The sequence below is a fragment of the Callithrix jacchus genome, chromosome 22, assembly GCF_049354715.1.
Source record: "Callithrix jacchus isolate 240 chromosome 22, calJac240_pri, whole genome shotgun sequence".
Classification (NCBI taxonomy): domain Eukaryota; kingdom Metazoa; phylum Chordata; class Mammalia; order Primates; family Cebidae; genus Callithrix; species Callithrix jacchus.
In genome coordinates, this window is record NC_133523.1 from 15491692 (window position 1) to 15984759 (window position 493068).

The 493068-nt window shown below is 52.5% G+C and overlaps 16 protein-coding genes, 1 long non-coding RNA gene and 2 pseudogenes across 68 annotated transcripts; 11 read left to right on the plus strand and 8 right to left on the minus strand.

The window, feature by feature from the left end:
* Positions 1–13141: 13141 nt before the first annotated feature.
* Positions 13142–15533, plus strand: F2RL3 (F2R like thrombin or trypsin receptor 3). The gene is made up of 2 exons (XM_002761374.6): positions 13142–13580; positions 13854–15533. The coding sequence occupies exons 1-2, from the start codon at positions 13472–13474 to the stop codon at positions 14900–14902; spliced, it is 1158 nt and encodes a 385-aa protein (XP_002761420.1). The 5' UTR covers positions 13142–13471; the 3' UTR covers positions 14903–15533.
* A 2728-nt stretch (positions 15534–18261) lies between these two features.
* CPAMD8 (C3 and PZP like alpha-2-macroglobulin domain containing 8) lies at positions 18262–135653 on the minus strand. Of its 6 annotated transcripts, none has more exons than XR_004738251.3 (42): positions 135384–135653; positions 130880–131031; positions 128990–129012; positions 126888–127053; positions 126756–126808; positions 122330–122347; positions 121384–121438; positions 117716–117829; positions 114034–114118; positions 112799–112907; positions 107177–107404; positions 102893–103063; positions 100927–101055; positions 90385–90574; positions 87233–87405; positions 85878–86027; positions 84978–85139; positions 82150–82292; positions 75857–75919; positions 71737–71968; positions 66010–66163; positions 64887–65017; positions 59616–59667; positions 53770–54068; positions 50963–51188; positions 48761–48937; positions 45727–45808; positions 40188–40344; positions 39969–40043; positions 31954–32119; positions 30157–30243; positions 29917–30053; positions 29395–29550; positions 29255–29317; positions 28354–28568; positions 27216–27303; positions 25213–25287; positions 23391–23496; positions 23193–23303; positions 21757–21966; positions 21469–21620; positions 18262–19648 (listed from the first exon to the last, which is right to left on the minus strand). XR_004738251.3 is itself a non-coding variant. In XM_035286101.3 (42 exons), the coding sequence occupies exons 1-42, from the start codon at positions 135614–135616 to the stop codon at positions 19501–19503; spliced, it is 5721 nt and encodes a 1906-aa protein (XP_035141992.3). In that variant the 5' UTR covers positions 135617–135653; the 3' UTR covers positions 18262–19500. The 6 variants fall into 6 exon arrangements, 4 of the variants coding, with proteins under 4 accessions (XP_035141992.3, XP_035141993.3, XP_035141994.3 ...); XR_004738250.3 differs by having other exon boundaries at positions 18262–19652; XM_035286101.3 differs by having other exon boundaries at positions 21469–21625.
* On the minus strand, positions 34196–34399 carry LOC118150394 (small nucleolar RNA U3; annotated as a pseudogene).
* Positions 135654–138704: 3051 nt separating the features above from the next.
* HAUS8 (HAUS augmin like complex subunit 8) lies at positions 138705–192825 on the minus strand. Of its 8 annotated transcripts, none has more exons than XM_078361758.1 (11): positions 192620–192825; positions 188338–188399; positions 184305–184360; positions 177097–177178; positions 174170–174265; positions 173416–173510; positions 172670–172735; positions 172410–172568; positions 169452–169593; positions 166462–166603; positions 138705–139031 (listed from the first exon to the last, which is right to left on the minus strand). In XM_078361758.1, exons 1-11 carry the CDS (start codon positions 192646–192648, stop codon positions 138821–138823), a joined length of 1140 nt encoding a protein of 379 aa, XP_078217884.1. In that variant the 5' UTR covers positions 192649–192825; the 3' UTR covers positions 138705–138820. The 8 variants fall into 8 exon arrangements, with proteins under 8 accessions (XP_078217884.1, XP_008985728.1, XP_008985727.1 ...); XM_008987480.5 differs by lacking the exon at positions 138705–139031 and adding an exon at positions 163365–163779 and having other exon boundaries at positions 174170–174262; XM_008987479.5 differs by lacking the exon at positions 138705–139031 and adding an exon at positions 163365–163779.
* Positions 148898–163121, plus strand: LOC128930525 (large ribosomal subunit protein uL18-like; annotated as a pseudogene).
* Positions 192826–192998: 173 nt separating the features above from the next.
* MYO9B (myosin IXB) lies at positions 192999–325307 on the plus strand. Of its 10 annotated transcripts, none has more exons than XM_054249681.2 (41): positions 192999–193096; positions 221796–222693; positions 258426–258520; positions 261438–261500; positions 263291–263390; positions 263630–263730; positions 265156–265285; positions 267255–267344; positions 270505–270621; positions 271625–271759; positions 277991–278112; positions 283018–283159; positions 283441–283645; positions 285953–286034; positions 287421–287510; positions 289377–289490; positions 291939–291978; positions 292915–293037; positions 294943–295023; positions 297274–297384; positions 301520–301642; positions 304066–304382; positions 306128–307036; positions 308119–308185; positions 308822–308946; positions 311078–311211; positions 311424–311614; positions 313010–313108; positions 313214–313387; positions 314022–314063; positions 314317–314428; positions 315506–315579; positions 316199–316391; positions 316487–316615; positions 316905–317010; positions 317338–317469; positions 319311–319434; positions 320036–320083; positions 320413–320550; positions 323682–323817; positions 323926–325307. In XM_054249681.2, the coding sequence occupies exons 2-40, from the start codon at positions 221854–221856 to the stop codon at positions 323814–323816; spliced, it is 6153 nt and encodes a 2050-aa protein (XP_054105656.2). In that variant the 5' UTR covers positions 192999–193096; positions 221796–221853; the 3' UTR covers position 323817; positions 323926–325307. The 10 variants fall into 10 exon arrangements, with proteins under 10 accessions (XP_054105656.2, XP_078217875.1, XP_078217876.1 ...); XM_078361749.1 differs by having other exon boundaries at positions 323682–323805; XM_078361750.1 differs by having other exon boundaries at positions 314025–314063; positions 323682–323805.
* Positions 325308–327693: 2386 nt separating this feature from the next.
* On the plus strand, positions 327694–332657 carry USE1 (unconventional SNARE in the ER 1). The gene is made up of 8 exons (XM_002761873.6): positions 327694–327809; positions 328126–328175; positions 328314–328392; positions 328490–328642; positions 329470–329479; positions 330706–330733; positions 332041–332215; positions 332458–332657. The coding sequence occupies exons 1-8, from the start codon at positions 327708–327710 to the stop codon at positions 332638–332640; spliced, it is 780 nt and encodes a 259-aa protein (XP_002761919.3). The 5' UTR covers positions 327694–327707; the 3' UTR covers positions 332641–332657.
* Positions 332658–337139: 4482 nt separating this feature from the next.
* OCEL1 (occludin/ELL domain containing 1) lies at positions 337140–341199 on the plus strand. 2 transcript variants are annotated; one of them, XM_017967602.4, is made up of 6 exons: positions 337140–337215; positions 337555–337767; positions 337859–338064; positions 339556–339721; positions 339969–340022; positions 340783–341199. In XM_017967602.4, exons 1-6 carry the CDS (start codon positions 337147–337149, stop codon positions 340903–340905), a joined length of 831 nt encoding a protein of 276 aa, XP_017823091.1. In that variant the 5' UTR covers positions 337140–337146; the 3' UTR covers positions 340906–341199. The 2 variants fall into 2 exon arrangements, with proteins under 2 accessions (XP_017823091.1, XP_002761920.1); XM_002761874.6 differs by having other exon boundaries at positions 337555–337734.
* Positions 341200–342835: 1636 nt separating this feature from the next.
* Positions 342836–355224, minus strand: NR2F6 (nuclear receptor subfamily 2 group F member 6). 2 transcript variants are annotated; one of them, XM_054249682.2, is made up of 5 exons: positions 354228–355224; positions 350053–350147; positions 346635–347201; positions 344098–344197; positions 342836–343540 (listed from the first exon to the last, which is right to left on the minus strand). In XM_054249682.2, exons 1-5 carry the CDS (start codon positions 354503–354505, stop codon positions 343099–343101), a joined length of 1482 nt encoding a protein of 493 aa, XP_054105657.1. In that variant the 5' UTR covers positions 354506–355224; the 3' UTR covers positions 342836–343098. The 2 variants fall into 2 exon arrangements, with proteins under 2 accessions (XP_054105657.1, XP_017823092.2); XM_017967603.4 differs by lacking the exon at positions 344098–344197.
* Positions 355225–359664: 4440 nt separating this feature from the next.
* Positions 359665–376111, minus strand: USHBP1 (USH1 protein network component harmonin binding protein 1). Of its 3 annotated transcripts, none has more exons than XR_013531279.1 (13): positions 376037–376111; positions 375614–375715; positions 375371–375519; positions 372715–373147; positions 369981–370106; positions 369679–369815; positions 369373–369513; positions 368302–368475; positions 365573–365819; positions 364525–364711; positions 361855–361961; positions 361515–361637; positions 359665–359920 (listed from the first exon to the last, which is right to left on the minus strand). XR_013531279.1 is itself a non-coding variant. In XM_008987485.4 (13 exons), the coding sequence occupies exons 2-13, from the start codon at positions 375665–375667 to the stop codon at positions 359731–359733; spliced, it is 2103 nt and encodes a 700-aa protein (XP_008985733.1). In that variant the 5' UTR covers positions 375668–375715; positions 376037–376111; the 3' UTR covers positions 359665–359730. The 3 variants fall into 3 exon arrangements, 2 of the variants coding, with proteins under 2 accessions (XP_008985733.1, XP_017823094.1); XM_008987485.4 differs by having other exon boundaries at positions 364490–364711; XM_017967605.3 differs by lacking the exon at positions 364525–364711.
* A 4417-nt stretch (positions 376112–380528) lies between these two features.
* BABAM1 (BRISC and BRCA1 A complex member 1) lies at positions 380529–390711 on the plus strand. 17 transcript variants are annotated; one of them, XM_078361762.1, is made up of 10 exons: positions 380529–380605; positions 380916–380985; positions 381819–382154; positions 383801–383859; positions 385438–385558; positions 385641–385719; positions 386823–386871; positions 388275–388404; positions 388569–388655; positions 390225–390711. In XM_078361762.1, exons 3-10 carry the CDS (start codon positions 381870–381872, stop codon positions 390426–390428), a joined length of 1014 nt encoding a protein of 337 aa, XP_078217888.1. In that variant the 5' UTR covers positions 380529–380605; positions 380916–380985; positions 381819–381869; the 3' UTR covers positions 390429–390711. The 17 variants fall into 17 exon arrangements, with proteins under 17 accessions (XP_078217888.1, XP_078217890.1, XP_035140629.1 ...); XM_078361764.1 differs by having other exon boundaries at positions 386847–386871; XM_035284738.3 differs by having other exon boundaries at positions 381857–382154.
* A 2868-nt stretch (positions 390712–393579) lies between these two features.
* Positions 393580–399441, plus strand: ANKLE1 (ankyrin repeat and LEM domain containing 1). 4 transcript variants are annotated; one of them, XM_008987488.4, is made up of 9 exons: positions 393580–393698; positions 393773–393925; positions 394371–394476; positions 394607–394742; positions 394968–395705; positions 395831–396008; positions 396905–397064; positions 397172–397301; positions 398444–399441. In XM_008987488.4, the coding sequence occupies exons 1-9, from the start codon at positions 393637–393639 to the stop codon at positions 398614–398616; spliced, it is 1836 nt and encodes a 611-aa protein (XP_008985736.4). In that variant the 5' UTR covers positions 393580–393636; the 3' UTR covers positions 398617–399441. The 4 variants fall into 4 exon arrangements, with proteins under 4 accessions (XP_008985736.4, XP_035141159.3, XP_078217886.1 ...); XM_035285268.3 differs by having other exon boundaries at positions 394968–395627; XM_078361760.1 differs by having other exon boundaries at positions 394968–395036.
* Positions 399442–404405: 4964 nt separating this feature from the next.
* On the minus strand, positions 404406–414879 carry ABHD8 (abhydrolase domain containing 8). The gene is made up of 5 exons (XM_003735511.6): positions 414721–414879; positions 412431–413199; positions 407507–407677; positions 407120–407336; positions 404406–405110 (listed from the first exon to the last, which is right to left on the minus strand). Exons 2-5 carry the CDS (start codon positions 413189–413191, stop codon positions 404940–404942), a joined length of 1320 nt encoding a protein of 439 aa, XP_003735559.3. The 5' UTR covers positions 413192–413199; positions 414721–414879; the 3' UTR covers positions 404406–404939.
* Positions 414880–417718: 2839 nt separating this feature from the next.
* Positions 417719–418680, plus strand: MRPL34 (mitochondrial ribosomal protein L34). Its single transcript, XM_035286627.2, has 2 exons — positions 417719–417807; positions 418006–418680. The coding sequence occupies exons 1-2, from the start codon at positions 417743–417745 to the stop codon at positions 418217–418219; spliced, it is 279 nt and encodes a 92-aa protein (XP_035142518.1). The 5' UTR covers positions 417719–417742; the 3' UTR covers positions 418220–418680.
* A 2908-nt stretch (positions 418681–421588) lies between these two features.
* On the plus strand, positions 421589–435773 carry DDA1 (DET1 and DDB1 associated 1). 2 transcript variants are annotated; one of them, XM_008987490.5, is made up of 5 exons: positions 421589–421837; positions 428008–428084; positions 428316–428367; positions 429622–429683; positions 432044–435773. In XM_008987490.5, the coding sequence occupies exons 1-5, from the start codon at positions 421693–421695 to the stop codon at positions 432152–432154; spliced, it is 447 nt and encodes a 148-aa protein (XP_008985738.1). In that variant the 5' UTR covers positions 421589–421692; the 3' UTR covers positions 432155–435773. The 2 variants fall into 2 exon arrangements, with proteins under 2 accessions (XP_008985738.1, XP_002761923.1); XM_002761877.6 differs by having other exon boundaries at positions 421745–421837; positions 428004–428084.
* LOC144580934 (uncharacterized) lies at positions 422446–427888 on the plus strand. Its single transcript, XR_013531280.1, has 3 exons — positions 422446–422584; positions 422942–423013; positions 427754–427888. It is a non-coding gene; the product is annotated as an uncharacterized LOC144580934 (long non-coding RNA).
* Positions 435698–446974, minus strand: ANO8 (anoctamin 8). 4 transcript variants are annotated; one of them, XM_035286629.3, is made up of 19 exons: positions 446711–446974; positions 445833–445943; positions 445573–445705; positions 445275–445413; positions 445104–445200; positions 444053–444169; positions 443845–443972; positions 443587–443748; positions 443141–443293; positions 442916–443042; positions 442751–442806; positions 442548–442622; positions 442202–442333; positions 441004–441825; positions 440553–440744; positions 440302–440433; positions 440092–440202; positions 437199–437868; positions 435862–436370 (listed from the first exon to the last, which is right to left on the minus strand). In XM_035286629.3, the coding sequence occupies exons 1-19, from the start codon at positions 446814–446816 to the stop codon at positions 436003–436005; spliced, it is 3831 nt and encodes a 1276-aa protein (XP_035142520.1). In that variant the 5' UTR covers positions 446817–446974; the 3' UTR covers positions 435862–436002. The 4 variants fall into 4 exon arrangements, with proteins under 4 accessions (XP_035142521.1, XP_035142520.1, XP_078217894.1 ...); XM_035286630.3 differs by lacking the exon at positions 442202–442333 and having other exon boundaries at positions 435698–436370; XM_078361768.1 differs by lacking the exon at positions 445833–445943 and having other exon boundaries at positions 445573–445832.
* A 2322-nt stretch (positions 446975–449296) lies between these two features.
* GTPBP3 (GTP binding protein 3, mitochondrial) lies at positions 449297–455313 on the plus strand. 4 transcript variants are annotated; one of them, XM_017967751.4, is made up of 9 exons: positions 449297–449648; positions 450617–450864; positions 450978–451064; positions 451155–451357; positions 451574–451646; positions 451742–451885; positions 452035–452200; positions 453679–453957; positions 454122–455313. In XM_017967751.4, the coding sequence occupies exons 1-9, from the start codon at positions 449605–449607 to the stop codon at positions 454345–454347; spliced, it is 1470 nt and encodes a 489-aa protein (XP_017823240.1). In that variant the 5' UTR covers positions 449297–449604; the 3' UTR covers positions 454348–455313. The 4 variants fall into 4 exon arrangements, with proteins under 4 accessions (XP_017823240.1, XP_078217895.1, XP_002761924.1 ...); XM_078361769.1 differs by having other exon boundaries at positions 453742–453957; XM_002761878.6 differs by lacking the exon at positions 449297–449648 and adding an exon at positions 450157–450276.
* An 11406-nt stretch (positions 455314–466719) lies between these two features.
* Positions 466720–487686, minus strand: PLVAP (plasmalemma vesicle associated protein). The gene is made up of 6 exons (XM_002761883.6): positions 487266–487686; positions 479320–479416; positions 478519–479231; positions 475120–475180; positions 474876–474957; positions 466720–467596 (listed from the first exon to the last, which is right to left on the minus strand). The coding sequence occupies exons 1-6, from the start codon at positions 487632–487634 to the stop codon at positions 467590–467592; spliced, it is 1329 nt and encodes a 442-aa protein (XP_002761929.2). The 5' UTR covers positions 487635–487686; the 3' UTR covers positions 466720–467589.
* Between the last annotated feature and the right edge of the window lie 5382 nt (positions 487687–493068).

Below are 493068 nucleotides of genomic sequence, written 5' to 3' on the forward strand. Positions count from 1 at the left end.
CCCCGTCTCTACTAAAAATACCAAAAATTTAGCTGGGCATGGTGGCGCGTGCCTGTAATCCCAGCTACTCAGGAGGCTGAGACAGGAGAATTGCTTGAACCCAGAAGGCAGAGGTTGCGGTGAGCCGAGATCGCGACATTGCACTCCAGCCTGGGTAACAAGAGTGAAACTCCATCTCAAAAATAATAATAATAAAAAAATTAAGTTACTTGAATTTGTGATATAGCTAACTTAAGTTGGAACCTGTATACTGCCATCTTATAAAAGACAAAAATGTTTCCATTCTCTTCAAGGACTGCTAACCTTGGTTTCTGTAAATTGCTAGATCATTTGCAGGATGCAAAGAGAGGTAAAGCTGCATACCTTCTCTTATCTGCCAGAATTGCTGGCCTTTGTTTCCCAGAGTAAGCACCCCCAGATCATTCCATCCTGGCGCCAAGCAACTGAAAATCTATGGATCCCACCCCTACCCAGATGATGTGTAAATGAATGCTAATCTTAGCATCTGTGAACCCTTAAATAACAATCACAATGTCAAATAGTCCCCTGGCCCTCGAAAGGTCCGGAACCCCCTCACCCTCCTCTCCGCCCAGAAGGTGATTTGAATCCATTGGCCCTCGGAATTTCTGAAGCCCCTCACCCTCGTCTTAGCCTGGGAGGTGATTGACAGCTTTCATTCCCATCTCCACCCCGACTCCCAAGGTGGTTTTGCGGGTATAAAAAGGTCTTATCTGTCTTCTTTCGGGGCCACGGGTTGGAGAGACGTGAGTCCTCCGTGGTCGCCAGCAATAAACCCTGTAATTTGGCATACTTTTGTTCTGGTGTTGACTTTCTGTGCTGAGTTCAATATAACAAATTCTGGTCAAATACCATAATACCAAGTTTATCATCTTGATATTTTAAGTGTTCAGCTCTGTGGCATTAAGTACGTTCACACTGTCACCATCCATCCCCAGAACTCTTTTTTTTTTTTTTTTTGGAGACAGAGTCTTACATGAGCTGCCTCGCCCAGCCCAGAACTCTCATCTTGCAAGACTGAAACCCTGTGGCATTAAGCATTCACTCCCCAATCCCCCTCCCCCAGGCCCTGGCACCCAGCATTCTATTGTAACAACCTAACTTGTGCTAGCCTGACCGACCCCATCTTAGGCCCCCCCCACTCCCCCCACCATTTCTCCCTCGAGTGCATACCTGGGCCACAATGTGCTGCGCACGTTGTGCTTAAAACTATAAAAACATAACCGTTGTAAACATACTCTGCTTAGCAAACCCCTTGCTATTGTGAACACCCCTTAGTTAATTACATGGAAGGTACCAAATGCCCCTTCGGTAACCAGCAATCCTGGGAACCACTCGTGTGTACCCTCCTCAGTTAATCAATCATGGGCGCCTCCTCCCTAACCTGCCCATTCTGCTTCTGTAAAATTCTGCTTTGCTCCCTTACCCTAAGCAACATATAAAAGGAAATCAAACCCCTTCCTCAGGACCAAGAGATTTTAAGCGTAAGCTGGCTCTCGGTCGCCGGCAGTAAAGAGCTCACAATCCAGTTTCAGAGTGTGCTGTTTTCCTGTCCACTCGCTCGGATAAAACATTTGGAGGCCCCAGTGAGATATTTGCCACTGGGCACGGACTGGACTCAATCTGGCCTGCCCTGGGTAGGTGGACTTAGGGGAGGTGCCCCCCGAGACATTCCAGGGACCTGCAGGCCACCCCTTTCCGGAGGAGAGTGGATTGACTCCCGGTGGGCTCCACCAAATTTTTCTTCCAAGTCCTCAGTCCTGCTCCACGGAGAAGGTAAGCCAGGCCTAACCTGGTGATTCCTGAGAAGCACGGGAGTCACCAATCACCGGAGCGTCGGCATTAACAGTGGTGACTCCTGTTGTCTGCTTTCTGCCTGGTCTGAGAAATTTCTCCTGTATGCTTGTTTTCTGACTCTGGAAACCCAGAGTCCCCAGTTCTGTTCTCCTGTCTGGTTTGGAGGGGCACTGGCCCTGTCAAAAGCAAATCAGGTGTTTTTGCAGGGAAAACTGTACAAAACATTCACCAGTCTTGGATTTCTGGCACCACAGAGGTTGTTGGCGCTTAAATTGTCAGACCCCTCACCCCAATGACTGGGCTAGCCTTTCCTTAAATCAGTAAATTCAGAAGAATCATCCTGTTAGCCTACTTGTCCACCTTTATTGTCATTCCATAACTTTCCCTGTTCCCTTAAATAAGGCACTATGCCAGGAGACTTACACCTGTACAGCCCCACTCCGCCTACACCCCCAAACACCCTACTCCGCCTACACCCCCTACACCCCCTACTCTCACTACTCTGCCTATACCCCCACTCCACCTACACACCCTACTCCGCCTACACCCCCTACTGTGCCTACTCCACCTACTCCTCCTACACCCCCGACTCCTACACCCCCTACATCCCATACACCACCTACTCTGCCTACACCCCATACATTCCCTACTACACCTATACCCCCCACACTCCCTATTCCCCCTATACCCCCCACACTCCCTACTCCCCCTACTCCTATACCCCCCACACCCCTACTCCACCTATACATACTGCACTCCCTACTCCCCCTAAGCCCCCACACCCTTACTCCGCCTATGCACCCCACACTCCCTACTCCCTCTAAGCCCCCACACCCCTACTCCGCCTATACACCCTACACTCCCTACTCCCCTACTCCCCCTAAACCTCCACACCCCTACTCCACCTATACCCCTACACTCCCTACTCCCCCTAAATCCCCACACCCCTACTCCACCTATACCCCCTACGCTCCCTACTCCCCCTACATCCCCATAACCCCTACTCCACCTATACCCCCCCACACTCTACTCCCCTTATACCCCCACACTTCCTACTCTGTCAATACCCCTAAACTCCCTACTCCCCCTCCACCCCCACACCCCCTACTCCGCCTACACCCCCTACACTCCCTACTCAACCTAAACCCCCACACCGCCTACAGCCCCTACTCTCACTACTCCTACACCCCCACATCCCTACTCTGCCTGTACCCCATATATTCCCTACTCCCCCACACCCCTACACCTCCACACCCCCTACACTGCCTACACCCCCTACTCCCCCTACTCTCACTACTCCTACACCCCCACATCCCTACTCTGCCTGTACCCCATATATTCCCTACTCCCCCACACCCCTACACCCCCACACCCCCTACACTGCCTACACCCCCTACTCCTCTTCTATTTTCCTCTTTGGCAACTCTCCAGTCTTCTGGAAAACTTGAGTAGTCTTTTCCCTGTAACCTGGCAAGTCCACCATCTCTGGACTGGGCCCTGTCCTCCCTCTTCAAGCCTAAAAGAAAAGGCTGAATTTAAATATTCAGCCTCTAAGTCATGGAGGCATCAAAGGTACCTTGGGTACAAAGCCAAGCAAAAAAGCGTTTTCCACTGCACAGCGCCTTCCCAGGTTTTCCCCATAATGAATAACTCTGCCTCCTGTCCCCAGCCTCCTAGCCCTCTCTTCACGGTACGTTAAAAAATTTCTCCCTGGGCTTCTCAGACGAGTATGGAGTGCGCCTTACAAAGAGTAGACTTCGAACTCTCTGTAAAATGGCCCAACTTTAAAACTGGATGGCCCCCTGCAGGGTCTCTGGATCCCCGGACAGTTCAGGCTGTGTGGGGGGTCGTTGCTGGAACACCCGGACACCCTGATCAGTTTCCCTGCGTTGATGAGTGGCTGGCCTTCCTTCAGAACCCTCGCCCTTGGCCACAGTCCTGTGCCGCCCATCACCTCTTATCCAAGGTCCTCGCAAGCCCAACTTCTCCTTTGTGCAGACCCTTGGCTCACTGTCCCTCCTATTCTGCCTCCTTCAAAGCAAAAGAAAAACAAGCCCCTTCTTCCCTTGCCTCCGCCCTGCTCTCCACCTGCTCCCCTGGAATCCCCTTCCGTCTCCTCGTCCTCATCTCCTGTGGTCCCCCCACCACTGCCACCCCTCAAACCGCCATCTCCTGTGGCCCCTGCGCCTACTGCCTCTTCACTACAGCCCAGCCAGAAAAGGCTGTTCCACTGCTTCCCTTAAGGCAGGCACTGCCCCGCAGGCAGTGACAGCTCTGCCCGTTTTAGGTCTGTGTTCCCTTTTCTACTTTTGACCTGTACACCTGGAAGACTCAAAACCCCCCTTTTCTGAGAAAACCCAGGTCCTGACTGCACTGGTGGAGTCTGTGCTTCAAACTCACCGGCCCACCTAAAATAATTGTCAGCAGCTTCTTCCAACTCTCATCTAACAAACAAACAAAAAAACGTGTTCATAGAGAGGCGGCAGCGCCCAGGACCTCCCAGAGGAGGTTCTTCCTTCCCTTCTCCCAACCTGATTGAAGCCCAAACACCTGGTGGGGGCGGGGGAGCTTTGAACAATTTCCACCTCTATCTCCTTGCTGGTACTAAGGGAGCCAACCAGAAACCCACATCTGTCTAAGAGAACTGATATCCGGGAGCGTTTCTGGAATGCCTCCAGGAGGCTTATCAAATTTACGCCCCATTTAATCCAGCGGCCCCCAAAAATAGCCATGCTATTTGGCGTTTGTAGCCCGGGCAGCCCCCAATATTTGGAGAAAGTTACAAAAACTTAAGCAATTGTTAAAATGAATATTTCCCAACTCCTGAAAACAGCTCAAAGGGTTTTTAACAATCAAAACAATAAAAAACAAAACCAGGCTGGGCATCCGAAAGGCAGCTAACCGGGCACACGAGAGGCAGCTAACCGGGCATCCGAAAGGCAGCTAACTGGGCATCCAAAAGGCAGCTAACTGGGCATCCAAAAGGCAGGCAGAAGTCACAGCTGCCACCATCCAGGGAACTAAAGGATCCTATACAAAAAAGCTACACTGGGGAAAGGCCCAAGGCAAAAGCTCAGGAATCCCGTGGGAGGGAAAAAACACCCCTACAACAAAATCAACGTGCATATTGTCAAAAAAACACTGAAAAACTAAATGCCCAGAAAAGCCACAGAAAAAGGTTCTCACTCTCCCCGAAACAAGGAACTTTAAAAAAAACTAACGGGGCCGGGGCTGCCTTTCCCTCAGCCCTGGGAGCCCATGGTTACTGCCACCGTCAGGGCCAGCCGGTGCGCTTCTGAATCGACACACAGGGCGGAGCACGCTGGACTGCAAGCACCTTGGGTAGCGTCTCTAAAAGGTTGCCGTTCGAGGTGCCACAGGAGCCATCCAGAAATCTCCTGTCACCCACACACAGAAGTGAATTTGGGTCAAAAAAGAGTAACCCATTTGTTTCTGTAATGCCAGAGTGCCCTTTCTGCCTCCTCAAACCGGTCCTACTCCACAAGCTACAGGCATCCATCTCTTTCTCGGCAAATCAAGCCCATCTCACGCTGGGGGCCTCAGCAGCCCTTACCGCACAGCTCCTACTAACTGCCCCCCTGTCAGAGAAGCATCTCTTAACTCCATCCTCACAACCAATAAAAAGTAAAACCAGCCCTCTCCTACAAAATCTGCAAACTCTCTTTCCCCAAGTCTGGGCAGACTCAACCCCCCCAGGGCTGGCAAAACATCACCCAACAGTAGTTGTAAAGCTCCTGGCCACTGCTCTACCCGTCCACGTAAAACAATATCCTGTAGGTCAGCGGGCTCCAGAGGGAATCAGTCCCCACATTCAACGGCTATTGCAGGCCAATATACTCTGTGGCACATATACACCATGGAATATTATGCAGCCATCAAAAACGATGAGTTTGTGTCCTTTGTAGGGACATGGATGAACCTGGAAACCACCATTCTCAGCAAACTGACACAAGAACAGAAAATCAAACACTGCATGTTCTCACTCATAGGCGGGTGTTGAACAAAGAACACATGGACACAGGGAGGGGAGCCTCACACACTGGGGTCTGTCGGGGGGAAATAGGGGAGGGACAGCGGGAAGTGGGAGTTGGGGAGAGAGAGCATGGGGAGAAATGCCAGATACAGGTGAAGGGGAGGAAGGCAGCACATCACACTGCCACGTGTGCTCCTATGCAACAATCTTGCATGTTCTCCACATGTACCCCAAAACCTAAAATGCAACAAAAAAATAAAATAAAAATATACTCACACCTTGCCAGTTCACCTGGAATACCCCATTTTTGCCAGGCCAAAAGCCCAAAACAAGTAACTACCGGCCCATATAGAACCTGTGGGAAGTCAACAAGCAGACGGTCACGGTACATGTGACTCTTCTCAGCTTGCTCCCACCAGAACATGCAGTATACACTGTCTTAAACTTTACAAATGCCCCCCCGCCTTTTTTTTTTTTAAACAGAGTCTCTCTCTGTTGCCCAGGCTGGAGTGCAGCTGCAGCATGATCTCGGCTCACTGCAACCTCTGCCTCCCGGGTTCAAGCAATTCTCTGCCTCTGTCTCCCAAGTATCTGGGATTACAGGCGCGCACCACCACGCCCAGCTAATTTCTGTACTTTTAGTAGACGGAGTTTCACCATCTTGGCCAGGCCAAGTCTTGAACTCCTGACCCCGTGATCCACCCACATCAGCCTCCCAAAGTGCTGGGATTACAGGCGTGAGCCACCGCGTCTGGCTTAAAAAAAATGCTTTCTTTGCCATCCCTCTGGCTCCCAAAAGCCAGCCAAGTTTTGGTTTTGAATGAACAAATCCCAGTTCTGGGGATACCACCCAACTCACCTGGACTCAGCTGCCTCGGGGGTTTCAAAACTCCCCGACTCTTTTTGGAAAGGCCTCCAGCAAAACCTCATACCTTTTCAAGCCAGCCACCCTAACGACTCTACTCCAGTATGTAAACAACCTGTGATTCCGTACGAACACGATTGACAGCTGCCTGCCATATGCTAAAAACTTTCTTCCCGTCCTACAGGAGCTCAGGTCTGGTCTCGGCCAAAAAGGCCCAGCTTTGCCTCTCCGAAGTCTCCTCCCTGGGGTACAAAATAAACAAAGGGAGAATGACACTCACCAGGGCTCAAAAGAACAGCCCTGCAAGTCCCCGCTCCCACCACCAAAACACACGTGCTGAAATCCAGCTGCTCTGCTTCCTAACCCAGGCATCACCGTCACCGTCACCGTCACCGTCACCGTGCCTGTCCCTAACTGCCAAACACTGCTACAAATCACGGAAACCGGCCAACCTCATCTCCAGAATGTTCCGTGGAGAAGGCGGCCGCCACTGCATTTACAAACTGTAGCAGCTTCCTTAAGCAGGAGTGGGGAAAGCCTGTGCAGCCGTCACCACGTGACAAACCAACTGTGGGCCCAAGCGCTGCCAGCTGGCACTTCCGCACGAAAGGGTGAAATATAACTGCCCTCCCATGGGGTCAGGACAAGCGTATTAGTATTTACACGAGCAGCCAATATGCGTTTGCCACAGTCCACGTACATGAAGCCACCTATCAAAAGCCTGGGCTACTCTAACCTCCGCTGGAAAAACTATTAAAAAAAAAAAAAAATTCTAGCCCTGCTCAAGGCTGTTCGGCTCCCCCAGCAGGTGGCTGTAATTCACTGCAAAGGGCGCCAGAAATAAAACACAGCTGCTGCGGGGAGAAACCAGAAGGCAAATTCAGCTCCTAACACCGCCGCTCTCCCGGTTACCCCGTTAACTTTGCTTCCAGCTCTTTCTTTCCCACAGCCTAGTCTACCCAACCACCCAACATACTCTTCAGAAAAAAAAAGCAAGCACAGCGGGCAGGATGTAGGTATCTTCAGGCCAGCAAAAAACAAAATAAATGGTAAATCCTCCCAGACTCGAGTGTCTTCCTGCCTCAATCTCTTAGACGGGTCCTAGCCAACCAATTTCATTCCACCACCCACTTAGGGGGCACCCAGCTGGCTCTTACCAGGCTGTTTCAAAACTGCTCAGCTTCAGAACTTAGCTAACCAGGCAGCCTCGCGGTGTCCCGCCTGTGCGCCAGGAAACACCAAACAAGAGCCCAGGCCTAAGCGGGGCCACCGCTCCGGGCACGTGGTCCAGGAAAGAGCTGGAAAATAAACGAGAGCCACAGCGGGCAGGATGTAGGTATCTCCTAGAAATGGTAAACACTGTCTCTGGATGGACTAAGGCATTTGCCACCAAAAACAAAACTGCCTCTACAGCAGTTAAATTCTTGCTGAATAAAATCAGCCCTCAACATGGGCTGCCAGAGGGTCCAATAATGGGCCGGCCTCATTCAGTATACAATGGAAGGTCCACTGCGCCTCCCCGCCCGAGCTCTGGGCGGGCAAAATGCATAACCATACTCTAAAAAATACCTACAAAACGAATCTTGAAAACCGGTAAGGGTTAAACCTCCTTCCCTTAGCCCTTCTTAGAGTCAAACGCACCCCCTTACAAGGCGGGGTTCTCTCCTTTTAAAATCGTGTATGGAAGGGCTCCGCCTATCTTGCCTAAGCTAAGGAATAGCCATTTAGCAGAAATATCCCAAGCAAACTTGTTATATACCTGCAGTCTCTCCAAAGGGTTCAAAACACCACCTAGCACCGCCCCCAGGGAGCGCACCCTAATCCAGTTCCTAACCAAACTGGGCCCAGCCGCCCTTTCTGTCCTGGTAACCTGGTGTATGTCAAAAAGTTCCAGAAAAAAGAACTCACGCCTGCCTGGAAAAAACGCACACTGCTGTCCTTACCACAGCGTGGGCCTGAAAGTGAGCGGAGTCCCTGCTTCAGTCCATCACTCCCTCATCCAGAAGGCCAGCGAAGCCCGCAGGAGAAGCACGGGTCACAGCCTGGGTCGGGTCCTTTCAAACTGCCGGTAAAGTCGACAAACCAGCTTTTCTAGCTTGTCTTCTCCACCTGTTTCCGCCCACAAGGCCCGTCCGTCTGAAGCCATTACAGACACCCTTCAAAGGGGGCAAGAAAACTTACACCTGTCGCCAGCCTGTGAACCCTCATCCTCAACTGGTTCCTGAATTTCCTACAACAGCACGTAGTGTGTCAGACATTTGTGTCTCAAGGCCCAATAAAACCCTCTTGTTATAACTGAAGATCAATAATGCTTTGACTTTCCAAAACACAAGAGGGGAATGTAACAACCTAACTTGTGCTAGCCCGACCAGCCCCGTCTCAGCCGTGAGCCTGACCACCGACCCCGTCTCAGCTGTGAGCCTGACCGACCCCATCTCAGCTGTGAGCCTGACCGACTCCATCTTAGGCCCCCCCCACTCCCCCCACCATTTCTCCCTCGAGTGCATACCTGGGCCACACTGTGCTGGGTCACGTTGTGCTTAAAACTATAAAAACATAACCATTGTAAACATATCCTGCTTAGCAAACCCCTTGCTATTGTGAACACCCCTTAGTTAATTACATGGAAGGTACCGAATGCCCCCTCGGTAACCAGCAATCCTGGGAACCACTCGTGTGTACCCTCCTCAGTTAATCAATCATGGGCGCCTCCTCCCTAACCTGCCCATTCTGCTTCTGTAAAATTCTGCAAGCAACGTATGAAAGGAAATCAAACCCCTTCCTCGAGACCAAGAGATTTTAAACATAAGCCGACTCTTGGTCGCCAGCAGCAAAGAGCTCACAATCCAGTTTCAGAGCGTGGCGTTTTCCTGTCCACTCGCTCGGGTAAAACACTACTTTCTGTGTCTATGGAGGTGACCACTCCAGGGACTTCCCATCAGTGGAATCACTCAGGATTTGTCTTGCTGTGACTGGCTTATTTCACTCAGCATAATGTCCTCAAGGTTCATCCATGACATAGCGTAGGTTAGAATTCCCTTCCTCTCTAAGGCTGCCTTTTTTTTTTAAGGCAGGATCTCACTCTGCCACGCGGGTGGGAGAGCAGTGGTGCAGTCACAGGTCACTGCAGCCTCAATCTCCTGGGCTCAAGTGATCTTCTCACCTCATTTTTTTTATTTTTTATAGAGACAAGTTTTCACTATGTTGCCTGTGATATAGCTGGCCTAGTTAGAACTGGTACAATGCCATTTTATAAATTGACAAAACTGTTTCCATTCTCCTCACAATGACTGCTAACCTTGGCTTCTGTAAACTGCTAGATTATTTGCAGGATGCAAATTGAGGTAAAGCTGCATCCCTTCTCTTATCTGTAACTGCCAGAATTGCTGGCCTTTGTTTACCAGAGTAAGCACCCCCAGATAATTCCATCCTGGCGCCAAGTAAATAAAAATCTATGGATCCCACCCCTACCCAGACGATGTGTAAACAAATGTTAATCTTAGCATCTGTGAACCCCTTAAATGACAATCAGAATGTCAAATAGTCCACTGGCCCTCGGAATGTCTGAAGCCCCTCACCCCATCCTCTCCCCTCACCCCCAAGGTGATTTTTACGGGTATAAAAGGTCTTGTCACCCTCTTTTACGGGGCCATGGGTGGGAGAGACGTGAGTCCTCCGTGGTTGCTGGCAATAAACCCTGCAATTTGGCATACTTTTGTCTTGGTGTTGACTTTCTGTGCTCAGTCCGATACAACATTGCCCATGCTGGCCTCGAACTCCTAGGCTCAAGTGATCCTTCCACCTTGGCCTCCCGAAGTGCTAGGATTACAGACTTGAGCCACTGCACTCAGCCTAAGGCTGTCTGCTGTTTTTATTTATTTATTTATTTTTACATGGGTTTTTGGCCAGGTGCAGTGGCTCATGCCTGTAATCCCAGCACTTTGGGATGAGGTGGGCAGATCATGAGGTCAGTAGTTCGAGACTAACCTGACCAACATGGTGAAACCCTGTCTCTACTAAAAATACACAAAATTAGCTGGGCGTGGTGGCAGGCGCCTGTAATCCCAGCTACTAGGGAAGCTGAGGCAAGAGAATTGCTTGAATCTGGGAAGCGGATGTTGCAGTGAGCTGAGATCGCACCACTGTACTCCAACCTGGGCAACAGATCAAGACTTGTCTCAAAAAAAAGAAGTTTTTATGGAAAGTAACACAGGGTACAGAAAATTCCAACAGTACAAGGCAGACACACGGTTTCCTCTTCCCCAAAGCTGTCATGTCCAGCATCCTCCAGCAGGTAGTTGGGCAGTGTTGCCTGGGTACAGCTTGTGCCCGAGTGGGGCAATGTCATCATCACCTTCACTTGCTGGGGTTCCCCCCACACCCTGTGCTGGCTCCGTGTTTTTCCTGGGGTGGGATATTGGGGGGGCACCTCCCTGTTCTGTGCTGCTGTGTGAATATCCTCCCAGGGACGTCTTCCTGTGTGTGTGTCTGGCAGAAATTCCTAGACATGGAACCCTTGAGTGTAAGGACATATGTGTCACTATTTCAATGAGTCATCTCCAAAGCACCCTGCAGCGGCATCGCCAGACTGCCGGTGTGCCCAGCCTCCTCCACATGGCTTTCCACTCTGCTCACAGGGAAGACGGTGGAGGGGTGGCCCCGGGCATGGGTTTCCCCATGTGCTGAGGGTGTTCTCAGCCACCTCTTTCCCCAGGTCATTGACGTGAAACTGATTTTGTCATCAGGGGCCGTGGAAACTTCCCAGAAATGGGAGCGAGGCCTCTGAGACCCTGCCCCAGCTAGACTCTCTCCCGGCTTCAGAGTCCCTTCCTGGAGCTGGGCGCTGACTCTGTCCAGGACTCTGCTCAGTCACTTCCTGACTGGTCCCGGAGTGCTCAAGTGTGTGATGAGATTAGGGCTCCCTGAGGCAGGAAATGGCCACACTGGACCCCTCCCTAGTTCATTTTATCTTCCCCAACCCTCATGGCCCCCCACTAGGTCCTCCTGCTCCCAGACCCCTGCCCCAGCCTGTCCCCTATTCCCTGTAGCCCAGCCCAGAGTACACTGGGGCCAGAATCCCCCATACTGAGTTCCTCCAGGGCACGATAGGTCAAGGCCTCTCTAAGGCAGGGAGGGACAACATTAAGGGGCCATGTGCAGGAGAGAGAAGGGGTACTCACCCCCGAGCCTCAGTTTCTTCATCTGCACAGTAAGCCCCCATCTGATGGTGCCCAGGAGTGGGAGTGTGCTGGGACTAGAGGAGGAAGGCCCCCAGAGAGGCTGGTTCGGCCCCCCACCTCCAGCCTGGCCACCTCGCTGAAGGTCCCCTGTTGCTGCACCTGGGCCAGGACAGGAGCAGAGGGGCTTCAAGAACCAAGGATAGGGCTGGGCGCAGTGGCTGACGCCTATAATTCCAACACTTTGGGAGGCCAAGGCAGGAGGATCTCCTGAGGTCAGGAGACCAGCCTGGCCAACATGGTGAAACCCCACCTCTACTTAAAATACAAAAATTAGCCAGGGTTGGTAGCACTTGCCTATAGTCCCAGCTACACAGGAGGCTGAGACAGGAGAATGACTTGAACCTGGGAGATGGAGGTTGCAGTGAGCAGAGATTGTGCCAGTGCACTCCAGCCTGGGTGACAGAGCAAGACTTGTCAAAAAAGAAAAAAGAACCAAGAATGGAGCCAGGCACAGTGGCCCATGCCTGTCATCGCCGCACTTTGGGAGGCCGAGGTGGGCAGATCACCTGAGGTCAGGAGTTCAAGACCAGCCTAGCCAACATGGCAAAACTCTGTCTCTAATAAAAATACAAAAATTAGCTGGGTGTGGTGGCAGACTCCTGTAGTCCCAGCTACTTGGGAGGCTGAGGTGGGAGAATTGCTTGAACCCAAGAGGCAGAGGTTACAGTGAGCCGAGATCCTGCCACTGCACTCCAGCCTGGGTGACAGAGCAAGACTCATAAAATAAATAAATAAATAAATAAATAAATAAATAAATAAATAAAACCAAGGATGGACATCTCCCAGAGGGCAATAACAGCAAGGGTCCCCTCAGACCCCCAGAGGAGGACAAGCTCAGCGTCAGGGACTCTGGCTGAACCTCGAGAGTCCCTCAGCCATCCTCAGCTGACCCCATATGTGCAAGGCACCCCAGTATGTGTGTCTCACTTTGCTCTCACCCAGGGGACACACAGGCGGCTGTAGGGGAGACAGCGATGCCAGGGGCAGCATTTGCCAAGAACCAAGGGGACTTCCAGGGGTGTGGCTCACCTGCTCTGACCTCTGATCTCTGACCCAGGGAAGCAGGGCTCTTCTTATCCTACCCACCAGAGACAGGAAGCGGGGGGGAGGTGACTTCAGGAAGGGCCCAGAGCCTCTCATGGGTGTGGGGATTGGGGTGAGGACAGGGCTGTCACGAAAACAGCAGCTGCAGATGTGAGCAGCTGGTAGGAAGTGGCCACTCAGGCCGCAGATGCTTCCTGGGCTGGTCAGGAGCTGGGGGTGCTGGCTGCAGCTGGGACCCCCTCTGCATCTCACTGGCCTGGCATCTAGATCCCTGGGAGGCACCACAGCTGGACACAGCCACCTGGGGCAGCCCAGCCTCCGTAGCCTACATTCCTGTCCTCCTATAGGCTGGCTGGCGAGCAGCCCTGGTGGGTCTGCGGGGCAGCGGCCGTGCCTTCCCAGTTTATCTCCCCGGCACGATCTGCTCATCCGCCCAGTATTCCAGAAGCTGGGGCTCGGTGTCTGCTGAGGCAGGAAGCCCGAGGCAACAGCCCAGGGCAGCGGAGCCCAGTTATGTGCGGGCATCTGCTCCTGTGGCCCCTGGTGCTGGGGTTCAGCCTGTTGGGTGGTGCCCAGACTCCCAGCATCTATGATGAGGGCGAGAGCACCGGAGGCGGCGATGGTGAGTGGTCCTGGCCTCAGGGTGCAGAGACGGGGTTACATCAGGGATGGAGCAGGGGCCTGGAGCTGGGTAGGGGGAGGCTGGGAAGTTGGGGCCTTCAGCCTGGTCCACTCTGTACCCTGTCCCTGACCCCATAGGGCTGGGCTATTCCCTTGAACGTCACATCCAGCTGTATCCCAGCAGGGCAGACCCCAGGCTCTTAGCACCTCCCTCCCTCCTACCTGTTGTCACCCACTGAGGCAGGGGCTGACCAACGTCCCCTCTCTTCCCCAGACAGCACGCCCTCAATCCTGCCCGGCCCCCGCGGCTACCCAGGCCAAGTCTGTGCCAATGACAGTGACATCCTGGAGCTCCCGGACAGCTCACGGGCGCTGCTTCTGGGCTGGGTGCCCACCAGGCTGGTGCCTGCCCTCTATGGGCTGGTCCTGGCGGTGGGGTTGCCGGCCAACGGGCTGGCGCTGTGGGTGCTGGCCACGCGGGTACCACGGCTGCCCTCCACGGTGCTGCTGATGAACCTGGCAGCCGCTGACCTCCTGCTGGCCCTGGTGCTGCCCCCAAGGGTCCTGTACCACCTGCGTGGCCAGCGCTGGCCCTTTGGGGAGACTGCCTGCCGCTTGGCCACGGCCTCGCTCTATGGCCACATGTATGGCTCGGTGCTGCTGCTGGCTGCCGTCAGCCTGGATCGCTACCTGGCCCTGGTGCACCCGCTGAGGGCCCGCACCCTGCGTGGCCGGCGCCTGGCCCTGGGACTCTGCGTGGCCGCCTGGCTCATGGCGGCTGCCCTGGCACTGCCCCTGGTGCTGCAGCAGCAGACCTTCCAGCTGGCGCACTCTGATCGTGTGCTCTGCCATGACGCGCTGCCCCTGGATGCCCAGGCCTCCCACTGGCAACCGGCCTTCACCTGCCTGGCGCTGCTGGGCTGTTTCCTGCCGCTGCTGGCCATGCTGCTGTGCTATGGGGCCACCCTGCGCACGCTGGCGGCCGGTGGCCGGCGCTATGGCCACGCGCTGAGGCTGACTGCGCTGGTGCTGGCCTCCGCCGTGGCCTTCTTCGTGCCCAGCAACGTGCTGCTGCTGTTGCATTACTCGGACCCAAGCCTGGGCGCCTGGGGCAACCTCTACAGCGCCTACGTGCCTAGCCTGGCGCTGAGCACCCTCAACAGCTGCGTGGACCCCTTCGTCTACTACTACGTGTCAGCTGAGTTCCGGGACAAGGTGCGGGCGGGGCTCTTCCGACGGCCTCCCGGGGACACCGTGGCCTCCAAGGCCTCTGGGGAGGGGGGCAGCCGGGTCATGGCTACCCGCTCCTCTTCACTCCAGTGATGCAAAGTGGGGAGGGAGGTACTGGGTTCAACAGGGTCCCTTCTCCCACTTCATGTTCTTCCCGGAACCTCAGAATGTGACCTTATTTGGAAATAGGGTCATTATAACCGTCACTGGTGGAGTTCACTTTGGAGAAGGCTGGGCCTTACATCCAGTGTGCCCATCCAGAGGTCAAGCCTAGTGGCTCATGCCCGTAATCCCAGCACTTTGGGAGGCCAAGGTGGGCGGATCACCTGAGGTCAGGAGTTCAACACCAGCCTGAGCAACATGGTGAAATCCCAACTCTACCAAAATACAAAAAGTAGCCGGGTGTGGTGGTGCACGCCTGTAATCCCAGCTACTCAGGAGGCTGAGGCAGGAGGATTGCTTGAACCTGGGAGGCAGAGGTTGCAGTGAGCCAAGATTGTGCCACTGGACTCCAGCCTGGGTGACAGAGTGAGACTCTGTCTCTAATTGACTAATTAAGTTAAATTTTAAAAAGAGGAGGAGAGATGGCCAGGTGCAGTGGCTCACACCTGTAATCTCAGCACTCTGAGAGGTCGAGATGGAGGCTTGAGGCCAGGAGTTTGGGCCCAGCCTGGGCAACATAAGGAGATCCCACTCTACAAAAAAAAAAAAAAAAAAAAGAATGAACCAGGCATTATGGCACACACCTGTAGTCCCAGCTACTCAAGAGGCAGAGGCAGGAGAATCCCCTGAGCCCAGGAGGTTGTGGCTACAGTGAACTATGATTGCACCACTGCACTCAAGCCTGGGCAACAGAGCAAGACCTAGTCTCAAAAATAAACAAAATTTACAAAAGAGGAGAGACAGCCGGATACCTGCCACATGCCTGTAATCCCAGCACTTTGGGAGGCCAAGGTGGGCAGATCACCTGAGGCCAGGAGTTCAATACCAGCCTGGCCAACATCGTGAAACCCTGCCTCTATTAAAAATATAAAAATTAGCCGGGCGTGGTGGTGGGCACCTGTAGTCCCAGCTATTTGGGAGTCTGAGGGAGGAGAATCACTTGAACCTGGGAGGCAGAGGTTGCAGTCAGCTGAGACTGTGCCACTGCACTCCAGCCTGGGTGACAGAGTGACTCTGTCTCAAAAAAATAAAGAAAGAGGAGTACACAGAGACAGAGAAGAAAGCCATGTGGTGAGAGGCAGAGATGGGAGTGGTACGGACAAGAACAGACTAAGGGACATGAAGATGCCAAGCGCAGCGGGCAGCCAGCAGCAGCCAGGAGACAGGCCTGGGGCGGGCTCTCCCTCACAGCCTCCAGAGGGAACCGGCCCTGCCGCCACCTTGACCTTGGACTTCTGGCCTGCAGAACTGTGGGACAGTAAACTTCCGTTGTTCACAGCTGCCGAGATAGGGGTGCTTTGTCAGGGCAGTCTAAGAATCTAAAATGGGATCAAACGCCACTTCCTGGGCCCTTTGAGGCTCTCTGGCTCGGCTACCTGGGCTGGGTGCAGCCCACGATGCTTTGGTGTCCCAAATGGGACTGGGGCTGGGGCTGCATTCCCCAGAGACTCACTGCAAGTTCCTGCCTAGGGGGCTGGGGCACTCCATCCCCACTTCCCAATGCTGAGGCCCTGTGGGCAATCCCCATATGGGCACTGAGGAAGGAGAGCTAAGCAGAATCCTGGCACAACTAAGACCTGAAGAATATCTCAGTTTACAGTATTACTACTCAGTTATTTCCTTTTATATAATCCTTGATATAATCATATATTAGTTTATAGAATTGGGCTTCAAGATCATCTCGGTTTATAGTGTTACTACTCAGTTATTTCCCTTCATATAATCCTCTATCACAACCATACGTTAGTTCACAGAATGAGTGCCTAAAGAATATCTCACTACTCAGTTATTTCCATATATATATACAAAACTATATCTTAGTTCATAATCGGAGGAACGCCTAGAGTGGACACAGTGCAGAGCATGAATTAAGGAATAAGCAGCTTATAATCAGAGGAATGTCTAGAGCAGACACAGTGCAGAGCATGATTTAAGGGAAAACAGTTATACCAGGACAAGAATCCAAGGCCCAGGCGGCAGCGTTCAGTATCATAAAGATACCCGCTGTGTGGCAGGCTTGGGGCGAGAGCCACTCCTCCTGATAAAGGAGTTGTAGGACCTTGCTCCAGTTCTTGTGGAAGGCTCCCCTTAGCCCGGCAATCCACCTTGGTGACTGTGAACTTATCAGTTCTGGTCACTGTGCTGCTCGAAAAGCATCTTCCTATAGGACTCACTGGGAGCTGCCTGCAGGTGGTGGAAACCCTGACAGCGCTGTCACTGCTATGGGACTTAAAGCATCCTCCTATAAATCTTAGAAGTAGTTTGCCCATAGATAGAGAGAGGCATTGCACACTGCACCCTCTTGTGCACGGCCCACCTCCATGCCTCAGTGACCTAATGGGGGTGGACCCCATGTTTTATTGCTCACGACCCCATCACTATCCTTAAAGATGATTTCACTCACTGCCCTGCCCCCTAACCTATACACAATAAATACTGACACTTCTGGACATTCTGGGCCTCTCCTGACTCTGCTCATAGGTGGCGTGGCCCCCCGAGCCCAGCTGCATCTCCCTTGTACTTCTGTGTCCTGTTTCTTTATTTCTCACACCCTGCACCTCAGCACAGTATAAGGGACACCCCACAACCCTGTGGGGCCCTCAGCCCTACAGGGCCCCACCAGGCTCAGAGTCTGGTTGGCCGTTCTCATGCCCGCCAGCTTCTGGCTTTGGGATGTCTCTCGAGCAACCAGAGTAGCACCCCCAACTCTGCTCCCCAAAACTCATCATTAGTGTGACCCAGCCTCCTGCTGTCCCCTGGCTGCTGGGGATCCTCACCTTCCCACCTCTCACCTGCAGGCTGGTTCTTTTCATTTTCTGTCCTCGTCACCAGGGACAAGGTGGGGCAATGTGGGGTTGGGAGGACAGTGTGTGCCGGCGGGGGGGTTCCAGGGCTGCAGCCCTAGAAACACCCACCCTGCCCAGATGCCTGCAGCCGGCTCTAAGCCTTGCACGGAATGGGGCATAGTGCCTACGGAGGACACAGCAGGTGTTCGGGGAAGGGGAGAAGCCTCAGCCCCGGTGCGTGTGTGTGCATGCACACACACAGACACCACTGCTCACACTAGGGAGCGGCACGGGGCAGTTTCAGAGGCTGCTGGGGCATGAACTGTGGGGGCAAGGCAGAGGGTGGGGGACCACTGGACCTATGTCCCCATTGGACCTATGTCTGGTAGCCCTGGGCTGGGGGTGTCAGGGGCCCGGGACACACACACACACACACACACACACACACACACACACACACAGTTCATGTGCAACTTTGAACGTGTAAATAAGATCAGTGATGTGTGTTCGTATCAATATCCTGGCGTGATCATTTACTAGCGTTTGCAAGATGTTAACCACAGGTGCGAGTGTGAGTATGAAGGGTCCCCAGGACCAGACTGTGGTCCCACAACTGCAAGTGGTTGCAGGATTATCTGAGGGTGCAGGTGTTGGACATCCATAAACCCTCCTCCCACCACTCCCACCACTCTGTAAAGCTGGCCTGTAGATGAAGACATGGGGGCTCAGGAGCCCCGGCCTGTGGACCCCCACCATCCAGCCCCTATGTCTCCAAGGGGCTGGGGTCTGCACCCATCTGTGGAACGGTCTGGAGCCCTGGGGGCTGCCCTCTGGGTTCCCGATGACTGTAGGAGGCTGAGGTCCTGCTGTGACCCTGGAGATGAGGTTTTATCTTACAACATCCTCTAGAGCAAGTGGGCACCAGGCCTCAGGCTGGGGAAGGAGCCACAGGGCCTGTCCTTTGTAGGGTGATGGGGGCCAGGGCAGCCTCAGATCTCGGCCTCTCAGGCAGCAAGAGGTGTCCGTGCTGGCAGAGATCAGGGCTGAGCAGTGTTGGCTGAAATAAATACCACCCTAGAGAAGATGGGCAAAAATGCAGATATAGGCGGGTGCCAGGGGTCACAAAAAGGGAATCAAAGCCTGCTGGTGCTGGTGGCAGGCAGGTCCCAGGGCTGGAGGCCTCAGGAGTGGGCTGGTCATCTGGGCATAGGGACGTCAGGAACTCATGGTGGGGAAGCACCGAGGTCACCCAGCCCAGGTAGCCAGGAGCTGAAAGTGCATTTGTTGGGAGCCATCTGCTTCCCCACAGGGCCTTGTGCTGTGAGCCTGAGGTCCCCTGGGGTAAAGGCAGAGGGTTCAAGAGCTGGGACAGTCTTGGGACAATTAGGGGTCATGGGTGCCCCCAAAAGGAGGCGGGGCCTTGTGTTACAGAGCAAGGCGGTGTGTTCCGTTCTGAAGTTGCACAAAGGGTGGATGTTGTTTTGCTAATCTGGTCCACATTGTTGTTTGCTCAGAAAGAGGCTTCTGGCCTCACGAGTCCTTTCTGGGAATGTTTCTTCCCCGGGAACAGAATGCCAGGCTGTGGGAGCCACCGTGGCCCCAGGAAAATGATGCCCAGCTCCAAGGCTGGGGGTTGGGGCACTGTAGCTAGGAAGGTGGGGGGGCTCCCAAGGGACCTCCAGCTGCTCCTCCCCCCTGCACCACGCCGGTGACTGCGGAGCTCACATCTGGGTCTCAGGAGTCTCATCCTAGAGATGGGCAGGTCTCTGTCATTCTGTTCCTTGGGTGCCACCTGGGCCACCAGGCAGAGTCACAGGCTGATAGGGACAGGATGCAGCCGGATGGTGTCATCCTTCTCTGAGCAGGGCAGCCGTTAGGAAGAGAAGCCACTCTGACTGGCCAGGAGAGAAGGAGAAAGATTCCTATGGGGCTGCCAGGCCTTCGGGGTGGGACCCCACACCCCTTTCCTGAACCCACCTCCACGGGGTTCAAGCCGGCTGCCACCTCCTTATTTAGATGGCAGAACCCCGCCTGGGAGGGGGACACACGGCCCAGGCCCGGCACTGCACAACTCTGCCTCCTCTCCCCTTCCAATGGACTGCAGTGATGGGCTCTGGGTGTCTACTTCCGGTAAGGGGGGAGGAGCTTGTGTCAGATCACCAATCAAATTGAAAAGGTACCCACAGAACACTACTCAGCAATACAAAGGAACAGACTGCAGGCTGGGCACAGTGGCTCACACCTGTCATCCCAGAGCTTTGGGAGGCTGAGATGGGAGGACTGCTTGAGTCCAGGAGTTTGAGGCTGCAGTGCACAATGATTATGTCTACAAACAGTCATGGCATTCCAGCTTGGGCAACATACAGAGACCTCATCTCTACAACACACACACAAACACACACACACACACACACACACACACACACAAACACACACACACAAACACACACACACAAACACACACACACACAAACACACACACAAACACACACACACACACCAATTAGCTGGGCATGGTGGTATGTACTTGTGGTCCCAGCTACTCAGGAGGCTTAGGCAAAAGAGTGGCTTGAACCCAGGAGATCGAGGTGGAGTGAGCGAGCCATGACTGTACCAGTACACTCCAGCCTGGGCAATACAGTGAGATCTCATTTCAAAAATAAAAAGCATACGCTGGGCACGGTGGCTCACGCCTGTAATCCTAGCACTTTGTGAGGCTGAAGCAGGTGGATCACCTGGAGTCAGGAGTTCTAAACCAGCCTGGCTAACATGGTGAAACCTCGTCTCTACTAAAAATACAAAAATTAGCTGGGCATGGTGGCAGGTGCCTGTAGTCCCAGCTACTCAGGAGGCAGAGGCAGGAGAATCACTTCAACCCAGGAGGTGGAGGTTGTAGTAAGCTGAGATTGTGCCACTGCACTCCAACCTGGGTGAGAGAGCAAGACTCTGCCTCAAAAAATAAAAAATTATGGATATACAAAACATCACAGGTGAATGAAAGAGAATCATGCTCCAAAGGTTAGCTGCTCTCTGATTCCATTCACCTGGTATTCTTGAAATGACAAAATTACAGGCAGGGAGTGGGGCCAATGGCTTAGTGTTTGCAGGTGTTGAGGGGAGAGAGCAGTGAGGTTATGGAAGAGCAGCCGGAGGGACTCTGTGCAAATGGGCTGTTTGTTAACTATAGTTAAGATCACACAAGTCTGCCCATGAGAAAACCACACGCTGCTAACTATAGGCTGAGTCTCCCTAGTCCAAAAATCCTAAATCCGAAATCCAAATCTTCTTGAGCACCGACTTGATGTGCTTAAAGGCGATGCTCATCGGAGCATTTCAGATTTTTAGATTAGGGATTTGGAACCTTAGGTAACTATATAATGCAAGCATTACAAAATCCAAAAAAATCTGAAATCCGAAACACTTCTAGTCCCAAGCATTTCAGATAATGGATCCTTGACCCATATGTATAGACACACACACACACACACACCCTGTTCACTGGGTGGGCCAGGGTGGAGGGAGGATGAATGCCCACTTTGTCCCCAGGAACTCTCAGCCTCTGACCCTCAGTCACTCCCACTGCCTGGAGGGGGCCCAGGCAGGTGGTCTGGGAAGGCTAGCAGGGGAGGGAAGTGGGGAGGCTAGTAGGGGAGGGAGGTGGGGAGACGTTGGGTCTACATCTCTGATCTCTGGGATGGGCCCAGCTCTCACCTGTCCTCCACCTCCCCTTCCGGCTCAGGGTCTGAGTCCACCACCTCAAGGCCAGCTCCGCTCAGTCTCATGTCCTGCTGCGGATGCCCCGGGGCCACAGAAGTCAGGTCATCCCCGTTGGTGGAGGACAGCGAGACCAAGACCGGCAGCAGCTGCTCTGGAAGGAAGGGGGGACTAGGTCGGGAGGGCGTGGCAGGGAGGGGACCCAAGGGCTGAGGGGAGGAGATCCATGGCCCAGAGCAGCAGCAATGGGGTCTCCGAGGCTAGGCAGCGGCTAAGGGTCCTCACCGAGGGCGCAGTGGCTGGGGGGCGCAGGCTCCAGGTGTGTGGCCTGGCGGCAGGCGGCCTCCCGCAGGTGGCAGGTGCTGGCGTGGACCACCCCGTCGGAGCCGCACACGGGGTCCCCCTGGGCGCTGCAGTCGTGGTCGCAGCCACATCGCTCGATCGCCGCCCCATCTTCAGGGGCCACCGCAGAGCCAGACTCGCCGGGGGACCATCCTGGGGGACGAGGCAGGGTCGACAGGGCACGGGGAACCCCCACCCTGCATCTTGCCCGCTCCTCCACAGACCCTGGGGTGGGGGAGACGTCCCTGGGTCCTGGGCCCACTCCCCCGGGGGGGTCGGGGGGCGCAACAGTCAATGGAAGGTCCTGAGCCCTGGCCTCACAGAATTTCACGCAAGTATTTGCCTAATACTTACAAAAACAGAAACAGATTTTTTAAAAACTTGTAAGCTAAAAGCAATCAAAACTAATTCCAAGAAATCTGGAAAAAAATGTTAAAGGAACCCTGAAGGATCCCCAACTCTACATAGCCCTTTGTTGGGGGCCTCTCTGCCGACACCCTCTAGGTTGTAGGGGGGAGAGGAGGAGGCAGGGCCTCCTGTCTGCCACATCCTGCAACAGCGCCTGCCCACGCCCCGCCTCCTCGGCCACACTCACCCCAAACCTGTCCTCCCCACCCCCCGCCCTCCTCTGACCCCACCCACCCTCAACCCCGCCCTGCACTGGCCAGCCCACCCAAACCCTCCCTCTCCGCACTGATTACGTCTGCCTGCAACCCCGCCCCCTCTGCACTAACCACCCCCACCCAAACCCTCCCCCTCAGCATTGACCACATCCACCCAACTCCACCCCCTAAGCACTGACCACACCCATGCTGCTCCGTCCCGCCCCCTCCCCGCAATAAGGACACCCACTCCGCTTGGTCCTGCCCTCATCGCACTGACCACTCTCAACCCACTAAACCCAGTCCTCACCACAGTGACCACACCCTCACAGGCTCTGCCCTGCCCCCAGTATACTGACCATTCCCCAGCCACGTCCCCTCCCCACTTACTGCTCCCGCAGCCACGCCCCTCAGCACTGACCACTCCTCCAACCATGCCCCTCCATGCTGACCACTTCTCCAACCACGCCCCTCCACGTTGACCACTCCTCCAGCCCCTCCGAACTGCCCATTCCCCAGCCACGCCTCTCCACACCGACCACTCCCCAGCCATGCCTATCCGTGACCACTCCCCAGCCACGCCTCTCCACACTGACCACTCCTCCATCCCCGCCTCCCCGCACGGCAGAGCGCCGGCCTACCCCTGCGCAGCGTGCCCTGGACTTTCCGCAGGCTCTCCTCTGCCAAGCACCCAGGGGAGCCCTCCCAGCCATCCGCGGGTGGGAGTCAGGGTGTGGCAGGCAGTGGTGAGGGGCCGCAGTGGCTCCGCGCACTCACCCGGGCCCCGGGCAGGGGCGCGCTCCACCTCATTGCACGCCGGTCCGGAGCACAGCTCCTGGGCTAGCGGGCTGTGCGCGCTGACGTTGTAGAAGCGAGTGGCCTGGAAGGCTGCGGGACAAGGGTTGAGGGTGACAGAGTGAAGGCGCGACGGGACAGGGGCCGGGCTGGGCCGGGGGTGTGGGCGTGCAGGCCTACCGGGCTCGTAGTAGTCGTACACGGAGACTGGCAGCGCCGACGTCCTGCCCACCACGCACTCCCGGAGCGCACGGAACCGCACACACGTCAGGCACCGGCTGGGGATCTGGGGGGCAGCGGCGGGCGTGGGCTCAGCCGGGGCCACTAGGCCCGGCGCGCTGAGCTCGGGCCCAGGCTCATTTCAGGGGTACCCAGGACGCGTGAAACACAGAAGAAACTCGATCCTATTTTCTATTTTTTTTCAGATGGGAGTCTCGCTGTTGCCCAGGCTAGAGTGCAGTGGTCTGATCTCCGCTCACTGCAACCTTGGCCTCCTGAGTTCAAGCAATTCTCCTGACTCAGCCTCCCAAGTAGCTGGGATTAGGGTTAGGGTTGTATTTTTGGTAGAAACGGTTTTTGTTTTTTTTTTCGATATTTGCTCAAGATGGGGTTTCTTTTTTTTTTTTTTTTTTTTTGAGATGGAATTTCGCTCTTGTTACCCAGGCTGGAGTGCAATGGCGCGATCTCGGCTCACCGCAACCTCCGCCTCCTGGGTTCAGGCAATTCTCCTGCCTCAGCCTCCTGAGTAGCTGGGATTACAGGCACGCGCCACCGTGCCCAGCTAATTTTTTGTATTTTTAGTAGAGACGGGGTTTCACCATGTTGACCAGGTTGGTCTCGATCTCTCGACCTCGTGATCCACCCGCCTCGGCCTCCCAAAGTGCTGGGATTACAGGCTTGAGCCACCGCGCCCGGCCAAGATGGGGTTTCACCATGTCGCCCAGGCTGGTCTCCAACTCCTGGCCTCAAGTGATCCACCTGCCTCGGCCTCCCAAATTGCTGAGATTACAGGCGTGAGCTACCACACCTGACCTTGATCCCATTTTCGATTCTTTGTGTCCTTCCATCCCACTGGGAAAACATCTCAGGTGGCCTCCCAGACACCACTCCTTTTTTGTGTGCATGCATGGCCAAGTGTGTGTGGGTGGCATTTAGCACAGTCACAATACTGTGCAATCATCACCTCTGTCTAGTTTCAGAAGTTTTTTTCTTCCCCAAAGAAAACCCCATCCCCATCAGCACTCACTCCTCACTCCCCTGCGCCCCTGGCAACCACCAATCTTTTCAAATCTACAGATTTGCTAGAGCATGGATCAGTGCTCCACTCCTTCTTACAGATGGGTAATATCCACTGCGGCCCCTCCCCACTTTTTCCACCAACTGCCATAAGTCCAGGGCATAGTGCTATCAGCATGACCAGCTCTGCCAGGAATTTATTCTCCCAGTGTTTTTTTTTTTTTTTTTTTAAGACAGGCTCTTGCTCTGTCACCCAGGCTGGAGTACAGTAGTGCAATCTAGGCTCACTACAACCTCCACCTCCTGGGTTCAAGTGATTCTCCTGCCTCTGCCTCCTGAGTAGATGGGATTACAGGTGCACACCATCATACCCAGCTAATTTTTGTATTTTTAGTAGAGATGGGGTTTCGCCATGTTGGCCAGGCTAGTATCGAACTCCTGAGCTCAGGTGATCTGCCCGCTTTGGCCTCCCAAAGTGCTGGGATTACAGGTGTGAGCCAAAGCGTCTAGCCACTTTTTTATATTTTATGTAAATATGGGGTTTTGCCATGTTGCCCAGGCTGGTCTCGAACCCCTAAGCTCAAGTGATCCTCCCACCTCGGCTTCCCAAAGTGCTGGGATTACAGGCATGAGCCACCATGCCCGGCCCCAAACTCTTTTTTATGGTACAAGATATTCGCAGGGAGCCACACCAGGTAGTGACCACTCCACCCTCACCAACATGCACACCAGGGAAGCCTCCTCCACCAACCCCGGCCAGTGGTACCTCATCAAAGTAGAAGAGCACACTGCGTCCAGCCACTTCATACCTCTTCATCCCCATGTGCTTGTCAAGGAGTAGCTGCAGAGGAAGTCAGAAGTCAGAGTCCTCAGACTCTCTGCTTGCTTCTCCCATCTCCTGGGGGCATTAGTCATTGGGATGCAGGCTGGGCCCTGAGAAGTTCTTGGACTTGCCCACAAGCTGGCATGGGCTGAGGTCTGGGTGGGCCTGGCTGGGGCCAGGGAATGCTGGTCAGTGCTCCCCAGGCCCTGTCAGCCTCTAAGCACCCAGGAGATGGTGCTCAAGGATGGCTATCCCTGCCTGGAGCACCTGTGTCCCCTCCCAATGCACTCCCTCAATCTAGCCCCAGGCCCAGGTCAGGCCTCTCCATGGCCCAAGAGGCGCCCGGCTGAGCCCTGCCACCTGCTGGTGTCTTGGCTGAACTGTTCAAGCTCCCTTCCCAGCCTGGGATTTCTTTTTTTTTTTTTTGAGAGGGAGTTTCGCCCTTGTTGGGCGTGGCGGCTCACTGAAACTTCCGCCTCCCAAGTTCAAGCAATTCTTTTGCCTCAGCGTCCCAAGTAGCTGTGATTATATGCGTGCACCACCATACCCAGCTAAGTTTTTGTATTTTTTTTTAGTATAGATGGAGTTTCACCCTGCTGGCAAGGCTGGTCTCGAACTCATAATCTGCCCGCCTTGGCCTCCCAAAGTGCAGGTATTACAGGTGTGAGCCACTGCACCCGGCCTTTTTCAGTTTTTGATTTAAAAAACTCACACACACTCAAGGCCTCCGAATTGACCACATCCTCTTCCCCTGCTACCCGTGCAGCCTCCCATCACCCCGACCCTGACAATAGGTCTGGCTTTCCTTCCACATACTGCAGAGCTCCTTTGGCCCCTGGACCTCTTACTTCTTGGTCCTCTTCCTCCCCCAGCCAGAGCTTGGCAGTATTCCCCATCCCCATGACCCCTCTTCCCTCCTGTACAACAAAATGGGGATGCAGCACTTTTCTCTCTTGGGGTTGTGAGGGCTACAGTTGGTCTTGGCAGTGTGTGGACTGAGAATACCCTGTGGCTCCCCACCCAGGACCAAAGGACATGGAACTCTGCTAAAGCTCTAGGTGGCATTTACAATACTGACAGCAGGCCAGCCCTGGTGGCTCATGCCTGTAATCCCAACACTTTGAGAGGTGGGTGGATCACCTGAGGTCAGACATTCAAGACCAGCCTAACCAACATGGTTAAACCCTGTCTCTACTAAATATAAAAAGTTAGCCAGGCGTGGTGGCACATGCCTGTAATCCTAGCTACTTGGGAGGCTGAGTTAGGAGAATCGCTTGAACCCAGGAGGTGGAGGTTGCAGTGAGCTGAGATTGTACCATTGCACTCCAGCCTGGGTGACAAGAGCAAAACTCCATCTCAAATAATAATAGTAATAGTCTCAGTGGCCCCACCTGTTGGAGATCCACCTGTTGGAGCAGCCCCCACTCCACCTCACCTACTCCTCAGTAGGCAGATGGCCCATCTTTGCCCAGAAAGGGAAAAAAAGGGAGCCAGGCACAGTGGCTCATGTCTGTAACCCCAGCACTTTGTGAAGCTGAGGCAGGAGGATTGCTTAAGCCCAGGAGTTTAAGACCAGCCTGGACAACATGGCGAAACCCCGTCTCTACCACAAATACACAAATTGGCTGGGCATGGTGGTGCATGCTTGTTGTCCCACCTACTCGGGAGGCTGAGGTGGGAGGATTACTTGAGCCTGGGAGTCCAAGGCTGCACTGGGAGTTTGAGCCAAGATCCCACCACTGCACTCTAGCCTGGGCAACAGGGCAAGACCCTATCTCAAAAAAAAAAAAGACAGAAAAAGAGTGAGAAAGTAAGTAAAAGAAAGAAAAAAATACCCATAGCATTTTACAAAGGGCTGGGCCGCCAGCCAGCCTGACCCTGGGTGCCCAAGCCGTGCCTATTGTTCAAAGATCCCTGGCCGCCCCTGCTCACTGGCGCCACCTCACCTGCTCCAGGCTCTCGATGTCTGCCCGGAAGCCCGACAGCAGGGGCACCTCGAGGACAGCCATATTGGAAGACCCTGGGTGCAGCCACCTTCCAGCAACAGGGGAGAGAGAGCAGCTCTAGAACTCAAGCCCGGAGGTGGAATTGACCGTCCCTTCTCCCCCTGTAGCCCACACAGCTGATGTCCTAGGAAGCCTCCCCTGGGGTCTGGCCGGTGGGCATTGGCACACACATCCTTGGCTCAGTCAGCTCTGTCAACCCATTTTACAGCAGGACCACTGAGGCCAGAAGGAAAGGGCCTTGCCAAGGGCTCTAGGCTTGAGCAGGTTGACTAGATGCTGGGTTTCCTTCTGCACTTCACTGTCCCCAGCCTGGGAGGCAGCTGGCAGATCCACTCTGGACATGGCTCCACGGAGCAGCCACAGCCCAGATGCTTCAACACTGCTTCACACTGCCTCCCTGCAGGACACTCTGGGAAATCAATCCCCTAGCTCCAGCCTCAGTTCCTCCTTCTGTAACATGGCGGGGCAGGGAGGGAGGTAACTGGGCTCTCTCTGGAGCCATATGCCAGGTGCTTCCCATAGGGCACTGGGGACAAGGATGAAGCTGACATTCAGAGTGGAGCTTGCAGCTGCTGGGAGTGCACCAAGCCAGACTCTGGTCTCCAGAACTTTCTGAGATGGGTACTTAGACACATTTGGGCTGAGACTCAAGGTCAGGGCAGTTACCTGGGCAGCAGCTCTGATGGGCTGTGGGTGTCATGGCAACCACTCACCCACCCACTTCTGGGCTCCCAAAGCATTGCCATGGTGACAAGCATCCGTCACCATGGCAACAAGCATCTTCTTAGGGTAAGGACCCACTGTGGCTGGGTTCCAGGCTCACTCTTGGAAACCAAGGGGTCTGGTGCTGGTGTTACCGGTCAGGGACCACTGTCCCGGCCACACACGGCTGTCCCCATCTGGCCCACCCTCCCTGACCATATTGGAGGCTTCTGTGTTCATTCACTTTCCTTTCATTCATTTCAAAAACCATCACAGAGTGCCTGGAGCTGGAAGCTCCTGCTGGTCCCAGGAGGCCATCCTCTCCCCTCATTACATCCTCCCGGGATGCCCAGGCCAGCAGGGCAGGTGGCCTTACCTGGTGCACACTTCCAGCATCACTTTGTATTCCTGGTGATGCTGCTCTGCAGCTGGGTCATCATCATCAGCTGGGGGCCGGTCTCCTCGGGGACCCTCAGCCGAGGAGGCAGGCATCAGGGGTGAACGTTCCCGGGCCTCAGGCTCCTGGAGGCTTATGAGCAGCTGAAAAGCTGGCTTGGCCACTGGGTCAGGCACATTGTAGGTGACATCAATCTGGGGGTGGTGTTGGAGGATGGAGGCTTAGTGACCTGGGCCCTCCACAACAGGTGCAGGGTAGGGGAGGAGAAAGGGCAGTGAGGAGGTGGGAACAGCCAGAATTATGGGAACAGTGACATCCATGACAATTTCAGAGACTACCATGATTCCTTTCAGCCTTGAAATCACTGAAGCGGGTGTAGGTACGATCATCAGACCAGTTTTGTGGATCTGGGGATTTGTGCTCAGCTGTGTCTGAGTGTGGGGTCTCCCTCGAATCCACGGTGTTATCTAGGCTCCCATTTTACAGATGGGAAAACTGAGGCTAGTGAGTCATCCGGGAAACTTGCCCTCTGACTGCCAGCTGGAACCTGTGAAATGCACCTGCCCCAGCCCAGTTGGGGCTAAATCCAGACCACAGCAGGGAGAATGACCTCAAGCTCTTAGGCAAACCTGCTTGAGTCACTGGGTCAGATATCCCCGGACTGAGGGTCCAGTGGATTTTCGCAGGGGTGGGGCACACTTGAGAGGACCCATGACCGCCTGCCTTGGGCAGTATTAGGAGCCTGCTAGCTTGCCCTGTGGTCTGGCTTGCTGCTGAGCTCAGAACCCTCTGGGGGTCCCTGGGGTCCCACTGTGTGGATGCAGGGGATGGGGCACAGGAGGACAAGGCCAAGATCACCTCATGCTCCCCAAAACCTCACCTGCATCAGGCAGCAGCCATCCCCCTTGGCACTCACAAACAGCCCCGTGGGGAGGCTGGGGATCTGGAGAGAGAAATCACCATGAGGCCCTGCCGACCCCTCCTCCAACAGCCCGAAGCCCTGATCCCAGGAACACACACCGCTGCCATCTGCAGAAGCTTCTGGTTGGTCCCATGCAGCTCGAAGGTTTCCTGGTAGTCCAGGTTGGTAGAGGCCAGAGAGACAGTGAGGTTGATGCTTCCAGCATAGGACAAGATGGCATATTCAGCCAAGGCCTGCAGAGCCACACAGGTGTCCTGGGGATGGAGGAGGAGATGGCCATCAGCCCGGAGACCGAGTTGGCCAGTGGTCCCCTGACCTCTGTCTTGGAAGCCTGGCTTGAAACAGGCACCAATGGGGCTGGAATAGAGACTGGATCCAGTGCAGACACCCATGGTACTGGGGTCCTCAGGACAGCCAGGTTGGCATGTCCCCAGAGGTGGAAGCTAGGCTCCCATGGAGGATCCAGGGGCACCTGTCCCTCACCCCAACTCCTGCCCTCTTTGGGGTTCCATAAGGTGAGAAGGGGCCAGACTGCCTGGCCAGCTTAGAGCTCCAAACAAGGACTGCAGGGTGGGTGGCACCCAGCTCTAAGCCCCTCCCTCTGGCCCTGCCTTGCTCGCCTGAGTGGAGGAGAAGCCCCCAAGTGCATTTCGCTGATGGGACAGCCACTTCACCACAGGCAGGGCAGCAGCCACGTCACCCAGGAGCGTGTAGGTCAGAAGGGCGTAGGCTGTCATTTCCACCTCCGCCGAGACCACTGCAATGGAAGAGGCTCACTGGAGACTTTTGCCACAGGGGCACAGGCACGGTGTGTGGAGGCATGGCCAAGGCAGGCACCTGGGAGCTCGGGTGGCCAGTACCTGACTGAGAGACCCTGTCACCGAAGCTCAAGAATGTGCTCTTGTCCACATCCCAGGAATTTGTCAGGCTCCAGTGGGTGACCCCATCTGCAAGGACAGGAGTGGTGAGGAGCCACGACTCCACCCAGTGTGGAAGGCATCCAGGATGGGGTCTAAGAAGAGGTATTGTGGGACCCCAGTGGGAGGAGAGTGCCAGGGGAAGACAGCTGGGACAGGAAGGGCCTCAGGGCTACATCTCAGATCTGCAAACCTATGGCAGACCCAGCCCTTCCTGTGCCCCTGGCAAGCATCATGAATCAATGGCCGCCGAACCCTGCCCCTGGCAGACATCACTAATCAATAGCCACCCTCCCCCCCCCCTCCCCTGACACAGACATCACTAGTCAATAGCTTTCTTCCTGACCAGGTCCTGATATAGCCCCTGATGTTCCCACTCAGCGCCCAAGCAGCCCCATTCAACTTGCAAAGGCTCAAGGATTCTGGCTGGGCACAGTGGCTCACACCTGTAATCCCAGCACTTTGGGAGGCCGAGGTGGGTGGACCACTTGAGATCAGGAGTTCAAGACCAGCCTGGCCAACATGGTGAAACCCTATCTCTACTAAAAATATAAAATTAGCTGGGTGTGGAGGTGCATGCCTGTAATCCCAGCTACTCGGGAGGATGAGGCAGGAGATTCGCTTGAACCCGGGAGGCGGAGGTTGCAGTGAGCCGAGACCAAGCCGCTGCACTCCACACTCTATCCTGGGTGACAGAGTGAGATTGTCCACAAAAAAAAAAAAAAAGCTCTAAGGATTCTGAGCTCACATGAAGTATAAAGGCTCTCAAATCCAGAGAGAAACCAGTCAAACTCAACCTCCCACCCCGTCCCTGGATCTTTTTCAAACTTCTTTCTTTCTTCAGGTGGCATCTTAATGACTTCAGCAGAGAAACCTGCCTGGGCCCCAGTGCAGCTGCTGGGGGTAGAGGTGGAGCAGGGAGGTCGGGGTGAAGTGGGAGGAGACTTAGTTTGGGGGCATTCTGAGAAAGCGGAAGCTCAGAGATTGGAGTCTTAGTGGGTGATCATTTTGTAGGCAGGGAAACTGACAGTTTGAAAGGCTTCCTGGGGCTCACGAAGTCAGTGGAGGGCAGGAAGCCAGTCTCCACCTTCCCTTGCCTTCCAGGACCCCTGTTCCTGGGATGATTTCCAGAAAGCCTGGCTGGAGGCGGGAGATGCGTTCTCTGCTGGGGATCGCTCCCTGAGAACTCCCCTTCCCGAGGGGTTGGCATCCCAGATTTTACAGACAAGGAAAATGATGCTTGGGTATGACTTGGACAAGCCACTTCCTCAAATAAAGTCACTAGCAGATGCGATAATGAATGAATACTATCATCAACAGAGCAATTGACAAGAGAGCAAAAGGCGTCTTGTCAGTTTTTTTTTTAAATTTTGAGACAGAGTCTTACTGTGTTGCCCAGGCTGGAGTGCAGTGGTGTGATCTCGGCTCACTGCAACCTCCGCCTCCCAGGTTCAAGCGATTCTCTTACCTCAGCCTCCCGAGTAGCCAGGGTTACAAGCACCTGCCACCACATCCAGCTAATTTTTGTATTTTTAGTAGAGATTGGGTTTCACCATGTTGGCTAGGATAGTCTTGAACTCCTGGCCTCAAGTGATCCGCCCGAAGTGCTGGGATTACAGGCATCAGCCACCGTGCTCAGCCAACTCGTCAGTTTTGATGCACATGTTCATGAGTTGTCTACTGGGGTCCACACTGGGCTTCCCAACGCTGTGGCCTCTGGGGCAGGCCAGGGACACCTACCTCGCATGATGGCCAAGCTACGGAGCTTGCGCAGTGCCTCAGGGGCTGCAGGGCTGCGGAGCAGGGTCAGTGCATAGGTCGTCAGGGCACAGCTATAGGGGTCCGTGGCCAGGGGCGCAGCAGACTCCAGGAAGTGCCTCGCTTTGTCAATGGAGCCTCTCTCCTCCTACAGGATGGGTGGGAAGGTGAACCCTGGGAGACTGCCCTGCCCCCGTCCCACTCACCACCCCCAATGGCTTCTGAGGCATCCCTGGGGAGAGCTCTGGGTGTCTCATTGCCCCTTGCTTTGCAACCTTCTGTGGCTCTCACTGCCTGCAGACCCAGTTTTAAAATCCCATCTCCTTTCTTTTCTTTCTTACTGTTAAAAAAAAAATACAGACAGCGTCTCACTCTGTTGCCCAGGCTGGAGTGCAGTGGCACAATCATATGCAGCCTTCAACTCCTGGACTCAAGCGATCCTGCCACCTTGACCTCGCCAGTAACTGGGATTACACCACCATGCCCAGCTAACTTTTTATTTTTTGTAAAGATGAGGTCTCACTATGTTGCCCAGGCTGGTCTCAGACTCCTGGGTTCAGGTGAGCTTCCCACCTCGGCTTCCCAAAGTGCTAGGATTACAGGTGTGAGCCACTGCACCTAGCTCCCATATCCTGTCTTATAAGCCGACACCCCTTTTCCCAAATGAGGTCTGGCCAGGATGCCTAGGTACATGGCAAACGAGTACACTGATCCTCTAGGGGAAGCAGGCAGAATCCTGGCCACCCTATCCCAGGGTCTTTGTTAAAACAGGCTACGGCCAGGTATGGTGGCTCACGCCTGTAATCCCAGCAGTTTGGGAGGCCGAGACAGGCAGATCACTTGAGGTCAAGAGTTTGAGACCAGCCTGGCCAACATGGTGAAACCCCAACTCTACTAAAAATACAAAAATTAGCCAGGCGTGGTGCCTGCCATAAATTACAGCTGCCTGTAATCCGAGCACTTCAGGAGACTGAGGGACAAGAATCCCTTGAACCCGGGAGGCAGAGGTTGCAGTGAGCAGAGAGATTGCACCACTGCACTCCAGCCTGGGTGACAGAGCGAGACCCTGAAAAAACAAAAACAGATAGTTGGTTCCCAAGACTCCCCCAGCCCAGGCCCTCCCCAGTGTCTAGGCCTGGTCACCTACTTAGAGAAGCCCACAGCCCTGCTCATGTCTTCTCTAGAATGAGATCTGTTGGAAGACAGTGACCAAGTCCGGAATCTACTGATGTGTTTGTTTCAGATAAGCTGCCTGATAATATTATGTGGAAGAAATGAGTAACCAGAAGCATTAACAAATTTAGCAATGGAGCCAAAGTGTCCTGGTGGCCACCGATAGAGGTATGGAGTTGAGCTAACTCTGTTTTCAGAACCATCATGGTCATAGAAAAATATTTCCAGAGGCCAGGCACGTTGGCTCATGCCTGTAATCTCAGCACTTTGCGGGGCTGAGATGGGTGGATCATGAGCAGGAAATCCAGACCATCCTGGCCAACATGGCGAAACCCCGTCTCTACTAAAACCACACACAAAATAGCTGGGTGTGGTGGCATGCACCTGTAGTCTCAGATACTTGAGGGGCTGAGGCAGGAGAATCGCTTGAACCGGGGAGACGGAGGTTACAGTGAGCCAAGATCGCATCACTGCACTCTAGCCTGGTGATAGAGCAAGAATCCGTTTCAAAAAAAAAAAAAAAAAAGAAAAAGTGTTTTCAAAGCTTTCCATCCTTAGACCAGGACAAATGTGGAACTGTCCCTAAGGTGTGACACTGAGATGCACCTCTGGAGGGGCATGTGCCAGAGATAAACTGGCCTGATTAGCCAAACCATAGGACTGGCTCTCAGAAGTCCACTGCCTGGAGCAGGGGAAGGCTGGACATCCCCATCCCAGGGGCAGGGACAGTGACATGGGAGTTACACCACACCACGTGGGCCAGTACGGGTCTCAAGGACGCTGCAGAGACCACATCAAGCAGAGATGGAACCAGCCTGGTCCCAGCTGTGCAGATGCTGCCCTGTTTATAGACAAGCGGATATGACAGAGCTCCATGGGGTCAAGGTCATTGGCTGGGTGCCCCCCAGCCTATCTGATTCCAGCACAGATGTAGCGGGTTGAATGGTGACCAGCCAAATAGATACATTCCCAGGAACCTGTAACTGTTGACTTATTTAGAAAATGGATCTTTGCCGATGTAATTAAGAGTCTTTTTTTTTCTTTTACTTTTACCACTCAGACTGCGTTCTCTCCCAAAGGAAGAGAAGAACAATCATCAACGGCAAATGACAGTTGCACTAATGCAACACCAAGAGCCAACTTCACGCTCAGGAGAGAACACTGCACCTCCTTCTCGTAGTTTCCGGTGCTCTACACATTCAGAGAAACTTCTCTAGTAACACACTATAGAAATGATCCCTGAAAGTATAGTCTTAATTAAGAGTCTTGAGATGAGATCAACTTGGATTAGGGTAGCCTCAAATCCAATGACATGTATCTTTTAAAAAATTTTTGACCTGGACACAGTAGCTCATGTCTGTAATCCCAGCACTTTGGGAGGTCGAGGTAGGCAGATCACTTGAGGTCAGGGGTTTGAGACCACTAAAAATACAAAAACAGCCAGGCGCAGTGGTGCATGCCTGCAATCTCAGCTATCTGGAAGGCTGAGGCAGGAAAACCCTTGAACCTGGGAGGTGGAGGTTGCAGTGAGTCAAGATCGTGCCATTGTACTCCAGCCTGGGGTTAAGAGCGAAACTCCGTCTCAAAAACAAATTGTATTAGAGACAGAGGTCTCACTGTGTTACTCAGGCTGGAGTGCGGTGGCTATTCACAGGCATAATCCCACTGCTGATCAGCACGGGAGTTTTTGTTTGTTTGTTTTGGAGATGGAGTCTCGCTCTGTTGCCCAGGCTGGGTAAAGTGTGCAATCTCAACTCACTGCAACCTCCATCTCCCGGGTTTAAATGATTCTCTTGCCTCGGCCTCCAGAGTAGCTGGGATTACAGGCACACGCTGTGATGCCTGGATGATTTTTGTATTTTTAGTAGAGATGGGGTTTCACCATGTTGGTCAGGCTTGTCTTGAACTTCCGAACTCATATGATCCACCTGCCTCAGCCTCCAAAAGTACTGGGATTACAAGTGTGAGCCACTATGTTTAGCCTCCAATGAAAAGCACCTCAAAAATTTTTTTTAAAATTAGAGACAGGTCTCACTATGTTGCCCAGTCTGGAGTGCAGTGGCTATTCATGGGCATGATCCCACTACTGATCAGCACAGGAGTTTTGACCTGCTCTATCTCTGACCTGGGCCAGTTCACCTCTCCTTAGGCAATTTGGTGGTCCCCTGCCTTCGAGAGGTCACCATATTGATGCTAAACTTAGTGCAGACACTTGATCAGCATAGCGCAGAAAAGCAATTTCCAAACTGGAATTCTATACCCAGCCCAACTATCTTACAGGGGCAGTTCTACAGCCCAGAATTCCTAGGTCCTCCTACCTCAGCCTCCCAAGTAGCTGGGACTACAGGAATGCCCCACTGCACCTCGCAACAGGTGTCATTTAAGAGAGGAGAAGGGGAGAAGACAGAGGAGAAGGTCATATGAAGACAGAGGCAGGGGCTATAGTGATGGGCCAAAGAATGCCTGCAGTCCCTGGAAGCTGGAAGAAGCTAAGAAAGATCCTCCCCTAGAGCCTACAGAGGGAGTGTGAGCCTGCCAGTGCCTTGATTTTGGACTTCTGGTCTCCAAAGCAATGAGAATGTATTTGTTGTTTTAGGCTGCCCAGTTTGTGGCAATTTTGCTATGGCAGCCACCGGAAATGAAGATAGCAGTTTTTGCCTCCTTTGGGGGAATGATCTAAGACAGGGGTCCCCAACCTCCAGGACACAGAATGGCCTATTAAGAACAGGCACAGCAGGAAGTGGGACAGGTGAGCCAGCAAAGCTTCATCTGTATTTACAGCTGCTCCCCATCACTTGTATTACCACCCAAGAACCACTTCCCACCAGATCAGCAGTGGTATTAGATTCTCACAGGAACATAAAGTATGCACATGTGAGGGATCTAGGTTGCAGATTCCTTTTTTTTTTTTTTGAGACAGAGTCTCACTCTGTTGCTCAGGCTGGAGTACAGTGGCATGCTCTTGGCTCACTGCAACCTCTGCCTCCCAGGTTCAAGCAATTCTCCTGCCTCAGACTCCCAAGTAGGTGGGACTACAGCATGCACCACCATGCCTGGCTAATTTTTGTATTTTTAGTAGAGACAGGGTTTTGCCATGTTGGCCAGGCTGGTCTCAAACTCCTGACTTCAAGTGATCTGCCTGTCTTGGCTTCCCAGTGCTGAGATTGTAGGTGTGAGCCACTGCACCCAGCTGGTTGTACACTCCTTATGAAAATCTAATGCCTGATGATCTGTCACTGTCTCCCATCACTCCCAGATGTGACAGCCTAGTTGCAGGAAAACAAGCTCGGGGCTCCTACTGATTGTATATTCTGATGAGTTGTAGAATTATTTCATTATATTTTATAATGTAATAATAGAAATAAAGTGCACAATAAATGTAACACTCTACAGTCATCCCAAAACTATCCTTATTCCCCAGTTTATGAAAAAAATTGTCTTCCACAAAACTAGTCCCTGGTACCAAAAAGGCTGAGCACTGCTGATCTAAGAGACCAGAACCCAGAAGACCGGGAATCATCAATTGCTGCCCTGTGGGGAAGGCCTTCGAGTTCAGAAGAGAAATAGGTTGGAAGAATTTGGAGAAGGCAGAAAAAGATTCTTGGGAGAAGTGAAGTGACCTCAAGGGATGGGAAGGAGGTGGAGGGCCCCGTTGAGTGCTCATTGAAGACACAAGGGAGGGCTGGGTACAGTGGCTCACATCTGTAATCCCAGAACTTTAGGGGCCAAGGTGGGAGGATCACTTGAGGCCAGAAGTTCAAGACCAACCCTACTGACATTGTGAAACCCCATCTCTACTAAAAATATGAAAATCAGTGGGGCGTGGTGGCAGGTGCCTGTAGTCCCAGCTACTAGGGAGTCTGAGGCTATGGAATCACTTGAACCTGGGAGGCAAAGGTTGCAGTGAGCCAAGATTATACCACTGCACTCCAGCCTGGGCAACAGAGCAAGCTTCCATAGAAAAAATTTAAAAAGCCTCACCTCAAGATACGTGTCATAAAAGTGCACATATCTTGTTGTTCATAGTGATATGGACAATGAGAAGATCAGAAAGCTTCCAGAGGAGGGAACAAGACAGATACAAAGGATAGTACTCAGAATGACAAATGACTTCTCTATGGAACACTGGAAACTAGAAGATGATAGAACATCATCAATTATTCTACAGGAAAGCAATTTCCAACCTGGAATTCTATACCCAGCCCAACTATCTTACAGGGACAGAATAAGAATATTTGCAGGCCGGGTGCGGTGGCTCATGCCTGTAATCCCAGCACTTTGGGAGGCCAAGGCAGGTGGATCACGAGGTCAAGAAATCGAGAACATCCTGGTCAACATGGTGAAACCCCGCCTCTACTAAAAATACAAAAAATTGGTGGCACGTGCCTGTAATCCCGCTACTCGGGAGGCTGAGGTGGGAGAATTGCCTGAACCCAGGAGGTGGAGGTTGCGGTGAGCTGAGATCATACCATTGAGCTCCAGCCTGGGTAACAAGAGTGAAACTCTGTCTAAAAAAAAAAGAATATTTGCAGACATGTAAGGTCTCAAAAAATGTGCCTCTGAATACCTTTTCTTAGTAAAGGAGGGTAGCAATTGTGCAGCATCCTGGGTGCTATCCATTTCAACTAGAGTGGCGGTTAAGGGCTCTGGCAGGGAAGTTTCCAGAAAAATGCATTTGGGAGGTGACATATTTGACCACTTCCATAGGAGATTTGGGGGATGACTTCTGAGGTATGGGGGGTGTTATGGAATATCTGTGACCTTCCTCAGAATTCATATGTTGAAGCTCTAACTCTTTTTTTTTTTTGAGACAGAGTTTCGCTGTGGTTACCCAGACTGGAGTGCAATGGCACGATCTCGGCTCACCACAACCTCTGCCTCCTGGGTTCAAGCAATTCTCTTGCCTCAGCCTCCTGAGTAGCTGGGACTACAGGCACGTACCACCATGCCCAGCTAATTTTTGTATTTTTAGTAGAGACGGGGTTTCACCTTGTTGACCAGGATGGTCTCAATCTCTTGACCTCATGATCCACCCGCCTCAGCCTCCCAAAGTGCTGGGATTATAGGCGTGAGCCACAGTGCCCGGCTGAAGCTCTAACTCTTAATATGACAGTATTACGAACTGGGGACCTTTGACAGATAATTAAGTTTAGATGAGGTCATGAGGATAGGGCCTCCATAATAATGGGATTAGTATCCTTAAATGAAGAGGAAGAACACTAGAGCTCTCTCTCCACATGCACACACTAGGGAAATGCCATGTGAACATACAGTGAGAAGGTGGCAGTCAACAAGCCAAGAAGAGAGCCCTCACCAAGAACCAAATCTGCCTGCACCTTGCTCTTTGACTTCTCAGCCTCTAGAACTGTGAGAAATAAATGTCTATTTTTGAAGCCACTTATTCCATGGTATTTTGTTTCTACAGCCCAAGCTAAGACAGGGGAGTAGGGGAATTCAGTGTAAGAATTTGGTAAGGGGAGAACAAATTCAGCCGATAATACGGGGCAAGGGGCCCTCTGGACATTGAGCATGGAACACCAGGGATCTTAGGTCACAGCAAACCTAGACCCACTAGTTGTCTGGATTGTGAGGCTGAGAATCCTGAGAAGTGCCAAAACTCATAATTTATCATCAGAGGTTATAGAATTAATGTAGGTATTAGGTAGGTCAGATCATTCTCACCTGGGGCTGAGATCCATCATGGAAGCCCTCTCTGCAGAGACTGGGCCTTCCCTCATCCCAGGAAAGCCTCATAGAACAGACTATGGCCTTCACGTGTCTTGGATGGCAGCCATCTAAGCCCCATCCAGTACCAGCTGACTCTGAACCTCTTCCCCCACAAAAACATACCTTAGCCCAACATTTTGTAGGGCTCCCTGAAGCCAACCCTTGGGTCAAAGGCCAGGAACCTGAACTAGCCTGAAACGAATCTCTGAAGGAGGTCTGGGAGCTGTGGACACTCATGGGAGGCCTTGTACTCAGGGCACTGAGGGAATGTATTCTCTTCCCGGGTCCACAAGGGGTTGTGATTTAAAAGGCAAGAACTTCCAGGCAACAGGCCCTGCCTTCTTCGACGTCTCCATCCCGGGAGCTTAGAGGTCTTTGTTTAACTTTCATGCATGCGGGAAAACAGACTGCCCAGGTGAGCTTTCTTTGTCTAGAAAGCCCGTGAGAAGCTATGGGAGGACTGTGGGCCAAACCACAAGTCAGATGTCAGAAATCAAAGATCAATCACTCTAGCGGAAGTTTAAAGGAACTCCTTTCATAGGACAGAAATCTTGAATGAGGCAGGAATATCTCCCAGGTTAAAAAATCCCTTTCTGCCACATTGGGGGGAACTCCATTTCTGGATCCCCTCTCACGACAGCGTGAGAGCTCTCTCTCTATTTCTTTCTCCTTTTTCTCTCTCTCTACCTAAATAAATCACTTTCTGCAAAACTCTTTGGGGTCCAATATTTACTTAAAATGAGCTCACTGCGCCCGGCAGAGTCCTCTCTCCCATTCTTGGGTGAGTGAGGGACCCAGGGCCTGGAAGAACACTGGCTGAGTCTCCCTGGTGACCTGCAATCTAGTCTCAGCACCTCCCCAGCCCCCAACACATGCCCAATTTCCCCCTAGCAGCATGGGAATCTCACTCTCCTCTGCTCAGATTACAAGAAACTGGATGTAATGTGGTCATTGTTGATGAAAAGCATGAAAAACCCTTGATAATGAGCAGGAGGAGGGCAGGGAGGAAGAAATCAACCCTGGTATAAAGGAGGTGACCTCCCACTTGCTTCTCTAGCACCCAGCCCCGAGTCTCCCCAAACCCCTTCTGTACTCACCTCTGAAGCTGTGCCTATTTCCAGGAGAGCAGCCACCACGTAGGCTGTCAGCGGGACTGTTCCGTGGATCCCACCCTGCAAGGGGACTCACAGGCTTCACCCCAAGCCAAAGGAGACAGTCCACATCCCCGCCCGCCGACTTCCCCCAGGCAGCTCCAGGGAGCAGGAACAGGCAGGTCAGGGCTGGGGCTCTGGAAGGAGGCTCAAGGGGCCACTCACCTGGATGTCCTTGTTCAGGACCCTGCCCACAGCTGGGAAGGAGCCATCAGTCCGCTGTTGCTGGATGATCCAGCCCTTGGCAGCGGCCAGCTCCCGGGGGTCCACAAAGATAAAGCTGCGAGCCTGTGCAAAGGACTTCAGGACAAAGGCCGTGAGCCTGAAAGAGGACAGGGCGTCAGCTGAGGGAGTCCAGGATGGTCAGCCCCCGACATGCTGGCTGAGGGATGGCAGCCAGCTCCCTGCACCACCCCCAGCCTCCATTTCCTCATCTATAAGATGGGAGGGGTCCAGTCTGTCCCCACAGGGCTGTCAGAAGTGGAGGAGGGAGCACGTGCTCAGCACCCAGTAGGGCCTGAAGACGGAGCTCTCTCCTTCCTGCCTGGACCTCTACCCTAGTTGCATTCAGGTCTGCTCCATGCTCAGCATTCAAGGCCCTTCTGTGAGCTGGTCTAGCCCCATCTGCACTGCTGTGCAAAGAAGACCCTTCTGGTTGCTGACCTCACAGTTATTCTCTGCTTAGTCCTTGCCAAAACACCTCTGATCCCATTCAGGGGCCAGCAGCCATGTACCTTGGAGATCTGTGCTCTTCTGTGGTCCCAGCCAGCCACTGTCATGGGCAATCCAGTTAGTGGGCCCGGGAGTGACTTTGGAATGGGCATGTGATGCAACACTGGGAGCAGCTGCAGCCATTTTGCCACCATGAGGGGAGCAGCCATGTGCCAAGGGAGGCAATACCCAGGGATGGAAGGAAAAAAACAGAGGCCCCAGTGCATTATGGGGCTGCTGGATTAGCCAACCGTAGCACGTCCGCAGCTCCGCGGTGTGAGATGATGTTCAGAATTGCTCTTCAGCCCATTTTCTGTTGCTCGCAACCAAAACATCACTGCTCTGTGGCCCATCCCTCATCCACCCCATCTCCCCACCTCCCTTGCTTTTGCAGGTGCCACCCTAAGAGTCGGCAGGGCCAGGGAATGAATGCATGAACAAATGAAGGAGAGAACCACAGGATGGGAGCCAGGAGGCCATGCGGGATGAACACCAGAACTGTCTGGTTTGCAAAGGAAACTTTGCAGACTCAGGATCAAAAAAGAAGCTGCCCTCTTCAAAATCAAGTGGCTCTAGGCTGTTTCTATGAATCGCAAAATGGGACACATTTGCCTGCCTATCTTCCCTCCCTCCTTCCTTCCTTCCTTCCTTCCTTCCTTCCTTCCTTCCTTCCTTCCTTCCTTCCTCCCTTCCTCCCTCCTTCCCCCCTCCCTCCCTTCCTTCCTCCATTCCTCCCTTCCTCCTTCCCTCTTTCTCTTCCTCCCTCCCTCCCTTCTCTTTCTCTCTATCTCTCTCTCTCTCTCTCCCTCACTCCCTCCCTTTCTCTCTCTCTCTTTCTTGCTTTCTTGCTTTTTGAGTCCTAACTCACCACAGCCAACAACTCCCAGCTCAAGTCTACAATTCCCGCTTCAGCTTCCCAAGTAGCTGGACTATAGGCACATGCCACTACGTCCAGCTAATTTTAAATTTTTTTATAGAGACAGGGTCTTACTATATTGTCCAGGCTGGTCTTGAACTCCTGGGCTCCAGTGATCCTCCCACCATGGCCTCCCAAAGTGGTGGGATTATAGGCATGAGCCACTATGCTCACTGCAACCTCTGCATCTCAGGTTCAAGCAAAGTTGGCTGGATGCAGGTGCTCATGCCTGTAATCTCAGCACTTTGGGAGGCCGAGGTGCGTGGATCACTTGGGGTCAGGAGTTCAAGACAAGCCTGGCCAACATGGCAAAACCCCATCTCTACTAAAAATACATAAAAATTAGCTGGGCATGGTGGCATGTGCCTGTAAGCCTAGCTACTCAGGAGGCTGAGGCAGAAGAATTGCTTGAACCCAGGAGGCAGAGGTTGCAGTGAGCTGAGATTGTGCCATTGAACCCCAGCTTGGGTGATAGAGTGAGATTCCATCTCAAAGACAGAAAAAGGAAAATAAAAAAGATGAAGTAGAATGTGGCAGAAGTGACAGCCTGACTTATAAGACCAGATAACAAAGGCACCGTGGCATCCTTCCCGCTTTCTTTCTTGGACTGCTCACTGTGTGCGGGGCTGTGGGCCCCACAGGGTCATGGGGTATCTCTTATGCTGTGCTGAGGTGCAGGATCTGAGAAGTAAAGAGACAGGACACTGAAGAATTGGTGAAGAGCATCTGGACTCGGGGGGGTCACGCCACCTATGAGCAGAGACAGGCGAGGCCCCAAAAGCCCAGAAATGTACTTAAGTACAAGCGGGGCCAGGGTCGTAAGTGAGGTCATCATCTACAGGCTTAGTAACAGGGCATACATAATCACATGAGTCACAAGCGAGGGGGCCACCCCATTATGCCACCTGGGCGGAGAGGCGGGGCTGTGCGTAGCAGGGGGCCGTGCTGTGTGCAGTAGTAGAGGGTTGTGTACAGAAAAGGGGTCCACCCCATTAGGTCACCGAGGTGAGGTGGGCTGTGTGCAACAGGTGTCGTGCACAACACTTCTTATCTGGGGGCTGGAGACTTCAAAGGATTTCTAATAGAAGGATACTGTAAGCCAATGCAGTAGGAGCTGACAGACTTGTGCTATTCTCTTAAGATATTTATGGGAGGATGATTTGAGCTAGCACAGAAGCGAGAAAAGACTGACAGGGTGTACAGCCCCAGTGACTGGTCACACCAGAGGGGTTCTTCTCCCTCGGTTACTTCCAGGATCTCAGGCCTGAGGCCCACTTTCCACAGGAACTGGATGCAAGGTACTACAGCTCCTTTATCAGGAGGAGAGGCTCTTGCTCCAAGCCTGCCACACAGCATATGCCCTTTCAGGCAGGGACACCACCGTCTGGGTCTTGTCCTGGTCTGGCTGTTTCCCATGTACTGCTTCTGTTCTGTGACTGCTCTAGGCATTCCTCCTACTACAAACAACTATGTGGTTATATGGAAGGATTCTATAAATCAGCACTAAATGTGTCAGTACAGCTCCAACTACAATACCTATATGATTATATAGAAAGATTATGACAGTATGATTATATATATAAGCTAGATATAGTAAGCAGTCAGTTATACTTCAGGCACTAATTCTATAAACTAATATATGATTATATATAAAGGATTATATAAAGGAAATAGCTGAGTAATAACACTATAAACTAAGATATTCTTCAGGCACTAATTGTGCCTGGGGTCTGGACAGTTCCCCTTCTTCAGTGCCCATGGAGGGTGTTACCCACAACTGTGAGAGGAAGCTGGCCGCCATGTTGTAAGGACACTCAAGTAGCCCCTATGGAGAAGTCCACGTGGTGAGCAACAGAGGCCTTCTGCCAACAGCCATGTGAGGGAGCCAATTTGGAAAAATCTTCCAGCCCCAGTTGAGCCTTCAGATGAAGACAGCAACAGCCAACACCTTGACTGCAACATCAGCAAAGATCCCCAGGCAGAAACACCTAGCTAAGCTGCTCCTTAATTCCTGACCCATAAGAATTAGTAAATAATAAGTAGAGATAATACATGTTTGTTGTTTTAAATGGCTGCACTTGGGGGTCTCTTGTTACACAGCAGTGGATAACTATTGCATCTTGCACAGGGTCTTTCTCCTGCACTGGGAAGCGAGGACCTGGAGGCAGGAACCATGTGTTCCTTGTTCCCCCAGGACAAAGAACAGGGCCTGGCTCACCGAATGAATAAATGAATGAATGTGCACTGAATATAAGGGAATCCATCTAAGAACAGATCCCAAGTTTTAAGGCCCTGGGCAGGATCTTGGACTCCTCTGGGTAAGTAGTTAGGGGAGGTGCTAACAGGATGGCACTGCACTGAGTATACCACATGCTTATCCCACAGATCCAGGTTCTGAGAGGGATGTGTGGTGAGGAAACTGGCTCAGAGAGGTTGAGCATCGGATCTAAGGCCACACAGCTCACATGAGACAGAGCCCAGGTTTGTCCAGCTTCAGGGTGGGTGCCACTGCCACTGCCCCTCACTTACTCCCTCCTTGTCCTATAGGGTCCCACGGAAGATGTCCATGCTTGAAGACCAACAGGGATGTTTCAGGAAGTGAGAGGGGACATGGAAGCTGCTGGCTACTCTATTTCCATGCAGACAGTGAAATTGGATTTTTCTTAGTCATGCTGAGAGTTTAATCCCCGACAGATGCTGAGGAGGTATGTGCATACTGAGAGCGTCCAGGTCGGGCACAGTGGCTCAGACCTGTAATCCCAGCCTTTTGGGAGGCTGAGGCGGGCGGATCACCTGAGGCCAGGAGTTTGAGGCCAGCCTGGCCAACACGGTGAAATCTCTCTACTAAAAATATAAACCTCTACTAAATATAAAACTTCTACTAAAAATACAAAAATTAGCCAGGCATGGTGGTGCACACCTATGGCCCCAGCTACTCAGGAGGCTGAGGCAGAAGAATTCCTTGAATCTGGGAGATGGAGGTTGCAGTGAGCCAAGGTTGCACCACTGCACTCCAGCCTGGACAACAGAATGAGACTTCATCTCAAAAAAAAAAAAAAAGTGTCCAATGTGTCACAACTTGCCAATCCTGGCTGGTGACCTGGGGAGCTGCTGGGGCTCATCCAGTTTTTGGAGAGTGACTCAGTGGCTTTAGCTATCCCTGGGATGGGCAGGGCCTTCATTTGCTAGGGCGTGATTGCAGCCCCGTGTTATCAGCTGTCAGCAAGCCTGGGACTAGAGCTGGGACAGTGTGGATGAGTTGCTGTGGATGGGGGATGCTGGGCATGTCGCCAACCTGGGCCTCTCTGGAGCTAAGTAAGTGATGCTGCCCATGGCAGCAGGTACTCAGCCACATGTCCCCGCTCCCCAGGTTCCTGGCACTGCGACTGCGCAGTGGGCACTCTGTTGGACTAAAGACAGAGCAGTTTCCACACTCACAGCTGCTGTTGGCACTACCAGGCTGCTGATCTCCAAAACGCAGTCTGGCCAGTGATGGGCAAATGAGTTGGAAGGTGACTCCCAGTCTCAGGTGAACCCCATTATGATGCCAAGAACTGCAGCAGCCTGAGGATCCCAAGAAACCAAGACCCAGGTGTGCCCGGCCTCCCAGGGCCTGCCCTTCCCTGGTCACCTCCCTGCTACTCCTGACCCCAGGCTACCCCTGCACACTCCGCACCCCAGCCTCAAGGCACTGGCCTGGCCTCTGACCCCCTTGCCCTGCCATCTCCTCCTGATCTCCGGCCAGCGCCATTCCTGGGTCCTGGGGGCTTGAGCAAGCCCAGGGTGTCCAGGGCTCACTCCCGAGGGGCCAGAAAGCAGGGGATGGGGTCCTGGTCACCGTGGTAACAACAGCAGAAAGGAATGGTTACAATCACCAGCTCTGTACTGGCCCTGAGCCCCCAGCCTCTGTCCCTCCGAGTCCCTGGAGCTGGGGCCACCACAGTCTTCATTTCCCAGCTGTCTTCTCTGTCACCCGGGTATCAAGAGCCAAGCGATATGGCCACACTGCCGTGGATGTGAGGTCAGGGCGTCGAGCAGGGAGCCTCAGAGGGTGTGCCTGGGACAGTGCAGACTCACCACATGCTGCCGGATGCATCCCGCTCCCCGAACGCGCTGTAGGAGCCATCCTGTCGCTTGTAGGTCAGCTGGCGCTGGTAACCTGTGGAGCAAGCAGAGAGGACCCTGTCCTGCTGACTGGCCTGGCCCAGGCCTGCCCCAGGGACCCTCCCACTCTGCATCCCCCACCCCAGACCTCCAAAGTCACACCACATGTGGGGTCCCTGGAATTGCCCCAAATCACATCTGGGGTCCTTGAAACTGCCATGCATCCACGTGGGTTCCCTGAAACTGCCCCATACCACATGTGGGGTTCTTGAAACTGCTTCATACCACATCTGGAGTCCCTAAAACTGCTGGCCCCACATACATCTGGGCTCACTGAAACTGGCCCACATCCCTGAAACTTCTCCATACCACATCTGAGGTCCTTGAAACTGCCCCACCCCACATCTAGGGTGGCTGGAACCTTCAACTCATCCACCTGGTTTACTGACATGGCCCCTTTGTGACTCATGGTCACACACCGGCCCTCAGACACTCCTGGGAGGTCAGTTAAATCACCATCTTGAGGCAGCGCCCTCCGTACCCAGGTGTGGGGGCTGCTCCACCTGCTGGGGTGGGAGCTTGGGAAGCTGAGAGAACTGGAGGTGCCAGAGCAGGGAACGAGGGGGTGTGGCGATAGGCTGGTGGGCCACAGGGGCCTCCAAGGCTGGGCTGGGAGTGTGGCTTTCCTGCGAGGGCACAGGGAGCCATGGATGGTGTATGAGTAGGGGAAGGGTGTGAGGAGACATACAGAGCCAGTAAACTGTACGGTCTGGACAGAAAGCTGGGGGCAGGGCCTCTCCAATTGTGCAGTGATGAGCTTGGAGCCCTGGCGGCGACAGAGGAAACTTCCTGGGGTGTAGGCGGAGCTACTCAGCCAGACACGGACTGTGAGGGAATGAAGGACGACTCCAAGGGCCTTGTGGTTTGTGGCCTGAGCCTCAGGAAGGACAGGGCTGTGTCCACAGAGACAGGACAAGTGACCAAAGGAACTCTGTACTGGGTGGGTCCTCCCAAACTCACATTCACCTGGAACCTGAAAATGGGACCTTTCTGGAAATAAAGATGCTTACCGATGTCACTAAGGGTCAGTTCTCAAGATGAGAACATTCTGGATTGATTTAGGGTGGGCCAAAATCCAACAACAGGTGCCCTTGTAAGAGAAAAAGAGGGGCCAGGCACCGTGGCTTGCACCTGGAATCCCAGCATTTTGGGAGGCCGAGGTGAGAGGATCACTTCAGGCCGGGAGTTCAAGACCAACCTGGACAACATAGCGACACCCAGTCTTGACAAAGAATTGGCTGGGCATAGTGGTGCATGTCTGTAATTCCAGCTACTCAGGAGGCTGTGGTGGGAGGACTGCTTGAGCCCAGGAGTTCAAGGCTGCAGTGAGCTATGATCACACCACTGCACTCTAGTCTGGGTGACAGAGTAAGAGCCTGGCTCAAAAAAAAAAAGGCCAGGCGTGGTGGCTTATGCCTGTAATCTATAATTCCAGCACTTTGGGAGGCCAAGGTGGGCAGATCACCTGAGGTCAGGAGTTTGAGACCAGCCTGACCAACATGGAGAAACCCCATCTTTACCAAAAATACAAAACTAGCTGGGCATGGTGGTGTGTGCCTATAATCCCAGCTACTTAGGAGGCTAAGGCAGGAGAATTGCTTGAACCCAGGAGGTGGAGGTTTCAGTGAGCCGAGATTGCAACGTTGCACTCCAGCCTGGGCAACAAGAGCGAAACTCCGTCTCAAAAAACAAAAAGGAAAGAAAAGGAAGTCACAGAGGTGACAGCCAGGCGATCGTGGAGGCACAGAGCAGGCTGATGAGTCTACAAGTCAGGGAATGCCTGCAGCCAGCAGACGCCTGAGAGGCCCGGGCCAGAGTCCCCCTCAGAGCTGCCAGAAGGAACTGGCTCTGCAGATACCTTCATTTTGGATTTTTGGTCTCCAGAACTACAAGGGGGTGACACATTTCTGTCGTTGTGAGCCACCCCGTTTGTGGCATTTTGTTATGAGAGCTTCATACAATGAACACAAGTGGGTTTGGGGGGAAGATGGAGCGGGGGTGGTTTGGGGTTTATCAAGTCTGAACTTTGAGTTGTCTGAAGGCATGCAGGCCCTGGCTGTCCCATGGAGGTACCGGCTGTCACTCACGAGGAGGACTCATTAGACTCTGGGTGGCATTTAAGGACCTGAGCCTGGATGGGTCCACCACAGTGTGCCTGGCCCTGGGGCGACTGGTGTCCACACACCTCTCAGACCCTCACAAGTGCTCATCTGAGCCCCCAGCACCTGGCCTCAGTGGACTTGGCCTTCCTAGCTGTCCAAGATCAGCCTTCACGATGCCAGAATGTCCGCCTGGAGTAACCCCTGACTGTTTCTTCTTCTTTCTTCCTTTTTATTTTTTACAGTTGGGGTCTCACTCTGTCACCTTGGCTGGAGTGCAGTGGCACAATCGCAGTTCACTGCAGCCTCCAACTCCTGGGCTCAAGTGATCCTCCTGCCTCAGCCTCCCGAGTAGCTGGGGCTACAGGTGCGTGCCACCGTGTCTGGCTAATTTTTAAAAATTTTTTTAGTAAACATGGGGTCTTGCTGTGTTGCCCAGGCTGGTCTCAAATTCCTGGGCTCAAGTGATCCTCCCACTTCACCCTCCAAAAGTGTTGGGATCATAGGCATCAGCTACTGTGCCTGGACTTCTTTTTTCTTTTCTAAATGTTATTTTTAATAATGTGGTTATATTATTCTTGTAAAAAAAAACAACACTTTAAAAAGATGCTGTTTCTCTCCCTGTATCTGAACAGCAACATTCATTCAGAATCTCATCCTAATGGCCACAGACATCAGGCTCCTGCTGACGGTGACCAGACCGGGGCCACCCTGAATGGACTCTTTTGCCCACTTCCTCCCCATTACTGAGCCCGCTGTGTGGGCCACCTCCAGCATGGTCCTCTCCACTGAAGGCTGAACCTGCCTCCCTTGCTCCCGCCTTGACCCAGGCAGTTTTCCCCCAATACCTTGTACCAGATAGTCGGTGGTCTCTCTCTCCACCTCGGGGCTGAGCTGCTGTGTTTTCTGAAGATACTTCAAGACAAAGACGTTGGGAGCGAAGTGGATCATGTTCTGCTCTCCGCAGCCAAAGGGCAGCCGCAGGAGGTTAGTGAGGTGGTTCAGGGTTGGCCCCATGACATCCCCTGGTGGGAAGGAAAGAGAGTTGAGTTGGGGGCTGTCCCAGCTCAGTAGAGCATAGAGACAGCTTTACCCAGCGATGGGAGACTGTGGGCATCATCCATCAGCCACCCAACTGCCCTTTGGAACTGGCACCCTCTGCCTGCTCAGACCAGCTGGTATCCTGGCTTTGGTGACAATTTGTTCACCTTCTCCCACACACGTCCTTCTGTGTTCTTTATTTCTAACTCAGGCGTTCTTTCTCTAGCTTTTCATTCTGTTCAAACTTTTTCCCTCCCTGGCTTTTAAAATAGGTGCATTGAAGGCTATACCTGGGCCTCTAAGTGCAACTTTGGCTGCATCCCACAAATATTGGTATGTCTACACATTCTCATTCCATTCTAAATAGTCTTTCTAAAATATTCTGATTTTCTCTTTAACCAGGAGCACTTCAATTTTTTAAAAAAGTTTCTATATGTATGGAATTGGAAGTGTATTTTTTTCTCTCTTTAAAAAAAAACAACTCTGGTTCTCTCACCCCCTTGACATTCTGTATTCCTCTTCTTGGTTTCCCTTTCTCAAAGATTGCTAATGGACCCCCTGGGACCCCCAATGTCCCCTGAACACACCTTCTTTCCTTCTTTAGCCTCTCCACATGTCTCACTGAGGCTGCCATTGCCCCTGCAGCCTCCTCATGCTGCACAAACTGCCTGGCTACTTTCTCATTACCATCCTCTAGGCTCCCCAGCTTCTTCTCTACCCACTGTGTCACTGAAGGCACTGGTACACGGATCCCAGCTGTCACCTACTCTCCATTCCTGCCTCTCTGCTTCTTCTCCTATCTCCCTCAATTCCATCTGAGCCACTCAGCCCCATATCCACCTCTGACTTGCTCTCATGCCTCAGAAATTGTAAACTCAAACTTCCTCTGATCTGGCCACAACCGCCAACCTGCCCGTGTCTGAGGCCCTCTGCCCCTTATGTCGGAGAGAGCCTTGACCCCCTCATTTGGGTCTGTCCATCCCTTTCTGGCCTCTTGCTCTCTCCTCCCTGGCTCAGGCCCGTCCCAAACTCTCACCACCCTTCTGCCCAATTCCCAGCACTGGATCAATCACACTGTCCCCACTCTCCCCTCCTGCACCTGGGCTACTAGAAGCATCCTAATATGGTTGGGCTGTGTCCCCAACCGAGTCTCATCTTGAATTGTAGCTCCCATAATTCCCACATGCTGTGGGAGGGACCTGGTGGGAGACAATTGAATTATGGGGTGGTTTCCCCCATACTGTTCTCATGGTAGTGAATAAGTCTCATGAGATCTGATGATTTTGTAAGGGGAAACCTCTTTTGCTTGGCTCTCATTCTCTCTTCCTGCTGCCATGTAAGACATGCCTTTCGCCTTCCACCATGATGGCGAGGCCTCCCTTGCCACGTGAAGCTGTGGGTCCATTAAACCTCTTTTTCTTTATAAATTACCCAGTCTTGGGTATGTCTTTATCAGCAGCATGAAAACAGACTAATACACATCTCAACCCCAGAGACCCCGTAAGGCTGTTTCCAATGTCCCTAGTCAGAGCCTCTGACCCCTACTCAGCAACTGCTCCAGAAGCCCGCCCCGTCACCAAGCCCCAAGGCCTCCGTAACTGGCTGACTTCGCCAGGCATTCGGCTTTTCTTGGATCTGGTCCTTGGCCCATTCCCCTCACAGGGTTCACTGCAGGTCCTCAGGGGTCATCCCACCCTGACCTCTGCGTAAGGCTTAGACTTGGGAGCTCTGGATCTGCCATCTCACCTGGACTAGGAGTCCCTTGAGGGTGGGGTTGGGGTCAGCTCTGGGGCTGACTCAATGCCCAGCACATGGACAGGCACAAGAATGCACTGGAAGCTGCTTGTCAGGGGTGTGTGTGTGTGTGTGTGCGTGTGTGTGTGTGTGTGTATGTGTGTACACCCCAGGACACAGGTCCCCAGTAAAGCCCAGCTTGAGACCAACCCTGGAGTCGCAGCCTTGGCTCTAGCCCCTTGACCTCCCAAAGCCAGGCTGTGGGGCAGACGCACCGATGATGGAGGCGGCGGCCCGCTCAGACCCAGGGATGGTGCCGTGTGGGACCCCTAGGGTGAAGGCCTCACTGTAGCTCTCATCTACCTCCATCTTCCTCCAGATTCGGAATTCACCCATGGAGCCCCAGCCGGTGGAAAAGCCAATGAACTGGACCTCTGGTGGCCTCGGGAGGGTCCAGGACACAATAACAGACTCGTTGGACGGCTCTGGACCATGGCCAACCTGGAAAAAGAAACCAAGGCTGCTGGACGCTGGCAGGAAGCAGGCAGTAGGCACTCAGGTGGCAGTGACACCAGCTTTGCGGCCACGGTCAGAGGCCTTACCCGTGCTCACAGTGCAGGGAAGGGTCCTCAGGGAGTCAGAGGTGACAGAAACCAGAGGTCACCCTACCCATTAAACAGCCAACAGAAACCGAAGGCATGGCACCTGCAGGTTCACAGTCACTGGGCTACTTGGAACCTCTGGACCTTTGCACATGCGATTCCTCTGCCTGGAGAACACACTCTACTCCATTTTGCCTAGTAAACTCCGATTCATATTTTAAAATCGACTTTGGTTATGTTCCTCCTCTAGGAAGCTGCACTAGCTTCCTCTGTTAGGAAGCTGTGTTCGTTTCTGCATCTCTTTTCCTTGGCCCAGAGAACAGCCCCCCAGCTCCCACTTCACTTGCTCATCATGTCCATTTTTTTCTCCCTGACCACCTACCTCCTCTCTCTGCTCCCAGACCCTTGGGTGCTTCCTCTGCCACAGCTCTTTGTGGGTAACCCTCCATATCGACACCAAGGAGAGAGCTAAGCAGAACCCTGGCACAGTTAGGGCTTGAGGAATATCTCACTTTATAGTGTTACTACTCAGCTATTTCCTTTTATATAATCCTTTACATAGTCATATGTTAGTTTATAGAATTAGAGCTTAAAATATCCCTTTATATAATCCTATCTATATAATCATATAATAGTTGATAGTATGAGTGCCTAAAGAATATCTCCCTACATATATACCTATAATTATATCTTAGTTCATAATCGGAGGAATGCCTAGAGTGGACACAGTACAGAGCATGAATTAAGGAATAAGCAGCTTATAATCAGAGGAATGTCTAGAGCAGACACAGTGCAGAGGATGATTTAAGGGAAAACAGTTACACCAGGACAAGAATCCGAGGCCCAGGTGGCAGCGTTCAGTATCGTAAAGATACCCGCTGCATGGCAGGCTTGGGGCGAGAGCCACTCCTCCTGATAAAGGAGTTGGAGGACCTTGCTCCAGTTCTTGTGGAAGGCTGCCCTTAGCCCGGCAATCCACCTTGGTGACTGTGAACTTTATCAGCTCTTGCTACTGTGCTGCTTGAAAAGCGTCTTCCCATAGAACCCATTGGAAGCTGCCAGAAGGTGGTGGTAACCCTGACAGCTCTGTCACTGCTATGTGACTTAAAGCATCCTCCTATAAATCTTCTTAGAAGTAGTTTGCCCATAGATAGAAGTATTGCACACTGCACCCTCTTCACTGCGCACGGCCCACCTTCAAGCCTTGGTGACCTTTTGGGGGTGGGCCCCTTACTTGCCTTCATGGGAACAGGCCCCTTGCTGTGCACTGTCCACCTCCTGGCCTAGGTGACCTAATGGGGGTGGACCCCTTACTGCACATGGCCCTTGCCCTCGTGGGAACAGGCCCCTTGCTGTGCACTGTCCACCTCCTGGCCTAGGTGACCTAATGGGGGTGGACCCCTTACTGCACATGGCCCTTGCCCTCGTGGGAACAGGCCCCTTGCTGTGCACTGTCCACCTCCTGGCCTAGGTGACCTAATGGGGGTGGACCCCTTACTGCACATGGCCCTTGCCCTCGTGGGAACAGGCCCCTTGCTGTGCACTGTCCACCTCCTGGCCTAGGTGACCTAATGGGATGGACCCCTTACTGCACATGGCCCTTGCCCTCGTGGGAACAGGCCCCTTGCTGTGCACTGTGCACCTCCTGGCCTAGGTGACCTAATGGGATGGACCCCTTACTGCACATGGCCCTTGCCCTCGTGGGAACAGGCCCCTTGCTGTGCACTGTCCACCTCCTGGCCTAGGTGACCTAATGGGGGTGGACCCCTTACTGCACATGGCCCTTGCCCTCGTGGGAACAGGCCCCTTGCTGTGCACTGTCCACCTCCTGGCCTAGGTGACCTAATGGGATGGACCCCTTACTGCACATGGCCCTTGCCCTCGTGGGAACAGGCCCCTTGCTGTGCACTGTCCACCTCCTGGCCTAGGTGACCTAATGGGGGTGGACCCCTTACTGCACATGGCCCTTGCCCTCGTGGGAACGGGCCCCTTGCTGTGCACTGTGCACCTTCTGGCCTAGGTGACCTAATGGGGGTGGACCCCTTGTTTTATTGCTCACGACTCTATCACTATCCTTAAAGATGACTTCACTCACTGCCCTGCCCCCTAACTTATACACAATAAATACTCAGGCTTCTGGACATGCAGGGCCTCGCCTGACTCCACTTATAGGTGGCGTGGCCCCCCAAGCCCAGCTGCATCTTCCTTGTACTTCTGTGTCCTGTCTCTTTATTTCTTGGATCCTGTGCCTCAGCACAGCATAAGGCTCACTCCACGGCCCTGTGGGGCCCTCAGCCCTACACTCTTGGTATATGTTTTTTTGTGGTAAGCAACTCTAGACTGAGAACAACTTGGGGTGGTACCCTGTGTTTCCCTTGCTCCTCCCAACCCCCCATCAGAGCCTGGTACAGAACAGGAAGCAGTGAATACCAGAGGAACATGAGGTTTCTGTGTAAGCCCCAGGCAGTCCCACTGTATACCTGGATGAGGCCACCATGCCAGCTGATCCAGAATGTTCTGAATTCATCCCAGGAGAGGATCTTGGCCGTGTGTGCACTGGCCACGGGCTCTCCCATCTTGCTGGTGGAGATCCATGACCTGGTGTTTTGATGCCCTCCCAGGACAATCTCGATCATGCCTGCTGTGTCCTGGGGCCCAGAAGACAAGGACACGCGGGCATCGTTGTGAGCTCGCACGGCGACATCAAAACAGGTGAGGTGCAGTGGCCGCTGCACATACTGGAACTCGTACTTATTGGGGGTGGAGATGTGGACTCTCTCTGGATGGGGGAAAGGAGATGGGGAATTGAGATGACACCTGGAGGCACCCCACTTTCCCTGATGGTACCTGGAGGTGAGCACTAGGACCACAAGGGGTGGATCTCGCTGTGACTTGGCACATGTGATAGAATGGTGTTGGCTTAACAATGGCATTGACAATGGCACACAAAAGATAAAATGGGCCTGGGCATACTGGCTCACACCTGTAATTCCAGCACTTTAGGAGGTTGAGGCAGGAAGATTGCTTGAGTCTAGGAGTTTGAGACCAGCCTGGGCAACATAGCAAGACCCCTATCTCTACAAAAATGTTTTAAAGTGAGCAGTGGCATGCATCTGTAGTCCCAGCTACTTGGGAGGCCAAGGCGGGAAAATCACTTGAGCCCAGGAGTTGCAGTGAGCCATGATTGCACCATTTCACTCCAGCCTGGGTGACAGAATAAGATCCTCTCTCTAAAAACCAAAAAGATAAAATACTCAGGGATAAATCTGGCCAAAGATGAGCAAGGTACTGAAAACTGCAAAAGGGTGAGGACAGAAACTAAAGAAAACCCAAATCAATGAAAGGTAGACCATGTTCATGGATTATCGTGAACATGTGAGTTCTTCCCCAGACAGTTCTACAGATTCAATGCAATACCAATCAAAATCCCAGGAGGCTCTTTTGGAGAAATTGCTAAACAGATTCCAAAATTTATATGGACATACAAAGGACTTAGGAGAGCTCAACTTTGATAAAGAACCCAGCACTTTGGGAGGCCAAGGCAGGTGGATCACCTGAGGTCAGGAGTTCAAGACCAGCTTGACCAACATGATGAAACTGTCTCTACTAAAACTACAAAAATTAGCCATGTGTGGTGGCGGTTGCCTGTAATCCCAGCTACTAAGGAGGCTGAGGCAGGAGAATCACTTGAACCCAGGAGGTGGAGGTTGCAGTGAGCCGACATTGCGCCACTGCACTCCAGTCTTGGCTATGAGAGTGAAAATACATCTCAAAAAACAAAAAAAGAAAAGTTACAGGAATCACCACAATATGATATGGGTGTCAGCAAACACAAATGCATCAATTATTATGTGGGGAGAGCGGCTTGTCAGAGGCATCTGCTACTTGCCTCCTTGACAAGGAACAAAAATAGCAAATGGATAATCACACTTTGAAGAGTCCATCTAAGAACACACAGATTCCACAGAGAAGTGACAAGAAACACCTACAGTGAAGAAGGAAATGGAAATAAGGCAGGGTGCTTGGTGAGAATTGGCTGGGAGCCTGGAGTAGCTCCCCAGGGCGAGGAAAGGGTAAGCGAGTGGACTCCAGTGGTCCCCATTCCCACTGTGGACTGTAGGAACTCTAACCACGGGAGAGCCCCTAGATCCTCGTGGGCCACAGACTAGCCTAGGGAGCTACCCGGAGACTGTGCAGATACTGTTCCAGAGAGGGGACCAAGGCTGGGTCTCACACACCCTTCAGCCCTAAGCAGCGACTGCAGGGCACCTTATCGAGATCCGAGCCACTGCCTGGGGGCCAGAGAGCCCCTGTATCTTCACATCTCTAAGATCCCACTGACATTCCCCCCTCACAGCCACCATGTGGCTGGCTGCTGCCACCAGAACTGAAGCCCAAGCCATTGGCAATGACCTCGATGCCCCCAGCAGTGAAGCTGCTGCACATTTTCCTGTTCCCCGAGGGCTAACTCCCCAACCTGCAGCAACTGCCACCAGGGGCCGCTGCAGCCAGACGCTAAAGCAAAGGCAAGGCTCATGCTCCCCAGCCACCCGCTGCCATTGGAAGCTGCTGCACCCTACCCAGTATTCAAGTACCACATGCCTCTCACTAGCCCCTCTCCCCACACAAATTGATGCGTTTGTGTTTGCTGACAGCCGTATCACATTGTGGTGATTTCTGTAACTCTACGGTAAATCTCAGTGTCAGAGGGTGTGAGTCTTCCAGTTGTGGGGTTTTTTGTTTGTTTGTTTGTTTTGTTTTTTGAGACAGAGTCTTACTCTTGTCACTGAGGCTGGAGTGCAATGGGGCGATCTGGGCTCACTGCAACCTCCACCTCCCAGGTTCATGTGATTCTCCTCTCTCAGCCTCCTGGGTACCTGGGATTACAGGCACCTGCCAACCACGCCTGGCTCATTTTTGAATGCTGAACCTGAGCATTCCACTGGAGCCCTGAGAATCCCCTCACCCCTGCCTACCATAGCCAGCACCTACACACACCACCAGGGATTGTGAGATAGGTTGGCCCAGCCCAGCTCGGCCCCCGCAAGTGCCTGAGGGTGCCATTCAATGGCCTTGAGACTGCCCAGCCTGGTGCACCACAGCTGGCACCTGAACGCTCCTCCTAGGCACCTGAGGGCAGGCTCACCCAATGTGCCACTGTCACCACACCTGGCACACACCGGCCTGTGCCACCTGCGGACAAGGAGATTGGCCCACCCAGCCTGTCACAGCCACCACCAACACCAGAGCACACTGCTTGGGAGCTAGAGGGTCATGCCACCCACCACTTCTGCCAGTGCCCACACCATGCCCACTGCCCAGGGGCTCAAGAACCTGCCCACCTTCCTGGCCCACCACTGCCAATACTGGCATCCAAGCAAACTTCCTGGAAGTCCAAGAATTGGCCCTCCGAGACCCACTAACATTGGTACCAGTATACAATGCCCTGGTGCTCAAGGAACGCATATTTTGCGCACTGCTGCCATCACGGGGGCCTGAGGACAGGCCCATCTGGCTTCCCCATCCCAGGCAAAACTTCACCATAGCCTCCACTAATAACTGCACCCTAAGCCACTGAGGAAATCCCAGACGGCACTGATGCTGTTTATCGTCGAATAAATCGTATGGAGACTACGCTATGCACTATACTATACACACCCTGAGTCAAACTAAACGCTCTACCCAGCCAACACCACAGATACAGCTTCAGGAAGAAGTCTTCCACCACTAGAGCAAATTCAAAACATTGGAAGAAGTGACTGTTACACCAAACGGACAGACATCACCGTGAGAACAAAAGAAACATGAAAAAGCAGGGAAATGTGACATCGCCAAAGAAACAGTCATTCTTAAGCAACAGATTCCAATAAAAAACGTGTGTAGGCCGGGCGCAGTGGCTCATGCCTGTAATCCCAGCACTTCAGGAGGCCGAGGCGGGTGGATCACAAGGTCAAGAGACTGAGAACATCCTGGTCAATGTGGTGAAACCCCGTCTCTACTAAAATACAAAAATTGGCTGGGCATGGTGGCACGTGCCTTGTGGTCCCAGCTGCTCAGGAGGCTGAGGCAGGAGAATTGCTTGAACCCAGGAGGCGGAGGTTGCGGTGGGCCGAGATCACGCCATTGCACTCCAGTCTGGGTAACAGCAGCGAAAATCCGTCTCAAAAAACAAAACAAAACAAAACAAAAGTATGTAAGCCGGGCACAGTGGCTCACACCTGTAATCCCAGCACTTTGGGAGGCCAAGGAGGGTGGATCACGAGGTCAGGAGTTCAAGACCAGCCTGGCCAACATAGTGAAACCTCATCTCTACTAAAAATACAAAAATTAGCTGGGCGTGGTGGCAGGTGCCTGTAATCGCAGCTATTTGGGAGGCTGAGGCAGGAGAATTCCTTGAACCTGGGAGGTGGAGGTTGCAGTGAGCTGAGATCATACCACTGCATTCTAGCCTGGGTGACAGAGACAGACTCTGTCTCAGAAAAAAAAAATGTATGTAATCTTGGAAAAATAATTCAAAATAATGACATTAACCGAGTGAGGTGGCTCACGCTTCTAATTCCAATAATTTGAGAGGCCAAGGTAGGTGAATTACTTAAGCCCAGGAGTTCAAGACCAGCCTGGGCAACACAACGAAATCCCATTTCTAACAAAAATGCAAAAAATTAGCCAGGCGTGATGGCATGTGCCTGTAGTCTTAGCTTCCTGGGAGGCCAAAGTGGGAGGATCACCTGGGCCCGGGAGGTCAAGGCTGCAGTGACTCATGACTGTGTCACTGCACTCCAGCCTGGGCAACAGAGTGAGATCCTGTCTCAAAAAATGATAATAGTAATGATATAAATTAAGCTCAGTGAGACAAAAGAGAATACAGAAGAACAATACAAAGAAATCAGAAAAACAATTCAGGATATAAGTGAGAAATTTACCAAAGAGATGGATACCGAAAGGAACCAAACAGAAATGATGAAACCCGGCCTTGCTCACTTTTTAATTAGACAGTTTGTTTTATTCACTACCAAATTGGAGACTTATTTATATATTGTAATACTAGTCCTTTGTCTGATAAGGTTTGCGAATGTGTTTTCTCCCAGTCTGTACTATGGGTCCTCCTTTAACGGGGTTTATTATGGAGAAAAAACTTTTTAATTTTGATGAGGTTTATCAATGTATGAATGCTTCTTTTTATAGATTGTGCTTTTCAAGTCTAAAAACTCAGTGGAGCACCTCCACTGACCAAGGTGGGACCTCTCTTGGCTCCCAATAAAAATGTGAAAACCACCCCCCCCCAAAAAAATTGTGCTTTTCAAGTCTAAAAACTGCTTGGCCCTAAATGACTAATCTTCCTATCTTCCTTCCTTTTCCTTCCTTCCTTCCTTCCTTCCTTCCTTCCTTCCTTCCTTCCTTCCTTCCTTCCTTCCTTCTTCCTTCCCTCCTTCCTTCCTTCGTCACTCCCTCCCTCCCTCCCCTACTCCTTACCCTCAACCAGGCTGGACTGCAGTGGTACAATCAAGGCTCACTGCAACCTCCACCTCCTGGGCTCAGGTAATCCTCCCACCTCAGCCTCCCAAGTAGCTGGGACTACAGGTGTGCACCACCAGGTCTAAGTGTTTTTTTGTTTTGTTTTGTTTTGTTTTTGTAGAGATGGGATTTTGCCCTGTTGCCCAGGCTGTCCTATGCTTTTCTCTAAAAGCACTACAGTTTTACCCATAAGTCCATGATCCATTTTGGGTTTGCACTTGTGTAAGGTGCGATCTTTAGGTCCAGCTCATGTTTTGTTGCTGTTTTGGTTGTTTTAAGATGGTGTCTCACTCTGTCGCCCAGGCTGGAGTGCAGTGGCACAATCCTGGCTCGCTGCAACTTCCACCTCCTGGGTTCAAGCGATTCTCCTGCCTCAGCCTCCGAAGTAGCTGGGACTGCAGGCACACACCACCTGGATAACTTTGTCCTTTTAGTAGAGATAGGTCTCACCATGTTGGCCAGGCTGGTCTCGAACTCCTGACTTTAACTGATCCACCTGCCTTAGGCTTCCAAAGTGCTGGGGTTACAGGCATGAGCCGCTGCGCCTAGCCAGCCTAACCTTCTTTCTCGGCACCTGCCATGTACATTCCTGTGCATTCCTGCCCTGTGTGCTGGATGCTCCACCCTCACGCTGGCTCTGCCTGTCCCCAGCTGGGATGTCACTCTTCCTAAACACAGTGCCCCCTACCCCCGGGAGGGGCAGGTGCTCACTTTGCACTGAAACAGCCCCCACAGTGTGGAGAAGGGGGTAGGCCAAAGTCCTGACCCAGCCAGGTGGCCACTCTTTAGCAGGATGGACACAGGGACTCACCACTGGGACAGAAGAACGCGCTGTAGGTGTACGCCCGGGGGACTCCTTCAGCCTGAAACAAAGAAACAAGGAGAACTGAGTGCTGGAGCAGTGAGGGGGATGGTCAGCTTGGCAGAACGGCTGGCTCTCCTGGTTTACATCATATCAGCACGGCCACACCAAGATCACAGGTACGTTGAGCAGGACAGGGCCACCCACTTCCCAGGCTCCGGTGGGGAAACTGAGGCTGCTCCCCCTTGCTGGCCAAATGAAAGTCACCAACTGCTTCTAGACTTGTCGTGGGGCTCACATCCCTACCCTACCCTCCAGACACCCCCTCCCTCCCATCTCCCTCTGGGCAGGCGACATAGTGAGGCCAAGGTAGCCAGGTTCTGAGACTTCCTTTGACATCTGTGAGTACTGTGAGAGGGGCTCCTGCATCTGCCAATGACAGGTCTCTGTCCCGCTGTCTATCCACCACATCCGTTGTGGTTTTTCTTTTTTGAGATGGAGTTTCACTCTTGTTGCCCAGGCTGGAGTGCAATGGTGCGATCTTGGCTCACCACAACCTCCGCCTCCCAGGTTCAAGCGATTCTCCTGCCTCAACCTCCCAAGTAGCTGGGATTACAGGCATGTGCCAACCACACCTGGATAATTTTGTATTTATAGTAAAGACGGGGTTTCTCCATGTTGGCCAGGCTGCTCTCGAACTCCTGACCTCAGGCTGAGGTGATCTGCCGGCCTCGGCCTCCCAAAGTGCTGGGATTACAGGCATGAACCACCGCACCCAGCCACTTCTGCTTCTTGTATGGATGACCCCAAATATCAGAAGGCAGCTGCCTCAGTCTCTTAAAAAGGGGTGCCCAGAATTTAACCCCCTATACCTTGCGGGGCTTGGTCTGACTAACATGACCCCTGTGGGGGCCCTCGGATCAGACCTCAAAGGGTTAACATGGAGCAGCTGCAGCCAGGTGGCCTGGCAGCCCCTTCGCCCATTAGGACGGTCAATTTTATGTATTTATTTAGAAACAGAGTCTCTGTCGCCCAGGCTGAAGTTCAGTGGTACGATCTTAGCTCATTGAAACTTCCACTTTCCGGGTTCAAGCAATTCTCCTGCCTCAGCCTCCTAAGTAGCTGGGACTACAGGCACCTGCCATCACACCAGGCTAATTTTTGTATTTTTAGTAGAGATGGGGTTTCACCATATTGGCCAGGCTGGTCTTGAACTCCTGACCTTAAGCAGACTGCATGCCTTGGCCTCTCAAAGTGCTGGATTCACAGGCATGAGCCATCGAGCCCAGCCTAGCATGGTCAGTTTTAGGTGTCGACTGGACTGAGCTCCGAGATGCCCAGGTAGCTGATGAAACACTCTGGGCATGTCCAGGAAGTGCTTCTGCAAGAGATGAGCATTCGTGTTGGAGGACCGAGCAGGGCACACGGCCCTCTCCAACGCGGCTGGGCATCATCCAAGCTGTTGGGAGCCTCCTGACAGAACAAGGCAGAGGAAGATGGTTCCTCTCTGCCAGCTGCTTGACCTGGACGTTGAGCTCCTGCTCCTGATTCCCAGGCCTTCAGACCCTGGCTGGAATCTACACCATCGGCCTTCCAGCTACAGCAGGAAGCTTCCTGGCTTTCCAGGGCCTCTATCTTTTTTTTTTTTTTTTTTTTTTTTGAGATGGAGTCTCGCTCTGTCACCCAGGCTGGAGTGCAATGGCACAATCTCAGCTCACTGCAACCTCCACCTCCCGAGTTCAAGCAATCCTCCTGCCTCAGCCTCCCAAATAGCTGGGATTACAGGCATGCACCATCACACCCAGCTAATTTTTATATTTTTAGTAGTGACAGGGTTTCACAGTGTTGATCAGGCTGGTCTCAAACTCCTGGCCTCAGGTGATCTGCCCACCTCGGCCTCCCAAAATGCTGGGATCACAGGCATGAGCCACCACACTCGGCCCTCCATTTCACAGCTGAGTAATATTTCATTGCATTCAGGAACTGCATTTCGCTGAACCACATTCATTTCTCTAATTCATCAGCTGATGGACATTTCCTAAAATAGAAAGTGTATTCCTGACTTTGAGATTCCCCAGTTGACTGTTATAAATGCCTGTTTGACACCAGCACGTGGTGTCTTTAGTAGACAGGCCGGACAGCACGAGAGGCTTTCCACAGACACTGTCATTTAACCACCCAGCGGTTCCATCCGAATCCAGGGCTCTCACTGCAGAGCCCACTCCCTGGCTGGCCAGGCCTCCTGTCACTCCAGTGATGCCCCAATTATTTCTGTCTCTTCTTTGCTTTTTGGAATTTCACTGAGGTGAAATTCACATGGAGATGATCGAAAGCTCTCAGCCTCCCAGCAGACATAGAGGATTGCAGTCCCCTCATAGGCCAGCAGGGGAGCCAGGCAGAGCGGTGTGGGCACTTCCTGCACCTGCCAAGCCATCCCCACCCTGGTATAGCACCCATCATGGGCTGTGCACAGGTGATGCTTCACCACTGGCCCCCAGTGTCCTATTCAGCTTCTTGCTCCTAAGTCCAGTTCAGCAGGTGGCGCCCTTGCCCTCCGGTGGGAAGAGGCAGGAGGAGCATTTTGCTGCTTTATCAAGCCACACATCTGGTACCTCGTTTCTTAAATTCTCTCTCTCTCTCTCTCTCTCTCTCTCTCTCCCCCTCCCTCCCCCCTCCCTCCCTCCCTCCCTCCCTCTCTCTCTCTCTCTCTCTCTCTCTCTCTGTCTCTCTCTCCCTCCCTCCCTCCCTCTCCTGAGATGGAGGCTTGCTCTGTCACCAAGGCTGGAGTGCAATGGCACAATCTTGGCTCACTGCAACCTCCACCTCCCGAGTTCAAGCAATCCTCCTGCCTCAGCCTCCCAAGTAGCTGGGATTACAGGCGTGAGCTGCCATGCCCCGGCCCCACAAATTGTTTTTCTAATTGTAGCTTCATCTTTGCATCAATATTTCAAGTCTTCTGTTGCCTACATCTTTCCCGCTGTCCCCCAGAGCTGCCTGCAAGAGGCTGGACAAGTGGATACTGCAGTTGCAGAGATCATTCTGCGGTGTGGATGGGAGGAAAGGCTCCAGGGAAGGAGGCCCTCAAGAGTCCCTCTGTGTGCACTGAGAAATCCCTTCTGCGAGGGGAGCAGGCAAGACCGCCAGGCCTCCAGGTTCTGCAGCTCAGAGGGGCTCGCTGCCTCCCTCTTGGGCCTTAGGAGGGCAGGGAGGATGTCCTGGCTGAGCAAAGGGTGACCCAGGGTCTCTGCATTTCTCCACTGGGACCATCCCATCCTGCTGACTCACAGAGGTCTCAGTCCCCACCTGACAGCGCTCTTGTCCCCGAAGAATCCATCATATCACATCAATGACGCTATAGCGGTGACCTGTCCACTGTCACCCCTCCAACCACTGTCACCGCTCCGGAGTTCTGCCCAGCGGGAGCATGACTCGTGGTGCTGACAGAAACCACTGGTGTTCAGGGCCGGCAGGATGCCAGCAGAGAGGGAGGGAGGGCACGGAGTGTGTGGATTTGTGTGCTGTTTGCAGCTGGGCCTCTGGGGAATGTGAGACCCTTGGGGCCGCTGTCAGGGGCTGCTGTGGGTGAAGCAGCAAACAGAGCCTCAGTAAGGCTCTGATGTGTCCAAGCAGCCTAGAAAAGATGGGGCATGTGGCTACTGCACGCCCAGCCCTGAGGCATCTGTGTGGGAAGTAGAAAAGTTCCTCTTCAAAGTTTCCTTTCTTGTTTAAGAAAAATTCCTAAGTGTTAGAAATAATAGCTTGTTTTAAACACTTTCTTAAAAAGCCTTCTTGCCTTTTTGCTAGAAGCCCTGTCCTACGTGCCTTTGGAAACGCTTACAGGGACGTAGTACGTCCCGCGTGCCTTTGGAAACGCTTACAGGGACGTAGTACGTCCCGCGTGCCTTTGGAAACGCTTACAGGGACGTAGTACGTCCCGCGTGCCTTTGGAAACGCTAACAGGGACGTAGTACGTCCCGCGTGCCTTTGGAAACGCTAACAGGGCGTAGTACGTCCCGCGTGCCTTTGGAAACGCTAACAGAACAGGGACGTAGTACGTCCTACGTGCCTTTGGAAACGCTAACAGGGGCGTAGTACGTCCTGCGTGCCTTTGGAAACGCTAACAGGGCGTAGTACGTCCTGCGTGCCTTTGGAAACGCTAACAGGGACGTAGTACGTCCTGCGTGCCTTTGGAAACGCTAACAGGGACGTAGTACGTCCTGCGTGCCTTTGGAAACGCTTACAGGGACGTAGTACGTCCTGCGTGCCTTTGGAAACGCTAACAGGGACGTAGTATGTCCTACGTCCTTGTACTTTAAGCACAACACCTGTGCTGGACGTGCTCACAGGCATGTCCCAGCCCACAGCCTCTGCTCCTTCCTTATTTGGACTTCCTTTTTTTTGCTCTCCATTGCTTTTACCTGTTTAGAAAAGTTTCAAGTTATTAGCCAATCAGGTATTAGTTTAGATTGTGAGGTCTGGCTCCAGCCAACAGAGATCAGACACAGCAGTAAGGACAACCCCAAATGCGTGAGAAATAAATTTGTGTATTTTCCTTTGTTCATTGTACTCTCTTGGCAAGATGGCTAGCGAGGGTACCCTTCCTGCAGTCCAGAAGTAAAAGCTGTGTTGATAAAAGATCCTTTGTCTCAGTGCTGATTTTTCTTTGCAGCACCAAGCATCTATTTCTATTTCCAACAATCTGTGTGTGTCATCTCTGGCCTCCCACCGTGTCTTACGAAGGTGAGGCCCTCCTGTCTTAATGGAGTAGGGCTGGAAAGTCAGAATGTTCCCTGAGACCACGGGTAAGTGGCCAATCCTGGATTCACAGCCAGGGTGTCTGCGAGATCCTGATGCCTGCCTCTGCCCCCTGAGGCTCTGTGTCCTTCCTACACAGGCAATCCAAGGACAATGCCCGAAATGCTGAGTCACGGTCCCCACAAATGCGTATGACAACCATGAGATGAGGCACAGGGCCTTCCAAGATAGTTCACCCAACGGTCAGGGAGCACATGCTGCAGCCCCTCAAGAGTCCCAGGCTACTTCACCAAAGCCCACTCTACACTGGAGGGATGGACCAGACCACCATGATCCTCTAATGAGGAAGTACCCCAAAGTCCAGGCACCCTGAGCTCTTGAGCACAACCCATGAAGGCTACTTAGGCCCTGGCTTGGCTTCAGACCACACACTCCAGCTGGCCCCAGCTTCACAGCTAAAAGAGTCAGGCCCTGGTCCCAGGTCGCTGAAGGATGGAACGACCAGGGACGAGGACATGGCCTTACCTCAACCATCACACTGCGCCTGACATGATCCACCGCGATGGGGACCCTCCTGTCGGCGTGACTCTCCTCTGGGTGTTTGCTGGACCTCCCATCCTGGCAGCAACTTGTGTCTTCGTGAGCAAGGGCTTTGGCTGTAGAAATTTGATGTCTTGCTCTCAGAATAGGTCCCCACTCAAGGTGGGGGCTGTCCCATTCTCATCCCAGGTGTGTGTACATGCATATGTGTATGTGCATGTATATGCAGATGTGTGCATGCACGCACATGTGTATGTGTGCACATGTATGCATGTGTTTGAGTGTACACATCCTCAAGTGTGTATATGCATGCATTTGTGCATGTGTTCGTGTGTATGAGTTTGTGTGTGCATATGCATATCTGCACTTGTGGGCATTTGTGTGTCTGTACGCATGTTTACATGTGAGCATGTGTGTATCTAAATGTGTATGCATGTCTGCATGTGTGGGCATGTGTGTGTATGTGTGGATTTGTGTGTGTGTAGACATGTCTGCATGTATGGGTATGTGTCTGTGTGTACGGATTTCTATATACGTGTGTCTACACATACAGGCATGCATGTGGATTTGTGTGTATGCATGTCTACATGTGTGGGCATGTGTGTGGATTTGTGTGTATATGCATGTCTGCACGTGTGGGCATGTGTGTGGATTTGTGTGTGTATGCATGTCCACATGTGGAGACGTGTGTGTGGATTTGTGTGTATATGCATGTCTGCATGTGTAAATGTGTCTGTGTGTGTGGATGTGTGTATATGCATGTCTGTGCGTGTGAGCATGTCTGCGTGTGGATGTGTGTATATGCGTGTCTGCATTGCGGGCGTGTGTGTGTGTGTATGGATTTTTATGTGCATACGTGCTTGTGCTACTTGGGTTGGCACCTTACGAGCCCAGCTCCCCCAACAGGTGAGACCCCAGGGCTCGCCTCTCCACTCCTCCTGGGCCCCTTCCCTCTGTCCTGCTTGCCCCAGTCGCTGTCCCATTTTCCTTGGGACAGTTCTGACTTTACCTGCTTCTCCATCCACCCCTTATCCCCAACTGTGGTCAATGTTGGGACCGTTTTGTGGCCTAGAGAGGGGAGACACCCCAAGAACTGTGGAGCCCTCACCTGTGATGTTGTTGAGCCCCAGGTCACTGAAGGACAGAACAATCCAGGTGGGCTCAGCCTCTCCAGAGGCCACACACATCTTCTTGGTCAAATGGCGTTTGCCAGGATGCCCAACAAACTGGATGCCCTTGGGAACCGAGAGCTTCATGTACACCTGCAGAGGGTGGAATTGGCTTATGGTGCCTGGAATCCAGGTCCCCTCCCAGTGCCCCAAGATCCAACACACATCCCACCACTCATGCACACACCAGATCTGTCAGCCTCTCCAAGAGCCATGCACCCCCAGGAAGGTCCCCTTTCCACTTCCCATCAGAACAAACCACCCTCCACTGTCTGCTGCCCCACTTGGCCTTCTCACGCCCATCGGTCTTGCTGCGAGCCCTGTCCTCCCCACGGCCCTCCGTATCCCCACAATCCAGATCTCCCTCAGATGGAAGCTGCCAGTTCCAGCCAGGGCTGCCTTTCCTGCGTGTCCATCCCCTCTGGGACTCCAGATGGATGCGACCTCTCCCACAGTGGGTCCACAGAGTGCTTCTCCTGACCCTCTCTCCAACCGTGCAGCTCCGTGATGTCAGAGTATGGCTCTGTGTATGTATGTGTGTGCTGTGAATGCATGTGTCCCTGGGTGCACATGTGTGTGCAAGTATGCAAGCACACACATGTGCATCTACTGGGTGAAGGCATGTGCGTATGCATGCATGTGTGTGCGCACACATGTGCATGCTATACTGGGTGAAGACGTGTGTATGCATGTTTGTGTGCATGCCATACTGGGTGAAGGCATGTGTGTATGCATGTGTGTGCATGCTATACTGGGTGAAAGCATGTGTGTATGCATGTGTGTGTGTGCATGCTATACTGGGTGAAGGCATGTGCATATGCATGCATGTGTGTGTGTGTGCACACTATACTGGGTGAAGTGTGTGCATACGTGTGTGTGCATGCTAACTTCTGCATGCATGTGTGAGCCTACATGGGTACAGAGTGGCCATGGATGCAGGCATGGGTCTCCATGTGCATGTGTGTATATGGGCGTGCAAGCATGGCATGTATATGCATGTAGCGTGGGTTTACATGTGCATATATATACCATGAAGGTCTGTGTGTGGGTACATCATGTGCATTCTCACACATACTAGTCTCTGTGCATGTGTGTGCATTTTGTGGGGTGCATGCATGTGCACTGTGTGTGCAATTGCAAACACTTTTGCATCCCCTTCATCTAGGAGGAAATCTTTGCTCCACATTCATTTCTCCAACCAGCATATTTGAAGTGCCTACTGGGTGCCCTGCCAGGAACTAAACAGGTGATCAAGACATGAGTGATTGCTCAGCCTCGGAATGCTGTCCCACCCAAGGGCTGACGTGAGAGTGCGGGTGTGACGTGGAACACAGGATGCGAGGAAAATGTGAAGTGGCACATGTGACAGTGTCCTGAATCCTGCCACGGGAAAGGCCCAGCTAGAGCTGAGAGCCAGTGGCTGCTGCAGGGTGCACATCGGGAAGTCCCACATCCCCCGGAGGTGGCATTTTCCCAGGGAGAAAGAAAGGGGCCAGGCGTGGTGGCTCACACCTGTAATCCCAGCACTTTGGGAGGCTGAGGCAGGTGGATCACCTGAGGTCAGGAGTTTGACACCAGCCTGGCCAACATGAGGAAACCCTGTCTCTACTAAAAAATACAATAATTAGCCGGGTGTGGTGGTTGACACCTGCAATCCCAGCTACTCAGGAGGCTGAGGCAGGGGAATCCTTGAACCTGGGAAACAGAGGTTGCAGTGAGCTGAGTTAACACCACTGCACTCCAGCCGGACTCCAAAAGAAAAAAAAAAGGAAGGAAGGAAGGAAGGGAGGGAGGGAGGGAGGGAGGGACAGAAGGAAGGAAGGAAGGAAGGGAGGGAGGGAGGGAGGGAGGGAGGGAGGGAGGGACAGAAGGAAGGAAGGAAGGAAGGAAGGAAGGAAGGAAGGAAGGAAGGAAGGAAGGAAGGAGGGAGGGAAGGAGAGAAAAAAGAAAGAGAAAGAGAAGGAAGGAGGGATGGAGGGAAGGAAGGACTCAACAGCGTCTGTGAGCTGCATTTTCCAGGTCCTGAGTGGAACGAGCAGCTGTCCCCACTGCAGGGTCTGAATGGGTCTGTTTTCTCCGTATCTTGGGGGATGGGCATATGAGCTGGGGTGGTCCTTAAGCACATACGCTGCCCGGCAGGGCTTCCTTCTTCCTGCTGGAAAAGCTGGACACCAGCAAGCGCTCAGAGCTGAGCCGGACACCTGGGGATCCCGCTCACAGGTTTCAGAGGGAAGTCTCCCTTTAGGGGCCTCCCTGCAGGTCAGGGGCAAAGCCTGTGTGTATTGTTTCTTTTGGAAACTGAGATCCTATTCCTCCCAGCCATAATCTATATAAAAAGAACCGTCAAGGATGGATTGTGTAAGGGCTGAGGCCGGGATTTCAGGCACCACTATCTGGCCATTCTAACATCTCCAATTTACCCCTCACCGAAGCCACCCTGTGACCACTGCCTCGGTCCCTTCCTGCCTCCTTGTGTGTTTCCCAGTTGGAGGAGCCTCTGTCCTCCTCCTCCTCCTCTCCTGCTTTCTCAATTTCCCTGACCAGACCCCAAAAGCCCAGCCAGACTGTGTCTCCAGCAGAAGCCAGGAAACATCAAGCTGCCTCCTGCTTCTGTTGCTTGGACATGCTGTTCCCTCTTCATGAATGCCCTTCCTGCCCCTGATGCCTGGCTCAAACATCACCTGCAGACTCTCAGGTTCAGCAGGGCTTCCCCTTCTCTGGGCTGTCCTGGCACCTGCAGACACTGGTTCTAACACACAGGTCCACCACTCATTCCCTGGAGGTCCCCGAACCCATGACAATGCTTCTCTGAGCTTCCTAATGGCCAACGATTCCATCACAGACCCTGCTCCTCGGCCAATACAGCAGCTTGATAAGATGATGCAGATGGCCGGGCATGGTGGCTCATGCCTGTAATCCCAGCACTTTGGGAGGCTAAGGCGGGCAGATCGCTTAAGGTCAAGAGTTCGAGACCAGCCTGGCCAACATAGTGAAACCCTGTCTCTACTAAAAATACAAATATTAGCCGGGCGTGAGGGTGAACACCTGTAATCCCAGCTACTCAGGAGGCTGGGGCAGGAGAATCGCTTGAAACCAGGAGGCAGAGGTTGCAGTGAACTAAGATTGTACCGCTGCACTCCAGCCTGGGCGACAGAGCAAGACCCTGTCTCAAAAAAAAAAAAAAAAAAAAAACAGATAAGGTAAAATTGTAGGCCCAGGACCAGCTGCAGAAGTACCTGTCCCACAAAAACTGAGTATGTTCTAAACACCAACCCCTTCACTCCAGGGCTGAGCTTGGATCTCACATCCCAGGTAACAGGGTCTTCTGATACTGGCACAAGCCACCAGAAGCCAAGAGAGAGGGAGAGAGGGGCCGAGTGCACTGGTTTATTATGCCTGTGATCCCAGCACTCTGGCAGCCGAGGTGGGAGGATCACTTGAGGCCAGGAGTTCAGGACCAGCCTGAGCAACACATGGAGATTCCCATCTCTATGAAAATAAAATAAAATAATTAGCTGGGCATGGTAGTGCACACCTGTAGTCCCAGCTACTTGGGAGGCTGAGGAGGGAGGAGGGAGAATTGCTTGAGTCTAGGAGGTTGAGGCTGCAGTGAGCTGTGATCGTACCACTGCACTCCAGCCCAGGTGATACAATGAGATCCTGCCTCAAAAAAAAAAAGCCTGTAATCCCAGCACTTTGGGAGGCTGAGGTGGGTGGATCAAAAGGTAAGGAGATAAAGACCATCCTGGTCAACATGGTGAAACCCCGTCTCTACGAAAAATACAAAAATTAGCCAGGTGTGGTGGTGCATGCTTGTAATCCCAGCTACTAGGGAGGCTGAGGCAGAAGAATCGCTTGAACCCAGAGGCAGAGTTTACAGTGAGCTGAGATAGCACCACTGCACTCTAGCCTGGCGGCAGAGCGAGGCTCCATCTCAAAAAGAAACAGAGAGAGAGAGAGAGAGAGGCATAGACAGATTCTCCCTCAGAGCCTCCGAAAGGAACCAGCCCTGATGTCGCCCTGAGTTCACATTTCCAGTCTTGTGAACTGTGAGACAATCCATTTCTGTGTGTAAAGCCGCCTGGTTTGGGCGGCCTTGCTAGTCCCGAGAGACTAAGACAGCGGCCTTTCCTGCCGCCTCCAAGAGAGACCTTTGGCCTCACTGTACACCTCTGGCAGACACCAGAATCCCAATAACATGATCAAAAACAGCCCTGCTGATGTTCTCAGTGTCTGCCCGGACTAACTCATTTAACCCTTTAACCACTAGCGAGGCTCTGACACACCAAGAGATTGAAGAACGTGCCCCAATTCAGCAACTCTGTGAGTAAAAACCGGGATTCCAAGCACCCTCTCTGTTCACCACCAGGATTTCCTGGTGCTGTGCTGGGGGTCTGCAAATTAAGGCCCTCAGGCCAAACGGACCCACCACCTCTCTCTGTGGGGCCCACCAGCTAAAGATGGTTTTCATCTTTTTCAAATGGTTAAAAGGGAAAAAATAAGAAGATGAATGATTATTTTGTGACAAATGAAAATTCTATGGAGTGGCTGGGTGTGGTTATCCCAGCACTTTGGGAGGCTGAGGCCAGCAGATCATAAGGTCAAGAGTTTGAGAACAGCCTGGCCAACATGGTGAAACCCCGTCTCTACTGAAAATACAAAAAAAATTAGCCAGGTGTGGTGGCAGGTGCCTGTAATCCCAGCTACTCAGGAGGTTGAGGCAGGAGAATCACTTGAACCCAGGAGGCGGAGCCAAGACCGCACCATTGCACTGCAGCCTGGATGACAGAGAGAGACTTTGTCTCAAAAAAAAAATTCTATGGAGTTCAGATTTCAGTGTGTAGAAATCAAGCTTTTCTTCCTTTTTTTTTTTGAGCCTGTCGCCCAGGCTGGGGTGCAATGGTGTGATCTCACTCAACTCACTGCAACCTCCACCACCTGGGTTCAAGCAATCCTCCTGCCTCAGCCTCCTGAGTAGCTGAGACCACAGATGCCCACCACCAAGCTCAGCTAATTTTGTATTTTTAGTAGAAATGGGGTTTCACTATGTTGGCCAGGCTGGTCGCGAACTCCTGACCTTGTGATCTGCCTGCCTCAGCCTCCCAAACTGCTGATGTTACAGGTGTGAGCCACAGCGCCCAGCCAGAAATCAAGTGTTATTGGGACACAGCCACATCTGTTCAGGTAAGAGATCATGTAGGTTGCTTTCATGCTGTCGGGGCTGAGTTGAGTTGCTGCCACAGGGATTGTACGGCTGGCAAAGACAGAAATATTTCCTATCTGGCGATTTACAGAGAAAGCTCCATGCTATCATACATACGATACCGGTCTGCTAGGCCAGGGAGTCAGGGATGATGGCTCCATTTACACCAAGTCCCTCTCGCTCACACACGTGTCCTCACCTCTTCCCCACCCGGCTTTGATGGTTGGTGAATCAGAGGCCAATCTCATCCCACCCATGCCTCCCCAATAGCACAGATGATGCATCCTCCCCAAAGCCCCCCAGGCTGAGGCCACCCATCCCTTCCTCCCCAACATCAGAGATGCTCTCGCTCTGCAAAATCCCCCAAACTGACAGTGTCCCAGGCCTGCCTCCCTTATGGCACCAATGCAGTCCCAACTCCCCACGGAATGGAAGAAGGCTATGCATTTGGGGGGCTGACTACCTCGGCACAGGTGCCCAAGTAGTTGTAGATGCTGAGTGGGATCTTGACCTGCTCCCCGCGGATGATGAGAGCAGGAAGCGTGAAGTCCACGAAGAAGGGCTTGAAGGTCTTTAGCAGGGAGGGCTCGGCGATACCCAAGCCCTGAGAGGTGGACAGGGCCACGGCCTCACCCACCCAGCTGGTGATGGAGTCCGGAACCTTCACGCTGAGTATCTCCTCACCAGATGGGTCACTGCGGAGAGACAGACAGCCATGATGGGGGGCCCTTCTCCAGGGCCATGCCTTGGGGGGCAGGTGGGCATGGATGACCCAAGCTGCATGGCTCAGGGAAGTACCCTAAGAGCTTGGAAACAAGCATTGAAGGCATCACAAAAACAGCAGCAGGAGAAAACTGTCCTTCAGCCCTGATTCACTCTAATAGAAAACATGGGCTGGGTGCAGTGGCTCATGCCTGTAATCCCAGCACTCTGGGAGGCTGAGGTGGGAGACTGCTTGATCACAGGAGTTGTGGACCACCCTGGGCAAGATGATGAGACCTCGTATCTAAAAAAAAAATAAAAATTAGGCAGGCGTAATGACACATGCCTCTAGTCCCAGCTACTCAGGAGGCTGAGGCGGGAGTTTCACTTGAGCCCAGACAGTCGAGAGTGCAGTAAGCTATGATCCCAGTATTGCAGTCCAGCCTGGGCAACAGAGTGAGATCCCTGCCTCACACACACAAAAAGATTGTTGAAAGAAACTAAAAGAGACAAATAAATGGAAACATATCCCACGTTCATGGATAGGAAGACTTAATAGTGTTAAAATGTCAAAGCTACTCAAAGTGATCTATAGATTTAATGGAACCCCTATCAAAACCCCAATGACTTTTTAATTTTTTTTCTTTTTTTTTCAGAAATAGAAAGCCCCACCTTAAGATTTCACATGGATCTCAAGGGACTCTGGTAGCCAAATAAAGAAACCAGACGAATAAAACTGGAAAACTCACACTTCAAAACTTACCACAAAGCTACCATAATCAAATCAGTGAGTTACTGGCATAAAGACAGACATACAGAGCAATGGAATCAAATGGAGAGCCCAGGAATAAACCTTCACAACATAGTCAAATGATTTTCAACAAGGGTATCAAGGTACGTTAGGGAAACGACAATCTTTTTAACAAAAACAGCTGGAAAAAAACAAATATCCACATGCAAAACAATGAAATTGGACCTTACTTAACACCATATACCAAAGTTAACTCAAAATGAATTCGAGACCTAAAAGTAAAAACTCAAGCTGCAAAACTCCTAGAAGAAAATGGAAGAAGAGCTTCATGACGCTGGGTTTGATGATGATTTCATTGACACGAAAACAAAGGCACAGGCACCAAACAGAGTAGACAAGCTGGACTTCATGAAAACTGCAACATTTTGAGCATGAAGACACTATCAAAGGCTGGCATGGTACCTTCAGGAGGCTGAGGAAGGAGAATCGCTTGAGCCCAGAGTTTGAGACCAGCCTGGGCAACACAGCAAAACCTTATCTCTACAAAAAATTAAAAAATTTAGCCAGGCATGGTGGTATGCACCTGTAGACCCAGCTATTTGGGAGGCTGAGATGGGGAATCACTTAAACATCTGGGTGACAGAGTGAGACCCTGTCAAAAAAGAAGAAGAAGAAGAAGAAGAATAAAAAGGCACTATCAACAGAGTAGAAAGTCAACTCAATGAGATAAAATATTTGGAAGTCATATATCTGATAATGAAATAATATCAGGAATATATACAGAACTCCTGAAACTCAACAACAAAAACAGCAACATGATTCAAAAATGGGCAAATGACCTGAATAGACATTTCTCCAAAGAAGATAGACAAATGACCAATAAATACATGAAAGATGCTCAACATCACTCATCATTAGGGAAATGCAAATAAGAACTACAATGAGATGCCACCTCATTGTATTTAATTAGGATATTAAAAAAGAAAAGGAAAGAAATCAGGCTGGGCACAGTAGCTCACGCCTGTGATCCCAGCACTTTGGGAGGCCAAGGCAGGTGAATCACTTGAGGTCAGGAGTCCAAGACCAGCCTGGCCAACATGGTGAATCCCCATCTCAACTAAAAATACAAAAATTAGCCAGGCGCAGTACTGCGTGCCTATAGTTCCAGCTATTTGGAAGGCTGAGACAGGAGAATTGCTTGAACCTGGGAAGTGGAGGCTGCAGTGAGCCGAGATTGCACCACTGCACTCCAGCCTGGGAAACAGAGTGAGACTCCATCAAAAAGAAAAAAGGAAAGAAGGAAAGAAGGAAGGAAGAAGGGAGGGAGGAGGAAAGAAGGAAGGAAGGAGAGAAGGGAGGGAAGAAGGAAGAAGGAAAGGAGGGAGAGAGGAAGGAAGGAAGGAAGGGAGAGTGGGGGAAGGTGTTCTCTTCCCAGAGTCCACAAGGGGGCGTAGTTTTAAGGGCAAGAATTTCCCAGCACCATGCCCCCCTGCCATCTCTCTCTATAACGGTTTATGTTTAAATATCGTGGGCGTGGGAAGAAACTAAGAGTCAGTCACTGCAGCGGAAGTTCTAAGGAACTCCTTTCATTGGCCAGGGGTCTTAGAGAAGGTGAGGGTTCCTCCCGGGTTAAAAGTCCCCTTCTTCCACATCCCTTCGGACTCCATGTTTGGGTCCCCTTCTAGGAACACACCCTTCACAGAAGCCCTCTTTCTCACTTCTGAATTTCCTCTCTGGGGTCCCCTTCCACACTCCCTTGGGGAAGCCTGTCTTTCCCCTCCTAAACTCCATCTCTCTCTCTATTCCCTAACACTCTTGTGGAAGCTGCTTTCCTCTCCTGGATTGCATCTTTCTAGATTCGCTCACTCAGTGTGAGAGTTAGCTGTTTCTTTCTCTCTCCTTCTCCCGTTTCTCTCTTTAAATAAATCACTTTCTACAAACACTTTTGAGTCCGGCATTTACTGTGCACTGTGCTGTGGTCCCCTCTCATTCTTGAGAGGGCAGGAGGCCAAGAACCTGGAGAAACGTCCTTTCAAGGGAGCTGAGGGCACCCTGAACCCCTGAACCCCAATATTACAGAAGGAAGGAAGAAAGGAAGGAAGGTAGCTTGGTGTATGCCTGTAGTCCTAGTGACTCCGGAAGGCTGAGGTGGGAGGATTGCTTGAGCCCAGGAGTCTGAGGCTGCAGTGAGCTATGATGCCTGGGTGACAGAGTAATACCTCAACTCTAATGAGTAAAAGAAAATAAATTAAACATTTTTCAACAATTAAAGAAAAGCTCACCAGGCACCCAGAAAGTAGATATATTTGAATGATGATAGACAGATAGCCTGTCTTACAGCTGGTGCCCCAGAACAAAACACAATGACCTAGATGTGTTCTGATCAGCAGTGAAACCTTCCCATGATGAGGACACACACGTCCCCACAAAGCAGCCTGAGGGGGTCCCCAGCTGCGTGCCTGCTCTGCCAAGCACTTGCCACAGCACCGGGTGCCTGGAAGAAGGGCGCAGCTCAGCAGTCAGCCCACCTGCTGGCCAGGGCTGGACCAAAAGTCAATTTTCATGCCAAACTCATTTGCCAGGGCACGCCAGTGCCACTGTTTCACTTGTGTCATTGGTGCTCTAACGCTGTGCATTGAAAGAAAAGAGCTCATTGCATCCAGCAGAAAAGTGTTGCCTGCATTCCTGCTTCAAAGAGAACGAAACTGAGGGGTGGGGGGGGGGGATGCAGAAAGGAAATGTGTTGAGAAAGGCATCTTGTTTTTTGACCAAGAGCTGTAGTCCCCTGAGGAGCAAGAAGTGGGGGTAGGTGGGGTCAAGTTCATGTTCCAGGGAACTGTAATCATTTTAATGAGCTCGTTATGCAAACAGAGCAGATAGAATTACCCCAAGAGGGAGTTGTAAGAGGCACAAAGCCCTTGCATTTCATATTTCACAGGCAAACATCCAAATCTGCAGCAGGACTCAAGGCTGACTTCATGGCTTGAAGTTTTATGTGTTAGAAAAAGATGCACAGTGTCTTACTCAGATCGTGGTATCAGGCCTGCCCGTCCCACCAGGGACCCTCTGGACCCGCATGAGTGCCTTTCAGTCAACCGGCAGTGAGCACAGAAAATAAATCTTATCGTACCTGATGTTGAGACAATGCCAAATCCACGTTTCGGGGAAGAAAGTCCTTTTTCTCTTCTCTGTTCTAAGAAAAGAAAAAAAGAAATGATTAAGGTTTCATGAACATAAATCTTATGCAAACCTAGCAGCTTCACATTCTATTTGATCAGATACAATGTATTAATTTCTTTTACCTGGAAGGGTCAACGTTCTATTTGATAGGGATAAAACATGTTAATTCTCTTACTTGGCAGGGTTAACAGTCTACGTGATTAGGACATAACTTGTTCTTTTAAAAACTTTTATTTGGGGTTCAGAAGTACATGGGCAGGTTTGTTATATAGGTAATCATGTGTTACGGGGGTTTGTTGTACAGATTATTTCATCACTCAGGTACTAAGCCCAATAGTTACTATTTCTGATCCTGTCTTCCCATCCCCCACCCTCAAGTAGACCCCAGTGTCTGTTCTCCTCTTTGTGTCCATGTGTGCTCATCATTTTGCTGCCACTTATAAGTGAGAACATGCAGCATTTGGTTTTCTGTCCCTGCATTAGTTTGCTAAGAATAATGGCCTCCAGCTCCATCCATGTTTCCACAGAAGACATGATCTTGTTCTTTTTATGGCTGCATAGTATTCCATGGTATATATGGATCACATTTTCATTATCCAGTCTGTCATTGATGAGCATTTAGGTTGATTTCAGGTCTTTGCTATTGTAAATAGTGTTGCAATGAACATTTGCATGCATGTGTCTTTATGTTAGAATGATTTATATTCCCATGGGTATATACCCAGTAATGGGATTGCTGGGTCAAATGGTAGTTCTGTCTTTAGCTCTTTGAGGAATTGCCACACCGCTTTCCACCATGGTTGAACTAATTTACATTCCCACCAACAATGCATAAGCATCCCCTTTTCTCCACAACCTCACCAGCATCTGTTATTTTTTCTTTCTTTCTTTTTTTCTTTTTTTGAGATGGAGTTTCCTTCTGGCCACCCAGGCTGGAATGTAATGGCACAATCTTGGCTCATGCAACCTCCAACTCCCAGATTCAAGCGATTCTCTAGCCTCAGCCTCCCAAGTAGCTGGGATTACAGGCGCCTACCACTATGCCCAGCTAATTTTGTATTTTTAGTAGAGGCAGGGTCTCACCATGTTAGGCTGGTCTCAAACTCCTGATCTCAGGTGATTCGCCCACCTTGGCCTCTCAAAGACCAGGAATTACAGGCATGGGCCACCACGCCCAGCTTATTTTTTGACTTTTTAATAATGGCCATTCTGACTGGCATGAGATGGTATCTCATCATGGTTTTGATTTGCATTTCCTTTTTTTTTTTTGAGACGGAGTCTCACTCTGTCACCCAGGCTGGAGTGCAATGGCGAGATCTCGGCTTACCGCAACCTCTGCCTCCTGGGTTCAGGCAATTCTCCTGCCTCAGCCTCCTGAGTAGCTGGGATTACAGGCACGTGCCACCATGCCCAGCTAATTTTTTTTTTTTTTTTTTGAGACAGAGTCTTACTCTGTCACCCAGGCTGGAGTGCATGGTGTAATCTCAGCTCACTGCAACCGCCACCTCCCAGGTTCAAGTGATTCTCATGCTTCAGCCTCCTGAATTGCACCTGGAATTATAGGTGTACCACCACACCTGGCTAATATTTGTATGTTAAATAGAGATGGGGTTTCATCATGTTGGCCAAGCTGTTCTGAAACTCCCACCCTCAGATGATCCACCCACCTTGGCCTCTCAAAGTGCTGGGATTACAGGCACGAGCCACCATACCTGGCCTGATTTGTATTTCTCTAATGCTCAGTGACATTGGGCTTTTTTCCCATGCTTGTTGGCTGCATGTATACCTTCTTTGAAAAGTGTCTGTTCAAGGATGTAACGTGTTAATTCTTTTACCTGGCAGGGTTAACATTCTACTTGATTAAGAATAGTACAAGCTACTTGGATAATTGATAATTCTAGAAGAAAAAAAAAAAAGCAGAAGCAAGGCATCAAAAAGGCTTGGCAGAGTCCATCTTAAAACAGTCGTGTCTCCTCTCCTGGATGCAGATGGGAAAAGGGCTCCAGCAGCCACCCTGTGTCCTTCCTTTGCTAATTTCCCTCCCTGTGTTTACCACATTCATCCTCATCATCACAATGAACTCTCCGCCTCCTGCTCACCCATCCTGTTTCCTAACAAGTGCCTTCTCTCATTCTTTTTTCTTTTTTTTTTTTGAGATGGAGTCTCATCTGTCACCCAGGCTGGAGTGCAGTGGCACCATCTTGGCTCACTGCAACCTCTACTTCCCGGGTTCAAGCGATTCTCCTGCCTCAGCCTCCTGAGTAGCTGGGATTACAGGCATACACCATGACAGCCAGCTAATTTTTGTATTTTTAGTAGAGACGGGGTTTCACCATGTTGGTCAGGGTAGTCTTGAACTCCTGACCTCATGATCTGCCCATCTTGGCCTCCCAAAGTGCTGTGATTACAGGCGTGAGCCACCATGCCTGGACCACCTTCATTCATTCTTGTTTGAGCCTCAGAAGCCTCACAGCTCACCTTCCTCAGAGGCTGCTCCTTTCTCAAAAAAAAAAAAAGAAACAAGCCTTTCTCAGAATTTGGCAAAATTAAAAATGTTTCTATCCTTTCAACCATCGCTACCTCTCTTAGGAGCACATGCTGGAAACACCCACAGATGTGTACAAAGACAGACGGGGTGGTTCATAGCGGCACTATGAAATTTAGCAAACAGTCCAAATCGCCATCATTAGGAGGACTGGCTAATCAAAGGATAGCATATTCATTGGTGGAATAGTATATATTTGTTAAAATAAAGAGTGAGGTAAACATGCATTTTCCTATATGGAATGATTTCCAAAACTTATTGTTAACTTTAAAAAGAAATGTGAGTGTGTGGCTCAAGCCTGTAATCCCAGCACTTTGGGAGGCTGAGGTGGGTGGATCACAAGGTCAGGAGATCGAGACCATCCTGGCTAACATGGTGAAACCCCATCTCTACTAAAAATACAAAAATTAGCTGGGCATTGTGGCACATGCCTGGAATCCCCAGTTACTCAGGAGGCTGAGGCAGGAGAATCGTTTGAACCAGGGAGTCAGAGGTTGCAGTGAGGTGAGATCGTGCCAGTGCACTGCAGCCTGGTGACAGAAGGAGACTCCATCTCAAAAAAAAAAAAAAAAAAAAAAGAGTAAAGAACAACATTGTGGTATTTTTCTATTCGTTTTTTCTTTTAAATCCTACATATGCACAGAAGCATATCTAAGAAATTATTCAGGCCGGGAATGGTGGCTCACACCCGTAATCCCAGCACTTTGGGAGGCTGAGACAGGTGGATCTCTGGAGGTCAGGAGTTCAAGACAAGCCTGGCCAACATGATGAAACCCCCTCTCTACTAAAAATACAAAAATTATCTGGGTTTGGTGGTGCCGGCCTATCATCCCAGCTACTCAGGAGGCTGAGGCAGGAATATCACTTGAACCCAGAAGGCAGTGAGCTGAGAACCCACCACTGCACTCCAGCCTGAGCGACAGAGTAAGACTCCATCTCAAAAAAAAAAAAAAAAAAAAAAAAAAGACTATTCAGTATAGTTGCTTCTGAAGAAGGGAATGGACGGTCTGAGGGTGAAAGGAGACTTAAATTTCATTATATATCCTCTCATACTTCTTGAAAAAAAATTTAACCACATTAATATGGTTTAAAAAATACATTGCTCTCAGAATAAGGATGTGTTTGTTCCAGTTACAAAAAGGCATGGGCACTTGCTTTTAAAGGCATTTCTTATGCCTTTCTACATTGAGATTTACAGTTGCCTTCATGGTTTTGAGTTTTACAAAGCTGCTGCTTCTCAACCTGCTCCAGAACAAGCTCTCGGAGTCATGCATGTGAGTGGGTCAGGGCCTTTGGGGTGGCTGCCAGCTGATAGAGGCCCTGGGGCCATCATTCCATCTTCCTTATAGAACCACATCTTGAAAGTGCTTCCATGTGTATCCAAACTACAGTATGGAGCCTAATCTGCCAATCCTCTGATTTTGAATTGGGAAACTAGGAACCCTGTGGGCCTGCCACACTCCTGCTAAATGTGTGGCCTCAACAGGAAGAGCCTGGGAGACTGAAGCACCCTGGAACAACTGTGAAGGGGATGGAGGGGCACATGAAGGTTCCTGTTTTATACAGAGAGGGCTCAAAAGACAGAGAGCACTTCCATGGACAGGCTCATCAGGGCTAGCCACCAGATCAAGAGGTTTCCCAGACAGGTCATACCTCAAAAAGGGAATCATTCTACAAGTTAGAACCTATTTGGCAGTGAGCAATACTGGAACTACTTCATAGCACAATGTGAGTACAGCCAAAGCAGTACTCAGAGGAAAATTCATAATCCTCTAATGGCTTAACGGTTTTTATTTATTTAATTAATTAAATTTTTTTTAAGACAGGGTCTCACTGTGTTACCCAGGCTGGAGTGCAGAAGCACAATCACAGCTCACTGCAGCCAGAACCTTCCCAGGTTCAAGTAATCCTCCAGTCACAGCCTCCTAAGTAGGTAGGACTACAGGCGTGAGTCACCACACATGATTAATCTTTGTATTTTTTGTAGAGAGGAGGTTTTGCCATGTGTCCATGCTGGTCTTGAACTCCTAGGCTCAGGTGATCTGCCTGACTTGGACTCCCAAAGTGCTGGGGTTACAGGCATGAGCCACTGCACCTGGCCAAGTGTTTATATTGAAGATGAGAAAGACTAAGAAGTAATTACTTTGTATCTAACTCATGAAGGTAGAGTTGGAGAAGAAGGAGAAAGAGAGAGTAGAAGGAAGAGGAGGGAAGGATGGGAGGAATGAGGAAAGACAAAAGAAAGAATTCTCTAAACAGTCTCTGGGAGTCGGGAAATCAAGCCCAGGCTTCTCACCCTGCCCAGATCCCTCTGTCCTCACATAGGTCAGCTCTCCTGATGCATTTTCTTCTCTTCCATATCCCTAATCCTGTGCACTACTAGGGCAGGGCTAAGAATTGGGTAGGGAGGAGGCATATAAAGCACTCAGTGTCCTAGCCTGCTATGCCAGTGGCCTCCGAGGAACATTGGGTGATATCTGGAGATATTTTTGGTTGTTACAAAAGGGGAGGAGTGTGACTGACATCTAGTGGGTGGAGGCTAGAAATGCTGCTCATCACCCTACAGTGCAGAGGACACCTCTCCACCACCCCACAGTACAGAGAATGATCCTACCCTGCAATGGACTCAACATCTGTGTCCCCCTGAAAATTCGTATGTTGAAATCTTAACCTCCAAGGTGACGGTGTTGAGGTGAGGCTTCTAAGGGATGATTAGGTTATGAAAGTGGCATGCTTATGAATGCGATTAGGGTCCTTATAAAAGGGACTCCAGGCTGGGTGCGGTGGCTCACGCCTCTAATCCCAGCACTTTGGGAGGCCGTAGCAGGCAAATCACTTGAGGCCAGGAGTTTGAGACCACTGTGGGTAACGTGGTGAAACCGTGTCTCTACTAAAAATACAAAAATGAGCTGGGTGTGGTGGCAAGGGCCTGTGATCCCAGCTACTCAGGAGGGTGAGGCAGAAAGATCACCTGAACCTGGGAGGTGGAGATTGCAGGGAGCCAAGCTTGTGCAACGGAGCCAGGCTCCATCTCAAAAACTAACAAACAAAACAAACTTAGTGATAGCAGTTGTTAATACTATACTTTAAATACACCTGTTATTTAGTTAAAATTTTCTTCCAGGCTGGGCACAGTGGCTCACACCTGTAATCCTAGCACTTCAGGAGGCAATGGCAGGTGAATTACTTGAGGGCAGGAGTTCGAGACCAGCCTGGCCAACATGATGAAACCCCATCTCTACTAAAATACAAAAATTAGCTGGGTGTGGCGGCATGTGCCTGTAATCCCAGCTACTCAGGAGGCTGAGGCAGGAGAATAGCTTGAACCTGGGAGACGGAGATTGTAGGGAGCCGAGATCGTACCACTGCACTCCAGCCTGGGCGACAGAGTGAGACTCCATTTCAAAAAAAAAAAAAGAAAGAAAAGTAAAAGACTCCGGAGAGCTCCCTCATTCCTTCTACCAAATAAGGACAGAGCAAGAAGGAAGAAAACACCATCAACGAAGCAGGAAGTGAGCCCTTACTAGCACCAAATCTGCTGGTACCCTGCTCTTGGACTTCCCAGCCCCTGGAACCATGATAAATACATTTCAGTTGTTTATAAGCCATCTGTTACAGCAGCCAGGAAGGACTAAGACAAGCCCCAAATGTCAATAGTGCCAGGGTTAGAAAAGCTTGCTCAAGGTATAAGCCATTACCTGGGGGGGTTCCTGGAAGGAGCCGCTGCCACCAGGCTTCCTGTGTGGGGCTGGAAGGCAGGGATAGCCTCATCAGTGTAGAGGCCACCATCCTGCCGGTGGTTCAGGCTCACTCGGTCAGTCATCACCACCAGTCCTGTTTCCTAGGCAACAGACAACACCCAAACCATTGGTGGGAAAGTGGAAGCTGACAGCACCCAGAGGCGTAGGGGAATGAATCACCCTGCGGCCACTGTCCCAACATCACTTTTTGGCAGCCTTGGGGCATCATTCTTTTATTCTGGGTTTGGTGGCACAGGCTGGGGATAACATGGGACCCAGTGACCATCCAGGGTGGAGAAGAGAGAACAGCACATTTGACCTGTGGAACCAAATCAAATGGCGCAAACACAAAAGGCCACGTGTTCCATGATTCCATTGAGATGACACACCCAGAACAGGCAAATCCATAGAGACAGAAAGCAGATTGATTGGCAGCTGCCAGGGGCTGAGGGAGGAGAAATAGGGAGTGATTGTTACTGGGGACGGGGTTTCCTTTTGGGGGATGAAAACGTTCTGGAATTAAGTAGAGGTGGTGGTTGCCTAGCACTGTGAATATACTGAATGCCACTGAATTGTACACATTAAAATGGTGAGTTTTATGTTACATGAATTTCATCTCAATTAGAAAATCATGGCCAGGTACGGTGGCTCATGCCTGTAATCCCAGCACTTTGGGAGGTCAAGGTGGGAGGATCACTTGAGTTCAGGAGTTCAACACCAGCCTGGCCAACATGGTGAAACCCCATCTCTACTAAAAATACAAGAATCAGCCAGGCGTGGTGGTGGGTGCCTGTAATCCCAGCTACTTGGGAGGCTGAGGCAGGAGAATCACTGGAACCCAGGAGGTGGAGGTTGCAGCGAGCCGAGATCACACCACTGCACTCCAGCCTGGGCAATGGAGTGAGACTCTGTCTTAAAAAAAAAAAAAAAAGGAAAGAAAGAAAATCAGTTGGCTCAGTACCTCAGTACCTGACCCTGACCAAGGAAAAAAGGAATTAAAAAAAGGTCTTTTTTTTTTTTTTTTTTTTGGCAAATAGAACTGTGTGAACTAGGTGGTGGGTACATGGGTGTTTGTTGTCTAATTCGCTCAACTTTTCTGCATGTTTGGAAAATTTCGTAATAAAAGTAGCACGGTCGGGGAGGAAAGGAGGCCTTCGAAATATTTTTTCTTATTTCTTATTTATTGTTTTGAGATGGAGTCTCGCTCAGCCACCCAGGTTGGAGTGCAGTGGCGTGATCACTGCAACCTCCACCTTCTGGTTCCAGCGAATCTCCTGCCTCAGCCTCTTGAGTAGCTGGGACTACAGGTGCCCGCCATCACGTCTGGCTAATTTTTGTATTTTTTGTAGTGACGGGGTTTCACCATGTTGGCCAGGCTGGTCTTGAACACTTGACCTCAAGTGATGTGCCCGCCTCAGCCTCCCGAAGTCCTGGGATTACAGGAGTGAGACACCACACCCGGCCTGAAATATTTTTTAAAACTGAAATGAAAGGTACCCTCCAATGAGATATGCATTTGGGTGGAGACCACCAGCACCCTAAGGTGTGACCCCGTGTGACCCTGAAGGGCGTGCTTCCATTCCAACCCCTTTCCATCTGTGTCATATTATGACAACCTCCGGAGATGGGCACCTGGTAGTGCTTTTTTTGTTTCTTGGTTTTTGTGTCTTTTTTTTTTTTCTAAGCCAGAGTCTCACTCTATCACCCAGGTTGGAGTGCAGTGGCACAATTTTGGCTCACTGAAACCTCTGACTCCTGGGTTCAAGTGATTCTCTTGCCTCAGCCTCCTGAGTAGCTAGGATTATAGGCAACCACCACCATGCCCAGCTAACTTTTTTGTATTTTTAGTAGAGACAGGGTTTCTCCATGTTAGCCAGGCTGGTCTTGAACTCCTGACCTCAGGTGATCCACCTGCCTCAGCCTCTCAAAGTGTTGGGATTACAGGCGTGAGCCACCATGCCCAGCCACATTAGCCCTTTTTAAGATGGGTCAACTGGAGCTGGGCACAGTGGCTCATGCCTCTAATCCCAGTGACTGGGGAGGCTGAGGCAGAAGGACCACCTGTGCAGTTTGGAACCACTGCCCCCTGGGAACACAGCCACCTTCTGCTTGAAAGTTGCCAGACACATAACCAAGTCAACCAAAGCCCAGGCAGCGCTAATAGCTCCTGGCACCCACAGCTCCCAATGAGGCTTTCCTCCCAGCAAAGCATGTCAATGTCATAACACTTTCCATCACAAGTTCAAGTTACCCACTTGAACCTGACCATTGACAAGCTTATCATTCTGTTCTCCACGGCTTTGCACATTGGAAGGATCTGTTTGTGAGCTTTCATTGGGGAGGAATGAAAAAGAAAAAGTGAAGTTTGGAAGGCTGGGTGCAGTGGCTCATGCTTGTAATCCCAATACTTTGGGAAGTTGAGGCAGGAGGACTGCTTGAGGCCAGGAGTTTGACACCAGCCTGGGCCACATAGCGAGACCCCATCTCTATAAAAAAATAAAATAAAATTAGCCGGGTGAGGTGGCATGCACCTGTAGTTCCGGCTACTTGGGAGACTGAGGTGGGAGGATCCCTTGAGCACAGGTGTTTGAGGCTGCAGTGAGCTATGACTGCACCACTTCACCCCAGTCTGGGCCACAGAGCAAGACCCCACCTCAAAAGAAAGAAAGAAAGAAAAGCTTCCACTTCTATTTCCTTTCAAAACCATCTCTGGATCTCTGAGACTCTTATTTCTAGCAAGAGGACCTCAGAAGGGGGCAGAGGGATCTGAGACCACCTCTCCTTACGGTGAAGGCAAACCCAGAGTCCTTGGTGATGCTCCAGGGCCACGGGAAGACGGAGGAGCGCCGGCGTCGTTGAGCCGTCAGCCCAGCCCACCAAAAAGGACCATCCTCCCTGGACATGCCAAAGGAATCAGACACATCGTAATCTTCCAGTTCCTGGAAAACCTGCAGGAAAGGGGGATAGAGACTGGTCAGCTGAAGTTTTCTTTACCACCCAAACTGGCTCTCGTGGGTGCAGCGTGCTCCCATCCCCACCTCTTTCTAGCACATCATGACAGCCTCCAGGAGATAGGCACTGGTAGCATTAGCCCATTTTAAGATGGGCAAACAGGAGCCAAGCACAGTGGCTCACGCCTCTAATCCCAGGCACTTGGGAGGCTGAGGCAGGAGGACGGCTTGAGCAAAGGAGTTTGAGACTAGCCTGGGCAACATAGCAAGCCCCTATCCCTACAAAAGATAGAAAAAATTAGCCAGGCGTGGTGGTGTGTGCCTTCAGTCCCAGCTACTCTGGAGGCTGAGGTGGGAGGATCGCTTGGGCCCAGGAGGTGGTGGCTACAGTAAGCTATGATCACGCCACCACACTCCAGCCCGGGAAACAGAGCAACAAGACCCGAACTCTAAAAATAAGATAGGCGAATTGGAGCCAGAGACACAAGACCTGGTCCAATGTCATGTTGCAAAGGTCTGATGACCTTGACTCCCTGATCTCGCAACTGCACTAAAGCAGCAGGAAAGATTTATCAGACGCCCATTGGGTTCCCTGAGAAATGAACTCGAAGGAGAAAGCGAATCTGAATTCAAACACAGCTCTTCATTTATTGGAATGGGAGATGGGAAAGGGAGAGCAGGAGAAGGTAAGGCCCCTTGGAGGTGCTAGAATCCAAGCCTGAGGGCTCTGCTCACCTGGGCAGGAGTCAGTCGGAACCCAGACCTGAGCAGGTAGACGCTCTTATCCACTGCAGCGACGCACACACAGCTGCCCCTTGCAGCCCTGATCCTCAAGTCAACAACCTCTCCAGGCTGGGTCTCGTTTGCTGAATATGTCACTGAAACCTGGGCACAAATGCAGCAAGGGATAAGAAACTTGGTTCAGCTGGCTGGGCACGGTGGCTCATGCCTGTAATCCCAGCACTTTGGGAGGCTGAGTCGGGTAGATCACCTGAGGTCAGGAGTTCAAGACCAGCCTAGCCAACATGGTGAAACCCCATCTCTACCAAAAATACAAAAATTAGCCAATTGAAAAGTGGTACGTGCCTGTAATCCCAGCTACTAGGGAGGCTAAGGCAGGATTGCTTGAAGCTGGGAGGCAGAGGTTGCAGTGACCCGAGATGGCGCCACTGCACCCCAGCCTGGGCAACAGGAGTGAAACTCTGTCTCAAACAAACAAAAAGAAATTTGGTTCAATCCAGGTTTGGTCCAATCCAGAGGCATCACTTCCACCTCACCCATCCACCCCCTGCCCACAAGGAGAGTCGATCTTTGCCAGCTCAGCTGGGAACCTGGCCTCGCTACCTGAGGGAGCTGGTCCCACACTGTGATGGACAGTTGGTCACTGTGTGGTGGACACAAAAAACAGGAAAGGGAGAGACAGGGAGAGATAGGAAGGCGGGTGCTATTGGAGAGCATGTGGCAGTTTGTTTAGAAGTTGAGGGAGGAGCCAGGCACAGTGGCTCAAACCTGTAATCCCAGCACTTTCAGAGGCAGAGGCACGTGAATCACTCGAGGCCAGGAGTTTGAGACCAGCCTGGCCAACATGGTGAAACCCCATCTCTACTAAAAATACAAAAATTAGCCAGATGTGGTGGTGTGTGCCTGTAGTCTCAACTACTTGGGAGGCCGAGGCAGGAGAATTGCTTGAACCCGGGAGGCAGAGGCTGAAGTGAGCTGAGATCGTGCCACTGCACTCCAGCCTGGGAGACAGAGTGAGACTCTGCCTCAAGAACAAAAAAGAAGAAGAAGAAGTTGCAGGGACAGGGACAGGAGGCTGAGGGTGCTGATGGAAACAAGCGCTGTCCCTTAAATCCTGAATTCAGCAAAGGCAGAGAACAGCTGACGGCTTTCCCTATGTGTCGTGAATGCAATCTCCTTTTGGGTGACTTTTGGAGATGCTTCAGTAAAGATGCAACATGTTCCCACAATTCCTTACATCATCCGCGACACAACATGAGTCTCATGTGCACACAGACCTCCTGGCCAGCATCTTGGCGAAGCCCCCGTGGCACCTGGCTGTGTCCCAGGTTTGGTGCACGATGCTCTACCTGGTTTTCAAAGAAGGTCTCAACTGCAAACTGGAGGCTATCGGCGACCCCCTCTCCATTCTCCCTGACGTAGAAGACCAGCAGGCGACCAAGGGGGACCATGCTGGGGGTCACGGCCAGACGAAGAGAGGTCACGCACACGTTGACCTCGGCTGCTGGGGCTGGTGGGGGCTCTGAGGTGAGCAAAAGTAGAGGGAGGTGGTGAATTCTCCGTGTCCGATGTGTAATCTCCGCCATTCAAGCCCGGCCCCAAGTTGCCCTGCTCTATACTCCTGTCTATGCATTGAGACATTCCACATCTCTGGTTTGGAAATGCCCTTCCCAGGCTACATCCTCGGTCAATGCCGATTCTTCCCATTGACTCAGCTCCAGGGTCATCATAGGCTCCTACAGAGCAGGCTGAAATTGGCCTAGAATCACTCCCTCCGTTAGGGAGCGTGGTCCCTGCTCCCTAACCAGCCCTCTGTTTCCTCTGTGGACAGCAAAACCACCTTGCCCTGTCCAGGCAGCACCACTCCAGCCCCCCAGTATGCCCTTAGCCCCTGATCCCTCCCTCTGATTAGTTCCGTCTTGCGGAGGCTGGGGGCCAGTGGACTTGCAGCCATTATTTGCTGACTTGAGCAGAGTTCACACTTCCTTCCCTGCGGGTAAATGATCCTTAAAAGATAGAGGATCTTAGAAGCCTGTCCAGGAGCTCCCAAATACTCTATGGCAGGAGGATGAGAGTAAAAGGCTCCCAGTTCCAGCATGGGCCATCTGTCGGCTGGTTCTGTACAGAGCTCAGAGCCACCAGTGGACAGGAGGGGTAGGGAGAAGTGGGCCAACAGGAGGAGGTGGGTACTCAATCAGCCTTGGGGTTCAAATTCTGGCTCTGGCCCCTACTAGGCAATGGGAAAGTCCCTGAAACCCCCACCCCAAGTCACAGCCCATTCATCTGCAGGTGGACACAGTGGAACCACCACCATCCCAGGCTGTGGTGGGGTTAAGTGAGGGCAGAGTGTGAGGTCTTGTCCAGGGCTGTCCCTGGACAAGAGTCCCGGGAAGACATAAAGCCCCTGTTATTTCACCCAGAAGAGAACAAGAGGATGCAGGTGCACCACACCCAAAGCACAACTCTGGCCAGCAGATCTCAGCCAAGGCAATTCTGCTACCCAGGGGATACTGGCAATGTCTGCAGATTTTTTTTGGTCGTCACTGCTGGAGGGGATGCTACTGGCTTCCAGTGAGTAGAGGCCAGAGATGCTACTCAACATCCTACAGTGCATGGGATGGCCCCAAATGTTGACAGGGCAGACGGGGAGAAAGCCTGCCTAAGAAAGAGTGAACCTGTCTATCTATCTGTCTATCCATTCCATCCATCTATCCACTCATCTATCTAGCCATCCATCCATCTCTTCATCCATGATCTACCCATTCATCTACCCACCCACCATCCACCCATCCCTCTATTCATCAACGTCCATCATCCACATAACCAACCACCCACCACCACTATCCATCCATCCACCCATCCCTCTATTCATCCATCCAACACCCACCCACCCACTATCCATCCATTTATCCATCTATCATCCACCCATCCACTATCCATCCACCCATCTGTTCATCCATAATTCACCCATCCACTATCCATCCATCCATCTATTCAATCATCATTCACCCACCCACTATTCATCCATTCATCTATCCTTCTGTCCATCATTCATCCATCCATCTGTCCATTCATCCATCCTTCTGTTCATCCATGTATCTGTCCATTCCTTCCTCCATCTATCTATCCATCTTTCTGTCCATCCATCCTTCTGTCCATCCATCCATTCATCCATCCATCTATCTACCCATCTATCTGTCCATTCATCCATCCATTCATGTATCTATCCAAGCATCCATCCATCCATCTTCCCATCTGTCCATTCATCCATCCATTCATGTATCTATTCAAGCATCCATCCATCCATCTTCCCATCTGTCCATTCATCCATCCATTCATGTATCTATCCAAGCATCCATCCATCCATCTTCCCATCTGTCCATTCATCCATCCATTCATGTATCTATCCAAGCATCCATCCATCCATCTTCCCATCTGTCCATTCATCCATCCATTCATGTATCTATCCAAGCATCCATCCATCCATCTTCCCATCTGTCCATTCATCCATCCATTCATGTATCTATCCAAGCATCCATCCATCCATCTTCCCATCTGTCCATTCATCCATCCATTCATGTATCTATCCAAGCATTCATCCATCCATCTTCTCATCTGTCCATTCATCCATTGATCCATTCCTCCATCAACTATAGGGCTACTGGCATCTAAGGGGTGGATGCCAGGGACGCTGCTCAACATCCTACAGTGCCTCCACCCAAATGTTGATAGTGCCAAGGTTGAGAAACCTTGCCTTAGCCTGAGAGGCCCTGCCTGTCTATCTATCCACCCATCATTCTATTCATCTACCTACTTATCTCAGTGATTCTCACCTGGGAGTGACTCTGCCCCCTGGGGATAGTGGCAACATCTGGAGACTTTTTAGGTCATCATACTGTGGAGAGTTGGTACTACTGGCCTCTGGTGGGGAGAGAGGAGGGACGCTGCTCACACCCTACAGCGCACAGGACACCCCACTCTAGAGTGATCTAGTCCCTATAGATGACTACAGTGCTCAAATTGGGGATCCTGTCTTGGGCAGAAGGGCTGTGAAAAGGAGGGGGACTAAGAGGTCCCCTGAGAGGAGAGTTTTATGAGGAGCACATGGAGTCCAAGGGAAGAGGAAGAGGATTCAAAGAACCGCCAGGGCAAAGATGCAACAGCACAGTGTAGGCCAGCACAGGGGCCCCGTCGGCGTGGCTGGCTTGTCCCTGTGCCCTGCAGACACAGAGTGAGATGAGCCTGGGGCCTGAACCTCTGCACTTCCAGCCGCTGGTCACTGTCTCCTGGACCCGGCCTGGCATTGTTAAGGACGTGTCCCCTCCATCCAAGGCAGACTCCCTGATCTGCGGGGTCTTGCCTTGTCGCTCCTTACAGGAGCACCGTCTCAGTCTCAGTGGACGGACAGATGGACAGTGGGTGAATGGAAGGGTAGAGGATGGGTGAACAAACAGATGGATGGAAGGAAGAACAGGAACCTTCTCCCCGCTGCCCGGCTCACCTGTCTCAGAAAGGTGTGTTAAACGAAACGGTTTCTTCAGGGCAGGGGTCACCCGCTTGCTTCGCTGCTGGATGATGTGGGCAGGCTGCTGGCCCGATAGCACGATATTGCCCCTCGAAGCCACCTCATAGTACAGGGTAAAGTTGCAGGGACATGTGGACTTCACAGAAAAGTAGGCTTCTTCCCCAACCTATGGAAGACATGCAGCATGGGGGGCCCTGCCTGGCACCAACGTTGCAGCCCACCACAGGAAGACAGCCACTCTGCGGCCAGAGGGAGGCTGGGATGGCTGAGGGAGCGGAGTGCCCGGCATCCAGTCCTGGCCCCTAGTTTTGTTGTTTTTTTTTTTTTGAGACAGCATTTTACTCTTGTTACCCAGGCTGGCATGCAATGGTGTAATCTCAGCTCACCGCAACCTCCACCTGCTGAGTTCAAGTGATTCTCCTGCCTCGGCCTCCTGGGTAGTTGAGATTACAGACACCCGCCAACATGCCCAGCTAATTTTTGTATTTTTAGTAGAAACAGAGTTTCACCATGTTGGCCAGGCTGGTCTCAAACTCCTGACCTCAGGTGATCCTCCCACCTCGGCCTCCCAAAGTGCTGGGATTACAGGCATGAACCACTGTGCCCGTCCAGGGCCCCTAGTTCTGTATACAGCCTGAGGCTCAAATTTTTGCAGGAATGCGGCACAGATGAAACGTGATGATGGTGTGAAAGCCCTTAATAAGGTGTCTTGCCATAAAGAATTGAACCTCACCCAAAGAGGGGGCTGGCCTTTGCCCAGAGCTCCTGGGAGGTGATGTAAGACCTTTGATGCCTGATAAGAGTGCCTTTGTTGGCCAGGCGTGGTGGCTCACGCCTGGAATCCCAGCACTTTGGGAGGTTGAGGCGGGCGGATCACCTCAGGTCAGGAGTTTGAGACCAGCCTGACCAATATGAAGAAACCCTGTCTCTACTAAAAATACTAAAGTACCCAGGCGTGGTGGCACATGTCTGTAATCCCAGCTACTCAGGAGGCTGAGGCAGGAGAATCGCTTAAACCTGGGAGGCAGAGGTTGCAGTGAGCTGAGAATATGCCATTGCACTCCAGCCTGGGCAATAAGAGCGAGACTCTGTCTCAAAAAAAAAAAAAAAGTGTCCTTGTCTACTTGGGGTTTTGGGTCACAGCAGGTAGTAATAAATATGATTTCTGGAGGGGGCCTTGGACCAAACAGGATCCGATCAAACTGTGGAGAAGCTGGGGAAGGAGATTAGTCACGCAGGCAGGAGGTCATCTATGTCTATGTGACAGCCCCAGCGAAAACTCTGGACACCAGGCCGGGTGTGGCGGCTCATGCCTGTAACGCTAGTGCTTTGGGAGGCTGAGGCAGGAGGATCGCTTGAGGCCAGGAGTTCAAGACCAGATTGGGCAACATGGCAAGAACTCATCTCAGGAAGGAAGGAAGGAAGGGAGGGAGGGAGGGAGGGAGGGAGGGAGGGAGGGAGGAAGGAAGGAAGGAAGGAAGGAAGGAAGGAAGGAAGGAAGGAAGGAAGGAAGGAAGGAAGGAAGGAGAAAGAAAGAAAGAGAGAGAGAGAAAGAAAGACAGACATCATCTGGACACCAAGGCTCTGGGGAGCTTCCCTAGTTGGCAGCACACCAAGCATGGTGTCACACGTCACTGGTAGGAAAATAACACCATCCCTCACTCTATGCAGAGAGAACAAATGAAAGCAAGTTCATGTACAGAATTCTTCTGGACTCCACATCATCGGCCTCTCGTCTTCACTGATTTTAATGTGTACTGTTTATTGTAATAAATTGTAACTGTAAGTGTAACAGCTGTTAGTGAGTCTTGTTAATTCTTCTAGAGAATTAAAGAAACTGCAGTGGTGTGAGGACCCCCAAACTCAGCAATTGGCATCAGAAGAAGGTCAGACGCGGTGGCTCACGTCTGTAATCCCAACACTTTCGGAGGCCACGGCGGGTGGATCATGAGGTTGGGAGTTTGAGATCTGCCTGACCAACATGGCAAAGCCCCATCTCTACTAAAATACAAAAAATTAGCCAGGAATGGTGGCACGCACCTGTAATCCCAGCTATTCAGGAGGCTGAGGCAGGAGAATCTCTTGAATCAGGGAGGCGGAGGTTGCAGTGAGCCAAGATTGTGCCACTGCACTCCAGCATGGGCAACAGAGCAAGACTCCATCTTCAAAAAAAAAAGAAAAAGAAAGAGTGGTCCTAAGAACTGTTTATGGCCAGGGGCAGTGCCTCCTGCCTATAATCCCAGCACTTTGTAGGGCTGAGATGGACAAATCGCTCAAGCCCAGTAGTTCGACACCAACCTGGGCAACATAGTGAGATCACTGTCTCTACAAAAAGTATAAAAAAAAAAATTGGCCAAGCATGGTGACACATGCCTGCAGTCCCAGCTACTCAGGGGCCTGAGGTGGGAGGGTCACTTGAGCCTAGGAAGTCAAGGCTGCAGTGAACCATGATTGCACCACTGCACTCCAGCCTGGGTGACAGAGTGAGACCCTGTCTCCAAAAAAATAAAAGTAAAATGCTGTTTCCTAACTTTGAACATATTAATGCTGGCCCTAAGGGATTCCCACAGCCAAATGTGGAAAATTTGAGCAGCAAAAGAAGAACATCAGCTGAGTATGCTGGCTCATGTCTGAAGCAGGCAGATCTAGACCAGCCTGAGTAACATGGCGAAACTCCATCTCTACAAAAAATATTTTAAAATTAGCTGGGTGTGGTGGCAGAAGCCTATAGTCTCAGCTCTTTGGGGCGCTGATGTGAGAGGATCACTTGAGCATGGAAGGTCAAGCCTGCAGTAAGCCATGAGTGTGCCACCACACGCCAGCCTGAGTGCTATGGTTTGGCTGTGTCCTCACCCAAATCTCATCTTGAATTGTAACTCCCATAATTCCCACGTGTTATGGGAGGGACCTGATGGAAAATAACTGAATCATGAGGATGATTTCCCCCATACTATTTCTACAAAAATACAAAAATTAGCCAGGCATGATGGTAGGTGCCTGTAATCCCAGCTACTCAGGAGACTGAGGCAGGAGAATTGTTTGAACCAGCGAGGCAGAGGCTGCAGTGAGCTGAGATTGCACTATTGCACTCCAGTCTGGGCAACAGAGCAAGACTCCATCTCAAAATAAATAAATAAATAACAATAAACCTCTTTTTCTTTATAAATTACCCAGTGTTGGGTATGTCTCTATCAGCAGCATGAAAACAGACTAATACACTGGGTGAGAGAGTAAGACCCAGTCAAAAGAAAAGAAAGACAAAAGAAAAGAAAGACAAAAGAGTGTCAAGGTAATGAAACAGAAGGAAAGACTAAGAAATTTTCAAGTTGGAGGAGACCAAGGAGACACGATGACCAAATGTGATGTGGGACCCTAACGGTGATCCTGGATCAGAAAACAAGGCCATGAGTGAGAAAACTTGGGGAAATCCAAATAAAGTCTGGAGTCTGGTTAACACTGATGTCCAGTGTTGATTTCTTAGCTATGACAAATGGATCATAGTTTTGTATGATGTTAGCATTAGGGGAATCCTATGAAAACCTCAATGGCCTTTTTTGCAGAAATGAAAAGAGTGATCCTAAAATTATAAAGAAACACAAAGGACTCAGGAATCTTGAAGAAGAAGAGTACATTGGAGGACTCACACATTCTAATCTCAGAACTCACCACAAAGCTACAGTAATCAAGACAGTATAGCACCAGCGTAAGGAGAGACATAGAGACCAATGGGATGTAAGTGAGACCCCTGAAATGAATCCAGACAGCTAAAGGCAATTGATTTGAAATAAGGGTGCCAAGACCATTCCATGGGGAAAGTATAGTCTTTTTAACAAACAGTGCTGAGATAACTGAATAAACGCAAGCAAAAGAGTGAAGTCGGTCTGGGTGTGGTGGCTCACACCTGTAATCCCAACACTTTAGGAAGTTGGTGGGAGGTTGAGCCCAGGAGGTTGAGGCTGCAGTGAGCTATGATCACACTACTGCACTCCAGCCTGGGTGACAGAGCAAGGTCCTCTCTCAAAAAAAAAAAAAAAAAGAATGCATTTGGATCCCTACCTCACACCATATACAAAAATTAACTCAAAACCGATGAAAGACCTAAATGTAAGAGCTGAAATTATAAAACTCTTAGAAGAAAACATACGGATAAATCTGCATGACCTTGGGTTTGGCAATGGTTTCTTTGAGATGTGGCACCAGAAGTACAAGCAGCTAAAGAAAAAGAAAAATTGGGTTTCACCAAATTAAATTTTTTGTTGTACTAATGGACGCTGTCAGGAAAGTGAAAAGATAACCCATAGAATAGGAGAAAATGTCTGCAAGGTACACATCTGATGAGGGCTAGTAACCAGAATTTATAAAGAACTTTCACAACTCATCAAAGAAAAGATAAATAACCCAATTATTAACAATAGTGCAGCCAGGTGTGGTGGTTACATCTGTCATCTCAACACTTTGTGAGGGTGAGGTGGGGAGGATCACTTGAGGTCAGGAGTTCAGCCTGGGCAACATAGTGAAACCCCTAAAAACCAAGTACATACACATGGGTGAGCATCACACACACACAAATGTACATGTACACTCGTGTAGTCACACGTGTGATACAACTGTGCAGTCACACATGCATGCAAACACTAAATATAAATTACATTTTATGGCACCCCTTGAAAATCTGAATATTGCCTGTGAATTAGATATGATTCAGTGAATGTAATTTTCTCAGGTGCAACCTAACAAAATGGCCTTGAGGTCAGGTAAAAGAATGCCTTTTTTTTTAGTATACATTATGGTCAAGTATTTAAGAGAGAACCACTATCATGTCTGTAACTTGCTTTCAAATGCTGCAGCCAAAAACTGTGTAGAGAAATGGGTGGATGGGTGGATTGGTGGATGGATGGATGGATGAAGGGAGGGACAAAGGGAGGATGGACAGAGAGGGAATGGGTGAATGGATAGATGAAGGGTGCACAGATGCATGGATGGATAGATGAAGGGTGGATGATGGATGAAGAGCAGATGGATGGTAGGTAAATAGATAAGTGTAGGGGGTGGATGGATGGGTGGAGGAAGGAAAGAAAGGAGGAAAAGAAGGATGGAGGGAGGGTAGATGACTAGATGAAGAGCAGATGCATGGATGTATAGGAGGGAAACCCCACAAGTGTGGGCAAGGGTCTGAAGCCTCAGCCTGTTCCCATATAAATACTGATTTAGAAAAGATTAGAAATGTAGGCACATAGTTATTCCTTTATATAATCGTATATAATCTTATAGTTACTCACGTATAATCATAAAGCTATGTACTCAATATAACCTTTGATTTTACTAATGACTATTGGGTTATGAAGCATGGAACTGAGGTGACATTGTGAACAAAGTGATCCTAAGGCAAGATGCTCTGAGCCCTCTGTCACACCCGCATAAGGGCTGCTGGAGGGTAGCAGCGCCAGCGCTGTGAAAGTGCCCGCTGTCTAGCCACCTAGGGAAGGAGATGTCCAAAATGACCGAGACCTCTCCTTCCTGGGGGAGTTAGGAGAAAACTCCGTTTTTCCAAGCTCTTGTGGCAAGGCCTGATGGCTGTCAGGGAAATCCGCAGACATCCGGGGGCTTAACTGTGTCTGTGTGATGCTGTGCTTCAGTGGTCACGTTCCATGCCCACTCTCACGCCCTGCTTCTGCACCTGGTTTCTCTTTTTCTCAGAAGATAAGAATTAATGTCCTTGATATTTGTGACAAATATGTGAAGAGCGCTGACACATTAGGTTTTCTCCTTGCCTTGGCTGCTTGAAAGTCCTGGACCCCCCCATCTCCAAGACACGTGATTTACCTGACCCTATCACCGACCACCAGTACCTCACCCTACCTTCCCTGCCTCCTGCTTTGTACTCAATAAAAGTCAGAGTGTCCAGGCACTTGGGGCCACTGCAGAACTCCGCATTTTGGTTGGCAGTGGACCCCTGAGGCCAAACTCTCTTTTCTCTATCTCTGTGTCTGTATCTTTTATTTCTACAGTTTCTCATCTCTGCACCAGCAGGGAGGGGCTCACAGAACCCTATAGGGCTAGACCCTAAATGGATGGGTGGATGGATGGATGGATGGATGGATGGTAAACAGCTAAGTGTAGTGGGTGGATGGGTGGAGGAAGAAAAGGAGGGAGGGAGGGTGGGTGGATGGATGGATGATAGATGGTGGATGAATGGATGAAGGGCAAATGGATGAATGGATGGATGGGTGGAAGATAAATGGATGGATGGGTGGAAGAAGAAAAGAAGGGAAGGAAGAAAGGAGGGGGGAGGGTAGATGGATGAATAATGTATGGATGAAGGGGGAGAGGGAGGATGGATGGATGAGATGGATGGAGGATGGATGGAGAGATGAAAGGTAGATGGATGGAGAGAAGATGAGTAGACAACGGGTAGGTGGACAGATGGGTGGAAGGAGGGATGAAAAAGAGAGGGAGGAAGGGAGAATGAATGGAGGGAGAGAGGATGGATGGATGGAAGGATGAAGAGATGATGAAGAGATGGAGAGAGGGTTGGAGGGTGGATGGAGGGATGAATGAAAAGATACAGGAAAAACATTAATTCATAAATCTAGGTGAAAGTCCTGTGGTTGTTCATTATACTAACATTTTCAATTTCATTCTAAATTTATAAATCTCCCCCTTATAAAAAGACCCCCAAACAAAAGTCCCCTACTGCTTGAGATCTTGGGAGAAAAAAAGGAGAGCACAAATCTTTTTCCTCTTCTGCACTAAAATTGTGGCATCAAAACAACCTTAAAAGACTGGAGGGACAGCCCCCGTTCACAAAGCAAAATAGGTTCAGGAGGGTGGGTGCCAAGATGTGGGCAGTGGAGTTCCCAGCTCCCTCCTGCCTGGACCCTGGAGTGAGAAGAAGGGGAAGAGGTCCTGAACCATGCCCAGCCTGGCCCCAGCATGAACCCATCTTTCCCTCATGCCCTGAGGTTGTGCCCCAGGCCCCTCATGGCAGTTTGGTGGGAAGGAGGAGCTGGGGTTTACTGAGCGACCTCAAGCAGGATTGAGTTGTCACCCAGGGAGCAAGATCTGAGTGACAGAGCCAGATCTTCCCCTAATCAGAACAACAGTCTGGCCAGCTGAGAACACGAGGTTCCTTCCTGCCTCCTGAGGAGGCGGCCAGCACCAGCGTCCCCCCAACCCTGCACCACTGGTTTAATGGCATTACAAGAACCGTTTGTTCAGCCAAGCTGGGCATGATTCCTGTCCGACTTATCATTCTTACAACCTCTGCAAAGGGCTGTTAATCCCAGGAAACAGGCAGGCTCGGCGCCACAATTCCTCCAAGCCGAACCCCAGGGGCCCCGATGTGATCAGAAAAGGAGCGTGAGAGGTTTATGGGCTGGTAGGGCCCTGGGCGCTGTGATGGCAACTGTTTTCCATTAGGGGGGACGTTTCTGCCAAGGCTGGGGCTACAGCTTGAGCCAGAGGCTCTGCTGGGATTGCGGCCAGGATGTGAACGGCCCAGCCAGTGAGCATGCTGCTGGCCCACGGAATTTACAGAGGGACGATGGACCTTAAATATAGATGTGTATGGCTGGGCGCAGTGGCTCACACCTATAATCCTAGCACTTTGGGAGGCCGAAGAAGGTGGATCACCTGAGGCCAGGAGTTCGAGACCAGCCTGGTCAACATGGTGAAACCCCATCTCTACTAAAAATACAAAAATAATTAGCTGGGCAGGGTGGCAGGTACCTGTAATCCCAGCTGCTTGGGAGACTGAGACAGGAGAAGCAATTGAACCTGGGAGGTAGAGGCTGCAGTGAGCCAAGATTGTGCCACTGCACTGCAGCCTGGGTGACAGAGTGAGACTCTGACAAAAAAAAGAATGTGTTTATAATATATGTAGATGTAGATATCTGGATATCTACGAATACACATAGTATATACATATATACACACATATATACAGTCGACCCTTGAAAAACACAGGTTTAAACTGCCCACGTCACTAATATGTGGATTTTCTTCCACTTCTACCTGGGACAGCATGACCCAGCCTTCCTCTTCCTCCTCCTTAGCCTACTCAACGTGAAGACAGCAAGGAGGCCGACCTTGATGATCATCTATTCCTACTTTACCAACAGTCAAAAGATACATGTTCTTCTTTATGAAGAATACAGTATATAATACATACAAAGTACAAAATCTGTGTTCACTGACTTTTTTTTTTTTTTTTTGAGATGGAGTCTTGAGGGCAGTGGCACAGTCCCAGCTCACTGCAACCTCCACCTCCCAGGTTCAAGTGATTCTCCTGCCTCAGCCTCCCAAATAGCTGGGATTACAGGAGCGTGCCCCCAAGCATGGATAATTTTTTGTATTTTTAGTAGAGTCGGGGATTCACCATGTTAGCCAGGGTGGTCTCGATCCCCTGACTTAGTGATCTGCTTGCCTCGGCCTCCCAAAGTGCTGGGATTACAGGCATGAGCCACCGTGCCCAGCCTCATTGACTCTTCATGTTATCAGCAAGGCTTCTGGTCAATAGCAAGCTATAGGTAACGTTCAGTTAAGTTTTGAGACAGGATCTCATTCTACCACCCAGGCTGGAGTACAGTGGCACGATCATGGCTCACTGCGGTCTCAACCTCCTGGGCTCAAGCGATCCTCCCGCCTCAGCCTCCACACACACACACACCCTTACATAATCAGAATTGTAAAATAATAGGCCCAGGAGAAATGAATGGCAGACACTGCTCTAAGTTCACCTTGCCTTTGCACTCAGTGTGTCCCGGTGGTGAAATTCCCAGGGCCTTTGCACTAACGGAAGGCTCAAGACAGTGGGGAGTCCAGCCGATAGCAGTAGCCCTATGTCAGGTCCGGGAGCAGTGGTGATCGTCACTGTCAGCCCTGGGCCACGGCCTAAATGTCCATCAGAAATAAATAGCAATGGGTTGGGTACAGTGGCTCATGCCTGTAATCCCAGCACTTTGGGAGGCTGAGGTGGGCGGATCACTGGAGTCAGGAGTTCAAGACCAGCCTGGCCAACATGGTGAAACCCCGTCTCTACCAGAATACAAAAATTAGCCAGGCGGGCTGGTGGGCACCTGTAATCCCAGCTACTCCAGAGGCTGAAGCAGGAGAATTACTTGAACCCTGGAGAAGGAGGTTGCAGTGGGCAGAGATCATGCCATTGCACTCCAGCCTGGGTGACAGAGCGAGATTCCATCTCAAAATAAGAGAAGAGAAAAAGGAAGAGAAGAGAAGAAAAAAGAGAAAAAAGAAAAGAGAAATAAACAGCAATGCATGCATGCATTCCACAGAATTCTCCCCTTGCTGGGGAGACAAGAGGTCCCTGTGTCAGTCGCAGTTATTAGGTCCCTTAGAGCAGGGGTCCCCAACCCCCAGGGCCAATACTGGGTCATGGCCTGTTAGGAACTGATCGCACAGCAGGAGGTGAGTGACAGGCCGGCAATGGAAACTTCATCTGTATTTACAGCCGCTCACCATCACCTGCATTGCCACCTGAGCTCTGCCTCCTGTCAGATCCGCAGTGGCGGCATTAGATTCTCTCAGGAGCTGAACCCTATTGTGAACTGCGCATGCACGAGATCTAGGATGCGCCCTCCTTATGAGAATCCAATGCCTGATGATCTGTCACTATCTCCCGTTATCCCCAGATGGGACCGTCTAGTTGCAGGAAAACAAGCTAAGGGCTCCCACCGATTCTCCATGATGGGGAGTGGTATCATGTGTCATTATATACCGCAATGTCATGATAATAGGAAAAAAGTACAAAATAAACATAATGTGCTTGAATCGTCCTGAACTATCTGCCCCAACCCATGGCCCAGTCCGTGGAAAAACTGTCTTCCACAAAACCAATCCTTGGTGCCAAAAAGGCTGGCTACTGCTGCCTTAGAGGCTCACTCATGCCACATTTTTTCTTTTTTCTTTGAAACGAAGTCTCACTCTGTTGCCCACGCTGGAGTGTGCAGTGGCGTGATCTTGGCTCACTGAAACCTCTGTCTCCCAGCTTCAAGCAATTCTCCTGTCTTGGCCTCCCGAGTAGCTGGGATTGCAGGTTTCTGCCACCATGCCTGGCTGATTTTTTTGTATTTTTAGCAGAGATGGGGTTTTACTATATTGGTCAAACTGGTCTCAAACCCCTGACCTCATGATCCACCCACCTCAGCCTCCCAAAGTGCTGGGACTACCGGCGTGAGCCACCAGGCCTGGTCTTCTTTTGGGTACGACGGAGTCTTGCTTTGTCGCCCAGGCTGAAGTGCAGCGGCATGACCTCAGCTCACTGCAACCTCCACCTCCTGAGTTCAAGCAATTCTCCAGCCTCAGCCTCCCAAGTAGCTGCGATTACAGGCACACACCACCACACCTAGCAGATTATTGTATTTTTAGTAGAGATGGGGTTTTGCCATGTAGGCCAGGCTGGTCTCAAACTCCTGACCTCAAGTGATTCCCCTCCAACTCCCACCGCCTGGCCTCCCAAAGTGCTGGGATTACAGGAAGGGCAGCAGCTGAAAATCTTACCTGCAGTGGGTGCGAGGGTGGCTGCAGCTGCAGGTAGCACTGGCTGGGGGAGTACCAGCTGCCAAGAGAGAGGTAGCTGGGCAGGTACTGGGCCCCCACAGGTTTTCCGTTCAGTGCCGTCACCTTGGTCTGAAGAAGAGAAGATGCTTGGGTCAACACCCGACTATCCAGAGCAGAAAGGGGTCTTGAAAATGCTTTTGCCTGCTCTACCCAAAAGCAACATCCTCTCATGCTCCAATATCCCTTTGGGGAACCCCCTCCCCAATCCTCAGGGAGTAGGATCCCGTTCTTCCTAGCTCCAAAAAGCAAGTGTCCAGCTGGGCAAGGTGGCCCACACACTTTGGGAGGCCAAGGCAGGTGGATCACCTGAGGTCAGGAGTTTGAGGCCAGTCTGGTCAACATGGTGAAAACCTGTCTCTACTAAAAAAAATACAAAAACTTGGCTGGGCACAGTGGCTCATGCCTGTAATCCCAGCACTTTGGGAGGCCAAGGTGGGTGGATCACCTGTGGTCAGGAGTTCGAAACTAGTCTGGCCACCATGGCAAAACCCCATCTCTAATAAAAATACAAAAATTAGTTGGGTGTGGTGGCAGGCACCTGTAATCCCAGCTGCTTGGGAGACTGAGGCAGAAGAATCACTTGAACCTGGGAGGCGGAGGTTGTGGTGAGCTGAAATCGCGCCACTGCACCCGAGCCTGGGCAACAGAGCGAGATTCCATCTAAAAAAAAAAAGTACAAAAATTGGTTGGGAGTGGTGGTGATGCCTATAATCTCACCTCCTTGGGAGGCTAAGGCACAAGAATTGCTTGAACCCAGGAGGTAGAGGTTGCAGTGAGCAGAGATCATACCACTGCACTCCAGCCCAAGTAACAGAACAAGACTCCATCTCAAAAGAAAAAGAAAGAAGCAAGTGTCCAAGATTGGTCGAAGGCTGGTTGGGTGCCAGGCACAGTGGGTTCATACCTGTAATCTCAGCATTTTGGGAGGCAGAGGTGGGAGGATCACTTGAGCCCAGGAGTTCAAGACCAGCCTGGGCAACATAGCAAGATCCAGTCTCTACAAAAAATTTTTTTTGAAAATTACTGGGGCGTAGTGGCACATGCCTAAAGTCTCAGCTACTAGGGAGGCTGAGGCAGGAGGATCGCTTGAGTCCGCGAGTTCAAAGCTGCAACGAGCTATGATCGCACCATTGTACTCCAGCCTGGACAACAGAGCTAGACCGTGTCTCTGAAATAATTTTGAAAAGAAGTTTTTGTATTGATAATGAAGAAAAGCAAAAAAATTGTTTCTCTATAGAAACAATTTAAAAATTAGCTGGGTGTGGTGCCAATTACAGGCATGTACCTGTAATCTCAGGTACTTGGGTGGCTGACGCAGGAAGACTGCTTGAACCCAGCAGTTTGAGGCTGCAGTGAGCTACGATGGCGCCTCTGAACTCCAACCTGGGTGACAGAGCGAGACCCTGCCTTTAAAAAGAGAAATAAGACCACTCTTTCCCCGGACACTGCTTTCCACTGAGCACCCCGGTGAGGTGGCGGACACCCTCATTGGCTCTCTCCCCATTGTCTTTCCAAAATGGCTCAATTTGAGCATTTGTGAGACGTTGAGCATTTGTGAGATATTGATTATGATATAATCACGGTCTGCCTCTGAGCCTCCACTCATGCTGTTCCACACTCCTAGAAGCAGCCTAGCTGACATCCCCATGGTCAGGAGTCCATTTAGAGAGATCCCCTTGGAGAAGACTCCTTTGGCACAACTGGACCAGGCACCCTTATGTCTCCTTGACCTTCCACTTGACCCCAGGATGGCTGTGTTGTGTGTCCCACTGTCTGGTGGAATGTGTACTCCTCCAGGGCTGGGATGGGCTCCAGGCCCACTGATAGGGTGCCTGCATCCGGCCTGGGGGAGGCCCCAGGTCCATACCGGCTGGCTGAATGACAAGGGTCTGGGGGACTCACCCACCTCCAGCCACACATGCTGGGCTGACGTGGGGATGGAGGGGATTTCAAACCCCACCAGTCCACCCTGGGACACAGCTTCAGTGGTGTAAATGTTGTCCTTCGGTGTCAGTTCTGCCTTAATCTGGACCATTACCCCCTCAGCCGGGCTGCCATCTGGGTAGGATAGCTCCACCTAGAAAAGGTCACCCAAGACACAACAGGGTTATGGCGGCCATGCTGCCCAAACTGATCTGCAGAATCAACACAGTCTCCACTGGAATCTGGGCGGGCTTCTTTGTAGAAATTAACAAACTACTCCTAAAATTCATAGGGAATCACAATGGGTCCTGAATAGCCAAAACAATCCTGAAAGGGAACAAAAAAGGACTCACAGGTCCCAGTTTCAAAACTTACAGTAAGCAAGATATTGGAATACAGATAGACATGAAGGCCAGATGCAGAGACTCACACCTGTAATCCTAACACTTTGGGAGGCCAAGGCAAGAGGATTGCTTGAGGCCACGGGTTCGAGACCAGCCTGGGAAACACAGTGAGACCCCATCTCTATGAAAAATTTAAAAATTAGCCAAGTGTGGTGGTGGGTGCTTGAGGTTCCAGCTACTGAAGAGGCTTCCAAGGTAGACATGGAAGCTGGGTGCAGTGGCTCACACCTGTAATCCCAACACTTTGGGAAGCCAAAGCAGGAGGATCACTTGAGGCCAGGAGTCCCAGACCAGCCTGGGCAACATAGTGAGACCTCATTTACAAAAACTTAAAAATTAGCCAGGTGTTGTGGCATGCACCTGGGGTCCCAACTATTCAGGAGGCTGAGGTGGGAAGATTGCTTGAGTTCAGGAGTTCAAGGCTGCAGTGAGCTATGATTGTGCCATTGGACTCCAGCCTGGGTGACTGAATGAGACCCTGTCTCTTAAGAAAAAAAAATGTGTTAAATTAAGTTGCATCCCTACCTCACACCATATGCACAAATAAACTCAAATAGATCATAGACCTAAATGTAACAGCTAAAGCTATTAACACTCTTAGAAGAAAAAATAAGGGTAGACCTTCATGCCCTTGGATTTGGCAAAGAGGTCATGAAGTATAAGTTACATGTGCTGGCCATTAGTATGATGCCATACCAGGGTATGAACAGTTCAGTGTGACACTTAAGCCTCATGCATTCGGACTAGTTGAAGAGCCAGCCAGAAAGGCACAGACACGCATGTTTTGAAAGGAGCATAGATTGTAGCCTCTAAAGAACCCTAAAACAGCCCTCAGCTGTACAGGTATTTGGTGATGGAGTGAACCAGGATTCAGCCCACATGCTCCTCATTAAGCACTCCCTTCTTGTTTCTTTTTTGAGAGACAGTTTTGCTGTGTTGCCCAGGCTGGAGTGAAGTGGCCCGATCATAGCTCACTGCAGCCTCTACCTCCTGGGCTCAACAATCCTCCTGCCTCAGCCTCCTGACAGCTGGGACCACAGGTGTGCAATACCATACCTGGCTAATATTTTTTTTTAATTTTGTAGAGATGGGGTCTTTCTCTGTTGCCCAGGCTGGTCTCAAGCAATTTTCCCACCTTGGTCTCCCAAAGTGTGAGCCACTGTGCCCAGCCTATTTCTTTTTCTTTTTGTAGAGACTGGATCTCACTATGTTGCCTGGGCTGGTCTCACACTTTTGGCCTCAAGTGGTCTTCTTACCTCACCTCCCAAAGCACTGGGATTACAGGAGTGAGCCACTATGCCCAGCCTAACAACTCCGTTCTTTAATGCAGATGGTACACATTTTCTGTCATATGTGAAATGCTCCTCTTTACCAAGCTTGTAGCCTTAAGCCTCTTCTTCATACACATTCTGATCCCACACAGGGTACTTTAGTTTTGACTCAAGCTGCCGCCCTCAAAGCCAGGGACACGGAGATGTGTCTCTGTGCATGGGATAGAGATGGCTCTAACACTGGCATGGAGAAGGGAAGGGAGGTTCCAGAGCAGAGTGGGAGGCTCAGAACTTAGTGTGAGGGTAGCCAGCCAGCATCACTCATGGATGGCAAAAGGGAACTGGGTGTAGACAGAGGCAGGGCTGGGGGTGTGGCCCACTTTCCCCTTGTGTGACACTGGGCTCCGTTGGCTGTGCCCTGCTCCTGCTGCTGCAACTGGGGTGAAGATGCCCAAGTTTGGTTTTTGTTTGTTTTTTGAGACACAGTCTTACTTTTTCACCCAGGCTGGAGTGTGGTGGTGCAATCTCGGCTCACTGCAGCCGCCGCCTCTCAGGTTCAAGCGATTCTCCTACCTCAACCTCCTGAGTCACTGGGATTACAGGTGTCCACCACCACGCCCAGCTAATTTTTGTGTTTTTAGAAGAGACAGGGTTTCATCATGTTGGCCAGGCTGGTCTTGAACTCCTGACCTCAGGTGATCCACCTCAGCCTCCCAAAATGCTGGGATTACAGGCATGAGCCACCACGCCCAACCTACCCCAGTTTAACAATTAAAATAAGAATGATGGCTGCGTGCAGTGGCTCACACCTGTAATTCCAGCACTTTGGGAGTCCAAGGTAGAACTGCTTGAGCCCTGGTGTTCAAGATCAGTCTGGCTAACACAGCAAGATCCCATCTCTACAAAAAAATTTAAAAATCCGTTGGGCACGGTGGTTCATGCCTGTAATCCCGGCACTCTGGGTGGCTGAAGCAGGTGGATCACCTGACGTCAGGTGTTTGAGACCAGCCTGGCCAACATGGCAAAACCCCATCTCTACTAAAAATACAAAAATTAGCTGGGCGTGGTGGCACACACCTGTAATCCCAGCTACTTAGGAGGCTGAGGTAGGAGACTTGCTTGAGTCCAGGATGTTGAGGCTACAGTGAGCTACAATCTCACCACTATACTCCAGCCTGGGCAATAGAGCAAAACCCTGTCTCTAAGAAAAATAATATATATAAGGATCACAACATCCTGTCACCTCAAAATTTATTGTGCGTAAGACTTGAGTGGTTGGTGGGAGGCAGAGGCCTGTTGAAAATGTCACACAGGGGTCTGCATCCCTCAGTCTTAGGAACAGGAGGTCTGTCTCTGCAGGCCTCTTGAGTTAGGTCCTTAGAGGATAAAATCAACCCAGTAAAGAGCCGAGAGTGGTGGCTCACGCCTGTAATCCCAGCACTTTGGAAGGTCAAGGTGGGAGGATCATTTGAGATCAGAAGTTCGAGACCAGCCTGGCCAACATGACGAAACCTCATCACTACTAAAAATACAAAAATTAACTGGGCATGGAGTTTGTGCCTGTAATTCCAGCTACTAGGGAGGCTGAGGCAGAAGAATCACTTGAACCTGGGAGGTGAAGGTCGCAGTGAGTCACTGTACTCCAACCTGGGCAATGGAGTGCAACTGTCTTTAAAAAAGAAAAACCTGGGCATGGTGGCTCATGCCTGTAATCCCAACACTTTGGGAGGCCAATGTGGGTGGATCACCTGAGGTCAGGAGTTCAAGACCAGCCTGGCCAACCTGGTGAAACCCCATCTCTACTAAAAATACTAAAATCAGCCAGGCATGGAGGTACGCATCTGTAATCCCAACTACTCAGGAAGCTGAGGCTGGAGAATCGCTTGAACCCATGAACCCAGGAGGCAGAGGTTGCAGTGAGCCAAGATCGTGTCACTGTACTCTAGCCTGGGCAATACAGCCAAACTCTGTCTCAAAAAGAAAAACATGAATCCATTGAAGAAACAGGACTGCCTTAGAGGAGCTGCTTTATTTAATAAATGGTTACTCAGGCCGGGTGCAGTGGCTCACGCCTGTAATCCCAGCACTCAGGAGGCTGAGGCAGGTGAATCACAAGGTCAGGAGTCCGAGACCATCCTGACCAACACGGTGAAACCATGTCTCTACTAAAACACAAAAATTAGCCAGGCGTGGTGGCGGGTGCCTGTAATCCCAGCTACCTGGGAGGCTGAGGCAGGATAATCACTTCAACCCAGGAGGTGGAGATTGCAGCACTTGAACCTGGAAGGCGGAAGTTGCAGTAAGCCAAGATCGCGCCACTGCACTCCAGCCTGGGTGACAGAGCGCGACTCCATCTCAAAAAATAAAAATAAATGGCTACTCAAATGTCTGTCCATGTGGAATAGAGTAAGTCATTCTTTCCCATGGAGGAAAATGTCCCCGACCCTCACCCGGGACCCCAGCCCTTACCACCCTCTGCAAAAGTTATGTCAGGAGATCCATTTTCAGCTGAGTCTTCAAAGCGAAGCTATTGGCTAGTGGTGTTTTCACAGTGGTCCTCGGAAGTATGTGGCACAGTCACCCCCGAGTTACCTTCCCTACATAGGCCAGGCCCGGCTTGAACTGCTTCCTTGTGTCCTTGGAGTACCGGATGTCCACCAGCTGCCTCTGCACGGGGGTGGAGTCATCGAATGCGACCTGCTGGCTCCCATCCACACTGGTCACCGTGGCCCAGATGCTGACCCTACCCCGGAAGTGCTCAGGGACATCCACTGGGATCATGTCCCTCACGCAAATGTCAAAGTCCTGGGAGCCGAGGATCTAAAGTGTGGGAAGTAAAAGTTCCTCTTCAAATTCCTTTCTTGTTAAAGAATAAATCATAAGTTTGCTAATAACTTTGTTAAGCCCTGTCCTATGTAGCTGTTAGACACATTTATAGGCACGTAGTACATTCTATATCCTCATACTTTAACCAAAGTATCTGTGCTGGACGTGCTCACAGGCATGTACCAGCTTGCAGCCCATGTCCCTTACCTATTTTAAGAATGTTTAAGTTATTAGCCAATCGGGTTTTAGTTTTGATTGTAAGGTCTGGCTCCAACCAACAGAGATCAGACACGGCAGTAAGTTGTTAGCCAATCGGGTATTAGTTTAGATTGTAAGGTCTGGCCCCAAGCAATGGAGACCAGACACGGCAGTAAGTCGTTAGCCAATCTAGTTTTAGTTTAGATTGTAAGGTCTGGCCCCAAGCAATGGAGATCAGACACGGCAGTAAGTCGTTAGCCAATCGAGTTTTAGTTTAGATTGTAAGGTCTGGCCCCAAGCAACAGAGATCAGACACAGCAGTAAGTCGTTAGCTAATCGGGTTTTAGTTTAGATTGTAAGGTCTGGCTCCAACCAACAGAGATCAGACACGGCAATAAGGACAACCCCAAATGCATAAGAAAAAAATGTTTGCTTTCCTTTGTTCGTTGTGCTCTTGTGGCAAGATGGCTAGTAAGGGTACCCTTCCTGCAGTGCAGGAAGTAAAAATTGCTTGCTGAGAGATCCTTTGTCTCAGTGATGATTTTTCTTTGCGGCACTGAGCATGTTTCCAACAAGGAGGGAGAAAATACGCAGCGTGTGATCACTTGGGGTTGGGGTGTCCTCAGGGGATGTCCCTGAAACACACACCTGAGGTGCAAGACTCTTTGGCTGCTGGGAGGGTCTGGGGACACTTGGTGGGATACCCAGTCTATGCCATGGGACCATGCAGAGGGTCCCTCACTGGATCTGCACAACATCCCAGGGAAGATGGACGTTGGCTCCATTGAGCAGAAGAGGAAAGAGGCCAGGTGTGGTGGTTCACGCCTGTAATTCCAGCATTTTGGGAGGCTGTGGCAGGCAGACCACTTGAGGTCAGGAGTTCGAGACCAGCCTGGCCAACATGGCAAAACCCTGTCTCTACTAAAAATATTAAAAACTGCCTTCCTTCTTTGGGCCGGGCACAGTGGCTGACGCCTGTAACCCCAGCACTTTGGCAGGCCGAGGTGGGCAGATTACAAGGTCAGGCGTTCAAGACCAGCCTGGCCAACGTGGTGAAACCCCATCTCTATTAGCAATACAAAAATTAGCTGGGCGTGGTGGCAAGTGCCTGTAATACCAGCTACTCAGGAAGCTGAGGCAGGAGAATTGCTTGAACCAGGACCCGGGAGGCGGAGGTTGCAGTGAGCCAAGGTCGTGACACTGCACGCTAGCCTGGGCTACAGAGCAAGACTCAGTCTCAAAAAAAAAAGCCGGTCATGGTGGCACATGCCTGTAATCCCAGCTACTTGGAAGGCTGAGGCAGGGGAATCGCTTCAACCCAGGAGACAGAGGTTGCTGTGAGTCAAAATTGTGCCACTGCACTCCAGCCTTGGTGACAGAGCAAGACTGTCTCAGAAAAAAAAAAGAGGAAAGAGATTCTCATACTGACACAATCTCCCACAGCCCAGGCAACAGAGGGGATATCTGAACCCATTCAGCCCCGCCCTGAACAGGCACCAGAACTCCCTCATTCAATTCCTATCTCAGGACCCCAGCCTGGGACTTGGCAAATAATCCTTACTCAGAAAGAGGTATGGAGTAAATTACTCCATAAATGATAGAACTAAGACAAAGGCCATCAGCCGGTAGCCTCCCGGGAGAACGGCTGGGAGTCCCCAAGGTGCCAGTGTCAGGAATGGGGCGGGGGGGTGGTTATGGTGTCCAATCCATGAAAGAAGTCTCCGAGAGCTGAGAGAGATGCCAGGTGCGGTGGCACACGCCAGTAATCCCAGCACTTTGGGAGGCTGAGGTGGGGGTGGATCGCTTGAGATCAGGAGTTCAAGATCAGCCTGGCCAACATGATGAAAACCTGTCTCTACTAAAAATACAAAAATTAACCCAGCATCCTGGCACATGCCTGTAATCTCAGCTACTGGGGAGGCTGAGGCAGGAGAATTGCCTGAACCCAGGAGGTGGAGGCTGCAGTGAGCCAAGATCGTGCCACTGCACTCCAGCCTGGGAGATGGAGCAAGATTCCATCTCATTAAATTAATTAATTTAATTTGATTTAATAGATCTCAGAGATAAGAGAGGGGAACCCATTGGAGCAGATGTGTCCCAGGTGGGAAACAGACCGAGAAGGAGCTTTGGATGGGAGGTGGGGAGGAGCTGGTGCTGAAAGGGTTAATGTCCAGGACACCTAAGGAGGGATGGGAGTCTCCAGGAAGGTGAGTGTCTGTTGTACTGTACCCCACTCACAATGTAACATTATGTTGAAAGACCAAAAAAAGTTACAAAACTTTAAACATTTTTGCCTGTTCTGGACATTTCTGTCAGTGAATCATACACTGTGTGTCCTTCTGTGTCTGGCTCCCCCAAGGAGGAGGGATCTTTTGATCCCCCAATCAAAAGATACAGCCAAAACCTAACGTATATCCAAAGATACACAAAGACTCAAAACAAAGGGTTGGAGAAAAATTTACCAACCAAATGGAGAGCAAAAATAAATAAATAAACAAAAAGCAGGAGTTGCAATTCTCACATTTGATAAAAGAGATTTCAAAGCAACAAAGATACAGTGGTAAAAGGATCAATGCAACAATAAGAGATCTTAATACCCAGATACATAAGACCCATAACGAGATTTAGACTCAACAAGACAGAAAATTAATAAGGATATCCAGGACTTCAACTCAGATCCGGAACAAGTAAACTCAATAAATATTTATAGAGTTCTCCATCTTAAATACACAAAATATTGATCGGCCATTATTAATACCCATTTTTAGAATGAAGCAATATTCCTGTTCTCTCTCCCTCTTTTTCTTCCTCTCCTTCTCTCCTTTTTTTACTTTTCAACATCCTAGTTCCTCACCTCTACTCCATACATTCCTCTGAACACCTGATTCCTTGTGATTCTCCCGTCCCACTGAAACCTCCAATCCATAAAAAAATAAAATTTTCATCCTATACAGAACTCTTTCCTCTTCTATCATACAAAATTCACACGGAGCTCCTCAGGGTAGGATTGTGCTTTTTCAAGTGTCTAGCATGATGATTGCCCATAATTGATCATCCACAAATGTGGGTTGAATAAATAAATGAAAATAATAAATGAATAAATCAAATCTGAATTCCTCAGCCTTGTCTTTAAAGCCCTCCTGGCCAAGTGCAATGACTCATACCTGTAATACTAGCACTTTGGGAGTCCAAGGTGACAGAATCACTTGAGCCCAGGAGTTCAAGGCTACAGTGAGCTATGATTGTGCCACTGCATTTCAGCCTAAGCAACAGAGCCAGACTCTGTCTCTAGAAAATAAAAATAAAAAATAACACCCTCCCCAAATATAACAATTTGTATATATTTTTATCTCTCATTAAAAAAAAAACAAAAAAACTTTAAACATGTGGGAATGTAAAACAGTGAAGCCACATCGACCATCTGGCAGTTCCTCAAAAGGCTACACACAGTGTTCCCCTCTGACTTTGCAATTCTGCTCCTAGGAATGAACCCAAGAGAAACAAAAAGGTAGGTCCACAGAAAAACTTTCATAGGGACGTTCATAGTATCATGAGACACAGCAGCCAAAAAGCAGAAGCAACCCAAACGTCCACCACTGGATGGAGGGACAAGCACACTGTGGTCCGTCTGTACCAGGGAATACGATGCGGCCATCGGAAAGGAATGAAGTGCTGCCCACGCTATGATGCAGATGAACATCAGAAACATGACGCTGAGCGACAGGAGCCAGACACAGAAGGACACACAGTGTATGATTCACTGACAGAAATGTCCAGAACAGGCAAATCCACAGAGACGGAAAACAGATCAGCAATTGCCAGGGACTGGAGGAGGGAGATGAGAATTCTCTGCAAAAGGACGGGAAGGATTTGGGGAAGGAGGGTGAAATCATCCTAAAACCAGATCACAGCCATGGTTGCACCACTCTCCATCTATATGAAAACCACTGTATACTCCACATGGGTGAATTGTATGCTCTGTGAATGATATCTCAATAAAATTGTTTTTATTTTATGTTAGACATGGGATCTCACTATGTTGCCCAGGCTGGCCTCGAACTCGAACTCCTGATCTCAAGAGATCTTCCTGCCTCTCTGCCTTCCAAATATTAATAGCTGGGACTCCAGGCAATAAAGTTAGTTTAGTGTTTTTGTTTTTTTTTTTTGAGAGGGAGTCTCGCTCTGTCTCCCAGGCTGGAGTGCAGTGACAGTCTTGGTTCACTGCAACCTCTGCCTCCCAGGTTCAAGCGATTCTCCAGCTTTAGCCTCAGTTGGGATTACAGGCATGCACCACCATGCCTAGCTAATTTTTGTATTTTTAGTAGAAACAGGGTTTCGTCATGTTGGCCAGGCTGGTCTTGAACTCATGGCCTCAAGTGATCTGCCCACCTCGGCCTCCCAAAGTGCTGGGATTACAGGTGGGAGCCACCACACCCGGCCAAATTTTCTTTTCTCAAAACTTTACATACAGTAATCTGCAAGGAAACACATCAAAATATCAACAGTGTTCGAGTCCACCTACTGGAGAACACGTTATGTTTATTTTCCCTCTTTTTATATTTTCTAAAGTATCTTCATTCAGCCTGCAGGAATTTTATCATCAGAAAAATCCCTGCTATATAACTGTTTTAGAGAGTAAAACAGAGCAGTGGCTCACACCTGTAATCCTGGCACTTTCGGGGGCCAAGGCGGGAGGATCACTTGAGCCTAGGGGTTCAAGACCAGCCTGGGCAACATAATGAGACCCCTGCCTCTATTCAAAAAAAAAAAAAAATATATATATATATATATATATATATTTGAGACAGAGTCTTGAGTCTTCACCCAGGCTGGAGTGCAGTGGCGAGATCTTGACTCACTACAACCTCCACCTCCGAGGTTACTGCCTCATCCTCCCAAGTAGCAGGGATTACAGGCATGCACCACCACCCTCAACTAATTTTTGTATTTTAGTAGAGACAGGGTTTCATCATCTTGGCCACGCTGGATTTGCACTCCTGACCTCGTGATCCACTCGCCTCAGCCTTCCAAAGTGTTGGGATTACAGGTGTGAGCCACCGTGCCTGGCCTCAAAATATTTTTTAAGGCAGTAAATAAACTAATAACAATAAAAGAAAGCTGAATAAAATGTGTGATTGTGGCAATGAACCTGGGGGTTGGGTCAGCGGGTGAGGGGTCCCTGTTTCTCACCTTGGTCGTTCTGAGGACTGGGCGTCCCACCTCGTGGCTATAGTACCCCACACCATTAACAGTCATATTGATCATTAAGGCACCGGCCACAGGTTTCCCAAAGGTATACCTGGAACAAAAGGGTTAGGCATAGTCAATTTCACAGCCAGGAGACTCCAGACTGGGTGGCAGGGAGGGCCCAGCCTCAGGAAGGCCAGGTTGGCACAGTGTGGCCACTAGTACAGTGACTGGTGCAGCTCCCTCCCCACCTGCATCCTGTCCTGACAGCCGTCTCTGCAGCCTGGAGTTGGGACAGAAGATACCAAGGCCCTGTGATCCTCTGCACCAAGCCTCGAGATGGACAGAAAAAGAGACCGAGGGTCAGAGAGGAACTCTGGAACTGAGCAGGCTAGGTTGGTACCACCTCTAGAGCAGAGTAGTGCAGAGGCATGAGTGACTATGGGCCCCTGAGAGGTACCTGAGCCTAAGTGCCCTATTAAGCTCCACCTTGAACCAGGGACTGGACTTCTCTGAGCCTCAGTTTTGTCACCCAGACAGAGAATGGGAATCAAACTGCCCTCTCAGGGGTGATGGTGAAACTTAAATGTCTGTATGTCACCTCTGATGCAGAGGGAATGCTGGGCGTGGGGAACAGGAGCAAAGTGAGAGAGTGCAGGCCAGGCACAGCACTTCGGGAGGCCAAGATGGGCAGATCACCTGAGGTCAGGAGTTTGAGACCAGCCTGGCCAACATGGTGAAACCTGGTGTTACTAAAAATACAAAAATTAGCCATGTGTGGTGGCGCACACCTGTAATCCCAGCTACTCAGGAGGCTGAGGCACGAGAATCATTTTAACACAGGAGGCAGAGGTTGCAGTGAGCCGAGATCATGCCACTGCACTCCAGCCTGGGCAGCAGAGTGAGACTCTGCCTCAAAAAAAAGAGAGACAGAGAGAAGAGCAAATAAAAAAATAATGCCAGGCACTTCAATAATATTTCCTAGACTATAAAACGGGCATGTGCCCAGCCCTGGATTTGAAACCCCACAGGCCAGAGAATCACCTCCTTCACAGCCAGGGGGCAGGCGAGAGCTGGACACAGGAATGGGGGCCTCTGAGGGCTCTCCCTGGCACCCCCATATCAGCACCTCTTGATGCCCTGTGGTGGGCCCTGGTATGGGCTTGGACAACAAGCCGCCTGATGGTGGGGTAGGGGGAAAGGTCCCCCAGTGTGCCCCAGGGGCCCCTGTTTCTCACCTGGCCTGCACGGTGCCTGTCTCACAGGCATCCAGGTCTCGGATATACCGGGGTGGGTCAATCAGCAGCTCAAACTTGGGTAACACTGAAGAGAGAAAGCAGAGAGGAGGAGGGTGGCTTCTGTCCCTAAGGTGACCTCAGGAGCCCTGGCCCCCCGTGCAAGGTGTCTGTGGGCCACAGCACCCGGCCACCGCCACGGCTGACACTGTACCCATCCACGCCATGGCTGACGCTGTACACATCCACACCAAGGCTGACGCTGTACACATCCACACCATGGCTGACGCTGTACACATCCACACCATGGCTGACGCTGTACACATCCACACCAAGGCTGACGCTGTACACATCCACACCATGGCTGACGCTGTACACATCCACACCATGGCTGACGCTGTACACATCCACACCAAGGCTGACGCTGTACACATCCACACCATGGCTGACGCTGTACACATCCACGCCATGGCTGACGCTGTACACATCCACGCCAAGGCTGACGCTGTACACATCCACGCCATGGTTGACGCTGTACACATCCACGCCAAGGCTGACGCTGTACACATCCACGCCATGGCTGACGCTGTACACATCCACGCCAAGGCTGACGCTGTACCCATCCACGCCATGGCTGACGCTGTACACATCCACTCCAAGGCTGACGCTGTACACATCCACGCCATGGCTGACGCTGTACACATCCACGCCAAGGCTGACGCTGTACACATCCACGCCAAGGCTGACGCTGTACACATCCACGCCAAGGCTGACGCTGTACACATCCACGCCAAGGCTGACGCTGTACACATCCACGCCAAGGCTGACGCTGTACACATCCACGCCAAGGCTGACGCTGTACACATCCACGCCATGGCTGACGCTGTACACATCCACGCCAAGGCTGACGCTGTACACATCCACGCCAAGGCTGACGCTGTACACATCCACGCCAAGGCTGACGCTGTACACATCCACGCCATGGCTGACGCTGTACCCATCCACGCCATGGCTGACGCTGTACCCATCCACGCCATGGCTGACGCTGTACCCATCCACGCCATGGCTGACGCTGTACCCATCCACGCCAAGGCTGACGCTGTACCCATCCACGCCATGGCTGACGCTGTACCCATCCACGCCAAGGCTGACGCTGTACCCATCCACGCCATGGCTGACGCTGTACACATCCACTCCAAGGCTGACGCTGTACACATCCACGCCATGGCTGACGCTGTACACATCCACGCCAAGGCTGACGCTGTACACATCCACGCCAAGGCTGACGCTGTACACATCCACGCCAAGGCTGACGCTGTACACATCCACGCCAAGGCTGACGCTGTACACATCCACGCCAAGGCTGACGCTGTACACATCCACGCCAAGGCTGACGCTGTACACATCCACGCCAAGGCTGACGCTGTACACATCCACGCCATGGCTGACGCTGTACACATCCACGCCATGGCTGACGCTGTACACATCCACGCCAAGGCTGACGCTGTACACATCCACGCCATGGCTGACGCTGTACACATCCACGCCATGGCTGACGCTGTACACATCCACGCCATGGCTGACGCTGTACACATCCACGCCATGGCTGACGCTGTACACATCCACTCCAAGGCTGACGCTGTACACATCCACGCCATGGCTGACGCTGTACACATCCACGCCATGGCTGACGCTGTACCCATCCACGCCATGGCTGACGCTGTACACATCCACGCCATGGCTGACGCTGTACCCATCCACGCCAAGGCTGACGCTGTACCCATCCACGCCATGGCTGACGCTGTACACATCCACTCCAAGGCTGACGCTGTACACATCCACGCCATGGCTGACGCTGTACACATCCACGCCAAGGCTGACGCTGTACACATCCACGCCATGGCTGACGCTGTACACATCCACTCCAAGGCTGACGCTGTACACATCCACGCCATGGCTGACGCTGTACACATCCACACCAAGGCTGATGCTATATCCATACACACCACTCTGCTCAGCAGGCTTGCTGCGGGCTGCATCTATTCCCCATCTTTGGGGGACCAGGACCCCATTTTCCTCAAGGGGCCTCCTCCTGTCACTTTTAGACCACCAGCTTAGAGCCTATCCCAGGGTGGACACCAGGCCTGAGGCGCCTTCCAGCCCCTGCGACCCTGGGAGCCCACACGGGTCATCCCTGGGGTGGCTGCAGCAGAGAGCTGATTTCTCCATCTGCTTCTGGACTCAGCCCTGGGAGAGTCAAGCCATCTTGTCACCAGGGGTGGGGGTGACACCCTGGAGCCGCCAGAAAACCAGAAAGAATCTGGTCTTGGGAGAGCCCTGGTAGGAACCTAAGAATCTCTTCTTTTCTTATTTTTGAGACAGAGTGTCGCACGATCTTGATTCATTGCAACCTTCTCTGCCTGGTTCAAGCAATTTTCCAGCCTTAGCCTCCCAAGTAGCTGGGGCTACAGGCTCACGCCACCAAGCCTGGCTGTTTGTATTTTTAGTAGAGACGGGGTTTCACCATGTTGGCCAACCCCTGGTCTTGAACTCCTGACCTCTAGTGATCCACCCACCTCAAAGTGCTGGGATTACGGATGTTAGCTGCGTGCCTGGCCACCTATTTTTTTTTTTTTGAGACAGGGTCTCACTTTGTGACCCCAACTGGAGTGCCGTGCTGCAGTCACAGCTCGCTGCAGCCTTGATCTCCTCCTCAATCCTCCTGCCTCAGCTTCCCAGTATCAGGGACTACACACATGTGCCACCATGTCCAGATAATTTTGTGTTTTAAAGTTTTGTACAGATGGGGACTATGTTGTCCAGGCTGGTCTCAAACTCCTGGCCTCAAGTGATCCTCCCCCCTCAGCCTCCCAAAGTGGTGGGATTACAGGTGTGAGCCACCACCATGCCTGGCCTACAATACTTTTTTTCTATAAATGGCAAGAGTGCACTTTGGGAGGCTGAGGCAGGATCGCTTGAGGCCAGGAGCTGGAGACCAGCTCAGGCAACATGGTGAAACCCTGTCTCTACTAAAAATACAAAAATTAACCAGGAGTGATGGCTCACACCTGGAATCCCAGCAACTCAGGAGGCTGAAAAGGGAGGATCACTCGAACTTGGGAAGTTGAGGCTGCAGTGAGCCAAGATCGCACCACTGCACCCCACCCTGGGTGATGGGCGTGAAACCCTGTCTGAAAAAAAAAAAAAAAAAAAGCAAGGGTGCAGGACCATCCCTGAAACTATGCCCAGCCATCACGAGCCCTCAGTAACGGGGACTCATGTCATCTTCCGCCTCTTCACCAGTTTCTTTCCTTCTCTCTTTTTTTCTTTTGTTTGTTTGAGAGAGTCTCACTCTGTCACCCAGGCTGGAGTGCAGCGGTGCGATCTCGGCTCACTGCAACCTCTGCCTCTTGGGTTTGAGTGATTCTCCTGCCTCAGCTTCCCGAGTAGCTGGGACTACAGATGCCCACCACCACAACCAGCTAATTTTTGCACTCTTAATAGACACAGGTTTCGCCACGTTGGCCAGGCTGGTCTCGAACTCCTGACTTCAAGTGATCCACCCACCTGCGCCTCCCAAAGTGCTGGGATTACAGGCGTGAGCCACCGCACCTGGCCTTCTTCACCAGTTTCTAAGGTTCCTCCCAGATCTGAAATTCCAAGACCCTGGAATTCTCCAACTTACCATACTTCTGAACTTCAAAAGACCTGTTGTACATGTGGCCTTGCATTTCGACAAAAATCCACCATTCTCCCAACACAGGCTGGTCGGACAGGGGGAAGCTCACGTTGGTGATGCCTGTGTGAAGAGAGGACCCCTTCGTGCCTGGGCAAGAGCATGTGCAGAGAGAGCCATGGGCTTGGGCCCAGCTCCAGCATCCCGCAGTGAGGTACGGTGGTTGCCGGGAAGAGGGAGCCAGGACCTGGCTCCTCCTCCTTCCCTGGGCAGTGCCCCAGGAGAACTGGAGGCCACGGAGAGGCCAGTGGGGTCTGTGCAGATCAGGACCCTGCAGAATTAGGCCAGCCGAGCAGGTCTGAGACCCCAACAGGCTGCAAAGGGGTCCAGGGAGAGACTGGACCTGGGGTTCCTGGGACAGCTCTGCAGCCAGGGCCAGGGGCAGGCTGTGAGCTGGACAAACGTGGGAAAATGAGCCAGCCTGGCACATCCACTCCATCCCCCACCTGAGCCATTCCCAGCCTGCACGTTACTGACACCCAGGGCCCAGAGGCTCTCTGGGGTGGAGGCATCCTGAGCCCCAGAGGGCTCTGAGCAGCATTCCTGGCCTCCACCCACCGGATGCCAGTGGCACCAATGCCTGCCACAATGTGACAACGTAATAAAGTCTCCAGACATTGCTGATATCGCCCCTAGGGGGTAAAGAAATCCAGATAGACAGAGACAGAGAGAGAGAGGCAGAGGAGAGACAGAAAGAGAGAGAAGAGAGAAAGACAGAAAGGAGTAAGAGAGGAGAGAGAGGGGAGAGAGAAAGGAGGAAGAGAGAGAGAGAGACAGACAGACAGAGAGATAAAAGAGACAGACGAGAGACAGGGTCTCTGGCCAGGGCAGGGTTTCTCAGCCTTGGCACTACTGACATTTGGGGCCAGATCCTTCATTGCAAGGTGGGGGTGTCCTGCACACTGAGGCATCTGAGCATCATCCCTGGTCTCCACTCACCAGACGCCAACTGCCCCCCTGGTCCCCCACGAAAGTCCTGACAAGTCAAAATGTCCCCAGACATTGCCAATGTCCCCTGGGGGCAGAATCTCCTACCCGGCCCCAACCCCTGCATAAGAACCAGCCTGCTAACTGAGCTAGGGCACTCACACACCTTAGAACAGAGCACTCTCCCCAAACGTCCCCCCAGAAGCACCATCAGCCACTGACGCGGGAGGTGTCACGTGCTTCACACCTGTGCCTCTGAGCCCTGTCCGAAGCTGTTTTCACCGGGAGCCGTGGAGAGTTTGGAAGGGGCACACTGACCCCAGGCAGATCTTCCACTCCTGAGTGTGACATGCTCCCCCATCCCCAGTGACCGTACAGGAGGGTCACAGAGGGAGGGGACAGGGAGGGCATAGGGAAGGAGGTGCGATCACAATGGAGTCGGAAGATGTGATGGCTAAAATGGCTTTTTCCCCATGTATTCAAAGTGTGCCTTTGACGGCTGGAGGATGCGTCTTGAGCACGTGCTTGGTAAGGGGTCTGTGGCCAAGTCTGCCAAATGCTCCGGGAGAGAGGGGCACAGTCACCCTGCCCAAGAGAGGGGCACAGTCACCCTGGCTGAGAACCGTGGGTCTACACGCATCCCAAAAGGTTTATTTTATTTTATTTATTTATTTATTTAATTTGAGACAGAGTCTCACTCTGTGGCCCAGGCTGGAGTTCAGTGGTGTGATCTCGGCTCACGGCAACCTCTGCCTCCCGGGTTCAAGTGATTCTCCTGCCTCAGCCTCCTGAGTATCTGGGATTACAAGCACAGACCACACCCAGCTAATTATTTGGATTTTTAGTAGAAATGGGGTTTCACCATATTAGCCAGGCTGGTCTCGAACTCTAGACCTTAGATGATCCGCCCACCTCAGCCTCCCAAAGTGCTGGGATCACAGGTGTGAGCCACCGTACCCAGCCTAAGAGTTTTTTAATTTTTTTATTTTTTTGAGACAGAGCTTTCATCCAGGCTGGAGTGCAATGACGCAATCTCAGCTCACTGCAACCTCCATCTCCCAGGTTCAAGCGATTCTTGTGCCTCAGCCTCCTGAGTAGCTGGGGCAATAGGCCCCCGCCACTGCACCCATTATTTTGCATGTTTAGTAGAGACGGGGTTTCCCCATGTTAGCCAGGATGGTCTCGAACTCCTGACCTCGGGTGATCCACCCGCCTAAACCTCCCAAAGTGCTGGCATTACAGGTGTGAGCCACTGCGCCGGGCCCCAAAGGGTTTTTTTTTTTAACAGGAGGTTAAAAAAAACTCTTCCCTCCCTCCATGCTCTTAAGCTCAAGTCAGCCTAGGCAGCATCTTGAGACCCCGTCTCTATCAACAATTTTAACAAGTAGCTGCGCCTGGTGGCACACGCCTGGGGTACCAACCACTTGGGAGGCTGAGGTGGGAGGATCACTTGAACCTGAGAGGTGGAAGCTGCAGTGAGCTATGGTCACGCCACTGCACTCCAGCCTAGGTGACAGAATGAGAGAGAACTTGTCTCTTTAAAAAAGAAAGTGTTTTAAACTTTTCCAGAAAGGTCTTGAGTTTTGCTCTTGCCAACCTCACCCCTGCTCTCGGCATTCAACATCTCTGTCTTGTCCCCCCTCTCCAATGTCACTCCCCTAGACATCCACGGCCCTTCCCATATGTTGGGTCCCTGCCTGGAACATGCTTCTTGCCCCCTCACTTGGCCTGGCTGTCCCCTGTTCCTTCTTTGTTGCTGAAAAGGATCCTCCCCCAGGCAGCCTTCCAGGATTGCCTCTGCCACCCCAGGCTGGAATAGAGCCCCATTTACCCTCTTTGAGTTTTGAACTTCTCCTTTGTAGCACCCATCATAACTGACATTATCCAGGCTGTTCAGTCCACATTTGCTTTCCCCATTGGGTTGAAAGCTCACTCCGTGGCAGTATCTGTGGGGTGCCCACCAAATATCTGGTGATAGAGAGAGCAGTGAAGCGAACAAGAGGGAGTAAAGAAGGCAGAGACGGAAGATGGAACAGAAGAAAAGAGGCTGAGGCCGGGCGCAGTGGCTCACGCCTGTAATCCCAGCACTTTGGGAGGCAGAGGACGGTGGATCACCTCAGGTCAGGAGTTTGAGACCAGCCCGGCCAATATGGTGAAACCCTGTCTCTACTGAAAAAACACAAATTAGCTGGGCGTGGTGCCATTCACCTGTAATCCCAGCTACTTGGGAGGCTGAAGCAAGAGAATCGGGAACCTGGGAGGCGGAGGCTGCAGAGAGCCTCTGGTAGAGCCTCTGGTAGAGCCACTGCACTCCAGCCTGGGTGACAGAGCAAGACTCTGTCTCAAATAAATAAATAAATAAAAGAATGTGGGCGCATGTGCCCCAGTATTCCAGAAAGGTATTGAGTTCTGGGCAGGAGCCCTGCCTGAGTCCTAGGCATAGAGAAACATGGGCAGAAGGTCCAGATCCACAGGGAAGGTGCCGTGGGCCGGGCTGGGGCTCCCAGACCCAAACCCACAGTGTGGTCACCTCCCAGGTGGGTGTACCTGCCCTCCACTCCTCCTTGGTCCCCTCCAGCTGAGGCAGAAGCAGGGGTATATTGGGGAGGGGGCCCGGACAGCGCACATTCTGTTTTCCTGGAAGGCTTATCACCTCCGCAGCCCCTCAAGTAGCAGAGGAAGAAACTCACCGCAGCAGAATGGCTTCAAATGTCTCCACTCCATCATCCGAGAGCCTCGGGGGTCCTGTAGACAGTGGAGGGGGACATACACACGGAGTGAACTCAGGGTAGCCCAGCGTGCGCCCAATGTCAGGATCTTCCCAGTCCTCTCTCTCGGGCATGTCAACCATTCAGGGAAGATCCCGAGATTCATCATTCATCCCAGGGCAAAAAAGTTAAAAAGCTCTGGATAGAGAAGAGGCTTTGGAAGGCAGAATACGCTTACCTCCTCATTTAGGGAGCTGTGTGCAAACCTAGAAATGGACGTGGCTGGGTGAGGTGGCTCAAGCCTGTAATCCCGGCACTTTGGGAGGCTGAGGCAGGAGGATCGCCTGAGGTCAGGAGTTTGAAACCAGCCTGGCCAACTTGATGAAACCCCCATTTCTACTAAAAAAAAATTAAAAATTACAGCCAGGTGTGGTGGCTCATGCCTGTAATCCCAGCACTTTGGGAGGCCAAGGTGGGCGGATCATGAGGGCAAGAGTTTGAGACCATCCTGGCCAACATAGTGAAACCCTATCTCTACTAAAAATACAAAAAAAAAAAAAATTAGCTGGGCGTGGTGGCGCACACCTGTAGTCCCAGCTACTCGGGAGGCTGAGGCAGGAGAATCTCCTGAACCGGGGAGATGGAGGTTGCAGCGAGCCGAGATCAGTACCACTGCACTCCAGCCTAAGTGACAAAGTGAGACTATCTCTCAAAAAAAAAAAAAAAAAAAGGAAATGGACAGACACACACACTCAGCCCATCCCAGGGTGGACTCAGGGACCAGGATAGAAGAGGCCAGGTGCCAGCCTTGTAAGGCACAGTGGCTCAGCCCAGAAGGCAGACATTGGGTGAAGACAGACCAGATCTTGCAGAAGATAAGCTACCCGGGGCCCCGAGTCTAAGCCAAGTAGGGGCAGAGGCCACTCACCAGGATGTAGGCTTCCAGCTGTAATGAAGACACGGATACAGTGAGCAAATCTTCCAGCAAACCCCAAATCCTCCCAACGCGCTCATGTGTCATTTACACATGGCCTTGGTCTCCAGGACAGGCAGTCACTGTTACGGGTTAAAAAGTGTCCCCCTGGCTGGGCACAGTGGCTCACACCTGTAATCCCAGCACTTTGGGAGGCCGAGGCGAGTGGATCACAAGGTCAAGAGATCGAGACCATCGTAGCCAACATAGTGAAACTCCATCTCTATGAAAATACAAAAATCAGCTGGGTGTGGTGGAGCACACCTGTAGTCTCAGCTAGTCACGAGGCTGAGGCAGGAGAATTGCTCGAAGCCGGGAGGTGGAAGTTGCAGTGAGCTGAGATCGTGCCACTGTACTCCAGCCTGGTGCCTAGCGACAAAGCAAGACTCTGTCTCAAAAAAAAAAAAAGTGTCCCCTAAGTTACATCCATTGAATCCTAACCCCAAGTAGGGTCTTTAGAGAGGGACCCTCAAAAAGGGAAACCAGGCAAGTGCTACTTGATCCACTGGACCCTGTTAGTGTCCCCAGCAATGGGACCGACACATGCCAGGTGCCTCCCGATACAAGGCACTTGGGAGGATCCAGTATTGATTCTGTGGATCCTTCCCAAGATTCACAACCTGAACCTGGTCATCAGGAACCAGACATTCTGCAAAACGACTGCCTGGACTTGCCAAAAATGTCGATGTCACGAAAGACACAGAAAGGCAGTGAGGAACTAATTCAAACTAAAGGAGACCAAGAGACGACAATTGGATTGGATGCAACAAATGACCCAGGATCAGACCCTGGTCCAGCAAACGTGCTGTGAAGGTTACTACTAGAACAACACGGATTTTATATCAGACCTTAGTATTGTGTCAATGTCAACATTATTTTCTTCTTCTTCTTCTTCTTTTTTTTTTTGAGACAGAGTCTTGCTCTTTTGCCAGGCTGGAATGCAGTGACACGATCTCAGCTCACTGCAACCTCTGTCTCCTGGATTCAAGCAATTTCTCTGCCTCAGCCTCCTGAATAGCTGGGACTACAGGTGTGCACCACCAGGCCTGGCTAATTTTTTGTATTTTGGTAGAGATGGGGTTTCACCAAGGCCAGGATGGTCTCGATCTCCTGACCTTGTGATCCACCCACCTTGGCCTCCCAAAGTGCTGGGATTAGAGGCGTGAGCCACCATGCCCAGGCTTTTTTTTTTTTTTTTTTTTTGATACAGGGTTGTGCTTTGCTGCCCAGGCTGGAGTGCAAGTGGCACAATCGCAGCTCATTGCAGCCTCGAACTCTTGGGTTCAAGGGATCCTCCTGACTCAGCCTCCCAAGTAGCTGAGACTACCAGTGCATGCCGCCATGCTTGGCTAATTTTTATTATTTTAATGTTTTGTCAATACAATTTTGCTGTTGCCCAGATTAGTCTCGGACTCCTGGCCTCAAGTGATCCTCCCACCTCAGCCTCCCAAAGTGCTGAGATTACAGACATGAGCCACTGTGCCCGGCCTCAAAATTGTTAAATGTGATGATCGTCCTTTAGTTGTCTAAGAGAACATCCTTACTCTTAAAGGATGCAGTCCAAGTGTTCAGGGCCACGGAGGCACAATATCTGTAAGTTATTCTCAAATGATTTATCATTAAAATAATTTTCTAAGTATATACACATATACAGAGAGAGAGAGAGAGAGAGAGCACTGGACAGAAAGCCTATAAATGAGGCACGGTGGCTCATGCCTGTAATCCTAGCACTTTAGGGGGCTGAGATGGGTAGATCACCTGAGATCAGGAGTTTGAAACCAGCCTGGCCAAAACGGTGAAACCCCATTTCTACTAAAAATACAAAAAATTGGTGGTGCAATCCCAGCTACTCAAGAGGCTGATGCAGGAGAATCGCTTGAACCCAGGAGGCAGAGGTTACAGTGAGCGGAGATCACATTGTTGCACTCCAGCCTGGGCAACAAGAGCAAACCTCCCTCGCAAAAAAAAAAAGTACATAAATGTAGCAAAATGTAGGTTTTGTTAGATTTGTAAACTTGTAATTGGCAACTCTAGTTCCATGTTCTCAGAGTGTGTTCCCCACACCATCATAAGAATAATCAGGCCGGGCGCTGTGGCTCAAGCCTGTAATCCCAGCACTTTGGGAGGCTAAGGCGGGTGGATCACGAGGTCAAGAGATCGAGACCAACCTGGTCAACATGGTGAAACCCCGTCTCTACTAAAGATACAAAAAATTAGCTGGGCATGGTGGCACGTGCCTGTAATCCCAGCTACTCAGGAGGCTGAGGCAGGAGAATTGCCTGAACCCAGGAGGTGGAGGTTGTGGTGAGCCGAGATCGCGCCATTGCACTCCAGCCTGGGTAACAAGAGCGAAACTCCATCTCAAAAAAAAATAGAATAATCAACCAGGAACTTTAAAAATACATGTCCTAGGGTCCCTCCCCAGACCTCCTGAATCAAAAACTGTGGACAGAGGTCCTGCAACCTGTGTGTGAACAAACCTATCAGATGATATTAACACACGCTCAAGTTTGAGAACTACTACTCCAGGTCAGAACGACTGCACCCCTTAGCCAGATCTGGCCCTCTGCTTGCTTTTGTCAATAAAACTTTATTGGCACCCATTCATGTCCATTCATTTACATATTGTCTACGGTTGCCTTCGTGTGGCAATGGCAGATCTCCGCAGTTGCAACTAGAATCGGTGTGGTCCACAGAGCCTAAATATTTACTCTCTGGCCCTTTACAGAAAGCTCACTGATTCCTGGGCTGAATGAAGGGCACCATTCTATAGCATTGCTCCAAATAAAAAGTTAAAAGATCTGAAGCTGGGTGTGGTGACTCACACCTGTAATCCCCAGCACTTTGGGAGGCTGAGGTGGGAGAATTACTTGAGCCCAGGAGTTTGAGACCAGCCTGGGCAACACAGTGAAACCCCATCTCTTCTAAAAATGCAAAACCTAGTTGGGCATGGTGGTGCACACCTGTAATCCCAACTGCTTGGGAGGCTGAGGTGGAAGGAGCAATTGAGCCCAGGAAGCAGAGGTGGCAGTGAGCCAAGATCATACCACTGCACTCCAGCCTGGGTGACAGAGTGAGACCTCATCTCAAAAAAAAAAAAAAAAAAAAAAAGATGCATGCCTTTTTTGTATTAATGTATTTACTTCAAAGGAGAAATGATAAGTTTGATGTGGCAGCAATGTTTTCTTTATTTGTTTTCTTTGTTGTTTTTTTTTTTCTTTTTTTTTGAGTCTAAGCCTCGCTCTGTTGCCCAGGCTGGAGTGCAGTGGCACGATCTTGGCTCACTGCAACCTCCGCCTCCCAGGTTCAAGTGATTCTCCTGCCTCAGCCTCCCAAGTAGCTGGGACTACAGGCACATGCCACCACACCTGGCTAATTTTTTGTATTTTTAGTAGAGACGGGGTTTCACCATGCTAGCCAGGATGGTTTCGATCTCCTGACCTTGTGATCTGCCCTCTTCAGCCTCCCAAAGTGCTGGGATTACAGGCATGAGCCACTTCACCCAGCCTTCTTTATTTTTTTAGAGACAAGGTCTTGCTCTGTTGCCCAGGCTGGAGTGAAGTTGGTGTGATCAAGGTTCATTGCAGTTTCGAACTCCTGGTCTCAGGTGACCCTTACACCTCAATGTCCCACATAGCTGGGACTACAGATACGTACCACTATGCCCTGCCAATTTTTTAAAAAAAATTTTGTATAGACGAGGTCTCTCTATGTTGCCCAGGCTGGTCTCGAACTCCTGGCCTAAAGTTATCCTTCCGCCTCAGACTCCCGAAAGGGATTACAGGTGTGAGCCACCCTGCCAGGCCATATTTTATAATGAAAGTTATGCATGACTATTAAAATTTAAATTTAAACAACAGTCAGGCTAGGCACAGTGGCTCACGCCTGTAATCCAAAACTTTGGGAGGCTGAGGTGGGCAGATCACTTGAGGTCAGGAGATGGAGACCAGCCTGGCCAACATGGTGAAATTCCATCTCTACTAAAAATACAAAAAATCAGCTGGGTGTAGTGGCAGGTGCCTGTAATCCCAGCTACTCAGGAGGCTGAGGCAGGAGAATCACTTGAACCCGAGAGGCAGAGGTTGCAGTGAACCGAAATCACAGCCCTGAACTCCAGCCTGGGCAATAGAGTGAGAGACTTGGTCTTGGGGGAAAAAAAAAGAATTTAAGCATCAGTCCAGGGCTACCTAAAGCCCTCAAAGGCACTCCCTGTTGAGGGGCAGTAGGAAAGGGATACCCACCAGCTCCCTGGGTTTCTCCAGGGGCGGGGAACCATGAAAGGAAAGAGAAAAGAGAAGGTCTGGAGAGAAAGGCCAGGTTCCGATGGTGGTCCTGGCCAGGTGGTCCCAAGTGGGCCCGCCCTTTTAGAAACTGATCTCACCTTCTGGTTGACGGGCCTCAGGTCTGGAGAGACGGTGAAGATGCTTATGAGCACTAGAAGAAAGAAGAGAGGCCTGTGACACCTCCAGACCACGGCGGGCACACCCTGCGTCCATCTGTGCCGGCCACCCACCTCGGTGCTGGGGTCTGTACACAGGCTTGTCCGTCTGGATGAACACGGAAGCGCCCCGGCTATCCACGGTCACCGAGGTCTGGTTGTGAAAGAGGGGCCCGTCCTCCACCTGCTGGCCATGGCCCCACACTTTCAAAAGCGCCTGGCCCTGGAGGCCCGTGGGCACCTGCGGGCAGAGGAAGGAGCTTTGGGACAAGGATGTCACCCAGGAATGGGCCAAGATACTGGGAAAGGAGTTTGGAGGTCTCTAATGGGAGAACTCACTCCTGGGACAACTGTGCCCCCCCCAGGGGACACGTGGCAGTTTCTGGAGATATTCTGGGGTGTCATAGCTTTGGGTCTCAAGTGCTACTGTCACTTGAGAGGGGACAAGAGAGGCCGCTCAACATCTTACAGAGCACAGGACACCCCCCACCCCCGACGAACTGCCCCAAATACCTTTTTTTTTGAGACAAGGTCTTGCTCTGTTGCCCAGCCTGAAGTGTAGTGGCACAATCTCAGCTCATTGCAACATCTGCCTCCCCGACACAAGCTATTCTTGAGATTACAGATACCTGCCATCATACCTGGCTAATTGTATTTTTAGTAGAGACGGGGTTTAACATGTTGCCCAGGCTGGTGTCAAACTCCCAACCTCAAGTGATACTCAGGGGTGGAGGTTGCAGTCAGCTGTGATTGTACCACTGCACTCCAGCCTGGGTGACAGAGCGAGACATCATAAAAAAAACTGAAAACAATCTAAAAAAATCTAACCTGTAGAAGCTGAACGCTTAGTAAATTAATATTTAAGAGGGGTGCAATAGGGCGTTGTTTACAATAAGATGGAAATTCCAATTATAGAGACTTAAAAACGTGGACACTGTTTACAACAATGGGATCAGAGAGAATAGGAGACACCATGGCGTGTGGTGCTTGTTTTTTTGTTTTTTTTTTTTGAGACGGAGTTTGTCCCTGTCACCCAGGCTGGAGTACGTGGCTCGACTTTGGCTCACTACAACCTCTACCCCTCGGGTTCAAGCAATTCTCCTGCCTCAGCCTCCTGAGTAGCAGGGATTACAGGTGCCCGCCACTATGCGCAGCTAATTTTTACATTTTAGTAGAGATGCCGTTTCACCATGTTGGCCAGGCTGGTCTGGGACTCCTGAACTCAAGTGATCCACCCACCTGAGCCTCCCATATTGCGAGGATTACAGGTGTGAAGCCACCATGTCTGCCAATGGTGTGCATCCTTTAGCTGAAACTATTAAAAGAAAATGTATGTGCCTGAACAAGAACGTATGGAAAACATAAAAAAGTGGAAAGTATGAAAACTGGTTTATTAGTTCATTTCTCCTTTTCTAAATTTCGGGTTTTTTTTAGATGGAGCTTTGTTCTTGTTGCCCAGGCTGGAGTACAGTGGTATGATCTCAGTTCACCACAACCTCCATCTCCCAGGTTCAAGCGATTCTCCTGCCTCAGCCTCCCGAGTAGCTGGGATTACAGGCATGCGCCACCATGCGTAGCTAATTTTGTGTTTTTAGTAGAGATGGGGTTTCTCCATGTTGGTCAGGCTGGTCTCGAACTCCCAACCTCAGGTGATCTGCCCACCTCGGCCTCCCAAAGTGCTGGGATTACAGGTGTGAGCCACCGGGCCTGGCCACCTATTTTTTTAAAAAACAAAAATAAAAAATAGGATTTCACTCTGTTGCCCAGGCTGGAATGTAGTGACGCAATCATAGTTCACTGCAGCCTCAACCTCCTGATCTCAAGCAATCCTCCCACTCAGCCTCCCAAGTGGTTGGGACTACAGGCATGCACCACCACACCTGGCTAATTTTTGTATTTTTTTTGCGTGGAGACGGGGTTTCACCATGTTTTCTAGGCTGGCCTTGAACTCCTGGGCTCAAGAGATACACCCACCTCGGCCTCCCAACGGGCTGGGATTACAGGTGTGAGCATGGCACCCAGCCTCATTATTCATTTTTTACCTCTCCTTTTTAAAAATGATTTTTCTCAAAAAAAAAAAGATTTTTCTCAAAACATATGCAGTTTCTCTTGTTCTATTCCCATTCAATTCTTTATTTCCAAGGTCAGGTTTATAATTTTAAAAATTAACAGCTTACCTTGAGTTTGATTGTCCCTTTATCTAAAAATGAAAATAAAATGAGAAAAGTTAAGTCAAGAGCTGTGTTTCCCCGCCTCCTGTGAGCTGCTGCCGCACAAACCACAAACTTCCTCAACCCACAGGGGTTTCATGTGGACAAACACACCCTGGGTCATGCTGGCCTGGCCCAGGCCAGGCTGGGATTAGCAGAAGCCAGAGGTTTCCTCCAAGCTGGCACAAGGCCAGAGGGGATGAACAAAGCTGAGCTATTCAGGGGAAAGCTGGCCTAAGTATTTGATCTACTTCACCCCTGGCTCCTGTCCAAAGTAAGCTGTGAGGCGAGTAATGGGAAAACACCAGGGGAGAGGAACAAGGAGAAGAGTGGAGAGAAAGAAGAGGGGACTGAGGTCCCCAGTGGACCTTACTGATCTCCCATCACCTCACTCGGGTACCCACACTGAATCATTTGTGGTACTGTACTAGGTTTCTGGCCTCCAGGACTCAATTAGGTATCTATGATTTTTGCCTCCCAGCAACCATTATCCCATTTCCTGCTAACAGATCCTCACTTTCCTTGGGCAAATACCTGCCCACCACTCAGTCCACGTGGCTCCTAAGCTTTCCATCCACATCCCTGGGGCTCTGAGCCAATCTTCACAGGCCTTCCTCTCTGGTCACAATGATTGGTTCAGGTTGAGCACATGACCCAAGATAGGCCAATGAGAGGGAATCCTGGGACTTTATCCAGCCATCCTGGGAAACCGGTGCTCCCAGTGATCTTCAGGGGAGACCCGGCTGCATCAGGAGCTAGGACAAGAAGCATGCCAGCAATACCAGTGGATTTTTTTTTGAGGAGTTTCGCTCTTGTTGCCCAGGCTCCAGTGCAATGGTGCGATCTCGGCTCATCACAACCTCCGCATCCCTGGCGATTCTCCTGCTTCAGCCTCCTGGGTAGCTGGGATTATAGGCATATACCACCATGCCTGGCTAATTTTGTATTTTTAGTAGAGATGGGGTTTCTCCATGTTAGTCAGGCTGATCTCGAACTCCCAACCTCAGGGGATCTGCCTGTCTGGGCCTCCCAAAGTGCTGGGATGACAGGTGTGAGCCACTGCACCCAGCCTGGACTTTCTTTCTAGTTATGAGAGACCGTAAATGGCTGCAGAAGCCAACTGATGTTGGGTTTCACTTGGTTAGCCACCCAAGTCAGGAGTACCTGCTTCTTCTACGATAGAAGGGCTTCTAGAAGATGATAGAAGGGCTTCTAGAAGATTCTAGAAGCTTCCAAATTTCCATCTTCTCTGACCAGACCTCCCCAGGAGACACGTGCTGCTTCAGCGGCCTTGGGGCCACTAACATTGCCTGTGTCTCCTATGGCTGCCATCATCCTCTGCATGAGGAATGAGACCTGCCCTGGGAGACTACAGCTTTCTGAACCAGGGACCTGCATTCACCAATTTGAGGCTGTCGTTATCTGCATTTGACCAAGAAGTGAGGGGGAGAGACTGCTTAGTAACAGGCCTGTGAGCCCAGGTCTAATGATTCAGGTGTGCTGGAAACTCAACAAAAGGTCAGAGGGGGTCAGGTGATCATCTCCAGCTCCCCCGTCACACCTCTGGTCAAACCTGACAAAGCCGGCTGCCCCGCTCTGCCCAGGTCTGCACCCACAGAACCAGAGCCACTGAGGAATTGTGAACTGAGCTGCCCATTCCTGGGCCTTACTCTCTCTCCATATGTAAAATGAGGAGAATGCAACCTGTCCTCCCCGCTCCCTCCCTCTTGTGCCCCTGGGGATATGGGGCAGAAGGGAAGCAAAGCAACACCCACACTGCCCCAGCCTTGAAGGCCAGCAAGTGGCTCCACTTTGCAAAACAAGGAGAAGCTCTGGTCCGGCACCCAAGGGACCTACCCAGGATGGCTCCCTGGCTCTGCACCACTGGTTCACCCTGGGCCACCAACTGAGCCTGGACCATGACTTCCCTTGGAGAGTTAAAGATGGTCACGCTGATGACTTCCTCCACGCCCGCACGGAAAACAGAGGGTGCTGCGATCAAGTAACCCCTGTAGGAAAGGAGATCCCAGGTGAAGTTCTCACCCCCGGCCCCCTAGCCTCGCTGCCACCACGGCTAGCTCAGGGCTCTCCCCTGGCAGACTCCTGCCTTTTCCTGACCACACCTGGCTGGCACTAATGCTCTAGGTGTCTGTGCCCCCCGTCAGTTCCTGAGGCCGGGATTGGCTCATTCACCTCTGAAGTCCCTGTACTGGGTAAGAAACTGGCCTCATTTTTCAACATCACACAACCTCTCTTACTCTCTGTATTTCAGCCTCCAGCCTGTTTGCTCAGCTACTTCCTTCTGCCCCAGGACCCCTTTTTTTTTTCTTTTGGAGATGGAGTCTCACTCTGTTCCCCAGGCTGGAGTACAGTGGTGTGATCTCAGCTCACTGCAACCTCCGTCTCCTGGGTTCAAGGGATTCTTGTGGCTCAGCCTCCCAAGTAGCTGGGATTACAGGTGTCTGCCACTACACCCTGCTAATTTTTGTAATTTTTAGTAGAGATAGGGTTTCGCCACGTTGGCCAGGATGATCTCGAACTCCTGACCTCAAACAATCCATCCTCCTCAGCCTCCCAAAGTTCTGGGATTACAGGCATGAGCCACCGTGCCCAGCCCTTCTGGCCCAGGACCTTTGCACATCTCATGCCCACTGTCTAAAATACTCTCCTCCACAAGCCAGGTAACCAACAGGATCCCACTTCATCTTCACAGTGCACTCACCTCCCCCACCACCGGGAGAAGCGCTGATGTCAGCTCTATTCAGAGACTCAGAAAGGAAGCAGAGGCAGAAAGGAAGCCCCAGAGAAGTCAGTTCACCAGCCCCAACAGTGACAGGCCAGGATTCTAACCCAGGCAGCCAGGCTCCAGAGCCCAATAAAAAGAGACAAAGGGCTTCTCTGCCGCATTCATTTTAAGAACAAAACCTGAACACAAACTATAGGGCCTCAAACAGAAAGAGTTCTGAAAACAGTGGAATTAAAGCAGGCCTCTCTTTCCTAAAATCTTCTGATTGACTATAAAGTCATCTGTGGAAGGGAGGCCTTACCCCCACTTTCCTGATGGGAAGTTGATGCTTCAGAAGGATAAGAACATGTACCAGACCACACAGTCAGGCAGAAGAGGGCGTTGGGGGTCCTCAGGGGATCTGACCTGGGGTCCCAGGTCCTCCCCACCTGAGCTCCTGCCTCCCAGTATCTACAGCCTCCCATGGAAAATTACAAAGGCCCTGTAACCTCATGAAATGCTTACAGTGTGCCAGAAATCGTCAAGAGCCCTGTAGCAAAGGGGCCATGATGGCAACCATGTAGAATGACGGAAATCAGAAGAAAATAGGGTGAAGGGGAAACTGGACCAGGCGATGAGATTAGGAGACATTTCATTTCAATATTTTCTTTTTTTATTTATTTTTAATTGAGCCTGAGTCTTGCTCTGCCACCCAGGCTGAAGTGCAGCGATGTGATCTCAGCTCACTGCACCCTTCACCTCCCAAGTACAAGAGATTCTCCTGCCTCAGCCTGCAGAGTAGCTGGGACTACAGGCATAAGCCAGCACACCCGGCTAATTTTTGCATTTTTGGTAGAGACAGGGTTCCACCATGTTGGCCAGGCGCTGGTCTCGAACTCCTGACCTCAAGTGATCTGCCCACCTTAGCCTCCCAAAGTGCTGGGATTAGAGGCCCACTGCACCTGGCCTCAATATTGTCTCTAGAAAAACCCAACATCTACATGCAAAAAGATGAATTGAGACCATTACCTCACACCATGCAATCAGATTAACTCAAAGTTAATCTTAGTAACAGATCTAAATTGAAGAAGTAAAATTTGTAGAAGCACTAGAAGAAAACAAAGGAGAAAGTCATAGTGTGCTTAGAATAGGCAGATTTCTTGGATAAGATACCAAAAGTATGATCCACAAAAGATAAACCGAACTTCATGAAAACACCATTAAGCATGTTGCATCTCAAAAGATGCAATGGGTTTGTGTTGTTTCATGTACACAAACAATCGCTTTGGGTTGTTTACTGCAGCCCTGGCCACACTGTACACTGACCTTAGGATCACACTGTGCTCCATCTGCCTTGAATAATTACCAGAGTTCAGTCCCCTGGGATCACATATGTGCCATCCAATTCCAGGACCAACTGGAGTTCGCAAGACCCTAGGTATGTGATGTGTATTACATAACTCCAGCACTGACCAGGACATGCAATGACCCTGTGTTTGTAGGTGTCCTTCCTGCTCCAGCACAGGAATGTGGCATCCTTTTGAAGGGACATACTCTTTCTGTCTGGCTCCCAGCTGATCCCTAGAGCTTAGACGGGCCTCACATATAGCACATGGTGAGTGTAAAAGAGAGTGTGAGAAACGTGTTCATTTTGCTTGGTCACCTTTGAAAGTCCTAACAATACGGGTTTGAGTCTTCCTCCAACTGCCCAGAGGACCTGACATCACCAAATTAAGTGTCCCTGCTATTGAGAAGTTGCAGCTGTTTCCAGCTGTTGGGATGCCGGCCAGCCATTCCCTATGACACCTGACCCACCCTCTAGCATCTGAGCCAACACTAGCTTCTCATCTTGCTGGTCTCAGAAGGTCCCAGATTGGGGAAAATGATGTCCGGGTCAGTGAGGACAGAATTGCTCTTACAACTGCAAATCTATGCTGCTTTTTCTGCGATCAGAGATTGCTCATGCAGAAACCTCTCAGGTCCCAGAAGTGGGCATCCAGAGCTGTTCCTAAAACGGGATCCTTTGGGCTGGGTGAACCATGTCCCTGTCTTAGAGACTAGCTAATCTGAAATCTCAGGTTGGTCATTTGGGGACTTCTCTTCCCCAGTGTGTCTCTCAGCACAGGGATTCCATGTCACATGTAAAATCCCAGAGTGACTTCGGTCAGAGGCAAACACGCTGGAGAACTGTTTAAAACTCTGCAACGGGCCAGGTGCAGTGGCTCAGGCCTGTAATCTCAGCACTTTGGGAGGCTGAGGCGGGTGGATCACCTGAGGTCAGGAGTTCAAGACCAGCCTGGCCAACATGGTGAAACCCCGTCTCTACTAAAACTACAAAAAATTAGCCGGGCATGGTGGCATGCGCCTGTAATCTCAGCTACTTAGGAGGCTGAGGCAGAAGAATCACTTGAACCTGGGAGGCAGAGGTTGCAGTGAGCCAATCACCTTTGCACTGCAGCCTGGGCAAGAGGAGCAGAACTCCGTCTCAAAAAAACAACAACAAACAAACAAAAAACACCTCTGCAATGGAGAGACTTGTAACTTATTCAGTTATTGTATAAGGCACAGTGTCTCATTGGAGGCAAGGTCTCTCAGGTGGGGCCGGTCATTCCTTGCAGCAGAAGCTGACCTGTGCACCACAGGCTGTTTGCCAGCATTCCTGGCCTGTATCCACTAGATGCCGACAACAAATGCCTCCCCCTAGCTGTGACAACCAAAAATACCGCCAGACATTCCCCAGTGACCTCAGGGATTCAAAAATCCCCCAGGGCTGAGGACCACTATTCTAAGGAATGCCAGCTTTGCAAGAAGCAGCAGGATGAACATTTGCAGGTTCCGATGTCACGAAGCCCAGGAGAGGAAAATCTGGATGTTCAGAGAGTAGTAGGTTGTCTTGCTTTTAAAACTGTGACCAGCAAGGACCAAGTACTCATTGCAAATAAGGACACCCACCTAGTCTCACCGCCTACCGATTTTCTGGAAACTCCTAAACAAGGGCTGCTTGAACAAGCCGTCTCCTAAACGCGCAGCTGGACTAAAAGGCTGGGCTTGTGCAGACCAGGGCAGCCCCCCCTGAACCCGCAGCCCTGCGGAGCTCACCCGAACTTGCCAAGTTTAGAAATATTCCTTGTGAAGTCAGCTTAGGAGAGGTTCTCCCCAGCAGCTAATTCACCTTCTCCCCGCCCGCAGTGTACCCACCAGAAGCCTGCAAGCAAACCTCTAGAAAAATGTGGAAGCAAAACAAACACTTCCTTCCCCCTCACCACGCCCACCCACGGGAAACATACCCTTCGGATTCTCCTCCCACTTCTCAGCCAAGACGCGCCTCTTACCTTCATGCCTTGGACAACTGGAAATCGCCACCCAAGATGACAGCCTGGGTCACACGAAGGGGGCGAGGTGGGGCGGGTAGCTGACCTCAGCGCCTTTAGCTCTGGGGAGTCCCTGTACCTCCACCCAGACACTTTGGAAACCTCAGGGCTACCCTCCCCAAAACGATTTGGGAACAAGACGCCAGGTCCAGTCCAGCGCAGAGGTAGTGTGGCCTTGGACAGGTCGCTGCCACTCTCTGAGCCAGTCCCTGCGACCCCCACCCCTGGGGGCGACCGACCTCCTCTGTCGCCAGAGGATACTCACTGGGCCTGGGGTTGCGCGGCACGCACACCGTCCTGCGCCGACAGCAGCAGAAGCAGGAGCGAGAGCCACGGCCAGAGCAGGGCGCCGCTCATTTTTCCACTCCGTGGGGGTGCCGCGCCCGGGGAGGGGGCCGGGCCAGGGTTGGGCCAGGGCCAGGGTCTGAGCACGGCCGTCCCTGCGTCGCCGCCGGGGGCCCTTTGTTCGCAGCCCCCTCGCAGTGCGCCCGGCGCCATGCGCCCCACTCCGCGCCCGGCCAAGCTGGGGCAGCCCGGGGCCAGCCCCCTCCCTGGACCCACCTCGTCTCCGGGCCCGCCCCGCTCGCCCAGCTCGCCCCGCTCCCGGACGTGCCCTCTCGGGACGCCCGCTCCGCCCATCTCCAGACCCCGACCCTCCCCGCCCCCTTCCCGGGATCGTCCCCCAACTCACTCACGGGACCCACCCGGGCCTTACCCGACTCCCCCGGAACCCGCCTCCTCGCCCCCTCCCGGGATTCGCCCCCAGATTCCCTCCTCCCCACCAGCCCCTCCTGGGACCCGACCACCCACTGCCCGCACTCTCCCTCCCCTCTCCACCCGGCATCCACTCGGAACCTGCCTCTCTCTGGCCTTTCCTTCCCTCCCTCCCCAGCCACCCGTTGTGGCCCCCTCCCCGGGGACCGCTGGGTCTGGACGCAGCCCACAACCCGGATCTACCCGGCCCGCTCACTTCTCCCCGCTCCCCGACCCCTACTGTTCACAAATCCCTTGAGCCCGTCCCCTCCCTCTCTGGGCCTCAGAGTCCCCCTTCCCCTCTCATCCAGCGGGGGTGGACGGGCACCCCCTTTCTCTCCAAGAGCAGGGTCCCCTCCTGTCCCTCCCCTTGCGGCCACCTCAGGGACGGTCCTGCTGTTCTAGGTCTCACTGGCGGGCGCACATCCTATACCACATCCAAATCCTGGACCCCCCTCCCTCCAGTGTGGAAACCCCTTCCCCTAGCTACCAGCTGCCTTTTTTCTAAAATTCCAGTGCTTACCACACCCTCTCCTGCCCGGAATCCTCGGGGCTCCCTGTTTATTTTGCGTTTTATTTTTATGTTTTGAGACCAGAGGTTTGCCCTGTTGCCCAGGCAGGAATTTAGTGGTGCAATCACAGCTCACTGCAGCTTCAAACTCCAGGAGAGTAGCTGGGCCTACAGGTGCAATCCCACACCCAGCTAATTTTTGTATTTTTGTTAGAAACGGGGTCGCACTATGTTGCCCAGGCTGGTCTTGAACGCTGGGCTCAAACGCTCCTCCTTCCTCAGCCTCCCAAAGTGTGGGATTACAGATGTGAGGCACCACACCCAGCCAGCACTTCCCGGTTCTTGAGACCAAATCCAGGCTCTGTCTGATGGTGGAGACCTCAGCCTGGTTTCTCGAACACCCTGTTCTCGCTCCACTGCTGGCTTCTGCCTAATCTCTGACTTCCTCTACCTGCCTCCTTCGCCAGTCCAACTTCTGATCCTTCCAGGAAACTGGAGGGAAGCTTCTCTTGCCCCTTCCCTGCCCCTAGGCATGTGAGGCCTCTGGGGGCTTCGCAGCCGGGTCCACAGCCTTTGGACCCAGCACTGACCACCCAGGCAGCACCAAGCCCTGGGCTAGGCAATGAGGACCTCTGGGCTGGGACATACAGGACCTTCTGCCACTGAGCACAGTCCCCTACAGGGGACGTATTTTTTTGTAAAGACGGGGTTTCACCATGTTGCCCAGGCTGGGCCTTAAACTCCTGAGCTCAAGCAATGTGCCCACCTCAGCCTCCCAAAGTGTTAGGATTATATGCATGAGCCACTGTGCCCAGCAAAAAAAAAAAAAAAAAAAAAATCCTTTAGAACTCTGAAAAACATAGGTACTAGAAAAAATATATTCCTGGACATTTAATTGTTTAGAATATATCTCAAACTTGGATAAAAATATCTTCGATCTCTAACCACAGTGTGCTCTAAATATGTAAGGCTGATGGGAGCATCGCTGTAAACCTGGTCCATCCAATTTTCTTGCACAATTGAAGAGGCAGAAGAAGGAAACTTTAGGGTTTTTAAAAAATAATTTTTAGACTATTTTGAAAACAAATTGATACCATATTATGCCACTTTAGTAATTACTGATTTTCTATTCCCAAACCTCAAAGTTAAAAAAAAAAATTAAATACTTCATTTCTATTTAAAAATCACTTATGTAAAATAAATTTAAGGTTTTGAATTCAAATATAAGTGTGTCAATTTGATTTATGTCCATTTCTTCTATATATTCCTTTGTTCTGCATTTCTGATATAAAGTCCCATGACTTCGGCAGGCACAGTAAGGCATAATTAGGCATTAAGACATGACATCCCAGATAGCAACCTCACTGAATAATTAACAATTCTAAATTGTTCAAACCTAAACTAATAAACTTTTGCTGTATATCTTTCAAATATTTTTCTCAAGTGAATTCCTGCCTCTCAGTGGTAGCGGACAGTGGCTGGAGTGGGCTGGGTAGCTGGCTCTCCTGCCTGGAGAAGAGGAGGAGCCACCTGCCTCCAAGCTCAGACCAAGCCAGCCCCAAGCAGGCTGCTAAACTCACATGGAGCTGCAAAAATCTTGCACCACTGGGCGAGGTGGCTCATGCCTGTAATCCCAGCCCTTTAGGGAGCCAAGGCAGGCGTATCATCTGAGGTCGGGAGTTCAAGATTAGCCTGACCAATACGGAGAAACTCCATCTCTACTAAAAATACAAAAATTAGCCGGGCATAGTGGTGGGTGACTATAATGTTAGCTATTTGGGAGGCTGAGGCAGGAGAATCTCTTGAACCTGGGAGGTGGAGGTTCCAGTGAGCCAAGATCCATTGCGCTCCAGCCTGAGCGACAGAGTGAGACTCTGTCTCAAAAAAAAAAAAAAAAAAAATCTAGCACCAAGAAGCAGCATCTGGGTTTTCACCCTCATCATTCACGTTTGCCCCATGCCACCCCTCCATGACGACCCTGGCTCCTACTGAAGCCAACCTCCACTCCTCAGCCTTCAGGCCAGCCTTTGGGCCCTCTGCTCCCCGCTTGACCATCGGGCTCTGGCCACACTAACCTCACACTAACCCCAACCCACCACCACTGCCATCTCGGGCTGAGGTGCCACCTGTCCCCCCTGCCTGGGATACCCTTCCCTGTGGCATCACAAGACCGATCCTCTGTCCTCCACCTTCAGAGTCAGGGTTAGCTCCGAGGGGCCTTCCCTGCCTGCCTGTGGTGTACAGTCTAAAATGGCAGTCCTGCCTTGGCATGGCTGAGCCACGCAGGACCACTATGTCCTGACCGTATGCTCGCCTAACTCTCGCTTGCTGAGAGCAAATTCTGGCATGTGTGAGAAATATTACTCGCTGAGAGCTGCGGCAAGGAAAACCTATTTGACCCCCTAAAGTGGAAGATTGCCCCCAAAGCAGGAAACTGCTCAAAGCATTGTAAAACAGTAACCAATATGAATACGTCTCACAGCAGAGGAATTCGCTCTTTGAACACAGGATATGGGATTCCTTCCTTTGTTCCTTGTAGAGTGCGCGTTCTTGTTTGTCTTCAACCTCTTGTAAACACGCACAGGCTGCTGAATTAGTTTATCTTTAACGTACGCAGGACCAAAGAGCATCTGCTTGGTAAACTTGTCACTGGAATGTAAAGAATAAATACGCGGGTCAGAGTCTGCTCTGGGCTCTCAGCTGGAAAGGCTGCGATACCCCCGATGCTCCACTGTGAACGTAACTTTTTGCTATTTCGTGTCTGTTTCTTAATTCCTTCAGCGCTGCCTGGGTTGGCATGCTCAGGGCTCACTGAAGCCTCAACCTCCCAGGCTCAAGTGATCCTTCCGCCTCAGCCTCCCGAGTAGCTGAGGCCACAGGAGGGGTACCCCAGCTAAATTTTTTTTGAATTTTTAATAGAGAATCTCCTGGACCGGCGATCCACCCACCTCGACCTCCCAAAGTGCTGGGCTTACAGACGAGCCACTGTGCCCAGCTATACTCTTATAATTCTGAACCATTTAACGTTTGTACAACAGCACTACCATTCTTAGTAGGTGCCTGGTTTTTTTTAGGTGTCATTGATGACATGCTTGATTGTGTGAATTTGCAGTGTGAGGTCATTTTTAGGAATGCCCCCTTGTGTGAGGGAAGAACTGGCTGCATGAGCCCCACAGTCAGTGTTAAACACCTCCAAGCACACCGAGGATGAGCGGCTTTGCAGTCCGGATGTGGGACGAGGAAGGCCGCAAACACCGTCCTGTTGTCAGTGGCCGTTTCTCTTTTCTTTTTTTCTTTTTATCTAGATGGAGTCTTGCTCTGTTGCCCAGGCTGAAGTGCAGTGTTGTGATCCCGGCTCACTACCAAGCTCTGCCACCCAGTTCAAGCGATTCTTGTGCCTGAGTAACTGGGATCATAAGCATGCGCCACCATGCCCAGCTAATTTTTTTGTATTTTTAGTAGAGACGGGGTTTCGCCATGTTGGCCAGGCTGGTCTCGAACTCCTAACCTCAAGTGATCTGCCCATCTCAGCCTCCCAAAGTGCTGGGATTACAGGTATGTACCATTGCGCCAAGCCGATGGGCACACAGCATGTGCCTGTGCCTGCCAGGTGCCCAAAAGATTGGATGTCAGGGCTGAGGACAGACAGACAGGCTGATGGGTCTGCAAGGGTCTGGGTCCTCTAGCAGTGCCCCCCACAGGGTTCCTAGGCCCAGAGGGAGATCAGGCCAAGCCTTTCCAGGACACCAGGACATTTCATATACATGGAATCATGGACTGCCGGGCGCAGTGGCTCACGCCTGTAATTCCAACACTTTGGGAGGCCAAGGCGGGTGGATCACGAGGTCAAGAGATCGAGATCACTGTGAAACCCCGTCTCTACTAAAAAATACAAAAATTAGCTGGGCATGGTGGCACGCGCCTGTAGTCCCAGCTACTCGGGAGGCTGAGGCAGGAGAATTGCTTGAACCTGGGAGGCGGAGGTTGCAGTGAGCCAAGATTGCGCCGCTGCACTCCAGCCTGGCACCTGGCGACACAGCAAGACTGTCTCAAAAAAAAAAATGGAATCATACACTATGTGCATTTTTGTGTCTGCCTTCTGTCACTCAGCACCATGTTTTGTTTTTTAGATGGAGTCCTGCTCTGTCTCCCAGGCTGGAGTACAGTGGTGCAATCTCGGCTCACCACAACCTTCACCACCCGGATTCAAGCAATTCTCCCACCTCAGCCTCCTGAGTAGCTGGGATTACAGGTATGCACCACCAAACCTGGCTAATTTTTGTGTTTTTAGTAGAGGTGAGGTTTCACCATGTTGGCCAAGCTGGTCTATAACACCTAACCTTAGGTGATCCATCCGCCTCAGCTCTCCGTGTGCTGGGATTACAAATGTGAGCCACCATGCCTGGCCTTGTATTTGCTTTTTTTGAGACAGAGTCTCACTCTGTCACCCAGGCTGGCATGCAGTGGCATGATCTGAGCTCACTGCCACCTCCACCTCCCTGGCTCAAGCAATTCTCCTGCATCAGCCTTCCAAGTAGCTGGGACTAATTTTTGTATCTTTAGTAGAGATGGGGTTTCAGCATGTTGACCATGGTCTCAGATGATCAGCCCACCTCAGCCTCTCAAAGTACTGGGATTACAAGTGTGAGTCACTGCACCCAGACTAAAAGGCTTAATATTTTTAAAACAAGTTGTAAGCCAAAAAGTTTGCTTATATGAATGACAGGCATCATCCCTTTGAAACACAAACGATCAAATAAGGTCTTATAACAGATCAATCTTGGTCAGGCTCAGTGGCTCATGCCTGTAATCCCGATTCCAACACTTTGGGAGGTTGAGGCAGAAGGATCACTTGAGGCCAGGAGTTCCAAGACCAGCCTGGGCAACATGGCAAAACCCCATCTCTACCAAAAATACAAAAATTAGCCAAGTGTGGTGGTGCGTGCCTGTAATCCCACCTACTCAAGAGGCTGAGTCAGAAGGATCGCTTGAGCCTGGGAGATGGAGGTTACAGTGAGCCGTGATCACGCCATGCACTCCGGCCTGGGCAACAGCGTGAGACTCTGTTTCAAAAAAAGAAAAATAAAAAGATTAATCTGTTATCTTTTTGCTTTAGAAATTTGGATCTGATGGCCGGGCTCAATGGCTCATGCCTGTAATCCCAGCACTTTGGGAGGTTGAGGCCGGCGATCACAAGGTCAGGAGTTTGAGACCAGCCTGACTAACATGGTGAAACCCCGTCTTTATTAAAAATACAAAAATTAGCCAGGTGTGGTGGTGCACGCCTGTAATTCCAACTACTCAGGAGGCTGAGGCAGGAGAATCGCTTGAACCCAGGAGGTAGAGGTTGCAGTGAGCCGAGATTATGCCACTGCACTCCAGCCTGGGTGACAAAGTGAGGCTCCGTCTCCAAAAAAAAAACAAAAAGGAAAAGAAATGTGGATCTGATGAGTCTCTCCTGATTCTGTGTCCTTGGGGACTGGAGCTGCTTCCCTGCCTGGGACCTCGCCCCAACCTGGAAGGCGGCGGTTCTTCCCTGTGGTATGGACTAGAGGTTGCAGGAGTGACAAGCTCTGCTCGGCTCAGCAGGGAAACAGGCTGGGATGTTTGGCATCGTAGGAAAGTGGATGGGCCATGGGCGACAGTTCTGGTCTGTGCTGAGCAGCTGAGCTGGCTCTGGGCCAGCCCTGCCCTAGAGGCATGAGGCCTGCTCAGAAGAGGAAACCTCAGAGCCAGAGCTGGGCTTTCCTCCCCAGCTCAGGTCGTGTGTGGTGTAGGGAGTGTCACCTTCACCCAGCCCCCACCACAGATCGCCCCTCCAGTCCTTGGCAGCAGCCACATATACAAGACAACATCTTGGTCATGCACAAGTCTGACTGCTGGCTCCTTCCATGGTTCAAGGAAAAATGAGGAGTGACTGCTTATGGGATTGGGTTTCTTTTTGGCGTATTGACAACATTTGCCACTAAATTGAGGTGATAGTTGTATGACATCATTTTTCTTTTTTTTTAAGACGGAGTCTTGCTGTGTCGCCCAGGCTGAAGCACAATGGCACGATCCTCGCTCACAGCAAACTCTGCTTCTCGGGATCAAGCAATTCTCCTGCCTCAGCCTCCTGAAAAGCTGGGATTACAGGCACCTGCCACCATGCCTGGCTAATTTTTGTATTTTTAGTAGAGACGAGGTCTACATCATGGTGGGCAGGCTGGTCTTGAACTCCTGACCTCAGGTGATCTTCCCATCTCAGCCTCCCAAATTGCTGGGATTAGAGGTGTGAGCCACCGTGCCCGGCTGACACCTTGAGTATACTAAATGCCACTGAATTGTTCATTTTCAAATGATTACTTTGGGCCCAGCAAGGTTGTTTACACCTGTACTCCCAGCAATTTGGGAGGCCAAAGCAGAAGGACCACTTGAGCCCAGGAGATCAGCCAGGGCAACATAGTGAGACCCCCTCATCTGTAAAAAATACTTTAACAATTATCAGGACTTAGTGGTGTACATCTATGTGCTCCCAGCTTCTCGGGAGAATGAGGCAAGAGGATCTCTTGAACCCAGGAGGTTGAGTCTGTAGTGAGTAGGGATCGAGCCATTGTATTCCAGCCTGGGCAACAGATCAAGGCCTTGCCTCTCAAAAATAAATAAATAAAATGGTTAATTTCATCGTATGTGAGTCTGGTCATAATAAAAGAAAAAGCGGCCAGGGGAAAATGCATCTTGCTGCAGAGAAACGCTGAACCCCCTTGGAGTGGCCAGGACCTCAGAGAGAAAGCTGATGGGGCAGTGCAGTCCAGCAAAGTCAATGTTGGAGCCACACGTAACCTCAAATCCTGATTCTTCCGCTTATCAGCTGTGTGATCTGCAGGAAGCTGCTTGACTTCTCTGAGCCATTGACTGATTGATTGAAACAGAATCCCACTCTATCACCCAGGCTGGAGTGCAGTGGCATCTTGGCTCACTGCAACCTCCACCTCCCGGGTTGAAATGACTCTTGTGCCTCAGCCTCCCAAGTAGCTAGGACTATAGGCATGTGCCACCATGCCCAGCGAATTTTATTATTTTTTATTTTTAGTAAAGACAGGGTTTCACCGTGTTGGCCAGACTGGTCTCAAACTTCTGACCTCAAGTGACCCGCCCACCTAGGCCTCCCAAAGTGCTGGGATAACAGGCGTGAGCCAGCATGCGCAGCCTTCTGAAACTTTTAATCGCCTCAGCTATAAAGTGGAATTCACAACACGTTCTCGCAGAGTAATTTAGGGATAAAAAGAGATGGTATGTGTCACCTCACTGGGACAGTGCCTGGTTACCGAAAGCACTTGTTTAAGCCAGAGGCAGTGACTCATGCCTCTAATCCCAGCACTTTGGGAGGCCAAGGCAGGAGGATCACTTGGGCCCAGGAGTTCAAGACCAGCCTGGGCAACACAGCAAGACCTTGTCTCTGAAAAATCAAAAAATGGCTAGGTATGGTGGTTTGTGTTTGTAATCCCAGCACTTTGGGAGACCGAGGCAGATGGATCACCTGAGGTCAGAAGTTCGAGACCAGCCTGGCCAACATGGGGAAACCCCATCTCTACTAAAAATACAAAAAAATTAGCCAAGCCTGGTGGTGGGTGCCTGTAATTCCAGCTACTTGGGAGGAGGCTGAGGCAGAATTGGTTGAACCTAGGAGGCGGAGGTTGCAGCGAGTCAAGACCGTGCCATTACACTCCAGCCTGGGCAAAAAGAACAAAACTCCATCTCAAAATAAATAAATACTTTCAACAGGTGCAGTTTATGTGGGTGCTACTGCACTCCAGCCTAGGTTACAGTGAGACCATGTCTCAAAAAAAAAAAAAAAGGTACAGTTTATTGTATGTCAGTTTTCTGTGGTTTGAATATTTTTGTCTCTCCCAAATTCAGCTTGAAACTTAGTCTGCATTATGGTAGTATTGAGAGGTGGAGCTTTTAGAAGGAATGATTATTGGTCGCTCATCAAAGAAATTGAAGGGAGCGAGCTGGTTCCTTTTTTCTTTTCTTTTTCTTTTTTTGAGATGGAGTCTCGCTCTGTTGCCCAGGCTGGAGTGCAGTGGCATGATCTCAGCTCGCTTCAACCTCTGCCTCCCAGGATCAAGCGATTCTCCTGCCTCAGTCTCCCAGGTAGCTGGGATTACAGGTGCTTGCCACCACGCCCGGCTAATTTTTGTATTTTTAGTAGAGACAGGTGTATGTGTGATATATCATATTGTTTGCAGAGGGCGGTAGCAAAGAAAACCTAGTCGACCCCCCAAAGCAGAAAACGGCTTAAAGCGTTATACAACAGTTACCAATATGAATATGTCTCACACCAGATGAATTAGTTCTTTGAACGCAGGATATGTGACTCTTCCTTTTGTTCCCTCATAAAGAGTGCTTTCTAGTTTATTTTTAACCTATAGCAAACATACACTAGCTGTCTGGTTAGTTTACCTTTAACCAGTGAAAGAACACAGAGCATCCTCTTGGTAAACTTGTCACTGGAATGTAAAGAATGAATACGTGGGTCAGAGTCTGGAAGAGCTGTGAGCCCCCTGATGCCCCACTCTGATCCCCACTTTTGCACTCTATCTCTGTGTCTGTTTCTTAATTCCTTCAGCGCCGCCTGAGTTGAACTGGTTTCGGCAGGCTGGGTTTCTTCATGTTGGCCAGGCTGGTCTCAAACTCCTGACTTCATGATCCGCCCACCTCTGCCTCCCAAAGTGCTGGGATTACAGGTGTGAGCCACCACACTTGGCCACTGGTTACTTTTTTTGCCCTTCTGCCAGGTGAGGGCACAGCATTTGTCCCTTTGGCCACAGGAGGCTGAAGGAACAAGGTGCCTCCCTGGAGGCAGAGAGGAAGCCCTCACCAGACGCAGCATCTGCTGCTGCCTTGATCTTGAACTTCCCAGCCTCCAGAACTGTGAGAAATACATTTCTATAGTTTGTAAATTACTCAGTCTAAGGTATCTTGTTACTGCAGCCCCAACAGTCACAGTTATAGCTCAATACAGTTAACTCTTGAACAACACAGGGTTTTTTGCTTTTGTTTTGTGTGTTGGTTTGGAGATGGAATGTGGCTGTGTCACCCAGGCTGGAGTGCAATAGCTTGATCTCGGCTCACTGCAACCTCCACCTCTCAGGTTCTAGCAATTCCCCTGCCTCAGTCAGGCTCCTGAGTAGCTGGGATTACAGGTGTGTGCTGCCATGCCCAGCAAATTTTTGTATTTTTAGTAGAGACAGGGTTTCACCATGTTGGTCAGGCTGGTTTCAAACTCCCGACCTTGTGATCCGCCATCTCAGTCACCCAAAGTGCTGGGATTACAGGCGTGAGCCACCGCGCCTGGCCTTGTTTTTGTTTTTGTTTTTTTGAGACGGGGTCTGGCTCTGTTGCCCAGGCTGGAGTGCAGAGGCACCATCTCGGCTCACTGCAGCCTTTGCCTCCTGGGTTCAAGTGACTCTCCTGCCTCAGCCTCTCAAGTAGCTGGGAGTATAAGCCTGCACCACCACGCCTGGCAAATTTTTGTAATTTTGGTAGAGACAGGATTTCACCATGTTGGCCCTGCTGGTTGCCAACTCCTGACTTCAAGCAATTCTTCCTCCTCAGCCTCCCAAAGTGCTGGGATTACAGGCATGAGCCACCATGCCCAGCCCTGTTTTTGGATTTTGACATGGGGTCTCACTCTACTGCCCAAACCAGAATCCAGTGGCACTATCACGGCTCGTTTCACCCTCCACTTCCCAGATACAAGCACTCCTCCCACCTCAGCCCCCCGAGCAGGCGAGACTGCAGGTATGCACTATCCTGCCCAGCTAATTTTTATTTTTTAATTTTTTTTGTGGGCCCAGGCTGGTCTCAAACTCCTGAGCTCAAACAATCCATCCACCTTGGCCTCCCAAAGTGCTGAGATTACAGGCATGAGCCACTGTGCCCAGTCATAACCTGGGTTTGACCTGCATGGGTCCACTTATGCCTGGATTTTTTTTTTCTAGTTAAAGTTACACCTAAACTAGCCAGGTGTGGTGGCGGGCGCCTGTAATCCCAGCTACTCAGGCGGCTGAGGGTGACAATCGCTTGAACCTGGGAGGCAGAGGTTGCAGTGAGCCGAGATTGTGCCATTGCACTTTAGCCTGGGCAACAAGAGCAAAACTCCCCCTCAGTCAAACAATCAATCAAGTTACACCAAATGTGCCTGCCTCTCCTGCCTCCCCTTTCACTTGTTACGCCTCTTCTGTCTCTGTCACCCCTGAGACAGCAAGACCAGCCCCTCCTCTTCCTCCTCCTCCTCAGCCTACTCTGTGCCTGGCCATCTCACCTGGGGGCTGTCCGCACCTGCCCATCTCACCTGGGGGCTGTCCGCACCTGCCCATCTCACCTGAGGGCTGTCCACACCTGCCCATCTCACCTGGGGGCTGTCCACACCTGCCCATCTCACCTGGGGGCTGTGTCCACACCTGCCCATCTCACCTGGGGGCTGTCCACACCTGCCCATCTCACCTGGGGGCTGTCCACACCTGCCCACCTCACCTTGGGGCTATGTCCACACTTGCCCATCTCATCTGGGGTCTGTCCACATCTGCCCATCTCACCTGGAGGACCATGTTCCTGTCTACCTCACATGGAGGGTCAGGTCTGCCCATCTCACTTGGGGACTACACCAGACCATTCTGTCTTTGGGCTGTCTATACCTACACACCCCACCTGATGGCCATTCACCCACCCACCTTACTTCAGAATTATCTATGCCTACAATACCTACCTGGCTCACTAAGAGTCCTTGTCCCTGCCCACCTCACCTGAGGACTATCTATACCCACCAGCCCACCTCAACTGGGACCTGTCTACACCCACCCACCTCACCTAAGGCCTGTCTACACCCACCCACCTCACCTGGAGGGCCATGTCTCTGCCCACCTCACTTGGAGGCTGTCTATACCAGTGCATCTTGCCTGGGGCTGTATACCCATCCACCTCACCTAGGAATTATCCATACACACCCTGGGGCCATGTCCCCACCCACCTCACCTGGGAGCTACCTAGACTCACACACCTCACTGTGTCCCTACATGGTGAGCACAGGTGGAGGGCAGGGAGCAGGGCAGGGGTGTGCATCTGTCGGGGGAGGAGGGTGGAGATGCCGCCTGCAGCCCTTTTTACCTGCACCCAAGCCCTCGGTGCAGTTCTGAGTCAGACCCTCCCAGGCACCGCAGTCTGGTGGCTGGCACTGTATCCTGCCTCTTAGGCTGCATCTGAACCCAACCATTCCTTCTTAGAGGCTTCCGTAACATGAGAGCAGGAATGCGACCTTGGATGGCACTGGGATAAGAAAACTGAGGCCCTGGCCAGGCGCAGTGGCTCATGCCTGTAATCCCAGCACTTTGGGAGGCCAAGGCAGATGGATCATCTGAGATCAGGAATTTGAGACCAGCCTGGCCAACATGGTGAAACCCCATCTCTACTTAAAATACAAAAATTAGCTGGGCATGGTGGTGCATGCCTGTAGTCCCAGCTACTTGGGAGGCTGAGGCAGGAGAATCGTTTGAACCTGGGAGGCGGAGGTTGCAGTGAGTAGAGATCATGCCACTGCACTCCAGTCTGGGCAAGAGTCGGTTTTAGAAAAAAAGGACAACTTAAGCCCAAGCTAGGCGCCATTGCTCATGCCTGTAATCCCAGCACTTTGGGAGGCCAAGGAGGGCGAATCACGAGGTCAGGAGACCAAGACCATCCTGGCCAACACAGTGAAACCCTATCTCTACTAAAATACAAAAAACTGGCTGGGCATGGTGGTAGGCACCTGTAGTCCCAGCTACTTGGGAGGCTGAGGCAGGGGAATCACTTGAACCCAGGAGGCAGAGGTTGCACTGAGCTGAGATTGCGCCACTGCACTCCAGCCTGGGTGACAGAGTGAAACTCGGTCCCAAAAAAATAAAAAAGAAAACTGAGGCCCAGACAGGATTCAGCCCCCAGCAGACACCCTGGCAAGCTCTGCTTTCTGGGCAAGCAGGCTGGAAATAAAAGCACCACCGTGAACGCCCTGGCCTGCCTCAGCTCTGCCAGCAGTGTCTGTCCTGGAGAAGACACCAGCTCAATGCCAGAAATGTTCCGGGACACAACCTGGCCCAGGCAGAAGCTGAGGAGCCACCAGGCTGCGAGCAGCTCCAAGCACACGCTGCGAGCTGGAGAGGGGGCTTGACACCGTCTGCTCCCTGTGGGTAGCCTCATCCAGCTCCGCGGGAGGCCTCTGTCTACTGTAGCTAAGCCTGGGGACGGCCACCCCGGCCATCACTGCAGGTGAGCTGAGTGGGTACCTGGCCTGCTGAGGTGAGGTAGGCAGGTATAGGTAACCCCCAAATGAGGTAGACAGGTATAGACAGCCCCCAAGGTGAAGAGAACAGGTGTAGACAGTCCCTGGGGAGGGCAGACAGGCACACAGCTCTTCAGGTGAAGCAGCTGGGTGCATGGCCCCCTAGGTGAGACGGATAGACAGGTGTAGACGGCCCCCAGGTGAGGTTAAAGAGGACATGGACCCCCAAGTGGAGGGGTGGATACACGCCCCCCCAGGTGAGGTGGGCAAGTATAGATAACCCCAAATGCGGTGATCAGGTGCAGACAGGCCCCAGGTGAGGTGAGGTGTAGGCAGCCACTGGGTAGGGTGGGCAGGGGCATGGCCCTCCAGATAAAAAAGGTAGGTGCCCTGCCTGTCCCCTAAGCAATTGGTTTTATATTGTGAGCTTTCAGGGCCGGGTGCAGTGAAGTGACTCATGCCTGTAAGCCCAGCACTGTGGGAGGCCGAGGTGGGAGGATCACTTGAGCCCACGAGTTCAAGACCAGCCTGGGCAACAGAGTGAGATATCATCCCTAAAAACAATAATAATAAAATAAAAATATATTGTGAGCATTCAAAATTAAAAAAAAAAGAAAGAAAGGTAGGTGTATGGCCCCCTAGATGAGATAGGTGTAGAAATCCCCCAGGCGAAGTGGACAGTCGTAGAAAGCCCCCAGGTGAGGCGGACAGTCGTAGAAAGCCCCCAGGTGAGGCGGACAGTCGTAGAAAGCCCCCAGGTGAGGCGGACAGGTATAGAAAGCCCCCAGGTGAGGCGGACAGGTATAGAAAGCCCCCAGGTGAGGTGGACAGTCCTAGAAAGCCCCCAGGTGAGGTGGACAGTCCTAGAAAGCCCCCAGGTGAGGTGGACAGTCCTAGAAAGCCCCCAGGTGAGGTGGACAGTCCTAGAAAGCCCCCAGGTGAGGTGGACAGTCATAGAAAGCCCCCAGGTGAGGTGGACAGTCCTAGAAAGCCCCCAGGCAAGGTGGACAGTCATAGGAAGCCCCCGGGCGAGCTGGACAGTCCTAGAAAGCCCCCAGGTGAGGTGGACAGGTGTAGAAAGCCCCCAGGCGAGGTGGACAGTCATAGAAAGCCCCCAGGTGAGGTGAACAGTCCTAGGAAGTCCCCAGGTGAGGTAGACAGTCGTAGGAAGCCCCCACGCAAGGTGGACAGTCATAGGCAGCCCCCAGGCAAGGTGGACAGGTGTAGAAAGCCCCCAGGCGAGGTGGACAGTCCTAGGAAGCCCCCAGGTGAGGTGTACAGGTGTAGAGAGCCCCCAGGTGAGGTGGACAGGTGTAGAGCCCCCAGGTGAGGTGGACAGTTGGAGAGAGCCACCAGGGATGGTGGACAGTCATAGGGAGCCCCCAGGGGAGGTGGACAGTCATAGAAAGTCCCAAGGGAAGGTGGACAGCTGTAGAAAGCCCCCAGGGGAGGTGGACAGTCATAGAAAACCCCTGGGGAGGTGGACAGGTGTGGAAAGCCCCCAAGGGAGGTGGACAGGTGTAGAAAGCCCCCAGGGGAGGTGGACAGTCATAGAAAGCCCCCAAGGGAGTTGGACAGTCATAGAAGCCCCCAGGGGAGGAGGACAGTCATAGAAAGCCCCCAGGGGAGGTGGACAGTCATAGAAAGCCCTCAGGGGAGGTGGACAGGTGTAGAAAGCCCCCAGAGGAGGTGGGCAGTCATAGAAAGCCCTCAGGTTCGGTGACCACTTCCTCCCCTTCTTTCCTGCCATCACCAAGTGTCTATAGACACCACCCCCCAGTCCAGTATACCAGGTGCTGGACGCTAGCCCAGTCCTCAGTGGCTCCCAATATTTCCGCAGATCAGTTCTAAATAGGTGCATTCTAGAACCTCTGACGTCAGGGCTCACCCCACAGGGCACCAGTGGGGACAGGAACCCAGGAATTTAAGGCCAGTCCTGAGCCTGGACCTAGTCAATGCTCCATAAATGGCAGCCTAGGGACACTGGGGCCAGGCAGCCCGGTAGTGGGAGGGGCCGGCTCCCAGGGCTGGGGCATGGTGGCAGGGTTTTACAGGAGAGGACATTTGTCTCATCGCTTGCTCATGCAAAGCTTCCGAGGCTCCCTCATCATTCAGCTCCCCAGGCCCCCATCCAGCCCCCAGCTTCTGCCATCCCTGCCCCACCCTGGGACGTGGCCCCTCATTGCCCTGTGAGCCTGGCTGGTTCATTCCTGCCTCCCTAGCCAGCAGCCCCTCCCCTGCCTCAGCTCCAATAATCCTTGGCTCTGGAGGGCCCCCACACACTGCCCCTCCTCCAGCCATCTTTTTGGAAGAGAATGATTGGGGTACAATTTACATACCACAAAGTTCACCCAATGAAAGTACAGATTTACGATAAAGATGTACTATAATACAAATCTACTATAAAGATGTACTGTAATATAGATTTACTATAGATTAACTATATAGATTTACTATAGAGATGTACTGTAATATAGATTTACTATAGATAGATTTACTATAGAGATGTACTGTAATATAGATTTACTATAGATTAACTATAGAGATTTACTATAGAGATGTACTGTAATATAGATTTACTATAGAGATGTACTGTAATATAGATTTACTATAGATTGACAATATAGATTTACTATAGAGATGTACCGTAATATAGATTTACTATAGATTAACCATAGAGATTTACTATAGAGATGTACTGTAATATAGATTTACTATAGATTAACTAGATTGATTTACTATAGAGATGTACTGTAATATAGATTTACTATAGATTAACTAGATTGATTTACTATAGAGATGTACTGTAATATAGATTTACTATAGATTAACTATAGTGATTTACTATAGAGATGTACTGTAATATAGATTAACTATAGAGATTTACTATAGAGATGTACTGTAATATAGATTTACTATAGATTAACTAGATTGATTTACTATAGAGATGTACTGTAATATAGATTTACTATAGATTAACTATAGAGATTTACTATAGAGATGTACTGTAATATAGATTTACTATAGATTAACTATAGAGATGTACTATAGAGATGTACTGTAATATAGATTTACTATAGATTAATTATAGAGATGTACTGTAATATAGATTTACTATAGATTAACTATAGAGATGTACTATAGAGATGTACTGTAATATAGATTTACTATAGATTAATTATAGAGATGTACTGTAATATAGATTTACTATAGATTAACTATAGAGATGTACTATAGAGATGTACTGTAATATAGATTTACTATAGATTAATTATAGAGATGTACTGTAATATAGATTTACTATAGATTAACTATAGAGATGTACTATAGAGATGTACTGTAATATAGATTTACTATAGATTAACTATAGAGATTTACTATAGAGATGTACCGTAATATAGATTTACTATAGATTAACTATAGAGATTTACTATAAAGATGTACCGTAATATAGATTTACTATAGATTATATATTTACTATAGAGATGTACTGTAATATAGATTTACTATACATTAACTATAGAGATTTACTATAGAGATGTACTGTAATATAGATTTACTATAGATTAACTATAGAGATTTACTATAGAGATGTACTGTAATATAGATTTACTATAGATTAACTATAGAGATTTACTATAGAGATGTACTGTAATATAGATTTACTATAGATTAACTATAGAGATTTACTATAGAGATGTACTGTAATATAGATTTACTATAGATTAACTATAGAGATTTACTATAGAGATGTACTGTAATATAGATTTACTATAGATTAACTATAGAGATTTACTATAGAGATGTACTGTAATATAGATTTACTATAGATAGATTTACTATAGAGATGTACTGTAATATAGATTTACTATAGATAGATTTACTATAGAGATGTACTGTAATATAGATTTACTATAGATAGATTTACTATAGAGATGTACTGTAATATAGATTTACTATAGATTAACTATAGAGATTTACTATAGAGATGTACTGTAATATAGATTTACTATAGATTATATAGATTTACTATAGAGATGTACTATAATATAGATTTACTATAAAAATGTACTGTAATATAGATTTACAATAAAGATGTACTATAATACACATTTGGATGAACTTTGTGGTTTGTAAATACTGTGGCATTTACTATTGATTAAAATCTATTTCATCATTAGATTTTCGTATACTTACAGTTGTGCAACCACCATCACTTCTATCTCATTCCAGAAGATTTCATCCCCCCAAAAGGAGACCCTGTCCCCATCAGCAGTCACTCCCCACGCCCCCTCCCCCAGCCCCGGGCAGCCACTCATCTGCTTCCAGCCTCTATGGATTTGCCTGTTCTGGGCATTTCAGATCAAAGGAATCTCACACTCTGTGGCCTTTTGTGACTAGCTTCTTCCACTTGGCATCATGATTTTTGAGGTCTGCTTTTGTTTTTCAGACAGGGTCTCACTGTCACCCTGGCTGGAGTGCAGTGGCATGATCATAGCTCACTGCAGCCTTCATCTCCTGGGCTCAAGCGATCCTCCCACCTCAGCCTCTCAAGTAGCTGGGACTCCAGGTGAGCACCACCACACCAGGCAAACTTTATGGTTTTTGCAAAGACAGGGTCTAGCTATGTTGTCCTAGATATATTTTTGTAAAGACAAGGTCTAGCTAGGTGGGGTGGTTAGGTATAGTCAGCTCCCAAGTGAAGGGGGTCCTCAAATGCCAGGGCTCAAGCGGCCCTCCCTCCTGAGCCTCCCTAAGTGCTGGGATTACAGGCATGAGCCACTGCACCAGCCTTATTGGGTTTTTGTATGGGTCTGCTTTATTTTTCTGATATTGATCTTAATCTCCAATTTCTCTCCTCCCATTCTCCATTCCTTTCCAATCAGGCTGTTTCTCTCCCTCCCGTCACTGCCCTGAAATTGATTTCATCAGGGTTACCAATGATAGACAATTTCCTTAATTGTATGTTCTATTCATGTGCTGGTTTTGATTAATAAGAAGCACTGGACACAGCTCTCTTTTTCTTTTTCCTTTTTTTGAGATGGAATCTCGTTCTGTTGCCCAGGCTGGAGTGCCGTGGCACGATCTTGACTCACTGCAACCTCTGCCTCCCAGGTTCAAATGATTCTCGTGCCTCAGGCTCCTGAGTAGCTGAGATCACAGGCGCTCACCACCACACCAGTTAATTTTTGTTTTTATTAGAGACAGAGTTTCACCATGTTGGCCAAGCTGGTCTCAAATTCCTGGTCTTAAGCCATCCACCTGCCTCGGCCTCCCAAAGTGCTGGGACTACAGGTGTGAGCCACCATTCCTAGCCTTTTTTTTTTTTTTTTGAGATGGATGGAGTCTTGCTCTGTTGCCAGACTGGAGTGCAGTGGCATGATCTCGGCTCACTGCAACCTCCGACTCCCCGGTTCAAGCAATTCTCCTGCCTCAGCCTCCCGAGTAGCTGGGATTACAGACATGCACCATCCTGCCCAGCTGATTTGTTATTTATTTTTGGTAGACATGGGGTTTCACCCTGTTGGCCAGGATGGTCTCGATCTCCTGACCTCGATCACCCACCACGGCCTCCCAAAGTGTTGGGATTACAAGCGTGAGCCACTGCGCCCAGCACATTCCCATCTTAATTGGCTTCATGACTGCAGGTGTACTTTAGTTCAGCAACTGCCAAGGCCCACCAATCTGCCTCGAAACTCCATGTATCTGCCTTCTCCCATCCTGTGGTCCCTCATGCCAGATGTGGAGGGTGACAGTCCTAACAGCCTCCTGTCCCTGAAGCCTGACAGTACCTCTTGCTGCAACTCCGGGGGGCTGGCACAAATGCTCCTATCACAGTTCAGCCCTGGACCCGAAGGCCAGAGATGGAAAGACCCCAGCTGTGCTTTCCAGCTCCCCAGGGGAAAGTTTGGTGCCGAAAGGAAAATATTTACGTGGTTTTTAAGTTGAGGTATGCCCCCGCAGAAGTGATTAAAAGGACAGTAAAGATGGAAAGTCTGTGTCGTCGTGATGTGGGCCATGCCAAGCCACACAGCAGACGTGGTCCTGGAGGACTCTTTAGGGAGCTGATGGACGTGACCCTTTTGTTTTCCGAAATCACCAGACATCTGCTGAGTGAGCTGCTTCCCAGCCCCTTTTGGGAATGTTCCCAGGCTGGGTTGTTGAGGAAGCACAGTGCGAGGGTGGAGGGTGCTCTGGAGGCTGTGACTTGGCCAGAGCTGCTTTGCTGTGTGCGTGGAGCAGGGGGTGTGGTGGGGGGGGCGGTGTTTGGATAATCTCCAGGGTCCTTTTCAGCAGGAACACACATGGGTCATTTTTAATCCATCAAAAAGAGGAAAAGAGACAAAATGCAGTTAATGAACACTCCCATACCATGCTGTAATGAAATGTTTTTAAAAGTCACACGAGGCTGTGCACGGTGGCTCACGCTTGGAACCCCAGTACTGTGGGAGGCTGAGGTAGGAGGATCACTTGAGGACAGGAGTTCGAGACCAGCCTGGGCAACATAGTGAGACCCCCAACTCTACTAAAAATAAAAATCAAAAAATTAGCTGGGCATGGTGGTTGCACCTGTAGTCCCAGCTACTTGGGAGACTAAGGCGGGAGGATCACTTGAGGCCAGGAGTCTAGCGTGGGTGACAGAGTGACGAGGAGCGGGGGGCAGGCAGGCAGACAGGGAGGGAGAGAGGGAAGGAAAGGAAAAAAGCTAGCTAGCTAGCTGACACCAGGCTTCTGTTGTGAATTAAGTGTTTTTTTCTCACCCACTGCAACTCAGATCACCATGCCTGGCACAGATTTATCAGAAGGCATCTGTAGGCCAGGCATGGTGGCTCACACCTGTAATCCCAGCACTTTGGGAGGCTGAGGCAGGTGAATCACCTGAGGTCAGGAGTTAAGAGACCAGCCTGGTCAAAATGATGAAACCCTGTCTCTACTGAAAATACAAACAATTAGCCCGTCATGGTGGCAGGTGCCTGTAATCCAAGCTACTCAGGAGGCTGAGGCAGGAGCATCGCTTGAACCTGGGAGGCAGAGGTTGCAGTGAGCCGAGGTCATGCCATTGCACTCCAGCCTGGGAAACAAGAACAAAACTCCATCTCAAGAAAAAAAAAAAGAAGAGGACATTTGCAGAGGTTATAGGGAAATTCCTGGGAAAAAGAAAGCAGCCCAGTTGAAGAATCTTCTTTTGCTCTCAAGTAAAAAAACAAGAAGGCCGGGCACAGCGGCTCATGCCTGTAATCCCAACACTTTGAGAGGCTGAGTCAGGAGGGCCAATTGTGGCCAAGAGTCTGAGATCAGTGTGGCTAATAGACAGAGACCCCAGTCACTAAAAAATATTTTTAAAATTAGCTGAATGTAGTACACACCTGTAGTCCCCCGCTACTCAGGAGGCTGAGACAGGAGGATCGCTTCAGCCCAGGAGTTCAAGACTGAACTGAGTTAGGATGGCACCACTGCACTCTGGCCTGAGCAACAGAGTGAGATTCTGTCTCAGAAATAATCAAAAATTGAAAAATAAAAGCCAAAGGAAAACTAAATGGGTCTTTCATGCAAATGTGAACCAGAACTTTCCAAATCAGCACAGAGGGGAGGAAAAAGAACCACAGAGGATGAGGAGAAAGGAGTGCTGGCCTGGGTCCCTGGTGCTGGGAACCAGCTGGACGCCAGGACACACCAGGCACAGCCAATCCCTCGTGGGTCCGCAGCAGGGACTCCCCAGGATGATTATGGGGTCTTCCTAGGGAGAGCTCACAATCCCAGCCAAGGCTACTAATTGCCCGGGGTCAGTGGGTCGCTGCGCTAATCCTCCTGAGCACATCAGGGGTCTCTGCCATCACTGAGGGGGGCTTCCAGAACTCCCTGGAACCTAATCAAGTCCAATTAACCAAAAAGGCAGGAATGTGGGCCGGGGCCTCAGCAGGGCTGCAGGGTTTCTCGGCAGGAGACCGGACTGGCCCAGAGACTGTCTCACTTGTGGGAAACAGACCCCAGGTCCCAGCCCCATCCAGAGCAGGGAGGGAGGGAACCCAGGCTCAGGTCGGTGGGGTCTCCGTTCAGCGGGGCTTTGGGCTGTGGGATCCAGATGCAGGGACACCAGCCTTGGTGGTTAATTTCATGTTCTACTCACAGATGCATGAGAATTTAAAAGCCACATGTCAGTAAGGCAGACAGAGGACAGATATTGCATGATTGCACTTACAGGAGCCACAGGGAATAGCCAATTCCTAGAGACGGAAAGTAGAAGTGAGACTCCCAGGGGCTGGGGGAGAGGACTGCAGACGGACTGCTTCAAGGACCGGAAGTGATGATAAATGGGGGGTGTAGATAGTGGTGCTGGTTGCACACACTGGGAATGCATTTAATGTCCCAAATTGTACCTTCCAAGTGGTTAACATGATCAATCATGTAGAGTTTTTTTGTTTTCATTTTTGTTTTGAGACAGAGTCTCACTCTGTTGCCCAGGCTAGAGTGCAGTGGTACAATCTCAGCTTATTGCAACCTTTGCCTCCTGGGTTCATGCAATTCTCCTGCCTCAGCCTCCTGAGTAGCTGGGATTACAGGCCCATGCCACCACACCGGGCTAATTTTTTTTTTTTTTTTTTGAGATGGAGTTTCACTCTTGTTACCCAGGCTGGAGTGCAATGGCGCCATCTCGGCTCACTGCAACCTCCACCTCCTGGGTTCCGGCAATTCTCCTGCCTCAGCCTCCCGAGTAGCTGGGATTACAGGCACGCACCACCATGCCCAGCTAATTTTTTGTATTTTTAGTAGAGACAGGGTTTCACCACGTTGATCAGGATGGTCTCGATCTCTTGACCTCATGATCCACCCACCTCGGCCTCCCAAAGTGCTGGGATTACAGGGGTGAGCCACCGCACCTGGCCCAATTTTTGTATTTTTAGTACAGATGGGGTTTTACCATGTTGCCTGGCTGGTCTCAAACTTCTGACCCTCAGGTGATCTGCCCCCCTCAGCCTCTCAAAGTGTTAGGATTACAGGCGTGAGCCACTGGGCCTGGCCCACGTAGAGTTTACTACAGTGGCAAAGAAATAAACACTTTCAGTTTGAAATTTGTATTTAACGATTTAAGGAAATTAGTTCATGAAATGTGTAGCTTGATTTATTAGTTACATGGCAGTGTTTAAATATTCGGGAAAATAGGCAGAGTATGGTGGTTTACCCTTGTAATTCCCAGCACAGGGACTGTCTGGGGGACTAACCCTACCAGGCCAGGTGATGGTCAGAGGGTTGAGACTTACACCCTGCCCCGGATGACGCTGGTGTAGTCCCCACCCAGGGTCTCAGGTCTGGGGACACACCCCTCTAAGTGCTACCTGCCACTATTGGGAGTCTGCGAGACGTAACTCTCCATTCCTTAAAAAGGTAAGCGCATGGCCAGGCGCAGTAGCTGACGCCTGTAATCCCAGAACTATGGGAGGCAAAGGAGGGCAAATTATTTGAGGTCAGGAGTTCAAGACCAGCCTGTCCAACATGGTGAAACCCTGTCTCTACTAAAAACACAAAAATTAGCCGGGTATGGTGGTGCATGCCCGTAATCCCAGCTACTCAGGTGGCTGAAGCAGGAGAATCGCTTGAACCCGCGAGGCAGAAGTTGCAGTGAGCTGAGATTGCACCACTGCACTCCAGACTGGGTGACAGAGCGAGACTCCATCTCAAAAAAAAAAAAAAAAAAGAAATTGTCCAACCTCAGCCTCCCCTGCAATTTTTAATGTTCACTTTATTAAGCATTCCCATCTATCAAGTATATTTCACCAAATATTTAAACATTGTGTGTAACTAATAATTCAAACTATACATTAATGAACCAATTTCCTTAAGTGGTTACCTGCTGACTGCAAATTTAGACTCAAACTCTTTTTCTTGCCATTGTAGTAAAATATACATGAAACTGACCATGTTAACCACTTAGAAGGTACAATTTGGGACATTAAATGCATTCCCAGTGTGTGCAACCAGCACCACTATCTACACCCCCCATTTATCATCACTTCCGGTCCTTGAAGCAGTCCGTCTGTAGTCCTCTCCCCCAGCCCCTGGGAGTCTCACTTCTACTTTCCGTCTCTAGGAATTGGCTATTCCCTGTGGCTCCTGTAAGTGCAATCATGCAATATCTGTCCTCCTCTGTCTGCCTTACTGACATGTGGCTTTTAAATTCTCATGCATCTGTGAGTAGAACATGAAATTAACCACCAAGGCTGGTGTCCCTGCATCTGGATCCCACAGCCCAAAGCCCCGCTGAACGGAGATCCCACTGACCTGAGCCTGGGTTCCCTCCCTCCCTGCTCTGGATGGGGCTGGGACCTGGGGTCTGTTTCCCACAAGTGAGACAGTCTCTGGGCCAGTCCGGTCTCCTGCCGAGAAACTCTGCAGCCCTGCTGAGGCCCCGGCCCACATTCCTGCCTTTTTGGTTAATTGGACTTGATTAGGTTCCAGGGAGTTCTGGAAGCCCCCCTCAGTGATGGCAGAGACCCCTGACGTGCTCAGGAGGATTAGTGCAGCGACCCACTGACCCCGGGCAATTAGAAGCCTTGGCTGGGACTGTGAGCTCTCCCTAGGAAGACCCCATAATCATCCCGGGGTGCCCCCGCTGAGGACTCACGAGGGATTGGCTGTGCCTGGTGTGTCCTGGCATCCAGCTGGTTCCCAGCACCAGGGACCCAAGCCAGCAGTCCTTTCTCCTCGTCCTCTGTGGTTCTTTTTCCTCCCCTCTGTGCCGACTTGGAAGGTTCTGATAACCTTACCTAATTACTTCTCCAATAACAACCTTAACTCCAAATACAATCACATGCTGAGGGACTGTGTTACAACTTCCACATACGAATTTTGGGGAGACACAGCTCAACCCATACTCTTCCCCATTTACAGAGGACATAATGGCAGCTCAGAGAGGGGAAGTCATTTACCCAGGTCACACAGCAAAAGGGAGTAGGAGAAATGTCAAACATTTATCGGGTGCCAGGCTAGATTTCAAAACTGTGTTTGCCTTACTTGTTCATTTTGCCAGTGTCCACTGTGCTAGATGCAAATTGAAATGAAATACACTGATGGGGCCAGGCACGATGGCTCCCACCTGTTAATCCCAGCACTTTGGAAGAGCAAGGCAGGGGGATCACTTCAGGTCATGAGTTTGAGACTAGCCTGGCCAACATGGTGAAACCCCATCTCTACTAAAAATACAAAAATTAGCCAGATGTGGTGGTGCATGCCTGTAGTTCCAGCTACTCAGGAGCCCAAGGCAGAATTGCTTGAACCTGGGAGGTGGAGGTTGCAGTGAGCCATCATGTCACTGCATTCCAACCTGTGTGACAGAGTGAGATTCTGTCTCAAAAATGGAAAAAAAAAAAAAAAAAGCACTCTGGAAGGCTGGCTGAACCGAAGAGACTGCCTGAGGTCCCTCAATATTAAACAGCCCCAAACAAATCTGCTGCATTTGCCCCAGTTTGTAGAAATTTTAAAAACTGGAAGGCAGACACTACAACATGAAACCCAATCTGGACTCACTAGGGACAATCAGGCAGATTTGTCAAGACAAAGAATGACACAAGGGGCCGGATGTGGTGGCTCACACCTGTAATCCCAGCACTTGGGGAGGCTGAGGCAGGCAGATTGCTTGAGGTCAGGAGTTCGAGACCAGCCTGGCCAACATGGTGAAACCCCATCTCTACTAAAAATACAAAAATTAGCCGGGTGTGATGGTGCGTACTTGTAATCCCAAGTACTCAGGAGCCTGAGGCAGGAGAATTGCTTGAATCTGGGAGATGAAGGTTGCAGTAAGCCAAGATCACACCACTGGCACTCCAGCCTAGGCAACAGAACAAAACTCCGTCATCTCAAAAAAAAAAAGCCCATGGGAGCTCCATTTGTAGCAGGAGCGGCAGAAAACAAACCTCTCAAACACTGAACTGAGGAAGGAAGTGGCTTTTTATTCTCCCGGGAGCTGCAGGGAGCTAAAGTCTCATTCACCTGTATTGCCCAGACAAGGAATTCAAGACCAGCCTGGGCAACACAGGTGAATCTCGAGCTCCCTGAGAAGCAGCTTCCTTCCCTTTTTAGGGGCTTACGACTCTAAAGGGGGAGCAGAGGTGAAACTGTGTATTACCCACAGAGCTTACCTCAGTCTCTGGCTTTCATTGATTTGCTAATTTATATTTAGCAAAGGCGGAAAGGAAAGAAGGGGAAGGGTTACCGGAGCTGAACGAAGGCAGTAAATTACTTGGTGGCAGATGCCACTTTAAGGGGGGCTTTGGACTGTGCAAACATGGAGGACATGGCCTAGTTCCGGGCTCTGGCTGGTAGTGATAACATTCTTTGCAACTGTCTCAAGGCTTGTAGATAGCTGGGAACCGAAAAGGGCGTTATCTTCCCAGTCCTTGGGCCTCATTATGGCCTGGTCAGTGGCGTCAGCAAGCCACTTGACCATGGATTCCTTTATTTTTACCCTCCTTCTCATCCGGAGGGAGGAGGTGGAGGCCTGTGAGGAGAGAGACGGGGAGAGGGTCTCCCCTCTCACTCTGACCTTCCCACCATGTGAGGAGGACACAGTGAGAGTCAGCCAATTAGGAATCAGCGTCTCACCAAAACCCAGTTCTACCAGCACCTTGAACTTGGAACTTCCAGCCTCCGGAAGCGAGAAATCAACTTCTCTTTCTAAGCCATGTGGTCTATAGTATTTTCTTATAGCAGCCTGGATGGACTGAGACAATGGGATTGGGGTATGGATGAAAACTGGAGCCAGGCCCAATGGCTCATGCCCGTAATCCCAGCACTTTGGGGGCCTGAGGTTGGAGGATCACTGGAGCCCAGGAATTCAAGACCACCCTGGGCAACACAGCAAGAGCAAGACACCCCTGCCACACCAAAACTATTTTTAGCCACATATGGTGGTGCATGCCTGTGGTCCCAGCTACTCAGGAAGCTGAGGTAGGAGGATCGCTCCAGCCCAGAAGACAGAGCAAGACCCTGTCTAAAAAGCAAACAAAGGCCGGGACCCAGCATTTGGTGAAGGTCTAGGACGCTAGAACCCAGCAGTCTCTCCAGGCTGCCAGCGAGTCGGGGACCCAGCAATCTCCCAAAGCTGCAAGGCAGGGACCTAGCAGTTTTGCAAGGCTGCCCGGGACCCAGTTACCAGCTTACAAAAGCATCTCAGGCCCTAGACCCAGAGCCAGTCAGGGGTTAAAGCCCCCTACTTTGCCCCAGAAACTGGGGTGGCGGGGAGGATGATGTGGATCGTTTTGGTTTTACCCCTTCTATTGAATGTTTGCAAACAAACTTGAGTTTTAATAAAGAATTGCATTTCTAGCCTTTTTGCACCCCTAGCACTGCTGGGCCTGCGGGTCTCTGTTCCACAGGATGGGGTTTGTTAAAGTCATTAGGAATAAGGCCTACTTGGCCGGGTATAGTGGCTCATGCCTGTAACCCAAGCACTTTGGAGGCCAAGGCGGGCAGATCACCTGAGGTCGGGAGTTCAAGACCAGCCTGACCAACATGGTAAAACCTAATCTTAAAAAAAAAATGTAAAAAAAAAAAGAATAAGGCCTACTTTAAGAGATACCAAGTGAAATTTAGAAGACAAGAGGGTAAAACATTACTATGCCTGGAAACGCTTGGTGATACAGGATAAAAATAAAGACAACACACCCAAATACAGGACGACAGTTCGTGTAACAGAGATAGCATTTGTCAGATGCTTCTGCCCGTATGGGGGGGAAATGATAGTCTGCGCAACACATGCACACAAACTGTCAAAACACAGCATGAAGGCTGGCCTCACAGGTGATGCTGCTGCACACGGTACTGGCCTGCTGCTGGCCCGCAGGCTTCTCAATAGGTTTGGCACCGACAAGATCTATGAGGGCCAAGTGGAGGTGACTGGTGATGAACACAGCGCGGAAGGCACTGACGGTCAGCCAGGTGCCTTTACCTGTATCTGGATGCAGGCCTTGCCAGAACTACCACTGGCAATAAAGTTTTTGGTACCCTGAAGGGAGCTGTGGATGGAGGCTTGTTATCCCTCACAGTACCAAACAAGTCCCTGGTTAGGATTCTGAAAGCAAGGAATTTAATGCAGAAGCACACCATGGACCAGAACGTTGCAGATTACACGCACTACTTAATGGCAGAAGATGAAGATGCTTACAAGAAACAGTTATCTCAATACGTAAAGAGTGTAACTCCAGATACAATGGAGGAGACGTATAAAAAGTTCATGCTCCTATACGAGAGAATCCAGCTATGAAAAGAAGCCCAAGAAAGAAGTTGAGAGGAAGACGTGGAACCGCCCCAAAATGTCCCTTGCTCAGAAGAAACATCAGGTAGCTCAAAAGAAGGCAAGCTTCCTCAGAGCTCAGGAGCGGGCTGCTGAGCGCTAAACCAAACAACTTTCGATAAGGATTTTTCAGCTAAAGACAATAAACATGAACAGCAACGACAACAAAGAATCACATTTCCAAAGAATTAACAAATAAAATGAAACATGCCCACTCAAGGGCCAATTCCTAACTTCCTGTCCCAAAACCACCCTTGTGACTGAAGGACATGAAATCATCGTGACAGCGGGATACTCAGCATGTCGTGCGGGTCCTGAATTTCAGGACCAGTCATTCGGAAGAACTCGAGACAACACAGGTCCTCCAACTGGCCCCCTCATAGAAAACGAGGGCTTCAACTGCAAAACGGGTTTATTTTTTAAGGATTAAACAAGATTATCACATTAAAAAAACAGCTCCAGTGCTAGGGTAGTGTATAAAGTGCTCAAGTGTCCTGAATGTCACGAGTCACCCCAAGTCCCTCCCTGAGTGAGTGGCAGAGGACGTGGCTGCTCCTTGGCTGCTTGAAGAAACGTCTTCCCTTGGGCTGATGAACATGGCCTGAGTAGGGGCTGACGAGGCACCAGGGGTATCGTCCTCAAACCGGGGCGTGTTCTTGGGTGCTCCCTGAGATTCTCCGCAGGTGGTATCTTGATTGAAATACCACTGGCTAGGAGGCGCCAGGCCCTGAGTCTCTTCCCAGACTTCCTGGTTTGCCAAGGCCGCCTCTTTGCTCGCCTCTGCGGAGAGTTCCAGCACCTGGGCGAAACTCCTGTCAAGGATCAGAGAACCAATAATGGCTTCTGCCCTCCAAGGTGAAGCGCACATGTGGTGAACGAGGGGCTGCCACATGTGGGTTTTCATATGCCCCACGTGCTCAGTGGGCCAGCACACAAGACCTGTCTGAAGAGACTCCATCAGGGAAACCCCCCAAGAACAGCACCAGACAAGAAAGGAAAAGACTCATTCAACCAAGAAATGTTCAGGGTGTTCAGGGAGCTTAGTGCTGCACTGCTGCTGTAGCTGGAATATCCGTCCCCTCCCAAACTCCCATTAAAAATGAGCCCCGGCCGGGAGCAGTGGCTCACACCGGTAATCCCAGCACTTTGGGAAGCTGAGGCAGGTGGATCACCTGAGGTTGGGAGTTCGAGACCAGCCTGACCAACATGGAGAAACCCCGTCTCTACTAAAAATACAAAATATTAACCGGGCATGGCGGCACATGCCTGTAATCCCAGCTACTTGGGAGGCTGAGGCAGGAGAATCACTTGAATCTGGGAGGCTCAGGTTGAGGTGAGCTGAGATCATGCTATTGCACTCCAGCCTGGGAAACAAGAGTGAAACTCCATCTCCAAATTAAAAAAAAAACAAAAAAACTAATCCCCTGGCAGGTCGAGGTAGGATTTAAGTGCTGTAATCCCAGCACTTTGGGAGGCTAAGGCAGGCAGATGGCTTGAGGCCAGGAGTTCAGGACCAGCCTGGGCAACATGGCAAAACCCATTTCTATAAAAAATTAAAAAAAAAAAATTAGCTAGGTGCAGTGGCACACACCTATAGTCCTGGCTACTTGGGTGGCTGGGGTGGGATGACTGCTTGAGCCCAGCAGGCAGAGGTTGCAGTGAGCCAAGATTGCACCACTGCACTCCAGCCTAAGCAATGAAAATGAAGCCCTGTCTCAATAATAATAATAATAATCATCATCATCCCCAACTGTGGCAGCAGCGAGAGGTGGGGCCTGAAAGAGGTGACTGGGTCATGAGGGCTCCGCTGTTCATGGCTCAGTAAGTCATCCCGGGAGTGACACTGTGGCTTTATGACCCTTAGGTGTCCTGAACGGATCCACGGCCACCCACAGGAGGAAGAAATCCCACAGTGGGTGGCAGCTGTTTTGCATGAGTCCTTGTCCAATGTTTTAGGCAACTCAGGAAAAAGATTTAGCACTGTAAGGAAGAGACAAGATTCTTTTCTGAAGAGGTGGAGAAAAGCACATGGCCAGAAATCTCCTGGGGGGAGATAGAAAAAAAACGGGGGTCCTGATGGGTTTGTGGGGCTGGACCCATAAGGATATGCACTCTGTGTAAGCCACAGCACAGGCCTCTAAGATCTGGGTTATTTCTACCAATCAGAAGGTCAAGAACCATTCTCCTGGAACCTCACCCTGGAAGGCACTGAAAATGCAAACACTGAAAACATGAACAGGGCTGTTCTGAGGGCGCCTGTGCTGCTGGGTTACTTTGAGGATGTGAATGAGACATGACACCCTTTCTCTTCCAGCTGCTTGAAAACTTCCATGGAATTTTTCTTTCTTGAGACAGGGTCTCACTCTATCGCCCAGGCTGCAGTGCAGTGGCACGACCACAGCTCATTGCTACCTCAACCTCTCCGGGCTCAGATGATTCTCCCACCTCTGCCTCCTGAGTAGCTGGGACCACAGATGTGCACTACCAAGCCTGGCTAAATTTTGTACTTTTTAAATAAAGAGGCCAGGCACAGTGGTTCCTGCCTGTAATCCCAGCACTTGAGAGGGCTGAGGCAGGCAGATCACCTGAGGTCAGGAGTTCGGGACGAGCCTGACCAGTATGATGAAACCCCATCTCTACTAAAAATACAAAATTTGCTGGGCATGGTGGTGGGCACCTATAATCCCAGCTACTTGGGAGGCTGAGGCAGGAGAATCGCTTGAACCTGGGAGGTGGAAGTTGCAGTGAGCCGAGATCGTGACATTGCACCCCAGCCTGGGCAACTCTGTCTCAAAATAAATAAATAAATAATAGAGACAAGGTCTTACTATGTTGCCCAAGCTGGTCTTGAACTCCTGGCCTCAAGTGATCCTCCCGCCTCAGCCTCTCAAAGTGCTGGGATGACAGCCATGAGCCACCTCGGCCAGCCCTTCCGTGGATTTTTTCTGGGTGGGCTGTGAGCTCTTTTGCTCTTCTCGCTGCCCTGCTCTGCTTGAGTCTTGCACTCTGTGAATCCAGGACCCGACTTGTGGCATATTTGATCCTCATTTCACCTAGAATCCCCATTAGCTCTAAGATGACTCAGTGAGCTAGAAAAGGGAAATCAGCTTGGCATGGTGGTGCACTCCTGCAGGCCCAGCTACTGAAGAGGCTGAGGGGGGAGGATCACTTGAGCCCAGGAGTTTGAGGCTGCAGTGAGCTGAGATCTGCCACTGCGTTCCAGCTTGGGTAACAGAGTGAGACCCTGTCTCCAAAAAAAAAGAAGAAAGAAAAAGGAAGGAAAGGCAAAGCGGGTGCTGCTGGATGATTGTGTCATCCACAATATGGATGACAATGACACCTGCTGGCCATTCTTGTATTGTGCAACGGCTAGGAAGAGAGCAGCTCGCCCAGGGGACTGAACTTCCTCTGAACCCCAAAAGGAACTCGGCACCACTCCAACAGTCCTGAGTAAACAGGGTGCCACCTTTTTCTTAAAGCATTTTCTGAGATACCTTCGGAGCTCGAGGTCCCTTTTCACTGTCACGTCCTTGAGTTCGCTCAGTAAGTCTAGCACCTGCACATTTTCTTCCGAATTGCCAACGTCAAGTTCTCCCAGGAGACGCTGAGTGGTCCTCAGTTCACGCTCCAGAGCGTCTGGAGGGGACAAAGGATGGTGAGGGTTGGATTGCAAGGTGCCCCAAGCAAGGCATGCTCAGATGGAGAGGCCAACAGGCTGCTCCCGTGGGGGCTCGGTTATCGTGCTAGAACCGTGGAGAGCGCACGGGAAGAAGCTGAAGCCAAGGAGACATTCAGGCCAGTGCCTTCTCTGTCCCACGGTCTGCAATTGTAGGACAGGCATGTCCACCATCTAGGAGGGCATTGGAACAGAACTGAAATGTCACTGTGGTGTCCTCAACAGAAACCAATGCCAATGCGAAAAAGACTGTGCTGTGCCAGGGAGAATGGCTGAGGCCTCCCAGCCAGACCATGAGCAACTTAAAAACACCGGTCCTTGTTCCCTGCGCCCCTGAGCAGAGGGAGGCCTGCAACTGTGGGACCTTTGTCACCTGCACTGGGGCAACACACCTCTCTCCCCATTACGTATCACGTTGAGGCCAACTGTACCTGAGAGTCACATTTTGAAAGCTTTTTAGGCGCCTTATCAGCCAGCCTCTTCTCCTTCCAGCAGTGGACTGAATTATGCCCTCTGCAACACGTATGTTCCACTCCTACCCTTCACTCCCAGTGACTGTGAGCTTAACCGGAAACAGGGTCTTTGTGGACAGGGTGGCATTAAAATGAGGTCATTAGTGTGGGCCCCAATCCAGTGAATGATGTCCTCATCAGATGCAGGGAATTTTTTGTTTTGTTTTAAGACGGGGTTTCACCATGTTGGTCAGGCTGGTCTTGAACTCCCAATCTTAGGTGATCTGCCCGCCTTGGCCTCCAAAGTGCATGGATTACAGGTGTGAGCCACCATGCCCAGCCCTGCGGGGAATTTTTCTTTCTTTTTTTTTGAGATAGAGTCTTGTTCTGTCATCCAGACTGGAGTGCCGTGGTACAATCTCAGTTCATGCAATTCTCCTGCCTCGGCTTCCCAAGTGGCTGGGATTACAGGTGCACGCCGCTATGCTGGCTAATTTTTTTGTATTTTTAGTAAGAGACGGGATTTCACCATCTTGGCCAGGCTGGTCTTGAACTCCTGACCTCGTGATCCACCTGCCTGGCCTGATGTGGGAATTTTCAATAACAAGACAGCCAGGGAGGAGGCCATGGGCAGAGAATGGAGGGACGCAGCCACAAGCCAAGGAACTCCAAGGGCCACCAGCAGCCACCAGCAGCAGAGGGGAGACACAGGATGGGCTCACCTGGCCTGCCCTGGAGGGAACCAATCCCACTGATACCCTGATTTCACACTTCTGGTCCCCTGAACTTCGAGGGAATGTTTCTCTGGTTTCAAACCACCCATTCTCTGGTCGCTTGGTATAGCAGCACCAGAAAACTCACAGTCCCTAGGCTAGTTCCTAGCAACTACCTAAGGACCTGAGCAGAGACAGAGCCTGAGAGTGCAGATGTGGAGGTGACCATAGTGATCAAACCAGAAACCCAGCCAGGAAGGAGGCTCACACCTATTCAGAATCCCAGTGCTTTGGGAGGCCAAGGTGGGAGATCACTTGAGCCCAGGAGTTCTGGATCAGTCTGGGCAACACAGCCAGACCTTGTCGCTACAAAAAATAAACAAAAATTAGCCAGGTGCACCAGGCACTGTGGCCTGTAATCCCAGCACTCTGGGAGGCCGCCGGGGGCAGATCACCTGAGGTCAGGAGTTCGAGACTGGCCTGACCAACACGGAGAAACCCTGTCTCTACCAAAAATACAAAATTAGCTGGGTGTGGTGGCGCATGCCTGTAGTCCCAGCTACTCAGGAGGCTGAGGCAGGAGAATCGCTTGAACCCGGGAGGCGGAGGCTGCAGGGAGCTGAGATCACGCCACTGCTCTTGTTGCTCTCCTGGGCAATAAGAGCAAATTTCTGTCTCAAAAAAAAAAAAAATGTAGCCAGGTGCAATGGTGCATGCCTGAAGCACTGGGGAGGCCGCAACCCAGGAAGCTGAGGTGGGAGGACCTGAGCAGATCCTGAGAAGTTCAAGGCTGCAGTGATCTATGATGGCACTGCTGCACTCCAGCCTGGGCGACTGTGCAAGAGATTCCACCAACAAAAGAGCAATGGCAAGGCGTGGTGGCTCATGCCTGTAATTCTAGCCCTGTGGGAGGCCAAGGTGGGAGGACTGCTTGAACTCAGGAATTCAAGTCCAGCCTTAGCAATATAGTGAAACCGTGTCTATTAAAAAAAAAAAATTAGCCAAGTGTGGTGGTGCATACCTGTAGTCCTAGCTACTCCGGAGGCTGAGGTAGGAAGATCGCTTAAAGCCTGGGAGGCAGAGGTTGCAGTGAGCTGAGACTGCACCACAGCACTCCAGCCTGGGCAAAGGAGTGAAATGCTGTCTCCAAAAAACGAAACAAAAAGAAGCAAACTCCAGGGCAGCCAAAAACCTGCTCTTTGGGAAGACACCTGTATCTTTACAGCTATCTTTAAGATGCAGCACAGTACCTTTCTTCTCACCTGCTAAAGTCTTCAAGTTTGAGATGAGGTGGGAACCCTATGCCTAAAAGGGCCCTCACTGCTCTGCTGAGGGGGAAAGCCGGGGTGAGGCTGGTGGTCCACTAAGGCACATTTGTTGGGCCCAGGACTCAAGACTATAGGCCACCCCGGCAAAATGCCTTTCGGCAGATCACTGCGTGATCACTGCCCAAGGTTCAAATCCCAGCGTGGTTACCTTCTCAGGGCGAGACCCTGGAGGAACCACAGCCTGGCCAGCCCTCCCTTTCCTCTGCTTAGATGGGGAAGAGGGCACTTGTGGCAATGACATTGGGCCCATGGGAGCACCCACACCCGCTCCTCACCCGCCTGCTGCACACACAGCTGGAACATCCCGCTTCCTACCTAAGAGCTGCTGCCCGTCTCCCTCCAGGTGGATGGACCTCACAGGCAGCTCATGCCTGGTGGTGTCCAGGGCTGTGGCGAACGTCCTGTATTGCTCCCTGAAGCGTTTGGCCACAGCCTCAAAGGGGCTGAGCATCTGGACCTGTAAGCAGAAGGGATGGGGGATGTAGAGGGAGATCCTGGAGTCTCATCCCTGGAAGTGTAATGGCTTGTGCAAGGTGAAGATATGGGCGCGGTGGCTCATGCCTGTAATCCCAGCACTTTGGGAGGCTGAAGTGGGCATATTACCTGAGGTCAGAAGTTCAAGACCTGCCTGGCCATCATAGTGAAACCCCGCCTCTACTAAAAATAGAGAAAATTAGCTGGGCATGGTGGCAGGTACCTGTAATCCCAGGTACTCAGGAGGCTGAGGCAGAAGAATCGCTTGAACCCAGGAGGCAGAGGTTACAGTGTGCTGAGATTATGCCATTGCACTCCAGCGTGGGCAACAAGAGCAAAACTACGTCTCAAAAAAAAAAAAAAACCAAAAAGGTACAGCAGCACTGTTCTTCACGACCCGCCAGGGATCAGAGCTCAGGAAGTTTCCTAGGGTGAGGTGAGCTCTCCCCAAGAGAGCCAAGTGGCTGGGAAGGCAGCCCCGGTCCCTCACTAGGAAGGCAGACACGCATTCTAGACATAGGAATGCGTGTCTGCCTTCCAGTGGTTCCATGCTTGGGCCCTCGTCTGGGCCCACCTGCTTTAGAGCACTGCACCTAAATGCCTGCTTTCACAAGGCCATCCCCACCCCAAACACGCTGTCTGGGTCTTCATGGGGGTTTAAAATGATATAGGGTTGACCCTCGGGCAACACGGGAGTTTGGGGTACCAAACTCTGTTCAGTCAAAAATCTGTATATAACTTTTGACTCCCCCCAAATTTACTGATAGCCACTGTTGAATGAAACCTTACTGATAACACTCAACAAATCATGTAATAGACTAGCAGCTACACACACACACACACACACACACACACACACACACACACTTTTTTGAGACAGAGTTTTGCTCTGTCTCCCAGGCTGGAGTTCAGTGTCGCAAGCTCGGCCTCCCGGGTTCCAGCAATTCTCACACCTCAGTCTCCCTGAGTAGCTGGGGTTACAGGTCCACACCACCATGCCCGGCTAATTTTTAAATAAAAATTTTTAGTAGAGACGGGGTTTCACCATGTTGGCCAGGCTGGTCTCAAACTCTTGCCAAAGTCTTCAAGTTAGAGATTAGGTGGGAACCCTATACCTGAAGTGATCCACCTGCCTCAGTCTCCCAAAGTGCTGGGATTATAGGCGTGAGCCACTGCACATATATTTTGTAGACGGGGTCTCAGTGTGTTGCCCAGGCTGGAGTGCTGTGGAGTGATCATAGCTCACTATAGCTTCCACACCTCCCAGGCTCAAGCAAACCTCCTGCCTCAGCTTCCCGCGTAGCTGGGACTATAGGCGTGTGCCACCACATTTGGCTAATTTTTAATTTTTATAGAGATTGGCCAGGCATGGTGACTCATGCCTATAATCCTAGACTTTGGGAGGCTGAGGCAGGTGGATCACTTGAGGTCAAGAGTTGGAGACCAGCCTGGCCAATATGGTGAAACCCTGTCTGAACTAAAAATAGAAAATTTAGTGGTGTGTGCCTGTACTCCCAGCTACTCAGGAAACTCAGGTATGAGACTGCTTGAACTTGGGAGGTGGAGGTTGCAGTGAGCTGAGATTGTGCCACTGTACTACAGCTTGTGTGACAGAGGAAGACTCTACCCCCAAAAAAAAAATTTTGTAGAGACCTAGTGTCACTCTGCTTGTTGCACATGGGACAAATAGGTATGCATTCATGACATGCCTAACTTTTTCTCAATTTTTTCGGTATTTCTAGGCTATGAGATTCATCTGTGAGTTTTTTCAAAGAGTCAAAAATCTCCAAAACTTTTTCCTAATATTTACTGAAAAAAATCTACATTTAAATGGAATCTCACAGTTCAAATTCATGTTTAAGAATCAACTGGGTTTGTCTCTTTTTCTTCCATTTTGAGCTCCTGAAGGTCAGAGACCTTGTACTCAGCCCAGAGCCTAGCTGCAGGGGTGCTCATGTGAAAATTTTGGATGTTAGGGGTTGAGCTGGATCCCCCCAAATTCATATCTGACGTTCCAACTCCCAGTACTTGTAATGCACCCTTACTTGAAAATATGGATTTTATCAGGGTCATCAAGTTAACACGAGGTGATGGGGGGTTGTGTGGGGGGTGTTAATCCAACACAACTGGTGTCCTGGGGGGAAACAGGGACCCAGACACACACGGGGGAAGGACGTGTGGACAGACACAAAGGCGACAACCACTCACAGGCCAAAGACTGTGCCAGGAGAGATTCTCCCTCACGGCCTTCAAACAGAGCCAACCACCAACACCTCAATCTTAGACTTTCAGCTTCCTGAACCACGAGAATGAATTCCAGTTGTTTTGCACGCCCAGGTTGTGAGACTCTGTTCCAACAACCACAGGAAACTCACCCACTGGGTAGGGGGCCCGCCCCTGCTGATCAGCCCTTTCTGGGTTCCAGGGCTTCACTCCTGTCCTTCTCCTACATGGACACCTCTGTCCCAGTGCTTCCCACCAGCACCCTGACCCTCCAGGGCAGGCCCAGAGCATGTCATCCTGTCGCTGCTCATAACCATCAGGCCGTCAGGAAGTCTCTGCACAAGAGTGTAGAAGGTGCATGCTTCCCTTATTGGTTCAGGCTTTACTTTGTAACCTCATCCTCTAAAGGTGTCATAGACCCAACACCAGGACCAGAGAAAGCGTGGCATTAAAAGCCCAACACAGAGTTAGAAGCCAGTGCACAATGATACCCTACCACGAATGCTACCTGAAACAGTGGAAATGGGACGAATCCACTGGGAATGCTAACTGGTCGCAGTGTCACTTATAACTGACCTGGGCATCCAGGACATCTGCCAGCTCCCGCTTCCTCTGAGAGAGGAGAAGCCTGCGTTTCAGCTCATGGGCCGTTTTCTGTAGCTTCTCCTTCTCCTTACACATTATTAATAAATTCTTTTCTGCCCTTCTTTCAAACTCAGCAAGATTGTTCTCCATCTGTTAAATGTGAAAGAAAAGCTCAAGCAAGTGGGGACTCCGTCCCCATGGTGAAGGGAGCCCACCCTTCCATCCATGGCAACGTGAAGAACTGTTTTCACCTTTACAGCCAGTAGTGTCAGCAGCAGTGTCTGAGACTCCATCATTTCCATTGCTTCAGATAAATCCTTAAGAAAAGAAAAAGATCCTCTCAATTACTGATGAAGTGGCATAAATCCAGCTCTTTCCTCAGCAGGGGCAGAACTCTGGCTTGTGTGGATTTTCTGTATTCTGTTTGGTATCTGGTAGTTCTCTAGTGTAGTGGGCCTGCTGCTTCTATTTGCTTTTATTTGGTTTTCTCCAGTGCTCTGAGATGGAAGACGGAGGTCCATGACCCTCCTTCCTCCAGCACCTGGCAGGTGGAGAGACAGCGGCAGCTGGGCAGTCAAGGGCCAGCTGAGGATACCCACAAATTTGGTGCCGCACCAGGACCAGAATGCAGTCTCCCCACTTGCTGGTCCCCCACCCACCAATCTTGTCCTCACCCCAGTAAGACCACAGCCTAGCTGTCCTCCCGCCAAGGGAAAGGACCTGGCCTTGTTCCTTTCCAGAGTAGGCACAGAGAAGTCCCCTGTCTCATTTTTTACATGATCCTATATTGGTATCCACTATTGAATATGTACTCGGGGAAATGTAAACTCTACAAACGATCTAAGAACACTTGTGGTCTTGACTTTTGTCCTAAAGGGGATGGGTGTCTTGTCTGTTCTTGCAGCCCTGGGCGCTCAGGTGGCACCTGGTTCAGAGTTGGATCTATATCAGATCTATACAACCCGTCTGTGGCTGCCCTTTTGTTTCAGACACTTACTGGGCTCTTTTTCCGAGGGGCAGAAAACGATGTTGAGTCAGGTTTCTTTGGTATTGTTTTTGCTAACTGTGGCGTCTTTCTGATGACACTTTTGTCTAAGACAAAGCACAGCATTTTTAATGGTGAGTAGCGCATACAGATAGGCCCTGGTTGCCATTTTTTAAAATAATAGGTTTATTTGGATGTAACCCCATCATAAATTGAGAACTATATGGAATTATAATGGTCCAGCTTAAAGTTATTCCACTTTGCAAGGGACAAAAGGCAAGTTTAATCTCGTTTACCACGGTATTCAGTGTATTTTTGATGACACACACACACACATTTTTTTTTTTTTGAGACAGAGTTTTGCTCTATCGTCCGGGCTGGAGTGCAGCGGTGTGATTTCGGCTCACTGCAACCTCTGCCTCCCGGGTTCAAGTAATTCTCTGCCTCAGCCTCCCAAATAGCTGGGATTAAAGGCGCTTGCCACCACACACAGCTAATTTTTGTATTTTTAGTAGAGATGTGGTTTCACTATGTTGGCCAGGATGGTCTTGAATTCCTGACCTCATGATCCACCTGCCTTGGCCTCCCAAAGTGCTGGGATTACAGGCATGAGCCACCATGCCCAGCCTGTACAATATTTTCAACTTATGATGGGTTTGTTGGATGTGGCCCCATCATAGGCCAAGGAGTAACTGTACTTTGGAAGCCCACTGAAACCTACTGCAACCCCCAGTGAGTGACAGAAGGGGTGAAACCAGTGATTTACCATTAATGGCAGAGAGATCCAGGTCAGGTGGGGCTGTACCATGCCCTTCCAGCAACGTGGACTGCAGGTCCCCCTTTGCAACCCCACTGCTATCTGCTGTTAAGAAAAGAATACCCCAAAGTCAGCACAGTCAAGAGACATTCTCCATTTAAGTCAGGAAACACAGGCCGTGTTTCTGAACAACACAATTGCTTCTAAAAACCCAATTTTGTCCTAGGGGGAAAGGCTAAAAGAAAAAAAAAAAAAACCTGTGGAAATTCCCAGCCATCAATTTGAATCTATTTTTAAAGTACCACTAGAAGAGAGAGACATTCTGTATAACCCAAGAGGTGCAAACAGGCCCTTCTGGCAGTTTACAGGATGCTAAGAGTGGGATATGATGCCATACTCCTATTTTACCCTCTGCTCTTTTCCCATCTTCTTTTTGGTTTTTTGAGCTGAAGTTTCCTTCTTGCCACCCAGGCTGGAGCGCAATGGTGCAATCAGCTCACTTCAACCTCTGCCTCCTAGGTTCAAGCAGTTCCCCTGCCTGAGCTTCCCAAGTCACTGGGATTACAGGCGCCTGCCATCAACACCTGGTAATTTTTGTATTATTATTATTATTATTACTATTTTAGACAGAGTCTCACTCTGTTGCCAGGCTGGAGGGCAGTGGCGTGATCTCAGCTCACTGCAACCTCCACCTCCCAGGTTCAAGCGATTCTCCTATTTCAGCCTCCCAAGTAGCTGGGATTACAGGTGCGCACCACCACACCCAGCTAATTTTAGTATTTTTAATAGAGAGGGAGTTCTGCCATTTTGGTCAGGCTGGTCTCGAACTCCTGACCTCAGGTGATCCACCATCCTCAGCCTCTCAAAGTGCTGAAATTAAAGGCATGAGCTGCTGCACCTGGCCAATTTTTGTATTTTTAGTAGAGACTGGGTTTCAAAATGTTGGCCAGGCTCTTCTCAAACCCCTGACCTCATGTGATCCACCTGCCTCGGCCTCCCAAAGTGTTGGGATTACGGGCGTAAGCCACCATACCCAGCTAGAGGTGGTAACTTCTAATTGCTATTGCTTTTTTTGTGTGTGTGACAGAGTCTCACTCTGTTGCCAAGCTGTGGCATGATCTCGGCTCACTGCATCCTCCGCCTTCCAGGTTCAAGAGATTCTCCCACCTCAGCCTCCTGAGTAGCTGGAACTACAGGCGCATGCCACCATACCTGGCTAATTTTTACATTTTTAGTAGAGATGGCGTTTCACCATTTTGGCCAGGATGGTCTCGATCTCTTAACCTTGTGATCTGCCCGCCTCAGCCTCCCAATGTGCTGGGATTACAGGCATGAACCAACGTGCCCGGCCTGCTATTAATTACTTTGCCCTGGAATATTTTATCATCAGCATGTATAGCATTTGCACTAAGAAAATTAATTTTCTTTTTTTTTTTTAATCTTTGGTCCCTGAGTATCAGTAAGAAAATTAATTTTCTACAAAACCATACAATGGAACTCAAACAAGCAGTCCTTTGAAATCATTAGGGTGTGGTTTAAATTAAGGTTTAACTTAATTAAACCCAGGCACAGTGGCTCACATCTGTAATCCCAGCACTTTAGGAGACCAAGGTGTGTGGATCACAAGGTCAGGAGTTCAAGACCAGCCTGGCCAATATGGTGAAACCCCGTCTCTACTAAAAATTATCCGGGCATGGTGGCGGGCACCTGTAGTCCCAGTTACTTGGGAGACTGAGGCAGGAGAATCACTTGAACCTGGGAGGCAGAGATTGCAGTGAGTCAAGATCGCGCCATTGCACTCCAGCCTGAGCGATAGAGTGAGACTCTTAAAAAAAAAAATTAAGGTTTCTTAGCCATGGCATTGCGAGTATGTGGGTATGTGGGGCTGAATCCTTCCTTGCTGTGGTGGCGGCGTCCTGTGCATTGCAGGATGCTGAGGGGCCTCCCTGGCCTCCACCCACCAGATGCCAGTAGAACCCCTTCCCCCAGACAGGACAACCAAACACATCTCCAAACACTGCCAGTGTCCCTTGGGGGTCGGGATCACCCTTGAGTGAGAACCGGTTTGAAGGTGTGGCAGGCCCGGTCTCTGGTCCCCTGGTCACACCAGCATTCCCAGGTTTATCCATGGCCTTCGACCCAATTAGATGGGGAAGACTAGCAGGCTGGCTCTACTGTGCCTGTTTCTCAACCACGCCTGGGGAAGGCGTAGCAAGAACTCTAACATCTACACCAGGAGTGGCAAACGGTAGCTCACAGGCCAAATCCAGCCCGCCTCCTCTGCTTGTAAATAGTTTTATTGGCACACAGCTATACCCGTTCCTCTATGTCTGGTCTGGGGTTGTTTTTATATTACAAACAGCACAGTTGAGTCTTTATTTGTTAGACGGAGTCTCGCTCTGTTGCTGAGGCTGGAATGCAGTGGCTTGATCTCGGCTCACTGCAACCTCCGCCTCCCAGGTTCAAGCGATTCATCTGCCTCAGACCCTCAACCCTAAGTAGCAGGGATTACAGGCATGCGCCACCATGCCCAGCTGATTTATGTTTTCTTAGTAGAGATGGGGTTTTGCCATGTTGGCCAGGTTGGTGTTGAACTACCAACCTCAGGATAAAGCCCTCACAGCCTCTCTAAGAGTCCTGCTCTCAGAGCACCAGTGGGAAAAAAGTCATGTAGACAAGAAACTGATGTCACCAAGGAGTACCATGATGGCAATGTGACTTTTCTCTGGGGCTACATAGGGAAGAAATGACCTCCCCTTTTCTTGCCGTCTCCGCTCACCTCCCCACATCCCCCCAATCTATTCATAAGCTCCAACTCTTTGCTCGCTGCTTCCGATCTTCCCCAGAATAGAAAGAGGGAAATTGAACTTAGCACCCACAGAGACAAAATTTACTGCCACGCTCAACACTGCCTGAGGCTCAGGGCTGTTTCACACCTTTGCTTTTCTGGAGCAGGCTGGGTTTCCTTCCACCTTCAGACGTCTTCCCTCGGGTCTGTGACCCATCTCCTGCAGGAGCCTGTTATGGGAACACAGGACACTCAGAGGACAAGATATGTGCCCTTCACAAGAAGGGGCCCTGACGCGGTCTGCACCGTGTTTTCTAACTGCTCTTCCTTAGAGGCAGGGGAGAGATTTAAAGAGGTTTGAAATTTCATCTCATAGATACAGGAATAACACATTTTGTCAAAGTGTAGACGCTCACTTGCACAGAACATAGGATTCTACCAAAATGTTTGCGGTGACTATCTGACATGGTAGATTAAAGGTGACTGATTTTTTTCTAGACACATTTCAGTATTTACTAGTTTTCTAGAGAGAATATAACTTTGGTCACCAGGAAAAACAAAGGTTTTACACATATATTGTTAAACAATTTTTTTAAGGAAACACATGGAACACTGTCCTTATGATACATAAAAGCAAAATGAAAACCTTATAAAGAGCAAGGGCCAGGTGCAGTGGTTCCTCCCTGTGACCCCAGCTACTTGGGAGGCTGAGTTGGGAGGACTGCTTGAGCCCAGGGGTTCGAGGCTGCAGTAAGCCATGATCGCACCACTGCACCACAGCCTGGGAGATGGAGCAAGGCCAGAGCAAGGCTATACGGTGCACAGACACCACTCCCATTCAATACGGCAGTGGAGGGCCTTGGATAAGAAATCGAAGGCAAACAAGTTGGAAAGGAAAACTCCGTTCCTGTAGACATTAATTTTTCATGTAGAAAATCCCTGAACATCTTCAATACTGCTATTAAAATTAAAAAATAAGTTAACAGAAGTTTTCTTTCAATTTTGTGTGTGAACTTGACTGGATATCGGGTGTCCCAGAACAAACATTTTTTGGGTGTGTCTGTGAGGGTGTTTCATATTTATTTTGAGATGGAGTCTTGCTCTGTCTCCAGGCTGGAGTGTAGTAGCAAGATCTCGGCTCACTGCAACCTCCACCTCCTAGGTTCAAGCGGTTCTCTTGCCTCAGCCTCCTGAGTAAATGGGACTACAGGTGCATGCCACCATGCCCAGCTAATTTTTGTATTTTTAGTCGAGACGGGGTTTCACTATATTGGCCAGGATGGTCTCGATTCTCAACCTCATGATCAACCTGTCTTGGCCTCCCAAAGTGCTTGGATTACAGGCGTGAGCCACTGAGCCACTGCGCCCAGCCGAGGGTGTTTACTAATGAGATCAGCATTTGAATGGGTGGATGTGTATGGGCACCATGCAATCCCTTGAAGGCCTGAATACAACAAAATGGTGGAAGGAGGAGAAACTCACCCCTTTCCTGCTTGCCTGGCTGAGCTGAGATGTCTTACCCCATCTCCTCCTGCCCTCAAACTGGGATTTACACCTTTGACTCCCCTAGGCTCAAGCCTCCAGACAAACGCTGAACTAAACCACCAACCTTCCTTTCTCTCTGGCTTGCAGACAGTAGATCCTGGGATTTCTTATCCTCCATAATCACATGAGCCAATTCCTCATAAATAAACCCCATTTTACATATTTATATCCTTTTATAAGATCCTCTTATTGGTTCTGTTACTCTGGAGAACTCTAACACAGCAAAGGTACAGGACACAGGGTCAATATTTAAAAATTCACATTTCTAGCAATGAAGTAGCAACGAACAAGTTTGAAGATTGAAATTAAAAGAGAGTACCATGTACAACAGCACTAAACACCAAATGCTTAGGTAAGATCTATACTCTGGAAGCTACAAAAAAATGCTGAAAAAAATCCAGCAAGATCTAAATAAATGGAGAAGTATACCATGTTCATGGATTGAAAGACTCGATGTTATTAAGAAGGCATTCTCCCCATTTATGAATTCAATGTAATCAAGATCAAGCAGGTATTTTGCTAGAAAAATGACAATTCTAAAATCTCTATGGAAAACCAAAGGAACTAGAAGAGACTAAACAGTTTTGGAAAAGCATAGCAGGAGGCCTCACAGTACCCGATTTGAAGACTTTGTACAAGCTACAGTAACCTCAGCAGTGTGGAAGTGGCATAAGAATGCACACATAGAACAATGGAAAAGAACAGAACCCAGACACAACGGACGCATATATGGTCAACCGGTATTTGACAGAGGTGATGAAACAATACAATGGGAGAAAGGAAAATCATTTCAGTAAATGGGATTCCAACAACTGAACACCCTGCATGAAAAAATGAACTTTGATTTAAACATCACATCATACACAAAACCTAACTCACAGACTTAAAACTAAAACCTACACTACAAAACTCCTACAGGGAAAACAGGAAAATATCTGTGATCTTGGATAAGGTGGAGGTATCTTGGATAAGACTCCAAAAACACAATCCACAAATGCAGAAAGTGATCAACTGGGCTTCATCAAAACCAACAACTTCTGCCTCTTAAATTAAAACACTTAACGGCATGAAAAGACTAGTCACACTGGAAGAAAACATTTGCAAAGAACCACAAAGAGCTGGTATCCAGAATATAGAAAGCACCCTCAAAACTCAGTAATAAGAAAACAAATAACCCAATTTAAAACTGGGCAAGTGATCTTAACAGACACATCAGCAAAGATACAGGAATGGCAAATTAGCAACTGAAAAGATGTCTGATATCATCAGCTGTTAAGAAAATGCAAATGAAAACCACAATGCGATACCATTTCACACCCACAAGACTGGCTAGAATGTGAAAGTAACAACTTGCACTGTCATCTATGCACCTAGTGGGAACATAAAAATGGTGCAGCTACTGTGGAAAACAGGTAGTTTCTTGTTACCATTATACATATATAGATACGTTTTCAGCTACAACTCATGGCTTGGAACTCCTATAAGCTCTTGTTATAGTAAGCAGGATCTCTCTGACCTCCTCCCACGCTCCTTTTACCTGTCAGAGAGGGTTCCTGCCTCACACCCCAGAGGAAAAAATGCTACAGAGGCCAAGAAGAACCTGAACAGACAGGTCTTGCTGGGTTTGGGGCATACCCTTTTTGACCAATCACATTTCCACACGATTGTCCATGCTTCAATCGCACCTAAGTCATGAAGACTCCATGAAAACCCAAAAGGAGAAAGCTTGGAGAGATGCCGGACAGCTGAACACATGGAGATTCCTGGAGGGTAGTATGCCTGAACAGGCCATGGAAGCTCTATGCCCCTTCCCCCATATCTCACCCTACACATCTCTTATCCTTTGTTCTGTTTTTGAGATGGAGTCTCCCTCTGTCGCTCAGGCTGGAGTGCAATGGCACAGTCTCGGCTCACCACAACCTCCGCCTCCCAGGTTCAAATGATTCTCCTGCCTCAGCCTCCCAAGTAGCTGGGATTATAGGTATGCACCACCATACCCACCTAATTTTGTACTTTTAGTAGAGACAGGGTTTCTCCATGTTGGTCAGGCTAGTCTTGAACTCCCGATCTCAGGTAATCTGCCTGCTTCAGCCTCCCAAAGTGCTGGGATTACAGGCATGAGCCACCACACCCAGCCTGTTTTGTTTTGAAGAGACAGGATCTTGCTGTTACTCAGGATGGAGTGCAGTGGTGTCATCACAGCTCACTGAAGACTCAACCTCCTGGGCTCAATTGATCTTCCTGCCTCGGCCTCCCGAGTAGCTGGGATTATAAGCACCCGCCACTATACCCAGCTATTTTTATTTTTATTTTATAGAGATAGAGTCTTGCTATGTTGCCCAGACTGGTCTCAAACTCTTAGGCTCAAGCAAACCTCCCACCTTGACCTTCCAAAAGTGCTGGGATTACGGGCCTGAGCCACCATGCCCAGCCACTGGACCAGTGAAAAAAAGATTTTTTTTAGAGACAGGGTCTCATTGGGTTGCCCATGCTAGTCTGGAACTCCTGGCCTCACGAAGTCCTCCCATCTCAACCTCCCAAACTGCTGGGATTTCAGGCATGAATCCCAGCTGAGCCACACTCTGCTCCATCTGTAGCCTTTGTAATATCCTTTATAATAAACTGGTAAACCTAAGTGTTTCCTCAAGTTCTGCGAGTCACTTCTGCAAATTAAATGAACCCAAAGAGGGAGTTATGGGAACCCCCACTTGAACTGAACTTGGTTGGTCAGAAGTTCCAGAGGCAGAAGGGGCAGTCTTGAGGACTGAGCCCTCACCCTATGGTATCTGATGCTATTCCCAAGTAGAGTGTGTCAGAATTGAATTGGAAGACACCCAGCTGGTGTCTGCTGCTTGCTGGTGGGGAAACCCTCCCTCATAACGGTCACAGAAGTCCTACGCTGATTGTGGTTGAGTGGGAGATCAGGAAACACAGTTTGAGTTTTTCTACGAGCCGGCAATCCTCCTCTTGGGAGATACAAAAACAAGTCTACACAGAAAGACACACAAGAATGTTAGGGAGGCTTTATTTGTGATCACCAAGACAGGAAACCAACTGACTGCCTGTCAATCATTGAACAGATGAACACACTGCAGTCCAGCCACTTGATGGAATATTATTCAGCCATAAGGAACCAGGCTGGGCACAGCAGTTCCTGCCTGTAATCCTAGCATTTTGGGAGGCCAAGGCAGGTGGATCACTTGATGCCATGAGTTTGAGATCAGCCTGGCCAACATGGTGAAACCCTCATCTCTACTAAAAACACAAAAATTAGACCAGGCACAGTGGCTCATGCCTGTAATCCTAGCACTTTGGGAGGCTGAGGCGGGCGGATCACTTGAGGTCAGGAGTTCAAGACCAGCCTAGCCAATACAGTGAAACCCCATCTCTACTAAAAATACAAAAATTAGCCGGGTATGGTGGCGGGTGCCTGTGGTCCTAGCTACTAGGGAGGCTGAGGCAGGAGAATCGCTTGAACCCAGGAGGCAGAGGTTTCAGTGAGCCGAGATTGTACCACTACACTCTAGCCTGGGCAACAGAGCAAGACTCCGTCTCAAAAAATAAATAAAATAAAAATAAATAAATACAAAAATCAGCCAGGTGTGGTGGCAGGCACCTGTAGTCCCAGCTACTTGTGAGGCTGAGGCAGGAGAATCGCTTGAACCAGAGGCGGAGGTTGCAGCGAGCCAAGATCACACCACTGCACTCCAGCCTGGGTGACAGAACGAAAGACTCCATCTCAAAAAAGAAGGAAGGAACCACTTACAGATTACCTTGAAAGACACTCTGCTAAGTGTTAGGAGCCATAGACAAGGGCTACAAACTGTGACGCCAGAGATACAACCTTCTAGAAAAGGCAAAACTGCAGACTCAGAAAGCTGATCTGTGGTTGCCTGGGGGTGGGAGAGGGACTTGTCCTATCAGAGGAAAGGGGGATTTAGGGATGACCCATTCTGTAGCTTGATTGTAGAGGCTGTTCCATGACCGTCTACATCTGTTAAAACAGGCAGGACCCTATGCTGAAAGGGGGATACTGACTCCATGTAAATGACACCTTGATTTTAAAGATGGGGAAAAACAGTAAAGATGGAAAGGGCCAAAATGCTACAGCACACAGACACATGGGGGCGCTGTCACCAAGTCTTCACAACAACATGAAAATTAGGAGTGTGGAAGGCAGTGCCCCTTTGTTGAAAACTGCTCCAAGAAGGGTATCCGTCTGTGCAAAGGGTATTCTCTTTTCTCAAGCCAAATATTAAGTCACAGAATCAAGCACCCACCAGCCACCCAACCCAGAGTGGAAGACAGGCAGTGGGAATTTGACTCCATCTTATCATAAACCAAGATTTGGAAAGCAGAGGGAGGAATCCAACCTGGACTCACTGAAGGAAAATATACGATTGTGTCATCTACTGATTGTCCCCAGGAACCCTCACACAAAGCAGGCTCTCTCTCACGTGGTTAAATATCTTTCAATGGTTTCATGATATTTCACAGTGTGCCTTCATGATGGTTCACTAAACTCTTCCTCTAATTCGGGGTGATTGAAGTATGTCATTTTTCCCCTAGTTTTTCTCTTTTAAAAAACCCGTAGCTGAGTTTTAAATTTTATTTATTTATTTTTTAAACAGGAGACAGGGTCTTGCCCTGTTGCCCAGGCTGGAGTGCAGTGGCATGATCTCAGCTCACTGCAAACTCCACCTCCCAGGTTCAAGTGATTCCCTGGCTCAGCCTCCTGAGTAGCTGGGATTACAGGCACTCACAACCATGCCCGGCTCATTTTTGTATTTTTGGTAGAGACGGGGTTTCGCCATGTTGGCCAGGCTAGTCTCAAACTTCTGACCTCAGGTGCTCTGCCTGCCTAAGTAGCTTTATTTTGTGAGATGAAGTGTCACCCAGGCTGTAGTGCAGTGTCGCAATCCTGGCTCACCGCAACCTCTGCTTCCCAGGTTCAAGCAATTCTCCTGCCTCAGCCTCCCGAGTAGCTGGGATTACAGGCACATACCACCATGCCTGGCTAATTTCTGTATTTTTAGTGGACACAGGGTTTCACCAGGTTGGTCAGGCTGTCTCGAACTCCTGACCTCGTGTTCCACCCACCTTGGCCTCCCAAAGGCTGGGATTACAGAAGTGAACCACCGCTCCTGGCAGGTAGCTGTTTTCTTTAAATAACAGCTAGACACCAAGAACTGTGCGGTGGGCACTGGATAATACAGCTTCAGAATCCAGAAAGTGAATTAACTGGGTTGAAAGGCCAAGAACAGACTGGGCGCGAGGGCTCATGCTTATAATCCCAACACTTTGGGAAGCCAAGGTGGGAGGATCGCTTGAGCTCAAGAGCTCAAGACCAGGCTGGGTAACTTAGGGAGACCCGGTCCCTACAAAAACTTTTCGAAATTAGCTTGTGTGGCAGCACATGCCTTTGGTGCCAGCTACTCAGGAGGCTCAGGTGGGAAGATGGTTTGAGCCTGGGAGGCTGAGGCTGCAGTGAGATGTGATGGTGCCACTCCATCCCGGCCTGGGTGAGAAAGAGACCTTGTCTCAAAAACAAAAACAGAACAAGGTAAGAACAGAATTATGTTTCAACGGAGATCACAGCTTTGTAAAAGAGATGCGTATAGCCATGAGCCGCCAATGACAGACACAACTGGCAGCATGGGGGGCTAACGATCTCAAAAGCACCTAGGTGAAGACCCCAAAACGCTTCCTTCAGGACCGGGTTGTGAGCACCTCCGGTGACTAGTTTCCGAATTCCAGTGACTCAGAGCCATGCTCAGAACGGCTGCACACAGAAGCTGGGCACTGCCTTACCTTTTGGGCTGTCTTCTTTTCATACTGCAGGTATCGGGACTCAACCACTCTTCCACCTGTGGGGATACAAAGGACTCAAGACCCTACACACCCAGACCCCATGCCTCAGAGAGCCAATGCCGGGGCCCTCCCCACTCAGTGACCGAACAGGGGGAGTTATCACTCCTCCTGCTCCCCCTGACCAGTCCTTCACCAGCCTCGAGCATGCATGGGACACCTACTGTATGCAAGTCCCAAGGCAGGTGTGGAGTCCCAGACTTCCTGAGGAAGTTCCTAAGATCAAGGAACATGCCCCAAGGTCAAAGCTGCACGTGTACTCAGACAAGCGGGGAGGGAAAGCAGAAAGAACTTTTGCTGACGGCCTCTAGGTGGCTTATGCCTTCCTCCCAGCTCGGTCCCCTCACCGTGACCCCAACAGTTCCTTCCCCATGTGCATGTGTCTAGGACACACTCCTGGTACCATCTTTTACTACCCCTGCCCCTTACTCAATTTGGGACCCCCTGCCCTGAGACAAGCCCACCACCCAGGCCCTTTTCAGACAGAGCCAAATCCCTGGTGACAGCCCGACCCCAGGTCCCCTTCCAGGGCTACTCCTAGGAGGGTGACTGTGGATGGAACAAATGCCACCTGTTACCCCAGCTTCTGGGGGTAGAGGCTGGGTCTGGACTGGATCCAGTTGGTCCCATTCTGTCCCCCAGCCCTCTCCTGGACCCTCTCTCAAACCTGTTCCTCCCACCTCCTCCACCTGGCCACACCCTCAGTCTCAGCTGGTGACCCCAGGAGATCCTCCCACCACCACATCCAGCCACCTCCAGTCCTAAGGGCTACATCCTCCAGTCCCATGAATGGACCTCTGTGCTCCCAGATAAACTACCCTCCATTCTGGGCGCTAAAGCCCAGCCCTTACTTCAAAAAGGAAACACTCATAACTCCCACCTCCCTGCCTGAGTGCCCACAGCTCCTCTCTCCACCACATGCTGCAGGTCATTCTTCCCCCACCTGCACCCTCTGCCTCCCCTGATTTCTCCCATCCCCTCGACAGCAAACACGGCATAGTTCTTTATCACCAGCTCCTCTCCCTCTCCTTGCTTCTTCCCTTGAATCCCTTCCCCAGCAATCCAGCTTGCAGACACACTGCCGCACCAGAACTTAACACTTTGGACAAGACCACCACGATGTCCCTTGCTTCTGAGCCCACCGGCCCATTCTCAGTCTGGTCATCTGAGCTCTAGGCACTATCATGGCTCACTTCCTCCTGTGCGATACCTTCCATCGGCCCCCAGCTGCCCCTCGGGGCTGAGGTAGGCTGGCCTGCTGGGTCTCTGGGCTCAGGAAGCCTGAGTGCCTCCAGGAATATTCGGGGCCCTGTGCCACCAGCAACTTGCCTCTTGTCACCCTGTCACCCCTCACTTGCCCTATTCAGCCGATCTGCTCTGTGGACCCCCTTGCTGTGCCTCCCCCCGACAGGTACCTCCCTGTCTCAAGGTCGTGCTCAGCTCAGACCCCAGCATGCCTGCCCCGCCTGCCATTCCGTCACAGCATCTGTCATCATCTGACGATTCTCACGCACTGCCCACCTCCTCCCTAGAGCCCCCAGGGGCCCGGGATTTTTGTCTCCCTCGCTCGCTGCTACGTTCCACCACCTGGCATGGGGTAGGCACCCAGGACCAGGTCAAATGAATTTTCTGCAGCATATTGGTGCCGTAGAGCCCAGAGGCCTTTGTACTGAAGAGACCAGGGAGAGTGACCTGCTCAATGTCACACAGCTTGAGAGTTCAGCCAAGTGAGACTGTGTCTTTGCCCATATCTTTGTGCTGGCTGATTCTTCTGTTGGGGATCGGGGGTGCAGCTGCTACCCTGAGAGGAAAGGAAGTGCCCTCACACTGAACAAGGATCCTGCAGTCAGCCAAAGGGCTAGGCTGTCAATCTGGGTGGCCCCAGAGCAGGAATGTGCCAGGGCTGCAGAGTCAGCAGGTGGCTGCAGCAGATGAGGACAATCGGGGGACCAGTCTCACGGTGCAGGTATGTGAGGACTGAGGCAGGACCAGGCAGGGTCCCAGGGACAGAACCAAGCCACACAAATAGTCTGCCCCTGGATGGTGACCCAACAGCCGAGGTAAAGGACACCCCCAGTTCCCAGCAGAGAGGCTGCCCTGCCCGGGTCTTTCTAACTCCACCAGCAGTTTTTAACAAGGAGAATCTCAGGCTTGGGCTGCCTTGGACAGTGGGGGAAGAAAAGCACTTTCAACTTTCCAGGAAACCAGAATACAACTGTTTGTTTTTACAGGCTCATGCCTGTAATCCCAGAACTCTGGGAGGCTGAGTGGACAGATCACTTGAGGTCAAGAGTTTGAGACCAGCCTGGCCAACATGGCGCAACCCCGTCTCTACTAAAAATACAAAACTGGGCCAGGGTGGTGGCGCATTCCTGGAATCCTAGCTATTCGTGTGGCAGAGGCAGAGAATGGCTTGAACCCAGGAAGCGGAGGCTACAGCGAGCAGATTGCGCCACTGCTCTCCTGCCTGGATGACAGAGCGAAACTCTATCTCAAAAACAATAAATACATAAACAAACAAATAAAATAAACAGGCTAAATTTTCCACAGAAGCAATGTTTTAAAGGAGAATACAATTCTTGTCCAAAAACAAGGTAGCTCATAAATATGGCAGGTGTCACATGCGAGATTAACATGCAATGTTTAGAATTTGAGAGTAGCCGGGCACGGTGGCTCACGCCTGTAATCCCAGCACTTTGGGAGGCCAAGGTGGGCAGATCACCTGAGATTAGGAGTTCAAAACCAGCCTGACCAACATGGTGAAGCCCTGTCTCTACTAAAAATACAGAATTAGCCAGGCATGGTGGCAGGCGCCTATAATCCCATCTATTCGGGAGGCTGGGGCAGAAGCATCACTTGAACCTGGGAGGCAGAGGCTGCAGTGAGATCGTGCCATTGCACCCCAGCCTGGGCAACAAGAGCAAAGCTTTGTCTCAAAAAACAAAAACAAAACTTGGGAATAAGTGGTCAGGAAATGAAAAGACAGCGCACAGCGGTGCTGTAACATACAAACTTAGCTTCGCTTGGAACGAAAACCCTGCTCTAAGCTCTACCGCATTGAGCCCTGCGACACTGCACACACTGCGAAAATACTGCACTGTATCAGTCTCGGCCTCCAGTGACGGACTCCAGAATCTACCATGTCAGCTGACCACTTCCTCTTTTTGTGTTTTGAGACAGAGTCTCACTCTGTCGCCCAGGCTGGAGTGCAGTGGTACGATCTTCGCTCATATGAGTCAATGACAGGAGTGGCTGTTAACATTGACCCTAGGCCAGGTGCAGTGACTCATGCCTGTAATCCCAGCACTTTGGGAGGCTGAGCTACTAGGAGGCTGAGGCAGGAGAATTGCTTGAACCCAGGAGGCAGAGGTTGCAGTGAGCCGACATTGCGCCACTGCATTCCAGCCTAGGTCCTAGGTGACAGAGGACCTAGGCTCTATCTCAAAAAAACTCTATCTCAAAGAAAAAAAAACAGTGATCCCAGACCAACAGGTGGAAATCAGACATACAAGCACCCCTCGTGAGACTGACACATTCACACAGGGGAAATTGAGAGTTTGATTTCAGGCCGGGAGTGGTGGCTCACACTTGTAATCCCAACACTTTGGGAGGCAGAGGCAAGAGGATCACTTGAGGTCAGGAGTTTGAGACCTGCCTGGGCAACATAGCAAGACCATTTCTCAAAAAAAAAAAAAAAAAAAAAAAAGGAGAGTTTGATTTTAGATAACGATCTCCAGTCTCCATACCCATGCTTCTAGGGGACATGTCCCGGATACAGCCCATTACCCCCATGTCTACAAGGGAAACCACTGCTTAAAATGACCACCACCATTCCTGACATATCCCTCACCACAGAGGTGTGACTACAAGGAAGTAAAGCCACAGGCCCCCTTTTCTGGCCTCTTTTTTCTTCCTCCAAAAGCACCTCATGAAAGAAGAAAACCATTTTCCTTAAAGAGACCCTGACATTGCTCACCTTGAACTCTCTTCTCCTTCTTCTTGGCGCTGCCAGGATTGGTGGGGCCGGTCGCAGGCTTCCTGCAAGAGGAGAGAGACAGGTCTTGTTCATCTCACTGCCCAAGCAGCACAGGAAACCCAGCAAGGTGCCTCTGCTAGTTGAAGCTCAGACAGCCTAATCCCAGGGCTGCCCGAGGACAATCTCGGTGAGGCTGGGCCACCTCAACAGGAAGAGGGACACAAGGAGCAGCCAGCCCCGGTCACCTGGGCAACAGGGCGTAGGTGAACGCCCAAACTGAGAAGGGAGGAGGGAGACGAGAGCTCCATGGAAGAGACTGCAGCAGATCTCAAATTAGCCCTGTGTTCATTCATTCACCAGACATGGATGCGCCTACTGTATACCAGCAGAGACACAAAACACGGAGCTCCTTCCCAGAAAGGGAAGATCAGCATCTTGACAGGAAGATCTGAGGAGTGGTCCCAGCAGGTACAGGGATCGGGGGGACAGGTATGACAAAGCACAGTAAGCTCAGACACGCGACAGAGGACATCCTAAGACGAGGGTTCAACAAGGGCCTGGGTACTGGGGCAGGAGGGATTGATGGAGATACAGGAATTGCTCAGTCCTGTGGTTTAGTTTCAGAAGATAAATGAGGACAGGACAGCTGGAGAGGATACAGAGCTAGGCCAGTCTGGTGGAGGCTGAATTCTGAGACTTACAGACAATGACATTTGAATTCCATACAGTTTTCACATGTCACAAAAAATTCTTTACTTTTTCTTTAAACAACCATTTAAAAATATACAAGCCAACAGGTCCAGCACAGGGGCTCACACCTGTAATCCCAACACCTTGGGACGCCGAGGCAGGCGGATCACTAGAGGCCAGGCAATCGAGACCAGCCCTGGCCAACATGGCAAAACCCTGTCTCTACTAAAAATGTCAAAATTAGACGGGTGTGGTGGCGTGTGCCTGTAATTCCAGCTATTTGGGGGGACTGAGGCACAATAATCACTTGAACCCAAGAGGTGGAGGCTGCATTGAGCTGAGATCACACCACTGCACTCCAGCCTGGGTGATCAAGTGAGACTCTCTCAAAAAAAGGGAAAAAAAGCATAAGCTGTTCTTAGCTACCAGCCATACAAAAAAGGGGGATACTCTGGCTTCACCTGCGGTCTGAAGATAGTGCAGCCCTGCTATGGACAACAGGAGAATGGGGAGGGGTTAGATACAGGAGATGACAATATCAATGGTATTTCATACACAACTGGCAGCTGGTAGGAAGACAGGCTACAAAGTTCTAGAAGGGCAAGGACTAGTCTGCCATTGCTCCTCACTTGGGCTGCAAAATACCAGCTCATATTCAACACCAGTGTGCTCACAGGATCTCTTTTTCATAAGCGCGTGGAGGAGGAGTGTGAGCAAGTGAGCTGTCTGGTGTCTCTTCCTGGTTTTAAACATTATTCTATTTTATTGAGACAGGATCTTGCTCTGTCACCCAGACAGAGCGCAGTAGCACGATCTCAGCTCACTGCAACCTCCATCTCCCAACCTCCAATAATCTTCCCACCTCAGCCTCCTGAGTAGTGGGACTACAGGCGCACATCACCACGCCTGCCTGATTTTTTTTTTAATGCTTTTAGTAGACAGGATTTCACCATGTTGCCCAGGCTGGTCTCAAGCAACCCACTCACTTAGGCCTCCCAAAGTGCTAGGATTACAAGCATGAGCCACTGTGCCCTGTTTAGAGAACGTAATTTTAATTCCCATACTTCTGGAGGTCAAAAGGTCTGAGATCAAGATGCTGGCAAGGTAGGTTTCATGCTCTGGGCTTGCAGGCGGCTGCCATCTCCCTGTGTGCTCACTGGAGTCTGGTGTCTCTTCCGATAAGGACCCTAACCCTATCGGATCTGAAGACACTACTGATAGTCACACAGGGAGTGCTATTAGCAGAGTTAAGTGGAGGCCAGGGGTGCTGCTCAACACCCTACAATAAAACAAACTGGACGGCCCTCCTCCCAGAGAAGGATCCAGCCCCAGAAGTCAATAGTGCCAAAGTGAAGGGATGACTGAAGTACAGGATGGAAGACAGAGAATACAGATGTCCAAAAATAAGAAAACCTGAACGTTATTCAGCCCTACAAAGGAATAAGGAAGTCTGGACAGACTCCAATAAAGATGAACCTTGGGTGGGGTGTGGTGCCTCACACCTGTAATCCCAGCACTTTGGGAGGCTGAGGCAGGCAGATTGTAAGGTCAGGAGTTCAAGACCAGCCTGGCCAATATGGCGAAACCCCAACTCTACTAAAAATACAAAAATTAGCCAGGTGTGGTGGTGTGCACCTGTAGTCCTAGCTACTTGGGAGGCTGAGGCAGGAGAATGGCTTGAACCTGGGAGACGGAAGTTGAAGCGAGCTGAGATTGAGCCACTGCAATCCAGGCTGAGCCACACAGCAAGACTCCGTATCAAAAAAAAAAAAAAAAAGATGAACCTCAGAAACACTGTGCTGAGAGAAGCCAGATAGAAAAGAGCACAAAGTACAGGATCCAGTTCCATGAAATGTCCTGAATAGGGCAATCCAAAGAGACAGAAAGTGGATAGGTGGCTGAGAGGTAGTGGGGCAGAGGGAATGGGGAATGGGGAATGGCTAATGGGAACAGGTTTCCTTCAGAAGTGATAAAAAAAAAATCTTCTGAAACCAGAATAAAAGCAATGGTTTCACACATTAGGAACGTACAAAAGTCACTTAAAAGCACTAACTTCATGTTATGTGAATTTCACCTCAATTTAAAAATAGAATGAATGGGCCAGACACAGTAGCTCACACCCATAATCCCAGCACTTTGGGAGGACAAGACAGGTGGATCACCAGAGGTCGGGAGTTGGAGACCAGCCTGGCTAACATGGCGAAACCCTGTCTCTACTAAAAATACAAAAATTAGCTGGGCATGGTAGGGAGGAGAATCGCTTGAACTTCGGAGGTGGAGGTTGCAGTGAGCCTGGCGAAGGACAAACAGCACTCTAGCCTGGGTGATAGGTGAGACTCCATCTCAAAAATAAAAATAAAAATGGAATGAATCAAGCTTGATGTAATAGGAAAGAAGGGACCCTGAGATAGGAATCGCTGACTCACCAGCTGTGGGGGTGCAGGAGAGGGAGAGTCCGGGATGACTCAGGGTTTCAGCCTGAGCTAGTGGGAAGAGGAGGGAGCCAGAACAGACACTAGCAAAAGAGGAGGGACAGGGCCGAGGCCAGGGCACTGTAACTCTTGCCCCCATCACCAAGGGTGGCTCCACTGGTCCCCGCAGCCGCCGCCTCCGAAGCAGGCTCCCAGGACTCCAAAGTGAGCCCCTCACAGGCTCCTCCTAACCTGTCAGCTTCCTAACTGTTTATATCTGCTTTCTCCTCGCCGCAAAACAGACACACAGGTCTTACATAGGCCACCCCCGGGCAGTCTCAGAGCCACAAAAAGACAGAGCACGGATTCCCTCTGGGGTCTGAGCCAGGGCTGTGGCCTCAAACCGAATGGGCTCCTCGGTGAACCTGCTGCGACCTGAGGGGAATTCCTACACCTGTGCGAGCCTCAGGGACTTCACCGGTACCTGGGAGGTGCTGTCAATTTATTGGTTACGGCAAAGGGCGGTGCAGTGATTCATCTCGCCGGCCAATTTCACTTCAATTTGCACCTGGCACAATCAACGCTGGTAAAATGAACAAAACTAGACAAATACAGCCTCAGGGCCATGCCTAGCTCTCGGCCAGTGTTCACCTTCTTTCTTGTCCGTGCTGTGTTATCCTAGGGAAGTCACTTCCCCTCCCTGGGTCTCCATCATCTCCTCAGTAAACTGGGAGCACAGAATAAAGCACGTGGGAGGAGTAAAGGGGACATTTTGGTCGCCCACCACTTGTTCACTGCATAGCGGTAATTCCAAGAGAGACATCCCAGTCAAGACCCAAGCGCCGATCTAAGCGAGTTTCAGCCTCACGCGACGCCTACGAGACTGAGTACGTCATCAGCCCCATTTCGTAGCGGAAGAAAGGGAGGCAATGAGCGGTCAGACAGCTGGCCCGAGGTCGCCCCGCGTCCCGGCGGAGGACGCGGAACTCCGGGCAGGTCGCGTAGCTGCGCGCCGGAGCATGCGCAGAGGCCGCGCGCATTGGGGTCTTCAGTGACCTGCGCAGTTCCTGGAAGGGTGGAACCCAGACTCACCCCAAGGGTCCCCAGTCCCCAACTCCGCTGCCCGTCCTCTCCAGTCCTCTGGCGTCCACAAATCCAGACCTGCGGGCGCCTCAACTCACCCAGCTCCGCGCCCCAAAGAATCCGCCATTTTCCCGCCTTCCTCCTCAAGCCCGGACCCGCCGGCTTTTCAAAGCCCGACACGCCCCCTTGCTTGCGGGCCGGACCATTTGTGGAGCTGCAGCAGGTGAAGCTACGGGGCGTGGGGCAGCGCCGGCTGCGTGCGAAGAGCGCGGCCCCCGACGCGCGCCGCCTGTCCTCCCCTCGCGCTTGGTCTCGCCCACCAGGGGCGGTAGGGGTGGTGCGGTGGGTGGGGCCTGATCTGTCGGAAAGTAGGGGCGGGGCTTTTCGCGATGCTCCGCCCCTAGGCGCGCTAGCGTCACGCCCCTGTCCCCGCCCCTCCGGAACCCGGAAGCGGGAGCGCGCGGGGGAGCGGCGGGCGCGGCGGGGCGGAGCGGCCTGAGCAGTGGCGGGCGGGCAGGCGGTCATCCGCCCGGGGACCCGGCCCGGGACCGGCGGCGCGCGGTGGCCGAGGCCAGGTGAGTTCCAGGCGGCCTCGGGTTGGCTACTCGAGCTCGAAGCGTGCCTTTGGGGACTACGGAGAAGAGGGACGGAGCTGAGCGCTAATGGGGGACGCGCTGGCAGGGGTCGAGGGGGCGGGAACGATTCTGAGGGTCGTGGAGAGGTTACTGGGGATGAGGTGGAAGCGACCTGATGAAGGAGAAAATGGATGGGGAGCTGGTGAGAGAGTTTGCGGGCGTGGGGGGGTGAGTCTTGTGGCTTTGAGCTGCTTCTCTGAAGAGGACGTGGCTTAAGTGGTAATTGGGGGGTCGCAGGAAACGGCGTTGTGGGGAGGCAAGGAGGCGGGAACGAGAGGCCCAGGTTGGGGGAGTGGGTAAGGCGAGTGGCGGGACAGCTGGGGTGCGATTGGGGGAAGGGGTGCGGGACTGATCTGGAGCGTCTGCCCGCGCGATTGAAGGAAGGGTGTCTGAGAAGAGGGCGGTACCTGGCCCCCAGTGGGCGCTCAGTAAATGCGGGGGTTCTGAACTTACTGATGAGGCAGCTATTGGGAAGCGGGGAAATGGGAGCTGGAAGGGAAGTAAACGGAGTAGAAGTCAGGGTAAGAACTGAGTGTAGGTTCAGGGAGGGAGGGCCCCGGAGAAGAGGGAAGAGAAGGAAGGGGTCAGAGTGGCCCCGTGCAGATGTTAAGGTGCAGCCTCTGGAGATTCCGTCCCCCCACCCTCCCCTCTTGATTCATGTCCTTCCTGACTTCACACCCAACAGCTGGGTGACCCGGGATGAGTCCCAACACCCTATGTGCCAGTCTTTTGGTCTTGGAAACTGCACCACCCTCCTCTTAAGACAGGGCTAGCGGGATTCTGGGGGTCCCTGGGTGCAAGGAAGGGACCTCAAGGCCGGCCGTGCGTCCGGAACTGTGTTTCAGGAGGGAGTGTGCGTGCACCCTCATGTACAGGACTGTCACCACCTCCGCAGAGCTGCATCCTTGGACTTAAATGAGTAAAACGACATACAGGAAATCTGTCCCCCGGTTGCTCTGAGCTCAGCCCTGGAGAGGCATGCCAGCCACGAGCCCTTCTTTCTTTCCTGGGCACCCTGGAGGCCAGGGGTCTTTAAGGGAAGGCTTCTCTGTGACTCTTTGAGGTGGGAGCCAGTGGGGACACCGTGCTTTGCCGTTGGAGAGTCCCAGCTTGCTTCGTTTTTTGGTATTGGAATCTTCAAAATCTTAAGGTGTCCAGGAGCAGCCGGAGGTGACCTGGGTGACAGGAAAGTTCTTCACATCTGACAGGCCTGGCTCTTGTGGCCCTGGCAGGGACTTTGCAGGGTGGTTTTGATTGGCATTCATTTCTCCCCATTCACGACTATAGGGATCTTTATCTGGGATCTGCCAGAAAGGCTGGGGAACCCCAGGTTATAACTAGTTTATAGCTCATTCAGGAGATTAACCTGGATAGTTTGAATATCAAGAGGGCCACAGAAAGATAAGCACCCCCTCGATTTCCAGAATATTCTGGCCTTTAGAAAAGGTGGCTTTCAGCCTGGCTTGCCCCAGGACATGCAGTCCTGCAGGCATTGAACTGTGGGCTTGCCCTGGCCAAGACACCCGGATGAACAGGACTGGATCTTTTGATCCCATAGGCCTGCGATCACCTCTTCCGTGCTCCTGGAGAACGGCCAAGCTGTGTCTTCTGGAGGGAGCACTGTGTTGGAGATCCTGGCTTTGCTCAAGTCTCTGTGCCTATTTCTGACCTCTCCCCTGCAAAATGAATGAATTGATCTCCATCAGCATTTTTCAACCTTGAAACCCAACTCACCTCATCACCATCTTGTCTCCAGTCCCTGTCCCCCTCCAGTCCTGGCCTTGAACTCCACACAGCACCCCCAAGCTCCATTCCGTGCTACGGCGATCCTACTTTTGTTCCTTTTTCCATTCTACAGTTTATATCCAAAACTGATTTTTTTTTTTTAACCTCGTCTTCATCGTCCAAATAGAAAATTTCGGTGTCCAAGGTGCTTTTGCACGTTGCACCTGTTCCCAAAGCTTTGGAACTTCGAATTGCTGGAAATCCCAAGGCAGTACTCTCCCTGGGGTCCAGCCTGGTGACTCAGTGGAGCAGGTGGAGACTTGGGAATCTCCCCTTTCTGTTTGCCTGTAGGATTCATTATTCTCTCCCCACAGGGACTCATTAACTTGCTGCTTCCCATTCTTCATTTATTCCAAGTGGTGTGTCTTGGTTGGGCCGAGATTTCAGTTATGCAAGGGTCGATTGTGTCAGGTGCATCGTAGATTCCTGGGGACAGAGGTGAAGCTTCATGCCCTGGGGGAGGGACATGCTAGTGCCCTCCCACCCCCAAAAATACCTTGCACTTCCCCTTCAGAAAAAGTAGAGTTCAGGCTGGGCACAGTGGCTCACACCTGCATTCCCAGCAGTTTGGGAGGCTGAGGCAGGTGGATCACCTGATGTCAGAAGTTCAAGACTAGCCTGACCAATATGGAGAAACCCTGTCTCTACTAAAAATACAAAAATTAGGCAGGCATGGTGGCACACGGCTGTCGTCCCTCCAGTCTCAACCCAGGAGGCTGAGACAGGAGAATTGCTTGAACCTAGGAGACTGAGGTTGCAGCTAGCCAAGATGGTGCCACTGTACTCCAGCCTGGGTGACAGAGTGAGACTTCCCTCTAAAATTAAAAAAAAAGAAGAAAATGGAGTTCAGATCAGGTCATTAGTACAGCAACAGAGGGGTCACAAGATATTACGGGGGCAGAATTAGGAACCACCAATGCAAGCTTTAGGACAAAGGGGATTCTAGCAACTTTCCTCAGAGATAGTGGCTGGTCCCAGGTAAACCCGGAAAGATACCACGTGTTAAACCACACCAGGCAGAAGGGGTTGCACAAGGAGATGCCTTTGAAGCCTGATCTATAATGTCCCAGCTTGCTCATTCTGTCAGTCAGCAGTACCAGGGTCCTTGTTCTTATCTTCCTGATACAGAAACAGGCCCAGACAGGTGATGACTTCAGAGATGGCATCTTGAGCTTTCTAGAAACATTCAGGATGCTTAGTAACCTTTGACCGGGGAAGCCCAAATCTCTAGGGCATTTTGTCAACTATACCACCTTTGACATTTGGGGCTGTGCTGTGCACTGTAGTATGTGAAACAGCATCCCTGGCTGTCACCCATGAGATGCCAATAGTATTTCTTCCCCCACAAGTTGTAACAGCTGAAAATGACTCCAGCCACAGCCACGTGTGCCCTGGGAACAGATTCACCTCCGCAGGTGAAATTGGATTCTCATTAGTAAAACCTGGTTCCCCTCCAGGGCCCACCATTGCCTCGGTGGTTCCTTGGTGTTGGTGGCACCCCTGAGAAACTGCCACTAATAGTGGGAACGGGGGCAGAGACTAGGAACTGAATTCTGCCATCCAGTCAGTCTTAATCAGGAGGGAGCGGGACTCGAGAAAAAGGAGGAGCCGTTAGAAATGGACCAAGGGGGAGTTAGGCAGCGTGCCCGAGGGTGGACAGCGGGTGCCCTTGTCTTTCTCTTCTTTGTCTTGTGACTGACCTGGATTTCTGGAGGAACTGTCCTCACCTTAGAACAATCTGTTGCTTTTCTCCTGAGATTAGAGGTATTAGATTCTCTCCCAAGAGCTACTTTGGAGGTTACCCCGGATAAACATAGCTTTTGTAAAGTTGCATTATCTCTTCCGTGGGCCCTTTTGCCTGCCCGTTCCCAAGCACACACTGCTGAATTTTTGTTCTTGGTACATTTTCCCCTTGCTGTCCCCTTCCCTGCTTGGCTCTGTCCTTGACCATGACTTTGCTGCTTCACCTTGATCAGAGGAGACAGTCTGGGGCTACAGGACTGACGGTCCCTTCTGCTGCCCCTGCACCCCACCCACCGGCCCTTTGTGTGCCCGGCATCCCCAGCCCAGCTGTGCCAGGCTGCCCCTGCTCGGTTGGCCATTCAGACAGCTCCAGGCAGCCTCTCAGCATAGCAAGACAAGCCCTTCTCTTCTGCCCTCGTGGTCCCTGGAGTGGCAGAACAAAGGGCTCTGTCTCTGCACCAGCCCACCGCCGCAGCCCAGAGCTCCGTTCCCTTTCAGTTTCCACTGTGGCCGGGAAAGAGCCTCAGAGATTAGGCATGTTTCAGAAATGCAACTGACGAGTTTGGGTTCTACTCATTTTCTCGGCGAGACTTTCTGAGCCGGAGCCCGATGATAAATAACGTAGTGATTCAAGGGTTCAGCCTGTGGGTTCGCTGGAGTGATGAATAAGATGTCCTTGTCTGACTCACTTGTTTAAAGCCCACCTCTGCCTCGCTGCACAGGGCCGTATGTGCGGGAGCAGGAGGGCTGTTTCATGACTGTCGTTGCTGGGCGTGAGTTTGCTAGGGCTGCCGTAACAACCGCACGCTGGGTGGCTGAATGAGAGAAATGTATTGGCTCGCAGTTCTAGAGGCCAGACATTTAAGATCACATTCAAGATCAAGGTGTTGGCAGGGTCGGTGCCTTCCGAAGTCTGTGAGAATCTGTTCCAAGCCTCTCCCTGTTGGCTCATCTTCCCCTGTGTCTTCATGTCATCCTCCCTCTGCGCCTGTCTCTGTATCCAAATTTTCTCTTATGAGGACAGCAGTTATATGGAAGGGGGCCCATCCTAATGACTTCAGTTTAACTGAATCATCCCCATAAAGATCACATCTCTAGGCCAGGCTTGGTGGCTCACACTTGTGATCTCAACCCTTTGGGAGACCAAGGCAGGAAGATCACTTGAGACCAGGAGTTTAAAACCAGCTGGACAACATAGCAAGATCGCATTTTTGCAAAAAACACAAAAATTAGCTGGGCATGTTGATGAATGTCTGTGTTCCCAGCACTTTGAGAAGCTGAGACAGAAGGATAGCTTGAGCCTCGGAGTTTAAGTCCTCAGTGAGCTGTCATCATGATACTGCATTCCAGCCTGTGTGACAGAACGACACCCCCATCTCTAAGGAAAAAAAACCCAAATACACTCATATTCCGAAGTTCTGAGGTTTGGGACTTAATATGTGAATATTTGCTTGTGGAGGGGAGTGACAGTCACAGCTCAGCCCATAACACTGAGGGGCAAATTCAAATTACATTTTTATTTATTTAGAGACAGAGTCTTGCTCTGTCACCAGGCTGGAGTGCAGTACAGCGATCTCTGCCTCCCAGGTTCAAGCGATTCTTCTGCCTCAGCCTCCTGAGTAGCTGGGACTACAGGCGTGTGCCACCATGCCCAGCTAACTTTTGTATTTTTAGTAGAGATGAGTTTTCGTCGTGTTGACCAGGCTGGTCTGGAACTCCTGACCTCAGGTGATCCGCCCGCTCGGCCTCCCAAAGTGCTGGGATAACAGGCATGAGGCACCATGCCCGGCTTTGAATTACATTTTTAGATAATATAGGAATTTGGAGGGAAATGATTTGGAGGGAAAAGTGTCAATAAGTCCACTTTTTCTCTTATCACTCCTTTAAATAAACCCTTTAGGGGTGAGCTGGTTGGTTGACCGCATCAATTTTGGAAGCTCCCTTTTGGAAATTTTCCACATCTCACACTCATACGTTCAAGGGTGACTAACAAGAAGTGAGAAGCTGGGCGTGGTGGCTCACGCCTGTAATTCGAGCACTTTGGGAGGATCACCTAAGGTCAGGAGTTCGAGACCAGCTCGGCCAACATGATGAAACCTAGTCTCTACAATAATTAGCTGGGTGTGATGGTGCCCACCTATAATCCCAGCCACTTGGGTGGCTAAGGCAGGAGAATCACTTGACCCCTGGAGGTGGAGGTTGCAGTGAGCCGTGATAGTGCCACTGCACTCCAGCCTGGGCAAGAAAGCGAGAGCCCATCTCAAAAAAAAAAAAAAAGAGAGGGAGGGGGGGCAAGAACCCAGCCCAGGGAGGAGTGGATCCTGTGGGGTTTTACAAGGGGATGTGTAGAGAGCCAGGCCTGAGAAGCCGTGTGTGCCTGGTGGGAGAGCCGGAAGAAGTTTACAAATGGGATGGAGTGGGGGTGTCTCTGTTCTCAGTACTGCCATGGTCGGGGCAAGTGACATCTAATAGTAACTCCACTTGTGAACCCAAGTGACCTTAGGGCCAACCATTGTCACAAACGATTGAACAAAAGAAGTTTCTGGAAGTTCTTAAAATCCTTCATCGAAGGGAAGTATTGGCTGGGAGCCAGGCTCAGAGCTGGCCCCTTGGGGAAACCAAGGAGAACAGAAATAGCCCTCACCTCCATTCAGATGTTCATCCAGGAGTCACCAGCATGGAAGTCAAATTAACAGCCCAGCAGGATCTGTGAAGGTGCCAGCAGCAGGCGAGTCTGTGACGGGAGCCTGCCTGTGCTGGGGACTTGTGTACAGGGGAAGTGGGAAACCCAAGAGTTTCCCCAGTCAGCCGTGCCATGGGTCATCTGGCTGCGAGGCGGGTACCGCCACTTCCTCACAAGTAATGTCACAGCGGCAGAGCAGCAGTGGGAGGGAGGCTTGGGTTTGCTGTGGCTCTTCCTGGGCTCACAGCTCAGAGCATCTCCACAAAGAGGCGTCTGCCACCTCCTGCATCCCATTCCAGGGCAGATGAAACCAGGGGACAGGAGGGTAACGTTTGAGATATTGATTCCCGGGGTACTGGGGCTCACCGGGGGCTTGCATTTCCTGGTGAATGTGCTGGTGGGGGTGGGGGGACGCCCTGGCCACTGCTTGGGAGATTCTTGGGGTCCTTATCTTGTCACATGGAAATGCTGTTTATTGGGTGGACACAAGAATGGGAGAGGCAGAGAAAGTGCAGTGGTACCTATTTTGGCTGTAGGTGCCACGGGAGCTGGTCCCTTTCCCCTGGTGGTCCCTAGGGAGTCAGCCTTATGATTTCTCAGTGAGGGGACAAGGGATTGGGGTGTCCTGCAGTGAAAATGGCCTGAACCGGGGCAGGCGCCCCCACAAGGCTGGCTCCCTCATGCGCCCCACACTCTCAATATCCTGTAGCCACGTAGGCGTGGGGTTGGAACCATGCCAACGTGTCATGTGCCCCTGAGTCCTTGAGGCTGAAAGAGTGCCTTTTTTTTTGAGACAGGGTCTTACTCTGTCACCCAGGCTAAAGCACAGTGGCACGATCTTGGCTCCCTGCAGCCTTGACTTCCCCTGGCTCAAGTGATCCTCCTACCTCATTCTCCCCAGTAGGTGGGACTGTAGGCAGTCACTACCATGCCAGGCTAAATTTTGTATTGTTTATGGAGACGGGGTTTCACCATGTTGCCTGGTCTCGAACTCTTGGGTTCAAGCAATTGCCCACCTCAGCTTCCCAAAGTGCTGGGATTACAGACATGAGCCGTCAGGCCCAGCCACTTCTCTGATTTATTTAAGCATAGCTTCTCAGCCGCAGCACTGGTGACACTGGGGGCAGATCATTCTTTTGGGTAGGGGCTGCCTTCTGCAATGCAGGGTGTCAAACAGCATCCCCAACGGCCACCCTTCACATGCCAGTAGCACCCCCTCCTCCACGTCTGGATAACTAGAAACGGCTCCAGACGTTAATTGCCAAGGGACTCCTGGAGGACAGTCAGCCCTGTATGAGAAACACTAGTTTGGGGTTCTGTTGACTCCTAAGTGACTTTGTGTCTGTCATCATTCTGACTAACCGAAGTCCTAGGATCTGCACACGCTCATTATTGTTATTATTGTTTTGAGACAGAGTTTCACTCTTGTTGCCCAGGCTGGAGTACAATGGCGCTGTCTTGGCTCACCGCAACCCCCGATTCCTGGGTTCAAGTGATGATTCTCCTGCCTCAGCCTCTTAAGTGGCTGGGATTACAGGCCCTCACCACCACGCCCAGCCAATTTTTGTGGTTTTAGTAGAGACAGGGTTTCACCATGTTAACCAGGCTCTGACCTCAGGTGATCTGCCCACCTCAGCCTCTTAAAGTGCTGGGGTTACAGGCGTGAGCCACCATGCCCGGCCCACACATTGAAATACACAAAACGAACCAGGAAGGAGAGAGGAGAAAAATCAGGCTGGGTGGATTCTCCTGGTTAATAACCCACTGGGAGCCAAGTGCTGTGGCCCACGCCTGTAATCCCAGCACTTTGGGAGGCTGAGGTGGAAGGATCCCTTGGGCCCAGGAGTTCCAGACCAGCCTGGGCAATATAGCAAAATGCCATCTCTAGCCAGGTGTGTTGGCACTTGCCTGTGGTCCCAGCTACCCGGGAGGCTGAGTCTGGAGGATCACTTGAGCCTGGGAGGTCGAGGCTGCAGTGAGCCAAAATGGTGCCACTGCACTCCAGCCAGAGTGAGACTTGTCTCAAAAAAAAGCAAACAACAACAGAAAGGAATGTATTCTGATAGTATGAGCAACGGATCTACAGCCAATTCTTTCCAAATAATTAATGTGGGGTCTTTCACCCTCAGCACTGCTGACATTTGTGGCTGGGTCCTTCTCTGTGATGGGACCCTGAGCATCACAGGGTGTGGAGCAGCATTCTCAGCCTCAACCCACTCTATGTTGGTAGCATCCTAGCATCCTACCTGTCCTGACAACCCAAAATGTCCCCAGGCTGGACAAGGTAGCTCACACCTGTAATGCCAACACTTTGGAAGGCTGAGGCGGGCAGATCACTTGTAGCCAGGAGTTTACAGCCAGCAAGGCCAACATAGCAAAATCCTGTCTCCACTAAAAAAAAAATTAAAAACTTAGCCAGGCGTGGTGGTGTGCACCTGTAATCCCAGCTACTTGGGAGGCTGAGGCACAAGAATCTCTTGAACCCGGGAAGTGGAGCCAAGATTGAGATCACGCCACTGCACTCCAGCCTGGGCGACAGAGCAAGTCTCTGTCTCAAAGTGGGGGAGAAAAAGCCGGGAGTAGTTGCTCATGCCTGTAATCCCAGCACTTTGGGGGTCGAGGAGAACATATCATGAAGTCAAGAGATCAAGAACATCCTGGGCAACATGGTGAAACCTCGTCTCTACTAAAAATACAAAAAATATTAGCTGGCTGTGGTGGCATGTGCCTGTAGTCCCAGCTACTCAGGAGGCTGAGGCAGGAAAATGGCTTGAACCCAGGAGGCAGAGGTTCCAGCGAGCCAAGATCGCACCACTGCACTTCGGCCTGGGTGATAGAGCGAGACTCCATCTCAAAAAAAGTCTCAGGGCAGAGGTTCCCAAGTGTCCCCTGAGGGCAGAGTTAGCTCCCGGGGAGAAACCCTGATACAGAAGAATGCCGGGCTTTTGAGGGTAAGCAAACCCTATTGAGACCTGCAGGTCAAGCCCTCGACTGGCCTGAGGCCTCTGTGGTGTCATCACCAGGGTCCTGGCTCAGGGATGAGCTTCAAGGGGAGCTGGCTTTTTCACCAAAGACATTGGTGGCAGCAAATCCTGGGACCATTGCCCCTACCTTCCAGTTTCACTCTCAGGTGATCAGAAAGCGGAACCAGGTCCCTGTGTCCTTTTTAGAAAGCAGCAGAGGGTGGGTTTCATGGCCAGGAGGAGGAGCATCTATCTGGGGCCATGAGGGCCGGGTCACAGATGGACGGCGTGGGGTGGTCCTGGCAGGCAGAGAGCACTCCCTGTGGAAACCAGAAGCATGGGGCAGATGACCCAGGCAGGTCAGCAGGCGTGGAGAATGCAGATAAACCTGGCGGGCTTTTGGGGTATCATTGGGATTGGTGATAACTAAAAGGTACAAGGTTTCTTTTTTTTCTTTTTCTTTTCTTTCTTTTTTTTTTTTGAGACAGAGTCTTGTTCTGTCACCCAGGCTGGAGTGCAGTGGCGCGCAATCTTAGCTCACTGCAACCTCCACCTCCCGGGTTCAAGCCATTCTCCTGCCTCAGCCTCCCAGGTTGCTGGGACTACAAACATGCACCACCACGCCTGGCTAATTTTTTTTTTTTTTTCTAGTAGAGACGAGGTTTCACCATGCTGGCCAGGCTGGTGTCAAACTCCTGACCTCACATGATCTGGCCACCTCAACCTCCCAAAGTTCTGGGATTACAGACGTGAGCCACCGCGCCCGGCCTAGGGTTTCTTTTTGAGGTGATGAAAATGTGCTGGCCAGGGGCAGTGGCTCATGCCTGTTATCCCAGCAATTTGGGAGGCCGAGGCAGGAGAGTCATTTGAGCTCAGAAGTTTGAGACTGGCCTGGGCAACATAGGGAGACCCCATCTTTAAAAAAAAAAAAATAGAAAAATTAGCCAGGTGGGCTTGCACCTGTAGTCCCGCTGCTCCAGAAGCCAAGGTGGGAGGATTGCTTGAACCCAGGAGTTTGAGACCGGCCTGGGCAACATAGGGAGACCCCTGTCTCCACAAAAAATAGAGAAAATTAGCCAGGTATGGTAGCATGCACCTGTGGTCCCAGCTACTTGGGAGGCTGAGGCAGGAGGATCTCCTGAGCCTAAGAGGTCGAGGCTGCAGCAATGCACTTCGATCGCACCACTGTACTCCAGCCTGGGCAGCAGAGCAAGACCCTGTCTCAAAAAAAAAAAAAAAAGTTCTAAAATTGTGGCGATTGTTGCATATATTCATGAGTACACTAAAAGCCACTGCCCAGTCTACTTTAAACAGGTGAGTTGTGTGGCATGTAAATTACATCTCAGCAAAGATGCAGGACACAAAACGTTTCAACGCTTGAAGTTAAAACCAGCAGGGCCGTGGGCCACCCAAAGAGGTTTATGAGTCAAAGGAGGTGTTATGAAGAAATCAGGAGCGGGGCTTTTGGTGGGAGGCAGCAAGTAGATTTTGAGGTCGTAATTGCTCATCTGCTAAGAGCTCAGCAAAGACCAGTGTTTATGGAGTGACTTTGTTTCCCGACGACTGGACTAAAAAGTGTATTGTAAGGACTAAAAAGTGTAAAAGGAAGCCCAAGTCCTTCCCAGCAGGCTGTGAGGCAGACTGCCTCCCCAAGGGAAGGATCCAGGGGGCCTGTGAGAGGGAAGGTTCTGCAGGGATGCATCCCCGGGGGTCCCTGGAGACTAGAGTGGTCAGTGACACAGGCTGAATGCTCAGGCCAAGGAGCCGCCCCTGCCCTGTACCCCGTGACCCAGCTGGCATAGAAGCTACCTCAAGCATGGTCCAAGGTCCTCTTTGGTCCCTTGTAAGGGCAGCACAGTGCCTCACGCCTGCAATCCCAGACATTTGAGAGGCTAAGGCAAGAAGATTGCTTGAGGCCAGGAATTTGAGACCAGCCTGGGCAACACAGCAAGACCCCCATAACCTATAAAAACAATTTTTAGTTAGATAGATATGGTGACATTCGTCTGTAGTCCCAGCTACTCAGGAGGATGAGGCTGGAGGACTGCTGGAGCCCAGGAGTTTGAGACTACAGTGATCCATGATGGCGCCTCGGTCCTCCAACCTGGGGGACAGAGCAAGACTCTGTCTCTAAATAAGCAAACCAGGAAAAAAAGGCAGACTGGGACTGTGTGACCAGCAGCCAAGTTGGTTAATCTCTCTGTGCCTGGTCCATAAAAACAGAGTGGGACTCAAATGCCATTTCTCTCCTTCTCCCGGGGACTGCTGGGCCGTAACAGGACTCAGCTGTCTGCACCACCAATCTTCAGTTTCAAGCAGAGGTTTTGTGTGTTGTCACTGTTCTTAGCCTAGAGGTGACTTGCCACCCGGGTGTGACAACAGGTGGGCTGTGTGATTTGCAGAGGGGGATACAAAGGTCTTTCGTCTGCCCTCTGCCCTTCGAGACCTGCTTCCCTGGCTGCCCCCCATCTTCATTTACAAGCCCACAGGTCTTCCAGGAAGAACCTATAGCCCAACCACCTGCTGGGCCCACTGGCTCTGCCTTCTGCCTGTGACCAGAACCCACCTGAGTCTGATGGGCCTGACCCAGGCCACTGTCAGCTCTCCATGAGGTACCCACAGGACATGCTTCCACCCGGGCTCCTCAGAGTCCATCTGCCACAGCATCTGGTGACATTTTCCTAATGTCACCCTGGTCTTGGTGCCCTGCATCAAACCACTTGGGGCTCCTCCATCGGTCTTGCGTGAAATCTAACCGCATTGGCAGGGCCCTGGAGGATCTGACCTTCCTCATCTCGGCTTCTCTCTCCCCGCCTCCAGCCATGGACCCATCGGTCACACTGGGCTCCTTGTTCTCAGACCTGCTCTGACCCCGCCTGTCCACTCCCCGCCCGTCCACTCCCCGCCCTCGCCTGGGCTGCTGTCCTCAAGCTCTGGGCATTTCCAGCTCGCTTGCATTGCACAGGCCTCAGCAACCATCTGCCCCGAACACTGCCCCACAGATTCCTATCCCTGGCTTCCCCACCTTGGCCAGGCTTGTATTGGGGCTGGATCATTTTTTGCTGTGGGGGCCGTGCCGTGCACTGTGGGACACTGAGTGTCATCCCTGGCCTCCACCTACTAGATGCCGTACCCCCTCGCCGCAAGTGGTAACATCCAAAATGTCTCCGTGGCTGGGTACAGTGGCTCATGCCTGTAATCCCAGCACTTTGGGAGGCTGAGGTAGGCAGATCACTTGAGGCCAGGAGTTCAAGACCAGCCTGGCCAACATGGGGAAATCCAGTCTCAACTAAAAATATAAAAATTGGCTGGGCATGGTGGCACGTGCCTGTTGTCCCAGATACTCAGGAGGCTGAGGCGTGAGAATCACTTGAACCCAGGAGACAGAGGTGACAACGAACCGAGATTGTGCCACTGCACTCCAGCCTGGCCAACAGAGCAAGACTTCATCTTCTCAAAAAAAAAAAAAAGTCTCCAGACATTGCGAGATGCCTGTCCCTGTGGGGACAGCCTCGCCCCAGGCTGAGAAGTGCCGTGCTGGCACAGTTACGCTGGATTTTTCCTCCCCAAAGCACTATCACTGTTGCAAATACCTCCTTGCTCTGTGGTGAATGTGTTGGTCTCTTTCACCTCCGCATTCTCACTCTCTCCTGTGTGCCCAGCACCAGCCCGGGGTGTACCACAGAAACATTTGTTGACCAGATGTAAGAAGGCAGCCTCCTGTGAAACGCCAGCACAGACCCCAGGGAGGGAGACCCCAGGGCCTGGAGGGATGGGTGTGTAGCACAGGGCGGAGAGCACTTAGGGTGGGGGGAGGCACACGGCCAGAATGTGCTGAAAGAACACATACCTGGCTGGGCGCGGTGGATCACAAAGTCAGGAGATCGAGATCGTTCTGGCCAACCTGCTGAAACCCCATCTCCACTAAAATACAAAAAATTCGCCGGGTGTGGTGGCACGTGCCTGTAGTCCTAGCTACTCGGGAGACTGAGGCAGGGGAATCGCTTGAACCGGAAGCCAGAGGTAGCAGTGAACCGAGATCTTGCCACTGCACTCCAGCCTGAGTTACAGAGCAAGACTCCGTCTCAAACCCACCCCCCTAAAAAAAGAACACATACCTCATATCTGGGAGGGGACTTTCTTCAGGGCATGGGGCTCAGGCCAGTGAGGCCAGATGGAAGGTCTGAGGGAATGTCTTGGGGAAGACAAGGGGCAATCTGAGCATGTTCAGGGCATGTTCAACTCCCCGTGGGTGAGCGTGGAATTGGCAGAAGTCATGAGAGAATGTTTGGGATGAGCCTCCTGGGAATATTCAGTTAGGGCAGAAGAAAGGGTGGAGCATCTGAGGGGCTCACCCAGCTGCTTTCTGGCCTTGAGTGAAGCACCCACGGTCTTCTGCGCTGCGCACCTGGATTTGGGTCCTGGGGCTTCCATAACTAAGTACCTATCCTAGGTGGCTGAGGAGGCCACGAGTCTGATATGAAGGTGTTGGCCGGGCGCGGTGGCTCACACCTGTGATCACAACACTTTGAGAGGCCGAGGTGAGCCGATCACCTGAGGTCAGGAGTTCAAGACCAGCCTGGCCAACATGAGAAAACTGTCTCTACTGAAAATACAGAAATTAGCTAGGCATGGTAGCACATGCCTGTAATCTCAGCTACTCGGGAGACTGAGGCAGGAGAATTGCTTGAACCCAGGAGGTGGAAGTTACAGTGAGCCGAGATCAGGCCATTGGACTCCAGCCTGGGCCACAGAGGGAGACTCCATCTCAAAAAAAAAAAAAAGATGTCAGCAGGACCACGGTCCCTCTGGAGGCTCTCGGGGAGGACTCTTCCCGCCCTTTCTAGCTTCTGGGGCTTCAGGCATTCCAGGGCCTGTGGCCACATCACTCGAGTCCCTGCCTCCGTCTTTATTCACGCACCGTCTTCTCTCTGTGTGCATATATGTCTCTTCTCCTTTTATAAGGACGTCGGTCTTTGATTTGAGGCCCACCCTAATCCAGTACAACCTCATATTAACTGACTACATCCCCAAAGACCTTATTTCCAAACAAGGTCATATTCTGAGTTTTGGGGAATGGAGATGCCTCTTTGTGATTTGGCCCTGTGGACACTGTTTCTTGACCTTGCTGGCTCCCCTGGCTGCTCCCCAAGGAGTTTCCCATCCCTGGTCTGCCCCACCCCAGTACTTGGCCCCTCAGCAGGCTCTGGGCCACCAATGATGTCCACCAGTTGCTGTGATGTCCTGGACCTGACCGTGGGATGAGCCCATTCACCTCTGCAGTGGATTCTCAGAACCGGCCTCACTTATTTATTTGTTCATGTGTGTATGAGAGAGGGGAAGAGAGAGAGGATCTGTCTCTGTCCTCCAGGCTGGAGTGCAGTGGCGCTATCACTGCTCACTGCAGCCTCGGCCTCCCAGGCTTAAGCAATCCTCCCATCTCAGTCTCCTGAGTACCTGGGACCACAGGTACACGCCACTATGCCCGGCTAATTTTTTTATTTTTTGTAGAGTTGGGGGTTTTTCTTTGTTGCCCAGGCTGGTCTCAAACTCCTAGGCTCAAGTAGCCTCCCAAAGTGCTGGGATTACAGGAATAAGCCACCACACCTGGCCATACCCCCACTTTCTGAAATGCCGGAAAAGAGCTTGGTTCTTCCCCCCTCCCCCGTCACCTGCCCTGGGCCATCCCTTGGAGTCTTCTTGACGTTTTCTTTTCTTGAGTGTCCCCTTCCTCCCGACTCTCACATGAGCATGGCCATCTTATGGTTAGGTTGGAGAAAAATGAGGACAAAGGACTCTAAGTTGTCCTCCCGCTCTGAGCCCCCCCGACCGGCAGGCTGACTTTGTGGTCATTCCTCAGTGTGTGTGTCCATCTTTGCCATACTGCCCTCACGGGCATTTCTTCTAAAAAAAAAAAAAAGTCTCAGTAGGATCAGGGAAATATACATGAAATGTGAAAGGCGCTGAATGCTACACAGTGCATCCTGAACGATTCTGCTGTAATGCTAGTTAGCCTCCTCTTAGCTTAAGAATGATTTCATCCTATAAACATGTGGCTTCAAATTATGGCCTTATATAAACGAAATGGCTACGCTACACTTTCTGGAGACCCCGTCTGGAGGTCTTTATTCTCCAGTAAATTCCGAATCCTCCGCCAAACTGGTAGGCAGAGCCCTACTTTCTGTACAGCAGGCCTTGAGGGCGGCTAATTCACATCCGGCCACTGACCCCCACCCCCACCACCGCTGTCATCTCCAGGGCCTGCTTTTTTCGTTGTCATTCCTTTTCCTTGCACCTCCTTTCTACGAGAACACAAGGGAAAGGCCCTGAATTGTGATTTGCATCTTTTCAGAGTGCAGAAAGCACATGCCAGTCTGCCTTTTACAAAACGATTTCTTTTTTTCACTGCTCCATTTTTTCAAAAGGAGTGCTCATTTTTTATGGTGGTGAAATACACATAACATAAAATTTATCATGAGTAACATTCAGTGCACTCACAGTGTTGTGCAAACACCAGCTCTGATTCCAGAACATTTTCATACCCCAAAAGGAAACCCCGTCCTCATTAGCTGTTGCTCCCCACTGCCCCTCCCCCAGCCCCTGGCAACAGCCCATCACTTTCTGTGTCTGTGGATTTGTCCGTTCTGGCGTTCGGGACATTTCTATAAATGGAGTCATACACCATATGGCCTTTTGTGTATGACTTCTCTCACTTAGCATCATGTTTTCTAGTTTTATCCACGTCGTAGCATGGATCAGTGCTTCCTCCCTTCTTTTTTTTTTGAGATAAAGTCTGGCTCTGTCGGCCAAGCTGGAGTGCAATGGCACGATCTCTGCTTATTGCAACCTCTGCCTCCCGGGCTTAAGCCATCCTCCCACCTCAGCCTCCCAAGTAGCTGGGATTACAGGCACGAACTACCACGCCAGGGTAATTTTTGTGTTCTTTCTGTAGAAACAGGGTTTCACCATTTTCCCCAGGCTGGTCTCGAACTTGTGAGCTCAAGCGATCTGCCAGCCTTGGCCTGGCAAAATCCTGAAATTACAGGCATGACCTGCCTCACCCAGCCTTCATTACTTTTTAAAGCCAAATAATATTCTGTTGGCTGAATGGAGCACGTGTCATCCAGTCATCCATTGACGGACACTTTGTTGCCACTTTTCAGCATTTCTGTGATCTTTATAGTTTGATTTGCTGACAAGGGGATCATTCCTACACAAGGCCTCGGTTGCACTGATGGTATCAGCTGGAGGATGTGTTTTGGTTCCCTTCACACTGTGTGTGGGTGGGAGGGGCATGAGTCAGGGGGTAGAGCGGGTGTGTTAGCCTTGGGGTATTTTGGTGAGACAATTCAGATTAAGGAAGGAAACGTGGATTAAGGAAGGAAACGTGTTTTCAGGACCTGGACCCCAACACCCAACTACAACCCAAGGTTGCCACTTGGCTGAGCTGTCCCCAACAGGGACTTCAGGACCCTGGTTCCTCCACCCCTGATTTACTTCCCTTCATTCCCGCCAGAACCAGGGGATTCTCCAAGGGCAAGTTTCACATCCACCTGGGGCAGAGATCTGAAGCCACAGCAAGACTAATTTCCAGGTCCCAGGTGTCCTGGGAAACCGCAAAAGACCAAGCCATGCCGAGTGAGAACATTCTCTGAAGCTCTGGTAATCAAAACAGTTTGGCACCTCACGAACCTCAGCAGCCCAGAGGCGGACCACATGTATAAAATAACTCCATGTATAGTATTTAACAAAGCGGGATCCCCAATCCAGGGAGAGAAGGATTCTTTCACAAAAGGCATTAAAAGTTGCTTCCCTGTTTAGAAGCAGTTTCGTTTTGTTTTTTGTTAGTTTTTTTTTGATTCATGGTCTTGCTCTGTGGCCCAGGCTGGAGGGCAGTGACAAGATCACAGCTCACTGCAGCCTTGACCTTGTGGGCTCAAGCAATCCTCCTGCCTCAGCCTCCTGAGTAGCTAGGACTACAGGTGTGCACCGCCACAGCCAGCTAATTTTTTTATTTTTTATAGAGATGGGGTTTTGTGGCCAGCCACAGTGGCTTACACTTGTAAATCCAGCACTTTGGGATGCTGAGGCAGGCTGATCACTTGAGGTCAGAAGTTTGAGACCAACATGGTGAAACCCCATCTCTACTAAATATGCAAAAATTAGCCAGGCATGGTAGTGTTTGGGCCCAGGTAGAGGTGGTTAGCCTGGAGCTGTGAATGAAAGGACAGACTTATAGGCTGGTACCACCTGTGGGACAGGGGTACCGGATCTGTGGCTCTCGTATTGGGGAGACACTGCACCCTGAGATTCTGTGTCGGGAGCAGGACTGGCCAGTGAGCAGCCAGGAACCTTGAGCTGTGTTCTGAGAGAAGAATGATGGCATCAGGAGGCAGCAGAGGGGTGGGCCCAGTCCCTGTGGTGTCCGAGGAGGTCAGGGGGCCTGACAGGTGGGAGGTTTTGGACTTCTCTGCAGAGGTGGGACACTTGGAAGTGGGGACAGTGCCAGGCCCATTCAAAGGCCTGGTCAGTGTCTCCTGAAAGTAGAGCCCAAGCATGGGGGACCTGGATGCCTTGCTCTGTGTCCGAGGCCTGGGGACAGCTTCTCCGGGACTGGTCTGGCTGGCTGGCTGTTCAGGAGGCCCCAGCAGCATCTCGTGTATGAGCCTGGCCCGGGCCCCATGGAAAACAGCCTGTGCACGTCCCATGAGCACACGTGGGGGCCAAGGGGTGGCCTTGCTGTGTCAGGCCAGACACCCAGGGGCTCTGAGGCTGGACTTTGAGCCTACCCTGAAGGACTTTGTGCTGGGATGTCCCCATGGAGGTCAGCACTTCCAGAGGCTCCCCAGCAGTGACACCGAAGATCAAGGGGGTGGTGGGTCCTGTCTGTGAGAGATAGGACCCAGTCAGTGAGAGACACAGGGACCAAGGCCCTCAGGTATTCAGAGCAGGGCAGGGAGAGGCAGTGGAGGACTGGAGATGGGATGAGTGTCCTTGGATGTGAGTGCAGCGCCCAGGCAGAACATGGGGGGCAGGAACGGTCCCCACACAGGGGCAGGTATAGCTGACGCTGCTGACCCTAGGGCTACAGCGCTGGCAAGCAGGACCAGGTGGGCTGGATGAGGCCGAGCTTGGTGGGGCAGTGGTTTCCACAGTGCGGAGCGTGCTGTGAGTTGCAGGATGGGTGGGAGGTGGGAAGGGCAGGGTCCAGGCTGGTTGGAAGCGAGGAGGGAACAGGTCTCTGCCCTGGGCTGGGGCCTAGGCTGGGCGTGGTGAGAAGATGTCTCAGTGTCTCTGGTTTTGTTTTGTGTTTTGTTGTTGTTTTGAGACAGGGTCTGCCTCTGTCTGAGGCTGGAGTGCAGTGGCCCAGTCATAGCTCACTGCAGTCTCTACTTCCTGAACTCCAGGGGTCCTCTCACCGCAGCCTCCCGAGTAGCTGGGACTGCAGGTGCACCTACCACACCCGGCCAATTGTTTTTGTTTTTAGTAGAGATGCGGTTTCACCAAGTCGGTCAGGCTGGTCTCAAACTCCTGACTTCGTGATCCACCCACCTCAGCCTGACAAAGTGCTGGGATTACAGGCGTGAGCCACCGTGCCTGGCCCACGCCAGGCTAATTTTTAAATTCTTTTTATTTTTTAGTGTTTTTGTAGTGACAGGGTCTTGCTACGTTGTCCAGGCTGGTCTTGAACTTTGGAGCAATGTGCCCACGTTGGCCTCCCAAAGTGCTGGGATTACAGGCATGAGCTGGCACGCCCAGCTAGTAGCTCTGATGTTAAGTCAAGGGAGGATGCGGGCTGTTTCCAGGAGGGTCACAACCTCCCCCTCACCTCCCTGCTTGCCCGGGACTAATCCAGACCTCGTCCGCAAAATGGGAGATGCTGACGGAAGCCCTTGGTGGCCTCTCTCCCTGGAGTCTGTAGGGGAAGTGTGGGCTCCCCGAGCAGAAGGGCCAGATGAGGCCAGCTCAGTAACGGAGTTCCGTGGGCAGATCAGAGTGGAGGAGCTTTCCCAGGATACAGATGTGGACCTGGGAGGGCAGGGTGCAGCAGGAGAGGGCCAGGCCGATGAGCCTTGCAGGGGCCCCTCCAGCTTGTGGTCCCTGTGCGTTTCTGCTCCCACCACCCCCATCCCACTACCAGGGAGGGACGTCCCTTCTCGGGTTACCCCCCTTCCCTGCAGGCCTGGCTGCTCAGCAGACGCCTTGAGCAAGGCTTATCCACTTCCTCCTGGCCGGGGGGCAGGGCACGCATCTGCCAGTCCTGTGACTGTCCCCTTCAGCCCCATCTCTGAGAGTGGGGTTTCCTGAGTGTCTGCCCTTCTGCCCTGCACACCAGGGGCCCAGAGCTGCAGAAACCCCCACAGGCTGTGTTCCCAGCAGAGCTCAGAGGGCTCCTGGTGTCCCATCAGCATTCCCTGGAGGACGTGGAACACACCTGTGCAGCCATCCATGTGGCCCTCAGCCCTTGTGGTTCTGTGAGCTGGGCTGGTATGAGCCCTCCCCTCAGGTGGCAAAGATTGCAGGGAACAGGAGAAAGAGCCCATTCTTGGGTTCTCCTGGTATCTCACGCAGAGCTGCTTTCTTCTGTGAAGGAGGAAGTAGGAACATCCCAGTGAGCTCTGTGCCTCCCACATCCACGAGACTCAGCCGTAACTCAGCCCAAAGCCCACCAGCTGGGAGCTGCACTGAGCCCCTGGTCACAAACGTGAACCTCACAGGATGGGGCAACTCCACCCAGCCCTCGCTCTTTGCACATACACAGGTGCACGGGTGTATGTAGGCGTGAACATGTGGGTGGGCATGTGCATGCAGGTGTGTTTGTATATGAGCATGTGTGTGTGGCTGTACACACGTGTCTGCATGAGTGTGTGTTCATACGGAAGTGCATACTGGCCAAGGCGGGTGGATCACTGGAGGCCAGAAGTTGGAGACCAGCCTGGGCAACATGGCAAAACCCTGTGTCTACTAAAAATACAAAAATCAGCCAGGCGTGGTGGTGCACACCTGTAATCCCAGTTATTTGGGAGGCTCAAGCACAAGAATCTCTTGAACCCGGGAGGCAGAGGTTGCAGTGAGCTGAGATCATGCTGCTGCACTCCAACCTGGGCAGCAGAACAAGACTTTGTCTCAAAAAAAAAAGTTCAGGCCAGGCGCAGTGGCTCAAGCCTGGAATCCCAACACTTTGGGAGGCCGAGGTGGACGGATCATGAGGTCAGGTAATTGAGACCAGCCTGGCCAACATGATGAAACCCCGTCTCTATTAAAAATACAAAAATTAGCTGAGTGTGGTGTGCCTGTAATCTCAGCAACTTGGGAGGCTGAGGCAGGAGGATCGTTTGAACCAGGGCGTCAGAGGTTGCAGTGAGCCAAGGTCATCCCATTACACTCCAGCCTGGTGACAAAGTGAGACTCTGTCTCAAAAAAAGAGCACGTGTGTTCCTTCCTACCTGTGTCCTTGTGTGCATGTGCATGCAAGCATGTATGTGTACAAGCATATATGTGCATACGGTGTCTGTATGTTTATATGAGCATCGGTGTGTCCTGTGTTATGTGCACACCGGTGTGTTTATGTTTGTGCACTGTGTACACACAAGCATGTGTATTCGCGTGTTTCCTCTACGTGCAAGCACATGGAAGTACGTATACCATATATACGGATTCATGCAGGTGTGATTAAGACACGTATCTCAGCCAGGCATGGTGGCTCACACCTGTAATCCTGGTATTTTGGGAGGCTGAGGTGGGCAGATCACCTGAGGTCAGGAGTTCGAGACCATCCTGGCCAACATGGTGAAACCCCGTCTCAACCAAAAATATAAAAAATTAGCTGGGTGTGGTGGTGCATGCCTGTAATCCCAACTACTTGGGAGGCTGAGACAGGAGAATCACTTGAATGTGAGAGGTGGAGGTTGCAGTGAGCTGAGATTGTGCCACCACACTCCAGCCTGAGCAACAAGAGTGAAACTTCCATTTCAAAAAGAAAAAGATACATGTCTTCAATTTGGGCTCCTGTATTCCTCGCCTGGCTTGAAGGTTCGTAAACCTCTGTCCAACTGCTGTGGCCCTATGGAGCTGACTGGGAACATTCTATGATTACCGGGATGACCAGGTGAGCGGCACCACATGGCACCTTCGAACCTGACACGCCTTTAGATTCCCAACCACCTCCCTGCCGTGGTGTCTGAGGAATTGCGCCTGGGATCAAGGGCTAAACTTTTGAATACAGAGCAAGAAGCTCTTAAAAGATAAACTTGAGGAAATGGGATCTTTTAAATTCACGTAATTTTTTTTTTTTTTTTTTGAGACAGAGTCTTGCTCTGTCACCCAGGCTGGAGTGCAATGGCCCGATCTCGGCTCACTACAACCTCCCCTCCCAGGTTCAAGCAGTTCTCTGCCGCAGCCTCCTGAGTAGCTGGGATTACAGGCACCCGCCACCACCCCCGGCTAATTTTTGTATTTTTCGTAAAAACGGCGTTTCACCATCTTGGCCAGGCTGGTCTTGAACTCCTGACCTCGTGATCTACCTGCCTTGGCCTCTCAAAGTGCTGGGATTACAGGCATGAGCCACCGCGCCCAGCCAAATCCACGTAATTTTTAAAGCAGTTTTTTGTGGGGGGTTTTGGAGACAGGGTCTTGCTCTGTGGCCCAGGCTCCTGTGCATTGGTGCAATCACTACTTGGTGAAGCCTCCACCCACTGGGCTCAAGTAATCCCACCTCAGCCTCCCAGGTGGCTGGGACTACAGGTATGTGCCACCAAGCCCAGCTACATTATGTATGTATGTATTTATTTATTTATTTTTGTAGGGACAGCCTCGTTGTGTGATCTATGCTGGTTTGGAACTCCTGGGCTCAAGCAATCTGCCCGCCTCAGCCTCCCAAAGTGCTGGGATTATGGGCGTGAGCCACTGCACCTGGCCTTTTCAAGCAGTTTCATCCAGGTGAAATTGTTGCATAATAAGCTCCACTTATTAAGTGTGCAGACAGCCATGAGCCCACCACCACGACCGGCGTCATAAACATGTCTATCATCTGAAAAGTGTCCTCAGGCCCCTTGCCATCCCTCCCCACCCCACATCCTCAGCAGCCACCAATTAGCTTTCTGTCTTCATAGATCAATTTGCATTTTCTAGCATTTTATAAACGTGGACTCATACAGTATAGGGTTTTTTAAAAAATCTTAATTGAGGAAAAGTCACAAAATGTAAAATTCACCATCTAAAGTGTGCAATTTGGCTGGGCGTGGTAGCTCAAGCCTATAATCCCAGCACTTTGGGAGACTGACAGAGGCAGATTGCTTGAGCCCAGGAATTTGAGACCAGCCTGGGCAACATGGTGAAACCCAATCTCTACTAAAAATACAAAAATTAGCCAGGCATGGTGGCATGTGCCTGTCTGTAGTCCCAGCTACTCGGGAGGCTGAGGTGAGAGGATTGCTGGAGCTAGGGAGTCTGACATTGCAGTGACCCACAGCTGCATCACTGGACTCCAGCCTGGGCAACAGAATGAGATCCTGTCTCAAAAATAAAAATTTGGCCAGATGAGGTTGCTCATGCCTGTAATTCCAATACTTTGGGAGGCCAAGGCCAGCAGATCACTTAAGTTCAGGAGTTTCAGACCAGCCTGGCCAACATGGTGAAACCCAGTCTCCACTAAAAATGCAAAAGTTAGCGAGGCATGGTGGCGGGTGCCTATAATCCCAGCTCTTCAGGAGGCTGAGGCAGGAGAATCGCTTGAACCCAGGATGCGGAGGTTACATTGAGCCAGGATCACAGCACTGCAATGGAGTGCAAGACTCTGTCTCAAAAAGAAAAAAAAAAAATTAAAGTGTGCGATTCAGTGTTGTGCAATGACCAGCTCTATGTGATTCCAGAACGTTTTCACCCCTTAAAAGGAAACCCCGTGTCCATTCGCAGTCACTCCCTATTCCCCATCCCCCAGTCCCTGGCAACCACCAATCTGCTTCCTGTCTCTATGGATTTGCCTGTTCTGGGCATTTCATATCAATAGAATCATACAACATGTGGCCTTTTGGGTCTGGCTTCTCTCACTCAGCATCATGTTTTTGGGGATTTATCTATGTTGTACAGGGAGCAGGCTTCATTCCTTTCTATGGCTGAATTGTATTTCGTTGTGTGGATGGACCACACTTTGTGTATCCTCTGCCAATGCACATTGGCTTGTTTCCACCTTTTGGCTGTTGTGAACAGAGCTGCCATGGACATTGGCGTACAAGGAATTGTGTTGCTGCTCTCCATTCTTTTGGGTCTCTACCTGGGAGCAGAATTGCTAGGTCTCTATGTCGTGCTTTTTGCCAGGCTTCTTTCACTCAGCGCAATATTTCTGGATTGGTTTCCTGTCATGGTGAGCATCGGGAACCAACCATTCTGAACTTGTTGGTTCCTTCTCATTGCTGAGCCGTATTCCATGGTGTGGGCAGGTTGTGCATTCATTCACCAGTTGGTGGACATTTACCTTGTTCTCAGTTTGGGGCTCTCAGAAGTAGACGTCTCTGTCTCGAAATCTGCTTCATTTCTGCTGAGTCACTCCTGAGAGGGGAATTGCTGGGTCATGTGCTAGATATGTGTTTTAGCATTTAAAGAAACTGCTGGCCGGGTTTGGTTGCTCACACCTGTAATCCCCAGCACTTTGGGAGGTCGAGGTGGGCAGATCAGCTGAGGTTGGGAGTTCGAGACCAGCCTGACCAACATAGAGAACCCCCATCTCTACTAGCAATACAAAATTAGCTGGGCATGGTGGCGCACGCCTGTAATCCCAGCTACTCGGGAGGCTGAGACAGGAGAATGGCTTGAACCTGGGAGGCGGAAGTTGCAGTGAGCCAAGATCGCACCGTTGCACTCCAGCCTGGCCAACGAGAATGGAACACCAACTCAAAAATAAAATAAAATAAAATAAACTGCCAAAGTGTTTTCTAAAGTGGATGAGGGCCAGGCACAGTGGCTCATGCCTGTAGTCCCAGCACTTTGGGAGGCCAAGGTGGGTGGAGTTCCAGACCAGCCTGGGCAACATAGCAAAACCCCGTCTCAGCAAAAAAAATACAAAAATTAGCTGAGTGTGGTGGTGCGTGCCTGTGATCTCAGCTACTCAGGAGACTAGGGTAGGAAGATCACTTGAGCCCAGGAGGTCGAGGCTGCAATGAGCTGAGATCATTTACACACACCTGTAAATTCCAGCATTTTGGGAGGCCAAAGTGGGTAGATCACTTGAGGTCAGTGGTTGGAGACCAGCCTGGCCAACATGGTGAAACCCTGTCTCTACTAAAAATACAAAAATTAGCTGGGTGTGGTGGTAGGCACCTATAATCCCAGCTACTCGGGAGGCTGCAGCAGGAGGGTTTAAGCAATTCTCCTGCCTCAGCCTCCCGAGTAGCTGGGACTACAGATGCGCACCACCACACAGAGCTAATTTTTGTATTTTTAGTAGAGACAGGGTTTCACCATATTGGCCAGGCTGGTCTCGAACTCCTGACCTCATGATCTGTCCACCTCAGCCTCCCAAAGTGCTGGGATTACAGGGGTAAGCCACTGTGTCCGGCCAGGGAAAGTTTTAAGAATTAAATCTTCCATGTCCCCCAACCTTCTTCCCTATCGCCACTCTATCCCCATGTGAACTATTACCTGGGCATCATAAGCATGCGTTTAACACTTCTGCAGGCATTCCCAGAGCCCGAGTTATCTCAGCCTCTGGTGGCCATGACCCTACGAAGTCACAGTGCTGAGTCATGCTTCTCTTTAGGCAGAGGTCAGCAAACCTTTTCTTTGAAGGGCTGGATAGTAAATATTTTAGGTTTTCCAGGCTATAATATTACAGTCTCTGCCTGAAATATTCCACTCTGCTGTTGTAGCAAAAGCAGCTACAGGCAATAAGGAAACGAGTGGGCAGGGCTGCCTTCCAATAAAACTTTATTTTACCCACCTGGTGAACAAACTCCTCTTCATCCTTCAGAACCCGTCTTTTTTTTTTTGAGATGGAGTTTCCCTCTGTTGCTCAGACCAGAATGCAGTAGCATGATCTGGGCTCACTGCAACCAGTGCCTCCCAGGTTCAAGTGATTCTTGTGCCTCAGCTTTCACTAGGATTATAGGCACCTGCCACCGTGCCCAGCTAATTTTTGTATTTTTAGTAGAAACAGGGTTTCACCTTGTAGGCCATGCTGGTCTTGAACTCCTAACCTCAGGTGATCCACCCGCCTTGGCCTCCCAAGGTGCTGGGATTACAGGTGTGAGCCACCGCACCCAGCCATTGGGGGCTTTCCCTAAGTATCCCACCAGATGCTCACATATCCCCAAGAACTCAGCTGAAGCTGGGGCTCCTGAGCCACTGCACCTGGCCTCAGAACCCCTCTTAGATACTGCCATTCCCCTAATGTGTTCTCTGGTCCTTCAGGATAATCGCTCCTGCTGTGTGTCTTTTAACTGTGGTGCTGGGTCACGTCTACACTCAGGTCTGGTAGCATACCAGCCTCTCCTGCCTAGCTTTGGCCTGGTCCTCATACCCTCAGCCGTCCTTGGTTGACTCACACTGCATTTCTGGCTCTTGCTTCAAGCTCCCAGGTGGGCCGGCACCAGCATTTCTTTTTCTTGCAACCTTGAGAAGCAAACACATTTTTTTAAAGAATAAACTTGGCCAGGCACAGTCGCTCGTGCCTGCACTCTGGGGGTCTAGGCAGGTGGATTGTTTGAGCCCAGGAGTTTGACTCCATTCTGGGCTACATAGTTGAGACCCCCATCTCTACAGAAAATAACAAAAATAGTAGCCGGGCATGCATGGTGGTGTGCACCTATAGTCCCTGCTACTTGGGAGGCAGAGGTGGGAGGATCACCTGAGCCCAGGGAGATCGCCTGAGCTGGGCGTGGTGGCACATACCTATAGTCCCAGCAACTTGGGAGACTGAGGCAGGAAAATTGCTTGAACCCTGACAGCAGAGGTCGTAGTGAGCAGAGTGCACCGCGGCACTACAGTGAGCCTTGATCATGCTGCTGCACCCCAGCCTAGGCAGTAAAGCAAGACCCTAACAAAAAAATAAAAGAAGAAACTGGGTGACACTGTCTCTTAAAAAAAAAAAAAAAAAAGATGAGGGTGAATTTTGTGGAGCTAAACAATGTATATACGTGGACATATGGAGTGGAATGGACATTGGAGACTGCAGAAGGTGAGGTGGGGAGGCAGGTGAGGGTGGAAAAATTTCCCATTGGGTACAGTGTTCACTATTCAGGCAACGTGTATCCTAAAAGCCCGTATTGGCCTGGCACAGTGGCTCACTCCTGTAATCCTAGCACTTTGGGAGGCCAAGATGGGAGGATCATTTGAGCTTAGGAGTTCAAGACCACCTGGATAACATAATGAGACTCTGTCTCTGTTTGAAAAAAAGAAAAAGCTGGGTGTGGTGGCTCACGTCTGTAATCCCAGCATTTTGGGAGGCCAAGGTGGGCAGATCACGAGGTCAGGAGTTTGAGACCAGCCTGACCAACATGGTGAAACCCCATCTCTACTAAAATTACAAAAAAATTAGCTGGGCATGGTGGTGTGTGCCTGTAATCCCAGCTACTCAGGAATCTGAGGCAGGAGAATTGCTTGAACTGGGAGGCCAAGGTTACAGTGAGCCAAGATCGTACCACTGTACTCCAGCCTGGGTGACAGAACGAGACTCTGTCTCGAAAGAAAAAAAAAAAAAACAATGTCCAGACTTTACCACTACACAACATATGCATGTAAGAAACCTATACTTTGTAGGCTAGGTGTGGTGGCTCACCCCTGTCATCCCAGCACGTTGGGAGGTTGAGGTGGGCAGATCACCTGAGGTCAGGAGTTCGAGACCAGCCTGGCCAACATGGCGAAACCCCGTCTCTACTAAAAAAATATAAAAATTAGCCGAGTGTGGTGGGTGCATGCCTATAATCCCAGCTACTTAGGAGGCTGAGGCAGGAGAATTGATTGAACCCAGGCAGCAGAGGTTGTAGTGAGCCAAGATCACACTACTGCACTCCAGCCTGGGTGACAGAGCAAGAGTCTAAACAAAAAAAGAAAAGAAACTGGTATTTTTGGCGCGTTAGTACCCTCCTGGTGTACTTTTGGTGTCACTAGTTCTTCCATCCAAATCCTATCGCACTGAGAGTCTCCTGTGGTCTTGGACAGCTACCTCCTCAGTCTTTCCTTGTTACCTGTGACCTTGGCAATCTTGAGAGCACTGGCCGTATTCCTGCAGGATGCCCCGGTCTGGGCCTGCCTGATGGTCTTCTCCCCAGTAGACCGGAGTTGTGGTTTCAGAAGCAAATGCACTTTAAGGTGTTCTGAGTGCGTTTTTTGTGGCTCTCCTGGACTTTATCTTCCTAGGTTGGGTTTTGAGGACCCTGGAGTTTCAGGAATCCCAAGTTTCGGGGCAGGTTCAGTCTTGCTCATCCCCACAAGCCTCTCGCTGCTACTGGTGCATGGCCAAGGCCTGTGGAGCCGAGTCTTTATCTGCTTGGGGAGCTGCTGGGGAGGTTTATTCAGAGACAAGGTTGGGAAGGATGTGGGCTGGGAAGAGCACAGCAGAAAGAGAGTTGCAGCTGTTGGATTTCAGAGTTGACAGGCTGACTCTGGATGGGGTGGGACGAGGGCTGAGATGGAGCAAACTCAGGGGAAGGGTCAGGTTTAGGGGGTTGTCTGATGATGTCACTTACAAAAGCCACTATCAGATTTTTTTTTTGAGACAGAGTTTCATTTTTGTTGCCCAGGCCGGAGTGCAATGGCGCAATCTCAGCTCACTGCAACCTCCGCCTCCCAGGTTCAAATGATTCTATTGCCTCAGCCTCCCGAGCAGCTGGGACTACAGGTGTGCACCACCATGCCTGGCTAATTTTTGTATTTTTAGTAGAGACTGGGGGTTTCACTATGTTGGCCATGATGGTCTCGATCTCTTGACCTCATGATCCACCTGCCTCGGCCTCCCAGAATGCTGGGTTTACAGGCATGAGCCACAGCGCCTGGCCAATTTTCTTTTTTAAATGACAGGGTCTCTCTCTGTCACCCAGGCTGAAGCACAGTGGTATAATCACGGCTCACTGTGGCCTCGATCTCCTGGGCTCAAGCAGCCTCCCAGGGAGCTGGGACCACAGGTGAGCACCATCTCACCTGGCTAATTTTTTTATTTTTTGTAGTGATGGGGTCTCGTTATGTTCCCCAGGCTGGTCTCAAACTCCTGGCCTCAAGCCATCCTCCCACATTGGCCTCCCAAAGTGTTGGAATTATAAGCATGAGCCACCGCCTGCAGCCAGAGGTCACATTAAATGACAGACAGACCCTCACGGGATGCCGTGACTGGTTGCCCTGGCTTTCTGGGAGAGCCTAGTCAGGTAGGGAACTGCAGCCTCGGGTCAGGTGCTGTCTGCCCAGGAGCGGGACACCGCATGCCCCTTAAACTTGCCCCCATCACTCTGACCTTGCCTGACTCTGACCTTCCTTCCAGCTCCAGGACACACGCACCCCAAGCCCGGGAGGCATGCTGAAGCCAGGCGGCTGGCAGGATGAGTGTGAAAGAGGCAGGCAGCTCGGGCCGCCGGGAGCAGGCAGCCTACCACCTGCACATCTACCCCCAGCTGTCCACCACCGAGAGCCAGGCCTCGTGCTGCGTGACCGCCACCAAGGACAGCACCACCTCAGACGTCATCAAGGACGCCATCGCCAGCCTGCGACTGGACGGTACCAAATGCTACGTGCTGGTGGAGGTCAAAGAGTCGGGTGGCGAGGAATGGGTGCTGGACGCCAACGACTCACCTGTGCACCGGGTGCTGCTGTGGCCCCGGCGGGCGCAGGACGAGCACCCGCAGGAGGATGGCTACTACTTCCTGCTGCAGGAGCGCAATGCGGATGGGACCATCAAGTACGTGCACATGCAGCTGGTGGCGCAGGCCACAGCCACCCGGCGCCTGGTGGAGCGTGGCCTCCTGCCGCGGCAGCAGGCAGACTTTGACGACCTGTGTAACCTCCCTGAGTTGACCGAGGCCAACCTCCTGAAGAACCTCAAGCACCGCTTCCTGCAACAGAAGATCTACACGTACGCAGGGAGCATCCTGGTGGCCATCAACCCCTTTAAGTTCCTGCCCATCTACAACCCCAAGTACGTGAAGATGTACGAGAACCAGCAGCTGGGCAAGCTGGAGCCACACGTCTTTGCGCTGGCCGACGTGGCCTACTACACCATGCTCAGGAAGCGCGTGAACCAGTGCATCGTGATCTCGGGCGAGAGCGGCTCGGGCAAGACCCAGAGCACCAACTTCCTCATCCACTGCCTCACCGCCCTCAGCCAGAAGGGCTACGCCAGCGGCGTTGAGAGGACCATCCTGGGTGCCGGCCCTGTGCTGGAGGTGAGCAGGGAGGCGGTCTGTCTATGGAAGGGGGCCTTTGTTTGGAAAAATGCGGGTTTCAAGCCAAGGCACGGTGGCTTGCGTCTGTAATCCCAATGCTTTGGGAGGCTGAGGCAGGAGGATTGCTTGAGCCCAGGAGTTCAAGATCAGCCTGGGCAACATAGCAAGACCCTCTCTACAAAAAAAAAAAGAGTAGCCAGGGAGGCACAGTAGTGCTCACCTGTAGTCCCAGCTACTCAGGAGGCTGAGGCAGGAGGATCACTTGAACCCAGGAGTTCGAGGCTACAGTGAGCTATGATCATGCCACTGCACTCTAGTCTGGATGACAGACAGAGACTCTGTCTCAGAAAGAAAAAAAAGAAATTTCAGGCCAGGTGTGTTGGCTCATGTCTTTAATTCTTTAATCCCAGTGGTTTTTGAGAGGCTGAGGCAAGAGGATCACTTGAGCCCAGGAGTTCAACATCAGCCTGGTCAACGGAGCAAGGACCCCTCTCTACAAAAAAAAAAAAAAAATATATATATATATGAGGATTAGCCAAGTGCAGTGGCACACGTTTGTTGTCCCAGCTATTGGACAGGCTGAGGCAGGAGGATCACTTGAGCCCACAAGTTCAAGGCTGCAGTAAGCTATGATTACACCACTGCACTTCAGCCTGGGCAACAGAGAGACCCCATCTCTAAAGAGAGAACAAGTGGAAGTTTTCTGATTGTTGTCATTATTCATGCAGGGCAAGGCCAACTAGTCGGGAGGCAACTGCCCTTGGAAAGAGTTTGTGACTCACAGTTCCCGAAAGAAGAGGGTGCAATGCCATGGAATGCCACAGGGGGAAGCACTGAGACTCATCAGGAGGCCTAGGGAGACAGGGATAATGGGAGCCCGGAGAGGCAGGAAACTTTACTGTGATTTTCATGCGTCGGAACGTGCTAGGAGGAGTAAGCTGGCTTAGGATTGGCTTGTTTGAATTATTTCAGGCTCTGAGGCATAGGGGCTGCCCCTTGTCAGGTCCCAGGGCCTGGGGTGACAAGGGTAGGGGATAGTGGGCTAGAGTGTGAGAGCCCCGGAGAGGAGGTGGCTGGGGTGTAGGCTCTGGACTGGTTGGTTTGCATATTGAAGGCAGGTCCTGAACCATCTCCAGAAATTGGCCAGAGCCAATCTAGGAATTGGGAAGGGGCATCTCTGGGGTCAGCCAGGCCCCGGATGTCAGAGCATCAAAAATACAGAAAATACAAAGTCACCGGGAGCCCTGGCTCATGCCTGTAATCCTAACACTTTGGGAGGCTGAGGCAGGTGGATCACTTGAGGTCCAGGCTTCGAGACCAGCCTGGCCAACATGATGAAACCTCGTTTCCACTAAAAATATAAAAATTAGCCAGGCATGATGGTGTGTACCTATAATCCCAGGTACTCGGGAGGATGAGGCAGAAGAATCACCTGAACCCGAGAGGTGGAGGTTGCAGTGAGCCAAGATCGCTTCACTCCAGCCTGGGTGACAGACCAATACTCTATCTCAAAAAATAAAAAAAAGTCACAGTTAATACACATTTGGAATCCAAAATGTGGCCATTCATTCTTAAGGTGCCTGAAAGAAAAGCCTAGGGTATTCAAACCAGTTTGAGGAGTGCTTCACAGGGCATTTCTAGGGGGACCAGCAGGGTGGAAGCAAGCCCGCAAGGCATACGGCAGGCCTTGGGGGTTAAGGGGATGGGGAGGCATTGTCACAGAGTGGGCAAGGGGAGGGGCCACCTCGTTTCACTGTAGAGGCAGCAGAGAAGGGACCAACCCAGGCTCTCATGCTCTCTACCCGCTGTTCATTGCCCTAATCAGCCAAGCCCTACGGGAGCCCTCAGTGTGCCGCTGTGGGTGAGTCTTGTGGCCACAGGGCTGCAGAAGTGACCACATAGCACCCATCATTCTGAGGGTTTTAGGATGAGGTCTATCCACATGTCTCAGAACAATGCAACTAGGGTCACCTGGTGAGGGCCAGGGGCAGTGTGTGGCCTCAGGGGTCTGCACCTATGAGTGTGCGGTCTGCCTTTTTTTCTTTCTTTTTCTTTTCTTTCTTTTTTTTTTACAAGACAGAGTCTTGCTCTGTTGTCCAGGCTGGAGTTCAGTGGTGCAATCTCAGCTTACTGCAACCTCCACTTCTCAGGTTCAAGCAATTCTCCTACCTTAGTCTCCCAAGTCGCTGGGATAACAGGTTCGTGCCATCACGCCTGGCTAATTTTTTGTCTTTTTAGTAGAGACAGGGTTTCACCTTGTTAGCCAGGATGGTCTCCATCTCCTGACCTCATGATCCGCCCACCTCAGCCTTCCAAAGTACTGGGATTACAGGCATGAGCCACTGTGCCTGTAATCCCAGTACTTTAGAAATACTGGGATCACCAGAGGTCAGGAGTTTGAGACCAGCCTGGCCAACATGGGGAAACCGCCCGTCTCTATTAAAAATACAAAAATTAGCTGGGTGTGGTGGCGGGCGCCTATGATCCCAGCGACTCAGTAGGCTGAGGCAGGAGAATGGCTTGAACTTGGGAGGCAGAGGTTTCAGTGAACTGAGATTGTACCATTGTACTGCAGCCTGGGCAACAAGAGTGCAAATTCATCTCGAAATTTTAAAAAGTAAGAACAATAAATTAGCCAGGCATGGTAGTGCATGCCTGTGGTCCTAGCTACCTAGGAGGTTAAAGTGAGAAGATTCCATGAACCCAGGAATTCAAGACTGCAGTGAGCTGCACTCCAGCCTGGGTGACACAGCAAGACTCTGTCTTGAAAAAATAAACAACAGGCTGGGTGCGGCGGCTCACACCTGTAATCTCAGCACTTTGGGAGGACGAGGTGGGTGGATCTTGAGGTCAGGAATTCAACACCAGTCTGGCCAACATGGTGAAACCCCATCTCTACTAAAAATGCAAAAATTAGCCGAGTAGCCGAGTATGGTGACACACGCCTGTAATCCCAGCTACTTGGGAGGCTGAGGCAGGAGAATCGCTTGAACCCAGGAGGTGGAGGTTGCAGTGAGCCGAGATCGTACCATTGTACTCCAGCGTGGGTGACAGAGCAAGAGTCTGTCTCAAAAAATAAATAACAACAACAAAAAATGTAGTAGGAGAATGAACAAGAGGGTAGATCCAACGTTTAGCATGTCAAGCATTTTGCCAAATGGGACCAGGCAGGTGGGTGAACACCTGAGCCCTGCAGAATTAGCATGCCCAGCCCCAAGGTCTCAACGTGGCATGGCCAGGAGGCAGGATTGCCACCAAAGCCTCAGTTCAGTGTCCATGTCCTCCCCACCACGCTGCTGCCTCCACAGTGCCATCTCCCTAGGACCCTCCACGGTGTGGATGAGTTTTCCAGCAACAGCAATTGAATCTCTCCTGGTCCTGGAGGCCAGAAGTCGGAGATCAAGGCATCCTCCAGGCTGCACTCGCTCCTGGTTCTGGGGGAGGACGCTTCAGGCCTCCTCCAGCTTTTCTGGGGGCTGCAGATGTAACCTGGCCTGTGGCCACATTGCGTCAGTCTCTGCCTCTGTCGTCAGGGGTGTTCGTCCTGTGTGTCCGTGTCTTCACGTGGCTTTCTCATAACAAGGACGCCACTCATGGGATATAGGGCCCATCCTACTCCAGTGTGACCTCATCTTACCTAATTGCCTCTGCAAAGATCCTATTTCCAAATAAGGCCACATCCACAGGTTCCGGGGGTGAGGATGCGGATGTAATTTTGGGGGTGGGGGGCACAAGTCAGCCCACAGCAGCCCCCATCAAGTCCCACTTGATGGCATCTGGTGCCTGGTTCCCTGAGGGCTGCCCTAGATCCTTGATCATCCTGGGGGCTGGTAGTTTTTCCCCGGATGCCAGCAAAGCTCCTTCCAGCCTCCACGCCTGCACAGTCTCCAAGATGCCTTTGACGGCCATTAGTCACCCTCTGTGAGTCAGAACCCTGGTCCTGCCAGGCTGCCCTGCTTGGGGCCTCAGCAGCAGGGGCCGGCAAGGCCGGTTTTCTCCAGCGGTTCTAAGCCGCTCGAGGGTGGTGCCCATGCCGGCTTCCAAAGCGGGCTTGAGCCAAATCCACATCATGGCAATAAACGTGCTTCCTGGGGCGACTGTTTGCAAAGGGATATGATTGTCTTCACTTAGAGCTGGATTTCTCAACCTGGGCTCTGCTGACATTCAGGGCCAGATCGTTCTCTGTGGGAGGGAGTCATCCTGTGCATTGGATGGCATTGAACAGCACCCTGGCCTCCACCCACCAGATGCCAGAAGCACTCCCCACCCCGCAGGTGTGACAACCAAGAGTGTCCCCAGACATTTCCTTGAGTAGAGAGGTGTGGGGCAGAACTGCCCACTGGGAACAGAGCCGCTGTCTTTGAGTTCTTCCCATAAGAAGGAATCCCTGTTCCTTGCAGCCACTGAGCTTTTAGATATTATCCATGAGTTCCATCTGTTCTCTGCTAACCTGGGAGTCATTTTTCTCTTTTTCTGAGACAGGGTCTTGCTCTGTTGCCCAGGCTGGTGTGCAGTGGTGCGATCTCGGCTCACTGCAGTCTCCACCTCCTGGGTTTAAGTGATTCTCGTGCCTCAGCCTCCCAATTAGTTGGGACTACAGACGGGCGCCACCACCCCTGGCTAATTTTTGTATTTTTAGTAGAGAACGGTTTCACCATGGTGGCCAGGCTGGTCTGGAACTCCGGACCTGAAGTAATCCGTCCGCTTTGGCCTCCCAGAGTGCTGTGATTACAGGTGTGAGCTACCGTGCCTGGACCTAAGAATCGTTTTCTAGTAAGAAGAATAATTAGCTAAGTCGTGCCTCAGGCCCACTGGGTGTCAGGTTTGGGCTTCGTGATTTTCGTCCATCATCTATCTCTAAATTCTCACGGCAACTCTGCCCATTTTCAAGATGAGGAAACCAAGCCCCAGAGAGACACTCAGATGTGCGAGTTTCCTGAGGTGTCTATCATAAAAGTATTATGGGCTGGGGGGCCTCCAACAGCAGAGATTGATTCTCTCACAGTTCTGGAGGCCAGAAGTCGGAAATCAAGGTGTGGGCAGGGCTGGGTCCCTCTGGAGGGTCTGAGGGAGACTCTGTCCCAGGCCTCTCTCCTGGCTTCTGGTGGCTTCGGCCGTCCTTGGGCTTGTGGCCGCGTGGCTCTGCCCTCTGCCTCCGTTGTCACCTGGTCTTCTCCCTTGTGTATGTCCAGTCTCCCGCTCCTTGGTCCCTGGATGGAGGGTTGACCCTAATTCCAGGATCACCTCATCCCAAGATGCTTATCTTCACGACATCTGCAAAGATCCTCTTTCCAAATAAGGGCGCAGTCACAGGTTCTGGGGTAAGGACTTAGACATGTCTTTTTGGGGGACCACATGTCAACCCACCACAGGTGGACTCCCCAGGCCACACCACAGACAGCCACGGCCAAACCCAGGGTTTGAACGCGGCCTGAGCCCCAGCCCTCCGTTCAGGCAGCCTCTCTGCTCTCCCCTCTCTCGCCTGGGCTGCGGAAAGCCGGAGATCAGCACAACTCTCGGCGTCAATCGGGGACTTTTTCTCAGCTCCCTGAAAGGAGAAGTTGAGCTGTTTTGAGGTTTGGGTGTCGCTGGGTGCACCCCCCTACCCTGCCCCCGCAAAGGTTGCAGCCTCGCTGTGCAATGCTGACCAAAAAACAGGAAGGGAACTCTGTGGAAAGCCGGTTCCAATCAGCTGATCTGCCCGCCGCTGCAGTTAACTTGCCATCGCTCTGCACCAAGTCTGGGGGCTGCAGAAGCCTCCCCATCCTCCACGTGGCCACGCGCCTCTCAGGGCGGGCGCCCCTTGACAGCGTGGGGGCTGTGGGTAGAGCAGCCTCAGATCCTCCAGGCCTCACTACAGGGCCCTTCTGAGAGCAGGAGGAGTCCAGGGGGCCAGAGGCTGCGGTTCCCTTCATCTGCATTGAACTGCAGCAAGCCAGCAGTGTGTGTGGGCTTTCATTCTGAAAGCAGAAATAAAATCAGGATCCTTGCTTGTCAGGCTGTCGTCCCAAGGTTCCCAGGACCCCATGGAGCCCCTGTGGCCCAGTCCACAGTGGGACACCGTGACAGTGATGAGCTGCGGGGCACAGACACCCCCAGCTGGTGGAGCCCAGCTCACCCAAAGTCATGCCAATGCCCAAGGCATTCCAGTGAAGGACTGAGGAAGGGCCCTGAACCTGCCACTCTCCCAGACCCCCTTCTTGGAGCAAAGGAATCTAGGACTTGTACCTACCTGGACCCAGTCCTCAGCTCCTCCTTAGGGGCCCCACAAACCCAGTCTTCTGTTCCCCCCAACTCCCCCAGCCCCTCCATCATCAGCCAGGCCACGAGCTCTGTTCCCTCATCCACAGTCAGCACTGGGGCAGGTCCAGCTGGGCAGGTCACCCAGACCACAGTGTCATTATCCACCTCGACCTCTGCCCTCGAGGACACCTGCCTGGGCCCTGTCCTTTCCCCCGGAGTCTGTCGGGTGAGACACGGATGGATGCCAGCCTCCACCCAGTGTTGGGGGCATTGTCTCATACATCATCCTCACCACATCCTGATGTGGGCAGACTAACCACCTCCACCTGACACGTGAGGAAACTGAGGCACACAAGCCACTCAGCAAGGGTGGCAGAGATAGAAGGTTCTGGAACCAGTGGTGTGCCAACTCCCATGCCTCTGAAGTTGCGGTTTCTGTTTAAGAGCTTATTGAGATATAATTTACCTATTTACTTATTTATTGATAAATAGATAAATTATATTTATATCTGTAGTTTATAAATATGTAGATTAAATTATATCTGCAGCCTCCAACTCCTGGGCTCCAGTGATCCTCCCACCTCAGCCTCTCTAACAGCTAGGACTACAGGCTCACGCCACCACACGTGGCTAATTTATTTTTATTTTTTTGTAGACACAGGGTTTGGCTATGTCGCCAAGGCTGGTCTCAAACTCCTGGCCTCAGACGAGAGTGTGCAGTTCAGTGGCATTTAGTGCACTCGCAGTGTTCTGCAACCATCGCCTCTCCCCAGTTCCAGAACATTTCCATCCCTCCAAAAGGAGACCCTGTCCCCATCAGCGGTCGCTCTCCACTCCCCTCTCCCAGGCCCTGGCAAGCACTCATCTGCTTCCCGTCTCTGTGGATTTGCCTTGACATTTCAGATTGATGGAACCTCTCACACTGTGTGGCCTCTTGTGTCTGGCTTCTGTCACTCGGCATCATGTTCTTGTGGTTCATCCACGTTGTAGCGTGGGTCAGTGCTGCTTTTCATGGCTGCAACATATTCCACGGTGTGGATGGACAATCGACTGTAAATTGTTTCTCTGCCCACCAGTTTTATCAGTATTTCATTCCTTGGTATAGCTGGTAGGTGGTTGGGGTTTTCCTGGACCCCTGCCCCAGCCAGGCCAACCTCCCCCCATCAGTGGCCCCCACAAGAACAGTGTTGGGGAGTGGGGGTATTGACACTCACACAGGATTCCCTGGAGACTGTCATGAGCCCTGGGAAAAAGGACAACAGTCCTCTCCAGCAGGCTGCTTCGGGCATGCTGATGGCTAGATCACCGAGGGACACCAGATGGGACCAGGAGCAGGGGTGGGAGGAACACAGAAGCGGGCAGGGGTGCCCAGGTACAGCAAGGACATCCATCTGCATATCCTGCCCAGCCTACTGAGAACCCAGTGGCCAGAGGGAGGCTGGCTGCAGGGAGCGGGGCAGACGGGCTGGCTCGCAGGGGCCCCTGGACTCAGGGCCTGTGTGGCTTCCCTAGTGACAGAGTGGGAGTCCTGGGAGCAGCCCCAGCCTCAGGGATATGTCACATCTGAGGCTGACGGCTGAGGATGGACAGTCCCAGGGGAGGAGAGGGGGTCAGAGATGGCTTGCAGGGGCTCTGCCTGGAGGCCAGTCCTGGAGTCCTGGTGAGTTCAGTTTGGGGTGCTTTGTTTGAGCAGCTGATAGGGAGTCCAAGGGAGAACTGAGCACCAGCCACACAAAGAACCGACAGCCCCAGAGCTCATTGGGCCTCAGAGGCTATGACCCAGTCGCATGACCCAGTCAGAGAAGAACCAGGGGCAGACAGCAGGCTGGGGCACCTCCCGACCAAGCACTCACCCAGCCCTTGCCTGTTAGCCATGTGAGGAGGTGAGCTTGCCAGGAGAAGCAAGTGTTGAGAGGGGGTGTGTGGCTCCCCTCTCATGGGACATTTCAGGGCATGGGCCACAAACCAGAGGACGCTCAGGGTCAGGACAGGGTCAAGACCTCAGAAGGCAGAAGTTACCCATGTCAGCAAAGGGAAGCCAGTGTTTGTTTGAGGAAGAGCAGTACCTGCAGTTGGTGCCCATCTATCTGTCTAAGGGTCCAGGAGCTCCCAATGGCTCAGTTTGTGTCTGTGTTACATGAATGCAGAGTATTTGAGGCTGAGGGTCCCTGAGACCCCTTGTCACTTTGCTGGGCTGAGGGAGAAGGAGGCTGGGGACGTCAGCAGGGTGGGCAGGGAGCTTGGGGTCAGGAGGATCTGGGACAGCAGCCTGGTGCACTTCAGAGGGAGATTGGCATGCCAGCATGTTCAGGGCTGGGTCAGGGGGAGCAGGGCCAGGGTCACTGGATACCCATTTTCCTCTCTCGGTTGGGCACACTGCTGTCGTGGCAGAAGAGGAGGCAGAGTGAGGGCTCTCAGGAGTCCCTCTTCACCCTCACCCCGCCAGCGGTCAAGGCTCAGGCTGGCCCAGGCCATCCAAAGGGCTGGGCAGCGAGATGGTTATCCACACAAACATCCGGGTCATCCATCCACGTGGGTAGGCATGTGTGGGAGACAGGGCAGTGCAAGGACAGAAGGAGGAGGTACAATCTGGCCCCAACAATGAGCTGCCGAAAGTTCTTGAGGGGGGTGAGGTGGGCACTATGGGCACCATGGGAAGCGAGAATAGAATCGATTTCTGGCCGCCTGCCCACCCTGTGTGGCCTCCCCGAGCTGTTTGCAAAAAGGTGGGGGGGAAGCAGTTTTGGGAGCCCCAGGTCTGCAGAGCAGCCCAGAGGAGGAGGTAGGAGCTGGGACCCAAACGCAGGGCAGGGGCAGAGCAAATCCCATAGGCGACGAGAAAGCGGAATAAGCCGTCACATGGGGTCAGTTTCAGACCTCACAGTCAGAAACCCTTGGGGACAGTCGCCACGCTTACTGGTCCAACTCTGGTTCCCAACCCCTGCCCTGTTGATACGTGGGGCTGGATCATTCTGCTCTGGCCAAGCTGTCGTGGGTACTGTGGGGGGGCTGAGCAGCATCCTGGTCCCTGCCCACTAGATGCCCGTAGCACCCCCACCCCTAGACCTGACAACCAGAAACATCTCCAGATGTTGACAGGTGTTCCCTGAGGAGCAGAACCGCCCCAGTTGAGAATTGCTGTTTTAGGTCAACTGGATGCGTAGATCAATTTCATTGCAACAGATGTTCCCTGCCTAAATATTTTCAGATTCTTTTTTCCTCGGTAATGTCGTGCTATTGGAATTACACATCAACCCGACCATATTCGGTGCTGTTTCGAAGTGGTTGTCGGGGGTGGCAGGGAGCAGTTTCGGTCCGACATTCTCCCTCATCCCTGGGGGGAGGTGGCTGGTGTGCCTCCTCCCCTCTCACCACTTGCCCACCCAGAGCCCAGAGGACAGTCACTGCCCACCCACGACCAGGCATGTCCCCATATCACCGATGGGCGAGTGGCCTTAGGTGTGTGAGGATCTGGCTTTCCAAGAGCTTGCCCTTCCAGGTAGACTTTGAGTCACATCGTACCATGTTGTTTTTGTTTTGTTTTGTTTTGATTTGATTTTTGAGATGGAGTCTCGCTCTGTCACCCAGGCTGGAGAGCAGTGGCGTGATCTCGGCTCACTGCAGCCTCTGCCTCCTGAGTTCAAGCAATTCTCCTGCCTCAGTCTCCTGAGTAGCTGGGACTACAGGCCGGTGCCACCATGCCTGGCTAATTTTTTGTATTTTTGGTAGAGACGGGGTTTCACTGTGTTAACCAGGATGGTCTCGATCTCTTGACCTCGTGATCTGCCTGCCTCGGCCTCCCAAACTGCTGGGATTACAGGCCCGGCCTACCATGTTGTTTTAAGACTTGTTCCCCATGCCAAAAACCGCAGTCCCGGATCTTAGGATCTCTGCCTGGGCTGAGAAGTGACACACTCCCTGCTGGGGTTTTCTGCAAAGGAATATGATCAAAAAGCTTTGCTTGTTTTCTGATACGAGCGAGTGCTGGTTTGTGCTCCCTGGATTCTGGGGTCCTCCACTCCATCCTCCCTGTCCTCCTGGGGTGACTTCTTGAAACCTGTGCCAGGTGCTAGCTGTGGCTCAGCTCTCCCTCCTTGGAGTATCTCCCCAGCGGGAAACAAACCAGGGGCCGCTGCCAGGGAAGAGGATCAGTGGGAGATTTCCCTGCTTTGGCAAAACCTTGACACATTTCATTATCTCTTTTGGTTCCCTCAGCTGCTTCCCCCCACCTTTTTTTTTCCATGAACTCTTCATCTTTTTAGTGTCTTTTCATTTTTGATTTTTTTAAACTTAAACAAAATTTTTTTAGAGACAGAGTTTCGCTCTGTCACCCAAGCTGAGGTGCAGTGGTACAATCATAGTTCACTGCAGCCTCAACCTCCTCAGCTCAAGTGGCCTCCTGCCTCGGCCTCCCAATTAGCTGGGACTACAGCCACGTGCCACCACACCAGCAAGGTTTCATTTCTTTTAGTATCTACCAGGGGTTGGCACACTACAGCCCATGAGTTAAATCTGCCAGTGCCTGTTTCTACAAATAAAGTTTTATTGGTGCATAACCACGCCCACACACTTACGTATCATCCCTGGCGTCTTTGGCACCATGAGTACAGAGCCAAATAATTGCACCTGAGACCATACATGGCCCGCAGAGCTGAAAATATTTACTTCCTGGCCCTTTATAGGAATGTTTTGTCCTTTGACCACCCCTAGTACACCTACCGTTTCATAGAATGTTCCAGAATCCCATAAAGGTGAACATTTCACAGATGTCTTTTTTTTTTTTTTTAAGATGGAGTCTTGCTCAGTCGCCCAGGCTTGAGTTCAGTGGTACGATCTTGGCTCACTGCAGCCTCCACCTCCTGGGTTCAAACAGTTCTGCTTCAGCCTCCCAAGAAGCTGGGACTACAGGCACCCACAATCACACCTGGCGAATTTTTGTATTTTTAGTAGAGAGAGGGTTTCACCATGTTGGCCTGGCTGGTCTCGAACTCCTGACCTCAGGTGATCCACCCACCTTAGCCTCCCAAAGTGCTGGGATTGCAGGCGTGAGCCACCGCGCGCAACCTCCAGATGTCTTCTGATCTTCCGCTCAGCTCTCCCTTCCCAAAAGTAACACAACCAGCTTTCCGTCCTAGATCTCAGCAGCCCAGACCACCAGCTGGAATCTCTGCATATGTATCCATACCATTTACACACATACATACCTATGTGTTCGTAAATGTCCATTTCCCCACACAGGGCCATAAAGCAGTATGGGGATCCAGGAAAGGAGGACGCAGACACAGACGTCCCACAGGGTTCGGCAGGGCTAGCTCAGTCTGTCTCTGTGCCCACAGGCAGCTGGGAGTGGTCATACAGCCCATGCGTTTGGGACCTGACTGAGGCTGGCTGGAGCTGCGTGGGGTCCTTGCACCCTCACAGAGCTGAATGTCAGCAGGCCCCTTCTCTCAGAGGGTTACCAGCTGCCTCCTGGGCTCTGAGATATGTGTATCCTGCCTGCAGGGCACACCGTCTGCCAGGGACCCAGCAGGACCCTGTCATCCTCCTGGTCTCCCACCAGCCCCCTTCCTCACTATAGCTGACAGGGCCTGACCAGAGGTGCATGACCAAGGCCACAGTGCCCCCAGGAGGAAGCTGGTGTCTGGGGTGTCAGAAGTGTGACCAGGAGCACTGGAGCTTGCAGTCGGGGGATAATTAAGCCAGAGGGACAAGCATGAGGACAGGCGTCCTGAAGTCGGGTGGCCAGGAACAAGGTGGTGGTTAGTGTGACCTGGCAGCATTCCCAGCCAGAACGCAGAGAGCAGGGAGCAGTGTGAGAGGCAGCCTGGGTGGGAAAGGGAACGGAGGGATGGGTGCAGACCGCAGAGAGGCCCCTCCAAGCTGAAAAGAGGGACACATCAGAACCAAAGGTGTCTTCGATGGATATGGAGAGGATGGGGGTGCCCTACAGCCGAGTGCTAAGGCCCCTGGCTCCACCAGTGAGGGTGGAGGCTGTGAACCCTCCGGGATGAAGGGGAACCCACCCCCAAATCCCCAGGTACTCCCTGGGCCTCCTTTCCATGCCCTGCCATATAAAACAGCACAGTCCTGACGTTTGGAATAGGATCTAAGGCTATTTTAGACAAAAGGGGAAGTTATATTTTGGGGAATGCTACATCTAAGAGAAGAGTGAAATTACGGGGTATATTTTAAGCACCGTAAAAAGGTCTCCTTGGAATTTGGAGAAAGTTGATTAAAAGCTGAAGCATGAGGTCTGGGACACCCCTGCCATGGCCCTGCCCTCCCCGAATGTTCTGGGGGTTTTACTGCTGTGGGATTATGGAGACGGGGGACCCATCTGTCTATCTGCAATGTCCGCCTCAGTGCGTGGGCGGGAGCGTGGGCAGGCATCAGTCAGCCACAGGGCCTGGCCGCCGATTTGTTTCCTGGTGATTATCCAGGACAGAACCAATTCCTGCAGGCCCTGCCCTGGGCAGCTCAGTCCCCCATGTCACAGTGCAGTTGCCACCTAAGGTTTCTTCCTGTGTGACTCAGCCACAGCAAGCCAGAGACAGCTCCTGAAATCAGCCCCCTTGAGACCCCCATTCCCAGGAGACCCCAGAAGCAGTTTGGCATCTTCAGCCCAGCCACTGACTGGCCTGTGACTCCGGCACATGGTTTACCTCCTAGATAAAGGACAGAAAGGGCTGACTTAGCAGTGGTCGGGCATCAGGACCCAACAGGGCCGTCTATAAATATGGATGGTATCATCACCTCTTTAAGGGGAAAGTGAATTAGGGCCACCTCTGCCTTTGTGAGTGTCGTTACAGGATTCTCAACTGGGTGCTGAGCACTTTTAGAGGCTGAGGCAGGCTGATCACTTGAAGTCAGGAGTTCGAGATCAGCCTGCCCAACATGGTGAAACCCCGTCGCTATTAAAAATACAAAAATTAGCCAGGTGTGGTGGCAGGTGCCTATAATCCTAGCTACTGAGGAAGCTGAGGCAGGAGAATGGCTTGAACCCGGGAGTTGGAAGTTGCAGTGAACCAACATTGTGCCACTGCACTCCAGCCTAGGCAATGGAGGGAGACTCCATCTAGAAAAAAAAAAATATATATATATATATATACACACACACACACACACACACACAGAGGATTCTAGTTAGTGGGTACGTGAACCAAGGTTCTCACCTGGGCCTGATTCTGCCAGCAGGAGATGTTTCGCAACCCCTGGAGACATTTTTGGTTGTCATAGCTGGGGAGGGAAGGATGCCACTGCCTTCTGGTGGGTAGAGGCCAAGATGCTGCTAAATGCCGCACAGTGCACAGGACAGCCTCCTCTGCAAAACATGGCCCGGCTGTACGTCAGCAGCACTGAGGCAGAGAGATTTGCTGTAGCTTAGAGGCCTTTAGAGGGTGCTATTGAAAATCTGGTCTGGCGCTCTAGACAGAATCTGCAGAGCAGTGGTAACTCAGAAGCCACCACCTGGATGGAGGCTGAGCACTGAGGCTGACACCTGTAATCCCAGCACTTGGAGGCTGAGGCAGGAGGATTGCTTGACCTTGGAATTCAAGACCAGCATGACAACATAGCGAGACCCCGTCTCTATATTTTTTTAAACTTTTAAAAATGACTTTATTTATTTGAGACAGAGTCTCAGTCTGTCCTCCTGGGCTGGAGTACAGTGGTGTGATCTTGGCTTACTGCAACCTCTGCCTCCCGGGTTCAAGTGATTCTCCTCTGCCTCCTGAATAGCTGGGAATACAGGCACGCACCACCACGTCCGCCTGATTTTTGTATTTTTTGGTAGAGACGTAGTTTCGCCATGTTGGCCAGACTGCTTTTGAACTCCTGGCCTCAAGTGGTCCACCTGCCTTGGCCTCCCAGAGTACTGCTGGTATCACAGGCAAGAGCCACCATGCCCAGCCAGTTTTTATATATATATATATATTTTTTTTTTGTTATGGAATTTCACTCTTGTTGCCCAGGCTGGAGTGCAATAGCACGATCTCAGTTCACCACAACTTCCACCTCCTGGGCTCAAGCAATTCTCCTGCCTCAGCTTCCGGGGTAGCTGGGATTACAGGCATGTGCCACCACACCCAGCTGATTTTTTGTATTTTCAGTAGAGACGCGGTTTCTCCATGTTGGTCAGGCTGGTCTCGAACTCCCAACCTCAGGTGATATGCCTGGCCTTAATTTACATTTTTTTAAAAAAATGAAGCCAGCACCTGCATAGTGGGAACTGTTTGTGGAAGGGGTAAATGATAATAAGATCATCCTCCAAGGATGATCCTCCCACCTTAGCCTCCCAAGCAGCTGGGGCTACAGGCATGCACCGCCACACCCAGCTAATTTTTGTATTTTTAGTAGAGACAGGGTTTTGCCATGTTGTCCAGGCTGGTCCCAAACTCCTGGACTCAAACCATCCACCCACCTTGGCCTTCCAAAATGCTGGGATTCCAGGCATCAGCCACAGCGCCTGGCCTGTTATTTTTAACACACCCCCTTACTTGTACTTGGATTGTCAACTTTTTCCCTCAACCCAGCCCACTGCAGGGACATAGCAGTGGCCCCACACTGTGGTTAGGGAGATGGGGGCGGACTGAAGTCTTGGTGATTCAGACTTCTTTCCCCACTGCCGCAAGTGAGGGAACCCCAGGATGACAGGTTGCTGATTCTTGCTCTGGACAGTTGGTCCAAAGGGACCCTGGGGGCCCCAAGAGGCATCCCCCACCCCAAGTTTACAGACAGAGGCAATAGCACCTTCAGGGAGAACAGAGAGGTGCTGTGATAACTACAGACCCTCCCCCCAGCCCTCCCTAAAGAGGTCACCTTTCTTTTTTCTTTTTTGAGACGGAGTCCTGTCGCCAGGCTGGAGTGCAGTGGCACGATCTCAGCTCACTGCAACCTCCATCTCCCAGGTTCAAGCAATTCTCCTGCCTCAGCCTCCCAAGTAGCTGGGAATACAGGCACCCGCCATCACACCTGGCTAATTTTTGTATTTTTGGTAGAGACAGCGTTTCACCATGTTGGCCAGGATGGTCTTGATCTCTTGACCTTGTGATCCACCCGCCTTGGCCTCCCAAAGTGCTGGGATTACAGGCGTGAGCCACCGCAGCAGGGTCACCTTTCTTTACATGTGCAAATGCTCAATTTTGCTGCATTGAAAGTAGCAGAAGGGCTGGGCACGGTAGCTCATGCCTGTAATTTCAGCACTTTGGGAAGCCAAAGCGATTGAATCACCTGAGGTCAGGAATTTGAGACCAGCCTGGGCAACATGGTGAAATCCGGTCTCACTAAAAATACAGGTTAGCCAGGCACAGTGCTGCGCACCTGTAGTTCCAGCTACTGCGGAGGCTGAGGCAGGAGAATCACTTGAGCCTGGAAGTTGGAGGTTGTATTAAGCCATGATCAAGCCACTACGCTCCAGCCTGGGTGACGAAAAGGAAACCCTGTCTCAAAAAAAAGTACTGGTTGTCCTTGCTGTTCGGGTTTGGCGATTGTGTGGGGAAGCAAACGTCATCCCAAGATGAAACCTTTCCTAATGATCTGAACACTTGCAGAATGAGCCTCCACTTGAATTCCCCTCCCAGCTCAGCCTAAGACTAGCTCCTCCCATTATGCAAATGTGGTTCAAATTGGCTACAAAATGACATTGAGAATCTTGCAAAAGATGCATGATTTCAGGAAGTCATCAAAAGCGGCCTGGAGGCCAGGTACAGCGGCTCAAGCCTGTAATCCCAGCACTTTGGGAGGCTGAGGCGAGTGGATCACCAGAGGTTAGGAATTCAAGACCAGCCTGGTTAGTATAATGTAACCTCGTCTCTACTAAAAATACAAAAATTAGCTGGGTGAGGTGGCATATACCTATAATCCCAGCTACTAGAGAGGCGGAGGCAGGAGAATCAGTTGAACTCGAGAGATTGCACCACTGCACTCCAGCCTGGACAACCAAGTGAGACTCTGTCTCAAAAAAAAAAAGAAAAAGTGATCTGGAGAATCACTCCCCTCATCCCTCCTTAAGTCTACGTGGAACAGTCTCAAAAATCATTCCTATATCACAGCCAGGTGTGGTGGCACGTGCCTATAATCCAAGCTGCTCAAGAGGCTGAGACAGACAGGAGGATTACTTGAGCCCAGGAGTTTGGGACACATGCACAGACAGCCCGTGACAGGCAGGTATCAGTTAGCAGGCAGGGAAGAGGCTGAATGGTGGTGGACAGAACCTCAGGAGCGAATGAGGCCATGATGTTGCTAAATTTAAATGATGTAATTCAGGGCCAGTTGCAGTGGCTCATGCTTGTAATCCCAACACTTTGGGAAGCCAAGGCAGGAAGCTCACTTGAAGCCAGGAGTTGAAGACCAGCCTGGGCAACAAAGTAAAACCCCGTCTCTACAATAATTAAAAAATTAAACAGGCGTAGTCGTGCAAGGCCTATAGTTTCAGCTATTCAAGAGGTTGAGGTGGGAGGACCCATGAGCCCAGGAGCTGGAGGCTGCAGTGAGCTATGATCACGCCATTGCTCTCCAGCCTGGGGGACAGAGCAAGATCCCATCTCAGTAAATAAATATTAAGTAAATAAAAGAAAAGGATTTTCAGCTTGGCTCTCAAGTATAAATAGCAAATTCAGTCCCTTGCTTTATACACAAGGCACACCTAAATCAAAGAGGTTCAGGAAGTTGAAGGAAAAGCAAGCACAGGTGTAGCAGACTGTGAGAAACAGGAGATAGCAGAGCTGCAATTCGGACATAGTTCAGGCCTCCGCACGTAACATGTAGCAAAGATTGGTTATGATGCTAAAGCTCTCACTTTGCAATAAAGGTATAACAGTTGTGAATGTCTATGCACCAAGCAACATAGCCACTGCCTTTACATAGTAGAAAATTTTTTTTTTTCTGAGACGGAGTTTCACTCTTGTCCCCCAGGCTGGAGTGCAGTGGTACAATCTTGGCTCACTGCTCACTGTAGCCTCCATCTCCTGGGTTCAAGTGATTCTGCCTGCCTCAGTCTCCTGAGTAGCTGGGATTACAGGCACATGCCATCACGCCCAATTTCTGTATTTTAGTAGAAATGGGGTTTCAGCGTATTGGCCAGGCTGGTCTTGAACTCCTGACTTCAGGTGATCCATCTGTCTCAGCCTTCCAGAGTGCTGGGATTACAGGTGTGAGCCACCATGTCCTGCCAAAAAGTAGAAAGTCTTAAAGATACCAAGAGAAACACACACACAGCTTGGTTAAGTACACAGAAAATAGGCAAGGATGTTAAAACACCCAAACCACATACTTAAGGCAGACATTGTGGCCCTATCATGCACTCTGAGAGAATAAACCTCCTTACTTATACATGGAACATTATTAAAAATCATTTATAGGGACAGATTCTCACTGTGTTACCCAGGCTGGTCTCCAACTCCTGGCCTAAAGCAGTCCTTCTGCCTTGGCCTCCCAGGGTGCTGGGATTACTGGTGTGTGCCACTACACCTGGCCTCAAAAATTATTTATATATCAGAGTCAGGTGTGGTGGCATGCACCAGTGATCTCAGCTGTTCAGAAGGCTGAGGTGGGAGGATTGCATGAGCCCAGGAGTTCAGGACCAGCCTGGGCAACATAGCAAGACCCCATCTCTACAAATAATCATTTCTATGTCAGGTAAAGAAAGCATTTATAAATTCCCGTAGTAAAACAATTACAAGTGACACTCTAACAATGCAATAAAACTATATGGAATTTTTTAAAAGTAAACTTCCATTGAGCAACTCTTAGATAAAGAAGTACAAACACGGCTGGGCTCAGTGGCTCACACCTGTAATTCTAGCACTTTGGGAAACCGAGGCACAGATCACCTGAGGTCAGGAGTTCAAGACCAGCCTGGCCAACATGGCGAAACTCCATCTCTACTAAAAATATAAAAACTCCCCAGGCATGGTTGTGTGTACCTGTACTCTCAGCTACTCGGGGGGCTGAGGCAGGAGAATCCCTCAAACCTGGGAGGCGGAGGTTGCATTGAGCCGAGATCACGCCACTGCACTCCAGCCTGGGCAACAGAGTGAGACTCTGTCTCAAAAAATACAAAAATTGCAGGTTTTCTACAAATCAATAACAAACAGCCATATGTTATCAGAGTCCGTGGGCTGTATTTAAAGCCATGGTAAGAAGACACCACATAGCGGAACACACTTCAGATCCACGAATAGGAAAGAAGTTTGAAATAAATGAATTTATGTCCTATCTCAAGCTGGGAAAGAACAAAGTAACCCCCAAAGACAATGATTTGGACATCAAATGGGCAAGTTGAGATCAGGTCCGGTGGCTCACACCTGTAATCCCAGCACTTTGGGAGGCCGAGGCAGGCAGATCACTTGAGCTCAGGAGTTCGAGACCAGCCTGGGCAACATAACAAAACCCTGTCTCTACCAAAAAATACAAAACTTAGCTGGGTGTGGTGGCACATGCCTGTGGTCCCAGCTTCTTGGACGGCTGAGGTGGGAGAATTGAATGAGCCTGGAAAGCAGAGGTTGCAGTGAGCCAAGATCAAGATCATGCTACTGCACTCCAGCCTGGGCGACAGAGTAAGACTCCATCTCAGGAAAAAAAAAAAAAAAAATGGGTGAGATGAGCCCCAGGGAAAACTTGATAAATTCTTCAGATATTTTCACAGCCCTGAGAACCAAACAGGACCTTCCCCCATCAAAGCCTGGATTGTTCTGTATTCTTTCTGTGACCTAGTACATGCTTTTGTGATAACCTAAACCCAAGTTTAGTGACATATGTAAGATTTCAGTGACTTGTTTCACACTTGGGTTTTGTTGTTATTTAAGGCTCCCCTATCTCTCCGCTGTAGGGTTTGCTGTGAGATTTCAGCGCTTGTAGGAGTCTGTCTTTCTTAAACAGCCCCGTCCTAGCCCTGGGAATCCTTGCTGCCTTTCAGTGTTTGATGTGGTGCCATCTGCATCTGTGGCCAACAGTTGGTGTATCTTGTGAACTGGGGCATATGGAATTGGGATCACTCAGCTCTCTACATCCCTGCCGTCCGTCCATCTAACCAGCAACTGACTATCAAGAGCCTGCCGGGTGCCCCAAGCCCCTTGAGCAATCAGAAAAGAACAGAACCTGGCAGCGGCTGAGCCAGGGGCCCTGGAGAGCCTCCACTTCCTCCTCTGCGAATGGGGGAGCCATGAGGTTGGGGTGACTCTTCCACTTCCTGCCCTGACATCCGCAGGCCAACTGAGCCTGCAGCTGCCTCCTGTGCAGGTTTGGGCTTGGGAGTGTGGGGAGTCCTATTTCCCACCCGCAACCCCATAGCTGCCTTCTCATCTCTGTTACACTCCCCCCTTCCTGGGGTCTTCCTTGTGCCTGCCTGGTATCATCCTTGACGCAGCGCCCGCCAACCTCCCCGTTCCCTCGGCCCCGCCTTCATCACGGCTCTGGGCTCTGTTGAAAGCATCAGCTAAACTTCTCACTTCTTCGCCTCCAGCCCTGCCTGCTGGCCTCCGCTGCCTCTGCTCCCAGCTCCCAGGGAGTCTCTTCTCACCCAGCCCCTCTGGGGCACGTGACCCTGTGGACCCATTTTGTCCTGGGTGTTTCCCAGGCCTGCCTCTCCACGTCCCTGCCATGGTCCAGGGAGACCAGTCACCCAGGGCGACACTCACCTCCTGCCGACCCATCCTGCTGGAGCCAGGTCTGAGATCTTCAGAGGAGGGGGTCATTTAACAGAGAATCTAGAATAGCGGCCCCCCCCACTCTGTTGCCACAAAAACCAGGCAGTCTGTAGTTCACATGGGTCTCAGGGGCCACCCAGTCTCTGTCTGAATGGCTCAACTGCTATTGTAACTCAGATGCAGCCTCAGGCCAGACCCAGACCTACATGGCTGTGTGCCAGGAAAACGTCATTTGCTGCTGCTGAAAACTGAATTTCACATCAATTTCAGCCACCCAGCCATCTTTTGACTTTTTTTCTCCCCTAAGCATTTTTTCTTTTTTCAGATGGTGTCTGGCCTTGTCACCCAGGCTGGAGTGCAGTGGCATGATCTTGGCTCACTACAACCTTCGCCTCCTGGGTTCAAGCAATTCTCCCGCCTCAGCCTCCCAAGTAGCTGGGACTACAGGCACCTGCCACCATACTCAGCTGACTTTTTTTGTATTTTGGTAGAGATGCAGTGTCACCATTTTGGCCAGGCTGGTCTCGAACTCCTGACCTCAAGTGATCCACCTGCCTCGGCCTTCCAAAGTGCTGAGATTACAGGCATGAGCCACCATGCCCGGCCCCTTAAACATTTGTAAAATGCGAAAACTGTCCCTGGAACGTACGCTGTACAGTAACAGGTGGATGGCCGTACTGTGTGGACCCCAGTAGAGATCAGTGGTGCCAGGAGGGTGTCCTCCATGTGGCCACACCCATGCCCCTACCTGTGTGTCTGTGACGGCTTTCCTTCTACATCGGCAGAGCTGAGCAGTGACAGCAGACAGAGCCAAACTATTCAGCACCTGCGCTTTTGCAGAACAAGTTTGCTGGCCTCTGGTTCACACAAAAATCCCACTTAATCCTCAATCTACTAAGGCAGAGGGTTTTTCCAAAACCTTACCTTACAGGAGGGAAATCTGAAATCGAGAGCCATGAAGTGATTTGCCCGAATTGCCCAGAGTAGCCTTGAGCCTCCAACCCTCCCGCTGGCCCCCAGGACCCACTGAACCCTGCAGTGTCTCAGCAGAAGTAGCCTGCAACCTGGCTAGTCATGGTGGCTCACGCCTGTAATCCCAGGGCTTTGGGAGGCCGAGGCGGGAGGGTCACTTGAGCCCAGTAGTTCAAGGCCGCCCTAGGCAACATAGTGAGACCCTGTCTTTACCCCCAAAAAAATTTTTTTTTCAATTAGCCAGGGACAGTGATAGGCTCTGGTGTTCCCAGCTACTTGGGAGGCTGAAGCTGGAGGATTGCTTGAGTCCAGGAGTTTGAGGCTGCAGTGAACTAGGATTACGCCACTATACTCCAGCCTGAGCAACAGAGCAAAACTTTTCTCAAAAAGGAAATAACCTGCAACCCCATGAAGACTTGGAGGTTTATTTCCCTGGGATTTCCATGAAGCACAGCCTCAGCTCACAGTGGCTGCCCTATGGCTGTTTGCTTGGCAGACCTGGCACAGCAGACCTCCCTGGCCCCTCAGGCCTCCTGGGATGGGGCACTGCCCTCAGGGCTCCTGTGTCCATGAGGGCCCAGCACAGCCCTGAGATGTGGCCTCTGCCTACAGGCTTGAGCCACCTGCGCTCAGGGCCACAGCCCTCATCTGGTCTGACTGTTGTGTCCCCGGGCAGGCGTCACCTACTCAGTGGCCTCGAGCCGAGAGCTGTTTCAGGTAGAAAGTTCCGCTGGGAACTTGGAGAACACCCAGGAAAGAACAGGAGTCCCAAGCCATGAGGCCACTGTGCTGGCTGCCAGGCGCTGGCCAGTGTCACGTGGTGGTCTCCCCCTTAACCCAGCTAGAAGGAGAGAGGGCTTCTGCAGGCCGAAAAGCAAGGGAACAATCTCCCTCTTTTGGCCCCTTTCTTTTCTTTCCTTTTTTTTTTTTTTTGAGATGGAGTCTCCCTCTTGCTGCCCAAGCGGGAGTGCAGTGGTGCGATCTCGACTCACCACAACTTCTGCCTCCTGGTTCAAGCAATTCTCCCGCCTCAGCCTCCTGAGTAGCTAGGATTCCAGGCATGTGCCACCTCACCCAGCTAATTTTGTATTTTTAGTAGAGATGGGGTTTCTCCATGTTGGTCAGCCTGGTCTTGAACTCCCGACCTCAGGTGATCCGCCCACCTTGGCCTCCAAAAGTGCTGGGATTACAGGCGTGAGCCACTGCACCTGGCCTCAGCCCCTTTCTCTAGGCTCTGTGGTGGATCAATATGTGCAGATGTTCTTTCTCCAGCTGCAGCCTCTCTTGGCTATACCCGTCACTCCTTCATCTCATTGCCTGCGTGGCCTTAATCAGACAGGGGAGATCAGAAGTTCTGCACGGCTTGTGGACTGAGCAGGTGGGAGCGGAAGCTTCACCCAGAGGTGGTGTCGCAGAGGAAGGAAGAAACGGCATCAAGGGGTCGGGTGCAGTGGCTCACACCTGTGATCCCAGCACTTGGGAGACTGAGGCGGGCAGATTGCCTGAGCTCAGGAGTTCAAAACCACCCTAGCAACATGGTGAAATCCCGTCTCTACTAAATATACAATAAAATTAGCTGGGCGTGGTGGTGGGCTCCTGTAGTTGTAGCTACCAGAAAGGCTGAGACAGGAGAATCACATGAGCCCGGGAGATGGAAGTTGCAGTGAGCCAAGATCGTGCCACTGCACTCCAGCCTGGGCGACAGAGCGAGCCTCCATCTTAAAAAGAAAAGAAAAGAAAAAGCAGCAGCATCAAGGTTCTGGGAAGCGAGCAGCCCACTCTGTCCAGGCAGGTCCAGGGAGGTTCCCAGAGGTTGTGACACCTGAGCTGTGGCTAAATGTGACCGAACATGTCAGGGCAGGTGGGCAGCGCTTGGGCCAGGAGGGGAGCCACGGATGCATCAGCCTCCTGCTTTTGGACTTCAGGGAGGGCAGCAGACTTTTCAGTGCCTCGGTTTCCTCATCTGAAATGGGGATGTCAAGTCTGCCTCTTAAAGGAATGTGAGGGTCCGGGTGCAGTGGCTCACGCTTGTAATCCCAGCACTTTGGGAGGCCAAGGCAGGCGGATCACAAGGTCAGGAGTTCGAGAACACCCTGGCCAACATGGTGAAACCCCATCTCTACTAAAACTACAAAAATTAGCCGAGCATGGTGGCGTGCACCTGTAATCCCAGGTACTCGGGAAGCTGAGGCAGGGGAATCACTTGACCTGGGAGGCGGAGGTTGCCAAGATCACGCCACTGTACTCCAACCTGGCAACAGAGTGAGACTCCATGTCAAAAAAAAAAATCGAGACAAACAGGGAATCTGAAGTCCTACAGCATATGCCGCTAATGGGCCTCTCCTCACCACAGGTCATGATATGTCATATATGTCACAGTCACTGTTCTCTCTAACACGTTTTACAGAGAATATTTTTTGATGGGTTCTAGTTCTGTTGCCCAGGCAACAGTGCAGTGGTGTGATCATAGCTCACTGCAGCCTCATCCTCCAGGACTCAAGCAATCCTTCTCTCTCAGCCTCCTGAGTAACTGGGACTACAGGCGTGTGCCACCAGACCGGGCGAACTTTTCAATTATTTTTCTTTTAAGAGATGGAGTCTTGCCCAACACATTGCCCAGCGGGTCCTGCATCCTGGCCTCAAGCAGTCCCTCTGCCTCAGCTTCCCAAAGTGCTTGGATCACAGGAGTGAGCCACCCGCCCGGCCTCCCTAAAATGTTACCAGGCATTCCACCTAAGAAGAGAGCCATCCTTTAGATAGAAGATCTAGAATTTTGGCCAGGCACAGTTGTTCACGCCTGTAATCCCATCACTTTAGGAGGCCGAGGCGGGTGGGTCACTTGAGGCTAGGAGTTTGAGACCAGCCTAGCCAACATAGCAAGACCCCCATCTCTACTAACAGTACAAAAATAAGCCAGGCGTGGTGGCACACACCTGTAGTCCCAGCTACTTGGGAGGCAGAGGCAGGAGGATCGCTTGAACACGGGAGGTGGAGGTTGCAGTGAGCCACTGCATTCCAGTCTGGTTGACAGAGCGGGACTCAGTCTCAAAACTAAAAGGGGGGAGATCTAGAATTTTCGGCCACATAGGATGTTCAACCCTGGATGTCTCTTTTCAAAGATTCTCTACTTGACCGAACATTAGACTCCTGAACCTTGTCTCCGTCCCATCTGAGCGCCTCTTTGTAATTCAGCTGAGACCCTGCTAAGTCAGTTTAGCAGGAACCCTCTGATCGCCCTCGAGATCTGATCAGGCTCCTCATCCTTCCCCGTCCCCCAGGTACTGTCTGATCACCCTGGCCTGTCTTCAGCAAGAATCCTGTTAGGTCGGTTTAGCTAGAAACTGCTGTACATGCAGTGTTTTCTCTTAGTAATTTCCCCTCCACTGACCCCCACCCTGCTCCTTGGTGATAAAGTCCCACTTGCCCAAGCTGTATTCAGAGTTGAGCCCGATCATTTGCCTTTACCGAAAGGCCCCATCACAGCATTGGGAATAAAGGCTTCCTGCCTGTGTGTTAACGAGTACCACTGAATAATTCTTTTTTTTTTTTTTTTTTAATTTGAGACGGAGTCTCACTCTGCCTCTCAGGCTGGAATGCAGTGGCATGATCTCAGCTCACTGCAATCCCTGCCTCATTGAATTCAAGCGATTCTCCTGCCTCAGCTTCCCAAGTAGCTGGGACCACAGGCACTCACCACCACGCCCGGCTAATTTTTGTATTTTTATTTTGTATTTTTTAGTGAAATGGGGTTTCACCATGTTGGCCAGGCTGGTCTTGAACTTCCAACCTCAGATGATCCACCCACCTCGGCCTCCCGAAGTGCTGGGATCACAGGCATGAGGCACCGTGCCTGGCCCCATGGAATAATTCTTTCTCTAACTCTACCAATTCAAGAAACCTTTTGAAATCGCCCGGAAGAAAAATCTCAAAGGCAGGGGCATTTGGAAGGTGGCCAGACTTTTTCTAGCTCTCAGTGTCCCTGGTGGGCACATGGCATCCCCGATGGGCCCATACCAAGGCCACCCCAGTCAGAGGAGGGGGCAAGACTGCCTCTATGTTAGTCTCACCTGGAAACTGTGACTGGGAGGTGGTTGAGTTATGAGCAATAGCTTTATGGAATTTTTTTTTCTATGATGCAAACTTTTCATGAGGTTATTATTTTTATTTTAATTAAATTTTTTATGGAGTGTGTAGGGGGCGGAGCAGGGTCTCATTCTGTCATGCAGACTAGAGTATAGTGGTATAATCATGGCTCACTGCAGCCTCAACTTCCTGGGCTGAAGGAATCCTCCTGCTTCAGTCCCCTGAGTAGCTGGGACTACAGGCATGCACCACCACAGCTGACTAATTTTTTCTTTTTTGTAGGCACACGGTCTCAAGGCTGGTCTTGAACTTCCTGGGCTCAAGTGATCCCCACCGCCTTGGCCTCCCAAAGTGCTGGGATTACAGGTGTGAGCCACTGTGCTCAGCTTATTTTGTCTTTTTTTTTTTTTTTTTTTGAGAAAGTCTCGCTCTGTCACCCAGGCTGGAGTGCAGTGACGCAATCTCAGCTCATCGCAACCTCTACCTCCCGGGTTCAAGCGATTCTCCTGCCTCAGCCTCCGGAGTAGCTGGGATGATAGGTGCCCACCACCACGCCCAGCTAATTTTTGTATTTTTAGTAGAGATGGGATTTCACCATGTGGGCCAGGCTGGTCTTGAACTCCTGACCTCAGGTAATCCACCCACTTCAGCCTCCCAAAGTGCTGGAATTACAGGTGTAAGCCACAACACCAAGCCTTATTTCTAATTGATGAAAATTGTATATATTCATCAGAGACATGACATTTTGAAATATGTATACATTGTGGAATGGGGTCAGTGGAGCTAATTAGCATATGCATTACCTGACATACTCAACATGTTTTGTGATGAAAACACTTAAGATCTACTTTTTTACTAATTCTCAAAATACAAAAATATTAACTACAGTCAATAGATTGCTCGAATTGAATCCTCCCCTCCAACTGAAATTTTATATCCTTTGACCAGCATCCCCCAGCCCTGCCCCCACCCCTAGTAACCAGTATTCTACTTTCTTTTTTTTTGAGACGGAGTTTCGCTCTTGTTGCCCAGGCTGGAGTGCAATGGCGCGATCTCGGCTCACCACAACCTCCGCCTCCTGGGTTCAGGCAATTCTCCTGCCTCAGCCTCCTGAGTAGCTGGGATTACAGGCACGTGCCACCATGCCCAGCTAATTTTTTGTATTTTTAGTAGAGTCGGGGTTTCACCATGTTGACCAGGATGGTCTCCATCTCTTGACCTCGTGATCCATCCGCCTCGGCCTCCCAAAGTGCTGGAATTACAGGCTTGAGCCACCGCACCCGGCCACCAGTAGTCTACTTTCTACTTTTTTTTTGAAACAGGGTCTCGCTCTGTCGCCTGGGCTGCAGTACAGTAGTGCGATCAGGTTCACTGCAGCCTCGATTTCCTGGGCCCAAGCATTTCTCCTGACTCAGACTCCTAAGTAGCTGGGACAACAGATGTGTGCCACCACACCGCCATCATTTTTTATTTTTTGTAGAGATGGGGTGTCACTGTGTGGCCCAGGCTGGTCTCAAACTCCTGGCCTCAAGCGATCCTCCTACTTCTGACTCCCAAAGTGCTGGGGGATTACCGGCATGAGCCCCAGCACCCAGCCCTACCTTCTGCTTCTAGGAGTTAGTTTTGGACTGGGGGTTCATGTGCAGTTCATTACAGGAATATATTGGGTAATGGTGAGGGTCGGGCTTCTAACACGTCACCCAAATACTGAACGCCCGCCTTGACCTCCCAAAGTGCTGGGATTACAGGCATGAGCCACGTTACCCGTTTTGTTAAAGGTAACAAAAGTTACCCAATAGGTAACTTTTCAACCCTCACCCCCTTCCCCTTCTCCCGCTATCAGTTCAACTTTTAAAAATTCTACGCTAGTGAGATCATCTAGTATTTGCCTTTCTGTGCCTGGCTTATTAACATATTAACGTGTTTCTGTGCCTGGCTTATTAACATATTAACATGTTTCTGTGCCTGGCTTATTAACATATTAACGTGTTTCTGTGCCTGGCTTATTAACATAGTGCCTGGCTTATTAACATATTAACATGTTTCTGCGCCTGGCTTATTAACATAGTGTCCCTGAGGTTCATCCGTGTTATTGCAAATGACAGGATCTCTTTTTTATTACCATTATTTTTTATTTTGAGACAGAGTCTTACTCTGTTGCCCAGGCCAGACTGCAGTGGCATGATCTCAGCTCACTGCAACCTCTCTCCCGGTTTGAAGTGATTTTCATGCCTCAGCCTCCCGAGCAGCTGGGATTATAAGTGCCTGCCAGCATACGTGGCTGATTTTTCTATTTTAGTAGAAATGGGTTTTTTGTTTTGTTTTTTTCCTTCCTGGAAGATACCACACTAGTCCAAGAAATGGGGTTTTACCATGTTAACCAGGTTGGTCTCAAACTCCTGACCTCAAGTGATCTGCCCGCCTCGGCCTCCCAAAGTGCTGGAATTACGAGTGTAAGCCACCATGCCCAGCCAGGATCTCCTTTTTTAAGGCTAAACATTATTCCATTGTGTATATGAGCCACAGTTACTTTATCCGTTCATATGTGGGGGGTTTTTGTTGTTGTTTTTGTGAGACATAGAGTCTTACCTTGTAGCCCAGGTGGAGTTCAGTGGTGTGGTCTCGGCTCAATGCAACCTCCGCCTCCTGGATTCAAACAATTCTGCCTCAGCTTCCTGAGTAGCTGGGATTACAGGTGCACACCACCATGTCCGGCTAATATTTGTATTTTTAACAGAGACAGGGTTTTGCCATCTTGGCCAGGCTGGTCTCGAACTCCTGACCTCAAGTGATCTGTCCACCCTGCCTCCCAAAGTGCTGGGATTACAGGAGTGAGCTGCTGAGCCCGGCCTATTCATTCATCTGTTGATGGACACTTAGGTTAAGTCCATGTCTTGGCTATTGTGATTCAAGCTGTAATGAGCATGAGAGCGCAGGCATTTCTTCCACACACTGATGTCATTTCCTTTGGGTAGATACCCAGAAGTGGGCTGTATCCAGAAGTGGATGTAGTGAGATGATAATTTTTTTCCAAAGTGTACAACTTATATCAGAAGCATGTTCTTTATATTATGAAAGAAAAAAAAAATGTGTCTCTGCGAAAGGAGAGGCCTTTCTTGCTTTTGAGTGCGTCCGGCGCTGTGGGTTTCGTAGCCTTGGGGGACAATGGCATCCGCCTTCCTAGTACATGTGCCAGATTATATCGCATAGTTGCTGACACCGGGGTCCCACTTCCTCCCTCCTGTCCACCCCGGACGCTGCATGATCTGCCACGCACACCATCTCCTTGTGCTTGGAGATGGTACGAGCCCCCCCCGCACCCCCCACCCCGGCCAGCCCAGCCGGGCAGCAACACAATAGCACCCCTCCATGCAAGCACTGGGCCCGCACTTCCCCCTCGGATGTATAATAGCACCAACCGGATATTTTTAGATGGGCTTTGAAAAGTCGCAGTGTGCTGAGACCACATACCAGACGCGTGAGGTCACCGGGCCTGGGAGCAGCCTCTGTGCATGGATAATTGGTGCACAGGGTAATCGCAGAACCAGAAAGCCAGCCCTTGGGTAGCCACAGTGGTGGGAGGGGCACCTCACATCCCAAAGGCGTTCCCTGTCGTATGTCCCCAAGACACTAGGCCTGGCTGTGATGTGAGAAGTCCCTGCAGAGACTTGTCCCCTGGGTTTAAAGGGAGCATTGTTGCTCTTTGGGGTATGAATGTCCATTTCTGGGGATGCCTCTGCCGCAGACCAGGCTCTACACCAAGGCACTGTGGGGATCCCGGCTCAGAGACCCGTTTCCCACTGCAGACACCCCAGGGCCCCCCAACAGGTCTGTGTCTGCCCCCCTGCTCCTTCCGAGGATAGGCATCCCTTCACCATCTGCTCATAGTTAGGACAGGCAGGGGGAGCTTTCTCTGCCCCTTCATGGGCATTTATTTTAGGTCTGCCTGACAGATCTCTGAATTGAGGCTGCTTGGGAGGGGAATCTGGTCATGGGACCACATAGGCAAGGCCAGGCATCGTGCTTTCAGGCACGGAGCAGAGAGGAGGTCCTAGACCTGGGCACCAGGCTCCAGGCTGAAGCTCATTTCCTGCGTGAGCTCCAGACTATGGCCCTGCAGGGCCCCATGAGCATCCAAGGAAACGAGACGGTGCCTCCAGACTGCGGGTTTCACTCCAAACGAAAACAAAACAGTTCTCAGCCACCCTCTCCAGGACTCTCCCCTTCAGGCTGCCCCACAAAAGCCTCCACTCAGTGGTCAGCCAAAATCTTAACCTGTTCAGGCTACTGGAACAGAATATGGTTACACATTGCTTAAGTACGGGAGAAATGTGTCATTGGACAACGAGAGCTGGAAATGAAACCAAAGACGACAGGGATCCCTGAGCACCTAGGATGCAGCACACTTGGGAGCCTTCAGGAGGGACAGAGGGACCAGTGAGCCCCAACTACCTGGCCCTGCAGGTATTCCTGTCTCTACATCAGTGCTCCCCAGCCGGGGTGATGTAATGATCTCTAGGGATATTCTTTGGTGATACCAGATGGCATCTGATAGGTAGAGGCCAGGGATGCCATTCAGTACCGTGTAGTGCACACAACGCCCCGTTACATGGTTCACCCCCAAAATGTCCCATAGGCACCCAGGAAAGCCAGCTTCACCAGCAGTGCCCCTGGTAGTTCCCGACCACCAACGAGCCTCCCGGGTTTCATGAGACCCTCCAGAGACTGTTTGAAAATTCAACAGGTCACACCGGGCGCAGTAGCTCACACCTGTAATCCCAGCACTTCGGGAGGTCGAGATGGAAGGATCGCTTCAGTCCAGGAGCCCCAAACCAACCTGGGGACCATAGCGAGATTCGTCTCAACAGAAATACTTTTTTTTTTTTTTGAGACGGTGTTTCGCTGTTGTTACCCAGGCTGGAGTGCAACGGCACAATCTTGGCTCACCGCAACCTCCGCCTTCTGGGTTCAAGCAGTTCTCCTGCCTCAGCCTCCCGAGTAGCTGGGATTACAGGCATGTGCCACCATGCCCAGCTAATTTTTGTATTTTTAGTAGAGACGGGGTTTCACCTTATTGACCAGGAGGGTCTCGATCTCTTGACCCGCCTTGGCCTCCCAAAGTGCTGGAATTATAGGCGTGAGCCACCACGCCCAGCCAACAAAAATAACTTTAAAAATCAGCCAGGCATGGGCCCGGCACAGTGGCTCACGCCTGTAATCCCAGCACTTCGGGAAGCTGAGTCGGGTGGATCACCTGCGGTCAGGAGTTTAAGACCAGCCTGACCAACATGGAGAAACCCCGTCTCTACTAAAAATATAAAATTAGCTGGGCATGGTGGCGCATGCCTGTAATCCCAGCTATTTGGGAGGCTGAGGCAGGAGAATCACTTGAACTCAGTAACAGAGGTTACTGTGAGCCGAGATTGCGCCATTGCATTCTAGCCTGGGAAACAAGAGCGAAACTCCATCTCAAAAAAAAAAAAAAAAAATTAGCCAGGCACAGTGATGCATACCTGTGGTCCCAGCTACTTAGGAGGCAGAAATGGGAAGATCACCTGAGCCAAGGAGGTCCAGGCTTCAGTGAGCTCACATCACTGAATCCAGCCTAGGCGACAGAGTGAGACCCTGTCTCAAAAAAAAAAAATCAACAGGTGAGCAAAGCTCATGTAGCAACCCAGGTTCCCCTCCCTCCAAAAAGCACCCAGCTACTGCCCAAACCCCGTTCTCTGTAGAGGGCCAGGTCACCTGTCTCTCTGGGGCCCCCTCCTTACCCCCTTCCTGCCCCCATTATCTCAAGCCCCTCCTTGTTTCCTTGTCCCATGACCCAAATAGCCACCCTCTTGAGGAGCGTGACCTGCATGTGGGCTCAGCCACAGACACTGTCCTGGCTTCAAGCTCTGCCCGAGGCTTTGCAGCTGAATGGAGCTTTCTCCAAGGGAGTGTCTGGGCCTTCCATGGTCAGATTCTTTTTTTTTTGAAACAGAGTCTCACCCTTTTGCCCAGGCTGGAGTACAGGGGGGCAAACGTGGCTCGCTGCAGCCTCAACTTCCTGGGCTGAAGCAGTCCTCCCACCTCAGCCTCCGAAGTAACTGGAACTACAGGCATTGGCCACCATACCTGGCTAATTTTTTCTGGATTCAGGCGTTTCACCGTGTTGCCAAGACTGGTCTTGAACTCCTGGCCTCGAGCCATCCTCCTGCCTTGTCCTCCCAAAGTGCTGCAAGTACCGGTGTGACCACGGTACCCAGCCAGTCAGATACATTTTTAATAGGACTTCCCCCTTCAGGCTGCCCCACAAAAGCCTCTACTCAGTGGTCAGCCAAAATTTTAACCTGTTCAGGCTACTGTAACAATGTGGTTACACATTGCTTAAGTACAGGAGAAATGTGTCATTGGACAATTCTGTGGTTGTGCAAACATCCTAGAGTGAACTTACACAAACCTAGATGATATAGCCTACTACATACTTACGCTATAGGTGTGTAGTTGGTTATATACTACTAATAGGTGTGTTAATGTGCAACCACTAATAGGCTATACCTGTACACATAGGTGTAGCTAGCTGGGCACGGTGGCTCACCCCTGTAATCCCAGCACTTTGGGAGGCCAAGGCAGGTGGATCACCTGAGGTCAGTAGTTCAAGACCAGCCTGGCCTCAAACTCTGATGAAACCCTGTCTCTATTTAAAAATGCAAAAATTAGCTGGGCATGGTGGCTCACGCCTGTAGTCTCAGCTACTCAGGAGGCTGCGGCAGGAGGATCACTTGAACCCGGGAGGCAGAGGTTGCACTGCGCCGAGATCATGCCACTGCACTCTAGCCTGGGCAACAGAGTGAGACTTGGTCTCTAGAAAACAAAAACAAATAGCCGTAGCCTGTTGCTTCTAGGCGTACAGCATGTTACTGTACGGGATACTGTGGGCACTTGGAACACAATGGTAAATATTCGTGTATCTAAACATAGGCCAGGCCTGGTGGTTCATTCCTGGAATCCTAGCACTTTGCAAGGCCTAGGCAGGAAGATTGCTTGAACCCAGGAGGTCAAGGCTACAGTGAGCCAAGATCACACCACCACCCTCCAGCCTGGGCGACAGACCAAGATTCTGTCTAAATAGATAGACAGGCCGGTGCGTTGGCTCACAACTGTAATCCCAACACTTTGAGAGGCCAAAGTGAGCAGATTGCTTGAGCCCAGGAGTTTGACACTGGCCTGGGCAACACAGTGAAACCCCTTCTCTACAAAAAATCAGCCAGGTGTGCTGACACATGCCTGTAGTCTCAGCTACCTGGGAGCTTGAGGCGGGAGGATCACCTTGAGCTCTGGAGGTTGAGGCTGCAGTGAGCCACCATCATGCCACTGCACTCTAGCCTGGGCGACAGAATGAGACCCTGTCTCAAAAAAAAAAAAAAAGATTGGATGCCAGGCTCAGTGGCTCACGCCTGTAATCCCAGCGCTTTGGGAGGCTGAGGTGGATGGATCACAATGTCAGGAGTTCGAGACTAGCCTGACCAACATGGTGAAACCCTGTCTCTACTGAAAATACAAAAATTAGCTGGACATGGTGCCATGTGCCTACAATCCCAGCTACTCAGGAGGCTGAGGCAGGAGTCATTTAAACCTGGGAAGCGGAGGTTGCAGTGAGCCAAGAGTGTGCCATTGCACTCTAGCCCAGGCAACAGAGCGACACTCTGTCTCAAAAAAAAAGATTTGATGGATGGATCAAAACACAGAAACGGTACAGTAAAGTGCAGTGTTACGATCTGTGGGACCACCGTCATCTACGCGGTCCATCGGTCCGTCATTGACAGCTGTCCTGTGCGGTGTATGACTGTACCACGTAGACCTGGTGGCTGACAGAAATACATTCTTGCAGTTCTGGAAGTGAGAAGTCCAAGGTCAAAGCTCTGGCAGATTTGGGGTCAGGTGAAGGCCCACTTCTTGGTTCATTGATGACATCTTTTCCCATGTCCTCACATGGTGGAAGGAGTGAGGGAGCTCTCTGGGGCCTCTTCTATAAGGACACTAATTCCATTCATGAAGTTCCCATATAAGTGACCTTATCACTTCCCAAAGACCTCACCTCCTGAACCTATCACCTTAGGGTTAGATTTCAACATAAAAAGTTTGTCAGAGGCCAGGGATGGTGGCTCATGCCTATAATCCCAGCACTTTGGGAGGCCAAGGCGAGCAGATCAGTTGAGGTCAGGAGTTTGAGACCAGCCTGGACAACATCATGAAACCCAGTCTCTACTAAAAATACAAAAATTAGGCCAGGTGCCCTGGCTCATGCCTGTAATCCCAGCATTTCGGGAGGCCAAGAGGGGTGGATAACAAGGTCAAGAGATCGAGACCATCCTGGCCAATATGGTGAAACCCCATCTCTACTAAAAATACAAAAATTAGCTGGGTCTGGTGGTACGTGCCTGTAGTCCCAGCTACTCAGGAGGCTGAGGCAGGAGAATCGCTTCAACCCAGGAGGTTGAGGTTGCGGTGAGCCAAGATCGCGCCACTGCCCTCCAGCCTGGCAACAGAGTGAGACTCCATCTCAAAAAAAAAAAAATTAGCCAGGCACAGTGGCACATGCCTATAATATCAGCCACTCAGGTGGCTGAAGCATGAGAATCGCTTGAACCCAGGAGGCGGAGGTTGCAGTGAGCTGAGATCACACCATTGCACTCCAAACTGGGCAACGGAGTGAGACCCTGTCTCAAAAAAAAAAACTGTGGGGAACACAGACTTGAAGTCCATGACAGCCGGTATCCATCCCCCTGTGGAATGAGGCCTTCAGGAAGGCCCCGTTATTCCGTGTCTTTGTGTCTCCTGTTTCTGCCTCCCCTGTGTACTTGGCCACCACCTCCCCCACCTCCTACAATGGGACCTTGGCAATGGCCTTGACCCTCCCTTCCCACTGTGGCCTCACTCCCTCCTCTCCTCCCTGGGCGTCCCAGCATCTCAAACAGGAACATCACTGCTGCCAAACTTTCCACGTTTGACTCCAGGGCGTGCCCCCCGCCCCTGTGCCCTCCCCTGCCATGTCACCTCTTCCCCAAACCCAGTGATCACAAGGGCTTGGACGGTAGAACACCAGGCCCCAGGACCAGCTCTGCTGCCTTGCTCTCATCTGCCAGGCCTCACAGCCTGCATCCTGCTGGCCTCACTCCATCTTCTTTCTCCCTAAAAGGAAGAGCTCCCCCACCACCTCTTCCCAGCTTCTCTGTCCTGCCCCAGGTACCTTCCCTGCCTCAAGTTCCCCCAGGGCTCCGTCTTAACCCCTGTGGAGCAGTAAGTCCCTCATGGGAAGGGAGCACCCCAGAAATTTGGACAGAGATTGGTTGTCCCCCATCTTCATGCAGGTGATGGTTGTATGGAAAACCCCAGGGGCACCCCTGCATACTGCCTGCACTGTACACACTTGCCTGTGTGTGTGGACTCCTCAGTACAGAGCAAAAAGATAGCCCTGCGAGAAAGGGATGAAACACTGATTACAGGCGAGCCATTGTGCCTGTCATCACAGCTCTTTGGGAGTCCAAGGCGGGAGGATCACTAGAGGCCAGGAGCTTAAGACCACCCGAGACAACATAGAGAGATGCTGTCTCTACAGAAAATTTAAAATACTAGCCAAGCACGGTGGCGTGCACCTGTGGTCCCAGCTACTTGGGAGGCTGAGGCAGGAGGATTGCTTGAGCCCAGGAGGTTGAGGCTTGCAGTGAGCTATGATTGCACCATTGCACTCCAGCCGAAGGGACAGAGCAAGACCCTGCCTCTTAAAAAAAAGAAAGAAGCAGCAACCAGACACAAGTCTGGGCATGGTGGTACATGCCTGTGGTTGCAGCTACTCAGGAGGCTGAGGCGGGAGGATCTCTTGAGCACAGGAGACAGAGGTTGCAGTGAGCTGAGATTGCACCACTGCACTTCAGCCTGGGCAGCAGAACAAGACCCCATCTCAAAAATAATATAAAATTTAAAAGTAAAAAAATAAAGTTTATTCAGACCACAAATAAATAAATAAAATGATGTTTTTGCAAATTATGTCACAATCTGGAAAATATTAACTAATAAGATAAATCGAGGCCAGGCACAATGGCTCATGCCTGTAATTTCAGCATTTTGGGAGACTGAGGTGGGTGGATCATTTGAGCTCAGGAGTTCCAGACCAGCCTGGGCAATATGGCAAAACCCCGTCTCCAAAAAATTAGCCAGGCGTGGTGGCACACGCCTGCAGTCCAAGCTACTCAGGAGGCTGAGGTGGGAGGATTGCTTCAGCCCAGGAGGCAGAGGTCGCAGTGAGCCAAGATCACACCACTGCACTCCAGCCTGGGCGATGTTGTGTGACCCTGTCTCAAGAAAAAGAAAATGGGCCACTCTCTGCTTACTGGGTAGCCTTGCTTTATAGGAACAGTTAAAGAAAAAACAGAGGCTGGGCGTGGTGGCTCATGTGCTTTGGGAGGCTGAGGCAGGCAGATTCCCTGAGCTCAGGAGTTCAAGACCAGCCTGGACAACATGGTGAAACCCCATATCTACTAAAATAGCATGGTAGCACACGTCTGTAGTCCCAGCTACTCAGGAGGCTGAGGCATGAGAATTGCTTGAACCCGTGAGGCAGAGGTTGCAGTGAGCTGAGATCGCAACACTGCACTCCAGCCCAGGCGGCCGAGTGAGACTATCGCCAAAAGAAAAAATAGATAAATTGAATAATTCAAAATAAAAGTAAAAGCACAGTATAAAACGAGAGAGAAAAAAAAAGAAATTCCATCATCATGATCTGAAAACCTGCTTTTGATTTCCTTGCAGGCTTTTGGGAATGCCAAGACAGCCCACAACAACAACTCCAGCCGGTTTGGGAAATTCATCCAAGTCAGCTACCTAGAGAGTGGCATCGTGAGAGGGTGAGTCCCTTATGTCCCCACTGGTAGGTGTGGTGGTGCGTGCCTATAATTCCAACTACTTGGGAGGCTGAGGCAGGAGAATCGCTTGAACCCAGGAGGTGGAGGTTGCGGTAAGCCGAGATCACACCGTTGCACTCCAGCCTGGGCAACAAGAGTGAAACTTGGTCTCAAAAAAAAAAAGAAAAGAAAAAAGAAAATGATTGGGGAAGGGAAGGAGCCATCATTAGTCAGGCGACATTTCAGTATCGACACCCATTGCTGGCTTGCCATCCTGCCACCATGGGGCCACATCCTCTGCCAGACCCACAGAAGCAGCCCAGGGAATCAGACACAGCCTCCCTTCCCAGGAATACAGACTACAGGAAGCTGCCAAAACTGAACGGTTACTAGCCCAGGGAAGGAATAGAAGGAAACGCTTTTTCTCTATTTGAAAGAAGAGAGGCCCCAGGCCAGGCCATCTAAACCCACCTGTGCATGTTGTGTGTCCCTGTGTGAGCCAGCAGACAAAAGACTGCTGTCCTGGGCCAGGCGTGGTGGCTCATGCCTATAATCCCAGCACTTTGGGAGACTGAGGCAGGTAGATCTCTTGAGCCCAGGAGTTCAAGACCAGCCTGCCCAATGTGGTGAAACCCCATCTCTAATAAAATTATATTAGCCGGGCGTGGTGGTGCTCGCCTGTAATCCCAGCTACTTAGGAGGTTGAGGCAGGAGAACTGCTTGAACCCGGGAGGCAGAGGTTGCAGTGAGCCAAGATTGTGCCACTGCACTCCAGCTTGGGCAATAGAGTGAGACTCTGTCTCAAAAAAAAAAGACTGCTGTCCTAGAGACAGGCAGGTGGCATTCAGCAGACTCTGCATTGGGTCCCTTGTGCTGACCCCTGGCCCTGCCACCCCTTGGGCACCAGCTATGTCTCCTGCATAATAGGATGGACTTAGATGAGAGTGATCCGTAGGCCCCGGTGAGCTCACACATCTGGTGATGGCCCCACCAGACTCAGCCAGCCACAGCTGCTGTGAAAGGATCTCCCCAGGCCACCCCCTTCCCATGGGACCCTGGGCAGCACAGTCTCTCCAAGCCTCGGTACCTTGTCCACTCCTCGGGAGCCACTGTGCTGGCCCCAGTGCCTGCCCCAGCATGTAAGAGGAATCCCTGAGAAATACATAAAACAATGCCTACAACATACATGTCCTCAAAAAAACCATTCACTGCCACTGCTTTTAGCATTGAGAGATATTTGGGGCTGCAGAGATACCATAGTCCCCTGCACTGGCACCCTTAGACTCAAGGTCCCACATGATGCCACATGCCTTCCGAGGCACCTCTGAGAACTTAACTTGGAGGAAAAACCTTAACTGCTTGGCGTAATGAAAACAGCCGGGAGCAGTGGCTCACGCCTGTAATCCCAACACTTTGGGAGGCCGAGGTGGGTAGATCATGAGTCAAGATTTAGAGACCAGCCTGGCCAGCGTGGTGAAACCCCGTCTCTACTAAAAATACAGAAAGTAGCGGGCTTGTTGGCATGCACCTGTAGTCCCAGTTACTTGGGAGGCTGAGGCAGAAGAATTGCTTGAACCTGGGAGGTGGAGGATGCAGTGAGCCGGGATCGTGCCACTGCACTCCAGCCTAGGTGACAAGAGAGCAAAACTCCATCTCAAAAAAAAGATAATGATCAGTAAACAGCAGAACACCAGACCATATAGATACAACTAAGTACTGATGGGTATCACATACCCCTGTGATTTCAAGGATACCGTAAAAATATTGAAGCCTGGCTGGGCACGGTGGCTCATGCCTGTAATCCCAGCACGTTGGGAGGCCAAGGCGGGTGGATCACGAGGTCAAGAGATCGAGACCATCCTGGTCAACATGGTGAAACCCCGTTTCTACTAAAAATACAAAACATTAGCTGGGTGTGGTAGCGCGTGCCTGTAATCCCAGCTACTCAGGAGGCTGAGGCAGGAAAATTGCCTGAACCCAGGAGGCAGAGGTTGTGGTGAGCCAAGATCGCGCCATTGTACTCCAGCCTGGGTAACAAGAGCTAAACTCCGTCTCAAAAAAAAAAAAATTGAAGCCCCAGATGCAGAGAAGGTACCTGCAGATCAGAACCAGCAAAGGCCTTGCGTCTAGAATATAGAAAGAGCATGTACAGCTCAATACTAGTACCAACACCTCAGTAGGAAAACCACAAAAGACGTCAATGGATACTTCATCAGAGAAGAGCTATGAATGGCCAGTAAGCACGTGAGAAAATGTTCAGGTCGTCAGTCACCAGGGAAATGCAAATTTAAACCACAATGACAGGCCAGATGCCTGGCTCACGCCTATAATCCCAACACGTCAGGAGACCGAGGCAGGCATATCACTTGACGCCAGGAATTACAGACCAGCCTGGACAACATGATGAAACCCCATCTCTACAAAAACTACAGAAATTAGCCTGTATCCCAGCTACTCAGGACGCTGAGGTGGGAGGATCACTTGAGCCTGGGAAGTCGAGGCTTCATTGAGTTATGATCGTGCCACTGCACTCCAGCCTGCACGACAGAGTGAGACCCTGTCTTAAAACCAATGCCGGGTGCAGTGGCTCACACCTGTAATTCCAGCACTTTGGGAAGCTGAGGCAGGTGGATCACCTGAGGTCAGGAGTTTGATACCAACCTGACCAACATAGAGAAATCCCATCCCTACTAAAAATACAAAATTAGCCAGGCATGGTGGCACTTGCCTGTAATCCCAGCTACTCAGGAGGCTGAAGCAGGAAAGTTGCTTAAACCCAGGAGGCAGAGGTTGCAATGAGCGGAAATCATGCCATTGCACTCCAGCTTGGACAACAGAGCAAGATTCCATCTCAAAAAAGAATAATAACACAGTACTACAACTTAACATTTTATTCTTTCTCTTTTTCTCTTAATGACAGAGCTGTTGTCGAAAAATATCTGCTTGAAAAGTCTCGCCTGGTATCTCAGGAAAAGGACGAGAGGTAGGAGAACGTTTCCTCAGGGATCACTGAATGCCACGTCACGTTTGTGTTTCCTCCTACAGAGGAGGGAAGCAACGCAAATGTGCTGAGGTCAGAGGAACTTTGCGGGAGGCCACGGAGGCTCTCACAGGAGCGGGGCCTGCCCATCCGTCTTCTCCCCAGATCTGCCCCGGTGGCCTCACACTTTGTCCTCATACCTCCCAAGCCACCTTTGTGTGCCTCCCTGGAGGTTTTGTCCCCAGTAGGTGCTCAGATGTCTGCCCGATATATAGTTAGATTAGAAACTTTTCTCAGGCATGGTGGCCTATCGTCCCAGCTATTGAGGAGACCTAGGCAGACACGATCACCTGAGCCCAGGAGGTTGAGGCTGCAGTGAGCTAGACACTACGCTTCAGCCTGGGCAGTAGAGCGAGTCCTTCTCTCTTTATCTTTGTTTGGTTGGTTGAGCTTTTTGTTTTTGTTTTATGTCAGAGTCTTGATCCCAGCTCACTGCAACCTCCGCCTCCTGGGTTCAAGCGATTCTCGTGCCTTAACCTCCTGAGCGGCTGGGATTACATGCATACGCCACCATGCCCAGCTAGAGTCTTGTTTCTTTAAGAAAAAAAAAAACAGGCCTGGAGCAGTGACTCATGCCTATAATCCCAGCACTTTGGGAGGCCTAGGCGGGAGGATCACATGAACCCAGGAGTTCAAGACCACCCTAGGCAACATGGTGAAATCCCATCTCTACAAAAAAGGCCAATAAAAAATTAGCTGGGCATAGTGGCAAACAACTGTAGTCCCAGCTACTCAGGAGGCTGAGCTGGGAGGATCACTTGAACCCAGGAGGTCGAGGCTGCAGTGAGCCGTGATTGCACCACTGCACTCCAGCCTGAGCAACAGAGCAAAACCCTTTCTCAAGAAAAAAAAAAAGATTAGGAACATTTCTATTTCTGATTAGCCGGGCACCGAGGCTCATGCCTGTAATCCCAGCACTTTGGGAGGCTGAGGCGGGTGGATCACGAGGTCAGGAGTTTGAGACCAGTCTGAACAACATGGTGAAACCCTGTGTCTACTATAGATACAAAATATTAGCTGGGTATGGTGGCGCACACCTATAATCCCAGCTACTTGGGAGGCTGAAGCAGGAGAATCGCTTGAACCTGGGAGGTGGCGGTTGCGTGAGCCAAGATCGCGCCACTGCACTCCAGCCTGGCAACGGAGGAAGACTCCATTTCAAAAAGAAGTGGGGCAGTGGGCGGGCGCAGTGGCTCATGCCTGTAATCCCAGCACTTTCAGAGGCCAAGGTGGGCAGATCATGAGGTCAGGCATTCAAGACCAGCCTGCCCGACATAGTGAAACCCCATCTCTACTAAAATACAAAACTGAGCTGGGTGTGGTGGTGAGTGCCTGTAATCCCGGCTTCTCAGGAGGCTGAGGCAGGAGAATCACTTGAACTTGAACCCCAAAGGCAGAGGTTGCAGTGAGCCGAGATCGCCCCCGTGCACTCCAGCCTGGGCAATAGAGTAAGACTCTGTCTCAAAAAAAAAAAAAAAAAGAAAAAAGAAACATTTCTGATTGACAAATAAGTGAGATTTACACCTACCCACCTCCAATCCTCCAGAAATCTATTCGCTCAAGACATTTATTTGTTTTGTTTTGTTTTTTTAAGACATAGTAAGAAGAGACTTACTGTTTTAAGTGTGTACATATTTGAGGTGTGTTCTCCAACACGATGTTAGTAGTGGTTTGCAGAGTAGCTATTGCTTGGCTCCAAGAATGACCGTTTTCCTCCCAATTTTGACTTGCAGGAACTACCACGTGTTTTATTATTTGTTACTCGGGGTCAGCGAGGAAGAGCGCCGAGAATTTCAGCTCAAGCAGCCTGAAGATTATTTCTACCTCAACCAGGTAAACAGCCTCGAGCCCCAGCCACAAATGGCACCTCTGTTCCCGGCCTCAAGCTGTTTATGCACAGCCGGGAAGTCAGAGGCAGCCTGCCCTGGCCCCCAAACCCACTCCCAGAAGGCAGCATTAAAAGAACCCATTCATTCCCCTGGTCCTGGGGCCCTGCCCCGCCAGCTCCAGCCAAAATCACTGGCACGCCACCCTCACCAGCCCAGGAATGCCCTGACGTCTTTGTTTTCCAGCATAACTTGAAGATTGAAGATGGGGAGGACCTGAAGCATGACTTTGAGAGGCTCAAGCAGGCCATGGAGATGGTGGGCTTCCTCCCCGCCACCAAGAAGCAGTAAGTATGCGGCCCCAGGCCCGTCCCCGTGAGCCTACAGGGGGCATGCGTGGCCCTTACCAGTCACTCTGTAGTACAATCCACAACCCAGTGAAAACGGGCAGGCAGTGTCCTGAACAGAGCTGCCCTACAGAATGTGGCCCAATAGCAGCAAGCACATGAGAAGGGGCTCAAGCCATTGGTCATTAGGTGATGCCAATTAAAGGTAACATGAACATTCTTCACACTGCCTAACTGTACCCTTAAAAATGGTTTGGCCAGCCGGGCGCAGTGGCTCACCTGTGTAATCCCAGCACTTTGGGAGGCTGAGGCGGGAGGATCATCTGAGGTCGGGAGTTCAAGACCAGCCTGACCAACATAGAGAAACCCCATCACTACTAAAAATACAAAGTTAGCCAGGCATGATGGTGCATGCCTGTAACCCCAGCTACTCAGGAGGCTGAGGCACAAGAATCACTTGAACCTAGAAGGCGGAGGCCACAATGGCACTGAACTCCAGCCTGGGTGACAGAGTAAGACTCTGTCTCAAAAAAAAAAAAAAAAGACGGCGCCTCTGAATAGCCAATGGACTCCAGCCTGGACAACATAGCCAGTGATTGGCCAAATACAAGTACCTACAGTTTCATTCCCATCAAGTTCATAGACAGCATTAGATGTCAAGACCATGCTTCCTACAGGCTTGGGGGGCTCCAGGATCCAGGACCTGGAATGTTCTATTTCTTGGTCTGGGGGCCAGTTAGAGGGATCTGTACACTTTCTTCTTTTTTGAGACAGAGTTTCACTAGCCAGGTATGGTGGTGCAAACCCGTAGTCCCAGCTACCCGGGAGGCTGAGGTAGGAGGATCACCTGAGCCCGGGGAGGTTGAGGCTGCAGTGAGCTGTGACTGTGCCACTGCACTCCAGCCTGGATGACAGAATGAGACTCTGTTTCAAAAAAATATAAAATAGCTGTCTAGCCAGGTGTGGTGGTTCAGGCCTATAATCCCAGCTATTCAGGAGGCCAAGGCAGGAGGATCACCTGAGGCCAGGAGTTTGAGACCAGCCTGGGCAACACAGCAAGACCCCGTCCCTTTAAAAATATGTTTTTAAATGAGCCAAGTGTAGTAGCCTGTAGTCCCAGCTGCTTAGGAGGCTGAGGCAGTAGAATCACTTGAGCCCAGGAGTTAGAGGTTACAGTGAGCTGTGACTGTGTCACTGCACTCCACCCTGGGAGACAGAGCCAGATCCAGTCTCAAAAAAAAGATAGCTGTCTGCAAAGTCACATTCCAGAGAGGCAGTCCTCAAGAGAGGCCTTAGACGTCTTTCCACCTCCGTGCGTTCCTACCAGAATTTGCTGGCTGTATGGATTCCGCCCGGTGCCCTGGAAGTGTCTGCTGTCTTAGGAATGTAGAAGCTGCCCAAATGTGAGTGCCTTTTCCTTCCCAGGATTTTTGCTGTCCTCTCGGCCATCCTGTACCTGGGCAACGTCACTTATAAGAAGAGAGCCACAGGCCGAGAGGAAGGGTTGGAGGTCGGGCCGCCTGAGGTGCTGGACACCCTGTCCCAGCTTCTGAAGGTACCGTTTGTCACTTCTGTCCCTCCTCAGGCTGACTCTCAGTACGCCTCTGGGTACCTCTCAGTATGAGGGATGACACCCAGGACTTCCTACGTAGGCTGAGCTTTCATCAGCCGGGTCCTCATGTCCTACGCTGTCATCTCCACCATGTTCCTTCCTCATTTCTGACGAACTCTGTGGACAGGGCACCTCCTCCTCCCACCCTCAAGTGAAAGCCTCTTTAAAACTACAGCGGGCTGAGTGTGGTGACTCACGCCTGTAATTCCAGCATTTTGGGAGGGTGAGGCGAGCAGATCACCTGAGGTCAGGAGTTTGAGACCAGACTGACTAACATGGTGAAACCCCATCCATACTAAAAATACAAAAAGCAATTAGCCAGGTGTGGTACGCGCCTATAGGCCCAGCTACTCAGGAAGCCGAGGCATGAGAATTGCTCATGCTGTCCCCTCCTCCACTGGTTCTCAGTCAAGGGCAATTCTGCCCCCAGGGCACACCAGGCAATGTCTGGTTGCCATTCTCTGGATGGTTGCTCCTGGCATCTGCTAGGCAGAGACCAGGGATGCTGCCCAACACCCTGCAGTGCACAGGACAGCCCCTCATGACAGAGAATTATCCAGCTCCGAGTACAAATGGCAGAGGCTGAGGAGCCCAGCCCATTTATGCCTGGTGTTCCATTATTGGAACACTAAGCATGTGGGAGTTACATCCTGTTGCTCAAGGTCGTCGCCAAGGTCTGATTGCAAAAAGTCAAAATTGCAACCTCAGGCATAAATTAGGCATGCATTCCACCTGTAGCTTTTCTTAAAGTAGGGTACAAGAGCCCCAGCTTTTGTTGAGTTCTTGGGGATATATGAGCATCTGCTGGGGTAGTTAGAGAAAGCCCCCGTTGGCCAGGTGATGTGGCTCACACCTGTAATCCCAGCACCTTGGAAGGCCAAGGCAGGTGGATCACCTGAGGTTAGGAGTTCAAGCCCAGCCTGACCAATATGGAGAAACCTCATCTCTACTAAAAATACAAAAATTAGCCAGGCGTGGTGGCACGCACCTGTAGTCTCATCTACTCGAGAGGCTGAGACAGGAGAATTGCTTGAACCCGGGAGGGAGTTGCAGTGAGCCAAGATCACGCCATTGCACTCCAGCCTGGTGACAGAGCAAGACTGCATCTCAAAAAAAAAAAGAGAGAAAGAAAGCCCCCACTTATCCCCCACTCTTGCTGCTGATGGGCAGAGACCACCAGCTCAGAAAGGGTGCTTGGCAGTTGGGGGAGGGATGAGCGTGTCGGGCTGTCTGGCTAATATGTAGCCCCAGCCCCTGTGCAACGGATGGGAACCACCAGCTCTAACCGGCAAGGCGGTAAGTGCTGGTCACCAGGCGCCACCCGGACTCACATGAGAACTGTGTATGCACACACCCGGGCCACAGAGCATGAGCATCCAGCGAGCCCGTGTGATGTGGGAATTCTGAAACCTGCCAAGTGCAGAACAGCATATCTCAGGCCAGGCGCGGTGGCTCACGCTAGTAATCCCAGCACTTTAGGAGGCCAAAGCAGGCAGATCACTTGAGGTCAGAAATTCAAGACCAGCCTGACCAACATAGAGAAAGCCCGTTTCTACTAAAAATACAAACATTAGCCAGGTGTGGTGGTGCACGCCTGTCATCCCAGCTACTGGGGAGGCTGAGGCAGAAGAATCACTTGAACCTGGGAGGCGGAGGTTGCAGTGAGCCAAGATTACGCCACTGCACTCCAGCCTGGGTGATAGAATGAGACTCCATCACCATCTCAAAAAAAAAACAAAACCCAGCACATCACAGGTGGGTGGGCGGGCCTCAGAGCTCACGTCCAGGCCTGGCTGCTGGGGTTCCATCTCTAGCTGCCTCAGGCTCCGGGCCTTGCCTCAGTGACACCAGGACATGCCTGATAAGCCCTCTATCTCCCTTTTCCTTCTCCCCCTCCTTGATCTCCAAACAGGTGAAGCGGGAAATCTTGGTGGAGGTTCTAACCAAAAGAAAAACAGTGACTGTCAACGACAAGCTCATCCTTCCCTACAGCCTCAGCGAGGTGAGTGCTGCCCAGGCACTCACGGGGTGCCTGACCCAAAAACACAGGTGGGAGAGGTCCTTGGAAACAGCCGGCATGGGTGGGCTGTCCCTGTCCCTGAAGCACTAGAATGGAACCTAGGCAGTGCCTCTGATTGTCACATGAGGTCAACTATGGCACAAGCCAGCCTGGGAGGCAGACTGTGGCCCTCAGAACAGAACTTGAGCCACATGCAGTCATAGCTGTGTTTCTAGATGTCCTGTGTGCATGCTGGTTCTTACCAGCAATGGTTGGCCAGATCCGGCCCTCCACCTGGTTTTGCTAATAAAGTTTTATTGGCACACGGCCATACCCATTCATTTACATACCGTCTAAACTGCTTTGGGGCTATAACAGCTAAGCGGAGCAGTTGCGACAGAGAACATCAGGCCCCAAAGCCAAAATAATGACCAGTGGTCCCTTCCAGAAAAAAATTTGCCCATCCCTGGCCTCTGGAACATGACACTGACTGCCCTTATGTAACTCCCAGCATGTGAGTCTCAAGCCTCTGATGCTAAATCTTGATAAGACGCCTCCGTCTGGCCTTTGCCCTAGCCTGGATGTTTTCTTTGTGCTGTATTTCTCTTGCGTTTTTCCATCTCAAGAGCAGAGTCACTTGCAGCTTGTTTAATAACAGGAAAGTACCTAGTTGCAGGGCAGGGGGGCCGGGGGATTTTTAGCTTCTCACCAGATGGGAAGCTGCTGTGAATTTCAGACAGGCAGCGGGGACATTCTGAGCCCACACGGGTCCGGGGTACCACATGATGTTGCCAGGAAGTGGCTGCACAATACCCAAGACCTGAGCAGCACCAGTGCCCTCGAGAGGCTCCGTGCAGAGCCAGAAGCACCAGGCAGGGGCTGCATTGTGTGTGGCTCCATTTCCTTGACATCCAGGACATGGAAAATGAGGGGGACATGTTCTGGATCTTGTCTGCCGCTGAATACATCTGTGAGAGCTGAGACCTGAATATGTAAAAAAAAAAAAGCCCATTTATTCTATATAGATTAGACCTTAAGAGCCTCTTTTTTTTTTTTTTGAGATGGAGTTTCACTCTTGTTACCCAGGCCGGAGTGCAATGGCACCATCTCGGCTCACGGCAACCTCCACCACCTGGGTTCAGGCAGTTCTCCTGCCTCAGCCTCCTGAGTAGCTGGGATTACAGGCACGCATCACCGTGCCCAGCTAATTTTTTGTATTTCTAGTAGAGACGGGGTTTCACCATGTTGATCAGGATGGTCTCGATCTCTTGATCTCATGATCCACCCAGCCTCGGACTCCCAAAGTGCTGGGATTACAGGCATGAGCCATCGCTCCCGGCTTTTTTTTTTTTTGAGATAGGGTCTCATTCTTGCCCAGGCTGGAATGCGGTGGCACAACCTTGGCTCACTACAACCTCCACACACCCCCAAGTTCAGGTGACTCTCATGCCTCAGCCTCCCAAGTAGCTGGGATTACAGGTGTGCACTACCAGGCCTGGCTCATTTATTTTGCATTTTTATTTTATTTTATTTTGTCACAGAGTTTCACTCTTGTTGCCCAGGCTGGAGTGCAATGGCATGATCTCAGCTCACTGCAACCTCCACCTCCCAGGTTCAAGCAATTCTCCTGCCTCAGCCTTCCAAGTAGCTGGGATTACAGGCACATGCTATCAAGCTGGGCTAATTTTGTATTTTTAGTAGAGACAAGATTTTACCATGTTGGTCAGGCTGGTCTCGAACTCCTGATCTCAGGTGATCTGCTTGCCTCAGCCTCCCAAAGTGCTGGGATTCCAGGCATGACTCACCACGCCCAGCCTTTTTCTTTTTCTTTCTTTCTTTTTTTTTTTTTGCATTTTTAGTAGAGATGGGGTTTTGCCATGTTGTCCAGGCTGGTCTTGAACTCCTGACCTCAAGTGATCCACCCAACTCTACTCCCAGAGTACTGAGATTACAGGTGTGAGCCCCTGTGCCCAGTCACAAAAGAGCTTTGATGAACATGGTAACAGCCATGTGGCGCCCCTGGAAGAACAAGGGGCCTGCGGTTAGATGCTCCCCATCCCCTTCCTGAGCCTAAGTTCCTCACTCAGAGCAGTTTGGGTTGCTCTGAGGAGCGTGCCAGTGTATGGAGTGGCCTCAGAGCCCGTTCAGCGGCCCCTGGGTCTGTTAACGCCCCAGTGTACAGGCACATCTTCTAGGACAGGGAAAGGTATGTGTTGGATGAGTCCAGTGTTAACAGAGGCCACCTTGGCATGTTGCAGTGACTCACGCCTATAATCCCAACGCTTTGGGAGGCCAAGGCAGAAGGATTGCTTGCGCCCAGGAGTTCGAGACCAGCCTTGGCAAAATAGTGAGACCCCGTCTCCACAATAAAATTAAAAATTAAGGCTGGTTGTGATGGCTCACGCCTGTAATCCCAACACTATGGAAGGCCGAGGCAGGCAGATCATCTGAGGTCAGGAGCTCCAGATGAGACTGGTCAACATGGAAAAACCCCATCTCTACTAAAAATACAAAAATCAGTCAGGCTTGGTGGTATGCACCTGTAATCCCAGCTACTCAGGAGAATCATTTGAACCTGCGAGGTGGAGGTTGCAGTGAGCCGGGATTGTGCCATTGCACTCCAGCCTGGGCAACAAGAATGAAACTCCAGCTCAAAAAAAGAAATATGAACCAGTTGTGTTGTACAGCTGTAGCCCCAGCTACACAGGAGGCTGAGGCAGGAAGATTGCTTGAGCCCAGGAGGTGAAGTTTGCGGTGAGCCAAGATTGCACTCCAGCCTGGACAACAAAATGAGACCCTGTGTCCAAAAAAAAAAAAAAAAAATTCAAAAGGCCATCTTGGCTGGGCACAGTGGCTCATACCTGTAATCCCAGGACTTTGGGAAGCCAAAGCAGGCGGATCACCTGAGGTCAGAGTTTGAGACCAGCCTGGCCAACATGGTGAAACTCCCATCTCTAGTAAAAACAAAAATTAGCCAGGCATTGTGGTGCTCACCTGTAATCTCAGCTACTGGGGAGGCTGAGACAGGAGAATTGCTTGGACCCAGGATGGGAGGTTCCAATGACCCGAGATCATGTCATTGCACTCCAGCCTGGGCAACAGAGCAAGACCCCAGCACAGGCCCCGTTGTGCCAGAGGTGAGCCACCCCTTCTGTGTCCACAGGCCATCACTGCTCGAGACTCCATGGCCAAGTCTCTGTACAGTGCCCTGTTCGACTGGATTGTGCTGCGGATCAACCACGCACTCCTCAACAAGAAGGACGTGGAAGAGGCAGTCTCGGTGAGTGTCCCCGTCTGCTCCCTTCAGCCAAGCCGGGGGAGGCCACGTCCTCAGCACCAGCATCCTTGGTAGGTGACCTGGAATATCCGGAGCCTAGACATCTGCAGTCAAGAGGCTGGTTCCTCCCATAGGCAGGCCCAGGAAACAGGATGGGCTACAAAATGCAAGGGACCCAGGGCAGCATGAAAACACAGGTCCGGGCCAGGCGGGGTGGCTCACGCCTGTAATCCCAGAACTTCGGGAGGCCGAGGCAGCGGATCATGAGGTTAGGAGTTCGAGACCAGCCTGGCCAACATGGTGAAACCCCATCTCTACTAAAAATACTAAATTTAGCCAGGTGTGGTGATACATGCCTGTAGTCCCAGCTACTTAGGAGGCTGAGGCAGGAGAATTGCTTGAACCTGGGAGGTGGAGGTTGCAGTGAGCCAAGATCACCCCACTGCACTCCAGCCTGGGCAACAGAGTGAGGCTCCGTCTCAAAAAAAAAAAAAAAATACAAAAATTAGCCAGGCGTGATGGTGAGCGCCTGTAATCCCAGCTATTGGGAGGCTGAGGCAGGAGAATCATTTGAACCTGGAAGGCAGAGGTTGCAGTGACCCAAGACTGCGCCATTGCACTCCAGCCTGGGAGGCAGAGTGAGGCTCCTTCTCAAAAAAAAAAAGAAAAGAAAAATCACAGGGGCCCTTATTCAAAAATGACAGATTCTGGCATGCACCTATGGTCCCATCTACTCAGGAGGCGGAGGCAGGAGGATTGCTTGAGCCCAGGAGGTCAAGGTTGCAGTGAGCTATGGTGGTGCCACTACATTCCAACCTGGGCAACAGAGCAAGACCCTATCTCAAAAAAAATTATGGGTTTTGTGCTGGCGATGGCAAAGTGTTCTGCTGAGCATCGGGCCCTCGGAGCCTAACGGGTCACAGCCTGTGGAGCCAGCCCCTCTCATGCAGGCCGGCTCCTTGTGGGGGTACACTTGGGCAGTGACCATGTTCTCTGTCTCTCCCAGTGCCTGTCCATCGGGGTCCTGGACATCTTCGGGTTTGAAGACTTCGAGAGGAACAGCTTTGAGCAGTTCTGCATCAACTACGCCAACGAGCAGCTGCAGTACTATTTCAACCAGCACATCTTCAAGCTGGAGCAGGTGCACAAAGCACTTTTCTGTCCACTCTTTAACATGGTAAACGAGACATCACGTGAAACTTACCATCCTAACCCTTTGTAAATACTCAGTTCAGCCACAGTAAGTACCTTCACACATTAGCATTACACGCAAACATCACCACCATACATACCTGGAACTCTTTCAATTTGCCAAACCAAAACTCTGTCCCCATGAAACACTCACCCCATTCCCCCTCCTGCAAGCCCTGAACTCACCCATTCCACTTCTTGTTGTTGCTGTTTCGTTTTGTTTTGAGACAGGGTCTTTCTCTGTCACCCAGGGTAGAGTGGTGTAATCATAGCTTACTGCAGCCTCAAACTCGTAGGCTCCAGTGATCCTCCTTCCTCAGTCTCCCGAGAAACTGGAACCACAGGTGCACACCAGCATGCCTGGCTAATTTTTGTATTTTTTGTAGAGATGAGGTTTTTCCAGCCGGGTGTGGTGGCTCACGCCTATAATCCCAGCACTTGGAAGGCCGAGGCGGGTGGATCACAAGGTCAAGAGATCAAGACCATCCTGGTCAACAAGGTGAAACCCCGTCTCTACTAAAAATACAAAAATTAGCTGGGCACGGTGGCACGCACCTGTAGTCCCAGCTACTCGGGAGGCTCAGGCAGGAGAATTGCTTGAACCCAGGAGGCGGAGGTTGCGGTGAGCCGAGATCGCGCCATTGCACTCCAGCCTGGGTAACAAGAGCGAAACTCCGTCTCAAAAAAAAAGAGATGAGGTTTTGCCATGTTGCCCAGGCTAGTCTCGAACTCCCAAGCTCCCAAGCTCAGGCATTTCTCGCACCTTGGTCTCCCAAAGTGCTGGGATTACAGGCATGAGCCACAGTGCCTGGCCCATTCTACTTTCTGTCTCTAATTTTTGACTACTCTAAGTGCCTCATGTAAGTGAAATTAGACATTATTTGCCTTTCTGTGACTGGCTTATTTCACACAGTATAAGTCCTCATGATTCATCCACATTGTAGCATATGTTAGAATTTCCTTCCTTTTCAAGGCTGAATAATATTCCATTTTCTGGATATACCACATTTAGTTTATCCATTCATCCTTCAGTAGACACTTGGGTTGCTTCCAGCTTTGGGCAATTGTGAATAATGCTTCTATGAACATGGGTGTGCATATATCTCTTTGAGATGCTGCTTTCAGTTCTTTCAGGTATATACCCAGCAGTGAACTTGCTGGGTCACATGGTAATTCTGTTTTTAATTTTTCTGAAGAACCACCATACTGTTTCCGATAACAAACAGCTGCAGCATTTTTGTTTGTTTGTTTTTTGAGACGGAGTTTCGCTCTTGTTACCCAGGCTGGAGTGCAATGGCTCGATCTCGGCTCACCGCAACCTCCGCCTCCTGGGTTCAGGCAATTCTCCTGCCTCAGCCTCCTGAGTAGCTGGGATTACAGGCACGCGCCACCATGCCTAGCTAATTTTTTGTACTTTTAGTAGAGACGGGGTTTCACCATGTTGACCAGGATGGTCTCGATCTCTTCACCTCGTGATCCACCCAGCCTCGGCCTCCCAAAGTGCTGGGATTAGAGGCTTGAGCCACCGCGCCCATCCAGCTACAGCATTTTATAAGGAAATATGTCATTGCCCACCCAGCCCAAGGGGAAAATGGAATGAACTAGAACTGGAATCTCCCTGGAGGCCCAGATCATCAGCAAACTTGCCCCAGAATTTTTCTCAGTCAAAAGGAAAATTCCAGAAACCCCACCCAGCCCAGGATGAGGCAAATGTCAGGGATGTTTTGAGACACTGTTCATTTGGGGGCTTCTCTGTCCTAACAAAATCCTTTCGAGGGAGAGAAACACAGTCGCCTTTTAAGGATTTGCTTAGCTCAAGGACGCTGATAACCTATCTGACCTTTTTTTTTTTTTTTTTTGAGATGGAGTCTTATTCTGTCACCCAGGGTGGAATGCAGTGGTACAATCTGGGCTCACTGCAACCTTCACCTCCCTGGTTCAAGCAATTCTGCCTCAGCCTCCCTAGTAGCCAGGACTACAGGCATCCACCATCACGCCTGGCTAATTTTTTGTATTTTTAGTAGAGATGGGGTTTCACCTTGCTGGCCAGGCTGGTCTCAAACTCCTGATCTCAGGCAATCTGCCCACCTTGGCCTCCCAAAGTGCTGGAATTACAGCCGTGAGCCGCCGTGCCCGGCCCTGACATGCCTTTTCACAGCTAAATAGTCAACCATCATTATTCATGTCTTCTCCTTCACATCGATGATTCTGATGGGAAAATGAAACTGTTGGGCTTATATAAATATCCAGCTGATTTTCCTATTAAGCCTTCTGGCAGTGAAGCATCGGAAATGTAGCTGGTCAGAATTAAATCGTGCAGGTAGGGTGACATACACACTAAATTGCAAAGACTTAGTACGTGAGAAAAAAGAACATAAACTGTATTAGCTCACTGCAGCCTCAAACACTGAGATTTAGCAATCCCACCACCACAGCCTCCCCAGTAGCTGAGACTATAGTTACATGCCACCACACCCAGCTGGTTTTTTTTTTTCTTTTTTGAGATGGAGTCTTGGTCCTTCACCAGCCTAGAGTGCCATGGCACGATCTTGGCTCACTGCAACCTCCATCTCCCGGATTCAAGCGATTCCCCTGCCTCAGCCTCCTGAGTAGCTGGGATTACAGGCGTGCACCACCACGCCTGGCTAAGTTTTTGTATTTTTTAGTAGAGATGGGGTTTCACCATGGCCAGGATGGTCTTGATCTCTTGACTTCATGATCTGCCCACCTCAGCCTCCCAAAGTGCTGGGATTACAGGTGTGATGCACTGTGCCTGACCTCTAGCTGGTTTTTTATGTTTTATTTTTTGTAGAGACAGGGTCTTGCTGTGTTGCTCAGGCTGTTCGTGAACTCCTGGCCTCAAGCGATTCTCCCACCTCGGCATTAGTTACACATTAACGTGATCACATTTTAGATATTCAGGGTTAAATTGAGGTATTATTAAAGTTAATTGTGAGCCACACACAGAGGCACAGGTCTAGTCCCAGCTACTGAGGAGGCTGAGGTGGGAGGATCACTTGAGCCCAAGAGGTCAAGGCTGCAATAAATGACAGTTGTGCCACTGTACTCCAGCCTGGGTGACAGGACGAGACCCTGTCTCAAAAAAAAAAAAAGTTAATTTTACCTATTTTTTTACTTTTTATGTATGATTATTAGAAAATTTGAGGCCGGACATGGTGGCTCGTGCTAGCAATACGAAGGCTTTGGGAAGCCGAGGTGAGAAGATTGCTTGAGGTCAGGAGTTGCAATGACCTGTGATTACACTACTGTACTCCATCCTGGGCAACGTACCAAGACCCTGTCTCTAAAAAAAAAAAAGAAAATTTTTCAGACAGAGCTTCTGCCAAAATATTTTTTTTTGGTCGCCAGGCATAGTGGCACATGCCTGTAGTCCTAGCTACTGAGGAGGAAAGAAAAAAAGAAAATGTGAAGATTCCTGTTGGACAACATAGCTCTGGAGCAGGGGCCAGCAAACCACAGCCTGTGGGTCAAATCCAGCCCCACAAATTGTTTGTATAAAGAAAGCTTTATTGGCACACAGTCATTCGTTTACATATCATCAGTGGCTATTTTCACATCTTTTTTTTTTTTTTTTTGAGACGGTGTTTCGCTCTTGTTACCCAGGCTGGAGTGCAGTGGCGCGATCTCGGCTCACCGCAACCTCCGCCTCCTGGGTTCAGGCAATTCTCCTGCCTCAGCCTCCTGAGTAGCTGAGATTACAGGCACACGCCACCATGCCCAGCTAATTTTTTGTACTTTTAGTAGAGACAGGGTTTCACCATGTTGACCAGGATGGTCTCGATCTCTTGACCTCGTGATCCACCCGCCTCAGCCTCCCAAAGTGCTGGAATTACGGGCATGAGCCACTGCGCCCGGCCTATTTTCACATCTTGACTGTTAGTTGCAACAGGCATCATCTGGTTCATAAGGTACTATCTGGCCCATGACAGAGAAAGTTTGCCAACCCCTAGGTGATTTTAAGTGTAATTTTTTTTTTTTGAGATGGAGTCTTGCCCTGTTGCCCAGGCTGGAGTGCAATGGTGTGATCTCAGCTCACTGCAACCTCCGCCTTCCAAGTTTAAGTGATTCTCCTGCTTCAGCCTCCCCAGTAGTGGGGATCACAGGCATGCTCAAGCATGCCCCGGCTAATTTTTGTATTTTAAGTAGAGACAGAGTTCCACCATGTCGACCAGGCTGGTCTCAAACACCTGACCTCAGGTGATCCACCTGCCTTAACCTCCCAAAGTTGTGGGATTATAGGCGTGAGCCACCGTGCCCGGCCTGAGAATGTGCATTCTTATTTCCTGTTTACAATCATTCATTTATCTAGTAAGTTTATATAATTATTAATGTATTCTTCTTGATGTACTCCTATGCATTTTGTTACTGGTTGTTTTTTTTTTAACTTTTAAGTTCAGGGGTACACGTGTAGGTTTGTTACCATAGGTCATGAGGGCTTGTTGCACAGATTATTTCCTCACCCAGGCATTAAGCCCAGTCCCCATTAGTTATTTTTCCTGATCCTCTCCCTCCTCCCACCCGCCCCCCTCCAATGGGCCCCAGTGTGTGTTGTTCCCCTCTATATGTCCATGTGTTCTCATCATTTAGCTCCCTCTTATAAACGAGAACATGTGGTATTTGGTTTTCTGTTCCGGTGTTAGTGTGCTAAGGATAATGCCCTCTAACTCCATCCATGTCCCCGCAAAGGACATGACTGCATTCTTTTTTTTATTTGAAATGGAGTCTTGCTCTGTTGTCCAGGCTAGAGTGCAGTGCAGTGGCATGATCTTGGCTCACTGCAACCTCCACCTCCTGGGTTCAAGCAATTCTCCTACGTCAGCCTCTCAAGTAGCTGAGATTACAGGCGCCTGCCACCATGCCTGGCTAATTTTTGTATTTTAGTAGAGACAGGGTTTCACCATCTTGACCAGGCTGGTCTCGAACTCCTGACCTCATGATGCACCCGCCTCAGCCTCCCAAAGTGCTGGGATTACAGGCGTGAGTTGCCCACCTGATCCCATTGTTTTTTGGGGCTGGGTAGTATTCCTTGATGTGTATGCACCACATTTCCTTTATCCATTTATGGGCATTTAGGTTGCTTCCGCTTCTTTGCTGTTGTGGATAGTGCTGCAGAGAACACACACACGGATGCATTTAAACGTCAGCATGTCTACCGATACATAAATATGTTCCCATAGCGTGGGGATCCCCTACCCAAACTGCTTGGGACCAGAAGTGTCTTGAGTTTGGGATTTTTCAGACTTTTCAATATTTGTGTTATACTCACTGGTTGGACATCCCAAATGTGAAAATCCAAAATAAAAAATGCTCCAATGAGCATTGCCTTTGAGCATCACATAACATTGGCAGTCGAAAGTTCTGGGTATTTTTTTTTTGAGACGGAGTCTTACTATATGGCCCAGGCTGGTCTCAAACTCAAGCCATCCTCCCACCTCAGCCTCCCAAGTATCTAGGACGACTCGTACATGCCATCACACCTAACTAGTTTTGTTTTTTTTTTTTTTTTTTTTAATTTTTTGTACAGATAGGATCCTGCTGTGTTGTCCAGGCTGGTCTTGAACTCCTGGCCTCAAGCCATCCTTCCACCTTGGCCTCCCAGTTACTTTTTATGTCAGTTATACGTTAACATAATCACATTTTGGATATATGGTGTTAAATTAAGTGTATTATTAGGGTTAACATTTTTCTTTTTTTGGAGATGGGGTTTCACTCTTGTTGCCCAGGCTGGAGTGCATTGGCGTGATCTTGGCTCACCACAACCTCCGCCTCCTGGGTTCAAGCGATTCTCCTGCCTTAGCCTCCCGAGTAATTGGAACTACAGGCACGCACCACCACACCCAGCTAATTTTTTTTTTTTTTTTTGTATTTTTAGTAGAGACGGGGTTTCACCATGTTGGCCAGCATGGCCACCATGGTCTTGGTGTCCTGACCTCGTGATCCGCCCACCTCGGCCTCCCAAAGTGCAGGGATTACAGGCATGAGCCACTGCGCCCGGCCCCTATTAGAATTAATTTTAAGCCATGCATCAGTTTAAAAAGTTCCGATTTTGAAGCATTTCAGATTTTTGCATGAGGGATACTCGACCTGTATGAATACATGTTACATAGTTATTACATATCTGGGAGACGAGAAACTTACTGACCCCGCCCCAACCCTGCAGGAGGAGTATCAGGGCGAGGGGATCACGTGGCACAACATCGGCTACACAGACAACGTCGGCTGCATCCATCTCATCAGCAAGAAGCCCACGGGCCTCTTCTACCTGCTGGATGAGGAGAGCAAGTGAGTGTCCACACCCCGTCCATCCCAGCACATATGCACATAGGCACTGGGTCAGGTTCTACAGCCCCAGAGTCTTACCCCAATTCCAGACTTTCCCAAGAACTCCTTTTTACCTGGGAAACAGGGTCTCACTCTGTCACCCAGGCTGGAGTGCAGTGGTGCGATCATAGCTCACTGTAGTTTTGACCTCCTGGGCTCAAGTGGTCCCTCGACGTGAGCTCTACGTAGCTGGGACTACAGGGTCACACCACCACTCCCGGCTAATTGTTCTATTTCTTTGTTTACTTTTTGAGGTGGAGTCTTGCTCTGTCACCCAGGCTGGAGTGCAATGGCGCGATCTCAGTTCACTGCAACCTCTGCCTCCTGGGTTCAAGGGATTCTCCTGCCTCAGCCTCCTGAGTAGCTGGGATTACAGGAGCGTGCCACCACGCCTGGCTAATTTTTTGTATTTTTAGTAGAGACGGGATTTCACCATGTTAGCCAGCATGGTCTCGATCTCGTGACCTCGTGATCCACCTGCCTGGGCCTTCCAAAGTGCTGGAATTATAGGCATGAGCCTCCACGCCTGGCCTAATTTTTGTATTTCTTTGTGGCAGCAGGGTGTCGTCACGTTGCCCAGGCTGGTCTCAAACTCCTGAGCTCAAGGGGTCCTCCCACCTCGGCCTCCCAGAGTACTGGGATTACAGGTGTGTGCCACCACACCAGGCCTTGTCCTGAGAATTTCTGTCTCTTCATTTCACTGGGCCATGAAACCAAAGCTCGTGTGTGCAAAATGGACAAACACCTCACTGTGAAAATATCAACCCGTGTGATTAATTGTGCACTTGGACACACCCGCCAGGAGTTTTCAGCAAAGGATTATGGGCCTGTGTCTAGAAACTAGAGACAGGGGCAGGTGTGGTGGGGCATACCTGTGGCCCCAGCTACTCAGGAGGCTGAGGGAGGAGGATCGCTTGAGCCTGGGAGGTTGAGGCTGCAGTGCACTATGATCATGTCACTGCACTCCAGCCTGGGCAGTGGAGCAAGAGACAGGATTGGCAAGTGCTTGCAAAGGGCAGTGCAGTGTGTGGAGCTGCGACCTGGATGCCGCTGGGCTCTGGGTTCACTGCCGAGCCTTCACATCTCTTCCCCGCAGTCCACAGGGCACCATGATGGCAGACAGGGAGGTCAATAAGGCGCCTCATTCCGGGCCACCCAGTTGTAGTGACTGAAATCACATGACACTGACCAAACTATTTTCCTGTGGCTCCCCTAAGGAATCACTAAAAGCCAGGTGGGCTCTTGAGCCCAGGAGTTCAAGACCAGCCTGGGCAACAGAGAAAGATTCCATCTCAGCTGGGCGTGGTGGCTCACACCTGTAATCCCAGCACTTTGGGTGGCTGAGGTGGATGGATCATAAGGTCAGGAGTTCGAGACCATCCTGACCAACATGGGGAAACCATGTCTCTACTTAAAATACAAAATTAGCCGGACACAGTGGCACATGCCTATAATCTCAGCTACTCAGGAGGCTAAGGCAGGAGAATCACTTGAACCCGGGAGGCAGAGTTCTTAAAACCACAGGAGTCTATTCTCTATGGTTCTGGAAGCTGGAAGTCTAAAGTCAGGGTCTGCAAGGCCCTGCTCCCTCCAGAGGCTTCAGGGCAGGACCTTCCTTGCCTCCTCCAGCTTCTGGGAGAACGGGCTTTCCTTGGCCTTGGGCACATCGCTCCAGTCCCTGCCTCCCTCTTCACATGGATTTCTTCCCTCTGTCTCCATCTCTCATCTCTCAGTCCTGTCTCCTCCTCTTTTTTTTTTTTTTTGAGACAGGCTCTTGCTCTGCCACCCAGGCTGGAGTGCAGTGGCACAACCTCAGTTCACTGCAGCGTCAACCTCCCAGGCTCAAGCCATCCTCCTGTCTCAGCCTCTGAAGTGCCTGGGACCACAGGCATGCGCCACCACACCCAGCTAGGTTTTCTTTTTTTTTTTTTATGATGGAGTCTTGCTCTGCCGCCCAGGCTGGAGTGCAGTGGCACAACCTCAGTTCACTGCAGCGTCAACCTCCCAGGCTCAAGCCATCCTCCTGTCTCAGCCTCTGAAGTGCCTGGGACCACAGGCATGCGCCACCACACCCAGCTAGGTTTTCTTTTTTTTTTTTTATGATGGAGTCTTGCTCTGCCACCCAGGCTGGAGTGCAGTGGCACAACCTCAGTTCACTGCAGCGTCAACCTCCCAGGCTCAAGCCATCCTCCTGTCTCAGCCTCTGAAGTGCCTGGGACCACAGGCATGCGCCACCACACCCAGCTAGGTTTTCTTTTTTTTTTTATGATGGAGTCTTGCTGTGCTGCCCAGGCTGGAGTGCAGTGGCACAACCTCAGTTCACTGCAGCGTCAACCTCCCAGGCTCAAGCCGTCCTCCTGTCTCAGCCTCTGAAGTGCCTGGGACCACAGGCATGTGCCACCACGCCCAGCTAGGTTTTCTTTTTTTTTTTTTATGATGGAGTCTTGCTGTGCTGCCCAGGCTGGAGTGCAGTGGCACAACCTCAGTTCACTGCAGCGTCAACCTCCCAGGCTCAAGCCGTCCTCCTGTCTCAGCCTCTGAAGTGCCTGGGACCACAGGCATGCGCCACCACACCCAGCTAGGTTTTCTTTTTTTTTTTATGATGGAGTCTTGCTGTGCTGCCCAGGCTGGAGTGCAGTGGCACCATCTTGGCTCAAGTTAATTGACGTCATCTCAGCGTAACCCCCATCTCCTGGAATCAAGTGATTCTCATGTCTCAACCTCCCAAGTAGCTGGGATTACAGGCGCCTGCCACCACGCCCAGCTAATTTTTGTATTTTTAGTAGAGATGGGGTTTTTTCACCATGTTGGCCAGGCTGGTTCAAAATTTTTTTTCAGAGATGGGATCTCCCTATGTTGCCCAGGCTAGTCTTGAACTCCTGGGCTCAAGCATTCCTTTCATCTTGACCTCCCAAAGTGCTGGGAGCATAGGTGTGAGCGACCACACCTGGCCCTGTCTCCTCTTTTTAGAAGGACGCCAGCCGTGTAGAACTAGGACCCATGCTAATGACCTCAGCTTACCCAATTCCATCTGCGAAGACCCTATTTTCTAAATAAGGTCACATTCCAAACGATGGTTGGGGATTAAGACATATACATATTGTTGGCTGGGCGCGGTGGCTCACGCTTGTAATCCCAGCACTTTGGGAGGTCGAGGCGGGTAGATCACAAGGTCAAGAAATCAAGACCATCTTGGCCAACATGGTGAAACCCCATCTCTACTAAAAATACAAAAATTAACTGGGCATGGTGGCGCACACCTGTAGTCCTAGCTACTAGGGAGGTTGAGGCAGGAGAATTGCTTGAACTTGGTAGGCGGAGGTTGCAGTAAACCAGGATTGCGCCACCGCACTCCAGCCTGGCAACAGAGCGAGACTCTGCCTCATAAGAAAGACATACACATATTGTTTCATCAGCAGCCCCGTCAGATCCATCCCTTGTCAGTGACATCTCCAAGGGGCTGACCAGAGTCTCAAATGAATCAGGCACATCCCCTGCCTCAAACCTAGTTCCTGTCCAGGACAGGGGAACAGACACATCCCCTTGAGGCTGGGGTCCAGGTAGAGAATTCCAACACTTGTAATTCCACCTGTAATTCCAACACTCTGGGAGGCCAAGGTGGAGGATCACTTGACACCAGGAGTTAAAGACTGACCTGGGCACCATGGCAAGACCCCATCTCTGCAAAAATTAAATAAAAATAAATTAGCTGGGCACAGTGGCATGCGCTTATAGTCCCTGCTACTCAGGAGGCTGAGACAGGAGGATCACTTGAGCCCAGGGAGTCAAGGCTGCAGTGAGTTGTGATTGCACCATTGCATTCTAGCCTGGGCAACAGAGCAAGACCCCAACTCTTTAAATTAAAAAAAAAAGAAAGTAGAATCAGCAGTAGGAGGAGCTACGTCATCACAACCCAAAAACTCCCTGGGCCGGATCAGGGGAAGCCCATGAGGCAGGGCCTGGCCCAGCAGAATCGGGTCTCTTTGTTTAAAATCTTGCTATTTTTGTTCATCATGGATTTTTTTTTTTCTTCTTGAACATTGATTTGGATTTTCTGAGATCGTGTGCTAAAATATTGTCTATCTCAACAACGAAGGGTTTGGCGGGGACACTCGAGGCAGACAGCTACCTCACGCTCCGAACCCCGTTCACAGTCCTGGAAATGTGTCTCCTAGCTACAGACTCTCCCCTCCTCGGCTCCGTGAACTCGGAGCCCCAGGGTTGGGATCTGGGCATGCGTTCCAGTGCCTGTATTTTCAAAAGTGAGGCCGGGCTCCGGCAGGGTATGCCAAAACAGCAGCATCATTTCCCTCCTGGGAGGCAGAAGCAGTCAGGCACAAGGCATCCCTTGTTCTGCCCGCACAACCTCCCGCTTCCCAGAGCAGACCAGAGCCCAGCTTCATCATCCTCTCCCCACCTCTCCTTCCAACTGTGGAGCAGGAGGACCTCCCGTCCAAGGCATGGCATTCAGGTACAAATGGCTCCAAGACCAGAAGTCCCCCAGGCCCAGGATTATTCTTAGGAGCTGCCCACGATGGGCCACAGATCCAGACCTCCAGGGGAGGTCTTTGCAGACCCCACCAAGCCTGGTCAGCGACCTCTCTCCAAGCCTCCGAGAAAACAGCCATGTGGGGGTGAAGAGAATGTTACCAGGCCTCTGGGTGACATTGGGCTACTCAGTGTTAATTTTGTAGCCCTGGCTGGGCTCCCACCCCTCTGCCCACAGAGCCCGGTGCCAATTCACTGCTCTGCCCACCCCATGCACCCACCCACCTCTTGCACCAGAGGTCTGCAAGGTAAAATACACAGCAGGTAAATCATGCCTTGCCGCCATCATGCCGCAAAGGTTCCATGTTCTGTTCCCAGCTTCCCCCATGCCACGAGCCAGACCCTGCTGGCCAAGTTCAAACAGCAGCATGAGGACAATAAGTACTTCCTGGGGACCCCAGTCATGGAGCCAGCCTTCATCATCCAGCACTTCGCAGGGAAGGTGAAATACCAGATCAAGGTAGGTGTCTGCTCGTCACCATGGGCAGAATGCCTGAGGGAAGCCACAATCGGCCCAGAAGCCCATGTGGGAGGATCCTCCTACGGGCAAGATTCGAGGGTTCTAAGAACACACCCCGAGTCCCCGGCTCCAATGTCCAAGGCGCCATAGCTCAAGAACTGCGATTTGCACTTAGGATGGTCCCCACCCCATGCCAGCCCTTCCTGTGCCAGCCCTGGGTCTTTGGTAGGCACCAGTGAATGACAACCCCCCAGTGACCGCCCACATCCATCCCCCACCAGGACTTCCGGGAGAAGAACATGGACTACATGCGGCCGGATATCGTGGCCCTGCTGCGGGGCAGTGACAGCTCCTACGTGCGAGAGCTTATTGGCATGGACCCCGTGGCCGTGTTCCGCTGGGCTGTGCTCCGGGCTGCTATCCGGGCAATGGCCGTCCTCCGGGAGGCCGGACGCTTGCGGGCCGAGAGGGCCGAGAAGGCTGCAGGTGGGAGCCGGGGCGTGAACCCACAGGAGCATCACTGTAGAGAGGGGGGCACATCCAGAGTTCATCTTGAAGTGAACATTTCAATGGCCTTTAGTACATTTGTTTTCATGCAGACGCCACCTGTCTACCTGCAGAAACTCGACCTGTGTGTGTAATTTGACCTCAGGGCCTGCTATCAGCAACTCCATCTGGCCTCTCCTGTGCCAGTGATGACCCCTGATCCCACTGGCCCTGGGAGTTTGCTGATTGTGATGCTATAGCTCTTCCTGGTGCCTGGCCTCTTCTTATTCTCTTCTTTCTCTCTATCTCCCTTTTTTTTTTTTTTAAAGAGACAGGGTCGGCAGGCACCATGGCTCACACCTATAATCCCAGAGTTCCAGACTAGCCTGGGCAACACGGTGAAACCCCATCTCTACTAAACTACAAAAAATTAGCAGGGTGTGGTGGCGTGCACCTATAATCCCAGCTGCTCAGGAGGCTAAGGCGGGAGAATTGGCTTGGACCCGGGAGGCAGAGGTTGCAGCAAGCTGAGATCACACCACTGTACTCCAGCCTGGGCAACAGAGCAAGACTCCATCTCAAAGCCCCCCTCCCCCCAAAAAAGAGAGACAGGGTCTCTCTCTTTCTCGCCCAGGCTGTAATTTAATGACAAGATCTCGGCTCACTGCAGCTTCCACCTCTCGGGTCCAGGTGACTCTCCTACTTCAGCCTTCCCAAGTAGCTGGGACTACAGGCGCCTACCACCACACCAGGTTAATATTTGTATTTTAGTAGAGATGGGATTTCACCATGTTGGCCAGGCTGGTCTCGAACTCCTGACGTCAAGTGATCCCGCCCACCTTAAGCCACTGTGCCCAGCCCCAGCTTCTTTTATCTGAACATTCTCTACCAGGAACCCAGCCTCAAGGGGACATTTCTGTTTCCCTGTGCTAGACAGAGATGGTTTGAGGCGGGGGGTATACCTGATCCACTTGAGACTTTGGCCAGCCCTGTCGAGTTGCTGATAGATGGATGACAGAAAGCTATGTCCTCACTTTACCTAGAGGCAACCTGAGGCCTGCACAGTCCAGTGGTTCACCCGGGTCTAAGGGTCCGACCTTCTGTCCTCAGCTTCAGTTTAAGTTACCAGCTGTGGCTTCTGTCTCCGGAAGGGGGTTGATGAAAAGGAAGTAGAATAAAGCTTTCATTAGAAATAGAAAATAGTGCTCTGTTTGGGGGATCCAAAACTTCACAGTTTCCCAACTGCCCAAACTTGAGTAATGAGCTGCTTTTTACGATGGGTCAGCCGGGCATTGTGGCTCACACCTGAAACCCCAGCACTTTGGGAGGATGAGGCAGGCAATCGCTTGAGGTCAGAAGTTCAAGACCAGGCCGACCCAACATGGTGAAACCCCATCTCTACTAATAATACAAATATTAGCAAGGTGTGGTAGTGCGTGGCTGTGGTCCCAGATGCCACCGGGAGGCTGAGGCAGGAGAATCACTTGAACCCAAGAGGCAGAGGTTGCAGTGAGCCGAGATTGGGCCAGTGCACTCCAGCCTGAGTGACAGAGCATGACTCTGTCTCAAAAACTAAATAAATATCCTAAGAGCTAGACTGAAATGATTATTAAAGAAAAAAATAAATAAATAATAAGATGGGTCAAAGTGTCCGGGTGCAGTGGCGCACACTGGTTGGTAGTCCCAGCACTTTAGGAGGCCAGCGCAGCTCTCTTCAGGACAGGTGTTTGAGACCAGCTGAGGCCACCCTATCTCTCCGGAAAAGTTGAAATTTAGTCATGTGGGTCAGCATGTGCCTGTAGCCTCAGCTACTTGGGAGGCTCAGGCAGGAGGATCGCTGGAGCCCAGGAGTTGGAGGTTATGTAAGCTATGATCACACCACTGCACTCCGGCCTAGGCAACACAGCAAGACCCTGTCGGTAAAAATTTAAAAAAAAAAGGGGGGGGGGCAGGAAATTCTCGGTGGTTCACACCTGTAATCCCAGCACTTTGGGAGGCCAAGGTGGGCAGATCCCCTGAGGTCAGGAGTTCAAGACCAGCCTGGCCAACATGGTGAAACCCTGTCTCTACTAAAAATACAAAACTTAGCCGGGCACAGTGGCCTGTAGTCCAAGCTACTCAGGAGGCTGAGGCAGGAGAATCACTTGAACTTGGGAGGTGGAGGTCCCAGTGAGCCGAGACCACGTCACTGCTCTCCAGCCTGAGTGGCGGAGCGAGACTCGTCTCAAATAAATAAATAAAATGGGTTAAAATGGTTGCAGCCTCTGCAGGAGGCCATCCCCACCACCATCTGCTCTGTGTCCCCAGCAGGTATAAGCAGCCCTGGTGCCCGAAGTCACCTGGAAGAGCTGCCAAGAGGAGCCAGCACCCCTTCGGAAAAACTTTACCGGTGAGCAAGTCCCTGATTTGTCCAAACGGAAATGGTTAGGCAGCAGCATTGCTTCAAACAACTCAGGGGTTTCTACATTCTAAACCCAGGTGAAGGTTGCTCTGAATATCTGAGTCAGTCATTGAGTGGCCATTTGAACCAGAAAGACCCAGGACCAAGCGGCCCTGGATGGTTCTGCTTTTCTGGACACAGAATACCAGGCCTCGGTGCATGATGCACTTCAGGGAGATGGGAGGGGGCTCAATTTACAAATGATGCATTTTATGGCCTAGGGTGGGCCCTGGGAGGTGGGGCCTAAGCATCACTGGTGGCACAGAGACAGGCTTGATTGGAGAGCTCCTCCCCCATCCTGCCCAGGACGCCCTGAAAATAGTTCCGCCAAGCTACTTCATTCACAGACAGAAACACATACCCTCCAGTGTTGCACATGAGATGACACAGGGTCTTCTGTGGACTCTAGCAATGACCACAGGTCCCGCACACACCCAAGCATGTGCCAGCACCAGGGCAGAAGAGTGAGCAGGCTAGCCGGACGTGATGGTGCACACCTGTAATCCCAGCACTTTGGGAGGCCAAGGCAGGCAGATCCTATGAGGTCAAGACTAGGCTGACCAACATGGCAAAACCTCATCTACTAAAACTACAAAAATTAGCCAGGCGGGGTGGCGGGTGCCCGTAATCTCAGCTGCTGGAGAGGCTGAGGCAAGAGAATCACTTGAACCCGGGAGGCAGAGGTTTCAATAAGCCGAGATCAGATCACACCACTGCACTCCAGCCTAGCCAACAGAGCGAGACGCTGTCTCAAAAAAAATAAAAGTTTTTAGAATTGCCTTTTTCACCCACAGTGGGACATAAGAAAGGAGAATGCACTCCTCTCTTTTTTTATCCCCCAAGTTCCCAACAGCTAGAAAGCTTCCTTCTGTTTGGTTGTGTCGGTTGCATTTTGGTTTGGTTTGGTTTGGTTTTGCTTGAGACCAGGCTAGAGTGCCGTGATATAACCACAGCTCACGGCAGCCTCGACCTCTGGGCTCAAGCAGTCCTCCCACCTCAGCCTCCAAGTAGCTCGGACCACAGGCACACGCCACCATGCCTGGCTGATTTTTTCTTTTATAAAGACAGGGTCTGATTATGTTGCCCAGGCTAGTCTTGAACTCCTGGCCTCAAGCCATCCTCCCGCCTCGGCCTCCCAAAGTGATGGAATTACAGGCATGAGCCTCCACACCCAGTCCTCTTTTTTTTTGTTTGTTTTACTTGCCTCTCTTACCCTAAAGACAAGTGACTTCCAACCTGTAGTAGCAGAAACCATCCATCTCCCCAGGGCCTGGCCACAGGGCTGCAGGTCCCGCCCCAGGAGCATGTTAAGTTTATACAGATTCTCCCTTTCAGCTGCTCAATGCTAGATTTCTCATTTGACGGCTCTGAGGAGTTCGATATTAACGCTTTTGAGGACATCATTGCTTTCTATGAAAGCAAGAAGTAAGTGCAGAAAGGCTTTGATCCCAAGGCCAGCGAGGCACCGAGAGGAGCCATCTTCCCCAGGCGCTCAGTGCTGCGTCCAGGGCACAGACAGAGAGGACCTGCTATTCAGGGAATGCCAGGGCCCTCGGGGGACGCTCCCGTCACATTTGCAGATTTAGCCGGGTCGGAGGGCTGGGGATGGGCCAAAGTCAAGGGCTGCGTTCCAAGCCATGGCCGCTGCACTGACCACCCTGGGTGTGGAGGCCACTCGAGTGTAGAGGTGATGGGTGACCCCTCTGTTGCCTTTGCTCTGCCTCCCTGGAGGGCTGGGGAGAGCAGGTAAGTGGGGCCATGTGGGCACTTGGCATGGTGCATGGAGCACAGGGGCTGGGGTTGGGTCCCTCCAGGCCACCTGCCCAGAGCTAAAACATGTGCTTTGAACCACTGTCGGCAGGGCATGGTGGCACATGCCTGTAATCCCAGTGCTTAGGAAGGCCGAGGCGGGAGGATAGCTTGAGGCCAGGAGTTTGAAACCAGCCTGGGCAACATAGCAAGATCCCACCCCCACAAGAAAAAATAAGTAAAATGTCTGGAATAAGGAATTAAAAAAAAAAAAAAAAACAGGAAAAACCAGATCCTCATTTCTAGAAGTTCTCTCAAAAACGTGTCATTTAGACATTCCTCACTAAAACTCAGTTTGAAAGCATCCAGTTTCCATCTCTAAGACATTCCCATTCACACGTGGTGTCACCTCCAGCGTGCGTGCTCAAGCCTAAGCCCACGGTCATTAAACAAACAAAGGGAGTAAGGTGGAGTGCTTTGGGGCTGACTCAAAGTTTGGGAAGCCCCTCAAACTAGGGCTTCCTTGGCCAGGTGCGGTGGCTCCCCCCTGCAATCCTAGCATTTTGCAGGAGGCTGACTTGGGCGGATCACTTGAGGTCAGGAGTTCAAGACCAGCCTAGCCGATGTGGCAAAACCCTGTTCTCTACTAAAAATACAAAAATTAGCCAGGCATGGTGGTGGGCACCTGTAATCCGAGCTACTCAGAAGCCTGAGACAGGAGAATCACTTGAACCTGGGAGGCAGGGGTTGCAGTGAGCCAAGATCGCATCACTATACTCCAGCCTGGGCCACAGAGCAAAAAACAAAAAAAAGAGAAAACAAGGGTTTCTCAACCTCAGCACTGTGCCAGGTCCTTCTCTGGGGTGGGCACCTGACCTGTGCACTGTAGCGTGTTGAGCAGCCTCCCTGGCCTCCACCCACCAGATGCCAGGAGAGTACTGCCGCCCCCAAGTCATGACAGCCATGAATGTCTGCAGACGTTGGCAAATGTCCCCCGATGGGGATGGTACCACCCCAGTTGAGAACCACTGTGTTCAACCTGTGGCTCATGTATTCAAATTAGTTCCTCCAAAGGCCTTAGTAAAGCCAACAAGGAGATTGACATCTGGCCACAAAATCCTGGAGAGAGACTAATTTGCTCCTCCTGTAGAGACGGGGTTTTGCCATGTTGGCCAGGCTGGTCTCGAACTCCTGACCTCAGATGATCCACCTGCCTCAGCCTCACACAGTGCTGGGATTACAGGCGTGAGCCACCACGCCTGGCCAGAAATGACCTATTAAAAAAGATCAATGATCCGTGTTGCCAGGTCCAGTTTGCTTCAAAGCCCCACCCTGCTCCAGGGACTGGGGAGGCTGACCCAGTCCCCCTTTTTGGCAAAGGAGAGAGGGGCAGCATTGAGCACAGTGTCTTTCCCCAGCTGCATGTTTTGGCTCCAGTGGCCTGGGCACGGTCCCAATGGCTCTGGGAACCCCGAGGTGGCAGGCCTGCAGCTCTAACTCCATCTTCTTTCTGTCACTGCACCCCTCAACCCGTCCCCTCAGCGATTTGCATAACCAAATGATCAAGAGCATCAAAGGATTGCCCTGGCAGGGCGAGGACCCCCGTAGGCTTCTCCAGTCCCTCAGTCGGCTCCAGAAACCCCGCGCCTTCATCCTGTGAGTCCCCCCTTCCCAAGGCCCTGCTTACAAGTGCAACAACCGCCTCCCCCTACTCCCGCAACCCCGGCGGGACCTGCAGGCTGCCTAAGTTGCATCAGCCACTAAAACCACAGTGCTGTCTCATGGCTCACCCCCGGCCATCACTAAATGCCAATCAGTAACACCTCTGGCCACTGTCTGCACTGTAGCCCAGGCACCGGCGCTTCCCAGCACATGGCACAGCCTCCCAAGAGCACCCCTTCCTAGAGACATCTGATTTGCCACCTGCAAACACGCCACCCTCCATCTCCTCCGCGTGCCTGTCTGACTTGAGAGCAAAGCTTGCCCCCGCCTTTGCCACTGTGAGCTTACAGAGAGGCCGTCTGAAGCAGGGAATGCCATTTCTTGAGGGCACGGCCCTGCGCACTGCAGATGGCCACGTGAGCCAGTTGGGAGAGCCCTGAAGGTGCATGAACCGGGTTGGGATCCCGACTGTTAGCGCACCATGGAACCCAAGCGTCCTCTGCTTTTGGCCTCCAGGTGGGGTCGTGACTCGTGCTTCCATTATGCTGACCAGCACCAGGCAGGCAGCAGCCTCAGCTGACAGGACATCCACTTGTGGTCACCACATCCCGCCTTTTAGTAGCCATGGGACATGGGCTGGCTGAGTGCAAAGCTTGCAGCTGCATGGGAGCCAGTTTATTTATTTATTTTCTTGTTTAAGAGATGGGGGTCTCATTCTGTTGCCCAGGCTAGAGTGTGGCAGTGATGCTATCACCGCTTACTGCAGCTTTGACCTCTTGGGCTCAAGCAATCCTCCTGCCTCAACCTCCAGAGTACCTGGAGCTACAGGCGAGCACCACCACACTTGTCTAATTTTATTGTCTGTAGAGGTGGAGTCTTGCTATGTCATAGCCCAGGCTGCCAGGCTGGTCTCAAACTCCTAGGCTCATGTGATCCTCCTGCCTTGGCCTCCCAAAGCACTGAGATTACAGGCGTGAGCCACCACACCCAGCAGGAGCCTGTTTCAAACTTTTGTTCTTTTTTATTTTTTATTGCTTTGAGGTGGACTCTCACTCTGTCACGCAGGCTGGAGTGCAGTGGCTCAATCTTGACTCACTGCAACCTCCACCTCCTGGGTTTGAGCGATTCTCCTGCCTCAGCCTCCCAGGTAGCTGGGATTACAGGCATACTCCACTATACCTGGCTAATTGTTTTGCATTTTTAGTAGAGATGGGGTTTCACTATGTTGGCCAGGCTGGTCTCGAACTCCTGACCTCAGATGATCCACCCACTGCAGCCTCAAACTTTTGTTCTTGTTATGCCTTATTTTACCCCACAGGGATTCAGGGGAAACTGAATGCAACCTTGAAGGCCTAAGCGTCTCATAGACCTGCAAGATACGACCTCCTTAGCTGGTCTTCAAAAGGCACCAGGCCTTTGGAATAAAAATTTACTTATTTATTTTCCCCTTGGTCTCTAAGATTCCATAAGGTGTCTGTGAACACAGGGGCTGTCCTTTACCTCAGCCAAAAGAGCAGCTTTGGGTTTTGGGTCTTTTTTGAGACGGTCTTGCTCTGTTGACCAGCCTGGAGCACAGTGGCACGATCTCGGCTCACTGCAACATCCGCTTACTGAGTTCGGGCGATTCTCCTGCCTCAGCCTCCCAAGTAGCTGGGATTATAGGCACCCGCCACCATGCCCAGCTAATTTTTGTATTTTTAGTAGAGATGGGGTTTCACCACATTGGCCAGACTGGTCTTGAACTCCTGACCTCAGGTGATCCACCCACCTCAGCCTCCCAAAGTGCTGGGATTACAGGCGTGAGCCATGGTGTCTGGCCGGCTTTGGTTTTCTTCTGTCCCACCAGCATGAGCCTGAAAGGAGCTCACACCCAGGCCCCACTTTGGTTCTTTTGCAGGGCAAGTCCCTGCCGTGCCGTGCCCTGCCAGCGGAGAGTTCCAGAAGGGCCTCCGTGTGCCTGCTTGGCATCTGCCAGCACATGGCAAAGACAGCCTGGTCACCCGGTCTCCACCAGGACTGCTCAGCCTCCCTCGGTACCCCACTCAGGGTATCCTGCCATTATTTGGGGGGGGATGTCAGTTCATCCATAGCGAGTCCTGTTCGATGCACACCCCACCCTGTAGATTCCGAGCCAGTCCCTCCTACTTCTCAGACATCCAAATGGCCCCCAGATCAAGTGTTCTTGTTAGCCTTGGGGCAGCCACCAGCAGAGTCAGGCTGCCGCTTTCCGAGGGAAATTGGTGTCCACAGACAGTGGTGGAGGCACGCCCAGGTATGCGGCGTGGAGAGGCGGCGGCGGCCCTGTTGCACTTAACGCCTTCTCACTCTTTCCCCGCTCTCTCTGTCTCTTAGTCTAACCCGCAAGGCGTGGCTTGCTGAACTAACCCAGATCCCGACACTGTGTTCCTTTTGTTCACAAAACCATTTTTAATATTTTGACAGGAAAAGTAAAGGTATCAAACAAAAGCAGATCATTCCAAAGGTAAAAAAAAGAACACACCCCGCGCGACACATTCCAAGATGTCCTGCTTCTCTGCCCGTCTTGAGAGCTGTCCCTTCTGCAGCTTCTTGTATTTCCTCCTCCTTCCCACTGTCTCCCCCTCCCTCCAAGGAAAAAAATAATGTTCTCGTGTTGAGATGATTTGGAGCTGTCTTTTTCCGGGTTTCCCAGAAGCAGAGTCTGAGATGGGGATATGGCGGGGGGTTTGCAGAGGAAGGCAGAGAGAAAGGGGTGAGGGAGGACGCCAGGGGTGTGAGCACAGCTGAAGTCTGACCTCAGTCTGGTCCCACAGGGAGCTCTAGCGGTTTATAGCACCATGGGGCTCCTGCCCCCAGGTAGTGGGACATCTTCAGTCCCTGGCTATGGGGCGGCTTCCAGATGGGACAGAGCACCTCCCAGGGGCTCCGTCTGGTTTCCACATGCAAGTGCAGTCATTTAGGAAATTTGCAAAATGAGGAAGAATAGCCTCGCCGTCTAGTTAGCAGATGGGACGGGGCTAGTTCCTCTTGTCAACGGTAGAACTGGCTGACGCGGGGGCGGGGAGGCCTGTCCAGTGATCTCATGCCGAAGACAGAGAGGACCTGGCCCTTCTTGGCTCAAGCAACGTAAACCACACGAGCTGTGCAGAGGAGAGGGACGGCCAGGTTCAGTAGCCCTGGCTTCCTCTCCTAACCCAGAGGCAGAGGAAATGGGGCAGCCACGCAGGCTATGAGAGAGGCTGTCATCAGCCCTCCCGGAACCAGCGCTGTGTGCAAGGTGCAACCCCAGCTCATTCCACCGGGCCGGCACCAGCAGCGCGGTCCTGAGACCAAACCTAAGACCTGCCGCCCAGGCACTTGCTCCGGGGACGCTTGTGACACCTCCCCATGCCCGTGTGGGCTGTGGGAGGGCAGGCCGGACCCCATGTGTCTGTCCTAGAACCTGTTGGACTCCAAGTCCCTGAAACTCATCATCAGCATGACCCTGCACGACCGCACCACCAAGTCCTTATTGCATCTGCACAAGAAGAAGAAGCCCCCAAGCATCAGCGCCCAGTTCCAGGTAGGCAGAGCAGGAGGGGTGGGAGGCAGCAGTCAGCTCGGCCGCACGCTTGTCTGGCTGCCCCCGACACCCTGCACAGGCAGCTCATCAGTTACTCCAAGGCCTCGCACTGAGGCACCGCAGGCAGCCGGGGCCCAATCTTTCTCTTCCACGCACTGCAGGGCGTTTCGTGTGTGTGTGTGTGTGTGTGTGTGTGTGTGTGTGTTTAGGATGGAGTCTCGCACTGTCGCCCAGGCTGGACTGTGTGTGTGTGTGTGTGTGTGTGTGTGTGTGTGTGTTTAGGATGGAGTCTCGCGCTGTCGCCCAGGCTGGACTGCAATGGCGCGATCTCGGCTCACTGCAATCTCCGCCTCCTGGGTTCAAGCAATTCTCCTGCCTTAGCCTCCCAAGTAGCTGGAACTACAGGCATGCGTTGCCATGCCCAGCTAATTTTTTTTGTATTTTTAGTAGAGATGGGGTTTCACCATGTTGGCCTGGATGGTCTTGATCTCCTGACCTCGTGATTCGCCCACCTCAGCCTCCCAAAGTGCTGGGATTACAGGCCTGAGCCACCGCGCTTATCCTGTTTTGTTTTTGAGACAGGGACTTGCTCCATCACCAGGCTGGAGTGCAGTGGCCTGATCTCAGCTCACTGCAACCTCTGCCTCCCAGGTTTAAGCAATTCTCCTGCCTCAGCCAGCCAAGCATGGGTGTGCACCACGACGCCTGGATAATTTTTTACATTTTTAGTGAGATGGAGTTTTGCCATGTTGGCCATCCTCGACTCAAGTGATCTGCCCACCTTGGCCTCCCAAAGTGCTGGGATTGCAGGCATGAGCTACCATGCCCAGCCCACTCTAGGGTTTTTAGTCTCCCTGGTTTTGACAGCCAACTAGGCCACCATTTGTCCCTGAGGAGCAAAATTGTCCCTGGTTGGTTAAGAATGCCTGAGTTAAAAGAATCATGAGTTAATGTGACCACTGAGCTGTGTCCTTAGGTCATATTTCCCTTTTTTCCCTGGCTGCCAGGAGGCTCAGTGACACATTTTATTTGTTCATTTGTTTTTACTTAGGGCATCCACCAGCTGCCAGCCCTCTTTTCTAGCTTTTTTGTTCTTTTCCTCTTTCCTCAATCTGATTGTTCTGTTCCCACGGCTTTTTTGGTAACCACCTAATATGGGAGCTCCTTCAAATCCTTTTTGGAAACAGCAGGCCGAGGACAAAAACCACTACATCTGGCCAGGTGAGGTGGCCCACGCCTGTAATCCCAGCACTTTGGGAGGCCGAGACAGGTGGATCATCTGAGGTCAGGAGTTCGAGACCATCTGAGGTCAGGAGTTCGAGACCAGCCTGGCCAACATGGTGAAACCCCATCTCTACTAAAAACACAAAAAATTAGCCGGGCATGGTGGTGTGTGCCTGTAATCCCAACTACTCGAGTTTCACCATGCTTGGCTGGCTGAGGCAGGAGACTTGCTTGAACCTGGGAGGCAGAGGTTGCAGTGAGCGGAGATCGCACCACTGCACTCCAGCCTGGTGATGGAGCAAGTCCCTGTCTCAAAACAAAACAAAATAAAACAAAAAACACCACATCCATTGTCCCTTCAGAGGCTGAGACATGTTTCAAATATCCAGAAAGTGTTTGTCTGATCCTGCCCAGCCCAAGCCTTCCACCTGCGACAAAAACAACCGCTGGCAGCCCTGGGACCATAGGGACCGCATAGCTCCCCCGAGGGCTTCCAGGGATCACACAGCCTTGGGTCAGAACATCCAGCAGGAACCTCTCATGTCCCGCCACTGGGGACCCACATCTGTGCAGACGCCATCCACCCCACACTGATGCTAGAGTGTCCCAGGCCTCCTCCCATGGAACAGAGGCTGCCGGGGTCCCTGACTCAACCCAAACGCTCTCTGTTTCACTCAACAGACATCCCTTAATAAGCTCCTGGAGGCGCTAGGGAAGGCAGAGCCCTTCTTCATCCGCTGCATCCGTTCCAATGCTGAAAAGGTGAGTGGCTCTCCAGTGTTCCGGAGGAGAAGGCCCATGCTGGACCCTTAGGGGTGTCAGTGTCCCTGCATCCAGCCCCAGCCTCCACGCAGCACGAGGGTTGGTGCCGCAGCCCATCCAGAGGCAGCAAGGGATGAGGGGTTAGCGGGAGGCAGTGAGGGTGGCTCAGGTGGCCATTCGGGAAGGCATAGTGTCGTCATAAAGACAAACGGTGCTGGGCGCGGTGGCTCACACCTATAATCCCAGCAGTTTGGGAGGCCAAGGCGGGTGGATCATGAGGTCAAGAGATCGAGACCATCCTGGCCAAGATGGTGAAATGCCATCTCTACTAAAAATACAAAAATTAGCTGGGCATGGTGGTGCCCGCCTGTAATCCCAGCTACTCGGGAGGCTGAGGCAGGAGAATTGCTTGAACCTGGGAGGTGGAAGTTGCGGTGAGCCGAGATCGCGCCACCGCACTCCAGCCTGGGCCACAGAGTGAGACTCCATCTCAAAAAAAAAAAAAAAAAGCAGGGATGTCATCTGGAACATGGAGGGGACCAGAGAAGGTTTGATCAGGGAGCTACAGGTCGGGGGTGCTCTTCAGATACATCCCAGAGTAGCCGGTGCAGGGAGTGTTCTGGAAGGCAGGGGCTGAGGTTACACAGCAGCTGAGTCTCAGAGGCACGCAGAGCCCGCTGCTCACATTGCTAGTTTCTAGAGAGACCCTCAGAGCCCTGTGGGAGCACCAGTGGGGGCCCCGGCCCAGGCTCAGCACTGGCCCCAGGCTTCCTTTACCCCAGAGGTCCACTCTGTCCCTGGGAGGACAGCTCAGGGACTTTACCAGGGACTCAGCAGGGATGTGGGCTCCCAGACCAATGTGAGCACACAGCCAGGCAGAAACCTCCCACCAACTATACCCTGCGGAGATGCCTCATCGTGCACCTTCGGTCTAGGACTGTGCCAGTGGATTCTTCTCTGTGAGCAGAGCCATTCTGTTCTGTGCACTGGAGGTTGTCAGCTAGCATCCCTGGCCTCCACGTCCACCCCCATCACCACCCTCCCCATTCTCTCCCATTTTGTCTTTTTTTTTTTTGAGACAGAGTCTCCCTTTGTCACCCAGGCTGGAATTCAGTGTTGTGATCTCAGCTTACTGCAGCCTTGAGCTCCCAGGTTCAAGCCATGCTCCCGCCTCAGCCTCCTAAGTAGCTGGGACTACAAGTGCCCACCATGCCCAGCTAATTTTTGTATTTTTAGTAGACACGGGGTTTCACCATGTTAGCCAGGCTGGTCTTGAACTCCTGACCTCAAGTGATCCACCCACCTCAGCTTCCCAAAGTGCTGGGATTACAGGTGTGAGCCACCTCGCCCAGCACCGTTTGTCTTTATGAAGACACCATGCCTTACCCCTCACTGCCCACCAGGGTGAAATCCAGACCCCTGAGCTCCTGGCTTAAAGCCCACTGCGGCAGCCGAATTTCCAGCCTCTTCTCTCCTCCGGCAGGAAGCATCTCCCTGTGTCCCCATCAGCCCCTTGGCTTCCTCCTCCTTTGGGCCTCCACCCAGCTGCTCCCCTCCCTGTTCCCTCCTCAGGACTCAGCGCAGCATCTCCCCTCTCCTAGGACCCTCCCCTGGGATGCTGGGTTTTGTCCACCCCATCACATGTGTGTGGCTCCTGCCCCAGACCAAGCTCTCCTCTCCACCAAATCCCCAGCACTTACCCTGGTGCCTCATAGAGAACAAGCCCAAAACACATTTGCATTTGGGTTCTTGTTCTTTTTCCTTTTTTTGATATAGAGTTTCGCTCTTGTTACCCAGGCTGGAGTACAATGGCTTGATCTTGGCTCATCACAACCTCTGCCTCCTGGGTTCAAGCAATTCCCCTACCTCAGCCTCCCGAGTAGCTGGGACTACAGGCATGTGCCACCATGCCCAGCTTTTTTTTTTTATTTAATAAATTTAAATGGCTAGAAATGCAGTCTCACTCTGTTGCCCAGGCTGGTCTCGAACTCCTGGCCTCAAGTGATCCTCCCATCTTGGCGTCATTCCAGAAAGAGTATCTGGAACAAGGAAGGACCCCTTGTCCAGATAAGGGGCTCCTGACTGCTGTGCCGTAGGACATTCCCAGGTCGGTTAGCCAGCACCCATGTGTGCCCCCTGACCTCATCTGTGTTCAGGATCCCAAGGGGCAGGAATTGCGTGGGAATCTGCCCTCATCTCTCAGTTCCCAGGCCAAGGGCACCTGCCTGATCTCTCGCGTTCCCGTTTCAGAAAGAGCTGTGCTTTGACGACGAGCTGGTCCTGCAGCAGCTGCGCTACACGGGCATGCTGGAGACCGTGCGCATCCGGAGGTCAGGGTACAGTGCCAAGTACACCTTCAAGGTAGGCCACACGCACACATACCTGGACACATCTGTCTCATGGCCAAGGCGATCACCCTCTGCCAAAGAGAGCTCCTCTCTGGAGTGTAAACCCAGCAGGCTGGCTGGGTATGGTGGCTCATGCCTGTAATCCCAGCACTGTGGGAGGCTGAGGTGGCTGGATCACCTGAGGTCAGGAGTTCAAGACCAGGCTGGAACTCCAATATGGTGAAACCCTGCCTTTACTAAAAATACATACCCACAAAATTAGCCAGGCATGGTGGTGCATGCCTGTAATCCCAGCTGCTTGGGAGGCTGAGGCAGGAGAATCGCTTGAACCCGGGAGACAGAAGTTGTAGTAAGCCAAGATCATGCCATTGCACTCCAGCCTGGCCAACAAGAGCGAAACTCTATCTCAAAAAAAATTAATTAGGCTGGGCGTGGGGGCTCACGCCTGTAATCTCAGCACTTTAGGAGGCCGAGGCAGGCAGATCACCTGAGGTCAGGAGTTCAAGACCAGCCTGGCCAACATGGTGAGACCCTGTCTTTTAAAAACAAAAAAATTTAATTAGTTAAAAAATAAAAATCCAGCAGATTATTTTATGCCAGGGTTTTTCCACCACAGCACCGTTGGCATTTGACTAGATCATTCTCTGTTTTTTTTTTTTTTACGAGAGAAAGAGCCATATTCAGGATAGCTTTTGTTGTCAGCATAATTGTAAATATAAGATATGTAAAATTATAGTTTCCTTACTCTGTGGATCAGTCTTTACTCCAGGCATAAATCTTACTAAATTATATCTCGAGAGGTGGCTCAGTGGTAGAGCCATAGATCGCTGTTCAGCAACCCTAACTGCTAGGGTATTGGGCAGTGAATTCTCACGGCCAGCTTTGCTCTCTCTATTCTTTTAGACCAGCCATTTTTTCCTAATTGTAGAAATTATACCTCTTTTTATAGAATAGTTGTAAAATATAGAAAAGCAAATCTATAATCCTGCCTTTTAGCACCAACCTCTGTTAAAATATTGCTTATTTCTCTGTCTCTGTTTTTTTAGGGGGTGGGGTGGGGGAGGAAGCATGTTGTGAAGGAGGAGAGGACACTTAAAATTGCACTATATAATTTTGTCTCACCCCTCCTTTTTCAGGGCTAGATCATTAACTCTTGTTCATTTTGCTTTGATTGGCCCTCTGGGGGAAAATCAATAGAAAACTTAGAATTAACTTGTAGCAGTGGGGTGGTAGCTTGCTCCTCTCTTGGAACAGCTTATGCCTGAGGGAGCCTCCGTGCACAAATGCCCAGAGTCATTGTCAGCACTTGGAGCAATCTTAGCCATAAGGTCAACAGACCAAAAACTAGCTTACTGGTGTGGATGTCTCTTGCTTCAGTTCAGTCCCCTAAGTCGCCACCTTTCTTATATAGACCACACTTGCTTTCATCGTTCAGAAAATAAATAGAATGGAGAAAATAGTCATTGCTTTTCTTTTTTTTTTTCACATGGAATCAGGTGTTCAGAGGAATGTATGGAGTAGAGGTGAGGAACTGGGATGTTGAAAAGTAAAGAAAGGAGAGAAGGAGAGGAAGAAAGAGGAAGAAAAAGAGGGAGAGAGAACAGGAATATTGCTTCATTCTAAAAATGGGTATTAATAATGGCCGATCAATATTTTGTGTATTTAAGATGGAGAACTCTATAAATATTTATTGAGTTTACTTGTTCCGGATCTGAGTTGAAGTCCTGGATATCCTTATTAATTTTCTGTCTCGTTGAGTCTAAATCTCGTTATGGGTCTTATGTATCTGGGTATTAAGATCTCTTATTGTTACATTGATCCTTTTACCACTGTATCTTTGTTGCTTTGAAATCTCTTTTATCAAATGTGAGAATTGCAAGAAATAGTTAGAAAGAAATAGTGTCTTTCTAATCCTATGCCAGTAAGAAAGGCAAAACTATAAAAATACGGAAATGCTGGTATGTTTTACCAATGCTTGGCCCTTAAATACTTGAAATAATAATTTACTAAAAGGAAACGTTCTGGGTGGATGCAGTGGCACACGCCTGTAATCCCAACACATTGGGAGGCCAAGGCAGGTGGATCACTTGAGCCTAGGAGTTTGAGACCAGCCTGGGCAACTCTGCACAAAATTTAAAAGTTAGCTGGGCCCAGTGGCACACACCTATAATCCCAGCACTTTGGGAGGCCAAAGCAGGTGGATCACATGAGATCAGGAGTTCAAGACCAGCCTGACTGACATAGTGTAACCCTGTCTCTACTAAAAATTAAAAAAAAAAAAAAAAATTAGCCAGGCGTGGTGGTGCACGCCTGTAATCTCAGCTACTTGGGAGGCTGAGGCCGGAGAGTGGCTTAAACCCGGGAGATGGAGGTTGCAGTTAGCCAAGATCATGCCATTGCACTCCAGCCTGGCCAACAAGAAGGAAACTCCATCTCAAAAAAAATTAGCCAGGCAAGGTGGTGTGCACCTGTGGTCCCAGCGACTCAGGAGGCTGAGGTGGGAGGATCACTTGAACCCAAGGAGTTTGAGGCTACAGTGAGCTATGACTGAGCCACTGCACTCTAGCCTGGGTGGCAGAGCAAGACCGTGTCTCAGATTTAAAAAAACAAAAAATAAAGGTCTGGTGCAGTGGCTCACGCCTGTAATTAACACTCTGGGAGGGCAAGACAGGCAGATCGCTTAAGCTCAGGAGCTCAAAACCAGTCCAGGCAACATGGTGAAACCCCGTTTCCACACAAAAGTACAAAAGCCAGGCATGCTGGCATGCAATGTACTTCCAGCCACTTCGGGGACTGAGGCAGGAGGATTCCTTGAGCCTGGGAGGTTGAAGGTGCAGTGAGCCATGTTTATATCATGCACTCTAGCCTGGGCAAAAGTGAGACTCTGTCTCAGAAATAAAAGACATGTTCCTCCAGCTATAATCCAACTCCCTCACAAGTCCTAGACTGTAAGCCCTATCGCAAGGGTAGTCCCAGTTCCCAGCCACCTGTACCATCTAAAAGATCCAGCACCTTTTGTCTACAGTGGTATTTCTTAAGATTACAGACTATTGGCTGGGCACGGTGGTTCATGCCTATAATCTCAGCACTTTGGGTAGCCAAGGTGGGTGGATCACCTGAGGCCAAGAGTTCAAGACTAGTCTGGTCAACATGGTGAAACCCTGTCTTTATTAAAAATACAAAAATTAGTAGGGCGTGGTAACTTGCAACTGTAATCCCAACTATTCAGGAGGCTGAGGCAGGAGAATTGCTCAAGCCCGGAAGGCAGAGGTTGCAGTGAGCCGAAATGGTGCCACTGCACTCCGGCCTGGGCAACAGAGCAAGACTCCATCTTTAAAAAAAAAAAAAAAAAAAATCCCCTTATGGTTTCTCAACAAGTTAATTATAGAATTGTCACATGACCCAGCAGTTCCGCTCCAGGGAGACCAAGGTGGGCACATTGCCTGAGCTCAGGAGTTTGAGACCAGCCTGGACAACATAGCAAAACCCTGTCCCTACAAAAAAAAATTTTTTTAATTAGCCGGGTGTGGTGGCATATGCATATAGTCCCAGCTTCCAGGGAGACTGAGGTAGGAGGATCACTTGAGCCCAGGAGTTCGAGGCTGCAGTGAGCTGAGATCACACCACTGCACTCCAGCCTGGATTACAAAGACCCTCTCTCAAATATATATACATATATATATATATATTCAGACTAATATATATATATTCAGACTACTATTACTTTTTTTTTGTTCTTGAGACAGAGTCTTGCTCTGTCACCTGGGCTGGATTGCAATGGTACGATGTTGACTTACTGCCATGTCTGCCTCCCAGGTTCAAGAGATTCTCCTGCCTCCCGAATAGCTGGGACTACAGGTGTGTGCCACCACGCCTAGCTAAGTACAGAAGGGGTTACACCATGTCAGTCAGGCTGGTCTCGAGCTCCTGACCTCAGGTGATACACCCACCTTGGCCTCCCAAAGTGCTGGGATTACAGGTGTGAGCCACCATGCCCAGCCCAGACTATTTCTGAAAGCCTGAAATTCTAGATTTGTCATTACCATTCCCGTCAAACCCAATTTCCCCTTAACCAGGGAATCACCAGATTCCCTCAGTGCTGGCTGCAACATTCACCCAGCTTCTCCTTTCTCCACCCAACCACCTAGGAGTTCACTGAGCAGTTCCAGGTACTCCTGCCCAAGGACACCCAGCCCTGCAGGGAGGTCATCGCCACCCTCCTGGAGAAGATGGATATAGACAAGAGGAACTATCAGATCGGCAGGACCAAGGTCAGCACCCCTCCCCTCAGGGCACCACAAACTCGCACCCCACCTTCCTCTGCACACCATGTCTCCCCATGTCCCCAGGTGCCCTGAGCCACTCTCTGAAACATACAGGGCTCTGTCTAGGAAATACATTTCTTTTTTTTCTTTTTTTTTTTAAACAGAGTCTTGCTCTGTCACCCAGGCTAGAGTGCAGTGGTGCGATCTCAGCTCACTGCAACCTCCGCCTCCTGGGTTCAAGTTGGATTCTCCTGCCTCAGCCTCCCAAGTAGCTGGGATTAGAGGTGCACACCACCATGCCTGGCTAATGTTTGTATTTTTAGCAGAGATGAGGTGTCACCATATTGGTCAGGCTGGTCTCGAACTCCTGACCTCGTGATCCGCCCGCCTCGGCCTCCCAAAGTGCTGGGATTATAGGTGTGAGCCACCATGCCCAGCCTCTGGGAAATGCGTTTCTCAGGACCCAGCAGAGCACTGCACCTAAGGGATAGGGGCTGCCGTGGCTGAGCCCCACCTGCTGTTCTTCACCGGGGCTCAGCGACTCCCTCCACGTAACCTGTTACTGCTGCCTCACAGGTAGGAAAGGAACGATTGTGCTGACTGGCAGGGTTTAGGAGCTGATCCGTCCCCTTCCCAGTATCTGGCAGGAGGTGGCCTGCACTTGTCTTCCCTTTTAGAGATTGTCTCCCATATCTGGGCATGTGCTGGTTGCCTCTTGCTATGGGGGCATTACTCGACCACCCTTGTTTAACAAGTGCCAAGGTCATTTTCCCTGGAAGTCCTCGCTGGTGTAAAGAATTCCCTTCCAGCCAAGCAAGGAAGCATGCACCCAGAGTCCCTTAGCTACTTGGAAGGCTATGGTGGGAGGATCCCTGCAGACCAGGAGTTTGAGACCAGCCTGGGAAACACACCGGGACCCTGTCTCTACACAAATTTAAAAATTAGTAGGGCTGGGCACAGTGGCTCATGCCTGTAATCCCAGCACTTTGGGAGGCTGAGGCAGGAGGATCATGAGGTCAAGAGATCGAGACCATCCTGGCCAAGATGGTGAAATACCATCTCTACCGAAAATACAAAAATTAGCTGGGCATGGTGGTGGGCACCTGTAATCTCAATTACTCAGGAGGCTGAGGAAGAAGAATGGCTTGAACCTGGGAGGCGGAGGTTGCAGTGAGCAGAGACTGCAGTCCAGCCTGGGTGACACAGCGAGACTCCGTCTCAAGAAGAAAAAAAAAATTAGCCAAGTGCGGTGGCATACATCTGTAGTCCCAACTACTTCTCAGGCTGAGGCAGGAGTTTGAGACTGTAGTGCACTGTAATTGCACCACTGCACTTCAGTCTGGGTGACCGAATAAGATCTCATTTCTTCTTCTTTTTTTTATTTTTTTGTTTTCAAGACAGAGTCTCACCCTTTTGCACAGCTGGTGGCGCGATCTCAGCTCACTGCAACCTCCGCCTCCCGGGTTCAAGCCATTTTCCTGCCTCAGCCTCCAAGTAGCTGGAATTACAGGTGCCCACCACCACACCTGACTAATTTTTGTATTTTTGGTAGAGACAGGATTTCACTGTGGGCACACACCTATAGTGCCAGCCACTTGGGAGGGTGAGGCAGGAGAATTGCTTGAGCCTGGGAGGCAGAGGTTGCAGGGAGCCGAGATCGCACCACTGCACTCCAGCCTGGCAACAGAGTGAGACTCTCAAAAAAAAAAAAAAACCATGGCCAGGTGTGGTGGCTCATGCCAGCACTTTTGGGAGGCCAAGGCGGGCAGATTACTTAAGACTGGGAGTTCAAGACCAGCCCGGCCAACATAGTGAAACCCCATCTCTACTAAAAATACAAAAATTAGCCAGGCCTGGTGATGGGCACCTGTAGTCCCAGCTACTTGGGAGGTTGAGGAAGGCGAATCACTTGAACCCAGGAAGCGGAGGTTGCAATGAGCCAAGATCTCACCACTGCACTGCAGCGTGGGTGACGAAGCGAGACTCTATCTCAAAAAAATAAATAGGCTGGGTGTAGTGGCTCACACCTGTAATCCCAGCACTTTAGGAGGCTGAAGTGGGTAGATCACCTGAGGTCAGGAATTCAAAAACCAGCCCAACCAACATGGAGAAACTCCGTCTCTACTAAAAATACAAAATTAGCTGGGTGTGGTGGTGCACGCCTGTAATCCCAGCTACTCAGGAGGCTGAGGCAGGAGAATCACTTGAACCTGGGAGGTGGAGGTTACAGTGAGCCGAGATGGCGCTATTGCACTATAGCCTGGGCAACAGAGCAAGTCTCCGTCTCATAAATAGATAAATAAAGCAAGCCCTGGCCAGTCAGCACACCAGCCTGGGTCTCACTCTGGGGTGGACTATGCAGACCTCCCGGGCGCCGAGGTGGTGTCGGGGGCAGCTCGGCTGATGCCACCTGACTCCATGCCCACCAGGTCTTCCTGAAGGAGACAGAGAGGCAGGCCCTGCAGGAGACGCTGCACCGGGAGGTGGTGCGGAAAATCCTGCTGCTGCAGAGCTGGTTCCGGATGGTGCTGGAGCGCCGGCACTTCCTGCAGATGAAGCGGGCCGCCATCACCATCCAGGCCTGCTGGCGGTCCTACCGGGTCCGGAGGGCGCTAGAGAGGACACAGGCCGCTGTGTACCTCCAGGCCGCGTGGAGGGGCTACCGGCAGCGGAAGCTGTACCGGCGCCGGAGACAGAGCATCATCCGCCTGCAGAGCCTCTGCCGGGGGCATCTGCAGCGCAAGAGGTGAGCGGAGCCAGCCCACACTCCCCGGAATATTCCAGAAGCCAAGAGGGTAACTCACCAAATTGCTGCCCATGATATATATATATCATCTGGCCTGTGGCACTAAGGGGATGTCATTTTGGACACAGGGAGGGGTCGGTGGGAAACCAGATTCCCAGACACACATGGGCTGCAGAGAGGCTGGCAGGCAGCACTCAGGGACAAAGCCCTGGTTTGCCATTGGCTGCTCCCATTCTCTGTCCGGGGACTCCCCTGTACCTGGGTCAGTCAGGGAACACCTGGACTCAGGGTTGGAGGGGCTGCCTGGACTAGCTCAACACTCACAGGTTCAGAGAACCCCCAAGGGGGACGTCAGCAGCTCCTGCGCCAGCACCCACAGCTCCAAGGCCAGCCCCTCTGACCCAGGCACCCTGTGCACCTCTCCCCTGCCCACACAGACACAGCTCTGCCACAAGTAAGGTCCCAGCTCCCGAAGCAGGCCCTACCCACACATGCAAAAGCCTCCAAGTCCGGGCACAATGACTCACGCCTGTAATCCCAGCACTTTGGGAAGCCTAGGTGGGAGGATCGCTTGAGCCCAAGTGTTTGAGAACAGCCTGACCAATACAGCAAGATGCCATCCTAACCCAAAATTAAAGACTTAGCCAGGTGTGGTGGTACACATCTGTAGTCCAAGCTATTCAGGAAGCTGAGGCGGGAGGATTAGCTGGGCTTGGGATATTGAGGCTGCAGTGAGCTACGGTCACGCCACTGTACTCCAGTCTGGGTGACAGAGCCAGACCTGTCTCTAAAAACGAAACAAGCTGGGCATAGTGGCTCACACCTGTAAGGCCAGCACTTGGGGGGCCAAAGCAGGCAGATCACATGGACCAGGAGTTCGAGACCAGCCTGGCCAACATGGCAAAACCCCATCTGTACTAAAAATACAAAAATTCACTGGGCATGGTGGTACATGTCTGTAATCTCAGTTACTAAGGATGCTGAGGCACAAGAATCACTTGAACCTGAGAGGCGGAGGTTGCAGCAAGCCAAGATCATGCCACCGCCCTCCAGCCTGGGTGACAGAGCAAGATTATGTCTCAAAAAATAAATAAAATTTAAAAAACAGACTGGGCACAGTCGCTCACGCCTTTAATCCCAGCATTTTGGGACGCCGAGGCAGGAGGATCACCTGAGGTCAGGAGTTCGAGACCAGCCTGGCCAACATGGTGAAACCCCATCTCTACTACAAATATAAAAATTAGCCAGGTGTGGTGGCGGGTGCCTGTAATCCCAGCTACTTAGGAGGCTAAGGCAGGAGAATCGCTTGAACCCAGGAGGCAGAGGTTGCAGTGAACAGAGATTGCACAATTGCACTCCAGCTTGGGGGAGAAGAGTGAGACTTAATCTCAAAACAAAACAAAAAGCCTCCTAGATAAAGACCCAAGGGAAAGCCCACAGAGGACCCCAAAGGAGTTGGGGGCTTCTTAACAGAACCCACCCACCACGGCCCCAACAAGGGTCCTCTCCCCTAACAAGGCAGCCAGGAAGACACAGGGCAGGGGTGTTTGTGACATGGAGGGGGCACCAACCTCAGCCTCCTTTCCTGGTCGAGGAGAGTCCTGCTTTCCAGAAGCATCTCTCAGGGCCACTAGGCACAGGCGCAGCCCCATCTACAGCCCGCAGGCTGGGGCTCCCACTGGAACTTGGAGGGAGGTGGAGGGAGTGTTTGTTTCTGAACTAGCTCTGCTTTTTCCTCACTCCAGCTTCAGCCAGATGATCTTGGAGAAGCAGAAGGCAGAGGAGGAGAGAGAAGCCCGGGAAGCCGCAAGAGCAGGCACTGAAGATGGGCCCGACCAGGCAGCCGGCAGGCAGGGAGCTGAGCAGGGGCCAGAGCCGGCGGAGGATGGCGGGCACCTGGCATCGGAGCCTGAGGTGCGGCCAGGCGACGGGTCCCCCCCAGAGCACTCCCCACCCGAGAAGGAGGCCCCAAGCCCGGTGAAGACCCTCCCACCCCAGAAAACCGTGGTGGCTGAAAGTCACGAGAAAGTCCCCAGCAGCCGGGAGAAGCGTGAGTCACGTCGGCAAAGAGGGCTGGAGCATGTCAAGTTCCAGAACAAACACGTCCAGTCTTGCAAGGAGGAAAGTGCCCTCAGAGAACCTTCCAGAAGGGTCACCCCGGACCAAGGGTTGAGCCTCCCAGAAGACGAAAAGGAGAGGAGAGAAGATGAAACCCTTCTAGTCGTAGAGATGGAGGCTGAGGACACATCTCAGAAGCAGCCCACGGAACAGCCCCGGGCCATGGCAGTCGGCAGGGTCTCCACAGAAACCGAGAAGGCGCCACCGGGTGGGAGCCCCAGGCCTGGCCAGGTGGAGCGGCCAACCAGCCTGGCCTTGGATGGCAGGGTCAGCCCACCGGCCCCCAGCAGTGCCCCTGAGACCCCTGAGGACAGGAGCAAACCGTGCGGCAGCCCACAGGCTCAGGAAAAGCCCGACAGCCCCGGAGGCTCCACACAGATCCAGCGGTACCTGGACGCCGAGCGGCTGGCCAACGCCGTGGAGCTATGGCGGGGCAAGAAGCTGGCGGCCACCACCAGCCCCAGCACCATGCTCAGCCAGTCCCTGGACCTCAGCGACAAACACCGGGTCGTGGGGGCCGCCCTCACGCCCACAGAGTAAGCCCTACAGCTTCTTTGTCTGAGCACCAGGGTCCAGGCCAGGGGCAGTGCCACACATCCCGCAAACAAATTAGTCATCATGCCCAGTGGGTATGCGGGAGCCCCAAGGGAGGAGGACGGGCAGGGCATGCAAAAGACCAAGTGAAGACAAGGCACCCAGCCAGGGCCCAGGCTGGGACCCGGAGCCTTGAGAGGCCCCTGAAGGAGCTGTGCTCATACAGAAAGGCCCGGGCCTTGAGGAGGTGGCTCCTCAGGTCAAGCCCGGCTTCCCCACTCCCCAGCAGTCTTGGGCCTTGAATTCTAATTGATGGACAGGACTAACTACACTCCTTGGGGTTAAAGGAGCAGGGGCTCGGCCAGGCGTGGTGGCTCACGCCTGTAATCTCAGCACTTTGGGAGGCCGAGGTGGGCGGATCACGAGGTCAGGAGATGGAGGCCATCCTGGCTAACACGGTGAAACCCCATCTCTACTAAAAATACAAAAAGTTAGCCAGGCATGGTGGCTCTCGCCTGTAGTCCCAGCTACTTGGGATGCTGGGGCAGGAGAATCCCTTGAACCTGGGGGCAGAGGTTGCAGTGAGCTGAGATCAGGCCATTGCACTCCAGCCTCAGCGACAAGAGTGAAACTCTGTCTCAAAAAAAAAAAAAAAAAAAGATGGGTAGAGATGAATGATGAAGAGATGGATGGAAGACAGATGAAGATGGATGGGTGGGAGATAGAGACAATGAATAGAGGGATGGATGGACGGACAGACGGACAGATGGATAGACAGGGTCTCTTGTGCTAAGTCAAGGTTTCCTGCCCTCCACAGTGTCAACATCTGGGGCTGGGTCAGTCTCTGGGGTGGAGACCGTTCTCTAGGGTATTGAGAAGCATCTCTGGCCTCCACTCACCAGATGCCAGAAGTACCCACCCACTCCTTCCCCCCGCCTCAGTGGTGACAACCAAAACTCTCTAGATGTTGCCAAGTGCCCCTGGGGTGGGGGACAGAACTGCCCAAGTGAGACCCCAAGAACCATTAAGATGAGAACGATGCCGACTCACTTGGTCAGTAAAAGCCACATTTCTGATCCCGCAGGGAGAGGCGCATCTCCTTCTCCACGAGCGACGTCTCCAAGCTCCTCCCGTCCCCGGCCAAGGCTCAGGTAACAGCAACGTGGCAAAACCCCGTCTCTACTAAAAATACAAAAGTTAGGCCAGGCACGGTGGCTCACACCTGTAATCCCAGCACTTTGGGAGGCCGAGGCGGGTGGATCACAAGGTAAGAGATCGAGACTATCCTGGTCAACATGGTGAAACCCCATCTCAACTAAAAACAAAATACAAAAAATTAGCTGGGCATGGTGGCGCATGCCTATAGTCCCAACTACTCAGGAGGCTGAGGCAGGAGGAGAATTGCCTGAACCCAGGAGGCGGAGGTTGCGGTGAGCCGAGATCACGACATTGCACTCCAGCCTGGGTAACGAGCGCAACTCTGTCTCAAAAAAAAAAATAAAAATACAAAAGTTAGCCAGGCATGGTAGCACACACCTGTAATCCCAGCTACTCAGGAGGCTGAGGCAGGAGAATCGCTTGAACCTGGAGGCAGGATGGTGGAGGTTGCGGTGAGCCGAGACCAAGCCACTGCACTCTAGCCTGAGGGACAGAGTGAGACTCGGTCTCAAAAAAAAAAAAAGAGGAAGCGACATTGGTGGGATGGAGTGCACATGCTGCGGGGGGTTCCCCATCTAGCACAGGCCTGCCAGCCTTTCCTTAGCAGTCCCTCCCCCACCATCTTGCAGCCTGCATCGGAAAGCACGGACGGAGAACGAAACTCAAAGAAGCCAGCTGTCCAGAAGAAGAAGTCAGGCGACGCATCCTCCGGCCCAGATGCAGGGCTGTCCCCAGGCTCCCAGGCTGACTCTAAGTAAGTATGGGGCTTGGGGAAGACTCAGGCCATCAGAGGATGCCCAAGGTCCCTGCCAGAGCCTCGCAGCAGTGTGGCCTCCTATACCGGTCACATTGACAAAGCATGCTCAGGAAGGCATTTGCTCAGGAGAAACTGCATGAGGATGCTGGGCATGGTGGTTCACTTCTGTAATCCCAGCACTTTGGGAGGCCAAGGTGGATGGATCATGTGAGGTCAGGAGTTTGAGACCAGCCTTACCAACATGGCGAAACTACGTGTGGTGGCTCACGCCTAGAATCCTAGCACTTTCAGAGGCCAAGGCACGTGGATCACAAGGTTAGCAGTTTGGGACCAGCCTGGCCTGTATGGTGAATCCCCATCACAACTAAAAATACAAAAATTAGCCAGTCACAGTGGTGCATGCCTGCAGTCACAGCTACTCTGGAGACTGAGGCAGGAGAATTGCTTGAACCCAGGAGGCGGAGGTATTTGCACTGAGTTGCGATTGCACCACTGCTCTCCAGCCTGGGTGACAGAACGAGATTCCATCTCAAAAAAAAAAAAAAAAAATTAGCTGTGCATGATGGCACAATACCTATAATCCCAGCCACTCAGGAGGCTGCGGGAGAATCGCTTGAACTCGGGAGCTGGAGGTAGCAGTGAGCCGATATCGTGCCACTACACTCCAGCCTGGGTGATGGAGGGAGACTCCATCTCAAAAAAAAAAAACACCTCTAGGGCAGGATGTTTCCTGCCTCTTCTGGCTTCTGGAGGTTCCAGGTATTCCATGGCTTGTGGCGGCATCACTCTAATCTCTGTCTCTGTCGGCACTTGGCCTTCCCCTCCATGTCTGTGTCTTCTCTCTTCTGTCTCTTGCAAGGATGTGGCTGGATGGATGCAGTGGCTCACGCCTGTAATCCCAACACTTTGGGAGGCCAAAGTAGGATGATCACTTGAATCCAGGAGTTCAAGACCAGCCTGGGCAGCGTGGCAAAACCTTGTCTCTACACAAAAATTTGCAAATATTAGCCAGCCAGGGTGGTGCGTGCCTGTAGTCCCAGCTACTCAGGAGGCTAAAACAGGAGGATCCTTTGAGGCCAAGAGTTCCCAGGCTGCAGTGAGCTGTGATCACACCATTGCACTCCGGCCTGGGCAAGAGAGTGAGACTCCGTCTCTAAAATAACTTTTTTTAATTAAAAAGATAACAAGCTAGGCACATGGCTCATACCTGTAGTCCCAACAACTCAGGAGGCTGAAGTGGGAAGATTGTGCCCATGAGGCCAAGAGTTTGAGGCTGTAGTGAGCTATGATCACACCACTGCACCCCAGCCTGTGTGACAGAGTGACACACAACTGTGACACCCCCTCTGACTTCCGTTTGGTGTCCTGTTTTCTTCACGCAACTCCCCTGCCAGAGAAAGGGCTGTTGCTCTTAATAAGATGATCCTTTTTTTTTTTTTTTTTTCGAGACAGAGTCTCACTCCGTCACCCAGGCTGGAGTGCAGTGGCGCGATCCCGGCTCACTGCAACCTCCACCTTTCAGGCTCAAGCGATTCTCCTGCCTCAGCCTCCCAAGTAGCTGGGACTATAGGTGTGCACCACCACGCCCGGCTAATTTTTTTTTTTGTATTTTTGGTAGAGAAGGGGTTTCACCACATTGGCCAGCCTGGTCTCAATCTCCTGGGCTCAGCTGATCCTCCCACCTCAGCCTGCCAAAGTGGTGAGATTACAGGCATGAGCCACTACACCCAGCCAGATATATATTTTTTTTTGATAGAGTCTCACTCTGTCACCCAGAGTAGAGTGGAATGGCATGATCTCAGCTCACTGCAACCTCCACCTTCTGGTTCAAGCAATTCTCCTGCCTCAGCCTCCCAAGTAGCTGGAACTACAGGAGCCCACGACCACACCCAGCTAATTTTTTGTATTTTTAATAGAGATGGGGTTTCACCATGTTGGCCAGGCTGGTCTCGAACTCCTGACCTTAGGTGATCCACCTGCCTACAGGCTTGAGCCACTGCGCCTGGCCAGATCCTTTTTTGAGTCAGGCAATGATGGAGAATTTGCTATCTGTCTAATCACAGGGAGATGGGGCCTCACGTCCATGTTCATTTCAGACTTAAAAGAAGCCACGTACTTTCTCCTGCAGATCCACGTTTAAGAGGCTTTTTCTGCATAAAACCAAGGATAAAAAATACAGCCTGGAGGGCGTGGAGGAGCTGGAGAATGCAGTGTCCGGGCACGTGGTGCCGGAAGCCACCATCATGAAGAAGGGCCTGGAAGGTTGGTCACCTGCAGCCTCAGGGACAGAAAGCAGAGCCACCAGTGCCCCTGAGGACATTCAGTGTCGCCAAACCAAGCCTTGAGTTTGCTGTGAGCCAAGCTCTAGGCTCAGAGCCGGGAGTTTCTGACTCTGGATAAAGGCGCACCATAAGAGGTCTTCTGTATCCTCCCCCTGAACCCGCCCTCACCGGCTGCTTCCTGTCCCCCCACAGCCCCCTCCGGAAACCAGCACCGCCACGCTGCAGGTGAGAAGCGCACCAAGGAACCCGGAGGCAAAGGGAAGAAGAACCGAAACGTTAAGATTGGGAAGATCACAGTGTCAGAGAAGTGGCGGGAATCGGTGTTCCGCCAGATCACCAACGCCAATGAGCTCAAGTACCTGGACGAGTTTCTGCTCAACAAGGTGGGACCCCTAGGCAAGGGCCAGGGGCACGAGGCTGGGCACCCAGGGCAACCGTCATAGCCAGGCAGTTTTTTGACATGCACCACGGGGCTTAGCAGGTCAAGAATACAAAGCCAGGGCGAGTGCGGTGGTCACCCCTGTAATCCCAGCACTTTGGGAGACCAAGGTGGGCAGTCACGAGGTCAGGAGATCGAGACCATCCTGGCCAACATGGTGAAACACTGTCTCTACTAAAAATACAAAAAATTAGCCAGGCGTGGTGGCGCGTGCCTGTAGTCTCAGCTACTCGGGAGGTTCAGGCAGGAGAATTGCTTGAACCCAGGAGGCGGAGGTTGCAGTGAGCCGAGATGGTCCCACTTCATTCCAGCCTGGGTGACAGAGCAAGCACCCCATCTCAAACAAAAATTTAAAAAATAAAAAGAATACAAAGTCCAGGTTCAGGCCGGGGTCAGTGGTTTATGCCTGTCATCTCAGCACCCTGGGAGGCCAAGGTGGGAGGACCACTTTGGCCCAGAAGTTCAAAACCAGCCTGGGCAACAGAGAGACCCCATCTCTACAAAAGGTTTAAAAATTCACTGGTGTGGTGGTGCACACCTGTAGTCCCAGCTCCTGGGGAGGCTGATGCAGGAGGATCTCTTGAGCCCAAAAGGTCAAAGCACCATGAGCCATGATTGCACCGCCGCACTCCAGCCTGGGCGACAGAACAAGACCCTGGCTCAAAAAAATAATGATGCACATGGTCTGAAAGCAAAGACTGATGAAGCCCCGTATGCAGCAGAAGTGGAGGCCAACAGACTGTGGCTGTCCTCAGGAGGGTTATAACCCATGGGGGTGCGGGGTGGGCAATCTTCAACAGATAGAGCTCCATTCGGGAGCTGGACATGGGGCCGGTGGGGACACAGAAGGATCAGGAAACCCTACTAGGAGTAGAGGCGTCTTGAAATGACCAGGCCATTCAAGGTCTCCCCGTCCTACGGTATGGTTGGGTGTTGAACCCCTGTGTCGGGCAGCGGAAAGAACCTGAACTGACCTGTTTAGCTCTCATCTAGGGGGGATTCTGTCCTCCAGGGAACAGTGGCAATGTCTGGGGACATTCACAACCTGGGGGGAGGGTGCTGTTGGCATCTGGTGGACAGAGGCCAGGGATGCTGCTTAACCCACTGTGGCGAATAGGGCAGGCCCCACTGTGGAGAATGTCCTGTCCTCAATGTCAATAGCTTTAACTCTGGGTTGAAATGATGAGACATCAGGCTTAGCCAGAGGGGCTGGTTTTTATCCCAAGAACCTAGGGGATGACAGAGAGAACTGAAGTGAAGAAGTGACCCCTGGGAACCTCCTTGGGTACGCAGGTCCCCAGGCCTGAGGCACGCAGGGTCAGCTGCTCTCTCCTTCCAGATAAATGACCTCCGTTCCCAGAAGACGCCCATTGAGAGCTTGTTCATCGAGGCCACCGAGAAGTTCAGGAGCAACATCAAAACCATGTATTCCGTCCCGGTATGTGGTGGCCCGGCTCTCAGCTTTTCCTGTGCCCTCCCCCAACCTGTCATTTCTGTCCGCACCTCGCCCAGGCCCTCGGGGTGACGCCTGGCATTCCCACAGAATGGGAAAATCCACGTGGGCTACAAGGATCTGATGGAGAACTACCAGATCGTCGTCAGCAACCTGGCCACTGAGCGGGGTGAGAAGGACACCAACCTGGTCCTCAACCTCTTCCAGTCGCTGCTAGATGAATTCACCCGTGGCTACACCAAGAATGACTTCGAGCCAGTAAAGGTGGGCAGCCCAGCACGCCATGCCATGCCTTTATCACTTATGCCATGCCCACCTATGCCTAGCCACGCCCACCCATGCCTCCCCATGATCTTGTGTAGTACCTGCCTATGACAGCCATGCCCACAATGCCCTACCCACACACCACGCCCACCATGCCATGCCATTATCATTTTGCCACTCCCACCTGACTGGCCACACCCACCCATGCCTCCCCATGATCTTATGCCACACTCACCTATGACATGCCACTCCCACCCATGTACTGCCCACACCACACCCACTTGTGCCATGTCATGATCAGATACCCCATGCCCACCTATGACATACAACCTGCTACACTGACCCGTGCCTTGTCATGAACATGCCACGCCCACCTATACCATGTCACGCCCATTTGCACCATCCCTACCTCCTGGTGGGGAGCCCTGCACCCTCCCCACCCCCCCCACACACACAGGGACTCACTTCTGGGTCTGGGGTGTCTGAATTGGGGGGCAATAGGGACAATGATGCCACTCCAGGCAAGGAAAGGCTAAAGGTACCCAGACGCCTGGGTATGGGGTGCCAGGGGTGGGTTGGGGCTCATCCCAGGGCCTCTTCTCCCTGCTACTGACCTCCTCCTTGTCCGTCACAGCAGAGCAAAGCTCAGAAGAAGAAGCGGAAGCAGGAGCGTGCTGTGAGTAGGCTACACGTGGATGAGAGCTAAGCAGGCGAGCGTTGTCGGGAGCATGCACGTGTGTGTCAGTGTCAGCGTTTACATGGGCCGGTGTGCGTGTATGCTTGCAAGGGGGTTTTCTCCCCCAGTACACAAGGAGCTGTAGTCTTGAATAGCAGACCCACCCCTGAGATCCCGTGGGCCATCATCCACCAGTGGCCGGGGAGGGCTGCTTCCCCCTTCTCCCGCTCAGCACCTTCCTCTGTCCTCACAGGTCCAGGAGCACAACGGGCACGTGTTCGCCAGCTACCAGGTGAGCATCCCGCAGTCGTGTGAGCAGTGCCTCTCCTACATCTGGCTCATGGACAAGGCCCTGCTTTGCAGCGGTGAGTAGCTACCGCAGGCCCCAAACCCCTCCACGTCCCCCACCACCCCTCACTGCTCAAGAGGTCTTCAGGCCCAGGCCCAGTCACTCATACCTGTAATCCCAGCACTTTGGAAGGCCAAGGTAGGCAGGTCAGTTAAGGCCAGGATGGTGAAACCCAATTTCTACTAAAAATACAAAAATTCGGCTGGGTGCGGTGGCTCAAGCCTATAATCCCAGCACTTTGGGAGGCCGAGGCGGGTGGATCACGAGGTCAACAGATCGAGACCATCCTGGTCAACATGGTGAAACCCGTCTCTACTAAAAATTACAAAAAATTAGCTGGGCACGGTGGCGCGTGCCTGTAATCCCAGCTACTCAGGAGGCTGAGGCAGGAGAATTGCCTGAGCCCAGGGGGCAGAGGTTGCAGTGAGCCGAGATTGTGCCATTGCACTCCAGCCTGGGTAACAGGAGCGACTCCATCTCAAAAAAAAAAAAAAAAAAAAAAAAACAAAAATTAGCTGGGCATGGTGGCAGGCACCTGTAATCCCAGCTACTCAAGAGGCTGAGGCAGGAGAATCACTTGAACCTGGGAGGTGGAGGTTGCAGTGAGCCCCAAGATTGCACCACAGCACTCCAGCCTGGGCGACAGAGTGAGACTTTGTCTCAAAAAAAAAAAAAAAGGAAACCAAAAAGAAGGCAGTCCAGGCCGGGCGCGGTGACTCATGCCTGTAATCCCAGCACTTTGATCCGAGGCAGGCAGATCACCTGAGGTGGGGAGTTCGAGACCAGCCTGACCAACATGGAGAAACTATGTCTCTACTGAAAATACAAAATTAGCTGGGCGTGGTGGCACATGGCCTGTAATCCCAGCTACTTGGGAGGCTAAGGCAGGAGGATAGCTTGAACCCGGGAGATGGAGGTTGTGGTGAGCCAAGATCATGCCATTGCACTACAGCCTCGGTGACAAGAGCGAAACTCCATCTAAAAAAAAAAATAAATAAGAAGGCAGTCTGTGGCCCCCAGCCAGGTGGGTAGGTGGCTCCAGGAACCTGGGGTCCCCAGCGCCCTCTGTGACTCCCACCCTGTGACCTCCTAGTGTGCAAGATGACCTGCCACAAGAAGTGTGTGCACAAGATTCAGAGCCACTGCTCCTACACCTACGGGAGGAAGGTGAGTGCACGAGGCCTGGAGCTTTCTAGAATGACACTGCACTCAGGGTCAGGTACACAGGGAGGTGGTGCTTGGTGTGAGGGCCAAGCGAGGCATTGAGCAGCCAGCAGGGGGCGGCTGTGGCCTCTGGTTCTGCAGAACACGCCTTTGTCCCTGGTTCTGTCCGAACCCCTTGAGGCCCCAGGCAGGGCCCAGGCTTGTGCGTGTGTCTCAGCTCCCCGAGCCCTGCTCATCCTTGCTCCTGAGTCCTGAGCCACGCAGAGGGAGGCCCCCCAACTCTGTGCATAAGGACGGTGGGGTCCTGAGTGCTGGGGGTGCAGCAAGAGTCAGGGTCTACTTCTGTGAGGCGGTTTTGGAGACCAGGAATAGCTCTCTTCCCACGAAGGATCACCCACGCCTTGGGTAGCCTATGAAGGAAGCTCCTACCCAGTGGCTGCCACACTGGCCTCAGCTGACCTCTGCAGCCCCATATCCCTGACAGCCATGCAGAAGGGGACAGGGAGGGACAGAACACACAGAGGAAGCCCCGAGGGCCTGGTGCAGGACTAGGAGGGAGGGACCCCCAGAGACGGCCAGAGAGGAAGACAACCAGCCCCAGACCTGACACCCGGCACCACAGGGCGAGTCAGGCGCTGAGCCGGGCCACTTCGGCGTGTGCGTGGACAGCCTGACCAGCGACAAGGCCTCAGTGCCCATCGTGCTGGAGAAGCTCCTGGAACACGTGGAGATGCATGGCCTGTACACCGAGGGCCTCTACCGCAAGTCAGGCGCCGCCAACCGCACTCGGGAGCTCCGGCAGGCACTGCAAACAGGTGGGCACTGGGGGCAGGTGGGCACGGTGCCAGGCCCCTGGTTCAGCCATCCCGCCAGCATGCCACTCACTAGTCCCACCCTGCCCACCTCCCAGACCCTGCAGCAGTCAAGCTGGAGAACTTCCCCATCCACGCCATCACGGGGGTGCTGAAGCAGTGGCTGCGGGAGCTGCCAGAGCCCCTCATGACCTTTGCACAGTACAGCGACTTCCTCCGAGCCGTCGGTGAGCCCCACAGTGGTGCGGGCGGCAGCGGGCGGCAACAGGCGGCCATGGTCAGGGTACAGCACTCGCTGTGGCCAGCCAGGGAGGCGGGACCACCCAGTTCACAAGCTGAGAAACGGAGGCCTGAAGCAGTCATCCCGGCCAAAGCAGGTCCCCAGTGTGGGCTGGGGCTGGGACACCACCGTAGCCATCCATTCTTGCCTGGGTGCCACACAGTGCGTGGCACCCATGCATCTCAGGTCCTGTGGGACCCTTGGGAGCCGACGCCCTCAAACACCATCCCCCACAGAGCTGCCGGAGAAGCAGGAGCAGCTGGCTGCCATCTACGCCGTCCTGGAGCACCTTCCAGAAGCGAATCACAACTCCCTGGAAAGACTCATCTTCCACCTCGTCAAGCAAGTGCCTCCCCAGCTGCCCTCTGTGGGGTTGGGGTCCACAATGGGAAGCAGCATGTCCCAGTAGGACCCGGGCTGGCGTTCGGTGGTGGTTTCAAACCAGCATGCAGACCACTGCCGGAGGTTCTGGGAGAGGGCCATGCCCACTGGGCTGCTGGGTCCCCAGGTCTCGAGTCACCTCTCTGTGCTTCAGAACCATTTCCCGGTGCTGGGCTGTGGCACTGCTGTCCCAATAGCCACCCCAGGGCTCCGAAGTTCAATCTCAGGGCTCCCTAGGACCTCCCTCCCTCAGCCATAGCTGTCCCCTAACTGCCAGTGGCTGTGCAGGGTGGCCCTGCTCGAGGAAGTCAACCGCATGTCGCCCGGGGCGCTGGCCATCATCTTCGCACCCTGCCTCCTGCGCTGCCCTGACAACTCTGACCCGCTGACCAGCATGAAGGACGTCCTCAAGATCACCACGTGAGTGCCCACCCCCGCCCCAGAGGCACGCTCAGGGCAGCCCCACCAGGGACCCCACGAAGCTCCATCTAGCCCTGTGTAAATAAATGTGTCAGAAAAGTCCAGAGCCAAGTGCAGTGGATCACACCTGTAGTCCCAGCTATTTTGGGAGGCTAAGGCAAGAGGATTGCTTGAGGCCAGGAGTTTGAGACCAGCCTAGGCAACATAGTGAGACCCTGTGTCTACAAAAGATTTAAAAATTAGCCCGGGCATGATGGCTCATGCCTGTAATCCCAGCAATTTGGGAGGCTGAGGTGGGTTGATCACTTGAGGTTAAGAGTTCGAGCCTGGCCAACATGGTGAAACCCTATCTCTATTAAAAATACAGAAATTAGGCCGAGTGCAGTGGCTAATGCCTATAATCCCAACACTTTGGGAGGCTGAGGTGGGCAGATCACCTGAGGTCAGGAGTTCCAACACCAGCCTGACCAACATGGAGTAACTCCTTCTCTATTAAAAATACAAAAAATTAGCCAGACCTAGTGGCACATGCCTGTAATCCCAGCTACTCAGGAGGCTGAGGCAGGAGGATCACTTGAACCAGGGAGGCAGAGGTCACAATGAGCCGAGATCATGCCATGCCAGCTTGGGCAACAAGAACGAAACTCCATTTAAAAAAAAAAAAATTAGCCGGGCATGGTGGCATGTGCCTATAACGTCGGCTCCCTGGGAGGCGGAGGCTGCAGTAAGCTGAGATCGTGCCACTGCATTCCAGCCTGGGTGACAGAGTGAGACTCCAACTAAAAAGGAAAATTAAAATAAGTATATATATGGATATGTGTGTGTGTGTGTGTGTTAGCGAAGTGTGGTGACAGGCACCTGTAATCCCAGCTACTCAGGAGGCTGAGGCAGGAGAATTGCTTGAACCCAGGGGGCGGAGGCTGCATTGAGCTGAGATTGGGCCACTGCACCCCAGCCTGGACGACAGAGTGAGACTCCATCCCAAAAAAAAAAGAGCAACTATCCAGATGGCAGTGGCCCCAGCAGCTGTGTCTGTGCCGTGTGTTGTAGGTCAGCTTTGTACTCTTTCTGAATGTGCGCTAATGAGTACACCCCACTGTGCTAAACCAGAACTTTCAACAAAAGCTGGGTGATAGGTGAATGTTAGTGGATTCCTCTCCCTGCTACAAAGCGTCCCATCACAGGAGGATAAAGAAAAGAAGCAGTCCCTTCAGGTGGCACCATGGGGCTCACCCAAACTGAGTCCCTCTGGTACTGACCACTCCAGGCTGAGTCCCTCTGGTACTGACCACTCCAGGCTGAGTCCCTCTGGTACTGACCACTCCAGGCTGAGTCCCTCTGGTACTGACCACTCCAGGCTGAGTCCCTCTGGTATTGACCACTCCAGGGTGAGTCCCTCTGCTACTGACAACACAAGGCTGGCCTTGACTGCCAAGTGGGCATACTCTGGGTCAGAGCACATGTTCTGGAGCTCCTGGGGCTGTCTACCTGCTGCCCCTGTGACAAACTGCCCAGCAGCCTGGACTTCCCTTTTTTTTTTAGGCCATTGTAATGATGAACAGCCTGGACTTCTCTAGGAGGCAGGATAATCCTCACCCTGCTAGTTACTCTGACCCTCCTTCAAACAAGGAGGCATGCAAAGGCAGGAAACTCAGGTTTAGAGAGGTAGAGCGAGCTGCCGAAGGTCACACAGCATGGGAGCCGGCACAGCCATGTCCCAGGCACTGCTTGGCCTCTGGGCTTCAGCCACTGCCCCCCAGGTACCAGCTGGCACCTCCCTGGATGTCAAACATCCTCAAAGCGGTAACTGAGTCACTTCTTCCCATGGGCCTTCTCTGCAGGTGCGTGGAAATGCTGATCAAGGAGCAGATGAGGAAATACAAGGTGAAGATGGAAGAGATCAGCCAACTGGAGGCTGCAGAGAGCATCGCCTTCCGCAGGCTGTCGCTTCTTCGGCAAAATGCTGTGAGTGTTGGTGATCGAGGGGGCGGGGCCTCGTTTGGTGATGGGGTCTCTGGTGCTGAGCTGGGCTTCCTTGCTGGGAAGGCTGGTAGGGGGGGTCTTGGTGGGAGGGGCCTTGGGTGGGCAGGACCTGCCATGCTGAGGGTGGGACTGGGCAGTGGATGTGGTCTCGGGCCTCCTTTCCCAGTTCCCCGCCTACTCCCGCCACACGGTTTGCCACAGGCAGCCTGGCCGGGGCCACCTACCCAGGCAGGCAGGAGCAGATCTCCTGCCTTGAACAAAGACCATGGTCTTCACTCAGCCTCACTCCAATCGTGTCCCTTTAGATGGGGCAGGTAGGGGGGCCGGTTGACCACTTGCTGGTGGTTCAGGTCATTAGTCCAGCCTTGTCCCTTCTGACCTGGGCCCTCCCCACAGGGAAATGTCCTCATAGCAGAAGAATCAGGCCCACAGTGCAGGGGTATGTTAGTGGGGAGCAGGTTCTGGGCTCCTGTGGGAACCAGGGACCGCCCCCAGTCTTGGTGCGGGTCATTGGATGTGTCCCCAGCTCATGCCTATGTCTGTCTCGGCCCGCGCGGTCACCCTATGTTCATCTCTCTCCCAGCCATGGCCTCTCAAACTGGGGTTTTCGTCTCCCTATGAGGGAGTCCTGGTATGTACGCGTTGGGTGGGCCCACGGTGCATGTCTCCCGGTGCAGTGCATGCTGGGGTTCCCTGGGGCCCTGCACTCCTCGTAGGATAGACAGAGCCTGTCCTAATCTTCCAGAACTGCATGCTAGGGAGGTCCCTTGCCTGCTGACCTGTGCTGAGGATGACTAATCGGCCACATGACCACCACTGTATCCCGTGGGATTCCTAGAGAAGTCACTAAGAACCCAGCATGTCCACATCAGAACTAACCTCCTGCAATCTGCTCACACCTCCAGCACTAACTTTGCCCACCCGGAAGTGTCAGTTGGACCCCCTGCTTCTTTGTTTCAGAACAAGAGTCCCAAGGCCCGGGACAACCAGGGGGAGGAGCTGGAGGTGCTGCTGGAGGAGGAGGTAGCTGGCGGTGACGAGGACCGGGAGAAGGAGATTCTTATTGAACGCATCCAGTCCATCAAGGAGGAGAAGCAAGTGCCCTGCCCTTCCCCAGTCTCCATACAAGTGGCCCTGTCCCCCCCCAGCCTCCATACAAGTGGCCCTGTCCCCTCCCCAGTCTCCATACAAGTGCCCTGGCCCCCCCAGTCTCCATACAAGTGGCCTGTCCCCCGCCAGCCTCCATACAAGTGGCCCTGTCCCCTCCCCAGTCTCCATACAAGTGCCCTGCCCCCCCAGTCTCCATACAAGTGGCCTGTCCCCCCCCAGCCTCCATACAAGTGGCCCTGTCCCCTCCCCAGTCTCCATACAAGTGCCCTGCCCCCCCGTCTCCATACAAGTGGCCTGTCCCCTCCAGCCTCCATACAAGTGGCCCTGCCCCCCCAGTCTCCATACAAGTGGCCCTGTGCCCTCCCCCAGCCTCCATACAAGTGGCCCTGCCCCCCCAAGTCTCCATACAAGTGGCCTGCCCCTCCCCCAGTCTCCATACAAGTGGCCCTGCCCCCCCAGTCCTCCATACAAGTGGCCCTGTCCCCTCCCCCAGCCTCCATACAAGTGGCCTGCCCCTCCCCCAGTCTCCATACAAGTGGCCCTGCCCCCCCAGTCCTCCATACAAGTCGCCCTGCCCCCCCCAAGTCTCCATACAAGTGGCCTGCCCCTCCCCCAGTCTCCATACAAGTGGCCTTGCCCCCCGCCCCCCCCCCGCAGTCCTCCATGTTTAGGGCAAGCTGGAGGCCAGGTTCCGTCCCTGGTGGTCCACTTGGCCTTGCTAGGTTTGGTCCTGCCATCCCTAACACTGGGCAAACATACTTTTTTTTTTCTTTTTTCTTTGAGACGGAGTTTTGCTGTTGTTACCCCAGGCTGGAGTGCAATGGCGTGATCTCAGCTCACCGCAACCTCCGCCTCCTGGGTTCAAGCAATTCTCCTGCCTCAGCCTCCCGAGTAGCTGGGATTACAGGCACGCGCCACCATGTCTAGCTAATGTTTGTATTTTTAGTAGAGACAGGGTTTCACCTTGTTGACCAGGATGGTCTTGATCTCTTGACCTCGTGATCCACCCGCCTCGGCCTCCCAAAGTTCTGGGATTATAGGCGTGAGCCACCGCACCCGGCCTAAACATACTTTTTTTTTTTTAAGATGGAGTCTCGCTCTATCACCCAGGCTCGAGTGCAGTAGTGCTATATTGGCTCACTGTATTCTCTGCCTCCTGGGTTCAAGCAATTCTCTGCCTCAGCCTACAAGTAGCTGGAATTACAGGCACCCGCCACCACGCCCTGCTAATTTTGTGTTTTTAGCAGAGATAGGGTTGCACCATGTTGGCCAGGCTGATCTTCAACTCCTGACCTCAAGTGATTGACCTGCCTTGGCCTCCCAAATTGCTGGGATTACAGCTGTGAGCCACCATGCTTGGCCTTTATTTTTGACACAGGGTCTTGCTCTGTCACCCAGGCTGGATTGCAATGGTGGGATCATGGTTTGCTGCAGCCACAATCCCCTAGGCTCAAGGGGTCCTCCCACCTCAGCCTCCCCAGTAGCTGGAACTACAGGCGCACACCACCAGGCCTGGCTAATTTTTTTTATTTTTTGTAGAGATGGGGTCCACCTATGTTGCCCAAGCTGGATTTATTATTAATTTTTTTTGTCTTTTTGTTTTTTTCCTTTTTGTGGAGAACAGGGTCTCGCTATATTGCCCAGGCAGGTCTCGAACTCCTGGGCTCAAGCTGTCCTCCCGCTTCTGCCTCCCTAAGAGCTGGGATCACAGGCGTGAGCCACAGCGCCCGGCCCAAGCTGGATTTAAACTCCTGGGCTCAAGCAGTCCTCGTGCCTTGGACTCCCAAAGTGCTGGGATGATGGGGATGCGCCTCCACGCCACACCAGGGGACCAGAGCAAACAATACTGCACAGGACAGCAGTGTCCTTGAGCTCCACCAAGAACACACGATGCAGGCTCTGCTTAAACACCATGCTAGACCACACTGGCCCACGGGGGAGAGGAGTGACATGCAATGTCCCAACTTTTTCTTAAAGTCAATCTTAGCTGGGTGACTCATTTACCACCCAGTCGAGGTGTCAGTGTGAAAGGGGCAGCATTAAAAATTCATGCTGGGGCCGGGCTCGGTGGCTCATGCCAGCACTTTGGGAGGCCATGGCGGGCAGATCATGAGTTTTGAGACTAGCCTGACCAACATGGAGAAACCCCATCTCTACAAAAAAGTACAAAATTAGCCAGGTGTAGTGGCGCATGCCTGTAATCCAAGCTACTCGGGAGGCTGGGTAACAGGGAGGGGCCTCCCCACTTCCCCCACCCACTCCCACCATGCTGTTGGCCACAATCAGCCTGACTGGGGCCACCTGGCCATCCAGGCAGGGACAGATCACTTGAACCCAGGAGGCAGAGGTTGCAATGAGCTGAGATCACGGCACTGCACTCCAGCCTGGGCAAAAGAGTAAGACTCCATCTCGAATGAATGAATGAATCCAGCCAGCCAGCCAGCCAGCCTGGGCAACAAGTCCCCCATCACTTAAAAAAAAAAAAAAAGAAAGTTGGCTGGGCACGGTGGCTCACACCTGTAATCCCAGCACTTTGGGAGGCCAAGGTGGGCAGATCACCTGAGGTCAGGAGTTTGAGACCAGCCTGACCAACATGGAGAAACCTCATCTCTACTAAAAATACAAAATTAGCTAGGCATGGTGGCACATGCCTGGAATCCCAGCTACTCAGGAAGCTGAGGGAGGAGAACTGCTTGAACCTGGGAGGCAGAGGTTGCAGTGAGCTGAGATCGTGCTATTGCACTCCAGCCTGGGCAACAAGGGTGAAACTCTGTCTTAAAAAAAAAAAAATGTCAGGAGAACAGGTGTGACCAGGTTGCTTTGCTGCCTTAGTCTTAGGAACTAGGAACAGGGAGCGGCGCTCCAGGCCGAGAGAACCGCATCTACAGAGTCCCCGAGGCAGGAACGTGTTGGTGGCTCAGTGTTGGGGGCCACAGGCCTGACACCCTTGCCTGATGAGTTTCAGGGATCCAGGAGTGTTTCAAGCCAGATGTGCTTGGGGTGTGGGAGGTTGGGGACAGGGAGTCACTTTAGGAGCAGGACAGCCTGCTCTGTTCCATACTGGCTGGCACTTTTGGTGGGGTGGCCTTGGACACCACAACCCTTTCCCCCCCAGGGAGGACATCACCTACCGGTTGCCGGAGCTGGACCCAAGGGGCTCGGATGAGGAGAACCTGGACTCAGAGACGTCAGCCAGCACCGAGAGCCTGCTGGAGGAGCGGGCCGGGCGGGGGGCCTCGGAAGGTCAGTATTAAGGTAGCGTCTGCTTTTCTCCTTCCCGTCCATCCCAGCAGGCCCCAGGGCAAGGGTCCTCTGGCTGCCAGCCCCAAAGCTGCAGTAACCCTGCCATCTGTCTCTCAAAAGGGCCCCCTGCGCCTGTTCTCCCTTGCCCCGGCGCGCCCGCCCCGAGCCCCCTCCCCACCGTGGCCGCCCCTCCACGTCGAAGGCCGTCGTCCTTCATAACGGTCAGAGTGAAGACCCCCCGGCGGACCCCCATCATGCCCACGGCCAACATCAAGCTCCCACCGGGCCTGCCCTCCCACCTGCCCATCTGGGCACCAGGTGCCCGGGAGGCGGCTGCCCCAGTGCGGCGCCGGGAGCCACCTGCCCGCCGCCCGGACCAGGTACACTCTGTGTACATCGCACCTGGGGCAGACCTGCCAGCACAGGGTGCCCTGGAGCCGCTGGACGAGGACAGCCAGCCACCTGGGGCCAAGCGGAGGTACTCGGACCCCCCAATGTACTGCCTGCCCCCCGCCTCGGGCCAAGCCAATGGCTGAGGACCACAGCTGACAGTCTGCATGACCGAGGTGGGCCCCTGGGCCGGAGCTGAGCGCCAGAGCTGCAGAGCTAGTGTTTGGCTCTCAGAGAAGAATCCAGAAACAAAAGCTCAAGAGCAACGTGAGGTGGCCATTGGCCCCAAGTGCAGAGTCAAGGCAGGGAGAGGCCGGCTGGAGCCAGGTCCCCCAGATCGCCGACGTGCCCTTGGGAGCGCCCCATCTCCGCAGGTGGCCTCACAGCTGCCCACTCCCCTTGAGTATGTTTAACTGTTTCTTTGTATGTGGTATATGTAACTTTAAACTGTAACAGCCTTAATGGAAGACCAAATGGTTTTTTATATGTGTATGTACGAAGTTTTCTATTAACGCTGCCCATCTCCCTGGTAACCTGGAGGTGAGCTGTCAGAGCCGAGGCCACCGGGCCACTGCCCGTCTGAGGCTCAGACTCCCGCCATGGTTGGCTTGGAGTGGTCAGTGGGCTGGGACCCTCCATGAGAGTTTTGGACACTTGGGATACCTGATCTGCGCCTGTGTGACACGTGTCTCCAGGGGACAGCCATCTGGCCGATGTGCATTTGAGGACATGCTGGAACCTTCCATGGGGGTCTAGGCTATTGGTTGGAGCCAGGACATGAGACAGGGGCACCATGGACCTCATGTGCCAGGGAGACTTGAATGTGGCTGTCACTCTTCCGGACGCCAGGGGCTGGCTGCAGGAGGCTGCTCTTGGCACTACCCACACTGAGTGACAGAACAGGAGCCTGTGACTCAGGACTGCTCATGGGCCAGAAGGGCAAAGCCTGAAGTCAGACCCCCTTACAGGTCAACTGGGACAGCCTGGGGATCTCTGGAGCAGGGCCCTCCTCTCTCAGGCCTGGCCCATGCCCCCAGACACCTGAACACATGGACACAAATCTGGGACAAGGAACCCCCTGCACAGCGCGAGAAATAAAAAGTGCCTGAGAAGCGTGTGCGTGGGACACCTGCTCATGTGGGATCGGGGTTGGAAAAGCAGGGCCGGCGGGTGGGGGTCTGGCCTGCGGCCTCAGCCGAGAGGGGTACAGGATAGGGGTGGAACACTGTCCTCAGATCTGCCTTGACCCTCCGGCAAACAGGGAGCTCCCGGCAGGTGAGGAGCACCTGCTATCCTGGAAGCTGTCTTTGGCTTCCCTGTTTTAGTGCCCAGCTGAGATCTAAATGTCCGCTACAGCAGACACCTATCCGGCGGAGGGGCCAGTGCCTGGTGGGCCCAGCAGAACAGGGACAGATGGGCTCCCAGGCTGCCATCAGATGGGAGTCATGGGAACTGGCTGGCTGGTGTTGGTTTCGGGGAACATGAAGAACCCGAGTCCAGACCGCACATGCTGGAGGTTTCGGGGCTTGTCCAAGGCCACACAGCTGGGAGGGGCATGGCTAGGATTTAGACTGCCCTGTCAGCCTCTAGAGGCCCCTTCTGTGGACCCTGAGTTTGGTCTCCATAGTTTGTTGTCGTGGTTTTTGTTTGTTTTGAAGCATGGTCTTGCTCTGTCACCACGGCGTGCAGTGGCATGATCTCGGCTCACTGCAGCCTTCACCTCTTGGGTTCAAGCAGTTCTCCTGCCTCTGCCTCCAAACAAAGCTGGGGTTACAGGCATGCATCGTACCCAGTTAATTTTTGTATGTTTAGGTAGAGACAGGGTTTACCATGTTAGCAAGGCTGGTCTCAAACTCCTGACCTCAAGTGATCCACCTACCTCAGCTTCCCAAAGTGCTGGGATTACAGGCATGAGCCACCACGCCCCACCCTCCATGGTATTTTTCTTTTCTTTTTTTTTCTGAGACAGTCTCACTCTGTTGCCCCAGCTGGAGTGCGGTGGCGTGATCTCAGCTCACTGCAACATCCGCCTCCCAGGTTCAAGTCATTCTCCTGCCTCAGCCTTCCAAGTAGCTGGAATTACAGGCTCCCAACATCACACCCAGCTAATTTCTGTATTTTAAGTAGAGACAGGGTTTCACCATGTTGGCCAAGCTGATCTCGAACTCCAGACCTCAGATAATCCACCCGCCTCAGCCTCCCTAAATTCTGGGGTTACAGGCGTTAGCCACCTTGCCGAGCCATCTATGGTATCTTCCAAGGACATCAGGCCCACTGGTGTGACAAGGTACAGATGACCTAAAGTGTGGGAAAAGATGAGGGCTGCATGCCAGGCCCTAGTCCCTGTGAAGCCCCCATCCTCACCCTGTCAGTCCAGAAGAGTGGCAGTGCAGGCGCAGGGATACTCAGCTTCCCAGTACTGAGGTGGGCTAGGAAGGAGTTCTCTCCATGGGGGTTTGGGCGTTAGGAGGGACCCAGCCCCACCTTGCTCAGTGTCAGGCAAAGTTGGCTCATGTCCTCCTTGAGGCAGGTACTGACACATTGTCCATTTCCCCCGGAGAAGAAACGGATCCAAAGAAGTTAAACTCGCCCAGGGCCAGGGATGGAGTCAGAGCTGGAGCTGCGACCTGGAAACTTGTAACAACAATACAGACGAGCCCCTCTGACGTGGAGGAAGCCTTGGATTCCTAAATCCCAAGCTAGAGCCCCTCCTACAAGAGAAATAGGGCCAGGAGCAGTACCTGGCACCTGTAATCCCAGCACTTTGGGAGGCCGAAGCAAGTGGATCACGAGGTCATGAGATTGAGACCATCCTGGCCAACATGGTGAAACCCCGTCTCTACTAAAAATGCAAAAATTAGCTGGGCGTGATGGCAGGCACCTGTAATCCCAGCTACTCGAGAGGCTGAGGGAGGAGAATAGCTTGAACCTGGGAAGCGGAGGTTGCAGTGAACCGAGATGGCGCCACTGCACTCCAGCCTGGCAACGAAGCGAGACTCCGTCTCAAAAAAAAAAGAAAAAACAGAAATTGGGAATGGCGCGTGGAGGCGAAACACCTCCGTCAGAGAATCTAGGCAGAAGTGGAGGTGGGGAAGGTACTTTCAGCAGGCATATCAGAACAAGAGGGCACATTGCACGTGTCCTCCGATTATTCTCGAAGGGTTAACACGTTCTCGAGGAAAAGAATGAGTAAGAAAGAGTGGGGTAGTGCCTCTCCTATTTTTTTAAAATAGAGGTAGGGTAGCGCTACGTTGCCCGGACTGGCCTCGAACTCTCGGTCTCAAGCGATCCGTTCTAACCTCCACCTCCCAAAATGCTGGGATTACAGCCCTGAGCCACCCTCTCCTGGCCCAGCGCCCCGCCTCAAAACAAGATACTACTTCCGCCCAAAAGAAACATGGGCTAACGAACGGGAGTAGGGGAAACACGTCCGCCCGGAAGACCAGGTGAAGGCATTTCCGCCCTCCGTTAACATGGAGCCGGCGGAAGGGGCGGGACACGGCCTGGCAATAATGGCGGCATCAAGGCTGGAGCTGAACCTGGTGCGGCTACTATCCCGCTGCGAGGCGATGGCAGCGGAGAAACGAGACCCGGACGAGTGGCGCCTGGAGAAGGTGAGGGGATCTCGCACTGCCGCATAGAGTCCGACTCACGCAGGGCTGGTTCCTAGAGTTGGAAGCCATCCGGCCCAACTCCCCAGCCCCAAGAGGCTCTCTGGCCGCGCCCTTTCCGGTCAGTCCTGCCACGTCTACCTGTAGCTTCCGCCCCTGTCCCTGGGACTCCGCCCCTCCCCCCAGTGGCCCTGACTCCTTTACTCTTGACCCCTCCCCATATGTCGGCCCCGCCTCGGTTCTGGCCCCGCCCCGCTCTGACTCCAATGAGCAGGACATGGGAAAGACCCCCGGGTGAGAATCCACTTTTCCTCCCCAGTACGTGGGAGCCCTGGAGGACATGCTGCAGGCTCTGAAGGTCCACGCGAGGTGAGTGCAGGCAGCCTCAGGGCTTTCATATCAGCATGTGTCTGTTCTGTTGAGACATCCCAGGACCGCAGTCCCAGCTGGGACCCTTCCCTTAGCTGGGGACCGTGGACAGGTGTTTTTCTTCTTCCTGGCTCCTAGCAAACCGGCCTCTGAAGTGATCAATGAATATTCCTGGAAGGTGGATTTTCTGAAGGGGATGCTGCAGGCCGAGAAGCTGGTGAGCAGGGGTGTCCCTGCCTGCTCAGACCGCACCACTGCTCACTTGGTCCCCAGGACCTGCCCCTCCAGTGACATCTCTTCCCACATTTGTGCAGACCACCTCCTCAGAGAAAGCACTGGCCAACCAATTCCTGGCCCCTGGCCGTGTGCCAACCACAGCCAGAGAGCGAGTGCCCGCCACGAAGACAGTGCATCTGCAGTCACGGGCACGGTACACCAGCGAGATGCGGAGTGAGCTACTAGGCACGGTAGGGCTCCTTCTCTGGTCCCTGGGAAACCCTTGGCTTGCAGGCAGCCAGACCCACAATACCGTCAGATACCAGGACCCACGGGGGTCCTGCAATCTCTTCCCTGGGCCATCACACAAGGCTGCCTGACAAGGGTACTGTGGCTAGGGCTTTGCAAGATGAATAGGAATTTGGTACAAGGCAAAAATGGAATGTGTCTGGTTAAGCCCCAGAGTTGGCCCAAGAGCGGGGTTTGGCTCCTAGCTTGCAACTTACAAGACAGGTAAGTTTCTTCGCTGTTAAAGAGGATGATATGTTCCTTTCTGAGCACTTTATGTGGATCAGCTCAACCTTTCAAAATATGAGCTGTTGTTGTTAGCAGTTTGTAGTTGAGGAAACTGAGGCTCAGAGGTCATGGGATTTCCCCAGGTCCCTAACTGAAGGTGAGGAGGTTAAGATCAGAAGGCACAGGTTCAGGAATGAGACAAACAGGGTGACTTCAGGGGGTGACTTCATGTCACTTACCTTTTTTGTTTTTTTGAGTTGGAGATTCCCTCTTGTCGCTCAGGCTGGAGTCCAGTGACATGATCTCAGCTCACTGCAGCCTCCACCTTCCAGGTTCAAGTGATTCTCCTGCCTCAACCTCCCGAGTTGCTGGGACTACAGGCACCCACCACCACACCTGGCTAATTTTTTGTCTTTTTAGTGGAGACGGGTTTCATCTTTTTGGCCAGGCTGGTCTTGAACTCCTGACCACTGGTGATCTGCCCAGCTCGGTCTCCCAAAGTGCTGGGATGAGAGGCATGAGCCACTGTGCCCGGCCTCATGCCACATAATTCTTTCCACAGGACTCTGCAGGTGAGTCACCATGGACACAACAGGACTTGAGGGCCAGCTGCCAGGACAAGACATGTATCCTTGCTGCCCTGTGGCCTCCATGCCCAGCCTGATGCGAACAGGGTCTTCCCCAGCCAGGGAGAATGTCACCAAGGGAGCATCACCAAATTACACCTGGATGAAGAGCCAGGACAGAGGAAGTGGCCCCCAGAGGAAACAAAGCTAGGCACTCCTGGTGGGCACAGTGGCTCATGACTGTAATCCCAGCACTTTGGGGTGCTGACGGAGGCACATCACCCAAGGTCAGGAGTTCGAGACCAGCCAGGCCAACATGATGAAACCCCATCTCTATTAAAAACACAAAAAATGATCCGGGCATAGTGGAGTATGCCTGTAGTCCCAGCTACTCTGGAGGCTGAGGCAGGAGGATTGCTTGAACCTAGGATGGGGAGGTTGCAGTGAGCTGAGATCACACCACTGTAGTCCAGCCTGGGTGACAGAGCAAGACTCCGTCTGAAAAAAAAAGTGGTGGCCAGGTTCCATGGCTCATACTTGTAATCCCAGCACTTTGGGAGGCTGAGGTGGGTGGATCACCTGAAGTCAGGAGCTTGAGACCAGTCTGGCTAACACGGTGAAATCCCATCTCTACTAAAAGTACAAAAAATTAGCCAGATGTGGTGGCAGGTACCTGTAGTCCCAGCTATTTGGGAGGCTGAGGCCAGAGAATTGCTTGAACCCAGGAGGTGGAGGTTGCAGTGAACCGAGATCATGCCTGGGCGACACAGCGAGACTCTGTCTCAAAAAAGCAAAAAAATTAGCTAGTCGTGGTGACGTACTCCTGTAGTCCCAGCTACTTGGGAGGCTAAGGCAGGAAGATTGCTTGAGCCTGGGAGGTGGAGGTTGCAGTGAGTTGAGATCATGCCATTGCACTCCAGCCTGGGTGACAGAGAAACTGGTGTCTCCAAAATAAGCAAATAAATAAATATTTTAAAGCTAAGTACTCCTAGTCTATGGGGCCAAGCCTAGGTTGGAGGCAGGGAGCTGGCATCTGAGGGAACCGAGACAGGAGTAAGGAGACCCTCGTAGAAGAGGGGCATTCAGGCATGGTCAGAAGTCAGAATACGACTGGGCAGCAGATGAGATGAGGAAACAGCGTTCCAAGCAATAGACCCAGCACAGGCAGTGGGCAGGATGCTGGAAACGGGAAACCAACGCTCGCCTTTTTGCTTGGCCTGTTTTGCTTTCAGAGCCTGAGATGGACCTGAGGAAGAGAACGTGAGTGTCTGCAGCCCTGGGGCAGTAGAGGGAATTGGGGTGGTGCAGCGGGGAGGGGCTGGCACAGGCCACACCCTGGCTCACTGAGGCACCACCCCAGGGATCTAAACCAACCACCAGCCACTTCTGTGGGTGCTCTTCCCAGAAGTCAAAGCAGGCCAGGCTCAGTGGCCCATGCCTATAATCCCAACACTCTGGGAGGCTGAGGCACGTGGATCACCTGAGGCCAGGAGTTCAAGACCAGCCTGGCCAAAATGGCAAAACCTCATCTCCACTAAAAGTACAAAAATTAGGCAGGCATGGTGGCGCATGCCTGTGATCCCAGCTACTCAGGAGGCTGAGGCAGGAGAATCACTTGAACTTGGGTGTTGGAAGTTGCAGTGAGCCGAGAGTGCGCCTCTGCACTCCAGCCTGGTGACAGAGCGAGACTCCGTCTCAAAAAAAAAACAAAAAGCCAGGCACGATGGCTCACGCCTATAATCCCACCACTTTGGGAGGCCAAAGTGGTCAGATCACGAGGTCAGGAGATAGAGACCATCCTGGCTAACACGGTGAAACTCCGTCTCTACTAAAAATACAGAAAATTAGCTAGGTGTGGTGGCACGTGCCTGTAGTACCAGCTGCTCCAGGAGGCTGAGGCAGGACAATCTCTTGAACCTGGGAGGCAGAGGTTGCTGTGAGCTGAGTTCACGCCACTATACTCCAGCCTGGGTGACACAGCAAGACTCATCTCAAAAAGAAGTGGGGGGGCCAGGCGTGATGGCTCACACCTGTAATCCCAGCACTTTGGGAAGCTGAGGTGGGTGGATCACCTGGAGTCAGGAGCTCGAGACCAGTCTGGCCATGGTCAAACCCCATATGTACTAAAAACACAAATTTAGCCCGGCGTGGTGGTACGCACCTGTAATCCTAGTTACTTGGGAGGCTAAGGCAGGAAAATCACTTGAACCTGAGAGGCGGAGGTTATAGTGAGCCAAGATCATGCCATCGCACTCCAGCCTGGGTGACAAGAGCAAGACTCTGTCTCAAAAAAAGAAAAGTCAGAGCTGGGCGCAGTGGCTCACGCCTGTAATCCCAGCACTTTGGGAAGCCGAGGTGGATGGATCACGAGGTCAAGAGATCGAGACCATCCTGGCCAACATGGTGAAACCCCGTCTCTAAAGAAAAAGAAAAGAAAAGTCAAAGCAGTGGAGGGGAAACAGTCTCTACCAGGGCTGTGGCTGGAACCATGACCTTTGGGTCCCTTAAAAATGTTTTGGTCTTCTCCCCTCCCCCACTCCATCTCTTCCCCCCATGTGTGGGATCAGTGGCGTGGCAGGGTCCCAGCCAGTGAGTGAGAAGCAGTCGGCAGCTGAGCTAGACCTCGTCCTGCAGCGACATCAGAACCTCCAGGAAAAGCTGGCAGAAGAGATGCTAGGACTGGCCCGGAGCCTCAAGACCAATACGCTGGCTGCCCAGAGTGTCATCAAGAAGGACAACCAGGTTTGGGGACTGGGGGAGTTCTCCAGCCTCTGCCCTGGGGCATCAGAGAAGGCTTCCCAGCATAGGAGGATGGTGGCTTGGGCTTTGAGGGATGAATAGGAGTTTTGTACATGGCAAAAATGGCATTCCCAGAAGAGGGCACAGCATCAGCAAGTGACAAGAGGGCAGGCCTGCTCTAGGGAAGTAGAGATTGGCCATACTTGGCCCTAGTCCTGTTGACCCCCTTTTCACCTCACCCACAGACCCTGTCACACTCACTGAAAATGGCAGACCAGAACCTGGAGAAGCTGAAGACGGAGTCAGAGCGGCTGGAGCAGCACACGCAGAAGTCAGTCAACTGGCTGCTGTGGGCCATGCTCATTATCGTCTGCTTCATCTTCATTAGCATGATCCTCTTCATTCGAATCATGCCCAAACTCAAATAAAGACCCCACCCACCTTGTCTGTCTTCTGTCTGTCCCCTGCACCCCATCCTGCAGTGCTTTTTGGGCAGTGAGATTTGAGGGTCTCTGGAGGTCCCTGGAGAGCCACAGACAGTGCATGAGCAGGGGAAGAATGTCAGGGCCAGGTGTGGTGGCTCATGCCTGGGATCCTAGCAATCCTAGGCAGGTGGGTCATTTGAGGCCAGGAGTTGGAGACCAGCCTGGCCAATATGGCAGAACCCCGTCTCTGCCAAAAAATACAAAAATTAGCTGGGTATGGTGGCACATGCCTGTAATCCCAGCTACTCAGGAGGCTTAGGCACTAGAATCGCTTGAACCCAGGAGGCAGAAGTTGAAGTGAACCAAGATCGTGCTGCTGCACTCCAGCATAGGTGACAGCAAGATTCCGTCTCAAAAAAGAAAAAGTAGATCATAAGAAAGAGACTTAGCCAGACTTGGTGACGCCCACCTGTAATCCCAACTACCGGGGAAGCTGAGGCAGGAGGACCCCTGGAGCCCAGGGATTGGAGGCTACAGTGAGCAGTGATCATGCCAGTGCACTCCAGCCTGGGTGACAGAGTGAGACACCCTACTCAAAAGAAATGAAGTTTATGCCTGAGACAGAAAGATGATTCCTTATGACTCCTTAGGAAGCTACATTGCCTGGGTCGCTGTGGCTCACACCTTGTAATGCTAGCACTGGGAGGCTGAGGCGGGAGGATAACGAGCTAAGGAGTTTGAGACCAGCCTGGGAAACATGATAAAATGCCATCTCTACAAAAAATACAAAACTTAGTGGGCGTGGCGGGGTAGACTTGCCGACCCAGCTGCTTGGGATGCTGAGGCAGAGGACTCATTTGAACCTGGGAGGCGGAGGTTGTGGTGAGCTGAAATCACACCATTGCACTCCAACCTGGGCGACAGGAAGGAAACTGTCTCAAAAAATAAAAGCAAAGAAAAGAAAACTAAATCACATGCTGAAATGACACATTGTACTGTTTAGCGTCCATTACTCAAAGTCTCCTAATTGAAAAAGAAAGAAATTAGGTTATTTTCCTCACTTAAAAATCTCAAGCTGGCTAGGCGCAGTGGCTCAAGCCTGTAATTCCAGCACTTTGGGAGGCTGAGATGGCTAACAGTGAAACCCTGTCTCTTAAAAAAAAAGAAAAAAATCTCAAGCCAAAGGCAGCATCGACTTTAATTGGCAAATACTTAAAATGTCTACCATCACAATGAACAGGTCCTGCGTGGCTCATGCCACCTGTAATCCCAGCACTTTGGGGGCCAAGGCAGGCAGATCACTTGAGGTCAGGAGTTTGAGATCAGCCTGGCCAATATGAAACCCTGTCTCTACTAAAAAATACAAAAATTAGGCCGGGCATGGTGGCTCATGCCTGTAATCCCAGCACTTTGGGAGGCCGAGGCAGGTGGATCACGAGGTCAAGAGATCGAGACCATCCTGGTCAACATGGTGAAACCCCGTCTCTATAAAAATACAAAAAATTAGCTGGGCATGGTGCGGGATGCCTGTAATCCCAGCTACTCAGGAGGCTGAGGCAGGAGAATTGCCTGAACCCAGGAGGCGGAGGTTGCAGTGAGCTGAGATTGCGCCATTGCACTCCAGCCTGGGTAACGAGCGAAACGCCGTCTCAAAAAAAAAAAAAAAAATTAGCCAGGTATGGTGGCGCATGCCTGTAATCCCAGCTACTTGGAAGACTGAGGCAGGAGAATCGCTTGAACCTGGGAGGCAGAGGTTGGAGTGAGCCACGATCATACCACTGCACTCCAGCCTCGGCAACAGAGCTAGACTCTGTCTCAAAAAAAAATAATAATAATTCAGGTGTGGTGGTGCGCACCTATAGTTCCAGTTATTCGGGAGGCTGAGGCAATGATCACTTAAGCCAGGAGTTCAAGGTTGCAGTGAGCTATGATGGTGCCACCGCACTCCAGCCTGGGCACAGGGTGAGACCCCATCTCTAAAACAAGAAGAAAGAAAGAAATTATATTTTTTAAAAATTACGGCCGGGCGCGGTGGCTCACGGCTGTAATCCCAGCACTTTGGGAGGCCGAGGCGAGTGGATCATGAGGTCAAGAGATCGAGACCATCCTGGTCAACATGGTGAAACCCCGTCTCTACTAAAAATCTAAAAATACAAAAAATTAGCTGGGCACGGTGGCGTGTGCCTGTAATTCCAGCTACTCAGGAGGCTGAGGCAGGAGAATTGCATGAACCCAGGAGGCAGAGGTTGCGGTAAGCCAAGATCTCGCCATTGCACTCCAGCCTGGGTAACAAGAGCGAAAACTCCGTCTCAAAAAAAAAAAAAAAAAAAGAGAGAGAGAGAATTCCATAAGCTAGCAAGAAACTTACAGATATTTAAAAATTCATTTCTTGTGTACTATATATGTATATAGCTGCAAAATGTTTTAAAGCGTCCCATTTATAGCAGCCATAAAAAAGGATACACTGCCTGGTTAAACTAATTTTCTTGACATTTGAAGAACTTTTTTTAGAGTCTTGCTCTGTCGCCCAGGCTGGAGTGATGAAGTGGTGCTATCATGCCTCACTGCAACCTCCATCTCCCGGGTTCAAGTGATTCTCCTGCCTCAGCCTCCCAAGTAGTTTGGATTACAGGTGCGTGCCACCACACCTGGCTAATTTTTGTATTTTTAGTAGAGACAGGGTTCATCATGTTGGCCAGGCTGGTCTCAAACTCCTGACCTCAAGCGATCCACTCGCCTCGGCTTCCCAAAGTGTTGGGATTACAAGTGTAAGGCCACCTAGTCCCGCTGAGATTTGAAGAACTTCTAAAAGTCAACAAGAGGTGGGCACAGGGGCTCATGACTGTAATCCCAGCACTTTGGGAGGCTGAGGTGGGCAGATCACCTGAGGTTGGGTTCAAGACCAGCGTGACCAACATGGAGAAACCCTGTCTCTACTAAAAAATACAAAATTAGCCAGAGGTGGTGGCGCATGTCTGTAATCCCAGCTACTCAAGGGCCAAGGCAGGAGAATTGCTTGAACCCAGGAGGCAGAGTTTGCAATGAGTCAAGATCGTGCCACTGCACTCCAGCCTGGGCAACAAGAGCAAAACTCCGTCTAAAAAAAAAATTGCCGAGCACGATTTCAGGATAATGCCACTAATCCCAGCACTGTGGGAGGCTGAGGTGGGTGGATCACTGGAACTCAGCAGTTTGAGACCAGCCTGGACAACATAGCAAGATCCCATCTCCACAAAAAATACAAAATTTAGGGGGACGTGGTGTCACCTGTGCTTCCAGCTACCTGGGAGGCTGAGGTGGAAGGATCAGTTGAGGCCAGGAAGAAGGTCGAGGTCACAGTGAGCAATGATCATGCCCTCCAGCCTGGGAAACACAGCCAGATCCTGTATCGAAAAAAAAAGGCCGATTTTGGGTGCACTGTCTGAGTTAGCCATGTACTGCAAGGAACAGTACTGTCAGTAAAAGACTACTGTCTAGCCCAGTGCTGTAGCTTATGCCTGTAATCCCAGCTTTTAGGGAGGCAGAGGCGGAAGGATAGCTTGAGTCCAGGAGTTCGAGACCTGCCTGGGCAACACATTCAGACCCCATTCTCCACAAAAAAAAAAAAAAAGTGCCGTCTAACACCACCTGCTCGCCCTTAATATAAATAAAAGAGGCAGGGTGCGGTGGCTCACGCCTATAATCCCAGCACTTTGGGAGGCCGAGGCGGGTGGATCACGAGGTCAAGAGATCGAGACCATCCTGGTCAACATGGTGAAACCCCGTCTCTACTAAAAATACAAAAATTAGCTGGGCATGGTGGCGCGCACCTGTAGTCCCAGCTACTCGGGAAGGTGAGGCAGGAGAACTGCTTGAACCCAGGAGGCGGAGGTTGCGGTGAGCCGAGATCGCGCCATTGTACTCCAGCCTGGGTAACAAGAGCGAAACTCCGTCTCGAAAAAATAAATAAATAAAAGAAAGGGGCCAGGCGCGGTGGCTCACACCTGTAATCCCAACACTTTGGTAGGCCAAGGCAGGCGGATCACTAGAGGTCGGGAGTTTGAGACCAGCCTGGCCAACAGACGAAACTCTGTCTCTACTAAAAATAAAAATAAAAAATAAAAAATAAAAATTTTAAAATAGCTGGGTTGGTGGTGGGCGCCTGTAGTTTCCTGTAGTCCCAGCTACTCGGGAGGCTGAGACAGGAGAATCTCTTGAACCTGGGAGGCAGAGACTGCAGTGAGCAAAGATCACGCCACTGCACTCCGGCCTGGGCAAGCGAGACTCTGTTAAAATTTTTAAAAAAATATAATTGCTGAAAAGACAAAGTTTAAATTTTCAAAACCATCCCGTTTTTTCAGACAAATAAACTTGAGGGGCAAGGTCGGAGTTGAACCTCTTTCGCAGTTGTGCAGACCAGCCCCGCCAGGCCAGCCCCGCCCTCACGCCGTCAGGCCCAGCCCCCTCGCGTCAGACCCCGCCCCGCCGCCCTATGGAGCGACCCCGCCGGTCAGGTCCAGCCTGCAGTTAATGCACAAGCGGGACGCCAGTGCCTCTCCGACAACGGACCAAGGGTTGGAGCCCAAGACGCTGGGACAGGTGACCCGGGGCGGTAGCCGGGCGGCCTTGCAGGCGGGGCGGAGGTCCCGAGGAACTCCTCGGACGCGGTTGTCCGTGGGCTCTTCTTGCCCCCAGAGGGCGAGGCTCCGGCAGCGCAGGGGTTAACTCGAGCTGCTCGGCGACGTCAGGGCTCGTTTGCATACTGTTCTTCCGTATTACGCAGTCGGGGGCGGGGTCTGGAAGTAGCTACGGACCAATCGCATGCGTCCGTGCAAAAACCCTAGACGGGGTGAGAGTTGGCAGCTCCCGGACCCGCCTCCCCACGTCTCTTCTCTGTGCGCGCCACCAGGCGTGTCCTTTCCACGTGTCCACCCGCAGGCCGCCCGCAGACCACCCCCGCCGCGCGCGGGCGACGACGCCCCCCGCAGGACCCGCCCATCATCCCGGAAACCCCTGAGCTGCGTCTTCCAGAGACCGATGCCCACCCGGGAGCCCCCCAAGACTCGCGGCTCCCGGGGGCACCTGCTGCAGACCCACCCGCCTGGGCCAGGGCCCCCGGTGAGCCTGACCAGGACGGGGTCCTTAGGCCAGGTCTGTAGGCAAAAGATTTAGTCCCCCCAGTTTGAGGGACTCCGGTTTTCCGACACCCCGATTCAACTCCAAACCACGACTCCTGTGGCAGCTTCAGGGATTGACGCCTCGAGGCCTCAAAACCAGCGCCCCCCGCCCTCCGTGCCAGCCCCAGCCTGGACCCCACAAGGCAAGGCGGAAGACGATTGTGTTTGAGGATGAGCTGCTCTCCCAGGCCCTCCTGGGTGCCAAGAAGCCTATTGGAGCCATCCCTAAGGGGCATACGCCTAGGCCCCACCCAGTGCCCGACTATGAGCTGTGAGTGTCCCTCAGGTGATTCTTCATGCCTGGGATCAGGAGGGGGCACCAAGACTGGGGCTTTGACAGTTGAATAAGAGTTTACCAAAGAGTAGCTGGACACAGTGGCTCAAGCCTGTAATCCCAGCACTTTGGGAGGCTGAGGTGGGTGATTAATCACCTGAGGTAGGGAGGTTGAGACCAGCCCTACCAACATGGAGAAACCCCATCCCTACTAAAATTACAAAACTAGGTGGACATGGGGACACAGGCCTGTAATGGCTGAGGTAAGGAGAATCGCTTGAACCCAGGAGGTGGAGGTTTTGGGTGAGCCAAGATCTCGCCATTGCACTCCAGACTGGGCAACAAGAGCAAAACTCTGTATCAAAAAAAAATGAAAGTTTAGCAAAGAGTAAAAAGAGAAAAGAATCTCCTGCTGATCAGTAGTGGGACTGCCCCTGTGAGTAAGCGGTTGCACTACAGCTTAGGCAACACAGCAAGATCCAGTCTCTGTAAATTAATTAATGTTAATTAATTAATTAATTTTTTTTTTTTTGAGAGCGAGTCTCCTCTGTCACCAGGTGCCAGGCTGGAGTGCAGTGGCGCAATCTTGGCTCACTGCAACCTCCGCCTCCCAGGTTCAAGCAATTCTCCTGCCTCAGCCTCCGTAGTAGCTGGGACTACAGGCACGTGCCACCATGCCCAGCTAATTTTTATATTTTTTTAGTAGAGACGGGGTTTCACTACGTTGGCCAGGATGGTCTCAATCTCTTGACCTCGTGATTTGCCTGCCTCGGCCTCCCAAAGTGCTGGGATCACAGGCGTGAGCCACCGCGCCCAGCCTATTAATTAAAAATTTTAAAAAATATGGCCAGGGGCAGTGACTCACACCTGTAATCCCAGCACTTTGGGTGGCCGAAGCAGGTGGATCACGAGGTCAAGAGTTGGAAACCAGCCTGACCAACATGGTGAAAACCTGCCTGTACTAAAAATATAAAAATTAGCTGGGTGCAGTGGTGGGTGCCTGTAATCCCAACTACTCAGGAGGCTGAGGCAGGAGAATCACTTGAACCTGGGACATGGAAGTTGCAGTGAGCCGAGATCGTGCCACTGCACTGCAGCCTTGGCGACAGCAAGATTCCATCTCAAAATATAAAAATAAATAAATAAGCCTGGTTCAGTGGCTCACCCCTGTAATGCCAGCACTCTTTGGGAGGCCGAGGCGGGTGGATCACCTGAGGCCAGGAGTTCGAAACCAGCCTGTCCAACATGGTGAAACCCCATCTCTACTAAAAATGCAAAAAAGTAGCCGGGTGTGGTGGTGCGTGCCTGTAATCCCAGCTACTTTAGGATTTTTGAGACTCCATTTCAAAAAAATAATAATAAAAAGAGGGAAAGAAAAGGGACATTTTTAATAGGGGACTCAGCATGGACAAAGAAAAGCCAATTACACTGACTGGGGAGAGGGTGGGGTTCGTTACACTCACACTCTGACCCCCTTCAACCTGCTAGTAAGTACCCACCGGTGAGCAGTGCGAGGGAACGGAGCCGATATGCCGCAGTGTTCCAGGACCTGTACGGAGAGTACTTGGAGCTCCAGCGGGAGGTGGGGTGCGCACAGGCAAAGCTCAGGCAGCTGGAGGCCCGGCTGAGCTCCCTGCCCCCGCCCCAAAGCCAGGTCAGCGCTGGGGAGAAAGCCCTGCCCCGCAGCCCTTACGAGTGGCCCGACCTAAGCTTCTGGGATACCCACTGGGTCCAGATCTCCAGGACTTTTTCTCCTCTAGGCTGGCTGGGTGCCATGATGCATGGCTAAGGTCAGCCCTTGAAGTCCCCACTAGATGGGCATTTAGTCTGTCCGAGCCTCAGTTTCCCTATCCCTCCTTGAGTTCAACTCTCCCTAAACCCCCTCTCTCCTCCTCTTGCAGAAGGAGGCCCAAGTTGCAGTCCGAGTTTGGAGGGAGTTTGAGAAGAAACAAACGGTGAGTCTTGCATCCCCTGACGCTCCCATGAGGCCCGGTTTTGTTTTTGCTTTTTTTTTTTCGAGACAGTCTCGCTCTGTCGCCCAGGCTGGAGTGCAGTGGCATGATCTCTGCTCACTGCAACCTTCACCTCCTGGGTTCAAGCGATTCTCCTGCCTCAGCCTCCCGAGTAGCTGGGACTACGGTGCAAACCACCACGCCAGCTAATTTTTGTATTTAGTAGAGGCTGGGTTTCATCATGTTGGCCAGGATGGTCTTGATCTCCTGACCTCATGATCCACCTGCGTTGGCCTCTCAAAGTGCTGGGATTACAGACATGAACCACTGAGCCTGGCCAGTTTTTCTTTTTTTTTTTTTGAGACAGTCTCGCTCTGTAGCCCAGGCTGGAGTTCAGTGGCATGATCTCAGCTCACTGCAACCTTTGCCTCCCAGGTTCAAGCGATTCTCCTGCCTCAGCCTCCTGAGTAGCTGGGCTCACAGTCACCCACCATTACACCTAATTTTTGTATTTTTAGTAGAGACGGGTTTCACCATGTTGGCCAGGCTGGTCTCAAACTCCTGACCTCAAGTGATCCACCCACCTTGGCCTCCCAGACTGCTGGGATTACAGGCGAGAGCCACCTCACTTGGCTTGCCTGGCTGCCTGTGCCCAGTTTTAAGGAGAAACACTGAGGTTCTGAGAATGAAAGGCAGAGGCTTGAGCAGCTGGAGGGCTGCGGGGCAGACTGCCGCAAGGACTTCGGGTTCTCACCCTGCCTAGGATCCTGGCTTCCTGGACAAGCAGGCTCGCTGCCACTACCTGAAGGGTAAACTGAGGCATCTCAAGACCCAGATCCAGAAGTTCGATGACCGAAGAGACAGTGAGGGCTCTGTGTACTTCTGAGTGCCCCTGCAGACAGGCAGAGGGACACGTGGGAATGCAGGTTCCTGGCTTTACTTGGTATCTCTCAGCCTTTCCTCTTGCAGTTCCCCCTACCAGGGGTAGCTTTCTCAGCAACTGCAAATGCCTCTTCATTTTGGACTCAGCTTTGACAGCCCCTCCTCCAGGCAGGCCTCCCAGGACTTCCTTCTCTAGGACCTCTAGCTCTGACCCTACAGGGACTCCAGATCTCAACCTGTTCCCTGGAAGTAGGTCCTGCTCTCCATTTCAGTGAAATAAACATGTATTAGACACCTACTGAGTGTAGTTGCTTAACACTTCTGATTGCACTCATTTGTGACACACACAAGTTGTTTATTTATTTATTCATTCTGAGATGGAGTTTCGCTCTTGTTGCCCAGGCTAGAGTGCAATGGTGCGATCTCGGCTCACCAAAACCTCCACCTCCCAGGTTCAAGCAATTCTCCTGCCTCAGCCTCCCAAGTAGCTTGGATTACAGGTATGCGCCACCATGCCTGGCTAATTTTGTATTTTAATAGACATGGGGTTTCTACCTGTTGGTCAGGCTGGTCTCCTGACGTTGTGATCCGCCCGCCTCAGCCTCTCAAAGTGCTGGGATTACAAGCATGAGCCACCACACCCAGCTGTTTTTTTTTTTGTTTGAGACCCTGTCTCACTCTGTCACCCAGGCTGCAGTGTGGTGGCGTGACCATGGCTCGCTGCAGCCTCCACCTCTCAGACTCAAGCAGTCTTCCCACTTCAGCCTGCTGAGTAGCTGGGACCACAGACATGTACCATGACACCCAGTTTATTTTTTTTGTAGAGATGGGGTCTCTCTCTGGTCTCAAACTCCTGGGCTCAAGCGATCCTCCTGCCTTGGCCTCCCCAAGTACTGGGATCACAGACATGAGCCATTGTGCCCAGCCAGATTCCTCCATTCTCCATGTCTCCCTGGCACTTCAGGCACAAAAGGGGGAAGTCTGAGTTCATAGAACGTAAAACACCCAAGGGTTTCAGGTGCATTACAGGTGCACACCACCACACCGTCAGGTATGGCTTGATCCACGGGCTCCAAAAGCATCTTGGGAAACTGATCTTCCATCCTTGGCTCTGCTTTAATTAGATCCTCCCAGTTCCAAATCCTGCTGTAGAATCTCACTGGCTGGTTTGGAATCCCAAGCCCATCATAAACCAATCACTGCGGCCCAGGGAATGGTGGGCTCTGATTAGCTGGGATGAGATCATGTGACAGGACTGGCCCCCAGAGGTTTCTCCCAAGGACATCAGAGTGCAAACCATGAGCCGGGGCAGTGGTTCATGCCTATAATCACACTTTGGGAGGCCGAGGCAGATGGATCACCTGTCAGAGGAGTTCGAGACCACCCTGGCCAACATGGCAAAACCCCATCTCTACTGAAAGTACAAAAATCAGCTGGGCGTGGTGGTGTGCACCTGTAATGCCAACTACTCAGGAGGCCGAGGCAGGAGATTCGCTTGAACCCAGGAGGTAAAGGGTGCAGTGAGCCAAGACTGCACCACTGCATTCCAGCTCAGGTGAAAGAGCAAAACTCCATCTCAAAAAAAAAAGATTAAGTACTGACTGAAGAAACTAACCGAGGCCGGGCAAGGTGGCGCCCGCCTGTAATCCCTGCACCTTCGGAGGCTGAGTGCGGACAGATCACCTGAGGTTAGGAGTTCAAGACCAACGTGATCAACGTGGTGAAACCCCATCTCTACCAAAAATGCAAAAAAACTAGCTGGGCGTGCGAGTTGGGTGCTTGTAGTTTCAGCTGCTGGGGAGGCTGAGGCAGGAGAATTGCTTGAACCTGTGGGGCGAAGGTTGCAGTAAGCCGAAACCGCACCACCGCACTCCAGCCTGGGTGATGGAGTAGGACTGTCTCAAAAAGAAAAAAAAAAGATCGGGGAGGCCGGGCAGGTAGGAAATGTCTTTATTCTTGGCTTTGATTGAGCATCATGTAGTGTCTGATGTAGATTACGCGTCCAGAGGATCTGGCCTGGTACACGCTAGCTACCCCTGCCCACTGGAGTGGCCCCTCCAGTCCAGACGCCAGGCCTTTGTCCATCACACCAGGGAAGCTGCCCCCACCATCCCATAAGTTCATGCTCCATCCAGGCCAGGGGTCCTGGGAGGACGAGGCTGAGACCTGGATCACCAGTCTCTTTTTGGTTTCATGATCATTTAAAAAACAGATAAGACAAACATTTCACAGTCTTTACAAAATAGAAGTCTGAGGAGAGAAGCCAGGGTCCTGGGCCCCGGGAGGCCCCTCGAGGCCTCAGCGTTCCCTGTCCCTTGAGGTCTGTCTGCAGGCCTGGCCACGGCGCACGTGGCCCCGTTGTGGTCACTGGCCCGAGCCATAGGGCCAGTTGAAGGTACTCCCCGACAGCAGCATGTCTCTGATCAGCGTCTCGATGGGCGTCTTCCCCACCAGGCGCATGAAGAACAGCTGGGAGATGAGGGAGGCAGGGACCGCGCGCAGGGCAGGGAGCCGCAGCAGCAGGCGCCCGAAGCGCTGGGGTTGGGACGGGTACTGCGCCCGCACGTACTCGGTGAGGGCCACCTGTGCCTTCTCCTGCAGACTCTCCACGTGAGCCGGGTCCGAGAGGCCACAGGCGTCTGGGGGAACAAAGGGAAGTCAGATGGGGTGGGAGGCAGCAGGAGAACACAGGGCCCACAGGGGAGACTAGGGGACACCAATTGCGACTATGGGTAAGAACGGGCGGGGGGGCCGGGCGTGATGGCTCACACCCACAGTCCAAGCACTTTGGGAAGCCAAGGCAGGAGCATCATCTAAAGCCAGGATTTGAGACCAGCCCAGGCAACATAGTGAGACCCTTTCTCTACAAAAACAAATTAGCTGGGGCCAGACACAGTAACTCATGCCTATAATCCCAGCACTTTAAGAGGCTTGAGGCAGGTGGATCACTTGAGTTTAGAAGTTCAAGATCAGCCTGGCCAACACGATGAAACTCCATCTCTACTAAAAATCAGAGTAGCCAGGTTTGGTGGTGCACACCTGTAGTCCCAGCTACTCGGGAGGCTGATGGGAGGATCGCTTGAGCCTGGGAGGCAGAGGCTGCAGTGAGCTGGGATCATACCACTGCCCTCCAGCCTGGGCAACAGAGGGAGACCCTGTCTCAAAATAAATATACAAATAAAAAATAGCCAGGTACCTCATGCCTGTAATCCCAGCATGTTGGAAGCCTGAGGCCGGCAGATTGCCTGAGGTTGGGAGTTCGAGACCAGCCTGGCCAGCATGGTGAAACTCCATCTCTACTAAAAAAAATACAAAACTTAGCCAGGCGTGGTGGCAGGCGCCTGTAATCCCAGCTACTCGGGAAGCTGAGGCAGGAGAATCGCTTGAACCTGGAAGTTGGAGGTTGCAGTGAGCCACGATAGAACCATTGCACTCCAGCCTGGGCAACAGCGACACTCCATCTCAAAAATAATAATTAAAAATAAATACATAAAAATTAGCTCAGTATGATGGGATATGCCTGTAGCCCCAACTACTCAGGGAGGAGGCTGAGGCAGGAGGATCTCTTTGAGGCCAGGAGTTTGAGGCTACAGTGGTCTGTGATCATACCTGGGCAAGAGTAATAAGACCCTGTCTCAAAAAAAAAAAAAAAAGACTTCAGACCTAACAAACCCTGCGGTGGGCGGGGCGGCGGGGGAGGAGACAGGAAGAGGGTGATGGTACCTCAAGATGCAAATGGGAGAATCTAAGGCAGTGCCGATCCTCCAGAGATAGTGAGGCAGTCTCATCTACCCAGTGGCACAGGGGTGCAGGCAGTGATCTTTCAAGGGCGGCTGGCGCCCAGCTGATGCCTTTGGCAGGGAGATAGGTTCTAATTTTTTTTTTTTAAGATGGAGTCTCACTCTGTCTCCCAGGCTGAAGTGCAGTGGCACAATCTCAGCTCACTGCACTCACTCCGCCTCTGGGTTCAAGTGATTCTCCTGCCTCAGCCTCAAGAGTAGCTGGGACTACAGTCACGTGCCACCATGCCCAGCTAATTTTTGTATTTTTAGTAGAGACGGGTTTTGCTATGTTGGCCAGGCTGGTCTTGAACTCCTGACCTCAAGCAGTCCCTCCACCTTGGCCTCCCAAAGCGCTGGGATTTTAGGTTTCAGCCACCTCGCCCAGTCAAGGAGACACGTTTTAAGGAAGCTTGCAGGGAAGGTGGAACTGGGTAGGGCACTTGAGGAGGACGACAGAGCCCAGAAGGGCCTGTGCTGTGAGAGAATATGGTAGTGTCTAGAGAGAGACTCAAGAAGATGGGAACCCCAGAAAAAATCTTATGGGAAAACTATAAATAAAGCCGTATTTATTGATTTTTGAGATGTGGTCTCACTCTGTTGTGCAGGCTTGAATGCAGTGGCGTAATCAGAGCTCACTGTATCCTCGAACTCAAGCGATTCTCCCAACTCTGCTTCCCAAAGTGCCCTGATTGCAGGCCTGAGCAACCTTGTGGGCCGTATTTATCGGATGAAAGCCACCCCCCAGAGTAGCCTGGATCTGCTTCCTAGCCCCAAAGATACATATGATGGGATCTAGAGCCTTCCAGTAGGGGAAAGAGCTCCCAGGAGTCAGGCGGGAGAGATGTCTGTCTAAAGGCACAGCACCCTAACGCCTATAACCCTAGTACTTTGGGTGGCTGAGGCAGGGGGATTGTTTGCGCCCAGTTCAAGACCAGCCTGGGCAACATTGTGAGACCCTGTCGCTACAGAAAATGGTTTTTTGTTTTTTTTGAGATGGTTTCAGGCAATTCTCCTGCCTCAGCCTCCTGAGTAGCTGGGATTACAGGCGCACGCCACCATGCCCAGCTAATTTTTTGTATTTTTAGTAGAGATGGGGTTTCACCATGTTGACCAGGATGGTCTCGATCTCTTGACCTCGTGATCCACCCGCCTCGGCCTCCCAAAGTGCTAGGATTACAGGCTTGAGCCACCGCGCCCAGCCCAGAAAATGCTTTTAAAAAAAATTAGCCGGAAATAGTGGTGCACGCCTGTGGTCCCAGCTACTTAGGAGGCTGAGGTGGGAGGGAGGATTGCTTCAGCCCTGGAGGTCGAGGCTGCAGTGAACCGTGTTAGGTTCCCAGTCCCAAAATATAGAAATACAAATAAAAAGACAAGGTGGAAAAACAAAGCTGGCTGCACCGCCAGGTACTGGAACACGGTTGGGCTGCCAGTGCTAAGAGTTGATGTTTATGATTCTGGGGCTGCCCCGCCCCCAATGGGAGGGGCCTCCGAGCCACGCCCCTACCTAAACCCATACGTCCATGGCTACCTGGAGGTTGCCCGGGGCCCAAGAATCAGGCAGTGGGGGCCTGAGGGGGCCAGAAGCGAGGGGTCAGGACCTTCCCTCCCACATCCCCCCAACTTTGTGCTATCAGTGTTCACTAAGCATGAATGAAGGGCCCTTTGGTGAGGGAGGAGGGGTCTCAGGGACCCTGGGAACAGGAAGATGGGTCTGGGGTCCAGGGTTCAGAGTTCTTCGAGCGTCTTGGGATCACGGAGCGGGGGTGTCACAGTGTCACACTGCTTACATCACCCCTCTATGGCCACCCACGACCGCTCACTCATAGCGCGTGCAGGGCACCAGGTCTGGGGTGCGGGGCGCTATGGGGGCTGGAGTCTGGGTCCTGGCCACCCTCTTCCCAACCGCCCTTGGGTCCCCCCACTCCACTGCCCCCTTTGGAGCGCGGCTCACCAGGCGTGAAGAGCGCGATGGCCTTGAGGCAGCCGTACTCGGCCGAGTCGACCTGCAGGCGGCCCAGCTTATCCACCTGCTCCTGGAAGGCGCGCACCTGGTCCATGAAGGCCACTGCGCGCTCGGCGGCCATGGGCGCGGCGTGGAGGCCGGCGGCAGCCAGCAGCGGCGCCGTGTGCAGGGGCAGTGCCGCCTGCGCCGCGTTCAGCACGAAGAGCTCGCTCCAGCTCAGGCGCAGCAGCGCCACCTGGTCGGCCACCGGTAGCTCGGGGAAGAAGGGCGCGTGGCGCGCCCACTCCACGGTGCTGAAGAGCAGCCGCGCCGCCAGCTCGCACACGTTGTCGATGCCCAGCACCGCGCCTGCCGCGCCGCCCCCGGCGCCAAAGCGCCCGGCCGCCGCTGGGTAGGGCTCGGCGCGCAGCAGCTGCGCGATCAACTCGGATACCGGCTGCCCGGGAAAGAGGTCTCCGCCGCCCGCCACCGCCGCCAGCGCCGAGCCCGGGGGGCTGCCCGAGGAGGCGGCCACGGAGCCCGGCAGCGAGTGCGGGATGCGGCCACGCTGCACCGCTGCGGGAGGCGGGGACAGGAGGGACGTGGGGGTGGGAGGGGAGGCGGGGGCACAGCAGGAAACGACGGATAGGAGACGGGGGTGGGGGGGGGGAGGCCCCCGAGGGGCACAGAAGGCCGGGAGGAGTGGGGACAGGAGATGGGGGAGACAGGAAGGGGAGTGAGGGGTATAGAGAGAGGAGAGAGCCGGAAGAGAGGGGAAGGAATGAGGGGCCATGTAGATGCCCAGAGAGACATAGGGCAGGGGTGGGTGGGGGGGTCAGGTGGGGAAAGACAATGCAGGAAAAGTAAGGAAAATAACGGGGGAGACAAAAGTCATCAAGGGGTCACTCAGGCCCTCCCCTCCAAAGCCCCCAGGCCCATAGCCTTTCTTAGAAGGCCCAACCCTACCCCATGGGCGCCAGGCTGTTTAGAAAGTCAGGGGCCAGGAGCCCTCGTCCAGGTCTAGCCACCACCCCTCCCAACACCCCCCACCTGCTGGGGACAAGGAGGGGCATGCCTTGGAGCCTCAATCTGTTAGTCACGGAGTTCCCAGAGCTGAGGATGCGGCCACGGAGAACTTGGGGCACCCTGGCCAGCTTGGTCCCCAAAGCAAGAAATCAGTATCCACCCGGCACCAGCTATTTGCTATGGAGAGGGGACCATTTCTCTACCTTCCATCCCCTCCCCACTACATGGTGACCCCTGAGGGCAGGTTGGTCTCTCTGGGTCCCTGCAGAGGCCACAGTTCAGGGAAAGTTTGGGAGGGCCCCACAGTAGGGAGGGGTCCCGGGGGGGCTGCAGTAGGTCCTCAGTAAACATTAGCCGCGCTATCAGTAGCGTTGAAGGGGGGAGGCCCTGTTGCTGATCTGAGCACATGTCTGCAGTGACCAGGGGGGTGAGAAAGGGGAAACTGAGGCACGAAGCGGAAAAAGGGCCACATGCCTGCCTGGCTTGTGCCGGGGTGGCAGGGCAGACTGGGCTGGTTGCCAGCAGACTAATTAATGAGCTTTAATGAGTTGGCATGCCTCATCTCATCACCCCTGTGAACTCTAGGTCAACTCGTGTAGAGAATGGAGAGGGGAATGCGGGCAAACGCCAGAGTCTAACGGAGCTGAGCGGAGAAGCAGGGGCCTGAGTTCAAGCCTGCTCCAAGGGGTCCCTGAGTCTGAGTCAACTGTGAAATGGAGAGAGCTGGCCTGGGCCCAGAAGTAGCTCCTTGGTCCTTCAGGGAGCTTCTTCCTCACTTTGCTAACGGTTGTGAGCAACCTCCACTCCCTCACCAGGCCGTGTTCCCACCCCAGGGCCTTTGCACTTCTTAACTCTTCCCCAAACCCTTCCCAGCTCTTCAGCCCAGACTCTGCAGGTTCAAATCCCAATGACAACTCTCTTGCTCTCTGACCAATGGCCTCACCAACCCATGTGTGCCTCAGTTTCCTCAACTGTAAAATGCAGACAGTGGCTCCCATTTGCATGCCCAGCACTTTGGGAAGCTGAGGCGGGAAGATCGTTTGAGCCCAGGAGTTCAAGACCAGCCTGGGCAACATAGTGAGACCCCATCTCTACAAAAAATTAAGACATGAGCCCAGCATGGTGGCGAACGCCTGTAATCCCAGCTACTCAGGAGGCTGACGGGGGAGAATCACTTCAACCAAGAGATTGAGGCTGCAGTGAGCTATGATCACACCACTGCACTTCAGCCCGGAAGACAGAGTGAGTGAGACTGTATCTCAAAAAAAGAAAAGAAAATGAAAAAGAGGACAAGCGCGGTGGCTCATGCCTATAATCCCAGCACTCTGGGAGGCCAAGGTGGGTGGATTGCCCGAGCTCAGGAATTTGAGACCAGTCTGGGCAACACGGTGAAACCCCGTCTCTACTAAAATAAATAAAAAATTAGCCAGGGCATGGTGGCATGTGCCTGTAGTCCCAGCTATGTGGGAGACTGAGGCAGAAGAATTTCTAGAATGCAGGAGGTGGAGGTTACAGTGAACCAAGATCACGCCACTACACTCCAGCTTGGGCAGCAACAGAGCGAGACTCCATCTCAAAAAAAAAGAAACAACTTCAAAGCAGGAGAGGCTCAGGTCAGACATTGAAAAGAACTGCCAGCCTGGCCCATGGCACAGTCCCCGGGGGGCGGGGAACCTGAAACCCAGTATGGGAGAGATCTCGTCCAATAGGCTAGATTCTATTCCTGGACCCCAGAAATCCATATGGAAATCTCTGGGTTCTACTTGAATTCTAAGGGGGTTTGGCAGAGTCTTAGGCCCAGCAGCCCCCCCATACACCCGTCCACCCAGGTCCCCTGAGCAGAGAGACACAGCTGGGCCTCACTCTGACTCCCAGCACCCGGGGTCAGGAGAAAGGGTAGGCTGCCCTTTGCCTTAATCGGGCAGAGTTCCTGCCTTGGGCAAACAAAAAGCATGGGTGAAGGGTGGAGGGGAAGCAAATCAAATAAAAAAAACACACACATCCTTGTTCAGAAAGCAGTGTCCGGGCTCGGAGACAAGGAGGTCACCAAGGTGTCAGGGCCAGGGGACCAGCCTCTGAGGCCAGGGCTGGGGATACTTGGGGAGGGAGCTCCTGCAAGAGAAGAGGGCTGGGGAAAGTCCCTCATGGGCCCAAGTAGTGACATCCCTGGCCTTTCAGCTCCACGGCAGCAACCAGGGGGCCATGGATTCTAATTGGATTCCTCCAGCCTGGAGCCAGACCATATCCCACGGGATCAAGGGATCGGTGGTAATGAGGTTAGCAGGCGCTGGCCCCGGTCCCCTGAGGCTCCCAGACCCCTGTGAAAGGGAGGGAAGAAGGGAGGAAGCTGTTTGCTCACCCTGGCCCCAGCTGCTGTGATCGTCCCCAGCGTTGTACTCACCCTCCTTCCTCATGCCCACCCGGAAGCACTTCTTGAGACGGCAGTACTGGCACTGGTTCCGGTGGTGCTGGTCGATCTGGCAGTCACGGTTGGACCTGGGGTATACACAGACCAGGGCTCCCTGAGACCCCATGTCCTCTCCCCAAACCAGCCTCTGAGCCGCCTTTGGAGGCTGCCCCTCAGAAATACTAGGAGGCATTTCTAGATGGGGGAGATAGCCCCAAAGGGGAACCGGAGCTCAGCTTACAGGTCTGCAAAGCAGACACAATAACCTGGATGGGTGGTGACGGGTGAAGAGGAGTCTGTGGAAAAGCAGATGAGCACTCCAGGGAGGGCACATTGGCACTGGGTTTTGAAGGATGAATAGGAGTTCTCCAGGTGAATGGAGAGGTGATCCCAGGGAGAGGGTACAGCCAGAGCAAAAGGGTTGAAATGCACAAATATGGACACCTAAAGGGTTTCATTTGATTTGGTCACTGTCAGGCTGAGCAGGGTCATTGTCTCTAAAATGACGTGGAGGCAGAGAGGACCTGGACAGGGAGCTGGGCTTTGTGAGTTAACAGGGGTCAGGCCAGGGGCTAGTGGTCTAAGGGGTCACAGCATTAGCACCCACAAAAGGCCCCCACCAATGAAGGAATAAGTAAAAGTTACTCGGGTCCTCCGTTCTGAAGACCCCACATCTACAGTCCTCTTCTGGGAGGACTACCCAACGCCTAAGCAAGCCCCAGAGACTCCTGGGCAGCCCTCAGTGAATGCTGCTGCCTCTTGCAGGGACGAGACAGGTGGCCCCACCTTGAGAGGTAGTGAGCTCCCCGTCCAGGCTCAGCCCCAAGCAGGAAGGTCCAGACCCTTATTCTTCAAATGTCCCCAGAATCTTCTCCCCTTGGCCCCTCCCCTCCCGGTGTCTTGCCACCAAGAGCTGGGGGTTCTCCAAGGCCCGGGCCTGGAGCTACTACCCGTGGAGTCCCAGCTACATACCCAGAGGACAGTCACAGAGTTGAAGAGCCACTTAAGGGAAGGAAATAGATGCATCTCGGCTAGCTGCGGTGGCTCACACCCGTAATCCCAATGCTTTGGGAGGCTGAGGCAGGCGGATCAGCTCCAGACCAGCCTGGCCAACATAGTGAAACCACATCTCCACTAAAAATACAAAATGAGCTGGGCGTGGTGGCACATGCCTGTAATACCAGCTACTTGGGAGGCTGAGGAAGGTGAATCGTTTGAACTGGGGAGGCGGAGGTTGCAGTGAGCCAAGATTGAGCCACTGCACTCTAGCCCGGGGGTACAGAGCAAGACTCTGTCTCCAAAAAAAAAAAAAGGGGGGGGGGTCCTGGCTCAGTGGCTCATACCTGTATTCCCAGCACTTTGGGAGGCTGAGGCGGGTGAATCACGAGATCAGGAGTTTGCGATCAGCTGGGCCAACATGGTGAAACCCTGTCTGTACTAAAAATACATAAAACTAGCCAGGTATGGTGGCAGGCACCTGTAATCCCAGCTACTCAGGAGGCTGAGGCAGGAGAATCATTTGAACCCGGGAGGTGGAGGCTGCAGTGAGCAAAGATTGGGCCACTGTACTCCAGCCTGGGTGACAGAGACTCGTCTCAAAAAACAAAAACAAAAACAGATGCATCTGAACTGCAGACACCCAGCCCCGCCCCTCAGATGGTGACTGCCCCACTCAGCCTTGGTTTCCTCACCTGGCAATGGGACACCAGATACCTCCATGGGACAGGGGAGTTCACCGGAGGGGACAGTGTCGAGAAGGACCCAGGCCCCAGCCCAGGAAGCCATCGGCAGACTTCGGAAAGATGAGGCTCTGCGCCTACCCCCAACCCCACCCCCCGGATCCTGCATCGCCAGCGCTGAGCCCCTGGGAAGAGGCCTCTCTAGGGCAGAGGGAGCTCAGGCAGAACCAGAACAAAGCCCAGCTCGGGGCGGTGGGAGGATACAGAGCAGCCGGGTGGAAACAGCCCTGCCCGGGGCGGCCCTGCAGGCAGGCAGGCAGGCAGGCAGGCAGGCAGGCAGGCCCCTGACCTCAGGGGAGGCCCTGAACCTTCTGTCCCAACTTGCCCAGCTATGGAATTGGGACAATTCGTCCCTCCAAGGAAGGAAACAGTTCTTCCTGTTATCCCACCTGAAGAGTACATGCTTTTGTTGCCCAACCCCATGGCCCAAATCAGCCTCCTCCCTGGGCTTCTGGCCACCAGTCCAGTTTGATCAGATCCCTCCCTTGCTCACACACCCTCTATGGCTCCCCATTACCCTCAGCCAGCATTTCAGGCCCACCTGGCTCTGTCTTCTCCCAAGGCTGTGCAGTCTCCTCTTACAGCACAGCTCCGCCAGTGTGCCCCTGAATGTTCTGTCTGGCTGGCATGCCCCTGTGGCCTTCCACCTGCCAATTCCATGCTTCGAGGCTCATGTCCTGGAGCCTCCTCCAGGGAGCCCTCTCTGACTTCCAGGCAGAGTCTCTGCTCTCTCCCTGGGAGCCCAGATGTCACAGGCTTGGGGCATCTGTCTCACTGTGTCTCCTCCAGACTGGGGGCTTCTTGGGTGCTAGGCTTGGTGCTGGGGTCTCTCTGGCGACCATCAAACCACCCAGGCTGGGCCCCAGCAGGCCCCCGCCAAATCCGTCTGAGACTCAGGATGGTATGGTGACTTCACCAGGTCACACAACTCACACAGCACAAAGCTGCCAGCTCCAAGCAAGGCCCCCTAAAACTTGGTGCTCCCTGATCCCACCCTCAGGAAGCCCCTGGGACCCCAAAATTGCCTGAGCCCCCTTCCTTGCCCTCCCCAAAGATATGACCAGAGAGCAGGCAGTTTTCCAGCAGCAAGAATGAGGCCAAAGTCTAGTGGCCCAGTTTGTGCTCCTGGAGGAGGGAGCCAGGCAGCTCCGCGCCACACAGGGCCACGCCAGGCCAGCCCTGACTCAGGACCTGGGGCCAAACTCCACCCTCGGGTACCTGGGGCCCTATTTGGTGGCCTCAGCCAACAAGTCTTCCATCAGCCGTTCTCCCTGGGGACACCCCAATCCGGACTCAGCGGTTCCTCCCTACCCCACAGTTCCCCCTGCAAAGCCCCTCCCAACTCGGGAGGGTCCCTACATGTGCCACGGATGGCAGGCACCTGGACCTCTCTTTGGGTTTCTATTTTGTGCATCTGGGAGATGAGACTGTCTAGGCCCGCCCTGCCGAGACCCTGCATGTACCTGGGGTGCAGAGTAGGGGCTTGTAAACGGACGGATAGGATGCTCACGCTCGAACCGTGGGAAAAGAACTCCGGGCTGCACAAGCCCGATCGCTTTCCTTGGGGACCTTCCGCCAGGAACAGCTAGCGAGGCCACGCCCTGCCAGAAAGGTCTCCGACCTGGGACAGCCCGGGGCGCCTTCTCGGAAACGTTTCACACCCAGCCCGTCTCATAAACACCCAAAGTTTAAGGGATTTTTCCAGGAGCCCCAGGTCTGCACCCACCACTGGGGGAGGGGGACGTTTCAGTCAATTCCGGTGGCCCTGCCGGCCCTCCAGTGGCGATTTCCGGTGACCCAAGGCCCAGAGTGAGCCCAGGGGGGTTCCCCGGGATGGGCAGGCCCAGCGCCCACCCTCATCCCCACCGCTGGGCCCCTCACGCAAAGAAGGCCACGCCGTGCCACCCCAGCCTCCCTCCGTCTGCCGCCTCGGTAGCCACAGCGACTTTGGAAGTGATATTTGACCCCAAGGGCGCGCCGTATCGATCCGCGCGGCCGCAGACAATGGCCCCTGGACGCTGCGAGCTCCACGGTCCAAGTTTCACGTTCGATTCCCTTGAGGGTATCCCGCGTGCCGGGATCCCCGAGAGCGGGTGCCCTGGGGTCGGGATGCCACCCCTGACAGCACCCCTCCCCCCCAGCGCGGAGATGACCCCTCCCCAGAGAAAAGGCGGGGAGGAAGGAGGAGCAAATAACTGGGGCAAAAGCCTCCAGGGACCACCTGATGGGGGGGAACCTGCAACGATGCAGCGCCGACTGTATACATAATCCCAGCCATGGAATGTGGGAGGCAGTGCTGTGCCCCTATCTCAGAGGGGGCAGTGGAGGCCCAGGGAAGGTCAGTGCCAGGCCCAAGGTGACCCAGCGGGTCAGAGGCCCGCCCCAGGTCGGGGCCCGGTGCACCCGGCGGCGCGCGGATGGGGAGCTCACCGGCAGGTGTAGCTGAGGTTGCGGCGGATGCTCCGCTTGAAAAAGCTCTTGCAGCCCTCACAGGTGAAGACGCCGTAATGCTTGCCGCTCGACTTGTCCCCGCACACCACGCAGTCCACCTGCAGCCCCGGCCGCTCTTCGTCGCCCGGCTCGGCGTCGCTGGCTGCACCGGGTGGCGAGGCCGAGTCGTCCTCAGCCGCGCGCGGGTAGCCGCCCGCCTTGTCCACGCCGTTCGTGTCGCCGCCGGGGCCGCCCCAGCCGCCGGTCACCATGGCCATAGCCCCAGGGCAGCGGGGCCGGGGCGCCCCCTCCGCGCTCTTCCCTCCGGGCACCCCTCTCAGCCCGGGGGACCCTACGCGGCGCGCATCCGGCCCCGGCGCGCGGGGGGCACGAGTTGCCCCCCCAAAAAAGTTTTGCAGCAACTTCCTGCGGCCGGTCCGCGCGCCCCGGCGGAACTGGTCGGGCCGGTTCCAGGCCAACTTTCCCACGCGTGCGCGGGGCCGGGCCCGGGGCCGGGAGGGACGCGCTAGAGGCGCGGGCCGGGGGCCCCGAGGACTCGCGTCCCGCCACCCTGGGGCCCCCGCGGGGGCGCGCGGGCCATGGCCCGGCCCGAGCCGCGCAGGGGGCGCCCTCTGGCCTGGCCGCCGCTCGCCCGGGGGCTGCGGCCAACTCAGCGGGCCGCCATCCGAGCGCGGGAGGCCGGGGGGAAAGTTTGGCCGCAAGTTGCGCGGCCGCCCGTGGCGGGGGGGGAGGGGCGGCGGGCGCGCGCCGGGGCCGGTCGCCGCGCCCCCCGGGTCCCCCGGCGCCGGCGACTGCCGCTGCGGGCCTGCAGGGCCGCGGGGCCGGCGCCTCCGGAGCTGCCGCCCCCGCTGCGGCCGCTCCCGCCTGGCCTGGGCCTGCACCTGGGCCCGAGCCTCGCTCTCGCCGCCGCCACCGCCGCCGACCCCGCGCGCCGGCCTCGCGCTGCGGCCGGTTTGACACACAGCGTTCCATTCGCGGGGCGGGCGGGGGGCGGGGGCGGGGGCAGGGGCGCGCGCCGCGGGCTGGGGGCGGGCGCTCGTTGCCCCGGCGACGGCCGCCCTTATAAGGGCATGGGTGGCCGCGCGCGGCGCCAGGCGATCGGGCCGGCGGGAGGGACGGGGGCCGAGCGCGGGGCCGCGGGGCCTGACCCTCCCCCGCCTACCCCTGCCCCTCCCCCGCACCCCCGCCCTCGCCCTCGCCCGGCTCCAGCCTTAACCCCTGCCGGGCCGCGGCGGGAGCTTGAGCCGCGCCTGCCCTCTGCCCTTCTTGAGCCTCGCCAAGATGTCTCTCCAAGGCCCTCCCCCTCCACCTATGGCCTTGGACGTTGGTTCGCTCGATCACCCTCGAGGCGCCCCTCGGAACCTCCCCCGCCCCACGTTCCCGGCATAGCAGTGATGGGGGTCCAGTGGCACCCGGGGGGGGGCACGCCCCTGCGCGAGACACACACACACACACACACAGAGCCTAGATTGTGTTTGCTTCCTCTTCCACAAAGTCGCGGTGTCTGGCCCCCACCCCACCCTTTCTCTGCTTGGGTTAACACCTGGTGCCCGGAATCTCTAGGGGGAAGGGATGTTGTGGTCTGAGACCGGCTGGCCGGGGCCGCGAGGTCAGGGGGCCCCTCTCCAGAATTTCTGGCCTCCGGGGGCAGGGCGCCCACCCGCCCCGCGGCTGGAGGCGACAGGCTTGCCCACCACCCCTGCCGAGGACCTGCCCCTTTTCCCTTTTAATTTCCTTTTCTTTCTGTGCTTTACAGAAAGGGCTTGGCCTGGCGGCCGGCTGGACTGCAGATGTCTCTTCCAGGCGCCCAGGAGCCTCGCAGCTGCCGCCGCCTCCAACTCACCCCATCCCCCAGAACCGGGGCTGGGGCCCAACCAGCATTTATTAGGCACCCTTTGTATGCGATGTCCGGGCTCGTGAGCTGGGGAAGCCTGGGCCTCTGGCTCTGGGCGGGTTAACCTTTAACCGGCTGGAAAAGCCCTTCCAGGAGTGACCTTTCACCTCCGAATCCTGCAGCCCCGGCCTCCCAGAATGTGATCCCACCCTGCCCTGAGCCCAGAGCTGGACACCAGAGCTTGTGGCTCGGCCTCTCAGAGCTCCGGCCAGGACAGTGCCCTCTTCACGCCTCCTCCTCTGCCTCCCACTCCCCTCATGAGACTTGAAGGATATTGCCCTCCCTGGAATAGGGGGAAAGATGCTTAGAGATCTTGCAACACTTGAAAAGAAACTGAGGTTCTGGGAGGGCCAGGCACACCCAGCCCTTGGCCTCTCAACCTCCTTCAGGGACCCTCCGGCTGCCTGCGAGGTGGAGGTGGTGTTGGTAAATACAGAAAGCAGGAAGGACTACGATTAGTCAGGAGCAAGGACTTCCCGTGGGTCTAGAGTCAGGTTCTGCCCACAGCCTGATGTAATAATCCCTGCTGGGAGAGAGGAAGGTGTGGGTGGGCAGAGAAGACCCTTTGGTTCTGAAGCTGCATGGGACTGTGACTGGTTATGTGGGGCGAGGACAGGTCCTTGTTTGGACCTGCTAGGATCTTTGGTGGGGGCACTGGGGTGGGGGTCTCAGAGAAGGGATTGAAAAGAGGGATTTAGACCAGAGACAGGCGTGGTGGCTCATGCCTGTAATCCCAGCGCTTTGGGAGGCTGAGTCAGGAGGATTTCTTGAGGCCAGGGTTTCAAGACCAACCTGGGCAATAAAGTGAGACCCGTCTTGAGCCCAGGTGTTCAAGGCTGCAGTGGGCTATAATCTTGTCACTGCACTCCAGCCTGAGCAACACCCTGTCTCAAAAAAAGAAAAATAAAAAATAAGGAGGGAGAGAAGACTCAACTAATCAGGGGACTGTGAAGGAGAGGGAGCAGAGAACTAGATTGGAGAGAGACAAGTCTCGAGAGGGAGCTGAGGGCTGGGTGGGGGCTGTGGGGGAAGAAGGGCCACTGAGATCCCAGAAACTCCAGCAGCCCGGCCACCCCTGCGCCCCCCTGGGGCCCGCCTGGGGGTGAGTTGAGGCTCAGCCCCGCCTCCCTGACCCCTGCCCGCGGCCCCGAGGTAACATTTGACCTTGTGGCAGCCGCAAACCAGGGACAAAGGGACCTGGGCCCATCTGCCGTGGGAATGGCGGATCCTGCTGGAGCAGCCTGGGAACCTGTCCCGCCCCCCACCCCAACATGTGACCTTGGCTCCCAGTGCCCCTCCAAGGGCAACCTGGTGGGACTGGGAGCTCTGTGGAGCGGGAGGGGGGACGGGGACAGAGAGGAAATTCAGTTTCTCTGCCCGGCCCCAACATGAGCAAAGAGTCTGGTCTGCCTCTATTTCCCTGCTTTCTTCAAAGCTGGCCCAAGTCCAGAGACAGCGTGCCGGTCGGAAGGTTACTAGCCCCACCCCTCACTGGAGGGGACTGTGCTCTCCACCCGCCCCCCGCCGCCCCGCTCCACTTGTTGTTCTGTTTCTGGGGTCAGGTTGACTGGGTTCGAGTCCAGGAGGCTGACTGGCACTGGCCTCAGGCTGGCATGGTCCTGCCCTGGGAGAGGCTGTGAACACACCTGCACAGGTGAGGCCTGGAGCACCCGCCCCCACCCCCAGGCAGGGAACGAAAACCTTTCTAATCCCAGTCTCAGGTTTCAGCTGCCGCCCTGGAGGGGCCAGCTGGCCACTAATCCAAGCCTGACTGGGTCGTTCCACACTCAGCCACTCCTGGTGTGGAGGGGCCAGGAGGTGTGGCATATGCAAATGACATGCTAATCTACGGCCTGCTATTATCCTCCCGCGCCCCCAGGAGAAAGCTGGAACTGGCCACTGTTGGCATTTATTCTCAGTTTCTCTTGAAGTACAAAGCCACCTGAGTCCCAGACCGTTACCTTTGCTGTGCCTGTCCCCCGCCCAGAAACCCTTTACCTTACTTTATTTTTGAGACAGTCTCATATTTTGCCCAAGCTGGTCTTGAACCCCTGGCCTCAAGCAATCCTCCGGCCTCAGCCTCCTGAGACATTGGAATTACAGGCAAACTCGACTACACAGAGTCCAGAAACCCCTGACCTAAGCTTTGAGTTAGTAGCAACTCCTCATCCACACCCTGAATCTGAACCATTCCAGCTTCATTCTCTACTCTGGGATATGGCATCTTCTAACTGTTTTGTTTTGTTTTGTGGGGTTTTTTTGGTTTGTTTTGTTTTTGAGACAGAATTTCCCTCTTATTGCCCAGGCTGGAGTGCAGTGGCGTGATCTTGGCTCACTACAACCTCCGCCTCCTGAGTTCAAGCAATTATTCTGCCTCAGCCTCCTGAGTAGCTGGGACTACAGGCACGTGCCACCACACCTAGCTAATGTTTGTATTTTTAGTAGAGACGGGGGTTTCAGCATGTTGGCTAAGCTGGTCTCAAACTCCTGACCTCAGGTGATCTGTCTGCCTCGGTCTCCCAAAGTGCTGGGATTACAGGCATGAGTCACTGTGCCCAGACTGTTTTGTTTTCTTGAGACAGGCTCTTGCTCTGTCACCCAGGCTGGAGTACAATGGCGTGATCGCAGCTCACTGCAACCTGTTTCCCAAGCTCAAGCGATCCTCCCACTTTAGCCTCCTGAGTAGCTTTGTAGGCACTCGCCACCATGCCCGGCTAAGTTTTATATTTTTTTTTGTAGAAATGGGGTTTTCAGGCTGGGCACAGTGATGCATGCCTGTAATCTCACCACTCTGGGAGGCCGAGGTGGGCAGATCACAAGGTCAGGAGTTCGAGACCAGCCTGAACAACATGGTGAAACCCTGTCTCTACTAAAAATACAAAAATTAACCGGGTGTGGTGGCAGACACCTGTAATCCCAGCTACTCAGGAGGCTGAGGCAGGAGAATCGCTTGAACCTGCGAGATGGAGGTTGCAGTGAGCCCAGATCTTGCCACTGCACTCCAGCCTGGGTGACAGAGCAAGACTCTATCTCAAAAAAAGAAATGGATTTTGCCATGTTGCCCAGGCTGGTCTTGAACTCCTGGGATCAATTGACCCACCCACTTGGCCTCCCAAAGTGCTGGGATTACAAGCATGCACCACCACGCCTGGCTCCCTTCAGGAAAATCTGCCAGCCCAACCCAGCATCTCCCTGGGAAGGGGATGCCAGGAGAGGCTGTGTCCAGTACCCATGAATCCCTCCCTGAGAGTTTCTGGAGACAGAGGACAGTTGGAACTTCAGCTGTGGCTATGCAACCTCACGGACCCCCAAACTGTGCCAGTCCCAGGGACCTGCTCCCACAGCTTCTGGCTGACCCTGCTGATATGTGAAGTTCACATTCCACATGGTGCCAGACCAAAGACACCCGAGTCTTTCTGCAGTGCCTGGCCACACCCCATCGGGCCCTGGACACCCATGAGCACCAGCCTCCCTCACATCAAATGTGCCCCAACATGCCAAATCATATAACATGACATGATATCACTCCAGGACAGTTTATGACACGCCGCAGCGATCTGGTACATCCAGACACGGCTGGAGAAAGGGCTACAGAAAGGTCTCCCCCAGCTGGGGTGGCGGGAGGGAAGGCCTGGGCTTCTCCAGGGCCCTTGCAGTGGCCTCCAGCACCGCCACCTCCTCAGCCTGCTGAGCCTCCAAGAGTGCCATCTGCTGCTCCAGCTTCCGGCGTTGCTCTTCCTGCTTCCGGTGGGCTCCTCGGAAGGCCAGGACCAGGGCGCTGGAAGGGGTGGGTGCTGGGTCAGGAAACAGTCCCCAACTCCACCCAAGGCAGGGCCGTGGACTCCCGCTCCCAGAATGGGGGCTCTTAGACATTCGGTTTCCCAGGGTCCCAGGTAGCTGGTCTTTTTTTTTTTTTTTTTTTTTTTTGAGATAGAGTTTTGCTCTTGGAGTGCAGTGGGGTGATCCTGGCTCACCCCAACCTCCGCTTCCCAGGTTCAAGTGATTCTCCTGCCTCAGGTAGCTGGGATTACAGGCATACACCACCATGTTGGGCTAATTTTGTTTTTGTTTTTGTTTTGAGACCAAATCTCATACCGACACAGGCTGTAGTGCGGTGGTGTGATCTCTGCTCACTGCAATCTCTGCTTCCTGGGTTCAAGCAGTTCTTCTGCCTCAGTCTCCCAAGTAGCTGGGACTACAGGCGCCCACCACCAAGGCTAATTTTTTTGTTTGTTTGTTTTTTAGACAGAGTCTTGCTCTGTCACCCAGCCTGGAGTGCAGTGGCCGGATCTTGGCTCACTGCAACCTCCGCTTCCTGTGTTCAAGTGATTCTCCTGCCTCAGCCTCCTGAGTAGCTGGGATTACAAGCGCACACCACCACACCCAGCTAATTTTTCTTTTGTATTTTAGTAGAGACGGAGTTTCACCATGTTTGCCAGGATGATCTCAATCTCCTGACCTCGTGATCCACCCGCCTCGGCCTCCCAAAGTGCTGGGATTACAGATGTGAGCCACCACCCCCAGCCCTAATTTTATATTTTTAATAGAGACGGAATTTCTCCATGTTGGTCAGGCCAGTCTTGAACTCTCGACCTCAGGTGATTCCCCCGCCTCGGCCTCCCAAAGTGCTGGGATTATGGGCATGAGCCACCGTGCCCGGCCTAGCTGGTCTTTTTGTTGTTGAGATGGAGTTTTGCTCTTGTTGCCTAGGCTGGAGTGCAATGGCAATATCTCCCCTCATTGCAACCTCTGCCTCCCGGGTTCAAGTGATTCTTCTGCCTCAGTGTCCTAAGTAGCTGGGATTGCAGGCGCCCACCGTCACACCCAGCTAATTTTTTGGTATTTTTTTAGTAAAGACCAGGTTTTACTATGTTGTCCAGGCTGGTCTCGAACTCCTGACCTCAAGTGATCCACCCGCCTCGGCCTCCCAAAGTGCTAGGATTACAGGAGTGAGCCACCACGCCCAGCCTGTTGTTTGTTTTGAGACAGAGTCTTGCTCTGTCGCCCAAATTGCAGTACAGTGGTGTGATCTCTGCTTACTGCAACTTCCACTTCCTGGGTTCAAGCAATTCTGCCTCAGCCTCCTAAGTAACTGGGATTACAGGCATGTGCCAAGACTCCCAGCTAATTTTTGTATTTTTACTAGAGATGGGGTTTCACCACATTGGCCACACTTGTCTCAAACTCCCGACCTCAAGTGATCTGTCGGCCTCAGCCTCCCAATGTGCTGGGATTACAGGTGTGGGATTACAAATCTTCACTATCTTGGGACAGCGGGGAAAGCTCAGACCCAGAGAGAGCCAGGGATACTTCTGAGATCCTGGACGTGGACTGTGCCAGGGGGATTGGCGGGGTGCAGAACAGGGTCCCACCTGTGGGCTTTGCATAAGTCCCTGTTCAGCTCGGCACTCTGAGACCGTCTGGCTCGCCCCTTCTGCGCCACGCGTTCCAGCTCCCCACGCAGAGACTGCAGCTGTTCCCGCAGGTCCAGTGCTCTGATGCAAACATGGAGAAGAGAGAGAGCTCACAGCCCAGCCGATCCTATTTCCCACCTCTCCTCCCCCCAACCTGCTCACAGTATTGTCACATAAACACACTTGTACACAGATGTGCACCTGAGCTGCTGCTGCATACGACACCCCACCCCTGGGGGCCCTCACATAAACTGTACAAGCCCCACCCCCCCACCCAGCCCGGGACCCAGGCACACACCTGGTGAGTGACGCTGCCAGTTCCTGGGCTAACTTCTCTGGGCCCCATGCTTTGCCCACCTGGCCACCGTCAATGCCACTGGTGCCACCAGGGACAACAGGAAGGCCCTGACGGAGGGAGAAGACAAGAAAGTGACATTGGCTAAGCCAAGTACATGCACGGCCCACGCTGGACACTGAAGCTGCCCAGATAACAGCAGCAGCAGCTGCCTTCTCAGAGTCCCCAGTCTGGTTCCATACCCCCATAGGAGTGAAATTACCCTCTGATAAGGGAAATATTTAATTAAAAAATATGGCTGGGCATGGTGGCTCATGCCTGTAATCCCAGCACTTTGGGAGGCTAGGGTAGGATGATCACTTGAGGTTGGGAGTTTGAGACCAGCCTGGCCAACATGGTGAAACCCTGTCTCCACTAAAAATACAAAAATTAGCCAGACATGGTGGCTGGTGCCTGTAGTCCCAACTACTTGGGCAGCTGAGAGGCAAGAGAATCACTTGAACCTGGGGGGTGGAGGTTGCAGTGAGCTGGTATCACACCACTGCACTCCAGCCTAGGTGACAAGAGCAAAACTCCATCTCAAAAAAAAAAAAGAGATGATCTTGCTCTGTGGTCCAGGCTGGAGTTAAATGACATAATTGTGGCTCACTGAAGCCTCCAACTCCCAAGTGATCCTCCCACCTCAGCCTCCCAAAGTGCTGGGATTATAGTCGTGAGCCACCGCGCCCAGCCCTGATAAAGGAGATAAATTAACAGGGGACTTGGATGAGGCTGATGTCCAGGAGGACTTCCTCGAGGAGTTGATGTCTAAGCTGAGATCTACAGGAGGTCAAGGACTTTATGACACAAAGAGGGAAGTGACTGATGTTCCTGGCAGGGGCACGGAATGTACAAAGGCTTGGGGGTGGGAGAGATGATTTCAAGAGCTGCATTAAGGCCAGGCACACTGACTCATGCCTGTAATCCCAGCACTTTGGGAGGCCGAGGCAGGCAGAACATGTGAGACCAGGAGCTCGAGACCAGCCTGGCCAACATGGTGAAACCCCATCTCTACAAAGAATACAAAAATTAGCTAGATGTGGTGGTGCATGCCTGTAATCCCAGCTACTCAGGAGGCTGAGGCAGGAGGATTGCTTGAACCCAGGAGGCAGAGGTTGCAGTGAGCCAAGATCGCACCATTGCACTCCAGCCTGGGCAACAGAGCAAGACTCCATCTCAGGGAAAAAAAAAAAAAAAAGCGTGGACTCTGAGGATTCTTGAAGCCACTCTTTAAGCAGAGAACAAACATGTTCAGAAGTGGAAAAAAGAAAGGCTTCAGGGAAGAGGCTGGTACCAAAATCTAGGAGGTGAGGTACAGACTGGGGCAATTGCCAGGGGGAGAGGACGGACTAGGGACAGACCTTCGGTGGGAAGGAGGAGACGCACTTGTGAGTGGAAGATGCTGTACCCTTTCGGGCTTATTGGGCTCATACTCTCACAGAAAGAAACCCTTTGGCTGGACATGATGGTTCATGTCTGTAATCCCAGCATTTTGGGAGGATCACTTGAGACCCAGTATTCGAGGCTGTGGTGAGTTATAATCACACCACTGCACTCCAGCTTGGTGACAGAGCAAGACCCTAACTCGAAAGACAGAGAGAGAGAGAGAGAGAGAGAGAGAGAAAGGAAAGAAGGAAAGAAAGAAAAAGAAGGAAGGAAGGAAAGAAAGAGAAAGAAAGAAAAGAGAGAGAGAGAGAGAGAGAAAAATGGGCATGTGGCTCACGCCTGTAATCCCAGCACTTTGGGAGGCCAAGGTGGGCGGATCATCTGAGGTCAGGAGTTTGAGATCAGCCTCACCAACATGGAGAAAACCATCTTTACTAAAAATACAAAATTAGCTGGGTGTGGTGGTGCACGCCTGTAATCCCAGCTACTCGGGAGGCTGAGGCAGGAGAATCACTTGAACCTGGGAGGCGGAGGTTGCAGTGAGCTGAGATCGTGCCATTGCACTTATTTCAGCCTGGGCAACAGAGCGAAACTCCGTTTCAAAAAAAAGGAAAGAGGCTGGGTGTGGTGGCTTATCCCTGCAATCTGGGTGCTTAGAGAGGCAGAGGTGGGAGGATCACTTGGGCCCAGGAGTTTGAGATCTGCCTGGGTGACACAGAGAGACTCAGAAGGAAGGAAGGCAGGGAGGGAGGAAAACCTCATAGCACAGGTGTGAGTTTGACATAAAGCTTAATCATGCGACTTGCTTCTTGGTGCAGAAGTGGAAACTGAGGCTCAGAAAGGGCTGTGATAAGGCCAGGTGTAGTGGCTCACGTCTATAATGCCAGCACTTTGGGAGGCCAAGGCAGTCAAGAGTTTGGGACCAGCCTGATCAACATGGCGAAACCCCATCTCTACTAAAAACACAAAAATTAGCTGGACGTCGTGGCGTGTGCCTGTAGTCCCAGCTACTTAGGAGGTTGAGGCAGAAGAATCACTTGAACTGGGGAGGCAGAGGTTGCAGTGAGCCAAGACCATGCCACTGTACTCCAGCCTGGGCGACAGAGCAAGACTCTGCCTCAAAAAAAAAAACAAAAAAAAAAACCACAACTGCAATTGACCAGGGCTATGTTCCTGTTAGCAGCTACTGCCGGGTTCAGGCAGGGCAGCTCACCTGGTACCACCCCTCCTCGCCCCCGCTGCTGTCACCTCCACTGCTGTCTCCACCACTGCTGTTTGCCCCACCAGCCCGGAGCTCTGCCCATTCCCAGCGCAGCTGCTCCAGCAGAAGCGCGTGAGCTGGGCCCAGGGCTCGGAGGGCGGCCTCTCGAAGCTCTAGGCCCCGCTTCTCACGTCGCACCAGCTGCAGCCGAAGCATCAGGTCCGCCAGGGTCTCCTGCGGGACCAAGGGGAGGACAGAGAATTTATGCTTCTGGGGTCAACTGCAAGGAAACTGAGGCCCCAAGAGGCACCCACTGAGGACTAATCAGGCAAAAACTGTAGCCTTTGGCCAGGTGCGGTGGCTCACACCTGTAATCCCAGCACTTTGGGAGGGCGAGGTGGGTGGATCACCTGAGGTCAGGAGTTCGAGACCAGCCTGGCCAACATGGTGAAACCCCATCTCTACTGAATATACAAAAATTAGCCAGGTGTGGTGGTGCGAGCCTGTAATCCCAGCTACCCAGGAGGCTGAGGCAGGAGAATCACTTGAACTCGGTGGGGTGGGGGGATGTCGGAGGCTGCAGTGAGCCGAGATAGCACCATTGCACTCCAGCCAGGGCGAGAGCAAGACTCTGTCTCAAAAAAGAACAAACAAAAAACTGGGACCTTTCGCATGTTCTTGTGAGGTAGAAATATATTCCTCCTATAAAAGCTACAGCTGGAGAAATGGCATTTTCTAGAGGTGAGTAGCTTATATAGGTCAAATAGCAATTATGTCAAAGTTTCTAGGTCTCTCCAACTCCAGAACCTCCAGTTTTCATGCCAAGCTCCAAACCCAAGATTGTGTTCTTTGCTCCCATCTCTTTCCATAGGAAGGCCATTTTGGAGAAGCAGATTTGCAGTCTAATGAGAAACTGAACCCCAGAAGACAAACTCCTATTCATCCTTCAAAACCCCACCTCCAATTCTCCCTCACAATGCCTGCACCCAGTCCAGCAGAATTTTCCTTTGCTCCTTGGCCCCCCAACCACAGGACCTCAGTAAAGGATTTTGTCCCACCAGGAGAGACTGACACAGTGGCCACAGCCCTTTGTACCCTTGTGGCCAACAGATCCTGTTGAATTTGTGTCTTCTCCAGCCGGGGCAGAGCTGGGCCAGGCTGGGTCCCCAGAATGGCCTGCACCATGACTTCTGCACGGGGCAGAGTGGGGATGGGTGCCAAGGTGGGGCCAGGCTCTGAGAGAATCTTCACTTGAGCACAACGCTCCTGGAGACGCTGGACATAGCTTCGGAGCTGGAAAGCCACTTCCTCTGTGGGCTTATCCACACTGCTGCCCTCAGGGCTACAGAAAACAGAAGAGGTGCCTGTGTCAACACTGGCAATTGTAAGTGGGCTAATGTCATGCCAACCCTGGTAGGGTCCATCATCTTCCACCTCACTGGCCACAATGGAGCCTCCATCATCTGTGGTGGCCCCTGTCACACTGACATGGTGGGCACCATAATATGAACCCCACTCGGCACCGCCTTCCATCAGGGTCACATGTGGTCAGGTGCAGTGACGCAGGCGTGTAACCCCAGCACTTTGGGAGGCTGAGGCGGGAGGACTGCTTGAAGCCAGAAGTTTGAGACCAGCCTACGCAACAGAGTGAGAATCCATCTTGATAAAAAATTAGCTGGTCTTCAGTGAGGATGTGTGTTAATAAAAATAAAAAAATAGCTGGACATGGTGTTACATACCTGCAGTCTCAGCTACTTGAGGGGCGGAAAGCAGGAGACTGAATGAGACCAGGAGTTTGAGGCTGCAGTGAGCTATGATGGCACCACTGTATTGCAGCCTGGGTGACAGAGCAAGACCCTGTCTCCAACAAAATGTTAAAAAGAAACAAGCAGGCCGGGCGCGGCGGCTCATGCCTATAAGCACTTTGGGAGGCCGAGGCAGGTGGATCACAAGGTTAAGAGATCGAGACCATTCTGGCCAACAAGGTGAAACCCCGTCTCTATTAAAAATACAAAAATTAGCTGGGCATGGTGGCACGTGCCTGTAATCCCAGCTACTCAGGAGGCTGAGGCAGGAGAATTGCCTGAACCCAGGAGGCGGAGGTTGCGGTGAGCCGAGACCGCACCATTGCACTCCAGCCTGGGTAACAAGAGCGAAACTCCGTCTCAAAAAAGAAACAAGCAAACAAAAAAGAACGTGGTGAGCCGGGCACGGTGGCTCACGCCTGTAATCTCAGCGCTTTGGGAGGCCGAGGCGGGTGGATCACCTGAGGTCAGGAGTTCGAGACCAGCCTGGACAACATGGCGAAACACTGTCTCTACTAAAAATCCAAAAATCAGGCAGGCGTGGTGGCAGGCGCCTGCAATCCCAGCTACTTGGGAGGTTGAGGCAGAAGAATCACTTGAACCTGAGGGGTGGAGGTTGCAGTCAGCCGAGATCGTGTCACTGCACTCCAGCCTGGGTGACAAGAACAAAACTCGGTCTCAAAAACAAGAAAAAGAAAGAAAGAAAGAAAACATGGTGGGTTCCATTACAACAACCCGCTAGACACCGCTGCTCATGCCACCTTGCTGGACACCATCACGCCAACCCAATGGGCACCAGCACCTAGATTGTCAACCCTGCGCAGCAGGACCAGGACAACCCTACTAAGCACCATCATGCCAGTTCTTTCTTTATTTTTTCAAGACAGGGTCTCACTGGGCGCGGTGGCTCACACCTGTAATCACAGCACTTTGGGAGGCTGAGGCGGGTGGATCATCTGAGGTTGGGAGTTCAAGACTGGCCTGACCAACATGGAGAAACCCTGTCTCTACTAAAAATATAAAATTAGCCGAGCATGGTGGCAGGCGCCTGTAGTCCCAGCTACTCAGGAGGCTGAGGCAGGAGAATCGCTTGAACAGGAGGCAGAGGTTGCAGTGAGCTGAGATCGCACCACTGCACTCCAGTCTGGGCAACAAGAGTGAAACTCTATCTTAAAAAAAAAAAAAAAAGAGGCCGAGCACAGTAGCTCAAGCCTGTAATCCCAGCACTTTGGGAGGCTGAGGCGGGTGGATCACAAGGTCAAGAGATCGAGACCATCCTGGCCAACATGGTGAAACCCCGTCTCTACTAAAAATACGAAAATTAGCTGGGCGTGGTGGCATGTGCCTGTAGTCCCAGCTACTCGGGAGGCTGAGGCAGGAGAATTGCTTGAACCCGGGAGGCGGAGGTTGCAGTGAGATTGTTCCACTGCACTCCAGCCTGGCGCCTGGTGACAAAGTGAGACTCTGTCTCAAAAAAATAAAAAAAAGATAGGGTGTCACCCTGTCTCCCAGGTTGGACTGCAGTGGCGCAATCTCAGCTCACTGTAGCCTCCACCTCCCAGACTCAAGCCATCCTCCCACCTCAGCCTCCCAAGTAGCTGGGATTACACGGGCACACCACCACACCCAGCTAATTTATTTGTACTTTTGGTAGAGAAGAGCTTTCTCCATGTTACAAGGGCTGGTCTTGAACTCCTGAGCTCAAGGGATCTGCCTGCCTTGGCCTCCCGAAGTGCTGGGATTACGGGCATGAGCCACTCTGCCCAGATCTAACCAGTAGGCATCATCATCCATCTTCACGCCAACTGCAATGTCTGTCAACCACCATGCCAACCTTGCCAAGTAGCAACAGGCCAACTGCAGCTGGGTGTCCTGTCAGCCAACCACAGGGAGTTCCATACGGACCTTGCTGGACTCAGCCACCCCAAGACCCCAAACGTGGTGGACTGTGGGAGCCCCATACCCCCGTCAAGATCCCACTCATCAACCAGCCTAGTTCCCAGGGTTCCCCGGGGGTACCTTGGCTGTGGATTCTGCAGTGCCCCTGCGTCCACGGTGGTCTCCTCTTGTGCCAGCAGCCTCCATGCTTCCTTTTCAGCTGCCTGCAGGTCACCCATGGGGGCTTCGGCTCCTGCTCCTGAGTCGGCCTCCCGCAGAGCAAGCAGGACCCTGTATGCCTCCTCACAATGCTCACTGTAGGACACTGGTTCTGAGTACTTTTGGACACTCAGCTCGGCTGGGTGCAGTGGCCCTCGCCTGTAGTCCCAGCACTTTGGGAGGCCAGAGCGGGAGGATCACCTGAAGTCAGGAGTTCAAGACCAGCCTGGCCAACATGGTGAAAGCCTGTCTCTACTAAAAATACAAAGATTAGCCAGGTACGGGGGTGCACACTTGTAGTTCCAGCTCCTCAGGAGGCTGAGGCACTAGAATCACTTGAACCCGGAGGCAGAGGCTGGAGCGAGCCAAGATCGCACCACTGCACTCCAGCCTGGGTGACAGAGCAAGACTCCATCTCAAAAAAAAAAAAAAAAGAACACTCAGCTCCATCTCAGCCTATAGGTGCCAGTCCCCACTTGCTCTTGAATCTCTCTCTTCTCCCCACTGCCCTCACCTCTGGAAGCATGCAGACTCCTTTAGCACCCCTGAACTAAAATTGCCTTAAATTAATTTCTGGGCTTGTCGTGGTGGCTCACACCAGTCATCCCAGCACTTTGGGAGGCCGAGGTGGGTGGATCATGAGGTCAGGAGTTCGAGACCAGCCTGGTCAACATGGTGAAACCCCATCTCTACTAAAAACACAAAAATTAGCAGGCATGATGGTGCTCGCCTGTAATCCCAGCTACTCAGGAGGCTGAGACATGAGAATCATTTGAACCCAGCAGGCAAAGGTTGGAGTGAGCTGAGATCTTGCCACTGCACTCCAGCCTGGGTGACAGAGCAAGACTCTGTCTCAGACAAAAACAAAATTAATTTCTGAAGTAGTGGAAGGTGCTTTCCAGTGAGGGTCCTGTTGCCCTCTGTGGATTGGGACCATCCTCAGAAAGCCCATTCCCTCCCCAGCTGGTGACATCACTGGCAGGGTGCACTGACCTGTACTGCAAGGCCAGATGCAATGCTGTGGCCTCAGCCTCCCGCTGACCCAGCTGCATGCTGAGGCCCTCACAACGGCCCTTGTATCCCTGGAGCACAGCTGATAGCAGACGGTTAAAGCATTTGAGCTTCTCAATGTTCCTGTCCCACAGGTGGTGAAGAGGGAAAGTCACAGGCCCTCTAAGGTAGTCAGGCCTCAATTTCCACCCTTTCCCTCCCTCCTGTTGCAGCTCCAGACTCTTTGCTTTATAACTCTGCTGGAGGATGTGCCTGTGCCCTTATGAGCTCAGCATCTGAGTCTCTTACCCCCGGAGTTGCTCCATCTGGGCTTCCATGATGCGCAGCTCAGGACTGAGGGGCTGAGTGGGGAGAGGCCCAAGGATCTGGGTGCTAGAATGGCTGTGGAGGCGCTGAAGCAGGGGGTGAGCCAGAGAGAAGGAGTCCTGCCAAGAAGAGGTGATGTAATGGACCCCAGTTGTCACCAAGAGCCTGGGATTGTAGGCATTTTCCAACCCCAGAAGCTGTTGGATCCCATGGCCAAGATTTGAGTCTCATCCCCCTGAATGTTAAGGACATCAAGACCATGGATTTGAACTTCTCATACTCACCTGAGTCTCCCAAGGTTCCCTGTCTGCCTCAGAGCTGCTAGAACCACTGCCTGAGCCACCCGCTTGGCTGTGGGAAAGATGTGGGAAGGGCTCCAGCCTCAAGAGGGAATCCTGCAGCTCCCGAACCTGGGAAGGATGAGAGAGGATGTCAGGCCTAGGGACTCAAACCAACCACCAGCCCTCCCTCCTGAAGGCCTGTTCCTGGGGAAGTGGCAAGAAACCTGGCTGGAAGGCAGGAGGCTTGGATAGTTAGCCTGCCCACAATCTCACTATCTGACCTTCAGAATGTTTCTTAGCTGCTGAAGATTTTTTTATCCAGCAGAAAAATGGGTCCCACTCTGGAGGAAAATGAATCCCAGGGCTCCCACAGCCCCGAGTTTTTTCCACCAGCCTGAGATGAGGGCTTACCTCTCAATGTCTCATTCAGCCACATGGCTTTTTAATTTTATTTATTTATTTACTTAAAAAAATATATATATACATATATATTTTGAGACAGAGTCTCTCTCAGTCACCCAGGCTGGAGTTGCAATGGCACAATCTCAGCTCACTGCAACCTCCACCTCCTGGGTTCAAGCAATTCTCTTGCCTCAGCCTCCTTAGTAGGTGAGATTACAGACTCGTGCCAGCATGCCTGGCTAATTTTTGTATTTTTAGTAGAGTCAGGATTTCTCCATGTTGGTCAGGCTGGTCTCGAATGCTTGACCTCCTGATCTGCCTGCCTCGGCCTCCCAAAGTGCTGGGATTACAGGCATGAGCCACTGCACCCCGCTGGCTTTTTTATTTTTGAGATGGAGTCTTGCTCTGTCACCCAGGCTGGAGTGCAGTGGCACACTCTTGGCTCACTGCAACCTCTGCCTCCCGGGTTCAAGTGATTCTTCTGCCTCAGCCTCTCAAGTAGCTGGGATTACAGGCATCTGCCACCAGGTCTGACAAATTTTTGCATTTTCAGTAGAGATGGGGTTTCACCATGTTGACCACTCTGGTCTTGAACTCCTGACTTCAAGTGATCTGCCTGCCTCAGCCTCTCAGAGTCCTGGGATTACAGGCATGAGCCACCGTGCCTGGCAGTCACATGGCTTTACATGCCACCTATGTGCTAAGGAAGCTCAAATGTCTCCCTTCTGCCCTGCAGTCTCCCCTGAGCCCTGGACTCAGACATATAGCTGCTCCCTTGAGGACCCCACGTGGATGTCTCATGGGCACTTGAGCTTATCAAGCGCCAAAGAGATCTGGTCATCCCCCAACAAAACCTGCCCACCCTGTAGCTCCTCCATCTCTCCCTTCTACTCCTGCAGATCCCAAAGCCTGGAGTTGTCCTTGACTTCTCTCTAGCCTTCATGCCCACACCTGTCAGTTCCATCTTCAACATCAGCCAGCGTTCGTCTGCATCTCTCCACTGCCACAACCTCCGCCGTCGCGCATGTCTGGACCAGTGAAGTCACATCCTGGGTCTCCAGGAGTCCACCCTCACCTCCGAAGACTGTTCCTCACTCCGCCACCAGAGGGCGCCTGTGAACACCTGCGCCGAGCACTCCCTTCCTCCGCTCCGAACCCTCCGTTGGCTCTCACCTGACTCAGAGCAAAGCCCATCTCTCTCCTTGCAGCCCAGGAGGCCTTGTGCGGTCTGCACTTGTCCTCTTTCTGTTCTGGCTCCCCACACTCTCCCTGTTTCCCCTGTGTCCCAGCCACATTGGCCTCCCTCAGGTACCTTGAACAGACAGCCCTCTGGATCTGTTGGAAGTCTTTTCTTCTTTTTCTGGACTGGGTCTGTAACGCGGGTCCCCAGATCCTGGCATAACCCTCCCTCACTTCCTTCTGGTCTTTATTTTATTTTATTTTTTCTTCGAGATGGAGTCTTGCTTTGTCACCCGGGCTGCAGTGATTCTCCTGCCTCAGCCTCCTGAGTAGCTGGGACTACAGGCACGGCCACCATGCCCAGCGAATTTTCGTACTTTCAGTAGAGACGGGGTTTCACCATGTTGACCAGGCAGTCTCGAACTCCTGACCTCAGGTGATCCGTCCACTTCGGTCTCCCAAAGTGCTGGGATTACAGGCATGAGCCATCGCGGCTGGCCTCCTTCTGTTCTTTATTCTCAAGTGTCACTTCCTCAGTGGCCTTCCCTTAAGAAAGATTGCAAGAGGTCTTTATCTGGTCAGCAGGCTCAGGAGTCGAAAGGTTTTTTGTTTGTTTCTGTTTTTGAGATAGAGTCTTGCTCCGTCACCCAGGCTGGAGTGCAGTGGTGTGTTCTTGGCTCACTGCAACTTCCGCCTCCTGGGTTCAAGCGATTCTTCTGCCGCAGCCTCTGGAGTAGCTGGGACTACTGGCGCGAGCTACCATGCCCGGCTAGTTTTTTTGTATTTTTAGTACAGACGGGGTTTCACCATATTGGCCAGGATGGTCTCTAACTCCTGACCACAAGGAAGCCACACACCTCAGGCTCCCCAAGTGCCGGGATTACAGGCATGAGCCACCATGCCCGGCCAACCTGACTAATTTTTACATTTTTTGCAGAGGTGAAGTCTCACTGTGTTGCCCAGGCTGGTTTGGAATTCCTGGCCTCAAAGGATCCTCCTGCCTCCACCTCCCAAAGTGCTGAGATTATAGGGGTGAGCCACCACACCCAGCCTCAAAAGGTTTTTTGAATGAACAAATGAATGAATGTTGCCTATAGCCGGCCCACCTTCTCCCTCAGACAGGGGGCTCCATGTGACTCAGGATGGCCCCACTCACCTCTCTCTGCAGCGTCTCCTTCTCAGCTCGGATGGCCTCCAGGGAGTCCTGCATGCGGACCAGCTCATCCTCTCGGGTACTTAGGGCCAGCCGGAGCCAGGCATTCCTCTCGGCCAGGCGAGCTGCCTCTTGCTGGCAGCTCCCTGCCCCTTCCTGCTTCCCAGGGGGTCCTGGTCCCCCTTCGCTTGTGCCCTCCATCAGCCCAGGATGGCTGGGGGGCTGGTGGCGCCAGGCAGCAGCCGCCGCCTCCAGAGAGCTCAGAGCGTGCTGGAGGGTCTGAAACACATCGGGCTCCCCAGTCCCAGGAGGCAGAGTCTCCTCGCACTGTAGGGCTGATTCTGGGGATTCGTGGGCTTCCACTGCAGGTTTGTGGGGCACCTCGGGGGCTGAGGCTGGTCCCCTGCCAGAGTCCCCATCAGTCTTCTTGTCAGTCCTGTAGACACCAACTCAAGCACTTGAGTCATTCCAAGCTGGGCTGGAAATTCTTTTTTTCTTTTTCTTTTTTTTTTGAGACAAAGTCTCACTCTGTCACCCAGGCTGGAGTGCAGTGGCGCGATCTTGGTTCACTGCAACCTCCGCCTCCTGGGTTCAGGCAATTCTCCTGCCTCAGCTTTCTGAGTAGCTGGGATTACAGGCGCCCACCACCATGCCCAACTAATTTTTATATTTGTAGTTGAGACAGGGTTTCACCATGTTGGTCAGGCTGGTCTTGAACACCTGATCTAGTGATCTGCCCACCATGGCCTCCCAAAGCGCTGCAATTTCAAGCATGAGCCACCATGACTGGCCACGAATAATAATAATAATAATAATTATTATTATTATTATTTTTGAGATGGAGTTTTGCTCTTGTTACCCAGGCAGTGGCGCAATCTTGGTTCACTGCAACCTCCGCCTCCTGGGTTCAGGCAATTCTCCTGCCTCAGCCTCCTGAGTAGCTGGGATTACAGGCACGCACCACCATGCCCAGCTAATTTTTTATATTTTTAGTAGAGACAGGGTTTCACCATGTTGACCAGGATTGTCTTTTTTTTTTTTTTTTTTTGAGACGGAGTTTCGCTGTTGTTACCCAGGCTGGAGTGCAATGGCACGATCTCGGCTCACCGAAACCTCCGCCTTCTGGGTTCAAGCAATGCTCCTGCCTCAGCCTCCCAAGTAGCTGGGACTACAGGGGCGCACCACCATGCCCAGCTGATTTTTGTATTTTTAGTAGAGACGGGGTTTCACCTTGTTGACCAGGATGGTCTCGATCTCTTGACCTCGTGATCTACCCGCCTCAGCCTCCCAAAGTGCTGGGATTATAGGCGTGAGCCACCATGCCCAGCCTGAATTATTTTTTTTTTAAGATGGAGTCTCACTCTGTTGCCCAGCCTGGAGTGCAGTGGCGCGATCTCAGCTCACTGCAACCTCCGCCTCTTGGGTTCAAGCGACTCTACTGCCTCAGCCTCCAGAGTAGCTGGGATTACGGGCACCCACGACCATGCCCGGCTAATTTTTGTATTTCTAGTAGAGACGGGGTTTCTCCACGTTGGCCAGGTCTCAAACTCCTGACCTCAGGTGATCCGCGTGACTTGGCCTCCCAAAGTGCTGGGATTACAGGCGTGAGCCACCGTGAGTGGCCCTGGGCAGGGAATTCTGGGGGCTTAGACTTCATGGTCTTGGGAAGGTGTGAGCGGGGCAGAGAGTTGGCAAGAGCTGTGTGTTCTGGGACTGGCATCCCAGGGTGAGACTGGGGGGCTGGGAATTCAGGGAAGAGGCTGGATAGAGGGGTGGAGGAACTGCGGGGGGAGACCTGGGCCTGAGACGGAGAGTGCAGAGTAAACTGGAGTGTGACAGGCACTGGGGAAGGCCTGGGGGTGAGAGACAGAAGGTTCTGGAAATGGGGTCTTTTGGGGCGGCAGCTCACACTTGTAATCCCGACACTTTTGGAGGCCCAAGTGAGCAGATCACTTGAGATCAGAAGTTCAAGGCCAGCCTGGCCAACACAGTGAGACCCTGTCTTTATTTAGCCTGCGTGGTGGCGCATGCCTGTAATCCCAGGTACTCGGGAAGCTGAACTCGGAAGGCAGAGGTTGCTGTGAGCGGAGATCGCACAACTGCACTGCAGCCTGGGCAACAGAGCATGACTCAAAAACACAGAAAGAGAGAAAGAGACAAAGAGAGAAAAAGAGAAAGAAAGAAAAAAGAAGGAAAGAAAGGAAGGAAGGAGGAAGAAAGAAGGAAAGAAATAAGACAAAGAAAGAAAGAAAAGAAAGAAAAAAGAAGGAAAGAAAGAGGAAGGAAAAAAGGAAGGAAGGAGAAAGAAATAAAAGAAAAAGAAATAAGCCGGGCGTGGTGGCTCCAAATACAAAAAATTAGCTGGGCATAGTGGCGCGTGCCTGTAATCCCAGCTACTCAGGAGGCTGAGGCAGGAGAATTGCCTGAACCCAGGAGGCGGAGGTTGCAGTGAGCCGAGATTGCACCATTGCACTCCAGCCTGGGTGACAAGAGCGAAACTCCGTCTCAAAAAAAAAAAAAAAAGAAGGAAAGAAAGTCAGTCAGGCTGAGGGCAGTAGGGAGCCATGACAAGTGAGTGAGCAGAGGAGGTGCACCAGACCTGTAGGGGCCAAAGATGCATCTGGACTGGACTGAAGGGCATAGACCAAGTGGGTCTTACCTGCTTTCTAGGCTTCGGCCACTGACCTCCTCAATGGGGCCCAGGTGCTCTGGCCCAGAGCTCCCCAGAGGTGGGGTAAGGCTAGGCTTGGAGCTCCCACCGGCTGCTTCACCCTCCTCTGAACTCTCAGCCACAGGGTCCAGTTCACCCTGCAAAGGACCCCCGGGGCCCAGCTCTGAGCGAGGCAGGACAGGACCTTGGCATCCCAAGGAGCTGGGTGTGGAGGGGAGAGGGGACACTTACGGGTGGAACATGCCTCCCTCGCCGGCTTCGGGGCCGCGTGGCCCGGGCACTCATTGCTGTCCAGAAGCCAGTGCCCTCTGAATGCTTCTCCTTCGTCGCCCCCTAAAACCACAACCTGCTGTGAGCTCTTGCCTTCGTCATCCAGGACAAAGGACAACCTCAATTTCCTCTGCAGTGAAATGGGGCATTGACTACCCCTCTAGAAGGGATTTTGGAATCAAGGTTGATTGGGCACATTTGAATGCCTCCCTGGACAGGCAGCTCACTACCTAACAAGGCTGTCCTGACCTCCCCCTTCTCTGCCTTCTTGACCCTCACTACCTCTTTGTCCCCTTCCCTCTTCTGTTTGTGCCTGAGAAGGAAACCTCAAGAATTCCCTCTTTTCCCCAGGCCCTCCTAAATGAGGGGTTCAGCTCTCTCTACCTCTCTGATCCTCTGGGGTTAACTTGATCAGAGGCCTGAGTCCCTGGATACTCTCTTGGGGTCACTTTGGCCACTGCCTGTTCAGGCCTGGGCTGGCCAAGCTTGGCCTAGGAGGGGCCAGGAAACAGGAAACTCCCTCCCCTGGTCACATGACTTGTTATTGTGTTGTTTCCTTTCTGAGGATAGTGGTTTCCTGCAGCCCTAGCGGGGCACGCACACCTGACTCCCAAGGTTTCAGCCCCCCTCATCTCAGCCTCCAAGCCCATGGCCCTTCCATCTCTCTCTTTTTTTTTTTTTTTTTTGAGACAGGGTCTCGCTTTATCTCCCAGGCTGAAGTACAGTGGTGTGATCTTGGCTCACTGCCACTTCTGCCTCCCAGGTTCAAGCCATTCTCCTGCCTCAGCCTCCCAAGTAAATGGAATTACAGGCACCCGCCACCACACACAGCTGATTTTGTATTTTTAATAGAGGGGGGGCGGTTCCTCTGTGTTGGTCAGGCTGGTCTCGAACTCCTGACCTCAGGTGATCTGCCAACCTCAGCCTCCCAAAGTGCTGGGATTACAGGTGTGAGCCACTGTGCCCGGCCCACCTCTGACTCTTGGATTTTATTTCTCAAGAGCTAGGGTGGGTCAAGCACCAAGGCTCACACCTGTAATCCCAGCACTCTGGAAAGCTGAGGCGGTCGATCACTCGAGCCCAAGTGTTTGAGATCAGCTTCAGCAACATGGCGAGACCCCTGTCTCTACAAAAATTACAAAAATTTGCCAGGAGTAGTGGCGTGCAGTAATAGCCTGTAGTTCCAGCTATTTGGGAGGCTGAGGCAGGAGGATGGCTTAACACCTGGAGGCGGAGGCTGCAGTGAGCCGTGGTCACGCCACTTCACTCCAGTCTGGGTAAAAAGGCTGGGCGCGGTGGCTCAAGCCTGTAATCCCAGCACTTTGGGAGGCCGAAGCGGGTGGATCACGAGGTCAAGAGATCGAGACCATCCTGGTCAACATGGTGAAACCCCGTCTCTACTAAAAATACAAAAAATTAGCTGGGCATGGTGGCGCGTGCCTGTAATCCCAGCTACTCAGGAGGCTGAGGCAGGAGAATTGCCTGAACCCAGGGGGCGGAGGTTGTGGTGAGCCGAGATGGCGCCATTGCACTCCAGCCTGGGTAACAAGAGCGAAACTTCGTCTCAAAAAAAAAAAAAAAGAAAAGAAAAGAAATAGTCTCCCAGCAAGGCAGTTTACGTCTACAGAAGGGTGTGGCTCACGGATGGAGCAATGGTGGCCGCACACTTGGACAAGGGGAGAAAGGGTGCCTGTGCCTGATGGGGGTCGCCCCTACTGCTGTGTCGTTCCGCTCTTGGCTAGGGTTAGACCGTGCAAGCTAACTAAATCCCGATTGGCTATTTTAAAGAGAGCAGGGGTCTGAGCTGGATGGCAGGGTGGGTGTTTTGGTGGGAAGGATGGTTACGGGTGCCAGGGGTGACCTAGGTCAAAGGAGGTGAACGGAGCAGGTGACCAGGATGAGTCAGGACGGAGCCAGGGGCGGGGAGGGGTGCGGGAAGCGGGAAGCAGATGTGAACTACTGATTAGAACGGTGCAGAAGATTGTTTACTGGAATTATAAGGAAGTAAAATTTAAAATAGGGAATTAAAGAATAAGAGCTGAACAAGCTGACATACTGCTGCTTTGGAGAGACACTTGGGGTTCACTATAACATCCTCTTCTCTGTCTGTCTCTTCTTCCTTGTGGGGTGACTGGTTTTTTTTTGTTTGTTTTTTGTTTTGAGACAGAATCTATTCCTCTCACCCAGGTTAGAGTGCAGTGGCCCCACCTTGGCTCACTGCAACCTCCGCCTCCCAGGTTCAAGTGATTCTCCTGCCTCAGCCTCCCGAGTAGCCAGGATTACAGGTGCCCGCCACTACGCCCAGCTAATTTTTGGTATTTTTAGTAGAGATGGAGTTTCACCATGTTGGCCAGGCTGGTCTCGAACTCCTGATCTCAAGTGATCTGCCGGCCTTGACCTCCCAAAGTGCTGGGATTACAGACCTGAGCCACGGCACCTGGGCTTGCGCTTGGCTTAAATTGTGCAGAGTCCGATTCTTCCTGCCTACATGTCTTCCCAGAAAAGAGGTGGCGAGGAGAGAAGTTACAATTTGCTGACTTGAGAGTCCCTAATGGGACTGAATTCTGCACTCTTAGCCACTGCTCCAGACACATTGACCTGTCATACGCCCCAAGACAACTCTAGGGCTCTTTGAAGGCTCTAGGTCTTTGTCCAGGCAGTTCCTTCTGCCTGGAATGCTGTTCCTCCTGTTGTTCTTCTGGCAAGTTCTTCATCTTTAAGGATCAGCTTAGTCCCTCCTGGTTATTCTCAAATTAGAGCCTGGCCAATGTGGCAGGCTTCTTTGACCCTTTAAAAAATAAACTGAGGGGCCGCGTATGGTGTCTCATGCTGTAATCCCGGCACTTTGGGAGGCCGAGGCGAGTGGATCAGGAGTTCCAGACCAGCCTGGACAAGATGGTGAAACCCCATCTCTACTAAAAATACAGAAATTAGCCGGGCATGGTGGTATGTGCCTATAGTCCCAGATACTCGGGAGGCTGAGGCAGAAGAATCGCTTGAACCTGGGAGGTGGAGGTTGCAGTGAGCCGAGATCATGCCACTGCACTCCAGCCTGGGAAACAGAGTGAGATTCTGTCTATAAACACATAAATTAATTAATTAATAATACTTCTGGGGCTGGCCTTGTGCAGTGGCTCATGCCTGTAATCCAATACTTTGAGAGGCTAAGGCACATGAATCACCCAAGGTCAGAAGTTCAAGACCAGCCTAACAGCATGGTAAGAACCCATCTCTAGCCAGGTGCAGTGACTCACGCCTGTAATCCCAGCACTTTGGGAGGCCGAGGCGGGCGGTTCACGAGGTCAGGAGTTTGAGAGCACCCTGACCAACGTGGTGAATCCTCGTCTCTACTAAAAAAACAAAAATTAGCTGGGCGTGGTAACACGTGCCTGTAATCCCAGCTACTCAGGAGGCTGAGACAGAAGTATTGCTTTAAACCGGGAGGTGGAGGTTGCAGAGAGCTGAGATCATGCCATTGCACTCCAGACTGGGCGACAGAGCGAGACTCTCTCTCAGAAAAAAAACAAAAACCCTCTCTACTAAAAATACAAAACAAAAAAAATTATCCAGGCATGGTGGCGTATGCCTGTATTCCCAGCTACTTGCGAGGCTGAGGCAGGAGAATCACGAGAGGGCACAGGTTGCATTGAGCAGAGATTGAGCTACTGCACTCCAGCCTGGGCCACAGAGCAAGACTCTGTCTCAAAAAAATAAAAATAAATAAATACTTCTGGGGATAAGGGGGAAGTGTGCATTAAGAAAGAAGACAACGGTAGCCTGGGCGACAGAGCGAGACTCAGTCTGAAAAAAAAAGAGGCCGGGTGCGGTGGCTCACCCCTGTAATCCCAGCACTTTGGGAGGCCGAGGCGGGTGCATCACGACGTCAAGAAATCGAGACCATCCTGCCAAGAGGGTGAAATTCGTCTCTACTAAAAATACAAAAATTAGTTGGGCGTGGTGAGGCGTGCCTGTAGTCCCAGCTACTGGGAAGGCTGAGGCAGGAGTATCGCTTGAACTCAGGAGGCGGAGGTTGCAGTGAGCCGAGATCATGCCGCTGCACTCCAGCCTGGTGAGAAAGTGAGACTCCGTCTGGAAAAAATAAAAAAAGAAAGAAACAAGGCTGGTTTAGCCTGATGCGGTGGTTATCGTTATCGCCTGCAGTCCGAGCTACGTGAGAGATCGCTTGAGTCCAGGAATTCCAGGCTGTAATCACTAGTCATCATCGCGTGACTGCACTCTAGTTTGGGCTACAGAGCGATCCCTGTCTCTAAAAATAAGAACGAAAAAAGGCATGAAAAAGGAGGCAGGCTAGAAACAGGCCCGACTTGGTTCCCCTCCACCTACAATGACCCAATAAGACCAGAGTGAATATTTTTTTGTCATGCAAATATATGTAAAATAAGGAGCAGGAATTAAGTAATTGAGAGGGACCCTGGAAGTTCAGGCCACGCCCACGTGGAAATACCTGCCCCCACACGGAAGCGCAGGCCAGCTCCACCAATCACCAATTAGCTCCTCCTCTCTACCTAAATCGGCCTTTTCCATCCCTCTGAGCCTATCACATTGCAACCTCCACCCCTATTCCACGTTTCAGCCTGTCACGGTAGAAGCACTGACCATTGCAGTCTGATTCAGCCAGAAACAAAAATTCACTATCTTTTTTTATCCAATCATATTTCATACTTTGCTCAAGTGTAGCCAGTCACATTCCAGGTCCCTCCCCACCCAGGTCCTCCTAGTCTATCGCACTCCAAACCCCACTCGTAGCGCAGTTTCCGCCTATCAGCTTCCAAGTCCTTCCTAGCCTAAACCAGTTTCTCTCTCCGCTTGCTCTGCGGCCCGCTGAACTACATTTCCCAGGAGGCGTCGGGGCTGCGACGCACAACTTCCGGCTGAAAAGATGGCGGCTTCCTAGAGAGTCGGCGGCTGATTTGGAGGGAGGTTCAGGCTACGGTGAGCCCGAGTTGGGTGGATAAAGCGTGCGGGCCCGGTTCGTAGGGACCCAGCTCCCTTCTTCCCAAGAGATCCAGCTCCTCGCCTTCCCGGGGCTTCTGCCTTTATTTCTGGTTTCTCCTGCAGTTTAGCCTCCATCCTTCTTGCTACCGCTAAAGCTTTGTTTTCCTTAGAGGTGTGGGGGCCGCAAGGCTCTCAGAGACCATCTTGAGAAGCCCGTGCCTATTGCCCAGATAGACAAACTGCTTAATTCGCGTCCTTCTCTCCAAGGAGAACCGCAACACTAATATTTTGCTTCTCCCTCATACAGACACCCGCTAGGCACGAGGATGTCCCAGAGATTATTATTCCTTTATTCACCAAGCCATTTTCAGTTTTAGGTAACAGAAAACCCTGCTTAATCTGGCTTAAGCAAGAAAGGGAAGTTAGTAGCTTATAGATTGGGTCTAATAGGAGCTGGGTCCAGGTGGTCAGAATTCGATCTGCAGTTTTCTAGGTGGGGATCGTTTCGCTTTTTATCTTAGAGGCAAAAAGAGGCCCCTCGCAGCTCCCAACTTTATTCTCCCAGCTCTGCAACTCTAACGAGAGTCTCTTTTCCTTGATGGCATTGCTGTAAGTTCCAGAGCTGCCACTCAATGGCCTGGTTTGGGTCATGTGCCCATCTCTGAGCCATTTTCAGTGACCAGAGAGCTGGGATTAGCAATTGGCCGAGTAGGGGCATGGGGCTACCACTACGTTAAATTAAGATGGGGGACTGTTATTTTTGTGGGAGAGGCTGCTTGGCTGATGAGTGTAAAAGGCACCCATTCTACAACTAAGAAAACTGACTCCCCAAGAGGAGTGACTCATATCAGTAAGCATCTCACGGCCCCTCTTCCTTCTTAGTAACCAAAAAAAAATTTTTTGAGACGGAGTTTCGCTCTTGTTGCCCAGGCTGGAGTGCAATGGCACGATCTTGGCTCACAGCAACCTCCACCTCCCGGGTTCAAACGATTCTCCTGCCTCAGCCTCCTGAGTAGCTGGGATTATAGGCATTTACCACCATGTCCGGCCAGTTTTGTATTTTCAGTAGAGATGGGTTTCTCTATGTTGACCAGGCTGGTCTTGAACTCCTTCCTCAGGTGATATGCCCACCTCGGCCTCCCAAAGTGCAGGGATTACAGGCATGAGCCACCGAACCTAGCCGTAACCAAATGTTTTTAAAACTCCCAAGGGGAGGATTCTGGCTTCCCCTGTCCGTGTTCCATCCAGCCACACAGGAGCCATGGAAGTGGCAGAGCCCAGTAGCCCCACTGAAGAGGAGGAGGAAGAAGAAGAGCACTCCGCAGAGCCTCGGCCCCGCACTCGCTCCAATCCCGAAGGGGCTGAGGACCGGGCAGTGGCGGCCCAGGCTAGTGTGGGCAGCCGCAGCGAGGGTGAGGGTGAGGCTGCCAGTGCTGATGATGGGAGTCCCAGCACTTCAGGAGCTGGGCCTAAGTCCTGGCAGGTGCCCCCACCGGCCCCTGAGGTCCAGATTCGGACACCAAGGGTCAACTGTCCAGAGAAGGTGGTAAGTAGAGGGTGTGGCCTGGGGCTCTGAGATGTTGGGGAACCTAGCATCTTGTCTTTTGGGATTACTCTGCAAACATTCCCTTTGTATTAGTTACCTGTGGCTGTCACAAGTCACCACAGACTTGGTGACTTTTCAACAAGAGAAATTTATTTTCTCACAGTTCCTGGAGCCAGAAGTCAGGTGTCGGCAACACTACGCCTCCTCTGGAGGCTCTAAGGGAGGATTCTTTCTTTCCTTCTTTTTTTTTTTTTTTGAGATGGGGTTTCACTCTTGTTGCCCAGGCTGGAGTGCAATGGCGCAATTTTGGCTCCCTGCAACCTCTGCCTCCTGGGTTCGGGCAATTTTCCTGCCTCAGCTTCCTGAGTAGCTGGGACTACAGGCATGCTCCACTATGCCTGGGTAGTTTTTGTATTTTTAATAGAGACGGGGTTTTATCACGTTAGCCAGGCTGGTCTCGCTCGAACTCCTGACCTCAGGTCATCCGCCTGCCTCAGCCTCCCAAAGTGCTGGAATTACAGGCGTGAGCCGCCGTACCCAGCCCTTTCTTGCCTCTTCTAGCCTCTGGTGGCTCCTGGCATTCCTTGGCTTGTGGTTGCATCACTCGAGTTCTGCCCAGTTCTCTCCAGTCCTCATAAAGCCTTTCTCGCTGTGCCTTCTCCACTTCTTACTCCTATAAGGACACCTGTCATCAAAACAAAATGTTATCTCAAGACCCTTCCCTTAATGACATCTGCAAAGACCCTGATTCCAAAAAGGTCACATACTCCTTTTTTTTTTTTTTGAGATGGAGTCTCACTTTATTGCCCAGGCTGGAGTGCAGTAGTGCGATCTCGGCTCTCTATAACTGCAACCTCTCAACCTCCACTTCCTGGATTCAACCACTTCTCCTGCCTCAGCCTCCCGAGTAGCTGAATTACAGGCATGCAACACCAGGCCCAGCTGATTTTTGTGTTTTTTAGTAGAGATGTGGTTTCACCATCTTTGCCAGGCTGGTCTCTATCTTCTGACCTCATGATCTGCCCACCTCAGCTTCCCAAAGTGCTGGGATTACAGGCTTGAGCCACCTCTACCCAGCTTTTTTTTTTTTTTTTTTTTTGAGACAGAGTTTCACTCTGTTGCCCACGCTGGAGTGCAGTGGTGCAATCTGGGCTCACTCCAGCCTCCCCCTCCCAGGTTGAAGTGATTCTCTTCCCGTGTAGCTGGGATTACAGGCACCCACCACCACACCCAGCTGTTTTAAATATTTTTAGTAGAGACAGGGTTTCGCCGTGTTGGCCAGGCTGGTCTCAAACTCCTGACCTCAACTGCTCTGCCTACCTTGGCCTCCCTAAGTGCTGGGATTACAGGTGTGAGCCACTGTGCCCAGCCAAATAAGGTCACATTCTGAGGATCTGGGTGGACTTGTCTTTTGGGAGCCACAGTTTGACCCACTGTATCTTTCTTTCTGTGTTCCTGTGTCACACATTCTCTGGATCATTTATGTGTTCACCTACTGGGACTCCCAGTTCAGTGCCCTTCGAAGCCATTGCTTTGCAAACTGCATGGCTTGGCTGGGGATTGGGCTGCTTGAAGAGGGCCAGTGAGTTGTGTGGGGGCCAGCGTTAAGATCAGAGGACACTCACTGCCCTCCAACTACCTTGCAGATTATCTGCCTGGACCTGTCAGAGGAAATGTCACTGCCAAAGCTGGAATCGTTCAACGGGTAAGAGGGACGTTTTAGGGCTTGGACATGCAGTCATGACTGGGAGGGGCCAGCCCAGAAGATACAGGGCTCTCGCTCTGAAACTCACACCAGGTTGGTCTGGCTTCAGGCATGGCAGTGTCAGAGAGTAACAAGAGCCAGGCACGGTGGCTCATGCCTATAATCCCAGTGACAGGTGGCTGAGGTAGGAGGATCACTTGAGGCTAGGTGTTCAAGACTAGGCTGGGCAACACGGACCCTATCTCTAAAATTTGAGACAGCGTGTCACTCTCTTGCCCAGGCTGTAATGCAGTGGTGTAAGCCCAGCTCACTGCAACCCCTGCCTCCCGGGTCGAGTGATTCTTGTGCCTCAGCCTCTGGAGTAGCTGGGATTACAAGCATGCACCACTACACCCGGCTAATTTTTGTATTTTTCGTAAAGACAGTTTTGCCATGTTGGCCATGGTAATCTCAAAACTCCTGATCTGAAGTCATCTGCCTGCCTTGGCCTCCCAAAGTGCCGGGATTACAGGCATGAGCCACCACACCAGGCCTCTAAAAGTATTTTTTTTTTTAGACAGAGTCTCGCTCTGTCGTCTAGGCTGGAGTGCAGTGGCTTGATCTCGGTTCACGGCAACCTCTGCCTGTCAGGTCCAAGCGATTCTCCTGCCTTAGCCTCCTGAATAGCTGGGACTGCAGACACATGCCAGCATGCCTGGCTAATTTTTGTATTTTTAGAAGAGATGGGGTTTCACCATGTTGGTAAGGCTGGACTCGAACTCCTGACGTCATGATCCACCCACCTCAGCGTCCCAATGTGCTAGGATTACAGGTGTGAGCCCACTGTGCCTGACCCTCTCTAAAAGTGTTTTTGTTTTTGTGTTTTTTTGAGATGGAGTCTTGCTCTGTCTTCCAGACTGGAGTGCAGTGGTGCTATCTTGGCTCACTGCAACCTCCACCTCCCGGGTTTAAGGGATTCTCCTGTGTCAGCCCCCACCATTGCATTCCAGCCTGGGCAAGAAGAGTGAAACTTTGGGCCAGGTGCAGTGCCTCACGCCTGTAATCCCAGCACTTTGGGAGGCCTACGCAGGTGGATCACGAGGTCAGGAAATCAAGACCATCCTGGCCAACATGGTGAAGCCCTGTCTCTACTAAAATACAAAAAAAATTAGCCAGGTATAGTAGCATGCACCTGTAGTCCCAGCTACTCAGGCCAAGGCAGGGGAATCACTTGAACCCGGGTGGCGGAGGATGCCGTGAGCCGAGATGGTGCCACTGCACTACAGCCTGGGTGACAGAGCAAGATTCCATCTCTAGGGAAAGACAGGTCCTTCCCTAGTGTGGCACTCGCAACTGCCCATGGCTGAGCAAAGTTCCTGCAGTGACTCTAGAGGGACCTTGAGCCCCATGCTGCGCAGAGGGACCCATTTGGAGAGGGCAGGCACTCAGATGTCAGCCAGACCCAGGTTCTGGGTCAGCCCCACCACCCCCGTGCAGTGTAACCTGTACCTCCAAGGCCTTATCGTGGGGCTGGTTCTGGGTTCTGAGATGAGGGTCGCTGAGGGAACCTTGATTCCCCTCCACTCTCTGCCTCCCCAGTTCCAAAACCAACGCCCTCAACGTCTCGCAGAAGATGATTGAGATGTTTGTGAGGACAAAACACAAGATTGACAAAAGCCACGAGTTTGCGCTGGTGGTGGTGAATGACGACACGGCCTGGGTGAGGCTGCGGCAGGCGCGGGCGGCCCTGGGGTCCCCTGGGGATGGGGGAGCACCGCGCTGAGGCCTCTGCTTCCCTGCAGCTGTCTGGCCTGACCTCCGACCCCCGAGAGCTCTGCAGCTGCCTCTATGATCTGGAGACGGCTTCCTGTTCCACCTTCAGTATCCTTCCTGGCAGGGGTGTCCCGGTGAAGGGGACTGTCCCCTCCTGTCATCCTTGGGCCCTGGGAAAGTCTGAGTCATGACTCGGGATGGCTGAGGTTCAGATCCCAGTTCTGCCAGGTCTGGGAAAGTGACCCCTCTGAGCCTTAGTTTCCCCATCTGTACCATGGAAGGCGCAAAGCCACCCACCCCATGGAGATGCTGTGATAATACAGAAGCAACAGTACCCAATTTGGGCCGGGCGTGGTGGCCCACGCCTGTATCTCAGCGACTTGCAAGGCTGAGGCACAAAGAATCACTTGAACCCAGGAGGCGGAGGTTGCAGTGAGCTGAGATTCGCCACTGCACTCCAGCCTGGGCAACAGAGTCAGACTGTCTTAAAAAAAAAAAAAGTACCTGATTTCTACTCAGGAGGTCCAAAATTCACCCACATGTCTAGCTAATTTGGTATTTTTTGTAGAGATGGGTCTTGTATCCTGCCCCGGCAGGTCTTGAATTCCTGGGCTCAAGTGATCAGCCCACCCCAGCCTCCCAAAGTGCTGAGATTACAGGCATGAGCCACCGTGCCCGGCCTCATTCAGTTTTAAGACATAAATTAGATTGTATTCCATCTCTGCTCCAAAACCTCCCATGGCTCCCTGTGGATCTTATTTATTTATTTATTTAATTTCTTTTGTCGCCTAGGCTGGAGTGCAGTGTCATGATCTCAGCTCACTGCAGTCTCCACCTTCTGAGTTTAAGTGATTTCCCTGCCTCAGCTTCCCAAGTAGCTGGGATTACAGGCATGTGCCACCATACCTGGCTAATTTTGTATTTTTAGTAAAGACGGGGTTTCGCTATGTTGGCCAGGCTGGTCTCAAACTCCTGACTTCAGGTGGTCCGCCCGCCTTGGCCTCCCAAAGTCCTGGGATTACAGGCATGAGCCACTGTGCCTGGCATACCAGGGGTCTTAAAGTCATCTGTTGCCAGCACCCTATTTTGTGATCCATGCTGGCAGGAAACCAAGTCTCAGAGAGGGCAAGTAACTTGCCCAGGGTCACACTGCATCTCCAGGGGTGATCGGGGAAGCCACCTGTTCCGGCTCACTCATGCTCTGCTGCCAGCCTTCTCCTTAGCGTCCCCATCAGATCTGGAAGGGCTTTTCAGCCTCATGTAAGTTCCCTGTGGGGAAATTCTTACTCACCTTCAGAGAGAATGATCACTTCTGGAAGAAGCTCCAAACAGCACAGACATAATCTAGGGAACCACAAAGCCTCTTCCCTTTTAACCTCGCCCTGAGTGATTCCTCATTTATCTATCTTGGGAGCATGGGTCCTGGTGGGGATGCACGTGCTGCTAGGCAGCTCCAGCTGAGGGCGGTGATGGGGGATGCTCAGGACACTGAGGGTGGCCCAGGCACGGTGGCTCCACCCAGAGTCCCAGTACTTTGGGAGGCCGAGGCAGGCAGATAACCTGAGGGCAGGAGTTTGAGACCAGCCTGACCAACATGGGGAAACTGCATCTCTACTAAAAATACAAAACTTAGCTGGGTGTGGTGGCGTGTGCCTGTAGTCCCAGCTATTTGGGAGGCTGAGGCAGGAGAATTGCTTGAACCTGGGAGGCAGAGGTTACAGTGAGCTGAGATCCTGCCATTGCACTGCAACCTGGGTGACAGAGCAAAACTCTGTCTGAAAAAAAAATAAAAGAGGCTGAGTGCGGTGGCTCATGCCTGTAATCTGAGGGCTTTGGGAGGCTGAGGCAGGTGGATCACCTGAGGTCAGGAGTTCAAGACCAGCCTAGCCAACGTGGTGAAACCTGGTCTCTACTAAAAACCCAAAAATTAGCTGGGCGTAGTGGCGTGCGCCTGTAACTTCAGCTACTCAGGAGGCTGAGGCAGGAGAATTATTTGAACCTGGGAGGCAGAGGTTGCAGTGAGTGGAGATCGTGCCATTGCCCTTCAGCCTGGGCAACAAGAGTGAAACTCCATCTCAAAAAAAAAAAAAAAAAAAACAGGGCTGGGCACAGTGGCTCACGCCTATAATCCCAGCACTTTGGGAGGCCGAGGCAGGTGGATCACGAGGTCAAGAGATGGAGACCATCCTGGTCAACAAGGTGAAACCCCGTCTCTACTAAAATTGCAAAAATTAGCTGGGCATGGTGGTGTGCGCCTGTAGTCCCAGCTACTCGGGAGGCTGAGGCAGGAGAATTGCTTGAACCCAGGAGGCGGAGGTTGCGGTGAGCTGAGATTGTGCCATTGCACTCCAGTCTGGGTAACAACAGTGAAACTCCATCTCAAAAAAAAAAAAAAAAAAAAAAAAACTGAGGGTGGTGAGAGCAGGCTCCAGCCTCTGGGTCATTGAGGCCTCTCCAGGGCAGCAGCAGAAGCCAGTCCGAGGGGTGATGCTGGGAAGGTGGTCAGGGCAGAGGGAACCGCTTATGGGAAGGCTCAGAGGCAGCAGTGAATTGGGGAGACATCAGTGGGGCCTCACCTGCTGTTGAGCATCTGGCGTCTCTCTGAGGGTGACGAGGGGCAGGTCCCCACGGGCTGCTCCGATCAGTCCCTCCTGCCTCTGCAGCCAGCAGAAAACTGAGTTTCCGGTCACAGAGAACGTGCAGACGATTCCCCCGCCATACGTGGTCCGCACCATCCTTGTCTACAGCCGTCCACCCTGCCAGCCCCAGTTCTCCTTGACGGAGCCCATGAAGGTGGGTGAGGCCTGGGAGAGGGAGGGATGCCTGCAGCTATGAGGATGGTGGTTAGACACCACACAGGCTGGGGTGCCTAGAGGCAGGTTCCTGGAGTCTGAGGCAGAAATGGGGTTATAGTCAAGGGGCTTGGGAGAGGCTAGTGTTCTTTACATCCCCTGCAGAAAATGTTCCAGTGCCCATATTTCTTCTTTGACCTTGTTTACATCCACAATGGTGCCGAGGAGAAGGAGGAGGAGATGAGCTGGAAGGTAAGAGGCCGCAGCAGGTGCGGGTAGCAGGCGGGTGTGGACAGAAAGTCTTGGAACACGCCTGCACTGGGTCTGGGGTCTCCACCTCCATTTGGTGGCCCTGGATCCCTGGCTATGGTAGGTCATGGGCATTCGGTCATCTAATAGCTGTTTCTCAGTTGTCAGCTGTGACTGATGGGGTGGGAGCCATTGGGACGATGGTTCCTGGCAGCGTGCTGAGTCCTGCCTCCCCCAACCCCAGCATTTCCTGCTTCCCTTTCTTTTTTTTTTTGGAGACCGAGTCTCACTCTCTTGACCAGGCTGGAGTGCAGTGGCATGATCTTGGCTCACTGCAACCTCCGCCTCCTGGGTTTAAACAATTCTCCCTCCTCAGCCTCCTGAGTAGCTGGGATTACAGGTACCTGCCATCATGCCCAGCTAATTTTTGTATTTTTAGTAGAGGTGGGGTTCACCATGTTGGCCAGGCTGGTCTTGAACTCCTGACCTCAGGTGATCTGCCCATGTTGGCCTCCCAAAGTGCCAGGATTGCAGGCATGAGCCACGGCGCCCCGCCCCTTCTTCTGTTTCTTCCTGCTTTTGGCCTCGCTGTGCCCTCAGCTTGGAACACCCATTCCTCTTGGACTCCCCAGGCCCTGTTGGGCCTTCACATCCCAGACCTGAACTAGTTGTGGGACTCGAGTAGGACTTACTTCTCTGAGCCTCAGTTTACCCATCTATGAACAGGGGAAACTGAGACTAGCTCCTCCTCATACCTCAATACCCAAATCAAAAGTCCCTCCTCTAGGCTGGGTGCGGTGGCTCATGCCTGTAATCCCAACACTTTGGGTGGCCAAGGCAGGCAGATCATAAGGTCAGGAGTTTAAGACCAGCCTGGCCAATATGGTGAAACCCCATCTCTACTAAAAATACAAAAATTAGCCGGGTGTGGTGGCAGGCGCCTGTAGTTGCAGCGACTCGGGAGGCTGAGGCAGGAGAATCACTTGAACCTGGGAGGCAGAGGTTGCAGTGAGCCAAGATCACGCCACTGCACTCCAGCCTGGGCTACAGAGCAAGACTCCGTCTCAAAAAAAAAAAAAGTCCCTCTGCTATCTAGCTGGGCATGGTGGTGTATGCCTGTGGTCCCAGATATTTGGGAGGCTGAGGCAGGAGACTTGCTTGAGCCCAAAAGATAGAGATTGCAGTGAGCTGTGATGGAGCCACTGCACTCCAGCCTGGGCAACAGAGCAGAAACCCTGTGTCACAAAATAAAAATAAAAAGTGCCTCCTCTGAGAAGCCCTCCCTGTTTTTCAAGAAGGATCAAAGTGGGGGCTAGGAGAATGTGTCTGTATCTGACTGTGTCTCTTCACACTGGGGACTCTTCAGGGACCATGACAGGGACCTCTTTAGGTCCCTAACTCTGGGTCCATGGCAGGGAATGTTTGCTGAATGTGTAAATGGTTTTGCTTGGCAAACTCCTCTTCACCCTTTAGAACCCACCCCAGATGTCCCCTCCTCCGAGAAGCTCTTCAGGGATATGAAGGGGATGTTTGGGTAACCTCTGCCTGAACAGCCCTTCACTGACCCCCTAGGACATGTTTGCCTTCATGGGCAGTCTGGATACCAAGGGGACCAGCTACAAGTATGAGGTGGCACTGGCTGGGCCTGCCCTGGAGTTGCACAACTGCATGGCGAAACTGTTGGCTCACCCCCTGCAGCGGCCCTGCCAGAGCCACGCTTCCTACAGCCTCCTGGAGGAGGAGGATGAGGCCACTGAGGTCGAGGCCACTGTCTGAACCTCCCCTGTTCATCTGCACCTTCTTGTGCAAGGAATCCCTTGGCCTGAAGCCTTGATTCTCCAGCCGGGTTCCTTGAGGCCTCTGGGGGTTTCCAGGAGGCACCTAGGATACCTTGCAGGGTCCTGGGAGGGAAACCCAGGATTCCAGGAGGGATCCCAGGAACTGTGGACACCTGTCTTCCGTGTTTCCCTGCCCATTTTCACTCCTAGTTTGCCATGGATAATTTTTGTCCTTTCCTGTGTGATTTTTGTCATCAAAATAAAAACTTGAGAGTCGTTAACTGGAGTCCACGCCTGTCACTTTGTGTTAATTTGGATCATCTTGGTTTTCCACTGAGCAAAGGTGAGTGGCTGCTTTCTTGGTGATGAAAAAGTCCCCGGGACGTGGAGGTCGCAGTGAGTTGAGATCGCACCACTGTACTCCAGCCTGGAGACAGAGCGAGAGCCTTACTCATTTAATAAAAAAGAAAAATGTGGCCGGGCACAGTGGCTCACTTCTGTAATACCAGCACTTTGGGGGACTGAGGAGGGCAGATCATGAGATCAGGAGTTTGAGACCAGCCTGAGTAACATGGTGAAACCCCATCTCTACTAAAAAAAATGTAATTGCTTTGTGTGGTGGTGCGCGCCTGTAATCCCAACTACTCAGGAGGCTGAAGCAGGAGAACTTGAACCTGGGAGGCGGAGGTTGCAGTGAACCAAGAATGTGCCTCTGTATTTCAGCCTGGGTGACAGGGCAAGACTCCATCTCAAAAGAAAAAAGAAAAATTCAAAAATAAAAATACTGTAATCCCAGGATTTTGGGAGGCCGAGGTGGGCAGATCACAAGGTCAAGAGACCGAGATCATCCTGGCTAACATAGTGAAACCCCATTTCTACTAAAAATACAAAAATTAGCTGGGTGTGGTGGCACGTGCCTATAGTCCCAGCTACTTGGGAGGCTGGGGCTGGAGAACTGCTTGAACCTAGGAAGTGGAGGTTGCAGTGAGCCAAGATCGTGCCACTGCACTCCAGCCTGGGTGACAGAGTGAGACCCCGTCTCAGAAAAAAAAAAAAAAGACAGAGCCTCACTCTGTTGTCTGGGCTGGTCTCAACTCTTGCACTTACAAAAAGAAAAGAAAAACCAGCAACAGCAAACTGCTAAGCTCAAGTGATTCTCCCACCTCAGCCTCCCAAAGCACTCTAGTTAAAGGAGTGAACCAGGTCCCTTGGCCTGGGGGTTGAATATTGAAGCCTCTTATTTATTTATTTACTATTTTCTGGGACAGTTTTTTGCTCTGTTGCCCAATGTAGGGTTCAGCCCTACAGGGTTCTGTGAGCCACTCCTGGCTGGTGCTGAGATGAGAAATTATAGAAATACAAGACACAGGGCCGGGCGCGGTGGCTCATGCCTGTAATCCCAGCACTTTGGGAGGCTGAGGCGGGTGGATCATGAGGTCAAGAGATCGAGACCATCCCGGTCAACATGGTGAAACACTGTCTCTACTAAACCTACAAAAAATTAGCTGGGCATGGTGGTGCATGCCTGTAATCCCAGCTACTCGGGAGGCTGAGGCAGGAGAATTGCCTGAACCCAGAAGGTGGAGGTTGCGGTGAGCCGAGATCGCGCCATTGCACTCCAGCCTGGGCAACAAGAGTGAAACTCCGTCTCAAAAAAAAAAAAAAAGAAATACAAGACACAGAGATAGAGAAAAGAGAGTTTGGGCCCAGGGGTCCACTGCTACCCAAATTGCAGAGACCAGCAGTGGCCCCGAATGCCTCGGGATGCTCTCACTTTTATTGAGTTGCAAATCTGGGGGCAGGGACAGTAGGGCGGGGCAATGATAGGGTCAAGTACATCACGTGTCACTCAGGTGGGGCCCAGGAATTTCTGGCACCCAAATTGAGGTCAGGAGCATAATGGATCAGCACTTTTTCCATACCTGAAAGAACTAAAACATTAAAATTTATGTTACTATTACTGGTTGTCTTTTCTAAGACAAAAGGAACCAGGTGCAGAAGCAGAACATGAGCGTAGACTTGGAAGGTGACCACTGAAGCACAGCATCACACAGAGACAGTTAAGCCCCCGGATGTCTTCCGGTTTCCCTGACAGCCGTCAGGCCTTGCCACAAGAACTTGGAGAAGCGGAGTTTTCTCCTAACTCCCCCAGGAAGGAGATGTTTTGGCCATTTCGGACATCTCCTCCCCTAGCTGGCTAAACATCTGGCGCTTTTCCAGCGCTGGCGCTGCCGCACAGCCAAGGCACCCTCCAGCACCCCTTATGCGGGCGTGACAAAGGGCTTAGAGCATCTTGCCTTAGTGTCATTCATTTCACAATGTCACCCCAGGTTCACACTTCCGACCTGAGAGGCATTAGTAAAGGAATTAAGATCATCTATGAATAACTAAGATCACATATGAATAACTAACTACTACCGTTATGTTTCTAGTTACTCTCTTCTTCATTATTTATATGGAAACAGGCTGAGGCCTTTTGCTCCTGCCTTGGCGCTTATGGATCTCCCTGCTACAGCCCAGGCTGGAGTGCAGTGGTGCAATCACAGCTCACTGTATCCTCAAACTTCTAGGCTCAGGAGAACCTCCCAACTCAGCCTCCCAAGTAACTGGAAACACAGGCACAAGCCACCACACCCGGCTAATTTTTTGTATTTTTTGTGGGGACAGGGTTTATCCAAATTTCCGAGGCTGGTCTCGAACTCTGGGACTCATGCACTCCTCCCGCCTGGGCCTCCCAAAGTGCTGGGATTACAGGTGTTAGCCACCGTGCCAGGCCGAAGCCTCTCATAACGCCGTGCGCCCTCCAAGAGGCCACCCTGGCAGAAGATTTTCCGAGACCTAATGCCCTGGGCACCCCGGACTTTCCTCATCGTAGCTCCACCCACTCGAGCATGGGGCGTTCGTGTTTCCCGTTTTGAAATGAGATAATGGCACACCCGGTGGCATCCTCCCGCCCAGGCTCTTATCGGCGCCCCCAGCCCCTGCTTGAGGGCCTCTGGTTGTTGTCTTGGGCCCCTGCGGACACTAATGCGCTCGAATCCCGATGTGGGCCCCGGTGCGGCGCGGGACAGCCTCGTTGGGAACCCTGCTCAGCCCTGGGGGGGGGGCGTCCGGAGCCGAGGGGCGGAGCGGCGCATGCCCACAAGTCCGCCGCGGGAAGTAGGAAATCAACTGGCCGGGTGGTGCGCTTCGAACCCGGCCAGGGCATGTGCTCCCCGGCCCGCCTGGCGCGCGGGTTACGGGAGGCGCTGCGGGAGGAGGAGTCCTGGTGAGGGCGGGGCCGGGGGCGGGCCAGGAGTGGGGGCCTTTGGCCGGGGTCCACTCTAACCCTGGTGTTTGCAGGGCGGTGGAGGAGCTGCTGCGCCGCGGGGCTGACCCTAATCTGGTGCTGGAGGACGGCGCAGCGGCCGTGCACTTGGCGGCCGGAGCCAGGGACCCGCGCGGGCTGCGCTGCCTCGGGATTCTACTGTGCCGAGGCGGGGACCCCAACGCTCGGTAAGGCGGAGCCTGGGCCCGCGGCGGGGTCTCCAGAAGCCGAAGTTTGGGATTCCGGAAAGGGACGCCCCACTATCCAGGGCCAGGGCCTCAGGGCCCGAGGGTGGGGTTTGGGAGATCTTGGGGAGGGAACTTGGGGGGTCCAAGGGCAGGGGCTAGGGCTCGAGGGAGGCGCTGGGGTCCCAGACCGAGGGCGGGGAATGGGACGGCGCTAGGACCAAAATGAGGATCAAGGGTGCAGATCTGGGGGTGGAAGCTCCAGGGTCAGACGGAAGAGGTTTGGGTCCTGGCCGGAGGTCGTAGCTTCTAGGTCCCAAGGGCAGTGTCCCAGGCTGGACAGTGGAGATGGGGGCCGAGAACTAAGACTCCGGGTCCCCAGAGTGGAGATTGGGGTTCCTGCCGGGAAGCTGAGTCCGCAATGACCCCTTTTGCGCTGCTGCCCTAGATCTGTGGAGGCGCTGACACCGCTGCATGTGGCCGCCGCCTGGGGCTGTCGCCGTGGCCTGGAGCTGCTGCTGAGCCACGGAGCGGACCCGGCGCTGCGCGACCAGGTTGGCAGGCACTGCGCGGGCAAAGAAAGGCCGGAGAGCCCAGAGGGAGGGAGGGAGGGAGGGAGGGAGGGAGGGAAGGGAGGGAAGGGAGAAGGGCCTCGGACGCCCCCTGCTGACCGCGCCGCTGTAGGACGGACTCCGGCCGCTGGACCTGGCCCTGCAGCAGGGCCACGTGGACTGCGCGAGAGTCCTGCGGGATCTCCACACGCGGACCGGGACCCGGACGATCGGGGCAGAGACCCAGGAGCCGGATCCTGCGCCTGGCAGTGAGTAGGGCCTGCGGGGCTGCTGGGGCTTGACTTCTGCCCCAGTCTCTGGCATCCACTGTTTCCCCACCCCACCCATTGGTTGTGACTGTCTCATGTCCACTGTCTGTGGCCAGCTCTTTCTGTCTCAGATACTCTGATGTTCTTTTTCTGTCTGTCTTATCCTATTCCTGTCCCTGTCTCATCCCTCCTCCTCCCCTCTCTGGCCCTCACTCTCACCTGAAGCCCCGGGCCTCTCTGGACCTCCCGATGAGACGCTGGACTCCATCGCACAACAAATGCAGCCATGCAGAGGTGACAACAGGGACATGGGCTTGGATGTTGACCCCGGACGCCCCAGCCTCCCTGTTCCCCTTGAAATTGTGGACAAAGATGGGAGCTCAGCATCCCCTCCAGGGCACTGGGATAGTGGCTCCGATGCCTCTTTCGTCACTGCATTTGAGGTCTCTGGAGCCGAGGACCCAGCCTTGGACACTCCCTCCTGGGCTGGTTCATTGCTACGGACCAGGCAGGGGCTCCTGCATGTTGTCCGTGCCACCCAGAGGGTACCTAGGTCTCAGGGCACAGAGGCAGAACTGAATACCCATCTGCAGGCGCTGACTCTGACCCCACCAAATACTGCCAGCTTCCAGTCCTCCCCCTCCTCCACGCCTCTCCTGGACAGCATGCCAGCTTATAGCCCCCCACAGACACCACCCCCTGGAGCCTCTAACTGCCACTGCCTTCGGGAGGACGAGGCATCCATCGATAGTGACGTGGCCATGCTCTGGCTGACAGAGGACGAGGCAAGCTCTACAGGTGGCAAGGACCCTGTTGCCCCTTGCCAGCACCTGCCAGTGCCCACTCTGTGTGACCTAGAGTTGCTGCAAGGGCTCCGAGCGCTTGGTGAGAATCCTGGCCCCGTCACACCCTTCACCCGGCAGTTCTACCTCCAACGGCTGCAAGAAGCCCAGGTTGCCCCTGGTTAGTCTGTCCCGGGCACACAGAATCCAGGGAGCCTCCAGGAATCTCCTGGAGAACGCTGGCTCTCCATCCAACTTTCCTCCTCATCTTATAACCATCCTTCCTCCATCTCCCTTGACTCGCAGGCCCAGACTTTGCAGGACACAGCCTGGAACTGGCTACAGCCCTGCGGACTGGCCGTATTCCAGATGCCCAGGCAGACGAAGACGCATTGGCCCAGCAGTTTGAGCGGCCAGATCCTGCCAGGAGGTGGCGGGAGGGGGTCGTGAAATCTAGCTTCACGTATCTGCTGCTGGACCCCAGGTACTCAGGGTAGGAAAGCCCCAGAAGTAGAAGGTAGAAAATTTGGGAATTGGCTTTTATTTGCTGTGTGGCCTTAGGAAAGGGACTGGTCCGCTTTCATCAGCTTTTTTTTTTTTAGAGACAGGGTTTCACCATGTTGGTCAGGCTGGACTCGAACTCCTGACCTCAGGTGATCCACCCTCCTCAGCCTTCCAAAGTGCTGGAATTACAGGCATGAGCCACTGCGCCCGGCCCTTCTTTTTTTTTTGAGACGGAGTCTTGCTCTATCGCCCAGCTGGAGTGCAGTGGTGCAATCTTGGCTCACGGCAACATCAGCCTTTCAGGTTCAAGTGATTCTCCTGCCTCAGCCTACTGAGTAGCTGGGACCACAGGTGTGCACCACCGTGCCCGGCTAATTTTTGTATTTTTAGTAGAGACAGGGTTTCACCATGTTGGCCAGGCTGGTTCCAAACTCCTGACCTTGTGATCTGCCTGCCTTGGCCTCCCAAAATGCTGGGATTACAGGCTTGAGCTACCACGCCTGGCCTCTTTTTTTTTTTTGAGATGGAGCATCACTCTGTCACCCAGGTTGGAATGCAGTGGTGCAATCTTAGCTCATTGCAACCTCTGCCTCCTGGGTTCAAGCGATTCTTGTGCCTCAGCCTCCCAAGTAGTTGGGATTACAGGCATATGCTACCATGCCTGGCTAATCTTTTTTTAATAATTTTAGTAGAGTAAATTTCGGAGAGTTTCACCACGTTTGCCAGGCTGGTCTTGAACTCCTGACATTGTGAGCCGCCCACCTCGGCCTGGGAATACAGGCTGAGCCACCACGCCTAGCCATGTTGTGATTTTAAAGACTGTCACTGGGGACCGCTCTGTCTACTTTTCCCTGTCTGAGCCACCCACCACATCAGGGAGACTCAGGATCTGCCAGCCCGAGCCTTCTCACTGACCCCAGCTGAGCGCCTTCAGACCTTCGTCCGTGCCATCTTCTACGTGGGCAAGGGGACGAGGACCCGGCCGTATATCCACCTCTGGGAGGCCCTTGGTCACCGTGGGCGGACAAGAAAACAGGTGTGAGAACGAGGATCAGGGTCCAGCAAGGGCATTCAGGCCATGGGCAGGAAGAGGATGGAGGGGATTGGGGGGCTGACCCCTGACTCTGCCCTGGTCCCCCCCAGGCCTGCCCCAAGGTGCGTCACATCTTGGACATCTGGGCCAGTGGTTGCGGCGTTGTCTCCCTACATTGCTTCCAGCACGTGGTCGCTGTGGAGGCTTATACACGGGAGGCGTGTATTGTGGAAGCCCTAGGTGGGTACCTGGTGCATAGGATGGGGGTCATATGAGGGCATTTTTCCTTCTGAGGGGTGTTCATTTGTTGACTGAGCAATTATCGAGCACCAACTTGCCGGGTGCGGTGGCTCACACCTGTAATCCTAGCACTTTGGGAGGCCGAGGCGGGTGGATCACCTGAGGTCAAGAGTTCGAGACCAGCCTGGCTATCATGGTGAAACCCCATCTTTAAAAAAAATTTTTAAAGGCCGGGCATGGTGGCTCACACCTGTAATCCCAGCACTTTGGGAGGCCAAGGCGGGTGGATCACGAGGTCAAGAGATCGAGACCATCCTGGTCAACATGGTGAAACCCCGTCTCTACTAAAAATACAAAAATTAGCTAGGCATGGTGGTGCGCACCTGTAGTCCCAGCTACTTGGGAGGTTGAGGCAGGAGAATTGCTTGAACCCAGAAGGCGGAGGTTGCGGTGAGCCGAGATTGTGCCATTGCACTCCAGCCTGGGTAACAAGAGCGAAACTCCATCTCAAAAAAAAAAGTAAATAAAAAAAATAAAAAAGAGCACCAACTTTATACCTGCATGTATTTTACTCCATGGGTTTATTCCCACTCAAGAGCAATACACATTGGGTTTGCTGTCACATGCTTTTTTTTTTAAGCCTGGCTAATTTTGCATTTTTAGTAGAGACGGGGTTTCACCACGTTAGCCTGGCTGGTTTCGTACTCCTGACCTCAGGTAATCCGGCTGTCTCAGACTCCCAAAGTGCTAGGATTACAGGCATAAGCCACCGAGCCTGGCTGCTGTCACATACTTTTTTGTGTGTGTGTGAGAGTCTATTGCCCAGGCTGGAGTGCAGTGGCTCACTGCAGCCTCTGCCATGAAGGTTCAAGCAATTCTTGTACCTCATCCTCCCATGGATTATAGACACATACCCACTATCCCATGCCAAGCTAATTTTTGTATTTTTAGTAGAGACAGGGTTTCACCATGTTGGCCAGGCTGGTCTCAAACTCCTGGCCTCATTTGATCTACCCACCTCAGCCTCCCAAAGTGTTGGGATTACAGGCATGAGCCACTGCACCCAGCCTGCTGTCACACTTCTGCTGGATGGGGAGGGGTCCCTATGGCTGCCCCTCTCACTCTACATCCAATTTCTCCAGGGATCCAGACACTCACCAACCAGAAACAAGGGCACTGCTATGGAGTAGTGGCAGGCTGGCCACCTGCTCGTCGCCGGCGCTTGGGGGTACACCTGCTGCACCGCGCCCTCCTTGTCTTCCTGGCTGAAGGCGAGCGACAGCTTTGTCCCCAGGACATCCAGGCCCGGGGCTGAGTGCTGGGGAATTGGCCATCCAGCCTGGGAAGAAATGTTGGAATGTTCCAGCTGCCCTGTGCTGACAGCAGCCCCCATCTCTGGTTTCAGAGGGGTGTGTGTGTGTGTGAGTATGTGTGTGTATGTATGTGTGTGATGCAGGGAGCACCAGGGCAGATCTCCCCCAAGCTGAGAGAGGACTTTATTACAGATGTTACTGCTGGAGAGGTAATGAGTAGTGAGCTCTCCATCATGGGAGAAAGACAAGTAGGGAAGCAGAAGGTGCTTTGGAACAGTCGGTACTTATGTCAGGGGCGTTTGAACCTGGCCCACTCCATCTTGAATAGGAGCTGGGTGAAATAAGGCTGAGACCTACTGGGCTGCATTCCCAGACGGTGAGGGCATTCTAAGTCACAGACGACATAGGAGGTGGGAACAAGAGACAGGTCGGAAAGACCCTGCTGATAAGACAGGTCGCAGTTGCTGGGTGCTGTGGCTCACGCCTGCGATCCCACGCCATAGACAGGATAGCTTGAGCCCAGGAGTTCCAGACTTGCCTGGGCAATACAGCAAGACCCCGTTCTCAAAGAAAAGAAAAGAAAAGAAAAAGGTTGCAGTAAAGAAGCTGTGATTTGGGAGGGCCCACCTCGCCCTCCCAAAGTGCTGGGATTACAGGCCTGAGCCAGCGCGCCCGGCCCCTTTAATTTCTTAATACATTTGCTTTCACTGTACTCTGAACTTGCCCTGAATTCTTTCTAGCGTGAGATTGAAGAACCCTCTGTTGGGGTCTGGATCAGGACCCCTTTCAAAATATCTAATAAAGCCCCCCATTCACCCCCTTCCTGGTAACACTTTCGCAGTTTGGTCCCGTCAAAATGGATAGAGTCTGACTTTACCTCCCAGACACAGGACACCCCCACATGGCGGGATGAACTGGGGGATCCTCAGGTGCACTCAGGGTATCTACCTAGCTTGAGAGCAAAGTTCACTGCTTCCCAGCTGTGAGACCTCGAATCAGTATTTATTTATTTATTTATTTTTGAGACAGAGTTTCACTCTTGTTACCCAGGCTGGAGTGCAATGGCACAACCTTGGCTCACCGCAACCTCGGCTCACCGCAACCTCCGCCTCCTGGGTTCAGGCAATTGTACCTCAGCCTCCTGAGTAGCTGGGATTACAGGCACGCGCCACCATGCCCAGCTAATTTTTTGTATTTTTAGTAGAGACGGGGTTTCACCATGTTGACCAGGATGGTCTCGATCTCTTGACCTCGTGATCCACCCACCTGGGCCTCCCAAAGTGCTGGGATTACAGGCTTGAGCCACCGCGCCCGGCCTCGAATCAGTATTTAATCTGTCTGAGCCTCAGTTTCCTTCGTTGTACACTGGGGCAGTAAGGAGGTCCCATTCCTGGGAAGTCAGTGGAGGGATTAAATGTGGTCACGTGGGGGCTGGGCATCATGCCTGTAATCTCAGCATTTTGGGAGGCTGAGGCAGGAGGATAGCATGGGCCCAGGAGTTTGAGAGCAGCCTGGACAACATAGCAAAGACTATCTCTACAAAAAGTAAAAACATTAGCTAGTGGTGGGTGGGCCTGTGGCCCCAGCTGCTTGGGACCCTGAGGTGGGAGGATTGCTTGAGTGTGGGAGTTGGAGGCTGCAAGGAGCTGCGATCACAGCACTGCACTGCAGCCTGGGGATATCGAGATCCTGTCTCTTAAAAAACCAAAATTTAAGCAACAGGCGCAGCGGCTCACGCCTATTATCCCAACACTTTGGGAGGCCGAGGCAGTCCGATCACGAGGTCAGGAGATCGAGACCATCCTGGCTAACACGGTGAAACTTCGTCTCTACCAAAAATACAAAAAAAAAAAAAAAATTAGCTGGGCGTCGTGGCACGCACCTGTAATCCCAGCTACTCGAGAGGCTGAGCCAGGAGAATCGCTTGAACCCAGGAGGCAGAGATTGCGGTGAGCCGAGATCGCTCCACTGCCCTCCAGCCTGGGCGGCAGAGCCAGACTCCGTCTCATAAATAAATAAATAAATGTAATAATCCGATTTCGTAGCGATGCTATGCGACTTCAGACCGTTCGCGTGCAAAGATCTTCAGTAAACACGAAGCAGCCATCCTGGTGAGAAGCCAGCGGTCTGGTTACGGGAGGGCGGGCGGGGTAGCGGGGTCTAGGGCATTTAAGCTTCTGAAAGCCGCTTTTTCAAAGGACCCAGTGGATTTAGGGACTTGGAGAGATCCGCGGCCTTATTGGCTCCAGGACCTGCCCGTCATCATGGCGCTTTAGCCAACCAGGTCCCGCAGGGGGCGGACTGTGACCCGGGCCGCGGTTCCACAGGCCTCGCCACTGCTGAGCCCCACGCTGCTCCTGGGGGAATGGCTGGTATTGTGGTTGGGGGTCCAGTCTCTGGAGTGGGTTTCGGCTTGACTACTTGTAATCGAGCTGAAGAAACTGCTCTCTGAGCTTCACTTTCCTCAAGTGTAAAACAGGGGCCCGAACGGTGGCTCACTCCTGTAATCCCAGAACTCTGAGAAGCCGAGGCAGTTGTACATACACCTGAGGTCAGGGGTTCAAGTTCAGCCTGGCCAACAGGGTGAAACCCCGTCTCTATAAAAATACAAAAATTGGCCAGACACAGTGGGAGGTCGAGGTGGGCGGATCACAAGGTCAAGAGATGGAGACCATCCTGGCCAACAAGATGAAACCCCATCTCTTTAAAAAAAAAAAAAAAAAAATTACTCGGGTATGGTGGTGGGTGCCTGTAATCCCAGCAGCTACTCGGGAGGCTGATACAGGTGAATTGCTTGAACCCGGGAGGTGGAGGTTGAAGTGAGCTGAGATTGCACCACTGCATTCCAGCCTGGGTGACAGAGACGAGACTCCATCTCAACAAACAAACAAAGGCCGAGCAAGGTGGCTCACGCCTGTAATCCCAGCACTTTCGGAGGCCAGATTATGGGGTCAGGAGTTTCAGATCATCCTGGCTAACATGGTGAAACCCCGTCTCTATTAAAAATACAAAAAAATTAGCTGGGCACAGTGGCGCGTGCCTGTAATTCCAGCTACTCAGGAGGTTGAGGCAGGAGAATTGCTTGAATCCAGGAGGCGGAGGTTGCGGTGAGCCGAGATCGCACCATTGCACTCCAGCCTGGGTAACAAGAGCGAAACTCCGTCTCAGAAAAAACAAAAAATTAGCCATGTGTGGTGGCATGCGCCTGTAGTCCCAGCTATTCAGGAGGCTGAGGCAAGAGAATCGCTTGAACCCGGGAGGTTGAGGTTGCAGTGAGCCAAGATCGTGCCATTGCACTCCAGCCTGGGCGACAGAGACTCATCTCAAAAACAAAAAGAAAGAAGAAGAAAAGAAAAAAAAACAAGTAAAACAGGAATGCCACCCAAGTGCCAAATTGAATAAAGCCACAGGAGTTATGACACTGTGCCATCACCCCGGAATACATAAACAGAACTTTGGCAAACAATCCAGAGCCTCCAAAAGACTCAAAAGAGATGGCATTTGTCTAACGCAGTTTCCCAATCTTGGTCCTAATGACATTTGGGGTTGGCTTATTCTTTGCTGTGGGGTCTGTCCCATGCAATGCAGGATGACGAGCACCCCTCACCTCCATCCACTAGAAGCCAGCAGCACCCATTCACCCCAACATGGCAATTAAAAATGTCTGCAGAAGCTGCCAATGGACACCATTGCCCCCGGGTCTAAACTAAAGATGGAGCTCACAAACCAGTGGGGAAGGGACAGAATGGAAAGAAAGATTTCATCCCTCCCCACATAATTCACACAAACCGCAGATAGGCCTACATATATATGCACCAGAATAAAATGTAGGTGGGGTGCCGGGGCTCACACCTGTAATCCCAGCACATTGGGAGGCCGAAATGGGAGGATCACTTGAAGCCAGGAGATTTTTAAATTTAATTTCTTTGCTTTTTTATTCTTTTCTTTTTGACCACTGTCAGATTTTTTTTTCTTTCTTTTTTTTTTGAGACGTAGTCTTGCTCTTGTGTCCCAGGCTGAAGTGCGGTGGCTCGATCTCAGCTCACTGCTACCTCTGCCTCCCCCGTCAAGCGATTCTCCTGCCTCAGCCTCTCAAGGGATTACAGGTGGCTGCCACCACACCCACCTAATTTTTGTATTTTTAGTAGAGATGCGGTTTCACTGTCTTGGTGAGGCTGGGTTTGAACACCTGACCTACCTGTCTCAGCTTCCCAAAGTGCTGGGATTAGAGGTGTGAGCTACCTTGCTTGGAGGCCAGTAGTTGAAGACAAGCCTAGGCAACATAGCGAGACTCTGTTGCTACAAAAAATATAAAAATTAGGCCAGGCACGGTGGCTCACGCCTATAATCCCAGCACTTTGGGAGGCCGAGGCGGGTGGATCACGATGTCAACAGATCGAGACCATCCTGGTCAACAAGGTGAAACCCCGTCTCTACTAAAAATACGAAAATTAGCCGGGCATGGTGGCACGTGCCTGTAATCCCAGTTACTCAGGAGACTGAGGCAGGAGAATTGCCTGAACCCAGGAGGCAGAGGTTTCGGTGAGCCGAGATCGCTCCATTGCACTCCAGCCTGGGTAACGAGCGAAACTCCATCTCAAAACAAAAAATATAAAAATTAGCTAGATGAGGAGGCACACACATATAGTCCTAGCTATTTGGGGGGCTGAGGCAGGATTGCTTGAGCCTGGGAGGTTGAGGCTGCAGTGAGTTGTGATCACATCAGTGCACTCCAAGCCTGGGTGACAGAGCAAATTCCTGTCTCAAAAGAAAAAAAAGAAAAAGAAAAGCCAGGCATGGTGGTTCATACCTGCAGTCCCAGCTACTCAAGAGGCTGAGGCAGGAGATTTGCTTGAACCTGGGAGGCAGAGGTTGCAGTGAGCTGAGATCTCACCATCGGTGACAAGAGCAAAACTCTGTCTCCAAAAAAAGAAAAGAAAGAATAATAGAGGCACAAATGCATGGACTGGGGCTGAAAAGTCCCTCAGCAGGACATAAAAGGAAAAGACAGATTTGGTGGTTTCAAAAGAAAATTCTTCATGAAAAAGGTGACCCTAAATCAAGTTGAAAGGTATAGCATGGGGATAGTAAAAGGTCCTAACTTGCTGGGCGGGGTTGGGCGAGGGAATTCAGTGAACCCGTGGGTGGCAGGAACTCAACACACAGCCTGGAATCCAGTGGGCCCTCAATTATGGCAGCTCTAATTCCGTGCAGTGCCTACTACCTAAACCTCAGTTGGATCTCTTCCGGCCAGGGAAGGGCTCATCTCTTTTTTTTTTTTTTTGAGACGGAGTCTCACCCTGTTGCCCAGGCTGGAGTGCAGTGGCAAGATCTTGGCTCACTGCAACCTCCACCTCATGAGTTCAAGCGATTCTCCCGCCTCAGGCTCCCCGAGTAGCTGGGACTACAGGTGCGCACCACCATGCCTGGCTCATTTTTCTATTTTTCAGTAGAGCCGGGGTTTCACATTGTTGGCCAGGCTAGTCTCGAACTTCTGACCTCAGGTGATCCTCCCGTCTCCGCCTCTCAAAGTGCTGGGATTTTGAGAGCCACCATGCCCGGCCGGGCTTACCTCTTGATAAGTTGCCTCCTGCCCTAGGGATACTGTCCAAGGAACCTCTGCCTTCTGAGGTGGAAGGGGAAATTCAGGAAGCTAACCTGGATCCCCGGCATTGTCAGAGTCCATCCTGAGTGCGAGGCACCAGGCTGAGCCCATTCTACAGATAGGAAAACTGAGGCTTTGGGCAGTGAACACCCTTCTCTATGGTCACCCAGCAGCAGGTCCGGAGACTCAGATTGTCACTTCTCTTTATTGAGTTACAAGTTGAGATGTGCAGGTTCGGTGGCGCCAGCCCCCCCATCCCTCCCGCCTTGGGCAAAAATAGCTCCCAGCGCCGAGGAATGTGGGGTAGGGAGGGTCTTGGGCAACGGGACGGGGCCCCGAGGGTCCCTGCAGGGCTCGTGGGTCCCGGGATCAAGCACGGCTGACAATGAAGACAGAGAGCGGGGTGGGGAGCCTGCCTCGGCCTTGGCGTTGGGGGGAAGGTGAGGAAGAGCTTCTGTACAAGGTCATCTTCCGCAAGGGTCCGGGCTGCGGCCCCGAAACGCCGATGGGCACCGCGGGACGGAAGCAGAGAGCGGAGTGTCCGCTGGGCTCCCCCGGATGCCACGCCCCGCCCAGCCAGCCTGGGGGCGTCTCCCTGACCTGGCCACGCCCACCGGAGCGAAAGGCCCGCCCAGGTGGTCTGCGCTGCAGACCTGGCGCGGGCTCCGGCCTCTCCTGCTGTGGCTGTGCTCACCAAGCGATGCCCCGCCGGCCTGGCGGCTACTTCTTATCTTCTAGAGGCGCCGGCAGTGGCTCGGGCAGAGCCCTGGGCGAGGGCTCGGGCTCCCAGAGCAGGAATTCGTGGAGCAGCGTGTTGACCGTCTCGGGGCATTCCAGCATCACCATGTGGCTGCCCTCGTCGATGAGCTTCAGGAATGCCAAGAGCAGGATCTGCCGAAGACGCGGGGCTCAGGATAGGCGGGGGCAGGAGGGTGGGGCGAGAGGCCAGGCTTCCCTGGGACTCCGCCAACCACACGTGGCCCGCAGCATCCAAGAGTCCCTCTTCCCATCTATCCTGCCTCCCTCCACTTCCCCCCGACGGAGAGCTGGAGAATGGCCTGGAGAATGGCCTGTTGCCCCTGCGGGAGCCCAACTAGTATTCAGGCATCCAGCATTTATTAAGTGCCTACAGTATGCCCGGAGGAGGATTTTCTTTTTCTTTCTTCTTTCATTCATTGATTCATTCATTCTTTTTCTTTTGCAGCCTCCAAAGTAGCTGGGGTTACAGGCATGTACCACCACGCTTGGCTAATTTTGTATTTTTTAGTAGAGATGGGGTTTCTCCATGTTGGTCAGGCTGGTCTCGAACTCCTGACCTCAGGTGATCCACCCGTCTCGGCCTCCCAAAGTGCTGGGATTACAGGTGTGAGCCACCACGCTCGGCCTTTTTTCTTTTTTCTTTTTTAAATTTTTTGAGATGGGAGTCTCGCTCTGCCACTCAGGCTGGAGTACAACAGTGCGGTCTCCGCTCACTGCAACCTCCACCTCCTGGGTTCAAGTGATTCTCCTGCTTCAGCCTTGTGAGTAACTGTGATTACAGGTGCCTGCCACCGCGCTCAACTAATTTTTGTATTTTTAATAGAGACGGGTTTCGTCATGTTGGCCAGGCTGGTCTCCAACTCCAGCTCAGGTGATCTGCCCACCCTGGCTTCCCAAAGTGCTGGGATTACAGGTGTGAGCCACCGCGCCCAGCCAGGAGGAGGATTTTCTCAACGTCAACTCTATCAACATTAGGGGCTGGATCACTGTTTGGTGGAAGGGGGGGGTGATGGAGGGGGTGGGTAGCTGGTGTGGGGGGTGCTATCCTGTGCATTTGTAGAGTGTTCAGCAGCATTCCTTAGCCTCCACCCACCAGATGCCAGTAGTACCCCCTCCCCCTCAGTCATGACACACAATTAATGTCTCCATGCATTTCCACGTGTTCCTTGGGGACAGACTCCTCCTTAGTTAAGAATCATTAGTCCAGGCCGGGCGCGGTGGCTCACGCCTGTAATCCCAGCACTTTGGGAGGCTGAGGTGGGTAGATCACGAGGTCAGGAGTTCGAGACCACCCTGGCCAAGATGGTGAAACCCTGTCTCTACTAAAAATACAAAAATTAGCCGGGCACCTGTAATCCCAACTCCTCAGGAGGCTGAGGCAGGAAAATCGCTTGAACCCGGAAGGCAGAGCTTGCAGTGAGCCGATGGTGCCACTGCACTCTAGCCTGGGCGACAGAGCAAGACTCCATCTCAATATAAATAAATAAATAAATTAAATAAAAACCACCAGCCCAGAGCTTTTTTTTTTTTTTTTTTTTTTTAAGAAATAGGGTCTTGCTCTGTCGCCCAGGCTGGAGTGCAGCGGTGCGAGCATAGCTCACTGCAGCCTTGAACTCCTGGGTTGAAGAGATCCTCCCCCCTCAGCCTTCCAAGTTGCAGCCATAATCAGTGTGAACCTACCGGGCTAGTATCTAGGTCTATTCTAGGTGCTAAGGATCCCCAGACCCTTTCTAATCTGAACTGGCTAATTAGAGTTTCTAATCTAAACATCCCCTGGTGCCCCTCTCCTAGAATTATATAGGTCACTGGTCTCTTACACAAATCCTCTGCTGTGAGGAGAGCCTTCTTACATGCGGCGGGGACAGTACATAATTGCTAACACCTGTCCAGGGCAGCCCAAGTTTCTAGATTCTACATAATGCTCCTGTTTGCTTGGGATCAGAATGCAAGAAAGCATCTAGAGACCACGCCCCCACTGCGGCCACGCCCCCACTGCGGCCACGCCTCCGGGAAGAAAGCATGCCTAGCAAATGATACTGTGCCCTCCTCCCATCCCCCTCCCCCGCCCACGCAGAGGCCAAGGCCCCCCCGAGGGCTGCACCCTGGGGATTTGTAGCTGTGGCGCGGGTGCCCGCCTCTACCTCGGCCATGCGCTGGTCTTCCTCCACGGGCACAAACTTATCGTGCATGCCGTGGACAAGCAGGACGGGCACGGTGAGCTCGGCGTGGTAGACCTCGTCACCCTCGGGCCAGTACTGTCCGCTCATCATGGCCCGCAGCACGAAGGATGACACGTTGAAAGCGTTGCCCTCTTTTAACAGCTGCTTCTCCTTGGCTCCTTGGCGGGCGAAGCCGGCCCTGGTGGTGGTGGAGGCACTGCTAGATCCCCTCATGCCAGCCTGGCTGCCACGGGGTGCCGGCGATGCCAGCCCTAGTCCCAGGGGTACAGCTTCCCCTCCCACCCAACTCGGGGAGACGCTTGGGTTCACCAGGGCTAGCATCATGGTCTTTGGGGTGGGGGCACTCACTTGAGGAAGCTCCAGGCCAGGCAGGGCGACAAGCAGTGCAGAACGCAGGCGGGCATGTTGAAGATTGAGCAGAAGCTGGGCTCCAGCGCCGTAGGGCCCCCGCCATTGATCATGATCACCTTGTGCACTAGGTCTGGGTACTCGTGTGCCAGGAATGTGCAGAAGGAGACACTGCCCAGAGCAAATGGGGTAATGGGGAGGATTGAAGAAAGGCGGTCAGCAGGGTACAGGCAGTGACCATTTTGTTTTGTTGTTTTTATTTTCGTTTGAGAGGGGGTCTCACTCTATTGCCCAGGCTGGAGTGCAGTGGCCTGATCTCAGCTCACTGCAACTTCTGCCTCCCTGGTTCAAGCAGTTCTCCTGCCTTAGCCTCCAGAGTAGCTGGGATTACAGATGGACACCACCACGTCCGGGTAATTTTTGGATTGTTAATAGAGACGGGATTTCACCATGTTGGTCAGGCTGGTTTCAAATTCCTAACCTCAAGTGATCCACCCACTTCAGCTTCCCAGTGTTAAGATTACAGGTGTGAGCCACAGGGCCCAGCCTTGTTTTTATTTTTGAGACGGAGTCTCACTCTGTTGCCCAGGTTGGAGTGCAGTGGTGCGATCTTGGCTCACTGCAACTTCTGCCTCTCAGGTTCAAGTGATTCTCCTTCCTCCGCCTCCTGAGTAGCTGGGAGTACAGGCATGCACCCACCACACCTGGCTAATTTTTGTGTTTTTTAATAGACAGGGTTTCAGCATGTGGGTCAGACTGGTTGAGAACTCCTGATCTCAAGTGTTCCACCCGTCTTGGTCTCCCAAAGTGTTGAGATTACAGGCATGAGCCACTGGGCCTGGACTGGTTTGTTTTTGAGACAAGGCCTCACTGTCGCCCAGGCTGCAGTGGTGCACTGCTGTGATCATAGTTCACAGCAGCTTCGACTTTCTGGGCTCAAGTGATCCTCCCACCTCAGCCTTCTCAGTAGCTGGGACTTACAGGCATGTACCACCATGCCCAGCTAATTTTTAAAATTTTTTGTAAAGAGAGCTTCTTCTCATGTTGCCCAGGCTGGTCTTAAACTCCTGGACTCAAGTGATCCTCTGGTGTTAGCCTCTCAAAGTGCTGGGATTACAGGGGTGAGAGCCGTGAAACCTGGCTTGGTGAGGGGGTTCATGTCCTCCCCTTACACAGAAGGCATGTCCTTGAAAGTCAAGATTCTTTCCCTGGGGTCCAAGGACACCTGAAGGGGTGAGGGATGGATGGGGCATATCAAATACCATGAAATTGTGAGATTGAGTGTTGAGGGTGAAACTTATTTTGAAGAGAGAATCTAAATCCAGAACTTTCACCAATCTTTCCTGCTCTGTCACCAGGCTGGAGTGCAGTGGTGTGATCTTGGCTCACTGCAACCTCCGCCTCCGAGGTTCAAGCGATTCTCCTGTCCCAGCCTCCTGAGTAGCTGGGACTACAGGAGCGTACCAACATGCTCAGCTAATTTTTTGTATTTTAGTAGAGACGGGGTTTCACCACGATGGCCAGGATGGTCTTGATCTCCTGACCTTGTGATCTGCCCATCTTGGCTTCCCAAAGTGCTGGGATTACAGGTGTGAGCCACCGCACCCAGCCAGAGACTTTTCATTTTAATTTAAAAAAATTTTTGGCTGGGTGCGGTGGCTCACGCCTGTAATCCCAGCACTTTGGTAGGGCAAGGCAGGTGGATCACAAGGTCAGGAGTTTGAGACCATCCTGGCCAACATGGTGAAACCCCGTCTCTACTAAAATACAAAAAAATTAGTCGGGTGTGGTGGTGTGTGCCTGTAATCCCAGCTACTTGGGAGGCTGAGGCAGGGGAATGGCTTGAGCCAGGGAAGTGGAGGTTGTAGTGAGCCAAGATCACACCACTGCACTCCAGTCTGGGTGACAGAGTGAGACTTTGTCTCAAAAAATAATAATAATAATTATAGAGATGGGGGTCTCACTATGTTGCCCAGGCTGGTCTCAGACTTCTGAACTCAAGTGATCCTTCCACCTCAGCTTTCCAAAGTGTTGAGATTTTAGATATGAGCAACTGTGCCTGGCCCTCATCAGATTCTTAAAGTCACCATGACCCGGAGAATCACTTGAACCCAGGAGGTGGAGATTGCAGTGAGACGAGATCACACCACTGCACTCCAGCCTGGACAACAGAGTAAGACTCTGTCTCAAAAAAAAAAAAAAATTGCTATCTGACCCTTTAAGGAAATGTCCAGCCACTGCTGTAACGAGGACACGATACAGACAGGAGTCAGGCAGACCTGACTGTGTCAGGGACCTGCTGTGTGCCCTTGGCCAGGTTGCTTCACCTCTCTGAGCTTCAGCCTCCACATTCCTGACCTCACGGCATTGTTATGGGGTCATGGGAACAATTGTAGGTGGGTGCTCATTTAATCAGAGGAATCATCATAATCATCAACTTTTGAGGATGTTATCATATAAACAAATAAGAGTTGTTACCTCTTAGCTTGGATTCCTTTCTTTTAGATACTTATGTAACTTCTTTGTTCTCTTTTATTTTTTTTAGTTTACTTTTTAATTTTTTGTAGACATGAGACCTTGCTATGTTGCCCAGGTTGGTCTCGAACTCCTGAGCTCCAGCAATCCTCCCACCTCAGCTTCTCAAAGTGTTGGGATTATAGGTGTAAGCTAACATACCTGGCATTTATTTCTTTTTCTTGTCTAATTGCATAGGCTAAAATCTCTAAAACAGTGGTGCTCAACCTGTCTGACTGTTCCAATCTTGCCTTTCTTCCTCAATAAGGAAGAGAATGAGGCCACTTCATAGTGGTCAAGCCCTGGGGACCAAGTCTTACATGGAGGGGTTCTTGGTAAGTTTTAGGTTGTATTATCTGCTCTTTAAGCAGGAGTGAATTACAGCAACCTATGCCTTTGTAAACACCTAGAATTTCCGGGATTCCAATGAACCATTCCTGAATGCACAGGGATCTCCAGGGCAGCTGATTTTTGAACTTAGTCTAAGGCAGTGGTTCTTAGCCAGGAGTAATTCTGCCCACCAGGGGACATTTGGAAACTTCTGAAGACATGTTTGACCATCATGATCAACACTAGATGATTGTGTAGTGGCATCAAGTAGGCAGAAGCCAGGGATGCTGCTAAACATCCTACAGCCTAGTGCTGAGATTGTTTGTTTGTTTTCTGGGACGGAGTTTCACTCTTGTTGCTCAGGCTGGAGTGCAATGGCGCGATCTCGGCTCACTGCAACCTCCGCCTCCTGGGTTTAAACAATTCTCCTGCCTCAGCCTCCCGAGTAGCTGGGATTATAGACACCTGCCACCATGCACAACTAATTTTTTGTATTTTTAGTAGAGATGGGGTTTCATCATGTTGGCCAGGCTGGTCTCGAACTCCTGACCTCAGGTGATCTGCCCACCTCAGCCTCCCAAAGTGCTGGGATTACAGTGTGAGCCACCACGCCCAGCCCCTGGTGCTGAGATTGAGCAACACTACTTTTTTGTTTTCTTGCGGAGTCTTACTCAATTGCCCAGGCTGGAGTGCAGTGGTGTGATCTCGGCTCACTGCAATCTCCGCCTCCCAGGTTCAAGTGATTCTTCTGTCTCGGTCTCCCGAGTAGCCAGGATTACAGGCATGTGTCATCATGTGCAGCTAATTTTTTGTACTTTTAGTAGAGATGAGGTTTCACCATGTTGGCCAAGCTGGTCTTGAACTCCTGACCTCAAGTGATCTTCCTGGTTTGGCCTCCTAAAGTGCTAGGATTACAGGCGTGAGCCACTGTGCTTGACCTAAGCAATGCTGCTTTAGAACAATGTGAATAAGGCCGGGCACGGTGGCTCACGCCTGTAATCCCAGCACTTTGGGAGACCAAGGCGGGTGGATCATGAGGTCAAGAGATCGAGACCATCCTGGTCAACAAGGTGAAACCCCGTCTCTACTAAAAATACAAAAAAAATCAGCTGGGCACAGTGGTGCGTGCCTGTAATCCCAGCTACTCCGGAGGCTGAGGCAAGAGAATTGCCTGAGCCCAGGAGGCGGAGGTTGCAGTGAGCCGAGATTGCGCCATTGCATTCCAGCCTGGGTAACAAGAGCGAAACTCCGTCTCAAAAAAAAAAAAAAAAGAAATAGTGTTTCACCAGGTTGGCCAGTATGGTCTCGATCTCCTGACCTCGTGATCCCTCTGCCTCGTCCTCTCAAAGTGCTGGGTTTACAGGTGTGAGCCACCGCACCCTGCCTTTTTTTTTTTTAAAGAGAGACAGGGTCTCCTCATGTTGCCCAGGCTGGAGTGCAGTGGTGTGATCACAGTTCACTGCAGCCTCAACCTACTGGGCTCAAGCGATCTTCTGCCTCAGCCCCTCAAGTAGCTGGAACTAGATGCCTGCGCCTCCTCACCTAGCTACTTTTTGTCCTTCCACCCCCCCCCCAAGACAGAATTTCACTCTCCTTACCCAGGCTGGAGTGCAATGGCACCATCTCGGCTCACCACAACCTCTGCCTCCTGGGTTCAGGCAGTTCTCCTGCCTCAGCCTCCTGAGTAGCTGGGATTACAGGCACGCGCCACCATGCCCAGCTAAATTTTTTTGTATTTTTAGTAGAGACGGGGTTTCACCATGTTGACCAGGATGGTCTCGATCTCTTGACCTTGTGATCCACCTGCCTCAGCCTCCCAAAGTGCTGGGATTACAGGCTTGAGCCACCGCGCCCGGCCTCTTTTTGTTCTTTTTGTAGAGCAAGGGTCTCCCTATGTTGCTCAGGCTGATCTCAAAGTCCTTCCCTGAAGATATCCTCCTGCCTTGGCCTCCCAACGTGCTGGGATTATAGGCGTGAAAGTCAGCCACAGCACCTGGCCTGAAAACTCGGTATTCTGTGACTGTCAGTCCCTTCTGCCCCCCATCCCTCACCCCCAACCCACTTGCCAGGGTTCGCTTACCCATAGGAATGACCAATGAGCACATTTCGCTTCTTGGCATAGCGCTTGAAGATCGCTCGCATGTCCTCAGCCAGCGCGTAGAAGGTATAGGCTGCGGCCACCTGGGGCGCGGAGCTGGCCCCGTGGCCGGCCAGGTCGGGAGCCACGACTTCATAGCCTAGGCGTACAAAGAAGTCCAGCTGCTCCTTCCAGATGGCCAGGGAGCCGCCGACACCATGTATGAAAAAGAGCACCACGTCGGCCTGGGCGCCTTTGCAGCTAGTGATGCGCTTCTCACAGTCAATGTGGATGGTCCTCTTGGGGCGCCGGGCTCGCCGCCGCCGCCCACCACTGCCACTGCCGCTGCCGCTGCCGGCACTGCCGGGAGCCGAGCGGCCATCGCTGCCCGCCGGGTCGGCCAGCTCCACTTCCAGGGCGGCCGGCGGCTCCCCAGAGCCATTCTGCCCGTTCAGGAGGTCGGCTCGAGGGGCTCGGCCCAGGTTTTCCACCAACAACCTCCCATTGCGGTACACGGTGATGCGGCGCTGACAGCGGACCAAGCCGGAGAGGTCCCCCTGGGCGGCATCCGAGGACGCGGATGATGGTGGAGGTGGGGCAGCGGTCGGGGCGGGTCCTGCATGCTTCACCCGCAGCACGCGGCCGGGCTTGACCTCTACAAAGGTGTAGCCATCGCTGGACTCGACGCTCTCCAGGGGCCCCACCGCGTTGGGGGGCGTGCCCAGCAGGCAACAGAAGATACCGTCGGTCACCCCGGTCAGCATGCTGTGTCCTGTGGGTGGGGACAGCAGCCAGCTCAGGTGCTGTCTCAATAAGAACCCTCCACCCTGCAGCACCCACTCTCTGAGCCCTGGGAGAACCCTTCCAGACTCCAGTTTGGGGAGCGCCAGAGCAAGTGTGCCACGATTTTTTGCTTTTGTTTTTTTGTATGTGTGTGTTTTGAGACAGTCTGGCCTTGTCGTCCAGGCTCGAGTGCAGTGGCACGATCTCGGCTTACTGCAGCCTCCACCTCCCAGGTTCAAGTGATTCTTCTGTCTCACCCTCCCGAGTAGTTGGGACTAAGGGCGTGAGCCACCATGCCCAGGTAATTTTTGTATTTTTAGTAGAGATGGGGTTTCACAATGTCGGCCAGGCTGGTCTCAATCTTCTGACCTCAGGTGATCCACCCACCTTGGCCTCCCAAAATGCTAGGGTTACCGGCGTGAGCCACTGCGCACTAAGATGCTTTTCTGGGCAGTGCCTTCATGGCTGTCAGACACCCTCCTGGGCTACCCTGGTCTATCCTCAGAGAGAGAGCCTTGGGTATGGCTTACCCGGTAGGGTGTCCACAGAGAAGGTGGTGGGGTCTGGTGGGGGATGTTCCTTAAAGAAGGGGACATTGTGGCAGATGTGGCCCAGCCCTGGAGACACCCCCTCCCCACCACCTGGAGTTTATACCATTTATGGCCTCCCAACTCATTCATTCAGGTATGCACTCACTAACTCACATATCCTATCCGAGTGCTTCCTAAGGCATCTCAAATGTGCAAATCTTTGGTGAGCCCCCAGCGAGTCTCCTGGCTCTGAATTTGATCCAAAAAGGTGAGGCCTTGGGGGAGGGGGCTGGGGACTGAGCCACAGAAAGTCTTGCTTAGCTCCCCTACCTAGACCGGGGTGAGTCCGGGTCTGTTTCACCGAGGGCCAAGCTGAGGCCCAGACACTCTGAGAGGAAGCTAGACTCTGAACTCCCTCCTCCGTACCCTGGGTGCTGGGGATCTGCCACACAAGTCCCCGGCAGACGGGGGAGGTAAGGCCCTGGCTGGGGGCCTCCGAGCCTCCATCCCACTCCTTAGGACACCCCCGCCCCCGTGTCCATGGCAACCACAGGCCGTTACATAACCTAAGGGGGGATACCCGAGCACTGCACCCCCATTGTCTAGGTGTCTAGGGCCTGGAGATGGGGCCAACTGCCTTCCTGCTCCCCAACCCAGGTTGGGCGCCGCTAAGGTAACGCACGGCGGAGACTGAGCCTGCAGTGGACCCAGGCATACCGGAGTGGAAGCAGGCCGTGCCCCCCACCTCGAGTGGGGCCCTAATCCCGGATTGCGGAGGGCAACGCACAGGCGCCACCCCAGGCCCGCTTCCCTGCGCCCGGCCCCCGCCTTCCAGGTGTTCGTCATCCCTGCCGCGGGGTCCAGCCCACTGGGCTCCGTGGCTTCCTAGGAGCCCAAACGCGGGGTTGGTGGACACCAATCCTCCGAAGTGAAGGCCCCGGGGCTTCGATCTCTCCTTTTGGGGCCCGCTCCCCGCTCACCTCATCGAGGGCCGCGGGGCCCGGGTCGGGGCTGAGAGGGTCCCGGGCGGAGAAGCCAGCGTCCTCCTGCTGGTGCCGTTTACATGGTGGCGCGGTGTCAGTCCGGGTGAATCTACGCGGGCGGGCACCGGCCCCTGGCGGTCAGCGGAGGGGCATCCCGCGGCCGCGGAAAGAACCGGCCCTTTAAGTTCCTCCCCCGAGTAGGCGGAGCCGCGTACCGACGAGCGGTCACCTCGGCCTATCCCAGCTGCGGACTGACCTGGCCTAGTTAGGCGCCCAATCAGAGGTGACAGTTCTGGAGTGGAGGCGGGCTCTGCGAGTAACAGCCCCGCCCCTTTTGGGGTCTCTCCGGGGCGGGGGGGAGGGATTGGGCCCGGCTCTAGGCGGAGAAGAGGTTTGCAGTGTGGGGTCTGCCCGACGCCTGGGAGTGCATGGCCGGGGCCCTTTCTCTGCAAATGGTTCTCCCAAGCCCCTGCCTTGGGCCCCTGCCTTTGAATTGCCCTGTTCCTCTCCAAACGAGGCCCCAATGCTCTGTATTGACCTTTCTAATCTAGAAGCAGACTCCAAGATCTTTTTCCAATCTCCGGTAGTGAAACTGAGGCTCTTAAGGAGCAAAAGAGCATAAATCAAGCAAGGGGCAAAGCTGGGGCTTGAACCCAAGACTGTGTGATTCCAGCACCTGGGAACCATTATTCGCTGACCTTCCCCACCCCCTTGATTTTTGGTAGGGAGGAGGTCTCAAACTCTGGGCCTCAAGCAATCCTCTAGCCTCAGCCTCCCAATGTGCTGGGATTACAGGCGTGAGGCATCATGACGGGCTTCTCTAAAGCTTTCAAGGGAAGTCTTGGTGCTAGAGTAATTAGGGAGTTTGAATTTCATAATCAGTAGATTTAACCTATGGCTGCCATGGTTCTGAGGGCTGAGAGCCAGAGGGAGGCATCCCAGTTCTGCGATCCTGGCGGGGCTGCGGTAGACCCCCAGAAGAGCCCATCTCTTAAATCCAGCCTCTGCCCTTTGCTGATGCGTGACCTTGGGTAAGTCACTTCACTTTCCTGAGCCTGTTTATTTCCCTATGAAATTAATCCTCTGATAAGTCTGCTACTCGGGCAAAGTACTCATCATAGTGTCATGCATATAACAAGTGCTCCATATATTATGGGCACTATTGCGGTGGTGATGTTTTGCTAAATGATGCTGCAGGTAGGATGGTCTTTGGAGGATGAAGGGTTAAATGCTCCTTGCTGCTTGGCCACTCCCATCCTCTGGAATTTGCTGCCAGGGCTGGATTCGGTCCAGCCACCCACTCTTGTCCACTAAGGGCACTTCTGTGAGACTATACCGTTTATTCATTTAGCAAACACTTCTCTGTATGAACCCCAAGCTGGTACTTGTAGAGATACAGCCCCAGTCCTGGCCCTTGTGGAGCGCCTGAACTTGAGGGAGAGTTAAGGAAAGGCAGTTGGGCCAGAAGAATGGACAGGGGTTGAGAAAAGAGGACTATTTTTTTTTTTTAAGACAGACTCTTGCTCCGTCGCCCAGGCTGCTGACGTGCAGTGGTGCTATCTCAGCTCACTGCAACCTCTGCCTCCCGGGTTCAAATGATTCTCCTGTCTCAGTCCCCTGCGGAGCTGGGATTACAGGCGCCTGCTACCTCCCCCGGCTATTTTTTTGTATTTTTAGTAGAGGTGGGGTTTCACCATTTTGGCCAGGCTGGTCTCGAACTCCTGACCTCCTGATCCGCCCACCCTAGCCTCCCAAAGTGCTGGGATTACAGGAATGAGCCACAGAGCCTGGCCTCTTTTTCTTTTCTTTTCTTTTTTTGAGACAGGATCTCACACCATTGCCCAGGCTGGAGTGCAATGGTGCTATCATTGCCCACTACAGCCTGGATCTCTTGGATTAAGGGAATCCTGCCACCTCACCTTCTGAGTACCTGGGACTATAGGTGGTTGCGACCATGTCCAGTTAATTTTTTTATTTTTAGACACAGGGGTCTTGCCATATTGACCAGGCTGGTCTCAAACGCCTGGCCCCAAGGGATCCTCCCTTCTCTGTCTCCCAAAGTACTGGAATTAAAGGCAAGAGCCACACTCAACCCTTGCCTCCAGAGGGTTGGGCGCGGTGGCTCACGCCTGTAATCCCAACATTTTGGGAGGCCGAGGTGGAAAGATCACCTGAGGTCAGAAGTTCGAGACCAGCCTGGCTAACATGGTGAAACCCCGTCTCTACTAAAAATACAAAAATTAGCGGGCATGGTGGCGGGCGCCTGTAATCCCAGCTACTCCGGAGGCTGAGGCAGGAGAATCGCTTGAACACAGGACGCAGAGGTTGCAGTGAGCCAAGACTGTGCCATTGCACTCCTGCTTGAGTGACTGAGCAAGACTGCGCGTCAAACAAAACAAAACTAAATAAACAAACAAAAAACAGGAAAATTCTTCTAGGTCCCGAAATGGGGGCAAGCTTGCAATCCATTAGTTTTACGGATCGAGAAAGCCCAGAGAGGGGCAGGGACCACCCCAAGGATACCCAGCGAGCTTGAACTCAGGCCTCCTCGGCTTCCTGCCAAGAGGCGGAGACTTGACTGCGGCCAAGACAAGCTGTCAGCCAGCTGTGTGCCATCTGCCCAGCTCCCGCTGCGGGTGGGAAGATCCACCAGCCGCTTCCTGCGGCTGCCACCAGCTGCGCCCAGCCAACGCGGAGCACCCTCTGCCGGTCAACAAGAGAGAAAACTACAACTCCCAGCAGACCCCGGGAGATAATGTCTTTTGCGCACGCGCATGCTGGAAAGGCGCCGTTCCCCTGCTACCTGTTGGTTGATGTGCAGAACTACACTGCCCCGCGGATACAGACTGGCGCGCCTCCGTTGCGCAGGCGCAGAACTAGAGCTTCAGGGTTTTCCCCAACGGCCATGTTTTTTCCATGTTAGGAGAAACTACATTTCCCACGATCCTTTCTTCCAGGGTTGCGGCGCCTCTAGGCTCCGGAATCGCTGCCGGCTGGGACTGCGTGACCTACAGCCGACATGGCTCTCTTGGCTGGATCGGTTTTGGGCCCCGCGTGTAGGTCGACAGCGTTGCTGGGTGGCAGGTAAGTCCTCAGGGGGACCTTTCCCCAAATCTGGGGATAAGGGCGGCGTCTGAGGCTGGCGCCACTGTTTACTGCCCGCACGACCTGCCCGTGCCTTGCGCATTTATGGAGCGCCTGTTGGAGCCAGGCTCTGTCCGCGGGAGCCGAGGCTCAGAGATTGAGCGTCTGACCTTTCTCTTCGTCTCTCTGCCCACGCAGGTGGCTCCAACCCCGGGCCTGGCTGGGTTGCCCGGACGCCTGGGGCCTCCCCACTCCGCAGCAGGCCCGGGGCAAGGCTCGTGGTAATGAGTACCAGCCGAGCAATATCAAACGCAAGCGCAAGCACGGCTGGATCCGGCGCCTGAGCACGCCGGCCGGCGTCCAGGTCATCCTTCGTCGAATGCTCAAGGGCCGCAAGTCGCTGAGCCATTGAGGATCGCGACGCTGCCGGCCGGACCCCCATGAAAGCATCACCCTCGCCTTGGACTTCGCCTGGCGCTGTTTTTGCAGGGAGCTGGGGAGCAGGAACGCCTCGCACCTGAGTGTTCATATTGTGGCGTTGAAGTCTGGATGGGAACTTGCCAAGTCCCTTTTTAGGCTTTTGAATTAGGAAGAATGTCGAACCTGCTCAACAGACCGCAGGACAGTACAACGAACTGCCGTGTACCCAGTACACAGCTCTGACTACCAACTACCTACAACCCATCCCTGCCCCATCCTAGATTCTTTTCCAGTGTATCTCAGGCATCAGATTATTTCTTCTGTAAATATTTCGGAATGGATCTCTCCACGATAAGAGCTCATGAAAACGTAATTACAAAGCTTATTACATCCAAAAGAATTATCAATAATTTTGAAATATTATAAAATGTGTAATAAATGTTCAAAGTTTCACTTGTCTTTTTTATTATTTTTGGGGGGGTTAGGATTAGGGACTACAGATTAGGGATTAGGGTCAGGGTAGTTTTACTTGTCTTTTTTTATTTTTTAACACCTGTTTGTTAACCACTTGTCTTACATGTGTCATAACTCTTTTTTTTTTTCTTTTTTAGATCGAGTCTTGCTCTGTCGCCCAGGCTGCAGTGCAGTGGCATGATCTTGGCTCACTGCAACCTCCACCTCTTGGGTTCAAACGATTCTCCTGCCTCAGCCTCCTGAGTAGCTGGGACTACAGGCGCCCACCACCACACCCAGCTAATTTTTTTTTTTGAGGTGGAGTGTCACTCTGTCATCAGGCTGGAGTGCAGTGGCGTGATCTCAGCTCACTGCAACCTCTGCCTCCTGGGTTCAAGCGATTCTCCTGCTTCAGCTTCCTGAGTAGCTAGGACTACAGGTGCGCACCACCACACCCAGCTAATTTTTGCATATATATATATTTTTAGTAGATACGGGACTTCACCATGTTGGCCAGGATGGTCTCCATTTCTTTTTTTTTTTTTGAGACAGAGTTTCACTCTTATTACCCAGGCTGGAGTGCAATGCCGCCATCTCAGCTCACCGCAACCTCCGCCTCCTGGGTTCAGGCAATTCTCCCACCTCAGCCTCCTGAATAGCTGGGATTACAGGCACGCGCCACCATGCCCAGCTAATTTTTTGTGTTTTTAGTAGAGACGGGGTTTCACCATGTTGACCAGGATGGTCTCGATCTCTTGACCTCGTGATCCACCTGCCTCGGCCTCCCAAAGTGCTGGGATTACAGGCGTGAGCCACCACACCCGGCTAATTGTAGTTTTATTAGAGACAGGGTTTCACCATGTTGGCCAGGCTAGTCTGGAACTCCCGACCTCAGGTGATCTGGCTGCCTTGGACTCCCAAAGTGCTGGGATTACAAGCGTGAGCCGTCATGCCCAACCTGTGTCATAACTTTTCTAAGTCTGGGAAGGCTGGTGGAAAGGTGGGGTGGGGTGTTTGTTTTTGAAACAGGGTCTCCATCTGTTTCCCAGGCTAGAGTGCCAGGCTAGAGTTTCCAGATCCCTGCTCACTGCAACCTCTGCCTACTGGGTTCAAGCAATTCTCGTGCCTCATCTTCCAGAGTAGCTGGGATTACAGGCGCCTGCCACCACACCCAGCTAATTTATGTATTTTTAGTAGAGACCGGGTTTTAGCCAGGCTGGTCTTGAACTCCAGCTGGTAAGGAGTTTGAATCTTCCACCTGCCCTTGGGGATGTGTGATTTTAAGCAAGGACTTAGCTCTGTGAGGTGTATTTGTTGCCTATAAAATACAGCACTCCTTTCTTCTCTGCTCTGTTGCTGTTAGAGTAATAATACTTAGTAGCTTCCAGTTAGGAATTTTTTTTTTTGAGATGGAGTCTTTCTCTGTTGCCCAGGCTGAAGTGCAATGGCACCGTCTCAGCTCACTGCAACCTCTTCCTCATGGGTTCAAGCGATTACAGGTGCAAGACACCATGCTTGGCCCATTTAGTAACTTCACTGTGCAATTGCTATGTGTTGGGTGCTCAGTCCCAGCCGTGGAAGTGAGGGAGGCAGTTTGGACACAGCAGTGTCAGGGCTGGGAGAGGAATTGTGAGGGCTGTAGGAGCTCAGTGAAGGTATCTGACTTGCCTTTTTTTGCTGTTTTTTTTTTTTTAATCTGACCCCAATCTGCCAGAACTGACTTGCCTTTTTTGAAGAATGCAGTCAGGGAAGTATTCTTGAAGGATATCAGGGTCTGGGAGAGCTCAGACGTTGGAGTGATTGGTTAGAGATGAGGACACAGGTGGGTGATGAAGGCCTCAGGGGCCTATAAATGGGGCCAACGAGGTAGGATTGAATACTAGGGAGCTACGGAAGGAGTTTGAGCACGAGGGTCTTGAGGAGATAGGGAGTGTTATGGTTCTCCTAGGGCTGCTTTAAAAACATAATTAACACAAGATGATGTGGGCATGATGGCTCCCAGAACTTTGGGAAGCCGAGTCTGGAGGATGGCTTGAGGCCAGAAGTTTGAGACCAGCTTGGGAAACATAGCGACACCCCCCACCCCCAACGACATATCTTAAAAATACACAGACTGCTGGGCGTGGTGACTTACACCAGCGCTTTGGGAGGCCGAAGCAGGTTGATCATGAGGTCAGGAGTTTGAGACCAGCCTGGCCAGCATGGTGAAAACCCATCTCTACTAAAAATACAAAAATTAGCTGGGCGTTGTGGCAGGCGCCTGTAATCCCAGCTACTTGGGAGGCTGGGCAGGAGAATTGTTTGAACCTGGGAGGCAGAGGTTGCAGTGAGTCAAGACTGTGCCTTTGCACTCGAGCCTGGGCGACAGAGTAAGACTCTGTCTCAAAAACAAAAAACAAGAAACAAACCAGACACGGGTGGGCGAGGTAGCTCACGCCTATAATCCCAGCACTTTGGGAGGTCAAGGTGGGTGGTTCACCTGAGGTCCGGAGTTCGAGACCAGCCTGGCCAACATGATGAAACTCCGTCTCTACTAAAAATACAAAAATTAGCTGGGCGTGGTGATGCACATCTGTAATTCCAGCTGCTCAGGAGGGTGAGGCAGCACAATCGCTTGAAACTGGGAGGCGTAGGTTGTAGTGAGCTGAGATGGCGCCAATGCACTCCAGCCTGAGAGACAGAGTGAGACTCCGTCTCGAAAACAAAATAATAATAAAAATAAAAAATAAGAACAAAGAACAAATATATTTTAAAAAACACGCAGAGACACACAAAAGCCCTAGAGAGACTTGTAAACTACAACTCCCAATAGATTTCGCGGCCGGGGCCTCCGCCCACTTCCGGGTCTCACTTTCCATTGCTTCCCAGGCTTGGGCGGGGCTTTGCTTCTTCAACCGAACTTGACCACAAAGGGAGGAGGCGTGGCAGCCAATGGACGCATGAATTAGCTGGGTGCTGCCAATGGGAACGCGAAAAGCTCTCATATAAAGGGCGGGGCTAGAGTGCAGACCAATGACGGGGCGCGGTGGCGCTATCAGTGTGGGCTGTGCCGAGGCTGGAAGTTACTGTGAGGCGGCGGCTAAGAAGGCGGCTGTGGTGGCGGCGGCGGTGGTGGCTGAGGCGGCGGCCGAGGCGGCTACGGAAGAAACAGAAGATGGTGAGGATGGCCTTCAGGCCTTTACTCCCCCTCCGCTCGACAAAATGGCGCCTTGGTCCCACCCACCTCCAGTATCCCCCTAGACCCCTCTCCGCCCTTCCCGGCCTCCTCGGCCCCGCTCCCGCCCCTCACACTCACCTGTGACCTTCGACCCCCGGACCCTACCGAGAGCTTCCTGCCGATCCCACCACCACTCCTTCTCCGACCCCTGACCCCATCTAGGTTACCAAGCCCTGACAACTCATTCATTTCCGGGTTACGGCTCCCCCACGGAAATCGTCTGGGGCGGGGTTGGGGTCCCGTAAGACCCCCTGGTCTGGCCTTGTCCTCGGCGCATCGGGGCTGGATGTCTTCAGTTCAGGATAATTAGGGAGCCAGTCTGGGCCCCGGGGCGGGGGAGGGGGCTTGGCACGGCGATATGCAGGGCTTTGTCGTCAAAGGAAGTGCGACATCGCCGACTGTCCGGGTCCCCCGGGCCCTGACCCCACCTCCGCTATTCTGGGCCCTTACCTGCCCCTAAGAATGAACAGCTTTATCTCTCCAGTCCGCATGAGGTTGCCCATGTCAAATAAGAGTAGCAGTAGTCTGAACCTCACAGGATGGTGACAATTTAGGCAACTGACGTCGTAAAGGACCCAGGACAGTGAATGCTCAGCAGATGAGCTGGGCGACTCGAGGCCAGTGACATTCTCTTCTAGCTGTCCCCTTATGATGAAGTCTGGATCGTCCCCACCTGACTCTTGGAAGGTTGAAATTCCTTCAGAGCTCCTCAGTCTTCCTGGGATTTGGGTCTGGTGGTTCTTCGGGGTTCAGTCTCCTCACTTGAAAAGTGGGATGGTAACCCACCCTCAGAGGGGAGCTAAAGCCTCTCCCCAACCCCCACTAGTTGGCATCCTCAGGGCTGGGAAGGGTGATGGGAAGTTTGGGCAAAAAAAGTCAAGACCCCTTTGCCCCGTGACCCCGAGTCCCAGCCCACAATCCACAGTCCTTGGGATGAAAGGAAGACTCCCTTTCAGGAAGGGAATAGGAAGGTGTGCTTCTAGTGTGCGGGTCCCCAAGCCTGGGTGTTGTCCTTAATGCCTTGGTCTTGTCTTATATCTGCAGCATAAGTGAATTTGATTAGCTCTGTCTTCAGAACACATCTGAATCCCTCCATGGCTTCATACCCTAGTGCAGGTACTGCCACCTCCCACCTCCGTACCTGCGCCAGCGTCCTCCCTGGTCTAGACTTGATCCCACTCCTTTGACAGTTCATAATTCACCTGAACCAGAAGGAGTTGTTTTTTGGAGTCAGGGTTTCCCTCTGCCTCCCAGGCTGGAGTGCAGTGGAGCGATCACAGCTCACTGCAGTCTCCACTTCCCGGGCTCAAGAGATCCTTCCACCTCAGCCTCCCGAGTAGCTGGGACCACAGGCACATGCCACCATACTCTGCTCATTTTTGTACTTTTTGGAGAGATTGGGTCTCCATATGTTGCCCAGGCTGGTCTCAAACTCTTGGGTTCAAGCAATCCTCCTGCCTCAGCCTCTGAAAGTGTTGGGATTACAGACGTCAGCCACTACACGGGGCCTCAGAAGGAGCTTTTAAAGATGTGCATTAAGTGATACTACATTCTTTCTTTCTTTCTTTTTTTTTTTTTTTGAGTTGGAGTTTCACTCTTGTTGCCCAGGCTGGAGTGCAATGGCGCAATCTTGGCTCACCGCAACCTCTGCCTTCTGGGTTCAAGTGATTCTTCTGCCTCAGCCTCCTGAGTAGCTGAGGTTACCGGCATGCGCCAGCACACCTGGCTAATTTTTGCATTTTTAGTAGAGACAGGGTTTCTCCATGTTGGTTAGGCTGCTCTCAAACTCCTGACCTTAGGTGAACCATGTGCCTTGGCCTCCTAAAGCGCTGGGATTACAGGCGTGAACCACTGCACCTGGCCCAAACGATACCACTTTCTAGCCTATAAAATACTCCGGGGCTTCCTATTGTAACCCGGATGACCCTGGCTGTCCTCACCCTGAGGCCCCTGGCTACCTTTATGACCTCATTTCCACTCTGTGAGCTCCAGCCACCCCTGCCCTGGTCTTGTTTTCACTTCCTCACATTCCGGTTCCTGCCACCCCAGTGCCTTTGCACCTGATGCTCTTTCTGCTCAGAACACTCTTCCTTTTGTGATCGAGGCCCTTCCTGACTTTGGGGGGCCCCAAGTCTCTTTGCTGTCAGTGCAGCGCTTCTTTTCTTTATCTCTTTGTTGGGTCCCTGGCAGGCTACCTACAGTGGGACTCTGTCAGTGTGTGTCTGCTGAGGCAGTGGATGGCTGCAGGGCCCAGCTGTGGCTGGCATTTGTCTGGCTGAGATGAGGGTTCCCTCATCCCCTGGCTCCCATGTCTCGACGCCTTGTTTTCCAGCTTAGCAAAGGTGGGAAGGCTGCACGAACTCCGCCTTCATTGATTTGTTCAGCACAGACATGTTGATCCTAGAGGCTGCCCTTGAGGGAGCTCCAGGCGAAGCTTTCCCCTTGTTGTCTTATGACTCAGAGTAACCCTGGGAGGTAGCCCTGTTGGAATGCTTCCTTTCACAGGGAGGCCCAGAGGATGGGAGGTCACTTGTCCCAGGTCACACAGCCAGGGACAGGCTGAGCCAAGATTGAGAGAAGAACACCCAGATACCTGCACCTCTTCCCACTCAGCCTCCAGGCCCCATGCAAGCCCTGCCAGGGTTGAGTCAACCTTCGGCCCTCAGGGTGGTACTAGTCCAGCCAGGGAGGTGGATGTGTAAACAGATGACCTCGCCAGGATGTGACGGAGGCTCTGGGAGAGGCTCTCCAAGTGCGGGGCGAACAGAAGGGCAAGGAATGGGTTGGAGCTGGTGGGGAGGTTAGCAGGTATTTGCCATATGGAGACATGAGGGGTATTGCTAGAGGGTATGTGTGACAGAGGTTGTGGGTGATGGGAGCCCAGCAGGGGCAAGCTGGGCCAGGGCTGTGAAGGGAGATAGGGCCCCCTCTTCACCCTTCAGGTCTCAGTGCCTGCATCCCTGCATCTGGGCAGCCCTCCATGATGCCCCGAATGGACCAGAGCTCTTCCCAGTGCCCTTGAGGCACCCTATCCTGCAGCCACTTCCCGTGCACTGTGCAGCTCTGTGCCCCACACCATCCCAAGGCCAGGCGCAGCTCCATGGTGGCTCAGTCCAGCGCCCTGGTGCCTGGTAGGGCCCCAGAAGACCTTGTAGAATGAATGAAGCTGGTCCCAGAGCCGGGGACTGAGCTCAGGCTGACATCTTAGGATGGGAAGGGAAGCAGGTTTGAGGGACTTTGAGCTGGTCCTGGGGCAGTAGGTCCTCCAGATGTAAGGACTGTCTCCTGGGTGGGAGGAGGAGGCCCACCCAGGCACATTCCAGCTTCCTGAGAGGGACCAGCAGAGGAGGGGTTGGATGTCATAGGAACTGCTGCTCCCGCCTGTCCCAGAGAGTGGTGGGAAATTGTCTGAACAGCAGCTACTCCCAGGGCAGCTCTCTTGGGCCTCAGGAATTCAGGGATGGCCCTTTCTTCTAGCTCTGTAGCCTTCAGGGGCTCTAGTCTTTGACTTCAGGCGTGTGATGAAGAGAAGGAGGTTGGCTTCCAAGGCTGGGCACACATGGGTTCGAGTCAGCTTCCTGGTTTTCTGGCTGAGACTGGGTGACCTCTCTGCCTTGGTGTCCTTGCCTTTGATAGGAAGACACTACCCATTGGCTTGTTGGGTCAGGAGATACATAATGAGCTCAGGAGGGCCCCATTCAGGACAGGCTATGTGGGAAGGCCTGCAGCAGGCAGCCCCGCCACTGTCCGACTCCAGGCCTCACTGACTGGGTTGAAAAGGGCTTGTTTTCTTATTTGTTTTTTTTTGAGACAGAGTCTGGCTCTGTTGCCCAGGCTGGAGTACAGTGGCATGATCTCAGCTTGCTGCAACCTCTGCCTCCCAGCAAGCCATTTTCCTGCCTCAGCCTCCCAAATAGCTGGAATTACAGGCGCCCGCCACCATGCCCAGCTAATTTTTGTGTTTTTAGTAGAGACAGGGTTTCACTGTGTTGGCCAGGCTGGTATTGAACTCCTGAGCTCAGGTGATCCGCCCACCTTGGCCTCCCAACGTGCTGGGATTACAGGTGTGAGCCACTGTGCCCAGCTGAAAAAGGCTTGTGAAGAGTGAATGGATTCTGTCGTTGCTGCTCTGAAGCCACTTGGGCCTGAACACTTAGGTGGCCAAGTCCCCTGCCCCAGAAACCAGCGATAGGGAGAGGACATCCTGCTTCTCTCAGGCTGTGGTCCTCTCTCCGTAAGGGGCTCAGGTTCCGTGCCGTGGACAGGGCGTTCTCCCCTCACAGGGCAGGTTCAGACCTTGTGGCCAACTTCGGGGTCTGGGAACCCCAGGAGCAGCCTTGGAACTGCCCAGGCCCAGACCCTGGTTGCTTTAGTCCACACAGCATTTGCTTTTATTGATTTTATTTTTATTTGAGACAGAGTCTCGTTCTGTCCCCTAGTTTGGAGTGTAATGGTGCAGTCTTGGCTCACTGAAGCCTCTGACTCTCAGGTTCAAGTGATTCTCCTGCTTCAGCCTCCCAAGTAGCTGAGATTACAGGTGTGCGCCACCACACCTGACTAATTTTTGTATTTTTAGTAGAGATGGGGTTTCACCATGTTGGCCAGGCAGGTCTTGAACTCCTGGCCTCATGATCTGCCTGCCTCAGCCTCCCAAAGTGCTGAGATTACAGGCGTGAGCCACTGTGCCCGGCCTCACACAGCATTTTCTAAAAAGTTAGCTTTAAGGGACTGGATATGGTGGTTCACACCACACTCAGCTACTTGGGAGGCTGAGGCACGAGAATTGCTTGAACCTCGGAGGTGGAGGTTGCAGTAAGCCGAGATCACACCACTGCACTCCAGCTTGGGCAAAAGAGTGAGACTCCATCATAAAAATTAAAAAGCCAGCTTTAAAAACCTGAAGAGAGGCCAGGCATGCTGGCTCATGCCTGTAATCCCAGCATTTTGGGAGGTCAAGTCAGGGTGGATCACTTGAAGTCAGGAGTTTGAGACTTGGCCAACATGGTGAAACCCCATCTCTACTAAAATACAAAAACAAAATTAGCTGGACATGGTGGCAGGCATCTGTAATCCTAGCTACTTGGGAGGCTGAGGCAAGAGAATCACTTGAACCTGGGAGGTGGCGGTCGCAGTGAGCCAAGGTAGCGCCACTGCACTCTAGTCTGGGCAGCAGAGTGACACTGTCTCAAAAAAAAAGAACAAAAAACCTGGAGAACAGATTCAAATGCAGATTTCTGGGTTTGATCAGACATAGGAAGCTTGGGGAACTCTGAGCTCCTGTTCCTACGTAGCTGAGACCCCCATAGACCAGGCCCCTGCTCCCTGAGCTCTGTTTATTGTGACACTGTCGCATGGGTTTCTTTGGATGGAGTAGTCTCTGTCCTAGGACCCTGTCAAAGGTGGATTGGTGGAAACCAACCCTAGGAGTTTAATGTGTTACTGAGCACAGCTGCGCCCAGGGGGCCACAGCCACCCCTTCTTTGTGGGCCATTGGGAGGGCCCAGGTCTGACTGTCCACCCTGCTGCTTACTCACTGCCGTGTGACTTTTTTATTGTTTTTTGAGATGGAAGCTCGCTCTCTCTCCCAGGCTGGAGTGCAATGGCATGATCTTGGCTCACTGCAACTTCTGCCTCCTGGGTTCCAGTGATTCTCCAGCCTCAGCCTTCTACATAGCTGGGATTACAGGCGTGCAATTTTTCTGTTTTTAGTAGAGATGGGGTTTTGCCATATTGGCTAGGCTGGTCTTGAACTCCTGATTTCAGGTGAACCGCCCACCTCGGCTTCCCAAAGGGCTGGGATTACAGGCCTGAGCCCAATGCAGTATGACTTTTAACCAGTGGCCTGTTCTCTTGCAGCCTGAATTTCCCCCACCTCTTACCTAGTTAGGGGGCTGTCATGAGAACCCCCTGAAGGACGTGCACATAGCCTGGCTTGGTTACTTTTCTCTGGTTCCGGCAGTATCCAGCAGCCAGCTCAAGGGTGTGTTCTGGAAAACTGGAACTACAAAGAACAGTAGGAAGAAGGAACGCAGCAGTCACCTGCAGGTGCTCCAGGGATGCCGGCACGTTGCCTGGTTTCTCATGTACCATCTTCCGTGTCTTCTAGGCAGATTTTTTGAAAGGACTGCCTGTCTACAACAAAAGCAATTTTAGTCGATTTCACGCGGACTCCGTCTGCAAAGCCTCGGTGAGTGCCTGTTCTGGGGCTGGGAGGGATTGGGACACTTCCAGAGGGCCTGGGGGCAGCTTGTGTCCTCTGACTGGGATCTTGGTCAGAACAGAGGCTGATCTTCAAGCCCAGCCCCATCCACATTCTTGACTGTCTTCCGATATGCACTGAAGGGTGGGTGCCAAGTCGAGGGATGAGACCCCAGGCCCATGTGCTCTCCTAACCCATCCCTTCCCAACCCTCCTGCAGAACCGACGGCCCTCAGTCTACCTGCCCACCCGAGAGTACCCGTCTGAACAGAGTAAGTGGCCACTGTCAGTCTGTCCCATTCTGGCTGCTGAGGGTCGGGGTTCGGTGACCGCAGCATCGCATGGGGAGGTTACCTTCAATCCCCGCCCAGGTCATACACTTGGTTTAGGTTCACATGCTGGCTACTATATCCAGTTAGGTTGGGGAGGGTTTCTGGGGAGGTGTAGGAGGGACCGTGGGGGCTCCAGCCTGGGGATGCACACATGGATGCCTGTCCACTCCCTGCCTCTGGGGATAGCCAGAAAACCTGGCTTTCCCTGGACATCTCCTGACTGGGACACACTGGGATCCATAGCCAGCCCAAAGTGGCCCCCAACTTGTTCCTTGTCTGCTACTCACTGTCAAATGAGGTCAGGCGAGAACTCCGATCCCGCAACAAGTAGTATTGGGCAGGGAGGCCGCAGAGGGCTACAGCGGCCTGGGCTGGGGATCCAGCCAAGCCTGGGTGGCAGTGAGGGGAAGGGGGTCCAGGTGGAGGGGCCCACAGTGCAGGAAGACTTGGTCCTGCTGTCTTAGTTTAAGTGTTCAAAAAGACTCCACACCAGGTGGGTGGCTCCCGCCTGTAACCCCAGCATTTTGGGAGGCCAAAGCAGTAGGATTGCTTGAAGCCAGGCGTTCAAGACCAGCCTGAGCAACATAGTGAGACCCTGTTTCCACCAAAAAGCATGTATATGTATATGTATACGTATACACACATATGCATATATATACATATTCATATATATATATACATATTCATATATACATATACACATACATATATATATGTTAGCTGGGCATGGTGGCGTGTGTGTATAGTCCCAGCTACTTGGGAGGCTGAGGTAGGAGGATCACTTGAGCCCAGGATCTCCAGGCTGCAGTCAGCTATGATTACTGCAGTCAGGGTGACTGAGTGAGACCCTGCTCTGAAAGCATTTATCAGATCAGAGCCTGCGGGGTAGGGCTGTGTGGTCACTGGGGACAGTGACGCGACATGTGCTCCTACTCTGCTGGGAGAAACACGGGCACGAGAGCGTCAGTGCTGGGGCTTGGAATCCCTTGCACGGGGAGCAGGGGCCCTGCAGGCTGCTGGCTCAGGCCTCTGGGAGTGGCCGTGTGTGTTCAGAAGCAAAAACCTGGGACATTTGGAGATCTTGGGAGTTGGGGGTATTGAATTCCAGCCCCAGAATGACCTCCTAAGGGCAGTGTCAGGTGAGGAGCCCAGGGAGGGGAGGTGTCTGCGACTTTCTCTGTCTTTCCTCCTTAGTCATCGTGACAGAAAAGACAAACATCCTTCTGCGCTACCTGCATCAGCAATGGGACAAAAAGGTGAGGACTGCAGGGCTCCGGTGCTGGGATTTCGGGTGGAAGAGACGAGGTGCCTGGCAGGGGTTCTGAGCACAGGAAGGACTCTAGTGACTGGAGCAGGGCCTTGAGGGCTGGGTAGGAGGGCCCCGGGCGATCCAGGAGAGGGAAGAGCGTTACAGTGGCAGGAACCGCTGTGTAGAGGCCACAGGACACCAGTGCTCAGGAGGCTGGACACCAAAGCCTCAGGCTTCCCATGGCCCTGGCATTAGGTGGACTGTATTGGTATGAACTAGATAGAATCTGTTCTGAATGGTGAAATGTGTACACGTGATTAAAAATCTATAGCCAATTTAGGGCTGGGCCAGGTGGCTCATGCCTGTAATCCCAGCACTTTGGGAGGCTGAGGCAGGTGGATTACCCGAGGTCAGGAGTTTGAAACCAGCCTGACCAACATGTTAAAACCCTGTGTCTACTAAAAATACAAAAATTAGCCAGGCGTGGTAGAGCACGCCTGTAATCCCAGCAACTTGGGAGACTGGGGCAGGAGAATCGCTTGAACCTGGGAAACAGAGGTTGCAGTGAGCCGAGGTCACACCATTGCACTCCAGCCTGGGCGACAAGTGAAACTACATCTTAAAAAGAAAAAAAATCTAGGCAACAGGAGCGGGTGTGGGTGGGTGTGGTGATTCACACCCATAACTTTTCTAGAGTCTGAGGCGAGAGGATGGCTTGAGACCAGGAGTTTGAGACCAGCCTAGGCAACATAGCAAAACCCTGTCACTAAAAATTAAAAGAATTAAAAAATTAGCCAGCCATACAGGCGTATTACTGTAATCTCAGCTACTCAGGAGGGTGAGGCAGGAGCATTGCTTGAGCCCAGGAGGTCGAGACTACAGTGAGCTGTGATTGTGCCATTGCACTCCAGCCTGGGCAACAGAGTCAGACCCTGTCTTTCAAAGATACAAATTAAAAATGAGAGGCTGTAGGTGCAGTGAAGAGTCGTCTTTCCCCGCCTCTGGTGCCCTAGCTCCTTCCCACAGGCTGCCTCTGCACATGGGACATTTTTTCTCCTTTTTCTTTTCTTTTTTTTTTTGCTATGGGGGTCTCTGTCGCCCAGGCTGGAGTACAGTGGCATGATATCGGCTCACTGCAACCTCCTCCTCCCAGGCTCAAACCATTCTCCTGAAGTAGCTGGGATTACAGGCATGTACTGTCATGTATTTGTATTTTAGGAATTTCACCCTGTTGCCTAAGCTGGTCTTTTTTTTGTTTTGTTTTAAGAGTCTCATGTTCTCGCCCAGGCTGCAGTGCAGTGACACGATCTCAGCTCACTACAACCTCCGCCTCCCAGGTTCAAGCAATTCTCTTGTCTCAGCCTCCTGAGTAGCTGGGATTATAGGTGCACACCACCACTCCCAGCTAATTTTTGTATTGTTAGTAGAGACAGGGTTTCACCATGTTGGCCAGGCTAGTCTCGAACACCTGATCTCAAATGATCCACCTGCCTCGGCCTCCCAAAGTGCTGGGATCACAGGTGTGAGCTCCATGCTTGGCCTTCTTCTTCTTCTTTTTTTTTTTAAATGAAAATCTCTTCCTGTTGTTCTGCAGTGTGGTCAGTTTGATATTTTTCTAACATTGAACAGTGGATGGCGACCTGCCCTGGACAAAGTTGGAAGGTGGGGGTACTCTGTGACAAAGTGACTGCTTCCGAAAATCCAAGCTGCTGGGCCCAACCCCGCCCTTTCTGCCCCCAAGGCCTTGGTTCCCACAGTGGGGAAGGAGACGTGTGCTTCTCTCTTTTGCGTCAATGTGCGGCATCCCCATTGGCTTCCAAAGGGCCTTTGTCCCCAGGCTGGGTGGATTGTGCCTCTTGAGTGCTTGAGAAACCAGTCCTGTGTGGGTCACTGAAAGCGGTGGTGGTGACTCCTCCAGGTGCACAGGAAACACCTGTCTATTACCAGCCTTGGGTCCAGGATGTGCCCTGGGCAGGGCTTAGCAGGGCAGGTCCTGGTGGTAGGAGGGGCTGCCCTGCCAGGTACCCTGGGCTGCCCTACTGCACTCCAGGCCTACCTCTGTGATGCTGCTGCAGGGGGCCTGGGCTGGCATTAGGACTCTGGGCGCTTCACCCACTTGAAGACTTGGAGCTTCAGGCTGGGCAACATAGTGAGACCCCCGTCTCTACTGAAAATAGAAATATTAAGCATGGTGGTGTGTTCCTGTAGCCCCAGCTACTCCAGAGGCTGAGCTGGGAGGATCACTTGAACCAGAAGGTTGAGACTACGGTGAGCTGTGACTGTACCACTGCACTCCAGCCTAGGCAACAGAGTGAGAACCTGTCCAAAAAAAGAGACTCACAGCCCTTCTCTTTCCCCTGTCCCCAGAATGCTGCCAAGAAGAGAGACCAGGAGCAAGTGGAGCTGGAAGGGGAGAGCTCAGCGCCTCCCCGCAAGGTGGCGCGGACCGACAGCCCAGACATGCATGAGGACACTTAAGACTCTTGCTCCTGATAGGCGCCTCCTGCCGTGTCTGCTCCTCGGTCACCCACCCGCTCGCCCGCCCACCGTGTGTAAGCACCCTGCCCGCCCGCCCATCCACACCCTGCGTCACGACCTCCAACCTCATAGGAGCCGATGTATTTATTTTCCTTGAGTTTTTATTTATGCTGTAACCTGTATCAAGCGTTGGTTAAAGGGGACATCAGACCCAGTAGTGTGATGTTGGTAGATGCTTTTTAAAAAAAAAAAACAACATTGTCCCCCTGACCCCCGCCTTCCACCTGGCCAGTTCCCTGACTCCCACCCCCAGTTCTCCTCCAGAGAACCAGAGGCTGTTTGTGAGGGTCTCTATCGGGGGCTTCACTGTGGCCGGGCAGGAGGGGCGGGCCTGGGGTGGCCGGACCCACCAGGACAGCCGAGCAGCCTTCTCTCTCCCAACACCGTTCCAGGCCCTTGAGCCTCGGTCTTGTCCCGTGTTCTGCCCAGAACTCTCCCATGCCCAGACCTCACTCTGAGCGTGCGTGCATATCGGGGAGAAGTTGGCCCTGGGGATCTTTCTCTTGAGTCATTTTATCATGGACTAGTGAGTGTTCCGTGTCCACCCCAATAAAAGGGTCTTTCCTACTTGACCTCGCGTCTTTGCTCCACACACCTTGACCGCAGAGGATAGAGCCTCTGGGAGTCATCCCTGTCGTCACCAAGAGGAATGAGAAGGGCCCCCCATGCCAGGGGCCCCGGCACCAGATGGATTCTCTCATGGGCTTGCTGAGGCCATCATGCTCAAGGCCAAGACCTAGTGGACCATCCCCTCTGCCTCTCCTGCCAAGGTGACCCCGAGGACAGGTCATTCCTGAGAGACGGTCTGTAGTGCTGAGGATGGAGCAGGGTTGGCCTTCTGCCTGGGTTACCGCCGAGCAGGGCAGCACACCTGTGAGCTACCGCAGAGATGGCCGGCCTCACCTGGGGGCCTGGGGTCTAGGGCCTCTGCCACTCCTCTGAGGCACAGTGACAGAGCAGATGGCATCTGGCTGGTCTTGCTGGCCTGAGTGGTGGCCTCACCCCTGCTGGGTCATAGAGAAGCTGCATGCAATCTTGGGCAGTTGGCATGTGCTTGGCTGCTCATGGGGCCCCTCCTCTGCCATCAGGACTGGCTTCTGGGCTGAGCTTGGGTATGTAAGGGGTGTTCAGTCTCTGGGCAGAAGGTTTGTGGCCCTGACCTCTAAGCCTAGGGCTGGGGAAACACCGCCTCTCCCCTAATTGCCCCACTTAGGGGAGGGTCTCAGTTTTCCTTTGTTTGTTTTGTTTTGTTTCTTTGGAGAGGGTCTCACCCTGTTGCCCAGGCTGGAGTGCAGTGGTGTAATCATAGCTCACTGCAGCCTTGACCTCGAGCATTCCTCCCACCTCGGCCTCCAAGTAGCTGGGATCACAGGTGCATGCCACCATGCATGGCTAATTTTTTTTTTTTTTTTTTTTGAGATGGAGTCTTGCTCTGTTGCCCAGGCTAGAATGCAGTGGCAAGATCTGGGCTCACTACAACCTCCACCTCTCACGTTCAAGTGATTCTCCTACCTCAGCCTCCCAAGTAGCTGGGATTACAGGCGCCTGCTCCAGCACCTAGCTAATTTTGCTATTTTTAGTAGAGACAGGGTTTTGCCATGTTAGCCAGGCTGGTCTCAAACTCCTGACCTCAGGTGATCTGCCTGCCTTGGCCTCCCCAAGTGCTGGGACCGAGCGCGGCCACCTGGGTAGTTTTTTAAAAGTTTTTTGTAGAGACGGGGTTTTGCCATGTTGCCCAGGCTGGTCTCAAACTCCTGGGCTCAAGCCGTCTGCCTTCCTCAGCCTCCCAAAGTACTGGGGTTACAGGCATGAGCCACTGTGCCTGGCAGAGGTCTTGGTTTTGAGAGCTGAGCCTGAGGGCATTGGGATGGTATGTGGGGTTGGGCCACAGAGCCAGCAGAGACGCCAGGCTATGGAGGGTCTGCCTGCCCCAGATTCCACTGGAAGTCCCTGCCTGTGTCAGACCTTCTGGCCTCCCAAGGACAGATGGTGCCAGGAAGGGCTCTCATCCTACACAAGGAGTGGCTGAGCCGGCCCCAGCCTAGCACGGCCACCCACCTGTGCCTCTCAGCCCTCAGCAGTGTCTACACCACAGGGGTAGGGTACGTTCTCTTAGGGCCTGTGTGGTCACAGGGCAAGTGGTCAGGAAATGCACACTTGACAGTGGTCAGTGGTGCGGGTTGGGCTGAGTGCCCTGGAAGCTCCAGGCCAGGTGTGGAGTCCCAGTCCCCAGGGTTGGTGTGACCTGGGCAGGCCTGTGGTGTCCATCTGTGAGTGACTGAGATGGTGGGACTTCAGCTTCCAAGGCCAGGAGCCAGAGTGGGAGCAGGGAATACCCCTGCCCTTCCCCTCATCCTGTCTACACCTCTCCAGCCCTCGGTTTCCACTTTGAGTGGTTGGGGGCCATTTCCTGCCTGTACTGTCTGCCCATGTCTCTGTAGGGCTCCCCTGCCTCTGCTCTCTCAGATGGGGTCTCACAGCTGTACCCCAGCTCTGCCTCCCTGTGGCCTCACCCTAGAACCCCTGGGTCTGTCAGGACATGCCCTGTCTGGCATACACCCTCTGTGGCTCCACTGCCTGTGGGAGGACACCGGGCCCCTGAGCCAGCCTCTGCCTACCCCTCCTGTCTTTGGGGCCCCCCCTCACCCCACTGTTCCCCCAAACTCTGTCTTCCATGTTCTCCGCCTTTGCATAGACTATTCTCCTGCCTCCAGTGAACTCTGACTTCCCCACAGACTCCTGAAGTGCCCCCTACACTGGCCCCCAGCCGGGCCCTCTGGCCCAGCCCTGCAGTGCGGCCACATGGGCCTGAGCCTTACATTTTTGCATGTGGACACATTTGTCCTTTTCTTCCTGACAAACGTCAGGGTCTGAGAGGCCACGTTCCTGTTCCTGAGTCATAAGACAAGAGTCCCAGTGACTTGAGTCTGACGTCCATCGCACAGTGGGACATCCCCACTTCATCCCAATACTACTCTGTATGTTCCAGGGATACCCAAATATGCCATTTCCTCAGTATGGCAATTTGGGGGCTGCAGGGGGCTCAGGTGCCAGGTGCCTTCGGATGTTCATGCCATAAGCTTTTCCTGCCAGCCCTGGCTCCCCCAAGATGACATTCTGGGAGGTGGGCATGCCAGAAAAGGCGTCTTGCAAACCGCTGCCTTGTCCCTGTTTGAGAAGGAGGCTTATTCAGGACCTGGCCCGTGCACATATTACCGCCTCTTTTCAGCACTTTGAGATTTCTTCCTTTGTCTAGTGGCTGAAGCCAGAACTGAAGTTGGCCTCCAAATCTGGGCCGTCTCAGAGGCGGTACAGCCTGGAGTTTTCCATCTGTGGCCGAGACCCAGTTTTTGGGAGGAGGCCCCCACGGGTCAAGCCAGCCTGTACCAGGACGTGGGAGGGGGAAGGGTGACGCCCAACCCAGGCCCCAGCCACTCAGACTCCCCCCACCTCCACTCCCTTTTCCACCGCTCTGACCTTGGGCACTGTTGAAATATACTTTTTATTGCATTTCTGCCGTTTTACAAAAATATGACAAAATAAATTAAAAACAAATAAATAATCGCCTGTTCTGTGTGTGTGCGTGTGTGTGTGTTTGTGTTTTCTGTTGGTTTTGTGGGTTTCCTTTCAATTCCCTCATCCTGGTTGAAAGGAAAACGGCAGATGGGGGGCGCCGGCCAATACTGGGGCCGTGGGGGCTGAAGCAAGCGCATCTTGCATTTTGGGGGCCGGCTGCCCCTGTGAATGACTGATATTGCATATGAGAAGAGAAGGCAGGGCGGGCAGAGCTAATGCCAGCCGCTGGGCCAGCACACGGCCTGGGGACTGGGGCTGGGGCTGGGTGAGGGCGCCGGGGTCTCGGGGGGCTCCGAGGTGGGCGGCAGCGGTGGGGGCAGGAGGCTGTAAAAGCTGGCGTCCCCCGGCAGGGGCTGGGGGGCGGCTGGGGGCCCGGCCATGGCACAGGGCGGGCACTCGGCGGCGGCCAGGGCCTGGCGGGGGGCGGCGCCCTCGCCCCCGCAGCCCCAGGGCCCGTCCCACTGCCAGCAGCCGGCGGGCGGCGTCGGAGGCCGGGGCAGCGGCATTGGCGGCGGCGGCGCGGGGCTCCGGCTGCGGCGGGTACGGAGGGCAGGGGCGCCCACGGGGGCCAGCGCTGTCCCTGCGGAGGCGAGAGGGGCCGTTCCGGGGGGATGCCGCCCCCGCCGGACCCCGCCGGGCTGGCGACCCTGCCCACAGTCCCTCCCGGGCTTCCAGGCACGTAAAGGCCTTATTGCTTCTGATCTGAGACTGAGGTGGGCGGCCCCCTGGGCAGCTTCCGGTGCATACCCTGCCTCTGGGCACGGCCCCTCCCAGTCACAGGGGGAGGACAGTTTGAGGAAGTCCCTCTGGCTTCTGACCTATGGCCCTTGTGCTGCAGCTGCTACCTGGTGGGCTCCTAGGGACGAGCTGCTGGAGCTCAGGCTGGAACTGGGGCAGGGGAGGTGGTGGGATGGTAGGGGTGAGGCCTGCACCTCTGCTTCAGCACATGTGGGAGCTCCCTGGGTGGGCAGTTCCAGCCCCACCTCCAAGGAAGGCCTTCCTGAACAGCTGGGCTGCAGGGTATGGATTTGCATAGAGGCCTGGGGGGGTCCAGTCCCCCCCCCAGAGTGAGCTGGAGCAGGAGAAGGGCCAGCTGGATGGGAAACGGGCCTCCCTCATCTCTCCTGGCACTGGAGCATGGTGGGGGGTCCCTGGGTACAGTCCTGGGACAAGGGGCTTTGGCATCCCTCCCTGGGAGGGTCAGGCACAGGGCTCCGGGCTAACAAAGGCCCTGGAGACACTAATCAGGCTTTCACTGAGATGCTCCGTGTGCCACAGACCCAGGTCCCCGCCAGGACCCATGACCGGGCCTCCTCTGTCCCCTTCAGCCCCTCTCCCCAGGCCTGGCCACCCTACCCTACCCCCAAAGCCGGCCTGGCGTCCCCACCCCCGAGTTAAAGCTTGTGACCTGAGCCTTCCTCTTCGGGCCGGGGGGCTTCCAGCTCCTCAGCCATGGCCTCGTCCACCGGCCCACTCCTCTGAACCCGGCTGCTGCCACTGCTGGGGGTCCCGTCCGTCCGGGCCTGCCCGCCCGCCCCGTTGGACCCAGGCTCGGCCCGGGTGCCACCAAAGGGGAAGAGCTTGCTGGCGTGGAAGGCTTTGGGCGGCGAGTGGCTGCGCTCTGAGTCCCGCCGGGTCTCGGGTGACTTGAGGAACTTGAAGCTGAGGAAGGCAGGCAGGCGGGTGTCGCTGCCCGTGGGCGACTGGGCAGGGGGAGGCCGGGCGGTGGCCCCGGCCCCTGCAGCGGCCAGTGAGGATGTGGCCCCCGACGAGAGGAACTTGCCCTGCAGTGGGATGATCTGCTTCAACTTCATGACGTTGTTGGGCGCTAGCAGGGAGCCTGGGCGCTTGGGCCGTTCAGGCCCGTGGCCACCTGCAGTGCTGCCCTTGGTCTTGGCAGAGGCCTTCTCAGAGGAGGTGGCGGGGTCCAGCCCGGAGCCCTCGGCCCTCGCCTCCTCCCGGCCACCAACATCATGCTCTCGCCGGGCGTGGTGCTCCGCGTGGCGCTGTCGCTCCTCCTCCTCCCGACGCCTGCGCTGCTGCTGCTGGTATCGGTGCTGGGCCTGACGTTCGTGTCTCTGCAGGTAGAGTCAAGCCATTACAGGACTAAGAAAGGGTGTTAGCAGGTGCCAGCCGAGGCTGGTGCATGCCAGGGCTCTCTGTGGAAGTGGGGGATACTTAATGTGTGTTGGGCTCCAACTGCATCCCTGCAACCACACTGGGGGCTCCCTGCAGAAGTGAGAGCGATCCAATCACTTATTCGGTGCCAACTGCATTCCCAGGCACATGCCGGGCCTCCCTGTGGAAGTCAGGGAGGCTTAAATGCTTATTGGGGCCCGGCATGGTGGCTCACGCCTGTAATCCCAGCATTTTGGGAGGCCAAGATCACTTGAGGCCAGGAGTTGGGAGACCTGCCTGGCTAACATGGTGAAACCCTGTCTCTACCAAAAATATAAAAATTAGCTGAGTGGCTGGGCATGGTGGCTCATGCCTGTAATCCCAGCACTTTGGAAGGCTGAGGCGGGCAGATCACAAGGTTAGTAGTTCAAGATTAGCTTGGTCAATATGGTGAAACCCCATCTCTACTAAAAATATAAAAATTAGCTGGGTGTGGTGGCTTCAGCTACTCAGGAGGCTGAAGCAGAGGAATCACTTGAACCCAGGAGGCAGAGGTTGCAGTGACCTGAGATTATGCCCCTGGACTCCAGCCTGGGTAACAGAGAGAGTCCATCTCAAAAAAAAAAAAAAAAAAGCTGACCATGGGGGCACAAGCCTGTAAATCCCAGCTACGTGGGAGCCTGAGGCAGAATTGCTTGAACCCAGGAGATGGAGGTTACAGTGAGCTGAGATCGTGCCATTCCACTGTAGCCTGGGCGACAAAGCAAGACTCTGTCTCAAAAAAAAAGCTTACTGGGCACCAACTGCATCTCTGGGCCTGCACTGGAGCTCTCTGCAGAAGTGGGAGATATCCAATCACTTATTGGGTGCCAACTGCTTCCTGGGTCCAACTGAGGTTCTCTGGGGAAATGGAGAGAGATTCTGAGGCTTACTGGGTGCAACTGAATGAATCCCTGGACCCACGCCGGTACTTTCTGGGAATTGAAAACAAACATTCACTGGACATCAACTCTGTCCCCGGCTGTGTGCCAGACAGCATCTTAGGAATTGGTAAAATGGAAACCAAATCTGAGCCTCAAGCAGAGAACAGGCAAGAGACCTTGCCTCCCAGAGAACCTGCTTCCCAGAGAACAGGCAAGACAGAACTGTGGCTGAAGGCCGGGTGTAGTATCCCACGCTTATAATCCCAGCACTTTGGGAGGCGGGGTGAAGGGGGCAGATCACTTGAGGTCAGGAGTTCGAGACCAGCCTGGCCCACATGGTGAAACCCCATCTCTACTAAAAATATAAAAGTTAGCGGGGTGTGGTGGCATGTGTCTGTAGTCCCAGCTATTTGGGAGGCACGAGAATTGTTTGAACCTGGGAGGGGGAGATTTCGGTGAGCTGAGATTGTGCCACTGCACTCCAGCCCGGATGACAGAGCGAGAGAGACTCTCTCTCTCTCTCAAAAAACAAACAAAAACAAACAAAAAAACCCGTGGCTGACTATAGCCAGGTAGCCATGTGCGATACTCTGTCAATGTAAACTTCAATGCATTCATGCTCAATAAAACAAAAAGTCAGTTTCCTGCTCGCAGCAGCCCCACTTCAACATGCTCACTGTAGCTAGAGGTTACAGGGACAGTGCAGAGACAGGCCATTGTCATCCTCGAGGAATGTTCCCTGTGCAGGCACTGGGAAGCTCCTTGGCCCATTCTGTAGCTTTCTGAGGAATGTGGAAGGAGCTGGGCTTCTAGGAAGCATCTGCTGTGTCCCTGTCCCCCTAACAGGGTGCAGTCAGGCAAGCTGGTAGATGGCAGAAGGTTCTGAAGGGCCAGCCTGGTCCTGGATGCTGCCAGGATTCCAGAAGCCACTGGACCTGTTGTGAGCACTAGTTATTATTACTTATTATTACTCTTTTTAGAAACAGGATCTTGCTCCATCACCAAGGCTGGACTGCAGTGGCGCGATCACAGCTCACTGCAGCCTTGAACTCCTGGGCTCAAACAATCCTCCTACCTCAGCCTCCCAAAGCACTGGGATTATAGGACTGAGCCACTGCACCCAGCCAGGGAGCACTGATTATTATACCCAGTTCTATGCAGTCTCTGCATTTGCCCTCACGCTGAGGAATTGGCCACCAAGATCAGAGACCTACCAGCAGCCCCACCATGAGAAAACCGGGCCCAGCCTGGCCCCCCTACCTTAAAGGCCTCGCGGCGCTGGTACTCCAGCTTGGCCATTTCCTCGGCCACCCAGCCCGGGATGTCTGGGATGGCCACGTGGATGAGGTACTTGAGGAGCAGAGCAAAGTGCTGCAGGGGTGGCACAGAGAGGAGGCTGCAGACGCTGGGACCGCCCTCCCGCCTCCCAGCTGCCCCTGCCCCTGCCCCTGACCCTGTCACCAGCCCCACCTCGAGCACCACCACGGATACGATGGCTGCCTCCGGGCTCAGCCAGGGGAAGAGGCGCTGCAGCTGCCCGCACTGGCCGATTAGGTAGCAGTTGACCACAATCGCTAGGACACCCATAGCCTCCATCACCTTCTGCAGGGCGGGAGGAGGGCTCAGGTGGAGTCCTGCCGGCCTCCCCAGACCCCAGCCTCCTCCCAGCTGCATCCGGGCTCCCTCTGGGCCTCAGCTTGGAGCTCTTGGCTTCCCCCTACCTGCCACTGGCCGATGCTCTCCACGCGCTGGCCAAAGGGCCGCTGCAGCCCGGTGCACAGCTTGAAGGCGTCGCTGCGGATCTCAATGAGGTTGTTGACCAGGGCGCACAGTGCTGCCAGGGGGAAGGCGGACGAGAAGAGCACGACGTAGCCGAACTGCACAAACATCTCCTGGTAGTCCTGGAACGTGTCCTGCGGGTGGGCGGGCCTCAGACCTGGAGGCCTCTTCTCTAGGACAATCTTCCTCCCATCGAGCCCGCCTCCCTCATGTGGACCCAGGGCCTGTTCCATCCTTGGCCAGTCCAGAGGCTTCCTCCATCTGGCTAGGCCTTCCCCTCCTGCAGCATCCCAACATCAAGGGCCCTGTTACCGCCACCCCCTCCCCCCCACCCCTACGGCCTCCACCCTCTGACTGTGTGCCCCGCCCCCTGAGGCCCCGCCCCCTCCTCACCTCGTACTTCTTCATACAGCTCTCCAGCTCCGCCTGGGTGAGCTGAGGAGAGTGTTCCTCTTCGGGTGGATCAATCCAAGACGACCGGTTCTGCCGCTTCTGCCTTCGTGTCGGGTCGCTGTTGGAGCCGGGCTCCGGGTCCGGGCCCCCATCGGGCCCCTGGTCTCGGCCTTCGCCCCCGGCCCGGCGGAGCAGGATGGCTGGGGGCTCCCGTTCAGGGCTGCTGGGAGCCCCCTCTGCCTCGTCGTCCTCCTCGGCCAGGGTGAACACGCCCGGCTCCAGCCCCTTCTCCACCATGGTGGGGCTCCCCTCCTCCAGGAGGGCCTCCGGGCTTGGGCCGGGCCGACGCCGCCCCGCCCCGCGCTCAGCGAAGCTGACCTTCTTCAGCCGCAGCCCGCAGTCCAGGAGGCCCCCTTCCTCGCCCTCCTCCTCGTCCTCCTCGTCCTCCTCTTCCTCCTCCTCATTGTCGTCTTCCTCGTCCTCCTCCTTGCCCCCGGGAGGCCCGTCCCCCTCCTCCCCACCTTCCCCCGCCCGCCGCCGCTCCACCGGCGCCACCTCCTCCTCCTCCTCTTCCTCCGGCGCCCCGCAGCCCCCGCTGAGGCACCTGCGGCCCCCCGCGCCGCCCCCGCTCTCATCGGCCTGGGGTTCTAGGCGGCGGGGCGCAGGGCGCCGGAGGCTCAGGAGGCCAAGCAGGGCTCGGGCCAGCTCCCAGACGGCCCGCAGGCCCAGCTCGCCGCGGCCCAGACGGCGGTACAGGTGCGGCTGCAGGACCTCACGCACGTTCTGGAGGAACTGGCGGGTGATCAGCAGTGTGGCCAGCATCTGGGGGCAGGAAAGGGGCGGAGAGAAGCGCGTGGGGGGCAAGCGGGGCACCGGGATTGGGGTACTCATTCTCCCCGGGAGCCCCGCCGGAGCACCTTGCCCAGACACACACCGAACGCGGTTCCTAACTCCGCTGCTTTGGACGCACCTGGACGCGAGGGCCCCAGCGCTCAGCCACAAACCACAGCCGCGCAGCGCTCCTCGCGGACCTCCCGGGCAGGCCCAGCAGGTCTCCGTCCCACCGCGGGCTTGCGGACACCCCCCTCCCCACACACCCTGCTCCGCGCATGCGCCTTCAGCTTGGTGCGCCCGGCTCCCGGCACAAACCACGCTGCCCACCCCGGCGAGGCCCCGCGGGCTCGCCACCTGCCCGTACTTTGGCCCGGGCCGCGAGCAGGAGGCCCCGGAGGGAGAGGAGGAGCAGGCGGAACCGCAGGGCCGCGAGCGGGACCAGCACCGCCCGCAGCTGCCGCTCGAGGCTCTGGGACAGGGACAGGACGAGCAGGAGCTGTGAAGGGACCGACGGACAGATGGACGGACAGATGGAGAGGACGACAGGCAGAGAGAAGACGCACAGACAACGGACGGATGGACAGACAGGAGAGAAGGATGGAGGCGGGGAGGGAGGGGCTGGAGAGCCCTTGGACCCCTTGCTGCCATGTCTGGCCCCTCGCTGGCCACCATGGGGGCAGGGGGGACTGCCGCTGGGACAGGAGTCTCACCTCTTTCAAGCGCTCCATGTCCTTGAGGTAGAAACCGATGTAGAAGAGGCTCAGGTACGAGTTGACAAACTGGAACTGCAGGAAGGAGGCAGGCGGTCGTCACCCTGCACCCCCATCCCACTGCCAGGAGCCTTCCCTGTGTCCCCATACAGATCCCACAGCTTCCTTTCTGTCCCCCTGCCTGCCCAATGGTGGCAACTCACCAGGACAACTTTGATGATGAGGTGCTTCTCATAGGCACTCTCCAGCCGGTAATTTTCTAGAAGCCGAGGGGAGGAGTGAGAGGGCAGCTGCGTCCCCTCAAGGGTGGAAGGGATCCTAAGGGTCAGTGGGGACCTTCCTCCCTAGGACACCCTGGCAGCGCGTACCCATGTCGTTGAGCCAGATGGCGAGCTTCTTGTAGCCCTCGGCACTCACACTGACAAGCAGGGCCAGCATGACCTTAGGCAGGAATCGGGCGAGACGGGGCAAACCCTTTACGCTCAGCACCAGCTCCTGTGGGAGAAGGGGGTTCAGGGCTCATCCCGGCTACAGGACAGCTCCAAGGTGGAGCTGGGCATCAAGGACAGGGCGGGTGGAGGTACGGGGGTCACCTGCAGCTGGAAGCAGCCAAGCATGAGCAAGAAGACACAGACGAGGCATGCCAGGCATAGGGGGAGGCTGACGAGCAGCTGGAAGAGCAGCCGCTTCCAAGGCGGGTAGTAGAACTCCTCCGCTCGTGTGACGGGGCTGATGCGGCGCACACCCTAAAGGTGGGCAAGGGCAGGTTCAGCACGAGCTCAGAGAGGCCACCTCTGTCTCCCGCACCCCTCTCTATCCTCAGAACTCAATTTCCCTCCATCATTCCTTCTCGGGTCACCCACTTAGGCCACTGTTCCCAGTCCCTCAAATCCATCCCCTTGGAAAACACACAGAGCCCGCCTTGGTTTGGCATACCCTCTTTGACGGAGCAACCGTATTTCACACCTTGCTTCTGCAGTGCCCCCAACCATTTACCTTTACCCGGTCTCCATGACCCTGGACTCAGCCCCCAACTGACCCTGAACTGGGGGCGTGGCTCCTCCACGGCTTCTCCAGGTGAGTCCAGCGTCCCCCACTTGTATGCCAGCTCAGCCCCTCTCCGCTTCCATTCCTCTAGGAAAAGTGTTGACCAGATCACATTGAAGAGAGCAAAGACCACGCAGGAAACATCCCGGCTTGTCTGAGTAGCAGAAGAGAGTTGAGTCATTGTCTGTGCCAATCCAGAAAGGAGGGCACCTCTGGGTCCCCCAGGCCTTGCAAGGTCCCCTCCCAGTACCTGATCAACCTCTGTGAATGTGTACAGGACAGACCCGAAGACAGCTGGATATACCATAGCTGATGTGTAGAAGCCCAGCCAGGCGAAGTACATAGCAATCTTCACACCAAAGTAATCACAGATGTCATCTGCCAGAGGACAAGAGGGTCCCAGTCACCCCCTGCCTGTCTGCTGTGACTCCCTCCGATCCCCCCAGCCCAGGCCGCACCTAGAGGCTGGTTTTCACACACGGCCTGCACCCATGACTTCATGAGGCGGTTCAGAATACGCTGCTCGTGGACAGGGAACACCTGCTGAATGATTCCACGGGCCGCCAGCTCGGGGACTGTGGATAGAGGAGCACAGGTGATACCTGCTCCTCCACCAGAGCCCAGCCTGGCTAGCCCCCTTTGTCTGAAGCCCAATTCACAGCTTTTTGCCTGCTCTTAAACCTCTAGAGCTCTTTCCAGGGGAGGAGTTCTAGATGGATAAAAAATCTGATTCTCCAGGAGGTGCTGGTGCAGGCAGGGAGGATGCAAGGGAACCGGGACGGTGGGGTCCTGGTGAGGAGCCATGTTTTTATTTTTTACTCTATGTATTTGTTTAATTTGAGACAGGGTCTTGGTCTGTCATCCAGGCTGGACAAAGTACAGTGGCGCTACCGTAGCGCACTGCATCCTCGAACTCCTGGGCTCAAGTCATGCTCCGGCCTCGACCTCCCAAAGTATTGGGATTACAGGCGTGAGCCACCGTGCCTATTCCCATGTTTTAAATAAAGCTCAGTTTGTGGACCCGAACATCTGAGGAATGGTAAAAAGTTGCTGTGAAGGTGAACTTGGGTGGCTGGTTTCCTAGTGGGGAAACCAAGGTCCAGAGCCGCACCATGCAGTAAGTGGAGGGCTGTCCATAGTCCCTGCCTCCATCTTATCCCAGACTCAGAAAAGGGCCTCTTCCGTACCCAGCTCCCAGAAATAAGTCTCACCTTTTGGCTAAAGCCACGCCCCCTCAGCTCATTGGTTTCCCAACTTTTTGCCAACCCCTAACTTGTTGGACCTAGGCCCTGCCCTCCTTCCCTGATAAGCTGTCCTCTAAGAGCTCCACCCAACTCAGGAGATAAGCTCCACCCTTTCACTAAGACCACACCCCTTTAACTCATTGGTTTCCTTTGCCAATCCCTGACTGGTTGGTGCTAGGCCCCGCCCTCCTGCTCCGATAGGCTGCCTTTGAAGAGCTCCACCCTACTCTCTGCCTGTGATTGGTGTTGGTCCCGCCCTGCTCACTGATTGGCTGGTCCTCCAGGAAGCGCACGTTGTGGAGCGCCTCTCCCTGTTTGGCACGCAAATTCTGCAGCCAGAAGCGGATGATGCTCTGGCGTTCCTGCGAGGAAGAGGGCGTGAGCTCAGGGAACTAATAGATACAGGATGTTTGTGGGGGCCCAGAGCCGGCCTCACCTGGGAGGTGAAGAAGCGCAGCTCGCTCTCCACATTCTCATAAATAAAGTCCTCCTCGCAGGAGAAGCCGCGGGTGCCCCCGCCAAATTCGGCCTTTACTGCCTTGCGCAGACCCAGCTCGTCGGCCCCTCGGAGTAGGCTGTGAAGAAGGTGGAGGAGGTGGGCTCACAAGGAGGCCCCAGCCCACCATCCTGGACCTTTGGGACAAACGCAGGGCGGCTGGATAGCATGGTTGGCACTTGGTAGAGCGGGGAGCCGGGTGGCAGGCTCAGCGAGAGGCCGGGGACAGGGGACTCGCCTCTCATACGTGGCGGTGACAAAGAAGGCGTAGGCACGCGTGTGGCGGTGGTGGCGGACTTGCACGATGAGCTCGGGGATGCCCACGCGGATGTGGTTCAGCAGCCATAGCAGCGTGTGGTCATCGGTTGTGTCTGCCAAGGGGCACAGGGACCGATGGCTCTTGCCACGAGGGGGCCCAAGGCCTCCTACATATTCCCGCTCTGGGAAGCTGAGCTCAGGAGAGCCGCATCTGGGTACTGGGCGGGCGGGCGTGGGTACCTGGGAAGGTCATCAGCACGTCGCAGTTCTCTGTAGGCACCGTCTTCATCCACGCCTTGTGGGACACCAGGTAGCGACCCGCCTGCAGGAGCCGCTTCCCGAAAAGCTTATCTGGGGGGCGGCGTAGCAGGCCCGGGTCAGGCCACAATGGGATCGAGACCCCAGCCTCCAGTCTCGGTCCCTCTGGTCCCCGCCAGCGCTCCTCACCACTCCGCCTGGCATCCAAGGCCCCAGGCGCTCTGGCCTTGGCTTGTTTTTTCCTCCCTCCACGTCCTTGCACCAGCCAGGCCTTCCTCCAGAAATGCCCTTCCCCCTAGGCCCTCCCTTACAAATCTTACTCATTCTTGAGGCCCAGCTCCGCCTCCAAAACCACAATCGATGGGGCGCTCACTAGCAGCCCTGAGCGCTTCACCACATTATGACAGCGCCGTCCTTGCAGCAGCCCCAGGAACTGGGTGCGGTTCTTACTCCCATTTCACAGGTGAGGAAACTGAGGCCCAGAGCGTTTAAGTCACGCGCCCAAGGTCACACAGTCGAGCTGGGATTTGAACCCAGGACCGTATGATTCCCTATTCTTTGCGGAGAGGCTCTCTCAAGCGCATCCCTGCCCCGCCGCGATCCCACAGCCCCCCCGGTGGCGGGACGCAGCCCAAGGCTGGGGCTTTCGGAGGGGCGTGTCCCCATCTCCGCTCCGGGACCCCAGCCCGATGCACCGTCCCAGCCCCGCCCGCCGGGCCGCAGCCGCAATGCCGGGAGGAGCCGGCCCCTCATCCAGACACCACGCCAGGGACGTTTGACCTCGATCCTCCTCCCTGTGCAGTCGACGCGGGCTCCCCATGCACCTGCAACCCTGTCTGGTCCAGCCGCCACACACATACCCAGAACTCCGGACGCCGGGGCTGCAGGCTCGCCCTCCGGCGGGGGCCTCTTGCCACGCTCGCCCTCCAGGGACGTGCTCCCGGCGCCGGAGGCGGCCTCGGCCATGGCGAGGATAGGTCAGGTCAGGGGCTACGGACGGCCCGGGCGCCAGGGGGCCACGGGCTCATGGGGCCGGTGTCGCCGCCGAGCGCGCGGGAGGAGGAGACAAAGGCCGCGCCCGCCCGCGCCGGCCGCCTTCCTCGCTCGCCAGAGAGCTGCTTCTCGTCCCCGCCCGAGCCGAACCTCGATTTTCCTTCCTCGCCGGGTGCACGTCACTCTCGAGTTCTCAGCTGAGTTCGCTCGCCTAGCTCTTTGGTTCTCGTTTCCGCCCGTGTTGTTTTCTGGGTTTCGTTCTCGCCCGCCCACGTCGCTCTCTGCTGCTGGTCCCCGCCCGCACTGATTGTGCATTCTTCAATTCGACCCCACCCATGCTTCCTTCTGGTCCCAGCCTCGGAGCCTCAGTTTCCCCATCTGCAAACTCCGGACCCTGGAGACGCGGTTTGGAATGTGAGATGGGCATGATTTGACTAAGAGAGGACGTGGGAAGGGCGGGCCTGGTTGGGGAAGATTCCTGGTGACAATAACTTCAACCAGCCCAGTAGAGCTGTGATAGATAATTGTAGCAAGCCCTGCCTTAGGATTTTCGCACGCATCACTTAGCAGCCTAGAACACTCCTCATACACTCTTTGTCCAGTTAACACCGACTCTCTTCCGGATGTAACCGCGGAGAGGATCCCATAGAGTTGTCAAGCAAATAAAGTTAAATGTAAATTTCAGATAAAACAATAAGTGTTAGCCAGGCGTGATGGCGGGGGCGCTACTCGGGAGGTTGAGGAAGGAGAATCGCTTGTGCTTAGGAGGTCGAGGCTGCAGTGAGCCCAGATTTCACCACTGCACGCCAGCCAGGGCGACAGAATGATACCCTGTCTCAAATTCATACATACATAAATGTTTCTTTCTTTTTTTCTTTTTGAGACAGAGCCTCGCTCTGTTGCCAGGCACCAGACTGTAGCGCAGTGGCACGATCTCTGCTCACTGCCACCTCCGCCTCCTGGGTTCAAGCAATTCTCCTGCCTCAGCCTCCCGAGTAGCTGGGACCACAGTCGGGTACCACCACGCCCAGCTAATTTTTGTATTTTTTTTAGTAGAGACGGAGTTTCACCGTGTTGGCAAGGACGGTCTCTATCTCTTGACCTCATGATCCTCCCGCCTCGGCCTCCCCAAGTGCTGGGATTACACGCGTGAGCCAGCGCGCCCGGCTTCATACATAAATGTTTCTATGTCTCCGGTATACATAGGACATAGTAGTACTAAAACATTATTTATTTATTTATTTATTTTTGAGACGGAGTTTAGCTCTGTGGCTCAGGCTGGAGTGCAGTGGTGCAATCTCGGCTCACTGCAACCTCCACCTCCCGGGTTCAAGCAATTCTGCCTCAGTCTCCCGAGTACCTGGGATTACAGGCACACACCACCACACCCAGCTAATTTTTGTATTTTTAGTAGAGATGGGGTTTCACCATGTTGGCCAGGCTGGTCTCAAACTCCTGACCTCGTTATCTGCCCGCCGTGGCCTCCCAAAGGGCGGGATTACAGGCCTGAGCCACCGCGTCTGGCCCTCACATTATTCATTGTTTATTTGAAATTCACATTTAGCTGGGTGACCTGCGTTTTATCTGGCATTCGGCCAACCCCTGACCATCCTGAGTAGCCGTCTGTTGGACTGAAAGAAAGCCCCGGGAGGGTAGGGGCCAGGGGCCAGGGCCCAGGTCTGGTTTTCAGTGCGAGCACACAATAGGCACTTGCTGTATACTTGTTACAGGTGAAACAACTAGAGACTGGCAGATGGAATATGTCATCGTTTGTTCCTGTTTTACAACTTAAAATATTAAAGTCTTGGCCGGGCACAGTGGCTCTCACGCCTGTAATCCCAGCACGTTGGGAGGCTGAGGTGAGTGAATCACCTGAGACCAGGAGTTTGAGACAAGCCTGGCTAACATGTCGAAACCCTGTCTTTACTAAAAATATAAAAAAATTAGCCAAGCATGCTGGCACACTCCTGTAATCCCAGCTACTAGGGAGGCTGAGGCAGGAGAATCGCTTGAACCCGGGAGGCGGAGGTTGCAGTGAGCCGAGACCATGGCACTGCACTCCAGCCTGCCGACAGCGCGAGATTCCCGTCTCTACCAAATATATATATATTTATGCACACAAGAAAATTAGCTGGGCGTGGTGGCTCTCCAGCCTGTGGTCCCAGCTATTCCGGAGGCTGAGGCGGGCGGATCCCTTGAGCCCAAGAGTTGGAGGTTGCGAGAGCCATGATCGCGCCACTGCACTCCAACTCGGGCGACAGAGTGAGACTGTTTCAAAAATAAAATAAAATAATAAAGTAAATAAAAATATTGAGCAGGGCGAGGTAAGGGAGGGTTAGAATGCTATTCTGTCCGACAGATTTTTCTTAACTCGCAAGTGCGCCGCCCGCCCGCTCTGATCCAGAAACAGAAAATCCGCCGTGCGAAAGCGCTCTCAGAGACCCCGCCCAACCAGAGCCTGGAATTCCACCATCAGCGCTTTATTCCGCGGTTCAGTGCTGTCCTGGGTTAACCTGAAAGCAATCTCCGAGGCTTCCCTTTCTGGCTTTCGGGGAGCCAGAGACTGCCCGGACACTTGGCTCTGCAGGTGCAGACTGGGCCAGAGAGAGAGAGAGAGGGCCAAGCCAGTCCACAGTGGAGAGAGGGCTGTGCTGGGGGCTCCAGGAAGACTTCCTGGAGGAGGGGATCTTGGAGCTAGGCCTTGAAGATGAGTTTGTAAAATGAGGAAGGGCATCCGAATCCGAGGGAACGGCAAGAGGCAATGCTGGGGAGGGGCGATAATCTGGAGAGTTCCGGGAAAAGCAAGTAGGAATCTTTCCAGAAGTTTGGGCAGGATTTTCCCTGGGCCAGGTCTTGGGTTCTCCAGTACTCATCCCTCTCGGTCACTGAGATGCTCTGAGCTTCCGGTCCGAACCTGGACGCGAAGAGGTGTAGTCCCTCCTTTCTTGAACGGGAAAACTAAGCTCACAAAGGTCCTTGCCAAGCCTAAGGCTGCAGAGTGAGCAGATGGAAAATGCGGGACTCAAAAACCTCACCTCGCTGTAATTTGCACCGCCCTGTGCCAAGCTCTGTCCTTTCTTCCATTCCTCGCTCCTATTGTCAGCCTCGCTGCGCTAGGACCCTAAAAATTCGGTCTCATGTTGCCCAGGGAACAGCATTTCGCTACACCCACCTCCATGGAGTCCCCGCCCTCTCTCCCTTGCACCAGCCAATGGAAGCGAAGATCTTCAGACTGTGGGCGGGACGTATCCTAAGACACCCAATGATGGTCGAGAATCATTGAGCACTTTACTAGTGGTGCCGCGGAGTGGGCGGGGCGTCCTGACCAGCCTTGAAGCCACACAGGCGGGTTGGGCAGGCGGGTCGCAGGTTGTGAATCCATGTGGCGGGGGCTTTGGACCCTGGCGGCCCAAGCGGCACGTGGGCCTCGCAGGTGGGGCTACGGAGGAAGGGTGTGACATATTGGGGTGCTGCTTGGACCCCAAACCCACTCCCTGGGTTTTAGGGGCCCAATTCCCTGCGGCAGAGGACTCATTCTCGTTCTTCCCTGCCTAAATCATCCATCCCCCTGCCGCAGAGCCCTCATCTGGGTCTCCTGGCCTCAGAGTCCCTAATCCGGTCACCCTTCGGCTTTCAGAACCTCCAATTTGTGCATCCCCCAGCCGCAGTACCCCCCCGCCCCCGGGGCATCTCGCGATCATCTAGCCCTTGGTCTACTTGACACTGAGGCTGAGGCTCCCAGACGCGCTGATTCGCCTCCCCTCCGGTTCCAGACTGTGCACGCGCAGGAACAGCGGCGCACCAGTCCCCGGCTCTGGAGCCACCATCTTCGCGCTAAGCTCCGGCCAAGGCCGCTGCGGCGTCGCAGTGATCCGGACCAGCGGCCCCGCTAGCGGCCACGCCCTCCGGATTCTCACGGCACCCCGAGACCTGCCCCCGGCTCGCCACGCCAGCCTGCGCTTGCTCAGCGACCCCCGCTCTGGGGAGCCTCTGGACCGCGCACTGGTGCTCTGGTTCCCAGGTGAGGGTCCCCAGGTTCCGAGCCTCCTGTAGGTCCCATCACCCAGTTTCCCCCTTCAAGGAGTTTGCACTGCCTGTACTGTTCTCCTGACTGTCAGCTCTCTGCTACATTAGGTCCCAAGAGTTTCACCGGTGAGGACTGCGTGGAGTTCCACGTGCATGGAGGCCCGGCAGTGGTGAGCGGTGTCCTGCGGGCCTTGGGTGAGTTGCAGCCTTGGGTGAGATGCTTGGTTCCTCCGGATGGGCTTGGGTGGGGACCAGGGGGGGTCTCAGACCGGGACCTTTCTGCAGGCAGCGTGCCAGGGCTTCGACCGGCGGAGGCGGGCGAGTTCACCAGGCGGGCGTTCGCCCATGGGAAGCTGAACCTAACTGAAGTGGAGGGCCTGGCAGATCTGATCCACGCAGAAACCGAGGCGCAGCGGCGGCAGGCCCTGAGGCAGCTGGACGGGGAGTTGGGCCACCTCTGCCGTGGTTGGGCTGAGACCCTCACCAAAGCAAGTCCCCCATTTGTCCATTCCCTCCCTCCGAGACCCCATCTGTGCAACCCCTGCTTGAGACTGCCTCAATCCCTCATTCATTCCCTTCGTGAAAGCTTCTGGCCTATGAGCCGCCAATCTGGTCCCTGAAGTCAGGCTGGACCTGGACAAATTGGGTGTGGGAGGGTGGGTTTCTGGGTGCAAACACCATCTGTGGTCTCCCTGCCCCACCAGGCTCTTGCCCACGTGGAGGCCTATATCGATTTCGGCGAGGATGACAACCTGGAAGAAGGTGTCCTGGAGCAAGGTGGGCACCTGGGGTTGGGGAAGGAAGATGCCTCGTGTTTCACACCCAAATGCTCCCCTCACTGTCTTCCTCTGCCTGCCTTCCCTCACCCACAGCGAACATCGAAGTACGGGCACTGGAGGTGGCCCTGGGTGCACATCTACGAGATGCCAGGCGCGGGCAGAGGCTGCGCTCAGGGGCGCACGTAGTGGTCACTGGACCCCCCAATGCCGGGAAGAGCAGCCTAGTGAACCTGCTCAGTGAGTATGAGGTGGGCAGGGGGCGGGGCCTAGTGCCAGGGGTGGGCCAAGAGCGGGGTAATTGAATTCTTCAGGTCTGAAGCGGGGTAGAACCTGGGGGAGGAGCTCCCTTGTCTCCACCCTTTCCTCTTCCTCTGACCCTCTCCCAGGTCGGAAGCCTGTGTCCATCGTGTCCCCGGAGCCAGGGACCACCCGTGACGTGCTGGAGACCCCAGTCGACCTGGCTGGATTTCCTGTGCTGCTGAGCGACACGGCTGGGTTGCGGGAGGGCGTTGGGCCGGTGGAGCAGGAGGGTGTGCGGCGTGCCCGGGAGAGGTGGGCAGGCAGGGTGTTGATGGGAGGGGAGGGGCCCTTCCTCTGCCTTTTCTCCCTGTTGCCTTTATTTTTTCATTCTTCCTGAATCAGAGAACCTGCTAAATTCTTGCAAGCAGGGATCTCAGTTATTTGGTTCTTTCTTTCCTTTTTTTTCTGAGACGGAGTCTTGCTCTGTGGCCCAGGCTGGAGTGCAGTGGCACAATCTCAGCTCACTGCAAACTCAGTCTCCCGGGTTCAAGAAATTCTCCTGCCTCAGCCTCCCAAGTAGCTGGGATAACAGGAGCGAGCCACCATGCCCAGCCATTTTTTTTTTTTGGTATTGTTAGTAGAGACAGTGTTTCACCATGTTGGCCAGGTTGGTCTCCAATGTCTGACCTCGTGATCCGCCCGCTTCGGCCTTCCAAAGTGCTAGGATTACAGGCGTGAGCCACGGTGCCCGGCCTTTATTTTTTTTTTTTTGAGACCGAGTTTCGCTCTCGTTGCCCAGGCTGGAGTGCAGTGGTACGATCTCGTCTCACTGCAACCTCCGCCTCCTGGGTTCAAGTGATTCTCCTGCTTCAGCCTCCCGAGTGTCTGGGATTACAGGTGCCCATCACAATGCCAGGCTAGTTTTTTGTATTTTTAGTAGAGACAGGTTTCACCATGTTAGCCAGGCTGGTGTGTAACTCCTGACCTCAGGTGATCCACCTGCCTCGGCCTCTCAAAGTGCTAGGATTACAGGCGTGAGCCACCACACCTGGCACTTGATTTGGTTCTGATTAAGTCCTGCCTCTGGCCCTCCCATACTTGGCCTCATCCCTAAGCTCTCCGCCCACCCCACTCGTTCCGCCCCGCCCTCTCGAGCTCTATCCCGCCCTGGCCAACGCTCCGTCCCTAGCAGTCTACCCCATTCCCTGTGCTTTGCCCACCCCCTGCACTCTGCCCGCCCCTCGTGCTCCCTGTGGTGTGTACGGCCCCTCTCGCTCTGCCCCGCCCCTCACGGTCGCCCCACTCCCTGTGCTATACCCAGCCTCTTTTGCTGTGTTCAGCCCCTGGCACTCTGCCCCGACCCCTGTACTGTGCCCCGCCCCTCTTGCTCTGCCCCAACCCCTGTGTTGTGCCCGGCCCTATCTGCTCTGCTCCTCCCTCTGCACTGTGCTGTGCCCCGCCCATTTTGCTCTGCCCCGCCCCTCTGCTGTGCCCCACCCCTCTAGCTCTGCCCCACCCCTTGCCCTGTGTGGTCCACTCCTCTTGCTCTGTCCACCACCTGCACTGTGCCCCGCCCCTCTTACTCTGTCGCACCCCTGTGCTCGGCTTGGGCCCCTGACAGTCTGCTGGACCCCTGGTGCTCTACTCCTACCTTCCCTACCTCACGCTCTACACCTCCCCAAGTGCTCTGCCTGGCCCCTCTCACTGTCCCTCTGCCCAATGCCTTCAGTTGCTCAATTTGGGACCTCCCCCGCCACCCCCCCCCTCAGTTGACCTCCTTGCTCCCCCAGGCTGGAGCAAGCTGACCTCATTCTGGCCATGCTGGATGCCTCTGACCTGGCCTCTCCCTCCAGCTGCAATTTCCTGGCCACTGTCGTGGCCTCTGCGGGAGCCCAGAGTCGCAGTAGCAGCAGCCAGCGCCTCCTCCTGGTGCTGAACAAGTCAGACCTGCTGTCTACGGAGGGTCCAGGTCCCGGTCCTGACATGCCCCCGCATCTGCTGCTGTCCTGTGTGACAGGAGAGGGGCTGGACGGCCTCCTGGAGGCGCTGAAGATGGAGCTAGCTGCAGTGTGAGCCCCTCCCACCCCTAGCCTCCCCTGGCCCAAGTTCAAGTGTGGGCTGACGCATGCCTGCCCAACTTCAATTTCTGTACTTACAAAATGAGTACAACCATTTCCCCTTCAAGGGATGGTTGCAAAAGATCGGGAGAGACCATGTCTCTTGTCTCTTCCAGGTGTGGGGATCCGTCCACAGGTCCCCCGCTCCTGACCCGTGCAAGGCACCAGCACCACCTCCAGGGCTGCCTGGATGCCCTCGGCCACTACAAGCAGTCAAAAGACCTGGCCCTGGCGGCGGAGGCGCTGCGGGTGGCCCGGGGGCACCTGACCCGGCTCACAGGTGGAGGGGGAACTGAGGAGATCCTGGACATCATCTTCCGGGACTTCTGTGTGGGCAAATGAGGGGATCCAGGGAAGTCACACCCAGGCTGCGTGGAGACCCAGGAGCCTCAGGGATCTCGAAACAGCTTAGCTAAATGGGATTCTCATTTGCCAGGGAAAGAACTTGATTGTCAAACAGTGAAGCAACACAGCTCAGGGGTAGTGAGCTCCCTGCAGGGGACTCCCTGGACATTGAGGCCCAGGAATGGGGCTGAATGAAGGTCCTGTGGGATGCTAGATGCTGGGGGATCCAGGTTGGGATGGAGAAAGGAGAATCTCAGGGGTTTTGTTTCATTGTTTTTGATTTATTTTGCAAACACCAAAGGAATGTAAAAAAACTCAGGTGACCTAGACGTGGTTTTTGTTTCGTTTTTTTTTTGAGATGGAGTCTCAATCTATCACCCAGGCTGGAGTACAGTGGGGCAATCTCAGTCCACTGCAATCTCCACCTCCCGGCTTAGGTGATTCTGCTGCCTCAGCCTCCTGAGTAGCTGGGATTACAGGCATGTACCACCATGCCTGGTGAATTTTTGTTATTATTATTTTTTGAGACGGAGTCTTACTCTGTCATCCAGGCTGGAGTGCAGTGGTATGGTCTCGGCTCACTGCAACCTCGGCTTCCCAGGTTCAGGCAATTGTCCTGCCTCAGCCTCCCGAGTAGCTGGGACTACAGGGGCCTGCCACTATGCCTGACCAAGTTTTGTATTTTTAGTAGAGACAGAGTTGCACCATGTTGGCCAGGCTGGTCTTGAACTCCCGACCTCAGGTGATCTGCCCGCCTTGGCCTCCCAACGTGCTGGGATCACAGGCGTGAGCCACTGCGCCCAGCCCCAGAAGTTCCAATGTGGAAAATTTCCTTAGCCCTTCTCCAGTTGCCATGGCTTAATGTGTGTCTTTCTAGAACTTTCTCTGAATGTTTGGATACTTGTGGATGTACCTGACAAATATGTTTGTTTTGTGTTTTATATATAAATGGTATTGTCTTCATCGCTGTGTACAAATTGTTGTTTTTTAATTTATCTCAGCTCCAGGTAAGGTTAAAGTTTTTTAAAAATTTATTTAAATGTTTATGTGCCGGGCGTGGTGGCTCAAGCTTGTAATCCCAGCACTTTGGGAGTCAGAGGCGGGCAGATCACCAGGTCAAGAGATCGAGACCATCCTGGCCAACATGGTGAAACCCCGTTTATACTAAAAATACAAAAATTAGCTGGGTGTGGTGGTGCACACCTGTAATCCCAGGTACTCAGGAGGCTGAGGCAGGAGAATTGCTTGAACCTGGGAGGTGGAGGTTGCGGTGAGCCGGGATTGTGCCACTGCACTCCAGCCTGGCGCCTGGCAACAGAGCAAGACTCTGTCTCAAAAAAAAAAAAAAAATATATATATATAATGAAAATAAATGTTTATGGATGTGGGGTCTCACTGTGTTGCCCAGGCTGGTCTTGAGCTCTCAGACTCAAGCCATCCTCTTGTCTCGGCCTCCCAAAGTCTTGGGATTACAGGTGTGAGGCACTGTGCCTGGCCTTATTTATTTTTCAGTCTTTAGTCTTTTTTTCTTTGTGTGTGTGTGTGACAGTCTTGCTTTGTTACCCAGGCTGCAGTGCAATGGTGTGATCTCAGCTCACTGCAGCCTCTGCCTCCTGAGCTCAAGCCATTCTCATGCCTCAGCCTCCCAAGCAGCTGGGATTACAGGTGTGCCCCACCGCACCCGGCTAACTTTTGTATTTTTAGTAGAGATGGGGTTTTGTCATTTGTCCAGCTCCTGGCCTCAAGTGATCCACCCATCTTGGTCTCCCAAAGTGCTGGGGTCACAGGCATGAGCCACTGCACCCACCCTTTTTAAAAGAATTTAAATTTATTTATTATTTTATTTTTATTTTTTTGAGATGAAGTCTCACTCTGTCCCCAGGGCTGGAGTGCAGTGGTGCAATCTCAGCTCACTGCAACCTCCATCTCCCGGGTTCAAGCAATTCTCCTGCCTCAGCCTCCCGAGTACCTGGGATTACAGGCACCTGCCACTACACCCAGCAAATTTTTGGTATTTTTAGTAGAGATGGGGTTTCACCATGTTGGCCGGGCTGCTCTCCAGCTCCTGGCCTCAAGTGATCCACCTGTCTTAGTCTCCCAAAGTGCTGGGGTCACAGGCGTGAGCCACTGCACCCACCCTTTTTAAAATAAATTTATTTATTTTATTTTTATTTTTTTGAGGTGGAGGCTCACTCTGTTAACAGCCAGGGCTGGAGTGCAATGGTGCGATCTTGGCTTGCTGCAACCTCCACCTCCCGGTTCAAGCGATGCTCCTGCCTCGGCCTCCCGAGTAGCTGGGATTACAGGCGCCCACCACTACACCCAGCTAATTTTTGGTATTTTTAGTAGAGACGGGGTTTCGCCATGTTGGCCAGGCTGGTCTCGAACTCCTGACCTCATGATTCGGCCGCCTTGATCTCCCAAAGTGCTGGAATTACAGGTGTGAGCCACTGCCCAGCCAAATTTATTTATTTTTTACTGTGTACCTCAATTGATGAAAAATGTAGTATTAGTCTGGACATTTTGCTGCTGCTTTTTTTTTTTGACAGGGTCTTGCTCTGTTTCCTAGGCTGGAGTGCAGTGATAGTTCACTGCAGCCTTGAACTCCGGGGCTCAAGCAGTCCTCCCACCTTGGCTTCCCAAAGCACTGGGATTACATGTGCAGGCCACAGGGCCCAATCTTGCCTCTTGTATCTTTTAAAAAGTATTTAATTCATTCAATTATTCATTAATTATTTTTGAGATAGGGCCTCTCTCTGTTGCCCAGGCTGAAGTACAGTGCCACAATCATGGCTCACTACAGCCTCAAACTCTTAGCCTCGAGGGACCCTCCTGCCCTGGCGCCTCGAGTGGTTGGGACCACAAGCACGCACTACCACGTCTGGCTAATTTCGTATTTTTTTATAGAGATGGGGTTTCCCTGTGTTGCCCAGGCTGGCCTTGAACTCCTGGACTCAATTGATCTTCCTGCCTCAGCCTCCCAAAGTGCTGAGGTTACAGATATGAGCTACTACACCAGGCCAACCTCATGTATCTTAAAAATGACTGACAAGGCTGGGTGTGGTGGCTTACACCTGTAATCCCAGCACTTTGGGAGGCTGAGGCAGGAGAATCCCTTGAATCCGGGAGATGGAAGTTGCAGTGAGCCATTGCACTCCAGCCCAGGCAACAGTACAAGACTTCATCTCAAAAAAAAAAAAAAAAAAGACTAGCAAGAACTAGGGGCCTTTCTCCCTTTATAAGTGTAGGGTCCAGCCCTACTAGGGTCGTGGTGTCCCCTATCACTGTGTTAAGGCGCTGGATCCGAGAAATAAGAAGACAGGACACAAAAGATAGGATAAGAGCAGCTGGGCTCCGGGGGCCAACGCCACTTACAAACGGAGACAGGCGAGGCCCCCTAGCATTCAGGGCCATCTGTGTTTATTTGGCATAGGTGTGGTGGGGGAAGGGTGGTGAGTGAGGTCATCCTGAAGATAGTGATAGGGTCAAGACAATCACAATAAGCTAAGGGCCCCCCATTAGGTCACTGAGGCAAGGAGGTGGGCGGTGTGCGGCATCTCTTATCTAGGGGCAGGCAACTTCTAAGGCTTTCCACAGCGGGATGTTTTGAGCCAGCACAGTAGCAACAGAGCTGTCAGGGTATGCAGCTACCAGGGTGCAATTGTACCTGATCAGATGTTCTCAGGATTGCTGGCCTGAGGCAAGCTTTGCATAAGAACTGGATGCAAGATACTGCAGCTCCCTTACAGGAAGAGTGATTCTTGCTCCAAGCCTGCCACACAGAGGGTATTTTTATGATACTGATCGCTGCTGCCTGGGCCGGCCTGCCATGTAGCACATGCCATTGCAGGCAGGGGCACTTCTATCTTCGCCATAGATTCTTGTCCCAGTATGGCCGCTTTCCCTAGTTCATGCTCTGCGTCGTGTCTGCTCTTGACACTCCTCCCACTACAAACTAAGATGTAATTATATAAAAGGATTATATAAAAGGAAATGAATGAGCAGTAAGATATTCTTCAAACACTAATTGTGCCGGGGGTCTGCTTAGCTCTCTTTCCTCGGTGCCCAGAAGGGGGATTACCCACAATAAGCTGAATATTTATTCATTTACTCCATGAATATTTATCAGACTTCTGTGAGGATCCAGCATCGTAAACATCGTTCTATTGAATCTTTGCCACAGCACAATGCTGTGGGTATTTTGTTCCAGTTTTGCAGATGAGAAAACAAGCTCACAGGAGTAGTTGCTTCCTGGAGTTCCCCCAGCTTTGGAGATTGAACAAAAGTTTGTTTGACTCCAAATCTGAGTTTGCTGAGTGCCTCCTGTGCAGCAAGCAGGGTGCTGGGGTCACATACGGGAGCAACAGGCATGGTCCCTGTCCTCACTACAGAACTGACAAGAGGCCGGGTGTGGTGGCTCACAACTGTAACCCCAGTACTTTGGGAGGCCAAGGTGGGGAGATAGCTTGATACCTGGAGTTTGAGACCAGCCTGGCCAACATGGTGAAACCCCTTCTCAACAAAAAATACAAAAATTGACTGGGAGTCAGTGGTGCATGTCTGTGACCCCAGCTACTCAGAGGCTGAGGAAGGAGACTCGCTTGAACCCAGGAGGCAGAGGCTGCAGAGAGTGGAGATTATGCCACTGCACTCCAGCCTGAGCGACAGAGCAAGACTGTCTCAAAAACGGCAACAGCAACAAGGAATCGACAGGAGATCATTACAGTGAGGCCTGATGGCTGCTTTTTTTTTTCTTTTTTTAAGATGGAGGCTTTGCTTTGTTGCCCAGACTGGAGTGCAGTGGCATGGTCTCGGCTCACTGCAACCTGTCTCCTGGCTTCAAGCAATTCTCCTGCCTCAGCCTCCTGAGTAGTTGGGACTACAGGCATGCACTACCATGCCCAGCTAATTTTTGTATTTTTAGTAGAGGTGAGTTTCACCATGTTGGCCAGGCTGGTCTCGAATACCTGACCTCAAGTGATCCGCTTGCCTCAGCCTCCAAAGTGCTGGGATTACAGGCATGAGCCACTGTGACCAGCTGTTTTTTTTTTTTTAAGTAAAGATGGGGTCTCACTATGTTGTCCAGGCTTGTCTCAAACTATTGGCTTCAGGTGATCCTGAGACCTCAGCCTCCCAAAGTGGCGGGATCACAGGTGTGAGCCACCATGCCTGGCCACCGTGATGGCTGCTTTGTGAGCTTACGACGAGGAGACGTGACCTAGTCACTAGCTACCCTAGTGTTAGGGTGGCTGCCTGGCAGAGATGATGAGATCTGAATGGTGAGGACTCGAGATGGAGGAGACTGGGCAAGGCATCCCAGGCAGGGGCCACTGAATATGCAAATCCCCTCATATGCATATCCACTGACATCTCACTGCATACCCACTAATGTGGGAACTCCATAGTGTGTTCAAGGAACCGTGAGGTGATCAGGTTTTTTGTTTGTTTACTAGGTTTTCTTTTTTTTTTTTCTTGAGACAGAGTCTAGCTCTGTCTCCCAGGCTGGAGTGCAGTGGCATGATCTCGGCTCACTGTGACCTCTGCCTCCCAGGTTCAAGCCATTCTTCTGCCTCAGCCTCCCGAGTAGCTGGGATTACAGTTGTGTGCCACCACGTCTCGCCTTTTTTTTTTTTTTTTTTGAGATAGAGTCTTGCTCTTGTTTCCCAGGCTGGAGTGCAATGGCATGATCTCAGCTCACTGCAACCTCTGCCTCCTGGATTCAAGCAATTCTCCTGTCTCAGCCTCCCGAGTAGCTGGGATTACAGGCATGTGCCACCACGCCCCGCTAACACCTGACTAATTTTTAAATTTTTTTAGAGATGGGATCTATGTTACCCAAGCTGGTTTTAAAGTTTTGGGCTCGAGGGCCGGGTGTGGTGGCTCAAGCCTGTAATCCCAGCACTTTGGGAGGCCGAGGCGGGTAGATCATGAGGTCAAGAGATCGAGACCATCCTGGTCAACATGGTGAAACCCGTCTCTACTAAAAACACAAAAAATTAGCTGGGCATGGTGGCGCGTACCTGTAATCCCAGCTACGCAGGAGGCTAAGGTGGGAGAATTGCCTGAACCCAGGAGGCGGAGGTTGCAGTGAGCCGAGATCACGCCATTGTACTTTAGCCTGGGTAACAAGAGCGAACTCCGTCTCAAAAAAAGAAAAAAACAAAAACGTTTTGGGCTCAGGCGATCCTCCTGCCTTGACTTCCCAAAGTGCTGGGATTACAGGTGTGAGCCACCGTGCCTGGCCTTTTTTTGGGGGGGTTGGGGTGGAGTCTCACTCTGGAATACAGTGGCACAATCATGGCTGACTGTAGTCTTTGACCTTCTGGGCTCAGGTGACCCTTCCCCCTCAGCCTCATGAATAGCTGGGACCACAACCACCACTCTTGGCTAATTTTTAAATTTTTTCATAGACAGGGTCTTGCTATGTTGCCCAGGTTGGTCTCAAACCCCTGACCTCAAGTGGTCATCTGCCTCGACCTTCCAAAGTACAGAGACTACAGTCGAGAGCCACCGCGCCGGGCCAGAGGTGGTGAGTGACTGGAGCAGAGTCAGGGAGGAGAGAGAGGAGTGAGACCATCGGAGTTGTCATGAAGGGGTCTGACATGCAGGAGTTCTGAGGTTCTTGGGGGAGCCTGACGTGGCGGGGACCGACCAGCAGAGGGCGCGACGCGCTAACAGAGGCGGTCCCTGGTATTTCTCCCCGAGCTCCCCGAGCTCCCCGCTTTGGCGGATCCAGGCCTCCACACTCACCCGGTGTCGTGTGAAAGGTTAACTCCCCTTGACACAGGTGGAAACTGAGTCTCAAAGATAATCAGGATCTTTTCTGGAATCTAAAAAAGATCTACCTCCAGTGGTTGAAGGTACCAACTCTCTGGTTTCAGAGAACACGGAGCCAGGGAGGCATAGGACAGACAGAGGCACAAAAAGAGCCCAAGGAGGGCGGGGGGGGGGGGCCTGCAAGGCGGCCTCCGACCCCACACAAAATAAAAATGAAAAAGGGCTTAAGGAGGCCCGCAGAAGTTCTCCACCACCCAACTAAAGGAGACTCCAGGGCCGGGCGCGGTGGCTCATGCCTGTAATTCCAGCTCTTCCGGAGGCCGAGGCAGCCAGATCACCTGAGGTCAGGAGTTCGAGACCCCTGAGACCTACATGGAGAAACCCGGTCTCTACTAAAAATACAAAAATGAGCCGCGCGTGGTGGCACACATCTGTAATCCCAGCTACTCAGGAGGCTGAGGCAGGAGAATCGCCTGAACCTGAGAGGTAGAGGTTGCAGTGAGCTGAGATCGTGCCACTGCACTCCAGCCTGGGAAACAGAGTGAGACTCTATCTCATGTTTAAAAAAAAAAGAAGAAAAAAAGAAAAAGAAAAAGAAAAGGATCTCCACCTCCAGTGGTTGAAGATAGAAATTCTCTGGTTTTGGAGAACGCAGAGGCTGAGAGGCATCCCGGGCAGACAGAGGGCGTGACAAGGGCCTGAGGAGGCCCCCAGAATTTCCCAACCACCCAACCAGAGGAGACCCCGGCCCGTTTTATTTACAGGCTTCCTGACAATATGTCACGATTTATTCATTTCCTTGCTTGTTCAACAAAATCAACGAATTGGGGCGGGAGGGGCGGTGGCCTGAGTAGAAAGGGTCACACTGTGAGCTGAGTCCACAAATGTTACTATTGCCCCCATCAGGAACCCAAACCGATGCCCAGAGCGGAAAAGCAATAATGTGGGTCCAGGGGTCGGGGCTGGGCTGGCAGTGGGGAGGGTTCTGAGGGCCCTCAGGAGGGGTGAGCTGGGCCTGTGGCTGGATGGGGTTGGAGATGCTCTTTGGACAGGATGCTGGGGCCCCGCCTGCCTTCCCCAGGGCCCTGGCACACAGCTGGCCTGAGGTCCTTGGCCACAGTACTTTTTTTCCAAGAAGGGTGAGGTGGTTTGTGGGAAGCAGCCATGGGGGTTATTTATAGAGGCTGCAGGAAATCCCCAAAGAGTCTGGGTTTCGGCAGGCGCTGGGATACCTCAGGGTCAGGAAGAGGCCCCGATCTGTGAATTGCTCGACCCCCCACCCACTGTATTCAGTCCCCACCCGGTTCCTGAGGAGCCATCAGCCTGGGAGAGTCAGAGCTTTAGGGTCAGGGCTGGAAAGAGGGAGGGATGAGGCTGGTCTGGAGGTTTCTAAAAGGGAAAGCAAGGGCTATATCTGGGGCATGAAGAAGGGCTTTCTGAGGAAGGGGTCTCTGGAGCTGGGCCTCAGAGGAAGAACGGTTCATTAGGCATGAAAAATGCAAGGGCACAGCGTGAATTAATGCATGTTGAGTCTTTTAAAGAGAATTATTCTCCAGGATAGCAGGAGGCAAGAGGGGAGTCACGGATGTGCTAAGGAGCTAGACTTTGTTCTAAGGGTAATAGGGAGCCATGGAGGGTGTGTGAGCAGGAGAGGGGCTTGGACAGAGTCTATAATGGAAAGACCCCCCTGGACCAGCACAGGAGCCATACCAGAGGCCATGGCTAAGTGTGCAGGGACTGAGCCAGGGCAAGGTTACTGGGTTGGTTACAGGGATGATGGCTCCTGGAATGCTCTGGAAGGCAAAAACTGACAAAGGATCAGAGGCCTGTGCCCACATATCTGGAGTGTTTAGAATCATTACTACTATTATTATTATTATTTTAGAGACAGGGTCTTGCTCTGTTGCCCTGGCTGTAGTACAGTGGTGTAATTCTAGCTCACTGTAGCCTCCAACTCCTGGGCTCAAGCGATCCTCCTACCTCGACCTCCCAAAGCGCTGAGATGATAGGCATGAGCCACCATGCCCAGCCCTAATAAAACTTTATTTACAAAGATAATGCCTGGCCTTAGAATTATTATTACACCCATTGCTTGGATGAGAAAATGGAGGCTGGGGATGACTGAGCCAAGATTCAAACCTGGGGATGTTTGGCTCCGAAATCCTAAATCAGGTCTTCTGGGGTGGCTGGGACTGGCTGGCATCAAAGCCTGAGGACTCTGGGCTTTGAGTCCTTTTCAAAGAACTGAAAAGTGCAGGATAGCAGGAGGCAAGAGGGGAGTCACAGATGTGCTAGAGAGCTAGAATTTGTTCTGAGGGCAATGGGGAGCCTCCAGCCCAGCCTGTCTGGGCGGTCTGGTAGGGCTGACCCCCCTGCTCTGTCTTGGCAGAGCTCCAGCTGAATGTTTCCTGCGGTGACCATCTCTCGCCCTTGTTTCCGTATCCCGGAAATATCGCTCCTTTGTCCCTCCAGACTAGCCTGCCCTAAGCGTGGCGCTGCCAGCTCCGGGCTCCCTGTGACTCATCCATCCCAGTCCAGGACCCCAGAGGATAGACTGGGAGGGAATGGAGGGGAGGGGAGGTGTGGACAGACAAACTGAGATCCTAGACAGCAACTTTGTTACTGTTTGCTTTTTTTGAGACAGAGTTGTGTTCTGTCATCCAGGCTGGACTGAAGTGGCGTGATCTTGGCTCACTGCAGCCTCCGCCTCCTAGGTGCAAGGGATTCTCCTGCCTCAGCCTCCTGAGTAGCTGGGATTACAGGAATGTGCAACATGCTTGGCTAATTTTTTGGTATTTTTCGTAGAGACGAGGTTTCACCATGTTGGTTAGACTGGTCTCGAACTCCGGACCTCAAGTGATATGCCTGCCTCGGTCTCCCAAAGTGCTGGGATTACTGGCATGAGCCACTGCGCCCACCCTAGACAGCGATATTAAGTCTGTTTTTCCTGACAGCTATTGGCTTTGTGTCCAGAAGTTTTTTTTTTGAGACAGAGTCTTGCTTTGTCACCCAGACTGGAGTGCACTGGCGCGATCTTGGCTCATTGCAGCCTCCACCACCTGGGTTCAAGTGATTCTCCCGCTACAGCCTCCTGAGTAGCTGGGCTCCTAATTTTTTGTATTTTTAGTAGAGACGGTGTTTCACCATATTGGTCAGGCTGGTTTCAAACTTCTGACCTTGTGATCTGCCCACCTTGGCCTCCCAAAGTGCTGGGATTACAGGAGTGAGCCACTGTGCCGGGCCGTTAGAGACAAAGCCCAGGAATAGGGTTACTGAGTCACGGGGTTTGTGCATTCATTCATTCATGCATGCATGCATTCATTCATTCAAGACAGGGTCTTGCTCTGTCACCCAAGTTGGTGCAGAGTGGTAGAATCAGAGCTCACTGCAGCCTCCCAACTCCTGAGTTCAAGCGGTTCTCCCACCTCGGCCTCCCAAGTAGCTGGCACTATAGGCACGCACCTCACACCTGTTTTTCTTTAAATTTTTCATAGAGATGAGGTCTCGCTATATTGCCCAGGCTGGCCTTGAATTCTGGAGCTCAAGCAATCTTCCTACCTAGGCCTTCCAAAGTGCCGAGATTACAGGTGTGAGCCACCGTACCCAGCCTGATTTTATTAGGTATCCCTAAAGTAGTTTCTGGAAGGGCCATCACAGGGCTTCAATTTCTACCAGTCTTGTAGGAAAAGGCCCTTTTTTCTACATCTTTACCTGCGTGGGTGTTAGCTATTATGGCCTTAAAAAGATGTTTTTGGGCTGGGCATGGCGTGTCACACCTGTAATCCCAACACTTTGGGAGGCCGAGGCGGGCAGATCATGCGGTCAGGAGTTCAAGACCAGCCCGGCCAACATGGCGAAACCCCGACGCTACTAACTAATACAAATAATCAGCTGGGTGTGGTGGCAGGTGCCTGTAATCCCAGCTACTTTGGATAAAACCCCATTCCTGGGGCTTCTTCTCTAACAAGTAAAAACTTCTGAGGCAGGAAAATTGCTTGAACCAGGGAGGCAGAGGTTGCAGTGAACTGAGATCGTACCGTTGCCCTCCAGCCTGGGCAACAGAGTGAGACTCCAACTCAAAAAAAAAAAAAAAAAGAAGACATTTTTCTAATCTGCTGGGTGCAACGTGATATCCCTGCGTTCTTTCGATTGGCTTTTCCCTGACTCCTGGCTAAGGTGGTGATATCGGTGAGCCAAAGTGTCTTTAAACTGGACACTGCTGCCTTTTCTGGAGAATTATTTGCAAACCTAGAATTTTCTTTCTCCTTCTTCTTCTTCTTTTTTTTTTTTTTTTGGTGAAAGGGTCTCCCTCTGTCATCCAGGCTGGAGTGCAGTGGCGCGGCGTGATCTCAGCTTACTGCAACCTCCGCCTCCTGGGGTTTAAGAGATTCTCATGTCTCAGCCTCCTGAGTAGCTGGGATTACAGGCGTGTGCCACCACGCCTGGCTTTGTGTTTTTTGTAGAGACGGAGTTTTGCCGAGCTGGTCTCAAACTCCTGGCCTCAAGTGATCCGCCCACCTCAGCCTCCCAAAGTGCTGGGATTATAGGGACTACAGGTGCATGCCACCATGCCTAGTTAATTTTTAAAATCTTTTGTAAAGGCAAAGTCTCGCTATGTTGCCCAAACTGGTCTTGAACTTCTGGGCTCAAGCGATCCTCCAGCCTTAGCCTCCCAAAGTGCTGGGATTACAGACGCGAGCCACCTTTCCTGCCCTGCTATTTAAAGGAAACACTAAGTATAACAGCATTGCTGTCGAAGTGTGGTGCCTTGGAGCAACTGCATCCAATCCTCCTTGGCTATAACTCTGCCACTCCCCTTTGTGTATAGAGATGCTTGTGTCTTGGGGGGCTGCTGGTGTCCCCCAAGTTTGTTCCAGGTTGAAGCATCTTCCAGCCTGGAGAAGTTGGGCAGGGGGTTCCCTGGCTGTCATCTTCTGTCCAGTCTTTTCTCTTTCACAGCCCTGTGCTTCTTTTTCTTGTTTTATTGTTTTGTTTTTTTGCTTTGTTGCCCAGGCTGGGGTGCAGTGGCTCAATCTCAGGTCACTGCAGGCTCCACCTCCCAGGTTCAAGAAATTCTCCTCCTTCAGCCTCCTGAGTAGCTGGGATTACAGGTGCGGGCCACCATGCACAGCTAATTTTTGTATTTTAAGTAGAGATGTGGTTTCACCATGTTGGCCAGGCTGGTCTCAAACTCCTGACTCAAGTGATCCTCCCGCCTTGGCCTCCTAAAGTGCTGGGATTACAGGCATGAGCCACCGCACCTGGCAACCATGTGGTACTTTTTAAAGCAGAAATCATGGCCCAGTGTGGGAGACTGAGGCAGGCGGATCACGGCGTCAGGAGTTCAAGACCAGCCTGACCAACATGATTAAACCCTGTTTCTACTAAAAATACAAAAAATTAGCCAGGCATGGTGGCATGCGCCTGTAATCCCAGCTACTCAGGAGGCTGAGGCAGGAGAATCGCTAGAACCCGTGAAGCGGAGGTTGCAGTGAGCCAAAATCATGCTATTGCACTCCAGCCTGGGCAACAACAGAGCGAGACTCCATCTCAAAAAAAAAAAAAAAAAGCAGAAATCATCTCTCTGGAGTCTTTGAAGGATTTACTAACATTTATTAAGTGCCACCAATATTTCAAAGGGGCCACAAGGCAGGGCTAGGAGTTGGGGGGAGAAAGGGTGCACCTCCCGACAGCAGGTGTCCCTCACCCTGGGATCAGGGCCCCAAGAGAGGTCTGGAAACGCTCACGCTCAGGGTGCAGAGGTGAACAGCTCCCTGTTCTCACCTCCGGGGCCAGACACTGCAGGCGAGGAAGTCCTGGGAGTTAAGGAAGCTGGAGGAGGGGAGGTGCTGGGGCCCAGGGATGCCAAGGGTACCTTGGCCTGGGTGCCAGGGTGGGGGGGATGTGACACTAGGTGAGGATTAGGCAGAAAGTGTGTGTGAAAGGACGTGTGTGCATGTGATGTTGGTGCCATATCTATATGTGACGTTGTCATGGTGTGTGCAAAGTTGTCACTGCGTCTGTGTGTGTGACATCACCTTCTGTATGATGTCATCGCTGCGTCTGTGTGACGTTGTCATGACACATGACGTCAACACGGCCAGTGACGTCATCACTGCATTTCCAAGTTCCCCATGTCTGTGCGCCACGCAGTACATACATGTGGTGCCACCGCTAGATCTGTGCGTGACGTCCACATGGCTGCGTGAAGCCATCACCCTGGGACGTGTGACGTCATCGCCACATCATCACCGCGGCCGTGTGTTCTGGGCGAGGGACCATGAGGCGCAGGTGCGGGCGTGAGAGAGTATAAGGGGTTTGCATGCAGGAAGTTGTCTGATGGTGGCCATGGGTGGCGGGCGGCGGCGGGAGGGGGTTGTGGCGGGCGCCACGAGCATCTCACTGCATCCTCCGCAGACCGCCGAGTCGCGCCACCCCTCGGTCCTCAGGCCTGGAGCATCCTCAGCCACTAGGGCAGGAAGGGGATGGTGACACAATAGTGGGTCAGACAGAGGGAAGGGCAGACCTCGGCCCGGCCCTGGAGGCTCGTCCTCAGCGGGGGCACAACATCCTGGGGACCCCGGCCCTGCCTCCTCCTACCCTGGGCCCCTACTTGTCCCTCAGGACACCAGAGCTCCTTCGAGTTCAGCCTCCCCATGAGACTCTCACGTGTTGAACCTCCCCAGGATGGTGAGACTGAGGTGTGTTCCTCCCCATTATACAGATGAAGAGACTGAGGTTCCCAGCGGCCACTTCACTCCAAGCCTCTGCTGCAGATTGACTCCAACGTTCTGGGGATATTGAGAATTTACCCCAAAGCTTCTGCTCCTCCAGACCCCTACGCTGGTCCTCAAGGTAAGGCTTCAGTCTCCCTCTTTTGTCTACACAGAATTAACCCTGCTCCTGCTCACACGTCCTCTATGGCTCCCCAGTGCCCTCAGAATAAAGCCCAAGCCTTACACATGGCATTCAGGGCTCCACCCCTCTGCCCCTGCCAGGCCTCCCCATTGGGGACTCCTGCATTGCTAAAGTCCCAACAATTCCAAGAGCCATCACACGGCTTCTGCACCCCTCCCAGGTCGTGCTGTCTGGAATGCCCTCCCCCTCCTGGGCCTGGCAGAGGTTCCTGCAAGGGGTCAGGGGTCGGCACAGAGGCTGTTTCCTGCTGGGGGAGGAGGGGGTTGTGGCCAAGTCCTGCTTCCGCTAGTCCTCTCCCTTCCTTCCCCGGCTCTTCCCTGGGGCCCGAGCGGCCTCACGTTCCTTGGTTGGCTCAGGTCCCTGGCCCTGGCCCCTGGCCCCTGGCCCTGGCCCCAGACTCCATCCTCAACCATGATTCACCCAGCTCTGGTCCCTGCTGCCAGCCTGCAAGCCTCCAATTTTTCAGAGACGGAGGCACCGAAGCCCCCCTGATTGCTTGGACTAGTGCAGTCCCCTCGGCCCTTGTCCCCCAGTCTGTTCCCCAGCAGTGACCAGAGGAACCTGTGGATGCTTGATCTGGGTCACGCGCGTCCCCTGTCTGCTCAGGTCCTCACAGCAGCGACAGGCAGGGCTCGATCAGCCCGATCACTTCCTGCCCTCACCTTCTCCTCCCCTCAGTTACTCTGCTCCAGCCACACTGGCCTCCTCCCTCAACCATGCAAGGCATGGTCCCATCTTGGGGCCTTTGTCCCTGGCCGTGCCCTCTGTCTGGAGAACCCTTCCTGGGAACCCCCCATGGCTCTTCCCTCCTTCTTTGGCTCTCTGCTTCAATATCACCTCACTAGCCTGCCCTGTCTCTGATGGAAAATCCCAAGCTTCTTACACGTCCTGCCCCTTTATTTTGTCTTGCCCATCACCAAAGGGCCCTCAGGTAACCCATTCATCTGATTTACCATCCATCTTTCCCACTAGACTGTGAGCCCCGTGAGGGCAGTGGCTTCGGTGCCTTGTTCCGGCACCCAGCCCCATGCCTGGTTCCCAGCAGCTGCTCAGTAAATATGGCTTGAATGGACAAATGAATCTGAGAGTGGTAACGGTGAACTTGAACATTCCCCACAGCTCAGAGCCAGGTCTGGACGCTCACTGCACTCCAGCCTGGGGGACAAGAGCGAGACTTTGTCTCAAAGAAAAAAATTAACCAGGTATGATGGCTTGTACCTGTAGCCCCAGCTACTCAGGAGGCTGAGGCAGGAGGACTGCTTGGGAACAAGAGGTCAAGGCTGCAGTGAGCTATGATCATGCCACTGCACTTCAACCTAGGTGACAGAGGAAGCCTCTGCCTCTAAAACACTTTTTAAAGGGCAAATATTACGTACATCTTGGTCCAGAAGCTATGTGGCTGAATATGGTGAAATTGCAATGGGAAGGGCTTTTTAAAAAAAGATTTTATTCTTTCTTTTATTATTATTTTTTGAGATGGAGTCTTGCTCTGCCACCTAGGCTGGAATGCACAGTGGCATGATCTCGGCTCACTGCAACCTCCACATCCCAGGTTCAAGCAATTCTCCTGCCTCAGCCTCCCAAGTAGCTGGGACTACAGGCATGCACCACTACGCCCGACTAATTTTTGTATCTTTAGTAGAGACGGGGTTTAGCTATGATGGTCTTGATCTCTTGACCTCATGATCCACCTGTCTCGGCCTCCTAAAGTGCTGGGATTACAGGCATGAGCCACCGCGCCCAGCCAATTTTTTATATTTTTAGTAGAGTTGGGGTTTTACCATGTTGACTAAGCTGGTCTCAAACTCCTGACCTCAGGTGATCTGCCCACCTCAGCCTCCCAAAGTGCTGGGATTACAGGCATGAGCCACCACACCAGGCCAAGATATTATTTTGAATTTATTTTATTTTTTGAGACAGATTCTTGGTCTGTTTTCCAGGCTGGAGAGCAGTGGTATGATCTCAGCTCACTGCAACCTCTGCCTCCCGGGTTCAAACAATTCTCCTACTTCAGCATCGGAGTAGCTGGGATTAGAGGTGCCTGCCACCACACCTGGCTAATTTTTGTATTTTTAGTAGAGACGGGGTTTAGCCATGTTAGCCAGGCTGGTTTCGAACTCCTGAACTCAAGGGTAATCCGCCCTCCTCAGGCTCCCAAAGTGCTGGGATTACAGGTGTGAGCCACCGCACCCGGCCACCTGGTTAATTTTTTAATTTTTTTTTTTTTTTTGGTAGAGACTGGGTTTGGCTCTGTTGTCCAGGCTGATCTCAAGCAATCCTCTCACCTCTGCCTCCCAAAGTGCTGGGATTACAGGTGTGAGCCAACATGCCCAGCCATTGTTTGTCTTTCTATCTTTTTGTTTTGTTTTGTTTTTTTGAGATGGAGTCTCACTCTGTCACCCAGGCTGGAGTGAAATGGCACAATCTCGGCTCCCTGCAACCTCCCACTCCCTGATTCAAGCGATTCTCCCGCCTGAGTCTCCTGAGTAGCCGGGATTATAGGCACGGGCCACCATGCCCAGCTGATTTTTGTATTTTTAGTGCAGATGGGGTTTCACCACTTTGGCCAGGATAGTGTCGATCTCCTGACCTCGTGATCCGCTCGCCTCGGCCTCCCGAAGTGCTGGGATTACAGGCGTGAGCCACCGCGCCCGGCCCTTTATATCATTTTTAAAGAATCTTACATTGATTTCCGAAGGACACTCAGTGTCTACTTCTCTTCGTTTGTTTGTTTTTGGTTTTGCTCTGCCGCATGTGATCTGCAGGAAGGGACACTCAGTGTCACCAAGTAAAGGGAAGCTGGCCCCCGTGCTACCAAGAGAAAATGACTTTAAAATTTTCCATAAACCGGGCACCGTGGCTCCTGCCTGTCATCCCAGCACTTCGGGACGCTGAGGCGGGTGGATCACCTGAGGTCAGGAGTTGAAGACCAGACTGGCCAACATGGTGAAATCCCGTCTCTACTAAAAGTCCAAAAGTTAGGCTGAGCAAGGTGGCTCATGCCTGTAATCCCAGCACTTTGGGAGGCCGAGGTGGGCCAATCACCTGAGTTTGGGAGTTCGAGACCAGCCTGACCAACATGGTGAAACTCCATCTCTACTAAAAACACAAAATTAGCCGGGTGTGGTGGTGGGTGCCTGTAATCCCAGCTACTTGGGAGGCTGAGGCAGGAGAATCACTTGAACCCGGGAGGTGGAGGTTGTGGTGAGCTGAGATTGCGCCATTGCACTCCAGCCTGGGCAACAGGAGCAAAACTGTCTCAGAAAAAAAAAAAAAAAGATCCGGGTGCAGTGGCTCACGCCTGTAATCCCAGCACTTTGGGAGGCCAAGGTGGCCTCCTGATCCCATGAGATCAGGAGATCAAGACCATCCTGGGTAACACGATGAAACCCCATCTCTACTAGAAATACAAAAACAAAAACAAAAAAATTAGCCAGGCATGGTGGCACGCACCTGTGGTCCCAGCGACTCAGAAGGCTGAGGCAGGAGAATCCCTTGAACCTGGGAATAGGAGGTTGCAGTGAGCTGGGATCGCACCGCTGCACTCCAGCCTGGGTGACAGAGTGAGACTCCATCTCAAAAAAAAGAAGACATTGCAGTGACTGGCCGAAAATTGGCCAGTGAGCCTGCAGCAAACAGGCCCAGCCCGCTTGCTCCAATCCCGTCTCAGGGGAAGGCCAGTCAAGGCCAGAGCCCAGCAGTGCCAGAGGCCCTTGCTGCGACCCCAAGGCGAGGAGCCGGCAAGGCCCAGGCCTAAGTACACATTGTTTTCTCGCCAGGTGGACGTCATTTTGGGGTAAACAATGTCAAGAGCTTCCCCAGTTCTCAGCCGAGGCCCTGACAGTCCTGGGCTGGGAGCCCGGCCCTGTCCCTGATTCTCTGCTCTGTGACCTCAGGCTGCTCACTTCCCTGGGGCCTCAGTTTCCTCCTCTGAGAAGTGGGGATAATAATAGAACCTCCTTCCTTGCCATGAGGGCTTTGGGCCAAGATGGAGAGAGGAAAATTGTGTTTGCTTGGAGCAAGGAGTCCCCCGCTCACCTTTTTATTTCCCTCCCTGTGGGCTGCTTGGGGCTGAGAACTTTCTCCCAGGCAGAGCCGTCTAGAGCAAAGGGGTTGGGAGACAGCTTGGCAAGACGTGAGCTCCCCGTCCGAGGGGGTATGCAAGAAGAAAAAATAAAAAAGGAGAGGTGGAGATGGAGGTGGGCGTGATGCATCCTGGGGACTTGGTGGCAAAGCTTTCGGAAATCTGCTTGGCCAGAAATCCCGTTAGTCCTCTGAGGCTGGAGGAGACCCAGATTGACAATAGCCCAGTGGCAAAGTGGTCACAGGGGCAGCCTTTGGGATCAAAGTGATCTGACTTCAAGTCCTGGTGCCTTCCTGAGTCTCGGTCCTAAACTGCAAATGGCAATGCCAGGCCCTGGCTCCTCCGTCACTGGCGTAAGGGACCCCAGAGACAGAACAGCCCGTTCTTGGGGCGGTGGCCTGAGTCACCATCCCTGTGACGCACAGGCCGCCCTCTGAAAAGTGACTGGCCCTGGGAGGAGGCGAGGGGGCACCGAGCCATGGCTGAGCGTGTGCCAGGAACTCTTGCTGCTTCCTACAAGCCCCAAGCCCCTTGTCTGGCCATTTTTGGATGGGACCTTGCAATTAACAAAGCATTTCTAGGCCCTTTACTTCAGAGACTGTCTTTTTTTTCCAAGACAGAGTCTCTGTCTCCTAGGCTGGAGTGCAGCGGGGCAATCTTGGCTCTCCGCGGCCTTGACTCAGGTGATCCTCCCACCTCAGCCTCCCCAGTCACTGGAACTACAGGTGCGTGACACCACACCTGGCTAATTTTTTGTTGTTGAAATAGGGTCTTGCTATGTTGTCTAGGCTGGTCTTGACCTCGTGGGCTCAAGTGATTCACCCACCTCACCCTCCTGAGTAGCTAGGACCACAGGGCATGCCACCACACCCAGCTAAATTTTAATATATATATACTATATATTTGAGATCCTCTCACCATGCCCTCCCAAAGTGCTGGGATTACAGGTGTGAGCCACTGTGCCTAGCCTGGCCAAAACTCCTTTTTTAGGGGCAGGGAACGGAGTCTTACTTTGTCACCCAGGCTGCAGTGCAGTGGTGCTATCCGGTTCACGGCAACTTCCGCCTCCCGAGTTCAAGCGATTCTCCTGCCTCAGCCTCCCGAGTAGCTGAGACTACAGGCACGTGCCACCATGCCCAGGTAATTTTTGTATTGTTAGTAGAGACAGGGTTTTGCCATGTTGGCCAGGCTGGTCTCGAACTCTTGACCTCAGATGATCCACCTGCCTCTGCCTCCCAAAGTGCTGGGATTATAAGTGTGAGCCACTGTGCCCAGCAGGGTCCCCGCTTTTTTTTAGAGACAAGTTTTGCTCTTTTGCCCAGATTGGAGTGCAGTGCTGTGGTCATAGTTCACTGCAGCCTCCGCCTCCTGGGTTCAAGTGAGCCTCCTGCCTCAGCCTCCTGAGTAGCTTGGACTACAGGTGCGCACCACCACACCTGGCTAATTTTTGTGTTTTTTGTACAAATGGGGTTTGCTATGTTGCCCAGACTGGTCTTGAATGCCTGGGCTCAAGCAATCCTCTTACCTCAGCCTCCCAAAGTGCATGGTGCCTAGCTGAGACTCTCTTTTTTTTTTTTTTGAGACAGATTGTTACTGTGTCACTCAGGCTGGAGTGCAATGGCACAATCTCGGCTCACTGCAACCTCTACCTCCTGGGTTCAAGCGATTCTCCTGCCTCAGCCTCCTGAGTAGCTGGAATGACAGGTGCCTGCCACTATGCCCAGCTAATTTTTGTATTTTTTAAACTAGAGACAGAGTATCACCCTCTTGGCCAAACAGGTTTTGAACTCTGGACCTCAGGTGATTTACCTGCCTTGGCCTCCCAAAGTACTGGTATCACAGGCATGAGCCACCATGTCTGGCCTCCTCTCTCTCTCTCTCTCTCTCTCTCTCTCTCTCTCTCTCTCTCTCTCTCTCTCTCTCTTTTTCTTTGAGACAGTCTCACTCTGTCACCCAGGCTGGAGTGCAGTGGGTGCGATCTTGGCTTACTGCAACCTCTGCCTTCTGGGTTCAAGTGATTCTCCTGCCTCAGCCTCCTGAGTAGCTGGGATTCCAGGCATGAGCCACCGTGCCCAGCTGAGACTCATTTTCTAGAAAGTAAAGGTGAGGAGTCACTCCTGGATGCCACTCCCCCTCTCTCTCCCTCTGCTCATGACCTTCCCTTACCCCAGTCCAGCTTCCAGGTCTTCTGCCAGGGTATTCCCGCTGCCTGGACCACTGTTCCCTTGCATTCCCAGAGACCAGCTCCTCATGCTCCAGCTTCTCCTCAGCAAGGCTCTCTCTTGCCTGCTTGGGACCTGATGGCCTGGGTTTGTGTCCCAGCTCTGCTGTGCTCCCTGGGGTACAATGCATGCCCTCTCTGTGCCTCACTCTCCTCATCTAGAAATTGGGCAGAATAGTGGTTTGCCCTACTAGTATTGTTAGGTTGTGAAGATTACGTGAACTAATCGTGCAACGTACTTAGAACTGCATAGGGCTCACAGTAGGTGCCTAATAATTGTAGGCTCTTTGGTAGTCCCGTCTGACATTGTCTCCCCCACTACTCCTCAGGGAGTCTCATGAGGACAGAACTGGATGTGTCCTGGTCACTGCGGCGTCCTTCACACCCAATCATACATGACCTAGTATACAGCAGGTGCTCAGTTAAGAAGCAAGTGTGAGATCAGCCTCCCTCCACCCCGAGTCCTGGTTCTAGCTTTGCCCACAGCCCTAAGACTGAACCATTGTAGCCTGCCCAGTGCCTTACCTGGATGGGGCTGCAGAGATGACTGCAGGGGGCCTCTGGGACTCCAGAACCTTCCTCTTAAACTCCTCCAGGGCGGCAGGCTCTGTGGAGGGAGGGAGAGGCGAGGCTTGACCTACAGCTTCAGCAGCCCCTGTCCCTGGGCTAGGGATGGGCTGGCAGCCCAGGGGAATGGGAGAGCAGCGCCGGGGCGGGGTGCGAGGTGGAGAGGGTCCCCTCCCCCACTTGCCTGTCTTTTGTCACTCACCGATAATCCGGGGGTTGGGGACAGAACCCATGGGCCTTAACCCTGGCGTCATTGGCTGCGACTGTGAAAGAAAGGTGGGGGGAGGTTGGTAGGAGCCAGGCCTCCCAGAGAGCCTTCTGCCTGCTCTTTCTTTCTTCCTTTTTTTTTGAGACAGAGTCTCGCTCTGTTGCCCAGGCTGGAGTGCAGTGGCACGATCTCAGCTCACTGCAACCTCCACCACCAGGTTCAAGCGGTGCTCCTGCCTCAGCCTCCCGAGTAGCTGGGACTACAGGTGCGCGCCACCACGCCCAACTAATCTTTTGTATTTTTAGTAGAGACGGGGTTTCACCATGTTGGCTAGGCTGATCTCGAACTCCTGACCTGGATTGATCCACATGGCTCAGCCTCCCAAAGTGCTTGGACTATAGGCGTGAGCCACCGCACCCGGCTGGCTTCTGCCCTTTCATGCCCTTCAAGACCAGTCTCTAAGGTCCTTCCGGGGCAGGGTAAAAGACCCCATGTAGAAAGACACACATGATCATGAACAGACAATCACTTGCACCCACCATAAGCCTTCAGATGGCTTGGGGACTCCTGGGACTGATCACCTCAGCAGTCCTGAGGTTGTGTGCGGCAGAGCTGGCCTACCCCTGTCTCCATCAGAGACTCAAGGTAAATCCAGTTTCAACCTGTGACCCCATCGGAGTCTACTCACCAGAGTAAAGTACTCATCGGAGCTCCCTTCAGACTGAAGCCAACCTGCCCTGTAGACCACCTGGACCCCAATCCTAAATGCTACTCTGGAATATCCGTGAGCCAGTCCCCCAAAACCTGAAATCCAAAGCCAATTCTGAACTCAGTCACCTAAAATCTGATCCCAACATGAAAAGTCAATCTCCCAGCTGGGTGTGGTGGCTCATGCCTGTAATCCCAGCACTTTGGGAGGCCTAAGTGGGCGGGTCACGAGGTCAAGACCAGCCTGGACAACATGGTGAAACCCGTCTCTACCAAAAATACAAAAATTAGTTGGGCATGGTGGCGGTCAACTGTAGTCCCAGCTACTCAGGAGGCTGAGGCAGGAGAATAGCTTGAACCTGGAGGCAGAGGTTGCAGTGTGCTGAGATCGTGCCATTGTACTCCAGCCTGGGAAACCGTGTGAGACTCCATCTCAAAAAGAAAGAGAAAAGTCAATCTCCCTTAGACTCAAACCCGAACCTAAACCCAATCCTAGTTATAAATGGGGTCTGACCGTATCTTCAGCTCACTCTGACTCCAGCCAACCTCTTGACCCAACTGCTATGAAGAAATCTGTTTCCCCAGCCTCCGCCCTGGGCTCCACCATGCCCTCCTACAAACACTTGCCCAGTGCCATGCTCAACCCCACTCAACCCCAGACCCCAGAGCTCCCACCCTAAACCCGTCCTCAGTTCCCATCCCAACCCAAACTTCACTCCAATCCTAAGGCCCTATGGAGCCCTGATATTAACCTGAAACAGTACTGAGCTGGTCATTACCCCAAATCCGCCTGAACCCAGTTCCACCCTGAGATTGGCATCTACTCCAGATTTACTCTCAATCCAGCCCTGCTCCTCACTCAACCCCAGTGTCTCCCCAGCCATAACCGGGGTCACCCAACCCTTCAGCTCAACTCCGAGCCCACTCAAGCTTCCACCAGTCACCCTAAACTGACTCAGCCTCAGCTCCTCCTAGTCCACTGTGAATACCAAGCCCTATGTCAGTGTCAGTGAAATCCGAAATTCACCCTTGGCCACAGCCTCTAAGCATCTCTAGACCCCCCAGCTACCTCCGACTACCGGAGCCTCAAATCCTGCTTCAGTGCTTCAACTCAGTCCCAAAGCAGCTGAGATTCTAGATCATTCTTCGCCCAACCCCGCACCCCACAAGCATCCCTGACTCAATTTGCAAGCTCTTCTCGTCATCCAAATTCCAAATTCAACCCCAATTCTAAAATCAATGAAATCCCAAGTGAAATCCTAACCTTAACTCAAATCAACTCTAGACAGAGCAGTGACCAAAAACTCATCTCAGCCCAACTTAAACATGAGTTCAAAGTTCACATCCACGCTTCCCCTAGATATCCTCACCCCAGTATCACTCCTAACGCGAAACCAACGCCCCTGGTTTCTCAACTCAACTCAAATACAGGATTTTTTATTTATTTTTTACTTTATTATTATGATGTTTAGAGATGAGGTTTCTCCGTGGTGGTCAGGTTGGTCTCGAACTCCCAACCTCAGGTGATCCACCAGCCTTGGCCTCCCAAAGTGCTGGGATTATAGGCGTGAGTCACCGTGCCCAGCTTCTGGCTACTTTCTATATTATTAGTAGAGATGAGGGTTTCACCCTGTTGGTCAGGCTGGTCTCAAACTCCTGAACTCAGGTGATCCACTCCCCTTAGGCTCCCAAAGTGCTGGGATTACAGGCATGAGCCACGGTGCCTGGCCATACAGGTCTGGCTTTCTAATGGTCCCATTGCCCAAGCAGTGAACATAGTACCCAAAATGCAGTTTTTCAGCCCTTTCCCCCCTCCCTCCCTTTTCCCTTTTGGAACCCCAGTGTCTGTTGCCTTTATCCTTGTGTGTACCCAATATGGGGCTCCTACTTATAAGAGACAGCATGCAGTGTTTGATTTTCTGTTTCTGCATTAATCCTCTTAGGATAATGTCTCCAGCTTCGTCCATGTTGCTGAAAAGGTCATAATTTCATTTTTTAAATGCCAGACTCAATTCTTTTCTTTTTTTTTTTTTTTTTTGAGATAAGGTCTCGGTCTTTCACTCAAGCTGGAGTGCGGTGACGCGATCCTGACTCACTGCAGCCTCAACCTCCTGGGCTCAGGCAATCCTCTCACCTCTCAGCCTCCCAAGTAGCTGGGAATATAGGCACTTGCAACCACACCTGGCTAATTTTTATGTTTTTAGTAGAGATGGGGTTTTGCCATGTTGGCCAGGCTGGTTTTGAACTTCTCACCTCACATGATCTGCCCGCCTTGGCTTCCCAAAGTGTTGGGATTACGGACGTGAGTCACCGTGCCCGGCACTCTAATTCCAATCTTTTTTTTTTTTTTAAAGAGAGGGTTTCACCATGATGGCCAGGCTGGTCTTGAACTCCTGACCTCATGTGATCCACCCACCTTGGCCTCCCAAAGTGCTAGGATTACAGGCATGAGCCACCACGCCCGGCCTAATTCCAGTCTTAACCCTACACTCCTCTCAATGCCCATCCTCATCCCCAGCTCTATCCTGACCTGAATGCCTGATCCTAGAGAGTCGTAACTCAGCTAACCTAGACCAGGAAGCCATCCTCAAAGCCAGCTCCAACTTCAAGTTCAACATCACCACTGCCCCCTTGGCATCTGGACCCAACTCCATTGCAACCTCCCTCTGGAGCCCACAAGCCCACCTTGGCCCTGATGCAGGTGTCCAGGGCCGAGTTTCTGACGGCCAGCTCCAGCCTGAGCTGCTCCGCCTCCCTCTTCTTCTCTTCCAGCTCTTTAGCGAGGCTGTCTCGTTCCTTCCGCAGCGCCGCCTTCTCCTCCAGCGCCAGCTGGGTCTGCCGGGAGCATTCGGCTTGGAGCTTGGCCTCCCGGGTCTGAGCCTCCTTCTCCACTTTCTGTTTGGCCTCCTGACTGGCCTGCAGGCCCCGCTCGGCATCCAGCTTCTGGCGTTGGAGGTCCGAGTTCTCGCGGGCCACGCGGTCAATGCCGGTCCGGAGGCTGCGGGCCAGCTCCTCCACCTTGGAGGTCATGAGGCTGGGCATGTGGTCACAGGCTCTGCGGATGGAGGCCACTTCCGAACTCAGAGGATGGTAGATGTTGTAACCCATGCTGTCCAGGTTGCGTGGGATAATGGAGTCCCTCCACAGGTTACGAAGATCCGTCTCGAACTTGTCCTTGTCCAGGGGCAGGCAGAGGGACTGCACCTTTTGCAGCTGCTCCTGGGCCAGCTGGCGCTCTTGGCGCTGCAGCTCCTGCGATTTCACGCACTCGGCCAGCTGTTCCTCCGCCATGCGTTTGCTCAGCAGCATGCCTTCCTTATCCTTCGTGCAAACGGCCTTCTCCTTTTCTATCTCCACCTCCAGTGTCTTCGCCTTCTGACCCAGCATGAGGAGCAAGGCTAAGGAAACAGGATCAGGAGACTCAGGAAGATCGGGGGCTGTCGAGAGCACTGGGCGGGGAGTCACCACCCCAGCCTTAGCACTCACCATCGCAGCTCTTGTTCATTTCCTTGAACTGATCTCTGCACTGCTTCTCACTAAGGATGATGGCAGCCACATACACCTGATCGTTTACGTAGATTACCTGCCCGGGAGGAAGGGGAAGGACGCAGGACAGAGCTTAGTGTCTTGCCCCTGGGGGCGGGACCGAGATCAGACACCCAGGTGGCCAGAGTGAGCTGAGTTCACAAGGGCATGGTTCCTTTTTTATTTTTAAGACAGACTCGCTCTGTTGCCAGGCTGGAGTGCAGTGGTGCAATCTTGGCTCACTGCAACCTCTGCCTCCTGGGTTCAAACAATTCTCCTGCCTCAGCCTCCTGAGCAGCTGGGACTACAGGTGCCCGCCAACAGGCCTGGCTAATTTTTGTATTTTTTGTAGAGACAGGGTTTCACCATGTTGGTCTCAATCTACTGACCTCGTAATCCACCCGCCTCGGCATCCCAGAGTGCTGGGATTACAGGCACCTGGCCAAGGCCATGGTCCCTTTATGAGGGGATGTTGGAAGCCAGGTGTGATGGCTCACCCCTGTAGTCCCAATTACTTGGGAAGCTGAGATGGGAGGATCAGTGAAGCCCAGGAGTCTGAGAACAGCCTGGGCAATGTAACAAGTCCGCATATCAATGAAACAAACACAAAAATATAAATAAATAAAAATATACCGGATGCTTGTCTGATCTTCAAAAGTTTTTACAGTTGCTACTATCTAGAAATAAAAAGGCACAAAGTATAAATATATGCTACAACATAGATTAACTTTTAAAATGTTACATCTACATTTATGGTCAACTGAATTTTTTTTTGAGACAGAGTTTTGCTCTTGTTGCTCTCACCCACTGCAACCTCTGCCTCCTGGTTCCAGTGATTCTCCTGTCTCAGCCTATCGAGTAGCTGGATTACAGGTGCTCGCTACCACAACTGCTTAAATTTTTTTGTAATTTTGGTAGATGGGATTTTACCATGTTGGCCAGGCTGGTCTTGAACTCCCGACCTCAGGTGATCTGCTCACCTTGGCCTCCCCAAAGTGCTGGGATTACAGGCTTGAGCCACTGAGCTCAGCCAAAAAAAATTTTTTTTTTTTTTTTGAGATGGAGTTTCACTCTTGTTACCCAGGCTGGAGTGCAATGGCGTGATCTCGGCTCACCGCAACGTCCGCCTTCTGGGTTCAGGCAATTCTCCCGCCTCAGCCTCCTGAGCCAAAAATTTTTTAAGAATTGAGATGGGTCTGCCAGTCATGGTGGCTCAGGCATATACCACCATTCCTAGCTGGAGAACTGTTTTTACAAAACAACAACAACAACAAAAAATAATAAAGGGCAAAGGGTCTGAATACACATTTCTCAAAAGAAGATATGCAAATGACCAGGGGTGGTGGCTCACGCCTGTAATCCCAGCAGTTTGTTAGTCCAAGGCAGGTGGATCTCCTGAGGTCGAAAGTTCGAGAACAGCCTGGCTAATGTGGCGAACCCTTGTCTCTACTAAAAATACAAAAATTAGCCAGGTGTGGTGGTGTGCACCTGTAGTCCCAGCTGCTCCGGAAGCTGAGGCAGGAGAATCGCTTGAACCCAGAAGGCAGAGGTTTCGGTGAGCTGAGATCTTGCCATTGTACTCCAGCCTGGGCAACAAGAGTGAAACTCCCATCTCAAAAAATAAAAAATAAAAAAAAAGATATGCAAATGGCCAACAAGCATATCAAAATATCAAAAGTTATTCAAAATCATTAGCCATTACGGAAATGCGAATCAAAACCGCAGTGAGATACCACTTCACACCCACTAGGGTGGCTATTTTAAGCACCCATAAAACCCCAAAATGAACAGTAGCAGGCGTTGATGAGGATGTGGGGAAATCAGAATTCTCAGACAGGACTAGTGAGCACAGACAATGTGGCCACTGCTTTGGGAAACAGTCTGGCAGTTCCTCAAACTGTTAAACATAGTTACCACATGCCCCAGCAATTCCACTTCTCAGCATACATCCAGAGCAATAACACATATCCTCATAGCAACTTGCCAGGGACGTGCCCAGCAGCTCAATTCACAGTAGCCAAAGGTGGTAACAGCCCGAATGCCTGTCAGTAGATGAGTGGACGCACAAAATGTGTTCCTTCCACACATGGGATATGATTCAGCCATAAAAAGGAAGGAAGCACTGATCCGTGCTGCCGTGTGGGTGAACCCCAAAAACACGATGCCCAAGTGAGGGAAGCCAGACACAAAAGGCCACATCGTGTGAGATTCCCTTGACATGAAACACAGAACAGGCAAATCCACAGAGGCAGGAAGCAGATTAGGGACTGCCAGGGGTTGAGGGAGGGGAATGGGGAGTGACTGCAGATGGGAACGGGGTTTTCTCTTTCTTTCGTTCTCTCTCTCGTTTTCTTTTTGAGATGGAGTCTCACTCTGTTGCCCGGGCTGAAATGTAGTGGTGAGATCTCGGCTCAGGTTCAAGTGATTCTCCTGTCTCAGCCTCTCGAGTACCTGGGATTATAGGCGCGCGCCACCACGCCTGGCTAATTTTTGTATATTTAGTAGTGATGGGGTTTCACCATGTGGGCCAGGCCAGTCTCAATCACCTGACCTCGTGATCTACCCACCTCGGCCTCCCAAAATGCTGGGGTTACAGGCACGAGCCGCCCAGCCCAGCCTGAGGGGGTGGGGTTTTCCTTTGGGAAGGCAAAAATGTTTTAAAATGGACTGTGGTGATGAACATACAATTCTGTGAATGTAGGAAAAAAACATCAAGTTTTACACTTTAAACAGGTGGATTTATACTATGTAAATTATATCCCAATAAAGCTGTTTTTAAAAATTGTTTATTATTTTTATAACTGAGATGGAGTCTCGCTCTGTTGCCCAGGCTGGAGTGCAGTGGCGCGGTCTGGACTCACTGCAACCTCCGCCTCCCGGATTCAAGTGATTCTCCTGCCTCAGCCTCCCAAGTAGCTGGGATTACAAGTGCCCACCACCATGCCCAGCTAATTTTGTATTTTAGTACAGATGGGGTTTCACCATGTTGGCCACACTGGTTTCAAACTCCTGACCTCAAGTGATCCAACTGCCTCAGCCTCCCAAAGTGCTGGGATTATAGGTGTGAGCCACCATGTCTGGCCAGCTGTTTTTCTTTTCTTTTCTTTTTCTGAGACAGGGTCTCACTCTGTCACCCAGGCTGGAGTGCAGTGGTACATTCATGGCTCACTGCAGCCTCAGTCACCCCAGGCTCGGGTAATCTTCCCACCTCAGCTCTCGAGCTGGGATTACAGCTGCCTGCCATGACATTTGCATCATTTTTGTATTTTTTTGTAGAGATGGGGTCTCACTATGTTGCCCAGACTGGTCTCAAAGTCCTGAGCTCAAGCAATCCTCCCACCTTGGCCTCCCAAAGTCTTGGGATTACAGGTGTGAACTACCACGCCCTGCCAGCAAAGCTGTTTTTAAAGAAAGTGTTCACAATTGAACAAACGACGGCCATACTTGCAAACTTTGGGAGAGAACCCCCTGCAGAAATACAGGAAGTAGGAAGGATGAGGAGAGGCTGTGTTCCTGAAACTCTCTATCCTTTCTCCTTTTGGAGGTTGCCCTGGGTGAATGCCCTAAGACTGGGGAGTGCCTTCTGTTCTCAAAAGCCTTAGTCATTGGGAGGCTGAGGTGGGAAGACTGCTTGAGGTCGGGAGTTTGAGACCAGCCTGGGCAACATAGTGAGACCATGTCCTTTAAAAGAAAAAGTTAGCTGATGAAGGTGACATGTGCCTGTGGTCCCAGCTACTTGGGAGGCTGAGATGGGAGGATCACTTGAGCCCAGGAGTTCGAGGCTGCGGTGAGCTATGATCACACCACCACACTCCGGCCTGCGTGATAGACTGAGACATTGCCTCTTTAAAATAAATAAATAAATACTATAATTTTAAAAGTTTTTTCTTTAATCTTTATTTTTTATTCTATTTTTTTTTTTTTTTTTTTTTTTTTTTTGAGGTAGAGTCTCACTCTGTCGCCCAGGCTGGAGTGCAGTGGTGCGGTCTCAGCTCACTGCAGCCTCTGCCTCCCAGGTTCAGGTGATTCTCTTGTCTCAGCCTCCCAAGTAGCTGGAATTACAGGCACGCACCACCACGGCCAGCTGATTTTTGTATTTTTTTGTAGAGATGGGGTTTCACCATGTTGGCCAGGCTGGTCTCGATCTCTTGACCTCGTGATCCGTACGCCAGGGCCTCTCAAAGTGCTGGGATTATAGGAATGAGCCACCATGCCCAGCCAATAAATAATTTGTTTTAAAAAGACACCAGTTAGCCAGGTTCAGGTCTGAGAGGGGAGGCAGGGCCCTATCCTGAGGATCTGTGTTTCACCCCATCTTGGGGGGCTGAGGTGAGATCCATCGTACCCTGGGCATCTGTGGGGACAGTGCTTTGCCCTGGGGTTTTAGGGGATGGAAACAGGGCCCTGTGGTGAGGGGTCTGAGGTGAGGAGACAGAGTTCTGCCTTGGGCTGATCTGAGGGGGCTGAGCTCAGCTTCCTGCCCATTGGGGAGGGCTGGGTGGTCTGAGGTCCAGTGCAAGGCCTGTCTTTGCCACTGCCTTGGCCATGGCCCTGGCCAGCCAGGTCACCTCATTGGAAGACCCTGAAGCTGCTCCTTTAGCTTCCCTCATGCCAACCTCCCACCTCTCACCCACCTCACCCTTAAGGAGAGACCCACACACCCACTCCCCTTAATGCCTCAGTCTGGCAGGACTTCCCCCGCCCTAGGGAGAAGTTGTGTCTAAGAACATGGGGACAGTTGTCTACTGTGTTTGTCACAAGCTGGGGTGCGACGGTGGGCGCTGGTCTCCAGGAGACCCCATATCTGCAGCTGTGGCTCTGCCCAGAGAGCCTGCCTGTTTCTGCCGCCTCCGGAAATCCCCCTCCCCTCTCACGCCTCCACTTTCCTGCCTGCAAAGGGTTTAATTTATTTTTTTGAGATGGGGTATCACTCTGTCGCCAGGCTGGAGTGCAATGGTGTGATCTCAGCTCACTGCAACCTCCGCTTCCCGGGTTCAAGCTATTCTGCTGCCTCAGCCTCCCAAATAGCTGAGAATACAGGTGCCCACCACAATGTCCAGCTGATTTTTTTTGGAGTTTTAGTAGAGATGGGGTTTCATCATGTTGACCAGGATGGTCTCAATCTCCTGACCTTGTGATCCACCTGCCTCGGCCTCCCGAAGTGCTGGAATTACAGGCGTGAGCCAACATGCCTGGTCTCTGGAAAAGGTTTAAAACTTCTCCCGGCCAGGCGCAGTGGCTCATTTCTATAATCCCAGCACTTTGGGAAGCCGAGGCAGGCAGATCACTTGAGGTCAGGAGTTCGAAACCAGCCTGGCCAACATGGTGAAACCCCGTCTCTACTAAAAATACAAAAGTTAGCCAGGCATGGTGGTGTGTGCCTATAGTCCCAGCTACTCAGGAGGCTGAGGCAGAAGACTCACTTGAGCCTGGGAGGCAGCGGTTGCAGTGAGCCAAGATCGTACTGCTGCACTCCAGCCTGGGCGACAGAGGGAGATCCTGTCTTAAACACAACAAAACATAACAAAATAAACTTCTCCCTGCTTCCTGGGATTTGACAATGAGTTGATATTTCTAAATTCAACACCCAGCATACAGCAAATATGAGCTGTTTATACACGCTGGAACTGAATAGCTGAATAGCAACAAAACATTCTGAGCTTCTATTCAGTCCGTCATGTTTTCCAGACAGGGTCTCGCTCAGTTGCCCAGGCTGGGGTGCAGTGGCACCATCTTGGTTCACTGCAGCCTTGACCTCCCGGGCTCAAGTGATCTTCCCTCTTCAGCCTCCGAGTAGCTGGGACTACTGGCACATGCCATCATGCCTGGCTAATTTTTGTGTTGACTTTATTTTATTTATTTATTAATTTTAGATGGAGTCTCGTTTTGTCACTCAGGCTGGAGTGCAGTGGCAGGATCTTGGCTCACTGCAACCTCTGCCTTCTGGGTTCAAGTGGTTCTCCTGCCTCAGCCTCCCGAGTGGCACACACCACCATGCCCAGCTAATCTTTGTATTTTTAGTAGAGACAGGCTTTCACCTTGTTGGCCAGGATGATCTCCATCTCCTGACCTTGTGATCCGTCCGCCTCGGCCTCCCAAACTGCTAGGATTACAGGCATGAGCCACCATGCCCAGCATCTGCAAAGGGTTTTAAATTTCCCCTGGCTAGGGGGGTGGCTCACTCCTGTAATCCCAGCACTTTGGGAGGCCAAGGCAGGCAAATAACTTGAGGTCAGGAGTTCAAGACCAACCTGGTCAACATGATGAAACCCCATCTCTACTAAAAATACAAAAACTAGCTGGGCGTGGTGGCATGCACCTGTAGTCCCAGCTACTCAGGAGGCTGAGGCAGAAGAATTGCTTGGAGCTGGGAAGCAGAGGTTGCGGTGAGCTGAGATTGCGCCACTGCACTCCAGCCTGGGCAAAAGAGCAAGACTCTGTCTCAAAAAAAATAAATAAATAAAAATGGGAATGGTGGCTCATGCTTTTAATCTCAGCATAGGAGGGTGAGGCTAAGAGCTCAAGACCAGCCTGGGCAGCATAGTGAGATTCTGTCTTTAAAAAAAAAAAAAATTAGCCAGGGCTCAGGGTAGGATACGGTGGCTCATGCTGTAATCCCAGCACTTTGGGAGACCGAGGCAGGTGGATCACCCGAGGTCAGGAGTTTGAGACCAGCCTGGCCAAGATGGTGAAACCCCGTCTCTACCAAAAATACAAAAATTAGCTGTTGTGATGGCACACATCTGTAATCCCAGCTACTTGGGAGGCTGAGGCAGGAGAATCACTTGAACCTGGGAGTTGGAGGTTGCAATGAGCCGAGATCGCACCACTGCACTCCAGCCTGGGCGACAGAGTGAGACTCCATCTCAAAGAAAAAAAAAAATTCACCAGGTGTGGTGATGCCCACCCTGTAATCTCAGCACTTTGAGAGGTCCAGGAGGGAGGATTGCTTGAGCCCAGGATTTCAAGACCAGCCTGGTCAACATAGCGAGACCCCATGTCTACTAAAAATAAAAAAATGAGCTGGGCATACTAACACATGTCCATAGTGCCAGCAGCTCGAGAGGCCGAGGCAGGAGGATGCTGGAGCCCAGGAGGTCAAGGCTGCAGTGAGCTCTGCTCACATCACTGTGCTGCAGCCTAGGTAACAGAGTGAGACTCTGTCTCCAAAAAAAAGGAAGAAAACAAAAATTAGCTGAACACAACTCCCCACACCCATAATCCCAGCACTCTGGGAGGCCGAGGAGAGAGGACTGCTTGGGCCCAGGAGTTTGAGACCAGCCTGGGCAACATAGTGAGACCCCGTCTCTGCAAAATATAAAAATATTAGCTGGGCATGGTGGCGCATGCCTGTATACAGTCCCAGCTACTCAGGAGTCTGAGGCAGGAGGATCGCTTGAGCCCAGGAGATTGAGGCTGCAGTGAGAGCTGTGATCGCAATTGCACTCCATCCAGCCCAGGAGACAGACAGAGACGCTGTCTCTTAAAAAAAAAAAAAATCTGTTGGCTGGGCACAGGCTGGTGTCTGTAATCCCAACACTTTGGGAGGCTGAGGCAGGCGGATCACTTCAGGTCAGGAGTTTGAGACCAGCTTGGCCAACATGGTAAAACCCTATCTCTACTAAAAATACATAAATTGGCTGGTCATGGTGGCACGTGCCTATAATCCCAGCTACTTGGGAGGCTGAGGCAGCAGAATCACTCGAACTTGAGAGGCGGAGGCTGCAGTGAGCCGAGATTACACCACTGCACTCCAGCCTGAGCGACGGAAGGAGACCATGTCTCAAAAGAAAAGAGAGTATTGGTCCTGTGATGGTCCCCGTCTCCTGGATGAGCAAACTCAGGCTCAGCGAGGTGAGGTGGCTTGCCCCGTGTCCCCAGGGCGAGTGTCCTGCCCGTAGCCTTACCCGGTCAGCCTGGCACTGGCGGAAGCTGGCGTTGATGCGGTCCAGGTCTCGGCGGGCGCTCAGCAACATCTGCATGATGGCGTCCTTGGCGCGGGTGGTGAGGTTGAGTTCCTTGGTCAGGTTGGTCTGGGAGGCCGAGAGACCCACGACCTGGCTGTACAGGCCTTCAGCTCGGCGCTCGGTGGCTTGCAGGTTGGACTCTGTGCCCACATGCACATTACCGTAGACCATGAAGAGCACGAGCCCCAGGATGATGAGGAATTGGATGAGGGACACGAAGAGGAAGAAGTAGCGCAGGTAGTACCAGCAGCCGTGAGAGCTGCCGCCCGACCGAGCGTAGGATGCTCCGTGCTCCATCGCCAGACCCATTTGCTCCCGTTGCCAGCGGTGCACCGTCCCCGCTCGCCACCCGGCCTGCTCTGGCTCCTGCCTCGCAGGGGGGAGTGCTTATATTACTCCTCTTAATACTTCCTCTGCCTGGCTCCTTCCTGGCCTGGAGGAAACGGGGGCTGCGGGTTATCACAACACTCCCACCCTGGCTGTGAGAGCTTGGGGGAGGGGCTGGGGGCCTAGAGCCAGAGCAGGGCATGGTTGGACACCTCTGATAAATGCTGGGTGGGACGCTGGCTGGCGGCTCAGGCTTTCTCGACCTTTTGGAGCCTTGCTTTTGCCTTTACTTGGTGGCGGGTGCTGTTCTCAGTACCTACTGCAATTAGGTCACTGAGTTATGCCAGGCCTGTTACTGTCTCTCTTCGGTGGTGGGGGAAACTGAGGCACAGAGAAGAAAAGGCGCTGCCTCAAGGGTCTTATGCTGTTAGTTCACGGAGCTTCACTTACCTCGAGACAGGCTGGCTACAGAAGTGGACCCACTTCCCTGGTGCTGATGAAATGCCACAAAATGTGGGAAAGGCACCGGGCAAGGTGGCTCGAACCTGTAATCCCAGCACTTTGGGAGACCAAGGTGGACAGATTGCCTGAGGTCAGGAGTTTGAGGCCAACCTGGCCACCATAGTGAAACCCCCATCTCTATTAAAAATACAAAAATTAGCCTGGTGTGGTGGCGCACACCTGTAATTCCAGCCACCCGAGAGGCTGAGGCAGGAGAATCGCTTGAACCCAGGAGGCGGAGGTTGCAGCGAGCCGAGATCGCACTACTGCACTCCAGCCTGGAGATAGAGCGAGACGCTGTTTTTTTGTTGTTGTTGTTTGTTGTTTTTGTTTTGTTTTGTTTTTTGAGATGGAGTTTCGCTCTTGTTACCCAGGCTGGAGTGCAATGGCGCGATCTCGGCTCACCGCAACCTCCGCCTCCTGGGTTCAGGCAATTCTCCTGCCTCAGCCTCCTGAGTAGCTGGGATTACAGGCACGCGCCACCATGCCCAGCTAATTTTTTTGTATATTTAGTAGAGACGGGGTTTCATCACGTTGACCTGGATGGTCTCAATCTCTTGACCTCATGATTCACCCTCCTCGGCCTCCCAAAGTGCTGGGATTACAGGCGTGAGCCACCGCGCCTGGCCAAGACGCTGTTTTTTTGTTTTTTTAAAGTATGAAATGCCTAGCTAGCCCAGGGCGGGACAAACAGTAGGTGATCAGTAATTGCACAGGAGGGTGTCACAGAGGGCTGAGTCATGGATGGTGGTGGCGCTGGCTCCCCAAGCTCTGTCATTGCTCCCCGATGCCCTGTTCACTTAGGTGCTCAATAAATGCTCCAGGAAACTACAGCACAGGAAATAATGAGCTTGGAGCTGGGAAGAGCTGGCTCCATTCTGTGTGAGCTCGGGCAAGAGGCCTCACATGTCTGTGCCTCAGTGTACCCCTTTGTGAGACGAGGCATGCCTGGTGCTTGGTCACTCTGTAGCCGTCGTTATGATTAGGGTCATTTCTTGCTGGAGGCACTGCTGGAGGCTCCATGAGATGGTGACGGACAAGTGGTGGATAGATGGGACTCAGCTTCCTGCCCTGGACACTCAAAACCCCATGGGCAGCCGGGCACAGTGGCTCACATCTGGAATCTCAGGACTTTGGGAGGTCGAGGTGGGTGGATCACCTGAAGTCGGGAGTTTGAGACCAGCATGGCCAACATGGCGAAACTCTGTCTCTACTAAAAATACAAAAATTAGACGGATGTGATGGCGGGCACCTGTAATCCCAGTTACTCGGGAGGCTGAGGCAGGGAATCACTTGAACCCGGGAGGCAGAGGTTGCAGTGAGCCGAGATCTCTACTGCACTCCAGCCTGGAGACAGAGTGAGACTCCGTCTCAAAACAAAAACAAAAACAAACAAAGAAACCATGGGGGTCACTGTGGGTCACCTCCCTGGTGGGCCTGGAGGGGGTTCGGGGACCAGGAAGCAAAGGATTCTGTGTGTCCTGCCCAGCTCCCAGAATCAGGAGCTCCAGGGAAACCCTCCCTGCAAGTCTCTGCTTTGTTTCGTGCTGGTTGATGCCGGGTCCCCCAAGAGGTGTCAGCCCTAAGCCCAGCCACAGGCAACTCCCAGTCTTGGGAGACAGACTGGGACAGACACCCCTTGCCCCGTGGAGTCCGGGTGGGCTGGAGGGACAGCAGCCGGGAGCTGGAAAGGAGGCTTGATCCCAGACAGGTGACAATCGTGCAATTGCTGTCCTCTGTCCGGCAGTGTGAATGCTGGGGTGTGGGGACCCGTCCCCCCATGAGCCAGGGTAACGAAGTAGGAGGGATGGTGGACAGAGCGGAGGGGTCCTCCAGGGTGGTGCGCAGTGAGGGGAGCGTCGAATCGGGAAGAAGGAAGTTCCCAGGGGTTGGCAGGAAACCCACATCTGACTTTTGACCTCTGCAGCTACCCGGCAGTTCCTGGACCCTTCCCAGCCCACGGCTGCTGGTGGGGGAAGGAGGGCTGGGGGCTGCCACGGGTGCCCAACCAGCCATTTCTCCAGGTTGGCCAGACCCACCCAGAGCCCCCCAGAGCAGGGCAGGAGGAGGGCATCTTCCAGAATGGGGGCAATGTAGTGTGAGGGAACCCAGTGTTACAATTTAGGCTTCTGGAGTTGAGTTCTGACTGTGTCACCTACCAGCTTTGTGGCCTTGGAGAAGTGACTTTCCCTCCCTGCGCCTCAGCTTTCTGCTGTCTGAAGTGGAGATAGCCGGGCACAGTGACTCACACCTGTAATCCCAGCAATCAGGGAGGTAGAGGTGGGAGAATTGCTTGAACTCATAGGTTTGAGACAAGCCTGGGCAACATAGCGAGGCCCTGTTCTAAAAAAAGCCCCCCCGCCCTCAAAACCAAAACCAAAACAAAAAGCAAGTGAAGACAACATAGCCAGTTTTGAAGCACTTGACACCGTGCCTGGAACATACTCAGTCTTAATAAATGATGGCTTTTTTTGGTTTGTTTGTTCTTTGTTTCGACGGAGTCTTGCTCTGTCTCCCAGGCTGGAGTGCAATGGTGCGATCTCAGCTCGCCGCAACCTCTGCCTCCCAGGTTCAAGTAATTCTCCTGCCTCAGCCTTCCGAGTAGCTGGGCTTACAGGTGCGCGCCACTACCACCTGGCTAAGTTTTGTATTTTTAGTAGAGACGGTTTTCACCATGTTGGTCAGGCTGGTCACAAACCCCTAACCTCAGGTGATCCACCTGCCTTGGCTTCCAAAGTGCTGAGATTACAGGCATGAACCACCACATCCGGGGATGATGGCATTTTTTAAGATGTGAGGGCTGGATCGTGCCTGGCCTCTGATGCCAGGCTGAGGAACTGAGACACAGGGGAGGGGCAGTATCTTCAGCTGCTGGTTCCCCAGGCCTGCAAGAGCACTGGAGAAGGGAGGGCACGATGGGAATGAAGTGTGGGTGACCAGGGTCCGGTGGAGGAGCTGAGACTGGGTGCAGTGTCTGGGCCAAAGCCAGGAGGTGCGGGTCTCAGTGCGGGTCTCGGTGCGCACTTAAGGTCTTGGCTGTTCTTCATTGTATATTGAAGATGTTGCATCTTTGTAGGTATGAATGTGATATCAGTTGACAAGGAAAAATAAAGGCAACCTCAAACTCCCAGAAAACTGAAAAGCCCCACCTCCCTCCCGGTCCTGATGGTCCTGATGTGCCACGATTTTGAGCAGTTGTCACGTGTGAGAAGCAGAGTTTTAAATATACATACTGACGCCATTTGTGTCAAGCTCAAAAACAGTATTTGACGTCCTTTCCGAATTTGATCTCACACCTTTAATTCGTAATGTTTGTTTCGAATTTGTTATATTAGCTGATTTAACTTTGTAACTTATGTTTTTGTTTGTTTGTTTTGTTTTGAGCCAGAGTTTTGCTCTTGTTGCCCAGGCTGGAGTGCAATGGCTCGATCTCAGCTCACTGCAACCTCTGCTTCCCAGGTTCAAGAGAAGCAGGAGAACTGCTTCAGCTTCCTGAGTAGCTGGGATTACAGGTGCACACCACCATGTCCAACCAATTTTTTTGTTTTTTATTGTTTAGTAGAGACGGGGTTTTGCCATGTTGGCCAGGGTGGTCTCGAACTTCTGACCTCTGGTGATCCGCCCACCTTGTCCTCACAAACTGCTGGGATTACAGGTGTGAATCACTGCACCCAGCTTGATTTTTTTTTTTTTAAACAAAAGAGGTAAAGATAGACCTTCCTCTTTTTGCTCAATATTATGTGTTTGAGATTCATTGACTCCTTTTGCCGGCTGTTTAGGTTTTCGCCAGATATATTACCATAAAATTGCAAATGGGCACTTAAATTGTTTTTAAGTTATGTGTTTCAGTAAATAAAAGAAGATTGAAAATCAAATTTCCTGGCTGGGTGCGGTGGCTCACATCTGTAATCCAAAGCGCTTTGGGAAGCCAAGGCAGGCAGATCGTTTGAGTCCAGGAGTTCAAGACCAGCCTGGGCAACATGTTGAAATCCTGCCTCTACAAAAAATACAAAAATTAGCCAAGCATGGTGGTGTGCACCTGCAGTCCACTATTTGGAAGGCTGAGGTGAGAGAAAAGCTTAGGCCCGGGAGGCAGCGGTTGCAGTGAGCCGAGATTGCACCACTGCACTCCAGCCTGGGGCTTGGGTGACAGAGTGAGACCCAGTCTCAAAAAAAAAACAACAAAAAAAAAAGAAAATAAAATTTCCGGAAATGAAATTACTGAGTCTGGGCTAGGTGTGATGGCTCATGCCTGTAATCCCAGCACTTTGGTAGGCCGAGGCGGGTGGATCACGAGGTCACAAGTTCAAGACTAGCCTGGCCAAGATGGTGAAACCCCCGTCTCTACTAAAAATACAAAAATTAGCCAGGCGTGGTGGCGGCCACCTGTAATCCCAGCTTCTTGGGAGGCTGAGGCAGGAGAATTGTTTGAAACTGGGCAGCAGAGGTTGCAGTGAGCCAAGATTGCACCGCTGCACTCCAGCCTGGGTGATAGAGTGAGACCCCATCTCAAAAAAAAAAAGAAATTACTGGGTCTTTTTCACATTATGACAGTTGTCACCAGTTTGTCCTTCAAAGAGGTTGTTTTCATTGACATCTTTGCCTGCGATGTCTAAAATCTCTAAACAGGGACTTTATGAAAATGTTCTGTCTGTTTTCAGCCAGAAGAATCGGCCGGGAGATGGCGAGTGCCTGGCTGAGACTCCGCATGAGCTCAAAGGCATCGGCCCTGATGTGAGCGTTGGTTTTTTTCCTGAAAACAATTTGTCATGTTTACAGGAAATTCTGCGCATGAATCCCTTCAGATTCCCTTGGAGGGGCATCGGAAAGTCAGGCTTGCGTTCTAAAGCCTTTTGTTTTTCTAGACCGAAGACAATTGACTTGGTTACATTTGTTTGTCTGAGTGGGGAAGGGA

What these genes read in the sequence shown, in the direction of transcription:
- F2RL3 (XM_002761374.6), top strand. Translation starts at nt 13,472, where the DNA reads ATGTGCGGGCATCTGCTCCTGTGGCCCCTGGTGCTGGGGTTCAGCCTG. An exon ending in GAGCACCGGAGGCGGCGATG is followed by an intron (nt 13,581 to 13,853) that starts GTGAGTGGTCCT and finishes TCTCTTCCCCAG; the next exon opens with ACAGCACGCCCTCAATCCTG.
- CPAMD8 (XM_035286101.3), bottom strand. Translation starts at nt 135,616, where the DNA reads ATGGCGCCGGGCGCACTGCGAGGGGGCTGCGAACAAAGGGCCCCCGGC. An exon ending in GCCGCGCAACCCCAGGCCCA is followed by an intron (nt 131,032 to 135,383) that starts GTGAGTATCCTC and finishes CCTTTCCTACAG; the next exon opens with GGGTTACTTGATCGCAGCAC. An exon ending in ATGGCTGCTGCCTGATGCAG is followed by an intron (nt 28,569 to 29,254) that starts GTGAGGTTTTGG and finishes CACCACCCCCAG; the next exon opens with ATTGATGTCACCTACAATGT.
- HAUS8 (XM_008987479.5), bottom strand. Translation starts at nt 192,648, where the DNA reads ATGGCGGATTCTTTGGGGCGCGGAGCTGG. An exon ending in CCTGCTCCAGAAAAGCAAAG is followed by an intron (nt 174,266 to 177,096) that starts GTGTGAAACAGC and finishes TTTTCTTAACAG; the next exon opens with CAGATAGCAGTGGGGTTGCA. An exon ending in TGACACTACTGGCTGTAAAG is followed by an intron (nt 172,569 to 172,669) that starts GTGAAAACAGTT and finishes CACATTTAACAG; the next exon opens with ATGGAGAACAATCTTGCTGA.
- MYO9B (XM_078361749.1), top strand. Translation starts at nt 221,854, where the DNA reads ATGAGTGTGAAAGAGGCAGGCAGCTCGGGCCGCCGGGAGCAGGCAGCC. An exon ending in CCCTGTCCCAGCTTCTGAAG is followed by an intron (nt 265,286 to 267,254) that starts GTACCGTTTGTC and finishes ATCTCCAAACAG; the next exon opens with GTGAAGCGGGAAATCTTGGT. An exon ending in TTCCCTACAGCCTCAGCGAG is followed by an intron (nt 267,345 to 270,504) that starts GTGAGTGCTGCC and finishes CTGTGTCCACAG; the next exon opens with GCCATCACTGCTCGAGACTC.
- USE1 (XM_002761873.6), top strand. Translation starts at nt 327,708, where the DNA reads ATGGCGGCATCAAGGCTGGAGCTGAACCTGGTGCGGCTACTATCCCGC. An exon ending in ACGAGTGGCGCCTGGAGAAG is followed by an intron (nt 327,810 to 328,125) that starts GTGAGGGGATCT and finishes TTTCCTCCCCAG; the next exon opens with TACGTGGGAGCCCTGGAGGA. An exon ending in GCTCTGAAGGTCCACGCGAG is followed by an intron (nt 328,176 to 328,313) that starts GTGAGTGCAGGC and finishes CCTGGCTCCTAG; the next exon opens with CAAACCGGCCTCTGAAGTGA.
- OCEL1 (XM_017967602.4), top strand. Translation starts at nt 337,147, where the DNA reads ATGCACAAGCGGGACGCCAGTGCCTCTCCGACAACGGACCAAGGGTTG. An exon ending in CCAGTGCCCGACTATGAGCT is followed by an intron (nt 338,065 to 339,555) that starts GTGAGTGTCCCT and finishes TCAACCTGCTAG; the next exon opens with TAAGTACCCACCGGTGAGCA. An exon ending in AGTTTGAGAAGAAACAAACG is followed by an intron (nt 340,023 to 340,782) that starts GTGAGTCTTGCA and finishes CACCCTGCCTAG; the next exon opens with GATCCTGGCTTCCTGGACAA.
- NR2F6 (XM_054249682.2), bottom strand. Translation starts at nt 354,505, where the DNA reads ATGGCCATGGTGACCGGCGGCTGGGGCGGCCCCGGCGGCGACACGAAC. An exon ending in GGTGGGCATGAGGAAGGAGG is followed by an intron (nt 347,202 to 350,052) that starts GTGAGTACAACG and finishes CGCCTCCCGCAG; the next exon opens with CGGTGCAGCGTGGCCGCATC. An exon ending in CATCGCGCTCTTCACGCCTG is followed by an intron (nt 344,198 to 346,634) that starts GTGAGCCGCGCT and finishes TTTTTTTAGTAG; the next exon opens with AGATGGAGTTTCACCATGCT.
- USHBP1 (XM_008987485.4), bottom strand. Translation starts at nt 375,667, where the DNA reads ATGAGTGCCCGGGCCACGCGGCCCCGAAGCCGGCGAGGGAGGCATGTT. An exon ending in AGGAGACGCTGCAGAGAGAG is followed by an intron (nt 370,107 to 372,714) that starts GTGAGTGGGGCC and finishes CATCCTTCCCAG; the next exon opens with GTTCGGGAGCTGCAGGATTC. An exon ending in CAGATGGAGCAACTCCGGGG is followed by an intron (nt 369,514 to 369,678) that starts GTAAGAGACTCA and finishes CCTGTGGGACAG; the next exon opens with GAACATTGAGAAGCTCAAAT.
- BABAM1 (XM_078361761.1), top strand. Translation starts at nt 381,799, where the DNA reads ATGTTTTTAAAACTCCCAAGGGGAGGATTCTGGCTTCCCCTGTCCGTG. An exon ending in GGCTTCCTGTTCCACCTTCA is followed by an intron (nt 385,720 to 386,822) that starts GTATCCTTCCTG and finishes CTCTGCTGCCAG; the next exon opens with CCTTCTCCTTAGCGTCCCCA. An exon ending in GAAGGGCTTTTCAGCCTCAT is followed by an intron (nt 386,872 to 388,274) that starts GTAAGTTCCCTG and finishes CTGCCTCTGCAG; the next exon opens with CCAGCAGAAAACTGAGTTTC.
- ANKLE1 (XM_008987488.4), top strand. Translation starts at nt 393,637, where the DNA reads ATGTGCTCCCCGGCCCGCCTGGCGCGCGGGTTACGGGAGGCGCTGCGG. An exon ending in ACCCGGCGCTGCGCGACCAG is followed by an intron (nt 394,477 to 394,606) that starts GTTGGCAGGCAC and finishes GCGCCGCTGTAG; the next exon opens with GACGGACTCCGGCCGCTGGA. An exon ending in GCCGGATCCTGCGCCTGGCA is followed by an intron (nt 394,743 to 394,967) that starts GTGAGTAGGGCC and finishes TCTCACCTGAAG; the next exon opens with CCCCGGGCCTCTCTGGACCT.
- ABHD8 (XM_003735511.6), bottom strand. Translation starts at nt 413,191, where the DNA reads ATGCTGACCGGGGTGACCGACGGTATCTTCTGTTGCCTGCTGGGCACG. An exon ending in CTCATTGGTCATTCCTATGG is followed by an intron (nt 407,678 to 412,430) that starts GTAAGCGAACCC and finishes TGCTCTGGGCAG; the next exon opens with TGTCTCCTTCTGCACATTCC. An exon ending in CTGGCCTGGAGCTTCCTCAA is followed by an intron (nt 407,337 to 407,506) that starts GTGAGTGCCCCC and finishes CACCACCACCAG; the next exon opens with GGCCGGCTTCGCCCGCCAAG.
- MRPL34 (XM_035286627.2), top strand. Translation starts at nt 417,743, where the DNA reads ATGGCTCTCTTGGCTGGATCGGTTTTGGGCCCCGCGTGTAGGTCGACA. An exon ending in ACAGCGTTGCTGGGTGGCAG is followed by an intron (nt 417,808 to 418,005) that starts GTAAGTCCTCAG and finishes CTGCCCACGCAG; the next exon opens with GTGGCTCCAACCCCGGGCCT.
- DDA1 (XM_008987490.5), top strand. Translation starts at nt 421,693, where the DNA reads ATGACGGGGCGCGGTGGCGCTATCAGTGTGGGCTGTGCCGAGGCTGGA. An exon ending in ACTCCGTCTGCAAAGCCTCG is followed by an intron (nt 428,085 to 428,315) that starts GTGAGTGCCTGT and finishes ACCCTCCTGCAG; the next exon opens with AACCGACGGCCCTCAGTCTA. An exon ending in AGAGTACCCGTCTGAACAGA is followed by an intron (nt 428,368 to 429,621) that starts GTAAGTGGCCAC and finishes TTTCCTCCTTAG; the next exon opens with TCATCGTGACAGAAAAGACA.
- ANO8 (XM_035286629.3), bottom strand. Translation starts at nt 446,816, where the DNA reads ATGGCCGAGGCCGCCTCCGGCGCCGGGAGCACGTCCCTGGAGGGCGAG. An exon ending in CGTGCTGATGACCTTCCCAG is followed by an intron (nt 445,706 to 445,832) that starts GTACCCACGCCC and finishes GCCCCTTGGCAG; the next exon opens with ACACAACCGATGACCACACG. An exon ending in ACATGGAGCGCTTGAAAGAG is followed by an intron (nt 442,334 to 442,547) that starts GTGAGACTCCTG and finishes GTCCCTTCACAG; the next exon opens with CTCCTGCTCGTCCTGTCCCT.
- GTPBP3 (XM_002761878.6), top strand. Translation starts at nt 450,224, where the DNA reads ATGTGGCGGGGGCTTTGGACCCTGGCGGCCCAAGCGGCACGTGGGCCT. An exon ending in GCGGCACGTGGGCCTCGCAG is followed by an intron (nt 450,277 to 450,616) that starts GTGGGGCTACGG and finishes CTCCGGTTCCAG; the next exon opens with ACTGTGCACGCGCAGGAACA. An exon ending in GGGCTGAGACCCTCACCAAA is followed by an intron (nt 451,358 to 451,573) that starts GCAAGTCCCCCA and finishes CTGCCCCACCAG; the next exon opens with GCTCTTGCCCACGTGGAGGC.
- PLVAP (XM_002761883.6), bottom strand. Translation starts at nt 487,634, where the DNA reads ATGGGTCTGGCGATGGAGCACGGAGCATCCTACGCTCGGTCGGGCGGC. An exon ending in GCCAGTGCCAGGCTGACCGG is followed by an intron (nt 479,417 to 487,265) that starts GTAAGGCTACGG and finishes CCTCCCGGGCAG; the next exon opens with GTAATCTACGTAAACGATCA. An exon ending in CCCCAACCCCCGGATTATCG is followed by an intron (nt 474,958 to 475,119) that starts GTGAGTGACAAA and finishes CTCCCTCCACAG; the next exon opens with AGCCTGCCGCCCTGGAGGAG.